Source organism: Typopeltis vanoorti, chromosome 18, assembly GCF_054136105.1.
Source record: "Typopeltis vanoorti isolate ZY-2024b chromosome 18, IOZ_Tvanoo_1.0, whole genome shotgun sequence".
Classification (NCBI taxonomy): domain Eukaryota; kingdom Metazoa; phylum Arthropoda; class Arachnida; order Uropygi; family Thelyphonidae; genus Typopeltis; species Typopeltis vanoorti.
In genome coordinates, this window is record NC_143566.1 from 93873675 (window position 1) to 94352218 (window position 478544).

At 36.7% G+C, this 478544-nt stretch overlaps 5 protein-coding genes, 2 long non-coding RNA genes, 1 other non-coding gene and 1 pseudogene across 10 annotated transcripts; 5 read left to right on the plus strand and 4 right to left on the minus strand.

Moving 5' to 3' along the window:
* The first annotated feature begins 12587 nt into the window (after nucleotides 1-12587).
* On the plus strand, nucleotides 12588-55228 carry LOC150096944 (F-box only protein 22-like). 2 transcript variants are annotated; one of them, XM_090408478.1, is made up of 4 exons: nucleotides 12702-12808; nucleotides 26633-26759; nucleotides 40000-40195; nucleotides 53869-55228. In XM_090408478.1, the coding sequence occupies exons 2-4, from the start codon at nucleotides 26748-26750 to the stop codon at nucleotides 54678-54680; spliced, it is 1020 nt and encodes a 339-aa protein (XP_090264604.1). In that variant the 5' UTR covers nucleotides 12702-12808; nucleotides 26633-26747; the 3' UTR covers nucleotides 54681-55228. The 2 variants fall into 2 exon arrangements, with proteins under 2 accessions (XP_090264603.1, XP_090264604.1); XM_090408477.1 differs by lacking the exon at nucleotides 26633-26759 and having other exon boundaries at nucleotides 12588-12808.
* Nucleotides 55229-64369: 9141 nt separating this feature from the next.
* On the minus strand, nucleotides 64370-68134 carry LOC150096945 (sulfotransferase ssu-1-like). Of its 2 annotated transcripts, none has more exons than XM_090408760.1 (2): nucleotides 67946-68134; nucleotides 64370-66022 (listed from the first exon to the last, which is right to left on the minus strand). In XM_090408760.1, the coding sequence occupies exon 2, from the start codon at nucleotides 66015-66017 to the stop codon at nucleotides 65055-65057; it is 963 nt and encodes a 320-aa protein (XP_090264886.1). In that variant the 5' UTR covers nucleotides 66018-66022; nucleotides 67946-68134; the 3' UTR covers nucleotides 64370-65054. The 2 variants fall into 2 exon arrangements, with proteins under 2 accessions (XP_090264886.1, XP_090264885.1); XM_090408759.1 differs by lacking the exon at nucleotides 67946-68134 and adding an exon at nucleotides 67110-67674.
* A 16052-nt stretch (nucleotides 68135-84186) lies between these two features.
* On the plus strand, nucleotides 84187-86106 carry LOC150096946 (putative RNA-binding protein EIF1AD). The gene has a single exon (XM_090408308.1). The coding sequence runs from the start codon at nucleotides 84340-84342 to the stop codon at nucleotides 84787-84789; it is 450 nt and encodes a 149-aa protein (XP_090264434.1). The 5' UTR covers nucleotides 84187-84339; the 3' UTR covers nucleotides 84790-86106.
* A 28753-nt stretch (nucleotides 86107-114859) lies between these two features.
* On the plus strand, nucleotides 114860-127992 carry LOC150096947 (uncharacterized). The gene is made up of 6 exons (XR_016549804.1): nucleotides 114860-114993; nucleotides 117540-117602; nucleotides 122062-122146; nucleotides 122459-122488; nucleotides 123937-123973; nucleotides 127610-127992. It is a non-coding gene; the product is annotated as an uncharacterized LOC150096947 (long non-coding RNA).
* LOC150096948 (small nucleolar RNA SNORD18) lies at nucleotides 117651-117718 on the plus strand. Its single transcript, XR_016549877.1, has one exon. It is a non-coding gene; the product is annotated as a small nucleolar RNA SNORD18 (small nucleolar RNA).
* A 35763-nt stretch (nucleotides 127993-163755) lies between the features above and the next one.
* Pop4 (ribonuclease P/MRP subunit POP4) lies at nucleotides 163756-164343 on the minus strand. Its single transcript, XM_090408099.1, has one exon. The coding sequence runs from the start codon at nucleotides 164341-164343 to the stop codon at nucleotides 163756-163758; it is 588 nt and encodes a 195-aa protein (XP_090264225.1).
* Nucleotides 164344-167339: 2996 nt separating this feature from the next.
* LOC150096950 (uncharacterized) lies at nucleotides 167340-173006 on the minus strand. The gene is made up of 4 exons (XR_016549811.1): nucleotides 172946-173006; nucleotides 172003-172061; nucleotides 167684-167767; nucleotides 167340-167373 (listed from the first exon to the last, which is right to left on the minus strand). It is a non-coding gene; the product is annotated as an uncharacterized LOC150096950 (long non-coding RNA).
* A 32801-nt stretch (nucleotides 173007-205807) lies between these two features.
* LOC150096951 (eukaryotic translation initiation factor 2-alpha kinase 1-like) lies at nucleotides 205808-477383 on the minus strand. Its single transcript, XM_090408100.1, has 12 exons — nucleotides 477186-477383; nucleotides 471521-471636; nucleotides 464641-464724; nucleotides 394383-394473; nucleotides 375107-375164; nucleotides 366989-367286; nucleotides 343548-343647; nucleotides 336028-336134; nucleotides 285418-285609; nucleotides 251774-251911; nucleotides 229952-230047; nucleotides 205808-206074 (listed from the first exon to the last, which is right to left on the minus strand). The coding sequence occupies exons 2-12, from the start codon at nucleotides 471599-471601 to the stop codon at nucleotides 205808-205810; spliced, it is 1512 nt and encodes a 503-aa protein (XP_090264226.1). The 5' UTR covers nucleotides 471602-471636; nucleotides 477186-477383.
* LOC150096952 (histone H1 pseudogene) lies at nucleotides 248111-248659 on the plus strand (annotated as a pseudogene).
* Nucleotides 477384-478544: the final 1161 nt, after the last annotated feature.

Below are 478544 nucleotides of genomic sequence, written 5' to 3' on the forward strand. Positions count from 1 at the left end.
ATATTTCAGCTACAGAAGTAGCCATAAAAACATTGAAAATCTTGTAAACAATTTTGCGTCCAGAAAAAGTGAAGTGTTTGTAACTACTGATGTCAAAAAACAACTGAAAATGTTAGTAGATTCAGGAGAAATTAATGAGGCTAAATTTTTTGAGGTAGCTTAGAATATGTCAACAAGCAGAAGTGCAGTTTAGGAAACACTGAGAAGTGGGTGCTACTAAGAAAGATACCTGAATGGAAAGAAATACAGGACAACCTAAACAAGAAGCTCATCACATGCATAGAAACGGAAGAAAGTCTTGTATTTGATCAGGGGGACTTCATAAAGTCTATTACTATGAGGCAGTTGGATACATGGAATAAAGAAAACATTCCTATATCTGATTGATGGGTACAAATTTTTTCTGAAATGAGCAAAAAATGCCTAGACTTTCAAGACTTGTAATATTGTAGTTTATTCTTTGTCTTCCAGGAAGTATAGCACCTGTTGAGAGAATATTTTCTGTTATGAACAGAATGTGGTCAAAGGAGAAATCTAGATTACGTGTTGAGACAATGAAAATTGTGTCATGGAGTGTGAGAAGTTTTATGATAAGGTGTTGAAAGACTGAAATTTGCTGCGTAAGATCACTTCATGGGAGAAATATTCAAGGTATGATCATGGTGAAGAATGATGCAATATGCTTATGTAATAAAACTTTTTTTTTATTGTCTTACTTTTTCATGAATACAGAATATTACATAACCCCTGTCCTATTTTTATCTCGAGGAAATATGGTCAGCCTATGTAAAAGGTAAGGTAAGGCAGAATTGATCCTGGTAAGGTTGTTTGTGTTTGGGTATCATGAAGGACACTGAATGTAAAACTGTTACAATCATCAGAATGCTCTCAAAGGAATTTGGAAGTTAGCTGTCAAGAGAGGAGTTCTTATTAAGTTCCTAAAGTAGAATTATGACTTCTGCATGGTGGATATAAATACTAGGAGGGGGGGTGACTAATTCTAGTGAAATTTGAACTGTTTAGTTAGTCTAATCAGTAATAACTGCTATAGAATTAAAACTGCACACTAACTTGGTCATAGTTGATATCAAGGATGAGTATCTCTTAGTTAAGTTCTCAATAACTACAATTTATATGATGTTTAAAAATTAATACTATCATTTTGTATTTTGATGGTATTAATTTTTTATAGGCATCAATGGCAATATCATATTAAAAATGAGGATATTAGGAAAGAACTTGATATTGTCAGCATTCAGGAATGCGTTAGCAGAACTAATCTCAGGTGATATGGTCACTTAAACATAATAGGAAAGGAAAGATTAGCAAAACAAGTGTTCTCTGCCAGGTTGGCAGGAAAACGACCCAGAGGAAGACCAAGATATAGGTGGATTGATACAGTACAAAGTGCCATAGATGATAGAAATATAAGATCTGATAATGTTGGAGTTCTTGACAAGTAACAGACTGATTTGGAGGAAAATTGTAGATAGGAAGTTAGTAATGATGTAAATTTTTCATGTAGTACTATCATATCCTGTACACCCCTTGAGGGTACATGGCAGGAATTTGATGATGATAAAAATTAATACCCATATGGCTTCCATAAGAAATGAAATCCAGGTGAGAATGAATGGCATGTCAACCTGATAGGAGGATTTCAAAGCATAAGTTCTTTTTTTAATCATTCCTATGACTTTCATTTTTATTTATTTATTTTTCTAGGATATCTAGAGATTGTTTGTTTGTTCATATATATGATGACCCACTTAAATGCTGTATTTTGTAAATAACTTGGTTGAATGTTTTCAGAATCATGGGTCACCTCCACTGATCCCTTTAGTTTTTTTTTTTTACATGACCAGACAACTGCACAGCACTTTATGATGTATATTACAAAAACTTAATCTACATAGCTTCATGTAGAAAACAGTTCCGTGTGTACAGGAGCATTTCAATTACTATGTGGCTGTGCACCTGCACAGCTTAGAGGTGAACATTGGTTACTTCTGTACCAATTCAGAACAATTCTGCCTTTTGGATATGCCCAGATTCAGATCCATGAAGGACATCAGGAATGTTTATAAGCATGTTTCAACTCTCACAAAGAGGTAAATTTTGCTTGACAAGAAATTATATTCTTTAATCCTTTACCCAAATGCAAGCAAACAAAGTTTGTGTGTGAAGTATCCCCATGGCTGGGATACTTGTATATAGCAGCTGTTGATTTCACATCTATTTTCTTCATTATCTCACAATGAATGGCACATTCTCTTTCAGTTGTGTATATTGCCATGCATTATGGGAAGGATCACTACTCAGATGAGTTTTGATTTTTATTGAGGTCTCATCATTGAGAGACCCAGAATTATACCGAGACTAATTTAATGCAGAAGTTATTTTCCATATATATATTTAAGCGATAAAATGTTGTATCACCATATTATTAAAATATTCTAGATCAGAGATAGTTGTAGAAAGTTTTTTTCACTTCTTGTGCAAATTTTATTTGCTTATGCATGGGTAAAGGATTAAACAAGAGTAATTTCTTGTCAAGTGTAATTTACTTTGTAACCAAGTGCAAAAAACTTTCTACAACTATCTTTGATCTAAAGTATTTTAAAAATATTATAATACACGATTGTACTACTTGTTTGTGGGAAAATATAAAGCAGTAAAATGGGGCATTAATTCACCCTTGGTATCTTTCTGAGTCTAGCTTCTGCTGTTGAGGCTTCAGTAAAGGTCTAAACTGGCCTGGGTGGTTGATGCATTAAGTTCAGTGTGACACCAACCACCTCTATATACAAGTAGCCTAGTTGCGATGATATTTCATGTATAAATGTTTACACTTAGGTAAAAGATTAAACAAGAATATAATTTCTTGTCAAGTAGAACTGATCTTGTAACCAACTGGAAAAAAAATAATTTCATACAAAGCTAACAGCAACATGATCCCCCTTGTAGATTGACAGTGCTGTATTATTATTATTAACATCTGACCTCCATGATAATTCTCTGTACTTCACTACAGAGAATTATCATGAGATTATCAAGGATTAATCTTATTTATTTATTTTAAGAAAGTATCACAACATAGAACAAAAGGATAGTATTTTGATGTAATATGTTAAATGTAGACTAAATATATGAGATGCAGAATAAATACTAGTGGAGTAGGTGAGCATTGAAAGACATCATAAAAGCAAATCATCCATGGAACTGTTTTAGAACAAATTGAAAATTACTATAGAGACCATTATATCTGCATTGGTCAAATTTTTGCTTCTGGAGAAAATTTGCTTGGATCAATAGATGCTGCATCACTAAAATTAATGGCAAATACACACACACACACATCATTTCACAAGACAATCCTGGCTAACAATCAACTCTTGTCTGGTAGACAAAAAACTGTACACTGCAAATAGACATGTTCTTTTTTTATGAAGGTCATTCTGAAAGTGGGCAGAATATTTGTGTGTTTGGAATGTGAATGGCTTGAAACTAGTCTTGTTTTGTTCCCTGATATCTCTCTCTCTCTCTGTTATGGTGCACAGTGGTGTACCATTGAAGCTGTATTTCTCATGTTATCATGCAAAGTTTACAAGTTTATAGAAGTGTGTAAAACAGTGCACAGAAATCGAATTTTTGGTTTATGAAACATGAGTCCATTGAAATTCACTGTAGAATGAAGTAACTATAGATATGAACAGGGCTTCTTTTGAGGACCGACCCACCTCTAGTAACAGTGACATGACATAAGAATGCTGATCACATTCTTGTTAGGGTATATGGTACTTGTTCCTAAATTCCTACACTAAATTCAAGAACATACGTTTAAAAAAAAAAAAAGTGCTTCTGTGGCTGAGATACAAGTTTGCTGTCCTCCAAACTTGTCGTTCCTAGGCTATACCTTAGTTATGTAGTAGATTACAATGGCCCTGGTGTGGTACATTTAGAAATTTATAATATTCATTTTTTTCCCACTACGTCTATTTGTTAAAATATTTGCAGCACCTGTATTTTTGTTTTAATTACTTTCATGTTTTTTGCACAAGTTGTGCCTCAAGCAGGCCTGAGGCACAACTTTATTGCGTAACATTTACTTTATTTTAAAATAAAGCATATTTTAAAAACCATAATGCATAGCATTATACATGTCCGTAAGAATATGTGCTTTGCATTATAGGATATTAAGGCAATGATGCGAAGGCATTATCCTCTATAAATGAGTTTCCCAATCGTGAAGTTACTTCATGTGCAAATTTTGTTTGCTTACACTTGGATAAAGGATTAAACCAAGAATATAATTACTTAGCATCTTTTATTTATAGTATAACCACGTGGAAAAACTTTCAGCGTTTACTTGATTTTGTCTGCGACTATGCAGTTATTCCAGTTGTTTCTAATTGCAACAAATACCGTAATTACTGTTTTTCACTACATAGCGTACACTGCCTGTAGTTCAATAAGACGTTACTTGTGTGAGTTTTTGCATCTGTGCAGTTTTGGATCTCTAGAGGTAGATGTTTTTCACTACACAGGGTCGTTTTCATTTTAGTACTAAACCACCAATATACAGGTAACCCTCGTATAACACGGATGTTAGGTTCCACAGAAATGCCGCGTTATGCGAGACTAAGAATACATAGAAGAAGTAGGATTATGTTCCGAAATCGTTTTTTTTTTTTTTAATTATATAAACAACAATGACATCCAACAAAAAAATATTTTTTATTTAATTCTGGTAATTCATGTAAGTTAAGAAAACAAACTATGAAACAAATACATAGTATAAAAATATAAAAATTACCACTTGTGCGTAAATGTTTAGGTAAAATAAAGTGAATTTTTTAATCGTCATTATTGTCTTCAAAACTAACATTTCGTAGATGTTCTTTATTTACGAATGGTCGGACGTCGTCATTGAAATCTCTTGGACATCATTTGTATAATTCTCATTGCATACTTCGGCTGATTTAGTTATCAAGAAGTCAGTAATAAGACCTTGCTTATTACTATGCTGCATTTTTTTTATTGAGTTCATAATATGGAGCTAAACAAATATCCAGTTGCCTCGTGAATTTCCGAGCGCTCCATTGAGGGATCATCCGTAAAATAACTTCCTAACTTTCTTGCCAAGTCCAATCCTTCTGCTAATTTCTTTAACGGATTCATCAGAATCTTCGGCAGAACTTTCCCCACCATTTGGTTCGACGTCATCTATTAACTGTACTAGTTCCTACTCATTTAAATCTATTTCCCCATCAATTAATTCATTAATTTCGTTTTCAACCATATCGCAAAATTTTTATAGTAATGACCAATCATTACTATAAAAATTAATTTTTACATAAAACATTATATTAATTATGTATACAACTCACCAGAAAATAAAGTGCTCAGCTTGAGAATAACACATTTATGATTTTTAATGCGCTTTCCCAGCAAAAAACGAAGACAATTTTCAACCATAAACACTTTATACGGTAAACAATTGACGTACATGCATGCATGCATGCATGCTAGAGGGTATTTTCCCTAATATAAATTCACTACTTATAACTACATGAGGATACGGGCAGACGTACATTTAACGAAAAAAAAATAAAATTTGATTTTTAAGTCGCGCGGTGAAAAATATATGAAAAGATAAAGGGTTATTATAATTTATAGACCGCGTTATATCGAAATCGCGTTGCATGTATAAATACCACATTATACGAGGGTTGCCTGTATACGCAGATAGAAAACGCACTTGACATAGCTATCTTTAGAAACATCAGTTATCAACTAGAGACGGCCAATGAACTATCATCTGACCACAAACCAATCCTGATCAAACGTGGCACGCAAGACCAACTGGCCCCCAGCACACCTTCATATCTTGGGATAGGCTAGCCAAAATCCTACCAGCATACATTGGCCCTGTACCCATCATCCACAAAAAAGAAGAAATAGATGAAGCAGTAAGCAATCTAACAAACCAAATCAAAAAAGCACTAGAAGCAGTCACGAAAACTACAACCAATCACCCAACCAGACGGCTCCCAGAAAACATCACGGACCTCATCAGAACAAAAAAACAAAGCCAGGATAAGATACCACAACACAAGAGCCCCCACAGGACAAGAAAACACTGAACAACTAAGTCAGAAAAGCACTTCAAAACCACAGGAATCAGGATTGGGACAATAAACTGTCATCACTCAACCCAGATCACACAATATGGAAATTTCTGAAGATCCTGTGCACCAAATACAACCCTCTACTCCCCCCCCCCATGCAAACTGCACATGGAACGGCGCACACTGATAAAGAAAAAGCAGAAGCAATAGCAGAAAACCTAGAAAAACAATGCAGCCCATCATATGACAACATAAACATCACCCACATAAAGTCCACCAGCAGGTGAAGCGTACCTTAAGACAGACCTCAGACAAACCAGGCAGCATAATCCCCACTACTCCAATGGAAATAACCAACATCATAAAACATCTAAACAACAAAAAAGCTCCAAGTCCAGATGGAATTACAAACAGAATCATCAAACTACTTCCTCGAAAGGCTATTGTGCACCTGGTTAACATAACCAATGCAATACTGAGGATACGACACTTCCCCACTGCATGGAAAACAGCCGACATCATACCAATAAAAAAAGCCAGGAAACAATCCACAACTCCTGCAAAGCTACCGTCCAATAAGCCTGCTTTCCAACCTAGGAAAGATTGCTGAAAAAATCATCCTCTCAAGACTACAAGAAAAATCAGATCAATTAGGAATAATTCCAAACGAACAATTTGGCTTCTGCCTTGTACATAGCACAGTGCAACAAATACACCAACTAGTGGAGCATATCACTCAAGGATATAACTGGAACCTTCACACAGCTGCAGTCTTTCTGGATATTGCCAAGGCCTTTGACAAGGTATGGCATCAAGGATTACTCTACAAACTCATTCAGGCCAACAGACCTTATCCGTCTAATAAAATCATACCTCACTGACAGATCCATGCAGATAAAAATAAATGGCACCATCTCAACTAGGTGCCAAATCCTGGCAGGAGTACCACAGGGATCCCTGTTGGCTCCTTTACTTTTCACAATCTACGTGGCTGACATTCCACAACCTGAGGACTACCATCACAGCCCTATATGCTGATGACACAGCTATAATGACAAGATCTCCACCCTGCACCTGGCGATCAGTCTCGTAACCATTACAAAGCTAGAGAAATGGTTCTCGGACTGGAGGATACAAGTAAACCCATCAAAAGCTCAGCTATACTATTCACCAGGCACAAAGCCTTCATCCAAGATGACATTCAACTCCTCGGAAAAAAGATACCATGGCAGACAGAAATCAAATACCTTGGAGTACAACTAGGCAAAAAGCTAAATTTCAACAGCCACATCAAGCTCATAGGCACAAAGACATCCAGAACCATAGCCAACTCTATCCCCTGATCAAAGCAAATTGGATACACGAAACAAGCTGCTACTATATCAGATGGTAATACGACCAGTAATCACATATGCATCCCCAGCATGGAGTCACACATCCAAATCTAACATCCTGAAACTACAGAGGATACAAAACAAATGCCTGCGGATGATCTTGGACGCCCCATGGTTCGTCAGAAACGCAGATCCACAGAGAAACCGGAACCCCAGACATCCATTCTCTGCTCATGACCATGCAGAAAAGTTCTTCAGCAAGGCACACTCTCATCCCAACCCACTAATCAGACAAGCTTCCAGGTATAGCGAACATGACTATCACAAACATAAAAGACCCAAGACAATCCTGCTCTCAGCAGAACAGAGCTAACTCCATAGGTCATAAAGTGCAAGCATAAGGCTCACAACCCCGCCCATCAAGCTTCTCGACACAGACAAAGGGGAAAACAAAAAGCTGAAATAAATCATTTTACTATGTTTTATCCGAATTTCGCAGATGTTCTGTCCATCTAAGAAGTAATACCAAAATTGTGTTGAATCGTAAAGTGAAAAAATGTAAAGATTTACTAGTTTTTTCGTTTCCCTTTCCACAGTTAAGAAATTAAAAACAAGTGAAATTAACTCCAGAGGCTGTGTCAAAAGCTGTTTCCATTCATGATGGGTATCCTCGTCCAACAACAAGGAATGACTGCCTAGGTTGCTCGGCTGTTGATCAGGAAAATAACTGTCCGAAGTAGAACTGGCTAAATTGCCCAAATAAGAAAATTTGATGTGCATTATGTAAATGAATTGGAACTCTTGAAGGGGAAAAGCAGATGTACATGAAAAGGCCAAACAACGAAGTTGCCTATTTGGACGAAAAAACTGTACAGAACAACAGTCACTATCTTGAATAAAGAAAATATTATATTATGAAGTAACAATATCAGTAAATACTTTTTCATTTTTCTTTTCATATCCTTTTAGCCTTCAAATTTTTTCTGCTAGCAAAGAATGAGTACTTCCAATTAAAAAAAAAAAAAATATATATATATATATATATATATATATATATACATCCCACACGCAAAATTGCCGAGACGCATACTACATCAGTGCCCTGTTTCGTGTGCACGGACATTTAGACTAACGCTTTTTTTTTTTTTTTTTTTTTTTCTCGGTTATTTTTTGTCTTGACTTGGAAATTTATCAGGGTTGCAAACTGGGAAGCAAAATCCCCGTAAAAGATCCTCGATTTGATTCTAAGTCTTCATCCAGCTAATGATTTCATCTTTCGATCATCCATAAATAGATAATTGAATGTTTCTTCAATTCAACACCCAGAGTTCATCTTTAATAAATTACTTAAATATAGCAGTAACCAAAGCGCAAAACGTTTTACTGCTTTTCATATTCAAATGGATGCAATCAACTCTTTATCCAAGAACGAATCATGTGATATTCTAATAAATACCTTCAAAATTAAGCGACACTGCAGTGAAAGTCCTCTTCTATCCAATTTAATTGATGTATTATTATAGAATGAGACACGTTTATCGGACAATCTTTCCTTAATACAGCAATGATCTTCAACCAATAAGAACTTCATCCCTTTCACAAAAACCTTTACAACGCGAGAAACACAAATTGGCAATCAGTGGGATGCTACCATTTCATCACACTTTTTCTATAATGCGTTATCTTTCGTTCGTTCATGTAAAATACGAAGATATGTACATCAACTGCATGGGACATCTGGAGGCGATGTTACCCTATAAGGTGCACTTTTTATCTGAAGATTCGATAGCTAGTCGCATGACGAGGTAGCTGGGTATTACTTATTTTAATAGAGACAAAGTCCCCTGCAATCTTCTCATGACTGAAGTTTTGGTTGACATAAACAGGGGCGAATGCTGGTGTTGAAATTCAGGGAGTGAGAGGTGCGATTGAAGCCTGATTAGCGGAATAATGAATTACTGACCATTTAAAACTATATATTTAGAAATTTATGTACATTTAATCATACAAATACAACATTTATTTTACAAATGATATTCTATCTTTTTCAATTTAACTACTTGAATACAAATTCCACCCTACGGTTCTTCATGAACTGGTCAATTACATCGTCATAAAAAGTTGGTTGTAACTCAATTTTCCCAAGCAACACGCACACTTGTAAAGGCTGGCTGAAGGTCACTGGCTAGAGCTACGTTGACTGCGTACGGCCTGTGTTTAAACAACAGAGTGAGACGACGTGAAATGGCTATGCGCGCGCATGAAATCACAGTCCTGATGCGAGGACCTGGAAGCTCCTACAACCAAGCAAGCCAAGGTAGCTTTGACTAGATGAGCAAGCATCGGCCTTCAATACACAACGCAAAGCTCAATTATTGCCGCGTAAGCTTAAGACATCTTCTGTCTACAAAAATAAAAGCCTAAATGGAATGCTTATAAATGCATGCATTTATTAACAAATAAATATTACTTCTTTCTCAATTAATGAGCTTGCGCAGCAAGCATAGCAAGCATGGAGAATTCGCCCCTAGACATAAATTAATCAACTAAAATGTTCCCCTGCATATACATTGGGGTTTAAGAGCTAAGGACGAACTACATTTTTGTGGGAAATTTTCGATATTGAGACCATATTGTTATGTAAATAAAGAGTTTAATTAAAACCCGACAAGTTTCGTCAGACTTATGCGAATTTTCCATATCAGAGTAGTGGTACATAAAAGTTTTACACACAAAAAAAAGCCTATTAACAATTAATTAAGCATAGTAGAACTTCACAAGTGTAGCATATAATGCATAAACCAGAATACAAAGTGTAAATTCGTTACTGAATGCGTGTTGGACCATTGCTAGTTTTTGGTATCAAGTGTGTCATATCTTAGGTCCGTGGAAGTTAAATGTTTGATGAAAGCAGCCCATGCTTGATGTAAAATTAAGCCTTGATTTTTATTACATTGTGAAGGGATCCCAAGCATTTCAATGCTTCTTTAAATTTTCTTTTAAAACAGTTACGATCAATATACGATATTTTTGTTTGTTGCCCAAGTATGTGATGGCCAGCGGTGGTTGGTTGTGTGAAATGACTGGCCTGATTTATGCTCTCTTCTTTTATTCGACGTCTTTTACGTGTTTCAGAGATGCGGATCTCTCCCGACCTTCCTGTCCGGCTTACATGAAAAATATCACAAGAGCAATCAATCGCATAGACACCTGGTTTTTTTCATGGGGTGATGTGTAGGTTTTGGCAGATGTAGGAATCTTGATATTTTTTGTAAAGGTAAAAAAGTTACCCTTATGTTGTACTCGAGGAGCAACGTAGCCACTTTGTGACATTTTTGAAGCAACCTGATTACATTCTTGAACTCTTGTTTAAGGGAGTTGCAGAAGTTGTATTAAGAATTTTTCTGATCATCTTGGGTTCAAAACCAGTAAGCACAAAGTTCTGTTTGAGGTAGTGCAGTTCTTCATTCTTAATACATCTGGTGTATTAAGAAAAGAAAACCTTAGTTTCTGGAAAAAAATAAAAGCCACCCACATATGACAGCGACTAATTCACCTTCAATTAAAAAAAAAAAGCCCCTGTAAAGATTTGTCTCTCTAAATGATGATAACATAACTCGGATCCCATCGAAGGGTGCATTTTACAATCATTCATCTTACTGCCATGATGGTGCTATTGCCAACATATCGAATTCGTTCGCCTACAATTGCTCTTCGCTGCTATCCCATTTACTTCTTAATGCTCTGCTTATTCAGCCAGTCTGTTATATTCTATATTCAACTATATGATAATCACTTTCCTCTCCTGGTCATTACTTTATGAGCCTCATTCAAGAAACGAATAAGCTACTGCATGCATATATTTCGTGACATTTTCATCTGTATTTCCTAGTTTATTTCCCATTCATTCTTTCTTATGCTGTTTGTTATTGTAACTCGAGGAACACAGTCTAGAAATGAAATTTTCAAATGAGCTCAAATTCACTCCCAAGAACTTTCTCTCTCTCTCTCTCTCTCTGTATGAGAGGGAGAGAGAGACCTCCGTATGAAATCGGCTAACTCACTTTCAGTTGAAAAAGTCCATATAAAGATTCCTCCCGTCATGACGGGAATCGAACTCAAGCCTTATCTAATCGAAGGGCGCAATGTACCGTCGTTCTTCCAATTGCGCTACGGAGGCACATATGTTATTGTCTGAGATAGTGGGTTCAACGGTCGATTTTCTTGAGTTTGCGAGACGGAAAAACCGAGTTTTCGGGAGAAAAAACCCGCATGTCAGTGCCAGATATCGACTGTCTCAGGAACGGGTAGAAGAAAAAGTTCCTCCTCTAGGCGAGTACTCGAATTTAAGTCTATCTTTAGGCGGTCTAATGCGGGGGATGCAAAAGTCACTTCCACAGAGCTACAACACAGGCCTTGCTAAGCAATTTTTTTTTTAAATTATTAAATAATTTTATTACTAATTATTATTACATAATTACATAAAAATAATTATTATATTTTACCTAACGATTTTATTCAGTAAAGTCAAACATAACAGTTTTTACCATATTATGATTACTTGATTATGAAATAAATAAAGTAAGACGGAAAATAATTTTTGGTTCCAGATGGTAGTGAAAAAGAGAAAGAATCGAAACCCAATGATTTACACGTGATCATATACAGTTACTTTATCTGCGCGCATACGAAGTATTTATTACTTAAATGCATAAGTTTTTGAGCGTTGTCTTTTTTTAAGAAACATATCTTATATTAGTACAATATGTAAATAGAAAGCCATTGAAATATCATTCATTCTTTTTTCGAGATTTTATGAAACTATCGATTATTATGGAACTTAGGAAAATTTAACAATGAAGAGATTTTTTCAAGTTTATAAAAGAGGATAACTGAATATTTTCTCACACAGTAAAGTAACATATATATTTTCATATTTCAAAAAACTAGATGTTATTTCCAATTTAGAAAATTTCAGGCATGCCTGTTATATTTATTGCGCATTAATTGCGGCAGTGTTGGATATTAGTGTGTGTGTAAACAAATTACAAGGCGCCGAAAATTTTATATATCTGAAATTACTGTAAAGTCAGGATGGAAGGCAAAGAGGCTGAAAGCCGGTTACAGGTTAATTCTCATTGTAAAGAAAATGTATACGTAACAAGTTCCTTATCAAACGATGACATTGGTTATATTTTATCGTCTTTTGTGCCAGTTATAGAAGTTCTGCTAAAATGTATGACGGCAAAAGAATTGAACTCGTGTGCTAAAGTATGCGAAGTTTGGAGAAGCATTGCTAAAATTGTTAAGCGGAAAAGACGCCAAATTTTTTGGATATATCAGGTTTCTATTATTGCGTACGAAGCTGTTGTAGAAATAGTAATATATTGACAAATCTTAAGACCTCATAGAAAATATATGCTAGAATGCAATGCAATTATTTACGTATTAATCATCTCCGAAATTGGATGTTATTTTTAAGTTCCTTTACTATCTGTTTAAATACTCATAATTTAATACCTATCCAGACATGAATGCAAAAACCATAAGTTATTTATTTTATTCAAAAAAAAAAAAAAGTAGGAGATAATTCTAATGCTAAATATATATTGCATTGCACCTGTTATATACTTACCAGGAGTGTAAAAAAAAAAAAAATAAATAAAATAAAAAAAAAATAATAAAAAAATTGCCAATATTAGGCATTCTTCATGTAGAATAGTTCAATATCTGTGTATAAATCATGATAAATTATATGTGGACTTTTAAATTGCCAAAAAGATAATATTCTGGAAGACTTTATAATGTAGCAACTGTTTTTCTACTATCTGCCATATATTTAATTTTTTAAAAAAAGTTCATAAACATAAGTCGATTTGTTGTACAGAATAAAAAAAAGGCAGGCCGCAAATTTATAATTGTTATGTTTCTAAAATCTGGTTAAATCCATTAAACATGTAGTGCAGTTAGGATAATTTTTTAAGAGAACGAAAAAGACCTAGGTTTAGGTCTTAGCATGATTATTTTTTAAGTTCTTCAATTGAAGATGAAATTTAGACCCTCTTCCCTCCTCACAAAACAGACATATCAGCCGGAAAACATGCAGTCAACAGCAGAACATCTGCGGGTGGAAAAGAACAGATTAGTATAATTCAGTGTAGATTGTGTGATAGTGCCAATTGGCCTCTTTGTTTGTAATGAGTCTTGGAAACCCCCCCCCATGTATTATTATTATTATTATTATTCCTAAATAGGAGATGAAATATATATAACTTTACTTTTTTTTTTCTTCAAATATAACAGTCAAAACCACTGCCTCTAAAGTTTGTCACTTCAGTATTTAGTGTCATAATTTTATCATCTTAGAGTCTAAAGGCAAGGCATACTTTTCATGTTTTTCATATTTGATGGCTTGCTTCTGACAGTTTTTTGACATTGTTGTATGTCACACCTATGTACAGTAACTTTCTTTTGTTAATTAAAGACCTTATTTAATAATTAATTAACTGGGTTGGCTAAGTAAGTAGCTTTTTCATTCTCTACATTCAGCGAGCTGTGATTTCAAATTTCACTGTAGCATTGATTCTTGTCAATGTTTAGAGACCATCATCTTGCTCACTGGAAGGCTAACGTGGCCTTGAAAAAAAAAAAGTTTGATTTTCTTAATTATTTCTGATTCGGTTACTTTGCTGTAGGTTTACAGCCTTTTCTGGGTGGAATTATAATTAAAAAAAAAAAAGACTAGTATCAAAATTCTAATCACGTTTCTTTAAAGAGAAGCATTTTCAATGAAATTTCAAAATATAAAGTCATTAAAAACAAATACAGTAATTATCAGTTTGTCTGTTTGATAACTTGAAGACACATTAACGTGGTGCTGTACTGGAAGTTAGTTGAGTTGCTAACCCATTCAAGGGTCTGTTAGTTGAGGATTCATTCATTTGAAGGTCAGATAATTAAGAGATCAGTGTATAATTAACAAAAGAGCAAAAACAGTTTGGCATTTCAATCTTACTTCAAGAAAGGATAATAAATATTCATTATTACATTAAGTAGGCAAACTGTGTTTGTGTTTTGAAACTTGAGAAATTTCAAAAGTAATTAGAAGTTTATAAGTTTCCATAATATCAAGCATTGTTTCCCTGTTATTGCTTTACTTGTTTTTAAGTTAGAAATAATCTCCAAAGGAACTTTTAATGGTTTCATTGAATTACTGTTTTTTTTTTTTTTTCCATCAGTGATCATACAAGCTTCTGATCACATTTAAGGCTTTTAAGTCTTTGTTATTATCAAACCATGTCTTAAATTCATTCACTGTTTCTGCACTCTCCTCTTAGGAGTACATTCCACTTACTGTGTAGAGAACCTGCCCCTTATTCCTTCCTGATACATCTTCAAAAGATGGTCTTTGTTCTATCTCTTCTTCCTTCCACTCCCTGAAAAATCTGTTTCACATTCTCAAGGTTCTACAATTGGCATTCTCTCAATCTGTCTTCATGCCCAAATATTCCAGAGATCTGAAAGTGCCTAGTTCATTCTTCTTGGGACCTTTTCCAAATATTCTTATCCCTTAAGAACCAGATGACCAGATCTGCACATGTATCTGGCTTGATTAAGGCCTTATATACAGTGGACCCCATACCCTCTTTACTTCTACATGTCAAGGTTTCTCTTCATCATTGCCATAATCTGTTGTGATGTCCTTTGCTCTTGAAACTGTTAAAGTTTCAAAGGACATTGTTTACTTGCTTGGTATTACATATTAATGGATATTTATTATCCTTCCTTTAAATTATTAAAAGTTGTTTAATAGTGATTCGAAATCATCTCCAGTCTGCAAAACACTTATTTTTTCCTAATGGAAACTCAAATTTTAGCTTTCTCTAGCATTACTCATTTTATTTTTTTCCCTATTATACACATTTTGACCACTTTTCATAAAAAAAAGTGGTATTTGTGTGCATGTGTTTGCTCTAATATATATACCATGTCAATGAATTCCCATTTTTTGATCTTCTTTAGCTAAACATTTCTCTGCCTCAATATCAAATCCATCAGCTATTTCTCTTCAAATGCTGCCAACCATTCTGAACTTTCTGTAAATCTTGATTTTCTACAGTCTACAAATGACTTTCTTAATAATGCCAGCCTGGCTGGCCGAGGGGCTAGAGTATCCGCTCTCCAGCCAAAAGGCTGCGGGTTTCGAATCCCACCGTGGGCATGGATGTTTGTGATTGTCTGCGGAAATACCAGTGGTGGTGGTGGTCGTTGGTGGTAGATGGTGCTGGTGTTCTTGAGGTCAGTTGGTGGATTGAGTGGTGAAGACAGAGTTGTAGATGAGTCCTTCCTTGATGAGTCTTCAGACTCCCTGGAGGCGTGAAATAATAATAATAATAATAATAATGAAGTAATCTTCCTTGGAGATTTTAGCATTCAAAACTCAAATTGTCTTTCTTTTCTTGTATGTAGAGGTGTCGAGGCATTTTCTACCATCACCATTAATCTCAACCCAAATTGTCTGCATGTTTACCAGAAACACCATAACCACTTGGTTTATTCTTGATCTCTTCTCCACCAGTGTATCGTTTAAGTATACTGCAGATGTTGTTTACCTTTCTAGGCACAATCTAGTGTTGAACTCTTTTTTCATGGAGCATCCTAACAAAACCCTTAATTTGTACATAATCTGGCATTATATGAATGCCATGTTGGATGATCATCATGGTTTCTATGCCTCATGTTTTTGGTTAGCTTGTTGTTTCATTCTTCCAATCCAAACATTTGCAGTCAATACATCATTGAAACAATTATTATTATTATTATTCAGGCCTCCATGGAGTCAAAAGACTCATCGTGGGAGGTCCTTTCTAAGAAACACAAGTCTATCAAGACTCATCGAGGGAGGTCCCCCCCTGAGAAACACAAAGTCTATCATACCACTCTTTAAACTCACGGACCGTTCTCGCTCCCACCACTCCATCAGGCAATGCATTCCACGGCTCAACCACCCTCCACACAAAGAAACCACTCCTTACCCTCTTGCTCACAGTTTCCTTTCGTAACTTCCAGGGATGGCCTCTTGTCATCACTCCTTCCCGCTGATCAACCAAGTGAAAGAACTCCCCAGTGTCAACCCTGTAACCACCTCTCAACAGTTTAAAAGTCTATCATATCGCCTCTCCTTCTTCTATCCACCAAACTCTGCAGTCCACACTCTCTCAGCTGATCCTCATAACTAACATTGTACAGTCCTGACACCATCTTTGTTATCCACCTTTGTACCCTTTCCACAGTTAATTTATCCCCTTCAAATCCTGGGGACCAGATCTGAGAACAATAGTCTAAGTGTGGTCTGATCAGTCTTATACAACGGAATGATAACCATTTTATCTCTGTAGTTCAGTGTCCTTCTCATTATTGAAGCAATCCTCTGTGTTGCCTTCACTACCTTTGCAATATGTCCCCTAAATTTCAGTTCTCTGTCAATCATCAACCCCAGATCTTTTGTCTCCCCTACTTCCTCAAGTTTAACTCCTCCCATAGAGTATGCAGCATCCCATCGATGTGTCTCAAACCTCAAGACCTTACATTTTGCTGCATTAAACTGACATCCCTATTCATTTGCCCATCTGTCTAGCTTATTCAAATCCTCTTGCAGGGCTACCACATCTGCACTATTAATAATAATCCTTCCCAGCTTCGCATCATCCGCAAACAACTGAATATCCCCTTGCAATCCACTGGCAATGTCATTGATATAAAGGTTAAACAATATAGGTCCCAGCACTGAGCCCTGTGGACCAGCTCCACCATACACAACTCTCTGATACCTATTAGACAGCCAATCCTGAACCATTTCACCAATCTGACATCCAGACCCATGTGCTGCAACTTGAATATCAGCTTATCATATGGCACCCTGTCAAATGCATTTGCTAAGTCTAGGAAAATGGCAGTATATGCCCTTCCCTCATCTAATGTTCTTGTAACTTTATCATAAAAGGCTAGCATATTGCTAAAACAAGAGTGCCACTTCACAAATCCATGTTCACTCTCACAGATAACATTACCCTCATCTGCCCAATGCTGTATACGGTCCCTCACTACTTTCTCCAAGATCTTACTAACTACTGATGACACACAAACTGGCCTATAATTAGACACTTCTAGTCTGCCACCACACTTATGCAATGGCACTATCTTACCTTCCTTCCATTCCATGGGCACCTTTCCTGCAGCCAGACTTTCATTGAAAAGACAGGTCAAAGGCACTGTCAGTTCCTTAGCACATTCTCTCAAAACTCGTGGTGAAATACCATCCAGTCCCACCGCTTTACTAACATTCAGAGTACTCAGTATGTGGAACACGCTTACCTCCTGCACCTCTAAACCTCGAACCTGCCCTATCCCTCTAGTATTAAAATTGATTCCTCCAATAAAGTGTTAATTGAACAATTCCACTATGTCCTCTGCATCAGTCACTCGATTCCCATTTTTATCCTGCAATATCATACTTCCACAGTCATTTCTCCTCCTACTGGCCACATAGCTAAAAAATTCCCTAGGATTTTCTTTGGATCTAAGAGCCAATCTTTTCTCATATTCCAGTTTTGCCTTCCTTACCATACTAGTCACACTCCTAGCCTGTCTCTTATATTCTTCATGCATCTTCTCTTCACCTGTCTCCTTATATCTCTTCCATGGCCTCTTTTTCGCATGCAGTTCCTGTTTATTATTGTTTGTCATCCACTTTACTCCAAATTGTGTCCTCTTCTTCTTCACTCATGGAATACAGCTTACCATTGCTGCTAACAAATATTCCTTCACAATTTCCCAAGCACTAATGACATCCCAGCCTTCCAATTTCTTCCTCCACGAAACTTCACTAAGTTGACGTCTAAGACTATTATAATCACCTGCTTTATAATTCCACGTACGTTCCTGTCTCTTTGATACTCCTGCATGTCTATTCATTTTCCAAGTAAAAACTATACGGTCACTCTCTCCAACTGGTGGGAGAGATGTCATCTCAGTTATTATCAACTCTTCTGATGCTATAACCAAATCCAAAACCCTTGAACCTCTTGTTCCCTCTATTACATGTTGCCTAAGACATTTGTCCTTCAAGAATTCTAGAAATTTCATTCCTTTATTGCTACATGCACCTTCCTCTCCCTAATTTATACTGCTGTAGTTAAAATCTCCCATAACAATCATTATTCTTGCACTTGCCACGCTCAACTGTCTCAACATCTCGTGGTCCTCACCCTCTGTGCTCCTTGGTCTGTAATAACACCCCACTAAGTATCCTGTCTTGCCCACTTCCATCTCACACCATATGCTTTCAAAATCATTAGTGTCACAGCTTTCCAAATCCTCCACTCTTAGAGGGCATAGGTCGTCGCTTATCATAAGCAGTACTCCACCACCATGCTTTCCCTTCCTATCCTGCCGAAAAATGCTGTACCCAGCTACTTCCATTCCTGTTATTATATCCTCTTCTGTCAACCACGTCTCGGTGATCCCAATAATCTTTGGCGAGGCTTATACTATCAGTGCCACCAATTCTTCTCCCTTATTCCGAATACTCCTGGCTTTAGTATAAAGCATAAAAATGCCATTGTTTCTATACTCAGTATTATCTCCTCTAGACTCCACTGTGCTCAGTGTTACCTGATGTCGTCCCCCTTCTCCCAATCACCCATTCCCACAAGAGGCCACCCCTGCTACCATCCACACTGGGACACACTGACTCGTTCAGAACAGCAATCTCTCCAGATGCCTACGTCCTTCCTCATTCATATGCAAGCAGTCTCTCGATGCAATTCCTCTCTGCCCTCAAACGCACTCCAAGCATCCACATATTCCAACCCTCTCTTCTGACACATTCTCGCTATTATGCCATTCAATATCACTGCTCTTCTGCTCAGCTCGTCATTATCATACCTAGGCAACATGCATACTATCTTTCCTCTCTGTGTCTTCTTTCGTACCACCTCAAGCAAGAATCTCATATCTCTCGTTGCCCTATTTACACCACCACTCAAGTCATTTGTTCCCACCATCACAATCATCTCATCCACGCTTTCACCTCTCTTAACTGCCAAAGCCACACTTTCTATCTTTCCTCCTGGCAAACACTCCTCACACATCCTATCTTGAACACCACGAATCATTGAGTCCCCATACATTGCACCTCTTACCACCCTATTCCTCGATTGTTCACATGCATCCCTCACTCTCTTTCTCTCTCCTGTAACAGTTTCTCTCTGTGTTCCCCTACTTACCTGCCTTCCTGACATCACTCTATCTCCCTAGTCCCTCTGCTCCATTGCATTCCTCTCATTCCTTCTCTCCTGCTTTTTCTATTCTTTCCTCTTCTGTCATTCCTATATCTGACACTCATCCCCTCTCTTCCACTTATCCTATTCTCACCTCTTCTATCATTCATACAACTCTCTCTCATTCCATCTCTTCTATTATTCTTTTATATTCATTGCATGTTCCACTCCAAATTTGTCTCTATTATCTAATTTTGGTTCTCTATGAATTGTACCCAAGTTATACTAGGGGACAGGGAGAATCAAGCATATTGTAGTTAGCTTTCATTGAGGTGTCCTCCTTCCTTTCTGCTTATACTAATGCCCAAAATATTTGCCACACATATCCTCTTGCTAATGCTATGGGCAGTAACTTTTGCACTATAGTTTATAGGTCTTATGACCTTTCATGTATGGGGTCAACATAAAAAACCAAATCACCTTCATCAATTTCCTGCAGTCCAGTAACATCATTGTAATACAAACTATGTAATATTTTCATCCTGAAGTGCATAAATTTACATTTTGCAACATTAACTTGACAGCTATTATCCTTCATCCACAATGTTGATTTATTTAAATCATCCTGCAGTATATCTACATCACCTTTATCAACTGTTTTAGTTTTGCATCGTTAGCAAACAACTGAATATCCAAATATTCCCTATATCATTAATATACAAATTGTAGAGTACAGAGCCTTGAGGCACTCCACCAGTTATCCTCATTTGACTAGATTCCACTCCATCATATACTACTGCTCTCTTGTGTCTGTTTGTTGGCCACTCTTATCTAAGCCAGCAGCTTCATATATATCCATTCCCATTTGGTCTAGCTTATGTAATAGTCTTCCATATAGTATTCTGTCGAACACCTCAGCAACATCCAGCAGTATTATAGTGTAGCCATTTCCTTTATCCATTTCTGCTGTCACTTTATTATAAAGCATGAATAAATTACTAAGACAGAACCTACTTTTTATAAAGCCATACTGACTACTATAAATCATCATATTCCTGTCCACCTATTCCTGAATTTTACCTTTAACCAACTTTTCCAAAACTTAAATCACCACTCCTGAGATACTAACTGGTCTGTCATTTGCTTCTTCTATCTTGGAGCATCCTTATATATCTTGCTCTCTTTCCATTACCTAAGAACCTTGCTAAACCTCAGACTTTGATTAAATAGTTTGATTAGTAGTTGCCATTTCACTTTCACAATTTTGTAATATACAGTCTGACATACCATTCCTGTTGAATGGATGGCTTGTCATGGATATTCACATTGATATTTCTCAATGTGCTGAGTGCCTCTAGTGTCTGCCTCAATTCTCACATCTGTCTCTGTCACATTGGTAACTAAAGTATTTACCCAAGGATTCATTATTAAAAATTATGGAAATAACTACTGTGTTATAGTAAAACTTCATTTTAATATAAGCCAAAATAATCACTCGAAATTTCGACCTTCACATTAAGGTCATCATCTGGACATATATGCAAAGAAACAAGCTACATTACATTGGTCAACTATTAACTACTGGCCTTACCTCTTGTGAAAAAAAAAAAAAAAAAAAAAAAAAAAAAAACTTACTGCATCAAAGCTAGAATCCTGTTATTATTATCTATTGATTACAAATCATTAATAGATATATTAAGCCAGAGAGCAACATGCTCTCATCATATAAGTACACGTATAAATTAGAATAAAACAGTATGGATGGTGGCCAATAGGAGCTGAAATTGTTGCTTAGAGTCCTAAAATAAGGGTTTGCTGGAAAACTTGAAGAACTTAAGTGGGCTGAATGTGTGCCATCAAAATTCTTGGGATTTTTATGCCACCATTATTGTTAACATTAGGATGGTTAATCAAAATTTCACAGGCTTCTTTAAATTTGTGTTCATACCAGGTTTTTGAATGATATAAAGACCAAATACGTTTCCAATCAGTTTGGTGTAGGGCAGTGGCATAGCTAGAACTGTAGCCGCCCAGGGCGGTCCCTGAGTTTGCCGACCTTCTCGATACACACCAAAAATACTACTAAAAGTCAAAACGACGTATAGGGAAATAAATTAAAACACTATGTTTATTTTTGAAGTAAAACATTAATTTCAACATTCTAAAATGTTATTTTTCTTGCTTTTTCTGTTCTGCTTTTTGGAAAATCGTCGATGATATTAGTGAAGTCTTAGTAATGTAGATCATTCTTAATCATATTTTATTTATAAAAACACAACTAGCAACACTTGCAGCAATTGTGAGGAAAATTTGCAGTAGTATTACAAAATTTGGAACTGAGTTCTCGAGACTGTATTTTAGAATTAACTGCAAAAGTTCAAAGTTCCGCCCGGGGTGGGCTGCCCCCTCCACACCCCCCCCCCCCCTAGCTATGCCACTGGTGTAGGGTGTTAACAGCATGATCTGAGAGGCCTACTTCACCAAAATTATTAAATTTAATGTGTTGTTTGTGTTCTCTTTTATGGATAGGAATGGTATGTCCAGTTTCACCAATATAAGATAAGTTACAGGTGCAATGGATACGGTATACTCCAGGATGGGCCAGTGGGAGGAGAGGATTCTTATAGGAGTTGAATATGTGTTTTAATTTTATAGGTGGTGTGACCACCTATAAATATAATATTTTGACCTTTATATTAAGGTCATCATCTGAGCATACAGAACAACAAGTTACATTAAAATTCAAACAGTATGGCAAAGTATCACAAATTTGTTCAACCATTACCAACCATTGCCAGCCTGGCTGGCCGAGTGGTTAGAGCATCCACTCTCCAACGAAAAGGCTGCGGGTTCGAATCCCACCGTGGGCATGGATGTTTACGATTGTCTGTAGAAAATACTAGTAGTAGTGGTCGCTGGTAGAAAGCGTTGGTGGAGTTGGGGTCAGTTGGTGGATTGAGTGGAGAGATAGTTGTAGAGCAGATTCTATTAAAAAAAAAATTATTCTACTGGTCTGACTTTGGTGTTAAAAACTACATCAAATCATCAAAGCTATAGTCCTGTTTTACATGGCCAGAGATCAAATTCTTATTAACCTTTAATGGCCTAACTGGTCTGAAGGATACAGAACATAAATTAATTGATATATTTCATCCATGTGCATGTTTGTGTGGTTAATTGTATGGCAATAGTGGTATTTGGCCTAATCAGTATTTAAAATAAGTTCTGAGTTTTGAGATCCTGGAGTATCTCATCTCATCTCATTTTCCTTTCCCTCTTTTACCTTGTGGTGTCGCGGGTTTATTAATCATCAGACCTCAAAACATTCACAGGATAAAGTGGTCAGCCCTACATCCTGGTGTATCCTATGTCCATAGTGTTGAGTTCTCAAGGCCAGTTTGCCTGCTTTGTGGGATGAAAAACCCCAGGATAAACTGGAGAAAAAAACCCTACTGTCCACGCCTAAGACCGGCTAACTTGGCTATGGCTAAGGAAGATCATTCAGCTCCTCACATCACCGAAGTGAATCAAACCTAGGACACTCTTTCACCAGGCATATGGTTGCAAAATGCATAGCCACTAGGCTAATGGTGTGGACATCCTGGAGTATTGCAGTCCTAATTATAACCTGTTAGAAAACAGAAAGTTATGTGGATCAAATATGTCCCATCCATGTTCTTGAGATTTTTAGGCATTGTTGTTGTTGTTGAGATTAGGGTGATTGATTTGAATTTTTATTATTATTATTATTATTATTATTCAGGCCTCTATGGAGTCAAAAGACTCATCGTGGGAGGTCCTTCCTAAGAACATAAAATCTGTCAAGACTCATCGATCGAGGGGAGGTCCCCCCCCCCCCGAGAAACACAAAGTCTATCATACCACTCCTTAAACTCATTGACCTTTCTCACCCTCACCACTCTATCAGGCAATGCATTCCACGGCTCAACCACCCTCCATGCAAAGAAACCACTCCTCACCCTCTTGCTCACAGTTTCCTTTCGTAACTTCCAGGGATGGCCTCTTATCATCACTCCTTCCCGCTGCTCAACCAAGCGAAAGAACTCCCTCCCCAGTGTCAACCCTGTAACCACCTCTCAACAGTTTAAAAGTCTCAATCATATCACCTCTCCTTCTTCTATCCACCAAACTCTGCAGTCCACATTCCCTCAGCCGATTCTCATAACTATCCTTGTACAGTCCTGAAACTATCTTTGTCATCCGTCTTTGTATCCTTTCCACAGTTAATTTATCCCCTTCAAAATTTCACAGACTTTTTTAATGCACTCATACCAGGTTTTGGTATGATGTAAGGCAGGCGTGGCCAACTTCATTCTATACGAGGGCCAATATATGATAAGTGGTAGCGTCACGGGCCGCACACTTTTAGACAGAACTTAAATAAAAATAAACTCTGCATTTTTTCAAGGCAATAGTTATATGTATTGAATTATTATTATTATTATGTCACACCTCCAGGGAGTCCAAAGACTCATCGAGGGAGGGCACCTACTCTCTGTCTCCACTGCTCAATCCACCAGCTACAACGAACCGCAACTACCATCATCACCAACACCATCTACCGCCCACTACTACCACCACCACTAGTATTTTCGGAAACAATCACAAACATCTATGCCCACGCCTGGATTCGAACCCACAGCCTTTTGGCTGGAGAGCGGATTCTCTAACCACTCGGCCAACCAGGCTGGCTAAGTGGTTACTATATTTGTTAAATCATTTTACTACTGGGAGAACAATATAAAATACTTCATTGATTTAAATATAAGTTATTAAATTAAATTTAATTATATATTTCTGGTAACACAACTTAATGAGAACACTGTGGGCGTTCATGTGCTGCAACAAGTTCATCAAAGTCGATTTTCAATGATGATGATGATGATGATATTCGTAACAAATCCTGAAGGTGGTCATCAGTCAGTCGGCTTCTTTGTGACGATTTAGCTGCCCTCATAGTTGAGAAAGTGCATTCACATATGTATGTGCTTCCAAACATAGATGCAATTCTCAAGCTGAAATCACTCAATGCAGGATATTTTACCCTTGGTACCAGTTTCCAAATTCAATGCCTATCTCCATCCTTGACTGGAAAAAGGGGCCACTTTGAAGGGCACACAACTCCAATTGAATAGTGTCATGCTGCTCTGAAACGTCGCATTTCATTGGGTTGTTAAATAATGTCAGTTGTGGATGCATGTCACTGAAGTCAGAAAATTGCTTACTGAATTGTTTCAAAAGTTGGTCTAACATTGGCACAGAAAGCTTGAAGCCAATGTCATGGCTCTCCTCCATCAACTCCCTGCAGGAAGGGAAATGTACCAAGTTTCCTCTGACTAGGGTAAATTTAAAAACTTCAATCGACATATGAACCCATCTAGGTGTCAAACTAAATCTGAGATTGTTTGGTTATGTCCCTGTAACTTCACATTTGTTTCATTCATGTGGTGTGTGATGTCTGTTAGAAAGGCGAGTAAGCTGTTAAAATGAGGATCACATAGTTTTTTGATTAGTTCTTTGTCTTCTTGTGTTCCTCTAAAAACTGTTTTATTTCCTTTCTCAAAGCAAAAAACCATTTCAAACAGCTCCCTCTGCTTAGCAACATACTTCTGTGTACAACACTAAATCGTCATAATCTGCCTCCATTTTTGTTAGAAAAGAAAGAAACTTGCAGTGTGTCAAGGCCCGATTTCCGCACTTCATTACAGTTTTCATAACATCCTTTATCTCCAGAATTTTACCACACAGAGCCTCCTGATGTATAATGCAGTGCAATTGATTCCAGCCTTCCTTAGCAAGTACCACGCATTGATTTGGCACCATCTGTCACAATAGCTGTGAGAATGTTGATGTCACCAGTACCATTTACAAGCTTCATAACTGCATCATAAATGTCTTGACCTTTGGCTGTGTTATGCAATGACTCTAATGCTAGTAACTCTTCATTAATAACAAAGTCTGGAAACAGTTCAAACGAAAATTAGAAGTTGAGCTGTATCTGTTATGGCAGTTGATTCATCCAGAGCCAATGAGAAATAAGCTGAATCTGTAATAACACTTTTTCATTTATTTAACATGATCTTCAAACTCACCGGCAATTTTATCTTCCCCAAATGCACGTGCCATTTTCACAGAACAGTGTTTTACAAATTCAACATCAGATAATGATTTTTTTGCTTTTGCTATCTCTGCACTTATAACAAACAATGTCAAGAGTGAGCTTTTTTGTATTGATATTGGTTTAGTAAAAATAGATTTCTGAGCACTAACCTTTCTCTTTGAATTACGTACAATTTTAGTACATACTTGTCCAACGTATTCTTGGTATTTAGCAGCATGGTGCTGTATGCCGTGGCATTTGAGTTATATTCCTTGTGCACAGACAATACTTGCAAACACACAAGGCATTGTGGTTTGTTGTTGTTATTGTTTATAAACAGAAATTCATTTTCCCATTTCTCCTGAAATGACCCGTTTTCTTCACAGATCTTATTTTTCTTACTCATAGTACACAAAGGCTGAAGTAACTGACCAGGGGACACAAACTGCAACAATAACACTGTTAACTGTGAAACTGAGTCTCTGAAACTGATCACTGTAACCAGAGCAGAGCAAGTGACTTTCAATGATGCGTTACTCTGGAGCGCATAGAAATCTAACACTCCCACTACTACAACTCGCACAGAGAAGCAGTAGTTTTATAAATTGAGTAATCTTTTTAAAGCAATTTTGATTCCGTGTTGAGAATATAAATTGTTTCTGTCATCAGAAATAATGAATATAACTAGTATATCAGAAAATCTGCGGTCGAAACTAATAGCTAAATTGATAATACAGATAATTTAATATAGTTTTTATTCTGCAGCAGGCCACACAAAATCATGTTACGGGCCGCATGCGGCCTGTGGGCCTGCTGTTGGCCACCTATGATGTAAAGAACAGGTGCCTTTCCAGTCAGTTCCATGTAGAGTATCCAGGGCATGATCAGAAAGGTCAGATTTACCATAGTTATTAAATTTAATGTGCCATTTGTGCATTCCTTTTCCAAATAGGCTGCTATTATTATTATTATTATTATGGAGTCAGGAACTCATCGAGGGAGGCCATACTATTTGCACCAGCTGTCATACCTGTTCTTGAATTCATTCTTGCTACTTGCACACACAACATCCACTGGCAATCCATTCCAATCATGCACTACTCTCTGAGAGAAAAATCTAGCCCCCCCCCCTTGACAGCATTCATTCTCGACTTCCATGGATGCCCTCACATTCTTTCTCCACTCTCTATAAAATGAAAAATTCCGTTTGCTAAAATTCTGTATAACCCTTTAAGAAGTTTGTAAGTCTCAATCACATCACTCCTCTTTCTCCTGTTTGCTAGTGTCTGTCTGCAGTCTACAAATTCTCAAGCTGTCATCATAATCAGTATTCCACAAACCTGATATCATTTGATGTTATTTTTGACATGCTCCTTTGCACTCTTTCTGACTGTATCAGAATTACTACAGAAACCAGACCAGACCTGTATGCAATAGTCCAAGTGAGGTCTTATCAAGACCTTGTAAAGAGACAAAATGACTTCCCCATCTTTACATGTCAAGGTTCATATCAGCATTGCTGTTATTCTCTGAGTTGTATTTACAATTTTTGCTATATGACCCTTGAACTTCAACCTCCTGTCCACCAAAACTCTAAGATCCCTAGCCTCATCAGCCACTCCAAGCATAATCTCACCAGTACGATACAACATCAGACATCTAATCACACCAGAGTGCATGACCCTACATTTATTAGCATTGAAATGATAGCCATTTCACATGCCCACAATTCCAGCCTATTCAAATCATCTTGCATATCTGGATATCAGCAGCACTACTGATCACCCTACCTATCTTTGCCTCATCAGCAAATAGCTTATGATCATTGATGATTGTAAGGTTCTAGCCAGTTTTTAGGAGTACCTCTCTGTGATATATGTTATATCTTGTTGCCTTTGTTGTCATCACTGTTTTAATGGTTCTCATTCTTGGGGATAGGATGATGATGTGATGTGGCATGTAAGTATCTTATGATATTAGCCTTTTTTTTTTTTTCTTTTTTTTTTTTAGACTTTAAACAAAAGTTTGCCATGGTTCATTGAGAGATAAAAACATTTAAAAAAGGAAGTGGCTTGTTTCTTTCAACTTCCAGTGTGAACTGGATTTTGCAGTTTAAGCTGTTTAGGAAGTCCATGAAAGAATTGTGAGCTGATTCTTTGAAGACTGGCCAGATGATGGTGTCCACATCATCATCTGGTCAGATGTCCACATTTGGCTTAGTTATTAAGCCAAAGTCTGGAGGCTAACTAACGAGGGCTATTTGTTCAAACAACTCCATGAAAATATTCCCCAAATGCAGGGAAATCGATGTTCTCATATATTGCAACAAGGAGGCACACATCTGACATCTCAATGCTATATTCAACATCTAGTTTAAGTTCATTCAATGTATAAACTATTAATTTAGAAATCTCTCTATCCTTATATAAGGCATGTTACTGTAAACTCAGAGTGGGCCTGGGGTGGAAGGGGATTCATAGAGGAGTTTAAGTTTTTTAAAATTTTATAGGAGATTTAAAGGTGGCATTAAGGTTGTATTTGTGTAGTTTCTTTCTTTCTTTCTTTTTTTTCCTTCGGATATCCCTTTAAAAGTAAACAGAAAAAATCAAAGTTATACTTCTTATATACAAAGTGTAATTATTGATTCTTGTTATATTCCTCAACAAATTGTTAACTATATATGATTTCTCAGCTATTTGTCTTAAAGTGAAAATCTGATCCTGACAATCTCTATTTTAACTGCCCAGCTTGTTCTTCTTCATGTTTCCCTTCCACAATTTTTCTTCATCTCTTCTCATGCAGAAATATTATCTGGAATACTCACTAAGGAAATTCTATAGCAATTTTCAAATTCGATTTTATATACCTTTTTTTTTATAGATGGATACTAAAAAACTTTGATACTTCCACATTTGACATTTCTGGTTGAATATCATCTTCTTCAACTGCCTTTCCACATTTGAGGTTTTCTGATGTCTTTTTCTACCTCATGTATTTGTATATATACTCCTGATTGATTGTCTTCCTCATGGAAATTAGTAAAAATTAGTAAACTTTTCATGTAGTAATATGATGATATCCTTTACACCTCCTGAGGGTGCATATCAGGAGTTTGATGATGATGATTGCCTTCCTCTTGAATATTTACTGCCATTACTCTGCTATTTCTTGTTTCATCTGGCAATCTTTCAAAGTACTAACTAAAGACATCTAGAATATCTTCAGTTTTTGTGTCACCTTTATCATTTCTGATTCCTTTTACAGTACACTTATTCCATTGCTAAGCAATTTAGCAGTCTCCAGAACATTTCTCCACCCTCCTGATATCCAATTCTTCCTATGACATTTGTTTTGCTTTGATTCTCCTCCTCCTTTCATGTATTAGTCCTAGTGGCCTGTTACGTTCGTATTAGGCATGACCTATTATGATTTGAAACTATGACTGCTTCGAGGATAAGATGGTTGGCCCCATGCCTCTCAGTGTGTCCTATGTCTGTAGACATGTCTATTCAGGGGCCATTTGCCTGTTCTGGAGCGTGGAAAAAAAACCCTACCTCCGTATGAGACCAGCTAACTCATCTTCAGTCGAAAGAGACCAGATAAAGATTCAATTCCTCACATCTTGGACGGGAATCGAACTAGGTCTTTCTGACCAAAGGGCTTCATCTATACCGACTATACAATGATATTCGTGCAAACAAATTATTATACCGAATAATAACTGTTATACAAATATTATTCAAGAAAAAATTAAAGGCCGGCCTGGTTGGCCGAGTGGTTAGCGTATCCGCTCTCCACCCAAAAGGCTGTGGGTTCGAATCCTGCCGTGGGCATGGATGTTTGCGATTGTCTGTAGAAATACCAGTGGCAGTCGGCGGTAGATGCCGTTGGTATAGTTGCGATCAGTTGTAGGGAAGGTGCCCTCTCTCGATGAGTCCTTGGACTCCCTGGAGGTGTCAAATAATAATAATAATAATAATAATAATAATAATAAAAGTGTTTACATATTGCTTTACTTTCTTACCTTTTTCTCTGTATTTTCTCAGAGTACATGCTGACTTATTGCCAGGAACTTTCTATATGCTTTCTTCTTTTCCAGGATGCAATCCTCGAAAAGAAGAAAGGAATATATGTGAATTAAAATAAAAAGTAATTGATTACAACAAACTGGGGAGTCAAATTGATTTTTCTGTTCTTCCAGACAGCTTCACCATGTACTCCTCTGGCGAAATCAGTCAAAGGTTTCTTTCGGTCTGCAAGATTTGTTTGGATTTAAACACTTTAATTTTTTCTTGAATAATATTTTTATAATAGACCATGTATTATTCTGTATAATAATTTCTTGTTTGCACCAATATCATTGTAGAATTTTAAACAGCTTTCCTCTTGGCACCTTGTCATACACCCTTTCCTGATCTACAGAACTTATCCTTGTTATGTTCTTGTGGTTTTTAACTGTCTGTCTTAAAGTGAAACTGATTCTGACAAACTCAATTTGGCCTGAACTTAGCTTGTTCTTCTCCATGTGTATCTATGTTCACTGGGCATCTACAGATGCCATATGGTTACTCTGATGCTCGGTGATGTTCCACACCAGGCCTCGCCATGTAGTCTTGTTTGCTTTTCTGGCAGCCTCAACTCTCTGAAGATCAGTCACTCCACACATGCCATCCATCCATCTCATTGATGGTCTACCCCTGCCTCTTTTTCCAGGAACTTTACCTTCTATTACTGTTCTGAGAAGTCTTCCTTCCATCCTTTCTATGTGTCCAAAATATTTTAACTTCTGTCAATATCCTTAGGGAGCCTTAAAGTTCTACTAATCTTTTCTAACACCCTTTCATTTGTATGCCTTTCAGTATATGATATCCTCAACAGCCTTCTGTAACACCATCTCAAAAGCAGATATCCATTTCTTATCTGACTTCTTTAGGTTCCAAGTCTCGCATCCATAAGTTGCTGTTGGAAAAACAACTGCATATAAAATCCTCAACTTTGTTCCCATGGAGATAGATCCATCCTTCCAGATTTTAGACAGGTCTCTGATTGTTGTTTTAGCCATTCCTAACCTTTTTCTGACATCTTCTGAACAGCAATTCTTCACATTAATAATGAATCCCAGGTACTCAAACTTGCTGACTTTCTCAATTATTTCTTCATTAAGGTACACTTGTTAAGAACTTCTCTGTTTGTTTTTCCTTTGAGAACCATGATCTTTGTCTTGCTAGAATTGAGTTGAAGTCCTATGTCATTACTGATCTTGTTAACTTTGTCAAGAATTAGTCCTAGTTCTTCCATGTCATTGCAAAGGAGTACTGTATCATCAGCATACCTCAGATTACTGATCAATCTACCTCCTATCCTAATTCCTGTCCTGAGCTCATCCAATGCTTCAATCATGATGTCCTCTGCATATATACTAAACAAGTGAGGAGAAAGTAAACATCCTTGTCTAACTCCTTTTCCAACTTGAAGCCAGTCAGTCAATCCAACACCTGTTCTTACTGTGGCTTCTTGCTCCTTATACAAGTTTGCTATCAACCTGATAGTGTGTTGAGGAAAACCAATTCTTTTCATTACTTCCCACAGTTTCACATGCTCAACACAGTCTAAAGCTTTAGAGTAGTCTAAGAAACACATTACCAGAGGGAGTCTGAATTCTTTATATTTTTCTATGATCTAAGGCAAAGGATCTGATCTCTGGTGCCCCTACCTTTCCTAAAACCTGCTTGTTCCTCGGGCATCTCTGCCTCAACTTTGCCCTCAATCCTATTTAGCATGATCTTTAATAAAATTTTGCTTGCATGAGATATCAAACTAATAGTTCTATAATTCTTGCATGCCTTCATATCACTGTTCTTATGTAGTGGTATGAAAACTGACTTCTTCCGGTCTCTAGGCCATGATCCTGTCTCCCATATCCCTTGTAATCAATCTATGAAACACTCTTATCCCTCCATCCCCTGTGGCCTTAATTAACTCTGCTAGGATTTCATCTGCACCTGGGGCCTTATTGCTGTTAAGCTGCTTAATTGCTCTTTCAACTTCATGCCTAAGTGGAGGAGGTTCCAAATCAAAATTTTCTTGGTGGGAGGACTCCACATTTTCTTTATCCACTCTACTCTACAGTTCCTCACAGTATTCTTTCCATCTGTTTTTGATTTCCAACTCTTCTGTTAGTAATGATCCATTCCTGTCTTTGATGACATTCAATTTAGGCTTAAACTTGTACTTTAAGTCAGTGCTTCCCAAACTTCTGGATGTCAGGGCCCCTTTGGAAAAATTATAATATTTCATGGCCCCCCACGAAAAAAAATTGTAATATAGACATATATTATTATAATATTTATTATGTTTATATTCAATACAAAACATACACAGCAAAAATTGGAAAATTCAAATGCAAATATTACATTTTTAGCATCTTACATACACATTTGACATGGCACATTATCTCATAGTTTTATATAGATAGGTATATTGTTATTGTATATTTGCAGTATAAGCACATGAAACATAGAACAATTAGTAATAAAGAAAGAATTAAAAACATAAAAGAAGTTTAATAACAATTTAATGTGATGGATGTGTTTCAATACTGCTACACCAATATCAGGTGAAATATCTGAAATTGAAATTCTTAGATTGCTGCTTTGAAATGAAACTTATATGAATAAGCATATATTTACTAATATTCATTTAGCGCAGGAAGCAAAATTTGTGAACCCGCATCAATGTGTGATTTTTTCCATTAAAATATTAAAAAAAATAACAAAAACGAAATAATAAATAATAAAAATTAAATATGTTTCTTTTAAGATAAAAAAAAAATCTACTCAGTCTTAAAAGATTTTAAATTTGTTTTCATTATTTCATGGCCCCCTCAACAAAACCTATGGCCCCCCAAGGGGGCCATGGCTCACAGTTTGGGAAACACTGCTTTAAGTCACAAACTAAATAAAACATTCTTTTATAATTATGCCTTCTCATCTGAAACCCTATTTCTTCACATTTATTAGTATAGAACTTTTCCTTGTCCTGCTTGATGGCTCTTCTGATTTCTCTATGTAATCTCTTGTATTTTTTGGTCCCTGTGTCTCTTTGTTTTTCCAACCGCCTTCTTTTGATTAGTTCCCATGTTGAATCTGATATCTATGTGTGTGCTGTCTACAATTTTTCTTACTATCTTTTGCAAGAATCTGGAACACTCAGCAGAGGACATTCAGTTCTATTTCCTTTTTTTTTTATTTTATTTTAAATAGATGAATACTATGATAACTTTTCTCCTGTTGTTTGGAATTTGACTTTCTGGCCAAGTGTTCTAAATTTTGAGGTATAGCCATTATAAAACTTTTGTATCTCCTTGTTTCTGGTTGTATATCATCTACCCCTAGCTGTTTTTTTTTTTTTTTTCACATTTTAGAGTTTTGATGACTTTTTTTTCTTACCTCAACTATTGATTTTATATATATATATATATATATATATATATATATATATATAATCAGTACTTGATATATCTCAAAATAATTGCTTCAGATATCTAGGATATCTTTATTTTCAGTTTTCATGTCACCTTTGTCATTCTGATTCCTTTTACAGTATGCTTCTTCATTGCTAAGTTTTTTTTTTTTTTTTTTTCCCAGCAGTCTCTAGAACATTTTGCTACTTTTTCTGATATTTATCTTCTAAATTTTTTAGGAAGGTGGGGGAGGGGATTCAGGTGATCGTGGATCCAGACAACCTAGACAAATGTTGAATGTAGCTCCCCTAGTTCTTTATATTAGTGGCATAATCAACACAAGGTGTAACAGAGGTTCTGGGATGAAAGAATATTGCAGATTATGTATATTAATGTGACATATTTGGAATAATGATGAGGAATTTTTGACACTGGTTCAGCTTCATCAAAAGTTATAAGCATTAGTGAGACTTGGTTGATGGAGGATGATATAGGGATAGAATGCAAGGGATATAGTATTTTTAGAGAGGACAGAGGAAATAGAATGGGAGAGATGGTTTTGCTGATGACAGTCGAAGAAATGAATCCAAAAAGAGTAGTACGTCCATAGGATAGGGAATTATTTGAGTCTGTTTGGTGTGAAATAGTGACCAACAGAATGAAATATGTAGTCTATAGCAGCAATAACCTGCACTTATTATGTTAATTTGTGATGCAGTGACAAATTAGTTCAACTATGTGGACTTACATTGGAAGGAATAGTCACAGGGAAGAAAGAAAGGGAATGGAATTTATACAGCTGCTAAGCGATAATTATTACCTGAGGCAACGTAAGAGACAGGACATGAGATTCAAGAGGACTGGATCTGGTCATAGCATCAGAGAACTAAGCAATAAGCAATGTAGCCCTCCCCATTTGGAGGAAACCATTCACATGGTCTTGACCTGGGAAATTGCCACACCTGTAGAATTTTTTGTTAAAAAAAAGAATATATGTGAATTAAAAAGTAAGCGATTACAACAAACTGAGGAGTCAGCTTAGAGCTGTGCCATAGCATACGAATTTAGAGGGAAGAGATGCTAGCGGTGCTGAAAGATGGTCAAGGGATGTTTTAAGAAAGTAGTATTAGATAGTATACTAGAGTCAGAAGGATAAATCAGGTAGTAGTTAGACAGATGAATAGAGCATCATTAAGCAGGAGAAAAAAGTTGCAGAAAACATGGAATGAATATAAATAAAAAGGTGATCAGCAAGCCCATGAGCAATTGAAGATACAGTCAAGAAGGATGGGCTCTGTGGTAAGAAAGGCCAAATCTAATTATGAGAGAATGCTAGCTGATATCAATGCTGTAGTATGGTACATTAGCACCTGGGGCAGAGATCAGAATTGTCACCACTAAAAAAAAATGTTCCATGACTCCAAATGACATTAAAGTAAAAAAAGCCAAGAAATTATATTCTTCTTTAATCCTTTATTCAAGTGTAAGCATCAAAGTTCACACATGAAGTATTTTCACGTCTATACTACTTGTATATAGAAGCTAATGACTTCACATTAATTGCCTTGCCATTCCATAAGTCAAAAGAAATTCCCAACAGTTCCTTCGCTATGTGGCATATAAAAGGAAGAATGATTATGGAAGGATGACTTCAATCAGCAGTGGGTAGGGAGGTTACAGAATCACATGAATAGTTAAGTTACTGAGTGATCATTTTTCAACTATGTACTGTCCAGGTGGAGATATTCCAGTGTCAAATGTGACATCGATTGATGGGAAAATAGAGGTAGATAACTAGAGTGCATGCAGCATTGCAGAACCATAATGTGAACATGGTTATGTGATTATATGGCATATCACTCTGTGTATTATGAGAATAAGCAAAGGAATCGGCATCTCCTGTGACTCAGTTTAATTTAAACCCCAATTCTGGGAAATTGCCAAAAAAATGAAAAGAGGTCAAAATAGTTGCACTGTATAAAGAAGGTCCCAAGACAGAAGATGCAAATTCTAGACCAATCAGGAGTGGTGATTAAGGTATTAAAGAAGTTGGTAAAAGACAAAATTCAGCACTGGGTGGAGGACAGGAATATGATACTTTATGGGGGGGGGGGGGCATGGTTTTGTGAATGGTAGGTCTTGCTTTAGTAATTTGTTTACTTTTTATAATAAAGTAACAATTGATTTGGATAAAGAAAATGTCTACTCAGTGATAGTTCTGGATTTTGCAAAGGCATTCAGTGGGATTCTGCATGGAACTCTGCTGCATAAATTTGATCAAATAGGGATGGACGTGACACTCATGATTTGGACAAGAGAATGATTGGTGGACAGTAGGTTTTCTGAGTCTTGACTGTTTTTCTGTTTCCAGGATGTGAAAATTTTTTTCTAAGTCCTAGAAACTCCCTGGATTACACAATTTTGTCCATGAAATATATTTTAAAAATATATTTATTACAGCTGCTAAATGAATGCATGATTAAGGGAATAAATTTTCAACTTGAGCTTTCACATCCAAATTTCTGCATTGCACTTGTTCCATCTAACACTATGGCCACAATATGTTTTTTTTTCAAAATTATTTCAGTCTTGCAGCCATAAGCCCACAATATTTTGAATATCAGTTGATGAACATTTTTCAGTTATACAAACTAATCCTAAAATAAAAATTTTTGCATCAGATGCAAAATACCAAATTATCTTTTATTCCCAATACTTGTCTACTGATCTAAAGTAAGACTAAAATGGTGATCCAGTTCTGTTAATTCTTTAAGTTTTCATATTTTTGCTTTTTTTTTTTTTTTTTAATGTTCACTTAAGTCCCAAATTAACTTGAAGATATCTGACTGGTTCTTTCCTAATACTTAATTCTGCTCTGAAATTGATTGGAGTATAAAAGTATAAATCGAGATAGAATCTCAATTTATGCAATTTTTCAATTTTCAGCTGGCAGTCTAGATACATTATCACATAATTTTGTTTTAAAAAAGTTTAAAACTGACTGATCAGCCTTATTTCTTTTTGAAATACTTGAAGGTTCTATATTTTCCATTTTCCTCCGTCCTCCTTCTAAAATGTGATTCATACATATGTTCTAAATGCCTCAATCAGTCCACTAGTGTTCTATCCCTTACATGAAATCTGTTTTGGACAATAAATGGACTGAGCTGCTTCCTCATTTTTAATTTCTTAAAGTGTTTGTTTCCAAACTTTGGATTGATTGATTTTCATTTTGGAGCTAAAGTGAAAATATTAATATTAGGAATTCCCTGGATTATAAAATAATAACCTTACCAATAAATTATCAGATACAATCCAAATTTAAAAATCGGCAAGAAAATTTGTTGGATGCGATCTTTTGTTTTTGTTTAACTAACAGGTAAGAGGTGCAATTTTATGAACAAACAGCTTTGAAGCAGCTAAGTGTAATAATAATAATAATGTCTGTTACATGTAGCTGTTTTGTTGCATTTGATTTATAGTCATATAATGATATTATTGTATATGTTTAAAAGAAACAAAAATTTATATATAAAATAACAAATAACATTACATTTATTGCATTCAGACAGTGATTCAATGCTGTAGTATGGTACATTAGCACCTGGGGCAGAGATCAGAATTGTCACCACTAAAAAAAAAGTTCCATTACTCCAAATGGCATTAAAGTAAAAAAAGCCAAGAAATTATATTCTTCTTTAATCCTTTATTCAAGTGTAAGCATCATAGTTCGCACATGAAGTATCTTCACGTCTATACTACTTGTATATAGAAGCTAATGACTTCACATTAATTGCCTTGCCATTTCATAATGCCAAGCATACATCATTTCAGTCATGTATAATACGCATTATGGAAAGGGCCACTACCGAGACCAGTTTCAATCTTTATTGAGATATTATTAAGGAACAGGCTGTACCTCTCTCCAAAAACTCTGAGTGATATACAAGAACACTAAATTGCCCAAGAAATTATATACTTGGTTTAATCCGTTTTCCAAATGCAAGCAAACAAAGTTTATGCCTGAAGTATCTTTCAGGACTGGGCAACTCGTGGCAAAGGTGTTATGACTTCACATCACTTGCCTTAGTATCCAATATTGCAAAGCACTTCTCCTTGTGGACATGTACAATGCTATAGATTATGGGAAGGATCACTACCCAGACTGGTTTCAATCTTTATTGAGGTGTCATCAGTGGGAGCCAGATCTGGAGGTGAGATACCAAGGTTGAAGTAATGAAGAAGTCGTATTTTCTTATATGAGTTTCCCAAAGGTGTCACACATTATTAAAATACTCTGGATTAGAGATAGATAATTGTTGAAAATTTTTTCACTTGTTTGTATTATAAATTAAAGATACCAAGAAATTATATACTTGGTTTAATCCATTATCAAAGTGCAAGCAAACAAAGTTTATGCTTGAAGTATCTTCCAGGACTGGGGAAACTTGTGGCAAAGGTGGTATGACTTCACATCACTTGCCTTAGTATTCCATAATGCAAAGCACATCTCCTTGCGGACTTGTATAATGCTATGCATTATGGGAAGGATCACTACCCAGAATGGTTTTGACCTTTATTGAAGTCTCATCAGTGAAAGCCAGACCCAGAGGTGAGATCTCTAATCCAGAGTATATTTAATAATAATGTGTGACACCTTTTGGCAACTCATATAGGAAAATATGACTTCTACATTACTTCAACCTTGGTATCTCACCTTCAGGTCTGGCTCCCACTGATGAGACCTCAATAAAGGTTGAAACCAGTCTGGGTAGTGACCCTTCCCATAATGCATAGCATTATACATGCAAAGGAGATCTCCGCAAGAAGATGTGAAGTCACACCTTTGCCACGAGTTGCCCCAGTCCTGAAAGATACTTCAGGTGCAAACTTTGTTTGCTTACACTTGGATAATGGATTTAACCAAGTATATAATTTCATGGTATCTTTAATTTATAATATAATGAAGTGAAAAACTTTTCAACAAGATCACTAAATCTCAATGAGTAATCCAAAAGGATCACTCATTGAGTGATCCTTTTGGGTTACTCATTGAGATTTATTGAGTGAAAACTGAGTGAAAACTCAGTTTTCACTCAGTTCATTGAGTGATGTTCATTGAGTTCAATGAACATCACTTTGAGAACATCACATTGATCATTGAGTTCAATGAACTGAGTTCATTGAACTCAATGAACTCAGTTCATTGAGTTCATTTCACTCAATGAATTTTCATTCATTGAGTGAAAACTCATCAAATCAAACTCTCATTGCCGGCTCAACTCTGTGACAGGCGAAACCTACCAACAAGCAGTGGCATAGCTGAGGGGGTGGGGGGTCCACCCTGGGCGGTACTTTGAACCTTTTTGAACTTTTGCAGTTTATTCTAAAATACAGTCTTGAGAACTCAGTTCCAAATATTGTAATACTACTGTGAATTTTCCTCACAATTGCTGTAAAAGTGTGAGAGGAGGTTTTCTAAATTAAAATTTATTAAGAATTACCAAACAGCAATGACCCCAAGAAAGATTGGTTGGTCTAGCAACTATATCGATAGAGGCGGATATAGCTTATAATTTAAATTTAGAAGAGCTTATAAACAATTTAATTGTGTGATATCCCTATAGAGCAAACATTTAATTAATATTATTATGTAATCGTTTTGCATTAATGTTTCTCTTGTAATAAAAACAAAATAGCAATTGGAGATTTTTTATATTTTTGTCATATAATCCATCAGGAGCGATATTTAATTGTTTGCCTCAGGGCGCAATCTAATCTGGCGACGGCGCTGTGTATATATGTATACATATATATATGTATATATATATGAATAGTATATTATCCATCCTTCCCTATCCCCAGCTTATCAATCCATTTATCATAAATTGCAAGTAGATTGCTAAAATATTTGAAATATTTATATAATAAAATATATAAAATATTGTGTTGTCAGTTGTGTTTCTAATAATTTTTACTATATTTTGAGATAGCTAATAAAGCATTAACACATTCATACCGGAATGAATTCTCTTGCTGTGCAGATGAGTCACTGACTCTTGATGAGTCAGTGACTCATCACAGAATTTCCAAACATGCATTTTCATATGGCTGATGTCTAAATATTTACACTGAATTGATCTCATTCACTGATCCTGGTCACGGCTTCAATTTCTCAACTACAGGCATGTCAATTGGAGAATATGCAGTTGAATGACAAAATCAGTTCATAATAGATTTGTCCATATTGTAGATTTTAGAGGGTGTCACATGCATTGTTTCATATCCATTATATAGAATAAAAAGAAATAAACAAAATTTCTAAGCTCTTTTCTGCTTACAATCATCAGCAAAGAACAGTTTATCTCCTGTGACCACTTCTGATATATCGCTGACATAGAAATTTAAAAAAAAAAAAATAGCATATCCTTGGAATTCTTGACATTTACCTCTGGCTTAGAGAACATCACATACTCAGCCCATTTTACTCTCAATAGAACCCTAGGACCAGAAATACACTTTATGCTTCATCTCTGTGATATCTGTTTATATATAAAAACACAATATAATGTATACAGATAAAAGTATATTATGCATAATTTTAAGTTCGAATCTTTTTAACGATTGTTTGTTCTCATTTCTTATTAAATAACAATATTCTGTCTTTTAGGTGTGTGGCCTTGCAAATGGCTTAATTTTTGAAACGTCAGAAGACTCTATACTACGAAAATATCCCAAAACATTTACATTAGATGTGATTGAGCATATTAATCATACTCTAGAAAATGCACCCAATGAGCCAAAATTAGCAATACTGTTTTCTTCATTTTGGTGCCAGCACTTATTTCATCTAGAATCTGCAGAAGGTAAGCTATAATTTGGTTTCATTAGAATTATAGCTGAAGCAACTAAGACTAAGAGGCCAATACATTTGTTAATTGCATTCACTCTTTGGTTAGCATGCCTCTCTTGCAGGATTAAAATCTTGAGGTTCATTGCCTCCTCCATATGATATTGGCTAATCTTCAATGGAAAATTATGAAAGTCACTGATAAATGTTCCTCACATTGTAAATGGGATTCAAACCTAGCTTTTCCTAACCAAGGGCAGTTGTCACATCATCCCTGCTACTGTACTGTGGAAGTGCAGTAAGCAGCAAATTGCCAAAACATTATTGTTTAGCTATATTTTGTATTGTTATATTTATTATTATTGCTATATCTGTTATGCTGTTGTTATTATCAGAATTCCATGGCATCTCAAGGGATCTGTCTTAATTATCACTGTCATTTGTAACTCCATCTGCAGTTTATTCATTGCACGTATTATTGTTTCAGCAATATTTGTATTATAAGGTTTCACAAATTGACATAACGCAAGGAAAAGAATGAATAATATATTTATAGTCGATTATGGAAAGATCACATTGATTGGAGAAAATGGTATAAGGACAACTGCTGCAAAAGATATAGTGGAGATACTTAATGAACAGTTATAAAGGTCTTTCATTCTTGTAAATGTGACATCATGGAGAGATTGAGAGCAGGAGGATGTGAGCACGGGAGTGAGAAGTAGGTTTTTGCATGCAGAGTTGAATGATTGGAATGCCTTGCCTGAGAGTGCTATGTCTGCAGAGAATTTGAGTGTGTTTAAGGTGCAGTATAATGAGCTGATGATATGACAAAAGGGACCTTCTAGATGAGTCTTTGACTCCATGGGGTCTGGGGATAATAATAATATTATTATTATCTCAGGACCCCATGAAGTCACAGACTCATCTAGGAGATCCCTTTTGTCATACACACACAGCTCATCCTATTGTGCCTTAAACATATTCAAATCCTCTGCAGACACCACGCTCTCACACAATGCATTCCAATCATTCACAACTCACCATACAAAAAAACCTGCTTCTCACTCCCTACTCACACTCTCTTTATACAGCTTCTTGTATAAAGAGAGTGTGAATCGGGGAAGAACAAGGGATAATCTTTTGTTCTCCTCCAATCTCCTACCATTTTATGAAAAACCTTTTCAATGATAACCCTATCATATCACCCCCTATTCCTCCTATCCACTAGACTCCAAATTGCATCGTCTCAACCTTTCTTCATATTCAACATTCCAGAGATCAGAAACTATTTTGGTCAATGCCATTGGACCCTCTGCAACATCTCTTCATCTTCGAAAACAAGGTGACCAAATCTGTACATAGTAGTCCATATGTGGCCTAATCAGAGCCTTATATAGTGGAAACACTGTATAAGGCTCTTATACAGTGTTTAATTTACTTCTACAAGTCAGTGTACTCAGCATCATGCCCAGAATTCATTGTGTTACCTCAATTTTGGCAATGTGTCCTCTAAATTTCAGATCTTTATCCACCATCATCCCAAGATCTCTTATTTCCTCTGTCTCCAACAATATATATATCCCCACCAATCATTAATTCTACATACCATCTTTATTTCTCAAATTTTAAAACCTTACATTTTTCAACATTGAACTGGCATACCCAATCCCATACCCAGAATATTCAAGTCTCTTGTCAGACCAGAACATCTGCTCTTCTTCTCATAATTCATCCCAACTTTGCATTGTCTGTAAACAACTGAATATTCCCATTCAAATCTTCCCCAATATCATTAACATACAGGTTAAACAGGAATGGCCCTAAAACAGACCCCTGAGGCACACCACTAGTGACTTTCCTCTTCTAGGATATTGCTCTCCCATACACAACTTGTTGATACCTATCAGACAGTCAATCTCCAATCCAGTGCACTAGTGTAATATCCAATCCCATCTGCTCTAGTTTGACTATCAACTTATCATGCAGGATACTACCAAAAGCTTTTGCAAAGTCTAAGTATATTACTGTGTATATATCCATCTCCCACATCCAATGATGTTTGTCAACTTATGTGGCCGAAAATAAGATACTTATCATAAGTAAATAGATTACTAAAGCACAACCTCCCTTTAGTAAATTTATGCTGTCCATCAAAGATAATACCATTGTTGTCAAACCCAATTCTGGATTCTGATTTTCACCAGTCTTTTCAACACTTTAACTATAGGCCAATACACAGATTGGCCTATAGTTTGATGCTTGACTTCTGTCACCTCATTTATAAAGAAGTACAATCTTGCCTTCTTTCTACTCCTTTGGAAACTGACCCAATGTAAGACTCATATTAAACAAATATGAGTTTGTTTAATCAAGGCAGATGTCAACTCCCTGCACATTCCTTCAAAATACCTGGTGATATATCATCAAGCCCCACAGCCTTATTAATATCAAGTTTGCTTAATTCCCCATATACTTCTTCCTCACTCACAGTCATTCACTCCTCATCATCATCATCCACATCAGCCATGCATGTTTCAACCTGAAATTACAGGTCATCATCAGTGGCATCAGGCAGTTGAATACAAAATAGAACATGAACAATGGATTATTTAAAACAGTAAGAACTATGGGATGTTATATAGAACAATGCAAATAAGTAACTAAGAAAACCTAGTATTATTATTGTTAAAAAAAATGATGACCTATAATTTTCAGTTTGAAATATATAGCTTTTAAATATATTATGCACTCTTTTCTTTGCATTGTTGTTGTGTTAGTTTGTGAAGTACTGTACATATTATTTTTGGACATCTGTATGGGATTGTAACACTCATCATAAGAGAGGCATCCACTAACCATTATTCATTGGTAGTGCCCTCATTGTCAGTGAATGTTTCACTGAGAATAGTGCATTGGCAATTGTAATTTCTTCTGATAACTAATAATTCCACTTGCTACTATCCTCTAGGGGGGGGGGGGAATGAGTCCTTGTCTTTCCTTATTGAAAAAATGATATTTTTTCAATGTTATTATTATTATTGCCCATTTAGTAACTTAGATATTTCTATTATATCCAATCTTTTCTACCTATTCATTAAATTTTCCATAAATATTCAATCTATCCTCATAACAGCATTACACAGACCCACCACCATCTTGATCAGCCTCTGCATCCTCTCCACCACTTTCTTATTCTCACATGCATTAAAACCAGATGAGGAAATCTAAGAATAGCAGTTCATCATTTTTTGTTGAAAGTTTTTCTACTTGGTTATACTATAAATTAAAGATACCAAGAAATGATATACTTAGTTTAATCCATTATCCAAGTGCAAGCAAACAAAGTTTGTGCCTGAAGTATTTTCAGGACTGGGGCAACTCGTGGTAAAGGTGGTATGACTTCACATCACTTGCCTTAGTATCCCATAGTGCAGAGCACATCTTCTTGGTGCAAGGAGATGTGCATAATTCAAAGCACATCTCCATAATGCATAGCATTATACTGAGTAATAGTCGAGCACATAATGGAGAAGACTCGAGATCTCAGCGAATTCGATCGCGGCCAGATAGTCGGAGCCAGGCGTATGGGGCACTCCATCTCCGAAGTCGTGCAGGCACTGGACTTTTCATGGGCCACTGTGTCAAGAGTGTACTGCGAGTACATGGAATCGGGTAAAACCACAGTTGCCAGGGAAAACTGCCGTGGTGTACAACGTGTCGATGACAGGGAATGGCGTCGGCTAGCTCAGATGGTAACATCGGATAGATGGGCCACAGTGCCACAGATCACTTGCCAAATCAATGCTGGACAACAACAATGACGTGTGAACAGCCACACCATCCAGAACCATCTCCTTGCTATGGGGTACAGAAACCACCACCCGACTAGGCTACCTCTGCTCACTGCATGTCACAAGGCACAATGATTAGCATGGCCGCAGGAACACTGCATTGGACCCTCGACGCTTGGAAAAAGATCGCCTGGACTGATGAGTTGAGGTACACGTTGGTACATGCTAATGGCAGGGTACGAGTGCATCGCCAAGCACATGAAGCGATGGATTCCTCATGCCAGCAGGGTTCAGGCCAGTGGTGGTGGTATCCTCGTATGGGGACTGTTTACATGGGATGAAATGGGTACCCTGGTACATCTACCATCGTCCCTCACCGGTGAATGATACAGGGACCTGCTGTCAGATCATGTGCACCCATTTCTGCGCCTACAGCACCCTCCAGGAGACCTGTACTTACAGCAAGACAATGCACCGACCCACCGCTCCCGAACTGTGGCTGAGTGGGTGGATGAACACTTCACGGACATGAGGATGCTTGGCTGGCCTGCGAGGTCCTCTGACTTCAATCCTATTGAACACATTTGGGATGCTGTCAAGAGAGAGATATATGCACTCTGGACCCTGCTCCAACCAATCTCCATGCATTGTGGGAGGCTGTGCAGCGGTCATGGATCAGTTTGGCTCCCCAATGCTTCCGGTGCCTTGTGGAGTTCATGCCACGCCGCATTGCTGCTGTCATCAAGGCGAAAGGGGGGGGGGTGCCACCCACTACTAGGCAGGCATCTCTAATTCAACTGCTCATGAGTGTACATGTCTGCAAGGAGATGTGCTTTGCATTATGGGATACTAATGCAAGTGATGTGAAGTCATACCACCTTTACCACGAGTTACCCCCAGCCCAATAAAGGTTGAAACCAGTCTGGTAGTGACCCTTCCCATAATGCATAGCATTATACATATCTGCAAGGAGATGTGCTTTGCATTATGGGATACTAAGGCAAGTGATGTGAAGTAAGTCATACCACCTTTACCACGAGTTGTCCAGTCCTGAAAATACTTCAGGTGCAAACTGCTTACACTTGGATTAAACCAAATATATAATTTCTTGGTATCTTTAATTTTCAGCATTTTAGTTTTGTTCACATTTGCTTTATATTTCCTGAACTTCAGTGCACTATCACCATCACTCAAAATTCTTAGCATCATCAGTTTCTTTCAGTGCAGTCAGATCAATGTAACAAACAATTTGTAATCTCCTCAATCTAGAAAGCATAACCTTACACTTTGGATACTGAAGTGGCAGCTAGTACATTGGTGTCATTTACTCTTGCTCTCTTCAGATTACCATCACCCGCAGACAATTTCATATCACTTCTTTGAAACCATTCCCATTATCATTAATGTACAAATTAAATCTCAGTGACCCAAGTACAGAGCCCTGTGGAACACCACCTTTTCCTAGATTCTGTGCCACCTGATCCATCTGTCAGCCACTCTCTGTATATTATCAGATTCATATCCATTTCTGTTTGTTTCAATTTATGTAATAGATTTCTGTGCAAATGCTTTAACATGTCCTGTATTGTTAGTTCAGTGATAAAATTACAGATGAGATGACAAAAAAATAAGAATACACGGTCTTTAATATGGAAATTATTTAGTATAGTCTAGCAACACTTAAGCATGCAGGCAACAGTTAATGCACTGTCATCATTTAAAATGTAGCTATTTTAGAAACATATTCTTTTGCTGAAATTAGTGAAATCATGCATGATGGTAAATGTCTTTTGGGATAACCATGCAGTAATAGATTTTATTGAGTTTAGAACCACAATTATTACATATTGTGCAACATTACAATTTACATGAAATAGTCTGAAGAAAGTTACCTATACCTATAATGCAATGTTGCCATTCTGTACAACAGCATCATATTCACTTCTCAAAAAATAAAATAAATAATATTGTCAGATTTGGGAAATTGTAAGTTGCTTAATAATTTCTTAATCCTGTGCATATCTGATCTTGTTCTTATTAAGTAACTGTCACTTCTTTCACCTGACTTCCTAAAACAATTTGGTAATATTTTCTTCTTCTTCTTTCTTTTTCCCTCTTTACCTTGCAGTGTCGAGGGTTTTCTATTCATTTAACCGCAATCGTAAACAAGGATAAGGTGGTTAGCCCTCTGCCTTCCAGTGTATCCTATGTCTGAAGAAGCATTGAATTCTCAAGGCCAGTTTGCCTGCTTGTGGGATGAAAAACCCCAAATAAACTGGGGAGAAAACCCTGCAGTTCACGTCCAAGACTGGCTAACTTGGCTATGTCTCAGAAAGATCCTAAGCTCCTCATGTCAGCAACGAGAATCGAACCCAGGACGCTCCTTTCCCAGGCATATGGTTGCAAAGTGCATAGCCACTCGGCTAACCATGCAGACTCTGGTAATTATTGTATATAGAAAAAGATATTGCTTGAATAAGTAGTGATTGTCATTGACTTTAAAGAGTAATATGACAGGTATTATATGAAATGGAATGTGAGTCTTATGATGCGCTCTAGGTCTCTGTGTAGGTACCCAATTCATAATAATAATTGTAGGTTTCTTTGAGAAATACTTACCTGTCAGATTATGGCATACCAACCAATTGAGGATAAAGTAAACAGGATGGGGTTGGGGTTATGCCCTATTGACTCCTACAAGAGTAGGAGTCAATAGGGCATAACCCCAACTTCAACATCATACATCAACCTATTGAGGCCAATAGGTTGATGTATGAAATTACTTGTTGCTGCTATGGGACGGGGGAGGGGATGATGTTGGATCAGCAAATTAACATGATAAGAGCAGGTTGAATAATTATTATGGGAGACTTCGACTTTGGAAACACAGACTGGAAGGGGGAAAGATCACATGGAAGGAAAGGAAATGGAATTTATATGCTTAATAAGAGATTTTTACTTGGGGAATCCATAACTAAGATGGCTACAATGCTTCCAATTGGAGAGAGACTGATCGTGTGGTCTTGACTTGGGAGGTAGTGAAATGAATAATTTCCAATTAAGAAGGTATATGTAGAACTACAAGGCAGGTGATTATGACAAGCATAGGATGCTACTTAAAAGATATCCATTGGAAGACCTTCCTATCCAATGGCTACAGTGATTACAGAATTAAAAAAATAATCAGTTCCTCCCCCCATTCCTTGGCCATCACTTCAGAAGGATTTCAGAAATGCTATTACCATCATCTATGTCCATGGCACATCGGAAAAAATAGCCAGGTTTTTAAAAAAAAGTGCAACCTCTACACAGCTTGTAAGCCCTGCCAAAAACTTGCAACCCTTATTCATTCCACCAAAGATCAGCTCCCTCCTCTCTCAGTGCCTGGAGTATATAATGTACCTTGTTCCTGCAAGTTGTCTTACTTTGGACAAACTGGTAGATCAGTACTTTGCATCAGCAAATCAGACAACAAACTTGTAGATCAGCCATTATCCATTTAGATGAACACAAAACGCACATCTGCAATCCAGCCTTGCAGACCACGTATTGGACACAACTCACAGGCTCTTCTGAAGAAGCCACTATGCTCCACCACAGTTATTTTAAAAAGGAAATACTGTTTTTAGAATCTGCAGTGGCACTCAGAAATCAACCCAATTTAAAAAAATACGGATGCATAAAACGTCCAAAAATTTGGAAAACAATAATTGTCAGAGGTCCCAGTTTACATCATGGGGCCACCTACAAACGCCCATAGAGGGTGCACTACTTAGATAGGACTTTAGAGTCACCCACGTGTTTCATTTAGTGTTGTGTGTGTGTGTGTTACAAGAGTTATTTGTACACCCTGAAGTTGGCTCAGTGACTGAGATGAAATATTGGAAGCATTAAAATTACTTTTTTATTCTTTCCTAATGCTGTTAATACTCCATTAAACCTCCAACATGAGATCCATTGGAAGAACTAGAGTACAAATATATAAATCAATAATATGTCCAGTTGTTACCTGTGGATGTGAAACCTGGATATTTATGGCAAAGATAGAGGATTTCAACCTTTGAAAGGAAAATCCAATAAGAGAGAAATTAGTCGGAACACTAAATTAGCTGTATACAAGACAGTGTTCAAACCGGTTTTAACTTATGGCTCTGAGAGCTGGGTCAGAAGTAAAACACTTGACCAAAGACTAGAGACCGCAGATATGAGAGTCCTGAGAAAGGTTATAGGCGTGAACAAATGGCATCAATGGCAATATCATATTAAAAATGAGGATATTAGGAAAGAACTAAACATTGTCAGCATCCAGGAATGCATTAGCAGAGCTAATCTCAGGTGGTATGGTCACTTAAACAGAATGGGCAAAGAAAGATTAGCAAAACAAGTGTTCTCTGCCAGGTTGGCAGCAAAACGACCCAGAGGAAGACCAAGATATAGGCAGATTGATACGGTACAAAGTGCCTTAGACGATAGAAATATAAGATCTGATAATGTTGGAGTCTTGACAAGTAACAGACTGATTTGGAGGGAAATTGTAGATAGGAAGTTAGTAATGATGTAATTTTTTTCATTTGGTACTATCATATCCTGTACACCCCTTGAGGGTACATGGCAGGAATTTGATGATGATGATGATGAAAGGAAAATCCTTAGAAAAATATTTGGCCCAGTGAATGACAATGGTCTCTGGAGGATCAGATATAACTCAATATCACGAGTTATATCACCTCTATGAATAATCTACAATATCTGTTATAATTAAGTTCAAAAACTTGCAGTTGGCAGGACATGTTTTTTTTTGTATAGAAAATGATATTCTTAAGAAGACTATAAATAGTAAAACTCTTAATAAAAGACCAAGGAAAACCAAGAATAAGATGAATGGATAGAAGGAGAGGTGATATGATTGAGACTTTTAAACTGTTGAGAGGTGGTTACAGGGTTGACACTGGGGAGTTCTTGGTTGAACAGTGGGAAGCAGTCATGACAAGGGGCCATCCCTGGAAGTTACGAAAGGAAACTGTGAGAAAGAGGGTGAGGAGTGGTTTCTTTGCATGGAGGGTGGTTGGACCATGGAATGCATTGCTTGATAGAGTGGTGAGAGTGAGAACGGTCAATGTGTTTAAGGAGTGGTATGATAGACTTTGTGTTTCCTAGGAGGTACCTCCCTCGATGAGTCTTGATAGACTTGTTTCTTAGAAAGGACCTCCCACAATGAGTCTTTTGACCCCACGGAGGCCTTAATAATAATAATAATAATAAGATAGCAACATCATATTGCAATGTTCAAACTGGAGAAGTACAATCCTGGACAGATGGGATTGGAGACAATGCCATGACTCAATTTGGACTGTGGAGCCATAGGAAGAAGATGCATCTCATCATCTTCTTCTTCCAACTAGTGGTGGTGGTTAAGTTTTGGAATAGCTGTTTTAACACAGAAATAAGAAATGATTGATTAGAATATGATACTCTATGGGGAAAAGGGTAGCACAGCCAATTTGTGAAGGCCTTGCATTAATAATTTACTCACTTTCTATAATAAAGTGACAGGTGGTTAGATAAAGACAGTGGCTAACGATGATACTGCTGGACTTTGCAAAAGCACAGACATTTATTACTTAACTGGAGCAAATGTGAATGGATATGAATAGCTACCATGGATAAGAGAGCAGCTGATAAACAGACGTTGACAAGTTGTATATGGCAGAGCAGAATTGAGAAAGCAGGTGGCCAATAGTAGGTCACAGTGCTCTGTACTTTAAGGGAACAATGTGCACTTGACACATTTATACAGCTTACATGTGTAGAAAAATATAAAATTTTATTCAAAAACTGATATATTTCATCCAGTGTAACATGGATCATCAGGCGGAAAAGACTGATAATTACATTCAAAACATGAATCATAACAATGAGTCCTTTAGCATGTTCTTACTAGCTCATGTCTCATTTGTAGCTAAGTTGACAGTATTACACTATAATTTAATAGTAATAGTCTAATAGTGTAATCCTGTCATCTCATCTTTGACTGAAACACAAGCTAGTAAGCACATGCTACATGTGCTTACATTATTATGATTCATGTTTTGAATGTAATTACCTGTCTTTTACCCTGATGACGTCCATGTTACATTGGATGAAATATATCCGAGTTTTGGAATAAAATTCTGTATTTTTTTGTACATGTGTATAAGACATATAAGTATCTATAAAAATATCGCTGTACTTGGACTACTGCTGTTGAATGGTAATTAATTTTATGACAGTGTTTATTGTTATTTTTATTAATAGAGTGGACAATAAGCACTGCCAAGTTGAAGCATTTTAGTCTCTTTTCTTCATGATTACTCAGTTGTTTACATAAAATTCATTTAAAAACTGTAAGACTTCATTTTTATTTATGTTTTTATATGATAGTGCAAGGAGGACAAAGTAAGTATTGTATTGCTAACTGGAATGATATTTATGTCAGTTTTAGATGTTAATAGAGAATGTTGGTGCTGGTAGGATGGCATCAAACACAGAGCGATTGTTATGTTTATACACAAATGCAAGAAGTATTCGAAACAAGAGCTGAGTTTGTGGCACTGGTTGAGATGGTATGCCCAAAAGTAATTGGAATAAGTGAAACTTGGTTGTCTGAGGAGGATATGATGTCGGGAATAGAATTAGAAAGATATATAATTTTCCGTAAGGATAGAGATGTGAAAAGAGGAGGGGGGGAGTGCTGTTAATGATTGCAGAGGAATTGTGTCCACAGTGTGGAAGTTGATGGTGCATGCACAGATTTTGAATCTGTGTGGTGCGAAGTTGAAATAAACAGGTTAGTATGTCTGATAGGATGCTGTTATAGGCCAGGGAATGCAGAGAATACTGATTATGAAATGTTTAGGCAAATCAGTTAGGCATGTAAAAAGATGATGATCCTGATGGGAGACTTTAATTACAGGAATAGACTGAAAGGAGAAGATAGTGTATGGGAACAAGGAGAGCAAGTTTGTGGAATTTCTGAGAGATGAGTATCTTAAGCAGCACATGATTGAAGCAAATAGAGGCTTTAATGTTTTGGATTTGGTGATAACTTCACAAGATGTAGTTGTTAATGAGGTGTTGACATTACTGCCAGTTGGTGAGAGTGATCATGAGGTACTTGTTTGGGAAGTGATGAAACAAGAAAAGGTCATTGCCAAAAATAGATACATGTGGAAATATAAAGCAGGTGATTATAGGAAGCTCTGTAGTCAGTTAGCATCAGTACGTTGGGTAGATGAGCTGAGCGAAAAAGATGTTGAAAATGCATGAAAACTCATAAGGCAGTATCTGAAAAAAAGCAATGTATGACTGCATATCGAGAGTTATGCAAGTAAATAGAGAGGGAGTGAAATGGATGAACAGCAAAATCAAGCAAGATGTGCTGGAAAAGAAAATGTTATGGAGGAGGTACAAGACAGTTGGTGATCAGATCCATGAAGAGTATAAGGTGCAGGCTAGAAAGGTGATGCGCATGGTAAAGAAAGAAAAAGTGCAGTATGAGAGAAGATTGGCTGGTGAGGCCAAGGTGAACTTCAGGGAATTTTTCTGCTGCATGGCAAGCAAGAGGGAAGAATAATTATGGCAGATTAACATTGGTGGAGAGTCATGGCACAGACTAACAACTGCAAAGGATATAGTGGAATTATTGAATGAGCACTTTATCAGCATATATCATACTGGTATAAATTATCTGCTAGAGTATATATAAGAGAGGCAAGTATTATGAGAATTGGAAGTGAAAGAAACAGAGGTGTATCAGATGTTGGTTGGGTTAAATGTGAATAAGGCTGTGGGAATGGATGACATATCACCACGTATGCTTAAGGAATGTGCACAACAGTTGGTTATGCCCTTGACCTGGTTATTTAATGAAAGTCTTGCAGTGGGTAAGGTTCCTAAGGAGTAGAAAGAGGGCAAAATAGTATCACTCCACAAGCATGGCTCTAAGACAGAAGTCTCCAACTATAGGCCAGTCTGTATAACTGCATTTGTGGTCAAGTTGTTGGAGAGATTGATAAGGAATAGAATACAGAATTGGGTTGATGGACATGGCATTCTTTATGATTGTCAGCATGGATTTGTAAAGGATGGGTCCTGTTAAAGTAATTTACTTGCATTTTAAGATAAGGTGACAAGTGTGTTAGATAAGTGAGAATCATATACAGTGATATTCTTAGACTTTGCAAAAGCGTTTGATAGATTACCACATGATAAATTGGTGTACAAGCTGCAGAGGATGGGAATATTGGTTAGATTTTATTGTACAATGAAACCTGTGGAGCATTCATGACTAAACAAACACACGTAATAACCACAGTAATAAGTTTTAATAAGTAAATATTTCATCGTAAGTATCTTAGGACGTCAGTACAGTTAATTCAAACAATACTAGGAATAACATACAGTTAGGGTGCATGATTACAATGGAATCCCAATATGCGTGCAGTAGCGTGTTATAGAATTAAATTAAAATTTATCTGCAGGGGGAAAAAAAAAAAGATTACATTAAAATAAGATAATATATATAAAAATTATTTTACGCAATTTTGTATGACAATTTCCCATACTTTAGGAATAACAAGAACATCGTTACGGTATAGATTTGATCTGTGAAGTATGGGAAATTGTCATACAAAATTGTGTAAAATAAATTTTATATATGTTATCTTATTTTAATGTAATCTTTTTTTTTTTCCCCTCCAGATATATTTTAATTGAATTCTATAACACACTACTGCATGTATATTTGGATTCCATTGTAATCATGCACCCTAACTGTATGTTATTCCTAGTATTGTTTGAATTAACTGTACTGACGTCCTAAGATACTTAGGATGAAATATTTACTTATTAAAACTTATTACGTGTGGTTATTACATGTGTTTGTTTAGTCATATTGGTTAGATGGAGCAGTGTCTCAAAAAAGAAGGGTGACCAGTGGCATTCCCCAGGGTTCTGTTCTTGGGCCCCTGCTGTTTAACTTGTTTGTAAATAATATATCATGTGGACTGACTGGGGAGCTTCAGTTATTTGCTGATGATGCTGAATCCCTTCAGGAAGATTTAAATAGACTTTTTACTTGGACAAAAAAGTGGGGTTGTAGTTTTAATATCAATAAGCACAAGGTGTTGCATTTTGGAATGCAGAAATATAAGGCTATGTACTATATTGATGATGCCATACTGCAGGAAGTGGATGAGATTTGAGAGTGATGGTTGACAGTAGACTGAAGTTTAGAGAGCATATTGCTAGGGTTGCACATTGTAGTGCTGCTACGATAAGAAGTACTCTAACATGCAAAGATAAGGAACCACACTTGGACTATTGTGCTCAGATCTGGTCACCTGGCTTTCAATGTGATGTGGAGAAATGGAGAGGGTCCGGAGACGAATGACTAAGACAATATCAGGAGTTAGGAATGCTGGCTATGGAGAGAGATTGAAGAGATGCAGATTGCAGTGTTTGGTGGATAGGAGGAAGAGAAGTGATATGATAGAGACGTTTAAGTTAGTGAGAGGATTTTATCAGATTAATCCAGAGGGGATTATAAAAAGAGTAGAAGGTGAGAAGGGAAGAACTAGAGGTCATTCCTAGAAGTTATGTAAAAGTGTGGTGAAGAAGGGCGTGAGGAGTAGATTTTTTACAGCTGAATGAACCTCCTACGATCTGTCGACTCCATGGAGGGTATAATAATAATAATATCCTTTGCATAAAGTACCAGCATCTTGCAGACTATATACATATAATGAAAAACATCCTGTACTTCCATTCATATTTTGTTTAGCATAGTTATGAAAATATTTACTTGTATTCGGTTGCAATTAACATTTAGTCATATGTAATTAAAATTTATTTTCAGCCACATCTATTCCACTTGCTGTTTTACCTGAAAACTGTACTACCATATTTACTTTGAATCCAGGTGTTATTGGAACACCATCTAATGGAGGAGTTCCTACTGATTTTCAGGACTGTCCAGGATTATGTGGTGTTTTCTTCCCATCTTTACCTGGTGTTAACATATATACTTTTCCTATTGCAAACAAAATCACTGAAGGTGATATTAGCAGCATCACATCAATTCCTGAAAATGTCCATGTCAAATGTATCTTCATTTTCTGTTATAAATATTTTGAGGAGGAAACCATAATTAAGAATATAATCGATCATTATATCAAAAAACAAAATGGAAACATAGTGGTTGGAGGCCTGTTTACGTCATATTCCTCCACTGGCATTGAAGTAATGGATCCTAATTATATTGGAGTCGGACTTGCTTTTACAGGGAATGGTTTGATAGCAGCTTCTACTGTCATTGAGAAATGTTTAGACAAAGACAGAACTTTAACAGCATTAAAAAACTTAAAAGATTGCAAATTGCCTGAACAGCTATCTTGTGCTTTTATATTTGATGTCTGGAAACTAATGAGGCGATCAGACGATGGAAATTTTTCCAGTCATTTGGAGGGGAGCATGTTTAGTGCCCTATTTCCTGGTGTTCCATTATTTGGGGCTTATGGTAAATCATGTATTGGTGTGAACTGTTTCCCAAAGTATTCTGTTAAATATCAAAAGGTACTTCCATTTGTTAAACAGAAACCAACACCTCAGTACTGGAAGCTTGATAATTGTTGTGTGCTCATTATTTTATCTTTTCTAAAATATTTTTGATGTATAGTAGCAAAACAAATGTAAATATGTATACTAATATAAATTATAAAGATATAGCAATTGTATAATTAAAACTTAGTATTTAAAAAGAGTAGCAATATTTAAAAAGAATGGTTAGGGTGAGTCTCTGACTCAGTATCGGAGTGAAAATAATGTCAGGTGAAAACAATGATAAAACACTGCCAGGGTTAACATACTCAATGGCTGTGATGAACTGATTGTTGTGTGTGTAAAAAGTTGAGGGAGATTATAGATGTGGGTACTTGTTGTAGGAAGTTTTATTTTTATATATAATTTGTATATTGGTTATATAAAGGCACCTGTTGGACTAGTGTAAAGATATGGATCTACGTCACACTTAATGTTGGAAGTTTTTTAGTCACACTGCACAGTGCATAATCTGTGCTCTTCTCACTTTTAATAACTGAATTAGGTTCTTTTGTCAGCATTTATTAATTCTAATAAGAAATACATTATAAAAAAAAGTATATATAGCAGTATTTCAATCTGGTGGTAAGGAATATCTTACCAGTGCATTTTTGAAAATTATGGAGACAACTACCATGTTTGAATAAAAACTTTAGTTTAATATAACTAAAATCTACAATTGAATTGTAGATTTTAGTTATATTAAACTAAAGTTTTTATTCAAACACGGTAGTTGTCTCCATAATTTTCAAAAATGCATTCGGATCACAGTGCAAGCCTAAAAGAAAGGAATATCTTACCAGAGTAATGAGATAAGGAGACTGAAACAGGACAGTTGCAGCACAATGTTTAGTAAACTTACACAAATATATGTGGTACACACATCATCTAACATTAGATACACAATGCCTACAGAAAACTAACATATAGTACCTCTGAGAGCAGCTCTGTCATCTTTCATTAAAATGTAGAACCATATTGGTTGCCAAGAGTTGTTCTTATGTTTTGCTGAATGGGTAAGGTCTTGCTATCAAGAAGCTATTGTTTCAGATCCACTGGACACAAATGTTTGTGAAAGATTTTAGGTGATAGATGATTTTCAGTGGTATGTTGTACTATCACCTTGCTCACTGTATTCAAGGTGGGTTTGAAGTGGTGCCATGAAAAAAGAAATTTGAAGAGTAGGGTTTCCAGCTTATCTAACTCATGACCCATTTATGGTACTAATGTGCCATACCAGAGATCATCAAATGGAAGACTACATTATGTACCTAGATTGCCAGTGGATTTCTTTTTGTGGGCTGCATGGAGTTTGAACTTATGATTTATGTGTATACTTTTTCAGTGTGATAATAGTTTTTCAGTGTGTATACTTTTTCAGAGTAAAAATTACAAATTAAAATAAAATAATTCAAGTTTGACTTTTAATTAATAAATAAAAAAAATTAAAATAATTAATAAAATCATATACAGTTACAATACAGTTCACTTGAACTTATCCATTGGCTTGCTGGAATACAGTGTCCTTATCTGGGGGGGGGGGATTTGTTCTGCTGCATTTGTATGAACAATTATTTTTAAAAGCAGCTATCATATAAAAAAATGATGCAAATTCAGAAATTTCAAAAACAAATTTTTCATTTTAAAAAAATATTGGTAACCATCAGCTCTCAGGAAACGAATTTCATTGTGACACAAAGAAAGAGAGAGAGATGCTGTGTTCTATTAGTAATATTAAGTAACTACAACTTAACTGTTCTCATCTTGGCAACAAATTCATATTGAGTAACATTGTATTGATTTTTTCCCAAATTTCCATATTCTTAAGCTACTAACTGGTAGGCCAAAAGTAGCTCACAGGTTGCCATTTAAGAAGCTCTTGGTATAGAAATTATTCTAATTTTTGTGTGTTCTTTATTTTTTTAAAGGATGTTTAAAATGTTGCATTTTCATGTTTGAAAACTAATCAGAAAACGCACAAATATCAAGTACAAATTTTACCTCAGTTTTGGGCAAAAACTTATTGTCAGGAAAAAAGTGCCAATTTTAGGTGCATTTTGCAACATGGCATGGCACCTGTCAGATTTATCTTCTTTATATCTGTTTATCTTTATGCATATAAGAACTTTGATGTAGCTAGAAAGATTAATACAATTTGAGATCTTTACAAAAATTTGTCAAGATATTTCACTTGCATGTATACAAAATCATGTTTAATGCAATTTAGTACTTCAGATTTGTACTAAAATATATGTTGTATTATTTCAATTTTAATTTAAAGTGGATTTTTAGTGATAAAATAAGGCTAAAAATGCAAAATAATGTGTTATGAATGATAATGAATAATCTTTCTACAGTACATATTCTAAAATTGTTTCTTGGTTCACTTGCTCAGATAATGAATTATATCATCATACAAGAATGCTGTTGTGAAATTCATCTTCTTATTTTATTCTTATTCCCATACTTATTTTTATTAAACAGTACTTGAATTTACAATATAATTATAACTATTCTCTGTAATAATTAATAAAATTAAATAAAAATAGATTTTAAATGTATTGATTTAATGGTTCTTAGTTTTCTGCTGTTGAATGATGAAAGCTATATGCTATGGACTTGTAATCTCTTGTTTCAGACTGGATACAGAAGGAGTGCTGTTAAAAAAAACAATAATAATTCAGATGTCTCTTAACAACAGCAAAACTACTAATAAAATAGTTGAGTAGCAAACCTTATCATCAAATGCCAGTTTCACTTCTCTACTGGAAATGTGATAATATTTGATAATAATATGATAGTTATAATGGACAAGTTTAAGCATAATGTAATTGGATCTGATTTGATTTTTCCTTTATTGTTGTTAAAGAAAGTATTAGTATTTGATTTCAACTTTTATATTGATATTCATTGGTCAGTACCCTTAACGTGCTTTTTTAAATTATTTGATTTTTTTTTTTTGGGGTGCTTAAGGGTGAAAGCTGTATAACTGAGAGGAGACCTCCACATAGCCTTTAAAGGAATGCGGAGAACAGACCAGGGCTTCTGACCTAATGTCCAATCCTCACCTTCTCGTGGTGCACCCTGTTGGGTATCTACTTTGATACTGAACGAACGAGGATGGGCTGGCAATTTGGGATTTATCCGACCAAATTGTATTCTTATTGGTTAAACCAAAATAAAAAATGATGGTACAACATGACAAAATTTCATGCCGGCTGGGGCGGCGCCCGGTTAAACAAGGCCCCCGTTGTTTTCACCAGGGAACCAGGGCGAACAGCGAAAAGTCAGCTACTGGAACAAATCTGAAAACAAACTCCAACTCAACATCACTAGAGTTAAAGATTGGTACTATCAACGTAAGAAGCCTGAATGGCAAAGAAATGGAGCTAGCTGAGGAATTAGATAAGTACCAGATCGACATAATAGGGGTGACTGAAACAAATAAGACCAAAACTGGTGAGATCTTTCTGAGCAATAAATATAAAATGTTATATTCAGGCAATGACAATCAGAGAAAAGAAGGAGTAGCCATAGTATTCAACACAAAATACGAGGCTAATCTTCTTGAATGGCAGTCAGTCTCAAGTAGAGTAATGTGGACAAATATGAGAATGGGGAATTGGACAATGAGACTTATTTGTGCCTATGGTCCCACAGAAGGTTCTACTAAGGTAGAAGTGGAGGAATTTTTTGAGGCTTTAGAAAAAGCAACTGACACAATGAAAAAGGAAAAGTTGGTCCTTGTTGGGGATCTAAATAGCAGAGTAGGAAATGATTGTGAGACATACAAAAATATTTTAGGAAAATTTGGAGAAAATAGCAAAGCTAATAATAATGGCAAATATCTGTTGGATTTCTGCTCAGGACATGGACTGGTTATTACTAACACCATGTTCCAACATAAAAATGTGCACAAATTCACATGGAGAGAAGAGGCTAGAAATAAGAAAAGTCTCATTGACTATGTTATTGTTGATAGTGATGTTTTCTCCCTGGTGCAGGACACCAGTGTACAGAGGATTTGAAATTGGAAGTGATCACTATTTAGTCTTGAGCAGGATAAAATTGAATTTCATATTGAAAAGAATAACATGTAAGAAAGTTTTAAAGCGAATAAAAGTTGAGCAGCTCTCAGATGTGAACTGTAGACTAAAATACAGAAAGATTATTGAAAAGAAAATGAAAGAGTTTGAGAACAGGAATCAAACCTTGGAGATTCAGTGGCAAACTCTGAAGAAAACATTGATTGATTCTGCCAGAGAGGCATGTGGTGAGGTTGTGTGCAAGGATAAAAAAATCAGAACTCCCTGGTGGACACAGGAAGTTAAAGAGGCAGTGAAGGAAAAGAAGAAAGCATATCAAAAGTTCCTGGCAAATAGGTCAGCTTTTACTCTTACAGAATATAGAGACAAATGTAAGAAAGCTAAACAGTGTGTAAAACTAGCTAAACAAAAGTCATGGGAGGACTTTGGCAAGAATATAGAAAATAAATATCAAGAAGGTGGCAAAATATTCTGGAGGTTGTTGAAGAAGCTTAGGAATGGAGGAAAGAGTGCTGTAAAAGAAGTTAGAGATGATAAAGGTGACACGAAAACAGGAGAAAAAGATATCCTTGAAGTATGGAGTAATTACTTTGAAAAACTACTAAATGAAACAAGCAGTGATGACAGCACAGTGATAAAAATCACTGACCAGGCATGCAGTCAGGAATACATATCCATACTTGAAGTAGAAAACGCCATCAAAGGCTTGAAATGTGGAAAGGCAGCAGGAGTAGATGATATTCGACCAGAAATGCTGAAGTATGGTGGTGTGAGAGTCTTACAGTGGCTGCACTGCATAGTTCAGAAAGCCTGGACAGAGGGACAAATTCCTGATGATTGGAGTAGAGCTCTCATAGTACCCATATATAAAAAGGGAAATAAAACTGAATGTGAGAATTACAGAGGTATTTCCCTACTGAGTGTTCCTGGCAAGATCTATGCAAGTATACTTGAGAAACGGTTGAGAAGAATTGTGGAAGAAAAGCTTAGTGAAGAACAAGCTGGATTCAGGCCAAATAGAGGCTGTCAGGATCAGATCTTCACTTTACGACAAATAGTCGAGAAAGCATGGGAATATAACAAACATCTGTATTTAAGTTTTGTCGATTTGGAAAAGGCATATGACAAGGTGCCAAGAGAGAAGCTATTCAATATGCTGCAGTTATATGGTGTCAATGGGGCATTATATCAAGCAATACTTAGTCTTTATTTGAGTTGTAAGTCAGCAGTTAGAATTGAATGAAGTACAGGAAGATGGTTTAATGTTAAATCTGGTGTGAGACAAGGATGTACATTATCCCCTCTGTTATTCATTATCTATATGGATCACATTATGAAGGAATGTGGTATTAAACCTGATATCAAAATTGGAGATGTTAATGTCAGCTCTTTGCTTTATACGGATGATGTTATACTTCTAAATAAATCCGCTACAAGTCTGCAAGATTCTCTGACTAAATTCAATTGCTGTTGTAATAGATATGGTATGAAGGTCAGCAATAAAAAGACAAAGACAATGAAAATAGGCAGAATCATTGAAAATGTCAACTGTGTGGTGAATGGAGATCCTGTGGAACAAGTAAAACATTTCAGCTACTTAGGCACGATTTTTACTGAAGATGGTAAATTAAATATAGAAATAGACAACAGAATCAGCAAAGCTGGTATGGTGGGAAGTCAATTGAATAAATTCATATGGAATAAGAGAGAAATTAGTCGGAACACTAAATTAGCTGTATACAAGACAGTGTTCAAACCAGTTTTAACTTATGGATCTGAGAGCTGGGTCAGAAGTAAAACACTTGACCAAAGACTAGACACCGCAGATATGAGAGTCCTGAGAAAGATTAGAGGCGTGAACAGATGGCATCAATGGCAATATCATATTAAAAATGAGGATATTAGGAAAGAACTTGACATTGTCAGCATCCAGGAATGCGTTAGCAGAGCTAATCTCAGGTGGTATGGTCACTTAAATAGAATGAGAGAGGAAAGATTAGCAAAACAAGTGTTCTCTGCCAGGTTGGCAGGAAAACGACCCAGAGGAAGACCAAGATATAGGTGGATTGATACGGTACAAAGTGCCTTAGACAATAGAAATATAAGATCTGATAATGTTGGAGTCTTGACAAGTAACAGACTGATTTGGAGGAAAATTGTAGATAGGAAGTTAGTAATGATGTAATTTTTTCATGTAGTACTGTCATATCCTGTACACCCCTTGAGGGTACATGGTGGGAATTTGATGATGATGATTTTTTTTTTTTTTGTCATTACTGATTTTTCAGCTTTTTTGCATGTTCATTGAGAGAATAATATTTCAAAATACATGGAAGGTCACTTAAGACCACTATATAATTCCTAGACCTTAACCACATCCAAAATATACTATAATTTTTTTTTACTCTACAGGACATACATAACGTAGCAGATAAACTGTAATGTGTACTCAGTAGATAATTTAAAGCTAACCTTCCAGCCATTGTAAATTCCCTCTTTCTTTCATTCATGGTCTCTGGTTCCTTATACTTCTATTTTGTTTATTTTATTGGACTGCTCCTACTTGCACTTTTAAATTCTTAGAACTAGTGCTGGTAGATTGCTTTTGCATATTGTTGTTTTATAGACAGTGTCTTAGTATTTGTTTCAAAAAAGTCAATAGTCCCATTTTGTAAAGAAATGCTTGTTAAATTTAAGAATGTTACAAGGTTACTTGATAAAACATTCTTAATGTTATTGTTATATGAATTAGTTGTTTGTTTTTTTAATCTTGTAAAAGATGAAATAACATTTTTATTTTATTTGCTGTTTTTGTTATAGCAAAAAACATTTAACATTCCACATGGTTAACATTTTAACAAATTTACTCACTGTAACAAACTACCATAAAAGTCCAATGCAAAGCCTCACAAGTACAATAGTGTTCTAAGAAAAATTTATTATATTAAACTGTTCACTATAACAGACTATTCCTACAGTTCTAGATTCTCTACAGCTGAAACTGACTGCACCATTTTCTTTAGTGATGCAGTCCATATATATATATATTATAAATAACAGTAGAGACAACGAACAACTCTGCCTTACACCTGATTTAACATCAGACTGCCAATTTAAACTTTTCTGTAACATACCAAATTTTATATTTTGAACAGTTTTCTGTCTTAGTGCCTTATCAAGATCAACAAAGCATAAAGAAAGATCCTTATTATATTAAGAAGCAGTTCCATGGCATAAGAAGCTGCAAGAGAAACACAGTGTAAAGGAAATGGTGAAGGAGTGTTTGAAAGAAGCAGTATCTGATTACCTAAAATGCAAGAGAATAAATTAAGCTTGATTTAAATATATGAGTAGCATCGTTAATCAGTAGCTTCAAAAAAAAAAAAATGTTATGGAGGAAAAGAGATAGGTGATCTGCAAGCTCTTGACTGGTACAAAGAAGGATACTATGATAAGGAAGGTACAATCAGATTGAGAGGAAATTAGCTCATCAGGCCAAGATTCTTTTACTGTAAAATACTATAAATTAAAGATACTAAGTCATGTGCATCATCCCTGCATATGCCTTTAATGCTGTTGATAGAAGGTGTTCCCCTGATGATGCTGACAGATTGATTTGATTTTTATGGTGCAAAGACGTCAAAAGTAATACTGCGTCAGGACATAGGTCACAGCAGTACATATGGTAATTGGTTAGTAGGACAATCACAAACATCCATGTTAGTGATCTTCAAGTGCAAATTGTTTCCTTACACTTGGATAAAAGATTAAACCATGAATATAATTTCTTTGCATCTTTAATTTATATTTGTATTTTGTTTCTGTGAAGAATACATGTATTTGTTCATTTTCTCCTAATCCAAGAGATTTAGTGTGTTGTAATGTTTTACAAAGTGGATTTCTGTTCCTTCATTTTGGCTGCTGCTTAATAGCAACATTATTATCTGGCTTATTTTATTTAAAAAACTTCACGACTTACACATGTAACAAAAAATATATAGAATTTTATCGAATAACTCCAATGTATTTCATCCAACGCTACATGGATACCATCAGGTAGACAGACCAGACCATTCACTGCATTTGAAACATAAATCACAATAATGAGTCATGAAGTATGTGTATAATAGCTCATGTCTTAGTTGTAGCTGAAGTATATGATGACACTATTAGAGTTCAAAGAAACAATTGTAAAAGTTGAGTAAAAATAATTTCCATTAAAACTATTATTATCTGGCTATAATAATGTTTTATTATTAAGTTAATCAAAGGAAAATAATAAGACATATGAAATTGTTGTAATATTTGATGTTTTCTGCTGCAAAAATGCAATTTAGGATATAAAGAGGATGCCATAACACTTAATTGGCTATGTTCCTATCATAATCAGACTAACAAAATATTTATAGCTGGGAATCTTGTTTGTGGAATGAAAATATCACATTCAAAAGTTCTGCAATACTCAGTTTAGGAATCACTGATAAAAGTGCAGGGCACAGCACTTTTAGAACTATTTATTATTGAAATGAATATTTTCACATTTTATTATATTATATATTTTTTTCAAATCTGACTCCCATCTACAAAAGGTTGTAGCTTATCACACATTAGTACCATGGGTGGGTTAAGGATTAGATGATCCAGAAACCCTACTGTTGAGACCAAATTGTTTTATAATTTGGTCTCAACAAATGAACTTGTTTTATAAGCTATAAAAGAAGTTCATAAACCTCCAGTAAGCAAGGTAGTGATTTCACACAGGACAATAAAATTCATCTGACCACCTGAAGACATTTTCAAGCATCCATCTCCACAGCAGGATTTGAACCAATAACCTGTTGCTGGTTGGATAACAGTGTTATCCACTTAGCCAACGAGGTTAGCAAAGGTAATTTACAACATACCATATATTTTATACAAGTAATAATTTCTTTCAATTTTTTAATTTTTTTTTTTTTTTTGAAAAGCATCATAAAGCCCACTTATGGCCCGTACCTTAAAAGCCCAAAAGATGATACTAAAGGTAACCAACAGAATGTGAGAAAAGGATGCCACCGTCCTATTTCTATTCTCAGCATATTCGATAAACAAAGTGTAGTGCTTGGTTTATTGGGAATATGCTATTATATCTGTCAGTTCCAACTGAAAATACTGTACTACTTTTATATGAAACTGGATAAGTCACTTTTAGATGAAAATCCCTTATATATTTCTTGCATCCTAGATTCTCATTTTAGTTCAAGCCTTACCAAAGGGCAAAAACAGTAGTTTCAATTGTGCTACAGAAACCCTTATCAGTATAGTGGATTTTTGGTCTGATTCCTTTACTAATTCCAAAGGCAAGATTAATTCATTCCTCAACAATGAGAAACAGCTATGTTTATCTCACTAATTCCATGGGTACTATATACAAATACAATCTAATCTAACTGTCAGGAATTAACCATAATTAGGTCATTTTGTAAACTTTCAATGCCTACTGAAACTGTAACCAATGTAATATTATATATGCAAATTTCTGTTGAATATACTATTTTATTACTATAAGTTGTTTGCTTGCTATTGAATTACTGTATTAATAATAAACTATTATTTCATTTTCATCCTCTTTTTTTTTATGTTGCTCTTTCTCCAAAGGGATTAGGTGGTATTCTTTTAGCCTTAAGCAGTCTTTAAGCCCTAAGGGTTCATTTTAAAAATTTTATGGAATTTACAACCGTGTTAAAAAACTTTTTTATTATCCCGACGTTTCGATCTTCACATCAAGAACTTCATCTGGAGCATACATCAGTATACAAGACAAGCTGAGTTACATTATTAACTGTAAGCTAAGGAAACAATGCTTTGATCACATGTTATTCTACTGGCATGACCTCTAGTGAAAAAAAAAAAATTACATCAAGCTAAATTCTATTTACAATGACAGGAATAAACATTCTTTCAGAAATAACGATGTCCTATTTTTAGTATTAAATTCTTAATTTTTGCTTTTAAGATACTGGATTTTCTACAGTCCTGTTTATAGTTGTTCTTAATGAGGAACGTTCCATGGGTCGAATATATACTTTCCATATGTTTGGGATTTTTAGACCATCATTATTGTTCAGATTGGGGTTGTTGATAATAATCTCACATGCTTCCTTATATTTCCGTTCATACCATGTTTTAGTGTGATGTAGACAGCTAGTGCTTTTCCAGTCAATTCTGTGTAAGGTATTCAAGGCATGATCAGAAAGGCCAGCTTCACCATAATTATTATATTTAATGTGTCGTTTATGTTCTTTTTGTCTGATAGGAATTGTGTGTCCTGTTTCTCCTATATATGGTGTGTTGTAAGTACAATAAATCCGGTATGTACTCCAGGGTGGGCTAGTATACCGGATGATGAAATTTCAGTTTGTTAAAAGTTCATACATTCCTTCCATTGCTCGATGAGGTCAGTCCCTCTGAGCTCTTCATTAAACTTTTCATCGACTCTTCTTGACTGTTCTTCAGAAAACAGTGATCTCCAATTGCCAACTTGACCTTTACGAACAAATTCAACTTTTATTTTGTCCATAGGTGCATTGATTCCCATTGTATATCTCATCAAGTACTTCCTACCCTCAGGAATTGAGGGGTTTTTTAACATCTCAGAAACAGAGGTAGGTGTTGGAGGATGCATATTCTGCATGGCTTTCTTCATATTGTCAAAACTTGTATGATGCAAAATGCTGTTCAGGATTGCTGGTTCTTTTAATAGAAGGTCAAGGTAGTCCTTTCCAAGAAATGCAGCAAGATCCAAAATGACTTGACGGATATCGTTCTTCATGGTCTCATAAGTAGTAAAGAAAACATTGCTGTGTGCACGATGATTATATCCATCCAACACATGACTGAAATAACTGTTATATTCAACCTCTCCACGTAGAAATAATTCAAAAAAATCATTGAATTCTCCATCCCAGAAATTATACCCAGCAAACATTCTGCAGTGGTGGAAGTAAGACACACAGCAATCTTTGGGATTTCTGGCAATGTAGATATACTTGGCATCAGGGTTGAAAAAGAGTTTACTGAATGGAATGTGTGTCTTTATTGCACCAGGACGAGGCATCATTTCAACTGATGAAGCACCAATCATATCAATAAAAGGAGATAACTTGAAGAAATCAGCTGGATTTTCAAGAGGAACCCCTTTACGGAACAGGTGAATCAGAATGTATTGCATCCAAGTTGTACCACTTTTTTGGTAGGTCACAACAATGATATCATCAGAACTTGGTTTATACTGAAGCGCCGAATGACAGCAGTCAGGAGAGAAACATTTTGGGAACAGCATGCCATCTATCATCTGAAAGTGTAGTCTTTTTCCAGCTTCCATGGTATCTACAAACATGATTTAAAAAAAAAAAAAAAAATGAATATTTTTGACTAATACCTAATAATAATTTTGTATAGTATTACAGGGTAGCCAGATGCTGGACTGTCCAGATGTAAGATTATCTTTCCTCCTGATGTTGATCTATAATATAATATCATGAAGGGGAAGTTAAAAACTTCACAACATCCGAACTACCTTTCAGCAGTTTGGCATTCTTTGTAAGAGCAGATATACTGTTTTTTCTGACTTGGACATTTTAGTTCACCTAGTTTCATTTGTTAATTAATTTAAAAAATTCACATTTATTCTATTGCAGTTTTGACCATATAAAAAATCTTAGTTGTTATTCCTTCTTCTGGTAGCCTTGTTACAAGAAGAAGCTAAGGAAGTTATAGTGTACCGTATATATTAATTAGAATAACTTTTTATTAATATTTCCAAGGGGAGCACTAATCCTTAGAACAGCAGCCCAACAGCCAAGAACACCCATTTCAAGTTAATAGAAGGCTGATTAGGATTTTAGGCTTGCCGTTGTTATTCTGCTCTGGTCATACTTACCTTATGTAGCGCCTGCACGTACATATCAATTTGTTCATTGTTCCCCGTGATAGTAGTTTCACTCTGCCAAAATATTGAAAATATTAATTAAAAGTTATTCAAATTAATATATAGTGTAAGTTGTAATAACTTAAGTAATATCATTATATTTTCATGAATAAGAGAAAAGTCACTCATTGTAATTTTATTTTTACTTCTGGATTTGTCCCACTTTAGATTTTTTTTAAATATTTAATCTGACAAAAATATAAGAATCTGGCCACCCTGATTAGCATGTAAAATATGTGTAATATTTTAGACCAATTACTAAGTTTTCCAAATGAAATCTGTTAGTCTTTTTAATACTAGACTATAGACTATATTTCTCAATATTGGATGAACTATTCAAATCCCCAGTTCTTAGTAGACCTCTGATTAGCCCCAAATCTGCATTTAATTCCAGTTTTCATATGTTATATTTCAAAGCATTTCTTAGTCTTGACTTAGGAGTAAGTAGTAATATTTTTAGCAAAATTCAATGATTTTATTTCCTACCTGTCTATTACAATTTCACAACAATCTGGTAAGAATCGAAGGTGCGTTGGCAGTAGTATTTCAGTGTTTTCAAAATGTTTGTTTTGTGCAAATGCTTGTTAAAGTAAATATTTTCTTCCCATTAAGGTATAACTTAACTAGTGGGTAATGGTGTAGCTACCGTACCTCGAGTCCTGTAATATGGGGAGAGGCGTACGGTATATTGAGTACAGTGAAATTGTTGACGGATCCAGTAAATCTTTTCAATGATTTTTATTTTCAGAAAAAATTAAAATTACTTCACTGCTGGTAGGAGGAACGCTAATTAAAAACTTTCACTACTACTTTTCACAATTAAAAAAATACACTACTTTAATTTATTATAGACTTTAAATATTTGTAAGAAAAGTGATATGTTGAACGGGAGTTCACTATGTGGCAGGCGATAGAAACTAAGGGAAAAAAAAAATGTTTGGATTTTGTAGTAAATAACTTCTTTGAATAAGTTATATGCATTGTTTGAAAATAATTCTTAGTGTTGAAAATCAACACGGCATAAAATATTAAGCATTTATATAAAATCAGGTTTAAGGTAAATCTTCAACTTCTTCCCCCACCTCCCTTCCGGCTTATAACGTTTGACGGTCGTGACACCTATCGTTTAGGCCAGTGCTTCCCAAACTTCTGGATGTCAGGGCCCCCTTTGCAAAAATTAAAATATTTCACGGCCCCCTTCAAAAAAAACCTTAATAGAGAGATATATTATTATAATATTTATTGTATTTATATTCAATACAAAACATACACTGCGAATATTGCAATAATCAAGTGCAAATATTACATTTTTTGCCTCTTACCGTTTGGTTCTGAAGACGATGCGGGCTGTTCTGGTAAAATATGAAATACTGTCCTTTTTTTTTTAGTCTGTTTCTGATTGTTCGCGGGATTTTTTTTTATTTTTTAGATCAAATAATATCACCATATACCGATACTGGCACACCACAGACTGATAACATGAAATTAGTGAATATTACTGAATAAGGGAATCCCCGGACCAGGAACATTTTTCTCTTTTGTGACTTTTCTCCCTTTACGGTAATTAAGCCTAACGCGAAACAGACAGCAAAGGCAGATTATTAAAACGTGCATATGATTGGTGCGGTATTAACAAAAGATCGCGCAAAGGAAAGATAAAAGCATAGCTGACAATTCACTTGAAATGTTAACTCTCTTCAACCGAATTCCATATTTGAAACTGCCATAACATTCATTATATATATATATATTACTTAGTTTTAACACTTTTACGAATTTTAACATGTTCGGTTGAATTTTATTGCTGCCTTGGGAAATCGAACTCACACACATCTAATTAATAACAATAGTTTTTAGTTAGATACTGTGTTTGCCCATGCAACATATGGTTTTGTTTCAGTCTATACAGCATAGTTTCTGTATGAAGGGACATGTGATTCATTAATTAGTGTGTTTTTATCCCAGTTGTCTCTAATTGCACTATTTGTTAAGAAATATATTACACAGACTCCTCATACCTTATTCACTGGCATAATAAAAGTACTTGTTTTTATTGCCTCTGTAGTATAGTGGCTGTTAGGGAAGGCGTGTTGTTTACCACTGCAAGCAGTTACTATCTCCCCCACATGAACTTGTTTAAGCTTTTTTTCATGTGTGAAGTATATGCGAAACTTTTATTGGTAACAGAAAACTAGCTCGGGTGACAGTGATAATATAAAACGAGTTTTGATATGTATATAAAGTCAATATCAACAGTGCCTGATTACGAACGCATGATGAAAGGGACAGGAAGATTTGGAGCTTCCCCGGAGAGCATTCGAAGTAAATACAATTAACCACTGCTTTGAAATGAAACATATGAATAAGCAATATTTACTAATATTCATTAAGCGCCGAAATACGCAGGAAGCAACGTTTGTAAACCAACACCAATGTGAATTTTTCCATTAAAATATAAAAAATAACTGAAAAAGAAATAAATAATAATAAAAGTTAAATACGTTTCTTTTAAAATAAAAAAGTCTACTTAGTCTTAAAACATTTTAAATTTGTTTTCATTATCTCACGGCCCCCCTCAACAAAACCTACGGCCCCCAAGGGGGGGGGGGCGGCCCACAGTTTGGGAAGCGCTGATTTAGGCATCTGAGCATTATTTTTAGTAATCAGAGGTTTGGGAATTGTAGCTCCACCGTGAATATTGGATTTATGAAGCTCAGGTCGGGTCGCGCAGTTTTTGTAGAAATAGGTTCTTCAAGATGAAAGGTTCTGTTACCTATTGCTACAATAGTTCTGGGACTTTTCGACACTCCTTAATGTTCGATCTCTTTCTGTCTGTTTTTGATTTTCGCCCACCGTTTCTCTTCGATAAATTGTCTTGTCATGATCCGTGTATGTCAACATAGCCTTCTTAAATAATAATAATTATTATTATTATGTGACACCTCCATCGAATCCAAAGACTCATCGAGGGAGAGTGTGCCAGTAGCATCTTAAAACTACTAACCTAATCTCTTCCAACTACTAACCGCGCTCAAACTTCTTAACTTTTTGCGAGCCCTTAGTAGCAGAGGTTTGACCAATCTTTCTCGATAGATCTGATAATGTACAGTTTTTGTCATTGATGCTCCAGCTAAATGCGCTTAATAATTTGGTCTCTTTCAAAGTCGGAAAACTCTCCCATTTTCCGATTTTATAACACGATTATCCTTCGGTACAATTACTAACGCACTTGTACGCGAACTAGAGTAAACAAAACAAAACAAGAATATCTGGTGCTGCCACCACATATTTTTTTCAATTTAGCCAACAAACAAATTTTATTCCTAAAATATATTGGTGTTTCCATTATTTTGTCCAACCTCTGCACGTCAACTGAATACTACCTTTCAAAACCGAAAATACTCGAAACGTATATAGCATACGTTCCTTCTAGGCGAATAATAATAGCCGTTCAATATGCATGCACAAATGATTTTTTCTCCTAACATTTAGCAAGCAAAGGTGTAGAGAGAGTGTTATCAAGAACAGAAATTTTCTCGCTTGAATATTCAGCGTTTTTATTATTATTTTTTTAAGTTTTATTTATATGTTGAGCTGTCGAGGGACGTATATAAGAACATCAGTGCCATGTGTGGGTTGCGATAAAGATTTAGATAGAATTTTTTTTTTTTTTTTTTTTTTTTTTTTTTTTGAAGAGTTGCAGGTTATTGTTTGGGAATATTTCATGAGGAAGGCTTTTCCTGAGGACGGATTAAAAGAGGAAGAAAATAGACCTGGGTTCGGTGTGTTTGCAATTGCACAGTAAACAGATGCAACAGAAAGTGAAGGAACGATGGTTGCCAGTTCACTGGAGCAGTGGCCACGGAAGTACCAGTAGAATAGACAGTATCGAAATATTGCACTTGTGCGATAAAGAATGGAACAGTGGCGGCCGGTGAAAATTTTAAGTGGGGATGCTGCATATACAAAGTAAGAAAAAAATAATTCATTTTTTTTCCCTAATCAGTAACCAATTTATTAATAAGTAAATTTACTTATTATAAAAATTACTTTATTAAAAATATTTCACCCTCGCACACCAATAAAAGTTTCGTACACAGAAATATTTTTGGTAAATAAGAATTACCAAAAATATTTCACCCTCACCACGAACACACACCAATAATAAACGTTTTGCGCAAGCATACAATATATCTGTAGCGACACTGCATTAGATGCAGTGCATTTGTTTCGTGTAACGATAATTCAGAAAATATAATTATTTTCATATTTTCAACAGTGACACTCGTCATAATTCAGCCTTGTATTTATAATAAATAAATAATTATGTTATTTTTATAGAATAAAATAAGATTTGCCAAAAATATTTCACCTTCACCACGAACACACGCCAATAATAAGAGTTTCGTATCACAGAAATAACGCGCGCAAGCATACAATTTATCTGCAGCGACTGCTCAACGAGCAGTGTCAGATTCACTTGTTCGTGCAGTGACAAGTGCAAACGAATATCGGCGAGTTTAGCCGGAACTGACGTGATTATTCCGACACTGCGTTAGACCGCACTGTCGGAATTTATTTCGTAATCTAAGGCGTTAATCGAAAAATTCCAATTATTAACTATCCAATCAATGTCGAAACATAAGCTGTGATCTTTAACATGTTGTATTGCATTTATATAATGTAAGCATAGTTATTATTTATAAACAAACAAAATTTAATTTTTTCGTGTTTTCCTTGAGGGTGCTGCAGTGTCACAGTCCTTATGTATAAGTAGCCACCTGGAATGGAGTGAGTTTGTAAGAGAGGAATAACTATAAGCCTAACTATTTGCCTCTGGAGAGCATCAAGGATTTTAAGGGACGTTTTAGGTGCACTACCCCAAACATGTAAGCATTAAAATAAAAAAAAAATGCCGAATTTGGGATTTCTATGTATATAGTTAAGAGTCAGTTAGGTGTAAAATAGGCTCTTGAACGAAGGCAAATGCGAAGCATTTTGGATGCTAAGGAGGCTATTCATGTGACGTGTTCATACTAGAAAAGACTGGAGGTAACCGTTAGACCAACAAAGAGATCTCATCTTGTCCGGTGATTTATGTATTTCTGAGAGTAAGGGTAGGTGAATTGGGATGTCTTGCACAAGTAAAGGTAAAATTATGTTTTGGTGGCATTGTAAAGTGTCTAAACACACCTGAACCACAGTAGTAGGTTTTTTATTACGTAAATATTTCTTCCTAGGTATCTTAGGACATCATCAGTAGAATAAGGCAATTCTAGGAATGACAAGAAATGGCGCGTACGTACAAAGGAATCCAAATTGCGTGCAGTGGCGCGTTGCCGGCTGAACTTAAATTAAATTCAACTAAATTACTTAAATTAAAATGAATTACAGTTAAGTTATTATTTTACACAATTTTGTATGAAAATTTCCTATACTTTAGGGATGGAAAGAACATCATTGTGGTTTAGATTTGGTCTGTGGAGTAAGGCTTCAGCACTTTCTTTATATAAACGTTCACATTTATATGAAGATCTGAGTAGAAGTTTTCTCTTTTTCCAATGGATCTTGTGGTTTGGGTTTTCAACTCCGTGTTGAGCGAGGCCTGATTTATGCGGTTTGATGAGCCAGATATGGTCTTGATGTTCCGAAATGCGTTTAAAAACTGATCTGCATGTCTGTTCAAAATAAGAGAGTTTACAGGAGCATGGATCCTCATATACACCAGGTAGTAGCATAGGTGATAGATTGTCTTTAGGCGAGGGTAACACGTTTTGGACCTGGTTGATGGATTTGTAGGTGGCAGCGAGATTGTATTTCTACACAATTTTCGAGAGCGCTCAGAGATGCCTTTCATATAAGGTATGGGAATCTTATGGGTTGTTCTTGTCTACGTTGAGGTGCGGAGAAATTGCTGATGATTTTTTGAGTTGTTTTGAGATTTTAACCATTTAGAATGGCTGTGTTTTTGATTATTTCCAATTCTTGTTTTAGAGAATCTTCGGAGGAGCATGATCTGTGTGATCTGGTTACCAATGATTTAACGATGCGAAATTTTTTAGAGGGATGATGAGTTGAAGTATTGTGAATGTAGCGGCCTGAAAATATCGGTTTGCGATAGACAGAGGTGGAGATGGAACGGTCTTCTTTTCTTTGGATGTGTAAATCCAGAAAGGGGATGATTTGTGGGGATTCTGTTTGAAGAAGGTCGATTTTTTCTAAAAACTGAAGTAATTCTTGTTCGGAATGACTCCAGACTGCGAAAATATCACGACATATCGAAGCCAGAGTTTTGGTGTTGGTTTGGGTTTGAATGCGACGATTTTTTCTCCTGGATGTTCTATAAACAGATCTGCCAAGTTGGGTGACAAGGGAGACCCCATTGCTGTTCCCTCCTCTTGCTTGTAGATTTTTCCTTTCCATGCGAAGTAACCAGAAGTGATAACTAATTTGAACAGTTCAACAATGTCCGACGGAAATTTTTGATTTAATAAGTCTAGTTTCTTTATGGAGGATATTGGTGAAGAGAGAGACGATGTCGAAGCTGATTAGCATGTCTGTTGTCAGCAGTTTGATGTCTTTTATTTTGGTGTGAAAATCTGTGGGGTTTTTTATTGAAGAGGTTGAATGGCCTATGTGGGGACGGAGAAGGTTTTATAAAAATTTTGATAATTTGTAAGTCGGGCTGCTAATTGAATCAATGACAGGTCTGAGTGGGACGGTTTTGTGAAGCTTGGGTAAACCGTATATTCCCGGAGGTCTAGCATGGTATGTTTTGAGTTTTTTTTTTTTTTAAGTTTCTTCAGATTGTTACCCTAAAATAGGGTAAGCTATGTGCCCTTATCTCTTTTTTTAAATAAAGCGCAGACGCGATAAACTTATTCCAACGTTTGCTAAGATAAAGGAAGTTATTAAATCACCAAGCGCCTATAAAACCTATCAAAAAGCAAGCCATTCACTACTTCTGAATAAGTTACGAGATGCCAAACATAAATTGGCAACAAATAATTTTAAAAAATTATGGAACTAGAAGCAGCTCAGTAGAAGTGGTGTTTGCACTCTACGGCGCTTGACTGCATGAAGAAAAGATTTGGTGGTTCAAATCTAGTCACCGAATAGAGGAAATTTTTCTAAGCTTTTTTCGACCGGTTCCCGAGTTAGTCGATCTCTGGCACTGGCTAGCGATTTTTTTCTCCCGGAAATTCGGGTTTTCCGTCCCATAAACTCAAGAAAATCGACCGTACACTATTTTCAGACATTAAAAATATTGAGTTAGGGTTAAGGACCACGAGTTGGGGCACTAGCTTCCCGCCTTCTTCACTGCGTACCGATGATTCAGTGATAGCCTTGGACCAGCTGTTTCTCTGATTGGCTACCAGTGGAGATTGAACTGCCCACTCAGTCAAACGTTAGATAGGGTAAACGGCCCCGCCTACTCCCTATATGGGAACAGCATAGGCGTTAGCTGATTGGAACTAGAAGCAAATTTGTCAAACACGCTAAATCAAGAATTGCTACAAGTAATTATTAGTGTCTCAGAAAACTCAGGGATCGAAGCTTTTGATGAAAGCAATATTAAGCTACAGAAAAAATACCTGAACCTGTTAAATCGATCTAAGAAAAACATCAATAAATTATTGATCGAAAAATGGGTGGTATACTTATCCAACCGCCCACTAACAGGAGATGAATTAAATGCTCTAGCATGAGGCCATAAGTTTGCCATTCTCCCTAAACGTCTTCCATATCAAGATTATATACACAACATCGTAAGAAACATCAAGCACCTCCCCAGTGTTGAAGCCAACAAACTTCGTTTTGAAATAGCAAAAATAATTTTTGATGCCAAACCTTCAGTTTTAAACATTTCACCATCAGAATTTAAAGCTCTTATCTCCTTAAAACATAATCATCACCAGAGCCGACAAAGGAAATAGTACATGGTTCTTCATACTGTTTCATATGACCGAAAAATAAAGCTACTACTTTGAGACCGAAATACTTATACAAAACTGGACTATATCCCATAAAAAGACTGCTGAAGAAATTGAACAAGCTACTCGATGAAACAACGTCGTTAGATGAAGAAACTTCAAAAAAACTCAAAACATACCATGCTAGACCTCCGAGAATATACGGTTTACCCAAGCTTCACAAAAACGTCTTCATCATCATCATCATACGTATCAATGATTTAGGCCTAGCATGGCCTGTTCCGGCCTTAGAAGTCATCGTTGAATCGTTTAAGAGGACGTCCTGGTTTTCTTTTTCCTAATGGCTTGTACTTTAAGGCTTGTTTTGGTAATCTTTCTGTTTACAGAAACAACGTCCCACTCAGAACTATCGTTGATTCAATTAGCAGCCCGACTTATAAGTTATCAAAATTTTTATCAAACATTCTCCATCCCCACATAGGCCATTCAACCTCTTCAATAAAAAAAAAAACTCCACAGAATTTCACACCAAAATCAAAGACATTAAACTGCTGACAATAGACATGCTAATCAGCTTCGATATCGTCTCTCTATTCACCAATATCTCGCATGAAGAAACTGTAGATCTATTAAATCAAAAATTTCTGTCGGACATTGTTGAACTGTTCAAATTTGTTATCCCTTCTGATTACTTCACATGGAAAGGAAAAATTTACAAGCAAGAGGAGGAAACAGCAATGGGGTCTCTCTTGTCACCCAACTTGGCAGATCTGTTTATAGAACATTTAGAAGAAAAAATCCTCGCATTCAAACCCAAACCAAAACTCTGGCTTCGATATGTCGTGATATCTTCGCAGTCTGGAGTCATTCCGAACAAGAATTACTTCAGTTTTTAGAAAAAATTGACCTTCAAACAGAATCCCCACAAGTCATCCCCTTTCTGGATTTACACATCCAAAGGAAAGAAGACCGTTCCATCTCCACCTCTGTCTATCGCAAACCGATATTTTCAGGCCGCTACATTCACAATACTTCAACTCATCATCCCTCTAAAAAATTTCGCATCATTAAATCATTGGTAACCAGATCACACAGATCATGCTCCTCCGAGGATTCTCTAAAACAAGAATTGGAAATAATCAAAAACACAGCCATTCTAAATGGTTAAAATCTCAAAACAACTCAAAAAATCATCAGCAATTTCTCCGCACTTCAACGTAGACAAGAACAACCCCATAAGATTCCCATACCCTATATGAAAGGCATCTCTGAGCGCTCTCGAAAATTGTGAAGAAATACAATCTTGCTGCCACCTACAAACCCATGAACCAGATCGCAAACTTGTTACCCTCGCCTAAAGACAATCTATCACCTATGCTACTACCTGGTTTATATGAGGTTCCATGCTCCTGTAAACTCTCTTATTTTGGACAGAGAGGCAGATCAGTTTTTAAACGCATTTCGGAACATCAAGAATATTTCAGCCTCTTAAAACCGCAGAAATCAGGCCTCGCTCTCAACACGGAGTTGAAAACCCAAACCACAATGTCCATTGGAAAAAGACAAAACTTCTACACAAAATATTTACGTAATAAAAAAAAAACTACTAGTGTGGTTCACGTTTGTTAAACTTAGTCATGAATTCTCCACATGTTTCTCTATATAATCAAATCGTAAAGTGTGTAGTTTGGGCAATTGAGGTGGACAGTGGTAAGTGTAGCTGCAGTCTAGGTTTCTGTCAGGAATATGGCGTCTGGTGTGGCAGACTGCAAGTGATGACGAACGTCATTTATGTTTGTGTTAGTGCCACGGATGTTGAAAATGAGTTTTTAGTGAACTAATCCTGGCATGGTTTATGTTTTGAGTGATTGTGATGTTACATTTTTGAATGAATTATTTATGAGGGTAAATCGCTTTTGCCGCCATATCACTGTTATTGTTTGTGAATAGCTTTCTCATAAGTTGGATCATGTATCTAGTTAAGTGGAAGGATATAGCGGGGACGTGTAGCGAAAAAAAAATACGATCTCGAACATAACATGCATTCAGAGAGAAACTAGTTTACTTACCGTGAAATGGCCTCGACAGTTCCTTCACATACCACTACCCGACTCTCTTCAAGCTCGATAATAATAATCTACAAAAAGAGTATTGTTATCATCATCATCATCTCAGACATCCATGAAGTCAAAACACTCATCACAGATATCACTATCACACATTCACACAAAAGTTCATCATACCATACTTTAAATGTATTCACAATCTCTGCATTCATTACACTCCTAGGCAATGCATTCCAATGACCCACCACTCTCCATGCAAAAAAAACAACAAAAAACCCTGCTTCTAATTCTCTTGCTCACACCCTCCTTATGGAGTTTCTAGGCATTATCTCTTGTTTTTCACCTTGTTTCCTTCAGTTGGTGTAAAATCATGATAAAGTTTATTATAAATTGATATGCTTAGAAAATACAGCACAATTCTTAATGACTTTGTCAATCGTTTCCACTCATATCTTCAGTGTGGTTCAAGAAACTTGAGCCTGCAGTAGATATGGAATAGGTAGTAGTTACTACTTGGTTTCGAGAATGATAAAAAGGAATTTGTATTGACAATAAGAAGAAGAATATGTATACAAATTTTTAAAAGGATCAAACAAACATCTTTGAGATGCGAACTGCAGATATAAATATAAAAATAAACCAAAATAATCTGGAATCTGAAGAAAATATCGATCGATAACTCACAGGAACATCGATTGCTTAGAAAGAAGTCAACGGACACCATAGTGTGAGGAACAAACAGCCATGGTGCCCACCTTAATAAGATGTAGGACCTTTAGCTGCGATGATGAGGCAGTCCTATGGAGCATACTTTCCACAAGCGTATGATAGTGATCAATAAAAATTTTGGACCATTCTTGTAGGTATGTAATGAGTCCTGGACCATTGTGGGGAAGACGTCTCTTGACCTCACCCGATGATCCAGTTCATTCCTCAGATGTTCAGTAGGGTTGAAATTAAGATTCCGTAGAGCCCAGTCAAGTTTGGTGACGTTCATGTCAACAAACTCCCAGTCACAACAGCAGTCTTATGACACGACACATTGTCTTGCTAAAACAGACAATGGTCATTTCCGCAGATGTGCCATGAAGTAGGAAGAAAGACTTCGAGGTTATACACTCTGGTAAGAAGCGTTCACCAGGCATTCGTCTGGTGAATGTCTAGAAGCTCATGTCGTGAGCCTCGGTTCTGAATGTTTTTGTGCCGATTCGTGTTCCAGTCGATGCCAGGAACACCGCATTCAACGTGTCGGTCGATGAATGGCGGTTTTCACATATTATCCTTCATAGCACCCTACGATCAGGTTCCGTGAGTGTGTTGGATCGTCAACTTGGGTAATACTTGTCGTTGACTCCCTACACTTCCATCTCAGTACCATATCACTGATTGTTGACATGGCATGGCTCATTCTGTCAACTATTTGCCGAGCAGATAGGCTTGCAACATGGCATCCTATCTCAACGCCCCTTTCAGACTCCGTGAGTTCTATTCTTGCAGCCATTTCTCCCTACACAGTTGCACTGACTTGGAAGCATCATATTCCTTCAATTTATACCGGCTGCAAACCCGTGACTCGTTACGTGTGGACGGTGCATCGTCCATATATCGTCTTCATTTGTTTATATTATTTTTACTAACTGGAAGCTACAGTCATTATGAAGATTTAGACATATCTAACGAAATTAACAATTTCGCTAAAGTAAATCAAGTAGTAAACAAAACATTGTTTTGTTTTATTAAGGCCAACAATAGTTACCAAAGAGAGCAGACTAAAAATGTATAATGTTTTATCAAAATCGACAATATTATATGGCAATGAAGCGTGAACAGTAAGAGAAGGAGAAAGGAAAAGTGCAGCAGAAATGAAATATATGAGAAGAATAACGGGTTATACAAGACTAGATAAAAAGAGAAATGAAGACATACTGAAAGAACTAAACCAAACACTAATTATGGACACCATAGAAAAATTCAGAACCAAATCGAAAGATCATTAGAACGAATGGATTATGTTAGAATGCCCAGGAAGATTATGAATAACAAACCAAAAGGTCACAAAAACAGAAGTGGACCAAAGAACAGGCCACCTAGCCTATATTTTAGGAAGAAGTTGTTTTTTGTATTTTTTATACATTTTGCTTTGCCTACATATCCAGCTCTAGATGCCAGATATATGGGATTTATCAAGCGACTCCACACCTTTAGTAAACGAGTAGGTGTTCTGACACCAGGCGGTGAAATTTCTTCAACCTAAATACATTCACAGACATCCATTCTCATGGTGGAAGTTGAACCCACAGCCTGTTCATTGTAGAGCGGATACACTAACCACTCAATTAACATTTAAGTGATAAAATCTCCTTAGATTAGTTCTACTGACATATTCTTGAATGCTAGTAATGTCAACTCCTTTCTAGTGTTTATTTTTGAATATGTTCCGTCACTGATACTCTGCACTCATATGCTCAATTTTCTTGCACCTCATATTAGAAGTCCCTTGAACTTTGATCAAGTCTTTGATTTCTAAACTGAACTCTTAGATCCAGGGCCGTTACGTGGGTTTGCGCTCTCTGGGGGTAAAAGTTTTGTGCTCCTCTTCCATTATAAATTAAAAGACCCTAAAGTACAATAATACGGTACGAATCATTTAATATACTGCACATTAAGAGGATTGTATATTAAAATAAATATTATGAGCGTTTTTTATGAACGTGCTCGATTATACCGTCCCTAAATGTGCCGCCCGAACGTAATGTGCCTGCTTATAGATCTAAGCAGGCCCATACGGAACGGCTTGCATAGCTCTATAAGTAAACAATCATTTGAATATTACCTTTTATGCTGCTAATTCAGTGCTAGCAAATATCTCTTTTGTTATTTAATCTAGTATATATTTTTATATTTAAGTTACCACCATTACTTAAAAATTGTGTTTTAAATTTGTAAATGCTTCAGTTTACTTTTTCGATAGGCTCCATTGAGAATGCCATTGATGTTTACCCTATGCATACATGTAATGTTACAAAATACTAAAAAGTTGCTGGATTCTTTAGGAGTATAACATTTGTATAAAATAGAGAGCTAAGTTGGGTATCCGTAGTTTTGATATCAGTTTGAATTCTACTTTCCTTCAAATACAATCCATATAACTGACGAATTACACTTCAGATAACGTGAAGTATTGTCATTTTTTCTTGATTTACACTTCCTTACTTCATTTAGCTTCAACTACTGACTTAACTACTTAAGTATACCCAAATATTTCTCTCTATAATGTTTCACTTTTCTCTTGGCATCTTATGATATCAAGAATATTACCATTTCCAGAGGTCCAGGGATCCAGAGGTCTTGGAAACTAAAAAGCAGATATACGGTCCCTTATTATATTCCCAAAATTTCTTCTTATTGTTATTATGAAAAATTAATCCTGAAAATTCCCCATATTGAAATTCATGAAATTTCTCTTACATTATTTTTCTTAACCACTTCTCAAGAATTATTTCCCTAAATCTTGATTGGAACAACAAAAAAAAATTAATTCAGCTAATACCGTTTTGTTTCCGCATAAGAAGTAGGCAAGGCTGTTTCAGCCCTGTCTAACTTTTGGAGACTGAATGGGAAGTTCAATCCCCACTGGTAGCCAATCAGAGATAGCTGTCCCATGGCTGTCACTAATTAATCGGTACACAGTGAAGAAGGCGGCTGACTAGCAAGTTCCGCTATCTCGTGGTCCCTAATCCTAACACAATATTTTTAATGTCTGAAAATAGTGTGGGTTCGACGGCCGATTTTCTTCAGTTTACAGGACAAAAACCCCAGTTTCCGGGAGAAAAAAACGGTTGCCTGTGCCAGATCGACTAACTCGGGAACCGGTCAAGAAAAGGCTTAGAAAATGTCCCTAGACTAGACTAGATTCCAACAGAAGTCTTATTTCGTGCGGTCAAGCGTCGTCAAGTGCGAACGCCACTTCTACCGAGCTATACAGGCTCTTTAATTGGAACATTTAAAAGGAATATCTTTATAATTCGCATTGTTTCCATTTTTATAGTTGGATACTGCAAGAGCTCTACTCTAATTGTCCGAAATTTGGATATTTGACCAGATATTCCGATCTTCTGATATACTGTATAATCTTTCATAATTTTATAATTCAGTATTTCTTATATATTGTTTAATATATATATATATATATATTTCTTATACTGATAAAAAAATCAGCTAACGCCTTTTTGTTCCCGTATAGGGAGTCGGCGAGGCCGTTTAACCCTATTTAACTTTTTGGAGACCGAGTGGGCAGTTCAATCTCCACTGGCAGCCAATCAGAGATAGCGGGCCCAAGTCTATCACTAATTAAGCAGCACGCAGTAAAGAGAGACAGCTGAATAAGTGTCGTCATCTCGTGGTCCCTAACCCTAACACAATATATTTAATGTCTGAAATAATGGGAGGTCTAAGATCGATTTTGTTGAGTTTACTGGACGAAAAACCCCAGTTTCACAGAGGAAAAACCCGCTTGCCAGAGATCGACTAACTTGGGAACCGGTCGAAAAAAGGCTTAGAAAAATTTCCTCTAGTCCGCGACTAGATTCGAAACAAAGTTCCTTTGTGTGCTTAAGCGCCATGGTGTGCAAACGCCACATCCACTGAGCCACATAAGTTCAATATTGATATACAGGGTGTCCCAAAATTCATGCAAGAAGGAATTTTGATAGAAAACACAGGTTTTTAATTAAAAATTGTAATTTCTTATTGATTCATAAAGTATACAGTATAGGGTTATACATGGAATAGCATATCGGGTAAATGGCCTCCACGGCTTTGCTGGCACATACGCACTTTTTTGTCGAAATTTTCAATGACCGTTATGCATAAATGTCGCTGAATATCGTTGATACCGCGCTCAATTTCTTCCATCAAGGTGTGGGTGGTCGTGGGCTTGTTGGCATAAACGTCAGACATCAAAAAATCCCAAAGAAAAAAGTTCAACGGAGTAAAGTCACATGATCTGGGCGGCCAATTCTGGTCACCAGAACGGGAAATTACACGACCAGGAAATGACTCATGCAGTAATTAAATTGTTTCTCGGGCTGTATGGCATGTGGCACCATCTTGTTGAAACCACATGTCGTCCACATCCATATCTTGCAATGCAGGCACAAAAAACTGGATTATCACGTCGCGATAGCGAGCACCATTAACTCTTTTTTACCAGCCGCATTTTCGAAGAAGAATGGACCGATGATGCGTCCAGCCCAAAATCCGCACCAAACAGTGACACGTTGTGGATGCATTTGTTTCTCAACAATCACTCGTGGATTTTCTGAACCCTAAATGCGACAATTTTGTCGATTAACGAAGCCATCAAGATGAAAATGAGCCTCATCGCTGAAGATGATTTTGTTCGAAAAATAAGCATCCACTTGTTGTTGTCCCATAATCCATTCAACGAACTCTCTTCACTGCGTGTGGTCAGTAGGCTTCAGTTCTTGAGTCAATTGAACTTTGTAAGCATAAAAATGCAAATCTTTCGTTAGAATACGCTGTAGAGAGCTTCTCGAAATGCCCAATTCAAGACCACGGTACCGAATTGATGATCCTGGACTCTCAGCAACACTCTCACGAGCTTCTTCGATGTTTTCTGTTGAACGACTTGTTGAAGGATGGCCAGAATGTATAAGATCACTAATTGATCTAGTTTCCTTGAATTTTTTAATTAATCTTTTCACAGTTGATAAAGTTAAATCACTATTCCGACCATATTTTGTACGAAAATTGCGAACTGTAGCTGCCAAACCTTCATTATTTTTAAAATATTGCTCAACAATGAAAATGCGTCGTTCCTTCGTGTAGCGCGCCATTTTTAATAAGCCAGCTGTCACGCTGTCTTTTTTTTCTCGTTGGCAACACTTTACCGCACAAATGGCGCTAAATTTAAATCTTGCGTGAATTTTGAGACACCGTGTAGTTTGATTTTTTAAATATTTTCTACCATTGTCCATGTCTGTTTTTTTTTTTTTGAACAGTCTTTTAAACTAATAGATTTCCATAACATATTTTTCTTCTTCAGGTTTTAAATCACTTTATCATTAATGATTTTTTTTTTCATTTATTTTCTTTTTTTTTCTTTCTTACGCAATGTATTTATGTGAATTTCATTCACAAAAGGTTGTAATGTGGTAATATCTTTACTTTTTGCTCCATTTCTAAGGTTATTAGAATAAACTCCAGAACAATTTACCATCTTTTTGAAATCTCTTTTGTGTACTCATACACTACGTTGACAAAAGTATTTGGACACCTAGTTGTGGGCAAAAAATTGCTTTCAACCAATTTCTGATACGTCGCAACAGGATTATTCTTCAATTTCTCATGCCCATTGCTGGTGTTGATGTGGCCGCTGTGGTCTGCAGCGAATTCGGCGTTCTGAATCATCCGAAAGGTGTTCGACGGGGTTAAGGTTCGGACCGTGAACTGGCCAGTCAAACAATTCAACCTTGTTTTGTGGAAACCACTCTCGAATCCACAGTGCGGTATGGCATGAAGCATTGACGTGCTCAAAACTTGCAAGCATCACAGCTTTGGAAGCATGAACTTATCCAATTAGCCACTAGACGTCATGGATTTGGGCAAATCCACCGAACCAAGACCCATCCAACTAAAAAACCTCTACCGAGCCTCCACCAAAATCTGTATTAAAGCTTAAGTGCTGGAAAAAATTCATGATAAAAGTTTAATGGGGTGAAACAGCAGTATGACACGATTACAAATAGTGTTTAATGCTTCCAATAATACTATTTTGAATCCTTTCCTATTACTGTTTCACTACATTAAATTTTTATCATGGGCCTCCATCAAACATGACAGTCAGAATAATTCAGTCCTGCCAGAACCGTTCCCTGGATAACCGTTCCTTCAGATCCAAACGTAACCATCAGAGTGATACATTTGGAAGCGTAATTCGTCCCTCCAGAGAATCCTTTTCCAATTATTTCCGGTCCAGGAACAGTGTGAAAGATACATGAATTCAAACATCGTTTGGGGTTGAGGGATGATGTGTTCGCAACAGCTCTGCAGTGGTAACCTAAGGCATGCGACCCTATGCAGATAGCTCTACTGACAGATATCCCTGCAGAATTTTCCAGGTTGACTGAGAGGTTCTCGCTGATGACGTGCGGAATGCTTGGACATTCCGAAACAGAGCTCTTCGATCTCGGTTAGTGAGTGTGCAAGTGTTGTCAGAAATGGAATATAGTCTTGAATTGATGTAGTTGGTTCTCTTTTCTAACGTGAACTCATCACCTGAGGCAGTACATAATGTATTATTGCTCAATGACATCTATAAGAATTTTTATGAGATCTTATATATGAAGATGATGAGCGGTTTCTTATCTGAAAGATAATACAAAACTTTTTTATGTGCAATTATATTCGAAACTTCTACTTTTGTTTAGATTTCTTTTTTGTATTGTATTAACTTTTTATATTGTATCTTTTATATTAACTAAGTTTTTTTTTTTTTTCGGGATTTAATTTTAACCAGAGGGCAGTGTATGTGTCAAGAAAGTGTGTTAGATGTGCTGTTTTTAGTAATCGTTAAGTAAGACTTTGTGTTTCTTGTGTTGTTTTAATCAAAGTTTGATTGAATGCATGCTTTGTATCTGGTAATTAACAGGACTGTCATTATTCAAAGTCATTATTTGACTAGTTTACTGAGTTATGTCTAAAACAACCAAAAAGAAGCATGTTGCCAAGGAGGTTTTGGGTAATTACGTTTTACCTGAAGATCAGCAAGATATTGTCCGAATAATTCGTGGATGTGGAAATAATCTTCATGAAGTTGAAAATGTCACTGGGAAGAAGTTTCTTGTTAGTATGCCTACGAAATTTAGGAAAAATGTGTGGATAAAGCGTGGCGATTTTGTTATTGTGGAACCAATAGAAGAAGGCGATAAAGTGAAAGGAGAAATTGTACATATACTGTACAAAGATCAAATAAAATACATAAAAGGAGAAGGAAGATGGCCAGAAGAATTTGACGAGTGTAAAAAAGATTGTACTAATATGAACGAGAATTTCATTTCTCATGTAAATTCAGACGATAGTTTATTTGTTAACCCAAACAGACCATCTGCCATGTACGATACAGAATCTTCAGATGAAGATTGATCTTTAAATAATTAGAATTTGTAAATAATAATAATAAAATCCCATAAAAATTTATTAATGGGTTTACTGCTGCTTAATTTTAACTGGTAATTAACAGCAATGTAAGCTTCCCATTTTTGTACATAGCTTTAATAGTCATATATGCAGCCAAGTTTTGTATTTTGTGTTAAAATCTTCGAATGTTACATTTAAACAATTTGGCATGTATAACTGACTGATATATATTCTGCCCATCACCCTTGCCCACAATATGGCCCCACTGCCTCTCATGGAGGTGAATAAAAAAAGCAATATCAGTATTGTGGAATACCGACTATGAAGACAGGCTGAGAGAATGCAAATTGCAGACTCTAGTCAAGGCAGAAGAGGGGCGATATGACTGAGACATAAATTTTTAAGGGCTGCTTATCAAATAGATACCCAAGATATTTTTCCAAGGAGGAAAGGGGATAGAGACATGAGGTCATTCTTGGAAGTTATATAAAGGTGTGGTGCATAAGAGAGTGTGGCATGACTTTTTAGCATGGAGAGTGGAATTTATTGCCAATTCCATTTCCTCAAAATTGGAATTCCACATATTATTATGATGATGACGTGACACCTCCAGGGAGTCCAAAGACTCATCAAGGGAGGGCACCTATTCTACAACTGCATGTCTCCACCACTCAATCCACCAACTACAACAAACTGCAACTACCATCATTATCTACACCAACGTCATCTACCACCCACCACTAGTATTTTCATAGACAATCGCAAACATCCATACCCACGGCAGGATTTGAACCTGCAGCCTTTTGGGTGGAGAGTGGATACACTAACCACTCGACTAACCAGACTGGCTTTGAATATATATAATATATTGAACTAATAATTGAACCAATTTAAGATGTATTATAAACATCTCTGTTAGAATGCATCTTACTGCCTCTCTTGACGAGTTGACTCCAGGAGGTGTTTGTATAATAATAATAATTATTATTCTTAGTATTTAAATTGACTCACATAATAGATTGATATGCCAGCCATCATATCAGGCAATTCATAATTTAAATTTATTTACTTTATTTTACTTTGCAGTAAAGCATTTAACAAAAGTACAAGGCCATACATTCTATGGCCTTGTACTATAGGAATGAATTATTTTCTTTGGATATGTTGCTTACATGAAAGTTATGTCTTATAAATGAAATGGAAATATACAAGTCTGACCTAAAATTTTTCTTATTAATATTGCTGCTATTTATGTAGTTATTTCTTGTTAGTAGAAGCCATAGGTATTTAGCACTGCTTGAAATATTAATAATTTCATCTGATACTAACATTATTGAAAGGTATTTAGCATCAGTTATTCCAGATAGTTTTGGGAATTTATAGAAATCAGAAAAATTTTTCTTTATCTGATTCTGATATAAAGACTAGTAACACAAGAGTGTGAATTCTTCTATTGAAGGAATTCATAGTGATACATTTAGTGGCTCAGTTTTGCTACTTGTTACAAAAGCATCTTCATCATAATATAACTACCATGTGGACAGGTATAGCACCACCTTATTAAACTAATATATTATCATTGGTTGTAATGTATATTTGTTTGTAGAAAGGGGAGTATGAAAGTAATGCCTTTTTTTTTGTTTCAGTGTAGAAGAAAGTGCATGTTACTTAGTGGACAGTGGCAGTTTCTAGTTTCATTACAGCGAGTGGTGCTATGATCGGTCTATAAAGCTACATTCATGCTGGGATAATTGCCATGCTACTTACACAATGCAAGTCTCAGCCAAAACTGTGTGTGTGTGTGCGCGTGCAGAAATGAGTCATTTGATTCATTTATCTGTTTGAAGTGTAATAGTTGTAACAGATGTGAATAATGTGTATAATCAAGAAGTTTAATTTGATGACTGAGATACATGTCAGTTTTCATGGAACTATAAGAGTTCTACTTTTATTAGCTCAGTAATGAGAATGGTACCAATAAGGATTGTGTTTGAGTCCAGCTAAAGCTACAAATATTCTTTTTAACTGGTGTGAGAGGGAGAATAAAATGGCTATATTTTAATCTGCTCAGTATACCAAAAGCTTGGTGTGTGCATGTTATATAAACTCAATGATAGTTTAAGGGGTAATCACTTCCAAGAATTTCGAATTGATTTAAATAGTTAAGTTGAGACCATAAATTAGTGCTAAATAGCTTCCATAAAAAGGTGATCAAATCTAAATTTGCTTATCTGCAGTATTTTCATATCCAGTGAATTCTGTGATTTTGGTGACATGAGATGAAAGGCCTGATTTATTGGAATCCAGACAATTCATGTATTCTGTGTATGTCTTGATTTTGACTAAAAGATTATTTTGTCCAAAATCTTATTAGTGAAAGGTTTTAAAGCTAGTACATAAGTCCTGTGGATAGACTAAAAGTTACCCTAGGAACCAGATATGGAATCTTTTCAATGTGCTTCAAGTCTTCAATAAACAGAATGCATCTGTATGTGAAATTTATTTACAACTGAACATTCATAAATCTCCATGTCTGCAGTTATTAGTGTATGATATAACTACCATGAGGTCCATATGGACAGGTATAGCACCATCTTATTAAACTAATATATTACCATTGGTTGTAATGTATATTTGTTTGTAGAAAGGAGAGTATGAAAGTAATGCCTTTTTTTTTTTGTTTGTTTCCCCAGTTTCAGTGCAGAAGAAAGTGCATGTTATTTAGCGGACAGTGGCAGTTTCTAGTTTCATTACAGTGAGTGGTGCTACTATGATTGGTCACATAAGCTCAGTACACATGTAGCTCAAAATGGCTGTTATAAATGCATATGAAACAGAAAGTCATGACTGGATTTGTTACTATGCAAAATGTGAGTCCTATGGAAATTATATCATCATAAAAATGTGTATTAGATGAAACTGTTGATGTGAGCACAGTTAAATGCTGGCTCAAATGCTCATAAGAGTGATATCACTGATGTTAGAGACAAGCCTCAAAGCAGCTGGCCAGCAGTGGGTTATGATGGATAGCAGTAGTCACATTAACTCTTAGTAAGGGAATACTGTGAGTAGACATATAAATACAAAATTAATGACCGAAAATTTCACGTAAAAAGATTTTTTTTAATAGTATAATTTTCGCCTGTGTGTCACAGGCATCTTCAGTACATGTTAAGCTGAAATTAAACAATAACCGACAGTTCCAATTGGAATTGTCGGTTATTGTTTAATTTCAGCTTAACATGTACTGAAGATGCCTGTGACACACAGGCGAAAATTATACTATTAAAAAAAAATCTTTTTATGTGAAATTTCCCGTCATTAATTTTGTATTTATCAGTAGTCACATTGAGGTGCTGGTTAAGGAGGATCATTGAATCAGAAGAGCCTCCATAGCTCAGTCAATATAGATGAAACCCTTTGGTTCTAAAGATTTCCAACCTGAGTTCGATTCCCATCCATGGCATGAGGAACCTTTATCTGGTTTCTTTTGACTAAAGATGAGTTAGTTAGTCTCATACAGCAGTAGAGGGTTTTTTTTTTAACCTGGAAACTCAGGTTTTTTGTCCCTCAGAACAGGCAAACCTGCCCCATGAACACACACATGGATCTACAGTTATAAAATACATACCTAATCCCTCATTAGGAGGGCTCAACCCATCCTAAGGGACTGGTGAGGAAAGGGGAACCCCATACGAAATAAATAATTGCATCAGAATGCATAGATTGTACATTGCAGTCAGTTTGGAAAACCAGTGGCAATGATATGATTAACAACTTCACCTATAAGGCTTGCACACAGTGAGTCTAAAAATGCTGAGCAAGAAACAGAGACGCCCGGAATATTAAATGTGTATAGAACTTTCGTGAATGACCAGGATGCTTTTTGTCCTGCATATTCACAGGTAATGAAACACGGGTTCACCATTATAATCTTGAAATGAAGAGATGAGACTACATCACTTCAATTCATTGCATACAAAGAAATTTCAAGGACAGCCTTTTGTGTCCAAAGTCTTGGATGCTGTGTTCTGGGACAAAGATATGATCTATTATTATTTAATTGGAACAAAACTTTGTATAATATATTTAGAGAGAAAATTATTAAATTACTGGTTTCTTATGTCTTATTGCATACATCCTGACTTAAATAAGAAAATTGCAAAATTACAAAATAATAATAAAAAAAAAAGTTGTATTAATGGAGATTTCTAAATTAACAATTGTCATACATCAAATGAACTAAACTGGATGTTGAATATAGCATCAAGATATCAGGCATATGGTGCAATATGCTGTATAACTTCTGTGATGGGGAAGATTTCCTTGGACCACCTGTTTGGCATTCTGAGGACACCATTTTTTTGGATTACAAAGAGAAACATTTTTTGTGAAGAGCTTTGACATTATTATTATTTATTATTATTATTGTTATTATTCAGGCCTCCATGGAGTCAAAAGACTCATCGTGGGAGGTCCTTCTTAAGAACATAAAGTCTCTCAAGACTCATCGAGGGGAGGCCCCCCCCTAAGAAACACAAAGTCTATCATACCATTCTTTAAATTCATTGACCGTTCTTGCTCCCACCACTCCAGGCAATGCAATCCACGGTTCAACCACCCTCCACGCAAAGAAACCACTCCTTACCCCCTTGCTCACAGTTTACTTTTGTAACTTCCAGGGATGGCCTCTTGTCATCACTCCTTCCTGCTGTTCAACCAAGCGAAAGAACTCCCCAGTGTCAACCCTGTAACCACCTCTCAACAGTTTAAAAGTCTCAATCATATCACCTCTCCTTCTATCCACCAAGCTCTGCAGTCCACATTCCCTCAGCCGATCCTCGTAACTATCATTGTACAGTCCTGAAACCATCTTTGTCATCTGTCTTTGTATTCCTTTCCACAGTTAATTTATCCCCTTCAAATCCTGGGGACCAAATCTGAGAACAATAGTCCAAGTGTGGTCTGATCAGAGACTTATACAACGGAATGATAACCCTCTTATCTCTGCAGGTCAGTGTCCTTCTCATTATTGCAGCAATCCTCTGTGTTACCTTCACCACCTTTGCAATATGTCCCCTAAACTTCAGGTTTCTATCAATCATCAACCTTAGATCTCTTGTCTCCCCTACTTCCTCCAGTATAACTCCTCCCATAGAGTATGTATCATCCCATCGATGTTTCCCAAACCTCAAGGCCTTACATTTTGCTGCATTAAACTGAGACCCCCATTCATTTGCCCATCTATCTAGCTTATTCAAATCCTCTTGCAGGGCTACCACATCTGCACTATTACTAATAATCCTAACCAGCTTTGCATCATCCACAAACAACTGAATATCCCCTTGCAATCCACTGGCAATGTCATTGATGTAAAGGTTAAACAATATAGGTCCTAGTACTGAGCCCTGTGGGACCCCACTTGTAACCCTCTGCCTCCTTGAAATAGGAGGCAGAGGGTTACAAGTGGGGTCCCACATACACAACTCTCTGATACCTATCAGACAGCCAATCCTGAATCCAGTTGACCAATCTGACATCCAGACCCATCTGCTGCAACTTAAATATCAGCTTATCATGTGGCACTCTGTCAAATGTCTTTGCTAAGTCTAAGAAAATTGCAGTATATGCCTTTCCCTCATCTAATGTTCTTGTAACTTTATTATAAAAGGCTAGCATATTGCTAAAACAAGAGCGCCCTTTCACAAATCCATGTTGACTCTCACAGATAACATTACCCTCATCTGGCTAATGCTGCATACAGTCCCTCACTACTTTCTCCAAGATCTTAACAACTACTGATGACACACAGACTGGCCTATAATTAGACACTTCCAGTCTGTTACCACCCTTATGCAATGCCACTAACTTACCTTCCTTCCATTCCTTGGGCACCTTTGCCGAAGCCAGACTTTCATTAAAAAGCCAGGTTAAAGGCACTGCCAGTTTCCTAGCACATTCTCTCAAAACTCGTGCTGAAATACCATCCAGTCCCAAAGCTTTACTGACATCCAGAGTACTCAGTATCTGAAACAACTCTCCTCCTGTACCTCTAAACCTCGAACCAGCCCTATCCCTCTAGCATTAAAACTGACTCCTCTAGGATGAAATACTCCAATAAAGTGTTCATTGAACAATTCCACTATGTCCCCTGCATCAGTCACTCTATTCCCATTTTTATCCCACAATATCATTCTTCCATAGTCATTTCTCCTCCTACTGGCCACATAGCTAAAAAATTCCCTAGGATTTTCTTTGGGTCTTAGGGCCAATCTCCTCTCATATTCCACTTTCGCTTTCCTTACCACACTAGTCACTCTTCTGGCCTGTGTCTTATATTCTTCATGCATCCTCTCTTCACCTGTCTCCTTATATCTCTTCCATAGCCTCTTTTTCGAATGCAATTCCTGTTTAATATTGTTTGTCATCCACTTTACTCCAAATTGTTTCCTCTTTTTCACTCATGGTATACAACTTACCATTGCTGCTAACAAATATTCTTTCACAATTTCCCACGCACTAATGATATCCCGGCCTTCCAATTCCTCCCTCCATGAAACTTCCCGAAGTTGACGTCTAAGACTATTATAATCACCTGCATTATAGTTCCATATAAGTTCCCGTCTCTTTGATACTCCTGCATGTCTATTCATTTTCCAAGTCAAAACCATATGGTCACTCTCCAACTGGTGGGAGAAATGTCATCTCAGTTATTATCAACTCTTCTGATGCTATAATCATATGCCTGATATCTTGATGCTATATTCAACATCCAGTTTAGTTCATTTGATATATGAAATCAGAGTAAAGATTTAACAGGCATCATACAGTGTCTCACTCAGCAATAGCAAAAGCACACAGAATGATGGAGACTTGGTTGAAAAATGGCAATGCTCATGAAAGATGGAAGCCTGTAAAAGTGTTAAATAAATTATTTTTGAGAGAAAAAAAAAAAAACTTGTAAAGATTCTTTTACATCTTAGACAACATTTAAACCTAAATCTTTCCATCAAAATGGCACTGTCAGCTATGGAGGGTCTCATGTCTCTGGTGGAATTTGAACAATATCCACTTGAGCAACTATGCCAGGAATTGCAAGAACAGTTACTTAATAAACATCATTCAGATGGTTTAGATACTGACATTTGCCTCATGCAGTAGAAAGTCATATATTTTAATATTTAATTTGGATTTTAATCTGTGAAGCAAACAGCCATTTCTTACAAAATGTAAGCAAAAAAGATGCTGTGAAGTTTTGCATTATTCCTGGCAACTGTTTTCTGCTAAGGTCTTGAATTACAGTTTCTGTACTACAAATTGATTAATCATATTAGATCTTAGTCTTCCTCTGAGCCTTTTTCCTAATATCAAGCACTTATTTGTCATTCTTTCATAACATCTTAGATTATTTCTACTCATATATTTGTCAAGTTTCTTTCTAATATCTTCATTTCTAATGTAATTCTGCTATCAAATGTAGTCTTTTTTGCTTGTAACCCAAGTTTCAGATCCATTGCTTAACACTTGTTTGATTATTTACCTATGGAATTATATTATACTGGCAGTGTAGTGTAGCTTTTGGAATAATTTCTTATTTCATAAAAATTTATGAATTCCTTTAAGCTGTTTAGGGATAACTGCCTTACACAACATGTTGCACATGACCATTGGAAATTTCTTTCCTTATGCCATGGCATGATCATTTGAAAAGCAGAGGAATTCTGATCCAGTGTTGTGTCCCAATTTACAATTTCTACTCTAATCTTACAAATTCCATTTATCTATATTCTTCTAACTTCTATGCCCGAGATTTTACCAAAACTTATACCAGTATCTAAGTTATTGCTCCCCGTAGTACCCCTAATATTTGTATTTATACTGCGCCTTTTGGGATATTTAGTTTAGGATATTACATACATAAACAAGGAGAAAGAACTCAAATATATCTGAAAGTGTAACTATTGCAGTCGTGACACTTAACTTGATTCTCAACTTAAATTTTCCACGTGACTCAGTACAATATTTTCAAGTGGTTATCAACTGCACCATTTATGTTGTCATGAATAGGGAGAAAGTCAATCTCGAATATATCTCTTAGTATTTAAATATTATTGCAGTCGTGACTCTTGATCTCTTTCCTCAACATTAAATTTCCCTCGTGATTAGGTACGACGATTTTAAGCGGTGCATTGGATTAGCAACATCAGACAACTCTTTTATCATTGAACAAAGGTTTATTAAGTTTCTAAACATGGTACAATTCAAATATTAAACTAAAATACTTATAGACTAATATTAAATCATTACAAGCAATGTGGCTATTTGTGATTATGCCGCCATACACATTAATTCATAAATTCACCTGATGTGAACAAATTAGATCAATTCACACTATCTGATTATTCATACTGAAGTAGATTAACAAATCATTCACTGCTAACACATACTTGTGACATTTCAATTATTTTATACATTACATTAGGCATTCAATTCTTAGGATACGTAATTGCTTAATTCACACTATTCCGTTATACCGTTATTTGCACTAACACACAATTATGTCATTTAAATATCTTGTGCAATATAATAGACATGCAAAATTACCTTAGGACTCTTAATCATTTACAAATCTTTAACACTAGTCAATCTACACATAACACATTCTATCATATACTAAAGTCCTAGTATAACTTCAACAGTTCTGTATTGGAATCACGATACTTTTCACAGACAAATTTCTAGCTAACATAGGTTATGATTTACAGTACCTTTCTTGAGCTCTTCGTGTGGGCCTTTATTCTTTTCCAAACGAACCTCTGGTATAACTTCTCGTAACGCTGGAATACTTTAACACACATATATTTGCTCTACTATCAGCAACGAGGACATCGGTCTCTTTACAGCTTTCTGCTTTGCGTAGTTATCACTAGCGTCGAAACGAAGAAGATCCCTCCTTTTCTAGGACTCTGGCAATTTTCCTTTGCTTCCTACTCTGGAAAACGGGAATCAAAATCCCGCTCACTTTCGTTGCTGTGTTGTGACGAGGAGATATCACCCCTGTAGCCACTCAGGAAAACCCCGTGAACTCCACTGGAACCAAAACCAAACTCCAAGGCCAAAAGCGACTATCCAGAAAGAGTCCTCTCCAAGGGGTTACCAACCCTTTTATAGCTGCTCCTCTAACGGCACCTTTTCTTACTTCCTTTCTCCTCCTTCTACTTGTTTTTTAATCATCGGCCAATTAGGGTGGCATTTTCTCGCCAAACGTCATTTGATCAGCAAGCCCGTTCTCAATGTTTCAATCCGGGGATCGGCCCTAAGCGATAGCTTTGCTTTTCTTGTGCTAGCCTGACTTAATCCCCTTTCAAACCTTTTCTATGAATTCTACTTAATAACTTAATCTCTCACATAACGTATTTTATGACTCACCCATTTCTACTTATTTACTTAACTCTCTCATTTTTAATCGTATTACAATATTAATCTATACTTTCTTTTGTTAGAATTCCTTATTTTAAGTCATATTACAATATTAATACATTCCTTCCTTTATCAGCTACTTTAACAACAACCCTTATGTTTTATACATATTACTGGATGCAAGAAATTTTCCATTAAATAATTCATTTTTTTATGCAGGGGTTTTAATTTATGATATTTATTCTTCATGTTACACCATGATAGCTGAGAATACTATATTCCTAAGATATCAGGTGTAACACCAGCATATTGGCAATAGAACAGAAGTACTGTCTGCTTGTCCAAGTTTGTCAAATGCCTTTTAGCATTTATTCTTTTGTTTATATGCTTGAACAGTTCTGGACAAGAAGATTTTGATATTTGGGATATTCACTGACTTCACTTGGACAATGATTATAAATCAGAAACTTGTAGAATATTGCATAAAATCCCATTAATTTTAGTTATTGTAATGGTTGTGGCATTTAATAACATTTTATTTACGTGAATCTCGCCACAAAAGGTGGTCTATTGCTCTGTTGCTGTGGGTGGACTAACAGTTAGATAATTCAGAAACCATGCTCTAGCACAGTGATGGTGAACCTATGACACGCGTATCAGCACTGACACACTTGAGGGTTTCAGGTGACACAACTTGGATGTTGAAAGATGTTGGTATTCTGATGAAAAAACTGCAATAAATCGTATGAGATCGCTCTCAGTTAAGGCTAAGGTAGGTTTTGGTTCATTGAAAGAATTATATTTTATAGTTAGTCTATTTTATTTTGTAGTTAGCTTATTTCTATTGTATTTTGTAACTAGCCTATAAACAACGAGCGTTTTAAGTGTACATTTTCTTTCTTAATCATAATTTCTGCATAGTCATATGATATTATAAAAACTTAGTGTAAAAACTTCTACTTACTCTTGTGAAACTCTATTTTCTGCCTTAAATAATATCAAATTGAAAGGGAGAAATAGATTGAGCAATGGTTTGAGCGCTGCCTGTGTAGCATTAAAATGTACACACTGTAGCCCTTCTATAAAGCAACTTTCTACCATTACTCAGCAACAGAAAAGTCATTAAATGTAATGTAAGTTTGTAATTTCACTTTATTAAATTAATTGTATAATATGAATTCATAGATTTTATACCAATGTCCTATTAAATAAATAGCCTAATATGATATGTATAAGTCACCATCTATGATTATGTACTTAAATTTATAATGCATGTATGCAAGTGGCACATCAGCAACGTCAGTATTTAAAAAAAAAAGATGTTTGACACACCTGGGTAAAAAGGTTTGCCATCACTGCTCTAGCACATGGCATCTGAAGACCTTTGCAAATGTCATGATTGCAATGCCTGTAGTGAAATGGTCATGATCTATAATGTCACTACAGGTATGACCATGCTCTTGTTATACTACCATTGGAGCATGTTGTAAATAGGCAGGAAAAAATTCATTTACATATATGATCAAAGTTGTTTCCAAATCATGTTTTAATTGTTTCATATGCTCATATGTAATATTGCAATATGTCATTTTAAAATACTGTATTATTTGCAGCTTCAAAAATAAGATGACACTTTGAAAAAATAAAAAAACTTACATGTAATAGTTAAATGTTAACTAACTTAACTCACCAAAAATGATAGGTAAAAAAAAAGAAAATTCTCTTTAAAATAAAATATTGGCTATTTATGTATTTATTTTTGTTATTATTATTAACATGTTATATGTGACATATCTAATGTGTTGCAACATACCTATGGTAATATTATGATTATTTACAAGGGTGGTCTGAAAAGTTCTTGGCCTAACAATGAAAAAACGAATTTATAATTTCAAAATTATTTTTATTTTTCAACTAATACATTTATTCCAGCAATGCTCCAGTGCTATTAACCAGTCCCTATAGTGGTTCTCAGTGAGATCTGCAAAATACCCATCTACAGCTGCAATAACCTCTTGATTCGAAGAAAAACGCTGACCAGCGAGGAAGAGTTTTAGTTTTGGGAAGAGACAGAAGCCAGAGAGAGAGCCAAATCTGGGGAATATGGTGGATGTTCAAACAATTCATAGTGCAGATCCCTTAATTTTCCCATTGCCAAAACACCTTTGTGTGCAGATGCATTCTCCTGATGAAAGATGATTTTTTTTCTTCTGCAAACCGGATCTTTTCTCACAATTTTTTTCATCTAGTCTGGTTAAAAGATCAGAATAATATTCTCCAGTTATTGTTTTACTCATTTCAAGATTATTAATAAATAAAATGCCTTTAGCATCCCAAAACACCGATGCCATAACCATTCCTGCTGATGTAACTGACTTTATCTTCTTTGGTGCTGAACAACTGGCTTCTGTCCACTGTTTTGACTGCTGTTTGGATTCTGGTGTGTAATGGTGAATCTAAGTCTCATCCATAGTAATAAATCGACACACAAAATCAGTTTTATTCTTCTTAAAATGCTCCAAGCACTGTTCAGAGATTTTCATGTGAGCATGTTTTTGATCTGCTGTGAGCAAGTGCAGCACCCATCTTGCACAAAGCTTTTTCATTTGCAATTCTTCATGCAAAATATATCCTACACATTCTTTTGAAATGCCTCAGCAATTTCACTCACTTTGACTTGCCTGTCATCCAATACCATATTGTGCACTTGATCAATGATTTCTGGTGGTGGTACGCTTTTTGGACATCCTTCGTGTGGATCATCTTCAAGGCTGGTATGGTCACGTTTAAATTTGGCAGCCCATTTAATTAATTGTCGAAAATGAAGGAGAAGAGTGCCCATAAACTTTTATGAACTTCGAATGAATTTCTTTTGGCATTAAACCTTCTTTTACAAGAATTTTATAACTGCACAACATTCAATTTTATCTGTTTCAAGGGATACAGACAACACTTTTGCTTCAGATAGCTATATAAAACGAACTACTTGATAGAATGAATTGCAATTTCACATGGATGCTTATGACAGATGTACCAACTTAGAAAAAAAATCTTGCCGATAGTGTTGCCATCTATGGTCGAGGCCGAGAACTTTTCAGACTACCCTCGTAAATTGCTGGATTCATTAATTTCCAGTTTGTATTACACACTGTCATTCACCAACTGTTCTCTTGACAAGCTAGTATATGTTGTTGATTGCTGGTAGTGATAACCAATTTGACATACAAAAAATATACCGCTAGGTAAGTTAAACATGCCCTTATTTTTATTATTTATATATTTGTGTTATATACCTAAGGATTTGATTATATACACTTGTGCAGTTGATGTGATATACACTTAATACCTCAGCGGATGGTGGGAGGGGGTTACTGAAGTTTTACATGCTGTATAAGACAACCCAAAGTTATTTTCAGAATATTTATTTTGTGCTGTATGTATAAGATGACCACAAATTTTACTTACTGCTGACCACTTCTTACACATTACTTTAATACAATAATTTATATCACTGAATTCAAAGGTTCAGATTTTATATCCAGAGCTGAAATTGCTTATAATTGAAAATAATCGCTGAAAACCTTGTTTCAGCAATTATTTTTTTAACTTCAAATATCATCTTTTACACTGACATATACAGTAAACATGGAGTTTTCCACAGAATAAAATGTGAGATAGAATGATGCAGTAATGCCCAGTAGGCAAGAAAGAAGTGCTTTTGTACTCTGCCTTCTCTTTCCTCATGGTAGAGTATAAAAGTAGAAGTATCAGAGTTTATCTGGTGATCCCATGATAAGAGTGGGATGAAATCATGTTTTTCTGAGGCCAAGATTAAGGATGTTAGCAATGATAAGTAGAGTGATTGAGGCCTTGAATGAGAAGTAAGTTAGCAAAAGAGTTGGTAGTTGTAATAGGGATAACTGACTTGACCAGGAACAAAGAACTGTCGGATTGGATATCAGGGGGTTGTTGAGACATAAAAGATAATAGTGTGATAGGAAAGTGTGTTGTTCAGGTATGACAGTAGTGAGAAGAGGCAGAGAGCAAGGATTATGAATGATATGTTAGTAGAAATGTGTGAGAAAGGAGTGCAGTATATAGAGAATGAGAGAACAGGTGTGCAAGTCAGACAGGGAAATAGGGAGGCTCGGGGAGACAGGGAAAACAGTTAAGAAAGGTTGATGCTCCAAGAGGATGCAAATGCGTATGTAGGCAAAAAGGGAAGGGATCAAAGGAAAACAGTTGGATTTGAAGAAGGTGCTAAGAAGAATAAGGAGAAAAAGAAATGGCTCAAGTTAAGTGGAGAAGTTGTATCAAATAAGTGGTATCAGTGGAACTAGCTATAGATCCAGGAATGAGCTGTTATGCTTGTATACAAATGCTAAAAATTAAAAAAAATAAATTTTAGCCTATTTTTTCTACCCACTACCAGGTGAAGACCTCTCCCATTGTGGGAGGTTTTGGGTCTACTGCTCCTATGGTGACCCAGTCCATATTGGGAGAGGACATAACAAACATCCATGCCTACGTGCGATTCGAACCCACAGCCTGTTGGCTGGGAAGCGGATATGCTAACCACTCGGCCAGCCAGGCCGGCTATACAAATGCTAGGAGTGTAACAAAGAAGGCAAATGAAATGGTTGCATTAATCGAGTATTTACCCAAGAGCTGTTGGAATACGTGAGACATGGTTGGATGAAGATGACATCCTGATGAATAGAGATGGAAGGGTATGATGTGTTTTGCGAAGATAGAAAGGGTAAAAAGGGAGGGTGTGCTATCGATGATAGTAATGAGTTTTTGAGGAACAACCACCTGAGCCAATATGTAACAGATGGCACATGAGGATCGAGGGTCTTGGATTTAATCATCTCATCAGAGGATGAATTATGAGGTATCAGATCACCCTCCAGTTGGTGAGAATGACCACGTGATTTCCTGAGTGGATGCCAGCAATGTGAGGACCTCTATGATAAAAGGATATATGTGGAACTACAAGTCTGGTGATTATGAGGAGCTCAGGAGGCAGCTTGCAGGTGTAGCATGGAATGAAGTTAGCTGGAGAGGAGATCAATGCAACTCGGGGGGGTATTCAAGAACTGTCTAGTAGAAGCAATGTCTAAACGTATTGCAAGGAGCAAAAGGTTAAATAAGGTAGGTGTGAAATGGATGAATAAAGAGATTAAGCATACAATACAGAGGGAAAAGGCATTAGAGAATCAGCATAAAAGAAGTGGTAATAATCAGGTCCATGAGGACTACAAAGAACAGTCCAGGAGGATGACTTGGTTGGCAAGGGTAGCAAAAGTGAAGTATGAGCAGCAGTTAGCTAATGACGCCAAAAAAGAATCCTAGGAAGTTCTTTCGATATGTAGCCAGCAAAAAAAATGATTATGAAAGGATGACATTGATTGGAGAAAATGGTATAAGAGCAACCTGCAGAAAATATAGTGGAGATACTTAATAAGCAATTCATAAAGGTCTTTCATTCTTGTGAATGTGACATGGAGAGTTTGAGAGCAGTTAATGATGTTGAGGAGAGAGTGACTATAACTGAACAAGAGGTATATGGGGAATTGAGCAAACTCGATGTTAATAAGGCTGTGGGACTTAATAATATATCACCACATATTTTGAAGGAATGTGCCAGGGAGTTAACATCAGCCTTGACATTTTTTAATATGAGTTGCACTGGGTTGAGTTTCAAAGGAGTGAAAGAGGGCAAGATTATGCTACTTCATAAGGGATGGAAGATAGAACTGGTGATAGAACTCAAGAATCAAATTATAGGGCTATCTGTGTGTCAGACGTGGTTAAGGTGTTGGAGAAGCTGGTGAGAACTAGGATCCAGAATTGGGTTGACAACAATGGTATTATCTTTGATGGATTTACTAAAGGGAGGTCATGGTTTAGTAATCTACTTATTACAATAAGTTGATGGCTTCATTGGACACAGGAGAAGGATACACAGTAATATACTTAGATTTCTCAAAGGCTTTTGATAGATTACCACATGATAAGTTGATAATCAAACTAGAGTGGATGGATTAGATATTAGATTAGTGCATTGGATCAGAGACTGGCTATCTGATAGGTCAGCAAGTTGTGTATGAGGAGTAATATCCCAGAAGTGGAAAGTCATTAGTGGTGTGCCTCAGGGGTTTGTTTTAGGGTCATTGCTGTTTAACCGGTATATTAATGATATTGGGGAAGATTTGAGTGGGGATATTCAGTTGTTTGCAGATGATGCAAAGTTGGGATGAACTATGAGGAGAGCAGCAGATGTTCTGGTCTGACAAGAAAGACTTCAGTAGTCTGGGCATGGGATTGGGGATGCCAGTTCAATGTTGCAAAATGTAAGGTTTTAAAATTTCAGCAATAAAATTGCGATGTAGAATTTATGCTTGGTGGGGATATATCGTTGGAGGTGGAGGAAATAAGGAATCTTCTGGTGATAGTGGATATGGATCTGGAATTTAGGGTACACATTGCCAAAATTGTGAGGGCAATACAAAGACTTCTGTGAATGATGTGTAGGACACTGACTTGTAGAAGTAAGGAGATTCTTGTTCTATTGTAAAAGCCACACATGGACTGCTGTGCACAGATTTGGTCACCTGGTTTTCAAAAGGATTAAAAGATGTTGGAAAGTGACTGACTAAGGTAGTTTCTGTTCTCTGGAATGTTAATTATGAGGAAAGGTTGAAAAGATGCAATATACAGAGTCTAGTGGCTAGAAGGGATATGATACAGATCTACAAGTTACTAAGGGGTTGTTATAGGATCAGTCTTGAAGAGGTTTACAGAAAATGGTGGGAGATCAGGGGAGAACCAGAGGTCATTCTTGGAAGCTATAAGGAGGCTGTGAGCAGGGAAGTGAGAAGCAGATAGATTTTCGTAGTTTTGAATGATGAATGCCTTGCCTGAGAGGATGGTGTCTGCAGAGAAATTGAGTGTGTTTAAGGTGAGGTATGATGATCTGTTTATATGACCAAAGGATCTCCTAGATGAGTCTGACTCCATGGGGTCTTAGGATAATAAGGGTTCAGAGAAGGAAAGTAGAAGATATAATACTCATAATTTGGCTGGTACTAATGATCTAACAGACAACAAATGTCTGTTAGATCATTAGATCTAACAAACAACATTTGTTAGCTAGATTAACATGTCTTTGTTAAGATTATTAGATCTAATGGACAACATTCCTCTTCTTCCCTTGCTCACACAAGGGAAGAAGATGAATGAGAAAGTAGAAGTTGAGTTTGTTGCCACAGTGTGATAGAGGCAAGCTGAAACAGCTAATGTTATTTAAATGATTCAGTGCACAGGTTGTGCAGGAGAAATGGTGTAGTTTTAGATTTGTGAAATGAGTTTGATGGACAGAAAGACTTACATATATAAGGTGGATGGTTTGCATTCGAATTGATTCAGAGTTATGTGTCATGAGAAAGTAGTGGGAGTTAGGAAGTGCAGAGTCAGGGAACTAAAATGTTTATAAGGAAAGATGCAGGTGAGTGTGGGTGCAGAAAACGTAGAGGTAAGTGGGAGAATAATTGCATAATGCTAACTGTTGATGTCCAGGTTCTTAACTTTAGTGGGATAATCAACAGGTATAAGAAAGGTTGTGGGAAGAAGTGCTATTGCAGTTTATGCATACTAATGCCAGAAGTATTTGAGATAAGGAAAGGAATTTTTAGCATGGATTAGCTCAACTTAGCCAAAGCTTAGACACTTCCATTAGATTTGGTTGACAGTGGATGATATAGGAATAGAATGCAAAGGGTATAGTATTTTCAGATAAGACAGAGAAAACAGTGGGAGAGGGAAGGTTGGCTAATGATAGAAGAAGAATCCAGAAAGAGTAGAAGTACATCAGGGATGCAGAGAGCAGTTTATTTAAAGCTATTTGGTGTGACAGGGTGAAATATATTCATTATTAAAAAATTATGGAAACAACTGCTGTTATAGTAAAACTTCAGTTTAATATAAACCAAATTAATCGCTTGATGTTTCACCTTCATATTAAGGTCATCATCTGGAGTATACACATACAGGGTGTTCGGGATAAATTTGACAGTTTCGTAAGGAAAAAGAAAATCTTCTTTGTATCTATTAAATTTAATGAATTGACAAAAAAACATTACAGGCAGAGTTAATTACAATACTATCAACAAGATTTACTCAAAATAACCACCATTAGCATCGATCACAGCTTCAATTCTGCTTCGGAACCTCGAACAAGCTGATGCTACAGTCTCCCTTGGAAGGGCCGCAAAAACTGTTTTAATTTTATCCATTAACTGGGCTTTTGTATTACTGGAAGTGCGATTGGTGTCTTTTTCAACTGCGCCCCATACAAAATAATCCATGGGGTTAAGGTGTGGGGAGTTTGGAGGCCAAACATTTGGACTGGTGAAGTCGTAGAAATTTTCAGACAACCATTTTTGACTTTTCCCAGAGGTGTGGCAAGGGGCCGAATCCTGCTGCCATACATACGGCCTACCATTGGCTACCCTTGTTATCCAGGGCTTGACTACAGTTAGCAACTCCACGAACAAAGCCCGAATTCTAATGCCAGGGTTCTTCAACACCTGTTCCTGCAGATTTGCGAGGAATTCTGCTGTACGAACGCAATCAGATCGTCTGCTAGGGATCTTTCTTCTTGCTACATCCTCGTAGTCACCATTGCAAGTCTCTAGTTCATGCCTGATTGTTTTTACTGTATTCAGGGAGCATTGGGCAGCAGTCGTAATATCCTTATTTTGATGGCGGGCACGAATCATCATGATACAAGTTATTCTCTTTCATGATTCAGGTGGGTTCCAGCTATCCATCCTTTCTGACATCTTGTATATGAATGAAGAAGGGTCCAAACTTTTAAATGAAGAGAAGTGTGTGTTAATACATGTAACTTACGGAAAAATATAATTAATTATAAATATGTCAAATTTATCCCGAACACCCTGTATATACAAAGAAACAAGCTACATTACAATCTACATGATATGCTAAAAGTCGCAGTAATTTGGTTTTAACAGTTAACCATTAAGCGCTAATGAGGACAAAGGACAGAAACCAAATCTCTACCGTTTTGAGAGAAAAATAAAATAAATATTAGTTGTATGTTGAAGATTTATTTTTTATAAATAAAATTACAACTAAATATCAGAATTTCAGTTAATTTCAAATTGTTAAATTTTTTGAAGAATTTTAACCACATGCGCATAACATTGTCAGTTTGCCAGAGTGGTTAAATGTGAACATAGAATATCTATTAAAATTATACAATCAATGTGGCATGATGCCCAGTGAACATCTCTTGCCAGAGTGTGTAACCCCAATTATGAAATTATTCAGAGGTGATGGTATGTTTTTCTGGTTTGGCCTCAGACCTCTCTTTGTGGGGTCATGAACATTGAACTCTCAAAGGTGTTTGAATACTCTACACAATGCAGTGCTTTCTACTTTGTGGCATTTCTACATACTGACCATTCTCTTTCAGCAAGAAATGCACTGTGTCATAAGGCTGCTGCTGTAACTGCTCTGTTTGTGGACATGAACGTCACCACACTTAACTGGCTTCGACAGAGCCATGATCTCAATCTTACTGAACATCTTTAGGATGAACTGGAGCATTGGGTGAGGTTAAGAGACATCCGTCCCACGATACTCGAGGACCTCATTACATCCCTACAGGGAGAATTGTCCAAAATTCCTATCGTACACAGAAGTATACCTGTTAAGATTTCTGCAGTCATTGCAGAGAAATGAGGTCAAACATCTTAAGGTGAGCCATGACTGTTTGTCCTCTCACTATGATGTGCATTGACTTCTTTCCAAGCAGTGTAGCTCATCATGTAATTCTGTCACTGAAAATCACAAAAATTCCTTTGCAATATTAGAAAAAGTATAATTTCTGTCTTGGAAAAGTCGATCACGTTTCTTACTTTGTTCTACAGACTTGACTACTATTTCAAAGCATTTTGAAACAGTTGTGTGTTGAGTAATCGCATGCTCTTCTTCTTCTTCTTCCAGGGATATTATGTAGAATAACGTTTAAATGTACTTGATTACACATAACAGCCCGGAAAGAGAATTTGGAAACTCTACTTCAATGTTAGCCTGAACCAAGTGAACAGATAAACTCTTTTCCATGAATCATGACTTTTGGAAGTTTCTTTGCCACACCTGGGCAATGAAGATCATGTGCTGCTTGAAAATTTGAACTTGTAGGTTGGAGACCTGAGTTGAGGTTTACTCAGCATACTAGTTCAGCAATAAGTGTGTAATTTAAAAAAAAAAAAAAAATCTATGTAATTGCAGCAAGTATGTGTATTTTCTAAAATGATCAGCCTTTCACTAATTCACTACATGCAGTATTTTTTCGTATTTTATATGATTAGTTGGTTAATGGTTTATTGGCACAAGGACAGCAGTACACAAGGTATTAATAAACAGTCCAAGATAAATTAATAATATGCACATACAAAAATTAAGCAATGCAGTATTTACACATAAATAAAACTAATAATCAAATGTGTATATAAAATAATTATTTTTAAAAATTTAAAAACATCATGCAGTCTGTCTGTCTGATAGCATCTGCTGGTGTATTTGGCTCAGCTAGATAAGTAAAAATTTTATTCCTTGTATGAAGTGCTGGCACTTCATCAGAATGACAAAGGTAAGATGTTTGTTGCATTTTCATGCATAGGTGGGTCATCAGCCCTCAGTAAATAAGAAAACATGACCTATGCAGGCTGTAGCAACAACTTCCTCTATTCTCTTTCTTTGTTGACTAGACTGCCAATGTTTAATTTCAGGCTTAATATCATGTAATTTGTTTATCAGTGCTTTAAGCCATGATGATAGCCATTGGGCAATTAGCTTTGGTCTTCTAAAAACTGTCTATAGTCTGTATATGGTTCTGCCAAACAGTACTTGGAAAACTATCTGCTGATCTAGCAGCTGCATCAGAAGTCTCATTTCCTTTAATTTCAATGTGGCTTAGAATCCAGCACAACTGATCACCAAAATTTAGGGTATTTATTTTGTATGGATTATAGAAGATGAAATAACCTGTAAAGAACTCAATGAGTCTGTATAAATTACAGCTTTTTTGGTAGCAGTTTTCTTTTATGTGAACAAGTAGAATGGCATATAACTGCTGTATAATTACTGCAATCAAGTGGAATATAGTTGGAGATGGTAATGTCAGGAAGCACGGTCAACAGAGGTATCAGTTCTTGAACCATCAACATAGATGAGCATGAAATCTGAGTAGGCTATTCTGTGTGCATTAAACAATTGCAGGTACACAGATGGAGTATGAGATTTCTGTAGTTGACAAAATTAGAGGTTGCAGGATGGAATGCAAACCTGCCATGGAGGGATGCTGTTATGTTTGGTGCAGGCAATGTCAACATTCATAACTAGCATAATCCCTTTAACATGCATACCAAAAGGCAGGGCTGTACTTACACTTTTCCTGAGGCCAGTGGGATCTGAGCAGCCAGGGGCCCCTCCATAATTGTTTGGAACACTAAATTGGCCCTAATTTTTTGGGGTCCCAGCTAGAGCCTCGTGCACAAGTACAGCCCTGCAAAGGATGTATGACAGTCTGATGTGTGTGATATTTGAACTAGTCCACGTAGGATGATCAGGAAGAGACTTTATTTTTAGGGTATAATTAAGAAACAACTGTTTTCATCCAAATGATAGAGCTGGTTTATTTGCTTCAACATAAAGACTGAGTGCACGATGTGCAAAAGGCACAGTAGCTATCCCTATACCTTGATGATGGATGGGATCCAACCATTGCAGGTTATTCTGCCTTGCAGAACCATAGATTTGAGACCCATAATCTAGCATTGAATGTATAAGTGCACAATAAAAATGAACAGCACAGAAATTGACAATGCATTACGTGAGATGAACAATGGGAAAGCACCTGACGAAACCAGATAATTACAGAACTGATAAAATATGGGTGCACCGTTAGCCTAGTGGCTGTGTGCTTCACAATCATATGCCTGGGGAAGGACTGTCCTGGGCTCGATTCTCGTCGCCGACGTGAGGAGCTTAAGGATTTTCTCAGCCGTAGCCAAGTTAGCCGGGCTTGGGCGTGGAAAGTAGGGTTTTTCTCCCAGTATAGCTGGGGTTTCTTCATTCCTCAAGCAGGCAAACCTGTCTCCCGTGAACATACACAGACTACAGTCATGAATACCTCCAATAGGAATGCAGCAGAGGAGTGGCGTGCCAGCTGCATTATTTCACCGTGATTCCCCATTAGGAGGAGACCCAATCCGTCTGAATCAGATGGAAGGGAGAGATACAAGATAGACATATAATATGGGGTAGAAGAATTGCCACATATTCTGGAACTTCCAAGAATGTTGTCAGTGACTGTATCACAGAGCAGTGGTTAAAATCAAATCCTTTTATACAACAAAAATTATAAATCAGATATAAACAAACATTGTTCCATTAATCTTATTTTCCATAACTACAGGGTGTCCCAAAATTCAGGCAAGGAGTAATTTTGATAGAAAACACAGGTTTTTAATTAAAAATTGTAATTTCTTATTGATTCATAAAGCATACAGTATAGGGTTCTGCATGGAATAGCATATCGGGTAAATGGCTTCCACGGCTTTGCTGGCACATACGCACTCTTTCGTCGAAATATTCCATGACCGTTTTGCATAAATGTGGCTGAATTTCGTTGATACAGCGCTCAATTTCCTCCATCAAGGTGTGGGTGGTCATGTACTTGTTGGCATAAACGTTAGGCATCAAAAAACCCCAAAGAAAAAAGTTCAACGGCGTTGAACTTTCATGATCTGGGCGGCCAATTCTGATCACCAAAACGGGAAATTAAACGACCAGGAAATGGCTCATGCAGTAATTGAATTGTTTCTCGGGCTGTATGGCATATGGCACCGTCTTGTTGAAACCGCGTGTCGTCCACATCCATATCTTGCAATTTAGGCAGAAAAAATTGGATTATCATGTCGCGATAGCGAGCACCATTAACTGTTTTTTTACCAGCCGAATTTTCGGAGAAGAATGGACTGATGATGCGTCCAACCCAAAATCCGCACCAAACAGTGACACGTTGTGGATGCATTTGTTTCTCAACAATCACTCGTGGATTTTCTGAACCCCAAATGCGACAATTTTGTCGATTAACGAAGTCATCAAGATGTAAATGAGCCTCATCGCTGAAGATGATTTTGTTCGAAAAATAAGCATCCACTTGTTGTTCCATAATCCATTCAACGAACTCTCTTCGCTGTGTGTGATCATTATTAATAACTCTGAACTGTGAGCTGTCACGTTGTCTTTTTTTTTCTCGGTGGCAACACTTTACCGCACAAATGGCGCTAAATTTAAATCTTGCGTGAATTTTGGGACACCCTGTACAATGCCTTAAAAGAGGGATATGTGAATAATATTTCATCCGAAGTCGCACCTTTAGGTCGGAGGCACAGACAAGTGCGGAAATGAGTGGCCTCCTCATGGCGTACCCTGGACACCTCCGTGTGATTAACTGGTTCGTTATGTTATTCCTCCCGTCTTGGACTAGCACCTTGGATAAGTTGGTTTCCTTTCTTGCAATAATCAAGAAAATACCGGAACTGACTCTGATGGGTTAGATCCAGAAAACTGAAGACTGATTTCGGCTTTAGGGACTTGTTTGATGACGTGCCTGTCTCCCGTCCCTTCAACATTTCTAAAGGCCGTAGACGTGCCTGTAGGAATTGTAATCAACAATTTTGTAGTGGATTTTTCAACGTGCATTTATTTCTGCTGCTGGACTGTGAATGCATCGTTCTGTTAAACATGCTGTTGAGGCGAATGCTGCTATCTGCACTGAGCTGATTAAAGTACGCTGGAGTTCAGAGGCTGCTCGTTTGGTGGTGGCAGGTTTTAGGAACTTAAATGAGGCGTTGGCTGATGTGTTGCCTCATCGTACTTTTTCATGCTATTAAAAGTCATCGAAGACAGCAGGCTACAAACAACTTATTAATGAGCATACAGAAATTTCTAGGAATGGTGGCATGTGTAATATCTCCATACCTCCCACACTGCCTTCTGTGCTACTCAACATTAAGTTGATTTTGAACAACTAGTTTTAGCAACAGAGGCACTAATTTCTAAGTTATTATCAGCTTTAAACCATCAACCTTTAGCAGAATACATTCATACAACTGTTAAAGACATTATTCTTGCTCATCTTAACGGGCATGATATCACCAGCAAACTTCAGCATTATCTCCAAAATATATTTTCCGAGCAACTGCATCGGCTTCGCCAATAAGACATTCCTTGCCTCGAAGTCTGCCTTCACGTAGGCGATTGAGGAAGAGAGCTTATTCAGAAATGCAAGCATTATATAAAAAAGAATCATGGGATGTATACAAAGACTATTCTGGATGGGACATCTACCCCTTCCTCCGAAGATTAGCACAAAGATTTTGTGAAGTTCTGGAGTACTGTCTTCTCCACTCCGCCACCTGATTAAGCCCAGCATTGTGTGCTTCGGTCTATCCCTGAATCAGACATTTATTCTCCCGTACAGCATGAAAAAATGGCATCAGATTTACCTTCTAATATTTCAGCTTCTGGCCTTGATGGCTTTCCAGTGTCACATTTAAGGAAAGTGCCATTCAGATACTTCAAGATCTTCTGAACAATTTGCTATCAACTAAAGTTATTCCATCTTATTTACGGAACGCAAATACTATAGCGTGTCCCAAAGAAGGATACCGCTAATAGTGCTGGGAATTACAGGCCTATTCCACTTTCTCCTGTTTTTCTTCGCCTTTTTCATAAAATGTTAGTCAAGAGAGTGCAAAAGTATATCCAACATGTTGTTCGGCAGAGATCCTTTCTCCCTTAAGATGACTGTGCTGAGAACATCTACATTCTTTCCGCCCTCCTTTCCAATTCCTGTCGACGGCTTAAGCCTTTGTTTATGGTTTCCGTGTACCTTCAGAAAGCCTACGATAGTGTTTCTCTTCCTGCTACTTTAAGAGCACTATCTATTGCAGGCAGTTCAGCTTCTCTTCTTTAATAATTCTCTTATTATTAATATTGGGGCCTGTCCGACTCTATTCCTGCAGTTTGGGATGTTCGCCAAGGAGAACCTCCTTTCTTCAACACTGCATCATTGATGAATTTCTTCGTTCTCTACCTAACCATATTGGTTACTCTCTTGATATGTCTCCTCGTGCAGGAAAATCTTGAGTACTTCCTGCACGAGGTCATTGCATTTCCTTACTGTCCTGGAGGTATGGACATACCTTGCAATCTTCTTTAGAAACTTTTCTTAAAAATGTTTTATCATCTTTAAGAAAAGCTCCTCTCAAACCACAACAAAGGCTTTTCCTCCTTTCAAATTATTTGCTCCCTAGGTACTGTCATAAGGTGATACCAGGGCTTAGCTATGTCTCAGTACTGTCCCATATGGATAAGATTATTCGCTCTACCGTTCGTTTGTAGCTTAGGGTTCCTTTAGATATTCCTATTGCCAATTTTCATGCCATATTGACGGATCGCGGACTTGGTATCCACTCCCTATTCTGGCTTATCCCACGCCTCCTTTATAATAGAATTAAGAAATTAGAAATATCCACTTTTCAAATTTGCAGAGATGCATTTCATGTCTTATTATCCAGGAAGACATCCGTGTACTATAGTGTGGTTCAAGGTCAACTGATAGAGACCATCAGTAGAGCATAAGAAATGGGCTACTCAACTTTATAGCTCTGTTCATGACATATCACTTTATGGACCTAATCTAGTGCCTCCCAAGCATCAATGTGTAGATACTAGATCTGGTTACAAATTTATGGATTTAATCAGAGCTAGGATCAATGCTCTGCCCACGAGGACCTGCCCAACCTACAGCCGTAGTGGTGATATACGTTGTAGGGCAGGTTGAGTTACAGTAAAACCCTTTATCAGATTGCCGAATGTTGTTTTTGAACTCATGGTATTTGGGTGAAGCGGCATGATACCGTGATCTTCGTATTAAATAACCGGTTCAAAAACATTATGCGGTTGAACCTCAGTATAGGACTACAGCTGGTATTAGAAAGCCCGGTTTTAGAAAACTGGTATTAGAAAGAAGGATGAAAGAGTTTGGGTTATTGATGCACAGATAGTGGGTACTGGGCGCCCACTTGTTGTCAGTCATAGGAACAAGGTCTCATATTATGGGCAGAATAGAGATCTTGCTCGACAGATTGAAGAGGATTTTGGGGCAGCTCCTCATTTCACTAGTGCTACCATCTCCCTTCGTGGCATATGGTGCAACGAGAGTTTCCAAGACTTGACTTCTATAGGCATTACTTCGGGAGACATTAAAATCTTCTCGCTTAGAGCTTTGCAGGGCGCACTGGTGGCTTGGCATATCACCAACAACGACTTCTAGAATATCTCGTATTGCCGTGGGATAGATCTTGATGTATTTTGGCTTCAGCCTGGTAGACTATAGTATGTAGCACGGCATATCAGTGCGCAGATTTTAAAAATAAAATGGTTCAAGCCAAGAGAAAAAGCAGTTAATAAAACAAAGCTGTCAATCATGTAAAAAATGCCATAAACAGATACGAGGTACGCAGTAAACAGGTACCGTACCTGTTTAACACAAACCCTACAAATTATGAAAAATTATTTGGGGGAAAAAATGTCAAAAGCGAACGGATGGCAGCGTAATTCAGATAGTTTTATAAAGGTAGGAGACAAAATTTTATGGACATCCTTCAGATTTTGAAGCATGAAAAGGATATGAGTCATTCTGTTTAAAAATAAAAATAATGCAGTCATTTATCTATATAAACTTTGATTATGTTTAATTTATTTTTTGCAGAATTTTTTCTTAAAACTGTTGTTTATATTGCTACTTTTTAAAATATAAGTTTTATGTAGTTTCCGAAAATACTTCACTGAAGTTTAAATAATAAAAAATTCTGAATATTTTCACAGATATTTAGAAACTAGTCAGAAATTCTCTATTTTTAATCGGGAGTCCGTGAATTAAAGGACTGTTTGCAATCTGGTGTATTTTGTCTTATTGAAATGTGTCACTCATTTAGAAATCAATTGTAAAATGCTCATGCGTATTTAAGAATATTAAACAAGAAATCAATGTGAAAATTCTTAAGCACACAAACGTATGCGGATATCTCGTACCAGATATTGGCGTACCTGTGGTTGAATGGATCATATATTTGAATATCTCAATGAGTAAGCCTACCAGAATTATTTTAGTTAAATGAATGGTGATAAAAATTCACACAAGAATGGAAAATGAAGTGCTTCACTTAACCAGGGATAAAGGTGCACCTGTACCTTATTCTGCATTATACAGTCCCTCGCATATCACAAACACACACAAAATAAATTTAAATAAGAGATAAAAATTAAATATTCAGAATCATTCTTAGAAAAATAAATTTTATGGAATAAGTATATAATAATAATAATAATAATAATAATAATAATAATAATAATAATAATAATAATAATAATATATGTTTATATTTTATTGCTCATCAAACCATCTTTGCAACATCAACAGAATATCCGGACATGATCAATATTAATTAAATGCAATTTTCTTTGATATTTTGCCATCATTGAATGACTTAAAACGATAGCTTTACACACTTCACATATTTATCTATTTTCGTTGCTATGGAGGTATATTTGTCAAGGTAGGAAGATACAACTTATTTTATTTAATAGTTTCTTAGCTTGATTTATAGTTTTGAAATATTTAGTCTAGATGGCTAAATTTGTACTCTTGCTCTGGGTCTCCCACAATTCTTAAGGGAAGTCTGGGATAATATGATCATCATCATCATTATAACACTAATTACGGTATAGACCATATCGGATGGATAATGAAACCTTTCCGGTCTCAAGATCCATCCATTATCTGGGGTAATATGTTTTATCTATGACTTTTTATTTGACATTAGTGTTTCAAAATTCTATCTTACACCATCAGATCAAAAATATTCTGACGCCTGCTCGTACCAACTCTCACTGCACTACGTTTTTTTCAACCTTTTTTTTTTAATTGCTCCATAAAGGACTTTTAAAGCCATATTATTCACGATATTTCCTGATGAGGCGAAACAAAGCATTTCAAGAAATTAGTCGAAATAAAAAAGATACTTTTGTTTGGCATCTTTATTTACAGTTAAATACAGGATTAAATATTTCTAGAATGGCTTATCTCCACAGAAGCTTATGCAACAGGAACACAATTTTCTCTCCCTGGGGGAAATATCGTCCAGTTGAGAAAACTGCTCTAATATCAAAGGTATTAATATGGAGGTAGTACATTGCTTATCTCTATACTGATGACATAGCTATCGCTATCCCAAGACAGTACCTTCCATGGCCTTGAGGAAATACTGAGCAAAGATCTGAGCTCACTACAAAATTACTTTGAAAGCATGGGGGACTGTACCCAAATTCCAGAAAAACTGTTGTTTTCCACCTAAATAACCATGAGGCTCATGGAAAACTAAAAATCAACTTTTGCAACAGGACTCTAATCTACGAAAGTTACCCTTGACACCTTAAAGTCACACTTAAGTTAAATATATCTCTGCTAGGAACAACATCGTAAACAAGCTGGTAGGCACAACTTAAGGTTGTAATGCCTCGCCTCTTAGATCAGCAGGCTTAGTTCTGGTATTCCATGTTACAGAGTACTGTTCACCAGTTTTGGAGCCGAAATGACTCTCGTGGACACACAGTTTAACATAACAAAGACAACCATCTCTGGCCTTAAGATCTACTCTTCTCCCATGGTTTCCCCTTCTTTCCCACATCACTGCTTCCTTCAGGTGGGAAGAAGTTACTATCAAAAGTATAAATAAATCAAAAATAATATGAACATTCCGATACATCAATATACCTTTACTTCCAGCTCACTGCCCCACCCCCAGATCTTCCATATGGCTAGTGGAAGTACCAGATGACGGTCTCTGGGATTGTGGAGAAGACTCTGGAACGAACTGCAACGACGTATCTGATTACAGATCCAACCATTAAACTTCCGGGATTCAATCTATCTCGACACTTCCCAAGCCAGATAAACAGATTTAGGACTGGGGAAAGCCACTGTGCCCACTTATCATATCTGTGGGAATTTCACAGTCACTCTTTTGCATGCATGGTGCCATGCAGATTATGCATCATATCTCTGTTGAGACCCCCCCCCCCCGCCCACACACACACATTTCTTCTGTGGAAATCTGAAGAACTTGCATTCACTCTGATAGTGCTATCGATTAGTTAACTGAAATCTCTCTGCAGATTTGCTAATTAATTTCTTGTATATATGTTGATTAATAAAGAATAAAATATTTTAGGAAGGCTCTTCACTTTCCACTACATTTTACTGCAGCAATTCCCTTCCATTCTTGCAGGAGAACATTAGTGAGGTGTCGGACGATTCAGCCTCGCCCGCAATCAGCGTTCCATGGATTGAAATCACAGGTGTTCGAGGATTGAAATCAGGGCTCTGGTCAAGGCAGCGAAACCATTCTAACACAAATCTCACTTTATGGATGGGGATTATCGTTTTGATACAGGTAATAGTCTTCAGAGAGCTGTTGCCATATAGTTGGAAGATCAGAAGTCTCCATAATGCTATTATTGTTATTATAGACTATAGCGTTACGATTTTCCGTCATTGTAACCAGGCTCGATCCCCTCTTAATTCCCGTGACAGTAAAAAATCAGGAAAAACTGAGCTAGAACATAAAGCCTTCTACACCATACTTCACAGTTGGCACAACACATTTGGCAGGTAGCGTTCTCCTGGCATCATCTGAATCCAGATTCTTACCTGGGACTGCCTGATGGTGATGTATGATTCATCAATTCAGAGAACGCTGTTCCACTGAACAGCGTTCTCGGAATTTATTTTTATTTTTATTTCATTATCTTTGTATATTCAGTATTGCATGTAGTAAAATATTAGGTATATTAATTCTTTGTAATATATCAAACAGTATATATCTTTTTTACTTGTCAAATTCTTTTTCATAATATACAAATATTCAAATATACAAACTAAAGATGAGTTTCTAAATTATATTCTCTTCTTTTCTCTATAAGTAGTTTTAAACAAACAACAACAAAAAAAAACTACCTTCAGTCTAATAATCTGTCAAAGCAACAATAGCAATCTAATATTTTTTTACTTTATATTTTCATTTTTTTTTTTAAATTAACGATTCTACTATATATTTTGTAGCATGTATGCAATAAACTAATACCTCTGTAATTAGCAGGTTTGTGTTATCCTCCCTTTTTTAAATATAGGTATTACTGTACTTGTATTATTCCATTCTATTGGTATTTGTCCAATGTATATTTAAGAAAATCAATATATAAAGTTCAGTCAAAAGTGGGATTACTCTATAATTATAATTATATTATTCATTATAAGTATATTATCGTTTGTTTATATACTAACATTTACAATAAGTTTGTATACTGATAACGACATTAACTTACTAAATCGTATATGTGAACATTTATGAAAATTTATTTATTCGCTTAAATTGATTTTCTTATAGAGGTCGCAATTCTCAATTTAGTCCCCTTGACATTATCTATATAATGCTCTAACCTGGAGAGGTGCATTCTTTGGAACATCTTCGTGTACGTTCATTGTGGAAATGGGGTTGGAGAAGCATTGCATGTTTTCTTGCAGTATAAGTGTTTCTACATCGTTTCGGGAAATAATCCTAGGTATGTGTTATCCGGTTAATCTTAACATGTATGATATTTATTTCCCATTTCGTCCATTGATGTATGACAATGGAGATATTCTCTTAGTACAGAGTACATGATTTCCCAGGAAATTTCGAAAATTTCTTGACAAATTTTTACTTCTGCATTATGAGAAGAATCGCATCGTTCGGCATTTTCTATAAAATATAAAATTTTGAAGCTTGTAAGTGAATGATTATTCAGTATTAATACCGAGATATTTTTAATATACATTATTTTATTTTATTTTATTTATTTTTGCTGGGACCATCCACATTCATTGTCAGCAAAACGTTCCTCTCGTTGCAGTGCTTTTGTTTGCGTTATGCTATTTTTGAATTAGCAAAGAAATTTCGAGAAAGGAAGCAACTGCAAAACTTGCAGCTTACTCTCATAGGGAAGGAAGTAGAAATTTGATTTATATCAATCCTTTCGAAATTTTTGTTATTATAATTTTCCAGTATTATTTGCGTGCTATATGCATTTTTTGGAGAGCCAAGGCTTCAATTAGATAAGTGGGATGCAATTCTCTGAAAACAAAAATCTTTGCATTGCTTATTGGGAAAAGTAGATAAGTTTTTTTTTTTTTTTTTTTTTTTAATATAAAAAAACATGCAAGCAGTCTATAGAAGGCTAATGTAAAAGAGATCACTAGAAGATTGATAGAGATGGTGAAGCATGACTATCACATTCCTTACTCCTACAATTTGTGTACTGATTTGATCCCACTCATGGCACTGCCATTCCAAATTGTCCCCCTTTTTCCATGGGTCACTTTTCTTTGGAGAATTTTGATCTCAATCAAGTACACTACATTCCAGGAGATAGAGGCAGGAACAACTGGCCATTCCTGGAATTTTGGGATAAAGAACTGAAAAATGCATTGCTGGTGGAGTTGATAAATGAGTAGTATGCTTATTCATGACTTATTTTTCACGGTATTAACAACACACACTTATCAACAAAGATGTTTTATTAACGCTTATATTTCGCTGATTTTCAACTCGGCATCACCAGAGCACAACACATGTAAACGCGACAGTGAGTGAGTGAAACAACAATATTTGGTTTTATTTTCCTGATGATTTCTTTGGGCCATGATGTCAAAGAAATCGTCAGGAAAATAAAACCAATTCATGTTAAAACGCCCCGTATTTATGGGATTACCAAAATTCCACAAAACTAAATTCCTCTACGCCCCATAGTTGATAGCATATAGTCCCACATATAAACTGGCCCAGCATTTAGCTAAGTCACTTGCCCCTCTTACTGGCAACTCCTCTACTTTTGTAAAAAAAAAAAAAAATTCAATCCATTTCAAAACACTGGTTAAAAATCTAATCCTAAAAGATTCAGACATAATGGTTAGTTTCGATGTCACCTCCTTATTTACCAATGTACCACTTATAGACACTGTTGATTTAATCAAGTCTAAATTTTCCCCCAGATATTTTTGAATTATTTCAATTTACCATGAATGCAGGTTACTTTACATGGGGTAGAAATTCTACAAACAGATTAATGGTACTGCTATGGGTTCCCTCCCTCTCTCCCCCGTTAGCAAATTTTTACATCGAACACTTTGAAAACAAAGTACTTACCACAGCTACATACAAGCCACAAATGTGGTTGCGCTATGTAGATGATGTGTTTGCCATCTAGCCCCATGGACAAGACACTTTGGATGCTTTGGTCGCCTACCTAAACAGCCAACACCCCAAAATTCATTTCACAGTAGAAAAAGAATCGAATAACTTTACCATTTCTTGACACATTAGTCACCTGCCTTTCAGATGGATCACTATCTTTTTCTATTTACAGAAAGCTTACACACAGGAAGATACCTACATAAACAATCACATCATCATCCAGTCCAACAGTACGGCATTTTAAAAACACACAGAGCCAGAGCCATTTTGTTCTAACGATACAGCTCTGGCCACTGAACTCCAGTACCTGTGCCATACGTTCTTAGCCAACTGCTACAAAATAGATAAAATACTACATAGGCCCATTACTCTGCCCTCCCCTAATACACAAGAATACAACACGAACATTTCTATTCCCTATATCAGAAGTACATCGGAAAAGATAGCCAAAGTATTGTTGAAACATGGCCTTCAAACCTAATGTCAAGCTGGCAACTCTCCACTTGCCTAAGGATAAACTTCACCCTTTAGCACACTCAGAAGAGTGTATGAAGTTCCATGTGACTGACTTGGCCTATTATGGGATATTTATAGTTATAACCAATAACTTAAACCATAAATTTTAATATCACTGCCACTTGGATGCTTATTTTAAGATCCATATAAAACATAGTTGAACTTAATATTTCCAACTAAATACAACTAGGCAAATTTTTATTAAATTTTTTGAACTCTGATTATCTACTTGTAATTTTACTATATATTTGAAAATTGAATTGTTATATTCAGAATTATCAAAGCATGCTCTGAATAGATAAATGATTGCAACATGAGATGAGTACGTATTAATCCTAACTCTTAATTTTATTTTAACAGATGGTTTCTTCTTCAAATTGAAGATGTGTAATACACATATATTGATGAGTGACACATGAGCTGGTATGTTTATATTAAATCATTATTTAAATAATAGATTTACAAAAAACTGGTAAATGATGAGCAGCATTTGTCCGTGTTTCAACTGAAGTTATGAATGAGAATTCTCTTCTGATACCAGATGTTTTCAATTATACTTTTTCAGTCTTTCATGAGTAAAAATACCTTTTGTTTGGTTGCATATTAAGTAATCCTAATACATCACTAGTTGTACAAAGTGAAATTTTAACAGGACTTGGTCTGGTTTGACAATCTAATTGCTATACAAATCTAACATCTATCATACTTTATCTTAATTGATGTGATTAATCAATTGGAAGAAGGATGCTACGTTGTATTCTTTGATTGGGGAAAGACTCGAGTTCGATTCTTGTCATGACTGGAGGAGTTTTTTTTTCACTTAAATGCGAGTTGGCTGATCTCATGGAGGTAGCAGGGTTTTTTCTACCAGAAACTTGGTGTTTCATACTGCATATAGACAAATTGGCCTTCAGGACATGCAATTTACAGACAAAATACTATTGGTGGACCAGTAGATGGCATTGATGGAAGTGGTGGGTGGAAAGTTGTAGGTTAGGTGCTCTCCTTCCAAGGAGTTTTGACCTCCTTGGAGATGTCATGAAATAATAATCACATCATTCAGCAAAGCATTCCATTATGATATCTTCCCAAAAAGGGAGTAGGTAGAGAAATAAAACTTTCATAGATATTGGAAAAAAACCAACATTTTCAAGATATCTGGGAAAGAGCATAGTTTCTAACTGGCTACTCTCTAAATATCCACTCTTGTTGATAAGCTTATGTTGGTAACACATTATAGATCTGAGAGCTGGGTCAGAAGTAAAACACTTGACCAAAGACTAGAGACCACAGATATGAGAGTCCTGAGAAAGATTATAGGCATGAACAGATGGTATCAATGGCAATATATTTAAAACAAGGATATTAGGAAAGAACTAGACATTGTCAGCATCCAGGAATGCATTAGCAGAGCTAATCTTAGGTGGTATGGTCACTTAAACAGAATGGGCAAGGAAAGATTAGCAAAACAAGTGTTCTCTGCCAGGTTGGCAGCAAAACGACCCAGAGGAAGACCAAGATATAGGTGGATTGATACGGTACAAAGTACCTTAGACGATAGAAATATAAGATCTGATAATGTTGGAGTCTTGACAAGTAACAGACTGGGGGAATATTGTAGATAGGAAGTTAGTAATGATGTAAATTTTTCATGTAGTACTATCATATCCTGTACACCCCTTGAGGGTACATGGCAGGAATTTGATGACTTAATCATTTTGGGTAAATTACAACATATACTAAATATTAATTAAAAGAACTTTAATCAATACTTCCTATGTTTTGGCAATATCCCATTGCCATCTTCATGGAAACATACTTATGATAGGTGCACGAACAACGAGCAAATGAGGCTGAAGAGAATAACTAATATTATTCCTAGAGTCCTAAAGGTGCCCCTAGCAGGCTGAATTGGGTTGTCTTAGCTGTTGGGCTGATGTTCTCATGATGTAGGCTTCCCAAATTTGTTGAGGTTTGGGAAGTTTTTTAGAGCTGAGGTTGATTCCATTAACAATCTTCGTATTTATATTTGCTGCTATGTAGTAAAGTGGCTTTCTTCCATCATATTCTGTGGCAGGTATCCATAGCATGGTCTGCAAGCCCAGAATGGCTGTATTGGTGAAACTGGATATAGTTACGTTCTAATATCCTGATATTAGCTGTCTGTCCTGTTTGGCCATAGGACAGTTTACAGCTGCAAGGGACCTGGTATACTCTAGGTAGGTCTAGGGAAAGTGGCTGGTCTTTGGTGGAGCTGATAGGAATGCAAATTTCTTATGGTTTATAACAGGTCGTTAGGTCATTTCTTTAGGATTTTGGTTAATAATTTTTCGCAGGTTCCCTGGATAAGGAATGGTAATAGATTTAGTATAATCTTTATGAAGGGAGGGGGTGCAGGTTGTTAACTGGTTTTAATATTTTTTGGGGATTTTAGCCATTGTCTAAGAATGTGTTAAGGACATGGTTTAGTTCAATGGTAAATTCATAACTCTCCACTCATCCTACTGATTTCAAAACCATGCAGTATGCTAACATTCCAGGCTATCTACAACTAGTGCTTTACTTACTTAATACTATCTTCCAGTGGGGTAAGGAAACTCTTGTCATTCAATGCCACCAAAACCTTTTCTTGTGCAAAACGCCCATCTCACCTACCCTTACTCTCAGTAATACACAAATTGCCAGGCAATATCAGATCTCTTTGCTTGGCCTAAACATGAATAGTCTCCTTAGCATCCAAAAAGCTGGGCATTTTCTTTTGTTCAAGATCCTCTTTTACACCCAGCTGACTTAACTATATACAAATCCCAAATTTGGCCATGTATAAAATACTACTCACATGTTTAGGTGGTGTACCTAAAACATCAATTAAAAGCGCCTCCATACCGCACTTGGAAGAACGACTGTACATTGCGCCCTTTGATTGGAAAAAGCCAGAGTTCGACTCATCATGACTGGAGAAATCTTTATGGACTTTCAAATGAAGGTGAGTTAGCCAATGTCATATGGAGGTAGCAGGGTTTTTTCTCCCAGAAACTCTAGTTTTTCATCCCACATCCAGACAAATCAGCCCTTCAGAACACATGCAGTTTACAGGCAAAAGACAAAAAAACTTGTTGGTTGATGGTGCTGATGTTGATTGGTAGTAGTGGAGACAGTTGTACAGTGGGTGTCCTCCCATAATGAGTCTTCAGACTCCTTGGAAGTGTCACGAATAATGATTAATCCTTCTTGCTTTTCCAGAGGCAAGCAGGCTTATACAATGTTTCATCACTCTACTGGTACTTTCTTGGTTCTGCTCCAGTGAATTGGCAACAATCATTCTTCCACTTTCTGTTAATATAAAAGCAATAGCTACTCAGCATTCCTTTACTGTGCAACTGCAAATGCATTAAACTTGCTTCTGTTACTTTTATTCTGTCCGGGAACAGCCTTCCTCGTGAAGTATTCCTAAACTACTACAATCTGCAAATCTTCACATTATAGGTCCCTTAGTCTATGTATATGATATTAAAAAAGAAGTGGGATGAAGAGGTTATTGCAGTTTATGGATAATAATGATAGAAGTATTTGGAATAAGGGTGAGCTGATTGTATGAAGAGCCAAAGGCTTCAATTCGGCAACCTGAACTTATTTAAGTTAAGGGATATTACATCCCATATTGTTTCTTAGCCAAATAAGAAATTCAGTTTCATGCTGAATATAGAAACTAAGTTCGGCAATTCCAAGCATAAGCAAATACCTGGATAGTGCAGCACCTGACTCATTTGGTAGTGCAAGCTGAGGCAACTCATAGCAAGGGTGGAGCAAGCTCTGATCACTGTTCTTGGTATTTTACCCATAATGTGAACATTATGGGTTACCCATAAATGGTGCCATTCATTCACTATTGTTTGAAGTGAACTGCTCAAGATTAAAAGTAAATTAGACTTCAGCAGTTGGTGGAGAAGGCAGATTCAGATCTTATAGGTGGTAAAGAAAATGCTGTAGTCATTTCACATATGAGAACCTGTATTTGCAGGGCCTGCTCTACTGACTGGGCAACACATGAATTTGCATGGAGTTGCAAAATTCCTAGGTGTGGACTTGTGTATTTGATTGTCAGCAAAGCTTGTAATACCAATAAGGAACTGAATGATGTGCTGTGAAGTAAACATTTAGCAGGAAACCAAGATGATACACCAAACATTCTCAAGAGTTCTATATGGACTATAGAGATGGATGGTGAAATGTGTATATCTTGCCTTCAAAGAAGTTAGGATGAAACCATTATGGAGAGCTTGAATTCGCAAGAAAATGTGATGGGCCACTTGTATCATTACAGTTTTGTGGACATGTTCAACAGGTACCATAGGAGATAGCCTGAGAGGTTGAATTGATCACTCATTACCAGGAAGATGAAGAGGCCGGCCTTAACTCATGGAGAAGAGTTGTAGCAGCAATGCTACAGAGGGTGACAAGAAGGTTTCGAATGACTGATCAGGAAAGGGATTGCAAGGCAACTTGAACAGTGTGAACATGTCTAAAAGTAGTGAAATCTCACACCAAATGCCTGCACCTCATTCCCTTTCAAGGGAGTGAGTTGAGGTATTGATTCCTTAACTTCCTGTTTCCTTTGAATAACATGAAACACCTTAGTGCAATGTGGAATCATTGATTCCAGGCTGAGACAATTTTTAAAAAAAAAAAAATTGTCTGGTATAAAGATAGGATTAGGTTAAATTTCTTCAATGGGTCCAGAAGGATGAACTCCTTATGTAGGGTTCAGCAATAATTCATTTGTTTCCAGTAGATTTCTAGAGCCTACTGATTTGCTATTTTTCAAGATTTTTTAAAAATAAAACCTTCAGTCTTTAACTTTTTTAATTCCTTTTTATATTAGATGCCTGGAAGAAGCATGTTGCAGAAACTGATGTTATAGCATTCCAAGCTGAATAGCTGGAATACCAGAAAGTATAAGATTTTAGGTATGCTTCTTTCCCATTTATGTAAATGTACCTATTAGCAAACAGTTTTAAATTACTGAAATGTCCTGACACTCCACAGGTATATGGATATTGTAAAATTCCTTATTGCTATCTACTTTTGTAGCACAGACAATGAGTTTGCTATAGTGAACTAAATTATAGTGCTAAGAATGATGATTTTTACGTCCGTGTTGATGAAAAAAAAGTGATTAATACGAAATCTGAACTTAGCTATTTTGATTTAAAATATATTCTGGAATATACTTTTGGGTTTAGAAATATTTCAATGAAAAAAATATTTTCTTTTTCTAGGTTTGTTTTGCAAGTGATCTATTAAGTCAGGTAAGCAGTGATTAGCTAAATTTTTATCATTTTGCCCAGCTCGGTTTTAATTGATACTTTCCAAGATATTTAAAATTTAGCTAATAGCATTTGAGCGTTCTATATAAAGGAATATTTTGTGAAAAATATTTTTGCAATTTTTAAATTGGAACTCTACACATTCTCAAATACTTGCATTATAGCATATGTTTATGTCCAACTGAATTCATGATTTGAAAGTATATAATAGTTTTATTAACCCTGCATGATGCAACCATGATAGTATAAAGTACTGTGAATGTGTAGGCCCAGAAGACTCATTATGGGAGATCCACAAGGCCTCCATAACTCATTCACTGAAGTGTAACCACAACCACCTGGCACTCATTCACTACCTCCAAGCAAAATCTATCCCTAACCACTCTTAAACACACTGATTCCTTCTTTCTTTTTGCCATGTACTTAATCTTCACTGTCAATCCTATAAAACCCCTTTAGTAACTTAAAGCTTCTCTCATGACCTTTTTCATATCAGCTAATTATTGAAGCCTACAGGTCTGTAGCCACATTCAATCTATTCTCATAGAGCATTCCACAGACTTGCCACAAATCAGGTATCGTTCTGTAAACATATCCAGATTCTCTAGATATGGAGAACAAACTCCATCCCTGCTTGTATTTCAGTGTAATCTAGTGTGCTATATTGGGCAACTTAATTTCAATCAACCCCAAGTTTCTGCAAGTTCACTTCCATCAATATATATTACAGATCATTATGATTTCTTATAATGCATCACCTGCCACATTTAAACTGGTAACCAACTCTAACCAGTATTCCCTTGAATGACATCTGAACACTTAAAATGCCTTTCCAATGGTAAATTTTTGTATATAAATTCCCCATCATTAAAACTAACCAGTAGTCTACAATCGTTGTTTTGGTGGAACCTTTTAGTGCTGTCAATATCCAATTAAACTCCAACATGACCCAACTCTTCCATAAACTACTCTCTATCTCTCAATCACCACCCTTTAATCCAATTACCAGATTCATAATCCCCATCTGTCTAATTTATGCAATAGATTCTATGTGGAATGCTTTTGCAGTTTAGTGACATTACTAAATAGCCATTTCTCTTATCTAACTCCATGTTCACTTTTATAAAAAAAAAAAAAAAATAATTACTAAGGCCTTCATACCCTTTTCATTTCTATCAACCCAGTCCTGAATTTTGTCTTGCCAATTTCTCCTCCAATATCTGTATTAACCAATAGTTAATAATCCAACTTTAGTGCCTTCCTCTTGGATAGGAAAATCTTATTTTGTAGAGTAACTAAAAGTGATGAATTTTTACGTCCGTGTTGATGAGAAAGATGATTATTACTAAATCTGAATTTAGTTATTTAGTTTAATGATTTCAAGGTTATATTTTCAAACTGAAACTCACTAAAATCTTTCTCTCCCTTAGAGTTCAAACAAGATTCTGTCAGTTAGAAGTGTTTAATGTAAGTTCATTTTTGTTTTAGATCAACCCACATTGAAAAATAATAGTATTCATTACCTGGGGGCTGATTGAGTCTTACAGTTCAAAATTTAACTTCCATTCTGCATATGCTATTTTGTTATAATAAAATTTAATAATTTCACATTGATTCCAGTAGTTTATAATGTATCTTGTCCCTGTCAGCCATTTACTATACAGTACTAATTTTATAAAAGTGCAGTAGCTAGCATTTGCATGCTGTTAATCAGTGCCTGTGTATTAATTTTGAATTGTTTTACTATTTACTATATAGTGTAAAAACTTGATCTAAATTTGACGCATGGCTGTTTATTTTTGGCTCTTCAATACCACAATTAAAAGCTAAAGTGAAATTTAGTTTCTGATAGTGCTGGTTAATTATTGTTATTATTAATTATATAAATGTAACATTTTAAAACAATTTGCAAGAAAACTAGTTAAGGAAAGTTATTTCAATGTTATGGAAAATTAGTTGGATGCTTTGAAATTTCAGTGATGGAAATTACTAGTATAATACAAAATTGTTTTGGACAAGATTCAAATAATTTAAGTTAAATGAGGCAACAGATTAAGGCTAAGAAACTAATAGAAATTGGAAGAGGATCTCCAAATCAAGAGATTCATTTTTAGAAATTATGGACTTTACAACCACATTAAAAATAACTTTTAATATCCTGACGTTTCAATCATCATCTGGAGTATATATAAATGCACAAGCTGAGTTACATTACATTGAGTAAAGAAACAATGAATTTGATCATAGGTTAATCTACTGGCATGACCTTTAGTGAAAAAACTAATTTTTTTTATGGTAGTAGCAACATCAGAGTCCGCTATTTTTAAATATGGAAAACTCGAATGTATTAGCAACATCAAATAAGAGAAATTGGATTGATTGTGCAAATAGGATTACTGAGACAACGTTGGACATTTCAAAGGCCTTGCACAAACTTTGATTAATGGAATAAGTGATAGTACATCTCTTTCCCATCCAGTACTCAAGGATATGATCAAAATGATGTTAGATATTATGTTTTTATGCCTCTGGCTTTAAAAAACATTGGTATGATATGATATTAAGGAAGTCTTTTTTGAAGAGGTCTTTCTTGGAAGTTATAAAAAGGTGTGCATAAGAGTGCAGCATGACTTGCATGGAGAGTAGGTATCACTTATATCATCTGATTCCTTTTACAGTACTTTTTTCTCTTTCTAAGCTTTTTCAATAGCTTATAGAATATTTTCTGTTATTACCAAAGTCTTCCAGTGACTGGCTAGTTTTACATAGTGCTTTTGCACAGCTCTGCTTTTTTACAATTTTTTTTACTCTGTATTCTCCAAGAGTACCAAGTGACTTACTTTCTAGGAACATCCCATGTGCTTTCTTCTTTTCCCGAGTTCCCCAGGCAAACACGGTATCTAACTAAAAACTTGTCCAATTTTTCACTTACATGAAATAAGTGTTTGTTTGCATTTGAAATTTTCAAGGTCATTAAGACATCACAAAGGCTAACTTGAAATAAAATTACCATGAATTGAAATGTTTGGCTGGCTGCCAGCTCAATACAGTGTGTGGTGTTCACTTCCAGTTTCAAATCCTCTGCATTTGTTCTGAGCCAGTGGGAACACACTATCAACAGTGAATGAGTACTTATTCTTGCCTGTTAATTTCTTCAGCATGGTGTTAGTAGTAACTAGTCCTAAATAGAAATCAAGCAGGTACATACCATTATTATTGCTCTTTTCTCTAAATTTTCCCTAAATGTTTGTCTAATAATTCCCTACTCTTGTTTAGGTTTCTAACAAGGCCAACACTTCCTTAATTGTGCAAACAGCACAGATTTTTTGACACAGTTGGTATATACTTCAAAATCAGGTGGCTGCTAATATGTCAATTAAATGAAGGACATTAGGTTCACAGTTTGATTAGTTCAATGAGAACCGAATTTTGAAATGTGGACAGTTCAGTTAAGTGCTGAATATTGTGTATAGTTGGTCTTAATACCAGTTAATCCTATGTACATAGTATCTAACAAAGTATTGTCTGATTTGCCTTTTGGATACTTTGCCTCCATTCAAACTTCACTTGAATCCATTCTTGAAATATGTATGTAGTAACTACATTGTTAGTGTAAAGTAGGGATGTACAGACCGCGGCTCTCCGTTGATTTGCTGGCAGCCCACATCATGTATTTAACTTTAACAAGTTACACGATAGGCCATTTTTAAAAATGGTACATGCGCAAAGCAAAGTAGCTGTGACATCACGATTGCCTCTCTACATTATTACTAACTGATAATCGGTTAGTAATGTTAACAATTTTTATAATTTGTCATATGAGTATTTTTGTTTTTGTAAGTGTGGTTGTGACAATTATCACCCCTAGGAAACGCTAAAAAATTCTACAATGGATAAAGCAGGACCAAGTAGGAAACTCAAACTACAGGATGAAAAACGGCAGTTTCAGGATAGCTGGACCGAAAAATATGGTTTAGTGCAGTTGTTTAATAATGTGTGCTTGATTTGCAGAAGTGCTGTAGCCATACCAAAATGAAATTGTAATATCAGGAGACACTATGAAAGTCTGCATTCTACATTTTGAAATCTACCCAAAGAAACATGTAAACAAATTCATTTTTGAAATGAGAATTGACAGGTCAGCAAGCGATAAACAATCTTCCCTGACATAAAAAATCTGGATTGGTTATGTGACTTAGCCTAACTTAGACGTTACTAATCATTTAAATACGCAACTTCAGGACAAAGATCAATTGGTTATTCAACTTTTTGGCCACATTTTGTCTCTTTTCAGTGCAAGTTGAATCTATTTCAAATCCAACTGAAGTCAGGAAATTACATCCATTTTCCTAATTAAGTTTCTGAAAAGTTCATTGTCAACTTCAACTGTGTATGTTGAAAAGATTAACTTCATATCAGCCTTCAAGGATCGGTTTTCTGATTTTTAAAAAAGTGAAACCGTTGCTATCAACATTCAAAACGATGAGAGCCTGCAAAATAAAATTAAGGAAGGCAATTTATTCAACTTCTATCATTGTCAATAAAAACAATTATAAATGGTTGCTACATGATGCATGAAAGTCATGAAAATGTGCAAGCCTCTTTGGCTCAATATATATTTGTGAACAAACTTTTTCAGTCATGAATATTAAATCAAAAAATAGGAACCGCTTGACTGAAAATTTAGAATCAATTTTGTGGTTTTTCGAACCAAATATCAAAACAATTGTCAAATCAATGCAATGTCACGCATCAAATTAAATTCACTTACTTTTTATTACCTTTTTTGTAACATTATGATAGGTATAAATAAACAATATATGGTAGATAACTTTTTTTGGCGGCCCTCCCATAAGTAACAGTGGAACTATGCAGCCTTAACAAGTTTGTTCATCCCTGGTGTAAAGTGTTTACTGCTCTGAACAAGAGCATTTGGATCTGTTTAGTAAAAATATTTTTTCTAGTATTAATACTGATTTTCTCATAACATGTAGATTTATTAAATCAATGTTTTTGCTTAATTATCTAATGTAAAATAGCTACAGTCTTAATATTAATGGTATAACTTTATTCTTTAGGTAATTTCAGTTTTTATTTTTATAGGTGTTCTGATGGCCAGTAGTTAAACTGTTCAAAAAAGTTTTGTGGAAGAATTTCTTGGAAGCAGAGTGCCGAAAAAATACTTCACCAGAATTTTCCAAATGCACATTTCTATTTGAGAATCTTAACCCTCCGAGAAAGACTTCCAAAGAGGAAGCGCTTACTCAATTCATCTCAATTGAGATGCCTTTATCTAACATTTCATACTAAAGTGCTGGACTTTTGTCTTTATAAAACTATACATGAAATGTGGAAGCAGTATATGGATGATGTGGTAATCATTTGCAGTATTTATCATATGAAAGGACAAAAGTGAAATTTAAAGCAAACCAGCAACAGAACTGTAATCCTGAAATGTTTGTAAAATAAAACTTACTGTAAATGTTTATCTTTATGACTTTATTTCACTTAACTATAACATTATTTTGCATTAAGAACAATTCAGCAGGAGAACTTGCATACTTTGCTGGATTGGATCAAGTGTTAAAAATTATATTATGTAAAACTGAACACTGAAAAATTTGTTGGTATGTACATGGATTATGCTGTGGCCTGAACATGCTGGTAGTACCCAAGGCAAACATAGATTTTCATAAATCTGTCAAATACCTGGTGACAAGCAGCTACAATAAACTCTCTCAAATGAAATCAGACCTATAACCTCAGCATTCAGAAAAAGATCAGATTACCTCATGTGACTAAACGATGTTTACAATTACTTTAAACATAATCATTAAGAAACCAATGCACTGACTAGTTCATTCAGTTAGGAACCTAATAACATGTACATCAAATCAAACAGCATAAGACCTTAGATGTGGTCATGGGACTCCATTGACAGAAATTAATTTAATGCTCTAACCAGTATGGTTATGGCCCTCTTGGCTATACATAAACTAATTTACTTTATCACTAAAACCAGTAACTATATGTAGTTTATAAACTACAAAAGCTATCATATATCAAATGTATTATAGCCTGAAGTGAGTGTATACAGTGATGGAATGGTAAAACTTCAAAAAAAACTCAGATGCCTGCAATAAATGTATATATGGGATAGATACTGTCCAAGTTTGGACAAAAATTTCACAAAGCAACATCTACAAATAAACAATTGCTGCAGAGGGCACAAGGTCAGGTTATTACAAGTAGTACAGAAATACTTAATAACAGAAATACTTAATAAACAAAGTATATTACAAGTAGTACAGATATACTTAATAAACAAAGTATATATGTATGAAACAAGCCAAGGAATGCAGTATCTACATACATACATATTACAAGTAGTACAGATATACTTAATAAACAAAGTATATATGTATGAAACAAGCCAAGGAATGCAGTATCTACATACATACATATAAACAATGTGCAAAGGTTACAGCAGTACAAAAGGTTACAGCAGTACATACATAGACAGTCAAAATGCATGTACAAGCAATACAAGAAAACCTTGCTTAACATAATTAAGTCATCAAATTCATAACTCAAATTTTGAAGATGATAGCCCCTGAGTATTGACTCACCCCCCCCCCCCCAAACCGGTTCTTGAACACTGGGTAGCCCATGAGTTTCAAAGTGACATGAAAAGGCTTATCATGATCATGATTGCTAAGTGAAATAGTGTTAATCGAATAAACAATAGGAATAATTATAATTCATCCATCAGTAAATGTAAATTTGGAAAAAAAAAATAGCTAACTTACATTAGCTTAAAAAATTTGGAAAAGTATATGTATATAAAAGAGGATGAAATTAAAAATCAATTACTTACATTTTTATTTATATATTTTATTTATATTTATAACTTGGGGATACTGTATATTAGTGCTACCAGGTAATTTTATAAGCTTATAAAACCCTAATATATATGTCTAAATAAACATTTGAGCTACAATTTTACAAGAAAATTAAAGATTTTTGAATAGTGCAACTTTTTCATCTTGTCATATACAATTTCCAATAGCTGGCGATCGCTTTATCAAGATTTCGGTGGACTTTGAAGCTTCGTTGTATGTATTGTATGCATTGTATATATCAGCATCACGGTTTCCTTAGCATGCTCAATGTGATTTTTAATTGATCAGAAATTTTTTAATAAATACAAGAACGTGTCCTTTGAGACCCAAGTTGTACAGGTTTTAATTTAGAAAGTATTTTACCTTGGGTATAATAAATGTTAAAAATACCAAGCAATTTTAAAGCTGGTTTTACTCCATTTCCCAAGTAAGCAAACAGACAAACAAGTCAAGTTTGCGCCTGCAAGTGATGCAAGACTAGCTGATCCTACAGGTAGTGCAAGACTAAGGCAACTCGTGGTAAAGGTGGCATAAGCTCTGATCACTAATCTTAATTAATAATATAATATTTACCCTTAATGCCAAAACAAAATAAAGGTCGAAACCGGTCTGGGTAGTGGCCCCTTGCCTTTAATACAAAACATCATACATCCCCTTCTTGGATGATGTGTTTTGGCATTAAGGGTAAATATTACGATTAGTGATCAGAGCTTATGCCACCTTTACCACGAGTTGCCTTGGACTTGCACTACCTGTAGGATCAGCTAGTCTTGCATCACTTGCAGGCGCAAACTTGACTTGTTTGTCTGTTTGCTCTGGTTTTATTCCTTCCTTGGGAAGGAATAAAACCAGCTTTAAAGTTGCTTGGTATTTTTAACAGGTTTTAATTTAATATGCCAAGCCATTCTCCAGGCTGTCATAAAATTTTTCCATGTCAAAGATGTTGCTTCAGAAATGCATCTTTTATACAAGTTTCTAAACGAACCAAAAATAGTCTAAAGTTGAACGATGTCTATGGAACCTCCCATTGTGTATTGGAGAGGAGATTGTTGCTTTCTAAATCTAAGCACCGGATAAGTTGGCATTAACCTATTTTTCTAGTATAGTATAGCTATAGCTATCTTACAAAGATAGCTGCTCAGAGCAATGGGTCAATAATTATTTGATTCTGTTGAATCTTTTCCTGTTTTTGGGACATCAATGACAATTGATTTATGCCAAGAATTTGGAAACTCTTCCTCTGTAAGTATTCTATTGTATAATAAGAGGAGATTTATGGCAGATGATTTATCATTTCGTAATGGATGTCATCGGGACCTACAGCACTAGGGTGAGATGAGATAGTAGGAGAGATCCTTTTAGTTCCTCCTTAACAAATTAACAAATGGCTGATTGTATGGATCAAAAACGTTGGTAGAAAAATTTAGCCTTTGTTTCTCTTTCTGCTCATTATCATTATATCATTATATTAAAAATTCAGGATATGAAGTTGAGATCCTGGCATACAACAACGCTTCCATTGCAGTGTAATGGAAGCGTTGGGCAATGTGTTCTATGTTCTATATACCTGCATTTCATTTTCAAGATTTTATTCCATAACTGGTCATTTGTTTAATTGATGTAGCAAACTGGGTCCATCAAACCTGTGCAGTGGATGTGGAGTTTGCACAGCGCTTGACGCACGAAGGAAGACTAGTCGTTGCTAAGCCTTTTTTCGACCGGTTCCCGAGTTAGTCGATCTCTGGCATACGCGTGGGTTTTTTTTTCCCGAAAACGCGGATTTTTCGTCCTGTAAACTCAAGAAAATCGACTGTTGAACCCACGTCATTAAATATTATTGTGTTAGGGTTAAGGACCACGAGATGGCGGAACTGCCCACTCAGTTTCCAAAAGTTAGATAGGGCTAAATGGCCTTGCCTACTCCCTACACGGGATAAAAAAGCGTGCTAGAAGAGCACGCTTGAAAGCTATAAAGTTTGATGTGGGGTATCTACGAAATATAATCGACATGTTTTCGGGATGGAGGTTGTTGCTTCCTGGGCAATGCACTTGTTATCTGTTATGTTATATACTTTACTGCTTCATTGATAGGTGTTTGACTGACTGCATCAGCATTAAATTTTCGGATACCTCTATGAAAATATTCCAATCAGCCTGGTCCATTTTTCATATAGGTATCTGTGTGGGTGAGCATGGTTTCTGGGAAGACATTGTGCAAAGAACAGGAAAGTGATCGCTTCCATATCCATATGTTCTCTTCAACGTCCGACGTGAGCAGTGGAAAAATCGAAGGGAAGCAGATTGGAAGATCAATTGCAGAATATAAACGTGTAGGCGTATGGAAGAAAGTATTAAGTTTATTATTTAAAAGGGAGAGGTTATTATTATCAAGGATTCTTTCAATGATTCGACCTCGTCTATTAGTATTGGCGCTACTCCAGGATATTGTGACCATAAAAGTCATCCATCAAAAATATGGGTTCATGCAGTTGCAATAAATAAGCTTATCAAGATAAATTTCATTTAACTCAGCACTTGGTGTTAAATAAATTCAATATACTGTAATAAGAATCCCATGGATAGGCGAATTGCTACTGCTTCTAGAGCAGTATTAAGTTGACATGATGGCTCACTAGGATAGCTACTCCTCCATGAGCAAAACCACCTCCAGCACTGTCCTTATGTACAACAGTGAAATTCCTAAAGGTAGGGTCCTCATTGGTGCGTTTCTTGTAGACAGAAATAGAAAGGTTTGTGTTTTTGTAACAAAATTTTTATCAATATTCTGATGAAACCCACAACAGTTCCATTGTAAAATGTCTATTGTTTTCGCTTTATACAGACTTGTCTGGGTTTTGGGAGGATAAACTTACCTTTTCAGATTTATTTCCGGAGGTTGAGGGCATACTTTACGAGATTTTTATTTATCATTTGTTTTGAGAAAGTATGGATTCCAGTGTCCATCTCTTGCTCTGGCAGAGTATTCAATACAATACATCTGATGTGTTAGGGTCAGCTAGTAAGTTTAGTTTACTCCTAGTGGATACTGAAGTATCCATTTTTTCTGTGGGAATCTGTGCTGGTTTCTCTTTGATATCTTTGCCATACTTTTTTGACAAGTGGGATAATTTTGGAGGTTTTCTCAGGAGTAAGGAATAATCACGTGATTGATGCGCTCAAAAAAGAGCAACTCGAGATCATAAGGTTTAGGTATGGTGGAACAGATATACAAGTTTGAATTGATATTGGCACTTTCTTAATTGTTACCCTCTCAGCATAAGATGATTTCAGAGCAGGTGTGATGGTAGCTAGGCTAGCTTTCTTGTTGCATCCTGATGTTATATTTTGCTCTGTTTTCATTTATTGTATTTCTTTTTCATCTTTGCACTTCTGATATGCACAAGAGTAAGTTGGATGATCTCCTTGACATCTGACACATCTAATTTTTATAGCACAGCAAGATTTGTTACCATGCTCTTTGCTATCACATCAGCATAGATGGTAAAGCCACACCAGACAGTTTGAACAAGCCCAAATTTCTGACATTTAAAGAATCTGAGTGGATTTAAGATATACAGTCTAACAGGACAGTTGATATACCTTCCTTTTACAGATATTAGAGTTCAAATGTATCCAAAGTAATAATGTCATTGGTTGAAACCAGGTGACCATCCTACATATCAGGATGTGCCTCACACCCATCTCTCCTTGATCTTGAAGTTCTGAACATACCTCCTCATCAGTAACATCAAGGAAATCCCATTCTGATATCACCCCTTCTACAGGAATTGAGTGTTTTAATAGTGTGTTACTGTGATTTGTATTCCACCCATTGTCGTTTCTCTCAACAGTTTCTCGGAATGTTGCTGACACAATGTTTCCACAAGAATATCACTAGAATTCAATTTCTTAACAGTTTTGGGAGATCCTGCTGGTCCTTCTAAACCCTTTTGAATAAAGAAGGGTGACATTTTCCCTATTGGTGTTTCACCTGTTGCATGAATGATTAAATAAGTTGGTACATTTATACCAGTATCATATATCTATTGTTTATTACTTCTCTTTCCGTATGTTGTATCTTCAATATCAGTACTTGGTTGGGACGTTTGTTAGGGCCCCTGAAACGTTTGAGGATGGATTCATGCTCAGGGAGTTTTGCTTTGGCACCAGAGCTCCCCATCCACCACAGAGCCACATATGGACGCCCACTGACCAGCAAGCAATGACTGCACTCAGGATTGGAATGTTAGGGACACCACTTCCAGCAAGACTGATCCCAGACCATGGGAGACTTACTGCAACACTGTTGACCCTTGCATGCAAGCCCACTAGCCGATTTATCCTGGCTGTGCCATCCAGGATCACCTATTTTGCCAAAATAGTGCAAGACTATCAGGATCCCCTTTTCCCGATGTCCACGGGTCGTATGCACGGCAGCAGGGAGTTGGATCCCAGTGATGCTGGTCTGGGAAAAAAGGATAGTGAAAAAGACTCAGGAAAGTAAAGCAAAGAAAAAGAGGATAATGAAAAGGGCCAGTACCATCACTGGGACCTCCACCACGAATAGCTGTCCCACATGTAGGGATCCAAGATGCATTTAAACTTGGTTGAGGTAAAGCTGTTCTGTAGTAAGATGCTGCATGGTGTTCAATTCTTGCTGGAGAGCTTGGAAGGGATAAGTAGTCTTCTGAGTCTGACCATATGGCAAAGGGTCATGGCATTGTGTGATAAATTAGCAATATTATAATGTCACCATTTCCATTAAACAATCTGTTCTAGTTGCATCTTTGGAACAGACATAATCCTGCAAGTCCAGAAAATGCACTAACCTCTATTTTAGGTAATACAGCAAACCCGAATCGTATGTATTAGGTTCCAACCACTATACAGTGAATTGGTTCTCATGAAATTCTATATTTTTACTTTCTTGGTAGTGGGGTTTATTTATGATATCTAAGACTCTGTATCATAACATGCCAGCGTACTCTCAGTCAGTTAGACTAGACCACTTCAGGAGTTTCTGCACTAAATGCTTGTCCAACACAACATCAATTAAACTATTCCTCAAGTGGTACTGTATAAGGGCATTTGAAAATGTTTCCTTGAATCAGGCCATTAATTTAATGATCGATAACTGACTTCTCAACATAGCATTTGATTACAAACTGGATGATTTACAACAGTGGTTCTTAACCTTTTCAAAGGTTAAGAACCACTTAACATGGAACACTTTAGTTTATAAGAAAAATATGGGGAACACCAAAAGCATTAGGGTCATAAAACTAACAATAAAAATATACATGGAGTTGCCTTTTATAAAAATGGAACTTATTTTAATACTATACTTGAGAGCTTGTCGGCTTTTGCGGATTTCAACAATATCAGGTCTAATAATATGTGATATAGCTACCCTCATCTTTGTCTACATTAGTAAGTCTGTCATGCTTTTTAGTTTTTACATTGGTTAATATTGAGTGAGCTGAGTATTCGGCTTGGACAAAAATTCACAATTCTTTCAGAGAATTTAATTTTAGTTAAATTATCAACGGATCGTACTGTAATTGTTCTTCTTGTAACGAAAATTCACAAGTCGACGTATTAACTGTGCCAAGTGGATTTCGTGCCAGTCATAATTGTGGGTATTTAAGGGAGGAAAGTAACTTGAAATCTTTTCTTCTAATATTGTTAATTGTTCTGATATAACGGGAATAATTCGCTCGACATTTTATTCAGAGTAGTCAATTACAATCGGAACTTTGTCATGTGATATCTTTCACCGGCGGAACAAGAGTATTCCGGGGAACATCGATTAAGAACCACTGATTTACAAAGTCAACATACTCAGACTAAGGAGCTCGTGCTCTGCATGTGCAGTGTGAAAATGTACTTAAAATAATGATCTTACTTGGTTTTTAACGGTCTGTTCAACATTGCATGTAATGTAGTAGATAAATTTACAATCTCTATAAAAAAAAAAAAAGGAGTTCTAGTGCAGTATCTGCAAGTGATACTCTTCAAGTACAAAACCGCTATCTTACCTATTTAAGCAAATGTCTGCATGTGCCACTAGAAGTAGGCTTACAGAACCTTCTGCTGGCATTCTATTTTACATTCCTCTTTGCCACTAACTGCATGTTGTTTTGGATATTTACTGTTAATATTTTGTACCTGATACAGAAATGCCTAGTGGGGTCTACTTCTCAGGCTAATACAAGTGTCTCATTCCCCCCCCCCCCCCCATCTCACAAACCTTGCAGTCCTAACATTTAACGAAATTTCTATATTACTGCTTAAACTTTCTTTTTTCTTTTATCTTTTATCTTCTGTGGCTTGATGGATGTCAGTCCCGTGGACTTTACTCCCTACATCGCTCTGAAATTCTCTGTTTATTGGAGAAATTTTTGAGCACTTGGCTCGCCCTTATTAGGGCTGTGTTGAAAGGTTTCAATCTGTGATCAGGGCCGCCTTTGGGCGTTGATGTTTCCATCTGTCATTTTCATCATAATGGGATGATTCACGAATGAGTAGGTTGGGATGGAGTGATGCTTGAGTAAAGTACTTGGTTGCTATCTGGAGGAGAAATGTAGGTATGTCTTGCAGGTTTCCATCTTGATGGAGAATGGTGTTTCTTACAAACCATGGGGCATCAAAGATCATTCGGAGGCATTTGGTTTGGATTAATTGCAGTCGTTTGATGTTGCTAGGAGAGGTGTGACTCCACGCCGGGGAACCATAAGACAGTATAGGTCTAATGATTGTTTTATATATTCTTAATTTGTTTTCTGGACTGACTTTGCTTCTGCGGTTGAGTAGAGGGTAGAGCTGAGCTATTGTTGAATTTGCTTTATTGCAAGCATGAGAGATGTGGGAGTTGAAACTGAGACGGTTATCTAGTATGATTCCCAGGTATTTTACGTCTGTTTGCCATGGGATAACCGTGTTGAACATCGTGATTGCTCCATGATGGTCTGCTTTCTTCCTTGTAAATAGTATGGCCGTACTTTTATCTGCATTAACATCTATTCTCCATAATCGAAACCATTTTTCAAGATTTTTAGCTGCAGTCTGTAATCTTTGGGTGGCCAGGTATGGTTTGAGCGATCTGGTGAGTATTGCCATGTCGTCCGCATAAAATGCCATGATGGTTGATGTCGTACTTGGGACATCAGAGATAAAAATGTTAAAGAGTAGTGGTGATAATAGGGAGCCTTGTGGGACACCTGCTGTGATTCTTCTTGTAGTTGATCTGAGTCCACGAAGTTTCACTTGAAATTTTCGGTCTTTTAGGTAAGAGTCTATGATTTGAATGAGGTTTAGTGAGTATTTTGCAGTAATTAGTTTGTGGATGAGGCCTTTGTGCCACACTTTATCGAAGGCCTTTGCCACATCTAGGAAGATTGCACCTGTATGCTGTCTCCAGTTGTATCCAATAGTGATGTATTCTATGAGTCTGTGGATTTGTTGGGTTGTACTATGTCCAGTTTTAAATCCAAATTGTTCTTTTGGGATTACACCTAGATTCTCTGTTTCAGTTTAGAGGCGTTTAAGAATTACTTTTTCTGCTATTTTCCCCAGGCTCGACAGGAGGCTGATAGGTCTGTAATTCTGGGGGAACTGGGGCGCCTTCCCTGGTTTGTGTATAAGGATTACATCTGCTTGCTTCCATCGAGTGGGAAAATAATTGAGTCTTAGCATAGCATTAATGATTGCCACAAGATGCATTACTGTTTTATGAGGAAGTACTTTAATAATTTTGTTTGAAATCTGATCAGGACCTGGTGCTTTTCTGTTATTGAGGTTCTTGATAATTTGGTGTATTTCATTTGGTGTAGTGTAGTTTGAGTTGTCACGGGTGGCGGGACGACGAAGTGCATAGCGTACTTGCTTGTGGATTTTTTCAATGAAGCGCAAGTCCGCATGAGTATAGTTTGGTTGAAATTGCAGCTCCAATGAGTCTGCAAAAGCTTCAGCTTTTTCATCGTCTCGGTAGACTATACCTTTTTCTCCATGTATTGGTTTTATGTTGAGGTGATCGTTGCGAAGGGCTTTAGTCATCTTCCATAGCATTTATGACTTCTTATATAGAGACGTTCGTAATTTATCTCGTAACATAAATTGTGTTATCAACGGTTTTCGATCTCGAAATTATGGGATGAAAATAAATTATTTTCGTTCTAGTACGCAGCAATATGTAAATATTAAAATAAGGCTAATACGTGGTTCAAATATATAAAACCTTTTCGCGTAATTTAAGCCAGTTTTATGGAAAACACTGCCGTCTTTGAAAGCCCAAATAGTTCATTTTTTTGTCAACTGAAGCAGCACTGAGGTCAATATCAATAATTAATTAGTTGTAGAAAGTTTAAGCAATGAGTCTGAGCTAAGATGGCGTCTCGCGCGTTAGTGTTTCGTGCCGTGTATTTTGGATGGTGAATTGTGAATTTGACTGATATGTTTTTTAGAGATTTATGCTCATATACATTAATAACATCAGTTAATTACTTGCTGCCATAAACAGGCACTTTATTTTCAACACTGGTTTACCGAGGTATGTCTATTGAATTTACAAGGGCGATACGCTAGGCCTACTGCCGCTAGTATCGCCATTGTTGTATTTTATATCGCCACATCTTATTGCTGGTAGACACCTTAGTGTGTCTACGGGATTTGCTAGTAGACTCTCAGTCTACAGGATTACCTGGGAAACTGTTAGTTTCTCTCAACTATGGAGTCTCCATATGACGAGCTTGACTTTAAACAGCTATTGGCTATCTTTAAACATGTAGGAGGCCTGCTACAAAGGAAATGGCCAGGTAAGGTGGCAATCCACCAGGTTGAGGAGGTAGAAACAGAGGACTGCCAATCCCCTCACCCTCTCCCCTGCACTTCTCAAGATAACATTAGAGAGATCATGTCACCGATTAATGATCAGACCCTAGTGGACTCAGATAACTCATTAGATTATCAGGTTGTCAGCAGGAAAAAACGTAAGAAAGATTCGCCAGCAACAGAGCCTGAAATAGTCCTTCAATCCCTGGAAAAAACAACTCCAATGGAGTTAACAGCACAACCTGACGTAAGAATAGAGACCGAATCCAGGACACAACCTAAAGAGAGGATCCCACCTATAATCTTGAGAACCAAAGAAAAATGGTCATTAATAACAACCAAGTGAAGAACGTAAACATCAAATTTATATCAGCAAAGAGCACAGATGAAGGAATCCGAATTCAACCTGAAGGTATTTCGGACTACCGCCAACTCACCAGATTGCTGGATGATCTCAATGCTCCTTATCACACATTTCAGCTTAAAAGCGAAAAGAACTTAAAAGTAGTAATTAGAGGGCTGGCTGAGACCATTCCAGCCGAAGAAATAGCTACTGATCTGAAATCACAAGGCCTAGAGCCGATTAAAATTTCACGGATGTACCGATCGGACAAGCGCCCTATGCCTCTGGTCCTGGTTGAGATCAGTAAAGAGCATAAAGAGATTTACGATCTTAAAGTAGTTTGCAGTTTGGTCATCAAGATTGAGCCTCTCAGAAGAAAGGCTTCAGCTGGTCAATGCCATCGCTGCCAAAAGTATGGACATGCACAAAAGCTATGCAAAGCAGAATTCAAATGTGTCAAATGCGGCAACAACCACCCTTCGCACACTTGCGTCAAGCCACGAACCACACCTGCTAAGTGTGCAAACTGTGGCGGCCCACACCCAGCAAATTACAAGGGATGCTCAATTTATCCACTCAACCTGCAGAAAACTAGAGAGGTTCTACCCATGCCCAATCAGAAGAGAATTACATCAGAAAGCAAAACGCGGGTTGTTACTCCTGAAAAGTCATATGTTTCTGCCGTCTATACTAATAATAAACCGGCATCTTGCAACCAAGCCACTGCAACAATCCTAGCTGCCACACTAGGAGAGATGTTGACAACCTTTAGCAAAACAAATCCCAGTCAGGCTGACACCAATAAATTCCTCAAAAGCACACAAGTCATCTTCTCTATGATTAATGGATAACATGGTCAATTTAAATAATTCACTACAGATTGCTTATTGGAATGCTAACGGGCTAAAAAACAACCTCCTAGAACTAAAAAGAATTTACTGAAAGATACAAGATAGACATCCTTCTGGTCAATGAGACGCACCTTAGACCTTGTGACAACCCCAAAATAAAGTACTACACACTACTAAGATCAGATAGACTTAATGCCAGAGGGGGCGGAACTGCTATATTTGTTAAAAATAGCATTAGATACAATGAGATCAAGAAATCAGCAACCATAAACCTGGAAGAAACAGGAATTGAAATACAAACAAAAAACACAGGCAGTTTAAAACTATATTCAGTCTACAACCCTCCAGGCAAATCACTTCTAGCCTCAGACCTCTCCCAACTCCTTGACACAAACGAAGCAACAATAGTGGCAGGAGATCTAAACGCAAAACACCCTGCATGGAATAGTAGAAACACCAACAACAACGGGAAGAGCCTACACAAATTTGCTATGTCAAGAAACATCACCATAGCAGGTCCTGTCGAACCAACTCACTATGGACCAATGGGCAGGCCTGATATGCTAGATATCGCCATTTTCAGAAACACCCCATATCATTTCAAGTTGCAAGTTATTAATGATCTTAGCTCCGACCACAATCCAGTTCTGCTTAGCCTTGGCGGAGAAGCAGTAACCATCCCCGAACAATCCTACATAAACCTCAAGAAGCTCAACTTAATTCTCAGTAACACCACAGGCCCTGTTCCAACTATCTCCTCACCCAAAGTAGTAGACATAGCGATCAATAAACTAGAAAGAACAATCCAATCTGGCCTTACAACAGCCTCCACCGTCACCGTTCCAACCCAAACTAACCTGCTCCCTGAAGAGATCCTAAAACTTATCCGAAGCAAAAACAAAATTAGGCGACGGTACCATTCAACACTATCACCCCAGGATAAAAAAGAGCTTAACAGAGCAATAAACCTAGTCCGATATGCAATCAAAGACCATAAAAATCAGCAATGGGAGAGAAAACTAAGCTCCTTAAGCATTGAAGATAACTCGCTATGGAAGATGACTAAAGCCCTTCGCAGCGATCACCTCAACATAAAACCAATACATGGAGAAAAAGGTATAGTCTACCGAGACGATGAAAAAGCTGAAGCTTTTGCAGACTCATTGGAGCTGCAATTTCAACCAAACTATATTCATGCGGACTTGCGCTTCATTGAAAAAATCCACAAGCAAGTACGCTATGCACTTCGTCGTCCCGCCACCCGTGACAACTCAAACTACACTACACCAAATGAAATACACCAAATTATCAAGAACCTCAATAACAGAAAAGCACCAGGTCCTGATCAGATTTCAAACAAAATTATTAAAGTACTTCCTCATAAAACAGTAATGCATCTTGTGGCAATCATTAATGCTATGCTAAGACTCAATTATTTTCCCACTCGATGGAAGCAAGCAGATGTAATCCTTATACACAAACCAGGGAAGGCGCCCCAGTTCCCCCAGAATTACAGACCTATCAGCCTCCTGTCGAGCCTGGGGAAAATAGCAGAAAAAGTAATTCTTAAACGCCTCTAAACTGAAACAGAGAATCTAGGTGTAATCCCAAAAGAACAATTTGGATTTAAAACTGGACATAGTACAACCCAACAAATCCACAGACTCATAGAATACATCACTATTGGATACAACTGGAGACAGCATACAGGTGCAATCTTCCTAGATGTGGCAAAGGCCTTCGATAAAGTGTGGCACAAAGGCCTCATCCACAAACTAATTACTGCAAAATACTCACTAAACCTCATTCAAATCATAGACTCTTACCTAAAAGACCGAAAATTTCAAGTGAAACTTCGTGGACTCAGATCAACTACAAGAAGAATCACAGCAGGTGTCCCACAAGGCTCCCTATTATCACCACTACTCTTTAACATTTTTATCTCTGATGTCCCAAGTACGACATCAACCATCATGGCATTTTATGCAGACGACATGGCAATACTCACCAGATCGCTCAAACCATACCTGGCCGCCCAAAGATTACAGACTGCAGCTAAAAATCTTGAAAAATGGTTTCGATTATGGAGAATAGATGTTAATGCAGATAAAAGTACGGCCATACTATTTACAAGGAAGAAAGCAGACCATCATGGAGCAATCACGATGTTCAACACGGTTATCCCATGGCAAACAGACGTAAAATACCTGGGAATCATACTAGATAACCGTCTCAGTTTCAACTCCCACATCTCTCATGCTTGCAATAAAGCAAATTCAACAATAGCTCAGCTCTACCCTCTACTCAACCGCAGAAGCAAAGTCAGTCCAGAAAACAAATTAAGAATATACAAAACAATCATTAGACCTATACTGTCTTATGGTTCCCCGGCGTGGAGTCACACCTCTCCTAGCAACATCAAACGACTGCAATTAATCCAAACCAAATGCCTCCGAATGATCTTTGATGCCCCATGGTTTGTAAGAAACACCATTCTCCATCAAGATGGAAACCTGCAAGACATACCTACATTTCTCCTCCAGATAGCAACCAAGTACTTTACTCAAGCATCACTCCATCCCAACCTACTCATTCGTGAATCATCCCATTATGATGAAAATGACAGATGGAAACATCAACGCCCAAAGGCGGCCCTGATCACAGATTGAAACCTTTCAACACAGCCCTAATAAGGGCGAGCCAAGTGCTCAAAAATTTCTCCAATAAACAGAGAATTTCAGAGCGATGTAGGGAGTAAAGTCCACGGGACTGACATCCATCAAGTCACAGAAGATAAAAAAAAAAAAGAAATGCACTTTGTTAATGGTGCCCAATCCTAGTTGTAATAAACAATTGCAAATCGTTCACATTTTATTTCAAACAGCATTTTTACAATACTCGGGAGCGAAAATTTATTTCAATAGTTTAGATAGTGTAACATTTAACAATTTAGAAATTCAAGTGTCACTGAAATCATACATCGCTAAACTGTAATTAAACATCTCTTTAAAACAACTTTTAACAAACGAAAACTAACCAATTGTGTGTGTTTTTCATCTGGAAGTATAACATAATAGTGCGTTTCATAACAAAAATGTCTGAATTTGAAGTCGTATAACAGCAAACAGAATTTTGGAACGATGCCATAAACAGTTATTTTCTAGTTTTCTTTACTTGTTTTAATGGTTTCTTTTTCACAATTTTCTTTGCTGATGTCTTGGCCTTTTTAGCTGTAGAAATGAGATTTTTAGCTTCGGTTTTTTTTTACTTTTTTAGCAGTTACCTTCTTTTTTTGTGGCACTTTTTGCATTGCTTGCTGCTTTTGTTTTCTTGTCCATTGCTTTGGTGGTTTTATTCTTTGCTATCGCTTTTTTCGCCTTCTTTGGTACTGCTTTGTTTGCTGTCGCTTTTTTCGCCTTCTTTGGTACAGCTTTCTTTGTCAATGTAGTGCTCTTAACAGTCATCTTTTTTCGACCTTGACTTTCCTTTCTTAACGTCTCTTGTTTTAAAAATAGCCCTGTACTGATTAATCGCCTTGACTACAGCATGGACGAAGACTAGGCTTATCGACGGGCTGACTTCCAGATGCTTGAGGAGAATACTTATTGCTGGAACAGGAAGGCTGATCTAGGAGGGTAACCGAATTACCTGAACCTGTTCTGTTTTTGTCTGCCTCTTCCAATGCGTGGAATATCTTTCGGCAACTCCTCAGGTGAAGTACTTACATAATACATGTACATACAAACGTAATCAAATTCACATATCTTTCGGATTGTTTTAAATGGTGTTACAGATTAAAGTGACGATTCTCTGAATCTTCCTATATTATTATCGTGGCGACAGAAAGTTTACGAATGCAGAATGCCATCACTGACTTCTCAGATAATTCTGTTCTTCAATTTCAAGTAAAATAGTTTGGACAAGACATCCCTGAGAGCATTAGTCAGTTTTACAAGACTAAAATACCTCTTCTGAAATAGCTAAAAAAACATGACTTATAATAATAAGATTTATCTCATTAAAAATAGTTGAAATATACTTTATTAGTGGAGAAAGGTTTGCACCAGACCATACTTTCATGTGAGAAACATGATCAGATTAATTTCCTTTTTTTGACAAAAGAACGTGCTATTTTAGATAAGCTATGTACTTCTCTACGTAAGGTATTCAAGGCATGATTATTAGGTAGACCTGAAAAAAGACATCAAACTTTTTCAAATCGTTGTGCGGATTTTTGACAAATTGTGGTGTTCAAGACAACATTATAGACTTTATTTCCTTACCTGGTGAAACATACGACCTCCAGTGTGCTATGTTGAAGGAAGTATGTGACAAATTTGCCTTACTAATCAAAATTGTTGCTTTGGGTGCGGATAACACGAACACCAATTTTGATGGTTCCAAACACTTGCCAAAATAATGTGTGGCAAAAACTTGAAACTGAACTGAAGAGGCAGATTATCGGTATTGGTTGTGAGACACACATTACACATAGTTGTCTCCAGTGTGCTGTCAATGTTTTACTAATTGGTATTGAATGTTTTACAGTGAAAGTACACAAATACTTTAATATATACACAATCAGAAAAACTGAAAAACTTCTGTGACTTTACAGGAAACTTCTTCTTCTTCTTCTTCTTCTGCAGCTTCTCCCACTTAAGTGGGGTCACTGTTTCTTATGAGTCTCCTCCACACCTTCCTGTCTTGGGCTGTCACCACATCCAAGTTCTTCATCTTCAAGTCCTCTTCTACCAGCTCCCTCCATCTCTTCTTTGGCCGCCCACGCTTCCGCCTTCCTTGCACATCCATCTGCATGACCCTTCTTCCCACATATTCGTCCTCCCTCCTCATCGCATGACCAAACCATCTCAACCTTGCCTCCTGTATTTTCGCTCCTAAGTTCGTAACTTTCACTGTTCCCCTGACATAGTCATTTCTCAGATGATCCTTTCTGGTCACACCGCACATCCACCTAAGCATTCTCATCTCTGCTACTTCCATCCTGCTAATGTTATTTTTCCTCAGGGCCACAGTTTCTATAGCATATGTCATAGCTGGCCTCACTACTGTCCTATAAATTTTGCCTTTCAGATTGATCGGCACCCTCTTATCACATAACACTCCAGTCATCTCCCTCCAGTTCCTCCAACCTGCTTGTATCCTGCATCCCACTTCCTTCTCACCTCCTCCATCTTCTTCCACTGTCGAACCTAAGTATCTAAAGTCTCTCACCTTCCTGATGACATTTCCTTCCAGGTCCAGGTCTGACTCGTGGCCACCGCCCACTGCGCAACACATATACTCTGTCTTACTTCTGCTCAGTCTCATACCTCTCTCTTCCAGTACTTTTCTCCATCTTTCCAGTTTAGTTTCCGCTTCTTCTCTTGAATCTACACACAGCAAGATGTCATCTGCATACAACATTGTCCAAGGTGCATCTTCTCTCACCTCCTCTGTTACGACCTCCATCACAATATTAAACAGAAACGGACTTAATGCTGACCCTTGATGCAAGCCAACTGTTACTTGAAAACTTTCTGTCTGTCCCAAACAGGTCAGAACACTTGTCTTCACATTTCTGTACATTTCCTGCACCAACCTGACATATTTCTCCGGCACCTTCTTCTCCCTCAGACACCTCCAGACTTCTTGCCTTGGCACTCTATCGTATGCTTTCTCCAGATCAATAAATACCAGATGTAGCTCCCTTTGTTTCTCTCGATATTTTTCCATCATCTGTCGTAACCCAAAGATAGCATCTGTTGTTGATCTACCAGGCATGAAGCCAAATTGTTCCTTTGCAATCTCCACCTCCTTCCTCAATCTACCATCAAGAACCCTTTCTAGGATCTTCATTGTGTGGGACATCAACTTTATTCCTCTGTAATTTTTACAGTCTTGTGCATCCCCTTTACCCTTGTAGATGGGAACAAGAATACTCTCCCTCCATTCCTCGGGTATATTTTCCTGTTGGCAAACTTTCATGAACAGGTCCCACAGCAGGTCAATTCCCTCTTCCCCCAGTGCCTTCCATGCCTCCACTGGAATTCTGTCGGGCCCACCGCTTTTCCATTCCTCATCCTCTTCATGGCCTCCGTCACTTCCATTCTACTGATGTTCTGCACCATCCCCTCAGAAGGCTGCCCATCTCCTCTGTGAGTCCTTACATTTTCCTCATTCAGAAGTCCCTCAAAGTATATTTTCCATCTGTTTCTTATGTCCACATCCCTCCATAATACTCTTCCTTCAGCATCTCTGATCTGCCTCACATGTAAGATGTCCTTAGCTGCTTTATTTCTACATTTCGCTAGTTGGTAAATTTTTCTCTGACCTTCCTTTGTTTCTAATTGATCATACATATCTTGATATGCCATGGCCTTCGCCTGTGCCACAACTCTCTTGGCTTCTTGCTTTCTCTCTTTGTACACCTCTCTGTCCTCTTCCACTCTTGACTCATCCCACTTCTGCTTTGCCTTCCTCTTAGCTGTCACTGCCACTTGTACATCATTATTCCACCACCAACCCTCCTTCTGCTCTCTAATCTTTCCAGATGTCTCACCAAGCACCTCGATTGCACAGCTCAGGATTACTTTTGAATTATGTTTCCACCAATGTTGTACACTTTCCAGTCCATCCGAAATCCTCTCTAACACTCTCTCCCTAAAACGATTCCTCACACTCTCCTCTTTTAAGCGAAACCACTTAATTGTCTTCATCCCATGGCAACCAGAAGTTCTTATCTTCGATCTTAATTTTTGTGACTTTACAGGAAAAAATTACCCTAAATTGTTAGAGCATGGAAATACAAGATTTTTGTCCTTAGGTCTATTAATTGACAGAACTTTAAGCGTTTGATAGGCTGCGTTCTTATTTTCTTTCTGGAGAAAAATGGCCTGTTATGTTGCGAAAATGGTTTCACGATCCTTGTTTGAAATTGTGGTTGTCGTTTGCAAGCGAGCAAGTGTCCATGTTCCAGATACACATTAGCTTAATTGAAAAATATATTTCAGCTACAACAATAGCCATGAACATTGAAAAAAACTGAAAATGTCAAAAAAACAACTGAAAATATTACTGGATTCAGGAGAAATTAATGAGGCCAAATTTTTTTGAGGTAATTGAGAATTTCTATGAAACCAGCTTAGAATATGTTAACAAGTGCAGTTTAGGAAACACTGAGAAGTTCAAGTGAGGAACTGATCACACGCACAGAAACAGAAGAAACTGGAATGTTCGCTCAGTAGACCCTCATAAGTGCGAGACAGTTAGATACATAGAATAAGAATAAATAAAATAAAATAAAATATAAACATTCCAGTATCTGATAGATGAGTAAGTACAGATTTTTTCTGAAATGAGCGAAAAACGTCCAGACTTTCGAGACTTTTGTAATACTGTAGGGTATATTCTTTGTCTGTCTTATTTTCTATTATGAACAGTATGCGGTAAAAGGAGAAATCTAGATTAAGTGTTGAGACAATGAGGGCTATGCTAGTTGTAAGATAAAACTGTGTCATGGCGTGTGAGGCGTTTTATGATAAGGTGTTTAAAGACCGAAATTTGCTGCATAAGATCACTTCATCAGAAAATATTCATAGTACGATCGCAGTGAAATACAGTCCCCCCTCTGCGTCTACCTAAATTTTTCTATGGGTTCTGTCACTGAAAAATAATGGTAAGCTTCAGTGGCGCACTGAGGAGGGGGGGATGGTAAGTCCGAGCTCCCCCCCAAAAAAAAGAAAAAGAAAGAAACACTAGAAAAATTTCCAAAAACTTTTTTCTAATTAGTATTACTTTTTTTTATTTATGTTGTATCGTGTCTTCTATTTCTACACTACTTATGAATTAGCAGTCCCATAAGATGGGAATACCCTATAGCTCTCGGGAATCACGGCCGCTGTGAACGCAAGGCAAACGACATAGTGCTAGGGCGGACCGCGCCCTACTTCTTTTGACCGAGCCGGGCCAGAGGAGATTACGGCTTTAATGTATTGGCAATCACTGCAGATGCTCAGTCATTGGTCGTATGCAATGTGTAATGTCCATTCTCAAATCGTCTAATCAACTCTCCTCCCCCCCCCCCAAAAAAGATTAAATCCTGAGTGCGCCCCTGATAAGCTCAATATATTTATGTAATAAAACTATTTTTTTATCGTCTTCTTAATTAATACAGACTATTACATAACCCCCATCCCGTTTTTGCTATCCCAATGTTCTGTTTTCGAAGCCTGTGTAGCTCAGTGGATGTGGCGTTTGCACACCACGGCGCTTGGCCACACGAAGGAAGATTTGGTTTCGAGTCTAGTCGGCGACTAGAGGAAATTTTTCTAAGTCTTTTTTCTACTGGTTCTTCCTGAGTTAGTCGATCTCTGGCACGGGCAAGCGGGTTTTTCCTGCCGGAAACTCGGGTTTTTCGTCCCGTAAACTCAAGAAAATCGACCGTAGAACCCACATTATTTCAGACATTAAAATATATTGTGTTAGGGTTAGGGATCACGAGATAGCGGCACATTTGAGCCATCTCTCTTCACTGTGTGTACCGCTTAATTAGTGATAGCCTTGGACCATCTGTCTCTGATTGGTACCAGTGGAGATTGAACTGCCCACTCAGTCTCCAAAAGTTAGATAGGGCTAAATGGCCTCGCCTACTCCCCGTATACGGGAAGAAAAAGGCGTTAGATGATTTTTTTTAATGTTCCGTTTTCGTCTCTAGGAAATATGGTCAACCTAGTTCATTGTCTTTTTCGAATTGACGGGGATTGTGTTGTGCAGAGTTCATGACTGGAGGCACTACAGTCAAAGGACTACTGGTATATTTGCAGAATGATCTGTGTCAAATAGACCAAAGAGGTGAACAAATGCTTTCACTGTTTTATCACTGTCGTAATAAAAATGAAAAACATGCACGCATATTATATCACCACAGTTAAAGCGGCCATGACAACTGACCTAAAAGAAAGATCACTTCCAGAACTGTTTTAAAAAGCGGCTAGAACTTTGAAATAACTGAGCGCCAAGCCAAGGATTTGAAGTAGATTTATTTTTCTATTTAAACTTTCTTGAATTCTAGCATTCAACGTACTTTTTGATAGCACCTCGTATGTGTGCAGCTATTTTATGGTTGGAGTTCTGTACTGTTGTAAACTCTGTAGGTTTGAACTGATCTCACCCCCTTTCCATCGATTAAATGATCATTTGCCATTTTTTTTGTTTGGATTTTTCCAGGTTTGTGTGGAAATCTCTGTTAGATCGACAAGATTATAAGTGTTGCATAGTTCAGCTAGAAGATATCCATCTTTATTTGTTATTCGGTTGTACATGTTTTTTATAATTGATTCCTGAAACATCTGATCCTATTTGCGCATTAAAGCTTCCACATATTACTGCGTGTTAATTGAGAGATATCTTGGGACAGTGTAAAGAAAATCTTCAGGTTGATTGTGGAAAGAACTTCAGAGTTTTCACCTGAAGTCTCAGTAATTGCATAGGTATTATTATTGTTGCTTTTAGGATTCAGTTTAAAGTTATAGCCATTATTCTCTTGGAGACTTCAAATACAGATGGAAGGCAATTATAGGTCCTTTTGTTGAGTAGGATTCGGATTCTTTCGTAACCAAAACTTTTTTGCTGATTATAGATGAAAGTCCATTTTTCTCAAATTATGTGAGTTCACTCCATTCAAAATCTGTTCTCTACCTGTGTTCTGGAATGTGGACTGCACCAAGGTTTACTGATTCTGCTTCAGTGCAAAGTTCATGAAATTTTCCACATTTCAAGAGAGAACATTTCGTTATTCATTATATCCACTGTGTAATAAGTGGATTTAGATGTAATGAGTGGATTTCTCCAGAGTTGTTTTTGAATGACTACCTTTTCTTGCTTTAGCTATGTCGGATGCCTTTTAAGGCTTTCACTGTGAGGCTTCATAATTTCTCTGAGAAAAAGGAACGAAGGTTGCTCTGCATGATGTTTTTCAGTATCTCATTGCTTTCTTAAACGGCAAAAAATCCCCGGATGGGGAATTTTTTGCCGATGATCGGGCATCAACTGGGAGATCTGACTTGGGTTATACATCCAGGAATGCTTAAAGCTGTTTCATTATTGCTCTGTGCAGCATTTATTTATTTATTTCTAGCAGTGAAGTAATGGTTAATTTTTAGTGTCATTTATCAGGTTAATTCTCCAATGATTAGACAAAATTCATCCACGTCTTTGAAAGTAGTGCCAACTTGATTAATTCCCCTTTTTGATGCTTGCCTATTATTAGTTGAAATTTCCTGCCGTTCAAGAAATTTATTGTTCATCTTATCATATTTGTTCCGGTTTTGAGTCTACAGCTGCTACTTTCTTTCTCTTATTATTGCTTGTTCGAAGACTTTTGCTCTCTGGTTCGGTAATACTTAGTACTTAACTAATTCTGCTGAAAGCTCGATTTCTCATCTATTGTTATTTATTACGTTCATAGCACCTAATTGGCATAAAATTCAAAAGCACCATGAATAAGCTTGTAGTATCCCAATGCCAAGCAAAGACTTATTAATTTTTTTTTTCTATTCTTGTCTCATCGGCCACTATCATTTAGTTGCTTCCTGTTATTCCTATGATCTCATAATTTCATCTCATCCTCTGGATCTCTTGCTCTTTCTCTTTGATAGCCAGTCCAATTGTTTAGGTATTTGAATTTAGGTCAATTTTCGTGACTGCCAAATGTCTCTGAAATTCTTCACCTTCTTTGAACTTTAGTTTTGAAAATAATCATTGGAATACTGTGTTAGCAATAATGAGTCCAACTGCTTTAAAATAGCGATGGATAAATTACCCTTCATCCACTTTTGGTAGTAATTATTTCATTCTTTGGTTACTCTTAACTGTATTTTTGAATAGTTGAAGGAAATTTGTTCCAGATAGATGCACTCTGACATGTACTCATTGTTGATACCATCTAGTAAGATGGAAATGTCTGACTATTGGTTATGATTTTTGTTTTTCTAAAATTCAGTTTGTTGAAACGTAATTGTAATTTCGTTTATCATCTTCAACAGTTCAATGGAATCCTACTAGATGGCTATGTCATCAGCAAATTGAAGATCATTTAGTTTCTTTCATGGATATTGATATCTTGGTAAGTCGAATCAAGTTTTAGGACTTTTGGGTTATCTTTTTCTGACACAAGTAGTTTCCCTTTCTACACAAACAGCTGGTTAACTTTTAAAGGTGTTGGCTGGTCACAAACATCTAAAATTGCAACATGGACTTAAATCATGAGCAATTTACAGACGTTTATTGTGTTCATTATAAATTATAAATAATCAGCTAACGCCTTTTATTCCCTTATAGGGAGTAGACGAGGTCTTGAAATCCTATCTAGCTTTTGGAGAATGAGTGGGCAGTTCATTCTCCACCAGTAGCCAATCAGTGATAGCTGACCACGTCTAACACTAATTATAGATGGACACCGATGAAGAGACTGGCAACCAAGTGCTCCCATCCCTTGGTCCCTAACCCTAACACAACATATTTAATGTCTGAAATAATGTGGGTTCTACGGTCGATTTTCTTGAGTTTACAGGAAGAAAAATCCGAGTTTCTGAGAAAAAACCCCTCTTGCCACTAAATTGACTAACTCGGGAACCGGTTGAAGAAAGGCTTAGAAAACGTTCTCCTGCAGTCAGCGACTAGACATGAACTATAAGTCTATCTTCATGCTGCCAAGTAAGAGGATGCAAGCACCAAAAGAACTGAGCTACACAGGCCTTGTTTTCATTATATATTTCAATAATTTGATTTCTTCTATTTAAAGACATTCAGTTAGTTTTGAGGATGCCCTTTGACCGAATAGACCTGGGTTTGAATCCCTGTCTAGAACTGAACTAACATTTATCAGAGCTTCTCAATTGGAGATGAGTTAGGTGGTCTCATATTAGTGAAAGTTTTTTCTGTAGGAAATTCAGATTTTTCCTTCAACAACAACAAAAGCAACTGAACACAGCAGTCATAAGAGACTACCAGAATTAAAACTACCCTGTTTCATCAGATCTGGTTTTGAAAGTGGTTTGGTGTGGGTCCATATATAAGCGAATTTTGCTTACCCATATTGCTGGTTCTTCTAAATGACCAGTGGTTCAGTTATTGAATAACTGCGATGAACAATTTGTAGTTATGGAAAATAAGATTAAGGGAGCAATGGTTGTTTATATCTGATTTATAATTTTTGTTGTATAAAAGGATTTGATTTTAACCACTGCTCTGTGGTACAGTCACTGATAACATTCTTCTGGTGCGCCACTGGAGCTTACCATTATTTTTCAGTGACAGAACCCATAGAAAAATTTAGGTAGACGTAAAGGGGGACTGTATTTCATCACGATCGTACTATGAATATTTTCTGATGAAGTGATCTTATGCAGCAAATTTCGGTCTTTAAACACCTTATCATAAAACGCCTCACACGCCATGACACAGTTTTATCTTACAACTAGCATAGCCCTCATTGTCTCAACACTTAATCTAGATTTCTCCTTTTACCGCATACTGTTCATAATAGAAAATAAGACAGACAAAGAATATACCCTACAGTATTACAAAAGTCTCGAAAGTCTGGACGTTTTTCGCTCATTTCAGAAAAAATCTGTATTTACTCATCTATCAGATACGGGAATGTTTATATTTTATTTTAGTTTATTTATTCTTATTCCATGTATCTAACTGTCTCGCACTTATGAGGGTCCACTGAGCGAACATTCGAGTTTCTTCTGTTTCTGTGCGTGTGATCAGTTCCTCACTTGAACTTCTCAGTGTTTCCTAAACTGCACTTGTTAACATATTCTAAGCTGGTTTCATAGAAATTCTCAATTACCTCAAAAAAATTTGGCCTCATTAATTTCTCCTGAATCCAGTAATATTTTCAGCTGTTTTTTTTTGACATTTTCAGTTTTTTTCAATGTTCATGGCTATTGCTGTAGCTGAAATATATTTTTCAATTAAGCTAATGTGTATCTGGAACATGGACACTTGCTCGCTTGCAAACGACAACCACAATTTCAAACAAGGATCGTGAAACCATTTTCGCAACATAACAGGCCATTTTTCTCGAGAAAGAAAATAAGAACGCAGCCAATCAAACGCTTAAAGTTCTGTCAATTAATAGACCTAAGGACAAAAATCTTGTATTTCCATGCTCTAACAATTTAGTGTAATTGTTTCCTGTAAAGTCACAGAAGTTTTTCAGTTTTTCTGATTGTGTATATATTAAAGTATTTGTGTACTTTCACTGTAAAACATTCAATACCAATTAGTAAAACATTGACAGCACACTGGAGACAACTATGTGTAATGTGTGCCTCACAACCAATACCGATAATCTGCCTCTTCAGTTCCGTTTCTGCCACATATTATTTTGGCAAGTGTTTGGAACCCTCAAAATTCGTGTTCGTGTTATCTGCACCCAAAGCAACAATTTTGATTAGTAAGGCAAATTTGTCACATACTTCCTTCAACATAGCACACTGGAGGTCGTATGTTTCACCAGGTAAGGAAATAAAGTCTATAATGTCTTGAACACCACAATTTGTCAAAAATCCGCACAACGATTGGAAAAAGTTTGATATCTTTTTTCAGGTCTACCTAATCATGCCTTGAATACCTTACGTAGAGAAGTACATAGCTTATCTAAAATAGCACGTTCTTTTGTCAAAAAAAGCAAATTAATCTGATCATGCTTCTCACATGAAAGTATGGTCTGGTGCAAACCTTTCTCCACTAATAAAGTATATTTCAACTATTTTTAATGAGATAAATCTTATTATATCTTATTATAAGTCATGTTTTTTTAGCTATTTCAAAAGAGAGGTATTTTAGGCTTGTGAAACTGACTAATGCTCTCAGGGATGTCTTGTCCAAACTATTTTACTTGAAATTGAAGAAACAGAATTATCTGAGAAGTCAGTGATGGCATTCTCCATTCGTAAACTTTCTGTTGCCACGATAATAATATAGAGAAGATGCAGAAAATCTTCACTTTTAAACACCATTTACATCTCTGTAACACCATTTAAAACAATCCGAAAGATATGTGAATTTGATATGCGCAAATATTTAATTTTGAACAAAGCTATTTGGATGACATTCCAAGAAGAGAGCTTTATTCTTTTAATGTACTCGACCTATGTTATTCAAATGTATTTAAAATATATCTGTTGGTTTGTTATTACATTTGCATGTACATGTATTATGTAAGTACTTCACCTGAGGAGTTGCAGAAAGATATTCCACGCATTGGGAGAGGCAAACGAAAACAAAACAGGTTCGTACTGTGCCATGAAATAATATGCCTTAAGGTCTTTTGATGCACCCCTTTCCCCTTACAAACTTTTCCTGCATTGATGATATATGTAAATTGCGCATTATAAGTTTGATGTTTGATTCAATTTTATATGCTATACCGTAACATCAAAATCAATTCCAGTAGGAAATAGTAAGTGCTTCAGAGCAATATATCATCCTTTTCTTTCTTCACATTTATACTAAACGGATCATTTGTTTAGAGGGGAATTACAATTTTATTTAGATTTTTCAATGTTAAAGCGACTACCACCATATGACAGAATTTTTAATCATTTGTTGACATGAATATTTTTTTTTATTTATTTTGAATTATTTTTTATTTATTTATTAATTATTTTGAATTATTTATTATTTGGTATTAATTTTTACATTCATATTAAATGTCTCGTTAGGCTAAGTTTCCTAATATTTAGAGACATTTCTTCATTTTATTAGTGAGCATCTACCCTATTCAAGAAACACAATCGGAATGAATGAAAGAAATGTCTGATGAGGACAGAGAAAAATCCAAAAGGAAGACTGCCGAACAATTCGGAACCGGGATACAGGTTCGGTGTGTAAACTAGTACAAAGTGACGCGACTTGCAGGACAAATGACTTTTTTTTTCCAAAATGAAATTGAAGATTCAGTAGTCTGGGAAAAAAAAAAAAAGATTCAACATTGCCCACTATCGATAGAATCCAATTTCAGTTTTCTAAGAATATAAAGAAAATGATAAATCTGACATGGAAATGATAATTTGCATTATCCATGAATACTTTCCCAGTTTTTGTTTTTATATTTCTGGATTAAGTTTTCCTTAATCCAGTTTGATAGAATGCATAATTTTTATTGTATCAAGGCTAACTGCAATATAACAGTACTGCAATAAATAAATTCATCAGATCATTCCTTTCAAATCCCTCTAGTAGAAATGAATATTAAAGAGAAATTAACGTTATCATTTTTAAAAGATATTTTAGTTTAGTGTGCCACACGCAACACGCCATGCTTTCTCACGCGAACAATGCTCCATCTGTTCGATTGTTTAAAACCGGTCTGTTTGTTATTTCAGTTTCACCGAATGAGATTGTGTTTATTCTCATTTGAAAATCTACACTCTCAAAAGTTTTTAAATGTTGTCCTTCATGACCATGGATTCAGGTAATTCGGTTACCTTCCTAGATCAGCCTTCCTGTTCCAGCAATAAGTATTCTCCTCAAGCATCTGGAGGTCAGTCCGTCGATAAGCCTAGTCTTCGTCCACGTGTACCACCATTACATGATCTCCCTTGGAAGTTACGAGAAAGCGTTAGATATGTTGACAATAGTGGTGATGCTGTAGTCAAGGCGATTAATCAGTATAGGGCTATTTTTGAAACAAGAGACGTCAAGAAAGGAAAGTCAAGGACGAATAAATATGAGACTGTTAAGAGCACTACATTGGCAAAGAAATCTGTACCAAAGAAGTCGAAAAAAGCGACAGTGAACAAAGCAGTACCAAAGAAGTCGAAAAAGGCGATAGCAAAGAAAGCTGTACCAAAGAAGTCGAAAAAAGCGATAGCAAAGAAAGCTGTACCAAAAAAGTCGAAAAAAGCGATAGCAAAGAATAAAACCACCAAAGCAATGGACAAGAAAACAAAAGCAGCAACCAATGCAAAGAGTGCCACAAAAAAGAAGGTAACTGCTAAAAAAGTAAAAAAAACCGAAGCCCAAAATCTCATTTCTACAGCTAAAAAGGCCAAGACATCAGCGAAGAAAATTGTGAAAAATAAACCATTAAAACAAGTAAAGAAAACTAGAAAATAACTGTTTAGGGCATCCTTCCAAACTTCTGTTTCCTGTTATACGACTTCAAATTCGGACATTTTTGTTATGAAACGCAAAATTATGTTATACTCCCAGATGAAAAAGACGAACAATTGGTTAGTTTCATTTGTTAAAAGTTGTTTTAAAGAGATGTTTAATTACAGTTTAGCGATATATGATTTCAGTGACACTTGAATTTCTAAATTGTTAAATGTTAACTTTATCTAAACTATTGAAATAAATTTTCGCTCCCGAGTATTGTAAAAATGCTGTTTGAAATAAAATGTGAACGATTTGCAATTGTTTATTACAACTAGAATTGGGCACCATTAACAAAGTGCATGTCACTGATTTATGACTTCTTATAGAAATGTTCGTAATTTATCTCGTAACATAAATTGTGTTATCAACGGTTTTCGATCTCGAAATTATGGGATGAAAATAAATTATTTTCGTTCTAGTGCGCAGCAATATGTAAATATTAAAATAAGTCTAATACGTGGTTCAAATATATAAAAAACGTTTCGTATAATTTAAGCCAGTTTTATGGAAAACACTGCAGTCTTTGAAAGCCCAAATAGTTCATTTTTTTGTCAACTGAAGCAGCACTGAGGTCAATATCAATAATTAATTGGTTGTAGAAAATTTAAGCAGTAATATAGAAATTTCGTTAAATGTTAGCACTGCAAGGTTTATGATATGGGGGTGGGGATGAGACACTTGTATTAGCCTAAGAAGTAGACCCCACTAGGCATTTCTGTATCAGTAACAAAATATGAACAGTAAATATCCAAAACAACATGCAGTAAGTAGCCAAAGAGAAATGTAAAATAGGATGGCAGCAAAAGGTTCTCTGTGCCTTTCAGTGGCACATGCAGACATTTGCTTAAACAGGTAAGATAGCGGTTTTGTACTTTAAGAGTATCACTTGCAGATACTGCACTAGAACTCCTTTTTTTTTTTTTATAGAGATTGTAAATTTATCTACTACATTACATGCAATGTTGAACAGCCCGTTAAAAACCAAATGAGATCATTATTTTCAGTACATTTTCACAACTGCACATGCACAGCACGAGCTCCTTAGTCTGAGTATGTTGACCTTGTAAATCAGTGGTTCCTAATCGGTGTTCCCCGGAATACTTGTGTTCCGCGAACTGGTTACAGGTGTTCCGCCGGTGAAAGATATCACATGACACAGTTCCGATTGTAATTGACTACTCTGAATAAAATGTCGAGCGAATTATTCCCGTTATAACAGAACAATTAACAATATTGGAAGAAAAGATTAAGTTACTTTCCTCCCTTAAATACACACAATTATGACTGGATACGAAATCCATTTGGCACGGTTAATACGTCGAGTTGTGTTGTTACAAGAAGAACAATTAATTACCTTGTCAACGGATCGTACTCTAAAATTAAATTCTCCGAAATAACTCTTGAGGAATTTTGAATTTTTTCTCCAAGCCGAATACCCAGCTCTCTCAATATTAACCAATATAAAAACTAAAAAGCATGAAAGACTTACTAATGTATACAAAGATGAGGGTAGCTATATCACATATTAGACCTGATATTGTTGAAATCCGCAAAAGCCAACAAGCTCTCAAGTATAGTATTAAAATAAGTTCCGTTTTTATAAAAGGCAAGTCCATGCATATATTTATTGTTAGTTTTATGACTCTAATGCCTTTGGTGTTCCCCAAAGTTTTCTTATAAACTAAAGTGTTCCATGACTTTGTAAAGGTTAAGAATCACTGTTGTAAATCATCCAGTTTGTAATCAAATGCTATGTTGAGAAGTCAGTTATCGATGATTAAATTAATGGACTCATTCAAGGAAACATTTTCAAATGTCCTTATACAGTACCACTTGAGGAATAGTTTAATTGATGTTGTGTTGGACAAGCATTTAGTGCAGAAACTCCTGAAGTGGTCTAGTCTAACTGACAGTATGCTGGCATGTTATGATACAGTGTCTTAAGTATGGTAAATAAACCCCACTACCAAGAAAGTAAAAATATAGAATTTCATGAGAACCAATTCACTGTTATAGTGGTCTGGAACCTAACACATACGAGTCGGGTTTGCTGTAATACCTAAAATAGAGGTTAGTGCATTTTCTGGACTTGTAGGATTATGTCTGTTCCAAAGATGCAACTAGAACAAAATGTTTAACGGAAATTGTGCCATTATAATATTGCTAATTTATCATACAATGCCATGTTTGCCATATGGTCAGACTCAAAAGAATCTACTTATCCTTTCCGAGCTCTCCAGCAAGAATTGAACACCATCCAGTGCGTCTTACTACAGAACAGCTTTACCTCAACCAAGTTTAAATGCATCTTGGATCCCTCCATATGGGACAGCTGTTCGTGGTGGAGATCCCAGTGATGGTACTGGCCCTTTTCATTGCCCTCTTTTTCTTTGCTTTACTCTCCTGAGTCTTTTTCACTATCCTTTTTTGCAGACCACCATCACTGGGATCCAACTCCTGCTGCCATGCGTGCGACCCATGGACATTCAGAAAAGGGGATCCTGGTAGTCTTGCACTACTTTGGCAAAACAGGTGGTCCTGGATGGCCCAGCCAGGATCAATCGGCTAGTGGGCTTGCATGCAAGGGTCAACAGTATTGCAGTAAGTCTCTCACCCAATGGTCTGGGGTCAGGCTTACTGGAATTGGTAGCCCTGGCATTCCAATCCTGAGTGCAGTCATTGCTTGCTGGTCAGTGGGCATCCATGTGCGGCTTCGTGGGGAGCTCTGGTACCAAAGCAAAAACCCCTTGATCATGAATCCTTCATCCTGGAAAGTTTCAGGGCCCCTAACAAAGTCCCAACCAAGTACTGATATGGAAGATACAGCATATGGAAAGAGAAGTAATAAACAATAGATATATGATACTGGTATAAATGTACCAACATATTTAATCATTCATGCAACAGGTGAAAAACCAATAGGGAAAATGTCACCCTTCTTTATTCAGTAGGGTTTAGAAGGACCGGGAGGACCTCCCAAAACTGTTAAGAAATTGCGTTCTAGCGATATTCTTGTAGAAACATTGTGTCAGCAACATTCTGAGAAACTGCTGAGAGAAACGACAATGGGTGGAATACAAATCACAGTAACACAGACTCGTAAAATATTCAAATCCTGTAGAGTGATTATATCAGAATGGGATTTCCTTGATGTTACTGATGAGGAGATATGTTCAGAACTTCAAGATCAAGGAGAGATGGGTGTGAGGCACATCCTGATATGTAGGGATGGTTGCCTTGTTTCAACCAATGATATCATCATCATTACTTTGGATACATCTGAACTCTAATATCTGTAAAAGGAAGCTATATCAACTGTCCTGTTAGACTGTACATCTTAAATCCACTCATTCTTTAAATGTCAGAAATTTGGGCTTGTTCAAACTGTTTGGTGTGGCTTTACCATCTGTGCTGATGTGATAGCAAAGAGCATGATAAATCTTGCTGTGCTATAAAAATTAGATATGTCAGATGTCAAGGAGATCATCCAACTTACTCTTGTGCATATCAGAAGTGCAAAGATGAAAAAGAAATACAATAAATGAAAACAGAGCAAAATATAACATCAGGATGCAACAAGAAAGCTAGCCTAGCTACCATCACACCTGCTCTGAAATCATCTTATGCTGAGAGCGTAACAATTAAGAAAGTGCCAATATCAATTCAAACTTGTATATCTGTTCCACCATACCTAAACCTTATGATTTCGAGTTCCTCTTTTTTGAGCGCATCAATCACGTGATTATGGCCTTACTCCAGAGAAGACTTCAAAAATTATCCCTCTGGTCAAAAAATTATGGCAAAGATATCATTCAAAGAGAAACCACCACACACTCCCACAGAAAAAATGGATACTTCAGTATCCACTGGGAGTAAACTAAACTTACCAGCTGACCCTAACACATCAGATGTATTGCATTGAGTACTCTGCCAGAGGAAGAGATGGACACTGGAATCCATACTTCCTCAAAACAAATGATAAATATAAATCTCACAAAAGTAAGCCCTCAACCTCCGGAAATAAATCTGAAAAGGTAAGCATTCATCCTCCCAAAACCCAGACAAGTCTATAAAGCCAAAACAATAAAAGTTCTACAATGGAACTGTTGTGGGTTTCGCCAGAATATTGATAAAGATTTTGTTACAGAAACACGAACCTTTGTCTACAAGAAAGGTGCCAATAAGGAGCCTACCTTTAGGAATTTCACTGTTGTACATAAGGACAGAGCTGGAGGTGGTTTTGCTCATGTAGGAGTAGCTATCCTAGTGAGCCATCATGTCAACTTAATACTGCTCTAGAAGCAGTAGCAATTCGCCTATCCGTGGGATTCTTATTACAGTATGTTGAATTTATTTAACGCCAAGTGCTGAGTTAAATGAAATTGATCTCGATGAGCTTATATTGCAACTGCTTGAACCCATATTTTTGATGGATGTCTTTAATGGTCACAATACCCTGTGGAGTAGCACCAATACTAATAGACGAGATCGAATCATTGAAAGAGTCCTTGATAATAATAACCTCTCCCTTTTAAATAATAAACTCAATACTTTCTTCCATATGCCTACCCATTCATATTCTGCAATTGATCTTCCAATCTGCTCCCCTTCGATTCTTCCACTGCTCACGTCGGACGTTGAAGAGAACATATGGATATGGAAGCGATCGCTTTCCTGTTCTTTGCACAATGTCTTCCCAGAAACCATGTTCACCCACACAGATACCTATATGAAAAATGGACCAGGCTCACTGGAATATTTTCAGAGGTATCCGAAAATTTAATGCTGATAATCAGTCAAACACCTATCAATGAAGCGGTAAAGTATATATATATATAACAGATAACAAGTGCATTGCCCAGGAAGCAATAACCTCCATCCCAAAAACATCATGTCGATTATATTTCGTAGGTACCCCACATCAAACTTTATAGCTTTTAACACGTTCATTGCGAATCACGCGATGCGAGTTCTCACCAAACGGCCGATCACGCGTTATCGCCGCTAACTAAATAACAAAAATTTGGCCACCACACGAAATTCCAATTTTCAGCTTGGCAATGAACGATATCGCGCGATCACGCGATGCGAGTTCTCACCAAACGGCCGATCACGCGTTATCGCGTGGACGTTGCTAACTAAATAAAAAAAAAATTTGGCCACCACACGAAATTCCAATTTTCAGCTTGGCAATGGTTAAGCATGCTCTAGCCAACACGTTATGTGAAACGTCTGAGCGAGTCAAAATTAATCATGGATCCAATTCAGCTAACGCCTTTTTATCCCGTATAGGGAGTAGGCGAGGCCATTTAGCCCTATCTAACTTTTGGAGTGGGCAGTTCTGCCATCTCTTGATCCTTAACCCTAACACAATATATTTGTGTGGGTTCTAGTCGATTTTCTTGAGTTTACAGGACAAAAAAACCTGCGTTTCCAGGTGAAAAAACCCACTTGCCCATGCCAGAGATTGACTAACTCGGGAACCGGTCGAAAAAAGGCTTAGAAAAATTTCCTCTAGTCGCCGACTATAGATTCGAAAGCGAGTCTTCCTTCGTGGGGTCAAGCGCTGTGATGTGCAAACTCCACATCCACTGCGCTACAGAGGCTCGATGGATCCAATTTACTACATCAATTAAACAAATGACCAGTTATGGGATAAAATCTTGAGCATGAAATGCAGGTATATATATATAGAACACATTGTCCAACGCTTCCATTACACTGCAATGGAAGCGTTGTTGCATGCCAGGATCTCAGCAACTTCGTATCCTCCTGAATTTTTAATACTGAAAGAGCAGCAAGAGAAACAAAGGCTAAATTTTTCTACCAACGTTTTTGATCCATGCAATCAGCCATTTGTTAAGGAGGAACTAAAAGCTCTCCTACTATCTCACCCTAGTGCAGTAGGTCCTGATGACATCCATTACGAAATGATAAATCATCTGCCATAAATCTCGTCTTATTATATACATTAGAATACTTGCAGAGGAAGAGTTTCCAAATTCTTGGCATAAATCAATTGTCATTGTTGTCCCAAAAGCAGGAACAGATCCAACATCCAACAGAAGCAAATAATTATTGACCCATTGCTCTGAGCAGCTATCTTTGTAAGATACTATACTAGATACTAGAGAAATAGGTTAATGCCAACTTCTCTGGTGCTTAGATTTAGAAAGCAATAATCTCCTCTACAATACACAATGGGAGGTTCCATAGACATCGTTCAACTTTAGAGTATTTGTTTTATTTAGAAACTTGTATAAAAGATGGATTTCTGAAGGAAGAACATCTTTGACATGGAAAAACTTTATGACACAGCCTGGAGATATGGCATATTAAATTAAAACCTGTATAACTTGGGCCTCAAAGGACACGTTCCTTATTTATTAAAAATTTTCTGATCAATTAAAAATCACATTTCACATTGAGCATGCTAAGGAAACCGTGATGCTGATATACAATACAACGAAGCTTCAAAGTCCACCGAAATCTTAAATAAAGCAATCGCCAGCTATTGGAAATTGTATGACAAGATAAAAAAGTTGTACTATTCAAAACATCTTAATTTTTTTTTTATATTTTGTAAAATTGTAGCTCAAATGTTTAAAAATATTTAAATATATCAGAGCTTTACACACCTTTACAATGAGTTGCCCTGGTGTTGTACCATCTTTAGACTTGAACTATGTTTCAGGTTTCAGGTGCAAACTTAATTGTTTGCATACTTGGGATTAGGAGTTAAATAATCAAGCTTATATAAAATTACGTGGTAACCCTAATACACAGTATCCCCAAGTTAAAAAATTAATTACATATATAAATATAAATAAAATATAAATAAAAATGTAAGCAATTGATTTTTAATTTTGATTTCATCCTCTGGTTTTATATGTATATACACACATACACACACTGAGTCATCAGAATTTAAGAACTGGCCTGGGGGAGGGCGAGTCAATACTCAGGGGCTACCATCTTCAAAATTCGATGGTTTAATCATGTTAAGCAAGGTCTATATGAATTTATTATATATATATATTATATATATAATAAATTTATCATATATATATTATATAATAAATTTATCATATATATAATAAATTTATTATATATATAATAAATTTATTATATATATAATAAATTTATTATATAATATATATATGATAAATTTATATATATATACACATACATAATATGATAAATTTATATATACACACATATATATAAAAAATATATATATACACATTATTTCTGTACTACTCTTAATAACCTTGCATATAAAATATATATACACATATACACACATTTTATTATTTCTGTACTACTCTTAATAACCTTGTGCCCTCTGCAGCAATTTTTTATTTATTTATAGATATTGCTTTGTGGAACTTAATTTTTGTCCAAACTTAGACAGTCCCTATCCCATACATATAAATATATAAATACAAATTTATTGCAGGCATCTGAGTTTTTTTTTTTGAAAAGTTTTACCATTCCCATCATTGTTGGTATTTACACTTACTTCAGGCTATAATACATTTCTGAAAGCTTTCGTAGTTCAAGTTACTGGTTTTAGTGATAAAGTAAATTAGTTTATGTATAACCAATAACCAAGAGGGCCATAGCCATACTGGTTAGAGCATTAAATTAGTTTGTCAATGGAGTCCCATGACCATAACTCTATGGACAGGAGGGGCTCATCTTATGCTGTTTGATTTGATGTACATGTTATTAAGCTCCTAATTCAATCAACTATTGGTGTATTGGTTCCTTAATGATGTGCAAGTTCCAATCTTATGTTAAAAGTAATTGTAAACATTTTGTAAACATTGTTTAGTGCCATGAGGTAGTCTAATTTTTCTGAATGCTGAGGTTTGATTTCATTTGGGAGTTTATTGTAGCTGCTTGTCACTAGGTATTTGAAGGATTTATGAAAAATTGTTTGCCATGGGTACTACCAACATGTTCAGGCCACAGCATAATACAGTGTTCATTACATACCAATATACTTTTCAGTGTTCAGTTTTACATAATAATTTGTAACACTTGTTCTTAGTGCAAAATAATGTTATTACAGCAAGTGAAATAAATTCATAAGGATAGATTCATATAAACATATACAGTAAGTTTTATTTTACAAACATTTCAGAATTACAGTTCTGTTGTTGGTTTTGCTTTAAATTTCACTTTTGTCCTTTCATATGATAAATACTTAAAATGATTACCATGGAGTCTGAAAAGCCTCCCTTTTAATTCAAATGCAAATATGCTATTGGATTTTGGAACAGTTTTTATTATATTATCAGGAGTAACAAGCCTGAAAACATTTCTAGTTTCTTGAACAACAATACCTCTAACACCTACATAAGATGGACATTTACTGGCCTCCACTACTAAGAAACATCCATGATAATCTGCTCTCAGTAATTTTTGATAAGCTATATTCATATCTGATGCAAAATGATTTTTCAATACATCATCCATATACTGCTTCCACATTTCATGTATAGTTTTATAAAGAGAAAAGTCCAGCACTTTTGTATGAAGTGTACAAAGGCGTCTCAATTGAGATGAATTGAGTAAGCGCTTCCTCTTTGGAAGTCTCTTTCTCTGAGGGTTAAGATTCTCAAATTGAAATGTACATTTGAGAAATTCTGGTGTGAAATATTTTTTTGGTACTCTGCTTCCAAGAAATTCCTCCACAAAACTTTTTTGAACATGAGTTGAACTGCTGGCCATCAGAACACCTATAAAAAATAAAAACTGAAATTACCTAAAGAATAAAATTATACCATTAATATTAAGACTGTAGATATTTTACATTAGATATTTAAGCAAAAACATTGATTTAATAAATCTACATGTTATGAGAAATCAGTATTAATACTAGAAAAATTATTTTTACTAAAACAGATCCAAATGCTCTTGTCCAGAGCAGTAAACACTTTGCACCATGGATGAACAAACTTGTTAAGGCTGAGGGCCACATAGTTCCACTGTTACTTATGGGAGGGCTGTCAAAAAAAACTTGGAAGTTATCTACCATAACTTGTTTATTTTATTTATACCTATCATAATTGTTACAAAAAAGGTAATAAAAAGTGAATTTAATTTGATGCATTACATTGCATTGATTTGACAATTGTTTTGATATTTGGTTTGAAACTGCAAAATTGATTCATGACTGAACGTTTATTCAAATATATGTTGAACCAAAGAGGCTTGCACATCTAGCAACCATTTATAATTGTTTTTATTGACACAATGATAGAAGTTTAATAAATTGCCTTCGTTAATTTTATTTTGTAGGCTGTCATCGTTTTGAATGTCGATAGCAATGGTTTCACTTTTTTAAAATCAGAAAACTGATCCTTGAAGGCTGATATGAAGTTATCAATCTTTTCAACACAGTTTAAGTTGACAATGAACTTTTCAGAAACTTATAATTAGGAAAATGGATGTAATTCCCTGACTTCAGTTTGGATTTAAAATAGATTTAACTTGCACTGAAAAGAAAATGTGGCCAAAAAGTTGAGTAACCAATTGATCTTTGTCCTGAAGTTGCATATTTAATGTATTTAAATGATTAGTAATGTCAACCAGAAAGGCTAAGTCACATAACCAATCCAGATTTGTCCAGGATGTTTTTTTTTTGTTTTTTTTTTTTCAGTCATGAAGATTTCAGCTATATTTAGGAACCTCTCCAATGTTTGTCCATGACTTAGCCACCTCACGTCTGTGTAAAAAATTAAGTCACCATATTCACTTTTAATGTCTCGCAGAAAATTGTTGGTGATTAAGCCACGGAATTTTATAAAATTAATCGTTGAAACCAAAACTTTCAAGACACGTTCAAATTCAAGTTTCATAGGACACCTGGTGGATTATACAGTGGAATTGTATCAACTCATCGTCGTGCAGTCCCAAATAATGCTTCAATAACGTTACCAATCCAGAATTAGCTCCTATCATGGAAGGAGCTCTGTCAGTCGTGATACCTGATAATTTTGTCAGATGTAAATTAATTTTGGATCACTGTTCAATGTTCACCAAAAGCCCAGTGAACATGTCATTACCTTTTTGTTTGATCTGACAACAAACTCATTCCAATCAGCTCCTCACTTACCTCAAACTCTTGCATTATTCAACGTGCAAATATTAACAACTGGGCTGTGGAAGCAAGGTCAATTGATTCATCAATAGCTAATGAAAAATAGGCAAGTTTCTTTGAATAAGATGTTAATTGGTCCTTTATATTTTCCAATATTGCAGTAATTCTTTGTACAGTCATCCTATTTTTCTCAACTGAATTTCCTCAACATTTTTGGCTGATTCAGGACAAATTTTTTTTTAGCAGCTATTTCAAGGCAATCTTGAACAAAATCTCCATCTGTAAATAAATGGTCACCACCTTTTTGCTATAAGGCGAGATATTTCAAAACTTATTTCTGAATCTTGAATAGGTTTTGTAAAACATGACTTGCTGACCTATCAATTCTCATTTCAAAAATGAAATCTTTTGTTTACGTAGTTCTTTGGGTAGATTTGAAAATGTAGAACGCAGACTTTCATAGTGTCTCCTGATATTGTATTCTTTTGGTATGGCTACAGCACTTCTGCAAATCAAGCACACAATATTATTAAACGACTGCACAAAACCATATTTTTTGGACATTGAGGTAGGCTGCGTTCTGTGTATCCCTACTTTACACTAACAATGCAGTTACTACATACATATTTCAAGAATGGATTCAAGTGAAGTTTGAATGTCTTGGATGCAAATCAGACATACTTTGTTAAATACTAACTATACACAATATTCAACACTTAACTGTCTACATTTCAAAATTCAGTTCTCATTGAACTAATCCAACTGTGAACCCAATGTCCTTCATTTAATTGACATATTTAGAGCAGCCAGCTGATTTTAAAGTGTATATGTGTGTGTATATATATATATATACACACACACACACACACCAACAACAGTGTCAAAAAAAAAAAGTTGCACCATTAAAAAGGAAGGGTTGGCCTTATTAGAAACCTAAACAAGAGTAGGGAATTATTAGACAAACATTTGGGGAAAATTTAGAGAAAAGAGCAATAATAATGGTACGTACCTGCTCGATTTCTATTTAGGACTAGTTACTACTAACACCATGTTGAACAAATTAACAGGCAAGAATAAGTACTCCTTGACTGTTGATAGTGTTTTCCCACTGGCTCAGGACAAATGCAGAGGATTTGAAATTGGAAGTGAACACCACATACTGTATTTACTCAAGTTACTAAAGGGGTTTTATAGGATTGACAGTGAAGATTAAATACATGGCAAAAAGAAAGAAGGAATCAGTGTGTTTAAGAGTGGTTAGGGATAGATTTTGCTTGGTAGTGAATGAGTGCCAGGTGGTTGTGGTTACTTCACTTCAGTGAATGAGTTATGGAGGCCTTGTGAATCTCCCATAATGAGTCTTCTGGGCTTACACATTCACAGTACTTTATGCTATCACGTTGCATTGTGCAGGGTTAATAAAACTATTATATACTTTCAAATCATGAATTCAGTTGGACATAAACATATGCTATCCAAGTACAGAGTTCCAATGTAAAAATTGCAAAAATATTTCTTTATATAGAATGCTCAAATGCTATTAGCTAAATTTTATAAAGATCTTGGAAAGTATCAATTAAAACTGAGTTTGGCAAAATGATAAAAATTTAGCTAATCACTGCTTACCTGACTTCTAACAGATCACTTGCAAAACAAACCTAGAAGAAAATATTTTTTTCAGTGAAAAATTTCTAAATCCAAAAGTATATTCCAGAATATACTTTAAATCAAGATAGCTAGATTCAGATTTCGTATTAATCATTTTTTTTCATCAACACGGACGTAAAAATCATCATTCTTAGCACTATAATTTAGTTCACTATAGCAAACTTATTGTCTGTCCTACAGAAGTAGATAGCAATAGTGAATTTTACAATATCCATATACCTGTGGAGTGTCAGGACATCAGTAATTTAAAACTGTTTGCTATAGGTAATATTTACATAAAATAATGGGAAAGAAGCATACCTAAAATCTTATACTTTCAGGTATTCCAGCTATTCAGCACTTGGAATGCTATATCAGTTTCTGTAACATGCTTCTTCCAGGCATCTAATATAAAAAGGAATTAAAAAAAAGTTAAGACTGAAGGTTTTATTTTTAAAAATCTTGACAAATAGCAAATCAGTAGGCTCTAGAAATCTACTGGACACAAATGAATTATTGCTGAACCCTACATAAGGAGTTCATCCTTCTGGACCCATTGAAGAAATTGAACCTAATCCTATCTTTATACCAGATCAATTTTTTAACCAATTTTTTTTTAAAAAAAATTGGCTCAGCCTGGAATCAAGGATTCCACATTGTACTAAGATTTTTCATATTTTGTTCAAAGGAAACAGGAAGTTAAGAAATCAATACCTCAACTCAATCCCTCGAAAGTGAATGAGGAGTAGGCATCTGGTGTGAACTTTCACTACTTTTAGACATGTTTGCACTGTTCAACAGTTGCCTTGCAATCCCTTTCCTGAACAGTCATTCCAAACCTTCTTGCCACCTTCTGTAGCATTGCTGCTACAACTCCTCTCCATGAGTTAAGACCAGCCACTTCATCTTCCTGGTAGTGATCAATTCAACCTCTCAGGCTATCTCCTATGGTACCTGTTGAACATATCCACAACACTAATGATACAAGTGGCCCATCACATTTTTTTGCAAATTCAAGCTCTCCATAATGGTTTCATCCTGACTTCTTTGTAGGAAAGATATACACATTTCACCATCCATCTCTATAGTCTATATAGAAGTCTCTTGCAAACATTTGGAGTATCATCTTGGTTTCCTGCTAAATGTCTACTTCACAGCACATCATTCAGTTCCTTATTGGTATTATAAGCTTTGTTGATAAAACACAAGGCCACACCTAGGAATTTTGCCACCCCATGCAAATGCATGTGTTGCCCAGTCAGTAGAGTAGGCCCTGCAAATACAGGTTCTCATATGTGAAATGACTACAGCATTTTCTTTACCACTTACAAGATCTGAATCTGCCTTCACCACCAACTGCTGAAGTCTAATTTACTTTTAATCTTGAGCAGTTCACTTCAAACAATAGTGAATGAATGGCACCATTTCTATTCTCAATTCCCATAGTTCTACAAGAAACACTGCAATGTGCTGGCAGTGCAACAAGAGAATGTTAAGAGATGGTGATATCCCACATCCTTGTCTGAGATCTATATCAGTACCCCCACACTAACTACTCTGCACCCTCTATGGAATATCACTGTGCTACAAAAGAAAGAATAAAAACTATTTAATGAAACTTTGGTCTGGAACAATCCCTAATGAGTGAAAGAAGGCATTGGTCCAGTGAATGAAAGATGGAAGCAACAGATGTTTCAAATTATAGACCTGTTTGCATTCTGTAGAAGTCAACAAGTTCCAGTCACTTAAGTTATATAAGGTGACCAGAGTTGTATTTATGCCTATAACTTTAGGACAAGTTCAGCTAACACAACAAAAGCTCATCACCCTAAGTTAAGGGATATTACATCCCATATTGTTTCGTAGCTGAATATAGGAACTATATAAAGTTAGACAATTCCAAGCGTTAGCAAATACCTGGATAGTGCAAGCTGAGACAACTCATAGCAAGGGTGGAGCAAGCTCTGATCACTATTCTTGGTATTTTACCCATAACGTGAACTTAGCTCCTAGGTGCTGTATTACTGTTCTACCTAAGAGGTTCTACTAAGACCGGTTTCAACCTTTGAGGTCTCATCAGTGAGTAGGCAGACCTAGTTAATACCAAGTTTGTAGAGAACAGAACTTGCATCCCTTCTATGAGAATTGCCAAGGTGTCCTAATAAATTACTAATTATATGAAGAACCAAAGGCTTCAATTCAGCGACATGAACTTAAGTTAAGGGATATTACATCCCATATTTATTCAGCTAAGAAACAATATGGGATGTAATATCCCTTAACTTAAATAAGTTCATGTTGCCGAATTGAAGCCTTTGGCTCTTCATATAATTAGCTCATCCTTATTCCAAATACTTCTATCATTATTACCCACAAACTGCAATAACCTCTTCATCCCACTTTTTTTAATATATACATAGACTAAGGGACCTATAACCAGTGCTGTGTGAAGATTTGCAGATTGTAGTTGTTTAGGAATACTTCACGAGGAAGGCTGTTCCAGGACAGAATAAAAGGAACAGAAGCAAGTTTAATGCGTTTGCAGTTACACAGTAAAGGAATGCTAGGTAGCTATTGCTCTTATATTAACAGAAAGTGGAAGAATGATTGTTGCCAATTCACTGGAGCAGAACCAAGAAAGTACCAGGTGCTGAAACATCGTATAAGCCTGCTTGCCTCTGGAAAACATCAAGGATTAATTATTATTATTATTCATGACACCTCCGAGGAGTCTGAAGACGCATCGCAGGACACCCGCTGTACAACTCTCTCCACTACTGAACCTCTACTACCAATCAACATCAGTGCCATCTACCACCTACCAACACCACATTTTTTTTTTTGTCTGTAAATTGCATGTGTTCTGAAGGGCCGATTTGTCTGTATGTGGGAGGAAAAACTAGTTTCCGGGAGAAAAAACCCTGCTACCCAAGTTACCCGTATGACATCGGCTAACTCACTTTCAATTGAAAGTCTATATAAAGATTTCTCCAGTCACGACGAGAATCAAACTCCGGCTTTTTCCAATCAAAGGGCGTAATGTACCGTCAATCTTCCAATTGCGATATGGAGGTGCTTTTAATAGAAATTTTAGATACACCACCTAAACATGTGAGTAGTATTTTATACATGGCCAAATTTGGGATTTGTATATAGTTGTCAGCTGAGTGTAAAAGAGGATCTTGAACAAAAGAAAATGCCAAGCTTTTTGGATGCTAAGGAGACTATTCATGTTTATACCAGGAAAAACTGGAGGTAACCATTAGTCCAAGCAAAGAGATTTGATCTTGTCTGGCAATTTGTGTATTACTGAGGGTAAGGGTAGGTGAGATGGGTGTTTTGTACAAGAAAAGGTTTTGGTGGCATTGAATGACAAGGGTTTCCTTACCCCACTGGAAGATAGTATGAAGAAAGTAAAGCACTAGTTGTAGATGCCTGGAATGTTAGCATACTGCATGGTTTTGAAATCAGTAGGATGAGTGGAGAGTTATGAATTTACCACTGAACTAAACCACATCCTTAGACAATGGCTAAAATCCCCCCCAAAAAAATTAAAACCATTAACAACCTCCACTCCCTCCCTTCACAACAAAGATTATACTAAATCTATTGCCATTCCTTATCCAGGGCACCTCTGAAAAATTATTAACCAAAATCCTAAAGAAATATGACGTAACAACCTGTTACAAACCATAAGAAATTGGCATTCCTTATCTGCTCCACCAAAGACTAGCCACTTCCCCTAGACCTACCTAGAGTATACCAGGTCCCTTGCAGCTGTAAACTGTCCTATGGCCAAACAGGCAGGACAGCTAATATCAGGAACATAAAAGCTATATCCAGTTTCACCAATACAGCCATTCTGGGCTTGCAGGCCATGTCATTGATACCTGCCACAGAATATGATGGAAGAAAGTCACTTTACTACACAGCAGCAAATATAAATACAAAAGATTGTTCATGGAATCGGCCTCAGCTCTAAAAAACTTCCTAAACTTCAACAAATTTGGGTGCATGAGACTGCCCCAAATTTAGGAAGCCTGCATCATGAGATCAGCCCAACAGCCAAGACAACCCAATTCAGCCTGCTAAGGGATACCTTTAGAACTCTAGGAACAACATTAGTCGCTCTCTTCAGCCTCATTTGCACGTGCCTGTGTGCACCTATCATAAGTATGTTCCCATGAAGATAGCAATGGGACATTGCCAAAACATAGGAAGTATTGATTAAAGTTATTTTAATTAATATTTAGTATATGTTGTAATTTACCAACACATTATTTTGTGTTGCGCAGCATCCTTCTTCCAATTGATTAATCACATCAATTTAGATGTTAGATTTGTATAACTACTAAATTTTATGTCAAGCCAGACCAAATCCTGCTAAAATTTCACTTTGTACAACTAGTGATGTATTAGCAGATTACTTAATATGGAACCCACAGACTGAAGTTAGATTTAAGTTAGATTTAAACAAAGGTATTTTTACTCATGTTAAGACTGAAAAAGTATAATTGAAAACATCTGGTATCAGAAGAGAATTCTCATTCATAACTTCAGTTGAAACACGGACAAATGCTCATCATTTACCAGTTTTTTGTAAATGTATTACTTAAATATTGATTTAATATAAAACATACCAGCTCATGTCTCGCTCATCAATATACGTGTAGTACACATCTTCAATTTGAAGAACCATCTGTTAAAATAAAATTAAGACTTATGATTAATAAGTGCTCATCTCTTGTTGCAGTCATTTACCTATTCAGAGCATAATGCTTTGATAATTCTGAATATAACAATTAAATTTTCAAATATATAGTAAAATTATAAGTAGATAATCAGTTCAAAAAAGTTTATAAAAATTTGCCTAGTTGTGTTTAGTTGGAAATATTAAGTTCAACTGTTTCATATGGATCTTAAAATAGGCATCCAAGTGGCAGTGATATTAAAATTTATGGTTTAAGTTATTGGTTATAACCAATATCTAAGTTATAACCTAAGCATATTACTCATTTACTAAACCCACAGGCAATGCATTTTTCAGTTCTTTATCCCTAAATTCCAGGAATGGCCAGTTGTTCCTGCATCTCCTGGAGTGTAGTGTACTTGATTGAGATCAAGTTCTCCAAAGAAAAGTGACCCATGGTAAAAGGGGGAAAATTTGGAATGGCAGTGCCATGTGTGGGATCAAATCAGTACACTACATTCTAGGAGTAAGGAATGTGGAAGTCAATCTCTATCATAATCTTAACCACTAGCGATTTCTTCTGAATTAGCCTTCTATATATTAACTGTTTGCATGTTTGTTTGTTTTTATACTAAAAAAAAAAAAAAACCACAACCTATCTACTTTTCCCAATAAGCAATGCAAAGATCTTTATTTTCAGAGAATTGCATCCCACTTATCTAATCGAAGCCTTGGTTCTCCAAGAAATGTATAGCACCTATTTAAGCACTACCATACAAATGTTCTACAAAAAAAATTCTGGAATGATAACAAAAATTTCGATAGGATATATATAAATCAATTTTTCACTTCCTTCCCTATGACAGTAAATTGCAAGTTTTGCAGTTGCTTACTTCTCGAAATTTCTTTGCTAATCCAAAAATACCGTAACGCAAACAAAAGCACTGCAGCGAGAGGAACGTTTTGCTGACAATGAATGTGGATGGTCCAAGCAAAAATAAATAAAATAAAATAATGTATATTAAAAATATCTCGGTATTAATACTGAATAATCATTCACTTACAAGCTTCAAACTTTTATATTTCATAGAAAATGTCGAATGCCGAACGATGCGATTCTTCTCATAATGCAGATAATGCAGAAATAAAAAATTTGTTAACAAATTACCGAAATTTCCTGGGAAATCATGTACTCTACTAATACAATATCTCCATCGTCATACATCAATGGACGAAATGGGAAATAAATATCATATATCATACATATTATTAAGATTAACCGGATAACACATACCTAAGATTATTTTCCGAAACGATCTAGAAACACTTCCATTGCATGTTTCACCAGCCCCATTACCACGATGAAAGTACACGACAACCAACACGAAAATCTTCCGAAGAATGCACCACCACCACCAACAACAACGTTACTGGTTTGCTGGGTGAAGCATAAAATGCTTTTTGTTTTCCCCTTTGTCTGTGTCGAGAAGCTTGATGGGGGAGTGGGGGTTTGTGAGCCTTATGCTCGCACTTTATGAACTATGGGGTTAGCTCTGTTCTGCTGAGAGCAGGATTGCCTTGGGTCTTTTATGTTTGTGATAGTCATGTTCACTGTAACCGGAAGCTTGTCTGACTAGTGGGTTAGTATGAGAGTGTGCTTTGCTGAAGAATTTTTTGGCTTGGTCCTGAAGGAGGGAATGGATGTCTGGGGTTCTGGTTTCTCTATGGATCTGCATGTTTCTGATGAACCATGGGGCATTCAGGATCATCCGTAGGCACTTGTTTTGTATCCTCTGTAGTTTCAGGATGTTGGATTTGGATGTGTGACTCCATGTAGGGGATGCATATGTGATAACTGGTCGTATTACCATCTGGTACAGTAGCAGCTTGTTGCGTGTATTCAGTTCGCTGTTGCAGTTGATCAGGGGGTAGAGCTGGGCTATGGCTCTGGATGTCTTTGTGCCTATGAGTTTGATGTGGCTGTTGAAATTTAGTTTATGGTCCAGTTGTACTCCTAGGTATCTGGCTTCAGTCTGCCAAGGTATCTTTTTTCCGAGGAGATGAATGTCGTCTTGGATGAGGGCTTTGCGTCTGGTGAATAGTATAGCTGTGCTTTTGAGGGGGTTTACTTGTATCCTCCAGTCCGAGAACCATTTCTCTAGTGTTGTGATAGTTTCCTGTAAACGACTGATCGCCAGGTGTGGGCGGAGAGATCTTGTCATTATGGCTGTGTCATCTGCATATAGGGCTGTGATGGTGGTCCTTGGGTTCTGCGGGATGTTGGCCACATAGATTGTGAAGAGTAGGGGAGCCAGCAGGGAACCCTGTGGAACACCTGCCAGGATTTTGCACCTAGTTGAGATGGTGCCATTTATTTTTACCTGCATGGATCTGTCAGTGAGGTATGATTTTATTAGTTTGATAAGGTTTGTTGGTATGTTGGCCTGTACGAGTTTGTAGAGTAGTCCTTGATGCCATACCTTGTCGAAGGCCTTTGCAACATCCAGAAACACTGCAGCTGTGTGCAGGTTCCAGTTGTAACCTTGTGTGATGTGCTCCACCAGTCGGTGTATTTGTTGCACTGTGCTGTGTACACGGCGAAAGCCAAATTGTTCGTTTGGTATTATTCCTAGTTTGTCTGATTCTTCTTGTAGTCTTGAGAGGATGATTTTTTCAGCAATCTTTCCTAAGTTGGATAGAAGGCTGATGGGACGGTAGCTTTGAGGGAGTTGTGGATTGTTTCCTGGCTTTTTAATTGGTATGATGTCTGCAGCTTTCCATGCAGTGGGGAAGTGCTGTATCCTCAGTATTGCATTGGTTATGTTAACCAGGTGGACAATAGCCTTTCGAGGAAACAGTTTGATGATTCTGTTTGTGATTCCATCAGGACCTGGAGCTTTTTGTTATTCAGATGTTTTATGATGTTGGTTATTTCCATTGGGGTAGTGGGGGTGATGCTGCCTGGGTTGTCTGTGGTCAGGCTTAAGGTACGCTTGACCTGCTGGTGGATTTTATAAATGTGGGTGATGTTTATGTTGTCATATGATGGGCTGCATTGCTTTTCTAGGTTGTCTGCTATTGCTCTTGCTTTTTCTGTATCAGTCAGTGCAGTTCCATGTGCGGTCTGCATGGGGGGGGGGGGGGTAATGGGTTGCCTTTGGTGCGCAGGGTCTTCAAAAATTTCCATATTGTGTGATCTTCTGGGTTAAGTAATGAGAGTTTATTTTCCCAATCTTGATTCCTGTGGTTTTTAAGTGATATTCTCACTTGGTTGGTCAAGTTGTTCAGTATTTTCTTGTCCTGTGGGGCTCTTGTGTTGTGGTACCTTTTCCTGGCTTTGTTTTTTGTTCTGATTAGTTCCATGATGTTTTCTGGGAGCCATCTCGTTGGGTGGTTGGATGTGGTTTTGGTGACTGCTTCTAATGCTTTTTTGATTTGGTGTGTTAGATTGTTTACTGCTTCATCTATTTCTTCTTTTTTGCGGATGGTGGGTGCAGGGCCGATGTATTCTGGTAAGATTTTTGCAAGCTTGTCCCATGAAATGAAGGTGTGCTGGGAAGCCAGTTGTTCTTGCGTGCCAAGTTTGATCAGGACTGGGTTGTGGTCAGATGATAATTCATTGATTGTCTCTAGTTGGTACTGGTAACTGATGTTTTTAAGGATAGCTATGTCGAGTACATCTGATCTTCCATTTGCGCTGTAGTGAGTGTGCTCAGTGGGTCCTGCTACCACAGCTGAGTTAAGTGTTGAGTAGTTGTGTACGATGCGTCCACTTCTGTTATTTGTGGTGCTGAACCATGCTGTGTATTTGGCGTTCAAGTCTCCTGCTATGATGGTCGGGTCAGTGGTGCCAAGGATGGCATCCAGGTCTGCTGTCAGTAGAGGGTTGCTTGGAGAGTTGTACGCAGCATATATCTTGATGCTTCCAGCGTTGTTTGTGTGGACTTGAGTACCTGTAATCTCCAGGTGGGTAGTCTGTGGGTTGAATATGGCATTGTGGTGGAGGTATGGTTTGATGTAGATGGCAGTGCCTCCCCCTCTGGTGCTGAGTTTATCCGTTTGGTACATCATGTATCCTCTCACTTTTGGGGATGTTGGCAGGTCTTAGGTGGGTCTCGTTGATCAGCATTATGTCTGGGTTGTATCTTTGTGCGAAGTCCTGTAGTTCTGGTGTCTTGTTGGTGAGGCCGTTGGCATTCCAGGCGGTAATCAAGAGTGAGTTGGGTTTTACTTTGGTTTTAGTCATTGTTGAGTGCTGTCAGTATGGAGTGGGTTCCTTGCAGGAATCTCTTTGTGGAGGATGTCGTTGGATTTGTTCTGCTGAATTCTTGCAGCATAGTTGCTAGCGAGGCAGTCAGTATTGCTGTGATGTTGGAGTTTATTAGGTTGTCCTGTGTTGTGGCCTTTGGGCGGGCTGCTTCTGCGTACGTCTTGGGGGGTGGTTGAGCTCTTTCCTCTCTTTTTTGGTTAGGGTTTGGTTGGTTTGATGGCTGGTCAGTCGGGATACTTCGAGTGGTCTTCAGTGGGGGAGGTTGGGTGGGTCTTGCAGTCCCTCTATTTCTGGGGTGGTGGCTGCATCCTTTGTAGTTGGCTGGATGAGGTCCTCCACAGTTGGCACATTTGGCTGGTGTGGTTCTCGGTTTTGTGCATCTAATGGTTTGATGTTTCTCTCCACATTTCAGGCATTTGAATTCAGCTTTGCACAGCTTTTGGGCGTGGCCAAACTTTTGGCAACGGTGGCATTGCCCTGCTGATGCCCTTTTCCTGAGTGGTTCCGTTGATATTTTAAGTCCGCAGACCGCGGTTATATCGTAGATTTGTTTTTGAGTATTGTGGACCTCAACTAACACGAGTGGCATTGGTCGTTTGTCGGATCTGAGCATCTGGCTAACTTTGATTGGGGTTAGGCCTTGCTGTATGAGGTCTGTTGTGATCTCCTCGGTGGTTATGCCTTCAGCTACCCCTCGTAGTACCACTTTGAGGTTTCTTTCACTGCTGAGAGCGAAGGTGTGGTACTGAATGTTGGTGTTGTCCATTATTTTGGTTATTTGCCTGTAATCTGTGACCGTTTGTGGTTGAATCTTAACTCCTTCGTCCGTGTTTTTGGCCCAGGAGTAATCTATTTTGTGTTGTCTGAGGTTACGTGCCACCGTGGTCCATTTGTCTTTATCGCGTAGGATTACTGGGGGGACCTTTTCCCTTTTGTCTTGGACTTCTTGTGCAGGTGTGTCTTCTTCCATCTGAGTGTCAGCGGTTCTACGCCTTTTATTGGCGTGTTCTTCCGGGGGGGTTCGCCTGAATGGGAACTTTTGGTGGGGGGAGGGACGGGATGTTTCCCTCGGTTATATCTCCCTCGCTTTCGTCGTCAGTGTTATCTGGTTCTTCTATTTTAGAGTCATTGTTAAACGGTGTAGGGGGAAATGATTCGTATAGTTTGACCTTCCCTGGCCAGTTGTCATTAAGGAGTTTTCCTAGCCTTAGGAATTCCCTGTATACGTCATCGAAGTTAAGGGGTTTGTCCATTGTCGTGGATCTAGATTAGACTAATGAGAAATTGGCTGGAACTTACCTTCGATGTTTTCATCCCACTTCCAGGACTCACTATTTAACTACACAGTAGATAATCCAAATAATCCTAATCGTCTTCGCTATGTACTCACTCAATACAATCTTCACTAACTACTCAAGATCGTCACCTTGAACTGCTAAACTGCTGCATCTCACTACACTACTCAATTCCAATGCACTCACTACACTACTCAATTCCAATGCACTCACTACACTACTCAATTCCAATGCACTCACTCCTCCTCAAAGAATGCACCGCTCCAGGTTAGAGCATTATATAGATAATGTCAAAAGGGTTGAATTGAGAATTGCAACCTCAATAAGAAAATCAATTTAAGTGAATAAATAAATTTTCATAAATGTTCACATATACGATTTAGTAAGTTAATGTCGTTATCAGTATACAAACTTATTGTAAATGTTAGTATATAAACAAACGATAATATACTTATAATGAATAATATAATTATAATTATAGAGTAATCCCACTTTTGACTGAGCTTTATATATTTATTTTCTTAAATATACATTGGACAAATACCAATAGAATGGAATAATACAAGAACAGTAATACATTTATTTAAAAAAGGGAGGATAACACAAATCCTGGTAATTACGGAGGTATTAGTTTATTGCATACATGCTACAAAATATATAGTAGAATCGTTAATTTAAAAAACAAAATTGAAAATATAAAGTAAAAAAATATTAGATTGCTATTGTTGCTTTGATAGATTATTAGACTGAAGGTAGGTTTTTTTGTTTTGTTTTGTTTGTTTAAAACTACTTATAGAGAAAAGAAGAGAATTTAATTTAGAAACTCATCTTTAGTTTGTATATTTGAATATTTGTATATTGTATATTATGAAAAAGAATTTGACAAGTAAAAAAGATATATATACTGTTTGATATATTACAAAGAATTAATATACCTAATATTTTACTACATGCAATACTGAATATACAAAGATAATGAAATAAAAATAAAAATAAATTTCGAGAGCGCTGTTCAGTGGAACAGCGTTTTCTGAATTGATGAATCATACATCACCATCAGGCAGTCCCAGGTAAGAATCTGGATTCAGATGACGCCAGGAGAACGCTACCTGCCAAATGTGTTGTGCCAACTGTGAAGTATGGTGTAGAAGGCTTTATGTTCCAGCTCAGTTTTTCCTGATTTTTTTACCGTCACAGGAATTAACGGGGGATCGAGCCTGGTTACAATGACGGAAAATCGTAACGCTATAGTCTATAATAATAATAATAGCATTATGGAGAATTCTGAGCTTCAAACTATATGGCAACAGCTCTCTGACGACTATTACCTGTATCAACACGATAATCCCCATCCATAAAGTGAGGTTTGTGTTAGAATGGTTTCTCTGACTTGACCAGAGCCCTAATTTCAATCCTCGAACACCTGTGATTTCAATCCATGGAATGCAGATTGCGAGCGAGGCTGAATCGCTTGGAACCTCACTAATGCTCACCTGCAAGAATGGAAGGGAATTGCTGCAGTAAAATGTAGTGGTAAGTGACGAGCCTTCCTAGAATATTTTATTCTTTATTAATCAACATATATACAAGAAATTAATTAGCAAAACTGCATGCAGAGAGAGTTCAGTTAACTAATCGATAGCATTATCGATTGGTTAACTGAACGAGTGAATACAAATTCTTCACACTTCCAGAGGGGGGGACAGTCAACAGAGATACAATGCATAATCTGCACAGCACCATGCATGCAAAAGAGTGACTGTGAAATTCCCACAGATATGATAATTGGGCACAGTGGCTTTGCCCAGTCCTAAATCTGTTCATCTGGCTCGGGAGGTGTCGAGATAGATTGAATCCCGGAAGTTTAAAAGTTGGATCTGTAATCGGATTCTTCTTTGTAGTTTGTTCCAGAGTCTTCTCCACGGTCCCAGAGACCGTCATCTGGTACTTCCACTAGCCGTATGGAAGATCTGGGGGTAAGGCAGTGAGCTGGAAGTAGAGGTATATTGATGTATAGGAAGGTTCATGTTAGTTTTGATTTATTTATACTTTTGATGGTAGCTTCTTCCCTCCTGAAGGAAGCAGTGATGTGGGAAAGAAGAGGCAACCATAGGAGAGGAGTAGATCTTAAGGCCAGAGATGGTTCTCTTTGTTATGTTAAACTGTGTGTCCACGAGAGTCATATGGTCATTTCGGCTCTAAAACTGGTGAACAATAGTCTGTAACATGAAAGACCAGAACTAGTCCTGCTGATCTAAGAGGCGAGGCATTACAACCTTAAGTTGTGCCTACCAGCTTGTTTACGATGTTGTTCCTAGCAGAGATATATTTAACTTAAGTGTGACTTTAAGGCATCAAGGGTAACTTTCGTATATTAGAGACCTGTTGCAAAAGTTAATTTTTTGTTTTCTATGAGCCTCGTGGATATTTAGGTGGAAAATAAAAACAACAGTTTTTCTGGGATTTGGGGACAGTCCCCCATGCTTTCAAAGTAATTTTGTAGTGAGCTCAGATCTTTGCTCAGTGTTTCCTCAAGGGCATCGAAGGTACTGTCTTGGGATAGTGATAGCTATGTCATCAGCATAGAGATAAGCAATGGGTGTACTACCTCCATATTAACGCCTTTGATATTAGAACAGTTTTCTCAACTGGACGATATATCCCCCAGGGAGAGAAAATTGTGTACCCGTTGCATAAGCTTCTGTGGAAATTTTACATTCTAGAAATATTTAATCCGGTATTTAACCGTAAATAGAGATGCCAAAAAAAAAGTATCTTTTTTATTTCGACTAATTTCTTGAAATGCTTTGTTTCACCTCATCAGGAAATATCGTGAATAATATGGCTTTAAAAGTCCTTTATGGAGCAATTAAAAAAAAAAAAAAAGGTTGAAAAAACCGTAGTGCAGTGAGAGTTGGTACGAGCAGGCGTCCGAATATTTTTGATCTGATGGTGTAAGATAGATTTTGGAAACACTAATGTCTTATAACAAGTCATAGATAGAACATATTATCCATCCGATATGATCTATACCGTAATTAGTGTTATAATGATGATGATCATTATATTATCCCAGACTTCCCTTAACAGTTGTGGGAGACCCACGGCAAGAGTACAAATTTAGACTAAATATTTCAAAACTATAAATCAAGCTAACAAACTATTAAATAAAATAAGTTGTATCTTCCTACCTTGACAAATATACATCCATAGCGACGAAAATCGATAAATATGTGAAGTGTGTAAAGCTATCGTTTTAAGTCATTCAATGGCGGCAAAATATCCAAGAAAATTGCATTTAATTAATATTGTTCATGTCCGGATATTCTGTTGATGTGGCAAAGATGGTTTGATGAGCAATAAAATAAAAACATATATATTTCATAGATTATTATATATTTATTCCATAAAATTTATTTTTCTAAGAATGATTCTGAATATTTAATTCTTTATCTCTTATTTAAATTTATTTTGTGTGTGTTTGTGATATGCGAGGGACTGTATAACACAGAATAAGGTACAGGTGCACCTTTATCCCTGGTCTATGTGAAGCACTTCATTTTCAATTCTTGTGTGAATTTTTATCACCATTCATTTAACTAAAATAATTCTGGTAGGCTTACTCATTAAGATATTCAAATATATGATCCATTCAACCACATGTACGCCGATATCTGGTACGAGATATCCGTATATGTTTTTTGTGTTTAAGAATTTTCACATTGATTTCTTGTTTACTATTCTTAAATACGCATGAGCATTTTACAATTGATTTAACCGTAAATAGAGATGCCAAAAAAAAAAGTATTTTTTTATTTCGACTAATTTCTTGAAATGCTTTGTTTCACCTCATCAGGAAATATCGTGAATAATATGGCTTTAAAAGTCCTTTACGGAGCAAATAAATTTCAATAAGTAAAATACACCAGATTGTAAACAGTCCTTTAATGCTCGGACTCCCGATTAAAATTAGAGAATTTCTGACTAGTTTTTAAATATCTGTGAAAATATTTCAGAATTTTTTATTATTTAAACTTCAGTGAAGTATTGTCGGAAACTACATAAAATTTATATTTTAAAAAGTATAATAATATAAACAACAGTTTAAAGAAAAAATTCTGCAAATAATAAATTAAACATAATCGAAGTTTATATAGATAAATGACTGCATTATTTTTATTTTTTCAAAGAATGACTAATATCCATTTCATGTTTCAAAATCTGAAGGATGTCCATAAAATTTTGTCTCCTACCTTTATAAAACTATCTGAATTACGCTGCCATTCGTTCGCTTTTAACTTTTTTACCCAATTAATTTTTCATACTTTGTAGGGTTTATGTTAAACAGGTATGGTCCTGTTTACTGCGTACCTGGTATCTGTTTATGGCGTTTTTTACATGATTGACAGCTTTGTTTTATTATCTGCTTTTTCTCTTGGCTTGAACCATTTTATTTTAAAAATATTCGCACTGATATGCCGTGCTACATACTATAGTCTACCAAAACAAACGCCAATAGGCCAGGAAAGACTGAAGAAAAGGCCAATCCCTTTGGCCTTTTCTTCAGCCTTCTTCAGTCCAATAGGCCAGTAAGGCTGCAGCCAAAATACATCAAGATCTATCCCACGCCAATACGAGATATTCTAGAAGTCATTGTTGGTGATATGCCAAGCCACCAGTGCGCCCTGTAAAGCTCTAAGCGAGAAGATTTTAATGTCTCCCGAAGTAATGCCTATAGAAGTCAAGTCTTTCTAATTCTCATTGCACCATATGCCGCGAACGGAGATGGTAGCACTAGTGAAATAAGGAGCTGCCCCAAAATCCTCTTCAATCTGTCGAGCAAGATCTCTATTTTGCCCATAATATGAGACCTTGTTCCTATGTCTGACAACAAGTGGACGCCCAGTACCCACTATCTGTGCATCAATAACCCAAACTCTTTCATCCTTCTTTCTAATACCATTTTCTAATAGTTTTCTAAACCCGGGCTTTCTAATACCAGCTGTAGTCCTATACTGAAGTTCAACCGCATAATGTTTTTGAACCGGTTATTTAATACGGAGATCACGGTATCATGCCGCTTCACCCGCATACCATGAGTTCGATAACAATATACGGCAATATGAGAAAGGGTTTCACTGTAGCTGCAACCTGCCCTACAACGTATATCACCCCTACGGCTGTAGGTTGGGCAGGTCCTCGTAGGCAGAGCATTGATCCTAGCTCTGATTAAATCCATAAATTCGTAACCAGATAGGAGTCTAGTATCTACATATTGATGCTTGGGAGGCACTAGATTAGGTCCATAAAGTGATATGTCATGAACAGAGCTATAAAGTTGAGTAGCCCATTTCTTATGCTCTGCTGATGGTCTCTATCAGTTGACCTTGACACTTGACCCACCTTATAGTATGCGGAAGTCTACCTGGATAATAAGACCTGAAATGCATCTCTGCAAATTTGAAAAGTGGATATTTCTAATTTCTTAATTCAATTATAAAGGAGGCGTGGGATAAGCCAGAATGGTGAATGGATACCAAGTCCGCCATCCATCAACATGGTATGAAAATTGGCAATAGGAATATCTAAAGGAAGCCTAAGCTACAAACGAACGGCAGAGCATATAATCCTATCCATATGGGACAGTACTGAGACATAGGTAAGCCCAGGTATCACCTTATGACAGTACCTAGGGAGCAAAATCTTCTTGTCACGCCACGAAGTGACAAGTGCTAATGAGCAGGTCTTCTCCACATTTATGGTAAGACCTCTAACATGGAAGAAATCTACTGCCCAGTCAAGGAGTTCCTGCAGGCCTCCTTTAGTGGAGGCCACGAGAATAACGTCTTCTGCGAAGTCCATAATATTAAAGAAGACGCAGGAAGAGAACGAAGAAATTCATCAATAATGCAGTTGAAGAAAGGAAGGTCTCCTTGGTGAACATCCCAAGCTGCAGGAATAGAGTCGCACAGGCCCCAGTATTAATAATAAGAGAATTATTAGAGTATAACTCTAAAACATATTAAAGAAAAGAAGCTGAACTGCCTGCAATAGATGGTGCTCTTAAAGTAGCAGGAAGAGAAACACTATTGTAGGCTTTCTGAAGGTACATGGAAGCCATAAACAAAGGCTAAAGACGTCGGCAGGAATCAGAAAGGAGGGCGGAAAGAATATAGATGTTCTCAGCACAGTCATCTCAAGGGACAAAGGATCTCTGCTGAACATCATGTTGGATATACTTTTGCACTCTACTATTAGCGGTATCCTTCATTGGGATAAATATACAGGATGTCCCAAAATTCACTCAAGATTTAAATTTAGCGCCATTTGTGCGGTAAAGTGTTGCCAACGAGGAAAAAAAGACAGCGTGACAGCTGACAGTTCAGGGTTATTAATAATGACCACACACAGTGAAGAGAGTTCGTTGAATGGGTTATGGAACAACAAGTGGATGCTTATTTTTCGAACAAAATCATCTTCAGCGATACGGCTCATTTTCATCTTGATGGCGTCGTTAATCGACAAAATTGTCGAATTTGGGGTTCAGAAATCCACGAGTGTTTATTGAAAAGCAAATGCATCCACAACGTTTCACTCTATGTTTGGTGCGAATTTTGGGCTGGAGGCATCATCGGTCCATTCTTCTTCGAAAATGCGGCTGGTAGGGCAATAGCAGTTAATGGTGCTCGCTATCGCGACATGATAATCCAGTTTTTTGTGCATAGATTGCAAGAAATGGATGTGGACCACATGCGGTTTCAACAAGACGGTGCTACATGCCATACAACCCGAGAAAAAGTTCAATTACTGCATGAGTCATTTCCTGGTCGTGTAAATTCCCGTTTTGGTGATCAGAATTGGCACCCAGATCATGTGACTTAACGCCGTTGGACTTTTTTCTTTGGGGTTTTTTGAAGTCTAAGGTTTATACCAACAAGCCCACGACCACCCACGCCTTGAAGGAGGAAATTGAGCGCTGTATCAACGAAATTCAGTCACATTTATGCAAAACGGTCATGGAAAATTTCGACAAAAGAGTGCGTATGTGCCAGCGAAGTCGTGTAGGCCATTTACCCGATATGCTATTCCATGCCATAACCCTATACTGTATACTTTATGAATCAATAAGAAATTACAATTTTTAATTAAAAACCTGTGTTTTCTATCAAAATTACTTCTTGCATGAATTTTGGGACACGCTATAGTATTTGAGTTCAGTAAATAAGATGGAATAACTTTAGTCGATAGCAAATTGTTCAGAAGATCTTGAAGTATCTGAATTGCACTTTCCTTAAATGTGACACTGGAAAGCCATCAAGGCCAGAAGCTGAAATATTAGAAGGTAAATCTCATGCCATTTTTTCATGCGGTATGGGAGAATAAATGTCTGATTCGGGGACAGACCCAAGCACACAATGCTGGGCTTAATCCGGTGGTGGAGTGGAGAAGATAGTACTCCAAAACTCCACAAAATCTTTGTGCTAATCTTCGGAGGAAGGTGTAGATGTCCCATCCAGAATAGTCGTTGTACACATCCCGTGATTCTTATTATATAATGCTTGCATTTCTGAATAAGCTGTCTTCCTCAATCACCTGCGTGAAGGCGAACTTCGAGGCAGGGGATCTCTTATTGGTGAGGCCGATGCTGTTGCTCGGAAAATATATTTTCGAGATAATGCTGAAGTTTGCTGGTGATATCATGCCCGTTAAGATGAGCACGAATAATGTCTCTAAGAGTTGTATGAATATATTCTGCTAAAGGTTAATTGTTTAAAGCTGATAATAACTTGGAAATTAGTGCCTCTGTTGCTAAAACTGGTTGTTCAAAATCAACTTGATGTTGAGTAGAAACGGAAGACAATGTGGGAGGTATGGAGATACTACCCATTCCATCGTTCCTAGAAATTTCTGTATGCTCATTAATAAGCTGTTTGTAGCCTGCTGTCTTCGATGACTTTTAATAGCATGAAAAAGTATGATGAGGCAGCACATCAGCCAAAGCCTCATTTAATTCCTAAAACCTACCGCCATTAAACGAACAGCCTCTGAACTCCAGCGTACTTTAATCAGCTCAGTGTAGATAGCAGCATTCGCCTCAACAGCATGTTTAGCAGAACGATGAACTCCAAGTCCAGCAGCAGAAATAAATGCACGTTGATAAATCCACTACAAAATTGTTTATTACAATTCTTACAAGCACGTCTACGGCCTTGAGAAATGTTGAAGGGACGGAAGACAGGCACGTCATCAAACAAGTCCCTAAAGCCGGAATCAATCTTCAAGTTTCGTGTATCTAACCAATCAGAGTCAGTCCCGCTATTTTCTTGATTATTGCAAGAAAGGAAACCAACCTATCCAGGGTGGTAGTGAAAGATGGGAGGAATAGCGTAACGAGCCAGTTAATCACCCGAAGGTGTCCAGGGTACGCCATGAGGAGGCCACTCATTTCCGCACTTGTCTGGCGCCTCAGACTAAAAGGTGCGATTTCGGATGAAATATTCTTCACACATCCCTCTTTTAAGGCATTGTATAAGAGACGAGTTTTCTTTCTTCACTTCAGATTTATATTTCTTCTTAATGAATGATTTTATAGACTTTAATGTCATGGGCTTCTTCGATGCACTTAAGGGTTTCGATACTATATGGAACATTAAAGGTTGAATTTTACCATTAAATAGAGCCATCTCTTTTCATGTATTTTCTGTTCTCATAAAGTTTCTGATATTATAAAAAGTTTGAAGGCGTGAAATCTCTCAAAGTAAATGGACTAAAAAGAGTCTAGGATTTCCTGTTACAGTTTACAGGAACTGTCGTAATTAAGAATAGCAACTGCAAAGTTTTACAACAATGAAGTACAAAGCCTGAACAATAATTTTATCCTAAATAGCATGGTAATCAAAAAAATCAACTAACGCCTTTTATTCCCTAATAGGGAGTACGCGAGGCCTTTATATCTTATCTAGCTTTTGGAGACTGAGTGGACAGTTCAGTAGCATGGTATCTGTATAATATTTATTAATATCATAACAATTATTATTTTTATACTACTTTTCTTCATATGTTAGAAAAACATATGAAGAAAAGGTAATTAAAATGAATGGAATCAGTCCGTTTCACTCAATATGCATAAAATTCATCAATGTATACTTAATTCGAGTGTTTGGGTAGCCTTAGGGTTATATTTGTTGCTTTTTCGGACTTGATTACAAAAACGGAGACCGTCAGAGAATTGAGACTAGAGGCCTGTGATTAGAGAATAACTTTTTATAGGATGTACCTTTCAGTAGATTTCTGAGATGGGTACACGACACCTGGGCGACGGCGACTGGGCGATGGCCAAATGGGCGACGAACCACTGGGCGACGGAATAAAAGATCAAATATGCAATCCTATTCTGTTGATCTATTACCAGGTAAATTTAAATAATATTTTTTTGAGAAATGACTTAAAAGAACGGTATAAACATAAAATTTGAAAAATCTCACTTATAATTAAAATTATTTTTGTTGTGTAGAATTACGAATTGTATAGAAGTTATATTGAAATTTCCCATACAAAAGAATGAGTCAGTTAGTAAATAAATATTTATATTATATATTTTCGTTTATATCATATATCAAAATTGTAGGATCGTTTAAGAAAGAGATGGTTAAAAAGAGTGGTTCAAAAATTATTTAAAAATGAAAAGGTATAATTGCACAGTATTAAAATAAAGAAAAAATATAGTTTTGTTTTAATTCATTTATTAATATTATTTTGTAATTAACAAACATATTTACAAATGTTACATATATACAATAAAACAAAAAAACATGAAATTCAAGACAATTTTTTGAATTTATTAATTCATATTATAGTTATATGCAATACCATGTAAATATTCTATTCTATTTTCTCTATCGTAATTAATAACCTTTTTCAAAATTCTTTGGTCAGCTTCATCGTCAAGTCTACGTGAAGAAAAAAAAAAAAAGTGAGGGCTGAGAGTTCGAGTTGCTTTATTTACGGAATGACAGGCATTCGAAGTTTCATTTAAAAAATCAGCTAACGCCTTTTTCTTCATGCACAGGGAGTAGGCAAGGTAGTTTTAGTCCGATCTAACTTTTGGAGACTGAGAGAGCAGTTCAATTTCCACTGGTAGCCAATGAGAGATGGCTTGCCCAAAACTATCACTAATTAATCGGTATGCAATAAAGAAGGTAGCTACTAAGTGCTGCCATATCATGGTCCCTAACCGTAACACAATATTTTTAATGTCTGAGAATAGTGTGGCTTCAGCGCCGATTTTCTTGAGTTTCCCGGACGAAAAACCCGAGTTTCCGGGAGAAACAACCCGCTTTCCCATGCCAGAGATCAACTAACTAGGGATCCGGTCGAAAAAAGGTTTAGAAAATGTTCCTCTTGTCAGCGACTAGATTCGAACACAAGTCTTTCGTTGTGCGGTCAAGCGCCCTAGAATGCAAACGCCACTTCTACTGATCTACACAGGCTAATTGAAGATTCATTTTTAAAAATATTATTTATTATTAAATATTCAATAAAAATTAATCCAGCATAAATTAAGAATAAGCTAATAAACGTAATGAAAGTTGAAGATCACTCTGTTCATTATGTAAAAATAAGATTATTAAAAAATTAATGAATATAGTTGACTATATCAGATTATAGGAGGATTGAAAGCAAACCTGAGCTAGAGATAACAATTGCCTTTGAAGTAAAGTGCTACACAATAGACTGCTGCTTATGGGAAAACGAGAATGGATACTAAAACTGGCTAACTCAGTGTTAATAAGTGTATCAAGAGATAGAGATCAGATTACTATACTCATGTTAAAATGCTGAAAAGGCAAGGAAACAGGAGAGAACAATTTTAAGCACACAAAGAGTGTGGTCACAGGGCTGTGGTTATAGAGCCATGCAAAATTTCTGGTCAAACTGGAACTGTCCTAAAGCTATATTTATTGCTGAAGTTGACTTGGCTTTCTCACTATCAGCAAAAATGCACACAAAGATTTAATGCACCAACAAGATTCACAGCTAGATAATCAGGAGTTGAAAACAAAACTGAGTCAATTCAAATTACAAATTACTTTTTCCATATAATAACACAATCCTGTGTAGTCCTGTGTCAATGACGTTTGCGTGCATAGCGCTAAGACGCCTGAAGAAAGAACATTCCACGTTCGATTCTAGTCGCTTACTAGAGGAACTTTTCTAATCCTTTCTTCGACCGGTTTTCACGCTTTAGTACTTACTTCACTAGATTCCGTTTATAATCATTCATAGTTAAGACCAGCAATTTCTGATTGGCTAAGATCCCTTTATTCTCCAATATTCAGACAGGACTAAAGTGGGCTACACTGCTCCCTTTGGGAAAGAAACGGCATCAGCGGATTTTTATTACAACACCTTGAACATCACAATTACATGTTCCATAAATAAAACGAAAACATTTCCTACTAGCAAATGTTGAACCCAAATATCACTGGCATTTGCTACAGAACAATGCCGAACATATTTACATACCTTTGTTCAGTTGGAGAAGACCGCGATATTTGCGTTGCGATTGGAAATGATTGGGTTGTCCTAACTCTATCGAAAAATAGCAAAAGCAGTTATTAACACATATGATTCAGAAGGTCATGAAAAATGGAATATGCGAACACTACAAAAAAGAAATGAGAAGAAAGTACTTTACATATTAAAAATAAACCAAAAAGCTATAATCCTGAAGGCAGACAAACCGCATGAGACAGTTCAATGAACACTACTCATTATGTTTCAGAAATATCTTTCATACTTATGGATTCTTCCAACTTCTCTCTCTCTCTCTCTCTGTGTTCTCCTGCCTGGTCACTCATGAAAGAAAAACAGCTCCTTGAAACGCAGTTACTTGTCCAAACTGACCCAAACAAGGAATCTGGCAGACTTGTATAGACGACATCTTTATACTTTGTAAATGTGATGTTTCCAATTTAAACAATCTGGCCTCTATATTGATCTTTATTCTGTAATACCATCTATTCAGCATCTAAACCAAAAATTAGGCATAGTTCACAGCCTAAACAAAAAAAAAAAAAAAAAAAAAAAAACGAGAAACCTAAATTTTTAAAGATATACATAACCTAAAAGAGAATTATTTATCTCCTCCCTGGCAGTCTGCCATGAAGGATATTTCAAGATTGCTGTCCAGAGGGAATTATTTTCCAATACTCCTTCCTGACAAAATCGTAACATTTACTGGAAAGACTGTTTTTCATTAAAAACATTTACTTGCACCTTGCATTCATGAAAGGGAATAACCATAACTAGCATTCGAAGGCTAAAGGTCAGTCAATTCTATCACACCCTTACAACCAACTCGTAGCCATCATGGATAGCTGACCTTATGCTATTAATGAATTTAATAGCCACAGACAGATAATTTTGCTGGACCTATGCCATCTCGGTGCCCTAAAACCCTACCTTATACATTATTATCTGAAATAATGTGATTTTCTTTAGTCGATTTTCTTGAAGTATGATCTATACATTGGAAATCTTGACATCAAGAGTTCTAGTAAAGAAGATTTGGATCTCCACAGGGCAAATCCCATCTGCAAACATCTGGGTATTTATGAGGGGGGGGGGGGGCTTAAAAGTTCTGATAAACATCTAGAACAAAATTATATTAAAGTGCAACTGATATAACCACAAGAAAGAACATATCTTAAAACCATTTAATCCCCTATTTCATTAAATTGTAATAATTTGTTATTTTTCTTTTAGGATATATAAGAGGACATGTCAGAAATTTTCAAGAAATTCGATGACAAAGAAGCACGGGCCGTCATCAAGTTTTTTGTGCTGCAAGAAAAGTCCAAAACTGAGATTGATCAAACCTTTGTCTAACACTTTAGGAGACTGTGCCCCAGCATATCCAACAGTTGCCAGATGGTGAGCAAGTTTAAAATTGGACATCCTGAGACCTTTCCACAGCGATTACACCTGAAAACTTTGATGCAGTGCATGCCGTGACCCTTGATGATAGACTAATACCAGCCAAAAACATTACAAAGACTCTGAAGATACCCAGGGAATAAGGTGGAGTCAATATCGACCATATTGACATGCAGAAACTCTCAGCAAATTGGGTCCGATTGCTGACCAAAAGAGAGAATGTGGCTGTTATCTCAAAGGATTTTTGGGTTATTTTGAGAAATCAGGCATATATTTTTGCTCGAATTTTGACTATTGATGAAATATTGCTTCATCACTATGACTCAGAGACCAAACAGCAGTCAATGGAGTGGAGACACAAAGGTTCTCTATGGCCAAAGAAGTTACAAATACAAACGTCAGCAGAGAAGGTTCTTGCCACTGTCTGTCTTTTGGAATATAGATGGTGTAATCCTTACCAACTACCTCAAAAATGGTGAAACTGTTACAACAGCAGTTTATTCAACAGCTTTGAAGGAATTGAAGGTACTGAAAGAAAAACGTCACAGGAAACTGAACAGAAGCATGTTGCTTTTGCAAGACAAAGCACCTTCCCACACTGCTCCTCAAACCGAACAGACAATACCCAATTGGGCTTTCACCCTCTGCCTCACCCATCCTATTCGCCAGACCTGGACCCATCCGAGTATTTCCTATTCCCAAATTTGAAGAAACATTTGAAATGAACAAAATTTACCACAGATTATGAAGTCATGTCTGTCGCTAACTGGCTTGTGCAACAAGGGAAAAGTGATGCAGCAGCGTTGTAAAGTGTTTAACACTTCATGGGGAATATGTAGAATAATGTTTAAGTTACATGGTTCTACCTCAATTCCTTCGTGGCGATTATAATAACTTTTAAGGACCCTTTCATTATGTAAAATGTGTTCAAGTAATTAATTAAAATAAGGTAATTCATGTTGTGAGCTGTGAAAATCAGCTTAGGACAATATTATATGACAAGGGCGCACCTACTTAAGGATTAAAAGGTATTGAAAGAATAAGATATACTTCTTGGAACGTAGTCAATGGACACTCTAGTGTGAGGAACAAACACCATTAGTCCCCATCATGATAAGATGCAAGACCTCTTTCCGCTGTGATGACTGCAGTTTTCAACCAGATTTTCATTGATCTAATCGTATGTTGGGGCTACTGTCCACAAGCTTACAATTACGATCGATGGGAATCTGGATACCTTTTGGATAATTCCTCCAGTATGCATGTAATGAGGTTCAGGACTGTTGTGGGGCGATGTCCCTTGACCTCACCCGAAGCTCCAGTTCATTTTACAGATGACCAAAAGGGTTCAGATTGGGGCTGTGTGGAAGCCAGTCAAGTGTCATTACGTTCATTGGCTACAAACCATGCAGTCAGGGGCGCGCCAATAGTGTCCGGCACCTGTGTGCAAAACTTTAGTTGGCGCCCCTATATCCCCTCACCACAATAAAAAATCACTTCATAAAAACGTATCAGTGAGTAAAAATGAAATACGAAATATATTAATTATAAGTTTATTGAACAAAAAGCAGAAATTACAAAAATAAACATACAAGAAGGGTACAAAAACAAAAAAAAAAAATTTTGAAAAAAATAAAGTAAATAAATAATAAAATAAATAAATAATAGTAAATTATTTTAATATGTACATAGGCGCATTTACTATCCTTACGCCTGTGTATGTATTAAACATTATTGGGTAAAGAAATAGTTAAATATTTAAACAGGAAGAAAAATCACTTAGTGAATTGAACTTTTCTAGTTTTCATTAATGAAAATTCTCGAATAATATCATGTATATGAAGTTGATCCAAAATATCTGACTATTGATTTAATGGCAAGATTTGAAAGTCTGTCTTGTACCATCGTGGAACGCAAGTAGTTTTTAATAATTTTAAGTTTAGAAAAGGATCGTCCCGCAGATGCTACAGATACCGGTAATGACAAAAGAATCCGAAGAGCAATTGTAAAGTTTGGATAACTGTGATTAAGTCGTTTGAATAAAGACATGAATTATCTGATATATATCGTTTTTAAAATTAGAAATAAATGGTTATCAGTGTAAAATTTCTTCGCATAAATCGTCTGCGTCAATGTCTGAATGATTCTCGTGGGTTAATTTTTGCCGTAACTTTTTACAAGAAGATAATAAATATTCTTTATTTTGTGAAGTACTTAACAAATACAAAAACCGAAATGAATTCATATGTTCTTTTAATAAAGTGAATCTTTCCTGCAAAGATTGTAATGTTTGATCTATTATGCAGAGTTTAAATGAAATTTTAGGATCTATTATATTTTCATTTTCATGTTCGTAATCAAATTGTGTTGTCTTTTTACATCGCTTTAGTGGTCTACTCCTACAAAATACAGATTCTACATCAAATTTTGCTGCCATTAATTTTGAGCTTTCTACAATTTCATCAGACCTATAAACATTTAAAAATTGATTTATATCATTCAATCATTCAAATTCAATGCATCTAAAGCAAGTTGGAGATTCATATATGAAGACTGCAGTATTTTGCTGACAAATTCACTTTATTTAACATATCATACCAAATCTTTGGCGCCTTTATTATCCTGGTGCCTGTGTGCGTCGCACACATTGCACATATGGCCCGTGCACCCCTACATGCAGTTACAGCAGCATCAGCCTTATGACATGGTGCATTGTCTTCCTGAAAGTGACAATAGCCACTTCGATAGAAATGCCACAAAGTAGAAAGCAATGCACTGTCCAAATACCTGTCGGAGTTCAATATTCGTGGCACCACAGAGGTCCGAGGCCAAACGATCACTCAACCACTTCCGAATTTCATAGCTGGAGTTATACACTCTGGTAAGAAACATTCATGGGCATCCACCACATCTACACTCACTCATCTGCTTCATAAAGGATGTAGCGTGATTCGTCGCTCCATAACACATCTCCAAGCTTCCACACGCTCTTTCACCACTGAAAACGACGTTGCATGATGGTTCGGTTAGTGTGGAATTGTAGATTGCAGCCTTACCATGGAAATCCATGTCGTGAGCCTCAGTTCTGAATGGTTTTATGCAGAATCGCGTTACAGTCGATGCCCGGAACTCCGCAATCAACGTGTCGTCAACGAATGACGGTCTTTATATATTATAGTATATTATTCTTCGTATCACTCTACGGTCATGCTCAGCGAATGTGGTGGATCGTCCACTGCAGGTAGCACTTGACGTCCTACGTTTTGATCTCAGTATGGCATCACTGATTGTTTACTTGGGATGGCCCAATGTCAACAATTTATCGAACACATAGGGCTGCAACAGGTCATCCTATTACAACGCCTGTTTCAAACTCCGTCAGTTGCCTTCTTGAGTCCAATATTACTCTGGACTCGCTACAAACATGCGACTCGTTACATGGCACGATGCACCTTGCCCATGGTGGGTGTATGTTGACTTCTTTCCAAATAGTATCCATACGAGGAGGGGATCTGGAAAAGTCTGATCAACACCTAGAACAAAAATATTAAATTAAATTAAAGCAGCTGATATAACCACAAGAAAGAATACAGTGAAGTGATGTTCTTTCTTGTGGTTATATCAGTTGCTATATCATTTCTGTTCTAGGTGTTGATCAGAACTTTCCAGACCGCACCCCCCACCCTCTCAGATGTAATATTATTTTATTTAATTTCGGCAATTTTAACGTGTTTACAATTACCGGTTTCTCTTGTTAACAAAATGAGACAAATAAATTAATTATATTTATTTTTTTAAAAAAGAAGAAACAACATTGTTTATTTTCTATTACATATGTTATGCGTACTGTAAACGTGTAAGATTAATATTTATGATTTGAAAAACTTATCTTGACATCTGCAAGATTTACTGTTTTTAAATAAAGTACAACGATAACACATATTGCTGTGAGAGAAATGAGCGGAGATTTTTGGAACTGGATAGGGGAAATTCTTTGGTACAGAAAGAAAAAAACGTTTAAAAGTTACAATTGTTATGTTATGCCAATGTTTTTAGGACAGCTGTTGGAGCAACGGGGTGGGGGAAATGCCAGGTTGAATTTTTAATGATCGCCCTCCCCCCATAGTCTTTCATATAGAATGAAAAATGAAGTTCTGAACCTGAAAGGAGATAAACGGAGGAAAGTGAAGATTGGTCTGTGATATGACTTTTGAAGAAAACCGGCAACTAAAAGTGCACCTGCTGTTGTGATTCTTGAAAAGGGAACACCGTAGTGTTGTTCGAATTAAGGATTTCAGATTCAGAAGTTTTATTTCCAGAGAGTTGAAAAGAAAACTTCTTTAATAAATTCATTAGCAGCTACTCATGATCAAATAACTTGACAATGAATGAGACGATCTTTTAAAAAAGAAAAAAAAAACAGTAAATTATGCAAAGCAAGTAATATGTTTCGAATGAAATTAGAACAAGGCTGAGACTTCACTGGCTACTCATTTCTGATAACTCGCCTGTGGCGAGTGGATTTCTAAAGCCCTGCTGATGATCCAGCATAAAACTGAATGATTTTCTTAAGGGCCAGCAAGGAATTTTAAAATTACAGGTTATGGCTTAGTAATTTAGGTACAGTATACAATATTGGGCAGATGACACTAGTAGTATAGAACATTGGCCACATTGAGGGTAATGTTATCTGTTAGTCAACATGGATTTGTAAGGAGGCACTCTTGTTTTAGTAATATGCTAGCCTTTTATAATAAAGTTACAAGCGCAGTAAATGAGGGAAAGGCATATACTGCCATTTTCTTGGATTTAGCAAAGGCGTTTGATAGGGTGCCACATGATAAGCTGATATTTAAGTTGCAGCACATGGGTTTGGATGTCAGGTTGGTCAACTGGATTGGCTGTCCGATAGGTATCAGAGAGTTGTATATGGTAGGGCAGTTTCAAGGAAGTAGAGGGTTACAAATGGGGGTCCCACAGGGCTCAGTACTGGACCTATATAGTTGAGCCTTTATATCAATGATATTGTCAGTGGATTGCAGGGGGATATTCAGTTGTTTGCGGATGATGAAGCTGGGAAGGGTTATTAGTAATAGTGCAGATGTGGTAGTCATGCAAGAGGATTTGAATAAGCTAGACAGATGGGCAAATGAATGGGGTGTCGGTTTAATGCAGCAAAATGTAAGGTCTTGAGATTTAGGACACATCGATGGGAGGCTGCATACTCTATTGGAGGAGATATACTGGAGGAAGTAGAGGAGACAAGAGATCTGGGGTTGATGATTGTTAGAAACCTGAAATTCAAGGGACAAATTGAAAGGTGGTAAAGGTAACAGAGGATTGCTGCAATAATGAGGACGTAGACCTGCAGAGATAAGAGAGTTATCATTCCGTTGTATAAGACTCTGATTAGACTACACTTAGACTATTGTTCTCAGATTTGGTCCCCAAGATTTGAAAGGGATAAATTAACTGTGGAAAGTGTATTGAGTGGATAACAAAGACAGTTTTTCGGACTGTACAATGTTAGTTATGAGGATCGGCTGAAGGAGTGTGGACTGCAGAGTTTGGTGGATAGAAGAAGGAGAGGTGATATAATTGTGACTTTTAAATTGAGAGGTGGTTACAGGATTGACACTGGGGAGTTCTTTCGCTTGGTTGAACAGCGGGAAGGAGTGATGAAAAGGGGCCATCTCCGGAAGAGTTACGAAAGGAAACTGTGAGCAAGAGGGTGAGGAGTGGTTTCTTTGCATGGAGGGTGAATGAACCATGAATGCATTGCCTGATAGTGGTGAGAGCGAGAATGGTCAATGAGTTTAAGGAGTGGTATGATAAACTTTGTGTTTCCTAGGAGGGACCTCCCACGATGAGTCTTTTGACTCCTTGGAGGCCTGAATAGTAATAATAATAATAATCAGTTATTTCTTGGGCATGTCCATGAGGTCAAATATTTATCACTGGTGACCTGCCTACCTGCTGTTCACCATTAAACATAAATGATCATTAAAAATTCAACCTGACATATACCTTCTCCCTCTAAGCAAAGAATCTAGTTCTAATACCCTCGCTAATTACACTCATACAATTTCTAGGCATGACCTCTTATTCACTTCCTGCCAATGTATTGAAAAAATGAGTCTTTGGTGTCAATCCTATAAAATCCCTTTAACAGCTTATATGCTTCTATCATGTGCAATTGCCCCCCCCCCATCAGTTATTTTGAAGACTGTAGACTAATCTATTCTCATAATGAGCATTCCATAGACCTGCTGTGATCTTTGTCACTCACCTCTGGATCTTCTCCACTATTTCTTCATCCAGGTGAGCAGATCTGTGTATATTAGACTAGATGTGGTCTTAAAGTCTTATAAAGAGGAATAATAACCCTGGTGTGGGGAGGGAAATATTTTATGTGAGCCCTCATTGACACTAAATGAGTCTGAGATAAGCTATGTCAAGTAGTGCAACTGTTAAGATGGATCACATTTATAATGAGTCTTGTGAGTTCATGGAAGTCTAGAATAATATTTACATAAAACAAACAAGAGAAGTGATTTTTCAAATCTTTAAAATTAACAAAAAATGACAAAGATTTAACATTTTAATTACAAATAGAAAAATTACAAAAATAGTACAACGTATATAATAAAATACACAACAGGCATTTGCTATGCAAATATTTATAATAAATTTAGTTTAATCCTTTATCCAAGTGTGAGCAAACAAAGCTTGCACCTGAAAATATCTTCAGGACTAGGGTAAGGTAGTACAATACTGGGCAATAAACTTTCAACATCTTTCTCTAAATCCAGAGTAATTTAATAAAAAGGTAGCACACCATTTTGCAACTCCTATAAACCCCTCCTATATTCTGCCACTTCTGGGCCTGGCTTCCACTGAAGAGACCTCAATAAAGGTCGAAAACTAGTCTGGGTAGTGGCCCTTCCCTTAATGCATAATATTATACATATCCACAAGGAGATGTGTTTTGCATTATGGGAGATACTGAGATAGGAGTGATGTTAGCTTGGTCTGCCTTTGCTACGAGTTTCCCGGTGTTGTACTACCTTACCCCAGTCCTGAAGATATTTTCAGGCGCAAACTTTGTTTGCTCACACTTGGATAAAGGATTAAACTAAATTTATTATAGTCTAACCAAGTGAAAAATAAACTTTCAATATGCAAATATTTATAAGTAGACTTATCTTACAGGCAATTATGCATTAACACTTTTTTTTGGTTAATATTTTAATATGTCATAAAATATATTCTAACTTGATATTTACCACACATGTTCTAGGATTTTTTTATTCTTCTTCTTTTTTTTTTTTTCAGAGACTAAAGTGGATCTACACTTTATAATATATAAAATTTTTATTCCATTTACAAAACTGGAATCACATGATTCATACTTTTAATATTTTATAACTATAATTTGATATTTACATGCCATCTCATTTCTATTCTATTCAATTACTTTCATTATGCACATTTTGCATGAAAAATCTAGAATATTTTGTGGTAATTTCCTGATAGTTTATATCTGAAACTGATGATATGCTCATGTTAAAAAAGGAATGCAAAATAACTAGACAAATCCAGTGCAATACAGGTAAAAAGCAGTACCTGTAACTTACTTTTTCTGCTAATTAAAATAATGAATCTTAAATTACATGCATTTGAAGAAAGTAAACAAAAAGAAGGGAGAGAAGAAGAAAGAACTTTTAATAAAAATTTAAACTTCACAGGAGAAGGAGAGAATTATTCATACAGCTATTTTGATTGGTTCTTCCAGACACTTTCTTAAATAGAAATAACAAATTTGGTTCTTTGGTGTAAGGATAAAGGCTATCAAAGGGGGAAAAAAAAAGGTGAGATTATGCTTGGAGTAACTGACGAGGGTCAAGATCTTGGAGTTATGGTGGACAAAAAGTTGCAGTTCAAGGTCACACCCTCTCAACAGTTTATACACCTCTATCATGTCACCCCCCCATTTCCTGCGTACCAGTCATCTGGTCTATAGCACTCAAACTATATATATACAGGGTGTTCGGGATAAATTTGACATATTTATAATTAATTATATTTTTCCGTAAGTTACATGTATTAACACACACTTCTCTTCATTTAAAAGTTTGGACCCTTCTTCATTCATATACAAGATGTCAGAAAGGATGGATAGCTGGAACCCACCTGAATCATGGAAGAGAATAACTTGTATCATGATGATTCGTGCCCGCCATCAAAATAAGGATATTACGACTGCTGCCCAATGCTCCCTGAATACAGTAAAAACAATCAGGCATGAACTAGAGACTTGCAATGGTGACTACGAGGATGTAGCAAGAAGAAAGATCCCTAGCAGACGATCTGATTGCGTTCGTACAGCAGAATTCCTCGCAAATCTGCAGGAACAGGTGTTGAAGAACCCTGGCATTGGAATTCGGGCTTTGTTCGTGGAGTTGCTAACTGTAGTCAAGCCCTGGATAACAAGGGTAGCCAATGGTAGGCCGTATGTATGGCAGCAGGATTCGGCTCCTTGCCACACCTCTGGGAAAAGTCAAAAATGGTTGTCTGAAAATTTCTACGACTTCACCAGTCCAAATGTTTGGCCTCCAAACTCCCCAGACCTTAACTCCATGGATTATTTTGTATGGGGCGCAGTTGAAAAAGACACCAATCGCACTTCCAGTAATACAAAAGCCCAGTTAATGGATAAAATTAAAACAGTTTTTGCGGCCCTTCCCAGGGAGACTGTAGCATCAGCTTGTTCGAGGTTCCGAAGCAGAATTGAAGCTGTGATCGATGCTAATGGTGGTTATTTTGAGTAAATCTTGTTGATAGTATTGTAATTAACTCTGCCTGTAATGTTTTTTTGTCAATTCATTAAATTTAATAGATACAAAGAAGATTTTCTTTTTCCTTACGAAACTGTCAAATTTATCCCGAACACCCTGTATATATATATATATGAAAGAATTAGTTTGAATGACTATAAAACCGAGAATAAAAAGAATAAAGTTTAATGCTCAGATACTGCTAGTTTTGTTGAACAAAATTCAACTTCTTCAGATATCAGACAAAGAATTACATAAAATAACAGAGACATAATAAAATTACATCAATAGAACTAATATAAAGCAGCAAAGTACAGTTTAAAACAGGAATGATTGCTGGAATTCCAATTAAAGTTGACTACATGCGAGAGTTGGCACGAGAGTGCCAGTATTGGAAGTGGCAATGTGTGTGTCAGAAAGATTGTAGCTAAGGCTGTTGTTTATATGGGATGAATCAAGAGATATTTCTTTAGATTCGACTATCTTCCTTTCGAGTTCATCAACCATAAATATTAGAAGTTTGTGGCCAGTCTACGAAGTGTTGAAGGCCTTCATCCGAGTTAATAGAGAAGAGAACATGACTTGAGAGAGTCTGACCGTAATATCGTTTGCCACATTCACACAAGATCTTATAGACGCCTGGATACTGGAGATCAATACTAGGTCTACTTAGTATTGATCGAAGTTTTGGAAACGTAGTGAAACAAGTTCTAATGTTGAATTTCCTAAGAATTTTTGCCAGTTTTTGGAGAGAGAGCTGATGTATGGTAAAGATATGAATGCTCTTGGGGAAGAAGAATCTTCAATGGTAGGAGAATGACAGTGAGAGAGAAATGTATCAATTTTCATAAGAAAGGAACCATTGTTGACAAAAGTCCTTTTTAATAAATTAAGCTCATTCTCAATCTCTGTTTCATCTATCTAACAGATAAGCTTAGGTGTTGATGGTTATTCATGATTTATTTTTTACGGTATTAACAACAGTACACACTCATCTGTTAATAAAGATCTGGCGCGATGTGCCAGGGTTGAAATAATTCCAAATTTCTGCAGAGGGTAGTGATGGGAAAAAGCAGGAAGGTCTGTGTGTGTTGGTTTTCTAAAAATAGAGATTTCTAAAAATAAAACTAAAAATAGAGATAAAAATAAGTCCAAAAAGAAAAGACAGTTGATGGATTCCAGTTTGTAGGTGAAATTAATATTCTCATGAAACTTGTTGAGATAGTCGAGAAAAATTTTGAGGTTATTTAAACCTGATACCTGAAGAAGTTGAATTTTGTTCAATGAAACTAGTAGTATCTCAGCATTAAACTTTATTCTTTTTATTCTCGGTTTTATAGTCATTCAAACTAATTTTTTCATAACATTATCTACCGAGTAAATATGTACACTAATATATATATATATATATATGTTTATAGGAAGATTTACTCGGTTTGGGAACATGTTAAAAGTATAAAATGACTAAAGACCGAGATTAACATAAAAGGTTTTAATCGCATAACTAGTTTCGCCTAACAGACTTCTTCAGGTGCTAAAAAACATATAAGAATCCCAGTAAAGATCTGAAGAGGAACTAGATCTGAACACGAGTTTAAAAAGAAGACCAATCTCCAACTGTATTATTAGGCACATGCGTGCATTCATGATCTCATGCATGCCAATATAGGATAGCAGAGCTGTGGCAGATAAGTTGTAGCTTAAAATTACTATTGATATGAACAGGGTTTAGGATTATTTCTTTTGACTCCAGAATTTTTCTTTCTATCTCATCATAACAACGATGAAGATTCTTACACTTTTCCAACAGTATTGGATGTGCGAGGCCCACCCTCTTTTGAATTTGCTGAAAACAGGACATGACTAAATAAGGTGCTGGCTCAAGTTCTCTTGTAGTCAATGTCTCTTTGGTGTTCTTGGATACAGAGTTCGATTGATTTTTCAGTCTGTCCAAAGCAAGGTTTGCCACAATTGCAGAAAATTTGATAAACACCAGAATTTTTGAGACTGTTATGAATAGTCTTTGGTCGACTGAGAAGGGACCGTAGCTTAGGCAGTGTTGTGAAGAAGGTCCGAATGTTAAATTTTCTTAAGATTTTTGCTAATTTTGGAGAGATAGATTTTAAGTAGATTAAGTATTTTTTTAATACTATTCAGATCCAGTTACTCTAGAGTTCTTTACTTTACATCATAATCATCATCAGATTCCTGCCATGTACCCTCAAGGTGTGTATAGGATATGATAGTTCTACATGAAAAATTTACATCATTACTAACTTCCTATCAACAATTTTCCTCCAAATCAGTCTGTTACTTGTCAAGACTCCAACATTACCAGATCTTATATTTCTATCGTCTAAGGCACTTTGTACCGTATCAATCCACCTATATATTGGTTTTCCTCTGGGTTGTTTTCCTGCCAACTTGGCAGAGAACACTTGTTTTGCTAATCTTTCCTCGCCCATTCTGTTTAAGTGACCATACCACCTGAGATTAGCTCTGCTAACACATTATTTCTGGATGCTAACAATGTCAAGTTCTTTCTTAATATCCTATTTTTAATTGATATTGCCATTGATGCCATCTGTTCACCCCTCTAATCTTTCTTAGGACTCTCATATCTGCAGGCTCTAGTCTTTGGTCAAGTGTTTTACTTCTGACCCAGCTTTCAGATCCATAAGTTAAAACTAGTTGGTTTGAACACTGTCTTGTATACAGCTAATTCAGTGTTCCGACTAATTTCTCTCTTATTCCATATGAATTTATTCAATTGACTTCCCACCATACCAGCTTTGTTGATTCTGTTGTCTATTTCCATATTTAATTTACCATCTTCACTAAAAATTGTGCCTAAATAGCTGAAATGCTTTACTTGTTCCACAGGTTCCCCATTCACAACACAGTTGACATTTTCAATGATTCTGCCTATTTTCATTGTCTTTGTCTTTTTAATGCAGACCTTCATACCATATCTATTACAACAGTTATTCAATTTAGTCAGGGAATCTTGCAAACTTGTAGCGGATTTATTTAGAAGTATAACATCATCCGCATAAAGCAAAGAGCTGACATTAACATCTCCAATTTTGATATCATGTTTAATACCACTTTCCTTCATAATGTGATCCATATAGATAATGAATAACAGAGGGGATAATGTATATCCTTGTCTCACACCAGATTTAACATTAAACCATCTTCCTGTACTTCCTTCAATTCTAACTGCTGACTTACAACTCAAATAAAGACTAAGTATTGCTTGATATAATGCCCCATTCACACCATATAACTGCAGCTTATTGAATAGCTTCTCTCTTGGCACCTTGTCATATGCCTTTTCCAATTCAACAAAACTTAAATACAGATGTTTGTTATATTCCCATGCTTTCTCGACTATTTGTCGTAAAGTGAAGATCTGATCCTGACAGCCTCAATCGGCCTGAATCCAGCTTATTCTTCACCAAGCTTTTCTTCCACAATTCTTCTCAACCGTTTCTCAAGTATACTTGCAGAGATCTTGTCAGGAACACTCAGTAGGGAAATACCTCTGTAATTCTCACATTCAGTTTTATTTCCCTTTTTATATATGGGTACTATGAGAGCTCTACTCCAATCATTGGGAATTCGTCCCTCTGTCCAGGCTTTCTGAACTATGCAGTGCAGCCACTGTAAGACACTTATACCACCATACTTCAGCATTTCTGGTCGAATATCATCTACTCCTGCTGCCTTTCCACATTTCAAGCCTTTGATGGCTTTTTCTTCAGGAATACATATTCATACTTCAAGTATGAATATGTATTCCTGACTACATGCCTGGTCAGTGTTTTTTTACCACTGTGCTGTCATCACTGCTTGTTTCATTTAGCAGTTTTTCAAAGTAATTACTCCATACTTCAAGGATATCTTTTTCTCCCGTTTTCATGTCACCTTTATCATCTTTAACTCCTTTTACAGCACTCTTTCCTCCATTCCTAAGCTTCTTCAACAACCCCCAGAATATTTTGCCACCTTCTTGATATTTATTTTCTATGTTCTTGCCAAAGTCCTCCCATGACTTTTGTTTAGCTAGTTTTACACACTGTTTAGCTTTCTTACATTTGTCTCTGTATTCTCTGAGAGCACAAGCTGACTTATTTGCCAGGAACTTTTCATATGCTTTCTTCTTTTCCTTCACTGCCTCTTTTTAAATTCCGGTGTCCACCATGGACACCGGAATTTAAAACCACATGCCTTTCTAGCTGAATCAATCAAGGTTTTCTTCAAGGCTTGCCACTGCATCTCCAAGGGTTGGTTCCTGTTCTCAAACTCTTTCATTTTTCCTTCAATAATCTTTGTGTATTTTAGTCTACAGTTCACACCTGAGAGCTGCTCAACTTTATTCGCTTTAAAACTTTCTTACATATCATTCTTTTCAATATGAAATTCAATTTTATCCTGCTCAAGACTAAATAGTGATCACTTCCAATTTCAAATCCTCTGTACAATCTGGTGTCCTGCACCAGGGAGAAAACATCACTATCAAAAATAACATAGTCAATGAGACTTTTCTTATTCCTTGCCTCTTCTCTCTATGTGAATTTGTGCACATTTTTATGTTGGAACATGGTGTTAGTAATAACCAGTCCATGTCCTGAGCAGAAACCCAACAGGTATTTGCCATTATTATTAGCTTTGCGCTTTTCTCCAAATTTTCCCAAAACATTTGTGTATGTCTAACAATCACTTCCTACTCTGCTATTTAGATTCCCAACAAGGACCAACTTTTCCTTTTTCATTGTGTCAGTAGCTTTCTCTAGAGCCTCAAAAAATTCCTCCACTTCTACCTTAGGAAAAGTGGAGGAATTTTCTATGGTTTCACAGAAGGTTAGAACCTTCTGGGAGATTAGCCTCATATTTTGTGTTGAATACTATGGCTACCCGTTCTTTTTCTTGATTGTCATTGCCTGAATATAACATTTTGTATTTATTGCTCAGAAAGATCTCACCAGTTTTTGTCTTTTTTGTTTCAGCCACCCCTATTATGTCGATCTGGTACTTAGTTCTTTACTGGATTCTTATATGCTAGACGAAATTAGTTGTGCAATTAAAACCTTTTATGTTAATCCCGGTCTTTAGTCATTTATACTTTTAACATATATATATTTATTCTATATATATAAAAAGATAAGCCGAAATTTGAAACGTTTTTATGTCACGTTTTTTGTCTGTAGCTTACCAGCCCGGAACTTGGGGGGGTGGGGGGTGGGGGGGTGGCGTAGGCGCCAGAGCCCCCCCTAGTATATATATATATATATATATATATATATATATATACAGTTTGGAGTACTATAGACCAAAGAGTTCAGTGTCAGGTGGTTATAAAACATATTCATAAATATCATAGTAAATAGTATCCGGTTATCTACTAGAAGCATTCAAAATGCCCAAAGCATAGTCTATCCCTTCAGCAGATTTATATCAATGCTCACTGATATTCATACCACTATAATCCTATTATCCTAGCTGAAGTTAGCAGATCCTCAGCATTCCTCCCAAGATGATCTACTTTCCCTGACTCTCTGCAATAGGTTATTGCTCAATCAGTTAATTTCAGAGTGGTATTTAAGTTCTGAAAAAGTTGATAAGTGTCCAAGAGAATGACCTGAAAGAATTTAATATAAGAAACAACATGGCTGTGTTCTCGGTATATCTCTAGATATCAGCAAACATTTGATAATGATGACAGCTTGAGAAACACACTCATCTGTGGCAATGTAAATTTTGCTACCCGGCAAGCAGCTGCAGATTGTATAAAATAGAACATTTTTTATTTATTAAAAAAAAAACACTTCTCTAAGGTACAGCAGTATTAATAATTTTATGGAACTCTTATCAATTAATTGGGACATATCATTAAAAAAAATGAGGGCCTAAGACGAGTAAATTTTTTGCTCAACGAGTACAGTTGCATAACTTGTTGAGTCCTGATGATGATGATAATCACAGTAATAACATGTAAATGATCGAGTAGTAAACAGATTTCTGAAAGTGACTTAAAGAATAAGATCCTACAGAACACTAAATGAAATTTTCTTAATAAATCATATATTACAAAGAAGACAGATATGCATTATATATAGAAGAGTATAAATTGAAACAATGCATTGTTTGAATTTATACTTGCAAATTTATAATATCCTTCAGATATCTTAAGATTTTTTCACTTCTAACACGGAAGCAATACATGATCTGAGTATCTAGTGTAATTTTAAAATCATATACACAGAAATTAAATAGTCAATATATCACATATTTGATCATTTTAGCTAAGAAAAGTAGTTAAAATGATCAAATCTGTGATATATTTGGTCAAGAGGTCAAAGATTCAAGAATACAAAGAGGTCAAGGATTGTTACATTATCAGTATTTTATTTAGGTATTAATTTCTTCATGACTATTTTGATTATTTTTACACTGTTTTCTTAATTTTATATTTTCTAACTGAAGTTTCTTTATTATGTTATTTTTCTTTCTAAGAAAATATTTTAATTTATGATTTTCCTGTTTCAGCAGCTCTATTTTGGAAATTTCTTTTTCTTTTACCAGTTGAATTTCTTCTTCTTTCTTTTCAATCATTAGATACTGTTCACTCACAGTGATTTTGAGATTTCTTAGTTCTTCAGTCAAATTAGAACTCTTCTACATGAAAACAAATATAAAATATATTCAAATTAGAAATTAATACACTTTTAGGAGCTAGATTAATTTCTTATCTTCACTGTGTGTACAAAGAGCAGAATCAAAACTAATGAAAAAAAAATGTACAAATTAAAAGTAAACATTAGGAATCTCTGAAAGCAATGAAATTACGTAACCCTAAGTCTGCCCACAGTACTACAATAACATACTACAGGTTACCAACATTTAGTGGGTAGGATTATCATAAAATGAACACATAAATAAGTAGCGGTTACTTAAGAAAGAACACACTTAAATGCTTTGAATACAACCAGGTTTAAAAATGAAAATAATCATCATATTGCATTTTCTTAATAGAAGGATATTCTCTTATAAGAAGGAGCATTCCATTCCCCTGCTAATCTCCAAGCAAAGAAACTTCCTTCTTCTCTCTCTCTCTCTCTTACATCCTTTCATCTCACAGCTTTCAGGGATGGCCACTTGCCCTTGTTCCTTCATTCTACCATTTATGATGTAGGATTTGTGGACCTATGATCTGAGTTTGACAAAAAGAAGGATTTGTATAATGCTAATAGACTGCACCTAAATGGTTTTGGTGTTAGGTATCTAGAGAGACTTTGCTCACGAAAGAACAAAGTGAACATTAGTGAAGCACAAATTCAGGAAAACTTGAGCAATTAGGGTGAATGTGTATGAAGGCACCATCAAACGAGTGAGTGTGAGAATGACCAACAAGTGCAGAATCTAGTCTCTCAAGCAAAATATTGAATAAGGTAGTCAAATCCAGGAAGTAAAAGTGGTTGGGGGTCTAAAGGAATCCTGCAGATACTATATACTAATAGATGGGGAGAAGTGTACTGGCTGATGGTGGCAGATGAACTGCAGCCAAAAAAGAATAGGAGATAGGCAGGAGGGTGGCTGTTCATTTGAAGCAGTCTGGTGTGAGATCAAAACCAATAAGACAAAATATACAGTTAGTTGCTGCTATAGGCTAGAGCAGTGCTTTCCAAACTTTTCATGTTGGTGACACACTTTTTAGACAAACATAATTTCGTGGCATGGTAATTCAGTCTGATGTGCCTCTCATGGGTTACGTGGCCAGATCGGATGTAGTTTAAGTATATGTTTTTACAATTATATTTTGTAAAACTGTGCGAAATTATTGTAAAGCTTTAACAGTAACTAAACATAAAAGAAAAGCACCAGCTCTTCGTTTATTCACGTTGTTGCAGTTAGAATAAACATCAATAATAACATTTGTATGAATAAGTGGTGCGCTTTATTTTTATTGGTCGAATGATAATAAAAACGAGCGACTACTACATGATAAAACCACACGGCTGCATTTATTCCCCATTATTTATCGAAATATATCAATATGAAATATTCTTAAAGGTTAAAAATAATTAAAAGATAGTTTGTATACATAATTTTGACGGCGCTAACTAAAAGTCATACCAGTACTTTGCAAAATGGATTCCGCTGTGGAAATTTTCAGCGATTATTCTGTTTAATGCTTTATGTTCGTGTGACACACCTTCACACTGCAGCCGACACACTAACGTGTCGCAACACAGTTTGGGAAGCTCTGGGCTAGAGTGTTCCAGGGATGATCTGGAAGACATGCATCAGGGAATTAGTACAATGAGTGTAGGCGAGTGATTATTGTGTGTGTGTGGGGGGGGACTTCAATTATGGAGATCATAGATTGGAAGGAAGAGAAATCAATCACATAACAGGAAGGAAATGGAATTTATACACCTACTGAGAGATAATTACTTGAGGCAGCATGTTATGGAGGGGACTCAAAGTGCAAGAGTATTGGACCTAGTGTTATAGGATCAGAAGTGCTATCCATAATGAAGGTAGGTCACTTTCCCCAACCAGAGGCAATATGGTTGGGGAAAGTGACCATACAGTCTTGACTTGGGAGATTGCAAAATATGAGGAATATTCTATCAAGAAGGGGTATATGTTGAACTAGATGGCAGGTGATTATGACAAGCTTAGGAGGAAGCTTGAAGCTGTGCCATGGCATAAAGCACAGGAAAAGGTTAACATTAGCAGTTCATGAGAGATAGTTAAGGGGGTATCTAGAAGATGCAATATTCAATTGTATACCAAAGGTAAGAAAGGTAAATCAGGTAGATGGATGAGTAATATCATTAAGCATGAGTTGAGAAAAAAAAATGTTGTGGAGGGTATATAAGCAGAAAGGTGACCAGTATGGTAAGCAAGGTAAAATCAGATTACGAGAAGAAATTAGCCAAGCAGGACAAAGGAAATCTCAAAGAGTTCTTTCATTACGTAGCAAGAAAGAGGAAGAATGGCTATGGGAGAATGATCTTAATGAGTGCTGATGGTGACAAGGTGACAGAAGCAGATAAAACTGTTGAATTTACCAAATGATCACTTTGTAAGGATATATCATCCATGTGATGTTAATGCTGTGATATAGAAATTTACATCCATGTGATGTAAATTTCTATATCACAGCATTAACATCACAATGTTAATGCTGTGATATAGAAAATTATATAGAAAAAGAGGTATTAGAGATTCTTATGATATTGCAGAATCTCAATGTAAATACAGCTATGGTATATCAGCTTATGTTTTGCAGGCATGTACAGGCAATACCTCTTACTAGGCTTTTTAATAAAAGTCACCATTCTGGTAAGTTCCAAGGGATTGGAAAGAGGAAAAAATAATTCCTTTGCATAATGGAGTTTCTAAGGCTGCAATAGTAAATTATAGACCAACCGGTATCTCAGGAGTGGTGTTAAAATACTGGAAAAAAATTGTTCAAAAAGAGAATTCAAGAATATGATACTCTATAAGAGACAGCATGGCTTATGAAGGGCCAGTCATGCCTAAGTAATTTACTAATTTTTTTTTTTTATAATAGAGTGATAGTTGAGTTGGATAAAGGAAATAGGTACATAATGATTCTGCTGTATTTTGCAAAGGCATTTGACAGAATACCACATGGAACTCTGTTGTGTAAATTATCATACAATAAATGGGGATGGATATGACACTGGTTATGTGGAGAAAAAAGTGTGTCTTCTGAACAGATATCAAAAAGTGGTATCAAGGAGCAGAATCTGGGAGAAAGCAGATGACACTGGTGGGCTACAAGGTTGCGAGCTAGGACCACTACCATTTAATTTGTATGTAAATAATATAGGAAATAATCTGTAGGAAATATTCAGTTTTTTGCTAATGATGCAAAATTAGTTAGAGTAATAGTTAATCAAGAACGTGGAGAGCTTGCAGGATGATTTAAATAGGCTGTCAGTTATGAGCAAAAGATAATGGGTGTCAGTTCAATGTAGAGAAATGTAAAGTTATGTATTTTGGGATAAACAGAGTACAAGCTGTGTACCACATTGATGGAACTGCACTCCAGGAAAAAATGAAGCCACATATTTAGGAGCAGTGGTAGACACAGAGTTAAAGTTTAGAAGATATATTGCTAAGGTTACTAAAGTAGCTCATAAGATTACTTGGCTATTGAAGAATATGTTAATAAGTAGAGATAAGGAAGTTCTTATTTCTCTTTATAAGGCCTTGATATGTCCACATCTGGATCACTGTGCTCAGGTCTAGTCTCCTGGGTTTTTTGAGGATGAGGAAGTAATGGAGAGGATTCAAAAACAAAAGAAGAAGTTGGTGAGTGGGCTGTTTAATATTCCCTATGAAGACAAATTGAGGGTGTGTGAATTGCAGAAGTTGGTTGATAGGTGAAAAAGAGGGGAATATGACAGAGACATGTGAGTTACTTAAAGGTTTTTATAGGATTGATGCTGGGGAAATGTTTCAGAACTTGGCTAGAGGTGGAGAACAAGAGATCATCCCTGGAAATTAAAGGAATAGTTAATAAGAGTGTAAGGACTAGATTTTTTGCTTGGAGAGTGGTGAATGAATGAATGGGTTACCAGTGTCAGTTGTGAGTGCTTTTTCTGTTAATGGGTTCAAGGAAAGGTAGAATGGTTACTGTGTTGAGTGGATCTCCCATAATGAATCTTCGGACTCCATGGAGGTGTCCATACAATAACAATAATAATAATATTTGAAAATCTCCCTGCTGTCAATCAGGTAAATAACACTTAAATGACATGACTCATATCATATTGGTTATGAGGATGAAATCAGAGCATGTAATCTGCACAATGTTCTTTAGCTCCAATATCATTTTGGTTATCTGCCTTTGGAGTACTTAGCCATCAAATCTGGAAAACTGCATAGCATCTGAAGGAATGTATTTATGTTATATGACTACTACATTAGAGAACTTACCAGGGCTTCTGACCTAATGCCCAATCCTCACCATCTTGTGAGGATTGCACCCTGTAAGTAGGTATCTACTTGGGTACTGAATAAATGATGATAGGCTGGAAAATTTGGGATTTACCAACCAAACTGTATTCTTATTGGTTTAAACCAAAAATTAGCCTCTACATCCAAGGAGTCTAGTTGCACTTAGATAAAAGATTAGACAATATAATTTCTTGGAAAGTTTAATTTAATTTATAATCAAGTGAAAAAATTTTCTACAACTGTCTCTGATCTGGATTATTTTAATAATATATTTACTGCTAATATATGGGAAATATGACTACTGCATTAATTTAACCTTGGTTTCTCTTCTGGGTCTGGCTCCTATTAGTGAGATCTCCACAATGGTTAAAATAGGTCTGGGTAGTGGTTCTTCCCATGATGCATAGCATTATACACATCTCAAAGGAAGTGTGCTTTGCATTATTGGATACTAAGGCTAATGATGTGAAGTCATTAGTCTCCATCTACAAGTAACCTAATTGCAAAGATACTTCATGTGCAACCTTTGTTTGCTTACACTTAGATAAAGGATCAAATAAGAATATAATTTCTCTGTAAATTTAATTTAATGGAAAATAAATATCAGGAAGGTGGCAAAATATTCTGGAGGCTATTGGAAAACTTAAAAATGGAGGAAAAAGTACTGTAAAAGGAACCAAAGATAAAGCAGACAAGAAAACTAAAGATAAAGAAAGTCTAGATACATGGAGTAATTACTTTAAAAGACTGCTAAATGAAATAAGCAGTAATAGCACAGTGGCAGAAGGCATTGATGAGGAAAGCAACCAGGTAGAAACAGCATCAAAAACCTGAAACATGGAAAGGCAGCTGCGGTAGATGATATCTAACCAGAAATGCTCAAATATGTAGATATAAAAGTTTTAAAAGTAGCTACACTGCATAATTCAGAGGTTCTGGTCAAAGGATCGAATTCCAGGTGATTAGAGTAGAGCACGCTCCTCTCATAGTACCCATCTATAAGAAAAAAGGGAATTTCAAACAGAATGTGAGAATTACAGAGGAATTTCTAAACTGAGTGAACAGGTAAGATTTATGTAAGCATACTTAAGAAGAAGAAAATCTGACAACCTCTATTTGGCTGGATTCAGGCCAAATAGAGGTTATCAGCAGATTTTCATTTCAGACAAATAGTTAAGAAATGGGAATAAAGCAAGGATCTGCATTTAGGTTTCACAGATCTGCATGTAACAAGATGTCGAGAGAAAAGCTGTTTAAAATGCTACAATCACATGATTTAAATGGTACATTATAACAAGCAATGCAGAGTCTTTATTTGAGTTTTTAAATCAGCACTTAGAATTGGTTCAATGTTAAATCAGGTGTGAGACAAGGATGCACATTATTATTACGGGCTAGTCCATGAAGTCCTTAGACTCATTGAGGGAGGTTCTAAACTTCATGTCAACTTTGAACTCATTCACAGTTGTGGTGTCCAGAAAGAGACTCTGGCAACCTATTCCACTCATTCACCACTGTCCAAGCAAAAAACTTGGTTCTACTATCCTTGTTATCTACACTCTTACTCAGTTTCCAAGGATGGCTCCTAGTTCTCCCAACACCAGAACTGTTCTGAAAAATTCCCTCTGATTCAATATTGTAAAAACCTTGCAGTAATTTGTATGTCTCAATCATATCACCCCTTTTCCACCTGTCAACCAGTTTCTGTAAAAAAAACTAATATACTGCCAATTTCTTGGATTTAGCAAAGCCATTTGACAGGGTGTCACACCACTAGGCTTGTGACTAGTGGTGTGCCGCAGGGTTCTGTTCTTGGACCACTACTTTTCAATTTGTTCATTAACGATATAGGAAAGGATCTGAGAGGAAGTGTTCACTTGTTTGCTGATGATGCAAAGTTGGGTAGAGCAATTGTGAGTGCACAGGATGTCAAAATTTTGCAGGATGATTTGGATAGTTTGGAGGACTGGGCCAGGGAAAATTGATGTCAATTTAATGTGGCAAAGTGTAAGGTTATGCATTTTGGAGTGAAAAGATTAGCAGCAGTATATCACATTGGTGGAACTGTACTCCAGGAGATTGATGAGGCCAGGGATTTGGGAGTGTTGGTAGATAGGGAGTTGAAGTTTAGGGGGCACATTGCAAAAGTGGCCAAAACAGCTCATCAAATCACTTGGTTGCTGAAAAATACTTTAACAACCAGAGACAAACAAGTTATTGTTCCTCTATATCGAGCCTTGATAAGACCCCATCTAGACTACTGTGCCCAGATATAGGCGCCAGGGTTTCTTCTTGATGGGGAGGAGGTGGAGAGGATCCAAAGACGAGTGACCAAGATGATAGCAGGTCTGTGGAATGAACCTTATGAGAACAAGTTGAAGATTTGTGGGTTGCAAAAATTGGTTGATAGGCGGAAAAGGGGTGATATGATTAGACATTCAAATTACTGAAGGGTTTCTATAGGATTAATCCAGAAGATATTTTTGAGAATAGGATTGGTGGTGGGAGGACTAGGGGCCATACATGGAAGCTGGGCAAGAGCATGGTTAGCAGGGGTGTTAGAACTAGGTTTTTTACTTGGAGAGTGGTGAATGAGTGGAATAAGCTGCCAGTATCAGAACTAGGTTTTTTACTTAGAGAGTGGTGAAGGAGTGGAATAACCTGCAAGAGTCTGTTGTGGGTGCTATGACCATGAATGAGTCCAAGGCGAGGTATGATAGATACTGTGTGAATGTCGAATAGTTGCTCTTGACATGATGTTAGGGCCTCCCTCGATGATTCTGTCAACTCCTTGGAGTTGCCCGAGATGATGATGATGATAATAATAATAATAATAATAATAATAATAATAATAATAATAATAATCTGCTATTTAAGTTGCAGCACATGGGTTTGGATGTCAGGTTGGTCAACTGGATTCAGGATTGGCTGTCCGACAGGTATCAGAGAGTTGTGTATGGTGGAGCAGTTTCAAGGAGGCAGAGGGTTACAAGTGGGGTCCCACAGAGCTCAGTACTGGACCTATATAGTTGAACCTTTATATCAATGATATTGTCAGTGGATTGCAGGGGAATATTCAGTTGTTTGCAGATGATGTGAAGCTGGGAAGGGTTATTAGTAATAGTGCAGATGTGGTAGTCATGCAAGAGGATTTGAATAAGCTAGATAGATGGGCAAATGAATGGGGGAGGGATGTCAGTTTAATGCAGCAAAATGTAAGGTCTTGAGGTCTGGGACACATTGATGGGAGGCTGCATACTCTATTGGAGGAGATATACTGGAGGAAGTAGGGGAGACAAGAGATCTGGGGGTTGATGATTGATAGAAACCTGAAATTCAAAGGTCTTTCCATTGTATAAGACCCTGATCAGATCACACTTAGACTACTGTTCTCAGATTTGGTCCCCAGGATTTGAAGGGGATAAGTTAACTGTGGAAAGGGTACAAAGGCAGATAACAAAGATGGTTTCAGGACTGTACAATGTTAGTTATGAGGATTGGCTGAGGGAGTGTGGACTGCAGAGTTTGGTGGATAGAAGAAAGAGAGGTGATATGATTGAGACTTTTAAACTGTTGAGAGGTGGTTACAGGGTTGACACTGGGGAGTTCTTTCACTTGGTTGAACAGCAGGAAGGAGTGATGACAAGGGGCCATCCCTGGAAGTTACAAAAGGAAACTGTGAGCAAGAGGGTGAGGAGTGGTTTCTTTGCATGGAGGGTGGTTGAACCAATGAATGCATTACCTGATGGAGTGGTGAGAGTGAGAACAGTTAATGAGTTTAAGGAGTGGTATGATAGACTTTGTGTTTCTTAGGAGGGACCTCCCACGATCAGTTCTGATAAACTTTGTGTTTCCTAGGAAGGACCTCCTTTGATGAATCTTTTGCCTCATGGAGGCCTGAATAATAATAATAATAATCTTCAACCTGTTCTCGTAAGATTCATTCCATAGACCTGCTATCATGAGAAATAAGAAAGAGGTGGATCCTCTCCACCTCTTTCTCATTGCCAGGAAACCCTGGTGACCAAATCTGCACACAGTAGCCAAACAAAGACAAGCAGGTTATTATTCCTCTTGATAAAGAGGAATAATAACCTGCTTGTCACTGCTCATCAAAGTCTGATGAGCTGCTTTAACTACTTTTACTATGTGCCCTCTAAACTTTAAAACTCCCCATTCACTAACACAAATCTCTGGCTTCGTCAATTTCCTGGAGTACAGTTCCATCAATGTGGTATACAGCTGGTTATCTTTTCACCCCAAAATGTATAACCTTACCCTTTGCCACATTAAATTGACATCCATTCTCCTTTTCCCAGACTGACAGTCTATCCAAATCATCCTGCAATAGCTAATATAGATGATGTCAGTCATCTGTATTAACTATTGCTCTCCCCAACATTGCATCATTGGCAAACAACTGAACAATTCCTCTCAGATCCTTTCCTATATCATTAATGTACGAAATAAATAGTAGCAGTCCAAGAACAGACGCAGCATGCCACTAGTCACTGGCCTTCTTCTGGACACTACTCCTGAATAAACTACTCCTTGATATCTTTCCATCAACCACTCTCTTATCCACCTTACCAACCCTATATCCGTCCTCATGTGCTGCAGTTTACTGATTAGAATTCCATGTGGTATTCTGTCAAAGGCTTTTGCAAAGTCCAGCAGTATCACTGTAAACCCATTACCATTATCCAACTCAGCTGTCACTGTACAAAATGTGAGCAAGTTACTGAGGAATGACCTACCCTTCACAAAATCATGTTGCCATCCCAACATACAGTTTTTTTTTATCATTTATATGAATCCAATTATGAAGGAAAGTGGCATTAAACCTGATAAAAAAAGTTGATAAAATAGCTGAAAGGATTTTCTGGATACTGAAAAATCACACTAACACTAAAAATAGAAAGATTATTACCCCTTTATAAGGCTATGATTCAGCAATATCTTGACTAATGTGCACAGATTTGGTCATTTGAGTTTCTCACTGACTAGGAAGTGGTGGAGAGGATTCAGAGATGAGTGACCACTCTAGTGACAGGTTTATGGCATGCTTCCTGTGAGGATACGTTGGGCACATGTGGGTTACAAAGTTTAGTTGTGAATGGAAAAGAGGTGACACGATAGAAATTTATAAGTCCATAGAGGAAGTTGTGTAAGAGTGTGGTTAGTAAGGGTGTGTGTGGACTGGATGTTTTGTGTAGAGAGTGGTAAACAAGTGGAATAGATTGACAAAATCATTTGTGACTGCTCTGACAATAAATGAGTTTAAGGAAAGGTATGATAGGTTGTTGTGTGTCTAAATGTTAGTGAGGGGTATTCCACGATCATTCTCTGGACTCCATGGAGATACCATATAATTATCTACAGTAGTCTCATTCACATATCCTCTAGCATCCTACACCATAAGAATGTGGTTAGTAAGGGTGTGCAGACTAGATTTTTTGTTTAGAAAGTGGTGAATGAGAAAAATGGATTGTCAGAATTAGTTGCAAGTATTATCCTGACAGTGAATGGGTTTAAGTAGAGGTATGATAGACATTGCATGTATAAAGGTTAGTGTGAGTCTCTCACAATGAGTCTTCTGACTCCATGAAGATAACTGTTAAACCAGGACTCCAGAAATCCACTCACCCACTTGCCAGAGGTGAGTTAATTTTCAGCCTAATTCTAAATGTATTCAAAACATTATTTTCTTTGCATTATTTACACTTTTTTTTTTCTCAATTTAAAACATCATCTCATTCACTGTGAAGTTCTGGTTTGGAAATCCTTAATTTGTTCTCTTTTAAAGAATTGCCGAAACAGAATGCTATTTTATTTGCTGGTTTTCTCTAAAATTCATAACATAAACCAGACATTATTACCTTCTTCCTTCCTTTTATTTCCTTTAAGGTTTAGAGTTTATTTTTCTTTATATATAAAAGACTGAAGAAAAAATAAATAAATAGTCATCAACAACTTGACCTGCCATTATATTCCAGCAACAGCTATCCTGTAATCATGTTCACAACATAACAATTGATAGCTGTTAAACATTTTGCATAAGCCCTCTCATTCTCTCACAGAAGTATTACATAATGTTCTAACTCAATGCACATGCCACTATGCATCATACTTCAGGGCAGCAAGAAAAATGAACTGCCATTACTGGTAGTAGGTGGAATATGGTGTGTTTATGATATCAGTTGTTGTAGTAGTAGTAGTAGTAGTTAGATGATTAAGTAGGGGAGATGGTGAGATGTTTGTATAGTGGAAAAGAGTGCTCTCCTGCAGTGGGTCTTTGGCTTCTTTGGAGATATCATCATCATTATCAAATTCCTGACATGTACCCTCAAGGGGTATACAGGATATGATAGTACTATATGAAAAATTTACATCATTGCTAACTTCCTATCTACAATTTTCCTCCAAATCGGTCTATTACTTATCAAGACTCCAATATTATCATTATCAGATCTTATATTTCTATCATCTAAGGCACATTGTACCGTATCAATCCACCTATATCTTGGTCTTCCTTCGGGTCGTTTTCCTGCCAGCCTGGCAGAGAACACTTGTTTTGCTAATCTTTCCTTGCCCATTCTGTTTAAGTGACCATACCACCTGAGATTAGCTCTGCTAACGCATTCCTGGATGCGGACAATGTCAAGTTCTTTCCTAATATCCTCGTTTTTAATATGATATTGCACTGATGCAATCTGTTCACGCCTTTAATCTTTCTCAGGACTCTCATATCTGCGGTCTCTAGTCTTTGGTCAAGTGTTTTACTTCTGACCCAGCTCTCAGATCCATAAGTTAAAACTGGTTTGAACACTGTCTTGTATACAGCTAATTTAGTGTTCCGACTAATTTCTCTCTTATTCCACATGAATTTATCCAGTTGACTTCCTACCATACCAGCTTTGTTGATTCTGTTGTCTATTTCTATATTTAATTTACCATCTTCACTAAAAATCGTGCCTAAGTAGCTGAAATGTTTTGCTTGTTCCACAGGTTCCCCGTTCACAACGCAGTTGACATTTTCAACAATTCTACCTATTTTCATTGTCTTTGTCTTTTTAATGCTGACCTTCATACCATATCTATTACAACAGTAATTCAATTTAGTCGGGGAATCTTGTAAACTTGTAGCGGATTTATTCAGAAGTATAACATCGTTCGCATAAAGCAAAGAGCTGACATTAACATCTCCAATTCTAATATCATGTTTAATACCACTGGAGATATCATGTAATAATAATAATAATTACATGGTATTGTTATGGCATTTTACTTGAAAACTACAAATCTCATGCACTTGAAGTAAAACAAGCAAGTTTTTCATATTATGAATGCATTTAAATTAAATCAGTTATCATTTACAGTAAACGTATTTTATAATTGAATCAATGCATTTATTTCTCCATCCATTGTACTAGCTTATTCTAAGTTAACCAACTTCCTGTGGATGGGTTCCCCATAAAAAAGTTCAATATTAACTTTATGCATATATGCAGTACACTATTATTAATAAAACAAAATATTTAATTATGCTTTTTTCACAATATTATTATTTTATTATTATTATTATTATTCAGGCCTTCATGGAGTTAAAAGACTCATCGTGTGGGGTCCTTTCTAAAAAACACAAGTCTATCAAAACTCATTGAGGGAGGTCCCTCCTAGGAAACACAAAGTCTATCATACCACTTCTTCAACGAATTGACCGTTCTCGCTCTCACCACTCCATCAGGCAATGCATTCCATGGTTCAACCATCCTCCATGCAAAGAAACCACTCCTCATCCTCTTTCTCACAGTTTCCTTTCGTAACTCCCAGGGATGGCCCCTTGTCATGACTCCTTCCTGCTGTTCAACCAAGCGAAAGAACTCCTCAGTGTCAACTCTGTAACCACTTCTCAACAGTTTAAAAGTCTCAATCATATCACTTCTCCTTCTTCTATCCACCAAACTCTGCAGCCCACACTCCCTCAGCCGATCCTCATAACTAACATTGTACAGTCCTGACACCATCTTTGTTATCTGCCTTTGTACCCTTTCCACAGTTAATTTATCCCCTTCAAATCCTGGGACCAGATCTGAGAACAATAGTCTAAGTATGGTCTGATCAGAGTCTTATTTAACGGAATGATAACCATTTTATCGGTGCAGGTCAGTGTCCTTCTCATTATTGCAGCAATCCTCTGTGTTACCTTCACTACCTTTGCAATATGTCCCCTAAATTTCAGGTTTCTATCAATCATCAACCCCAGATCTCTTGTCTCCCCTACTTCCTCCAGTTTAACTCCTCCCATAGAGTATACAGCATCCCATCGACGTGTCCCAAACCTCAAGACCTTACATTTTGCTGCATTAAACTGACCCCCCCCATTCATTTGCCCATCTATCTAGTTTATTCAAGTCCTCTTGCAGGGCTACCACATCTGCACTATTATTAATAACCATTCCCAACTTCGCATCATCTGCAAACAACTGAATATCCCCTTGCAATCCATGGACAATGTCATTGATATAAAGGTTAAACAATATAGGTCCAAGTATTGAGCCCTGTGGAACCCCACTTGTAACCTTCTGTCTCTTTGATATTGCTCCACCATACACAACTCTCTAATACCTATTGGACAGCTAATCCTGAATCCAGTTGACCACTCTGACATCCAGATCCATGTGATGCAACTTGAATATGAGCTTATCATGTGGCACCTTGTCAAATGCCTTTGCTAAGTCTAGGAAAATGGCTGTATATGCCTTTCCCTCATCTAATGCTTTTGTAACTTTATCATAAAAGGCTAGCATATTGCTAAAACAAGAGCACCCTTTCACGAATCCATGTTGACTCTCACGGATAACACTACCCTCATCTGCCCAATGCTGTATACAGTCCCTCACTACTTTCTCCAAGATCTTACTAACCACCAATGACACACAAACTGGCCTATAATTAGACACTTCCAGTCTGCTACTGCCCTTATGCAATGGCACTATCTTACCTTCCTTCCATTCCATGGGCACCTTTCCCACAGCCAGACTTTCATTGAAAAGCCAGATAAAAGGCCCTGTCAGTTCCTTAGCACATTTTCTCAAAACTGGTAGTGAAATACCATCCAGTCTCACAGCTTTACTAACATCCAGAGTACTCAGTATGTGGAACACACTCTCCTCTTGCACCTCTAAACCTTGAACCTGCCCTATCCCTCTAGTATTCAAATTGACTCCTCCAGGATGAAATACTCCAATAAAATGTTCTTTGAACAATTCCACTATGTCCTCTGCATCAGTCACTTTATTTCCATTTTTATCCCACAATATCATTCTTCCACAGTCATTTCTCCTCCTACTGGCCACATAGCTACAAAATTCCCTAGGATTTTCCTTGGATCTAAGGGCCAATGTTTTCTCATATTCCAGTTTCTCCTTCCTTACCATACTAGTCACTCTCCTGGCCTGTGTCTTATATTCTTCATGCATCTTCTCTTCATTTGTCTCCTTATATCTCTTCCACAGCCTCTTTTTCACATGCAGTTCCTGTTTAATATTGTTTGTCATCCACTTTACTCCAAATTGTGTCCTCTTGTTCACTCGTGGTATACAGCTTACCATTGCTGCTAACAAATATTCCTTCACAATTTCCCAAACACTAATGATATCCCAACCTTCCAATTTCTCCCTCCACGAAACTTCTGCAAGTTGACGTCTAAGACTATTATAATCACCTGCTTTATAATTCCACATACGTTTCCGTCTCTTTGATACTCATGCATGTCTATTCATTTTCCAAGTCAAAACCATATGGTCACTTTCTCCAACTGGTTGGGGAGATGACACATTCTCGCTATTATGCCATTCAATATCACTGCTGTTTTGTTCGGCTCGTCATTATCATACCTAGGCTATACACATACTATCTTTTCTCTCTGTGTCTTCTTTCGTACTACCTCAAGCAAGAATCTCATATCTCTCGCTGCCGTATTTACACCACCACTCAAGTCATTTGTTCCCACCCTCACAATCATCTCATCCACCCTTTCACCTCTCTTAACTGCCATAGCCACACTTTCTATTGTTCCTCCTGGCAAACACTCCTCACGGATCCTATCTTGAACACCACAGATCATCGAGTCCCCATACATTACACCCCTTACCACCCTATTCCTCGATTGCTCACATACACACAAAAATCAAAACTGTCAGTTTAATAAAATACTGAGTGCATTTTATTCTTCAAAACAGCTTTAACCCTTAAGTAGTTGTAAGTGTAATATAGTATTGTTTATGAGCTTATTTTCACAACTCACACATACACATGAATTACCTTAGTGTCCTTAAATACTTGAATGGTTTACTTAATGAAAAGGCTTTTTAATACTGTTATTTTAAAAATACAATCATCTTGCAAAGGCAAGTCAACGAGTGAATCATTGAAAAGTGTCTTGCTCCACAGCGAGTGTTACCCATGTTCTTGTTGTTTTTATGAATTTTATTATTTGTCTTTACTATTAAATTGTTTTTATGGATAATTTATATAAATTCACCTTTCATTATGAACAATAAACAACAGTAAACATAAACTAGGTAGGGAAGAGCTGTGTTGTCACATACATTTTAAACCCATATTAAAAGAAAACGTATATCTATAATATGTAGTGAGAATTAAAGAATGTATTGCTTTGTTTTGTCATCATTACATTTAGTTTTTTTTAAACCATCACCTGTTGAAAGTTTTTTCTCTTGGTTATACTATAAATTAAAGATGTGAAGAAATTATATTCTTGGTTTAATCCTTTATCCAAGTGTAAACAAACAAAGTTTGCAAGTCAGGACAGGACATTTAGTGGGATGTAAAACTAAATATTTTATCCTATCACTCCAACACATTTAGTGGAGTGGTCAGGACATGGATATTTAGTGGGATATAAAACTATTAATGCCATCTTTGAAATTCTCCAATTTGAGAGGACTCAACTCAACCATCCTGCTTGCCCTTCTCATCTTCTGAAATATGCATTATTAAACAGCAGCTTCTATTCCTGTCAGGACATCATCTGTCAACCATATGAGCAGAAAGGTTGATGTGTTGGAAATACATGCTAGTTTATTTAATAGTATTGATTCAAATTAATCTCTCTGTTTTTATTCAACAATAGATGGCAGAAATTAGGACTTTAGTTCATTGTGTTGTCTGTTACAATTTTTTTTTAAACTAGTCCTAGTATTATACCAAATTATTGTTGTTTCATGTACTGTGTACATAATTCATGTACATAATGCCAGTGAAATATCAGCTAATAAGATAATAAATATCAATTATTTTCTTATTATTCTGTGTTGCAAATCAATAGTGTTAAATAATTCTGTAAACCATGTTTCACTCATTACAATTATCTCTGGACAAGCAGAGGCTATCAATAACATAGTTCACTTCCTTTATTCCCGATACTCCTAGCATTTGTATAAAGAAACATCACTGCATCATCCCCATTTTTGTATTGATATTATTCCTTCCAGACTCCATTTGAGTTTGCAGTGCACTATGCATTCTTTCATCTCTCAAGTGACTATCTCTAAGATAGTCACTTGAGAGATGAAACTGCTACACTATCCTCCCTAGCAAACTCCAGTTTCCCTGTTCTGATCTCTCACTTGCCCAGAGAACAACAAAATCTCTCTTTCCATGCTTAAATGCATTTCAAGAATCCATATATTCCAGACTTCTCTTTCAACACAATTCTCACTATAATGTCATTCATTACTGCTGCTCTCCTCCTCATTTCCATGCCATATCATCAAGAAGAGGATGTTGTGTTCCTCAAGGCTCTGTCATTACTATCAAAGCTAATCCAATCACTGAAGAGCTTCCTCCCACAGTAGGCAATGCTCTTTATGTTGATGACTTCACAATTTACTGTCACTTCTTCAACATTAAGGGTAACTGAAAGACAACTTCAAGAAGCAATTGATCATGTCTCTTCATGGGCTCTTAGTAGTGAGTTTTTAGCAGACCAAATTGTCTGTGTATACTTATGCATATCCTAAACCCATATACTGATTACAGAATGGGACAAAGTATTATTTCAGTAGCACTAGAGGCTAAGTTCTAGGGACTATATTTGATAGAAAGCTTACATTCCTTACACACACATTTGTCAACTTATGGAAAGTGCAAAAAAAAGCAATGAATATTCTTTGTGCTCTATCCTCTACAGAATGAGGTGCTGATCAATGTTCCTTGCTCCTCCTTTATCATACACTTGTATATTCAAAGCTTGATTATGGGTCCCAGGTTTACAGTTCTGCAAGGGAACTGTAAACCTTCCAACCATCTAAGAACACAGATGGTTGGACCCTATCCATCATCAGAGTATATGAATGGATACTGGGCTTTTCACGTATCATCTATACAAATTCTTATTTATTGAAGCAAACAAATCTGCTCTATCACTTAGACAAAAACCATTGTTTCTTAAATATGCTCTAAAAATAAAGTCCTTTCCAGGGCATCCTGCATGGACTAGTATCTTTTCTCTGTATTGGGTAGCTAATATTACACATGTTAGACTGCCATTTGTCCCTTTGGTATGCAGATTAAAGATATTACACAAGCTACTGACATGAATGTTGACAATATTACTTCCACCAAACATAACAGCATTCTTCCATGGCAGGTTTGCATTCGCTCCTGAAATCTCTCACTTTGTCAACTACAGAAGTCTCATACTCCATCATTGTATACCTGTATGCAATGCATACAGAGCAGCCCACTCTGATTTCTTGCTCATCTATACTGATGGTTCAAGATCTGTGACTCTGTTGGCTGTGCTGCTGTATTTCCTGACATTACTACATCCAAACAGATCCCCCTTGATTCTAGTATTACGCAGCAGGTTGCATGCATTCAGCTTAAACTTGTGCATATAAAAGAAAAATGCTAAATCTAATGAAAAATGATAAAAGTCTGTATAAATTCAATTTATACAGATCATTGAGATCTTTACAGGCCATCTCCTCCACTCTCTTGTGACCAACTTCCAGCATTTTGGGATCTTACAACTGTTGTACAAAATGAAAAGTCTAAATTTGGATGTTTGGTGCTGAAATCGCAGCCATATTGGAATTAAAGGAAATGAGATTGCAGATGCAGCTTCTAGATCAATTCATACATTTCTGATGTACTGTTTGACAATCCCAGAACCTGACTAAATGGTGTTTAGTGTCAGTATCAGACAGTTTATAAGATCAAAGCTATTTACTCAATGGCAGTCATCATGGTAGGGAGCACTGACAAACGAGCTGCACAAGATTAATTATTATTATGTGACATCTCCAGGGAGTCCAAAGACTCATCGAGAGAGGACGATGTACTGTTTGACAAATTTGGATGTTTGGTGCTGAAATCGCAGCCATATTGGAATTAAAGGAAATGAGATTGCAGATGCAGCTTCTAGATCAATTCATACATTTCTGATGTACTGTTTGACAATCCCAGAACCTGACTAAATGGTGTTTAGTGTCAGTATCAGACAGTTTATAAGATCAAAGCTATTTACTCAATGGCAGTCATCATGGTAGGGAGCACTGACAAACGAGCTGCACAAGATTAATTATTATTATGTGACATCTCCAGGGAGTCCAAAGACTCATCGAGAGAGGACGTACTCTACAAATCTCCATCTCCACCGTCCAATCCATCAACTACAGTGAACTGTGTCATCTACACCAATGCCATCTACCATCCACCACCACCACCACCACCACTAGTATTTTCACAGATAATCACAAACATTCATTATCAAGTAGAGTGATTGAGGCCAATATAAGAATCAAGAATTGCACAATGAGACTTATATTTGTGTCTATGGTCCCACAGAAGGTTCTACTAAGGTAGAAGTGGAGGAATTTTTTGAGGCTTTAGAGAAAGCAACTGATGCAATGAAAAAGGAAAAGTTGGTCCTTGCTAGAGATCTAAAAAACAGAGTAGGAAATGACTGTCAGACATTTTGGGAAAATTTCGAGAAAAGAGCAAAGCTAATAATAATGGTAAAATTAAAATCTCTCAACAGTGCTTGGATTTCTGCTTAGAACATGAACTGGTTATTACTAACACAATGTTCCAACATAAAAATGTGCAAAAATTCACATGGAGAGAAGAGGCAAGGAATAAGAAAAGTCTTATTGACTACGTTATTGTTGACAGTGATGTTTTATCAGTAGTGCAGGACAATTGAGTATAGAGGATATGCAACTGGAAGTGACCACCATTTAGTCTTGAGCAAAATAAAATTGAATTTCATATTGAAAAGAAGAACATATAAGAAAGTTTTAAAGCAAATAAAAGTTGAGCAGCTCTCAGATGTGAACTGTAGACTAAAATACACAAACATTATTCAAGAAAAAATGTAACAGTTTGAGAACAGAAAACAAACCTTGTAGATTCGCTGCAAGCTCTGAAGAAAACATTGATTGATTCAGCCAGAGAGGCATGTGATGAGGCTGTCTGCAGGGATAGAAAAATCAGAACTCCATGCTGGACACAAGAAGTTAAAGAAGCAGTGAAGGACAAGAAGAAAGCTTACCAAAAGATCCTAGTAAATAAGTCAGCTTGTGCTCTTCCAGAATGCAGAGACAAATGTAAAAAACCTAAACACTGTGTAAAATTAGCTAAAAACAAAAGTCATGGGAAGACTTTGGTAAGAACATAGAAAATATGAGGGTGGTCTGAAAAGTTTTCAGCCTCAACCATAGATGGCAACACTATCGGCATTATTTTTTTTCTAAGTTGGTACATCTGACTGAAGCAAAAGTGTTGTCTGTATCCCTTGAAATGTATAAAATTGAGTATCATGCAGTTATAAAATTCTTTGTAAACAAAGGTTTAACGGCAAAAGAAATTCATTCGAAGTTTATAAAAGTTTATGGGCGCTCTTCTCCTTTGTTTTCGACAAATAAGAAATGGGCTGCCGAATTTAAACGTGGTCATACCAGCCTTGAAGATGATCCACGTGAAGTACGTCCACAAAGTGTAACAACACCAGAAATCAACGAAGTGCACAATATGGTATTGGAGGACCAGTGAGTCAAAGTGCGTGAAATTGCTGAGACTATAGTCATTTCAAAAGAATGTGTAGAATATATTTTGCATGAAGAATTGCAAATGAAAAAGCTTTGCGCAACCGCATTTGTTCACAACTTTAATATGAGTGCGTCAAAAATGCACTCATATTAAATCTCTGAACAGTGCTTGGAGTGTTTTAACAAGATAAAATGGATTTTGTGCATCGATTTATTACTATGGATGAGACTTGGATTCACTATTTCACACCAGAATTCAACAGCAGTCAAAATAGTGGACAGAAGCTGGTTGTTCAGTGCCAAAGAAGACCAAGTCGGTTCCATCAGCAGGAAAGGTCATGGCATTAGGTGTTTTGGGATGCTAAAGGCATTTTGTTTATTAATTATCTTGAAACGGGTAAAACAATAACCAGGGAATATTATTCTGATCTTTTAACCAGACTAGACGAAAAAATTCGTGAGAAAAGACCCGGTTTGCAGAAGAAAGAAAAAAATCTTTCATCAGGACAATGCACCTGCCCACAAAGGTGTTTTGGCAATGGTAAAATTAAGGGATCTGCATTATGAATTGTGAGAACATCCACCCTATTTCCCAGATTTGGCTCCCTCTGACTTCTATCTTTTTCCAAAACTAAAACTCTTCCTCGCTGGTCAGCATTTTTCTTTGAATCAAAAGGTGATTGCAGCTGTATAGGAGTATTTTGCAGATCTTGCTGAGAACCACTACAGGGACTGGATATTGACACCAGAGCAATGCTGGAATAAATGTATCTGTCCTAAGGGAAATTATGTTCAAAAATAAAAATAATTTTGAAATTATAAATTCCTTTTTTCATTGTTAGACCGAAAACTTCAGACCACCCTCACAGAAAGATGGCAAAATATTCTGGAGGCTTTTGAAAAAGTTCAGAAATGGAGGAAAGAGTGCTTAAAAGGAATTAGAGGTGATAAAGGTCACATGAAATCTGGAGAAAAAGATATCCTTGATGTATGGAGTAATTACTTTGAAAAATTGCTAAACGAAACAAGCAGTGGCGGCTCATACATAAGCACTGCAACACTGCAGCACCCCCAAGGAAAAAATTAAAAAATTAAATTTTGTGTTTATAAATAATAACAATGCTTACAGCATTATATAAATGAAGTACAACATGTTAAAGGTTACAGCTTATGTTTTGACATTGATTGAATAGTTAATAATTGGAATTGTTTGATTAATGCTTTAGATTACGAAACAAATGCACTGCGATCTAACATCGATATTTGTTTGCGCTTGTCATTGCACGTCATTCCCAACTGCAGTGCATTTTTAGTATGCTTACGTGCCTTATTTCTGTGAGATATGAAACGTTTATTATTGGTGCGTATGCATGGTGAACTATTTCTTGTAAATCTTATTTTATTTTGTTATAATAACATATAATTCTTTATTTATTATAGATACAAGGCTGAATTATGATGAGTGTCACTGTTGAGAATATGAAAAGAATAATATTTTTTCAATTATTATTGCATGAAACAAATGCACTGTGATCTAATGCTGATATTCATTTGCTGTTGTTGCATGTTACATCATTAGATACACTGCTGCTTGGGCAGTGTATCTTATGCCTGCGCTCGTTATTTCTGTGAGATATGAAACGTTTATTATTGGCGTGTGTTCGTGGTGAACTATTTTTTTGTAAATCTTATTTTATTTTGTTAAAATAACATGTAATTATTTATTTATTATAGATACAAGGCTGAATTATGACGAGTGTCACTGTTGAAAATATGAAAAGAATTATATTTTTTCAATTATCGTTACATGAAACAAATACACTGCGATCTAACGATGATTCGTTTGCACTTGTCATTGCTATTGATATGAAACTTTTATATTTGGTGTTTGTTCGTGGTGAGGATGAACTATTTTTAATAAAGCAATTTTTAATATGTAAATTTATTTATTAATAAATTCATTACTGATTAGGAAAAAAAAAGTTTTTTTTTTTTTTTTTTTTTTTTTTTTTTTTTTTTTTTATATGCAGCACCTCCACTTAAAATTTTTACCGGCTGCCACTGGACAGCACAGTCATAAAAAACACTCAACAGGAATGCCATCAGGAATACATATCCATATCCATACATAGTATAAAAAGCCATCAAAAGAAAGATTCCGGTATTGTGACCACATGTTTATTAAGATAAATAAAAATAAGCAAACCTGACAAGTTTCGTATGTCGTTTGACTTACATCTTCAGGGGTTAAAGGTAACTAAAAGTTTAAACACAAGAAATGAGAAATTACACAAAATAGTCCATTCTATGATGTTATGGCCATCTAACTGTTTATTAAATTAAAAAAATCCGAATTCAGAATCTGTGCATGCTCAACATCCCTTCACAGGATGTTGAGCAGCTGCTGCACATCTTCTAACGCAGCGCTTCCCAAACTGTGGGCCGCGGCCCCCTTGGGGGCCATAGGTTTTGTTGAGGGGGGGCGTGAAATAATGAAAACAAATTTAAGATGTTTGAAGACTAAGTAATTTTTTTTATTTTAAAATAAACGTATTTAACTTTTATTATTTATTATTTCTTTTTTGTTATTTTTTATATTTTAATATCAAGAACTGTTGATATTGACTTTATATACATATCAAAACTCGTTTTATATTATCACTATCACCCGAGCTAGTTTTCTGTTACCAATAAAAGTTTCGCATATACTTCACACATGAAAAAAAGCTTAAACAAGTTCATGTGGGAAGATAGTAACTCGCTTGCAGTGGTAAACAACATGCCCTCCCTTAAAAGCCACTATACTGCGGAGGCAATAAAAACAAGTACTTTTATTATGCCAGTGAATAAGGTATGAGCAGTTTGTGTAATATATTTCTCAACAAATAGTGCAATTAGAGACAACTGGGATAAAATCACACTAATTACATGTCCCCTCATACAGAAACTATGCTGTATAGACTGAAACAAAACCATATGTTGCATGGGCAAACACAGTATCTAACTAAAAACTATTGTTATTAATTAGATGTGTGTGAGTTCGATTTCCCAAGGCAGCAATAAAATTCAACCGAACGTGTTAAAATTCGTAAAAGTGTTAAAACTAAGTAATATATATACACATAATGAATGTTATGGCAGTTTCACATATGGAATTCGGTTGAAGAGAGTTAGCATTTCAACTCAATTGTCAGCTATGCTTTTATCTTTTGGTTGTGCGATCTTTTGTTAATACCGCACCAATCATATGCACGTTTTAATAACCTGCCTTTGCTGTCTGTTTCGCGTTAGGATGAATTACCTTAAAGGGAGAAAAGTCACAAAAGAGAAAAATGTTCCTGGTCCGGGGATTCCCTTATTCAGGTAATATTCACTAATTTCATGTTATCAGTCTGTGGTGTGCCAGTATTGGTAAGTGGTGATATTATTTGATATATTCTACGTTAAAAAATTTAACCCTGAGATGGATAAGTGGCTGATAAAAAATAAAAAAAAAATCCTGCGAACAATCAGAAGAAGCAGAAACATACTCAAAAAAAAAAAAAAAAAGGATAGTATTTCATATTTTACCAGAACAGCCCGCATCGTCTTCAGAACCAAACGGTAAGAGGCAAAAAATGTAATATATGCATTTGATTTTTGCAATATTCGCTGTGTATGTTTTGTATTGCATATAAATACAATAAATATTATAATAATATATCTCTCTATTACGATTTTGTTTCGAGGGGGGCCATGAAATATTTTAATTTTTGCATAGGGGGCCCTGACATCCAGAAGTTTGGGAAGCACTGTTCTAACGAGCTTAGTACTAAATGGGGGATTATTGATTCTATTTCAGATGAACATTTTCCATGGAAATATTTGTAGAATACACATATTGCAGAGACCAATAGTCTGTGCAAAGTAGGGGGAGTGAGTTCATTGATAAGTAATTGCTCTCCTCTGTATTGAGTCAAACATTTTGAGGGAACTTTTAGGGCCCCACCCTATATGTGAGAACAGTATTCAATAGCTGAGCAGCTTTGTGATTTGTTTGAGGTTAACAGGAGATGTGTTCAGGGATTAAGTTGTATGGAAATTTGGAAACTTGTTCTTGGATCTTGAAACCCACAGAACAAGTTTCTTTTCCTCCTCCTCCTTCATCCCTGCAACTGCTGTACTGTGGAACAGTCTTTCCCCCTGTTGTGTTCCCCAAGGAATACAATATACAGTCGTTTAAATCAAATGTGAACAAGTCCTCCTCTCCCAACTGACTACCCATATGGGGTACTAATGTACTGTAGGTTGATCAACCAACCTCTCGTGTATGGGCTCAACATAAAAAAAAAAAAAAATAATAAAAGACAAAATGATGCCTCAATTATCATTAAAAAATGGATAAATATATTTTAAAAATTAAAATTTTAAACCTTTATTTACATAAAAAATAATTTCTTGAAAATCCTACAACATAATGAAGAGGTTTACTAACTTGTGATTTGTCACGAAACAGATCAGATTTCAAAATTTCGTCTGCTGAAGGACGTTTTGCAGGGTCTCTGTCTAACATCTTTATGATAATTTTGGCCTATAAATATAAATAAGAATATTTATATATATAAACAATCAGAAAGTTGAAGGAGATGTAGAGAACTAGCTAGAGATTCTATCTAATAATCACAATTTCATAGGTATTTCAGGTATTCTTTGAGTTCACAACAAAAGAGGGACTGACAATTTTTGGATATACAGTATATGTATAAATATTTCATTCTGTACAAGCTGAAACTATACATATTATGATGGCACAAGATAATTAGATATCACACTGGATGGGGATATCACCAGGTTATATAAAGCTACTGTATTCCCCCCCCCCCAGGAAATCAGTGGATCAAAATGCATAGGGAAACCAGTGACTCTGAAAGTGTCACATAATAATAATAATAAAACACAAAGATAAAACTTCTTAAATGGGAAGCTGGAAACTGCAACTTCTTAATATGGCTATTGAAATTCTTGCAGAGAGGATACTATGAAGGAAATCTGAAATGATAAAATTGTAAATGAAGATATTATAGGTTTGATAATTACTCTGAAAGATTGCAATCAGAAGTAAATATTAATACTCGATATAAAAAAAAACACATTAAAAACTTGAAATTGCGAAAGGCAGCTAGAGATAATATCTGACAAGAAATGCTCAAATGTAGAAGGAAAAAATGTTACAGTGAGTATATGACCAGGCTTTCTGAATCATGTACATATAATAGCTGGTCAGAAGGTTGAATTCCAAATGACTGAAGTAAACGTTAAAGATACCACAAAATTATATACTTAGTTTTAATCCTTTTCCCAAAGAATCAAAACAATGTTTTGCGCATGAAATTTATTCACATCTCAGCTACTTGTATATAGAGGCTAATAACTTCATATCAGTTGCCTTAGTATGTATCCCATAATGTAAAGCACACCCCTTTCAGATGTGTATAATGCTATGAATAATGGGAAGGACCACTACCCAGGCCGGTTTCAACCTTTATTGAGGTCTCAGCAGTGGGAACCATACCTGGGAGATCTTTCTCTCATCCAGAGATTTTTAGTAATAAGGTCAAGCACCCTTTGGCTACCTGTATATGAGATATATATGACTTCTGCATTACTTCAACTTTGGTATCTCTCCGGGTCTGGCTCCCACCGATGAAACCCTCAATAGAGATCGAAACCAGTCTGTGTAGTGGCCCTTCCCATTATGCATAGCATTATACATGCCCAAAAGGGGGGTATGCTTTACATTATGGGATACACACTAATAAGGCAAGTGATATGAAGTCATTAGCTTCTATATACAAGTAGTTCAGGCATGAATATGTTTAATGTGCAAAACATTGTTTTGCTTCCTTGGGGAAAGGATTAAAACCAAGGTAAAATTTAAATTTTACCTTGGTTTAAATTTAATAAACCCAATTTAAATTTAATAAACCCAAGGTAAAATACTGAAGTAAAGCTCTCATAGTACCCCTCTATAAGAGTTTTATGCAAGTATACTGAGAAGACTAAGAAAAATTATGGAAGAAATATTTGAAAAGCAGGCTAGGTTCAGGACAAACAGAGGTTGTCAGGTTCAGATTTTCACTTTACAACAATATAGTAGAGAAATCAAGGATCTGTATTTAAGTTTTGTAGATTTCAAAAAGTATATGACAAGATGCAAGAGAAAAGCTATTCAAAAAGCTACATAATTATGTGTATATTATATACACATATAATTATGTAGACTCTATTCAAACTGTATTCAAAAAATAGAATATTATATGTGTATATTATATAACAATATTATATGTGTCAACAGAATATTATATCAAGCAATTCATAATATATATTTCATTGTAAGTCAGCAATTGGAATCAAAATAAGTAGAGGAAAATGGTTTGGTGTAAACTCAACTATAGATAAGATGCATGCTACTGTCATTCATATGGATCACACTATAAAGTGGCACGAAACTTGAAATCAAAACTGGAAATATTCAACTTAGCTTTTTACTTTATGCAGATGATGTTATACTCCTAAATAAACCCAGCGCAGGTTTTCAGAATTCTTTCAGTGAACTGAATAACTGCTGTAACAAACTAGTAGTGGGAAAAAAAAACAACTATTAAAACAATCAGGAAGATTCAAAACACAATCTGCAAACCTTTAGAATAAGTATAACTTTGAGCTATTTAGACACAATTATTTAGCAACGTTAGAAAATTAAATGCAAAAATAGACAACAGAATCAGTAAACCTTAGGTGGTCAACTGAATAAATTTGTATGAAACAAGAGAGAAAGTAGTCAAATCAATATAAATTAACTGTATACAAGACTGTATTCAAACCAATTTTAACTTATGTATCTGAGAGCTGAGTCAAAAATAAAGGTTGATCAAAGAGTGATATGATAATTTGGAGAAAAACCAGGAGAGTGAACAGATGGCATCAATAGCAGAACATAGAATATGAAGATATTAGGAAAGAACTTGACATTGTTAGTATTCAGGAATGTGCAAGCAGAGCTTATCTCAAGGGTAGCAAAACAGATCTTTGATGCAGACAGAAGTGCCTTAGAAGACCAAAATATAAGATAATAAGACAACATTGGAGATCTGAGATCAAATATAAGACAGTATTGGAGATCTGAGATCAAATATAAGACAATATTAGAGATCTGACAGATAAACTACCTTGGAAAAAAATGATACTAGGAATAATGTAAACTTTTCAGTTGGAAGTTTATTTTCCACTTGGTTAAACTATAATAAATTTAGTTTAATCCTTTATCCAAGTGTATGCAAACAAAGGTTTGTGCCTGAGGTATCTTCAGGACTGAGGCAACTCATAGTAAAAGTGGACCAAGCTCTCATCACTCCTTGTCTCAGTATCTCCCATAATGCAAAGTGCATCTCCTTGCGGACATGTAAAATGCTATGCATTAAGGGAAGGACCACTAGCCAGACCGGTTTTGGCCTTTATTGAAGTCTCGTCAGTGGGAGCCAGACCCAGAAGTGGTGATACTAAGGCAGAAGCAATGGAGAGGTGATATTTACTTATACAAGTTGCCAAAAGGTGTTCCACCTTATTAGTAGAAGCAATGGAGAGGTGATATTTACTTATACAAGTTGCCAAAAGGTGTTCCACCTTATTAGTAGATTACTCTGGATTTAGAGAAAGCTGTTGGAAGTTTATTTTCCACTTCGTTAGACTATAATAAATTTAGTTTAATCCTTTATCCAAGTGTATGCAAACAAAGGTTTGCACCCGAAGTATCTTCAGAACCGAGGCAACTCATAGTAAAGGTCCTTCCCTTAATACATAGCATTATACATGTCCGCAAGGAGATGTGCTTCGCATTAAGCGCCTCGGTAGTGCAATTGGAAGAATGACAGTATGTTGCACCCTTTGATTGGAAAAGGCCTAAGTTCGATTCTCGTCATGACGGGAGGAATCTTTATATGGACGTTTTCAACAAAGGTAAGTTAGCCGATCTCATATGGAGGTAGCAGGGATTTTTCTACCGGAAACTCGGGTTTTTCATCCTGCATACAGACAAATCAGCCCTTCAGAACACACGCAATTTACAGACAAAAAATACTGGCTGTGGTGGTGGTGGTGGGCAGTAGATGGTGCTGAAGATGATGATTGGTAATAGAGGTTCGGTGTAGTGGTGGAGACAGAGAGTTGTACAATAGGTGTCCTCCCGCGATGAGTCTTCGGACTCCTTGGAGGTGTCACGAATAATAATAATAATTATAGAAGATACTGAGACAAGGAGTGATGAGAGCTTGGTCCACCTTTACTATGAGTTGCCTGAGTCCTAAAGATACTTCAGGTGCAAACCTTGTTTGCATACACTTGGATAAAGGATTAAACTAAATTTATTATAGTCTAACCAAGTGGAAAATAAACTTCCAACAGCTTTCTCCAAATCCAGAGAAATCTAAGAATAAGGTGGTACACCTTTTGGCAACTTGTATAAGTAAATATGACCTCTCCATTGCTTCTGCCTTAGTATCACCACTTCTGGGTCTGGCTCCCTCTGACGAGACCTCAATAAACGTCGAAACCGGTCTGGGTAGTGGCCCTTCCCTTAATGCATAGCATCATACATGCCCACAAGATGTGCTTTGCATTACAGGAGATACTGAGACAAGGAGTGATGAGGGCTTGGTCCACCTTTACTACGAGTTGCCTCAGTCCTGAAGATACTTCAAACCGAAACCTTTGTTTGCATACACTTGGATAAAGGATTAAACTAAATTTATTATTCTAAAGTTTTCACATAGTGATATCATAGTAAACCACATCCTTGTGAGTACATATCAGGAATTTGATGATAATGATTAATAAGTGCTTATGGTCCCATAGAAGGTTCTTGTTAGCAGATTTATTTAGAGAAAATTTTCTGAGTCAAAAGAGAACAACCATCTATAAAAATGATATTTAAACATTTAGGGAGAAAATACAGGATTAATAATGGTGTTAAGTACTAGTATAATATTAAGCAAATAACAATAATAATTATTATTATCTTGATTTTTCTGCCATGAAGTAGGAACAGTATCACAGAGCGTACATTAACCACTATTTTCACAATGTCTATTATACCTCTGCTTAAAAGACCTAAGCTCAAATTCCATCTAGGACACAAAGAAGCTTTATACAATATGCAGTGTTTCTCCTCCAGGAAACTCATGCTTTCTTTTCCAAAATAGGCAATCCAGAAAGGATGCGCTCGCACACACACATGCTAGTCTCATAAAGAAAATATCAGAGGTTCACTGACATTTTCTTTATATATAAATATATTGATCCTATACATGAGAATTGGAAGACTCCATAACACATGTTGTGTGGGTGATGAACAACAGATGAGGGTTGGGAAAGAAGAGGTCCAACGTTTTCTTGAAGAGTTGGAGGTTGTATAGGAACTACATGAAGAAAGCTATTCCATAGAACAGAGGTAGACAGAATTAACGAGGAATAGGAGAAGCAGGTTTAGTGTGTTTGCAGATGTACCGAAAACAGATGACGGGAAGCAGCTGTTCTTGTTTTAACAGGCATAACAGAAAGTGAAGAAATAAAGAATAAAGGGGATGAAATGATTTCAGTGATTGAATTTATTTGTACCCAAATCATTGGAATAAGTGAAACATGGTTGAATGAAGATGATATCGTAACGGGAATAGAAATGGAAGGGTACAGTATTTTTTGTGAGGATAGAAAGGGCAGGAAGGGAGGGGGAGTGCTTCTGATGATAGCAGGGGAATTAATTTTACATAAGGTAGACACGAAAGGGGGAAATAGTGGCAATGGTTATGAGGCAGTGTGGTGTAACGTGGAGGTTGAGAGGAAGACATATTTAGTTTGATGTTGCTATAGGCCTGGGAATGTGGAAGGTGGTGATGAAGAAATGTATAAACAACTTGGATTAGTGAACAAAGGAAGGGTAATTATTATGGGTGATTTTAATTATGGTGGTGTAGATTGGAATGAAGAGATAGCATTTGGGAATAAGGAAAGTGAATTTCTTGAGTTCTTGCGAGATAACTATTTCAAGCAGCACATAAAGAAAGGTATGGGAGGATCAAGAGTTCTAGATCTCATCATTTCATCAGAGGATATAATTGTTAGAGGAGATTCCCATTTTCCTCCAGTTGGTGAAAGTGATCATGAAGTAATCACCTGTGTTGTGGCTAGTCATATGCAGGTTTTTGCAAGGAAAGGATATATGTGGAATTATAAGGCTGGTGATTATGCTTAGGAGAAAACTTCGAGATATACCATGGAACGAGGAGTTGAGTGGTAAGAAAATAAATGCTGCATTTATTTCCTTACAAAGAAATACATAACAGCATCAATATACGAATGTATCCCAAAGGCCAAAATGCTGAATAAGGTTGGTGTAAAATGGATGAATGTGGAACTTAAACATGAAATCTGGAAAAAGAAAGTTCTTTGTAGGAAGTACAAGATGAATAATGGTAATCAGTCACATGAAGAATATAAAGAATAAGCCAGGAGAGTGACTCAGTTAGTAAGGAAAACAAAAGTAGAGTATGAGCAGAAATTGCCAAATCAGGCTAAGAAAAACCCGAGAGAGTTTTTTAGATATTATTATTATTATTCAGGCCTCCATGGAGTCAAAAGACTCATTGTGGGAGGTCCTTCCTAAGAAACACAAAGTCCATTAAGACAAATCAAGGGGAGGTCCTTCCTAAGAAACACAAAGTCCATTAAGACTCATCGAGGGGAGGTCCCGTCTAAGAAACACAAAGTCTATCATACCATTCCTTAAACGAATTGACCGTTCTCGCTCTCACCACTCCATCAGGCAATGCATTCCATGGTTCAACCACCCTCCATGCAAAGAAACCACTCCTCACCCTCTTGCTCACAGTTTCCTTTCGTAATTTCCAGGGATGGCCTCTTGTCATCACTCCTTCCCACTGTTCAACCAAGCAAAAGAACTCCCCATTGTCAACCCTGTAAACAACTCACAACAGTTTAAAAGTCTCAATCATATCACCTCTCCTTCTTCCACCAAACTATGCAGTCCACATTCCCTCAGCTGATCCTCATAACTATCATTGTACAGTCCTGAAACCATCTTTGTTATCCGCCATTGTACCCTTTCCACAATTAATTTATTCCCTTCAAATCCTGTGGACCAAATCTGAGAACAATAGTCCAAGAGTGGTCTGATCAGGGTCTTATACAACGGAATGATAACTGTTTTATCTCTGAAAGTCAGCGTTCTTCTCATTATTGCAGCAATCCTCTGTGTTACCTTCACCACCTTTGCAATATGTCCCCTAAATTTCAGGTTTCTATCAATCATCAACCGCAGATCTAAAGGTTAAACAATATAAGTTCCAGTACTGAGCCCTGTGGGACCCCACTTGTAACTCTCTGCTTCCTTGAAACTGCCCCACCATACACAACTCTCTGCTACCTATCAGACGGCCAATCCTAAATCCAGTTAACCAATCTGACATCCAGACCCATGTGCTGCAACTTAAATATCAGCTTATCATGTGGCACCCTGTCAAATGCCTTCGCTAAGTCTAAGAAAATGGCAGTATATGCCTTTCCCTCATCTAATGCTTATGTAACTTTATCATAAAAGGCTGGCATATTGCTAAAACAAGAGCGCCCCTTCACAAATCCATGTTGACTCTCACAGATAACATTACCCTCATCTGCCCAATGCTGTATACGGTCCTTCACTACTTTCTCCAAGATCTTACTAACTACTGATGACACACAAACTAGCCTATAATTAGATACTTCCAGTCTGCTACCGCCCTTATGCAATGGCACTATCTTACTTTCCTTCCATTCCATGGGCACCTTTCCCGCAGGCATACTTTCATTGAAAAGCCAGATCAAAGGCACTTTCAGTTCCCTAGCACATTCTCTCAAAACTCCTGGTGAAATATCATCCAGTCCCACAGCTTTACTGACATCCAGAGTACTCAGTATTTGAAACACACTCTCCTACTGTACCTCTAAACCTCGAAACTGCCCAATCCCTCTAGCATTAAAACTGACTCCTCCAGGATGAAATACTCCAATAAAGTCTTCATTGAACAATTCCAGAAGTCCTCTGCATCAGTCACTCTATTCCCATTTTTATCCAATGTGGAAGAATATCATTCTTCCACAGTCATTTCTCCTCCTACTGGCCACATATCTAAAAAATTCCCTAGGATTTTCTTTGGATCTTAGGGCCAATCTCCTCTCATCTCAGCCTCTTTTTCGAATGCAATTCCTGTTTAATATTGTTTGTCATCCACTTTACTCCAAATTGTGTCCTCTTGTCTCTTGTTCACTTGTGGTATACAACTTACCATTGCTGCTGACAAAACTTCTTTCATAATTTCCCATACACTAATGATATCCCGGCCTTCCAATTCCTCCCTCCATGAAACTTCCCCAAGTTGACGTCTTAGACTATTATAATCACCTGCCTTATAATTCCACATACGTTCCCGTCTCTTAGATACGCCTGCATGTCTATTCATTTTCCAAGTCAAACCATATGGTCACTCTCTCCAACTGGTGGGAGAGATGTCATCTCACTTATTATCAACTCTTCTGATGCTATAACCAAATCCAAAACTCTTGAACCTCTTGTTCCCTCTATTACATACTGCCTAAGACATTTGTCCCTGAAGAATTCTAGAAATTCCATTCCCTTATTGCTACATGCATCTTCCTCTCCCCAATTTATACTACTATAGTTAAAATGTCCCATAACAATCATTCTTCTTGAACTTGCCAAACTCAACTGTCTAAACATTTTCTGGTCCCCACCTTCTGTGCTCCTGTGTCTGTAGGAACACCCCACTAAATATCCTGTCTTGCCCACCTCTACCTCACACCATATGCTTTCAAAATTATTAGTGCCACTGCCTTCAAAGTCTCCACTCTTGGAGGACATAGGTCGTCACTTATCATAAGCATTACTCCACCACCATGCTTTCTCTTCCTATCCTGCCAAAAAGTGCTGTACCCGTCACTTATCATAAGCAGTACTCCACCACCATGCTTTCTCTTCCTGTCCTGCCAAAAAATGCTGTACCCAGTGACTTCTATTCCTGTTATTATATCCTCTTCTGTCAACCACGTCTCAGTGATCTCAATAATTTTGGTCAGGCTGATGCTATCTGCGCCACCAATTCCTCTCCCTTATTCCGAATACTCCTGGCATTAGTATAAAGCATATAAATGCCGTTGTTTCTATACCCAGCATTATCCCCTCTAGACTCCACTGGGCTCAGTGTTAGATGATGTTGTCCCCCTTCTCCCAAGTACCCATTCCCACAAGAGGCCACCCCTGCTACCATCCTCCCTGGGACACACTGACTTGTTCAGAACAGCAACCTCTCCAGATGCCTTCATCCTTCCTCATTCAAATGTAAGCGGTCTCTCGCATACAATTCCTCTCTGTCCTCAAATGCACTCCAAACATCCACATATTCCAGTCCTCTCTTGTCACACATTCTAGCTGTCATTCAATGTTGTCAAGTGAATATCAGTTCAATGTTGCCAAGTGTAAGGTTTTGAGATTTGGCAAGCAACAATGGGATGCAAAGTATACAGTTAGTGGGGAAACTTTAACAGAAGTAGAGGAGATGAGAGATCTAGGAGTAATGATGGACAAGGACCTGAAATTCAGGGGCCACATGGCACAAGTTGTGAATACATCACATCGAATAATGGCAATGATGTGGAGAACCCTGACACACAGCAATAGAGAAGTTATGATTCCATTGTATAAGACCTTGATCAGGCCTCATATGGATTATTGTGCACTGATTTGGTCACCGGGTTTTCATGGTGATGAGGATATGTTGGAAAGGGTACAGAGAAGATTCACAAAGGTAGCCAGTGGTCTTTGGAATGAGGAGTACGAGGGCAGATTGAGAGAATGTGAGTTGCATAGCCTCGTAAATATGGGGGGGGGGAATATGATTGAAGTTCAATGAGCACTTTATTGGAGTATTTCATCCTGGAGGAGGTTTTAATATGAGAGGGATAGAGCAGGATCAGGGTTTAGAGGTGCAAGAGGTGAGTGTGTTCCAAATACTGAGTACTCCGGATACTAATAAAGCTGTTCGACTGGATGGTATTTCACCATGGGTTTTGAGAGAATGTGCTAAAGAAATGACAGCTCCGTTGACCTGGCTTTTCAATAAAAGTCTGGCTTAAGGAAAGGTACCTAGGAAATGGAAGGAAGGTAAGATAGTGCCACTGCATAAGGGCAGTAGCAGACTGGAAGTGTCTAATTATAGGCCTGTTTGTATGTCATCAGTAGTTGTTAAGGTCTTGGGGAAATTAGTGAGGGACTATATACAGTGTTGGGTAGATGAGGGTAATGTTATCTGTGAGAATCAATATGGATTTGTTAAGGGGTGCTCTTGCTTTAGTAATATGATTGTCTTTTATAATAAAGTGACAAGAGCAGTTGATGAGGGAAAGGCATATACTGCCATTTTTTTGGATTTTGCAAAGATGTTTGACAGGGTGCCACATGATAAGCTGATATTTAAGTTGCAGCACATGGGTTTAAATGTCAGTTAGTCAAATGGATTCAGGATTGGCTGATTGATAGGTATCAGAGAGTTGTGTATGATAGGGCAATATCAAGGAAGCAGAAGGTTAACAGTGGGGTTCCACAGGGCTCAGCACTGGGACCTTTATTGTTCAATCTTTATATCAATGATATTGTCAATGGATTGCAAGGGGACATTTCAGTTGTTGCGGATGATGTGAAGTTGGGAAGGGTTATCAGTAATAGTGCAGATGTGGCAGCCCTGCAAGAGGATTTGAATAAACTAGACAGATGAGCAAATAAACGGAGTTGTCGGTTCAATGCAGCAAAATGTAAAGTCCTGAGGTTTGGGATCCATCGATGGGAGGATGCATACTCGATTGGAGGAGCTGTACTGGAGGAGGAAGGAGAGACAAGAGATCTGGGGTGATGATGATTGATAGAAAACTGAATTCAGGGAGCATATTGCAAAGGTGGTGAGGGTTAACTCGGAGGATTGCTGCAATACTGAGAAGGACGCTGACCCGCAGAGATAAAAGAGTTATCATTCCATTGTATAAGGTCCTGATCAGACCACACTCAGACTATTGTTCTCAGATTTGGTCCCTAGGATTTGAAGGGAATAAATTGACTGTGGAAAGGGTATAAAGGCAGATCACAAAGATGGTTTCAGGACTGTACAATATGAGTTATGAGGATCGACTGAGGGAATGTGGACTGCAGAGTTTGATGGATAGAAGAAGTAGAGGTGATATGATCGAGACTTTTAAACTGTTGAGAGGCAGTTACAGGGTAGACATGGGAGAGTTCTTTCACTTGGTGGAATGGCAGGAAGGAGCGATGATAAGGGGCCATCCTTAAAAGTTGCGAAAGGAGGCTGTGTGTCAGAGGGTGAGCAGTGGTTTCTTTGCATAGAGGGTGGTTGAACCTTGGAATACATTGCCTGAGAGAGTGGTTGGAGTGGGGACAGTTAATGGGTTCAAGGAGTGGTATGACAGACTTTGTATTTCCTAAAAACGACCTCCCATGATGAGTCTTTGGACTCCATGGAGGCCTGGATAATAATAATAATAATAATAATATAAACTGGTCAGGGGTTGTTATCAGGTAGACATGGAAGAGATTTTTCATAGAATGGGAGAGGGGAGTAGAACAAAAGGCCATTGCTGGAAACTGTATAAGGAGGGTGTGAGCAAAGGAGTGAGAAGCAGTTTGTTCTTTGCATGGAGGGTGGTTGGTGAGTGGAATGCATTGCCTGAGTGTGTTATGGATATGGACACATTGAATCAGTTTAAGATGTGGTTGGATGAGCATTGTATGCAATAGTGAGTACCTCCAACAATGAGTCTCTGACTCCATGGAGGTCGGGTGCTGATGATAATAATAATAATAATAGCTGCCAGTCCAGTGGAGCAGTGATCATTTAAAATACTTTATTAGTGTAGAATTTTTGCCTAAGTATTTTAGGCATCGTCAGTACAAGATCACAAAATGGCAACTGAACATTAACAGACAATTCTAAAAAGAGCCACCTAGTAGCTAATGTAAGATAAATAAAAAGGTCAGTAAATTTCCTAACTTATTTAAAACAAAATTATATATATTTAGACAAAATAAAGTTAGGAAAGATTAGCTGATTTTAGAAGTACTATCTCACACAAAAGGGATAGATGTAAACCAACAGAACAGAATCGTTGATCTCTTGATGCCTTAGAAATGTCAACCGCAACGGTGCAACAGAGCAAAAATGTCAAATCAATCATGTATCCACAGTGGGTGCTGCAGATAACAGGTCCACCGTGGACTGACAGAATTCATACTGGCGGGCTGATTAATTGGTGGGCCTTGAGGTAGTGGCAAAGTTGACGATGTTCTCCATTGTTTTGGTGAGGACTAATGTGATGGCAATTGATCAGAGGTTGAATCAGAGTCAGCTCAGTACAAAGATTGTAAAGACAATAAAGGACAGGTCTGGAGCACAATATTTGAGTAGAATTTGAGAGAGAGATGCCATCGAGATGAGAAGACTTTTTTCCCTCAAAGTTTAGTATTCTTCTCATGTCATTTTGCCAAAAGAATTTGCCCATAGGACTCAGAAAGTGAATTTAGAATTTTGGATAGAATGGGAATGAAGGCCTTCAATGCCAGTGAGTTCTGTGACTTGAAAGAGCAGGTGTTCATCAGAAGAGCTGAAGCAATAATCAGACCGTGGAAAGGGAGAGAAGATGTTTCAATGGTACCAAGCAGGATGATAGCATTGTAATGCTGAAGGACATGAGGTTGGGAGTGGCTGGAGGGGAGGGGGGCATTTTCTGTGAAAGGACATTAAAAGGTCACCTAAGAAAATGACTTCAGTATTCGGACTATAGAAGGTGGAGCTTCATGGATAGGAACATGAAGAGGTTTAGAATAGCTTTTGGAATTTGGAGAGTAGTAAATGAAGCACATGAATAATACTGAATGGGAAAAGGAAACCTTGAAGCAGAGACGGCCAAAGTAGATTCTAATTAGAATACCCTATTTGCTTTGATTATGATTCCAGACAACATCTGCTTAAATTCATTCATGACAATTCCACTCACAACCATCTCTGGTATCTCATCCACTATCAAAGCAAAAAGTCAGGTCCTTGCATTCTTGCTAATTACACTCTTATTCACCTGCTTTTACCTTAACTACTTGTCCACATGTAGTTAAAAACTTCCTGAGATGAACCTTTGTTCTCTCTCTGCCTATCATGTATTGCAAAATTTTTTCTGCATTCATTCTATAAAACGTCCTTGGTAACATGTTTTTATCATGTCCCCTCTTTCTCCTCCTATCAACCCAATTTTCTAACTCACAAAACCATCAATCTATCTTCATGCATTTGGGTGTATCCACAGCCATATGTTATATATGCATTTCAGCAGTTCACACTTGATACTGTAAAATCTCTCATGATATGTAACTTATCATGTTTACTTTTACCTGTTCTTCTAAGGAGATTGCACTTAGAGAAATGTCAGTTTGGTCTGTAATAACTTATCCATAGGCCTTGGTTATAATAATGTGGCATATGACGTTATTATCTAACGTTGTTAACCCAGCATGTGTACAATGGAAGTCCAAGCCTTTATAAGGCAAAACATCAAAAAGGACTTTGTCTTAGGGATTTCACCTCCTCTTACTTGGGTCCACTGTCATGTCAGGTCCATTGTCGGTAATCGAAAGAGGAGAGTTGCACTTCTTAGTTTTCCACGTCTCCTACCTGGATCCACTGCCATGAGAAGTATTGTGTCAATCATCTCACTAGGAAAGAGCTACACATTGCCGCCATGTTAAGGATCCTAAAGGGCATGGAATAATTGACAATTTGAATAAAGAAGATATTTGGAGTCAAGAACGAGCTAGCAGAAGGAAAGAAGGACAAAAAGAAGCACTTTCGTGTGAACAAAAGATTCATGTAAAAGGCAGTGATGAATGAGAATTGTAAGTATTTAAGTATGTGACAATTCCAAACAAGAATGTACATCTAGTGAATCTGTTTATGGGTACAATAAGATAATGTATATTAACACTTTGAGTCCTAGACCAACTGGGACTTAAAGAACCCTGTGTTCTAACTATTTTTAGCTCTATTTAAAAAGTTGCTGTGCAGTATTTCTATGGAATATCCAAATAATTATTTCTTGTCTTTTAGTTAGCATCTTTGACAATTAATTGGAACAAAAATTGCATGTATATTTACATTGATAGGATTCAAAGTGTTAATATTGAATTAAGCTTACTCAAGGTATGCTTTATTGTCAGTTTGTGTATATTTGACTAGCAGGATATTCTAGATTGCGATTTAATTTAAGGGAGAAACATAGAACTAAGTCTGAATTGAGAAGAATTGAAATTGACAAAGACTTCTAATGGAATTTTATATATATATATATATATATATAAATAAAATAATTACTAGTAATTTTGTAATAATAACTAGGAGGTGCCAAGATTTTGTAATAATCTAGGCACCTCCAGATCATCTACTTCTAGTCTTACATTGGTCCATACCACAGGGAGTCAAGGACTTATCGAGGTAGACCACAGTTCAACCACACCAGCTGTTATAATTTCCCTTAAAATCATTCTTACTGAATGCACTCACTATTTCAAAAAGCAAACTGTTCCACACACTGCTCTGTGAGAGAAAAATCTAGACTACACTTCTTTCTTAACTGCACACAAACTTAAGTTTCAGAGATGTTTTCCTCTTGTCTTCTCCCCACCTTCCATATAATGAAAATTTCTTCAGTTGATAACCTATAACACCCTTTCAGACATTCATAGGGCTCTATAATATCACATCCATTTCTCCTGTTAACCAGTGTCTCAAGGTCACATACTCTCAATCTGTTCTCATAATCTACATTCCATACTCCCAATATCATCTTTGTTAATCTTCTTTGCACCCTTTCCATAGCTTTTTTATTCCCTCTGAATCCAGGAGACCACATCTGTGCATAGTTCAGGTGCACACATATCAAGGCCTTATAAAAAGGTAAAATGACTTCTTTATCCATTGCATATCAAGAATTGTGCTGTTGTTTCAACATCACAGTTCTCCTCTGATTGTATTTTGCAATGATCCCATCAATTTACATACTGTTGGAAATCTCATTATGCAAAGTGCAGAACTTTACACTTACTAGCACTGAATTGACAGCCTTCATTTGTCCACCGTTATAGCTTATTCAAATCATTCAGTAAGCACAATCCACATTAAACCTCCCTAGTTTCAAAGAACAGTAAAAAATCAAAATGCAGAAATATGTCGGGTTTGAATTGTTCAAACAATCCAGAGACTTCACAAATTTCATCTAGAATTTTTTCCTGCATCATGATGTGGTGGTACTGATGGACAGAGCTGTCATAGTTTTAAACATGGTGTCAGGGGTGGAGAAAGCACAAGTTGTGTGGTAGTTAGCTGAGCTGAAATCAATCTAAGCAGTGCAGTGTTGTTCTGTCAGGTGTACAAAAAAGTTGCACCTAACCCCAAAAGTATCCATTTGCGGAAATAAAATTTCCTAACAACAGGAAGTGTTTCAAACAACATGTAGGAGAGAAGGGAAGGTAGAAAGGATTCACAAGACATTTGCTCAAAGCACAACAAAATCCATTAGAAGAGCGTCATGTGAACTGCAAATACCCCGCTCCACCGTTCACAAGATTGTCCATCATAAGTTGCATCTATATGCATACAAAGTGCAGGTGTTGCAGAAATCAAGCAAAAATGATAAGCCATAATGAGTAATGTTTGCAGCTGAAATTCTGGAATGTGTCGATGAGAATCCAGAGGTTCTTTTCCAGATTTGCTTTTCGGATGAAGCCACTTTTCATATCAGCATAAAAGTCAATGGGCACAATGTCAGGATATGGGGGAGTGAAAATCCTCACTGTGTTCTGGAACACATGCATGCATGACAGTCCCAAAGTAAACGTCTAGTGTGGTGTAATGCGCAATGCTATCATTGGCCCTTTTTTTTTTTTTTTTTTTTCATGGAAAGCAATATTGATGGAATGATTTACCTCTACATGCTGGAAAATTTTATCTTTCCACAACTCAAAGACTTGCAACTGCACATCCTCTTTTAACATGGTGCCCTGCCACACTGCCATTTGGAGGTGTATGCAACTCTTGACAGGGTCTTCCCTCAGTGGTGGATCGGACATAGAGGACCAATTCCATGGCCAACACGATCGCCGGACCTTACACCACTTGATTTTTTATTGTGGGGTATGTGAAGGACACAGTCTACGCAACTGAAGTGGACAGCCTAGAAAACCTGAAATATCACGTTTCTGCTGTGTGTCCTCTATCACCTGTGACATGCTTCAGAGAACCTGGTCGGAGATAGACTATCGACTTGACATTGTGTGTGCTACTAAAGGAGCACACATGGAAGTGTACTGATTTTTTATTTATTTATTTTTTTTTTACAAAAACTTGATGAGTGTTTCTTCTCATTTGTACACTTTCGACACTATGGTCCATACACTGTAGTAGTAGTAGTAACAGTATCACAATGTATCCATCCCCTTTATCCAATTCAGTAATAACATTATCAAATGTGACCTACCTTTAGTAAAATCATGCTGTTCTTTGCAAAGTATAGCTGGTCTTTCAATCCATTTCTATACCAAGTTCTTATCAACTTCTCTAAAATCTTCACCACCACCACCATCACCTCCAGAGTCAACAGTTAAAGACATCGGTTGTGGCATCACCTCTTTGTACAACAGAGCTATCATACATTCTTTCCATTTCTATGGAATCTTTCCTAATCTTCGACTCAACTTATATAAATATGTCAAAGGCCAAACTAATTCAGCTGAACATTCCTTTAGCATACGTGCTGATATCCCATCTGTCATGCCGAAATTGAATTACATGCACCTGGCTGATATATCTTAGTGAAGTGAGCATTCATTATTTGAGCAATCTTATCTGCTTCTAATGCCATGGTGCTGTCTGTATTTGCTATTCACTAAAGTTATTCTCCCACATTCATTTATTTCTTTTACTTACAGCAATATGACAAACTTCTTTTGGGTTGTCATTAGCCTGCACAGTAAATTTATTTTTTCATACTCTGATTTAGTTTTCCATACAATACTGGCCTGTTCTTTATACATTTCATAACTCTCCTTCACTCCCACCTTATTTGTTCTTCAAACTCTAGGAACACATTCAGATACTGCCTTATTTAAATACCTTTTCACATCCATGCATTGCTGATATCCTTCTATTCAGTACCTAATACCATTGGACCATAGACAGTATTCTCCTGAGTTTGCCATAATTTCCAGCACTTCCATATAATCAGCTACTTCTCAGGACAGTATGGCACAATCACTATCACTCACCAATGGTGGAAAAACAGTCACATTATTAATTGAGACCCTATCTGATGATATGATCAAATCTAACACTCTTTGACCTCGAGTTTTTTCTTTCACATGCAGCTTGAGAAAGATGTCTCATAACAGCTCAAATTCTCCTACATTTTCAAGTGCAGTGGTTTCTCATTAATCCGAACTAATAAAAACCGTGCTCATTCGGATTAACGAATTTCCCCCCAAGAGACAACAATAGCTAGCGTTTAATACAAAAATAATAAGATTCTAATGGTGCATCAATTTAATTCTGTAAATAAACAAAGTAACTGATAGCAAAAAAAGCTACTGTACTGTAATGTAAAACTTAAAAAATAATACAGTACACAAGTTTATTTTAGTAAAAAATTTAGTTTTGTATTTCTACTTATATTGTTGAGGATTCTGATTTAATAAAATTGCATATTACACTACATAACTTAATTTGCAAAAAAATATCACTTTTATTGTACACAACACACAAAAAAAAGTTTCACAAAATAACACACACAAAAAAAAAATTTTTTTATTTCTTTGTAAAAAAGTCACCGATTTTCTTTTGCTTCTTGGAAGCTAAGCTTTTTTTGAATACTTCTTCTCAGAGCTGCATTAGCAATAAAATTTTGTGGAATGACATATCATTCTGCTTAACTCATTCTATACACATATTAAAACTGTCAACTGCCTCTTCATGTTTTACTTTTTTTTCTTCGAGTTCTTTATCATCATCATCATCATCATCATCTTCTAATTCATTCTGTAGTGTCATATTTATAATTTCAGCATCTGATTTGATTTCAAATTCGGTGATTCATGCTGACAATACAGTATGTACTGTACAGTATAAAAAAGCAAATGTGAACACACAATAAATCAAAATAGGCCTACAATATAACCGTACAATCGACAGTATGAAAAAAATACTGTACTGTAATAATAATATAATAATAATAGTGCACAAAATAATAATATGTAATAAATAAAACTTTTTTTTCTTTCAAACCGCAATTCGGATTACTGGAAGGTTCAGACTAAAGAGGTTCGGATTAGCGAGATACCACTGGTTATGTAGGCAAACTTCAAAATGGGGAAGTGTGCCCACCTCCTTTTTTGCCTAGCATGTGCATGTTATCTTAGAAGTTAGTGATCATGTCTGATGTAGGGAATGCAGCTTCTGTTGCCGCTACACCAAAGAAAGGAAAAGCATCCAAGCCCAAGAAATCAAAGATAGTTGCATCGCATCCTAAGGTGTCTGTCATGGTAAATGCTGCCATATCATCTCTCAAAGAGCATAGAGGTTCTTCACTTCAAGCTATTAAGAAGTACATCTCGTCTCACTACAGGGTTGATATTGAATGGTTATCCCCATTCATCAAGAAGTACTTGAAGACGGCTGTTGCTACTGGAGACTTGATTCAGACTAAAGAAAACGGTGCATCAGGTTCATTTAAGATAAGTATTGGGACTTCAAAGTCAACAGAGAATCCACCCAAGAAACCAAAGAAAGCATCCTCTCCTGTCAAGAAAGCCACTAAGCCCAAGAAGGTCGCTATTAAAAAGGTTACGAAAAAACCAGCAGCAGCAGCCAAGAAGCGCAAACCCGTAAAATCTCTGAAGAAACCTAAAGCTCCAAAGCCAAATAAAGCAAAGGCAACACCTAAAAAGGCTGCAGGAAAGAAGATGCCAGCTAAAAAATAAATTTTCTTTACAGAAGCTCAACTGGAATGAGGAGTTAGCTGGAAAAGAGATCAATGCAGCTTGGGGGATTTTCAAAAACTATCTGGTAGATGCAATGTCTAAATGTATTCCAAGGGTGAGAAGGTTAAATAAGATAGATGTGAGATGGATGAATAAAGAGATTAAGCATGTGGTACAGAGAAAAAGGGCATTATGGAGGCAGCATAAGAGAAGTGGAAATAACCAATTTCATGAGGTTTACAAAGACCAGGCAAGGCAGGTGACTTGGTTGGTGAGGGTAGCTAAAGTGAGGTATGAACAGCGGTTGGCTCATGAAGCCAAAAAGAATCCTAAGGTGTTCTTTCGATATGTAGCCAGCAAAAGAAAGAATGATTATGGAAGGATGACATTGATTGGAGAAAATGATATAAAGACAGTGTTGTTGCAGAATGTGTGGTGGAGCTTAATGAGCAGTTCATAAAGGTCCTTCAAACTTGTGAATGTAACTTCATCGAGCGATTGAGAGCAGTTGATGATGGGGAGGAGAGACTGACTGTAAGTAAGCAAGAGGTCTATGGGGAGTTGAGTAAACTAGATGTTAATAAGGCTGTGGGATTGATAATATATCCCTACGTATTCTGAAGTAATGTGCCAAGGAGTTGACATCTGCCTTGACATATTTTTTTAATATGAATCTTGCACTGGGTCAAGTTCCTAAGGAGTGGAAAGAGGCCAAGATTGTGCCACTTCATAAAGGTAGTGATCAAACTCAAGCATCAAACTATAGGCCTATCTGTGTGTCAGGTGTTGAGGTTAAGTTGTTGGAGAAGCTTGTGAGAACTAGGATCCAGAATTGGGTTGACAACAATGGTATTATCTTTGATGGACAGCATGGATTTGCTAAAGGGAGGGCATATTTTAGTAATCTACTTATTTATTACAATAAAGTGACTGCTTCCTTGGACAGAGGAGAAGGATACACAGTAATATACTTGGATTTCGCAAAGGCTTTTGATAGATTACCTCATGATAAGTATATAGTCAAACTAGAGCAGATGGGGTTGGAAATCAGATTAGTGCATTGGATTGGAGACTGGCTATCTGATAGGTATCAACAAGTATGGAGGAGTGATATCCAGGAAAAGGAACGTCACTAGTGGAGTGCCTCGGGGGTCTGTTTTAGGGCCATTACTGGTTTAATTTGTATATTAATGATATTGGTGAAGATTTGGATGGAGATATTCAGTTGTTTGTGGATGATGCAAAGTTGGGAAGAACCATGAAGAGTACAGAAGATGTTGTGGCCTTACAAGAAAACTTGAATAAATTGAGTGATTGGGGATGTGAGTTCAATGTTTTAAAATTTGGAAAACACAGATTGGATGCGGAATTTATGCTTGGTGAGAATGCATTGTTGGAGATTGAGGAAATAAGAGATCTGGGGGTGATAGTGGATAAGGATCTGAAATTTAGAGGACACATAGCCAAAATTGTTAAGACAACACAAAGGCTTCTTGGAATGATGCGGAGGACACCGACTTGTAGAAAATATGGAGATTCTTGTTCCATTGTATAAGGCTTTGATTAGGCCACACATGGATTATTGCCCAGATTTGGTCACCTAGTTTTCAGGACGAAGAGATGTAAGAAATGGTTCAAAGGCGACTAACTAAGGTAGTTTCTAACCTCTGGAATGGAGAGTATGAGGAAAGATATCAGATTAGTGTATTGGATTGGAGACTGGGGAGATGTTATTTGCAGAGTCTGGTGGACAGGAGGAGGAGGAGAGATATGATAGAGACCTACAAGGGGGTTGTTATAGGATCAATGCTGGAGAAGTTCTACAGAAAATAGTGGGTGATTGGGGGAGAACCAGAGGTCATCCGTGGAAACTATGAAGAGGGTGTGAATAGGGGAGTGAGAAGCAGGTTATTTTCATGCAGAGTTGTAAATGATTGGAATGCCTTGCCTGAGAGTGTGATATCTGCAAGGAGTTTCAGTGTTTTTAAGACACGGTATGATGATCTGTGTGTGAGATAAAAGGACCTCCCAGATGAGTCTTTGACTCCATGAGATCTTGGTGTAATAATAATAATAATAGGACAATGAAACTTATTTGTGCCTATGAAGATGGGCACAAATAAGTTTCTGATAGATGATCTCACTGAAGGTTCTTCAAAGGAAGAAGTAGAGGAATTTTTTGAGTCATTAGAACGGGCAGATAACATAAAGCTAATGGAAAAAGTGATCCTTATTGGAGATCTGAAAAACAGAGTAGAAATTGAATCCTACCAGGAATATAGGAACATTTTGGGAAAATTTAGGGAAAAAGGCAAAGCTAATAATAATGGTAAATATTTACTAGTCTGCTCAGGACACAGACTAGTCATTACTAACACCATGTTTCACACATAAAGATGTGGACACGTTCACATGAGAGAGAAGACAGAAGAAATAAGAAAAGCCCATAGACTATGTCATTTTTGACATTGATATCTTCATGTTCATTCAGGATATAAGAGTATACAGAGGATTTGAAATTGGAAATGACCATTACTTAGTACTAAGCAGGATAAAAATGGATATCACATTGAAAACAAGATCAGCAGCTTTTACAAGTAAATTGTAGACTCGACTATACAAACATTATTGAAAAAAAAATGAAACAAACTGTTTTATGACAGGTGTTACTGTTTCTATCTGCAGTGTCCTAATTTCCGCCCAAATGTTCTCCTATAAGGTTATGTGAAGGAAAAAGGTGTACATGAATAAGCTCCAGACAATCCAACAGCTAAAGTGCTAAGAAATGCTTAGAAAAGGCTAAGAGGCCCATTTATGAAAGGAATTTTAACCTTCCTGGGCTCTAGGAGGCAAAGGCAGAGGAATTATTCAGAAACAAGAGTTTATCATAGCCCAGTCATTCTGGGTTGTCAGTCAGTTCAAATAATGATACAGTTCTGGTTGGGTACACTCTCAGGTTTAGCTGAAGTTAAAAATAATAACGTTGATAATTCATTGAAACAATAATGTTTCCACTTGTGCAAATGAAGGAGAAGCTCCAGTAGTGCTGACTGTTGAAACCTAATAAATTTGAGAGAGAGAGAGAGAGATTATTATATAAAACATTATACTCACATAGTGTATCCACCTCTCTAAAAAAGCCTCAGAAAATATCCCACTTTTTGCATTTTCAATACATTTATAGCGTTCCATTGCTGTTCGAAATGGATGAAGAATTTCTAGTAATATAATTCCTAGACTATAAATATCAGCCTGTGTGAAAATAAATATAACAAACAGTAAATTAGAGACCAAATTAACATAAATGTTATAGTTAAAAAAAAATGATTAAAATGTTAATAAAGGAAGAATATTTCTATAAAATGCTTATAACTCAAATACAAATGACCACACTCTGAGAAAACTATGCAATCAGTTGGTCTGCACTTCTCATCAGTGCAACTCAGTGCATTTTTCATGTAAGATAAAAGGCAATATGACTATTCCCGAATATCATTTATTTGTATATGCTTGTATGTTTATGGTGAATTTTGCAAACACTTCAAGGTTAAAAACCAGACTTCTTTCTAGAAGGGAAAGCCCTACTTAATGGTACCAAGATCAACTATCTCTGGAATAAGTTGGAAAATTAAAAAAAAGTGTAGAAAAAGTTTCTAGTCAGTAATTAGAATTGAATCCATAAATCTTATTTCAGCAGCAAGTATTATAATTTTAAACTTAAAACACTGCTTGCTACTCATACTGGTACTTTTAGGACTAGCAAACATGATTTGGATACCTGCCAGAGAATTTGCTAGAAAAAACCACTATGCTTCACAGAAGCAAACACAAATATGAAAGATTATTACTTGAATTGCCTCTGCTATAAAAACTCCTAACCTATGCATAAAACTGCCTCACATCTGGAAAATACTCATCTCCAGGCCATCAATCCAAATGTATCTACTAGGCAGAACAATTATAGGTCTTGCATGGATAAGTCATTCAGCATGGATGACTTATCCAGTCTCAATTATTCAAGTAATGCCTGTGTACACATATCAATACCTATGTATTGTTCCTGATTGATGTCAATTTGACTTTGGTGAAATACAGGAAACAGTAATTAATTCCATGAGTTACCATAACTATAAATTCACACATATGCCACAGTAATTAACTTTTTAATAATATGTAAATATTTTGCCTTAATTATCATAAGACATCATCAGTATGGTTATAAACACCAACAGGAATCACATTAAAAAATAACATTAATCTGCATGCTTATATTGGAATTCCTATATGTATGCAGTAGTGTGTTTAAGGACTATATACTATTGGGCTGTAAAAAGTTAATTACTGTGGCATACGAGTGAATTTATATTGAAGTTGAAAGTTTATTTTTCACTTGGTTAGAGTATAATAATTCCTGAAGATACTTTCAGGCGCAAACTTTGTTTGCTCACAGTGTGAATTTATAGTTATGAATACTCCACAGGTTTCTCTAAAAATTAAAGATACCAAGAAATAATATATTTGGTTTGATCCTTTATCCAAGTGTAAGCAAACAAAGTTTATGCCTGAAGTATTTTCAATACTGAGACAACTCGTATATAGAAGCTGATGACTTCCTATCACTTGCCTATTATAGGATATCCTATATCCTATAATAGGCAAGTGATAGGAAGTCATCCCGGGGCAGAGCTTACTACTACCGGGTGCGTCCCCAGGTGGCGGATCGGGGAACAGCCTTCAGATATGGAGTTTAGCTGCGATATAAGCAGAGTAATCTGGCGAATAAGCAGCCGTGGACCAACAGCGACTGAGCTATCAGGGCGTGGGGGAGCAGAAGTGGTAACTCTGTCTCACTTAAAACCTCACAAAGCCCAATGACAACTCGGTGACATGGCGAGTAGTGCCGCCATTAAATAAGTACCTACTGGGGTCACCGCCCCTGACATTGGGAAGCAGCGTTATCAGTACTGACACAAGGTTGAAGCCAAATGATGAGGGAAAAGCTTGTGATCAGAGATTTGCAGATGGCAATATGATTATGTTGTGTACGTCTGTAATACTGCAGAGCAGAAAGCAAATGGAGAAACTACTGCTCTACCTTATCTCCAGAACAACCACCATGGCGAGCAAACCCTTACAATTGGCCCCAAGTTCCCGGCGTCCCTTAAATGGGACAGGGGTGCGAAGAATCTCCGGGCTCAAAATGGTGTCCACTTTTAAAATTGCAACTTGGAATGTCAGAACTCTGTATGAAGCTGGCAAATTAAGAAATGCCACAAGAGAAATGAAGAGGCTGGGCATCCGGATTTTGGGAATTTGCGAGACAAGATGGCCAGGATCTGGAAAGTGTCAACAAGATAATATGACAATGTATTACTCTGGGAATGATGAGAACAAACATCGACATGGTGTAGCTGTAATAGTAGATGAAGAAATCAATAAATCAGTAATAAATTGGATTCCATTTTCTGAAAGGATAATGCTGTTACAACTTAAGGGAAACCCCGTTAACATAAATGTCATCCAAGCTTATGCACCCACAGCTGACAAAAGTGAAGAAGATGCTGAAGAGTTTTATGAATACCTAAAAGAGATTAAAAACCTAACAAAGAAACATGATATAAACATAGTGATGGGTGACTTCAATGCAAAAGTGGGAAGAGGGGGTGATGGAGAAATTGTTGGCGAACATGGCTTAGGCACCAGAAATGACAGAGGAGATCGCCTAGTCCAATTCTGTCAGGAAGAAGATCTAACAATAGCAAATACCTGGTTTAAACTTCCACCTAGAAGACTGTACACTTGGAAATCGCCTCAAGATAACCAACATAATATTGTCAGAAATCAAATTGATTATATACTGATAAATAAAAGATTCCACAGTAGTATAAAGAATGCAAAGACTTATCCTGGAGCAAATATCTCATCAGACCACAATCCCATAGTTGCAGAAAGACGTCTTAGATTAAAATCAGCTAAAAAATCACAAAAGAAGAAAAAGAAAATTGATGTAGAAAAACTGAAAGACCCGAACATAAATAAAAATGCCAAGAAGACACAGCTTAACCTGCGATTACAACAGATTAACATAGAAGAAAATAAAAGTGTGGAATCTCTTTGGAATAGCTTAAAGAATGCCATCGTAACAACAAGTATTGAAGAAGTAGGTTACGTGAATAATATAAAACAACAGGAATGGATGACAGATGAGATTCTTTCTCTTATTGATACAAGAAGAATGTATAAAAACAAAGACCTAGCCAAGTATACAGAAACACATAACATCATCAAGAAAAAAATAAAAGAAGCCAAGGAAAATTGGATGAAAAATTTATGTACTGAAATTGAACTGCTTCAGAAACAACATGATAATTTCAATCTGTATAAGAAAATCAACGAAATTTCCAGAAAACTGAGGAAAAAGCAAATAGTGTCTCTAAAAGACGAAAATGGAAAAATAGTTCTAGAAGAAGAGAATAAAGCACAGATTTGGATAAAATATGTAACAGAACTTTTCAATGATACTGGACAGAAGCCTATAAATATAAAAGATAACATTCAAGGACCAGCAATCATGAAATGCGAAATAGAGAATGCTATACAAACAAGTAAAACAGGAAAAGCCAGTGGACCAGATGGTGTGCAAACAGAATTTTTAAAATTAATCGAACCAGATAACATCAAACTTCTTGAAAAACTATTTAATAAAATATATGAAAGTGATGAATTTCCATCAGATTGGCTCAAATCTACATTTATCACTATCCCAAAGAAACCCAAAGCGAATTCCTCTGGTGACTTCAGACTTATTAGTCTAATGAGCCAAACATTAAAAATATTTTTGAAAGTAATTCAGAATCGCATTTATAGAAAAAGTGAAGAAACTCTAAGTGAAACACAATTCGGCTTTCGGAATGGTTTTGGTACTAGAGAAGCCCTTTTCTGTACCCAAATATTGATACAAAAATGCATAGAAAAACAGAAATCTGTCTTTATGTGTTTCATAGATTTTGAAAAAGCATTCGACAAAGTCAGACACACCAACTTAATAGAAATCCTTCAACAAATAAGGCTAGACGAACAAGACATAAGACTAATAACAAATCTGTATTGGAATCAGTCAGCTACCGTTCAATTAGACAACATTACCACCAGTGATATTAACATCAAAAGAGGAGTGAGACAAGGATGTGTGCTCTCACCACTCCTGTTCAACATATATGCAGAGGTAATCTTTAAAAATGCATTGGAAGAATGTCCAGAGGGAATCACAATAAATGGAAAGATTGTTAACAACCTACGATATGCAGATGACACCGTGCTAATTGCAGATAACATTATGGATCTCCAAAAACTCGTTGACAGAGTATACATAGAAAGCCAAAGAATGGGAATAAATATAAACATCAACAAGACAAAATACATGATCATCAGCAAACATCCAGCCTCATCATTGAAACTGACACTCAATGGGAAAAATATTGATCAAGTGTCAAGATATAAATATCTTGGTTGCTGGCTTAATGAACGGTGGGATCCAGAAATAGATATAAAGACAAGGATTGAAGTTGCACGGCAGTCCTTCATGAAAATGAGAACACTATTCTGCAATAAAGACCTAAACATGGAAGTCAGATGCCGAATGCTGAAATGCTACGTGTGGTCTATTCTGCTCTATGGAGTTGAAACATGGACATTGAAGGCGACAACCATCAAGAAAATCGAAGCCTTTGAGATGTGGCTATACAGAAGAATGCTAAAGATATCATGGACAGAAAAAATTACCAATGAAGATGTCTTAAAATCCATTGGCAAAGCTAAACATCTTGTACAAATAATCAAAAAAAGAAAAACATCATATCTTGGACACATCATGAGAAACAGCAAATACCAACTTCTACAAACTATTTTGGTAGGAAGAATTGATGGCAAAGGAACTAGAGGAAGAAAAAGAATATCATGGTTTGACAACATCAAGACGTGGACAGGAAAGAGCAGTGCACAACTGCTCAGATTAACCCAAGATCGCAGTTTGTTCGCCAAGATGGTTGCTGACCTTCGATAGAAGATAGCACAATAAGAAGAAGATATCCTATAATAGGTGATACTAGGTCCTTATAAGGACTGGCTTAAAGGGGCAAAGCAAGAATGCTTTTCATCTTCCCCGTTATCTGTAGAGGACAGTGTAGGGATAAGGTTATTGAGCTATTAAAGCTCTGATCATGGCAGGAGGGTAACAGCAATAGCCGAGCCTCAGTTAGAACTTCATTGGTTACAGCATTGCCATCCATTACCCTCCAAGGGTATGGTATTATTTCCTAAATTCCTCCAGTGATACTGGGGCTGAAGTAATGCCGAAGTCATAATTGCTTATATGAGTAGCCAAAAGGTGTCACACCTTATTATTCAAATACTCTGGATTAGATATAGTTGTTGGAAATTTGTAGAGGACATGGTATTGGTATGGTATTATTTCCTAAATTCCTCCAGTGATACTAGGGCTGAAGGAATGCCGAAGTCATAATTGCTTATATGAGTAGCCAAAAGGTGTCACACCTTATTATTCAAATACTCTGGATTAGAGATAGTTGTTGGAAATTTTTTCACTCTTGGTTTTAATATAAATTAAAGATACCAAGAAATTACATACTTAGTTTAATCCTTTATTCAAGTGTAAACAAGCAAAGTTTGTGCCTGAAGTATTTTTGGCTGGGTAGTAACCCTTCCCATAATGCATAGCATTATATTACCTATAAGGATATGTGCTTTGCATTATGGGATACTAAGGTTTTTTATATTAAAAAAAAAATGAGTCACCATATCATCTATACTGTTACCTCCTTCCTAAAACTCCATAAAGATTACAATGAAGCTACAAAGGACTTTCTTACAGAGTATCCAAAGAACAGAAGCTCAGTCTTTGTTTTTCTGTGGGGCACTCCACCAGTAGGTATTCACCTGAATACTAAAGAAACAAGGATGGCAAACTGGGAATTCACTGAGCAACTATTCTGCACTAGCTGAAGCTATATAAACTTTATAACTGAATAACATATAATAATATCTCATACTGGCTGGCAGTTTATCACTCAAACAAGACCATTGTGTTTTCATTAGGAAGCAGAGCAAACAGTGAAACAACAGCTACTGCCATATCACTCATGATCAGCAGAAGCAAATCTCAACAGAACCATCAATATGAAAAAAAAAAAAATTCAGTACACTTCTAAAGCATGAGATGACTTATTCAGTCAGCAGGGAATACAGAAGGAGGGAGTAGTTATAGCACTTAACAATAAACATGAAGATAAACTTCTGAAGGTGATTCAGATATAGGGAAATGTTTCAAGAAAATTTTAAGAAAATAGCAGAGCAATTAATAATGATAATTAATAATGAGAAGTTTATGTTATTATTAAAGTTCGATGATATTTGGTGAATGTTGTCAATTCACAATGCTGCAGAAAGAGAAAGAGAAATTTTTCCTAATAATACTTTAGTGAATTAGTTTTATAAGTGTATCAGATAGACAGTTATTTAGAAAAGTACAACATTTTATTTCCTTAAATTAGATATACTGTTGATATGGTACCTATGTGTAGCAGAACAATGGCATCCAAAACGTCTTTGTTGAGTGAGCTAAATGAGTGATTTTGTGTATCATAAAATTTGTGAGATGCACTCATCATGAAAGTTGAAAGATTTGTGGAAGGAAAGCAAAACAGGTGAGAGAGAGTGTAATAAATGCTTTATATCGAGAGAACAAATTATGTGATAGCAGAGTAGAGAGCATTGATACAAGATAATTCTATGATAAGGGGAATTCTTCATAAAAACACTAAAAATCTTGTTTCCCTGGTGCAAAAATGAATAATATTAGTAATGTTGTCAGAAAGCAGAAAGGGAAGGTAAAAGAATAAATTGTTTTGGCTGGAACCAATGACCTGAGAGGTAAGAAATACTATATGAGGGAGAATGTCAAAGAGTTGTTGGAAGAAGTGAAAAAGAAGAGTTGAGTCTACTGCCATACTGTGATAGAGGTGAGAGAAGGGGGAGCTATGATAACTAATGAACCAATACAAAAGTAGTGCAGAAAGAATGATGTAGGATTTGTGGACTGTGATTGAAAGAAGGATTTGTATAATGCTGATGGACTGACCTATATGATTTTGTTGTTAGGTAACTAAAGAAAGCTTTGCTCACCAAGCATACTAAAGCACAAATTCAGGAAAACTTGAGCAATTAAGATGGAAGCGAATGAGTGCACGGATGAACAAAAAATGCATAATCTAGTCTCTCAGGCAACAATATCAAATGGGGTAATCAATTCAAAATGTAAAGGTGGGTAGTGGCATAAGGAGATGCTACAGTTTCTATACACTATTGATAGACACATCAAGAATGAGAGGTAAGAGTTTTTGGCATTGGTTACTTCTCGCCAAAAAGTTATGGACATTAGTGAGACTTGGCTAACAACATATGTCATAATTACAGGGATAGAATGTAATGGATTTAGTATTTTTAGAGAGATAGAGTAGACAAGACAAGATGGGGGAGGGGGGGTAGAAAATGGAGAACTGCTGGTGATGGGAGATGAATTGCATCCCAGAAGATTAGGAGTCAACCAGGCAGATGGCAGTTCATTTGAGTCAATCTGGTGTGAGATTGAGGACAATAGGACAAAATACAAAACTGATTGCTGCTATAGGCCAGGGGGCGGTGGTACCAGAGATGATGTGGAAGATATGCATCAGCAGATTAGTCCAATGAGTGCAAGTCTAGTAATTATTATGGGTGTTTTCAACTTTGGAGACAGATTGGGAGGAGGAAAGATCACATGGCAGATAGGAATTGGAATTTATACACTTATTAAGAGATAACTACTTGAAACAGAATGTGACAGAGGAGACTTAGAGGTATGAGAGTTTTGGATCTTGTTATAGGGTCAGGAAACCAGTCCATAACTAAGGTGGCTGGCTACATTGCATCAAAATGGGGAAATTGATCATATGGTCTTGACTTAGCAAAACGAGGTTGCAAAACATGTAGAAATTCTAGTTAAGGAATATATGTGGAACTATAAGTGGAAGAGGTGATCATGATGCACTTAGGAGGCAGCTTGAAATAGTACGATAGCATAAAATTCAGTAAGAGAAGGATATTCACAGTTTATGGGAGATAGTCGAGGATATCTAGAGGAAGCAATATCATTCTATATACCCAAGGGCAGGAGGGTAAATTGAGTAGGAGTTAGATGAATGAGTAGTATCATTAAGCATGCACTGCAAAAAAAAGAAAATGTTGCAGAGAGTATACAAGAAAAAAGATGCCTAGCATGGTGATGAAGGCAAAATCAGATTATGAGAAGAAATTAGTTGAAGAGGAAAAAGGAAATCCAAAAAAGTTCTTTTGTTATGTGGCAAGTAGGAGGAAAAACAACTTTAATGAGTCAGATGGAAGTGAGGTAATAGATGCAGATGAAATTGATGAACTACTGGGTGACAATTTTGCAAGGGTATATCTTCCAAATGAAGATATTGTTATGGCAGAGGTGATGAGGACTGGTATGAGAACAGAGGTTGATGAATTAGAAGTACTAAGGATGCTGCAGAATCTGAATGCAAATACAGCTGTGGGATTGGCATTTTAAGAGAACGCGCAAGGGAAATGGCAGTGACTAGCCCGCGTAATTTAATTCTCAGCTCTGGCAAACTTCCAAGAGAGTTGAAGAAGGGCAAACTAATTCCTTTGTGTAAAGTGGGATCTAAGTCTGTGGTAGCAAATTATAGACCAATCATATTTCAGAAGTGGTGGTAAAAGTACTGGAAAAGTTGGTCAAAATGAGAATTCAGGAATGGTAGGATAAGAATATGATACTCCATGAGGGGCAGCATGGCTTTGTGAAGAGTAGGTCATGCCTTAGTAATCTATTAATTTTTTATAATAGGATGACAGCTGAGTTGGATAAAGGGAATGACTACATGATGATGCCACTGGATTTTGCAAAGGCATTTGAGAGGATACCACATGGAACTCTATTATGCAAACTGCAACAAATGGGGATGTATATGAAACTAGTGATATGGATGAAAGGGTGGCTCATGGACAGACACCAAAAAGTAATGTATGGAAGAGCAGAACTAGGAGAAGGCAGGTGACTAGTAATGTGCCACAGGGCTCTGTGCTTGAACCACTGATGTTTAATTTGTACATAAATGATATTCAGTTGTTTGCTGATGGTGCAAAGTTAGATTGGATAATAGTTAACCAAGGTGATGTGGAGAGCTTGCAGGATGATTTGAATAGGCTGATACTATGGACAAAACATAATGGATGTCGATTTAATGTGGAAAAGTGTAAACTTATGCATTTTGGGATACAAAGATTACAAGCTGTTTACCACGATGAGGAAACTATACTCCGAGAAATTGATGAAGCCAGGGATTTGAGGATAATAGTAGTAGATAGAGAGTTCAAATTTAGAGGGCACATTTCTAAACTAGCCAGAGTAGTTCACAGCATTACTTGGTTATTGAAGAACACACCAACAAACAGAGATAATGGAGTTATCATTCCTCTTTATAAAGCTTTGATACAACCACATCTGGATTACAGAGCTCAAGGTCTGGTCACTTAGGTTTCATGGGGTTGAGGAAGTGGGGGAGAGGATCCAGTGAGTAACCAAGATTGTGAGTAATCTGAGGTATGCTCCTTATGAGGATAGATCGAGGGTTTGTGGATTGCAAAAGTTGGTTGATAGGTGAAAAAGGGGAGGGGGGGATATGATAGAAATATTTGAGATATTTAAAGGATTTTATAGCATTAATGCAGGGAAATGTTTCAACACTTGGTTAGAGAAAGCAGAACAAGAGTTCATCCCTGGAAATTGGGTAAAAGTATGGTTAGCAAGGGCATGAGGACTATTTTTTGCTTGGAGAGTGGTGAATGAATGGACCAACAAGCAGTCGTTCCATAACACAGCTTTCCAAGCTATGTTTATGGAGCAACAAATCATGCTACCCCTCTACTGAGAAGATGGACAGGTATGGGTGTGGCAGATGTCTGTTGAACATCTCTTACCATAACTCCAACTATGAAATCCAGTGGTGGCAGTGTGATGGCATGGTCCTGTTTTTCCTAGCCTGGCTCCAGACTACTGTTGTGGTGACACAAACACTGAACTCTAAGAGGTAACTGAACATTCTAGACAATGAAGTGCTTCCTTCTTTGTGGCATTTCTACAGAACTGACCATTATCTCTTTCAGCAAGACAATGCACCATTTCAGGGGACATGAGCATCATGACACTGGACTGGCCTCCAGAGAGCTCTGATATCAAGAGACGTCTGCCCCACAACAGTCCAGGACCTCATTACATGCTTACAGGAAGAATGGTCAAAAATTCCCAGTGATTGCTATATGCTTGTGGAAAGTATGTTTCAAAGGATTGCCGTAGTCAATGTATTGAAAGGAGGTCCTACATCTCATTAAGGTAGGTGCCATGGCTGTTTGTTACTCACACTATGGTGTCCATTGACTTTTTTCCAAGCAGTGTAAATAGGTTCTACACAGCAGAGGTCTCAAGATCTATAATACAACAGTGCTGTGTGTGTGTGTGTGTGTGTGTGTTGTGTGTGTGTGTGTGTGTGTGTGTGTGTGTGTGTGTGTGTGTGTGTGAGCAAGTAGTCAAAATGGAATTTGTTGACGTGTTTCTCAAATACCTGAGGATTATAATCATGGGAGGAAAACTGTTCCAGAGAGCATTTTAATGTTGCCCAACAGCCACTCATGTTTGTATATGGTAAGAGGAAAGTTGAGGGATGATAGTAGCTAGTTCAGTGGTGTAATGCCCATGAAAATACCTACAGAAAAGACATAATGCAGCAACAGAGTATCTATGGGAAAGTGACTGGAGGAAGTCAATGAGAATGTGGATTATGGAAACTAATCATTTCTGAATAGTCAAGCATACTTAGGGAGGTCTTAATTGCATAATCCCAAATGTGGTAACAGTATACTATGGTCAGACAGATTTGATATTTATTGTGTGTCAGGAGTTGAGCAGGAAAGAAGTACTGTTTGGAACAAAACAAAACAAAACAAAAACCATGCTTTTCAGAGGCTGAAACAGCTATGGATTTGATGTGATTGTGCCATGATGATAGGTTAGATATAGAGATAACCCAAGAAAAGAAAACTAGCCCTCACAAAGCTGAGATTAACATTTTTTCATATTAGGCCCAAAACCACTTTGCTTCATAAATTTTTTTTTTCATATTATCTTCCCCCCCCCCCCCCCCAAACACACATACATGAAAGGTCTCAGGACCTATGACAGAACAGCGTCATGCGTAAACAAGTGGTGGAGTGTGTGAAGTTACTTAAGAGTATAGCATTATCTGCATAAAGTAAAAAGTTAATTAGCATTAGGCCTAATTTGGTATGACATGGGGCATGACAAGGGGGGCCATCCCTGGAAGTTATGAAAGGAAACTGTGAGAAAGAGAGTGAGGAGTGGTTTCTTTGCATGGAGCGTGGTTGAACCATGGAATGCATTGCCTGATGGAGTGGTGAGATCGAGAACGGTCAATGCATTTAAGGAGTGGTATGATAGACTTTGTGTTTCCTAGGAGGGACCTCCCTCGATGAGTCTTGATAGACTTGTGTTTCTTAGAAAGGACCTCCCACGATGAGTCTTTTGACTCCATGGAGGACTGAATAATAATAATAATTTGGTATGGTATTAGGCCATATTAGGCCTAATACCACTTTATTTCATAATATGATTTTTAACAGTGGAAATAGTGTGCATCCATGTCTTACACCTGATTTTACATCAAATCATTTGCCTGTATCCCATTAATTTCTAAATAATAACTTACACACAACTTAAAAACAGATTACATATTGTGACAGGATGTCCCCTTTATACCACATAACTTTTTTGCCAGCCAGGTTGACCGAGTGGTTAGCGCATCTGCTCTCCAGCCAAAAGGCTGCGGGTTTTGAATCCTACTATGAGTATGGATGTTTGTGGTTGTCTGTGAAAATATTAGTGGTGGTGGTGGTCAGCAGTAGATGGTTGGTGTAGATGAAGGTAGTTGCCATTGGTGGATTGAGTGGTGGAAATGGAGAGTTGTAGAGCAGGTGCCCTCCCTCAATGAGTCTTTGGACTCCCTGGAGGTATCATGTAATAATAATAATAACTATAGCATTTTGAACAGCTTTTCTTTTAGCACCTTGTCATGTACCCTTTTTAGATCCACAAAATTTAAATACACATTCTTGTTATATTTCCGTGAGTGAATTATTTGTCTTAAAGTAAAAATCTGATCCTAACACCTCTATTTGGCTTGAATCTAGTGTGTTCTTTTCCAAATTTCTCTTAGCAACTTTTCAAGTATGCAAGCTTAAATTTTACCTGGAATATTCAGTAGGGAAATTCCTCCATAACTCTCACATTGAGTTTTACTATTCCAGTCATCCAGAATTCAGCCTTCTAAATTATGCAGTGCAGCCACTGTAAAATTGTTATATATCTCCATATCTCAGCATTTCTTGAACATAACAGTTCAATGTTGAAAAATGTAATGTTTTAAAATTTTGAAAACAAACACGAGATGTAGAATTCACTCTTGGTAGGGATATATTGTTGGAGGTAGAGGAAATAATGATTCTTGGGGTGATGGTGGATAAGGGGACATAAATTTAGAGGATATTTGCCAAAATTATGAGAATGATGCAATGAATTCTGGCATTATACCATTGTATAATGCTCTGATTAGGCTACATATGGACTACTGTACAGATTTGGTCACCTGGTTTTCAAAAGGATGAATAGGTGGTTATTATTATCATCATTATTATTTGACACCTCCAGGGAATCCAAGGACTCATCGAGGGAGGATACCTACTCTACAACTCCGTCTCCACCATTCAATCACCAACTGACTGCAACTATACCAACGCCATCTACAGACGACTACCACTGCCATTTTCACAGCCAATCACAAACATCCATGCCCATGGTGGGATTCGAACCGCAGCCTTTTGGCTGGAAAGCGGATATGCTATCCACTCGGCCAATCAGGCTGCAAATATTTAATAATTATTATTATTACATGATACCTCCCGGGAGTCCAAAGACTCATTGAGGGAGGGCAGCTACTCCACAACTCTGTCTCCACCAATGAACCGCAACTACACCAACACCATCTACACCCACCACTACCACTACTATTTTCACAATCACAAACATCCATGCCCACAGTGGAATTCGAACCTGCAGCCATTTGGCTGATGAGCAGATATGCTAACCGCTCAGCTACCCAGGCTGACAAAGAGTCCAGAGGCGATTGACTAAAATAGTTTCTGACTCTGGAATGTTTCTGAAGAAAAGTTGAGATAATGAAATTTGCTGGGTATAGTGGATAGGAGAAAGAGGAGTGATAACATGATATAGAGACATACAAGTTGGTAAGGGTTTGTTGTGGGATTAATGTTGAAGTGATTTTTTTCATAAAAATAGTGAGAAATTGGGGAAGAACAAGAGATCATCCCTGGAAGCTGTATAAGGAGGGTGTGAGCAAGGGAGTGAGAAGCAGGTTTTTTGTATGGAGAGTGAATGATTGGAAATGCATTGCCTGAGAGAGTGATGTCTGCAGAGAATTTGAAAGTGCTTAAGGCAAGTTATGATGAGCTGTGTGTATGATAAAAGGGATCTCTTAGTTGTGACTCCATGGGGTCTTATAATTACAAAGGATGAAAAGCAGACCATAAATGATGCCAATCTATTGAGAAGCCTTCACTACTAGACCCTATCAAATGCCCTGGAAATATCAAGTGTAACAGCTCAGGTTTCTCCAAACCTTTCCTAGTGAATGTCCAAAGGCGAGTGATTTTGGGATGAATATCTGCTGTAAATGTTCACTGGCAGAATCCATTCTGGTGGCAGGTGATTAGCTTGGAGTTCTCCAATAGCACTGAGTCAATAGGTAATGTAGGAGAAAGGCTACTTCCCTGTCAAATTCTTTGGTTTATTTCTAATTCTGTTATACATTCATTAATCATTAGATTACTGTTGTATTACTGTCATAAGCTCTTAATTAAAAACTGTTTTGAATAGCCTCAATCTCTATTACCATAATTTTTGTTTATTAATGTGGTCAAAGCTTTTTCATAATCTATAAATGATCTTTCATTTCCATTATATCTTAGAATAATTGAAAATTATCAAAAGCTCCAAAACGGACTTTAAAAGAAACCAAAGCAGAAATCTTGTATTATGTCTAAATAGCAATCATGCTTTATTTATTTATTTTTTTGCTAAAACCATCATGAAGTGTGAAAGAAGAAATCATTATTCCTCAGAATGAAGATTTTTTTTTTTTTTTTTCTTTGTCACTGCTTTTTATCCAGTGTTGATTTACAGACTGCTGTTCCATTCACAAAGAAAACATTAACTAGATTTTGTTTAAGTTAAGGGATATATATCTATATCCCATATCGTTTCTTAGCCGAATAAGAAACTCAAAGAGTTTCATGCCGAATGTAGTAGAAACTATATAAAGTTCAGTGATTCCAAGCGTAAGCAAATACCTGGATACTGCAGCAACTGACCCTTAAGGTAGAGCAAGCTCCGATCACTATTCTTGATATTTACCCATAATGTGAACTTAGCTCCTAGGAGCTGTGTTACTGTTCTACATTATGAGAGAAGGTCACTACCCAGACCAGTTTCAACCTTTATTGAGGTCTCATCAGTGAGTAGGTAGACCTAGTTAATATCAAGTTTGTAGCGAACAGAACTTACCACCCTTCTATGAGTATTGCCGAGAGGTGTCCTAATAAATTATTAGACACATGTTGCCGAGTTGAAGGCTTCAATTCGGCGACATATAACTTGTTTAAGTTAAGGGATATATCGCCAAATTGAAGGGATATATAAGGGCTATATGTTGCCGAATTGAAGCCTTTGGCTCTTCATATGTCTAATAATTTATTAGGACACCTCTCGGCAATACTCATAGAAGGGTGGTAAGTTCTGTTCGCTACAAACTTGATATTAACTAGGTCTACCTATTCACTGATGAGACCTCAATAAAGGTTGAAACCGGTCTGGGTAGCGACCTTCTCTCATAATGTAGAACAGTAACACAGCTCCTAGGAGCTAAGTTCACATTATGGATAAATATCAAGAATAGTGATCGGAGCTTGCTCCACCTTAGACATGAGTTGCTTCAGCTTGCACTACCTTAAGGGTCAGTTGCTGCAGTATCCAGGTATTTGCTTATGCTTGGAATTGCCGAACTTTATATAGTTTTTACTATATTCGGCATGAAACTCTTTGAGTTTCTTATTCAGCTAAGAAACGATATGGGATATAGATATATATCCCTTAACTTAAACAAGTTATATGTTGCCGAATTGAAGCCTTTGGCTCTTCATATGTCTAATAATTAACTAGATTACGTTTCTAGAAACATACAAACTGATATTTTGTAGTCAAATACCTCTCAAGTTTCTTTTAGATAAGTTAACGAACAACATCCAAGGGCTTGTAAATTAGAGATGGCAAGAAATTATATTCTAGGTTTCATCCTTTATCCAAGTATAAGTAAATAAAGTTTGTGCATGAAGTCACTTCACGACTGGGCTACTTGTATACAGAAGCATATGACTTCATTTTCTTTTGTCTTGCATGCTTTCTCTATCATACAGTTTATATCCATACAGCTGAAATCACCTATAATGAGAATCCTTATATCTATCAGATTTATCTGTCTACTCTATGTGGTACAGAGTGCTATTCAGGTGATAATGGTCCTGTGCATATCCATTCTCTCTCATATCAAACAACCTCAAATCTTTTATTATTATTATTATTACTCATGCTACCACTACCACTGGACAGACTTTTACTCTTATTTCTACTCTACTTTGCAATTATTAAGAGCCATCCTTTCTGAATAAACATGCACCGCATTCTCTTCCTTTAATAATATCCTCTTCTGTCATCCAGGTCTCATTAATTGCTATAATTTTTTTAAAAAACATACCCAGCAAATCGACAAAGACATAATAGTAGACATACACGAAAACAAAACAATACTAAGAATATCAGAAACAATAGCTATAAAATGTGACAAACTCCCAAACTCCATAACGTTCACCACCCCTATATAATCTCTTGTTGGAAGCTCCACAACATGGAGCTTCCAACAAGAGTAGGTCAAGATTCTGACCAATGGGAACACAACACAGATAAACCTGAGACAAAAACACTAAACTGACATGAAATAGCCTCCACTTTTCCCCAAGAGCTCTGAAGACAACACTCAGTTGAAACGGCTCACACCCTGTTACTCCCACCCCTAACCTTGATTCATCATATTCTATCCTTCTCCTTTCCGCTAAAAATATTTTATCTTTCACATTTTTTTCCCCCAAAGAATTTACAGTCCATCCTTTGAAACTTAGTTTTTAATTCACATACCTTTGTTTTATCTGGAATTCTAGCTCCCACATTTTTTTTTTATCTCTACACTTCTCCCCCCCCCCTCTCCTTCTTGTCATACTTCCACAGTGTTATATAAATGTTTATTTATATGCCTGATGCTGCTCTAAAAGAAGACACCTCGAACATCCTACAAAGGCATGTCCAAAAATTATTCCTTCCATATATTTTTCATGTATCTATGTCTCTAAAATAAATAATAATGGATAGTCTCCATAATAATCTCCAGAAATAATAATGGAAGAGAACTCAGGGAATTTGTGTTCTATAATAGTTTGAAAATCACCAACAGTTTCTTTAAACATAAAGATATACATGGCAAGCCAGAGGATATAAACGCATCATGTTTCTTCTTGATGGGGAGGAGGTGGAGAGGATCCAGAGGCGAGTGACCAAGATGATAGCAGGTCTGTGGAATGAACCGTATGAGAACAGGTTGAGGATTTGTGGGTTGCAAAAATTGGTTGATAGGCGGAGGAGGGGAGATATGATTGAGACATTCAAATTACTGAAGGGTTTCTATAAAATTAATTCAGAAGATATTTTTGAGAACAGGGCTGGTTGTGGGAGGACTAGGGGACATCCATGGAAACTGGGCAAAAGTGTGGTTAGTAAAGGTGTTAGAGCTGGGTTCTTTACTTTTAGAGTAGTGAATGAGTGGAATGCGCTCCCTAAGTCTGTGGTGGATGCTGTGACAGTGAATGAGTTTAAGGCGAGGTATGATAGGTACTGTATGAATGTCAAATAGTTGTGATGAATATGATTTGGGGCCTCCCTCGATGAGTCTAATGACTCCCTGGAGTTGCCCGTAATAATAGTAATAGTAATAATAGTAATAATCATTGACTATATAATAGTGGGTGAAAAACTAAAGAAGATGGTAAGAAATTGCAGAGATACAATGATTCAGACCATTATTTATTAATTAGTACTATTAAGATCCCGAACAAGAGAAATAGAAACAATACAAGAACACACACAAAAAAAAAAAAAAAAAAAAGCAGGAGCAATTTAAGATAGAACTGTTACAGCAAGATAGTATCAGAGAACTATATCAAAGAAGACTTACATATCATACAAAGAAAATAAATGAAGATAATGATATAGAAAATGAATGACAAAACATTAAACAAATAGTAAAGCAAGCAGCATATGAAGCTGCCAAGAAAAAGGAAAGGACTCAGAACCTGGAACCCAGAAATAGAATCTTTAATAAGAAAGAAAGAAGAAATCTGCCTTAAATGGTTAAACAACAGAACCATAGAAAATGAAATATAAAAGAATAAGAGCAATAACAAGAAGAGAAACCAGGAAAATCAGAAGACAAGACTGGGAAAAATTTGTATCAAGATTAGAGCATGACATAAATGGGCCTCAACTAAAGAGCTATAAAATCATTAAAAAAAATGACTCAAGAAACAAAGGATAATTCTACAATTAGAAGGTCCCTCCACAAAAGAATGGACCAATCACTACAACCAGCTTCTAAACAATAATAACCAATTTGATATAAAAGAAGTAATAAATTAAGAAACAAAGGAAGAACAAATACAATTTAATATCTAAAGAAAATATTGGAAAAACTAAAAAATAGAAAAGCTACAGTAGAAGATGGAATAAATTCAGAGCTATACAAATACAGCTTTAAAATATTTCAATTATGATGAATTAAATTCCTAAACAGAATATGGGAAGAAGGAAACATCCCACAAGAATGGAAAACAGCAATAGTCATGAACATATTCAAAAAAGGAAACAGAAAAAATTGCAGAAACTACAGAGCATTATCCCTATTAAATATGTGCCATAAAATATATCTAGATATAATTAAAAGAAAACCACCTCAAATTTGGTGATTTGAGGTGGAAAATTAAAGCTCCACCTCAAATCACCAAAGTAATAGCAAATATAATGGAAGAACGCTACATTAAAATTAAAATTAATAATGAAATAACTTCAACAAACGCCTAGGAAGAAGATGGACTTGGCAATCACCGAATGGAGACACAAAAAATGAAATTGACTACATTTTAACAGACTGTAAAAGACTGGTACAAAATGTTGGTACAATAGGCGAAACATATTTCAACATAGATTCTGACCACAGACTCCTCAGAGCCATTATAAGAATAGACCACAAAAAAGAACAACATATCAGGGCAACATCAAACCATAAAAGACAACCCAAACAAATAGACTACCACAAGTTCAGGAAGTACATAGAAGAGACCGAATGGACTATTAAAAACTTTTACATAAATGATGACTACATTGACTTTATTAATAACTTCAATGAGTGCAAGAAAAAATCAGAAATTCCTGTGAAACAAAAAAAAAAGAGAACGACTCTCACCTCAAACTCTAGAACTACTGAAAACGAGAAAAGAACTGAAGAAAATTTTCTAGAATACAAAATTATCTGTAAATTACTAAGGAAAAGAATTCCAGAAGACTACGAAGCTTTCAGGATACAAAAATGAAGAGAAGCAGTGCAGGCAAAAACCAGCTTGAAAAAAATAGAGAAAGACTTAAATTTTAAACAGTCAATTCCATCTGCTTTACAGGATTAAAATGGAGAAAAACATACTAATAGAAAAAGGATAGAAGAAATTGTGCAGAATTTTGATAATGATCTCTATGCAACTAAGTGCCAAGTTTCAGAACCTATCATTCCAAAACCAAGCAATGTACCATATGTACTTCCAGAAGAAATAGAACATGTCCTTAAGAAAATGAGTCAAGGAAAAGCCTCAGGACTTGATCATGTTAAGGCTGAAGAAATCCAACAAAAGGTGGACCAATTATTTTCAAAGCCTTGGCTGCCAGATTCACATGGTGCTTCAAAAAAAGAAAGATTCCAGAGGAATGGAAAACCTCAAAAACCATACTTCTATTCAAAAAAGGGAAAAAGGAAGACATAAAAAACTATCGTCCAGTCTGTCTGCTCTCTCACATATATAAGATCATGAACAGAGTAATACTGAACAGAATCCAAAACACTCTAGAAGACCACTCCAGCAGAGAGCAGGCAGGATTCAGAAGAGGCTTCTCCACAATAGATCATATCCAGGTCATTTCACAACTAACAGAAAAATGCAGAGAATACCGAATCCCTCTATGTTTCCTCTTTATTGATTTTAAAAAAGGATTTGATACCATAGAACACAATGCAGTCATCAGTGCCTTACTGGAAATAAATGTGGACCCTACTTATATCCACATGATAAAAGAAATTAACAAAAATCAGACCACACAAATAACCCTATTTGATCAACCTATAAATATAGATATAAAGATATAAAGAGAAGGAGATCACATCGCCAAGGCGATGTGATCTCCCCAAATCTATTTACCAGCACTTTAGAATACATTCTGAAAAAAACAGACCTAAACGGAGGAATAAGCATAGATGGTTAAACGTGTGGACAGACTTATGTGTTCGTCGAACATGTTGTTTATTATTTTAACGGTATAATAGAACACAGAAACTAAGTAAATAATTAATTTATTGACTTGATGCTGATATTTCGCTGGTATTATAACCAGCATCTTCAGAGCACAAAAACACTGTTTGTCACAATACGCGAGACTAAAACAACATGGTGTACTTAACCAAAATTGTAGCAGCAACACAAAGACTAGAGTCCTGATTTTGGCGCCCTCTATCTGAAAAAAAAAAAAAAAAAAAAAAAAAAAAAAACCCCGCTATCATATATTACTAGAGTCCTAGAAAAGTGCTAGTTTTTTCTTAATATGACTGTCTCCCAGATCTTCGGCAAGTTAATACAGCCATATTTATTGAGATTTGGAGTGTGTTTTAGGGCTTCTGTCGCCTCTAAGAACAATCTCTCTGATTTATTTGGGTTTCTGTGTAGTACTTTTGTGTTGCCACACCTTCTAGGCCAACGGCTACAATCCACAAAAAATAAACAAAATACTAAACACTCCTAAGAAACCCCTCCCACCATCCACCACAGAGAACTACAACAAAACAGTCACCATCCCTTACATTAAAGGCACATCCGAAAAGATCTCAAGAATCCTCAATAAACATAAACTACGCACCACATTCAGACCATGTAGCAAATTAGCTACCCTCATCCGCTCACCCAAGGACAGCATTCCTCCTTTATCACATCCAGGAGTCTACCAAGTACCCTGCTCATGCAATCAAGCCTACTACGGTCAAACAGGAAGAACTGTGAATATCCGCATAAGCGAACATAAACGATACGTCCGGAAATATCATTATGGGAAGTCGGGCCTAGCAGACCATGCTCTGGATACCCCTGCACACAGGATCAACACAAAAGTACTACACAGAAACCCAAATAAATCAGAGAGATTGTTCTTAGAGGCGACAGAAGCCCTAAAACACACTCCAAATCTCAACAAATATGGCTGTATTAACTTGCGAAAGATCTGGGAGACAGTCATATTAAGAAAAAACTAGCACTTTTCTAGGACTCTAGTAATATATGATAGCGTTTTTTTTTTTTTTTTTTTTTTTCAGATAGAGGGCGCCAAAATCAGGACTCTAGTCTTTGTGTTGCTGCTACAATTTTGGTTAAGTACACCATGTTGTTTTAGTCTTGCGTATTGTGACAAACAGTGTTTTTGTGCTCTGAAGATGCTGGTTATAATACCAGCGAAATATCAGCAACAAGTCAATAAATTAATTATTTACTTAGTTTCTGTGTTCTATTATACCGTTAAAATAATAAACAACAAGCATAGATGGTGAAAAGCTACAAATTCTTATGTTTGCCGATGATCTAATACTGATATCCCACGACCCAAAAGACCTAGAAGAAATGGGTGAAAAAGTATACACAAACAGCAGTAAGATAGGCTTAGAAATGAATCTAGAAAAAACAAAATGGATCAAAAACATCTACACAAGTGACAGTCACCTATGTATTGATAACATCCCTATAGAACAAGTTGACTCATACAAGTACTTAGGACAAATAATAAAAATGAATAACGATTTATCTGAAGAACTAGCAAAAAGAAAGAGAGCTGCATGGCTATCATTCAACAGACTAAAAGAAACACTTACTGATCCAAATCTTGACATCTCTCCAAAGGCAAAACTATTTAATAGTGATATTCTACCATCACTCACATATGGATCAGAAACATGGAACACGACAAGAAAAGAAGAGACTCTCGGAATAACTCAGCATGCAATAGAAAGCAGGATTTGTAACATCAGCAAAATGGAACATGTTAGAAACACGGAACTAAGAAAGAGATCAGGCATAAAAGATGTGGTAACTGCAGTATATGAAAGCAAGATGAGATGGGCAAGTCACATAGCCAGACTCAGGGATTACAGATGGACATATAGAATACTCAACTGGCAACCAAGAATAAAGAGAAAACCAGGAAGACCACCTACAAGATGGGAAGATCCACTAGTGAAATCTATGGGTATAATATGAAAGAGAGAGGCTCAAGATTGAGATCGTTGGAGGCATCTTTGTGACCTGCACTCATGGAGAAATCCTGAGTGAAACACGGGTCCACCAAGGTAACGATATAACGAAAAAATTAAAACCAACAGAGGTCTCATTCAAGGATTATCACCAATATTCTTCAATATATATATATATATATATATATATATATGGAAAAAATTTTTGAAATTTTTCTTCAAGAGAGTGGAGAAAAAACAAAATCAATTAAAACAAGAAATAAAGAATTAACCAGCCTTTTGTATGCTGACGATCAAGTTATTTTTGCTGAAAATGAAGACCAATTACAGAAAAATCTACAGATATTGAACAAAACAATAGAACAGTATGACGTGAAAATCTCAATAAATAAAACAAAATCAATAGCATTTCAAGGTAAAGAAATTAAAAGATGCAAACTAGTCATCCACAACAAAGTAATAGAACAAGTGAACAAATTTAAATATCTAGGAAATTTCATAAGCCCCAATTGACATTATATATAAAAAGCAAAAATTTCTAACAGAATAGACAAGATAAGAAATGAAGAAATAAGAAAACAATTATCCATAATTAACATAACATGACATTACAAACTATAGAAAGAACTGGAAAAACCATGTAGAAAAAATGAATGAGGACAGAGCCAAATATTGCCTGAAATATAAACCAAAGAGACACTGATCAAGAAGAAGACCCAAGCAGAAGACGTTTTAAACCCTTGAAAATGTTACAGGCAATTTCCCAATTACCCAATTTCCTAATATGGGAAGCCAAGAAGAAAAATATTATTATTATTATTATTATTATTCAGGCCTCCAAGGAGTCAAAAGACTCATCGAGGGAGGTCCTACCTAAGACATAAAGTCTGTCAAGACTCATCGAGGGGAGGTCCCCCCCCCCCCTGAGAAACACAAAGTCTATCATACCACTCTTTAAACTCACTGACCGTTCTCGCTCCCACCACTCCATCAGGCAATGCATTCCACGGCTCAACCACCCTCCACACAAAGAAACCACTCCTTACCCTCTTGCTCACAGTTTCCTTTCGTAACTTCCAGGGATGGCCTCTTGTCATCACTCCTTCCCGCTGATCAACCAAGTGAAAGAACTCCCCAGTGTCAACCCTGTAACCACCTCTCAACAGTTTAAAAGTCTCAATCATATCACCTCTCCTTCTTCTATCCACCAAACTCTGCAGTCCACATTCTCTCAGCCGATCCTCATAACTATCCTTGTACAGTCCTGAAACCATCTTTGTCATCCGTCTTTGTATCCTTTCCACAGTTAATTTATCCCCTTCAAATCCTGGGGACAAAATCTGAGAACAATAGTCCAAGTGTGGTCTGATCAGAGACTTATACAACGGAATGATAACCCTCTTATCTCTGCAGGTCAGTGTCCTTCTCATAATAGCAGCAATCCTCTGTGTTACCTTCACCACCTTTGCAATATGTCCCCTAAACTTCAGGTTTCTATCAATCATCAACCCCAGATCTCTTGTCTCCCCTACTTCCTCCAGTATAACTCCTCCCATAGAGTATGCAGCATCCCATCGATGTTTCCCAAACCTCAAGACCTTACATTTTGCTGCATTAAACTGACACCCCCATTCATTTGCCCATCTATCTAGCTTATTTAAATCCTCTTGCAGGGCTACCACATCTGCACTATTACTAATAATCCTTCCCAGCTTCGCATCATCTGCAAACAACTGAATATCCCCCTGCAATCCACTGGCTATGTCATTGATATAAAGGTTAAACAATATAGGTCCTAGTACTGAGGGACCCCACTTGTAACCCTATGCCTCCTGAAAACTGCTCCACCATACACAACTCTCTGATACCTATCAGACAGCCAATCCTGAATCCAGTTGACCAATCTGACATCCAGACCCATGTGCTGCAACTTAAATATCAGCTTATCATGTGGCACCCTGTCAAATGCCTTCGCCAAGTCTAAGAAAATTGCAGTATATGCCTTTCCCTCATCTAATGTTCTTGTAACTTTATTATAAAAGGCTAGCATATTGCTAAAACAAGAGCGTCCTTTCACAAATCCATGTTGATTCTCACAAATAACATTACCCTCATCTGCCCAATGCTGTATACGGTCCCTCACTACTTTCTCCAAGATCTTAACAACTACTGATGACACACAGACTGGCCTATAATTAGACACTTCCAGTCTGTTACCACCCTTATGCAATGGCACTATCTTACCTTCCTTCCATTCCCTGGGGACCTTTGCCAAAGTCAGCCTTTCATTGAAAAGCCACGTTAAAGGTACTGTCAATTCCCTAGCACATTCTCTCAAAACTCGTGGTGAAATACCATCCAGTCCCACAGCTTTACTGACATCCAGAGTACTCAGTATCTGAAACACACTCTCCTCCTGTACCTCCAGACCTCGAACCAGTCCTATCCCTCTAGCATTAAAACTGACTCCTCTAGGATGAAATACTCCAATAAAGTGTTCATTGAACAATTCCACTATGTCCTCTGCATCAGTCACTGTATTCCCATTTTTATCCCACAATATCATTCTTCCAGAGTCATATCTCCTCCTACTGGCCACATAGCTAAAAAATTCTCTAGGATTTTCTTTGGATCTTAGGGCCAATGTCCTCTCATATTTCAGTTTCGCTTTCCTTACCACACTAGTCACTCTTCTGGCCTGTGTCTTATATTCCTCATGGATCTCTTCACCTGTCTCCTTATATCTCTTCCATAGCCTCTTTTTCGCATGCAATTCCTGTTTAATATTGTTTCATCCACTTTACTCCAAATTGCGTCGTCTTCTTCACTCGTGGTATACAACTTACCATTGCTGATAACAAATATTCTTTCACAATTTCCCATGCACTGGTGATATCCCGGCCTTCCAATTCCTCTCTCCATGAAACTTCCCGAAGTTGACGTCTAAGACTATTATAATCACCTGCCTTATAATTCCACATAAGTTCTCATCTCTTTGATACTCCTGCATGTCTATTCATTTTCTAAGTCAACACCATATGGTCACTCTCTCCAACTGGTGGGAGAGACGTCAACTCAGTTATTATCAACTCTTCTGATGCTATAACCAAATCCAAAACTTTTGAACCTCTTGTTCCCTCTGTTACATGTTGCCTAAGACATTTGTCCCTCAAGAATTCTAGAAATTCCATTCCCCTATTGCTACATGCATCTTCCTCTCTCCAATTTATACTACTGAAGTTAAAATCTCCCATAACAACCTTTCTTCTTGCACTTGCCGAACTTAGCTGTCTAAACATCTCCTGGTCCCCATCCTCTGTGCTCCTGGATCTGTAGCAACACCCCACTAAATATCCTGTCTTGCCTACCTCTACCTCACACCATACGCTCTCAAAATCATTTGCCAAATTCTCCACTCTTAGAGGACATAGGTCATCACTTATCATAAGCAGCACCCCACCAGCACGCTTTCCCCTCCTATCCTGACGAAAAATGTTATACCCACTGACTTCTATTCCTGTTGTTATATCCCCTTCTGTCAATCACGTCTCAGTGATCGCAATAATTTTTGGCCAGGCTGATGCTATCTGCGCCACCATTTCCTCTCCCTTATTCCGGATACTCCTGGCATTAGTATAAAGCATATAAATGCCATTGTTTCTATACCCAGCATTATCCCTTCTAGACTCCACTGGGCTCAGTGTTACCTGACATTGTCTCCCTTCTCCCAAGAATCCATTCCCACAAGAGGCCACCCCTGCTATCATCCTCCCTGGGACACACTGACTCGTTCAAAACAGCAATCTCTCCAGATGCCTACATCCTTCCTCATTCAAATGTAAACGGTCTCTCGCATACAACTCCTCTCTTTCCTCAAATGCACTCCAAGCATCCACATATACCAGTCCTCTCTTGTCACACATTCTCGCTATTATGCCATTCAATATCACCGCTCTTCTGCTCAGCTCATCATTATCATACCTAGGCAACACGCACACTATTTTTCCTCTCTCTGTCTTCTTCCGTAGTCTCAAGCAAAAATCTCATATCTCTCGCTGCCCGACTTACATTAACACTCAAGTCATTCGTTCCTACCATCACAATCATCTCATCCACCCTTTCACTTCTCTTAATTGCCATAGCCACCCTTTCTATTGTTCCTCCTGGCAAACACTCCTCACGCATCCTATCTTGAACACCACGGATCATTGAGTCGCCATACATTATACCTCTTACCATTCCCTCGCTCCTATTGTTTCCATTCTCTCCTCTTCTTTCATTCCCATACCTCTCTTTTCTACTGTTTCCATTCTCTCCTCTTCTAGCACTCCCATATATCTCTCTCATTCCCTCTCTCCTACTGTTTCCATTTTCTCCACTTCTAGCACTTCCATATCCCTCTCTAATTCTGTCTCTCCTAATACTGTTTCCATCCGCTCGTCTTCTAGCATTCCCATACCTCTCTCTCATTCCATCTCTCCTACCGTTTCCATTCTCTCCTCTTCTAGCACTTCCATATCTCTCTCTCATTCCGTCTCTCCTACTGTTTCCATCCTCTCGTCTACTAGCATTCCCATACCTCTCTCTCATTCCCTCTCTTCTACTGTTTCCATTCTCTCCTCTTCCAGCACCCCCCATACCTCTCACTCATACTCCCTAAATTCTCTCTTTCTCCTACTCTGATTCGCCTTGCATTTATCTCTTCCATTCTGCTAATCTTATCTTTCATACTTCTGCTCTCATTCACAAGACATTCCACCTCCTCTTTCAACTCATCTATCTCCCTCTGCAGGTCAGTCACTCTTAATCTAAATTCACTCTCCCAAACAAAAATAAAAAGAATGTCTCTAAAATATGAATAATACCTTAAAAAATTTGAGTAAAAAGCCAATGAATACAAGGGATAATCCTAAAGAAAAATATAGCCATAAAAATTAATAACTATAATAATAAGTATAATAATTATAATAATAAGTATAATTTTAATTTACCTACCTCTACAAGCATTAAGAAGTCCTCACCCTTATTGCTGATGTTTCTGGCATTAGTGTATACACATGACAACCTATTACCAGAATGATGATTTCAATCTTAGACCAATAACCATCCCATTTCCACAAAACTTCTTTTTCTTGGAAAACTAGTCCTGCATTTCCCAGGGTAATTCCTAACAAGTTATCATTCCCCCCCCCTTTTTTTTTTTCTCTCACTCTCTCTCTCTCTCTCTCACACACACACATGCATTCTTTTTGTCAGTACAATTTCTATCACTCAATATTTAATGCATTCAATGATGAATGCTTTCAAGAAATTGCCCAGACATATCTAGTTTCTCTCCCTCCATAGATTCATTGGAATCATAATATGACATATGGTCACTAACTCCATGGTGCACTTGCCAGGTGGTCCTGGTGTATGAATTTCTGAAGACTTCAGTTGTCTGAAGACAAATCACTTCTGACACACCATCCAACTATTTCATTGAGGGTCTACTACTTCCTTTTTTTGGGGGGGGGGGGGGACTTCATCTTCTGTTTGATGAACAGAAACAGTAAGATGAAGATTAACTTCATCTTACTGTTTTGAGATATCCTCGTTCCATTCTTTCAATGTTTTTTTATTATTATTTTTTTTTTTTATTCAAGGGAAAATTAGTCAAGGGAAAAATACAGGAAAGGATTGATGAAAACGAGATACTGTACGGGGGACAGTATGGCTTTGTGAAGGGTAGATCATGCCTCAGTAACTTCCCTGAAGTTTCCCATAATAATAATAATAATGAACAGAAACAGTAAGATGTCTCAAAACAGTAAGATTAATTTCATCTTACTGTTTTGAGATAGCCTCGTTCCATTCTGTCAATGTAAAAAAAAAAAAAAAAAAAAAAAATCAGCTAACGCCTTTTTATTCCCGTATACGGGAGTAGGCGAGGCCATTTAGCCCTATCTAACTTTTGGAGACTGAGTGGGCAGTTCAATCTCCACTGGTACCCAATCAGAGACAGATGGCCCAAGGCTATCACTAATTAAGCAGTGCGCAGTGAAGAGAGACGGCTCAAATGTGCCGCCATCTCGTGGTTCCTAACCCTAACACAATATATTTTAATGTCTGAAATAATGTGGGTTCTACGGTCGATTTTCTTGAGTTTACAGGACGAAAAACCTGAGTTTCCGGGAGGAAAAACCTGCTTGCCCATGCCAGAGATCGACTAACTCGGGAACCGGTCGAAAAAAGGCTTAGAAAAATTTCCTCTAGTCACCGACTAGACTCGAAACCAAGTCTTCCTTCGTGCGGCCAAGCGCGGCGGTGTGCAAACGCCACATCCGCTGAGCTACACAGGCTCTACTATTTTAATGGAAAAATTCACACATTGGTGTTGGTTCACAAATTTTGCTTCCTGCATATTTCGGCTCTTAATGAATATTAGTAAATATATGCTTATTCATATAAGTTTAATTTCAGCGGTATTGATAAGAAGCTGACAAACATAAAATATTGTACTCATTTAAAAGGCCAAGTCTTTCACACTTTAAATGAATGTTATGTTGCTAGTGTACACTGGTACGGTGATGACTGGGAAAGAAATACTCTTGGTGTGTATGTTTTGTATTGAATATAAATACAATAAATATTATAATAATATATGTCTGTATTAGGATTTGTCAATCTCTGTCAATGTTTTTTTTATTATTATTTTTTTGTTTTGTTTTAATGGGGTTTACTAATAAAGGTTATTAGTAAACCTATAGTGCATTTGCACTGTGGGTGGGCTAATGATTTTTTTTTCTATTTTTTGATTTTTTTTTTTCTATTTTCACCCTTTGGAAAAATTAAAATATTTCAAGGCCCCCCCCCCCATCAAAAAAAATCCTAATACAGACATATATTATTATAATATTTATTGTATTTATATTCAATACAAAACATACACACCAAGAGTATTTCTTTCCCAGTCATCGCCGTACCAGTGTACACTAACAACGTAACATTCATTTAAAGTGTGAAAGACTTGGCCTTTTAAATGAGTGCAATATTTTGTGTTTGTCAGCTTCTTATCAATACCGCTGAAATTAAACTTATATGAATAAGTATATATTTACTAATATTCATTAAGAGCCGAAATATGCAGGAAGCAAAATTTGTGAACCAACACCAATGTGTGAATTTTTCCATTAAAATATAAAAAATAACAAAAAAGAAATAATAAATAATAAAAATTAAATATGTTTCTTTTAAGATAAAAAAAATACTTAAACATTTAAAATTTGTTTTCATTATTTCATAGCCTCCTGAACAAAACTAACGGCCCTCAAGGGAGCCATGACCCACAGTTTGGGAAGTGCTGGTCTAGAAAACCTACTCTAGAGACCAAACATGGACCTTTTTTCAAGCATTTCAGGTCTCCAATAATTGCCCACCTTTCAGTATATGAGATCCTCAATAATCTCCTTACACCACATCTCAAAATCTGCTATTCTTTTCCTATCAGAAGTTTTCCATCCATGTCACTATTGAATAAACAGCTGCATTCTGTTTTTAAACAAGTCATCCAGATTGTAGACAAGTCTCTGACTGTTGTTTTGGCCATTTTTAATTTTCTTCTGAACAGCAATTCTTCACATTAATGATAGATCCCAAGTACAGTCATCCCTGACTCATGTAAATTCGCAGTTACGTAATAAATCTCGAAAATTACAACTACTAGCGTATATGAACATGTTTGCAGCTTTTGCATCTTTGACATCCACTGCAGTATGCAACGACATAATGTTAACTAGACTTGGCATTCACAGCAAATGTAATGAATAGTAACAAGTAGTGACAGGTTACCGGTAAACGCCGAGAGCAGCAGAGGGCAAGTGCGCAAAAGCTGTAGCATTCAAACTGAAACCTACCAATTAGAAATAAGGACTCCATAAACAATTCCTCCTTTCCCCGACCCGTCAGTAGTCCATGCCTCGTGCAGTTAGTTTAATCACTTGTTTATCACCGTTAGTGTTCGTTGGTTATTTACCCTTAAAATGGATTCAAAATGCAAAACCGAATGCGCTGGTAATAAATCTAAAAAACAAAAGTCTGCAATTACTTTAGAAGAAAAGTTGAAAATAATTCGTATGTATGAAGATGGGAAAATTATATCAACAATAGCTTGGGATATAAATCGACCTATTTCAACAGTGAATACAATAGTGAAGGATAAAGTTTGCATTGTTGAAAGCATGAAAGGTGCAGTAACGTTGAAGGGCACAATCATCACCAAGAGGCTAGGCCCGATTTCAGAGAGCTAAATTAGCTGTCACAAGACATTTTTTATTTGAAAAGTGTTATTTCAGTTTGTTTTTATATTCTTTTATATATTTTTCATACTTTTATAGTTTATATTCGAGTAAATACTGCTGCATGATGTTTCATTTATAGTGTAAATAATATACATATCTGTATATATACATACATATAATAATAATAAATATTGCAGTTTCTTACGAAGTTACACTTAAGCAATTTACAAATTTGATTTACATAAAATTCAAGTTACGTAAAGGTTTACGGAACGCATTACTTACATAACTCAGGGGATGACTGTACTTGAATTTGCCGATTTCCTCAATTACTTCTCCCTTAAGGTATACTTGTTTCTCGCTATCTTCCTTGTCTATATTTCTTTTGAGAACCATAATCTTTGTCTTGCTAAGGATGAGTTTAAGTCTTGCTGATCTCATTAACTCTGTCAAGGATTCATTCTAGTTCTTCCTTGTTATTATAAAGGAGTACTGCATCATCAGCATACCTCAGTTTACTAATCTATTTGCGGCCTATCCTAATTCCTGTTTTAAGCCCATTCAATGTCGCACACATGATGTCCTCATTATACAGGCAAGGAGAAAGTAGGCATCCTTGCCTAATGCCCCTGCTTACCTGAAGTTAATCAGTTAATCTACTTGTTCTTACAATGGATTCTTACTCATTGTACAAGTTAGATATTAACCTGATAATGTGTTGAGGAAAACTCATTATTTTCATTACCTCTACAAATTTCACATGCTGAACACAAAAGCTTTGGAGTAGTCTACACAAAGGGAATTTTAACTGTCTTGTGAATGATCTGTCTAAGGCAAAAGTCTACTTTCCCTGACAATTCAAATTTACACTTTCACTGAACAACAGTTTCTCCAAGTGCCTGATACTTAAACCATTCAGGTGCAACCGTCTTACATTACAAACCCATCTTACAAATCCTTTCAAACATTAAATCTACCCATGCATTGGCATGCTGCACATCATTGCTCCTGCACAATCTACTTATTGACTCATTTGCAATTTCAACTCTCCTCCTCAGCCTTCTCCTGTCATAACATAGCAATGGACTTACAATTATTATATGGGTATCTCCATGGAGTCAGAAGACTCATTGTGGAAGACCCACACTAACCTTTATACCTGTCTTTAAACTGTCAGGGCATTCAACTAATTCTAGCAATCTATTCCACTCATACAATGCTCTCCAAGCAAAAAATCTACTTTGCACACCCTTACTAATTTACACTCTTACTAACTTCCAAACGTGAACTCTAGTTCTCTTTATTCATCATGTATTGAAAAATTCCTTGTTAGAACACCTTTAGTAACTTATGTTTCTATCATGCCCCCCCCCCCCCTTACTGTATCAACTAAACTTTGCACGCCACATACCTTCAACCTATTCTCTTGTGTAATAAATAAATTTAGTTTAATCCTTTATCCAAGTGTGAGCAAACCAAGTTTGAGCCTGAAAGTACCTTGACGAGCAGAGACAAGCAAGTTATTGTACCTCTGTACCGAGCCTTGATAAGACCTCATCTCGACTACTGTGCCCAGATTTGGTCATCTCGGTTCCTTCTTGATGGGGAGGAGGTGGAGAGGATCCAGAGGCGAGTGACTAAGATGATAACAGGTCTATGGAATGAACCATATGAGAACAGGTTGAAGATTTGTGGGTTGCAGAAACTAGTTGATAGGCGGAGGAGGGAAGATATGATTGAGACATTCAAATTGCTAAAGGGATTCTATAGGATTAATTCAGAGGATATTTTTGAGATCAGGACTGGTGGTGGGAGAACTAGGGGACACCTATGGAAGCTGGGCAAGCGTGTGGTTAGCAGGGGTGTTAGAGCTGGGTTCTTTACTTTTAGAGTGGTAAATGAGTGGAATAAGCTGCCAGAGTCTGTTGTGGGTGCTATGACGGTGAACGAGTTCAAGACAAGGTATATTATTATTATTATTATTATTATTATTAAACAAGACCTCATGGAGTCAAAGACTCATCTAGGAGGTCCTTTTATCTCACACACATCTCATCATACCGGGTCTTAAACACATTCAAACTCCTTGCAGACACCACACGCTCAGGCAAGGCATTCCAATCATTCACAACTCTGCACGAAAAAAACCTGCCTCTCACTCCCCTACTCACACCCTCTTTATACAGTTTCCAGGGATGACCTCTGGTTCTCCCCTGATCTCCCACTATTCGCTGTAGAACTTCTCCACCAGTATCTATCCTGTATGATAGATACTGTGAGAATGTAATCACATAGTTGTGTGGACATGATGTTTAGGGCCTCCCTCGATGAGTCTAAGGACTCCTGGAGTCGCCCGAAATAATAATAATAAAAAAAAAAAAGTATCTTCAGGACTGGGGTAAGGTAGTACAAAATCGGGCAACTCGTTGCAAAGGTGGACCAAGCTAACATCACTCCTATCTCAGTATCTCCCATAATACAAAACACATCTCCTTGCGGATATGTATAATGTTATGCATTAAGGGAAGGGCCACTACCCAGACTAGTTTCGACCTTTATTCAGGTCTCTTGAGTGGGAGCCAGGCCCAAGTGGAGATACCAGGCAGAAGCATTAGCAAGGTCATCTCTACCTATAGGAGTTGCCAAACGGTGTGCCACCTTTTTATTTAATTACTCCGGATTTAGAGAAAGATGTTGAAAGTTTATTTTTCACTTGGTTAGACTATAATAAATTTAGTTTAATCCTTTATCCAAGTGTGAGCAAACAAAGTTTGTGCCTGAAAGTCTCTTGTGGAGCATTCCACAGACCTGTCACCAGCTTAGTCGCTTGTCTCAGAATCCTCTCCACCACTTCCTGATCCCCAAGAAATCCAAGTGACTAAGCCTGTATACAATAGTCAACATGTGGTGGAATCATAGTCATACAAAGAGGGATAATAATCTTCCTACCTTTACTTGTTAGTATGCTTTTCAACACCCAAATAATCCATTTTTACCACCTTGGCAATATGCCTTCTGAACATTAATTCTCTGTCCACCATTAACCTCATGCATATCCTTACATTTGACAACATTAAATTGACAATTATCTTTCATGCATTATCAAAAAACAACCGAATATCCCTCCTCTCTTAAAACATGGAATCTCCATATATATAACTATATCCTTTTTCATATATTTTCTTGATTCCTCCTTTACTAACTAACATGTTTCATCTCCTTTTCTGTGATTTCCCAAATGCTTTTCGAAAGCATTGCAATTTCTAAATCACTATTTGCCATATCTCAAATGCTCTCTGATTTGAATTCTGCTTACATTCAATATTTTGTATTCCCCAATCTGTCTAATTATCAAACATTTCCAACAAATTTTAGCACCTCTCCTTTTTTCCTGTACAGAATGTATTTACATACATTCTGCACACACCACATCAAACAGAATATTTTAAGTCAAATTCACACAAAGGACTCACTGCCTCCACTTTTAGATTATTAATCAATTATATAAGAAAAGTATGATCTGTACCTTATAATCAATCATGCATCCTTCTTCCTGTTCAGGAGCAGCATATGGAGCTGTACCCACACAAGGACTATGCTGCTTACAGTCTCCATCTCCAATACAGGATACATTTTGTGCAGGAAAAAGTAAAGTAGCTAATCCAAAGTCCCCAATCTTGACAATGTCCTTATTTTTATCAAAGAAAATATTGTGGGGCTAATTGAAAGAGAAAAAGGAAATAAACTTAATATTGGTTAAATAAATTTAACATGTTAATTTCACTTACCACATAAAATTTTATGTTGATAATAGGAACAAACAAAAAAAACGCATCTATTAAAATCATCAAAATCTTAGTTGATATTAGTAATTTTAATCACTCCATCAGCATATACTAATATACAATACACATGTTTTTTGTACCTTTTCTGGTGTTAAATGTGACGCTGTCATACGAAGTTTTTGCTTGTACTTATGTACATGCAGAAATGTGTGTGTTATGTGCAATAGAAAGGATTTTTTTTTCTCTCATTTAGGAATTTTTTAAAAATTTTATTCTTAATTTTAGTTTTGAAAGACTAGAAATTTAAGATCCTTACCAGCATTTTTTGTTCCTTTTGTGGCACTGGCAAATAACAGTTTTTGCTTGTGTGTGTGTGTGTGTGTGTGTGTGTGTGTGTGTGTGTGTGTGTGTGTGTGTGTGTGTGTTATGGGCAACAGAAAGTTTTTTTTCTCTTGTCATTTAGGAATTATAGAAAAAAAATTTCATTCTTGATTTTAGTTTTGAATGACTGGCAATTTAAGTACCTTACTGGCCATCAATAATTATGTGAATGCAAAGTGCCCATTGAAATTGAAATAACACGGATATGAAGCATAAATTAATATATTTTTCATCTATATCACCAATTGAGTGGTTAATTCATTTAATGTCTTAATAAAATATGATTAGAAAAAATGTTTATAGCAAGTTTCCAAACTTATCATACAAAGAAAAATTTATTTTTGCCATTTAGTTTTTTTTTTTTTTTTTTGCCTTAATTTAATATGTTATTAGCAAAAATTTATGTTTAAGGGAACTATGGTGAGCACTTATGCCCAAAATCCATACAATTCTAGCTAGAGGAAATGCCAACTAGACCTTTGGTGGTGGATGAATTTCATCATCCAGTATAACACGATCAGTTTGTTTATTGGGGACCTGAAATGGCTATTGTCATGTTTGGGCCCATGAGCAAGGTTTCTAGTTTCTTCACTCTCCCTTTCTTCTTACATGTACTGTGGGGTGACAGCCTCGTGGGGCATGTAATCTGAATCTGAACCCATGCAAGGGTTCAGATTCAGATGATATTGCTAGATAGTACAAAAGACAGCATCGAATTGTAATGCACCAGTAGGCTTTCCAATCAAATGGAAAATAATCCTGCATAAAGAGTAGGGATATGTAGAGGGGAATCTGAGTACAGTGGTGTTTGGGGGAAGGGGAGGGTTTGAGACTCAAGGCCAAACAACAGACTGAAAACTGGATGCTCTATCTCTGTAAGTCCTTCATCCTCTACTCTAAGTTTTTCTAAACACTGAATAATCATTTGAAAGCTAACATAAGCAATTTTGTTAGCATTATGGATAAAAAAAAAAACCCTCCCAAAATATTTATAATCCAAAAAACATTAAAAAAAATCAAAAACCTATTCCAAAAACAGCTCATACCCACTTCACCAACATTCTTGGTTACAAATACCAATGTAAATGATGTGCACTACTACCATTTACACACATCTAAACCTGATATTCTATTCTTAACAGAACTTCGACTAACAGTCTCAACTTCTACTATCCATCTCAAATTTCCCAACTACAACTCTGCATGATTCCTTCTGGCACAAGGGTGGAATCTCTGTATTTATGAAGTGAGACAGTCCATGCTGTTAAATGACAAATCTCGATTTCCTTCTTTACAATCTGTTGTGGCTCAAATTATTATTATCATTATTATTACCCCAAGACCTCATGGAGTCAAAGACTCATCTGTGAGGTACTTTTATCATACATAGCTCATCATACTGTGTCTTAAACAGACTCAAACTCCTTGCAGACACCACATTCTCAGGCAAGACATTCCAATCATTTACAACTTTGCACGAAAAAAATGTGCCTCTCACTCCCCTACTCAGACTCTCTTCATAGTTTCCAGGGATGACCTCTGGTTCTCCCCCGATCTCCCACTATTTTCTGTAGAACTTCTCTGGCATTGATTCTATAACAACCCCTTACCAAACTGTAGGTCTCTCTCATATCTCCCCTTTTCCTCCTGTCCACCAGACTCTGCAAATTACATCTTCTCAATCTTTCCTCACACTCGACATTCCAGAAGTCAGAAACTACCTTAGTCAGTCGCCTTTGGACCCTTTCCAACATCTCTTCATCCTTCTGAAAACCAGGTGACCAAATCTGGGCACAATAGTCCATGTGTGGCCTAATCAAAGCCTTATACAACGGAACAAGAATCTCTCTACTTCTACACGTCAGTGTCCTCCGCATCATTCCCAGAAGCCTATGTGTTGTCTTCACAATTTTGGCTATGTGTCCTCTAAATTTCAGATCCTTATCCACTATCACCCCCAGATCGCTTATTTCCTCCACCTCCAACAACATATTCTCATCATGCATAAATTCTGCATCCCATCTTTGTTTTCAAAATTTTAAAACCTTACATTTTGCAACATTGAACTCACATCCCCATTTCCGTGCCCAATCACTCAATTTATTGAAGTCTTCTTGTAAAGCCACAACATCTTCACTACTCTTCATGGTTCATCCCAACTTTGCATTATCTGCAAACAACTGAATATCTCCATCCAGATCTTCACCAATATCATTAATATACAAGTTAAACAGTAATGGCCCCAAAACTGACCCCTGAGGCACTCCACTAGTGACTTTCCTTTTCTTGGATATTGTTCCTCCCCATACACAACTTGTTGATACCTATCAGATAGCCAGTCTCCAATCTAATGCATCAATCTAATATCCAACCCCATCTGCTCTAGTTTGACTGTCAACTTATCATGAGGTACTCTATCAAAAGCCTTTACGAAATTCAAGTATATTACTGTGTATCCTTCTCCTCCGTCAAAGGAAGCAGTCACTTTATTGTAATAAGTAGATTACTAAAACATGACCTCCCTTTGGTAAATCCATGCTGTCTATCAAAGGTAATACCACTGTTGTCAACCCAACTCTGGATCCTAGTTCTCACAAGCTTCTCCAACAACTTAACCACAACACCTGACACACAGATAGGCCTATAGTTTGATGCTTGAGTGCGATCACCTCCTTTATGAAGTGGCACAATCTTGTCCTCCTTCCACTTCTTAGGAACCTGACTGAGTGCAAGACTAGTATTAAAAAAATATGTCAAAGTAGGTGTCAACTCCCTGGCACATTACTTCAGAATATGTAGGGATATATTATCAATCCTACAGCCTTATTAACATGTAGTTTACTCAATTCTCCATACACCTCTCGCTCACTTACAGTCAGTCTCTCCTCCCCATCATCAACTGCTCTCAATCTCTCCATGAAGTCACATTCACAAAATTGAAAACCTTTATGAACTGTTCATTAGGCATCTCCACCGCACATTCAGCTACAGCTATCTTTATACAATTTTCTACAATGAATGTCATCCTTCCATAATCATTCTTTCTTTTGCTGGCTACATATTGAAAGTACTCCTTAGGATTCTTTTTGGCTTCATTAGCTAACTGCTATTCATACCTCTCTTTAGCTACCCCTCACCAACCAAGTCACCTGCCTTGCCTGGTCTTTGTAGACGTCATGAAATTGGTTACTTCTACTTCTCTTATGCTGCCTCCACAGTGTCCTTTTTCTCTGTATCGCATGCTTAATCTCTTTATTCATCCATCTCACATCTATCTTATTTAACCTTCTCACCCTTGGAATACATTCAGACATTGCATCTACTAAATAGTTTTTGAAAATCCCCTAAGCTGCATTGATCTCTTTTCCAGCTAACTCCTCATTCCATGCTACACCTGCAAGCTGTCTCCTGAGCTCTTCATAATCACTCCCCCTTGTAGTTCCACATATACCCTTTTCTCACAGACATCCTCACACTGCTGGCAACCACCCAGGTAATCACCTCATGGTCACTCTCACCAATTGGTTTATGATTTGACACCTCATTTATAATTACATCTTCTGACGAGATGACCAAATCCAAGCTCCTCAATTCTCGTGTGCCCTCTGTTACATATTGTCTTAGGTAGTTATCCCTCAAAAACTCAAGAAACTCATTTTCTTTACTTCCAGTTGCTATCTCGTCATTCCAGTGTATGTTGCCATAATTAAAATCGCCCATAATGATAATCTTTTCTTATTTGCTTGGCTAATTTGATTATACATTTCATTATCACCACCATCCACATTACCTGGTCTATAACAACATCCAACCAAGTATTTGATTCTATTCACCTCTATCTCACACAATACTGCCTCAGAACCACTGACACTATTTCCATTTTGCATCTCTACTTAGTATGGACATAACTCTTTCTCTATCATCAATAGCACTTGCCCTCCCTTTTTACCCCTTCTATCCTCACAAAACACATCATACCCTTCCATCTCTGTTCCTGTCAGGATGTTGTCCTCTTCCAACCATGTCTCAATTATTCTGACAATCTTTGAGTGAACGGATGCAATTAGTGCAATGCAACCATTTCATCTGCCTTGTTTCGGAATTTGTGTTTGTATACAAACACAACAGCTCATTTCTGGATCTACAGCTAGTTACACTGGTAATATCACTCACTCGATGTGATCTCTCCATGCTCAACTGGGGCCATTTCCCTTTCTGCTTCTTCATTTTAAAACCCTTTTCAATTCCAACTGTTTCCTCTTGATCGCAGGTCATCCCATTCCTTTCCTGTCTACACATGCTCTCATCTCCTCTTGGAGCATCCACCCTTCTCACACGATGTACCCCTGTCCACCCTGATCCTCCCCGTTTCCCTGCTCCTCTTGCACACCCATTCTTTCATTTTCTATATTCATACCACTCACTCCCCCATTCATAACCACCTCTTCAATCTCTCCTGCTCTTCCACAGCACTTCCCACTTGTTCTGATTCATTCTTTCTACCTTCCAGCAGCAGTCTCTCCAAGCGACTTACACCATAACCACTCAAATGCGGTCCATCGCTCCCATTCATTTGCTGTCTCTATTGCTTTCCACATTCTGATACCACTCTGATCTTTTCCACTGTCTGTCTGAGAAGTGTGATTATGCACAGTTCAGATAACTAAACAGCAAAATCCACTTTCTTAGGGACTTAAATGTTCACTCAGAATGACTTTCCCTTCTCAAATTCATTGAGAAGAATGAATTTGAGAAGGGAACTTATCATCAAATTCATGATGAAAATTGGCAGAGATATACAGAGATATTTCCCTTCAGCAGCAATATTTCATAAGCCATTCTCCTACTCACTCTCTTAATATCCCTGATCTCTTCTTAACTAGTTTTTCTCATACTTACTCTGTAGATATAAGTTCTCCTCTTGAAAGTTCAGACCATAACCTTATTTGAGTCTCTTCAGCAATGCCCATTATTCTGATCTACAAGATTTTCAGTAATTAGTGACTTATATTGATCTCTTTTGGGGAAAGCAATGGTGAACTACCCTCTAAAAATCTCACCAGAAACACTTTGTGGCAAGAACATCTACAACATTACCAAGAGTCTGACATGACTGAATGGTTAAATCATCATCATTGATCTCCTTGCAATATTTCAATAGGGTTCAGGACAACCTTATCAACTTCAAATGTTACTCAAACACAATGCTGTCTTATTTCATGCAAGAAAGATCATACCACACCTCCTTCACCTTTGATAATACTAAGATCTCCACACGTGAGATCAGATATCTCTTGGATCTACACTTGTAGTCTCTCCTAGCATAGGCATTACATCCATAGGCTACTCTGCATCCAAAAACTAGGTGTTCATTCCACTCTCCTTACAATGTATAAATTCATTTTATGAAAACTATGGATACAACTACCATGTTGGAGTAAAACTTTAGTTTAATATAAACCAAAATATACACTTGACGTTTCGACCTTCACATTAAGGTCATCTTCTGGAGTATAACATATATATATATACAAAGAAACAAGCTGCACTACAATCTACATGGCATGCTAAAGTTACTGATCAATCATTAGAACTATTTGCCTGACCTCTGGTGTTAAAAAAAAAAAAAACTTACTACATCAAAGCTAGAGTCCAATTATCTATTAGGTTACAAAGTTAACTTAAGCTGGAGAGTAACATACAGAAAATTAATAAATAAAAATAACATTACCCATAAGCTGAGAATGAAGGCTGCTAAGAAAGGGGTGAGAGCTAGATTTTTCTCTCAGAGTGTGGTGCATGATTGGAATGGATTACCACTGGATGTTGTGAGCACAAGCAGAGTGAATGAATTCAAGAATAATTATGATAGTTGGTGTGCGTGTGTGTGTGTGTAGTTTGTGGCCTCCCTCGATGAGTCTCTGACTCCCTGGAAGTCTATCTTAATAATAATATCTCACACCACGATTTTTTAACTTTAATTTTGAGGAAAAACGTGAGAGTTATATTCGAGTAAATACATTAATTCCCACTGGAAACTTGCTACCCATATCCATCCAGCCAAAGATCAGCTTCCACCTCTCTCAGTGTCCTATAAAGTACCCTGTTCCTGCAAGTTGGCTTACTTCAGACAGACAGCTAGATCTACCACAATCTCTTTAGATGAACACAAAACTTACATCTGCAATCATGATGGTCAATTTGGTCTTGTTAACCATGTATTGGATACTACTCACAGGATCTTCTGGCAGAAAACCACCATGCTCCATCACTGTAAATTTCGGAAAGGAAGACTTTTTTGGAATCAGGGTGCAAAAAACTTCCCAAAATTTGGGAAACATTAATCGTCAGAGGTCCCAAGAGAGGAGACCTCCACATAGCCTTTAAAGGAATGCAGAGAACTGATCAAGGCTTCTGACCTAATGTCCAATCCTCACCTTCTCGTGGTGTACCCTATTAGGTATCTACCTGGATACTGAACGAACGAGGATGGGCTGACAATTTGGGATTTAGCCAATCAAATTGTATTCATATTGGCTTAAACCAAAATTAAAAATAAAAAATTATGGTACAACATGACAGAATTTCATGCCAGCTGGGGCGTCACCCAGTTAAACAAGGCCCCTGTTGTTTTTGCCAGGGAACCAGGGCAAACAGCGAAAAGTCAGCTACTGGAACAAATCTGAAAACACACCACAACTCAATATCACCAGAGTTCAGGATCAGTACTATCAACATAAGAAGCCTGAATGGCAAAGAAATGGAGCTAGCTGAGGAAATGGATAAGTACCAGATCGACATAAAACGGGTGACTGAAGGACTGGTGAGTTCTTTCTGAGCAATAAATACAAAATGTTATATTCAGGCAATGACAATCAAGGAAAAGAAGGAGTAGCCATAGTATTCAACACTAAATATGAGGCTAATCTTCTTGAATGGCATTATCTCAAGTAGAGTGACGTGGGCAAATATGAAAATGGGGAACTGGACAATTAGACTTATTTGTGCCTATGGTCCCACAGAAGATTCTACTATTCTACTAAGGTAGAAGTGGAGGAATTTTTTGAGGCTTTAGAGAAAGCAACTGACACAATAAAAAATGAAAAGTTGGTCCTTGTTGGGGATCTACATAGCAGAGTAGGAAATGATTGTCAGACATACAAAAATATATTGGGAAAATTTGAAGAAAAAAGAAATGCTAATAATAATGGCAAATACCTGCTGCATTTCTGCTCATGACACGGACTGGTTATTACTAACACAATGTTCCAACATAAAAATATGTGCAAATTCACATGGATAGAAGAGGCAAAGAATAAGAAAAGTCTCATTGACTATGTTATTGTTGATAGTCATGTTTTCTACCTGGTGCAGGATACTAGAGTGTGTACAGAGGATTTGGAATTGGAAGTGATCACCATTTAGTCTTGAGTAGGATAAAATTGAATTTCATATTGAAAAGAAGAACATGTAAGAAAGTTTTAAAGCAAATAAAAGTTGAGCAGCTCTCAGATGTGAACTGTAGACTAAAATACACAAACATGATTGAAGAAAAAATGAAAGAGATTGAGAACAGGAACCAAACTTTGGAGATTCAGTGGCAAGCATTGAAGAAAACCCTGACTGATTCAGCCAGAGAGGCATGTGGTGAGGTTGTCTGCAAGGATAGAAAAATCAGAACTCCATGGTGGACACAGGAAGTTAAAGAGGCAATGAAAGAAAAGAAGAAAGCATATCAAAAGTTCCTGGCAAATAAGTCAACTTGTGCACTTAGAGAATACAGAGAAAAATGTAAGAAAGCTAAACACTGTGTAAAACTAACTAAACAAAAGTCATTTGAGGACTTTGGCAAGAACATAGAGAATAAATATCAAGAAGGAGACAAGATATTCTGGAGGTTGTTGAAAAAGATTAGAAATGGAGGAAAGAGGGTTGTAAAAGGAATTAGAGATGATAAAGGTGACATGAAAACAAGAAAAAAAGATATCCTTGAAGTATGGAGTAATTACTTCGAAAAATTGCTAAATAAAACAAGCAGTGATAGTTCAGGATAGCGCTGCATAGTTCAAAAAGCCTGGACAGAGGGACGAATTCCAGATGATTGGAGTAGAGCTCTCATAGTACCCATATATAAAAATGGAAATAAAACTGAATGTGAGAATTGCAGAGGTATTTCTCTACTGATTGTTCCTGGTAAGATATATGCAAGTATACTTGAGAAACAGTTGAGAAAGATTGTGGAAGAGAAGCTAGGTGAAGAAGCTGGATTGAGGCTAAAATAGAGGCTGTCAGGATCAGATTTTCACTTTATGACAGATAGTTGAAAAATCATTGGAATATAACAAAGACCTGTATTTAAGTTTTGTAGATCTGGAAAAGGCATATGACAAGGTGCCAAGAGAGAAGCTATTCGAAATGCTACAGTTATATGGTGTCAATGGGGCATTATATCAAGCAATACTTAGTCTTTATTTGAGTTGTAAGTCAGCAGTTAGAATTGAAGGAAGTACAAGAAGGTGGTTAATGTTAAATCTGGTGTTAGACAAGGATGTACATTATCCCCTCTGTTATTCATTATTTATATGAATCACATTGTGAAGGAAAGTGGTATCAAAATTGGAGATGTTAATCTCAGCTCTTTGCTTTATGCAGATGATGTTATACTTCTAAATAAATCCACTACAAGTCTGGAAGATTCCTTGACTAAAGTGAATAACTGTTGTAATAGATATGGTATGAAGGTCAACATTAAAAAGACAAACACAATGAAAATAGGCAGAAACATTGAAAATATAAACTGCATTGTGAATGGAGAACCTATTGAACAAGCATAATATTTCGGCTACTTAGGCACGATTTTTAGTGAGGATGGTAAATTAAATATGGAAATTGACAACAGAATCAACAAAGCTGGTATGGTAGGAAGTCAACTGAATAAATTTATATGGAATAAGAGAGAAATTAGACAAAGCACTAAATTAGCTGTACACAAGACAGTATCCAAGCCAATTCTAACTTATGGATCTGAGAGCTGGAAAACACTTGACCAAAGACTAGAGACTGCAGATATGAGAGTCCTGAGAAAGATTAGGGGCTTGAACAGATGGCATCAATGGCAATATCATATTAAAAACGAGAATATTAGGAAAGAACTTGACATTGTCAGCATCCAGGAATGCAGTAGCAGAGCTAATCTTGAACAGGCAAAAGGCAGGAAATTTGCAGTCTGCCTAAATGGCAGACATGCCATTTGGTCTCTTGCATGTCTGCCATTTCATGTTCTCAGATGGCTCTATTGCATCATCACTCACAGAAAAAGCCAATTTCTTAGCTTCACACTTTGTCTCCAATATAAACATAACTGGCAATGATAAATGCCCTTAACTATTCCAGCTGCCCAGCATACAAATGCCCCTTATATCCTTTTGCTAGAAAGAGATCAGAAACTTATTGCATAAATTAGACACAAAAATAAGTATCTTGGCCCAAATGGCATTCCACAATTATCCTGAAGTTTTGTGTACCAGAACTGACTCCTATCCTATGCTGTCTGTCCAATCCTAACATACTCTCTCTTACTCCACTGTATCTATTCCAATGCCTGGAAACTATAATAAATTTAGTTTAATCCTTTATCCACTTGTAAACAAAGTTTGCTCCTGAAGTATCTTCAGGACTCAGACAACTTGTGGTAAAGGTGGACTAAGTTCTCATCACTTGTCTTGGTATCTCCCATAACGCAAAGCACATCTCCTTGAGGACATGTATAATGCTATGCATTAAGGGAAGGGCCTACTACCCAGACTGGTTTCAACCTTTATTGAATGTTCAAGTACAGGTCAAACTCCAAAAACTCAGCGTTGTTCCTCTCAGTAACATGCTCACCACACCACCGAGCAGAGCCGCTCATTTGCTCATATGTCATCTGAGGGGTAACAGCAACAGCCGTGCTTCAGTTAACTTCATGGGCTACAGCATTGCCATTCATCACCCAAGCTTCCAACCAGTTTCGACATTTATTGCGGTCTCATCAGTGGGAGCCAGACCAAGAGGTGGTGATACTAAGGTGGAAGTAATGGAGAAGTCATATTTACCTATACAAGTTGCCAAAAGGTGTGTCACCTTATTATTAAATTACTCTGGATTTAGAGAAAGATGTTAGAAGTTTTCCCCACTTGGTTAGACTCTAATAAATTTAGTTTAATCCTATATCCAAGTGTAAACAAGCAAACAAAGTTTGCACCTGAAGTATCTTCAGGACTGAGGCAATTCGTGGTAAAGGTGGACTAAGCTCTCATCACTGGTCTTAGTATCTCGAATAATGCAAAGCACATCTCCTTGTGGATGGACATGTATAATGCTATGCATTAAGGGAAGGGGCCCACTACCCAGACCGGTTTCGACTTTTATTGAGTCCTAAACTAAATTTATTATAGTCTAACTAAGTGAAAAAACTTCCAACATCTTTATCTAAATCCAGAGAAATTTAATAGTAAGGTGAGACACCTTTTGTCAACTCGTATTGGTAAATATGACTTCTCCATTACTACCACCGTAGCATCACCACCTCTGGGTCTAGCTCCCAATGACGAGACCTAAATAAAGATCAAAACCGGTCTGGGTAGTGGGCCCTTTCCTCAATGCATAGCATTATATACCCTCTGTCCAAAAAGAAACCAAACTTTTGATAGAAAATAAAACACAGGCCAATTATAATTATTCAAATCATTTATTTCAATCAATATACTCTCCCTCAGCTTCGATACAGCATTTGGCACGGTCAATTAATTCTTTAAATGAGTTCTTTATGTCAGTTTTTGGGATACTGTTGAGGGTCATGGGTACTGCTGCTTGAACATTTTCAATGGTGTCATATTGCTTTCCTTTCATCAGCAAATAAAGTTGGGGGAAGAGAAAGAAGTTATAGGGTGCTAAATCAGGTGAATACGGCAAGTGATCCAACACACAAACTTGGTTTTTGCTCAAAAACTGTCTCACAATGTTCGAACGATGAGATGGTGCAGAACAAATCGTGAATTCAATTTAGAAAGGCCCAAACTCTCAGTCAAAATGTTGTGCACAGTTGATTTTGGAATCCCCAATTTATCTTCAATTAATCTCATGCATAATTTCAGGTTTTCTTTGATGAAATCACGCACTTTTTGGATGTTAACTTCACTCAGTCCAGTTTATGGACATCCTGGCTTTTTGTCGTCCTCAAGCGTCTCACAACCACTCATAAACTGGAAATCGCTTAAACCACTCATAAACATGAGTACGGGATAAGCATTCCATCACCGTATGCTTTTTGAAGCATTTGATGCATTTCGGCAAAACTTTTACCAAGTTTAACACAAAAGTCAATCGCAGCTCTCTGTTTGAAACTCATTTTCTGACCGTTCATCAAAACACACTGTCACTCTTGGCACTATAACTTGGCTTCTAATGAAACAAATGTCATAAACAGTTGACACACACACAAATGAAGGTTGCCACTTTCGACAAAAAGATACAACAGGTGGCGCAACTAATTTCTTCTATTTTTGAAAAGTTCGGTTTCTTTTTGGACAGAGGGTGTACATGTCCACAAGGAGATGTGCTTTGCATTATGGGCGATACTAAGACAAGTGATGAGAGCTTAGTCCACCTTTACCACAAGTTGCCTCAGTCCTGAAGATACTTCAGGCACATCCTTTGTTTGCTTACACTTGGATTAAACTAAATTCATTATAATCTAACCAAGTGGAAAAAAAAACTTCCAACATCTTTCTTTAAATCCAGAGAAAGATGTTGAAAGTGGGCCCACTACCCAGACTGGGTAGTGGGCTCTTCCCTTAATGCATAGCATTATACATATCCACAAGGAGATGTGCTTTGCATTATGGGAGATACTAAGACAAGTGATGAGAGCTTAGCCCACCTTTACCACGAGTTGCCTCAGTCCTGAAGATACTTCAGGTGCAAACTTTGTTTGCTTACACTTGGATAAAGGATTAACCAAAATTTATTATAGTCTAACCAAGTGGGAAAAACTTCCAACAGCATGGAAACTGTATTCAATCCATTTCCAAGAAGGGCAACAAATCACTGCCATCTAACTACTATCTTGCTGATCTCAATCCTATCTAAAGTGATTGAGAAACCATCAATTCCCAACTCCTACACTACCTTGAAGGCACCTACCTAATAAACGACTACCAGTATGGATTCCATCACTGCCGATCAACAGGGAATCTACTCTCATATATCACCCAACTCTGGACAAATGTCATGAAAAATTCTGGCGAATCTGAAGTGGTTGCACTTAATATCTCCAAAGCTTTTGACCAGATCAGGCACAAAGCCTTGCTAAGCAAACGCCCATCATTTGGACTGTCTCAGGACTTTGGCAGTTGGATTGCCAGCTTTCTGTCTGGATGCACACTATGTGTGATGATAGACAGTTCCTTATCCTCTCACCATCCAACTGCTGGGGTCCACAAGGTTCTGTTCTCTCGCCAACCCTCTTCTTTCTGTATATCAACGAGCTACTTCAGTTGATCTGCAACCCAATACACAGTTTTACAGATGACAGCACATTGCATTCCTCCCTTTTATACGATAAACCTTACTCTTCACAACTCACCTTAACCTACAGAACATCAACCACCACTATCCTCAATTCTGATCTGTAAGCCATCCTCCAAATGGACTCAGATAACTTTGTGAATTTCAATGTTAGTAAAACCCAGTTCTGTCTTATTTCTCACAAAAAAGAACCATTTTTTCCCAGTATTATTTTTGATACTACTCAAATTTCTAGACAAGATGAGATTTCTCTTCTTGGAATTATCCTGATATTAAGCCTCTCCTGGCACAAACACATCACAACCACTGCATCCTCAGCTTCCAAAAAACTAGGATTTCTCTTTTGCTCAAGATATCACTTCATCTCTGAACAGCTGTTAACCTTATACAAATTACAAATCCACCCAGCTATTGAATACAGCCCTCACATTTGGAGTGGGGGCTCCTAAAAGCTCCCTCAAAATACATCCTTTCACAGTACACATTGAAACCCACAGAACAAGTTTCTTTTCCTCCTCCTTCATCCCTGCTACTGTGGAAAAGTCTTCTTTCTGATGTATTTCCCAAGGAATACAATAAACAGGCTATTAAATTAAATGTAAACAAGTTTCTCCCAATCCACTACCTATATAGTTGATCAACCTATAGTACATTTTCTAATGTACTATAGGTTGATCAACCAACCTCTCAAGTATGGGCTCAACATAAAGTAATCCAGAATCTTAACTCTTATAAAACTCCCATGTTAAATTAGGACACCACTTTTGTAATAAAACTACCTATATGAATTTGTTCTATGCTAATGCTATAAATAGAATATAGCTTTGATGTAGTTTTTTCCCCACTAGAGGTCAGACTAGTAGAATAACAGTTTATCAAATCATTGTCTCTTTGGCAACTCTTTGGTATAAGGCTTTGATTAGCCAACACATGGACTATTGTCACCAGGTTTTCAAAAGGATGAAGAGATGTTGGAAAGGGTCCAAAGGCAATGACTAAGAGTTTCTGACCTCTGGAATGTCGAACAGAATGGTGTCTGGAATGATGGACAGGAGGAAGAGGGGAGATATGAGAGAGACCTACAAGTTGGTAAGGGGTTATAGGATCAGTGCTGGAGAAGTTCTACAGAAAATAGTGGGAGATCGGGAGAGAACCAGAGGTCATCCCTGGAAACTGTATAAAGAGGGTGTGAGTAGAGGAGTGAGAGGCAGTTTTTTTTCGTGCAGAATTGTAAATGATTGGAATGCCTTACTTGATAGTGTGGTGTCTGCAAGGAGTTTGAGTGTGTTTAAGACACGGTATGATGAGCTGTGTGTGTGATAAAAGTATCTCCCAGATGAATCTTTGACTCCATGAGGTCTTGGGGTAATAATAATGATAATAATAATTTGAGCCACAACAGATTGCAATCACCTCTAGACTGACTCCACCCATTCACCAATTTAAAACTTCTTTTAACAACTTATTATTATTATTATGGGTATCTCCGTGGAGTCAGTAGACATCGCGGGAGACCCAAACTAAGTCAGGCAATGCATTTCACCCACTCACCACCATCCAAGCAAAAAATTAGTTCTCACACCCTTGTTAACCACACTTTTCCTTAATTTCTAGGGATGACCACTTGTTCTTCCATCATTATCACACAGTTGAAATATTTCCCCTGCATCAATCTTATAAAATCCTTTTAGTAATTTAAATGTTTCAAATGTTTTAAATATATCAACCAACCTCTGCGATCCACAATCTTTCAATCTATCAATGTAGAGAGCATTTTTTACATCACTCACCAACTTAGTCACTCTCCTCTGAATCCTCTCCACAACCTCCTCATCTCCAAGGATTCAGGTGACCAGACTTGAGCAGCACAGTAATCCAAATGTGGAAATATCGATGCTTTATAAAGGGGAATAATAACCTCTTTATCTCTGGATGTAAGTGTGTTCTTCAATAACCAAGTAATCCTATATGCAATCTTGGACACCTTAGCGATGTGCCCTCTGAACTTCATCTCCCTATCCACCAACACCCCCAAGTTCCTAGCCTCATCAATCTCTTGGAGTATTGTTCCATCAATGTGGTACACAGCTGGTAATCTTTTAATCCAAACTGCATAACTTTACACTTTTCCACATTGGTCTGACATCCATTACCTTTTGCCCATTTTGCCAGCTTATTTAAATCATCCTGCAAACTCTCAACATCAACTTGACTTTTTATTGCTCTACCTAACTTTGCATCATCAGCAAACAACTGAATATCTCCCTTCAAGCCTATATTATTTCCTATATCATTTATGTACAAATTAAACAATAACAGCCCAAGCACAGAGCCCTGAGGCACACCACTGGTCACCTGCCTCATCCTGGACTCTGCTCCTCCTACACTACTTTCTGGTATCTCTCCATGAGCCATTCTCTTATCCATATCACCAGTTTAGTATCCATCCCCATCTACTCTTGCCCAAAGGTATTCCATGGGGTATCCTGTCAAAAGCCTCCTTAGCAAAATCCAGTAGTACCACTGTGTAGCCATTTCCCTTGTCTAACTCAGATGCCATTCTATTATAAAAAGTTAACAAATTGCTAAGGCAGGATCGACCTTTAACAAAACCAAGTTGGCCCCTATAGAATATCATATTCTGATCCACCCATTCGTGAATTCTGTCCTTAATCAACTTTTCCAATACTTTTACCACCACTCCTGAGATGGTGATTAGTCTGTAATTAACTACCACAGTGTTAGAGCAACCTTTATGCAAAGGAACCACTTTGCCTTCCTTCCACTCCCTAGGGACCATACCAGAGTTCAAACTATTAAGTTAAATAATCAAGTAAGAGGCGCTGAAAATTGCTTTGAACATTCATGCAACATCTGAGCTGATATTCCATCTAAAACTACAGCAGTGTTTGCATTTAAATTCTGCAATATACTAAGTACCTCTGATTTATTAACTTCAATTTTCACATTAGTTATTGCACAGGTACAGAGATATCCTCACTTAGGTGATAGATTTTTGAAAAGTGATCCCTCAATAACTCTACTATTAGTCACCTCAATACCATCAGCACTCACTAAGGTTATTCTTCCAAAGTCATTCTTCTTTTACCTGCCACATTGTGAAAGAACTCTTTGGGATTATCATTGATCTTCTTGGCTAAGGTCTTCTCATAATCTGATTTAGGTTTTCTTACTATGTTAGTAACCTTCCTAGCTTGAGCTTTGTACTGCTCATGGGTGTACTGATCAGCTTTCTCCTTGTAAATTCTCCATAACATTTTCTTTTTTTGCAGATCAAGCCTAATACTACTACTCACCCATCTAACGCCTACCTTGTTTGTCTTCTGACCATGGGAATACATTCTGATATTGTCTTCCTCATATATCTGCTGATTTTATCCCATGCTTTGCTAACATCTTTCCCCTGCAATATGTCCTGCCATGGGATGGCTGTAAGCTCACTCCAAAGCTTATAATTTCCTAACTTGTAGTTCTGTATATATCCCTTCTTAAGACAGAAATTCACAAATTTTGCCACCTCCCAACTCCACATGATCGCTCTCACCAATTGGAGGTAACAAGGACACCTTACTTATTCATATGTCCTCTGAACCTATGACCAGATCCAACACTCTCACACCATGAGTCCCTTCAGTTATGTGCTGTTTCAAGTAATTATCTCTTAGAAGGTGTATGAATTTCATTTCCTTTTTTGCCACGTGATATTTCCTCCTTCCAATTGATATCACCATAATTAAATATGGTGATATCAATTGGAAGAACCCTGCACTCATTGCACTAATTTGCCAATGCATGAATTCAATATTCCATGGGGTATCCTATCACAGGGATATAGGCCAGGGGATACATGGTGTGAATCCCCTGGCCTATAGCAGCAACCAACTGTATATTTGGTTGCTGCTATAGGTAGGCCTCTAATTCACACTAGACTGCCTCAAATGAACTATTATTCACACGTCTATCCTCTTGATATACTACTTTCTTTGGCTGCAACTCATCAGCTATCATCAATAGTACTACTCCTCCCCCCCCCATTCTATCTTCTCTATCCTCCCTGAAAATATTGTACCCATCACATTCAATTCCAGTAACAACATCTTCTGCTCAGAGCCAAGTTTCACTAATGCCTACAACTTTTGGTGAGACTGCACTGACTAATGCCAAAAATTCTTCCCTCTCATTTTAAATGCTTCTTGCATTAGTATACAAAAATTGCAGATTCCCTTTAGTTCTTGTACCAGCTTTGGAACTGATATGCATTCTACTAATTTCAGTAGTCCCATGCCAATTTTTATCCACTCTATTCTTCAAATTATTCCACGAAAAAGGATCAACTAATATGCATTCACTGCATAAGTTTCTCCCTCTTACACTCGATCTTTACAATTTTAGTTTCCCTGCCCAATTACTTCAACTTGTTCAGAAAACAGTAACTTCTTCAAATGTTTATGACCTTCCATGTTCAGATGCAACCCATCTCTTGCATACAGCTGTCTTTTGCCTTCAAACACTCCAGACATCAACAAATTTTTGACCTATTTTTTTGCACATTCTTGCAATCATATCATTCATTATCATCGCTTGTCTACTTAATTCATAATTGTCAAAACAAGGCAGCACACACACTATCTTCCCTTTGACACTTTTCTTCTTCATGATATCTAACAATGTTCTTAAATCTTTTGTTACCCGATTAATACTACCACTCAAGTCATTTGTACCCACCATAACTATCATCTTTTCTGCATCATGCCCTCTCTTTATTGCTAAAGTCACTCTCTCTCTCTCTCTCTCTATTGTTCCACCCGTCAAGCACTCCTCAGGCATACTGCCCTCCATACCTTTAATCATTGAATCAATATATTATACCACTCATAACTTCATTCAAATTCAAACAAGCGTCACTCACGGCCTCGTTTTCTACACTATTCAGCATGACTCTCCCAGTTTCATTACTTTCCTTCGACACTCTTTTACTTACCCCCCCACTTTCACAACATCTCATTTCTTCTAGACCTATTTTGCTTTCATTCTGTTGACTCTAAATCACTTGTATACTATTCATTACTTCATCATTCACCAAAGACTCTCCCTTACTTAACCTTGTTCTAGTTACTTCAGCTAAAGTAATCTTCATAGTCCTAATTTCTCTATTCAACACATTTAACTCAGTCTTCATATCCTGAACATCCTTACTGAGCACTTCCAATTCCTCTTGCAGGAGATGAAGATCGCCTTTCATTTTCATGAACTCCTGCTGAAGCTCTTCTGCTATGGTCCCGATTTGCTTCCATTCTCAATTACTCTAGTCTATCTAGACACTTCTCACATACGTCAACATCTTCATTCTTCTCGTTTAGCCAAACAGTCCACAGATCCTTCACATTCCTTGTAGCATACATATACCAGTTTCAGCAACACATCCACTGCAAAAATTCCAAGGCAGAGCTAGATTTTCATACAGAAGTCCTCCGTGCTGCCAACGTACGTCACTTTGTGGACGCCATCTTCTACATGTCCTTCTTTTGTTTGCCTATCAACTAGACTTTGTAACCCACAATTCTTTAATCTATCTTCACAGGGAACATTCTACAGATCTATCAGAATCACCTCCATCTCCTCATCCTCAAGGAATTCACATGCAGCCTTATTAAAGGGAATAATAACCTCCCTCTCTCTCTCTCTCTCCCTGCTGGCCAGTGCATTTTTCAATAACCACATAATCTCATGTGCAGTTTTGGACACTTTTGCAACTTGCTCTCTAAGCTTCAACTCCCTGTCCACACCCAATAAAAAGGCTTCACTAATGCTTGCAGTTCAGTCCCATCAGCATATAGTACACAGCTTGTGATCTTTTCTTGGCAAAGTGCATTAACTTACACTTTACCACATTAAACTGGCAACTGTTGTCCACTGTCGAAAATTAGAAATGAATTGCTGAATTATAAACCACTAAAAAGATGAAGCTTTTAATGCTTTTGTATTCAATAATTTGAAATACTACTTAACTTAAACTTCAGAGATTAAGAACCAATAATGAAGGAGAGTAGAACTAACATATATGTTAGTACAGTATATAAAAGTTATCTTAAGTGAAAAAAAAAAAAAAAGAAGTAATTGCTGAAACAAGAAGTTATCTATAGTACATTAGTACCATATATGGGTAGTGAAAGGAGAAACTTGTTTACATTTGATTTTAAAGCCAGTCTACTGTATTTCTTGGGAAACACATCAGGGGGAAGACTGTACCACAATACAGCAGTAGCAAGGATGAAGGAGGAGGAAAAGAAACTTGTTCTGTGGTTTTCAAGGTGTACTGTGAAGGGATGTTGGACGGCAGCTGCACGTGTTCCAATGAGCTTTTATCTAGTTCCTCACAGTAATAAAGCATTATGTTCTAATAAGCCTTTGCTTTTATGTTATGTTAATTAGCATATTAATATACTGATATACTGGTATATTAATATATTTTTATATATCAATATTTCTATTTAATAAATGTCTTCGGTTGTGTTTATTTTTAAATTTAAATTCTAATGAAACCTTACTGGTGATCACATGAATTACAATACATGAAACTGAAGACTTGCATAAACAAGCAAATTTATCAATTCTGTCATAGGAGAAGACATTATTCATAAATTACAGTAAAGAAAATACCTGCTGTGATTTATATGCCTACATTATATTAATGTGTAAGAAATGGTTAGCAGTAAGTGTAAAATCTGTGGTCATTTTTTGATATACAAGTATAACAAAAAATATTTTGAAAAGAAATTTTGGGCATTGTCTTACACCAGCATATAGTGTAAGGGTTGCAAATATATAGCAAATTAAGAAACACCAGTAAGCAAAGTTTGTAAAGAACCAACAGATGAGGTCATAGTAAAAACAACTAATAACAGAGAATGCATTAAAAAGAGTAAAATCAAGAGTGAAAATAAAAAAAAAAGGAGAGAAGAGAAATGAAATAGAGATCTAAAAAACAGGAAATGATTTGGCAATAACTCAAAGAATTATTATTATTATTATTTGACACCTCCACGGAGTCCAAAGACTCATCAAGGGAGGACACCTGCTCTACAACTCTGTCTCCACCACTCAATCCACCAACTCCATCTACCGCTGACCACCACCACTAGTATTTCCACAGACAATCACAAACATCCATGCCCACGGCGGGATTCGAACCCGCAGCCTTTTGGCTGGAGAGCGGATACGCTAACCACTCGGCCAGATAGGCTGGCATATGGAATAAATGGGATAAAGTTGTTCAATACTTCAAAAAGGAGGTGAAAAGACCAGCTGAAATTATCTGCATATCTAGAGTTGCAGTTAATGTGCTAGAGGAGTTTGTGAAAGCTGGGATCCAGAACTGGGTTGACAGCAAGATTTTTCATGATGCATACCTTTGTTGAAGGGAGGACATGTTTTAGCAAAGTAATATGAATTATAACACAGTGCCAAATGCACTAGACAGAAATGTATATACAGTAATATATTTAGGTTCTCTGAAGGCTTTGGATTGAATGCCATATGACAAGTTGGTATTTAAACTAGAATAGATGAGTTTACATAACAGATTAGAAAGCTGGTCAGTAAATAGTCTGCATGATAGTTATTAGCAATCTGTGTGTGGGGGAAACTCCTAGAACAGTAAAGTCAGTAGTATAGTTGTATGTCAGTTTTAGTAGGTAGTAGTGCATTTAACTTTTATGGCAATGATGTTGAGCAAGGTATAAGTAGGTACATCTTGTATAAGTTTTCTCTCTCTCTCTCTCTCAAGTGCCAAATGAGATGACCTCTGAAACTTCAACTCCTCCTTTCATGGTCAAATGATTGCTTCAGCTCATCTGACCCTAACACCTGCTCTGGACAACTCATGGAAATTATCCTCACCAACATGAAGGCCTTCATTCACCATTCTACTCAGAATCCTCATCCATTTTCCAAGCCCTGGTTCAACAGAAAGTGTATTAGAGCAGTTGAAGAAAAAAATTTAGCTTACCCCAGGTGACTTGTAAAAAAGAATTCCAGCTTCATACCTTCCCTATACCAAAGCATGCAACAAATACAAAGCAGTCATCAGCAGATTCAAATCCAATTTTATAAATGCCAATAGCAGAAAACTTGCTTCCTGTCCAAATGGAAGCTGTATCTTCTGGTCCCTTGCTAAAGCTGCTGGATGCAATTTCTACTCATCTGTACTTTCACCCCTCTCTCTCATCCTGATGGAACCACTGTTACTTCACCCAAAGATGAAGCGGACTTCCCAGCATCATTCTTTTCTTCAAACTCCTGTACTGATGACAAAGAGAAATCAACTATCATACCAGAAATCAAGCACTGTATGCATGTTGTAGTTTTTCACCAAAAATACATAAAAAAATTACTAAATAACCTGGACACAAAAAAGTCTCCTGGTCCTGATAGCATCTCTCCATTTGTTCTCAAACATTGTGCTACAGAGCTAACACCCAACCTTTATCATCTCTACAATCTATTATACATAGCAAGTACTTATCCCAACATGTAGAAGCAATCTCATATCCTGCCTGTTCCAAAAAAGGGAGAAAGAAGTTTACTGTGGCAAACTACTGACCAGCTGCCATCACTTCAGTCCTCTCCAGAATAATAGAGAAAGTCATTAATTGACTTCTTCATCAATTAATAAATGATCACTATTATGGATTCCACCATTCAAGGTCCACTGCTGACCTCTTGATCATGTCTGGCATCAAGGCCTGCTAAACAAACTGCCATCCTCTGGTCTACCTACCACCTTCTGTAATTGAGTTGCTAGCTTCCTTTCTGGTTGTTCACTGTGTGTTGTGGTTGATGGCTCCCTCTCTTTGCATCTCACAGATGCAATGTTTCAGCTCTGTGTCTCTTCTACAGCTATTTCAATGGTCATTGCTCTACTGAATTGGCAAACATCATTCCTACTATCACCTACCCCAGTGTTTCCCAATGTGGGGTATACGCCCCATGGGGGAGGGGCAATTTGAATATTTTGGAGGACAATTGGAAAATGATGTTGCATTCATCACCGATATAGTCAAGAAATCACCATTGTAGGTGATAAATTATCAATGTTGCAACCCTGACTTTCCGAGAAAAAAAAAAAAAAGCTGGCAACACCAGTCAACATAAATACATGATGGTGTAAGTATGTTAAGGTTAGATCGTAGCACCTGTCACTTCTGAAAAGTAAACAGTGCCAATTTAACTTTGTACAGTTTTTGTTGTAGAAACAACAAGGCAAGTTTGATTAATTTTTTTATGTATATTGTCAATGTTTTTATGTAAAATTTTTACATGTTGTTAGTTTTATGGTTACCCAAAAGTTGCACCACTATCAATTTAAATAAAATGAACACTTTGCCACAATTGTATGAAATGTTTGTTTGATTCATCACCGTGATTCATTGTTTGACAGCTGAAAACATAAACATAATCTCTGATATTTCATTGTTTCTTTTTCTGTGCTTGTGATAGTAGACTTTTAAAATTTTACTTTTTTATTATTTTAACTTTTTATTTATTGTGTGTGTTTGTAGTAGTATAAATGCATGTTTTGTGCTATTAATTTCTTTGTATAATCTACACATGTGTACAGTATATTTTATAAACCTATTTTTTTTCCCCCTCAGTTGCTAATCCCATGCATAAAATGAGTAATGCAAGCAAGAAAAAAGTTCATCAGTATTCAGATGAGTATTTGAAGTTCGATTTCATACCTTCTCCTCAGGATGAATGGTCACCATTTTGTCTATTGTGTGAACAGTGTTTCACCAATGAATCAACAAAAAAAGGTCATCTCGAAGCACATTTGAAGGAAACATAATGCTTATGTGAACTATGATTTGAACCAATTTAAGTCTCTAAAGGAGAAGTTTGAGAAAAGATTAACAATAGACTGATTGTCCTCTGTACAAACTGCTACCCAAAATCGCACTCTTGAAGTTATTTATGAAATTTCTCTGCTCATAGCTAAATCAGGAAAAAAATCATACTATAGGGGAGGATTTAATTAAACCAGCGATATCAACTTTTTTCAAAACAGTTCTGGAGAAAGATGAAAAAGATGTCAAAGGAATGCCACTGAGAAATAACACTGCTAGCAAAAGAATAGATGAGATGGCTAAAGATGTGGAAACACAACTTATTGAAAAGTTGAGATCAAGGAAATTCTCAATACAGATGGATGAATAAACTGTAAGAGACAGTGCGGCTGTATTGATGGCCTATGTAAGATATCTTGACAATGGTGAATTTACTGAAGAGATGTTGTTCTGTGAAGCATTGAAAACCACCAATATTGCCATTGATATATACAATAAACTTAAAAATTATTTAGATGAAGCTCAAATATCAATGAAATATATTACATCTTGTGCTTCTGTTATGATGAGCAAGAAACATGGCTGTTTAAAATTAATTAAAGTTGACAATCCTGAAATGTTGCTTGTGCATTGTGTTATTCACAGAAAAAACTTAGTTTCCAAAAAACTTTTATCTGATGAATTCAGTTATAAAATGTATCAACACTATCAAAGCTAATGCCAAATGTGAGTGTCCCTTCAAACAATTTTGTGAGGATAAAACTGCTGACCATGTAAGACTACTGCTTCACAAAGAGATGAGGTGGCTGTCACAGGGGAATTGCTTGAGAAGATTTGTGGAACTATTTGATATTCTTAGTGAGTTTTTGAATGACAAACCTGAAATGAAACTCTTAGAAACAGTTGATGGTCAAGCAATTTTGAGTTATTTGATAGATATCTTTGAAAAGCTGAATATGTTAAATATTCAACAACTGCAAGGAGCAAGCAACTGCAAGGAGCAAATAAGACCCTTGTTGATGCAAAGGCTAAGATGTTTGGCTTCATTGCATTTCTACAATTATGTCAAAAGAATGCTCTAACCAAAAAATTTGACATTTTATTGGCTAATTAAGTGTGAGGTAACTGATGCTGCTGTACTTGTTATTGTTGATCATCTGAGCAAAATGGCCTGTGATTTAAATGACAGTTATTCTGATTTATTATTATTATTATTACTTGACACCTCCAGAGAGTCAAAAACTCATCGAGGGAGGGTATCTACTCAACAACTCTGTCTTCACCACTCAATCCACCAACCACAATGAACTGCAACCACACTAACGCCATCTACCGCCCACAACCACTACTAGTATTTTTGCACAGACAATCACAAACATCCATGTCCATGGCAGGATTCGAACCAGCAGCCTTTTGGTTGGAGAGCAGATATGCTAACCACTCGGCCAACCAGACCGGTGTGAATAAATTTAAAAGAAATTTATTTACCATCTTGGATAACTCAGCCAATGCTAGTGGACTTAACTGTTGTGGCCATGTAGTATCAAGAAGAACTCTCAGAAATGCAAAGTGAATCTATTAGAGCTAGTTGGCCAAGTGGTTAGCGGATCCAGTCTTCATCCAAAAGGCTGCAGGTTCGAATCCTGTCGTGGGCATGGATGTTTGTGATTGTCTGTGAAAATACTAGTAGTGGTGGTTGGTGGTAGATGGTGTGGGTGTAGGTGCTGAAGGTAGTTGCGGTTGGTGGAGACAAAAACAGTTGTAGAGTTGGTGCCCTCCTTCGATGAGTCTCTGGACTCCCTAGATGTTTTACGTAATAATAATAATAACAAAAGGAACAATTTCGTGGCTTTGTGATGAGACAGAAATGAAATACCCAAATTCAACTAGTTTTGCACGAAAATTACTGTTGCCCTTCCCATTGTCATATTTAGTTGAATATGGCTTTAGTGCTATAAATGACTTGTTACCGAAAAAAAAGAAATCGTCTGGATATCACAAACCATGGGAATTTGAGATTGAAATGACTAAATTAGTACTGCAAATAAAAACTCTACACAGCAGACATCAAGCTCAAGGATCACATCAACTTGGATTTTATTTTCCCAAGTTGAGTTTGATTTATGTTTATAATATACAAAGTGTAATATAAAATTTATATTCATTGAAAAAAGCAGTTTTACCTATGCTCCTTTTTTATTTGAAGTTCTTATTTATGTTATGCTTTTTCAGAACTTGGTTGATTATTATGCTAGTGGGGAAAATCAAAATCTTGAGGCGGGACACATTCCAAAAAAAAAAGTTGGGAAATACTGTCTTACCCTCTTTCTCACGCATATAAACAGCCCACTGTTAATAACCACTAATCCTATCCACAGCTTTTCAGATGATAATGATCAGCACTCCAAGTATTAGTGACTAAGCATCAAGATCATCCACATGTGCCTTAAACACTGATCTACATACTATCCTTCAATGGGGAGAGGACAATCTGGTCATGTTCAATGCTATCTCTTGCCTCTTCTTTTGTGAAATAAATCTCAGTTCACATTCCTTTACTCTCAGTAATACAGAAATCACCAGACAAGATCAGATCTCTCTGCTTGGACTAACATTCATCTCCAGCCTCTCCTGGCGCAAACACATCTCAACCATAGCTTCCTCAGAATCCAAAAAACTAGGCATTCTATTTTGTTCAAGATGCTATTTAACACACAAACAACTCTTAACAATATACAAATCCCAAATTTGCCCATGCCTAGAATAATGCTCATGTGTTTGAGGTGGAGCACCTGAAATATCTCTAAAAATTCTTCATACTGTCCAGAGGAGAGCAATTCAGATTATAGTTGATTCCTCTTTTATAGATTCCCTTCAATTTCTATCTCACAGATGCAATGTTTCAGCTCTGTATGTATATTCTGTAGGCATTTCAATGGGTCATTGCTCCACTGAACATGCAGGCATCATTCCTCCACTTGCTGTTGCAATGTCGCAGGGAAAATGAATGCATGTTCGAAAGAGAAGGATGGTGTGAAAGAGAGGCAAAAAAATGTTAAAAAAGAAAAAAAAAGAAAACGAGTGTTTTGAAAACCATAATAGATGGTAAAAAGGATGACAGTGAGGTGAGAGTGGCAGAAGGAAACCAAAATTGAGAGAACAAATGAAACAGGGAATAGCATGAAGCAAGATTTGAAAGTGGAAAAAATTGAAAGAATGAATGATAGCGAAAGTTGGACACATGGACCGAAAGTACGGAAACTCAAAAGAATGAATGAGAGAAAGTGAAAAGAGAGGGTCGAGAGTTAGAAAATTAGAAAGATTGAATGATAGAGAGAATGAGATGTGAGATTCGGAAGTTGAATTGGATTGGATGAGGCAAAAGATGAAATGGATGCGAAATGAAATTAAGAAAATTAGAATAAAATTGATTACAACAAATCATGATGGCACGAAAGAGTTAACGAAAGACATGCGAGTGGCATTGTATGGCGACTCCATTAAGAAAGGTGTGCTGGATGATAGGATGCAAAAGGTACGTTTTCCAGGCAGTAAAATGAGTAGAATGACTGAGGCATTGGATATGAGGAGGGAGCGAGCAAAGGAGTTGATGGTTTTAATAGATACGAATGATTTGACAAAAGGACAAAGATCACATCAGAATGGATATCAGGAGGCTGCTTAGAAGGATAAAAGAGAATAGTGTGAAAGGAAGGTAGTAAGCGTGTTGCCTAGGCATGACTGTGGTGAGATGAGGCGGAGAGCAAGGATTATGAACGATATGTTGTCTGAAATGAGTTTGAAGGAAGAAGTGAACTGTATGGGAGTGATGGACTGCATTTGAGTGGTTATGGTGCGAGATGCTTGGAGAGACTGCTGCTGGAAGGTAGAGAAATAAGTAGAGAGAATGAATCAGATCAAGTGGGAAGTGCTGTGGAAGAGCAGGAGAGTAAGACAGGAGAGATTGAAGAGGTGGTTATGAATAGGGATGTGAGTGGCATGAGTATAGAAAATGAGAAAATGGGTGTGCAAGAGGAGCAGGGAAACGGGGAGGCTCAGGGTAGACAGGAGTACACAGCATGAGAAAGGTGGATGCTCCAAGAGGAGGTGAGCATGTGTAGGAAGGAAAGGAATGGGATGACCAGGGATCAAGAGGAAACAGTTGGACTTGAAAAGGGTTTTAAAATGAAGAAGCAGAAAGGGAAATTGCCCCAGTTGAGCATGGAGAGATCACGTCGAGTGAGTGGTATCAGTGGAACCAGCTATAGATCCAGAAATGAGCTGTTGTGTTTGTATACAAATGCTAGAACTATAAGAAACAAGGCAGATGAAATGGTTGCAATAATTGCATCTGTTCAGCCAAAAATTGTCGGAATAAGTGAGACATGGTTGGAAGAGGATGACATCCTGACAGGAATAGAGATGGAAGGGTATGATGTGTTTCGTGAGGACAGAAGGGATAAAAAGGGAGGGTGAGTGCTATTGATGATAGAGGAAGAGTTATGTCCATATAAAGTAGAGATGCAAGAGGGAAATAGTGCCAGTGGTTGAAGCAGTATGGTGTGAGATAGAGGTGAATGGAATCAAATACTTGGTTGGATGTTGTTATAGACCAGGAAATGTGGATGGTGGTGATAATGAAATGTATAATCAAATTAGCCAAGTAAATAAGAAAAGGGTGATCATTATGGATGATTTTAATTATGGCAATATAGACTGGAATGATGAGATAGCAACTGGAAGTAAAGAAAATGAGTTTCTTGAGTTTTTGAAGGATAACTACCACAGACAGTATGTAACAGAGGGCACACGAGGATTGAGGGTCTTGGATTTGGTCATCTCATCAGAGAATGTAATTATAAATGAGGTTTCAAATCATCCACCAATTGGTGAGAGTGGCCATGAGGTGATTACCTGGGTGGTTGCCAGCAGTGCAAGGACCTCTGTGAGAAAAGGGTATATGTGAAACTACAATGGGGGTGATTATGAAGAACTCAGAAGACAGTTTGCGGGTGTAGCATGGAATGAGGAGTTAGCTGGAAAAGAGATCAATGCAGCTTAGGGCATTTTCAAAAAACTATCTAGTAGATGCAATGTCTAAATGTATTCCAAGGATGAGGAGGTTAAATAAGGTAGATATCAGATGGATGAATAAAGAGATTAAGCATGCAATAGAGAGAAAAAGGGCATTATGGAGGCAGCATAAGAGAAGTGGAAATAACCAATTCCATGAGGTTTACAAAGACCAGGCAAGGTGGGTGATTTGGTTCGTGCAGGTAGCTAAAGTGAGGTATGAACAGCAGTTAACTAAGGAAGCCAAAAAATATCCTAGGGAAATCTTTTGATATTGTTAGATCTTGAATGGGGACTCTTTCAACAAAAAAAGTCATTCATTCAAGATTTAACTAGAAACACAATTCTGAGGTAGAAATGCTTGCACTATTAGTTAAGTAAGAAAAATATAAAAGGAAACCTGTTAGAATTATTGTAGAAAGAAGTAAAGTTGAGGAGAAAATTGTATGGCTAAATAGAATTATATTGTTAAAATTATAGATGTCTAAATTATACTGTGTAAGAATGTAAATCTAAGTGCAAACAAAGGTTCAAAGGTTACTAGCTAGCTGCCTACGATGACGTAATGCCGCAACGGAGGTGTTCGTGGAAGGCGAGTTTAACTCGCGTTCAGCGAAATGAGCACTCTTCAAGGAGCAGAAGTGTGACGAAATCGCATAGGGGCGAATAGGAGAGCACAGTGAGAGATCCTCCATTACGAAAAGAAGGTGATACAAAGAAGAATAAAAAACGAGTTCACTCGGGTTTGAACTCCCGTTTTTTTCTGTTCCTGTTTTCATGTGTGGACAAGCAGAGTGCTGACCAATCGACGGCACCGGAAGTAATCTCCTTCCCGACTGCTAGCTGAAGGAGTCGGGCATGCTATACGTGAGCTGACGGCAGACTCCAACTAGGGCCATCGGTAAAGATTTACTGATGTGAAACAGTGGAATAAGTTCCCCAAAAGAGACGGCCGAGATGACGATATCAATCCAGTAGACGAGCATTTATACGGCAAAGTGCAAGGAATGGCGATTTGTGTCGATCAGCGTAACCTCCACGTGGACGCAACCCAATAAAGCAGAAAGACATCTGACTACAAAGGATGGATGAAAAGAAGCGATATCCTCTCAGGACACGTACAGTAAATTCCTTATTCTTGTAACGATTAGTATTGGGGCAAAGAGAGAAGAACAGATTTCTAATTGAGAAGAAAGAGAACTTTTAAGTGACTTTTGTGCTCAGTAACGTGTTAATCATATTGGACTAGTCTGAAAGCTTGAGAGTATGCAACACATAGTTGAATGTAAATTGACCTTTGTTAGCAAGTTTTACATAGAATTTTGAGTTAGTGTTTTATGGTGAATATGTGCCTATTTAACCTAGAGATGTAAAATTAGAGTATTTGATAATTAGAATGTTCCTCATAGCTCAGCTATTGAATTAGAGTTCTGATATGACATTCTTTGATATGTAAAAGTTTATTGTATGAAATTTTGATAATTAATAAATGTGTTATTTCTATGTAAGTCTGAGTTTGTCTGAGCATAGACTGAATTTACCACTCGCTAAAGTTCGAACCTGTGAATAAGGGGAAATTAAAGAAAGTTTAGAAAGTTTAGGCCATGACTGCAATGTTGAAGTTTCTATAGGCGCTTAATACTTTAATAAGATTAGGTAATACTTGAACTCTGGGAAGGTTTCTTTGTACAAGAATTCTTCTGTACCAGGACTCTGGCTGGTGCAGCTACAATAAACAAATTTTGTCAGAGTTCCGAATGAAGAGGCGGCCCCAGAGAGATAGGTTAGAGATTTCAGGCTTAGTAGGTACGACAAGGATTTAAGATAGAGAAATAATAAGAAAGAGAGCCACACACCACGTGGCGGCAGGATATAACAATACAAGCAAATATATAACATTGCAGCCGGCAGGATGCGATTAGGCCCCCAAAAAAAATTAAATAAATTGACCTATCACAGTGAGTTGGTCTTTAGTCTCATGCACAGCAATCAGGAAAATTTTGGAAGGAAACTTTGAAAATTGAACTTTGTAAAGACAGTATAAACTAAAAGTACAGGTATGTCTCTTCCGTCGAGCTCCCAGTTAAACAATTCAGTTTCTGATTCGAAATTCTTTAGGACCATAAACCCTCAACAGATTTTTTCTCAGTTCTCTGGAGAAGACACAGACGATGTGAGATCATTCTTTGAGTATATAGAAGAGCTTAGAAAGATTGGGCGATGGAGTGACTTCCAGCTGCTTATTCTGCTCTGCAGTAAGTTAGTTGGAAGAGTGAAAAGCTTCTTTTACTCTTCACCAATCCTAAAAGAAACTTTGGATTACCAGAGGTTTAAGGAAATCCTAATTTCCCAATTTTCTAGGGCGAAAAACGTAGGACCTAACCTCTGGAAACTTCAAAGGAAAAGGAAAGTGTCTCTGATTTTCATAACAGGTTGCTTACCCTTGCTAGTACTATGAATGTGGCTGACGAGGAAAAACATCACTTAGAGTGGGCTGTTTTTCAGCACTTCCGAATTGGTCTGAGAAACGAGCTAAAGGAAGCAGCATATGCAAAGGGAATTGTGGGTTTAAAAGAATGTTATGAAGCAGCTTAGGAAAGGGAGAGAGTGTTAGAAGCGTTGGATCAGGCCCATGAGATGAGGAAAATGATAACAAAAGAATCAGAGGAAGAAAAATTAAAGGGGAGAGAGGATCTGTTCACAAAGAAAAAAAAAGTGAACCACTTAGGATGCAGAGTGTCACCCCAACACAGACACAGAATGAAGGAAATCTAACCATGGTCCATGGACTCATAGAGGGAATGGCATGTGAAATTCTATTAGACACAGGTCGCAAGTTTCGGTTGTTCCTCACTCAATCTTTAAAAAATTTGATTCCTTTGGTCCCGAGAACCTCACAGAACTTGAAAACCCTCGCACACTGATAGGCATAACAAGGATAGAATTGTGCTCCAGAATGAAAGTAAAAGTGCGTATATCTATACCTTGTTTTCCCATAGATCTCACTCACGAACTATTAGTTCTACCTGAGATGACGGACCTTAGCAATCAGGTTGTTCTGGGTCGGGATTTTTTGAAACGGAACAACTTTGCATGCGATTTCGGAAATCAGTCTCTTTCTCTTTGTGGGAGAACCTTCCGAATTGGTCAGAGCCCCAAGGAGGGAAATAATGTGGATGAAACCATGAAGGTTGAAGTAGGCACTCCAAGCAATAATCATGAATGGAAGGAAAGGCTCATACACGATGCAATGGAACTGCATCACACTAAACTGGTCAAGGAAGAAATTAGAGAATTCTTCCACACCTGCTACAAGAATTTCCCCAGAGTATTCACAGAAGGAATCAATTCCCTTTGTTGCACAAATGTGGTGGAGCATTCCATACAGGTCACCTCGGAAACTCCTATATATATATACAAGGCAGTACAAGATTCCCCTGAAACACCAAGACAAGTTGGATAACCTCCTAGCAGAATATGAAAAAGCAGGAATTATTGAGAAGTCGAACTCTCATCGGAACAGCCCGTTCATCCTGGTGGAAAAATCCAATGGTAATCTAAGATTCGTGTTGCACCTTAGAGAGATTAATAAGGTCACTGTGCCTATTGATTTCCCTATGTGTACGATAGAGGAGTTGCTAATGGGCCTGGAGGGAGCAAAGGTGTTCTCTAAACTCGATTTAAACTCTGGCTACTACCAAATTCCCCTTAGGAAACGGGACAGACAGTATTTCGCTTTCACTACTAAATGGCAAAAATACCAATTGTGCTGCCTTCCCCAGCGAGCGAGGAACTCAGCCATGAGTTTTCAGAGCCTCATGAACACCCTGCTATCCGATGTATTGGGTAAGGGAGTCCTATGTTTCCAAGACGACCTCCTGATCTACTCGTCCACAATAGCCGAACACAAGGAGATCCTACTGAAGGTTCTACACAGACTGAGCGAAGGCCGTCTGTCACTGAAGTGCTCCAAGTGCAAATTTTTCTTAAAGCAAGTCAAGTACCTTGGACACGTTGTGAGTGGCACGGGAATAAGACCTTCCAAAGAAAATGTGAATGCTGTCTTGGAGGCAAAACCTCCCTCCACCGTTAGACAAATCAGGTATGTGGGAATAGTAAATTTCTATAGGAAATTTATTCCCCAGTGCTCTGAGTTAATGGACTCCATAGTGAAGCTTACGAAAAAGGGGGTGAAATTCACATGGGGGGAAGAGCAGCAAAGAGCTCACCGTGCTCTGAATAACGCTTTGGTTTCAGCACCTGTTCTCACCCATCCCAAGATGGGACAGACATTCTTCCTTGCTGCTGATGCTTCAAGTAATACTATTGCCACTGTTTTAGAACAGGCTGAGGGAGAAAGCTTTAGGCCAAGTGCTTTTATGAGTAGGAGATTGTCGTCCTCTGAACAGAATTACTCCGTTATAGAGAGAGAGGCCCTGGCAATCGTGTGCAGCCTTAGGAAATTCAGATACTTGTTGCTGGGACAACGCATTATCCTCAGATCAGATCACACACCCTTATCCTTTGTCTCCTCAATGAAGGATAAAAATCAGAGAATAGTGCATTGGTTCCTCGAAATGCAGGAATACAACATGGAGGTCAGTTATATTCCTGGCAAAGAAAACGTGGTAGCTGATTATCTATCCAGATCGCTGGACCCCAACTCTAATGAGAACCGCTACAGAGACACAGACAGGATGAGCCCTATGATGGTAATAAAGGAAAAGGGAAAAGGCAAATCCATACCCCCCCAGCTACAAGTCTGGGGAAAACAACAAATCATTGATGCACAAAGGATAGATCCAATTTGGGGGGGGGGGGTTACACAAAAGGTTATCAGAAGGACAAGTTCTATCGCACAGCCGAAGGTTCTATGACCCCATATTCATCGACAAAGATGGCCTTCTATTGTCCAAACAAGGCATCACCGGAAAGTGGAGGGAAAGAATTCTCGTTCCCAGTGTCATGATCCCTTGGGTGTTGTACACCTTTCATGACACGGACCTAGCTGGCCATCAAGGCATACATAGAACCTGGAAGAGGGTGACGGACAGATATTTATGGAGGGGGATGAGAAGTGATATTGAGGCATACGTATCATCATGTCATCTATGCCAACAAAAATCACCCATCACTGGTAGAGCGCCTCTACAACCTTTCCCACTCCCCTCACGTCCCTTTCAGGCTGTAGCTATGGACATAGTAGGACTACTCCCCACTACCTCGAAGAGGAACAGATACATACTTGTTATAATTGATATGTTCTCCAGGTTCCCCGAAGCCACAGCCAAGAAGGACCAGACAGCGAAGACTGTGCCAAATAAGCTCTTCAAATTGATAATTTCGAGGTATGGAACGCCTGAGATGCTCCTGTCAGATCAAGGCACAAATTTTACCGCTGAAGTGATGCTGCAACTTTGTAAGTTGTTGGGGATAAAGAAGTTATTTACCACTCCATATCATCCACAGGGGAATGGGATGTGCGAGAGGATGAACCGCACTCTGAAGCTTACCCTGTCTAAGCTGACAGAAGGACAGGTTTCTGAGTGGGACTCCCACCTTGCGCATACCCTTTTTGCATGCAGGACAGCCCTCCATGCTGCTACCAGAGAGACCCCCGCAGTTGTACTATATGGTTTCGAACCCCTTTTCCCCAGCGATTTCAGAAGCTCCCACGGTAGATATAGGATTCTCTGACATCAACCAATAAATGAAAAATGTTATTCAAGAGAATAAACTAGCATACGAACTAGTAGCTCAATCCAGCAACACATGCTCCCAACATGTCAGGACATATGCAAACAGGTTGAGAAAGTACAAGGATCTAGATCTAGGAAAACTAGTTTTATTAGAACAGAATTCAACAAGGAGGAGAGGAAGCAAGTTTGGAAAGGGTGCTGATGGACCCTATGAGATAACAGAAAAAATGTCACCAGTCACCTACAAGATTAGAAAAGTGGGAAACAATGGAAAAACCTTGGTAGTCCATTCTGATCGGTTGAAACTGTATAAGAGTAGATCAGATAGGATAGTCTGTTTAGGCGATTCCCTAGAAAACATCTGGGGTAGACGTAGAAAGAAAAAGGGAGGGGGAGAACTCTGAAAAAAACAAGGATAACAACGGAGAGCAAGAATATGTCGGAGGAATACCTTCCCAGACATGCCAGAGATGATGAAGACCTGGATGAGAATCTCGTGGGAGACATCCACCATTGAAATCAAAAAAAAGAAAGGGGAGGGGCAGATTACGGAGAGAGGATCCAAGACCGTCCCTCAGACGCTCACTGAGACCTAGAAAAAATGGAAGAGTCATACCAAGAGAAATGAGGGAAAAGTAAGAAAAAAATTTTCTAGTGAAGAATTTTTTTAGAAAAAGGAGGGGCCTTTGTTAGATCTTGAATGGGGACTCTTTCAACAAAAAAAGTCATTTATTTCAAGATATAACTAGAAACACAATTCTGAGCTAGAAATGCTTGCACTATTAGTTAAGTAAGAAAAATATAAAAGAAAATCTGTTACAATTACTTTAGAAAGAAGTAAAGAAGTTGAGGAGAAAATTGTATGGCTAAATAGAATTATATTGTTAAAATTATTGATGTCTAAATTATACTGTGTAAGAATATAAATCTAAGTGCAAACAAAGGTTCAAAGGTTATTAGCTAGCTGCCTACGATGACATAATGCCGCACTGGAAGCGTTCATGGAAGGCGAGTTGAACTCGCGTTCGGTGAAATGAGCGCTGTTCAAGGAGCAGAAGCGTGACAAAATCGAGTAGGGGCGAATAGGAGAGCACAGTGAGAGATCCTCCATTACGAAAAGAGGGCACTACAAAGAAGAATAAAAAGCGAGTTCACTCGGGTTTGAACCCCAGTTTTTTTCTGTTCCTGTTTTCATGTGTGGACAAGCAGAGTGCTGATTGATCGACGCCGCCGGAAGTAATCTCCTTCCCGGTTGCTAGCTGAAGGAGTCGGGCATGCTATACGTGAGCTGATGGCAGACTCCAACTAAGCCCATCGGTAAAAGTTTACTGATGTGAAAAAACAGTGGAATAAGTTCCCCAAAAGAGACAGCCGAGATGATGATATCAATCCAGTAGACGAGCATTTATACGGCAAAGTGCAAGGAATGGCGATTTGCGTCGATCAGCGTAACCTCCATGTGGATGCGACCCAATAAAGCAGAAAGACATCTGACTACAAAGGACAGATGAAAAGAAGCGATATCCTCTCAGGACACTGGTAACATACAGTAAATTCCTTATTCTTATAACGATTAGTATTGGGGCAAAGAGAAAAGAACAGATTTCTAATTGAGAAGAAAGAGAACTTTTAAGTGACTTTTGTGCTCAGTAACGTGTTAATCATATTGGACTAGTAGTCTGAAAGCTTGAGAGTATGCAACACATAGTTGAATGTAAATTGACCTTTGTTAGCAAGTTTTACATAGAATTTCGAGTTAGTGTTTTATGATGAATATGTGCCTATTTAACCTAGAGATGTAAAATTAGAGTATTTGATAATTAGAATGTTCCTCATAGCTCAGCTAGTGAATTAGAGTTTACTAATTCACTGAGCTATGAGGATATATAACAATACGACGACATTATAACAATAGTAAGATAACAACGACACACATTTATAACAATATGTAGCCAGCAAAAGAAAGAATGATTATGGAAGGATGGCATTGATTGGAGAAAATGATATAAAGACAGTTGTTTCAGAATGTGTGGTGGAGCTTAATGAGAAGTTCATAAAGGTCTTTCAATCTTGTGAATGTGACTTCATCGAGAGATTGAGAGCAGTTGATGATGGGGAGGAGAGACTGACTGTAAGTGAGCAAGAGGTTTATGGGGAGTTGAGCAAACTAGATGTTAATAATGTTGAAAGTTTATTTTTCACTTGGTTAGAGTATAATAAATTTAGTTTAATCCTTTATCCAAGTGTGAGCAAACAAAGTTTGCGCCTGAAAGTATCTTCAGGACTGAGGTAAGGTGGTACAACACCAGGCCACTCCTTGCAAAGGTGGAGCAAGATACCAACACTCCTATCTTCAGTATCTCCCATAATGCAAAACACATCTCCTTGCAGATATGGCTAATGTTATGCATTAAGGGAAGGGCCACAACCCAGACTAGTTTCGACCTTTATTGAGGTCTCTTCAGTGGGAGCCAGGCCCAAGTGGAGATACCAGGCAGAAGCATTAGCAGGTCATCTCTACCTATAGGAGTTGCCAAATGGTGTGCCACCCTTTTTTAATAAATTACTCTGGATTTAGAGAAAGATGTTGAAAGTTTATTTTTCACTTGGTTAGAATATAATAAATTTAGTTTAATCCTTTATCCAAGTGTGAGCAAACAAAGATGACCTGCTAATGCTTTTGCCTGGTATCTTCACTTGGGCCTGGCTCCCACTGAAGAGACCTCAATAAAGGTCGAAACTAGTCTGGGTTGTGGCCCTTCCCTTAATGCATAACATTAGACATATCCACAAGGAGATGTGTTTTGCATTATGGGAGATACTGAGATAGGAATGTGGGTATCTTGCTCCACCTTTGCAAGGAGTGCCCTGGTGTTGTACCACCTTACCCCAGTCCTGAAGATACTTTCAGGCGCAAATTTTGTTTGCTCACACTTGGATAAAGGATTAAACTAAATTTATTATACTCTAACCAAGTGAAAAATAAACTTTCAACATCTTTCTCTAAATCCAAAGTAATTTATTAAAAAAGGGTGGTACACCATTTGGCAACTCCTACAGGTAGAGATGACCTGCTAATGCTTCTGCCTGTTACCTCCACTTGGGCCTGGCTTCCGCTGAAGAGACCTCAATAAAGGTCGAAACTAGTCTGAGTTGTGGCCCTTCCCTTAATGCATAACATTAGACATATCCGCAAGGAGATGTGTTTTGCATTATGGGAGATACTGAGATAGGAGTGCTGGTAGTTTGCTCACCTTTGCAAGGAGTGGCCTGGTGTTGTATCACCTTACCCCAGTCCTGAAGATACTTTCAGGCACAAACTTTGTTTGCTCACACTTGGATAAAGGATTAAACTAAATTTATTATAGATGTTAATAAGGGTGTGGGACATGATAATATATCACCACGTATTCTGAAGGAATGTGCCAGGGAGTTGACACCTGCCTTGACATATTTTTTTAATATGAGTCTTGCACTCGGTCAAGTTCGAAAAGAGTGGAAGGAGGGCATCAAACTATAGGCCTATCTGTGTGTCAGGTGTCGTGGTTAAATTGTTGGAGAAGCTTGTGAGAACTAGGATCCAGAATTGGGTTGACAACAATGGTATTATCTTTGATGGACAGCATGGATTTACTAAAAGGGGGTCATGTTTTAGTAATCTACTTACTTATTACAATAAAGTGATTGCTTCCCTGGACAGAGGAGAAGGATACACAGTAATATACTTGGATTTCGCAAGCGCTTTTGATAGATTACCTCATGACACCTTGACAGTCAAACTGGAGCAGATGGGGTTGAATATTAGATTAGTGCATTGGATTGGAGACTGGCTATCTGATAGGTATCAACAAGTTGTGTGTGTGTGGGGGAGTGATATCCAGGAAAAGGAAAGTCACTAGTGGAGTGCCTCAGGGGTCTGTTTTAGGGCCATTACTGTTTAACTTGTATATTAATGATATTGGTGAAGATTTAGATGGAGATATTCAGTTGTTTGCAGATGATGCAAAGTTGGGACGAACCATGAAGAGTAGAGAAGATGTTGTGGCCTTACAAGAAGACTTGAATAAATTGAATCATTAGGCACGGAAATGGGAATGTGAGTTCAATGTTGCAAAATGTAAGATTTTAAAATTTGGAAAACAAAGATGGGATGCAGAATTTATGCTTGGTGAGAATATATTGTTGGAGGTGAAGGAAATAAGAGATCTGGGGGTGATAGTGGATAAAGATCTGAAATTTAGGGAAAGCATAGCCAAAATTGTGAAGACAACACAAAGGCTTCTGGGAATGATGTGGAGGACACTGACTTGTAGAAGTATGGAGATTCTTGTTCCATGGTATAAGGCTTTGATTAGGCCACACATGGACTATTGTACTCAGATTTGGTCACCTGGTTTTCAGAAGGACAAAGAGATGTTAGAAATGGTTCAAAGGTGACTGACTAAGGTAGTTTCTAACCTCTGGAATATCAAGTGTAAGGAAAGATTGAGAAGATGTAATTTGCAGAGTCTGGTGGACAGGAGGAAGAGGGGAGATATGATAGAGACTTACAAGTTAGTAAGGGGTTGTTATAGGATCAATGCTGGAGAAGTTCTACAGAAAATAGTGGGAGATCAGGGGAGAAACAGAGGTCATCCTGGAAACTGTATAAAGAGGGTGTGAGTAGGGGAGTGAGAAGCAGGTTTTTTCATGCATAGTTGTAAATGATTGGAATGCCTTGCCTGAGAGTGTGGTGTCTGCAAAGAGTTTAAGTGTCTTTAAGACATGGTATGATGAGCTGTGTGTGTGTGATAAAAGGACCTCCGAGATGAGTCTTTGACTCGATGAGGTCTTTGGGTAATAATAGAAGCAGCTGCCCAGCACCCTTTTTACTATGCAAATGCAAACACATCAAACCTACTTTTCTTTCATTCTATCTCCCTCTGTCATCTGGAACAGTTTACTGCAATTAATATTTCCAAACAGCTATAATCTGCGACTCTCCAAAAAAAAAAAAAAAGTTTATAAATTTCTATATAACTCCTCGCCAAGAAAGCTGCAAAGTTCAAGAAACTGAGTATATGAGCAGATTTTGTGGTTTTACAGGAGAATCTGAAAAGAATGAGCATGTATAAAAGTGAGTGGAATAAATTACTTAAATGATACAAAGGGTGATGGAACAGTGCCAGTTGTAAAAAATAGTCAAGAGGAATGCAATCAGGAGCACACATGAACAATGGAAACAAAAACCTATCAAAGGCCTGAAATGTGGGAATGCAGCCAGAGTAAATAATATTTGTCAGAAATGCTCAAATATGGAGTTATAAAGTTTTACAGTGGATAAACTACACATTTCTGAATGCATGTTCAAAGATTTAATTTCAGATTATTGGAATGTAGCTCTCATAGTTCCTGTCTGCAAAAAGGAAAATAAAACTGAATGTGAGAGTTACAGAGGAAATTCTATTCTTATCCTTTCATCATTCTCAATTATACTTACATAAATCTACCCTCGGGTAGGAGTTATGTAAGTATACTTGAGAAGAGACTAAGAAACATGAAAGAAGCTTGGAGAAGTACAAGCTGAGGATAAATACTGGTCATAAGAATCAGATTTACACTTTATGATAAGCAGTTCAGAAATCGTGGGAATAACATCTATATGTGTTTGGTTTTGTAGATCTTGAAAAATCACACAATAAGCTGCTAAAAGAAAAGCTGTTTGAGATGCTATAACATATGGGGTTATATTTAACTAATCTTATCAGTTAAATATAAATTAGATAGTACCCTGTGCAGACATGAGCAGCAGCTGGTCAATAACCATGCACAGTTCAGTTCTAAACTTATTGAACCAGCTTCTCATCCTCCTACTTCATTCTCTACAAACTTAGCTCTTTGGAATTCTTGCGTAGAGGCTTAAGTGCTGTGAGGACATTATGTTGGAGGTTTAATGGACTTTTTTTCCAGCACTGTGCCAGCTTAGCAATGCCAGCTTAGCATTACTACGCGAGCAAATCGCCTCTTCCCGTGCCGCCCTCGCAGTGACGAACGCCGCCATTGGCTCCTTACAAGCGGAGCTCTCCACCGTTCTTAACCCTGAACTCTGGTCGATTCTCTCTGACATTTCGGAAACTTCCGCACAGAGAGAATTTCAGAAAATAAAAAACAAACACGTCAAGAAATACAACAGCCTGGTTAAAGACAAACCACAACCACAAATTCAACCACTCCAGACAGTAATAAACCTCTCGTCCAAAAGGCTCAACGATGATGCCGTCAGCGCCCTTTGCCTCGGCCGTAATTTTGCCGTCGCCCCGAGAGAAGTGCCGGTGCTCGATGTTATGGTTAACGTCGAACGGGGGATCGGTCGCTTACCGTCGGAAGTAGCTAACAACATCAGACTCGACGTAGCCAACATCCTCGTTCACTCGTCGCCTCCAAAAAGTAACTTATCTTATTCCCAACGCATGGCTCTCCAGAAACTACGCAAAGAAAAAAGTATCGTCATCACCAGAGCGGATAAAGGTAATGCCACAGTTGTCCTTAATACCAGCGAATACAATCGTAAAATGAACATTATCCTCCGCGATCGCGCTACCTACATCCCGCTAGAACACGACCCCACAAAACCGCAAGTTAAGAAATTAAAAATCTTACTTAAAAAAGTAACCTCCTGGCCCCCCGACGTCACGAAAAAACTTAAACCTTTCCGCTCCCGTCCCCCCCGAATATACGGTCTACCAAAAATCCACAAACCTAATTCCCCACTCAGGCCTATAGTAGATGCCACCAATGCACCTTGTTACAGACTGTCTAAACAGCTGGCCAACTCTCTGTCCCCCCTCACCGGAAATTCAACTTCCTATATAAAAAACTCTACCCACTTTAAAGCCCTCACAGAAAATTTAACCTTGAATAATACAGACATATTAGTAAGCTTTGATATCTCCTCCTTGTTTACTAATATTCCCTTAACTGACACTTTATCTCTCTTAGAAAACGTTTTTCCCCCTGACATCTTAGATCTCTTTTCCTTTGCCATCAACTCTGGGTATTTCGCTTGGAATAACAAAATCTACAAGCAGATAGAGGGAACCGCCATGGGCTCCCCCCTCTCACCCCCCCTTGCCAATTTCTATATGGAAGATTTCGAAAAACGAGCCATAAACTCAGCCCCACTCAAACCTTCTATCTGGCTAAGATATGTAGATGATGTGTTCTCTATTTGGCCTCATGGCCCAGACACGTTAGATTCCTTCCTTGGTCATCTCAATAGCCTACATCCAAGAATCCAGTTTACTATGGAAAAGGAAAAGAACAATTGTTTACCCTTCCTAGACACCTTAGTCACGCGCCTGCCTAATGATACACTTGCCTTCACTGTATACAGAAAACCCACACACACAGGCAGATACATTCACAAACTCTCCCACCACCACCCCTCACAACAATATGGCATCATTAAAACCCTTACCAAGAGAGCCCACAATCTTTGTTCCAGTGGAACCGCCCTCACTACTGAGCTTAACCACATACACAGAACTTTCCTCTCCAATGGCTACAGCGAACACAGTATCAAAAAAATAATCAATTCCTCCCTCATTCCCCGCCCCTCTCATCAACAAGAATTTAAAAATGCCATCACCATACCCTACATCCGTGGCACTTCGGAAAAAATAGCTAAGATACTAAAAAAGTATAACCTACACACAGCATATAAGCCCTACCGCAAACTGGCTACCCTTATCCGTTCTACGAAAGATCAGCTCCCTCCTCTCTCTCTGCCTGGAGTTTACAAAGTACCCTGTTCCTGTAAGCTTGCGTACTTTGGACAGACAGGCAGATCAGCATCCATCCGCCTAGAGGAACACAAGTCGTACATCGTTAAACACAACTATGGCCATTCAGGCTTGGCTGACCATGTTTTGGACACCACCCACAGAGTATCATGGAAAAAAACCACCATGCTCCACCACAGCAAATTCAAGAAAGAGAGACTTTTCTTAGAAGCAGCAGCAGCTCTCAAAAACCAACCAAATCTTAACAAATACGGTTGCATTAAGCTTCCGAAGATTTGGGAAACAGTCATCGCCAGAGGTCCCACCTTACATTCCAAGCCACCTACAACTGCCCTTAGAGGGCGCTCCACCTAGATAGGACTTTATTGTCACCCACGTGGTTGGGCTTAGTATTGTAAGTTTTTGTGTGCATGTTACATTAATTGTCTTTGTAATCCCCGTAGATGTCCTAGTGACTAGGACGAAATATAGGAATTATTAAATTCTATTTTAATTCTTTGTGAGTGCTGTAAAAAAGTCCATTAAACCTCCAACATAATTAGCTCTTTGGAATAGTTTGCATGTACTGTTTTCCCTAATAATAACAACCCTCAGCTCTTCAAGAAACATATCAAAAACTTCCTTTCTTCTTTCTAACCACTTGCCCACACACAACACTGCCATGTCACAGGTCTTGAGACCTCTTATGTGAGGCTGATAAAACAAAAAAGAAGTTATAAGTCAGCAGTTAGAACTGAAGGAAGTACAGGAAGGTAGTTTGCTGTAAAATCAAATAAGACATGGACATACTCTATTTGAACTTATTCATTCTCAGGATCATTTAACTATATTCAGGATTCAATTTAGCTGAATAACAGATTCTTTAACTGTATTGAATAACAACTATAAGAAATTTCACATGAAATTAACAATAAAAAAGACCAAAACTATGTCATCAAGCAGAAACATGTTTCTCCTTGTAGCCAATTTAGACACTGTAGATAAAACAAACATTTCAGTTGAAGAATAAGTGGACATCCTTATAAACCTGTTTCCACCTGACATTACACTATCCCCATCACTGTCTTCAATCTTCATTCTTGACTTGGAAAAGAAGATTTTACTACCAAAAATATGGTTTGGAGCCTGTGTAGCTCAGTGGATGTGGCGTTTGCACACCACGGCGCTTGGCTGCACGAAGGAAGACTTGGTTTCAAGTCTAGTCGGCGACTAGAGGAAATTTTTCTAAGCCTTTTTTCGACCGGTTCCCGAGTGAGTCGATCTTTGGCACAGGCAAGCGAGTTTTTCCTCCTGGAAACTCGGGTTTTTTGTCCTGTAAACTCAAAAAAATCGACCGTAGAACCCACATTATTTCAGACATTAAAATATATTGTGTTAGGGTTAGGGACCACGAGATGGCGGCACATTTGAGCCATCTCTCTTCACTGTGTACCACTTAATTAGTGATAGCCTTGGGCCATCTATCTCTGATTGGTACCAGTGGAGATTGAACTGCCCACTCAGTCTCCAAAAGTTAGATAGGGCTAAATGGCCTCGCCTACTCCCCATATACGGGAATAAAAGGGCGTTAGCTGATTTTTTTTTTTTTTTTTTTAAATATGGTTTAATGATTGGCTCTAGTACAGAGGATCCTAAAAGTGCACATTTGGTAAACATATGTAGATGATGATGGGTTAATCATCTGGAAGCATACCCACCAAGTAAGACTGCTAAGATTTTGCACAGTTACTAATATTTGCCATCCAAAAAACAAGTTCAGACTAAATATAGAAAAAAGATGGTAAATTAGCATAACTAGGACTTTCTGGTCAACAAAAACAATGTTGGAGAATAAATGATAGAAGTTTATAGAAAACGAACCTGCATGAATAAATACTTGCGCATAAGCTCATTTCATCATCCTCGATAAAAATTAAGTATTATTACAACCTCAACATGTTCCGTGCCGTAGAATCTTCAGGTGACTGTCCATTCACAATGTGCTTGGGTCAATGATGACCCAAGCAGCAAAACTTACTTCAAAAATTTGTAATGTATGTCATATAATATTTTTAAGATTACAAATAGCAAGACGATGTAACATACAAAATGCACTACATAACAAATGAATATTTTTATTTAAATAATTTATAATTTATAAAGAGAGAGGTATGGGAATGATAAAAGAGAAGAGAATGAAAACAGTGAGAGAGAGGGAATGGGAAGAATGTGAATGATTGCTGGAACCAGGGATAGAGTGATGCCAGGACAGCAGGTAAGTAGGGGAACATAGAGAGAAACGGTTAGAAGAGAGAGAGTGAGGGATGCAGGTGAGCAATCAAGGAACAGAGTGGTAAGTAAGAGGTGTGATGTATGGAGACTCGATGATCTGTGGTGTGCAAGACAGGATGCCAGAGGAGTGTTTGCCTGAGTGTGGCTATGGTAATTAAGCAGGGTGAAAGGATGACATGATTGTGATGATGGGCACAAATGACTTTGGAGCCAGTGTAAATTAGGTGGTGAGAGATCTGAGATTCATTCTTGAGGTTGTAAAAAAGAAAACAAGAGAGGAAAGATTGTGTGTGTGTGTGTTACTCAGGTATGATAATGATGAACTGAGCAGAAGAGCAGTAATAATGAATAGAATAATATCCAGAATGTGTTAAAAAAGAGGATTGGAATATGTGCATGCTTGGAGGGCATTTGAGGACAGAAAGCTGTATGCAAGAGACAGCTCATTTAAATTAGAAATATTGTAGTATGGAGAGATTGCTGTTTTCTGAAGGAGTCAGTGCACCAATGCAGGGAAACTAGGATTCTTAGGGTGGATGGTAGCAGGGGTGGCCTCTTGTGGGAACGAGGAAAGGGGGACAACATTAGGTAACACTGAGTCCAGTGGGTCTGGAGGATAATGATAGGTATAGAAGCAGTCACATTTTTATACTTTATATCAATGCCAGGATTATCTGAAATAAAGGAGATGAATTGGTGGCTCTGATAGCATTAACATGGCCAAAGATTATTGGGATCTCTAAGATGTGGTTGACAGAGGATGATATAATAAGAATAGAAGTAGCAGGGCACAGCATTTTTCAGTAGGATAGGAGGGGAAAACGTAGTTGTGGAGTACTGCTTATGATAAGTGATGACTTATGTCCTCTAAGAGTGGAGGCTTTGGAAGGCAGTGACGCTAATGGTTTTGAAAGTATATGGTGTGAAGTAGAGGTGGGAAAGACAGAATATTTAGTGGGGTGTTGCTACAAGCCAAGGACCACAGAGGGTGGGGTGCATGAGATGTTTAGGCAGTTGAGCTTGGCAAGTGCAAGAAGAATGATTGTTATGACATTATGGGGTAAAAATGAGAACAGAGTGACTGATGCAGAGGACAGTGGAGTTGTTCAATGAACACTTTATTGGAGTATTTCATCCTGGTGTTAGATCCTGAATGGACGATTTTTGAGAAATTATTCATTCAGAATCTAACATAAGAATTTGGCTAACTCAGATAATACCTGGTTGACAGCACACAGTTCTGAATTTATGTTGTATAGAAATTTGTGTAATAATATGTAAATCGTACTAGAAAAATCTTGTAGTTGAAAACTAAACTGAGAGATTATAGGATTATTGAATTTTTAATAAGGAAATTGTAGTATAATCTTGTCCCATTAAGCTGTCTTAAACTTAATAAGTCGCCAAAGAAGTTAAGAGTACGAGTGCAAAGGTCGAGTTACAAACGCACGTATCGGCCGTAATGCGGCCAGCTACAATGCACGAGGAAGATGACGCAAGCGGGATTCCCTAGAATACAACACCTAGGACTTGGAGGATCACCTTAAGGGCATGAAGACGAAGGGTCATGTGGGAAAGAAGGGACGAAATATAAGGCAATGCACGTGATAATGCGAGGCTTTTTTCTGGTTGTTCCCGACTTCACTTCGAGGATTCCTGACTAGTGGACGGAGTAGGGATGAACGAGAGGGATGTCCCACTCAAGTAGGAGCAGAGACAACACTGTGTCGAGGCAGTGAGAGGTTCGAGTCCGGGAAGAATATAAAACGGACAGCGTAGTCGTAAGCCTATTGCGGAAGCAACCGATCGAAGGAGGACCCGAACAACACGTGGCTGTTAACAGACCTTCGGAAAGGGATTGGGTAACGTAAAGACCTTTGCTATGTGTTTGAATGAGACAGAATTTAATGTTATATTATATTAAGTGGACAATTCATAGTGGATTATAATAAGGATTGTATTTTGAGATAGAATAATTCTGCTGAACAAAGGAATGTCAGGAGTGAGATTTTAGTTGCATGTGACAGAAATTATATGTGAATTTGAAACTTTGTAGATGATCTATACCAGAATAGTAACGGGTTGTGAAATGTATTTTAATGTAGCATGAAATAAGAGTTTGATTTAGAGTAACATAATTAGCTAGTTTTAATGTTTTATAGTTTGTGTGTCGATAGCAACTTGATCTGTGAGTACTTGGCAAAATTAGCATTGAGTAACTAACTTAGTAAGAGATTTTGAAAAGCTTAGTATCCTATTCCAATTATAGTTGTAAAGTGTAATAAGTTCCAATAAATATGTTTTGTTGTATATGCCTGATTCGTGCTTGATTCGAGAATTCAAATTACCACTTGCAAAAACTTAGAACCATAGCGGGAGGGAGTTTAATGAAAGTGTTTGTGTAATAGATTATTGGCCACGACTGAAATTAGTACCAGTATCTATTTAGTGTATATTAGAATGAATGCCAATTAACCCAGGAATAGTCCCTGAATTTTGAATAAGCTCATATTATAGGACTCTGGCTGGTGCAGCAATAAGAAATAAATTTGCCAGTGTCTGAAAAGGAAGCATTCCTAGGTAGAGTTGAATAAGACATTCTTAGTTGAATAAGTTGAATAAGGGAAGTATATTAGTATATGATATATCAATAACAAAAGTAAAAGAAGATATAACAATGGCGCAGTGGGTAGGATTTTAGATGAGTAAGGTTTGAGTAAGAAAGAAGATAATCAGCATCGAACAAAATAAGTATAAATCAGTATAAAAGTTATAAATAAATATATAACGCTGGAGAAATAGGTTTTAATACTAGAGGGATAGGGCAGGTTCGAGGTTTAGAAGTGCAAGAGGAGAGTGTGTTCCAAAAAGTGAGTACTCTGGATGTCAGTAAAGCTGTGGGACTGGATGGTATTTCACCATTCAGTTCCACAGAGAATGTGCTAAAGAACTGACAGCTCCCTTGACCTGGCTTTTTAATGAAAGTCTGGCTATGGAAAAGGTATCCAAGGAATGGAATGGAATGAAGATAAGATATATCAATAACAAAAAATGCCATTGAATGATAATGGTTGTAGCAGACTGGATGTGTCTAATAATAGGCCAGTTTGTGTTTCATCAGTAGTTGTTAAGATCTTGGAGAAATTAGTGAGGGACTATATACAGCATTGGGCAGATGAAGGTAATGTTATCTGTGAGAATCAACATGGTTTGTTAAGGGGAGCTCTTTCTTTCGTAATATGATTGCCTTTTATAATAAAGTGACAAGAGTAATTGATGAAAGAAAGGCATATACTGGTATTTTTTTGGATTTTGCAAAGACATTTGGCAAGGTGCCACATGATAAGCTGATATTCAAGTTGCAGCACATGGGTTTAGATGTCAGGCTAGTCGACTGGCTTCAGGATTGGCTGTCTGATAGGTATCAGAAAGTTGTGTATAGTGGGGCAATATCAAGGAGACAGAAGGTTACAAGTGGGGTCCACAGGACTCAGTATTGGGACCTGTATTGTTTAAACTTTATATCAATGACATTGTCAATGTGTTGCAAGAGTATATTCAGTTATTTGCAGATGATGTGTAGCTGGGAATGGTTATTAGTAATAGGGCAGATGTGGCAGCCCTGCAAGAGGATTTTAATAAACTAAAGAGATGGACAAATGAATGGGGATGCTGGTTTAATGCAGCAAAATGTATACTTTTGAAGTTTGGAATACATCGATGGGAGGCTGCATACTCGATTGAAGGAGCTGTACTGGAGGAAGTAGGGGAGACAAGAGATCTGGGGATGATGATTGTTAGAAAACTGAAATTCAGGAAGCATATTACAAAGGTAGTGAAGGGAACCCAGAAGATTGCTGCAATACTGAGAAGGATGCTCACCTGCAGAGATAAAAGAGTTATCATTCCATTGTATAAGACCCTGATCAGACCATACTTAGACTATTGTTCTCAAATTTGGTCCCCAGGATTTCAAAGGGATAAATTAACTGTGGAAAGGGCACAAAGGTGGACAGCAAAAATAGTTTCAGGACTGTACAATGTTAGTTATGAGGATAGGCTGAGAGAATGTGGACTGCAGAGTTTGGTGGATAGAAGAAAAAGAGGTGATATGATCAAGACTTTTAAACTGTTGACACCGGGGAGTTCTTTCACTTGGTGGAACAGTAGGAAGGAGCGATGATGATAAGGAGCCACACCTGGAAGTTATGAAAGGAAGCTGTGAGCAAGAGGGTGAGGAGTGGTTTCTTTGCTTGGAGGGTGGCTGAACCATGGAATGCATTGCCTGATAGAGTGGTGAGAGCAAGAACGGTCAATGAGTTCAAGAGTGGTATGATGACAGACTGTGTTTCGTAGGAAGGACCTCCCATGATGAGTCTCTTGACTCCATGGAGGCCTAAATAATAATAATTAATACACATTGTTAAATAACTTTAACTTTTTTTTATGACAGACCTGACAATGTTGCTATATGGTTGACAGTTTGCCTTCTTTCTTTTGTCATTAATATCACTTCTTTTTTTTCATTTTTGTAATTTTCAAGGATAAGTCACAATCCTCACATTATCTTGATCATAAATCTTTCTATTTCCTTTTTGGGGGAGGGAATCGATCAAGCATAGCATTCAAATAGTCTGCTCTTCTATAATTAGAAACATTTCTTCTGAAACCAAGAGCAAATAAAAACTTCTATTTTCTTACAATGTTGTACCTCTAATAATTTGAAACCAGCATACATGTACCTGTGTACAGTAGTCAAGATGAGGCGAAATCATAGCCTTATAAAGAGGAATAATAACTTCCCTATCTTCACTTGTTAGTGTCTTTCAGCATCCAAGTAATCCTTTGAGTTATTTTACCAACTTTTGCAATATGCCCTCTGAACTTCAACTCTCTGTCCACCATTATCCCCAAGTCCCTAGTCTCACCAGTTTCCTGGAATCCAGTACCATCAATGTGATACACAGTATGCAACCTTTTTAATCTGAAGTTCATAAACTTATGTTTTGCAAACATGAAATTAACAATCATTATCCTTTTTCCATAATGCCAATATATTTAAATTATCTTGCAGGATACCTATTTCACCTTTACAACTATTATCTCCCCTCCCCCAGTTTTGCATCATCAGTAAACAAATCAATATCTCTCCTCCTTCCTTAAATCTTTCCTCAGGGTTCTGTAATAGGTCCACTACTCTTTAATTTGTATATCAATGATATACAAATTAAAGAGTAGTGGACCTATTACAGAACCCTGAGGTACTCCACTAGTCACCCTCATTTTCCTAGATTCAACTTCAACATATACTACCCCCTGTATCTGTCTGTCAGCAACACCCCCATCCATGCTATAAATTAGTACCTAGTATTGGTGCATCCAGGGGGGCCTGGGTCCTGCAAAAAAAGAAAAAAAAACACTAGAAAAATTTCCAAAAATCTTTTCCTAATTAAAATTAATTATTTTTATTTATGTTATGTTGTGTCTTCTATTTCTATACTACTTATGAATTAGCAGTCACATAAGGTGGAAATACCCTATAGCAGTGCTTTCCAAACTTATGGATGTAAAGGCCCGCTTTGGAAAAATTAAAATATTTCACGGCCCCCATCGAAAAAAAAAATCATAATACAGACATATATTATTATAATATTTATTGTATTTATATTCAATACAAACCATACACAGTGACTATTGCAAAAATCAAATGCAAATATTACATATTTAGCATCTTACATACATATTTGACATGGCACATTATTTTATATTTCAAAATATATTTAAATATATTTTGAAATTAAACTTGAAAATGAAAAAGCATATATTTACTAATATTCATTAAGCGCCGAAATACACAGGAAGCAAAATTTGTGAACCAACACCAACGTGTGATTTTTTCCATTAAAATATAAAAAATAACAAAAAAGAAATAATAAAAATTAAATACATTCCTAGTATTGGAAAATCTACTTAGTCTTAAAACAGTTTAAATTTGTTTTCATCATTTCATGCCCCCCACCCTCCACAAAACTAATGGCCCCCAAGGGGGCTGCAGCCCACATTTTGGAAAGCACTGCCCTACAGCTCTTGGGAATCACGCCCACTGTGAACACAAGGCAAACGAAGTAGTGCTCAGACCGATTGAGCGCTACTTCGTTTGCTCGAGCTGGGACAGAGGAGATCACAGGTATCATGTATTGGTAATCACTGCAGATGCTCAGTCATAGGTTGTATGCGATGGGTAGTGTCTATTCTCAGATCGTCAATTTGGCCCCCCCCCCTAAGATTAAATCCTGAGCGTGCCACTGGTATCTAGTATGACTGAAACTATACCTAAAGAAGATATTAAGTCAAATAACAAGAATATATAAATAAATAAGTACAAGATTAAGTTTTGTAGATTTCATATAATGTAATTCTAATATATACTAATAAAGTGATATTTTATTTCTAAATGACTAGATTTAAATTTAATAATTAAAGAACTTGAAATTTAAGGTAGTAAAAATATCTCTGGACTCCAACCTTTGTTTTTTCCTTATATTTTTTCAAAATAAATTTTGAAAATTTGTTTTTTATTTGAACTTTCTAAGTTTAAACTTCTCACCAAGGAGAGTGCAAATTTCTATTTTAATTTTTAAACTTTCTTGCAAATTGTTCTATTATATGTTATTCAGTCTGTATAAGGAGAGCTAGTAAAAATAGTAGCTTACTTTGATATCCCTGTGAACAATTTTCTTAGCATGAATATGATCCAATCCTTTTAATATTTCGAGAAATATTTTTGATACTTGAGTTTCCTGGACTATTTGGAAAACATCTGTTAAAAACAATTATTTACAATTAACAATTATACATTTTACTTAAGTATAAAGAGCTAATAAGCTTCATTTCGGCAATGAAAACATTACTTAAATTAAGGGGATATTAAATCCCACATAGTTTTAAAACCGAATAAGAAACTCAAAGATTGGAATCAGAGAGTTTCTTGCTGAATATAGTAAACTATAAAGTATTGGCGACACTAGCGTTAGCCAATGCAAGTGATCCTAGTACGTAGTACAATACCGGGGCAACTCGTTGCAAAGGTGGGGAAGTTCAGATCGCTATTCTTAGGTATTTTCCATAATGTAAAAACACATTTCCTAGGAAATGTATGCTGTTATTACATTATGGAGGGAGGTCACTACCTAGACCCAGCTACTCACTGATGAAGCCTCAAAAAAGGCTGAAACCAGTCTGGGTAGTGACCTCCCTCCATAATGTAATAACAGCATACATTTCCTAGGAAATGTGTTTTTACATTATGGAAAATACCTAAGAATAGCGATCTGAACTTCCCCACCTTTGCAACGAGTTGCCCCGGTATTGTACTACGTACTAGGATCACTTGCATTGGCTAACGCTAGTGTCGCCGATACTTTATAGTTTACTATATTCGGCAAGAAGCTCTCTGATTCCAATCTTTGAGTTTCTTATTCGGTTTTAAAACTATGTGGGATTTAATATCCCCTTAATTTAAGTAACAATTATACAATTTTTTTTTCATATAAAATATTTTGAATGCATTAATTAACAGAACGATATATCGTTAATATGATAATGGCAAAATGCATGTAAAGAAGCCTCTCTGTCCAAGTGGTCTGGACCAAATATCATCTTCCACAAAAAAGAGGGCTATGGTAACTTCTCCAGTTCAACATATAATCTAGAATATAGTATAATACAAAATATGCATTGTACTATATTCTGGATTAAACCACAATATCACATACACAATAGAACACAAAATTAATTCATCTACCTAATCATTCTTGACATGCTTACATGTCAATAAATGCATGTAAGTGCTCATTGAATTTGTAATATCATTTGGATACTACTAAAACAACATGGATAGGAAAAATAAATTAAAATGTTACACTAGATGTTTCTTTTACCAGAAAGACTTAAGCTTGATTTTTAAGGTCCCAAAAATATATAGTACACTCTCAGCCAAGATACATAATGAAATAGCCTGCAAATATGGGGATCAAAGCATAAAGTGGAATAGTTGTGCAATGCATGTGTTTAACTATCAAAGCTGAAGATGATTATTACTACCTGATCATCTCCATGAAGTCCAAAGATTCACTGCAGGAGGTCCACATTAAATGTTAATAACAGTTCTTTTTGTATGTGAAGTAATCTTCACCACTGGGCTTCTTGTATATCGAGGCTGATGATTTCACATCACTCCCCTTATTATCCCATAATACAAAGTGCACTTTGTTTTGGAAGTTCTTTAAGGTAGGATCACTACCCAGTGATCCTACCTTAATGGAGGTCTCATAAGTAGGAGCCAGACTGGGAAGATACCAAGATTGAATTAATGCAGAAGTCCTATATTTCCCATATACAAGTAGCAAAAAAGGCGTATAAATGTATCATTTTATTATTAAAATACTCTGGATTAGAGAGAGAGAGAGAGAGAGAGAGAGAGAGATGTAGTGTTTTTTTGTCCACCCCCCACTTTGTTAGAAAGTAAATTATAATTGCTAAAAAATTATAATTTTGTTTAATCCTTGCAACAAGTTAATAAGGTAAACCTTTTTCTTGTTACTTGTATATGAGAAATATAGGAGTTTGGCAATAATTCAATCATTATATCGGCTGATGTATATATGGTTAAGAGGGTTGGAGTTTGACGAAGACAGACATGTTTATTTGCTTCTGCTAGAAACTGCGCTCTTTTAGGCTGTATTATACTATTTACAGAGGTGTTCTGTGAATCTTGCATTGCAATCCTGCCCGAATTCCTACTATCTCCCCCTCTATATACGAAATGTGTATGAGGTCAATGGCCGCATAGGCCCCACCCAAAATGAGGACCAGTGGTGGATGTATGGTTTCAGGGAGATAGGCAATTTGAGCTGAGCCGAGCAGTTTCATGGATTCTTCCCACAACACCACCTCTCAACTACTAGTTGACTTTTCCAGTCAACAGGATTGTGCTGGCAGGTCCTTAGAACAGCGGGATTATATTTGTAGGCACACCATCCTGCTCCATTGTAAAGTCTCTCACAGCCCTTAAACAGCTCCAGGCGACACGAGACTACATCGGCATGGAAGGCATCGAGAAACAGATCTGGAACCTAAACAAGGAGCAGGCACTAGACGTGCTTAAGTTCTTAATGACAAAGTTTGAATAAGATTGGCCGGGTTTTTTAAACCTGTATGCCCAAACAAATGATCCAGATGGAGAGGATAAGGAAACTCAAGGAGAATTCACTGTTCTGCCATCAAAAACTCCCCACCATAATAACTCACAAGGGAAGCACTCAAACAAAAGGTGCAGAACAACAGAAGATCGTATGGAGGAGGACTCACCAACACAAGACATTCCGAGGAACACGGAAAAAGGTCCCCCCCTGTCATATTATGGGATAAGGATAAACAGACTTCTGTCACATAGCACTTAGGGAGCTGGATTTTGACTCCCTCAGATGAGGGAGTCAAAATCCAGCCCACTACTGTCACTGACTATAGGCAGATGACAAGGCTAATGGAAAACAAAAATCTTCCCTACTATACCTTTGCTTTACCTATGAAAAGACCCAGAAGGTGGTGATATGCAGTGTCACTGAAAGGATCATCCCTGAAGAAATCACTGGTGATCTAATCAACCAGAGCCTGATCCCAATTAAAATGAGTAGGATGCTCAGGTCAGACAAAAGGCCATTGCTGTTAGTACTTGTAAAGATTGACAACACTCAGAAGATATGCAAACTGAATGTTATCTGCAGCCTCAGAATTACCACTGAGCCTCTAAGAAAGAAAGCGTCAGCAGGACAGTGTCATAGATGTCAGTGGTTTGGCCATGTTCAAAAACTATGCTGGGCCAACCTCAGGTGCCTAAAATGCGGCGAAGGCCACCAGACTATCACATGCACCAAACCAAGATCTATGCCAGCTAGATGCACCAACTGCAGAGGTCCACATCCTGCCAACTACAAGGAGTGCATTGTACACCCAAAGAACCGCAGGTCAGCAAAAGCCACACTTCTACCGCCCTGCAGTAACACTCTGGGCAACTGTGCAGGTCGGCATCCAGTTCAAACAACTTCCATTTCGACAACTCAGGAAAGAAAACAACCTGCAACCATGACCAAAAGATACGCCGAAGCTGCACGAGTTAAGGATACTTCCTCCCTCGAACTCACAAGCTCTAATCTAGCATCAATACTAACTGCCTCACTAGCTACTATGCTACAGGAATTCAGCAAAACAAATCCTTCGCTGTCCCCCATTCATTGACAGCCCTCAATCATGAATAAAAGTAAACATAAACCTAACTCCCTCATGATTACATCATGGAATGCAAATGATCTGACCAACAAGATCCTTGAACTGCAAGAGTTTACTCACAGATACAATCCGGATATCATCCTGGTTAACGAAACGCATCATAATCATTAAAACCTGTTGATCAAACAAGCTTCAGACTACAATGAAACAGAATACTACAAATACAAAAGATCCAAATCAATCTTATGCTCAGATGAACACAGCTAATTTCACTGCCCTCACAGGGCAAGCTTAGGGCTCAATAACACTCCACTCAAAGAACTTCCCTTACAAACAAAGGGGAATATGTAAAGCATATGCGCTTCACCCATCAAAGCAGTAATGTTTTGCGTGTTCTGCGAACCATTATATCTTCCTGGGTATGACTCTCAGTGAACCCACTGATGACACCATGGATTTTGGCAAGATATGTACTTTGTTTTTCGCTTTGATATTTTAATTCTATTTTACTCTTCCAATGGATCCCATCATATGTGGGATTAAAGAGAAAAGAAACTGCAGATAAAGTAGCAAAAATGGCTGCAACATCAAGTGATACCACAGATTTCGATCTTTTTAAAACCACCCAAAAAGAAAACATAAAAAGAACAATTCTTCAGGACATGACTCACCACTGGTACTTAGCAGAAAATCCAGGAGCTACCATCAACTCCAAGTTTAATTGTAGTTCCACTACCATGATCTCTCACCTCAAGACTGGCCACACAAGACCAATCAAGTTTAGCAATGGCATAAAAGTCTTCCCCACCTGCAAAATCTGTAACATCGTGGAAGCATCACTAATGCATTTGCTAAACTGTATGAATATCTCCAAATGTGAACTCTATAACAATCCAGAAAAGGTGCTGTATAAAATACATGAACTTGACCTCTATGATCTGGTATAATAATACCATAGGATAATAATAAAAAAAAAAAAATTCTATTTTACTGGTGAGAGTGGTGCACTCCACCTATTAGAACTGGAACTTAAGTAAATATTAAGATTGCTGGTTGTGCAATTAATTAATGTCTTCATTACAGGATCACTTCAGGCTGTATCAAAGCCACCATTTTATAGTAGTTCATGGATGTTTGTGATTGTCTGTGAAAATACTAGTGGTAGTGGCGGGCGGTAGATGGCGTTGGTGTAGTTGTGATTACTTGTAGTTGGTGGACTGTGGAGACAGAGAGCTGTAAAGTAGGTGTCCTCCTTCGATGAGTCTTTAGACTCCCTGGAGGTCCAATAATAATAATAATAATATCACGGGATTATTTAATTTTCGGTCATACGACTGAAAGGTCTCTTATAATCAAACGCAGAGGTTTTAGTTCCCCCCGAGATTCTTCTTCTTCAGCTTATCCCACTATCTTAATAGTGGGATAAGCTGAAGCTGAATATTAAGTAGGGCTGCTATTTTTAATGTCTCCTCCGCATCCTCCTGTCTTGGGCTGTAACCACATCTAAGTTCTTCATCCTCAGGTCCTCCTCCACCAGGTCCCTCCATTTCTTCTTTGGCTGCCCATGCTTCCTCCTCCCCTGCATCCATCTCCATGACCTTTCTTCCCACACATTCGTCCTCTCTCTTTGTCACATGACCAAACCATCTCAACCTTGTCTCCTGTATCTTCGCTCCTAAGTTCATAACTTTCACCATTCCCCTTATATAGTCATTTCTCAGACAATCCTTTCTGGTCACACCACACATCCACTTAAGCATTCTCATCTCTGCTGCCTCCATCCTGCTGATGTTACTTTTCTTCAGGACACAGATTCCATAGTATACGTCATAGCTGGTCTCACCACTGTCCTGTAGATTTTTCCCTTTAGATTGACTGGCACCCTCTTATCACATAGCATTCCAGGCATCTCTCTCTCTCCAGTTCCTCCATCCAGCTTGTATCCTGCATCCCACTTCCTTCTCAGCTACTCCATCCTCTTTCACTGTTGAACCTAAGTATCTAAAGTCACTAACCTTCCTGATGATATTTCCTTCTAGCTCCAGATCTTCCCCTTGGCTGCCATCCCCTTTGTAAGCCATGTACTCTGTCTACTTCTGCTCAGCCTCATACCTCTCTCTCTCTCTCTCTCTCTCTTCCAGTACTCTCCTCCATCTTTCCAATTTACCTGCCACTTCTTCTCTTGATTTTGCACACAGCACAATGTCATCCACACACAACATTCTCCAAGGCACGATTTATTATTAGCATTTAATATTAGCAAGATTTATTCATTCATGCAGTACAGTGGATGGAAATATTGAATTGTAGTTAAAGATGTGGAAACTAGGGATACACTACTACAGGGTTTTACATTCCAAGGTAGCACAATAATTCCTGTAATGGTAGGAAGTCAGATTAAAACAGTAAGAATTGAGATATTTCCAATGGAATATATAGAAAACAGTAATGAAATTCTTATCCAGACATTCTTCAAATGGAAAATAAAATCAGTAAGTAACATAGAAAAGAGTATATCAAGTGAAGATCCAAATTGGTTTTCAGGTGAGGTCACCTTTACAGTGAAGATGCCTGTACGAATTTTTTTGTCAATCGGTACAACTCGAGTAATGGTGAACTATCCCGGAGTACAGAGGTAGTGTCTGATTGTGGTTCATACGATTACTTGGATGGCAACTGCCCCAAGACTAAATGTCATAACTATATGGAGATCAGACATATTGCTTATCAGTGTCTTAAACCCTATCAGAAATGTGAAAGTTTTGAACATCCCATTAACATCCTATTTCCAATTATTTCCTATTTCTTCACATATTTTCGTATATGAAGGAAATCTTTATATATGAAAATATATGAATTTTTATTATTTTATTATGAAGTATATGAAAATTTTTTACAGTTGTTATAATGGTATTCCTTGATCAGAAATGCTGACATATATGGTCACCAAGGCATGTTCACGGACAAAAGAATGTGTGATATGTATACATATATATGCAGGTATGAAGGGCAAACAGAAACAGTTCAAAATGGGGTGATCCTACAGTCTTCTGGTATCCTCTCTAGGTGTGGTGACAGGATCTTGATTATTCAGCTAATAGTCTCATCATGATAGTCTCCAAGATTTCAAAGTTAGGAGAATGTTGCAGAGCTGTGGCAGATTCCAAAAACAGTCTCTTAGATGTATATTTACAACCATGCACTAGAGGTTTTTATACACTGAATTTCATGATCCATATCAATGGAATGGACTACAACCAAAGTAGTAGTGTAGACATTAGATAACCTTCCAGTCTGATCAAAAATATCAATTTGCAAGAGCAAATACTACATACAGCAGGATGATCTAGGCAATGAAGAGAATCTTTTGGAGAACCATTAATGCCTAAAGCAGGTGATGAATAAAATGGATCTGTAATTACTGTAATCAGGTGATTACTAGGTGATGAATAAAATGGATCTGTAAATTAATTTATATATCCATTTATGCTTCTCCTTTTAGTTAACCAGTCAAGAGACCAAGAAATCAAACATTTTTTTTAAGTAGAACCTATGGGAATTTTCTTGATGCTGATTAAAATGAAATAATTTTGGGGCAACACATAAATGAATCTAGAAAATAAAAAATTATAGTTAAGAACATTCACATATTTAAGTGAATGTTTATTTCAAGTGTGAGCACTAAGTTTCATATACTGGTCCATATACTGATCCATTTACTCGCAAGGAAAGAAAAAGCAATGTTTTAAATATATGATGCATAATAACTTAAAAGTTTATGTATTAGCTAACTGCATTACCTTACAATTTCAAATTTATTCTTTACAAATATTTACTACAAATCAGTAATTACTGATATCAATTATACTATAAATACATATTACAAGAAATTGTTCCATCTTTACAACTTTTAAAATATCTTCAAAAAACATTCCTTTTTACTAACCATCATCTGAATGGTATTTAACATAATTCCTTTCATCAAGCCACTGACGAAGGTTGCTATGACAAAGTTCCATATGAATAAACAAAGTAAATCGGATATCCTAAGAAATATAGAGAAAAAATAAATGTAAAATTATATGAAATTTATTGAAATGGATTGAATAGTGCAAATTGTATCAGAATATTACAGTCTCAAATGAGAATAATGAACTATATTGCATTCTTAAAGATTAAGGTAAAAATCACATAAATTAAATCTATATGTGTGTGTGTGACATATATTATTATTATTTTTACATGACAGCTTCAAGGAGTTGTCAAACCTCCAACTACACAATAGGACTACTACTACTACTATCTGTCACCACCAATAGTAATTTTGCTGTATAAGGTATGAAAATCCCAAGTTTCCAGGAGAAAACAACCCTACTATTACTTCCAACTAAGAATGGCTAACTGATCTTCGATTGAAAAAGCCCATATAAAGATTACTCATGTCACAACAGAATTGAACCCAGATCTTTTCCAAAGGGCACAATGCTCCCATTGTCTTTCCAAATATGTTACAGAGATGCTACTTTTATTTTCTTTCATTCATTTTTTTTTAAATTTTTCATAATATACATACTTTATTATACATTGATTGATACATTCTCATTGATACATCCTCTAACCCCAGCCCCATGTACAGTTTAATTCAATATCCAAATTTAGCATTCAGATGAGTCCAGCCATTACCATTTTGATCTTCAGTTGGCAGCCACATTGCACAATCTAGATTAATTCCATCATATGTTCAATGTTGCAAAATGTAAGGTTTTAAAATTTGGGAAACAAAGATGAGATGCAGAATTTATGCTTGGTGAGGATATACTGTCAGAGGTGAAGGAAATAAGAGATGTTGGGGTGATAGTGGATAATGATCTGAAATTTAGGGGACACATTGCCAAAATTGTGAAGACAGCATAAAGACTTCTGGGAATGATGCGGAGGACACCGACTTGTAAAAGTAGCGAGATTCCTTTTCCATTGTATAAGGCTTTGATTAGGTCACACATGGACTACTGTGCCCAGACTTGGTCACCTGGTTTTCAGAAGGATGAAGAGATGTTGGAAAAGGTCCAGAGGCAACTGACCAAGGTAGTCTCTGACCTCTGGAATGTCAAATATGAGGAAAGATATGAGAGAGATCTACAACTTAGTAAGAGGTTGTTATAGGATCAATGTTGGAGAGGTTCTACAGAAAACAGTGGGAGATCAGCGGAGAACCCGAGGTCTTCCCTGGAAACTGTATAAAGAGGGTGTGAGCAGGGGAGTGAGAAGCAGGTTTTTTGCATGCAGAGTTGTGAATGATTGGAAATGCCTTGCCTGAGAGTATGGTGTCTGCAGAGAATTTAAGTGTGTTTAAAGCATGGTCTGATAATAGTACTTCCTATATTTGTCTTTGACTCCATGGGGTCTTGGGTGGTAATAATAATAATATCTGTTACCTCATTATATTGTGCCTCTGCATTTTAAGAGTGAGATTCTTTTAAACTTTCAGAACAGTAATGTGAGCAGAACTCACATAAATACACTGAAAATAATATCTATAACTGTGTGAGTAGCAGTTAGATTAATAGGATTCTCAAGTATTTTCAGATTCTTTTTTTTTTGGCATTCGCTTTGGTAGGGATTCTTGACATTGGGATACAGCTATCATTTTTTTTTTTTTTTTTTCATCTCCTCTTCTTCCTCTATCTCTTCTAATACTGCTGGAACTACTTACTTTGGACTATGCTTGTTTGTTTCTTGATCTTAGATAAAGAATGCTTTATCATTTTTCCTCAAAGGTAATTTCTTCTCATTTCCTGCAGTCAGCAAACTGAAAGATATGGGGAGGACATTGAGAACAGATAGGTTAGCTGAATAAGCAATATTAACCAATTTTTGAAGATTATGCCATTTTATCAAGAACTGAGCAAGGTGCAACTTTAATTTAGATTTTGTTTTCTTATCAATTTGATTTTCATTCTGAACAACTGACATTAGCACATCGAATGAATCAACATCCAAATCCTATGACTGGAAGGTCCTCTCTTATTACTTTCCTGAATCTTTCTTTCTATATCAGGGGTTGCCAACTACATGTCCTTTTGGAGCCAAAATAATTCTGGTAAGACCTAGAAGAGCTGCAACTTTTGACTGATGTGATGGTATGGAAATAAGTGAGTGAGCATGGTGACGAGGTTGTAACGAGCGTGTAAGAACTGCTTTGACTAATTACACACCTAATTTTAAGGAGCTTACTAAGAACATGGATACAAGGAAGGCCTCTACTAGTAAATTAGTAACTAAAATTATTGTTTTGACTTTTAAATTATTCTAGTTATTCAAAGTAAACTTCATTTAATGTGTTTCAAACTTTTTTATTGCAGCAATTTTTATTAACCCTCTTTTTTCTTTTTCTTTCTTTTTTTTATTTTTTTTTATTTTGTTCCTCCAGGAGTGAGAGAGAGAGTTATGGGAATGATAGAAGAGAAGAGAATGGGAACAGTAGAAGAGAGGAATAGAAACGGTACAAGAGAGGGAATGAGAGAGGGTTATGGGAATGATACAAGAGGAGAGAACGGAAACAATGAGAGAGAGGGAATGAGAAGAATGCGAAGGAGTGCTGGAACCAGGGAAACAGTGATGCCAAAACAGCAGGTAAGTAGGGGGACACAGACAGAGAGAGAGAGAAACAGCTAGAAAAGATAGAGTGAGAAATGCAGGTGCGCAATCAAGGAACAGAATGGTAAATAAGAGGTGTGATGTATGGAGACTCGATGATCCGTGGTGTGTAAGATAGAATGCCAGAGGAGTTGGCAGTGTTTGTCTGGAGGAATGATAGAGAGCGTGGCTATGACAGTTAAGCGGGTTAAGAGAGGGTGGATGAGATGATTGTGATGGTGGGCATGAATAACTTGAAAGGCAATGTAAATCGGGTGGCGAGAGATCTGAGATTCTTGCTTGAAGTTGTACAAAAGAAAATGCAGAGAGGAAAGATCGTGTGCGTTGCCCAGGAATGATAGTGATGAGCTGAGCAGAAGACCAGTAATAACGAACAGAATAATAGCCAGAATGTGTTAGAAGAGAGAGGATTGGAATATGTGGATGCTTGGAGGGCATTTGAGGACACAAAGGAACTGCATGCATGAGACAGCTTGTATTTGAATGAGGAAGGACGTAGGCATCAGGAGAGATTGCTGTTTTCTGAACAAGTCGGTGCATCAATGCAGGGAAACTAGAATTCCCAGGGTGGATGGTAGCAGGGGTGGCCTCTTGTGGGAATGGGTGCTTGGGAGAATGACATCAGGTAACACTGAATCCAGTGGGATCTGGAGGAAATAATGATAAGTATAGAGGAGAGCCTGTGTAGCTAAGTGAATGTGGCGGTTGCACACCATGGCACTTGATTACACGAAGAAAGACTTGCTTTCGAATCTAGTCGGCGACTAGAGGAAATTTTTCTAAGCCTTTTTTCGAGCAGCCGGTTCCAGAGTTAGTCAATCTCTGGATGGATAAGCAGGTTTTTTCCTCTGGAAACAAGGTTTTTTTTTGTCCCGTAAACTCAAGAAAATCGACTGTAGAACCCACATTATTTCAGACATTAAATATATTGTGTTAGGGTTAGGGACCACTAGATGGCAGCACTTATTGAACCGTCTCTCTTCACTGTGTGCTGCTTAATTAGTGTTAGCCATGGGCCAGCTATCTCTGATTGGGTACCAGTGGAGATTGAACTGCCCATTCAGTCTCCAAAAGTTTGATAGGGCTATAATGGCCTCGCCTACTCCCTATACAGGAATAAGAAGCTGCCAGCTTATTTATTATTATTTTTTTAATAGAAGCAGTCATATTTTTATGCTTTATACTAATGCCAGCAGCATCCGAAATAAAGGAGATGAATTAGTGGCGCTGATATCATCAGCCTGGCCAAAGATTATTGGGATCTCCGAGATATGGTTGACGGAGGATGATATAATAACAGGAATAGAAGTAGCAGGACACAGCATTTTTCGGTAGAATAGGAAGGTAAAATGCGGTGGTGGAGTACTGCTTATGATAAGTGATGACTTATGTCCTCTAAGAGTGGAGGCTTTGGAAGGCAGTGACACTAATGGTTTTGAAAGTATATGGTGTCAAGTAGAGGTGGGAAAGACAGGATATTTAGTGGGGTGTTGCTACAGACCAAGGAGCACAGAGGGTGGGGTGCAGGAGATGTTTAGGGAATTGAGCTTGGCAAGTGCAGGAAGAATGATTGTTATGGGAGATTTTAACTACACCAGTATAAGTTGGGAAGAGGAAAATGCATGTAGTAAGGGAATGGAATTTCTAGAATTCTTGCGGGACAAATGTCTCAGGCAACATGTAATAGAGGGAACAAGAGGTTCAAGAGTTTTTGGATTTGGTTATAGCATCAGAACAGCTGATAATAACTGATGACATCTCTCACCCCAAATGGAGAGAGTGACCATGTGGTTTTGACTTGGAAGATGAATAGACATGCAGGAGTATCAAAGAAAAGGGAACGTATGTGGAATTATAAGGTGGGTGATTATAATAGTCTTAGATACCAACTTGGGACAGTTCCATGGAGGAAGGAATTGGAAGGGCGAGATATCATTAGTGCTTAGGAAATTGCGAAGGAATATTTGTTAGCAGCAATAGTAAGTTGCATTCTACGAGTGAAGAAGAGGACACAATTTGGTGTAAAGTGGATGACAAACAATATCAAACAGGAACTGTGGGTGAAAAAGAAGTTATGGAAGAGATATAAGGAGAGAGATGGAGAGCAGATGCATGAAGAATATAAGACTCAGGCCAGGAGAGTGACTAGTATGGTGAGGTAGGCAAAACTGGAATATGAGAAGAGATTGGCACTAAGTTCCAAAGAAAATCCTTTGGGAATTTTTTAGCTGTGTAGCCAGTAGGAGGGTTAATGACTGTGGAAGAATGATGCTGTGGGATAAAAATGGGAACAGAGTGACTGATGCTGAGGACAGTGGAGTTTTTTAATGAACACTTTATTGGAGTATTTCATCCTGGAGAAATAGATTTTAATACCAGAAGGATAGGGCAGGTTCGAAGTTTAGAAGTGCAAGAGGAGTGTGTGTTCCAAAAAGTGAGTACTCTGGATGTCAGTAAAGCTGTGGGACTGGATGGTATTTTGCCATCCAGTCCCACAGAGAATGTGCTAAAGAACTGACAGCTCCTTTGACCTTGCTTTTTAATGAAAGTCTGGCTATGGGAAAGGTATCCAAGGAATGGAATGGAATGGAATGAAGATAAGATATTGCCATTGCATAAGGGTGGTAGCAGACTGGATGTGTCTAATAATAGGCCAGTTTGTGTTTCATCAGTAGTTGTTAAGATCTTGAAGAAATTAGTGAGGGACTATATACAGCATTGGGCAGATGAAGGTAATGTTATCTGTGAGAATCAACATGGTTTGTTAAGGGGCGCTCTTTCTTTCGTAATATGATTGCCTTTTATAATAAAGTGACAAGAGTAGTTGATGAGGGAAAGGCATATACTGGTATTTTTTTGGATTTTGCAAAGACATTTGGCAGGGTGCCACATGATAAGCTGATATTCAAGTTGCAGCACATGGGTTTAGATGTCGGGCTAGTCGACTGGCTTCAGGATTGGCTGTCTGATAGGTATCAGAAAGTTGTGTATAGTGGGACAATATCAAGGAGACAGAAGGTTACAAGTGGGGTCCACAGGACTCAGTACTCGGACCTGTATTGTTTAAACTTTATATCAATGACATTGTCAATGTGTTGCAAGAGTATATTCAGTTATTTGCAGATGATGTGTAGCTGGGAATGGTTATTAGTAATAGTGCAGATGTGGCAGCCCTGCAAGAGGATTTTAATAAACTAAACAGATGGACAAATGAACGGGGATGCCGGTTTAATGCAGGGAAATGTAAACTGTTGAAGTTTGGAATACATCGATGGGAAACTGCATACTCGATTGGAGGAGCTGTACTGCAGAAGTAGGGGGATGACAAGAGATCTGGGGTTGATGATTGATAGAAAACTGAAATATTCAGGGAACATATTGCAAAGGTGGTGAAGGTAACCCAGAGGATGGCTGCAATACTTTTATCTCTGCAGGATGCTGACCTGCAGAGATAAAAGAGTTATCGTTCTGTTGTATAAGACCCTGATCAGACCACACTTAGACTATTATTCTCAAATTTCGTCCTGTGGATTTAAAGGGGATAAATTAACTGTGGAAAAGGTACAGAGGCGGATAACAAAGATGGTTTCAGGACTGTACAATGTTAGTTATGAGGATCGGCTGAGGGAATGTGGACTGCAGAGTTTGGTGGATAGAAGAAGAGGTAATATCATCAAGACTTTTAAACTCTTCAGAGGTAGTCATAGGGTTGACACTGGGGAGTTCTTTTTCCATGGTGGAACAGTGGAAAGGAGCGATAACAAGGGGCTGTTCCTGGAAGTTATGAAAAAAAGCTGTGAGCAAGAGGGCGAGCAGTGGTTTCTTTACGTGGAGGGTGGGTGAATGCATTGACATTCAACCTATCAGGCAATGCATTCCACGGTTCAACCGTGGAGTGCATTGCCTGATAGAGTGGTGAGAGGAAGAATGGTCAGTGAGTTCAAGGAGTGGTACGATAGACTCTGTGTTTCCTAGGAAGGACCTTACATGATGAGTGTCTTGACTCCATGGAGGCCTGAATAATAATAATAATAAATTCTGAATATCAGCAAACTAAATATCTCTCTTCAGATTATTTCCTATATCATTTATGTATAAATTAAACAGTAGTGGTCCAAGCTCTGTTATACATCACCAGTCACCTGCATTCTCCTGGATTCTGCTTCTCCATATACCACTTTTTAGTAACTGTCCATGAGGCACCCTTTTATCCATATCATCAGTTTCATATCCATCTCCATTTCTTGCAGTTTGCATGATAGAGTTCCATATGTGGTATCCTCTCAAATGCCTTTACAAAATTCAGCAGTATCATCATCACATAGCCATTCCCTTTATCCAACTCATCTGTCACCCATCTTATAAAAAGTTAATACATCACTAAGACATGATCTACCATTCACAAAGTCATGCTGTCCCTCATGGTGTATCATATTCTTATCCACCCATTCCACACAAAGAAACCACTTCTTGCATAAAGGAGGATCTAAGTCTGTGGTAGCAATTATAGACTAATCAGAACTTTTAACACCACTCCTGAAATACTGATTAGTATATAATTGCTACCACAGACTTAGATCCTCCTTTATGCAAGGAATTATTTTGTTCTCCTTCCACTCTCTAGGGATTTTGCCAGAGCTGAGACTTAAATTAAACAGCCTAGTCAAAGGCATTACTAGTCCCCCACACACATTCTCTTAAAATGCAAGCCAATATCTCATCCAATCCCTCAGCTGTGTGTGTCCTGGGTTCGATTCCCGTCGCCGACATGAGGAGCTTAAGGATCTTCCTCAGCCATAGCCAAGTTAGCTAGTCTTGGGCGTGGACAGCAGGGTTTTTTCCCATTTATGTGGGGTTTTTCATCCCGCAAGTAGGCAAACGAGCCCTGTGAACACATGGATCTACAGCTATAAATACTTACCCCCCCTCATGAGGGGTCTCAACTCACCCCAATAGGGACGGGGGAGAAAATGGAAGAAACTCCATATGAATAAAATAAACCTCTGCCATAACTTCACTTGAACAACTGTCACTCAGTATTTCAACAACTCTTCATCTGCCTCTGTTACGTCTCTACCATCTGCACTCATTAAAGTTATCCTTCCATAGTTATTCTTCCTCCTACATGCCACATAACAAAAAACTCTTTAGGATTTACTTTCACCCCTTCAGCTAATTTCTTCTCATAATCAAAATTTGACTTCATTACCATGCTAGTCACCTTTCTTGCCTGATCATTGTACTATTTTCACGAGTTAGCTGGTCATCTCTAGTTGATGCTGTTCTAGATGAATTTGAGTAGTATAAACCATCTACCCATAATAAAAAATGCCACATGAACAAGGGATCCTATAACTTCAAGATAAGAGAGAGAGACAAAGGGGGAGATATTGGTCTTTCAGAGAATAGGAAGGAATTTAGTTTATGAACAGGATGAAAAGAAGCTTGTAAGTCAATTATTATTATTATTATTACTATTCTGATCTGAAATTTAGGAGACACATTATCAAAATTGTGAATACGAGTTTTCCTCATATTCGACATTCTAGAGGCGACAGACCTTAGTTAGTTGCCTCTGGACCCTTTCCAACATCTCTTCGTCCTTCTGAAAACCAGGTGAACAAATCTGGGTACAGTAGTCCATGTGTAACCTAATCAAAGCCTTATACAATGGAAAAGGAATCTCCCTACTTCTACATGTCAGTGTCCTCCGCATCAATCCCAGACATCTTTGTGTTGTCTTCACAATTTTGGCAATGTGTCCCCTAAATTTCAGATCCTTATCCACTATCACCCCAAGATCTCTTATTTCCTCCACCTTCAACAGTATATCCTCACCAAGCATAAATTCTACATCCCATCTTCATTTCCCACCTTTTAAAACCTTATATTTTGTAACATTGAACTCACATCCCCATTCCCGTGCTCAATCACTCAATTTATTGAAGTCTTGCAAAATCTCTCATGAGAAATTGTTATACAAATTCCCACGATTGCTTTTACATGGGCTCTAAATTATGTAGAAATCAAAAATTAAAGTTTTAAAACTACAGTAAATAATTCTACTCTTAAGTTGTAAAAAAAAGAAAAAAGATGTATATCGAAAGTGTATGTGTGACAAGAATTAAGGGATTAGCCCAGATTAGGTTTGACCAGTAAGAGCAAACGTTCGAAATGTCATACCAGTGTAGAAATTTGCTGCCAAAAACGGAAGTAGCCCAAGTGACATCATCATATACGCAGAAGATCTGGGAAGTTACAGCTAGAGAACAAAGAATGAACAGAGCTATAAAAGGACTCTAGGCTGACACACACACACACACTCTCTCAAGTTTGTCTGTGTTGAGGCGTGATCCTAAGTGCAGGGGGGTTCCAGGTGAGGCCGTTACTGTATGTGTGGAATTCAAGTTACTGTGTGTGGAATACTACGTATGTGTGGAATTCAAATTACTGTATGTGTGGAATACTGCTACGTATGTGTGGAATTCAAGGCATCAACAGTGGTTCAAGTTTACCAATGAAGATTCAATTTACATTGTCCCTGAAAACTACCACCAACAGACCGCCAAGGGCCATCCAAATTATAGCCTGCACCCAGGAAGAAAGGCAAAGTGTAGTAGAACTTAAGGAAGTATCGTCCAAGTTGTTAGGACTGTATATGAAATGAAGATGTGAGTAATCTCTGATCTGTTAATGTTACAGTAGTAGTACTTGAGATTGTATGTATGCTTAGTGAGGTTGAATTGTGATTAGTCAATTATTAAGTTACGAAAATAGAGAGAGTAAGAGCTTTTGTTTGATATTTGTCTAAATGCATTGTACAATTCACTTAGCTTAAATCAAAATGTTTCATCTGTGTAAATCTCTAGCCTGATCTATTAGCCAATGCACTGCTTCCAAATAAATATCGAACCTGTGAGTCTGATTAAAGTAACAATTGCCACGACTAGCTTTTAAGGAATTGAGTATGTTAAGAATCAGATCTTATATATGTTCAAACCTAAATTCTCATGCTGTATATATAATTTAGAGTGGCACAGTCGAAAAACAAATAAATTTCTCTAAATTACACAGTGTGGATGTTGGTAACCTGTTATAGTGGACAGACTAAAACCAAGGGTCCTTCACTAACAGAGCAAACATACGTAATATTATAAAGGATTAATTGCAAGGCCTAAGATAAGCAGATTACTGTTAAGTTGAATAAAGTATTAAATGTACACGTATATGAGAAATGAGTGGAACTTAAGAAAACTTTTAGTGAACAAAGAAATTAATCAAATTGAAGAGAGATAGAGTATAAATTAAAGTAAAGGATATTATTTTACATCGGCACAATCGACATTATTTTAGTCTTCTTGTAAGGCCAGCCACAACATCTTCTCTACTCTTCATGGTTCGTCCCAACTTTGCATCATCTGCAAACAACTGAATACGAGTCTCCATCCAAATCTCGCCAATATCATTAATATACAAGATAAACAGTAATGGCCCTAAAACAGATCCCTGAGGCACTCCAGTACTTCCAGGTCCTCACAGAAGCACTGTGATTTCATGCGTGCGCGTAGCCTTTTCCGCTCCCTCACGTCGTCAGGCCATACGCAGTCAAAGTAGCTTTAGCCAGTGAGCTTCAGCCAGCCTTTATAAGTGTGCGTGTTGCTTGGGAAAATTAAGTTACAACCAACTTTTTATGAAGATGTTATTGACCAGTTCATAAAGAAGAACTGTAGGGTAGAATTTGTATTCAAGCTAAATTGAAAAAGATAGAATATCGTTTGTAAAATAAATGTTGTATTTGTATGGTTAAATGTACATAAATTTCTAAATATATAGTTTTAAATGGTCAGTAATTCATTATTCCACTAATCAGACTTCAATCATACCTCTCAATCCCTGAATGATAACAAGAGCAAGCGTAAATTTCAAGACCAGCATTCACCCCTGCCATCTACTCATTCACAGGTACTAAAGAGCACTTTTATAAATTGACCCCAGAATCCCTGGAGTAGATCTGGGGGTTAAGGATTAAGCTGTGACTCCTGATTCTTAATTTTGATGTTTAATCATTTCAACTTATTGTACCCCTTTTAATATGATTTTTACAATTGTTTTTATGCTGTTTTATGTAATATCCTGAGACCTCTATATCATACACTAAATAAATAATCTACTGAAATTCTGTATAAACCTTTCAGAAGTTTGTAAGTCTCAATCATATCAAGTCTCTTTTTCATTATTGCTAGTGTCTGCAGCCTACAAATTCTCAATGTCTTCATAACCTGTATTCCAAAATCCCAATATCATTTTTGACACTCTTCTTTGCACTCTCTCTCTCTCCCACTGTATCAGAATCACCACAGAAACAAGGAGACCAGACCTGCATGCAATAGTCCAAGTGAGATCTTATCAAGGCCTTGTAAAGAGACAAAATGACTTCCTTATCTTTACATGTGAAGGCTCATTTTAGCATTGCCATTATTCTCCAAGTTGTATTTACAATTTCTGCAATATAACCAGTGGTGAGCTATAATGGGCTCGAGCGAGCCCTTTGTTAAATTTTTCTCAAATTTGCGAGCCCCTTGTTCTTCTTGTTTAATAATCTTGTAGAACTAGAAAATACCACTGTAGAATGTATACATGCTACTTTATATTCATATGGATTATCTGATAACTATTTAAAAAATCATTTCATTGCATTTTGTTCTGAGCTAGTGTAATGTTAGGAAATAAATCAAGTGTTGCAATGAAACTTATACAAAAATTTCCGTATTGTGATTTGGCATTGTGCTCATCATTTACACTTAGCAATAGACGATTTGATAAAAAAACATTAAAGAAATAAATCATTTTGAAATATTTATGAATAAATTATATGCTTTTTATCATCAATCACCAAAAAATCAACGAGAATTAAATACGATTGCAAAAGATCTTGGTATCGAAATTTTAAGGATCGGCCGTGTGTTTGGACCACAATGGCCAGCTTGCAGTTTACGAACGGCTCTTGCTTTGTGGAGAAATTACCTAGCTTTATGCAAGCATTTTGCATCGAATGATAAATATAAAGGCTTTTTAAACCGACTTCTCAATTTGAAATTTTTAAAAGATCTAGCATTAATGATTGATATATATCCTACAGGAATTATCATATCTGTCAGAAGCTCTACAAAGTCGCAATACAAGTATTATAAGGGCTAAGTTAGGCCTTTTTTTTTTCTTTTTTTTTTTTTTGCTCAACGATGTGAGCCCTTTGTAAAAATTTCCATAGCTCACCACTGAATATAACCCTTGAACTTCAACTTCCTGTCTACTAACCCCACAAACAAAATATGACATGGAGTATATCTCTCTCTGTGAAGTCACACACACACCACACCTTCTGCAATCTTTATACCATTCTCTCCAATCAATGTCATCCTTCCATAATCATTCTTTCTTTCTTTCTTTTGCTGGCTACACATCAAAAAGAACTCCTTAAGATTCTTTTTGGCTTCATTAGCTAACTACTGTTCAAACCTATCTTTAGCTACTCTCACCAACCAAGTCACCTGCCTTGCCTGGTCTTTGTAGTCCTCATGGAATTGGTTAATTCCACTTCTCTTATGCTGCCTCCATAATGCCCTTTTTCTCTGTATTGCATGCTTAATCTCTTTATTCATCCATCTCACATCTACCTTATTTAATCTTCTCACCTTTGGAATACATTTAGACATTGCATATACTAGATAGTTTTTGAAAATCCCCTAAGCTGCATTGATCTCTTTTCTAGCTAACTCCTCATTCCATGCTACACCTCACAAGCTGTCTCCTGAGCTCTTCATAATCACCCCCCCCCCTTGTAGTATGTGTGTGTATATATATATATATATATATATATATATATATATATATTGCCATAATTAAAATCACCCATAATGATCACTCTTTTCTTATTTGCTTGGCTAATTTGATTATACATTTCATAGTCACTACCATCCACATTTCCTGACCTATAACAACATCCAACCAAGTATTTCATTCCATTCACCTCTATCTCACACCACACTGCCTCTATTTCCCTCTTGCATCTCTACTTTGTATGGACACAATATCACTCCCCCTCCCTTTCTATCCTCATGAAACACATCATACCCTTCCATCTCCATTCCTGTCAGGATGTCGTCCTCACCTAACCATGTCTCAGTTATTCCAACAATTTTGGGTGAACAGACTCAATCAGTGCAACCTTTCATCTGCCTTGTTTCTTACACTTCTAGCATTTGTATATAAAAACAACAGCTGATTCCTGGGTATTCAGCTAGTTCCACTGATACCACTCATTCGATGTAATCTCGCCATGCTCAACTGGGGCCATTTCCCTTTTTGCTTATTCATTTTAGAACCATCTTCAATTCCAACTGTTTCCACTTGATCCCAGGTCATCCCATTCCTTTCCTGTCTACACATGCTCTCGCATCCTCTTGGAGCATCCACCTTTCTCATGCTGTGTACCCCTGTCCTCCCTGTTCATCTTGCACACCCATTCTCTCATTTTCCATACTTATGCCACTTACTTCCTCATTCACAACTATCTCTTCAATCTCTCCTGCTCCTCCACATCACTTCCCACTTCATCTGATTCATTCTCTATACTGACTTCTCTACCTTCCAGCAACAGTCTCTCCAAGCTACTCAACACCATAACCACTCAAATTCAGTCCATCACATTTGAGTGGTTATGGTGTTCAAACTCATTCCACACATTAACAAATTGGACTCCCCCTCTCCTCACACATTTCATTTCATCAACATCTCATTCATAATCCTTGCCTCGCTTTCGTTCTTTTTACCATCCATTACAGTTTTCAAATAATTCATTTTCTTTTTCAATGATTTTTTAACAATTTTTCGGCTTTCTTTCAAACCATGCTTCTCTTTCGAACAAGCACTCATTCTTCCTGCGACATTCTTGCTACTAACACTTTGTCATCAAATCCTTGTTTAGCTCACACTTCGCACATACTCTCCTTCCATATACTTATGATTGCTTTAGAATATTGTTTGGTATTTGTCTTTCTTTTAACTTTGTCAAATGCTTTTTCAAAGTCAATAAATGTAATATGTATTGCTAAATTGTACAGCAATCCCTCAATTAATGCGCCCCCGATTAGTGCGTCATTTTTTTTCAACATCCAAATTCGATTAGTGCGCCTATATACATCTTAAAAATAAATGTTACAGATTTTAAAAATTTTTGATCTATACATTTTTTATGGCTAGCTATTTTAAAAAATCACTCACCAGGATGAAATAATTTAGTTACTGATTTGAAACATTTTACAAAGTTATTTTTTAATGGCATACACTATTTCCATGTCCACTATGTTCCAAATTTGTCATTTGCTTTACATAGCATTTTGCTAATCATATCACTTGCAATTGTTTTCCTTACTTTTTTATTTTAAATTATTTTGCTAACCTTTAATCATGAGTAAAAGAATTAGTGATCAAAAATAGAAGTGTGAAAATGACTCGAAAAGTAAGAAAAAAGTAAGAAAAATAAAGAAAAATGAACAAGGCGAGTCCAGAGCAGAGATAGGACAAGAACACAAAAATGGGTGAATCAACTGCTGAATACAAAGAGAAAGGTAAGGCTGCTTCAAGTTCATCATGCATGCACTCGAAATCAAAGTATTATAATGATTGAATTTGAGAGACTTCTTTGTACATGGATTGAAGATTGTAACCAAAAACGGATCCCGCTAAACACTGGCCTTATAAAATCAAAAGCATTGTCTCTTTGTAACCTGGAAAGAAAGGGCTATCAATGATGGAAAAGAAGAATTCCATGTTAGTGCTGGGTGATTTGAGCATTTCAAAAAGAGAAATAGCCTACATGATGTTCTAATCACAGGAGAAGCTACAAATGCAGATAAGGAGATATCCAGGGATTTTGAAGAAAAATTGTGTAAGAAGAGGACTACTGTGATCAACAATACTTAATGACAATTTAACCGACAATATTTAATGTCGATGAAACCAGCCTTTTTTTGGAAGCGAATGCCTTCCAAGACTTTTCTAGCCAAATCAGAGAAATCTCAGCCTGGTTATAAAGTCGCAAAGTTGAATGAAATTACTGCTAGCAATATGCGAGCCGTTTAGAAGCACATTCTTCCACATTGTGCAAATGATTCTAAGTTAATTAAATCTCATTCTGAGAAGTTGAGTGATTCCAACCTGCTAAATTTAGATACACAGCAGGAAGATCCTGAAGAATATGACGAAAATTTAATCACTGACAAGCCCAAGGTTTCACAGAAACAATTTTAAAATAGTTTTCGTACAATCGAAGTTTTTAAGCAACAATGCTTAGAAACTGACCCTGGTGAAGAGAGAACCAGTAAAATTTGTAGAAGAGGCAATAGGGTCATACCGCCATTTGCATGAAAAAAATAAACAGAATGCCTGCCAAACTACGTTAGCTCAATTCTTTGTTAAGAAGCAGAATAATAAATTTATATTCTAAATATGTTTTATTGTCTGTCATCTTCATGGTTTTCCTTTAACTAGGCCCTGAGACATACCCTAATTCTTTTATAAAAAAAAATTAAGGATCAAAAAAGAAATCTGAGGAATGAATTATACATTTTCCCATAGGTTATTATATTCGATTAGTGCATTTTTAATTAATGCACCTATTTTAAAAGAACGCATCAGGAGCACTAATCGAGAGATTGCTGTATTCTCTTCTTTTCTCTAATATTAATTTTAGGCAAAAGGCTGGGTCTATACATGATCGTCCTTTTCTAAATCCATTCTGTACTTCTAAAATAAAGTTTTTAAGTATTTTATTAGTTTGTTATTTAAATTTGCTATATATTTTGTAACAGGTTTAGTATACTTATACCTCTATAATTTTTAGGTTCATCTCTACTACCTTTTTTAAAAATAGAGATCACAATTGCTTTTTTTTTTTTCATTCTACTGGTGAGTTACCAGTTGAATATATTTTATTTAAAAATAAAAGGAGTCTTTCTTTAAACCTTGTTCTTGCATATTTATATAATTCTGAAATTATATAAATTGTTATTTATTGGCATTATTAATTTGGATGTGTTTTTTGTAAATAACAAGTACCTTTCCTGGAAAGGTACCTATTGTTGTTTACATCACACCAAAACATGGTATGAACGTAAATTTAATGAAGCCTGCGATATTCTTATCAACCACCTGAATCTTAACTGTCGAAAAATCCTAAGAATATGGGATGACATATTCTACACACATAACCTTTTTGTCCAAGATAAATAGGACTGTAAGTAATCCATGTAAGTATCTTACCTCTAATATAACAACTCCCATATTAAATTAAGACGCCACTTTTGCTGTAATAAAAACTATCTATATGAATTTGTTCTCTGGTGATGATATAAATAGAATATAGCCTTGATGTAGTTTTTTTTTTCTATTTATCTTTTTATTTTCACTACAAGTTAGGCTAGTAGAATAATGGTTGATCAAATCATTGTCTCTTTGGCATACTGTTTGAAATGAAATATAGCTTGTCTCTTTATATATATGTGTATACTCCAGATGATGACCTTGATATAAAGGTTGAAATGTTGGGAAATTGAAGTAATTATTTCTAACATGGTTGTAATCTCCATAATTTGTCTGAAATGAATGCTGATCACCATGTAATACTAAAGAAAAGGATTACTCCATCAGCCTTATCTTAACAGACCTGATGAATTATGGGTATCCTCATTGTGAGAAGTGGCGTTCTTTAACAGTATTTCTCACTTTTTTGTTGTCTACCTTTTACTGAGCTGTTTGAAATGAAATATAGGACTTCATTTCAAATTGCTTGGACTTCAGTTAAAATTGTGCCATTTATTTACAAAAATTTAAAGATCGTAACGAACTTATGTAAAATAAATTTATTAGCTGCAAAATTTTTGCCTAAGTATAATAGGCATCTGTAAAATCTTAGGAGGGATAATTTAGTGTACTCGTTTGTATTCGTATCCTATCTTGTGTATGGTCTAATTATTAACTTGTAATCTTGTTGGGCTGCGCCATTGTAAAAACTTATGTTATCTACTATTGTACATACGATCTTAGCACCTGTCACTTCTGAAAAGTAAACAGTGCCAATTTAACTTTGTGCACTTTTTGGTGTAGAAACAAGGCAAGTTTGTTTAATTTTTTATGTATATTGTCAATGTTTTTTATGCTAGCAGATAATTTTTTAACATGTTTACATGTTGTTAGTTTTCTGGTTTCCCAAAAGTTGCACCACTATCAAATTTAATTAAAATGAACACTTTGCCACAATTGTATTAAATGTTTGTTTGACAGCTGAAAACATAAACATAATCTCTGACATTTCATTGTTTCTTTTTCTCTGCTTGTGATGGCAGACTTTTAAAATTTTACTTTTTTTTTATTATTTTAACTTTTTACTTATTATGTGTGTTTAAAGTAGTATAAATACATGTTATGCGCCATTAATTTCCCTGTATAATCCACACATGCGTACAGTATTTCTCTTTCAGTTGCTAACCCCATGCATAAAATGAGTAATGCAGAAAAAAGTTCATCGGTATTCAGATGGGTATTTCAAGTTTGGTTTCATACCCATCAGGATGAACGGTCACCATTCCGTCTATTGTGCAAACACTGTTTGACCAACATATCAATGAAAATAGGTCATCTCAAAGCACATTTGAAGCCGAAACATGCCGCTTATGTGAACTATGATTTGAACCAATTTAGGTCTCTAAAGGAGAAGTTTGAGAAAAGATCAACAATAGATTCATTGTTCTCTGTACAAACTGCTACCCAAAATTGTAGTCTGGAAGCTAGTTATGAAATTTCTCTGCTCATAGCTAAATCAGGAAAACATTATACTATAGAGGAGGATTTAATTAAACCAGCGGGAAACAGTTCTGGAGAAATATGACAAAGGAATGCCACTAAGCAATAACACTGTTAGCAAAAGAATTGAGAGGGATAAAGATGTGGAAACACAACTTATTGAAAAGTTGAGATCAAGGAAATTCTCAATACAGATGGATGAATAAACTGTAAGAGAGTGAGGCTGTATTGATGGCTTATGTAAGATCACTTGACAATGGTGAATTTACTGAAGAGATGTTGTTCTGTGAAACATTGAAAACCACCAATACTGTCATTGATATATACAATAAACTCAAATATCAATGAAAAATATTACATCTTGTGCTACAGATGGTGCCCCTGTTATGATGGGCAAGAAACGTGGCTGTTTAAAATTAATGAAGGATGACAATCCTGAAATGTTGCTTGTGCATTGTGTTATTCACAGAGAAAATTTAGTTTCCAAAAATCTTTCACCTGTTCTAAATGAAATATTGAATTCAGTTATAAAATGTATCAACACTATCAAAGCTAATGACAAATGTGAGAGTCTCTTCAAACAATTTTGCGATGATTAAAAAACATAAAACTGCTGACCATGTAAGATTACCGTTTCACAATGAGGTGAGGTGGCTGTCACAGGGGAATTGCTTGAGAAGATTCGTGGAACTATTTGATATTCTTGGTGAGTTTCTGAATGACAAACCTGAAATGAAACTCTTAGAAACAGTTGATGGTCAAGCATTTGTGAGATATTTGACAGATATCTTTGAAAAGCTGAACATGTTAAATAAGCAACTGCAAGGAGCAAATAAAACCCTTGTTGATGCAAAGGCTAAGATATTTGCCTTCATTGCATTTCTGCAATTATGTCAAAAGAAAGTTTCAGCCAAAATATTTGACCAATTTTATTGGCTAAATAAGTGTGAGATAACTGATGCTGATGTACTTGTTACTGTTGATCACCTGAGCAAAATGGCCTGTGATTTAAATGACTGGTATTCTGACTTAAAAGAAATTTATTTTCCATCTTTGATAACTCAGCCAATGCTAGTGGACCTAACTGTTGTGGCCATGAAGTATCAAGAACTCTCAGAAATGCAAAATGAGTCTATAGAACTTTATTCAACATAAAAGGAACAATGCATGGCTTTGTGATGAGACAGAAATTAAATATCCAAATTCAACTAGTTTTGCACAAAAATTACTGTTGCCCTTCCCGTTGTCATATTTAGTTGAATGTGTCTTTAGTGCTGTAAATGAATTGTTACTTAAAAAGAGAAATCGTCTGGATATCACAAACCGTGAGGATTCAAGATTGAAATTGACTAAATTAGTACCTCAAATAAAAACTCTTTGCAGCAGACATCAAGCTCAAGGATCACATTAACTTGGATTTTATTTTCCCAAGTTGAGTTCAATTTATGTTTATAACATACAAAGTGTAATATGAAATTTATATTCATTGAAGAAAGTCAAATTAAAAGTTGTTTTATCTATGTTCCTTTTTTATTTGAAGTACCTATTTATATTATGCTTTTTCAGAACTTGGTCGACTATTATTCTAGAGGAGGCATCAAAATCTTTGAGGGGTTGAGGTGAGGCATGATCCAAAAAATTTTGGAAACTACTGTTTTAAGCCAAAAAAGAAAGGTAACATTTCAGTATCCTTGAAAAAATAGTTCGTACTTTTGTCTACAAAATGGCCTAAAACTGCATCTTTCACCTTATTGTCATCTGCAAATTTTCATCCTTGAAGGTCTTTCTTCAGTTTCGAAAGAGGTAGTAGTCACTGGATGCTAGATCTGGACTGTAGGGTGGGTGTTCAATCTCCTGGAAGCCACAGTTCTTCACTTCAGCCTTCACAACAATACCCATATCGACCGGAGCATTGTCGTGAAGCAGGCGAACACCATGACTAAGCATCCCTCATCTCTTAAATGGCATTATGCAGTTTGTGCAGGAGTGAAGCATAATATTCTGCATTCATGGTGGTATTCCTTTCCTTGAAGTCAATAACGAGAATTCCCTGGCAATCCTAAAAGATTGTTGCCATGATCTTCTTGGTGGATTGAGTGACCTTGGTTTTTCTCAGCAGTGCTTTGCATGGTTTGTGCCACTCCATGGATTGCCTTTCGGAAAGAGGAAGGATCATAACAAACGACCACGGTTTCATCCCTGGTGACAATGGATTACAGCACTTCTGATTCCCTTAACAAACTTCTAAAAACTTAAGGGAACAAGTCATATGATGCTCCTTCTGAATTGAGGAGAGAAGTCGGAGCACTTACCTTGCACTGATCTTCATCATGTAGAGCTTCTCTTGAAATATGCGAAAGACGGTTATTATAGAATACCCTAACCTTGCTGAGATTTCTTTGACATTCAGCTATATGTCATCGAGGAGTTCCTCCTTGCAACGAGAAACATTTTCCTCAGTCATTATTTCCACAGGCCAACCATCACGAGGATCATCTTCGATGCTCTCTTCCTACATGAAACTGTTCAACCCATTCCTTCACGGTGGAATATGAAGGAAAAGCTTCCCCATGGAGAACACCCTTCTTTGGTGAAAAACTTTATCAGCACGGTACTCAATTTTTAACATTACAGCCACTTAGCATACCACATGTTAGTCAAATGAGTGCCTCCAACTGAACGACGCAGGTAGAGGAGTTGAAACTGGTACACTAACCTCCCAATAGGAGGTTAGTTTACAAGTTGGCATGAATTTTGTATGCCAGGTCAGAAACTTTTGGAACTTACCTTGTATTTGTCTTAAAGTAAAAATCTGATCCTGACAAACTCTGTTTGGCCTGAACCCAGCTTCTCCTCAACAATTTTCTTAGGCGTTTCTCTACCACACTTGCATAAATCATACAAGGAATACTCAGTAGAGAAATTGCTCTGTAATTCTCACATTCAGTTTTACTTCCCATTTTATAGATGGATACTATGAGTTCTCCCCTCTGACCAGACCTTCTGAATTATGCAGTGTAGCCATTGTAAAACTTTTATACCTCCATTTTAGCATTTCTGGTCAAATATCATCTACTCCAGCTGCCTTTCCACATTTCAGGTTTGTGACAGCTTTTTATACTTTTCTACTTTGAGTAGATATGTATTCCAGATGGCATTCATGTTGAGCATTTTCTACCGCCATCCTATCACTGCTTGTTTCATTTAGCAATCATTCAAAGCAATTAATCCATACATCAAGAATATCTTTATCTTCAGTTTTCATGTCCCCTATGTCGTCTCATCTTTCTTCATTTCTGAGCTTTTTCAATAGCATCCAGAATATTTCACCACCTTCCTGATATTTATTTTCTATGTTCTTACCAAAGTTTTCCTGCGACTTTTGTTTAGCTAATTTTACACAAAGCTCTGCATTCTTACATATTTCTCTGTATTTCCTAAGAGTAAAAAACCTGACTTGCTAGGAAAACTTGATATGCTTTCTTCTTTTCCTTGCCTTCATCTTTAACTTAATGATTCCAACCATGGAGTTCTGATTTTTCTATCCATGCAGATTACCTCATCATATGCCTCTCTCACTGAATCATTGAAAGTTTTCTTTATGGTTTGTACTGAATCTTCAAGGTTTGGTTCTTGTTTTCAAACCTTTTCTTGAATAATGTTTTTGCATTTGGCTCTATAGTTCACGTTTGATAACTGTTCAACTTTGATTCATTTCGAAACTTTTTTACACACCCTTGTTTTCAACATGAAGTTCAATTTTATCCTACTCAACACTAAATGGTGTTCACTTCCTCTTTCAAATCCTCTGCATACTTATGTCCTGAACAGTGGGAAAACATCACTGTCAACAATAACATAGCCAGTGAGACTTTTCTTATTCCTTGCATCTTCTCTCCATGTGAATTTGTGTACATTTTTATGTTGGAACATGGTGTTATTACTAGTTCTGAACAGAAATTTAGCAGGTACTTACCATTACTATTAGCTTTGCATTTTTCTCCAAATTTAACCAAAACATTTCTCATTCTGCTGTTTAGTTCTCCAACAAGGACTAACTTTTCCTTTTTTAGCTGTGTCAACTGCCTTCTCTAATGCCTCGAAAAATTCTTCCACTTCTTTAGTAGAACCCTGTGTGGGACCATAAGCACAAATAAGTCTCATTGTCCAGTTCCCCATTCTGATATTAGAACACAACACTTGATACTGCATGCCATTCAAGAAGATAATCCTCATATTTAGTGTTTAATATTATAGCTGCTACTCCTTTTCCCCTGATTGTTGTTGTCTTAATACAACATCCTGTATTTGTTGCTTAGAAAGATCTCACCTGTTTTTGTCTTCTTTATTTCAGTAGCACCTATTACGTTGATCTGGTACTTACTCTCTCTTCTTCGAGTTCCATTTCTTTTCCATTGATATTTGTTATAATGATGGTACCCATCTTAATCTCTGCTGATGTCGAGTTGGGGTTTGAGGACCACTGTTGTTCAATGTGTATCTTAAAGATATTGGGATGGGTTTAACTGAAAAAGTTTGTAGAAGGACTTGAATGGGCAGGTAAGTGGAAATTTGGTAAGCAATGATGGGATGCAAAATATACGCTTGGTGGAGAAACTTTAAAAGTAAAGGCGATGAGAGATCTGGGAGTGGTGATGGACAGGGACCTGAAATTCAGAAAGCATATCGCACAAGTTGTGAAGATGTCACATCAAATCGGAGGACCGTGATGTAGAAATAAAGAGGTTACGATACTATTGTATAAGGCCTTGACCTCATATGGATTATTGTGGAAATTTCGTGAATGTTGAGTAGTGCCTTCTGCACAAATTTGGTCACCAGGTTTTCAAGATGACAAGAATATGTTAGAAAGGGTCCAGAGAAGATTCACAAAGGTGTGGAATGTGGAGTATGAGAAAAGATTGAAAGAAAGTAAATTTCAAAGCCTTATGAATATGAAGAGATGAAAGGGGGATATGATTGAGACATATAAGTTAGTAACGGGTTGTTATCAGATTGACATATAAAGACTTTTCATAGAATGGGAGGGGGGGGGATAGAACAAGAGGCCATTCCTGGAAACTGTATAAAGAGGGTGTGAGCAGAGGAGTAGGTTAGAATAACAGGCTATTTTGGAAACTGAATAAGGAAGGTGTGAGCAGAGGAGTGCAGAGCAGGTTCTTTGCATGGAGAGTCGCTGGTAAGTGGAATAAGTTGCCCGAGTGTGTTGTGAATGTAGACACATCGAATCACTTTAGGCAGGTTGGATGAGCTTTTTGTGTGATAGCGTGTACCTCGTAAGACGAGTGTCTGATTCCATGGAGGTCAGATGTTAATAATAATTTCTCTTTATAAGGTTATGAAATGGTTGCATTTTGACACTACTGTGCATAGGTTTAGTTCTTTGGATTTCTTGTAGATGAGGAAGTACTTGAGAAACTTACAAGTTTCTTAAGGGGTTTCATGAGATCAATGCAAATGAAATTTTTCAATACATGACAAGCGGAGAGAAAGAGAGAACACCCCCCCTCCTCCCGAAGTTGTATAAAACCATAGTTTGTACGGATGAGCAATAAATTTTTCACTTGAAGAGTGATGATTGAAATTAAGGAATGGTGTGAATAAGTTACTGTAGGTCTCCTGCAATGAATATCAGACTCCATGGAAGAGCCTGTATAATAACAATATTTGTAATAATAATCAAAAGCAACAAAGTTTTCAGTAAAAACATGTTTTTTTTCTTTTTTTAATCTATAGGAATATTAGACTTTTACAATTATGTGAATAATAGAAATTACTATTTAAAAATTTAAATATATTTAAATATATCAGAATCATCCTGAAAAATGCTCCAAACTTTGAAAAACGTACAGTTGGAAGATGCTGAAGCTGTTTCATGTCATTTTCGCCGAGTGACATATTAGTCACTGATGATTCACTGGCTTTCTGGTCAAAATAATACGTACTCTCAGGCACATTATGTTCACATTTGCTTCTGAACTTATCTTTTGAAAATGAGTCCATAATTTCAGTATCAACACCACATGGTGGTAAGGCTTTATGTGCAAAAAAAGTATTCTTGTGACCATTCAGAAATGGTTGAAGATCTTGGAAGTGTTCCTGCTGATCATCTTGAAAATGTGATGTGAAACTCATATCGCCAGTATTCCTAAAAAGTAAAATAAATAAAAAAAAAATAAGAATCAAAATAAACAAATGACAATGAGATTAATCATGTACTTTATGCAAAATAATCAAATCATATAGCAATCTTACATCTATAAAGGTGGAAGAAATGAATACTGATTGGAATTCTATTCAGACCAGTATTTAGTTTGTCTATGGTCAATGTAAATAGTGAAAAAATAAATGATGATGGAGAGAAAACTCAGGAGGTGTACATAATATAAATGCTATGGGCGATTTAATCTTGCAGAAATTAACTAAATGTCAACAAAGCTCATTAGATGGAGGGAGAAAAATTCAGTGAAAAAAAAAGTTACATGCAAGACTATGGCAATATAATGGAAGATACTTGACTATGATAAAAGTTATCTTCTGGAAATGTGAGAAGCAGAGAAAAGTAAACAGGAATAAGAAAGGTTATTATCTGTGGAAATACAATGCTAGTGATGCAATCAGTTAGTATAACAAAGTTAATGAAACAGGACTTGAATGAAAAACAAACAAACAGAAAAACCTTTTATCCTGATATACATTCTCATTTACTGTTTTCATAATATTTTCTAAATGTTGAACTCTAAACCATATACTGTAAATAAGAATTTAGAATTAAAAATAATAATAATAATAAAAAAAAAAAAGGAAATGGAAATTTTAGTAAGACAACTTCCCAAAAAGGCCAATGTCGAAATCCAGAGAAAATGACACATCTACACCAGATAGGCTTCTTTCTCTAATTAGTGTGAACATTGATTCTGTTTAACTGGCATGTAGCTTTCATCATCAACTGCGAGACCAACATACTGTTCACTGGAAGCCTGAAGCAGTTTGAAAATATAACATTTGGTCTCTAGATTAAACAGCATTTTTTTTTAAATTTAAGTCAATTCACATCTCAGTGAAAATATATATATATGTGATAGGGAAAAATAATTTCCTAACACATATACAGGGTGTTGACACTCAACCTCCCAAGTTTCAAAGAATGGCAAAAAATCAATATGCGGAAATATGTAAGGTTTGGGTTGTTCAAACATTCCAGAGATTCTACAAGTTTCATCCAGAATTTTTTCCTGTGTCACAATGTGGTGGCATTGCTGGACAGGGCTATCATAACATTTTAAACATGGTGTCAGATGTGCAGAAAGTACAAGTTGTGTAGTGGTTAGCTGAGCTGAAATCAATGAAAGCAGTGCAGTGTAAGTTATGTCAGGTGTACAAAAAGGCAGCACCCAACCCCAAGAGTATCTGTTTGTGGAAAGAAAATTTCCTGATGACAGGAAGCATTTCAAAACAACATGAAGGAGGGAAGCAGCCAATATTGAAAGAGAAGGTAGAGATGATTTGCAAGACCTTTGTGTGAAGTCCAACAAAATCTGTCAGGAGAGCATCGCATGAACTGCAAATACCCCACTCCACCATTCACAAGGTAGTCCATCATGAGTTGTGTCTACACATGTACAAAGTACAGGTGTTGCAGGAAATCAAGCAAAACGATAAACCACAGTAAGTAATGTATGCAGATGAAATTCAGGAATGTGTTGACGAGAATCCAGATTTACTTTCCCAAATTTGATTTTTGGACAAAGCCACTTTTCATGTCAGCAGAAAAGTGAATAGGCACAATGTCAGGATACAGAAGAGTGAAAATCCTCACTGTGTCATGGAATACATGCATTACTCCAAAGGTAAACATCTATGTGTGGTGTAATGCAAAACGCTACCAGTTGCCCATTTTTTTCATGGAAAGCAATATCAATGATACAATTTACCTCAGCATACTGGAAAATTTCATCTTTCCACAACTTTAAGACTAGCAACAGTACATCCTCTTTCAACAGGATGGTGCCCTGCCACACTGGCATTTGGAAATCTGTGCAACTCTTGACAGGGTCTTCCTTCATCGTGGCCACCATGATCGCTGGATCTTACGCCACTTGATTTTTTCTTGTGGGGGTATGTGAAAGACACAGTCTATGCAACTGAAGTCCTAGAGAACGTGAAACAACGTTTTTGCTGCTGCTGTGTCTTCCATCACCTGTATCATGGTTCAGAGAACCCGGTCAGAGATAGATCGACTTGACATTGTATGTGTGCTACTAAAGGAGCACATGTGGAAATGTACTGATTTTTTTTTTTTGCAAAAACTTGGTGAGTGTTTCTTATCATTTATACAATTTTGACACCATTGTCACACACTTCATGTCAGCAGAATCTTACGGCACTTGATTTTTTCTTGTGGAGTATGTGAAGGACACAGTCTAGAGAACCTGAAACATAAAAACACAACAGTTTTTGCTGTTGTGTCCTACATCACCTGTGACATGCTTCAGAGAACCTGGTCGGAGATAGACTATCGACTTGACACTGTGTGTGCTACTAAAGGAGCACATGTGGAAGTGTACTGATTTTTTTTTTTTTTACAAAAACTGGGTGATTATTTGTTATCATTTGTACAATTTCAACACCATGGTCCATACATTTAACTAATAGTAACACGCTGAAACCAGGTAAGTCCAGTGTGGACACCCTGTACAACAATTTCCCTCACTGTATACGGGTGAGTCTTTAAATAACAAACTTACCTTTCCAATATCTCTTCATCCTTTTGAAAATCAGGTGACCAAATCTGTGTACCGTAGTCCATATGTGACCTAATTAAGGCCTTATACAATGGAACAAGACTCTCCTTACTTCTACAAGTCAATGTCCTTCGCATCATTGCCAGAATTCGTTGTGTTGTCCTCACAATTTCAGATCCTTATTCACCATCATCCCAAAACTCTTATTTCCCCCACCTCCAACAATATATCCCACTAATTGTAAGCTCCACATCCTATCTTTGTTTTCCAAATTTTAAAACCTTACATTTCACAACACTGAACTGGCATCCCCACCTTTGTGCCCACTCACTCAATCTATTCAAGTCTTCTTGTAAGGCCACGAGATCTGTTCTACTCATAGTTTTTCCCACTTTGCATCATCTGCAAACAACTGAATACTCCATTCAAATCTTTCCCCTTCCATTGATACATAATGTTGATATATTCCATTATTAGAATTACATGCTCTTTATTTTCTTGGCCGAAACACTAACACTGTTATCATGAAAGTCAACAAAGGCAATGATACTGTTTGGATGGATACCACAGAGTATAACTGTCAATTGAATGTTTTATTCATGACAGATCAACATATAACATAATTAGCAGGGATCCTACTCAAAGCCAAATAAACAAATTAAATAATTTATTGGAACATTTAGCTAAATACATTTAGAATTTTCTTCAAAATCTCTCTGGCCAAACCAATTCTTACATTAAAAACAGTATTGACTTTATCCTTTAAGCCAATATGGTCTCTTCTGATGTGGTTTCTCAATTTACAAACACCTCTCCAAGAAACTCTTCAGTTTTTACAAGATGATTTTTCTGAGTACATTTATTTGTTTAAATTTACCATCAAGGCAGGATATTTCATGATAACAGAACAAAGTGTATCAGCAAATAAAAGGAACAGTCAGTAACAGTCCTATCTCACCAACTTTAGCTGATTACTTCAAGGTACATCTGGAAAGTGAACTTTTTAATACACTTGTTATTCGACCTAATATCTTGTTATATTTTGTCGATATCTTTCCATCTATCCATCTCTTATACTGTCTGACTGTCTTGAGCTTCCTTTCCTCTTCTTCCAGGAAACTTCTATTATTGCTCTGAGAAGTCCTCCTTTCATTCTTTCAATCTATCCAAAATATTTGAACTTTCTTCTGTCAATATCCTTAAGGAGCCTTATAGTGCTACTGGTCCTTTCAAACACCCATTCATGTATATGATATCCTCAACAGCCTTATGTAACCCACATCCCAAAAGCAGCTATCCTTTTCTTATCTGACTTCTTTAGGTTCCACATCTCACATCCATAAGCTGCTGTTGGAAAAACAACTGCATCCAAAATTCTCAACTTTGTTCCCTTGGAGAGAGATTGTCCTTCCAGATTTTAGACAAGTCTCTGACTATTGCTTTAGACATTCCTAATCTGCTGAACAGCAATTCTTCACATTAATGATGGATCCCAGGTACTCAAACTTGCTTTCTCAATTCTTTCTCCATTAAAGTACACTTGTTTCTCAGGAGCTTTCCAGTCTGTATTTCCTTTGAGAACCGTAATCTTTGTCTTGCTAGGATTGAGCTGAAGCCTATTATTACTGACCTTGTTAATTTTGTCAAGAATTTGTCCTAGTTCTTTGTCATTACAGAGGAGTATGGTATCATCAGAATACCTCAGATTACTGATCAATCGATCACCTATCCTAATTCCTGTCTTGAGCTCATCCAATGCTTCATGCATAATGTCCTCAGCATAGACACTAAATAAGTGAGGAGAAAGTAAACATCCTTGCCTAATTCCCTTTCCAATCTGAAGCTAATCACTTAATCCAACACCTGTTCTTACCATGGCTTCTTGCTTTCTGTACAGGTTAGCTATCAACCTGATAGTGTGTTGAGAAAAACCCATTTGTTTCAGTACTTCCCTCAGTTTCAGATGCTGAACACAGTCGAAAGCTATAGAATAGTCTAAGAAACACATTGCCATAGTGAGTCTAAATTCTTTGTACTTTTCTATGATCTGATCTCTGGTACCCTTACCTTCCCTAAAACCAGCTTGTTCGTCTGGCATCTCTGCCTCAATCCTATTTAGAATGATCTTCAATGAAATCTTGCTTGCATGAGATATTAAACTAATAGTTCTATAGTTCTGGCAATTCTTCATATCTCACTTATTATTGGTATGAAAACCGACTTCTTCCAGTCTCTACGCCATGATCCTGTCCCACATATCCTTGTAATCAATCTATGAAACACTCTTATCCCTCCTAACTGCTCTTTCAACATCATGCCTAATTGGAGGAGGTTCCAAATCAAAATTTTCCTGGTGAGAGAACTCCTCTATAGGCAATATTGAATTTTCCATCTATAGGAAATATTCCTTCCTGTCAGGTATATCCACCCAGCTTCAAGTCATCCTTCAAACAAGACAAGTATTATCAAAAGTCTTGTACACAGAGAATATACAATTTGATGTATGGACTCCCTTCTTCCAGAATTAAATAAAATATGAAATACTTTGTTGTCTCGTGTGTAATGGATATAAGGAAATCACCATCCAGATAATAATTGATATTTATCATCCTTCAGCCAGACTACAATCTGATGTGAAGTGGATTTCTATACCCTACCTTAAAGCAACTTGTGAACAAAAAAAGCAAGGGTTCATTGCAAATGCAATCTGTACACTAAATTCAAACCAGCATGAAAGTTATCTTCTTTACTACCATCTATTAAATTGCCTCCATTACTCTTTCTTTTAGTGTTGCACGGTGATCAGCATTCATTTTAGAAATTATGGACTTTACAACTGTGTTATAACTATTTTAATTTCCCGACGTTTCGACCTTCACATTTAGGTCATCATCTGGAGTATGTACAAATATACATGGACAAGCTGAGTTACATTTCACACAGTATACTAAAGAGACAATGATTTGAACAACAGTTATTCTACTGGCATGACCTCTAGTGAAAATATAATATACAAAAAATAAAAACAATAAAATTAATTAATTATTTAGAAACTACATCAAAGCTAAATTCTATTTAAGATAACATAAGGGAAACGTTCTTTCATATAGATAGTTTTCTTACAGTAACAATGATGTCCTAATTTAATATGACAATCGTTATATTAGATTTGAGATTCTGAATTATCTACAGTCCTGTTTATAGTTAACTCTTAGGAAGAAAGGTTTCGTGGGTAGAATATGTGCCTTCCATATGCTTGGGATTTTTAGACCATCATTACTGTTCAGATTAGGGTGGTAAGAATCTCACAGGCTTCCTTAAATTTACGTTCATACCATGTTTTGGTGTGATGTAAACAACTGGCGCTTTTCCAGTCAATTTTATAAAGTGTTCAGGGCATGATCAGAAAAGCCAGCTTCACCATAGTTATTATATTTAATGTGTCGTTTATATTCTTTTGTCTGATAGGAATTGTGTATCCTGTTTCCGGAAACCAACACATACTGGCCAATATATACACATAAACTCCTACCACCACCCAACACAAAAACTAGGTGTCATTAATACTCTAAAAAACAGGGCTTTGAAAATTTTCTCCAATGAACAAGAGCTTAAAGACGAATTTAAAGTTATCAGCAATACTTTCCTAAAAAAAAAATGGTTACTGACAAAACACTATTAACAAAATTCTCTACAAGACCTCAATAAAAAACAAAGATAAACCAGACTACAATAAAACTATAACCATTCCTTACATTAAAGGGACATCAGATAAAATAAATAGAATACTACAAAAATACAACCTCAAAGCCACCTTTACACCTCCTGCAAAATTAAAAAGCTTACTCAACTCATCCAAAGACCCACCCTCTGCTGGCCCACCCTGGAATATACTGCACAATTCTTATCAGACAAAAAGAACATAAATGACATATTAAATATAACTATGGTGAAGCTGGCTTTTCTGATCATGCCCTGAACACTTTACATAGAATTGACTGGAAAAGCACCAGTTGTTTATCACACCAAAATTTAAGGAAGCCTGTGAGATTCTTATTAACTACCCTAATCTGAACAATAATGATGGTCTAAAAATCCCAAGCATATGGAAGGCACATATTCTACCCACGGAACCTTTCTCCCTAAGAGTTAACTATAAACAGGACTGTAGATAATCCAGAATCTCAAATCTAATATAATAATTGTCATATTAAATTAGGACATCATTGTTACTGTAAGAAAACTATCTACATGAAAGAACGTTTCCCTCATGTTATCTTAAATAGAATTTAGCTTTGATGTAGTTTCTAAATAATTAATTAATTTTATTGTTTTTATTTTTTTTATATTATATTTTTACTAGAGGTCATGCCAGTAGAATAACTGTTGATCAAATCATTGTCTCTTTAGCATACTGTGTGAAATGTAACTCAGCTTGTCCTTGTATATTAGTATATACTCCAGATGATGATCTTAATATGAAGATCGAAATGTCGGGAAATTAAAATAGTTATTTATAACACGGTTGTAAAGTCCATAATTTCTAAAATGAATGCCTCCATTATCCTTAGCTGGCGTCTATCAAACACACATGTTCATGTCAACTTTACTCTTTTGGGCAGATTGGCTGTTCTGCTCAGATTAGAATAAAAGAACACCAAGATTGCATAAGATCACTAGAATCAGAGAGTTCAAGCCTTACTTCTCATGTCATCAACTAGATACAGAGTTCATTGCAATCAGACAATTCACTTTTTATGTGAATACATAATGAACAAACACAAATGTGCAAAGTTATTTCTTTGCAGAATTGTATTAGAAAATGCACAGTTCATCTTCATTTTCTACATAATGTGTTAGTGTCAACCTATCATTGCCAAGAAACTTGGCTTGGTAGAAACTTAAAGTTATGATTAGGCAGTTTAATCTCAACTGTACAGTCTGCTATATCTGGTGATTGTGTGCATTCTCTTCTATTTGGCCTGTCTTGTGGGAAGAAAAACCTGAGTTTCCAGAAAGGATAAACCCTAACACTTCATATAAGACCAGCTACCTCACCTTTAATTGAACAAGCCCTTAAAAATGTTCTTTGCTTCCTAGCAGACAGGATTCAAAATCTAGGTCTTTCCAACTAAAGGCATCATTATTACTAGTTAATTCCCACTATTATATTTACATGTGAAAAATGTGCATGTATACTTTAAATGAGTAAGATAATGCTTACCTAGCATAAGAAGTACCTGAATAAGTTCCTTCACCAGAAGATGAGAGAGATGAATCATCTGCAAATGGACAAGGATATAAGTAATAAATTTAAATGATGGTTGAATTTTCAAAAGTGAGTTTAATACAAGGTTCAGATGAAAAACTGAAATGATACTGGAATTCTTATTCATCACTTATGAAAAATTACGTTCTTATGAAGAAATCCAACATGACTCATTGTGTAAACTGAAGATTACTGGACAAAAACTGCAGGTAATGCTATCATATCCTAGGAGATGTATTACTGTTTTACATTATGAGAAGAGGTCACTAGGAGCTGCGTTTTACATTATGAGAGAATATTAAAGATAGTGACGGAGCTTGCTCCACCTTTGTTCCGAGTTGCCCTGGTGTTGTACTACCCAAGTGATTACTTACACTTGGGCTCGTTTTTTGGCATGAAACTCTAGGATTTCGATCCGAGTTTTGTACCCGGCTGTAGAATAATACAGGATTTACCATCCTCCTTAAACTTATCAAACTATCTTCTTGTACTTCAATTTTAACTTCTGACTTACAACTGAAATGTAGACTATGTATTGCTTGATATAATGTCCCATTTACACTATATTCACTTCAAAAGATAGGATGGTAAGCTAGTTATTTACTCAGGTGGTGACTCAAAACATCATGGGTAGCTGTGATACTGAAGACAGCTCAGGCAAGAAGCCTTCTTGATTATAACCCCATTAATGATAGGATACTTTCTATTAGACTTAAGGCTCAGCCTACCAATGTATCAAATGTGGTAGTTTATGCACCCCACACGGATAGGCCTGAAGAAGAAGAAGAGAGTGAGGAATTCTATGAAAACTTACAAACTGTTTTGGACTGCCTACCAAGGAGAGACATGCTGTAAACGTGCTAGTTTTTAATTGTATCAACTGCTATTTTTTATCCTATCAGCTGCTGTGACACTGTAATATCTTCATCTTTCTTTAATTTTTATTTATTTATATTGTTATATGCTTACTTATTTAAATATAATTCATATGCTGTATTGTTGTCATTCGTAATATATCTCTTTACCTTATATCGACTTCTAATTCCTCTTAGGGGGTTTCTCTATAGAGAAAATCTTAGTTCCAGTTTACTCCCTTTTAGTCCTATTCTAAAGTACTCCCCTTGTGCCTGGGATCTCTAGATATTTATTTGAATTTCAAGACTACACCTCAGGAGTTCCCCTTATGACACAAAAGAGCATTAGTACCTTAGTTGAACAAATAACTTATTCACATCTTAACTTAGACACAGTTTGCAGTCATGGTCTAAATTTCTAGATTGAACTTAAATAAACAATAACTTCCGGGTTCCCACCTTACAGGTCCGAATTAGTTTTATTTGGGAGTGCATTGCAAAAAAAGATTAAACTGAGACAGAATTATTATGTATTAATAAACAATCAAAATTTAATTACTGGTCAGATAGTTATATACAATACATGAAATTAATACTTCATTCACCTTAGAAATTCTTAGTCTTGAAAATATTCTCAGGTATAATCCTTAATGAACTCTCTCATGCCCTCTCAATTAAATCTCAACTGGTACATTTTATATTATAAATTTTTCAGAGACTTTTCATATATATTAAGCAAATATTTTAGGTGCGAAAAACAATCATAATTAGCCTTTATGCAAGCATACATTATATGTCTCTTAGATTCTCATTCTCTAATTTAAGAACTTAGTTATGAGACTGGTGATCACATTAGCATAATTTCATCCTTTCTAGATTAAATATTCCTATTATTGACAACAAGCAATCAAATTAGTACATACAATCATTAAAAGGGAATTCAAATTAGCCCAATTACATCCTAGGGAAGTTAACTACACTCATGTTTAGCTTATCAATCATTTATACAGATCTATGAGTAATTAATGCACAATAAAGCTCTATTTTTCTATATCAACCAGTTCAACAGTTCTTTAGGGGAATTGTCTTAATTCGCACACACAAAAGAAATGAACATACTGACTCATGTGGGTCTTTGACCATCTAACTCTATTTTTTCTATACCAAACAGTTTAACAGTTCTTTTAGGGGAATTGTCTTAATTCGCACACATAAAAGAAATGAACATACTGACTCATGTGGGTCTTTGACTATCTTGCACACGTCTTCCCTCCTTGTTCCATTTATTTTCTACAGGCACTTCAGGAGTCTCTTCTCCATTCCATGTTTTCTTCTTTTCCTCGATGGGAGTCTCAGGGCACTGTTGAAGGATCACGTTGGCCAACAGGATACTGGATAGGTTTCTTCCGGCAACTGGAATTGACTGGCAAGGAACTGTGAAGGTCGATGGGCATGCACATACTCAAACAGAGTGGCAAGGATTGGACCAATATGGCAGATTTCTTCCTTAGACTGTAACCTCTGGGTTATCCTTGGCTTCGGACTGGAAACTCCCTCCCATCTCTCCCCTCTGGAACTAATCGGCACCTCTCCTTCTTGACCTCTTGTGGACAGATCATGCAAGATGAAAACAGGAAGCCTCCCTCAACAAAATTCCGAGCCTTATATATCTCATTACCCCTGCACTTTTCTTTAAGGTCATGGGACCCCAAATGTCCCCGTGCATGTCTTGTGCATAGTTACGAGAACCCTGCACAACAGTACGAGTTTGGCAGTTCTCGAGCTTTCGCCGACAAATCTTATTCTTCCCCTTTTACGTCCTTAATCCAGCTGTGGCCTACAGGACTTTCTGTTTGATGCTAGCCATGTGTTTTCAATACTGACCTTGAAGGTCAACTGCTACAGGACTTGTAAACACTTTTCAAAGGAAACTGCCAACTTATAGACAATACCCTTGGTTTCAAACATCCTACTTCTGTTTTTAAAACAATGAATGAGTCAATTCCCTTTGGGCTTATTTTGGTGTTCATACAAAATTTAAACATAGGAAGCATAGATATATTTTATACAAGGTTTTTAAGGTGTGTCCCTACTGTAAAAATTGATGTATTAGAGGTATTATTATTTCTTGTAACATCGAGTTTTTACATCTTAGGGGACTTAAATGCAAAAGTGGGAAAGAGCATGAGAGTTAGGCTGGAATGTGACATGTTTGGTATAGGTGGACCTAACACCTGTGGTGAAAGACTGTTGGAATTTGCCCATGCTAACAGATTAGTTATTACCAATACCTGCTTCCAGAAACATCCACGATGGATCTATACTTGGACATCTAACATTGATGGGTCAAGGCACCAGATGATTACATCCTGGCTCTCCAGCAGTGGAAGACAAGCATCTCTGATGTGCACACTTGTCCTGGAGCAGATTGTGGTACAGACCATCAGCTAGTAAGAACCAAAGTAAGACTAAGACTCTGAAAACTTCCAAGTCAGGCACATTCCACTAGATTGAATGATTTTCTGGAGACAAATGAGGAGAACTCACCAGAAATGCTTTGGGAAGGAATTAAGGTGATAATACAGGACACAGTCAAGAAGTATTTCGGCTCAATAAGAAGACCAAGAGACCCATGGATATCGAATTCAACATGGGAACTAATCAAAAGAAGGCGGTTGGAAAAACAAAGAGACACAGGGACTGAAGAATATAAGAGATTACATAGAGAAGTCAGAAGAGCCATCATGCAGGACAAGGAAAAGTTCTATACTAATAAATGTGAAGAGATAGAGTTCCAGATGAGGAGGCTCAATTATAAAAAGATGTTTTCGTGAATTAAAGCAAAATTTTAAGCCCAAATTGATGTCATAAAAAACAGGAATGGAGCATTACTAACAGAAGAAATGGAAATCAAAAACAGATGGAAAGAATACTGTGAGGAACTGTACAGTAGAGTGGATAAAGAAAATGTGGAGGAGCCCTCTCACCAGGAAAATTTTGATTTGGAACCTCCTCCACTTAGGCATGAAGTTGAAAGAGCAGTTAAGCAGCTTAACAACAATAAGGCACCAGGTGCAGATGAAATCCCAGCAGAATTAATTAAGGCTACAGGAGATGGAGGTATAAGAGTATTTCATAGATTGATTACAAGGATATGGGAGACAGAATCATGGCCTAGAGACTGGAAGAAATCTGTTTTCATATCACTACATAAGAAAGAAGATATGAAAGTTTGCAACAACTATAGAACTATTAGTTTAATATCTCATGCAAGCAAAATTTTATTGAAGATCATGCTAAATAGGATTGAGGCCAAAGTTGAGGAGAGATGCCAGACGAACAAGCCGGTTTTAGGGAAGGTAAGGGAACCAGAGATCAGATCCTTTGCCTTAAACAAATCATAGAAAAAATATAAAGAATTTAGACTTCCTCTGGTAATGTGTTTCTTAGACTACTCTAAAGCTTTTGATTGTGTTCAGCATGTGAATAAGTAATGAAAAGAATGGGTTTTCCTCAAAACACTATCTGGTTGATAGCCAACTTGTACAGGGAGCAAGAAGCCACAGTAAGAACAGGTGTTGGATTGACTGATTGGCTTCAGGTTGGATATGAAGTAAGGCAAGGATGTTTACCTTCTCCTCACTTGTTTAGTATATATATATACGGAGGACATCATGCATGAAGCATTGGATAAGCTCAAGACAGGAATCAGGAGGTAGATTGATCAGCAATCTAAGGTATGCTGATGATACAGTACTCTTTTGCAATGACATGGAAAAACTAGGACAAATCCTTGGCATAATTAACAAGATCAGTAATAACAGAGGACTTCAACTAAATCCTAGCAAGACAAAGATTATGGTTCTCAAAGGAAATACAAACAGGGAAGCTCTTGAGAAACAAGTTTACTTTAATGGAAAAAGAATTGAGGAAGTCAGCAAGTTTGAGTACCTGGGATCCATTATTAATGTGAAGAATTGCTGTTCAGAAGATGTCAGAAAAAGGTTAGGAATGGCTAAAACAACAGTCAGAGACCTGTCTAAAATCTATAAGGATGTATCTATCTCCATGGGAACAAAGTTGAGGATTTTGAATGCAGTTGTTTTTCCAACAGCAACTTATGGATGTGAGACTTGGAACCTAAAGAAGTCAGATAAGAAAAGGATATCTGCTTCTGAGACGTGATGCTACAGAAGGCTGTTGAGGATATCATATACTGAAAGGTGTACAAATGAATGGGTGTTAGAAAAGATCAGTAGAACTTTAAGGCTCCTTAAGGATACTGACAAAAGAAAGTTAAAATATTTTGGACACATTGAAAGGATAGAAGGAGGGCTTCTCAGAACAATAATAGAAGGTAAAGTCCCTGGAAAAACAGGAAGGGGTAGACCATCAATGAGATGGATGGATGGTGCGTGTGGAACAACTAATCTTCAGAGAGAAAGTCTCCAGAAAAGCAAACAACAGGACTACATGGCAAGGCCTAGTGTGGCACATCACTGAGCAGTGGAGTGACCATACAGCATCTGTGAATGTCCAGTGAACATATAGATAGATTTACACTATATAACTGCAACATTTCAAACAGCTTTTCTCTTGGCACCTTGTCATTATGTCTTTTAAAGGTATACAAAAATCCAATAAAAAAAATCCTTATTATATTCCCATGATTTATCAACTATTTGCCTTAAAGTGAAATTCTGTTCAGGACAACCTCTATTTGGCAGGAACCCAGTCTTTTCTTCTCCAAGCTTCCTTTCCATCATTTTTCTTAGCCTTTTCCCAATAAATCTTACAAGGAATATTCAGGAAATGCTTGGTAATTTTCACATTCAGTTTAATTTCCCTTTTATATACATGAGCACAAAAAGCAGAAATCTGATCCTCACCACTTCTATTTGACATGTCCAAAAAGAGGTTGTGAGGATGAGTAATCTTCCCTGGAACATTCAATAGGAAAATTCTTCAATAATTATCACAATCAGGGTTTTATTCTCCTGCCCCCCTTTTTTTTTTAACAGATGGGTAGTATAAACTCTAGCTCAAATACTTTTTATTAAGATATTACTGGAAAACTTCGAGTTTTCCTGGAGTGAAAAATTAAGCATATAAAGGAAGCAATACAAAAACAGAAAAGTAAAAGAGATCATAATTGTAGTGAGTACTGATGACTTAACTAGCAATAAGTTCAGTATGAGAGAGAAAATGAAAGGGTTGTTTGGAAGAGGCAAAGGTGAAGAATGAGAAAGTGAAAATTGTCAGTATTTTACCTCCATATGATAAAAATGAATTAAGAAGGGATATGATGGCATATGATTCGATGCATACGCTGTCTAGAAGGAATTCAAAAACTAGCAAAAATGCTAGTTTTTGAATTCCTTCAAAAGTGTGGAGTGTGTTTGAGGGAAGATTGGATTTGTATAAAAGGGACGGTCTACACCTGAATGCGTTTGGTATCAGGAGTCTTGAAAAACTAATAACTGGTATGAGACCTAACATAGACAGTCAGGGCAACTAAATTATAAAGGGAAGAATGGTGAGAATGCAAGTGTAAGAGTGACAATGTTATATAACTGTGTTAATGTCAAGAATGGGCTTTATCATGGAAATGTTGAAGAAGAGGAGAGAACAATTTCGACTTTGTGTTCATCAGGTTTGGATCCATCACACATGTGCAAAGATGTCTACATGTATAAGGCACTAGAGAAGAATAGAGATCTACAAGTTGTCCAACTGTGTCATGCAGACTGCAGACAAGAGTATACAAAAGAACATGCAGGTAAATAATTATGTCTGTACACGAATGCTAGGAGTATCAGAAACAAAGGAGTAGAGTTTGTTGCTTTGGTCAATATGTTGGGACCTCAGATTGCAGGCATTAGTGAGACCTAGCTGTCAGAATCAGATATGCTAACCGGTATCGAGCATAAAGAACACAGTAATTTTAGGAAGGATAGAGAGGATAGGAGGAGGCGTGCTGCAAATGATATCAGATGACATGAATCCAATTAGTTGAGACCTATGATTGTAGTAATACTACTAACAGTATTTCGTGTGGCGGTGAGTGTGAAGCCATCTGGTGTGAGGTGGAATCTAACAAAATCAATTACATAGTGGGGTGTTGATAAAGACGTGATGGATCAGATGCTAGTGATGAAGAAATGCATAACCAAATAGAAAAGATGAGTGCAAAAAGAGTAATCATAATGGAAGACTTTAATCATCTAAATATTGATTGGATAGCAGTAAATCTCACGAGAAGAATGAAATCAATTTATTGAGCTGTTGAGGGACAACTTCCTCAATCAGAATGTGATAGAAGGAACTCGAGGTCAAAGAGTGTTAGATTTGATTATAGTGTCAGTTATCAGTGATCATGCAGTACTCACTTGGGAAGTGATTAAGTTTATGAATGTTCCATTCAGAAAAGGTTACATGCTGAACTACAAAGCAGGAAATTATGGCCAACTGAGGAGTATACTGAGTTCAAAGGAATTGGATTGGTTGCTGGATGGGAAGAATATCGACTATTGTCAATATTCTTCCATTAAGGAAGAATATTGACAATAGTCAAATGGAATAGACAAATGGAAGAATATTGTCAATATTCTTCCATTTAAGCATTTAAACAATACTTAAATGGTGCAATCAGAATGTGTCCTGACAGTTCGAAGAACAAATAGGGTAGGAGTCAAATAGATGTGTAATCTTATTAAGCAAGAGATTTGTAAGAAAAGGATGATGTGGAAGGAATACCATGTGCATGGTATTCCTTCCATGAAAATTATAAGCAGCAGGCTAGAATAGTCACAACTGTTGTACGGAAAGCAAACTGAGTATGAAAAGAAACTGGCTCTGCATGCAAGACAATGCACATTCTTCAATATTCAGCAAGTAAAAGAAAGAATGAATATGAAAGAATAACTGTTCTCAATGCAGATGGCATGAGAGTAACAGATGCAGAAGAGGTTGTTCAACTAATGAGCTAAAGCTCTAAATCAACTAAAGCTATCAACCTGGTGTACGCAACATTGAGCTCACTGCTACCTCTTCACTGGATGAAGAAACTCAGGTGTATGAAGTATTAGAGCTGTTGCACAAACTGAATAAGAATTCAGCAACAGGAACTGATGGGTGCTAAACGAGTGTTCAGCTGAACTGGCTATTCCTTTGACCAAGGAAGATTCTGCAGGAATGGAAAGAAAGGCAATTCCATTGCATAATGGTTGTGCAAAGATCGATGTATCCAACTATCAACCAATTAGTATCTCAGGAGTGGTGGTGATGATTTTGGAAAAATTGGTTAGAGCTTCAGAAATGGGTTGATAGTGAAATGAGCAACATGGGTTTACTAAGGGAAGGTCATGTTTCAGCAACTTGCTCACATTCTATAACAATGTTACCATCGAACTAGACAAGGGGAATGGATACCCAATGATACTTTTAGATTTTGCTAAGGCTTTTGATAGAATATAGCATGGTAGACTGTTGCATAAACTGGAGAATATAGGTTTGGATTATAGAATATTAGCATGAATAAGAGGATGGCTAACTGACAGATATCAAAAAGTGATTTATGGGGTGTGAGTCTGCAAGATTTAAGGTAACCCAGTGGTGTACCACAAGGATCAGTGCTTGGTACACTATTATTCAATCTATACATTAATGATATTGGAAAGGATTTGACAAGCGACATACAGCTATTTGCTGATGATGCAAAGATAGGTAGGGTAATTAGGAATGCTGCTGATATGCAGTACTTGCAGAATGATTTGAATAGGCTGGAATTGTCGGCATGGGAAAACGGATGTCAGTTTAATGTCAGTAAACGTAAAGTCATTCACTCTGGCATGATTAGATATCCAATGTCATATTATATTGGTGGGATTATGCTAGAAGAAACTGACGAGGCTAGGGATCTTGGAGTGTTAGTAGATAAGAAGTTGAAGTTCAGAGGCCATGTAGCAAAGATTGCAAATACAACTCAAAAGATTATTGCAATGCTAAAACGAACATTCACATGTAAAGATAAGAATGTCATTTTACCTCTTTACATGGCCTTAATAAGGCCTCACTTGGACTACTGTGCACAGGTCTGGTCTCCTGGTTTCTGTTGTGATTCTGGTATAGTGGAGAGAGAGAGAGAGTGCAAAGGAGAATGTTAAAAATGATATCAGGATTGTGGAATACTGATTATGAAGACGATTGAGAATTTGTAGACTGCAGACACTAGCAAACAGGAGAAAGGGCGATATGATTGAGACTTAGAAACTTCTGAATGTGTCATACAGGATTTCAGTTGATGGAATTTTTCAATTTATAGAGGATGGGGAAAGGACAAGAAGGCATCCTTGGAAGCTGAGAATGAATGCTGCCTAAGAAGGGAGTGAGGGCTAGATTTTTCTCTTGTAGAGTGGTGTGATTGGAATTGATTGCCATTGGATGTCGTGAGTGCAAACGGTGTGAATGAATGCAAGAATATGTATGATAGCTGGTGAATGTAGTATGTGGCCTCCCTCAATGAGTCCCTGACTCCCTGGAGGTCTCTCTCTTAATAATACTAAGAATAATAAAACTTTTATACCTCCTGTATTTGAGCATTTCTGGTTGAATATCATCTACTTCAGTTGCCTTTCCACATTTAAGGTTTTGAAGGCTTTTCTACCATATGTATTGATGTGTACTTCTGACTGTATTCTTTTGAAATATTTTCTGCCAATGTTCTGACACTGTGTTTCATTTTGCAATACTTCAAAATAATAACACCAGACATCTATGATATAACCCAAATTGCTTATAAATACTGCCATGATCAAGTGACCAAAATACTTCATTGGCGCATATGCAAAAAGTATGGTTTTTTCCTACTTCTGACGATAACTGGTGGTAGCATAAAATAGAAACAGTATTGAAAAATGAAACAGCAAAAATTCTCTGAGACTTCAGAATATATACTGATCAGCCTTTGGAATACAATAGACCTGACATTGTGGTATCTACTAATAACAACATCAACAACAAGGAACTGGAAAAAAAAAAGTCTAAATATGGAGATCTGGCAATCACCGGCTGTGACATAAACATGCTAAAGTCATCTCAATTGTTATTGGTGTCCTTGGTGCAATTTCAGAGCTTTCCAACTATTTACAAGAATTAAACATCAACAAATTGTTCACACATGATCTACTAAAAACACCATTACTTGGAACAGTCCATATTTTATGATGCTACCTGACAGACTATTTTTAGATTCTTGGCTAGAATCTGAATTGCTTTGTATCACCAGTCAGATTGTTGTTTGAATGGTATCTTGTTTTTGACTGTGTTTCAATTGTGTGAGGAAGGAAATTGGAGTTAAGGATTTGCTGGTGATAGTAGATAGGTTTGAAGTTTAGAAGGTACACTGTTAAAGTTGCCCTAGCAGCTCACAAGATTACTTGATTATTGAAGAACACACTAACAAGCACTATGTCTACATCTCGATTACTGTGCTAAGGTCTGATCACCTGGATTTTTTTGGGATGAGAAAGCAGTGGAGAGGATTCAGAGACAAATGACCAAGATGGTGTGGAATACTATCTATGAGGTCAGATTGAGGATTTGTGAGTTGAAAAAGTTGACTGAGAGGAGAAAAGAGGGGATATGATAAAAACATTTAAGTTACTTAAAGGTTTTAGAGGATTGATACAATATTTCAGCAATTGGCTTGGGGGGGGGGATAGAACAAGAGGTCATCCCTAGAAATTGAGTAAGAGTGTGGCTATTAAGGATGAGGATAAGATTTTGAGTGGACAGTAATGAACGAATGGAACAGGTTGCCAGTCAGTTGTCAGTGCTTTGTCTGTTGATGGGTTCAAGGAGAGGTATGATAGATATTGTATGGCTAGTTCTCCATAATTCTTCACGATCTTCCACGATCAGTCTTTGGATTCCGTGGAAGTTCATGCACAATAATAATAATAAATCATATCATCTCTTTTTCATCTACCAACTAGAATTGAATTTGTAACCTACAAAGCTCAATGAGCTCGCTTAACATTCCACAGATGTCACTATTTTCACTTCTTGCTCTTGTATCTTCTACACAACTTCCATATTCCCAAAAACCCAGGTGACCAGACACACCCCTCTTCTAATGCTTGTGGGACCAAAGGCAAGAGTATAAACAGAGGCCCATTTGCCTTATGTCTAAATATTTAAAAGTTACAAATCAAGCTAAAGAACTGTTCAATAAAATATGTTCAATCTTCCCACCCTGATAAATATACCTTTGTAAGGACAAAATTGAAAATTATAGGTAAGGTTATGATTTTTATGAGTCAACAAAATATCAGACAGCTGAATTTTATTATTATGCATGTCTGAGTGGCCAGTTATGCCAGATATTTGGATAAATAATAATAAATTATTATTATTATTACATGACATCTTCAGGGAGTCCAAAGACTCATCGAGGGAGGGCATCTAATCTACAACTCTGTCTCCACTGCAACTACCATCATCATCTACACCAATACCATCTACCACCCACCACCACTAGATTTTCACAGACAATCACAAACATCCATGCCCATGGCTGGAGTCAAACATGCAGCCTTTTGGCTGGAGAGTGGAAACGCTAATCATCGGCCAACCAGGCCAGCCAAGACATATATAATTCATAAATTATTATATATTTATTACATAAAATTTATTTTTCTTGTCTTCATATCAGCAAAATCACTAATATTTTTATAATCAAGATTTTCACACACTTTGTATTCTATTAACCTTTCTTATACGTATATTAGGCCCTAATGGCCTGTTACGTTCGTATTAGGCATGGCCTATTATGATTCAAAACTGCGACCTCCTCGATGATAAGGTGGTTAGACCTATGCTTCCCAGTGTGTCCTCTGTCTGTAGATGCGTGTGTTCATGGGGTTGGTTTTCCTGTTCTGTAGGAAAAAAAAAACCAAGTTTCCAGGTGAAAAAAATCCCCTGCCTCCGTATGAGACCAGCTAACTCACCTTTAGTCAAAAGAGTCCCTACCTCTTGGCATTCTATTAAAAGTAATGCCAAAATTGATATTTCAAGATAAGAAACAAAAAGGCAATAGCAAAAATTTCCCTTTTTTTCCCTCTTATTTAATAAATTTTTTTTTTTTTTTTTTTTTTTGTGTGTGTTTGTTATATGTGGGGACCAGGGGCACATATTCAGTGTGTGCTAGGTGTGCAGTGGTCATCCTCAAAATATTATATTTTTGCATTTATTCTCGTTAAAGACTCCCCTAACTGTATCCAGAATTCATGTGATTCCTAAAATTAAACACAATATATTAATGCTTCATGAAGAAAAGTGCCCTCTTCATGAAGAGGGCACTTTTCGATGCATAAACATTGCATCACATTCACGTTAATAGCCCGGGTGTGTGTGTTCAACATACATACACCTTTGAGCCCTTTGAAAAAATATACAGATGTTGCGAGACAGAGTGAGCTCTGAGACAATTGCACCTAGAGGCTGTGATTGGCTATTGTGTCAACCAATATCCAATTGAACGTTGTCATTTGTCATGAGTTGCTGGTTTTTGTTTTCTGAGTTTCATCTGTTTTGTGTGTGTGTGAAGTGTGAACTGATGTGTTAGGCAAGTTTTTATATATAATATAGACAAGTTTTTAATATATAATTTTTGATAAATTTATAACTTTTTTGCCCATATTTACAATGGAAACAGTATTATAGTCGAAGGAGGTAAGCTTCGTCCTCCTCTTCCAAATTTTACACCTTTGAGTAATTCAAATATACCAACCAAATACAGCACTCTCCTTCGTTATTGTTTTCTAATATATAGTATCTTAAAACAAACACGTCCCCCACACTGTGCAGATTTGGTTACAATTAATTGATAAATTAGAGTATTCAAAATTATCGTACAATTAATTACATTAGACCAATTAAGATGAGCAATGATGTGCTATACACTCTTAAAACTTTCATACATCGATAACAATGCAATCATATGTTCAAACTGAGGTGAATTTTGTAGTGCAGGTTGCATGAGCCATGACAGCACACCCAACCAAAATGGGCATGCAATGCCACTGGTGGGGACCCAGGGCAGGAGCCCCTCTTGCCCAAGTCTAAGGATGGCCCTATGCCCATATTTGTGTAAAACAGGTGAATTCAAGTGCAAGCCATCATTTTCATATATAAGTTCTTCCATCAATCAAATTTACTCCACACATGAACAAACAAAATACATTCCTCCTGCACCACTTAAACATTGACTTTGGATCATCATGGCTCTTCTTCTCAACTTGTCCCCATCATACCATGGCAGTAGACTCCTCATCTTTATTCTCACTCTTCTTTTTCACTTGATCCAGAAACTTTTTTTATCTTTTCATGTACAATGCTTATTGTCTGTTAGTCATTCGTACATGCCAAAACAATCATCTCTCTCTCTCACTCACTTTCCCTTTCAGTATGTTAACAGTCTCACTATTATCCTTAATCTTTGCATGTGAGTAATGAGTGCATGATAAGAGAAGTGTTTGATGAGAGTGTGACAATCTTTACAAGACTTTCTCCTAATCCCCCCCCCCTCCTTTCACTCTCACTGCTTTCTTTTCCCTCATATCTCTTCTTTCTTTTGTTTCTCTGCCATACAACTCATCAGTTGTAGGTGGGAGATGAATTTAATTGCCTGTGTCAAGACCATTATCCGATTTATTGACGGCATGAAGTGGTTTGAAAAAGTTCCATGTTTGGTCACAAACAAAAAATATTTAAAAAATTAAAAATAAAGATAAAACCTTAGTCTACTTGCAGTATTAATGTACAATAAGTTCCTAATTTTTTGTGGATTGGAATCATTAAAAATAAAAATGGTGTAATATTCACAAAATTAGAAAAACTGAAGAAATATAATATATTTATCAACTCTAATACAGTCATTCTCATAAGTCAAGTTTGAAATTTTTTAAGATTGAAAATGGATTATTTGGCTATGAAATAATGATGTATTTATAATATCTTCTATTTTCATAACATGACAACATCAAATTGAAGATTTCTGGAATCATTCTTTAACTATTACAATTATTTCAATAACTTAGAGCTCGCTTATGAAAAATACCACTTTCAAACATAAGAATTGATATGATAGCGAAAGGAGGATTTTTTGCCTTTTAAGGTTTCTGTCTAGTCTGTGGTTTGAAACATCTGTCAGACCAGTAACATCATCCTAATGAAAAGATAAATATATGTGTGAGCCTATGTAGCTCAGCGGAAGTGGTGTTTGCACTTCTCAAAGTTAAACTCCCCGAAGAAAGAGAGTCGCAAGTTTGATTCTAGTCACCAACTAGAGGAACTTTTTAAGTGCATGGGTAGCTCAGTGGTAGTGGCATGTGCCATCTGAAGAAAGAGCATCACAGTTCAATTCTAGTTGCTGAATAGAAGAACTCTTACTAATCCTTTTAATAGCCTGGTTGACCGAGTGGTTAACATATTTGCTCTCCAGCCAAAAGGCTGTGGGTTCGAATCCTGGTGTGGACATAGAAGTTTGTGATTGTCTGTGAAAATACTAGTGGTGGTGCTGGGCAGCAAATGACATTGGTGTAGATCAGTGGGTCTTAACCTTTTTAGTGATCAGCACCCCCTTGAATCTAAAAATAAGTTCTCACACCACCTTGAAAAATGTGTTTCTATTTCTTTATTTAGGAAATTACATCTATTGCAAGATAATTTATTTATTGAAAAATAAACATGCATTTACATATATACAAAACAATATCTCAGTTTTTAATGGCTATGTCGTTGTTTATTCACAGTAATACTTTTGAAGCAAGGCTCCTTTTTTGAAAGAGCCACGCATAAGTCATCACTTGCATTTAAGCGATTTTTGGTTTTATGTTCAAAAGTGATGAAAATCCCATTTCACACAGGTAGGCGGTGGCAAATGGTAAAAGTGTCTGCAATGCTGCTTTTGTCAGCTGTGGATAAGGTTCTAACTGTGTACACCAGAATTGTTCTAAGTCCAGTTTTTCAAATGCCATTTGAATACGTGCATTGGCTCGTATTTCAATAAGATCGTCTTTTATTAAATAACGGTCGTCCATCGAATCTGGGTCAAAATTTAGATACTTCTCTCACACCCTTCGAAATGCTTTCTCACAACCCCAGGTTAAGAACCACTGGTGTAGATGATATGGTTTGCTGTAGTTGGTGGATTGAGTGGTGGAGCGGAGAGTTGTAGAGTAGGTGCCCTCCCTCGATGAGTCTTTGGACTCCCTGGAGGTGTCATATAGCAATAATAATATGGGCTCCTGGACAGAGTTTGTGTCTGCTAAAACAATCATCTCTCTCACTTCCCATCTGCATCTTAACAGTATCAGTTAATTATTATATATTAGTTAGGCATTGCTAGAGTAACTCCAATGCCAAAGGTCATATTCTCAAAAGCTCTCTAGTCAATTTTAAGTATTTTTTAAGTTTAAAATCCAACAATTTAGTATGAAATAACAATGGATTTTAATAAAATCCTCTAATATAACTTTAGAACAACAAATTGAATTATTACCAGCACTTCACTTTTTAGCTTTACATGTAAAAAAAAAAAAAAAAAAAGTTATCCAGAAATATTGTTTTCAAATCGAAATCTAGTGAACAAACTAATCAGTTATGTATCAATAACCTTCTTTTCAGAATGTCAATACAGTCATCAGTTTTGAGTGTTCTTTACAAGTACAGCTGACAAATCCAGTTACTGAAAATAGAACCGTTAACCATTTAGAAAGAAATTCGACTTCATTCTTCAAACAATTAAAAGCCTTGTGAGGTCTATGATGTACTGAATTCCATCTGAGCCATGTATGTTGAACTTCAACTCATCAACAGAGAAAATGAATGGCATTTCATCAATTTAGAATTACCTTGCTGAGATTCTTGCTCCAACATTTTGATGTTTTAATTCATTTGAATATAATAACAAGTGGCAATCCTGCTTTTCTATAAACAGCTTCTGCCTTCTTGGTTTCCTCTTCACATCACCTGTTTCATGTTTTTCTTGAGGAGATATAATACTGTAAAATGATGGCAATCTAAGTTTTTGCTGATTGATTGCTCAATGAATAATATACTTTCTCATGAAAAGCAAGTGCAATACTCATTTCATACTAATATTCTTACAACAAATTAGAACATTAGCATTCTTTATAAGTATCAACAGGTGCAGCTTTTAGATGCTTACTTGTTTTTTTAAATGTTAACAGTGCAACTTATAGGTGGATGCAGTACTCGATTTATTAGGTAATAAAGTTATTACATCATAAATATATAAGCTGTTGTGAGGTACCATTTCATTTTTCTGAATATGCCCATTCCCATTAAAAGCAAAATTTACATTTTCCAGATGACATTTTTTAAGATGTACTTAGCTTTCATACATACACTGCTTGGAAAGAAGTCAATAGACACCCAACAGACAAGGTGCATCATGTCATGTAACAAGTCACGTTTGTAGCCTATATAAACAGGAGGAATACAATGCTCCAAAGTCAGTGCAAATGTGTCCTGGTGAAATGGCTGCAAGAAGGGAACTGACAAAGTTTGAAGAGGCATTGTGAAAGGATGCTATATTGCAGGCCTACTGTTCGGCAAACTGTTGACAAATTGGGCCATCCTAGATCAACAGTCGGTGATACCACACTGAGATGAAAGCATAGGGAGTCAATTGCAAGTGCTACCACCAGTGGACGACCTACCACACTTACTGAACCTGATCATAGGGTGCTACAAAGGATAATATATAAAAATTGCCAATTATTAGCTGACAAGTTGAATGCAGAGTTCCAGACATCAACTGGAACATGAATCTGCACAAAAGCATTCTGAACCAAGGCTCACAACATGGGTTTCAATGGTAGGATTGCAATATGCAAGCCTCAACATTACCAAAACCAACATGCAGCGTCATCTTCAGTGGTGCAAAGAGTGTGGACAGTGGCAGGTAGTAGCAGTATTATGGAGCAACGAATCACGCTACACCCTCTACTGAGCATATGGATGAATATGTGTGTGGCAGATGCCCAGTGAACATCTCTTACTAGAGTGTGTAACCTCAACTATGAAATTGAGAGGTGGCGGTGTGATAGAATGGTCCTGTTTTTCCTGGTTTGGCCTTGGACCTCTGTGGTGCCGCAAACATTGAACTCCAAGAGGTATTTGAACATTCTGGACAATGCACCATGTTATAAGACTGCTGCTGTAACTGCGTGATTTGTGGACATGAATGTCACCTCACTTCACTGGCCTCTAGAGAGCCCTGATCTCAACCCTATTGAAAATCTGTCAGATGAAATGGAGTGTCCGGTGAGGTCAAGGGACATCTGCCTCCACAATAGTCTAGGATCGCATTACATGCTTACAGGAAGAATGGTTCAAAATTTCCAGTGATCGCTATTGTACACTTGTGGAAAGTATATCCCATAGGATTGCTGCAGTCATTGCAGCAAAAGGAGGTCCTACATCTTATTAGGGTGGGCAATGGCTGTTTGTTCCTCACACTATGGTGTCCATCGAATTCTTTCCGAGTAGTGTATTTCTCTATGTCTTCTAAGAGCAGATGTTGATTTTATCATTTCTTCCTTTCTCAGGCTACTCTGACATTACTCCACCATGAAGTTCTTAATTTGATATCTTTACAAAACAACTTGACTATATGCTTTTCTGGCTGAAATAAACATTTCCTTAAGATTCTGCTCAGCCTATGAAGTTTGATTCTTGATTTCAAGAAACAAATGGCTTATTTCATTTGAATTCTTAACATAACTAACTTCAGAACAAACATTTTTCTTTTCACTGAGATATTCGTTTTCATCCTGCTGAACATCAGTAGTGTGAACCTTAATATTTCAAAACTCCTGTCACTAGCTAAATCTGAAATGTACATTTTTATGTTGGCACACCTAGTCAGTAATGACTAATCTGTTTCCTGAGTAAAAAATCAACAGCACTTGCCAAATATTATTAATAGCCCTGCCCTTTTTCTCCACTGATTCCTTTTACAGTACTCTTTCCTCCATTTCTAAGCTTTTTCAATAGCCTGCCACCTTCCTGATATTTATTTTCTGTGTCTTCTCATGAATTTTGTTTAGCTGATTTTACACAGGGCTTTTCTTTCTCTTACATTTTTCTCTACCTCTGCATTTATTTCCTGTTCTGATGTTTAGGTCTAAAAAAAGAACCAGTTTTTCCTTTGTCAGTTATTTATCTTCTCTAATAGCTCTTATAATTCTTTAACTTCTTCCCTACTAGAATCTTCTATGGAACCAAAGGCATGATTCCCTTGTTCAGTTTCCCATTTTAAAATTTGCTCCACATTACTCTACTTGAAATATACTCCCATTCAAGAAGTTTGTTTTCGTGTTTAGTATTGCTTCATGTCTAGTGTTGAATACTATACACTATAGCTGCTCTCTTCTTTCTCTGATCTGATGCTTAAGATAGAAAAATAATGCCAATAAAGGAGTTCTGGTGCTCTTGCCATTCTATAATGACTTTTTTTTTTAGGGGTGGATGGGGTTAGGCATAATGTTAAGGAATGAGAATATAATACATTAACATTACTTTTCTTTACTGTGATTCCATACATAAAAGGCAGCCACATCTATAACAAATTTTAGTACAGAAGATGAAAAATTAAAAAGAATAAATTAGTTAATTCAAAAATGGGATTTGAAAAAGTATAGGTTACAATTTTTAGGAACACCTCTAAAGTAGGATACTTTAAAAATAGTTCTAAATAATTCTAAATAGTGTATTTCCATAAGCTCTCTGGTCAACTTATCTTATGAAACTTTCGTAGTTTCTACATTTTGCTTTGAAATAATGCTGGATCTAATATCTACTTTGTTTATATAAGTTCTAAATAATGTTTTTTTTTCCTTTTTCCATCCATTTGTATGAATATAATAGAATCACTCTGACTGGATAGATTTCATAAAATATAGTACTTGAATTTGTTATTGAAATATACTAAGGTATTTCAGTTTGGTTGAAATAAATTACTTTAGTAATCAACTTAAAAACTGATAGGAAATGATGCAATATTAGATCCTACAGTATTAATCTAATATAATAATCTCATCAAGCTTGCCAACAAGCTCCTTTTCAGACATAACAATTACCAACCTCCTTTTTTTTTATTTTCTCCCTGATGCTCAATTTCAAATCATTTCATCATCTTTCACACCTTATTTTTCTTATAAAAATTTAATAATTATTCAGAAATTATAAAGATGGTATACTATAAAAAAAATCTGAAAATTAAAGATGAAGTTCAAATATAAAATAAACAAACACAATAAATTGTAAATAAAAAATACAACTACTACCTGTGTTTTGATCTGGTTCAATCCAGGAACTTTTGTACCCAACTACATTCCAATGGTTGAGGAGGGCAAATGTTTCAGCTTCTCTTACAGTCTGTTCCAAAATTGAAAAGAATGTTAGCAGATAATAATAATAATCAAAAAGATGCATTAAACTTCTGAAAATGAAAACTTAGCTCTACAATAAATACACAGTTCTACAAAGTAGATTTTTTAAGCTATATACTATCAAACAAATCCAACCAGGTATCACAGTTTTATAATATGAAATATTAAAACTAAAAATTCCCAACATATTGGTGAGCTTTAACATAAAGACAAAATAATACCTAGATTCACTACTATTCCTTACAAGACAACACTAGTGAATGTAGATTTTATTCAAAGTTTCCACAGGACAAATGCTTTTATGTTGATTTGACTGGCCGAAGATAGACTCTCTGCTTTTCAAGGTAGGCCATGGCTTCCACAATACAAATGTGGACATCCCCCCCACCTTTTTTTTAAACAGGTGAATAATAGGTAAATAAATGGCATCTATAAAAGAATGTAAACTTATTGCACATCAGTACTATGAGCACATTAACATCTGTCAACCTGTGGCATAGTGAATGAACAAGAGATACTTTGATGGACAGCTGTCCTGCCAAGGGTTTATATTAAGGATATAAGGTGAGACTGTGAAAGTGTTATGGAGAATGTAGCAGAAGCAGTAAATGATAATGCAAGAAATATGAGAGTTTGAATGAAGCGAATGAAAGCAAGCATATGCCAACTCCTTCAAAAGACAAAATGTGAACTTGAATGACTGGAGAAATGATTGGTATGTGGTACAGGAGAAGAGAGAGAGAGAGAGAAAATGGGAAAAGCATAAAAGTGCAAGAAACCATGAGAAAAGTATTGTATGGGGATTCGATGATAAGAGGTATACTTAATGAGAAAGTGATGAAAGCATGTTTCCCAGGTGCAAAATTAAAGGATGTTAGTGAAGCTTCCAGAAGAAAGAAGTGAATGAGTTAATTATTTTCATCATCATCACGAACCATGGGCTCACTGCCCATTGGTGCCCAATGCCTCCTTCACTATCTTCTTCCATCTTTTTTTTTGTCCAGTGCACAGTGTTGCAGTTTCTGTAAACCCATTCCACACCAGTCCTTTATGTCATCTATCCATTCTCTGTATGGTCTACCTCTTCTGTTTACACCATCCATAATACCAAACATGAATGTCTTTATCATCTTCCAGTCCTCACTCATTCCAGATGTGTCCAAATAATTGCAGTTTCCATTGTATAATCTTCTGCATTAGATTCTCCTTTGGTTGTATCTTCTGATAGAGCTCTTCATTTGTGATTTTCTGTACCCATCCAATTCTTAGAATCTTCCTGTAACAAGTTCTTTCAAATGCCAAAATTCTTTTTCTTGATTCCTTATTTATTACCCATGTTTCAGATCCACCACTGAAGATGCAGGTTTCCAGTACTCTCAGTTTTGTTTGCAGGCTGATCACTTTACTTTTCCAGACGTTATCCATGGTCTTCAGATTTGTTCTTCCCTTTGCAATCCTGATATTTTTTTTTTTTTTTTACAGTACAAATCATATGTCATTTTACTTCCCTGTGAATTGTTCTACAATATCTATATCAATTCCATCCACTTGTATCTTTTGTTTCATGTTCTTCTCACCAAATACCATTGTCTTTCCAAGTTCATAACAAGTCCAAATCTCTTCCCTTCCTCATTTAACAGATTCAATGTTTTTTGTAGTTTTCTTTCGTCTTCAATAATAACAATGTCATCTGTAAATCTCAGAATTCTCATCCCATGTACTGATATTCCTTTTGCATCTTCCTTGATTTTATCCATTATTCTTTCTAAATGTGCGATGAAAATGCTTGGTGATATTGGGTCCCTCTGCTTGTTCTTAATCATTTCCCCAAATCATCACCTATTCTAACTGCTGCAACTGCATTTTTATACACATCTTTTAATATAGCAATTAGTTTTCTATCAATTCCATAGGATTCTAGCATTAATGTCACTTTGTGGTTGATACTATCAAATGCCTTCTGAAAATCAACAAAGCAAGTAGAGTTGATTCTGCTTAAATGGGACACATTGGGACTAATTCATTTTGGCCCAATTAAACGAACTAATAATAAATTCTAAAATAAAATATGTAATATGCAGGTAAATGAATAAGTAGGTAAAAATAATAATAATTAGGTACCTATTTTAAACTAAAATAAACCATTAAGGTTTATTAAACCAAAATACAGAAAATATTTGTACTATAAATTGTACAGAAAAATAATGCATACATGATAACTTTTACAATTTCAAATTTTAATTCTGCAAAAATGCATAAAGTGTAGTCTGTCTTTTACTTTTGAAATTTTGCAGTTCTACAAAATCAGAACAGATATTCAGTGCAGATGTAGGGCTTCCTTCATTACCTTCCTGCATAAAATAACGCTGTAACCCGACTATAAATTTTTTGGCCTCACGATTAGTTACAAGCACAGGTGGGTCATCATCCTCCTCATCGCATTCTTTGTCAAATTTTTGATGTTTGGATTTAATGACTTCAACAATTGCATCGTCAAAGTTTTCATTTTCACCGTAACATGGTAAATTGTCATCTATTGTTGAAAATTCTTCATTATTCATGATAGGAGCTTGCAGTATGTCTTTATTTTCATCACTACTAAAAATTTCAAGAACCTCCAAAGGTTTTAAACCGCAAACAGCAAAGCAGTTTTGTATTGTGCTGCTTTTTATAGCTCGCCAACTGTCAGAGATAAACTGTATTGCTTGCAAAATGGAAATTTTTGCACTGATCTCTCTGGCTGTTGATGAACTTGTTAATAGGTTTTCATCAATGGATTCCAGTATGTAATTAACCAATTTTCCTCAATACAACGTCTTTAAATTTTTTATTATCCCCATGTCCATTGGTTGCACTAAGGATGTTGTATTAGGAGGAAGAAATTCCAGCCTTATATTTTTTAGATTATCTAAATGAGGGTGTGCAGCACAATTATCGAGAAGCAACAAAATTTTCCTCTGCTTACGTTGTAATTCTACGTTGTTGGATTGTACTTCCTTGTATTTGATCCGCCATCTTGTTTTAACTTAGTTCTTAAACAAGTAAATAGTTGCTGGTTGATTACTAATTTTAATATAGATAAATTTATATTTTTAGACTGTGCCACTCTATATCTAGATTAGTCTAATGAACTGTAGTGAAACCAACCTTCAACTATTTTTATATCAATATTATTTCTTACGTAGACTGAGTTTATCTCTTATGTTTGAAGCTCCCGCTAGGTCCGATAATTTCATGAACGGTGCAGTAAATGAAATTCAGGCAAACACAATTTTTAAATCATCAAAACAAAACGTTTAATTGAGGGTTATGTATTATACATATAAACTCAATTCTAAGAACAAGATAATATAAATGTCTTAGCATAACTGGTCACAGCATCTTACAGTTTCAGTCTATGGGCATTCTGCTATCAGAGTTATAGCTTTCACAATATTAAAATAACTTTTAATAGAGTTCAATATCACAAAATCTCTTGGTAACAAATTTTACTATTATCACATAGTCAGTAAAGTTTCAATACATTAATGGTGGCAACAACTGCTTCATGTGTATACACTTTCATGCTTCATACTCCAGCTGAATTCAGCAAAAAACTTTATAGTTAATGTGGGGAATAACAGGAGGAATTACACATATATCTCTGCATTGAAGTAACATAAAATTGGACAGTTCTTACCGGATAAATCCTTTGCTCATCAATTTCACTATGGGCACACTTTATAACTATAATTACTTAGCACACTATGGCAACACTATTTAGAATAAATCTTCTCAATAATAACTGAACTATTAATGTTCGCACTTCACGTGTATAGACGTACTTGGATAAAGGAAAATGCTCATTCCTTCTTTAACACTATTCGACCAATTCAGCTCTCTGTTAAAGTTCCATGAAACTAATGGAACACGCAGTAATTCTTTAACTTCTAGAATTATTCTCAGTTGCCTAATACTTTCCCAGTCCTTAAATAGCTCAATTAGAGCACTAAAGTTCTAGACACAGCAATCCTTTGCATTCACTTTTCTGTTTCTAAGTATTCTCCTCGTCTGTCTGTGCTATATTCAATGCTCGTGTCCTGAATGGTCGGACCTGAAAAAGATAAGAGCTTCGGTTTTCTCTGCTCTCAGCTTATATACCTCCCTTCTTTTTTCCCGCCAAATTGTTTCTCAGCTCTTGCTTATGTCAATTCCTTCTCTCAGTTCAATACAATATCTCACGATCCAAGCACGTGCTAGCTATTTCTAGCCCATCTCCATAGTAACAAACAAAATAAAATAAAAACAGAAACATTGCATAACATTATACCTTTACATACTGGTAGTGATAAATAAAAAAATTAAAATATTATAATTCACATAAGGAATATTAAACTTACATATACAATTCCTCATAATATTAAATTAGGAATAATCAAAATAAACAGAATAATATTTCAATACAAGGTCCTATCATTGCTAACACATATTTTAGATTAATTAATAAACTCAAGGCAATTACATGAATAATAATTTACAATCATGGAATTAATATCAAATAATTTTTACAAGCATAGTCTTTGGTATGGTGGATTAAGTTGGATTCTGTAAGGAATATTAATAATTCAATTTTCTCCTTATTCAGAATCCAACAATATCCCAACTTGTAAGCCAATTCCGAAAAATATCAGAAGTCATCCACACATTACTATTGGTATGGTACTCTACTGGTAAACTCTCTATTCTTAACCCCTTAAAGCAGAGGCTTAGCATTTTTCCTACGATTAATAGTTTTTGTTTGTCCGTATCCGACATATTTGCACAGCATAACAAAGTAATACGGTCCATTGCCCATTTATACCCTGACAGTGCAATGTGCTTATAACACAGGAAGTCGTCTGGCATAGCACGATAATAGAGGCCGGTTTCATCAGCGTTGTAAATATCATCTGAACAGAAATTCTCTAAAAAAGTAAGGATTTTAGTATTTTGCCATTGTTCAGCGCTTACATTGTCAGCACTGCCCTTTTCGCCGTGCGCTTTTTTAAATTTGATATTGTGTCTCACTTTCCATCGAGACAACCAACCAGCAGTTGCTCTAAAATTGTTGTGGTCCAGCTTTTTAGCGATCTCCTCTGACTTCGCCTTCAACATTGGGCCGCTGATATTCACGCCTCGCCTGCTAACTATAGAAAAAAACCATTGATCTAATGCTTCGACTTCTGGATCCTTTCCATCACGCTTTCTTTTGGATGTTCCTGGAATTTCTTTCTGTAATGTCCACTCCTCACGCAGTTAATTTTCTTGTTGTAGGAGACGCGCTATGTTAGATTTTTGTACACCAGTTATATCAGCAAGTCTACGATGGCTTGTATTTAATGGCTGGCTTTTAATTTTATCCAGCAAAGCAATTTTACTTGAAAGTGTAAAATTATTTCTTGGCATCTTAGCAAAGATTTAAAAATTTTAAATAAAATTGACACAATAAATCGATATCGCTAGGTACAGTATACAGTAAAGGTAGATTATTAAGCAGACGCGTACTTGCCAGGCACACGACGAAAGATAACTGATTCGCATCACGCTAGTGTTGCCGTATTTTCGAAAAATACATAAATATATCAAAAATCACTAAATTCCTTTTCAGCAACTGTCCCAATTATGTTAGATTTATTATGTTAGATTTTTGTACACCAGTTATATCAGCAAGTCTACGATGGCTTGTATTTAATGGCTGGTTTTTAATTTTATCCAGCAAAGCAATTTTACTTGATTTTTTCGAAAAATACATAAATATATCAAAAATCACTAAATTCCCTTTCAGCAACTGTCACAATTAAGCGAAAAGTTGTCCCAATTAAGCATTTAAATTATGTATTAATACGTTGGTTTGGTTTCTGTCCTTTGAGATTTGGCCCAAAAAAGCGGCTGCCCCAATTAAATGGAATCGACAGTACATGTTTTTGTTTTTTTCTCCTAGCTTTCTCTGCTATTAAACACATTGTCAAAATCTGTTGATTTATAGTTCTATCCTTCCTAAATCTTGCTTGCTCATCTATAAGGTATGCTTCCAATTATGTTCTCAATCTTTCTGTCAATATCATCACCACCACTTTATCAAGGTGACTAGTCAAAGCTGTTGTTCTATAATTTTTACATTCTAGCTTATTTCCTTTTTTGTATAATGTCACTGATATCGATTTCACCCACTCCTCTGGCATTTTCTCTTCTTTCAATACCATATTACATAGTTGGTGCATTTCTATAACCATACTTTTGCCACCATATTTAATCAATTTTCCAGTGATGTTATCATTACCAGGACTCTTGTTGTGTTTTAGCAGTCCTATTGCTTTTTCTACCTGTCTTAAAATGTCCATATCATACTCATTACCTTGTGGTGATATCTGCTTCAATTCTTCAATCAGTTTCCCAACACTATCTAAATCTAGTTTTTCTTCATACCAAACATGAATGTCTTTATCATCTTCCAGTCCTCACTCATTCTGCAGATGTGTCCAAATAATTGCAGTTTCTGTTGCCGGCCTGGCTGGCCAAGTGGTTAGCGTATCTGCTCTCCAGCCAAAAGGCTGCGGGTTTGAATCCCGGCACGGGCATGGATATTTGTAATTGTCTGTGAAAATACTAGTAGTCGTGGTGAGCAGTAGATACTGTTGGTGGCGGTTCGTTGTGGTTGGTATATTGAGTGATGAAGACAGTTGTAGAGCAGGTGCCCTCCCTCGATGAGTCTTTGGACTCTCTGGAGGTGTCAAGTAATAATTATGTAATTATAAGTCACTACAGTATCTTGTCCACTGTTGTACAATTTCATGTTTATTCATCAATACTTTGACTTTTTCATTTTTAACTGTGGTCTGTTTTGCCTTCATTATTCCTTTCACTCTTAGATTCGAATTTTTTTCTTTGTCCACATTTTTAAGTTTCTCTTCTAACACTGTTCTGAACCTTCTTCCTATTTCTGCTTCACTTATTCTTGCTGTATCCCTTTGTTTCTGATGATGGGGATTGTATTTTCTTTTTAATTTCAACTTGATGTTTGCAATCACTGAACTATGATCGAATCTATATCTGCTCCTTGAAGAGTTTGACACTGCTATCCATCTTCCTTTAATTATTTTGGCAGGCAGAAATTATTTGAAAAGGTGAGAAATATGCAATGAGAGGGGATATGAAAGAGTTGTAGGAAAAAGCAAAATTGAAGAGTAATAAATGTCAAGATTGGAAGTCTGCTGCCTCAAATTTGACTGAGCAGATAATGACATTACCATATTTACTCGAATATAACTCGCACTTTTTCTTCAAAAATTAAAGTTAAAAAATTGTGGTGCAAGATATATGCAGGGATTTTCAGAAACCAGTTTTTCAGGAAAAAAACTAAACTGATGTTTATAATTAAATCCTCAGTATTCAATATAAATTGTAAGTTCACATTATTTATAAAATGAATGAATATATTGCATTTAAATTTCTATCAACATTATGTACACGTTTGGCCACTCACCTTCATCATGCAATATATTTGAATCTTTAGTGACAATGCTAATTGTTGCTAAAAATAAGAATTAGTGAATGACTAATGAGAAGTGAAAGCTGAGCATGAAATGGATAGCAATAGTAGGCTGGTAGAAATAGCGCAGCTATGAAGACGTGCATATGATTGGTGCGGTATTAACAAAAGATTGCCCAACTCAACAACAACGAGTTGAAATGCTGATTCTTTTCAACTGAATTCCAAAATATCTGAAACTGCATAACAACATTCACTATCTATTTCTTAAAGTTTTAAACTTTTTTCGTGTGAGGTATATGAAAAACTTTTTAATTTCGTTTTTCGTGAAGTAAAATCAGGGGTGTGAGATATACATGAAGGCAAGTTATATTCGAGCAAATACAGTATATAAGGATAACTTGGGCCCAAAGAGATGTTGAAATGCATGATGCCTGAAGTATCAGAAATGAAGGAGAGGAGTTTTTAACATTGATCAGCTCGACTTGGCCAAAAAATCGGCATCAGCAAGACCTGGTTGTCAGAGAATGATGTAGTCACAGGGAGAGAATAATATAATCACGCAAACACGAGAAAGATATTTAATTAACCAAATATTTCGGTCTGGAAATAGCAGACCATCTTCAGTGGCACTACAAGAACAGTTTTAAAAAATATATAGGTGTGAATACTAACAATAGATCATTTAAAAACAGAACAAGCCGATTGGCTCAGCACGGGATTGAAACTAACCACAACATCCTATGGTCAAAAACTTGCCTCTTACATAGATCCCGTTATAAATTTGAACATTTATTCAAAGAAAGCGTAGAGGCCTTACTCCATCGTCCTAACCTGAATCGGAATGACTGTATATCTATATCAAAAATCTGGGAAAGTCTAATCAGGATAACTCATTAATTCATATTAATTTTATTTAATATTATTAATTAATATCTTTATTTCATGTTGTTTATTATTTTAACGGTATAATAGAACACAGAAACTAAGTAAATAATTAATTTATTAACTTGATGCTGATATTTCGCTGGTGTTATAACCAGCATCTTCAGAGCACAAAAACAATGTTTGTCACAATACGCGAGACTAAAACAACATGGTGTACTTAAACAAAATTGTAGCAGCAACACAAAGACTAGAGTCCTGATTTTGGCGCCCTCTATCTGAAAAAAAAAAAAAAAAAGCTATCATATATTACTAGAGTCCTAGAAAAGTGCTAGTTTTTTCTTAATATGACTGTCTCCCAGATCTTCGGCAAGTCAATACAGCCATATTTGTTGAGATTTGGAGTGTGTTTTAGGGCTTCTGTTGCCTCTAAGAACAATCTCTCTGATTTATACGGGTTTCTGTGTAGTACTTTTGTGTTTTTCCAGTTGATCCTGTGTGCAGGGGTATCCAGTGCATGGTCTGCTAGGCCCGACTTCCCATAATGATAATTCCGGACGTATCTTTTATATTCGCTGATGCGGATGTTCACAGTTCTTCCTGTTTGACCGTAGTAAGCTTGATTGCATGAGCAGGGTACTTGGTAGACTCCTGGATGTGATAAAGGAGGAATGCTATCCTTGGGTGAGCAGATGAGGGTGGCTAATTTGCTACATGGTCTGAATGTAGTGCGTAGTTTATGTTTATTGAGAATTCTTGAGATCTTTTCGGATGTGCCTTTAACGTACGGGATGGTGACTGTTTTGTTGTGGTTGTGGTGGATGGTGGGAGGGGTTTCTTAGGAGTGTTTAGTATTTTGTTTATTTTATGTGGATTGTAGCCGTTGGCCAAGAAGGCATGGCGTAAGTGAGTCAGTTCAGCAGTCAGAGCCTTGTCATTGGAACAGATTGCTCTCGCTCTATGGGTTAGCATTTTTAATATGCCATATTGTTGAGAAGGATGATGGTGTGATTGTTTGTGTAAGTATCTGCCTGTATGTGTGGGTTTTCTAAAAACTGAAAATGATAAGGAACCATCTGGGAGACGTGTGATGAGTGTATCCAGGAAGGGCAGACAGTTGTTGGTTTCTAGTTCCATAGTAAAGTGGATTTGTGGATGTTGGCTATTTAAATGTGCTAAGAATGTTTTCAATGTCTCAGGGCCATGTGGCCAAATAGCAAGCACATCATCAACATAGCGTAGCCAAAATGTTGGTTTGAGAGTGGCTGTATTGATTGCTTGTTTTTCCAGGTGTTCTATGTAAAAGTTGGCTGGGGGGGGGGCCATGGCTGTCCCATCAATTTGTTTGTATATTTTCCCTTTCCATGTGAAATATCCTGCATGTATTGTGAATTTGAATAGTTCAAATATATCAGGGGGGGAAGTGTGACTTCAGTAGATTGAGGGTTTCTATTAGTGGTACATTTGTGAATAGTGAAGTGATGTCAAAGCTTACTATTAAGTCTGAGCTTTTTAGAGTAAGGTGTTGTAAGATGCTTTTTAGGTGTGCTGAATTTTTGACAAAGGAGGGAGAATTGTTTGTGAGAGTGGCTAGTAGCTTAGCTAAATGTCTAGCCAGTTTGTATGTGGGACTATTTATACTCTCCACAACTGGGCGTAGGGGTGTGCCTTGTTTGTGAATTTTTGGTGCTCCATAGATCCTCGGTGTTTTAACATGGAAGGGTTTGAGTTTAAAACACCGAGGATCTATGGAGCACCAAAAATTCACAAACAAGGCACACCCCTACGCCCAATTGTGGACAGTATAAATAAATAATTGTGGACAGTATAATACAAATTAGCCACCCTCATCCGCTCACCCAAGGATAGCATTCCTCCTTTATCACATCCAGGAGTCTACCAAGTACCCTGCTCATGCAATCAAGCCTACTACGGTCAAACAGGAAGAACTGTGAACATCCGCATCAGCGAACATAAAAGATACGTCCGGAATTATCATTATGGGAAGTCGGGCCTAGCAGACCATGCACTGGATACCCCTGCACACAGGATCAACTGGAAAAACACAAAAGTACTACACAGAAACCCGTATAAATCAGAGAGATTGTTCTTAGAGGCGACAGAAGCCCTAAAACACACTCTAAATCTCAACAAATATGGCTGTATTCACTTGCCGAAGATCTGGGAGACAGTCATATTAAGAAAAAACTAGCACTTTTCTAGGACTCTAGTAATATATGATAGCTTTTTTTTTTTTTTTTTTTCAGATAGAGGGCACCAAAATCAGGACTCTAGTCTTTGTGTTGCTGCTACAATTTTGTTTAAGTACACCATGTTGTTTTAGTCTCGCGTATTGTGACAAACAGTGTTTTTGTGCTCTGAAGATGCTGGTTATAACACCAGCGAAATATCAGCATCAAGTTAATAAATTAATTATTTACTTAGTTTCTGTGTTCTATTATACCGTTAAAATAATAAACAACATGTTCGACGAACACATAAGTCTGTCCACACATCTTTATTTCAATCATGTCTCTGCTTAAAAATATTCCCTTTAATACTTAGTGATATAACATCACGTGGCTTGTTCTATTTTTAAATGATCTATTGTTAGAATTCCACCTTGTATTTATTTTTTAAAACTGTTCTTGTAGTGCCACTAAAGATGGTCTGCTATTTCCAGACCGAAATATTTGGTTAATTAAATATCTTTCTTGTGTTTACGTGATTACATTATTCAGTCTTTATGTCATGTCACAAGTATCCTTAAAACAGGGAGAGAATGTAACGGATATTGTATTTTCAGAGAAGACAGAAGAAATAGGGAGAAGGAGAATTATTAGTGATAGCTAATAATAGCCTTCTCCCAACATAAAATATATTGTTGGTTGCTACTATAGACCTGGAGGTGCAAGCAGAGCAGGGACATGACAGAAACAGGGAGAGGGTGCTCGTGAGTCAAGCGCAGTGACATGTATAAGAAGAGCTCCTGATTGGGACAAGTTTTCTAGCAATAATTAAATATATATGCGTAACTGTTTGAGTAAGAGAGGCTGTAAACGTTGTGTGCTACCGGTTTTATTAGTGTGGGGGATTTTTTTGCCAAAACTTAATTATGAAATCGTTATTATTAGACTTAGTAACCTGCAAAAAATAGTGGCAGCATTGTCATTCCATAACTTTAATTTAGATTTTAGTCTTTTCGTTAAGTGTGAGGTCTGTTATATGTATTCTTTCGATTACATAAATGATTTATGGATATTTGGTGAAGATGGAAGGAGGGTGTGTGTGCGAAGTGTGACCTGAACGAGGAATTGATGAATGCAAATATGAAATTGATGACAGAAAGTGTTAGAAGCGAAATTGTTGCAGGGAAAATGAGTGCACGTTTGAAAGAGAAGGATGGTGAGAAAGAGGGACGAAAAAATGTTAAAAAATCAGTAAAAAAAGAAAAAGAGAGATTTGAAAACCGTAATGGATGTTAAAAGGGACGAACGTGAGGTGAGAGTGGCAGAAGGAAACAAAGTTGAGAGAACAAATGAAACTAGAAATGCCGTGACTAGAAATCCAAAGTAAAAAAAATCGAAAGAATGGATGATAGCAAAAGTTCGACACATGTTGGACTGAAAGTACAGAAAGAAAGAAAGATGAATGAGTGTGACAATGGGAAGAATGATAGCGAAAGTTGGATGCATGTTGGACCAAAAGTATGAAAACAAAGGATGAATGAGAGTGAAAGTGAGAAGAGGGGGTCGAGAGTTGGAAAGATTGAATGATAGAGAGAATGCATCGCGAGATTCGGAAGTTGAAATGGATTGGATGAAGCAAGAAATGAAATTAAATTAAGAAATTTCGGGTAAAAACTATTAAAATAAATAATGATGGCATGAAAGAGTTAACGAAAGATGAGCGACTGGCGTTGTATGGCGACTCCATTATTAAAGGTGTGCAGGAGGATAAAATGCACAAGGCATGTTTTCCAGGAGCTAAAATGAGTAGAATGATTGAGGCATTGGATAAGAGGCAGGAGCGAGCAAAAGAGTTAATAGTATTAATAGGTACAAATGACTAGGGAGAGGTGTGCAAAGAGCATGTCAGAATGGATATCAGGACGCTGCTTAAAAGCATAAAAGAGAATAGTGTGACAGGAAGAGTAGTTAGCGTACTGCCTAGGTATGACTGTGGTGAAATGAGGCGGAGAGCAAGGATTATGAATATGCTGGCTGAAATGTGTGAGGAGATGGGAGTACAGTTTATTAATGTGTGGAATGAGTTTGAGGGACGAAGTGAGCTGTATGGGAGTGATGGACTGCATTTGAGTGGTTATGGTGCGAGTCGCTTGGAGAGACTGCTGCTGGAAGGTAGAGAAGTGAATAGAGGGAATGAATCAGATCGAGTGGGCAGTGATGTGGAAGAGTGGGAGAGTAAGACAGGAGAGATTGAAGAGGTGGTTATGAATGGGGAAGTGAGTGGTATGAGTATAGAAAATGAGAGAATGGGTGTGCAAGAGGAGCAGGGAAACTGGGAGGCTCAGGGTGGACAGGAGTACACAGCATGAGAAAGGTAGATGCTCCAAGAGGAGGTGAGCATGTGTAGGCAGGAAAGGAATGGGATGACCATTGATCAAGAGGAAACAGTTGGAATTGAAAAGGGTTTTAAAATGAAGAAGCAGAAAGGGAAATGGCCACAGTTGAGCATGGAGAGATCACATCGAGTGAGTGGTATCAGTGGAACCAGCTATAGATCCAGAAATGAGCTGTTGTGTTTGTATACAAATGCTAGAACTATAAGAAACAAGGCAGATGAAATGGTTGTACTATTTGCATCTGTTCACCCAAAAATTGTCGGAATAAGTGAGACATGGTTGGAAGAGGATGACATCCTCACAGGAATAGAGATGGAGGGGTATAATGTGTTTCGTGAGGACAGAAGGGATAAAAAGGGAGCAGGAGTGCTATTAATGATAAGAAAGAGTTATGTCCATATAAAGTAGAGATGCAAGAGGGAAATAGTGCCAGTGGTTGAAGCAGTATGGTGTGAGATAGAGGTGAATGGAATCAAATACTTGGTTGGATGTTGTTATAGACCAGGAAATGTGGATGGTGGTGATAATGAAATGTATAATCAAATTAGCCAAGTAAATAAGAAAAGGGTGATCATTATGGATGATTTTAATTATGGCAATATAGACTGGAATGATGAGATAGCAACTGGAAGTAAAGAAAATGAGTTTCTTGAGTTTTTGAAGGATAACTACCACAGACAGTATGTAACAGAGGGCACACGAGGATTGAGGGTCTTGGATTTGGTCATCTCATCAGAGAATGTAATTATAAATGAGGTTTCAAATCATCCACCAATTGGTGAGAGTGGCCATGAGGTGATTACCTGGGTGGTTGCCAGCAGTGCAAGGACCTCTGTGAGAAAAGGGTATATGTGAAACTACAATGGGGGTGATTATGAAGAACTCAGAAGACAGTTTGCGGGTGTAGCATGGAATGAGGAGTTAGCTGGAAAAGAGATCAATGCAGCTTGGGGGATTTTCAAAAACTGTTTAGTAGATGCAATGTCTAAATGTGTTCCAAGGGTGAGAAGGTTAAATAAGGTGGGTGTGAGATGGATGAATAAAGAGATTAAGCATGCGATACAGAGAAAAAGGGCATTGTGAAGGCAGCATAAGAAAAGTCGAAATAACCAGTTCCATGAGGCCTACAAAGACCAGGCAAAGAGAGTGACTTGGTTGGTGAGGGGTAGCTAAAGAGAGGTATGAATAGCAGTTAGCTAATGAAGCTAAAAAGAATCCTAAGGAGTTATTTCGATATGCAGCCAGCAAAAGAAAGAATGATTATGGAAGGATGACATTGATTGGAGAAAATGGTATAAAGACAGCTGATGCAGAATGAGAATGTGTGGTGGAGATAGTTAATGAACAGTTCATAAAGATCTTTCAATCTTGTGAATGTGACTTCATGGAGAGATTGGCAGCAGTTGATGATGGGGAGGAGAGACTGACTATAGGTGAGCAAGAGGTGTATGGGGAGTTGAGCAAACTAGATGATAATAAGGCTGTGGGACTTGATAATATATCACCACGTATTCTGAAAGAATGTGCCAGGGAGTTGACACCTGCCTTGACATATTTTTTTAATTTGAGTCTTGCACTCGGTCAAGTTCCTAAGGAGTGGAAGGAGGGCAAGATTGTGCCACTTCATAAAGGAGGTGATCGAACTCAAGCATCAAACTATAGGCTTATCTGTGTGTGTCAGGTGTTGTGGTTAAGTTATTGGAGAAGCTTGTGAGAACTAGGATCCAGAGTTGGGTTGATAACAATGGTATTATCTTTGATGGACAGCATGGATTTGCTAAAGGGAGGTCATGTTTTAGTAATCAACTTACTTATTACAATAAAGTGACTGCTTCCTTGGACAGAGGAAAAAGATACATAGTATTATACTTGGATTTCGCAAAGGCTTTTGATAGAGTACCTCATGATAAGTTGACAGTCAAACTAGGGCAAATGGGGTTGGATATTAGATTGATGCATTAGATTGGAAACTGGCTATCTGATAGGTATCAACAAGTTGTGTATGGGGGAGCGATATCCAGGAAAAGGAAAGTCACTAGTGGGGTCTCAGGGATCTGTTTTAGGTCCATTACTGTTTAACTTGTATATTAATGATATAAGTGAAGATTTGGATGGAGATACTCAGTTGTTTGCAGATGATGCAAAGTTGGGACGAACCATTAAGTGTAGTGAAGATATTGTGGCCTTACAGGAAGACTTGAATAGATTGAGTGACTGGGCAAGGAAATGGGGATGTGAATTCAATGTTGCAAAATGTAAGATTTTAAAATTTGGAAAACAAAGATGGGATGCAGAATTTATGCTTGGTGAGAATATTATTATTATTATTGTTGTTGTTCCAGGAAACTCCAAGGAGTCGACAGACTCATCGAGGGAGGCCCTAACATCATGTTAAGAACAACTATTCAACATTCACACAGTATCTATCATACCTTGCCTTGAACTCATTCATGGTCGTAGCACCCACAACAGACTCTGGAAGCTTATTCCACTCATTCACCACTCTCCAAGTAAAAAACCTAGCTCTAACACCCTTGTCAACCACGCTTTTGCCCAGCTTCCATGCATGGCCCCTAGTCCTCCCACCACCAGTCATATTTTCAAAAATATCTTCTGGATCAATCTTATAAAAACCCTTCAGTAATTTGAATGTCTCAATCATATCACCCCTCCTTTGCCTATCGTCCAATTTCTGCAACCCACAAATCCTCAACCTATTCTCATAAGGTTCATTCCACAGACCTGCTATTATCTTAGTCACTCATCTCTGGACCCTCTCCACTTCCTCCCCATCACGAAGAAACCCTGGTGCCCATAACTGGGCACAGAAGTCCAGATGGGGTCTTATCAAGGCTCGATACAGAGGAACAACAACTTGTTTGTCTCTGCATGTTAAAGTATTTTTCAGAAGCCAAGTGATTTGGTGAGCTGTTTTAGTCACTTTTGCAATGTGCCCCCTAAACTTCAACTCCCTATCCATCAACACTCCCAAATCCATGGCCTCATCAATCTCCTGGAGTATGGTTCCACCAATGCGATATACTGCTGCTATTCTTTTCACCCCAAAGTGCATAACCTTACACTTTGCCACATTAAATTGACATCCATTTTTCCCAGCCCAGTCCTCCAAACTATCCAAATCATCCTGTAAAATTTTGACATCGTGTGCACTCACAATTGCTCTACCCAACTTTGCATCATCAGCAAACAAGACAAGTGAACACTTCCTCTCAAATCCTTTCCAATATCATTGATGAACAAATTGAAAAGCAGTGGTCCAAGAACAGAGCCCTGTGGCACTCCACTAGTCACAAGACATCTTTTAGACTCCACTCATGAATAAACCACTCTCTGGTATCTCTCCTTCAACCACCCTCCTATCCATCTCACCAACCCTATATCTATCCCCATCTGCTCTAGTTTACTGATTAGGGTTCCATGTGGTATCCTATCAAAGGCCTTGGCAAGGTCCAGTAGTATTACTGTAAACCCATTACCCCTGTCCAGTTCAGCCGTCACTGTTTTATAAAACGTGAGCAAGTTACTGAGGCATGATCTACCCTTCACAAAACCATGTTGTCCCCCATACAATATCCCATTTTCATCTATCCAATCCTGTATTCTTTTCTTGACTAATTTCTCTAAGACCTTGACAATGATTCCTGATATGCTAATCGGTCGGTAATTTACAACAGGTCTTGGAATTGGAATATATTGTTGGAGGTAGAGGAAATAAGAAATCTGGGGGTGATAGTGGATGAGGATCTAAAATTTAGGGGACACATTGCCAAAATTGTGAAGACAACACAAAGGCTTGTGGGAATGATGTGGAGGACACCGACTTGTACTTGTAGAAGTAGGGAGATTCTTGTTCCGTTGTATAAGGCTTTGATTAGGCCACACATGGACTATTGTGCCCAGATTTGGTCACCGAGTTTTCAGAAGGATGAGGAGATGTTGGAAAGGGTCCAAAGGAGACTGACTAAGGTAGTTTCTGACCTCTGGCATGTCGAGTATGAGGAAAGATTGAGAAGATGTAATCTGCAGAGTCTGGTGGACAGGAGGAAGAGGGGAGATATGAGTGAGACCTACAAGTTGGTAAGGGGTTGTTATAGGATCAATGCTGGAGAAGTTTTACAGAGAATAGTGAGAGATCAGGGGAGAACCAGAGGTCATCCCTGGAAACTGTATAAAGAGGGTGTGAGAAGAAGGTTTTTTTTCGTGCAGAGTTGTGAATGATTGGAATGCATTGCCTGAGAATGTGGTGTCTGCAAAGAGTATGAATGTGTTTAAAACATGGTATGATGAGCTGTGTGTGTGATAAAAGTACCTCCCAGATGAGTCTTTGACTCCATGAGGTCTTGGGGTGGTAATAATAATAATAATATAAGTTACTAAAGGAATTCTGTAAGATTGATGTAAAAGATTTTCAATACATGGAAAGTAGGGAAAAAAACAAGGGTCATACTTGGAAGATATGTAAGAGTGTGGTTAGTAAGGGTGTACAGACTAGATTCTTTACTTGGAGAGTGGTGAATGAGTGGAATGAATTGCCAGAAGTGGTTGTGAGTGCCCCAAAAGTGAATAAGTTTAAGGAGATGTATGATAGGTATTGTGTTAATGGATAGTGTGGAACTTCCATGTTGGGTCTTTTGACTCCATGGAGTATATCTGTATAAATATAATAATAATCTCACTGTGACCTGGGTGATTGCAAATGTATTTTGTTGGAAGAGGGATTTAATCACCTAATATGAGACCTCATCCTGCTTATTGGAAACCTGTTGTGGTTAAAAAAAAGTTTCATGATTGACTTCGAGAAAAGGGTCTCCAGAGTATCTAGTCAATAACCCAACATGGAATGGGTTATGGGTTAGATAAAATAAGATAAAAAATAATCTGGAAAACCTACTCTAGAGACCAAACATAGTACTTCTCAAGCCACTTCAGTCTTCTAATAAGCAGGATAAGGTCTCACACTAGGTAATAAAATCCCTCTTCCAACAAAAGATATTTTCAATCACCCAAGTCACAGTAGGATTATATCTACCCTATAGATATAAAATAAGCCTTTTCATGTCACTTTATTTGAAACATTTTGAAACTCAGGGGGCGTGTCGAGTCTTCAAAATTCAAGGATAACCGGCCTACCAGTCCGTAACTCGGGGGGTTAGGTGCCAGGGGGAAGAATTCCCCCCTTTCGAGTCTTCAAAATTCAAGGAGAACCGGCCTACCAGTCCAGAACTCGGGAGGTGCCATAAGCACTAGGGGACAGAACCTCCCCTTTCGAGTCTTCAAAATTCAATTCAAGCAGAACCTGCCTACCAGTCTGGAACTCAGGTGGGGAGGGGACCCTTTTGAGTCTTCAAAATTTGAGTCATAATTCAAGGAGAACAGTCCAGAACTTGGGGGGGTTGAGCACCAGGGTGGGAGCGGAACCTCCCTTTCTTTTCGAGTCTTCAAAATTCGAGTCATCAGAATTCAAGGAGAACCGGCCTACCAGTCCGGAACACGGGGGAGGCACCTTAGCCCCCCCCCCAGAATAATATATAACCCTTATACAGTCGAATATTATGGCTTTATAATTGTATAGCTTTAGAGTGTGTCAATGTTAATTTCGTGTCTTTTAATATCTTTCTATGTTCTTATCGCCTGATGAAGTCATTCTTGACGAAACGTTGCGTTTTTACAAATAAATGTCATTGTGTTATAATTCTCGGGTTTTAAGTCAGTTAATTTAGAAAAATGAACCCTACTGTAATTATATATATATGTATAATCCTACTGTGATGACCTGGGTGATTGCAAATATCTTTTGTTGGGAGATGGATTTAATTACCTAGTGTGAGACCTTATCTTGCTTATTGGAAACCTAATGTAGTTAAAAAAAAAAATAAATAAATAAAAAAAGCATTTCTGAACCATATTAATTTGCATTATTGGATACTAAAGCAATTAATGTGAAGTCATTAGTTTCCACACACACACACACACACACACACACACACACACACACACACACACACACACACACACACACATCCTGTAAATCAGGGTAGTTAGAACCAATAACACATCAGTATCCCATGTTTAGGGTTAGGTTTTATCTCCCTTTTTACTGGTTTGCTTTTATGCAATGTGATAAGTGTCAGCTAAGTATAGATGTTTGTAGAGAATTGTAGAAAGTTTTTCCACTGGGTTCTAAATTAAATTACAGATGCCAAGAAATTATATTCTTATTCAATTCTTTATCCAAGTGTAAGCAAAAAAAGTTGGCATGTGAAATATCTTCATGAACATGCTACTTGTATATAGAGGCTAAGGACTTCACATTTAATTGCCTTAGTATCCCATAATGCCCACCTTACTTTTCACTACTTGTATATGGGAAATAGTCATCCCTCGACTTAGGTTGGGGTTCCGTTCCATCCGGAAAGATATAAGTCGATACATCAACAGAGTTATAGGGGTTAGGGACTTAACAGTAATAAGTATACTGTCATTTTAATTTTTAAACCTTATTTTAAAACTGTACTGTGCATTACTGCCACCATAAAACAGGAGAATAATCACCCAAATCTTCCTCCACAATCACATCTTCATTACCTTCCCCTTTGTGAAGGACAAAGGCTCTTCTGGTGTAACCTTTATTTTTTTTTTTGATGAAAATGTCCAATTTGCTTTGCTTATTCCTCTTCTTCTTTTCATCATAAATTTGTTTATAGCAAGCTAATGCATCATCTACTTTCCTTTCTACTAATAAGTAGCCATGTTTTCGGCCATTTTGAGAAAATGCCAACTTCAGAGAACATTTCTGCAAGACCCTTCACTACGAACCGTTTAACTACCTCTCCTTGTTTCTCTTTTTCCTCTTCCTTCGTTCTTCCTCTTCTGCAACACGTCATTCTTCCACTTCAACCAATTCTTCATTGTCGATTCTTCAAGGGCACTTTTTATGAGTTGAACTATGTCTTCATCACTTCGAGATTCAGATTGTTTGCTAGGCCACTATTTTTTCACTCAATTTACAAAGGTCTTCATTTTTTTTCAAAACTTCCAAAATCATGCACAAATCTTTTTAACATCTTTTTCCATATGCCACTCATACATTGAGAGATCACTTCATCCCAAACTACAGCAATATTTTTAATAGCATGATAAATATTGAATGCTTTCCAGAATTGCATTGAGAGTCTGGTCGTTTCCTTCAGTAGCAGAAATGGCTTGTGAAAAAGTTCTCCGTAGATAATAAGCCTTAAACACTACAAGAACTCCCTGATCCATTGGTTGGATCAATGAAGTAGTGTTTCGAGGGAGAAACATGACCTTGAACTTGGTGAAGATCACCGATATAAGATGGATGACCATTTTCTTTCACACAATAGCTTTCCATTTCACTCACATTACAGTTGATTATCATATGCAATTTTTGAGTCATCCACGGCTTCTTCTATCTCTGCTAATGAACTGGAAGAGTATGCTTCCTAATGTTTTTGAAAGCTCCTGGATTCTCACTGTGCCATATCACAAATGGTTTCAGTTTATATCCAGCGACATTACCCCCTAACAAAATCGTAACAGTCTTTAAGAGCTTTGAAACCAGACATAGATTTTAGCTTTTTTTTTTGCAGATGAATTTGTCCGCTCAAGCATTTTTTTTCGAAACAAGGAGGTCTCAACCATATTAAATATTTGCTGGGGAAAATAACTTTCCTCCGTAATAATTTTATGCAATTTCTCCAAAAACTCCTTGGTGCCCTTCTCATTCTAACTTGCAGATTCACCATACATTTTCACATTATGCAGCGCAAAACGCTACTTGAATCTCATGAACCAACCAGAAGCAGTGTTGAATTCATAGTCGGGTCTTGCTTTCTCCTTCAGCATGTTGAAGAGACGTAGAGGATATGGTCATAGTGCTATGAGGTATATGCTTTTGGTTCAGGTCCTCTATGCATGATGAAAGTAGCTTTTCCAATCAACAATAGGACCTTGTCGTTGCTTCGACACTATCGTTGAACTTGCAACTTTGTTTCAAGATCAATTGCCCGCCTCTTTTTCTGTGATTCTTCACTAGGTTTTTTAATTGGGCATGTAGTGGCCATGTTGCACAAAATATCATGAAATAGTTAATGATAAATACACAAATAACCTATTTTTTAAACATAGAATCAACAGAGGAACTGTTGAAGCTATGTGTCGACTGCCGAGAGAGGTTGCAGCTGAATGTGCTGTTGCCACTGCATTGTTGCTAAATGAAAACCTTTTTACTTTACACTCGTTTGCATCTTGTTCGAAAGTATAGTTGAAAATGTCATTTATTCCATTATGGGATCACGGACATAACTCTAACAGACGTAAGGCAAGGGATGACTGTATATGACTTCTGCATTACTTCAACTTTGGTATCTCTTCTGGGACTGGTTTCCACTAATGAGACTTCAGTAAAGGTCAAACTGTTCTGGGTAGTGAACCTTCCCATAATGAATAGCATTATAAACACCCAAAAGGATGTGTTCGTGCATTATTGGATATACCAAGGCAATTAATGTGAAGTCATTAGCTTTTATATACAAGTAGCTTAGTTGTGAAAATACTTCACTCACAAGCTTGGTTTGCTTATGCCTAGATAAAGGATTAAACAGGAATATAACTGCTTGGCATCTTTAATTTAACGTAGAGACAATATAAGACATGTTAGCTCTGTAGTATGTTTGAGTACAACTGAAAAGATGCCATCGAGATCAGAAGGATTTTTGTGTCAAAGTTGTTGACACAAAAACAGTTGTTGACAACACGCTTTATTGTTTAATAAAAAAATTACTGTAGTATTTTGTGGCAATATTGCATAATGCAACTTAGTATGGTCTCTGGGGCCAGCAACGGCTGGAACTATTTTATACATGTAGAACACAGAGCATGTATGAGGCACATGCACTAGCAATCGTGTGTGTTTACCGGATGCAACGCTTATCTTGGGGCCAGTTTAGTCTGGCCCAGTCACTGCATTGTACATACGTACCTAGCGCACGATTCTTTGATTGTGAAGCACGTGCTCTAGTGATCGTGTTTGTTTACCGAGCGCAACGCTTATCTCGGGGCCAGTTTAGTCTGGCCCAGTCACTGCGTTTGTACGTAAATAGTGCTCAATTCTTTCACTGTTGTTATTTATTCTCGTTATTGATCTGTTTTATTGTTTTTAGTGTGCTTAATTATTGTTGTTTTTTGTTATAATTTATTTTAAAGTTTAAATTTTTATTGCGTCCATAAACAATACATTTTAACTATGAACAAAATCGATAGTTTATTGGAAAAATTTCTCGTTATTAAGTCTAGAAGAGTTTAGGTCCCTGGCCCCACCAGGGACCTAAATACAGGAGTAGTAAATACAGCAAATGAATGTTACTGAATGGGGAGACCTTGGGCAAGAGGAAGTAAAAAAAAAAAAAAATGCCATAGTCTATCTCTGCTATCCTTATGGCAGAGATAGACTGATGTTTCTGCAATTTGGGTTGCCATCAAGAGCTGATCTGGATGTACAGACATCCAGATCAAATCAATTAGTACATCATTTATGTTGACATTTATGCTACAGAATTTGGTATAGTGGAAGTGAAAGTGAGTTTTTAATGTAGGGATTCAGATATGCTTTTGTATATTGTGCATAGGCTATGTTTTTTGTTGGGATAAGGTTTTTGAGTTTGAATTATTTCAGTGTCAATTTTGTTGGATGTTGCTAAAGGCCTGGAAATGTGGAGGGTGATGATGAAGAAATGTATAAACGACTTGGAGAAGAAGGGCACTAGAGAATCGAGAGTTCTAGATCAGATCACTTCATTAGAAGATATAATTGTGAAAGGTGTTTCACACTTTCCTCCAGTTGGTGAAAGCGATCATGAAGTGATTACGTGTGCAGACTTTTGTGAAGAAAGGATATATGTGGAATTATAAAGCTGGCGATTATGATAAGCTTAGGAGACAGCTTGGAGCTATAGCATGGAATGAGGAGTTGAGCAGTAAACAGCATCAATGTGTGAATGTATTCCGAAGGCTAAAAGGCTGAATAAGGTAGGTGTATGGATGAATGTGGAGCTTAAACATGAAATCTGGAAAAAGAAGATGTGCCTTGGAGGAAGTACAGGATGAATAATAGTAATAATCAGTTACATGAAGAGTATAAAGAACAAGCCAGGAGAGTAACGTAGTTAGTAAGAAAAACAAAAGTGCAGTATGAGCAGAAATTGAAGAAAAACCCTAGAGAGTTTCTTTTTTAGATATGTGGCAAGTAAAAGGAAGAATGATCATGGTAAGATGATGTTAATGGATGAAAGTGGTAGAATAGTAACTGCTGCAAAAGACACTGTTCAGGTATTCAGTGATTAATTTATAACGGTTTTTCATCTGATTAGGGTGGAATCACAAGGAACTTAAGTGTAGAAGACATAGGACAGGATGGATTAATTGTGAATGAGCAGGAGGTATATGAGGAAATAAATAACCTTCATGTCAATAAGGTGATAGGATTTGGTGACATATCACCACACATCTTAAGGGGATTTTCCAGGTAATTGACAGTAGCAATGGCATGCCTGTTTAATAAGAGTCTTACAATAGCACAAGGTAAAATTGTTCCACTGTTTCAAATAATAGGCCAATCTGTATATCTGGAGTCGTGGTGAAGGTACTGGAGAGATTGATGAGAAGTAGGACACAGAAATGGGTTAATAATTGCAGTATTCTCTGTGGTTATTAGAATGGGTTTGTTAAAGGGAGATCATGTTTCACTAACTTACTTATGTACTATAACAAGGTGATAAATACCTGGGACAGGATAGATGCATATACAGTGGTGTACTTGGATTATGCAAAAGTTTGATAGACTCTAGTTCACCCACCGATTTGAGGTCCCTCGACACTTCTGCGCATGTCAGAAAAAGGAGAATCCATTCCGATAATACGGTAATCAGTCTGTCTTCTGGGATGTAATAATAAACAAACTCAGTTTGATTATTATTACAGGTCGGAAAATTTAGCTTTTCTTTTACGAACATTGCTGTTTTTAAAGTGTAACTATTTTGCTTGTATAACAGTTGGAAAAATGTACATAGAGTGTTAATACGTGCAAATATTGCGCTCTACATAAAACAATGTCACTTCGCTCCATGATAAGTTTCCTTTTATTCTGGGACTTTTTAAAACAAAATCCAATTTCATGAAGTATTTTCCTTAAAGTTTCTCTTTTCCAAGGAAAATTAATTTTTTCTTTAAGCACAGGAATCAATTTCGGAACAGTTGGCACTCTTTTCTCGACCATGTAAAATTCGTGAATAGCTCTTCTTATAACGTCTACATCAAAATCATTCAAAGCTACGGTTTCGATGGTTTCTTTCTCTGGCGCTTTTTTTTTTTAGGAGATTTAAATTTTGGCTTACCTTCACCTTTCGATTCCCTACGAATTCTTTTAACAGTCGATTCCGATACGCCCGCAATTGCACTTGCACATTTTATGACTTGAGAAAGGGGAACAAGAAGATGGCCTTCTGACGATTCTTTTTCACAGAATGTCAGCACATTATTCAATATTCTTTTGCAAGAGCTACTGAAACGTGTAACAATAGAACTTGTTGACTGTACTGGATCCATCATACAAATCAACAATAAAAAAATAATGCAAAAAAGAGAATAACAAAAATCAAGCTAGTACTAGTACAGCGACAGACAAGAAAGCACGTGATTTCGCATATTGGCGACCAATTCGTATGTCCTTCATTTCTTTCTCCCCTTCAGCATGAATCGACTATTCTTGGCATCAAGCCAAGAAGGGATCTAGAAATGGTGGGCAAACTATATCACACAACAAGCTGGTGAATAAATTGAAACAGATGAGATTGCATAACAGACTTCTAAGTTGGATTAGTGACTGGCTGTCAGATAGGTATCAGAAAGTTGTGTATAAGGGTACAGTATCCCAAAAGAGGAAGGTCACTAGTGGTGTACTGCAAGGATCAGTTTTGGGACCATTGTCCCAAAACTGATCCTTGTTTTTTTGCAGATGATACAAAACTGGGGAGAGCAATGCAGAGTCAAGCGTTTGTTATGGCCTTATAAGAGCACTTCCATAGATTACATGAATGGAAAGGTAAGTGGAACTGTTAGTTCAATGTTGCAAAGTGTTATGTTTTCAGATTTCGTAAGCAACGATGGGATGTGAAGTATACACTTGGTGGGGAAACTTTAAAGAAAGTAGAGATGAGAGATACAGGAGTGGTGGACAGATACCTGAAATTCAGGGCCACATTACACAAATTGTAAAGACATCACATTGGATAATGGCAATGATGCAGAGGACCCTAACATGCAGAACTAATGAGGTTATGATGGCGCTGTATAAGGCCTTGATCAAGCCTCATATTGATTATTGTGCACACATTTGGTCACTGGGTTTTCATTCTGGTGAGAATATGTTAGAAAGGAGTCCAGAGAAGATTCACAAAGGTGATCTTTGGGATGTGAAGTATGAGGACAGATTGAACATAATATTGAGCAAAGCCTAATGAATAGGAGAAAGGGGGGAGGAGATATGATTGAGACATATGTGCTAGTCAGGGTTGTTATCAGGTTGACATGGAAGAGATTTTTCACAGAATGGGAGAGTAGGACAAGAGGCCACAACTGGAAACTGTATAAAGAGGGTGTGAACAGAGGAGTGAGGAACAGGTTCTTTTCATGGAGAGTGGTTGGTGAGTGGAATGCATTGCCTGAGTGTATTGTGAATGTAGACACATTGAATCAGTTTAAAGTGCGGTGGGATGAGCATTATGTGTACCTTCCACAATGAGTCTCTGATTACATGGAGGTCAGATGTTAATAATAATCCAAACTTCTGACAAGTGTTCAAGGTTTTTATCAGAACTTTTCAGCCCCCTCCCCCCCATACCTCTATATATTCATGTGTAGAGAGATATGAGGCAAAATATTATATATATTATCATGCTGGAATTAAACAAATTATGTAAAAATATTTTATATAATTTGTTTAATCCTGTGAATTAAAAAAAAATATATATTTTTTTTTAATTCACAGGATTTTAATATATCATATTCTGAACTGTATCTGAAAATTTACAGACTATGGTAAATTGTTTACTAATAAAATTCTATTGTGGCCTACCAGGAAAACTACGCTGCCTACTAGTGAACCACAGACTGCACTTTAAAAAATACTGTTCCGAGGCACTTCTAATTGCATTAATCCGCCTAACTTTTTTTCTGGCATCCCAGCACCAATATCTGCTTTGCTAACTTTTTTTCTCCCATTTATTCCTTTAAATTATTATACAGGTATTTCCATAGAGTCAGAAGACTCATTCTAGTCATTCCCCAGTCTTCAAGGAAAAAATCCACACATCCTTACTAACATACTATCCCACAATTTACAGGGACAACCCCCAGCTCTTTCCCGACCTATTTTATACTGAAAAAATTTTTTCTGTATTGATCTTATAAAATCTCTTCAGATCAGAAAGATCTTATAGATCTTTCAGAATCACTTATAAGTGTCTATCATGTCTCCTCTTTCAATCAACTAAATTTGCAACCCATATACCATCAATCTATCCTTATAAAGGAGCATTCCCAAGACCTGTCAGCAGCTTAATCACTTATCTGGATGCTCTCTACCATCTCAAAGAAACCGAGGGAACAAATCTGTGCACAGTAGTTAAGATGTGGTTGTATCATAGCCTTAAAAAGAAGAATAATAACCTCAATATCTCTTCCTGTCAATGTGTTCTTCAACATCCAGGTTTTGAGTTATTCTGCCAACTTTGGCAATATGCCTTTTGAACTTAAGCTCTGTCCCAAAGTGTCTAATTTCTTGCAATCCAGTACCATCATGTGATACACAGAATGTAATCTTTTCAACCCAAAGTACATAAACTTGCATTTTGTAACATTAAATTGACAATCATTATTTTCACCCATAATGCCAATTTATTTAAATCATCTTGCAAGACGTCTAAGTCACTTTTATCAACTATTGACCTCCCCAGTTTTGCATCAACAAACAAGTGAATACTTCCCCCCTTGAATCATCCCCATATCATTCATATACAAATTAAGTAGTAGTGGCCTTAGTGCACAGTCTTGAGGCACTCCACTAGACACATTCTCATTCCCCTCCACCATATACTACTCTCTGGTGTTTGTCAGTCAGTCAGCTATCCTCTATCCATGCCAGCTTCATATCCATTTCCATGTGCTCAAACTTACCTAAGAGTTTCAGAGTGATATTCTGTCAAATGCCTTTGCAAAGCCTTTCAGGATAAGAGAAAATGGCTGCACCATGATACTGGTGCATCCATCTTTTCTTATCCAACTGAATTCTATCCTCATAACTTTTACAATATCTTAGCCACTGCTGCTGAGATACTAATTTGTCGTCATCATCAAATTCCTGCCATGTACCCTCAAGGGGTGTACAGGATATGATAGTACTACATGAGAAAAATTACATCATTATTAATTTCCTATCTACAATTTTCCTCCAAATCAGTCTGTTACTTGTCAAGACTCCAACATTATCAGATCTTATATTTCTATCGTCTGAGGCACTTTGTACCAGATCAATCCACCTATATCTTGGACTTCCTCTGGATCGTTTTGCTGCCAACCTGGCAGAGAACACTTGTTTTGCTAATCTTTCATCGCCCATTCTGTTTAAGTGACCATACCACCTGAGATTAGCTCTGCTAACGCATTCCTGGATGCTGACAATGTCAAGTTCTTTCCTAATATATCATCGTTTTTAATATGATATTGCCATTGATGCCATCTGTTCACGCCTATAATCTTTCTCAGGACTCTCATATCTGTGGTCTCTAGTCTTTGGTTGAGTTTCACTTCTGACCCAGCTCTCAGATCCATAAGTTAAAACTGGTTTGAACACTGTCCTAATTTAGTATTCCCACTAATTTCTCTCTTATTCCATATGAATTTATTCAATTGACTTCCCACCATACCAGCTTTGCTGATTCTGTTGTCTATTTCTATATTTAATTTACCATCTTCAGTAAAAATTGTGCCTAAATAGCTGAAATGTTTTACTTGTTCCACAGGTTTTCCATTCACAACACAGTTGACATTTTCAATGATTCTGCCTATTTTCATTGTCTTTGTCTTTTTATTGCTGACCTTCATACCATATCTATTACAACAGCTATTCAATTTAGTCAGAGGATCTTGCAGACTTGTAGCGGATTTATTTAGAAGTATAACATCATCCGCATAAAGCAAAGAGCTGACATTAACATCTCCGATTTTGATATCATGTTTAATACCACTTTCCTTCATAATGTGATCCATATAGATAATGAATAACAGAGGGGATAATGTACATCCTTGTCTCACACCAGATTTAACATTAAACCATCTTCCTATACTTCCTTCAATTCTAACTGCTGACTTACAACTCAAATAAAGACTAAGTATTGCTTGATATAATGCCCCATTGACACCATATAACTGCAGCGTATTGAATAGCTTCTCTCTTGGCACCTTGTCATATGCCTTTTCCAAATCGACAAAACTTAAATACAGATGTTTGTTATATTCCCATGCTTTCTCGACTATTTGTCGTAAAGTGAAGATCTGATCCTGACAGCCTCTATTTGGCCTGAATCCAGCTTGTTCTTCACCAAGCTTTTCTTCCACAATTCTTCTCAACCGTTTCTCAAGTATACTTGCATAGATCTTGCCAGGAACACTCAGTAGGGAAATACCTCTGTAATTCTCACATGCAGTTTTATTTCCCTTTTTATATATGGGTACTATGAGAGCTCTACTCCAATCATCGGGAATTTGTCCCTCTGTCCAAGCTTTCTGAACTATGCTGTGCAGCCACTGTAAGACTCTTATACCACCATACTTCAGCATTTCTGGTCGAATATCATCTACTCCTGCTGCCTTTCCACATTTCAAGCCTTTAATGGCTTTTTCTACTTCAAATATGGATATGTATTCCTGACTGCATGCCTGGTCAGTGTTTTTTACCACTGTGCTGTCATCACTGCTTCTTTCATTTAGCAGTTTTTCAAAGTAATTACTCCATACTTCAAGGATTTCTTTTTCTCCCGTTTTCATATCACCTTTATCATCTCTAACTCCTTTTACAGCACTTTTTCCTCCATTCCTGAGCTTCTTCAACAACCTCCAGAATATTTTGCCACCTTCTTGATATTTATTTTCTATATTCCTGCCAAAGTCCTCCCATGACTTTTGTTTAGCTAATTTTACACAGTGTTTAGCATTCTTGCATTTGTCTCTGTATTCTCTAAGAGCACAAGCTGACTTATTTGCCAGGAACTTTTGATATGCTTTCTTCTTTTCCTTCACTACCTTTTAACTTCCTGTGTCCACCAAGGAGTTCTGATTTTTTATCTTTCAGACAACCTCACCACATGCTTCTCTGGCAGAATCAATCAATGTTTTCTTTAGAGTTTGCCACTGAATCTCCAGGTTTGATTCCTGTTCTCAAACTCTTTCATTTTCTTTTCAATAATCTTTCTGTATTTTAGTCTACAGTTCACATCTCAGAGCTGCTCAACTTTTATTCGCTTTAAAACTTTCTTACATGTTATTCTTTTCAATATGAAATTCAATTTTATCCTGCTCAAGACTAACTAGTGATCACTTCCAATTTCAAATCCTCTGTACACTCTGGTGTCCTGCACCAGGGAGAAAACATCACTATCAACAATAACATAGTCAATGAGAATTTTCTTTTTCCTTGCCTCTTCTCTCCATGTGAAGTTGTGCACATTTTTATGTTGGAACATGGTGTTAGTAATAACCAGTCCATGTCCTGAGCAGAAATCCAACAGATATTTGCCATTATTATTAGCTTTGCTCTTTTCTCCAAATTTTCCCAAAATATTTTTGTATGTCTCACAATCATTTCCTACTTATTATGTACCTATTTAGATTCCCAACAAGGACCAACTTTTCCTTTTTCATTTTGTCAGTTGCTTTTTCTAAAGCCTCAAAAAATTCCTCCAATTCTACCTTAGTAGAACCATGGGCACAGATAAGTCTCATTGTCCAGTTCCCCATTCTTATATTTGTCCACATTACTCTACTTGAGACTGACTGCCATTCAAGAAGATTAACCTCGTATTTTGTGTTGAATACTATGGCTACTCCTTCTTTTCCTTGATTGTCATTGCCTGAATATAACATTTTGTATTTATTGCTCAGAAAGATCTCACCAGTTTTGGTCTTTTTTGTTTCAGTCACCCCTATTATGTCGATCTGGTACTTATCTAATTCCTCAGCTAGCTCCATTTCTTTGTCATTCAGGCTTCTTACGTTGATAGTACCGATCTTTAACTCTGGTGATGTTGAGTTGGGGTTTGTTTTCAGATTTGTTCCAGTAGCTGACTTTTCGCTGTTCGCCCTGGTTCCCTGGCGAAAACAACAGGGGCCTTGTTTAACCGGGCGACACCCCAGCCGGCATGAAATTTTGTCATGTTGTACCATCATTTTTTATTTTGGTTTAACCAATAAGAATACAATTTGGTCGGCTAAATCCCAAATTGCCAGCCCATCCTCGTTCGTTCAGTATCCAAGTAGATACCCAACAGGGTGCACCACAAGAAGGTGAGGATTGGACATTAGGTCAGAAGCTCTGGTCGGTTCTCCGCATTCCTTTAAAGGCTATGTGGAGGTCTCCTCTCAGTTATACAGCTTTGACCCTTAGGCACCCCACTAATTTGTCAGTAATTTGCTATCTCTCTTTTGGAGCCAACTTTATAGAATGGAACTAGCTTGCCTTCTTTACACACCCTTGGCACCTTTGCCAAAGCTGAGACTTAGATTAAACAAATTGGTAATAGGCAGTGCCAGTTCATTCTTTTGCACATTCTTGTAACACAGATCAACACACCATCCATTTCTATTACTATATTTAGAGCAATACAATTGGATGGTGATATTTCTCAATACGTTAAGCGCCTTGATTTCATCAGTCTGACTGATGACATCAGTAACTGTCACACCAGCAACTGTAATATTTCTACTTGGTCAATACCCCTATAAAAAGTGATTGCTTAGAATTTCCAACTATGTCTTCTGCTCTTCAGTCACTTTACTAATGAAAATTATCCTTCAATAATAATTTTTTCTCTTACCTGCTACACAGTCAAGAACTATATGGTTGGTCTTCTTAGCTAATTTTTTCCTATAATCTGATTTAGCTCTCATCATACTGGTCTCCCTTCTTGCCTGTGCTCAAGAGCATGCTGATCACCTTTTTCTTGATATTCCCCACCCCTTTTTTTTTGTAGCTCCTTTTTGGTGCAACTTATCCATTTAACTCCTATCTCTGGGTATACAGTCTGAATACTGCTTTCCTCAAAACAATTCCTATTTCCTGTGCACTAATGACATGCTTCCTTTGTAGCCTCTATACTAATGGACAATTCTAAGCTGCCTTCTAAGATTATCATCACAGTCAGCTTTATAGTTCCACATATACTCCATCTTGAGAAATCCTCCAAAGACAAATGGAGGCAGAGTAGGCAACTATCTCTTATGGATATATCTTCTGATGCTGTTACCAAATCCAGCACTCTCACACAAGGTGTCACCTCCATCACAGGGTGTATTCCTAGCTCGCCTCCACATGGCGCACCCTGGGTAATGCTAAATGAGCTAGAGCGCTGGCAACCAGACCTATCTTAACGATCTCCTGGCTATTACCTTGATGGACCTGTGTTTCAATCAGGATTTCTCCATGAGTGCAGGTCACAAAGATGCCTCCAACGATCTCGATCCTCTCTTTTCCATGTTATACCCATAAATTTCACTAGTGGATCTTCCCATCTTGTAGGTGGTCTTCCTGGTTTTCTCTTTATTCTTGATTACCAGTTGAATATCTCTGAGTCTAGCTATGTGACCTGCCCATCTCATCTTGCTTTCATATACTGCAGTTACCACATCTTTTATACCTGATCTCTCTTTCTTAGTTCCGTGTTTCTAACACGTTCCATTTTGCTGATGTTACAAATCCTATGTTCTATTGCACACTGAGTTATTCTGAGAGTCTCTTCTTCTTTTCTTGTTGTGTTCCATGTTTCTGATCCATATGTGAGTGATAGAAGAATGTCACTATTAAATAGTTTTGCCTTCACAGAGTTGTCAAGATTTGGATCAGTAAGTGTTTCTTTTAGTCTGTTGAATGACAGCCATGCAGCTCTCTTTCTTTTTGCTAGTTCTTCAGATAAATTCTAATTCATTGTTATTGTTTGTCCTAAGTAATTGTAGGAGTTAACTTGTTCTATAGGGATGTTATTAATACATAGGTGACTGTCACTTGTGTAGATGTTTTGATCCATTTTGTTTTTTCTAGATTTGTTTCTAAGTCTACCTTACTGCTGTTTGTATATATTTTTTCACCCATTTCTTCTAGGTCTTTTGAGTTGTGGGATATCAGTACTATATCATCGGAAAACATAAGGATTTGTAGTTTTTCGCCATCTATGCTTATTCCTCCGTTTAGGTGTATTTTTTTCAGAATGTATTCTAAAGTGCTGGTAGGTAGATTTGGGGAGATCATATCACCTTGGCAGACCCTTCTCTTTATATCTATATTTATAGGTTGATCACATAGGGTTATTTGTGTGGTCTGATTTTTGTTAATTTCTTTTATCATGTGGATATAAGTAGGGTCCACATTTATTTCCAGTAAGGCACTGATGACTGCATTGTGTTCTATGGTACGAAATGCTTTTTTTAAAATCAAAAAAGAGGAAACATAGAGGGATTTGGTATTCTTTGCATTTTTCTGTTAGTTATGAAATGACCTGGATATGATCTATTGTGGAGAAGCCTCTTCTGAATCCTGCCTGCTCTCTACCGGAGTTGCCTTCAAGAGTATTCATTGCCTGTCGAATAACCTTGTGGTCTCGAGTCCCTCGAGATCATCAACACACTCGGGAGGTTAAAAATACACTCAGAAGCTTACGACATAAGCTATACCATCACCAAATGGTCCTTTTCAGGACCACAAGAAAAGAAAACTGGGTGCTAATTTCTGGATTTGCCAACTCAACATTGAAGGAATCAGCTTTGCTAAAAGTCAATATCTCTCAAAAATCCTTCAAGAAAATGATATAGACATAGCTGTCATTCAAGAGATGCACACAAATAATGAACAACAATTGAAATCTAGAGGAAAAATTGCAGGGTACAATATACTAAGAGCTACACATCACCAAGCTCATGGCTGTGCAACTTATGTACGCAATAATATAGAGAATGCCCACTTAATATCATCACATATTAATCAGAATATACACGCTATCATAGCCGGTATCTGGAGAGTTCATCGAAAAGGCAATTCATCGAACGACAATTTGTCGCAAATGCAATTCATCAAAAAAACAGTTCACCGAAAATTTAAAATTTTCGAAAATGTTATGAGAAAACCGATCTATTTAGAACAAAACCTGAACCGTGAATAAGGAGATTACAATGCTACTTTCATAGGGAAAAATTATAGAACAATATGGTTCTTATAGTCTTTCTTGTCCGATAACTGTTTCATGTCTGTTCATGGGACTGATTTGCCTGTTTCCGGAAGAAAAGCCCAGCCGTATCTATATTATGCCTGCTAACCTACCTTTAGCAGAACAGGACTGATAAAAATTATGCATAAATGGGATCCAACTACCCAGGTCTTTCTAACTAAACGACTTCGTTTTTAATGACTGAACTATGCAGGCTTCATTATTATTATTGTTGCTAGTAGTAATATGCGACTTCAATACAGCAATTATTATTGGATGAATTTTACTCAGATTCGCTATTTGAAACTTTTACAAGAAAATGTCGAACCATTCCAGTTTTCAGTTCAGCTATATTTGGGGCGACAAAGAAATAATGTATCCAAATTCTGTACTGTATTACAAAAACTCTGACTTAAACGACTTAGTAGATGTTATTGGTACAAGAAGCTGTCTGCATGGTTCAGTTTTTGTTCTAAATGGATTACTTTTACCATAACATTATCGAAAATTTAAAATTTTCGGTGAATTGTTTTTCGACGAATTGTCTTTCGATGAATTTTCCTGTAATCATCATAGCCAAAATTGAAGATCTCACAATGGTTAATATCTATAGCCTCCCCTGGTAGAATGGCCACCTGAAGTAATTCCCATATTTCCACATTCCACACTATTTACATAGGAGATTTTAACAGCCATCACACCATGTGGAATGACAATAATAATGATGGAAATGGTGAAGCATTAACAAACTGGACCGAGCAAAGCAATCTTAGCTTAATATTTAATGCAAAGGACAAAGGAACCTTTAAGGCTGCAGCAAGGAAGAGGGAATAAAACCTAAACCTCTGCTTTGTTGCCCAAAATTTGCAAAATCAGCCGATAAGCACAAGACAAGTCCTTGAAGATTTTTCACACAGCCAACATCACCCAGTATTGGTAGAAGTAGGAATACAAATACCAATAATACAGTCCATTCCATAACCAAGGTGGAATTTTAGAAAAGTGAACTGGCAGAATTTTTCACAAGAACTGGATAAAATAGTAAGATGGATACCTCCTGTGAGTGAAAACTACAACAGATTCATTGGAGCAGTCATATCAACAGCAAAGAAATATATTCCAAGGGGTTTCCCCAAAAGAAATACATAAATACATACAAAAGAAATACTGGCTGGAATAAAGACTGAAGAGCTATACCAAGTCTATTTAGAATCTGGTGACTGTGACATAGCTGAAGAATTACTCCAGAAGCTTGATAATGAGTGCAGAGAAAAATGGATAAAAACTACAGAGTACTTTGGTGATCCCAGATCAAATTACCTATCGAATAACCTCATGGTCTAGAGCCCCTCAAGATCATCAACACACACACGGGAGGTTAAACGAACACTCAGAAACTTATGACAAAGTGCAGTTGACAGTTCCCAATTTTCAAGAGAATTTATCACAGATGAAATAACTGAGGCCGTAAAGGAGGTGAAAACTGGCAAAGCACCTGGCTCTGATGGCATTCACCCTGAATTCTTGGCTAACTGTGGAAAAAATGCTGGTCAATGGCTAACAAGATTCTTTTCTCACATTTTAAGGACGGGAAACCTTCCAGCAAACTTTAAGAGAACCAAAATAATAGCCATATTAAAACCCAACAAGCCTCAAGATCAAGCAGAGAGCTATCGCCCAATTGCGCTCCTCAGTTGCTGTTATAAGCTCCTCGAGAGACTCCTCCTTAACAGAATTGGGCCAAAAATATCTGAAGTTATCCCTGTTGAGCAAGCAGGCTTTAGAACTCAACGTAGTTGTATGGACCAAGTACTAAGCCTTACTACCCATATCGAAGCAGGCTTTCAGAGATGTTAGAAAACCTCTGTTGTGTTTGTTGACCTTACTACTGCATATGACACGGTATGGAAAGAGGGGTTGCTATACAAGCTGATACAAGTCATACCATGCCAATCTATCATATGACTTATTGGTAACATGCTTTTGACAGGTTCTTTCGTGTGGTTCTGGGAAACAAAATGAGCAAACTGAGAAAGCTAAACAATGGGCTCCCACAGGGCTCAGTATTAGCACCAATCTTATTCAACTTATATACATCTGATTTATCAACAACTAGGTCAAAAAAATTTGCTTATGCTGATGATATAGCCCTCGCCACCCAACACAAGAGCATCGAAGTAACTGAAGATATTCTCACAAATGACCTTAGAACCATTGAGGAATACTTTCATAAATGGTGACTAACACCAAACCTGAATAAGACCAAGGCTAGCTCTTTTCAACTAAACACCAAATTAGCAAATAGGAACTTCACGTCTGCTTTAACAACACAATGCTGCAGCACCAAGATTTCCCTAAATATCTGGATGTTACCTTGGATAGAACACTATCTTTCAAAAGACATCTGGAGAATCTCTATTTAAAGATCAGAACCCATAATAACATCATACAAAAACTGTGTGGTTTTACACGGGGCTCTTCTGCTATTACACTGCGATACTCCACATTGGCCCTAGTCTGCTCTGCAGCAGAATATTGATCACCAGTATGGCTATCAAGAAAATTGACACACAAATAAACGCAGCGATGAGGACAATAACAGGTTGTGTCAAATTCACTCCCCTCTACTGGCTTCAAACTCTGAGCAATATTGCACCACTGAACCTACGCAGACAAGATGCTCTAGTAAAAAAGTACAAAAAAATAAACAGCAGTTCCCTATTATCAATACATGAAGACCTCCCATACATAAATATGAATCGCCTTAAATCCTGATGGCCTCCACTAATATTGGCTGAAGAGCTAGTAAACAGCAATTTACAATGTTAATTCGAAATGGCTAGAAACTTGGAAAGAAAAAATCATCACGACTTAAACAAGTATATCCTTCCCAACCAAAATCCAAAAGGGATTGAGTTTCCACATCATCTTTGGAAAAGTCTAAATAGGATACGCACAGGACATGGTATTTGCGCAGACAGCTTACACAAGTGGGGAAGATCACCTACACCTCAATGTGACTGTGGGGCCATAAACCAAACCATCTGGCACATTGCAGAGGACTGCAGCATAAGAGCCTACCCTGGTGACCTGAGAGACTTTTGAGGCAGATCTCTCAGCTCTTGATTGGTTATCTGAACTAGACTTAAAATTTTAGTGACTTTTTTTTTACCTGATATTTGTACATGTGCATTACTTGTCTCATTTTTATTGTCTGCACAAATATGTATTTATATATTCTGATGGCATATGTCTTTATTATGCCATACGCTAAATAAATAAATAAATACCTCCATCACATGCTGTTTAAAATAATTATCCCTTAGCAACTTAACAATCTTATTTTCACTCCAACCTATGCTCCCTAAGTTTAAGTCCTGCATAATTATTGGTCATTGTTAATCTGCCAACGCATGCTATCCACATCTTTCTGTGTACTCCTTGTGTATTTTTTTTTCTTTTTATGTTGCTCTTACCCTTAAAAGGTTGTAAACCTGTAGTACATTAATATCATGGTAAGCTAAGGATTTTTCCCCCCTGTTTTTGCTAATTAAAATTTATTATTTTTTTTGTATTTGTTATATTTTTATTTAATCCAGAAACCGTGCTCTAGAAACCTAACACTTAACTTTTTCAAACCACTTCTAGCCACCAATAAGCAGGGCAGTGGTCTTACACTGGGTGATGAAATCCATTATTCATTTTAAGACATTCACAAAATTCATTCCCATGGCAGGATTTGAACCTGCATAATGTTGGTTAGAGAATGGATATGCTAAGCACTCACTGCAACTGCAACTAAAATATATTTTGTCCTATTGAGCTCTATATCACACCAGATAGCCTCAATTCGACTGTCTCCCTCCAACCTAAAATTCTCCTTAACTTCTATTTTTGTTGGTTGAAATTCTTCTGCTTTCATCAGGTAATATCCTTCTTCTGTCCCTTTCTCTCTCTATTCTCCTTGAAAATACAACAACTCTTATATTCTTCTCCTATGATGATGTCACTGTTTAATTTTTTCAACTGTTGTATGTATTAAACTATTTTTTTTTCATCAATTAATGCAAGTCCTGTGCCCATGATGATATAAGAAAATAGACTTGTGAAGCCTGTTAAGTTTTGTTGTTATTTTAATAAAAGCAGTTTGCAATAATAATAATAAACATGTGGTCTCTATCACATCAAATGAAAATTAGATCCCTATATCAAATTCTGTCAACAAGGTCTCACTGATACTGATAATTTTGAGTGAGTTGAGCTAACCAATGCCAAAACATCTCTTTATTTCTGATACTTTTGGCATTTGTGAATGCAAATATATTTCACTAGGCCCACAATTACCTTTGCATAATATAATTACTCATCATTTAGATTCAAAACTCAGGAAATTGATTTTTCATGATCGTTTCTACAGTCACACTCATTTGTCTCAGGAGTGCGAGTGTAGTTGGGGGGATGCGGTCAAGACACATGCTTGACTGCATCCCCCAAAACTTCTAGTGGAACTAATTTTGCACGTCCAACCTCTCACTTAATAAACAGAGGCTGTCAGGATCAGATTTTCACTTTACAACAAAAGTTGAGAAATCGTGGGAATATAACAAAGACCTGTATTTAAGTTTTGTAGCTCTGCAAAAGGCATATGACAAGGTGCCAAGAGGAAAGCAATTCACAACACTAGTTAGATGATGTCAATGAGGCATTATATCAAACAATAGAGTGGCGCTAGCGTCGCCGTAGCACGTGGCGGTGAATTTGAGCTGTGCAGAAGAAAGTGATTTTTAATCGGTGAATAGTCCGCTTTTTTCCCCGTTTCTCTACGTTTTTGAGTGCTAAATTGTTTCTCTGAATACGAGTGTACTTCAGTGGTTGTTTTTTGGAAGTTAGTTGCTGTCGCGATATAATATATTTTGGTACCGTCGGAATCGAACGCGTAACGGTGGAAGACAAAACGAAGCTAAGTTACTGTATTTAGTTATATTTCATTTTATTTAATTATATTTAGTACTTAAATGTTCTGATGTTTGTACTTTTTTTCCTCTTATTTATTAATTGAATAATTATTAAAGATTACGCTACTCGGCAGTAAGGAATGATGGTGGATTCAGCAGCAGTCGCAAGTGGCGTAACGCCAAGTCCTCCGCCATTTAAGAACTCAATTATTAGCAATATCATAAGGGACTTTGTGGCATGCAGTACTTGCGGCATGTATGCGTCTCGTGAATTACATATGTGGCTTGTTAAAGAGAGTGGAGAGCGTATGTGCGCAAAATGCAGGCAGTTGGAGGAAATAAGTACATTAGATATATCGATATCCGACTTTGTTGCTCTAGGAACGGGGAATGAATGTAGGAAGACAAGTAGTATGATAGCAGAGAATGAGAAAATAATAGTTGATAGTGTGGAAGGTGTGAGTGACTGTGGAAGTTTAGGAGATGGTTTTGTTTGGGAGAGTGAATTTAGATTAAGAGTGACTGACCTGCAGAGGGAGATAGATGAGTTGAAAGAGGAGGTGGAATGTCTTGTGAATGAGAGCAGAAGTATGAAAGATAAGATTAGGAGAATGGAAGAGATAAATGCAAGGCGAATCAGAGTAGGAGAGAGAGAGAATTTAGGGAGTATGAGTGAGGGTATGGGGGTGCTAGAAGAGGAGAGAATGGAAACAGTAGAAGAGAGGGAATGAGAGAGAGGTATGGGAATGCTAGCAGACGAGAGGATGGAAACAGTAGGAGAGACGGAATGAGAGAGAGATATGGAAGTGCTAGAAGAGGAGAGAATGGAAACGGTAGGAGAGATGGAATGAGAGAGAGATATGGGAATGCTAGAAGACGAGCGGATGGAAACAGTAGTAGGAGAGACAGAATGAGAGAGGGATATGGAAGTGCTAGAAGTGGAGAAAATGGAAACAGTAGGAGAGAGGGAATGAGAGAGATGTATGGGAGTGCTAGAAGAGGAGAGAATGGAAACAGTAGAAGAGAGAGGTATGGGAATGAAAGAAGAGGAGAAAATGGAAACAATAGGAGCGAGGGAATGGTAAGAGGTATAATGTATGGCGACTCAATGATCCGTGGTGTTCAAGATAGGATGCGTGAGGAGTGTTTGCCAGGAGGAACAATAGAAAGGGTGGCTATGGCAATTAAGAGAAGTGAAAGGGTGGATGAGATGATTGTGATGGTAGGAACGAATGACTTGAGTGGTAATGTAAGTCAGGCAGCGAGAGATATGAGATTTTTGCTTGAGACTGTACGGAAGAAGACAGAGAGAGGAAAAATAGTGTGCGTGTTGCCTAGGTATGATAATGATGAGCTGAGCAGAAGAGCGGTGATATTGAATGGCATAATAGCGAGAATGTGTGACAAGAGAGGACTGGTATATGTGGATGCCTGGAGTGTGTTTGAGGAAAGAGAGGAGTTGTATGCGAGAGACCGTTTACATTTGAATGAGGAAGGACGTAGGCATCTGGAGAGATTGCTGTTCTGAACGAGTCAGTGTTCCCCAGGGAGGATGATAGCAGGGGTGGCCTCTTGTGGGAATGGATACTTGGGAGAAGGGAGACAATGTCAGGTAACACTGAGCCCAGTGGAGTCCAGAAGAGATAATGCTGGGTATAGAAACAATGGCATTTATATGCTTTATACTAATGCCAGGAGTATCCGGAATAAGGGAGAGGAATTGGTGGCGCAGATAGCATCAGCCTGGCCAAAAATTATTGCGATCACAGAGACGTGGTTGACAGAAGGGGATATAACAACAGGAATAGAAGTCGCTGGGTATAGCATTTTTCGTCAGGATAGGAGGGGAAAGCGTGGTGGCGGGGTACTGCTTATGATAAGTGATGACCTATGTCCTCTAAGAGTGGAGAATTTGGAAGGAAGTGAGACAAATGATTTTGAGAGCGTATGGTGTGAGGTAGAGGTAGGCAAGACAGGATATTTAGTGGGGTGTTGCTACAGACCCAGGAGCACAGAGGATGGGGACCAGGAGATGTTTAGACAGCTAAGTTTGGCAAGTGCAAGAAGAATGATTGTTATGGGAGATTTTAACTTCAGTAGTATAAATTGGAGAGAGGAAGATGCATGTAGCAATAGGGGAATGGAATTTCTAGAATTCTTGAGGGACAAATGTCTTAGGCAACATGTAACAGAGGGAACAAGAGGTTCAAAAATTTTGGATTTGGTTATAGCATCAGAAGAGTTGATAATAACTGAGTTGACGTCTCTCCCACCAGTTGGAGAGAGTGACCATATGGTGTTGACTTGGAAAATGAATAGACATGCAGGAGTATCAAAGAGACGGGAACTTATGTGGAATTATAAGGCAGGTGATTATAATAGTCTTAGACGTCAACTTCGGGAAGTTTCATGGAGGGAGGAATTGGAAGGCCGGGATATCACCAGTGCGTGGGAAATTGTGAAAGAATATTTGTTATCAGCAATGGTAAGTTGTATACCACGAGTGAAAAAGAGGACGCAATTTGGAGTAAAGTGGATGACAAACAATATTAAACAGGAATTGCATGCGAAAAAGAGGTTATGGAAGAGATATAAGGAGATAGGTGAAGAGATGCATGAGGAATATAAGACAGGCCAGAAGAGTGACAAGTGTGGTAAGGAAAGCGAAACTGGAATATGAGAGGAGATTGGCCCTAAGATCCAAAGAAAATCCTAGGGAATTTTTTAGCTATGTGGCCAGTAGGAGGAGAAATGACTGTGGAAGAATGATATTGTGGGATAAAAATGGGAATAGAGTGACTGATGCAGAGGACATAGTGGAATTGTTCAATGAACACTTTATTGGAGTATTTCATCCTAGAGGAGTCAGTTTTAATGCTAGAGGGATAGGACTGGTACGAGGTCTGGAGGTACAGGAGGAGAGTGTGTTTCAGATACTGAGTACTCTGGATGTCAGTAAAGCTGTGGGACTGGATGGTATTTCGCCACGAGTTTTGAGAGAATGTGCTAGGGAATTGACAGTACCTTTAACGTGGCTTTTCAATGAAAGTCTGGCTTTGGCAAAGGTGTCCAGGGAATGGAAGGAAGGTAAGATAGTGCCATTGCATAAGGGTGGTAACAGACTGGAAGTGTCTAATTATAGGCCAGTCTGTGTGTCATCAGTAGTTGTTAAGATCTTGGAGAAAGTAGTGAGGGACCGTGTACAGCATTGGGCAGATGAGGGTAATGTTATCTGTGAGAATCAACATGGATTTGTGAAAGGACGCTCTTGTTTTAGCAATATGCTAGCCTTTTATAATAAAGTTACAAGAACATTAGATGAGGGAAAGGCATATACTGCAATTTTCTTAGACTTGGCGAAGGCATTTGACAGGGTGCCACATGATAAGCTGATATTTAAGTTGCAGCACATGGGTCTGGATGTCAGATTGGTCAACTGGATTCAGGATTGGCTGTCTGATAGGTATCAGAGAGTTGTGTATGGTGGAGCAGTTTCCAGGAGGCAGAGAGTTACAAGTGGGGTCCCACAATGCTCAGTACTAGGACCTATATTGTTTAACCTTTATATCAATGACATAGCCAGTGGATTGCAGGGGGATATTCAGTTGTTTGCAGATGATGCGAAGCTGGGAAGGATTATTAGTAATAGTGCAGATGTGGTAGCCCTGCAAGAGGATTTAAATAAGCTAGATAGATGGGCAAATGAATGGGGGTGTCAGTTTAATGCAGCAAAATGTAAGGTCTTGAGGTTTGGGAAACATCGATGGGATGCTGCATACTCTATGGGAGGAGTTATACTGGAGGAAGTAGGGGAGACAAGAGATCTGGGGTTGATGATTGATAGAAACCTGAAGTTTAGGGGACATATTGCAAAGGTGGTGAAGGTAACACAGAGGATTGCTGCTATTATGAGAAGGACACTGACCTGCAGAGATAAGAGGGTTATCATTCCGTTGTATAAGTCTCTGATCAGACCACACTTGGACTATTGTTCTCAGATTTTGTCCCCAGGATTTGAAGGGGATAAATTAACTGTGGAAAGGATACAAAGACGGATGACAAAGATGGTTTCAGGACTGTACAAGGATAGTTATGAGGATCGGCTGAGAGAATGTGGACTGCAGAGTTTGGCGGATAGAAGAAGGAGAGGTGATATGATTGAGACTTTTAAACTGTTGAGAGGTGGTTACAGGGTTGACACTGGGGAGTTCTTTCGCTTGGTTGATCAGCGGGAAGGAGTGATGACAAGAGGCCATCCCTGGAAGTTACGAAAGGAAACTGTGAGCAAGAGGGTAAGGAGTGGTTTCTTTGTGTGGAGGGTGGTTGAGCCGTGGAATGCATTGCCTGATGGAGTGGTGAGAGCGAGAACGGTCAGTGAGTTTAAAGAGTGGTATGATAGACTTTGTGTTTCTCAGGGGGGGGACCTCCCCTCAGTGAGTCTTGACAGACTTTATGTCTTAGGAAGGACCTCCCTCGATGAGTCTTTTGACTCCTTGGAGGCCTGAATAATAATAATAATAATAATAATATTTAGTCTTTAAATGAGTTCTAAGTCAGAAGTTAGAATTGAAAGAAGTACAGGGGAAGATGGTTTGATATTAAATCTGGTATCAGACAAGGATGTACATTATCCCTGCTGTTATTTATTATCTATATGAATCATTATGAAGTAAAGCAGTATTAAACCTGATATCAAAAGTGGACATGTTAATCTCAGCCCTTCAGTTTATGCAGATGATGTCATACTTTTAAATAAATCCAGTACAAGTCTGCAAGATTCCCTTTCTAAATAGAATAACTGTTATAATAGATATGGTATGAAGGTCAGCAATAACTAGACAAAGACAATGAAAATAGGCAGAAACATTGAAAATATCAACTGCATTGTGAATGGAGAACCTATAGAACAAATAAACCATTTCAGCTACTTAGGCACAATATTTGGTGAAGATGGTAAATTAAATATGGAAATAGACAACAGAATCAACAAAGCTGGTATAGTAGGAAGTCAACTGAATAAATTTATATGGAATAAGAGAGAAATAAGTCAAAATACTAAAGTAGCTGTATACAAGACAGTGTTTAAAACAATTTTAACTTATGGATCTGAGAGATGGATTAGAAATAAAACACTTGACCAAAGACTAGAGACAATAGATATGAGAGTTCTGAGAAAGATTAGGGGCTTGAACAGATGGCATCAATGGTAATATCATATGAAAAACAAGGATATTAGGAAAGAACTTGACATTGTTAGCATCCAGGAATGTGTTAGCAGAGCTAATCTCAGGGGGGTATGGTCACTTAAACAGAATGGGAGGGGAAAGATTAACAAAACAAGGGTTCCCTGCCAGGCTGACAAGAAAAAGACCCAGAGGAAGACCAAGATACAGGTGAACTGATACATTAAAAAGTGCCTTAGAAGAAATATAAGATCTGATAATGTTGGAGTCTTGATAAGATAACAGATTAATTTGGAGGAAAATTGTTGATAGGAAGTTAGCAATGATGTAATTTCTTCATGTAGTACTATCATAATATCCTGTGCACTCCTTGAGGGTACATGTCAGGAATTTGATGATGATGGTCTTTATTATGAGGTTTCTAAAATCAATTACGATTTTCATATCATGTCAAACTGACAAGTATCTGATATATATATTTACTAGAGAAACATGCAACAATGAAAAAATTGTGATACACTACAAAAAGTATAAATGAGTAAAGAAATAAGCAGCATATTTTTTTAATAAAAAGTGGTTGATAAATGAAATATATTATTCCACATTAAATGGAAACTTTACTAAATGTGTTCTACATTTGAATTACCACCTGCAGAAAGGGGATGTCCATTTTTTTTAATGGCTTTATTGAGATCTGTTCCTGCTTATTAAATCTGAACAATACCAGAGATTTTAAAGGCAATGAATTATAAAGATATCAGGTTCTAGAAAATTACTGGAGTAGTTCAAGATTGAAACAGATGCAACAAATCAAGTAATATAGAGTTTTTAAAAGGTTGTTCCTGTAAAGCTAGCAAAAATAGACATGTTCTCTTTCTGTGGTTAGCAATTTTTTTGCAGCATAATATATTATTTAAGTCTAATGGAGATTTAAAATTTGAAAATAAGTACAGAATATTTTATTATCTAGTTTAACTTCCAGTAATCAAGACAGAATGCCAAAGAGGAAGAAAGTGTAAAAATACAAAACGATTATAATAGCTGAGAGAACAACAGTCTTACGATGCCATCATCTTAGTTAAAAGGTTAGATTATATATGATCTCACTTTTTTCTATAATTCACAGTATATCCCATTCTTATCTTAATGTTAGTTCAACTTAATTTTTCACTGAAAAATATTAAGATAGTACATGTTATGGAGTAGTTTGCATACACTGGTATATGTCATCCAAAGGTTGGTAAAGTGTCACATGTACTACCATTAGCAAAACTGGGGATAGGATTTGCAGTCATTAAAAGATCATTGATATACAAAAACGATTATAATAGATGACAGAACAACAGTCTTACGATTTCATCATCTTAGTTAAAAGGTTAGATTATGTATGATCTCACTTTTTTCTATAATTCATAGTATATCAAATTCTTATCCTAATGTTCCTTCAGCTTAATTTTCCACTGAAAAATATCAAGACCTATTATCGTGACATTCATGCAGTGAGCAGTATCCATAGGATACTGGCCACTTGATTGCAACATTGTGAAAGAAAAATAGTGCTACTGGTACAATTTTTTTTCTCAGTTGTGCTTAAGGACAGTATATCTGTAAACTTACCAGGTTTATTTAATCTATTGTATCCCTTATTCTTATTGCCATTATCCTTGCACAGTGACACAGTAATGCTATTCCTCTATAATTATTGCACTCTCTTCTTGAGTTTCCTTTACATATTGGAACAGTGAGTACTCTTGGTTCAGTCGTCAGGTATCACCATCTTCCTCCAAATTAGTATAAAGATCATTGTAAATAAATAAAGTATAAGATATCACACAACCAGAAGCTCTGACCATTTCAACAGACAAATCATCTATACTTGAGGATTTTCCATTTTTCACCTTCCTTAATGCTTCTTCAAATTCTGCCAGACTGATTTCTCTATTATCTCTCACATTGCTATATTCATTTCAGTTTATTTCACTGTGGCTTTAATTTTTTTGTCTCTAAAGTAAAGTAATAACATCATCAGGGAGACCACATCAGTACATGGCCTCCCTTGATGAGTACCTGACTCCCTGGAGGTCTCTCTTAATAATAATAATCTACAAGCCACTCCAAAATGCATGGGGTTAGTCAGTGGTGAGCAATGGAAATTTAACAAAGGGCTCGCATCGTCGAGCAAAAAAAAAAGCCGTATTTCACACAAAAACTTTTATTAATACAGCTGGTGTACAAATGCCAATCAAAAAGTTTGAGGGTACAATCAACCTGTAAAGGCTATCATTTTTAAACAAATATTTCATGATCTAAACATGAAACATTTGCACAAAATCATCTGTGTTGATTTATCTTACATAAGAGAAACATTATTTAACTATCAAAATATAATAAGAATAAAATTTTTTATAATTGCACATATGAAATAGTCCGCATTTTTTATAAACAAAATAAATTTCTTTTGTTTGCGATTATGACGACAACCTATAAAGAATAAATAAATATATATCTAAACACAATAATATTGATATACGTTATATTTCTCTTCTGTTTTTATACTTCAAGTGATAATCAATGGTACCAATCAAGGGACATTATTTTATAGTACTATTTATTTATATGCAATTATCAAAAGTGAATTCTTATTTGTAAAATGGTGATAACAGTAACTAATATTTTATTTAATAAAATCACTTTGTTAGATTACCGTATGAGTTTGTCGCTTAATATATTTCGAAAATGTTTTTTTTTTTTTTGAAAAAATAAAAAAGTAAACAAGAAAAACAAGGGGCTCACAAATTTGAGAAAAATTTAACAAAGGGCTTGGGTAAGCCCCTTATAGCTCACCACTGGGGTTAGTCATCTAGGTCAATTGTGTTTCTTCAAGAGTTAAGATATTGCACATCTAACAGTTCATTAATTACATACTGTGATTATATATGACTAATATGGGAAGTCTTCATGTCTTGAAATTAATAGAGAACTCTTAATGTGATAAATAAGGCACTTTTATTAGCATCTGATAAAGACTGTTAGCAGAATATCATGCTTTCTCCAATGTCTTTTTATCCCATCCTATCTTTCTTAATGTATTAGTCCATTAAGTAATGATGGGATGTTGAGCATATACTCTGGCCAGTTCTGTTATGCAGAGAATGGGGTAAGACTTCTAGAAAAGGGGGGGGGGTAGGACTCTTCTATTTCTCTGCAAGACTGGCTAACTCACATTCATTTGCAAAGCTCTTAGAATGCCCTTATATACCAGAGGGGGTTTCACCTTGTTCTTTCTAATTAACACCCTTATTGCTACCAGTTATGTCAGGAGATGCTCTGTGAATACACACACATACACATACTTGCTACATGACATTGACAAAGCAAGTGCAATTTAAGAAATCATTTAAAAAATGACATACTAACTGTAATGAGCAAACTAATGAAAGTATTCAACAAAAATGAAAAGCTAAAAAAAAGTATTCAAGGAACAATCCACCACAACAAAACTGGTTCATGCTAATTTAGATCAACCAACTCTGTTATTATTATTATTACACCCTCCATGGAGTTGACAGACTCATTGTAGGAGGTTCATCCAACTGACACTAGTGGCCAAAATTGTGGAAACCTTTTGGAAAAAGTGTATTTTTGAGGTTTGATGGCTCATAACACTACTTTTTTTTTGGTGTAATACCATAAAATTATATATCAATGGAAAGATAATTTAATCAAGAATATAACAACAACTTTTATGAAGGATTTTTTTTTATTAGAACAGCAGTTATAAAGAAGAAAAGTGAAATATATAGAAAAAATGAGATATACAAAAATTCTCACAATGAGTTAATACTTAGTTGGGTAACCTTTAGCATTAATTACGGCCTTACAATGCCTTCCCATGGAGTGAACTAAGTTTTTTTAGTTCTGTAGCTGTTATAATGGGAACCAAGACTGAATTATTGCTTCTATTAATTGGGTTTTATTGGTGGGTTGCTTCTGACTAACAAGTTTCTTTAGTCGGCTCCATAGATTTTCGATTGGGTTAAGGTCTGGGCTATTCCCAGGCCATTCCAGCAATGGAATATGATTATCTTGAAACCATTTTTTGCACACAGCAGCAACATGAAATGGAGCTGAATCCTGTTGAAATAGAAATGTTTCATTATCTTGGAAAAGATCACGTGCGTAAGGCTTCAGTTTGGGCTCAAGTATTTCATTTATGTATTTTGGGGCATTTATATTCCCATTAATCACGCAAATTCTGCCCACACCTTTTGATGTCATACAACCCCAGATCATAACACTAAATGGGTGTTTCACGGTAGGTGTAATGCAATCAGGATGCAAATCTTCTCGGATTCTTCTCCTTGCATATTTTATGCCATCACTACCAAACAGGGAGATTTTGATCTCATCACTCCAAATAACACTGTCCCATTGTTCTGCTGTCCAGTTAACATGGGTTTTAGCCCAGTTTAATCTTCAACCTTTGTTTGAGAGATAAAAATGGCTTTTTTCGTGGAATTCTAGCATTCAGACCAAATTTCTGCAGTCTGCGCCAAACAGTCCTTGCACTCAACTTCACATTGTATTGCGCCATTTCATCTTGTATACACCCAGATGATTTTCTTCTGCCAAGTAGGCACAGTCTCTCAATTCTTCTATCATCATTTGCTGTTGTGCACCTTTTCATGCCTTTACCAGTCTCGTTTTGTAGTGACTGAGTCGCCTTATACCTCTTCAGAAATTTAGAAATTTAGAAAATTAACCACCTTTGGTTAAGTTTCCACCAATTTTTCTTCTAATTTCTTCATAACTGTAGCCTTGTTCACTTAATAGTACTATTTTACATCACTTTCTGGGTGACCAGTCAACTCTTTGCACCATTTCTTTAATTTTATTATGCTTTACAAGCTCACTAAATGAAAGAAGACAAAAAAAACAACCAACTTGATAGCAATCACATAACACACTGACAAATGTCCTCCTCTCAGCTCCAATACATGACATCAATAGCTGAATCTTACTGTGACCTTATTGGCTCATTACCAAAACAAGATGACACCTGATTGGCTCTCTAAACACTCATGCTCATTGGCTGCATTCAAATGAAGGAAAGCTACTTCATATCAACCTAAGCAAGTTGTGCTTCTTTTTTCTGGTTATTTGGCTACAACTTTTCATAGAATATAGATAATTGAACAAACTTTGTTGCATTACATTCTTGATTAAATTATCTTTCCATTGATATATAATTTTATGGTATTACACTCTTTTTTGGCGTAATACCATAAAATTATATTGTTATGAGCCATCAAACCTCAAAAATACACTTTTTCCAAAGTTTTGGCCACTAGTGTATTTATCATATAGAATCTTAAAGTCCTTAACACTCCTTGCATTAACAACACATTCTGGCAATGCATTCCATTCATTGACAATTCTCCATGTAAAAAATCGACTCCTTACACCCTTCTTCACCACACTTTTACATGACTTCCAGGAATGACCTCTGGTTTTTCCCCTCTTATCTTCCACTCTTTTTATAATTCCCTCTGGATTAATCTGATAAAATGCTCTCACTAACTTAAACGTCTCAATTATATCACCTCTCTCCTATCCACCAAACTCTGCAATCCACATCTCTTCAACCTCTCTCCACAGCCACCATTCCAAACTCCTGATATTGACTTAGTCACTTGTCTCTGGACCCTCTCCAATGTCTCCACATCACATTGAAAACCAGATCTGAGCACAACAGTCCAAGTGTGGTCTGACCAGTGCCTTATACAGTGGCACAACCACTTCCTTATCCTGCATGTTAGAGTACTTCTATCACAGCAGCACTATGATGTGCAGCCTTTACAACCCTAGCATGCCCTCTAATCTTATCCACTTCCTGCAGTACGGCACCATCAATATAGTACACAGCCTTACATTTCTGCACTCCAAAATGCAACACCTTTCACTTATTGATATTAAAACTACAGTCCCACTCTTTTGTCCAAGTAAAAAGTCTATTCAAATCTTCCTGAAGGGATTCAGCTGATGAAACAGAAACACAAGCTGTTAAAACAACAGTTAAAACAAATGCAAAGTGGATAACAAACCTTCCTTTAAATTAAGTGTCAAACCAATAGCTCAATTAAACAGCAAAGAAACTAAAAATATCATAAAAGATAAAATAGATCCAAGAAAAATAAAAATGAAAAGTATTAATAATGGAAGAGTCTTAACCGAAACCAAAGAAAAGACAGACATTGACTCACTACATAATGAATTCTCTAAGGAATGCAAAGACACGTTAGTAGCAAATTCCACTAAGAAATATCTTCCATGATATTCCCAGTGAAATCGATATGAACAATGCAGTTGATTTAATACTTATAGTACAAAAAGCTCTTTGTTGGTGACACAAAGATTACACAAAAATTTATCGTGACAAATGATAAAATGAACAAGAGGAACTTAATTATTGAAGTTGAATCCAATGTTGAGGATAAATTGCTGAAAACCAGTGTTAAAATTCCATAGAGAATTTGCCATTGCACAGACTACATAAGTGTTCAGATGTTTTAACTGCATTCCACCATCTCATACAAGACTGTAGGGGACAAACCACTTGTCCATTCTGATCTCAGGAACACTAGCTCAGCGAATGTCCCTGAAATAAGTCAGAGATGAACTGTATAAACTGCCAAAATCATAATAGGCATGCCAAAACCAAAAACAACTGCAAGCACATGGCACTATCTGACATTCAATGTCAGATAGTGCCATATGCTATGGACAGCTCAAAATTCAAAACATCAGTTATGGAAAACAACAATAAAGTTATCTGAAATAGCACAATTTACCTAGCATACCTACAAATAAATCTTCAACACTATCAAGGCTGTAAATAACTTAACAGAATTCATAAATAGAAGAAATATAGGATCAGTATTAATAAAATAACCTTACAACATTAACAACAAAATTGTGGCTTTTCAGCTAATTATAAAATATTTTCCAAAGGATCGGAAAGAAAGCAATCTGCAATACTTATGGTCAACCCTGAAGTCAAGGCAAAATTAATTTCTCAATACAGTAATGAGAACTCAGTACTTATTGAAATTATGTAATGCAGAATGCATAACTTTTTGCTGCAAGTATGTATCTAGACCAGGGGTGGCCAACCTTTTATAGTTCATGCGTCAATTTTTTCATTTTTTAGTTAAGATACGCCATACAAACTTATATCACTTTTCAGCACTTTTAAAATATGATAATATGAATATATTTAACAGTTATGCATAAAATGATTTATTATATATATGGAAATATAGACACTTTTAGCAGTTTTAAATAAAAGGATTTCATATAAAGACAAGATAAACATTAATTATTTTATTGATTTTTGAAATTGCTTTGCTTTTGCTAAGCTTGTAATGTTTGGAGTTAAATCAGTTACAGAAAGCATCAAATAGTTTTTCAAATTTGAATCAGTCAGTCATGACTGTAGTTTGTTCTTAATCATTTTCATTGATGAAAATGCTTGTTCGCATCTGTATGTAGTTCCAAAATGACAGATATAACTCTGAGCAAATTTTCTCAGTTCTGGAAAATGTTCACAGGGCAATGATCGCCAGAAATTAATTATATCAGAAGCATCTGGGAGTAATGGAAGTTCATTAAATTTCATTTTCAATAAAGAATTGGTTCTCAGATCAATAAGTTCCATTTGTATGTTACTAGGCATCGTCAAGATTTTTTGTTCAGTAAGTGAAAAGGGATTTATAAATGCAAGTATGCAGTCTCCTTCTTCGGCAAAGTTGCTAAAACGAATGTTTTAGCGACTTTGTTAAAGGACTCTTGTAAAAATCTGAGTTTCTTAGTATATTCTGTAAAGTTGCCATTATTTTCAATAGATTCACTATGTTCTTTTAAATGTGTAAATGGACTTAAATCCCCATTTTCTAACTGGGAGATGAACAGTTTTAATTTCATTTTGAATGCACTGATGTCATCTACTAAGCTAGGAAGCTATTTGTTCTTGCCCTGCAGTTTCAAATTTAGATAATTGAGGTGGCTGGTAACATCAACTAAAAATGCTAAATCAAATAGCCATTTCTCATCACACAACAGGGTTTTTTCCTCATGCAGCTCATCCTTCTCTTCCAGAAAATTACGAACACTTTCTTTCAGCTTCCAAAATCTACTGAGAACTTGTCCTGCGCACCTCACAATGAAGGATGAGATCACCATATTCCATATCTAGCAGTTCACAATATTCTCTGAATTCTCTTCTGTTTAACCCTCTTGCTCTAATTTTATTCACACACTTTACAACTGGTATCATAACATGCCTCAAATTTAGTTTTTCTACACAGAGATTCTTCATGTATAATACAATGATACTTTAGTAGAGAACGACTTAAAACCTTTCAAGTAAAGTTACAGTCCCAGAAACTCTACCTATCATTGATGGTGCTCCATCAGTGCACACACTGATGAGCTTACTAGAATCTAGTTGTTGATTTTCTAGACATGACTTTACTTTGTCAAATATGTCTGACCCTCTGGTTTTTCCATGAAGTGACTCAAGACCGATAAGTTCTTCAAAGATGTTAAAATTACCATCAATTCCTCTTCTAAAAATGCTTAATTGGGCTACATCACATATGTCAGTGGATTCATCCAAGGCCAAAGAAAAGAAAGCATAAGCATAAAAATGGTCTTTTAATTGCTCAGTAACATCATGGGAAAGTTCTTCGATGCATCTTGTAATTGTTTGCTTGGACAGAGCAATTTGGGTTTACTTTTCTTTCAACATTCTTATCACCAAGACATTTTGCAAATTTTTCGAGACAGGGCTTAACAACTTTCTTTCCATCAGAGAAAGGCTTGTGTTTTTTAGCCAACACAAAGGCAATTTCATAAGACGCCTCCAGCATTGCCACACTTTCACAACTTCGTTTCACAAATATATTTTGTCTCTTTTTTATTTCTTCCTTTTTCTTAACCACCTATTCTTTCTGCAACTCAGACCCAGGAACTAACTTCAGTTTTTCTTCTAATTCAGCTTGATGTTTTCTATAGTGTCTGTTAAGATCATGTCTTCTATTATCTGAGAGAGTGCTTAAATAAGAGCTCATTTTCCCACAGTTCATTAAACTGGCGCTTGCTATCACCTTCTGCTTTTCTTCTGCTCATTTTCTTTTGCAAAGTAATGGGTAACTGACTGTAAAAAAATTATTTCAAAAAGTAAAGCTTATTATTAAATAATTTATTTAAATTATTTTATCGTTTTAAACATTATGAACATTCAAAAACAGTTCTACAAGTTTAAGATAAGAATCCTCTTTTCATGAAGGCCTAATGCAGTTCTAAAGTTTAAAAATATTATATATATATATTTTTTCATAGAGTGTTTTAGTCTCTCTCTCTCTCTCTCTCTCGTAATATATTATGTCCAATGAAATACGAGATCGCTTCCTGCCATAAAGCAGTCGATCAGCTGGCAATCACACACACAACCCAAACATCCTCATTACGAAAGCTTTGCTGATGATCAGTTAAATTTTAGGAATAAATCTACTATACGTAAATAAAAAGGAAAGATATTGTATTAAAAATAAACATAAAAACACACACATACAAATACACCGAATAATTGCAGGTTTCAGTATCAGCAAATTAAGGGAGTGGGCAAGAACTTGACATAAACATTCAAAATGAAAAAAATTATTTTTAAATTTGCAGAACTGTATTAAGACTTCATGAAAACAGAAATCTTATCTTAAACTTAAAGAACTGTTAATAAAAACATATAAGTTCGAAAACACGGGATTGTTCAGTCACATCGAATCAGAAGTTCATCAAATGTTATGACACGAGAGTCAGCTGTAAACTGATTGAGTAACTGGTGACGCATGTCAGCATTTGCCGGTGCCTGCTGCTTCAAGATCAAACAAGTATAAGTGTACACTCTAGAATTCAGTGGTAGGTTAATTGCGTGTTTTTATATATATATAAATCGTATACAACATTTTTTAAAATTTTTCTCTGGGGTTCAGTGCGCCACTTCTAATCATGCAATGCGCCATAGGTTGGCCACCCCTGATCTAGACTATCATAGTGACATTAAACATGACTTATTAAAATTAGGCAACATTGTAGATTTTACTGTCAATCATGGCACAATTCTCGCAATGGATAGCAATGCCCATTCTGTTTTGTGGTTTAATGAGAACACAGACAATAGATATACTAATACTCCATTGTTTGAAAATACTAGAGGAAGCAGTTTGATTGGCCTGACAGTAGCAAATGATGCTATTTTATCCCAGATTTCTGAATGGAAATGTGATCATCACATATTAAATTTCACCGTTAGCAACAAAAATTTAAACAGAATACAAGAATCAAACCAGTGCAGTAACTTTATTCACAAAGAAAAACCAATCCAGATACATTTGCAAAATCACTGAAAGAAGAATTTGTAAGCCTAATCTCAGAGCATCACTTCACTGTCACCAGCAAACAGCAGAACCTAGACAAGAACTTAGCCATCTGGGCATAAGCAGATGTAGACTTCCTTGTTTCCAAGCTTTCATCATGTCCGAAAAAATCCTGCGACTAAACACTCAGAATACCCAAGCAGCTAATGACTGATGGCAGAGAATTGGTACCTTGGTGAATGATGAACTACCAGTCTTAAGAAAATGCATTTATGCACTCAGGTAGCGCTTTCAAAGAATCTACAACAATCAAGATTTAAGGCCAAGTAGACAGAATTATTACAAAGTCAAATACAGCTATCAATCCAAAATTACAAACCCAAAAACAGAATCATCAAAAAATGTTTGATGTTTCAATTGCATCGAATCTTTTGAACTGTATATATAAATTAGCAGCAAGTAAAAATAAAACAACATCCATATTATCTAATATTAAAAAAACAGATAGCTCTTATACTAAAAGTTTAACAGAAACTGCATCTATTTATGATAAAAAAAAGTTTATTCCTGATGACTCACAATCAACAGTTGACGAAATTCACAAAACATGCATAGACAAAGAATGAAAACAGATATAGATACTCCTAATGAACGATGAATTTATGTCTAATGAAATCAAACCAATATTAAGATCAATGGATCCAAGAAACACCCCTGGAGAGGACTAACTAATGCTTCAAGAAAGGATGATTTCACTTATTATGAAAATGCTCTAAAATTATACTAATAATCTAACGAGAAAATGAAACATTCAACAAAATTAGTAAATGCAGGCCAAGTAGTCTCATATATGTAGCTGGTAAGGTACTAGAAAAACTTCTGATAAACCAAATAATGCACTTTTATGTATTCACAAGAGACCTATTAAGCAGCAATCAGTATGCATTTAGACTTAAATTGAGCATACTAGACAGCCATAATTATTCGAAATATCAAAAAATTTATTCTACCTTACAAAAAATTATTTTACAGACAGAAGAACAACCATGACATCAGAAACCACAACTGCAATGAAAGAAGTCAAATGAGGATGCCTGCAAGTTTCTTGCTGTAGACCAGGTTTCTGGAACATCCAGTATGGCACACTATTAAGACTTTCTTTCATTGCTTATGATTACTAAATAACTTATGGAATTCACAAGGAAACTGGAATATAAATTAAAATAAAGTTTAATATATACTTCCCATATTTCAGCAACGTCATATCACATAATCTTATGTTCATGGGAACATAAGATTACGACATGTGCATGCAGGCACTAAAAACAGCAAATGAGGTCGAAGAGAGAAAACTACTGTTCCCCCTAGCAGGCTATATTAGGTATTCTTGGCTGTTGGGCTGAAGTTCACATGATGTATGTCTCCCAAATTTTGGAAAGTCTCATGCATTCAAATTTGTTGAAGTTTGGCATGTTTCTTAGGGTTGAGGCTGATTCTATGAATAGTCTTTCAAATTTAAACTTGCTGTGGTGTATTACTGCAGCTTTCTTCCACCGTATTCTGTGGCATGTATCCAGAGCATAGTCTGCAAGCCCAGAGTGGCTGTACTGGTGAAACCGGGTGTAGTCCTTGTGTTTGAGGACAGCTTACAGCTGCAAGGGACCTAGTATACACTAGGTAGGTCTAGGGCAGTGTTTCTCAAAGTATGGTACAAAAGGTCTTCGGTGGTGGTGGTGGGGAGGGGGGTATGTGGCAATTTTTGGCTATGCATCATTAAAGCATGGAATCATATTTCTCAACAAATATCGCAATTAGAGACAACAGGGATAAAAATGGCACTAACTAATGAATCACATCTCCCCTTCGACAGAAACTGCTGTATAGACTCAAGAAAAACCATTTGTTGCCGGTGCAACATATGGTTTTGCTTAACACCACCCCGTGGAAAGGCTTAGACGTTGGTTATTCATTTTTACTAAATAGCCTAAGGAAATTACAAGGTATACTAGGATATACATTAAAATAAAATTTAATACACTTCCAATATTTCGGCAACGTCACGTTGCCATTTTCACAGGAACTTAAAAACAAGATACGTGCATGCAAGTACAACAAACAGTAAATGAGGACAAAGCAGGAAGCTATTCTTTCTCCTAAAAGTCCTGATTGTGCCCCTTAGCGGGTAATGTTGGTATTCTTGGGCAATTGGGCTAAAGGTCTTTTGATGTAGGTTTCCCAAATTTGGGGCAGTCTCATGCAACCAAATTTGTTGAGGTTTGGATTGTTTCTTAGGGCTGAGGCTGATTCCATGAAAAGCCTCTCTGAATTTACTACGGTGTATTATCGTGGCTTTCTTCCACTGTATTCTATGGTGTGTATCTAGCGCATGGTCTGCAAGACCAGAGTGGCTGTATTGGTGAAACCAGATGTAGTCCTTGTGTTCTGAAATTCTGATATTAGCTGTCCTGCCTGTTTGGCCAAAGTAGGACAGCTTACAGCTGCAAGGGACCTGGTACACACCAGGTAGGTTCTGGGGGGGGTCTTTAGTAGAGTGGATAAGGGATGCCAATTTTTTATATGGTCTGTGAGTGTGAACGTGTTAAAACTAAGAAATATATAGTGAATGTGTTTCATATATTATGGAATTCGGTTGAAGAGAATTGGCATTTCAACTCTCAACTGTTGAAATGCTAATTTTTCTTTGGTTCGCACGATCTTTTGTTAATACTGCACCAATCATATGCACTTCTTCATAGCTGCTCTACGTATCTCAAGTCTTGTAAATTTCTGGTAATTTCTGCTTGAAAATAATGGGAAAGAAAATGAAGCTATTTGGGTAGATGACTTTGACGCTGCACACAAAGAAACTGTTCTCGATGCCAAAAGTAGTGATAGCGAGTAGGAGCTACTTGGCAAGTCACAGCATTTTCAGTTTTTTTTCCTGAAAACTTTAGTTTCCGAAAATCCCGGCATATATCTTGCACCACAATTTTTTAGCTTTAATTTTGGGAAAAAAGTTATATTCGAGTAAATACAGCATTTTTTTAGCTTTCAAATTTTTAACTATAGTTCATTGGTTAAAGATTGGATTTATAAAACCCACAAAAGAGAGCAATATAGCAAATACAAGTAGCTGTAAGCAACAAGAAAACATTGATATTGCATCTGGATCAAATGAAATTGATAAGGGTGTGTCGTCTGACATCTCTAGAGAACCAACTAGGAAGAAGATAAAAATCTTCTTAAGTATGATACGAATTACTTGAAATGTGGATTTTCATGGACGGGAAATGAAGAGGAACCTATTCCAAATTTTGTTCTATTAAAAATAAATCATATTTTTAATTTTCATGAACATATAAATTCAAATAAAATAGTAAATAGTGTCTTAATAACATTTACAATGAAATAAACTTTATTATTTGATAAGGGGGTACTAGGTAATAATGAAAATTTAAGAAGGGGTATGCGGATATCTGAAGTTTCAGAAACACTGGTCTAGGAGAAGTGGTTGGTCTTTAGTGGAGCAGATAAGGGATGCCAATTTTCTATATGGTCTGTAACAAGAGGTCAGGTCATGTTATTTTTTTTAGGATTTTGGTATTTTCCAAGGTGCCCGGATGTAGGGAATGGTGATGGATTTAGAGTAATCTTTATTGTGAAAGGGGGGGGGGGTTGTGGTTTACTGGCTTTAGTATTTTTGGGGGTTGTAGCCATTGGCTGAGAAAGCATTAAGGATGTGATTTAGTTCAGTGGTTATGGCATTGTCATTTGAACATATTAGTTTAGCCCTGTTGTATAGTGTCTTAATAACTCTGTATTGTTGTGTGTGTGTGGGGGGGGGGGGGGAATTGTTGGTGAATGTACCTGCCTGTATGGGTGGGTTTTCTATAAACTGAGAAAATTAAGGTTCCATCAAGGTGGCAGGTGACTAGCATGTCTAGGAAAGGGAGGCTGTTGTTTTCCTCTTTTTCCAGTGTGAACTTGATTCTGGGGTGTTAGTTGTTTAGGTGTGTTAAGAAAGCAAGGAGTGTATCCGAGCCATGTGGCCAAATAGTGAAGCCATATGGTACGTTTTTGTGGGGCAGAGTTTAAGGCTTTCTCTTCAAAAGTCTCCATAAAGAAGTTGGCCAAGGGTGGGGAGAGTGGTGAACCCATGGCTGTCCCCTCTATCTGTTTGTAGAATTTTCCCTGCCAAACGAAATAGCCCGAGTTCATTGAAGTTCATCAGGAGGAAATTTGGCTTGGATGAGCTCTAAGGTTTCCTTGAGTGGGACATTTGTGAATAAGGAGGAGATGTCAAAACTGACCATTATGTCAGTATGTTGGAGTGTAAGGTTTTCTACACTGACTTCGAAGTGGGCTGAGTTTTTTATGTGTGATGGTGTGTTGCCAGTATAGTGTGTGAGTGCTTTGGCTAAATGTTTGGCTAATTTGTATGTGGGGGAATCAATGCCATCCACTATGGGATGTAATGGATGGCATTGATTCTCTCATTGATCACATTTTGCTTATGTATTTTTGGGAGCCCATATATACGGGGGAGGGGGGGGGGGTCTAGAGTTAAAAGGTTTTAGTTTGTTAGTAACTTCCACAGGCCAAGAAGTGACCTTCTTAAGGGGCCTATGGAGTTTTCTAATTTGTGAGTTGGTGGGATTTCATTCAATAAGGAGGTAAGTAGCCTGATCTAATAATAAAGACTTAAGCAGGTACATTCACCAACAATTCCCACCCCCCTCAAAACAATATGGAGTTATTAAGACACTATACAACAGGGCTAAACTAATCTGTTCAAATGACAATGCCCTAACTAAATCACATCCTTAACACTTTCTCAGCCAATGGCTACAACCCCCCCCAAAAAATCCAAAAATGCTAAAGCCAGTAAACCACAACCCCCATCCCCCCTTCACAATAAAGATTACTCTAAATCCATCACCATTCACTACATCCGAGGCACCTCGGAAAAAATTACCAAAATCCTAAAAAAACATGACCTCACCTCTTGTTACAGACCATACAGAAAATTGGCATCCCTTATCTGCTCCTCTAAAGACCAACCACTTCCCCATGACCTACCTGGTGTATACCAGGTCCCTTGCAGCTGTAAGCTGTCCTACTTTGGTCAAACAGGCGGGACAGCAAATATCAGAATTTCTGAACATAAGGACTACATCTGGTTTCACCAGAACAGCCATTCTGGGCTTGCAGACTATGCTTTGGATACATGCCACAGAATACGGTGGAAGAAAGCCACAGTAATACACCACAGCAAGTTTAAATTTGAAAGACTATTCATAGAATCAGCCTCAGCCCAAAGAAACATGCAAAACTTCAACAAATTTGGATGCATGAGACTGCCCCAAATTTGGGAGACGTACATCATGTGAACTTCAGCCCAACGGCCATGAATACTTAATATAGCACGTTAGTGGGGCACCATCAGGACTTTAAGAAAAACAGCAGTTTTCTCTCTTCGACCTCATTTGCTGTTTTTAGTGTTTTTACTGCATGCACGTGTTCTAATCTTATGTTCCCATGAAGATGGCAATGTGACGTTGTTGAAATATAGGAAGTACATATTAAAGTTTATTTTAATTTATATTCCAGTTTACGTTGTGAATTCCTTAAGTTATTTAGTAATCATGTGCAACCAACGTATAAGCCTTTCTACAAGAATTCTTTCATTGCTGAAATCAAAGTCAGCTTTTGCTGACGATAATGATTTATGGACGAGATAGCTTACAGTTAGAAGTAAGCGCAATGAAGAATCTTTTATAATTGCAGAGTGGGTGTATGAGAAGAAAGTTACTTTTAATAGCACCAAGTCTAAAGTGCTCCACCTCACATAAACAATTAAAACCACCTATAACAGTCTTCGTAAACAGGGAAGTTCTAGAGGTAGCCAATGAATTAAAATACATAGGAGTAACAACAGATAACAAATTGAACTTCATCAAGAACATTGCTGGAAAAGGCTTACAAATTGTAAATCTTCTAGCTATGTCGGAAAGGATAAACTGGGGACCAGGCCAATGAGCGCTGAAAACAATATATACCTGAGCTATACCACTGATATCGTATTTGGCACCCACTTGGAAAGATGCACCAAAATCTAAGAAAACCAGCAAAAGTTAAACAGAGTTCAAGGTCTCATAGCCATATGAATAATTAAAGGATATATAGGACAATATATTTTGAGACAGCATGCTTTATTGCTGGTCTTTACATGTGAACGTTTGTTTCAGCTTTGTAATCCTTGCTACATGGCCCTAAACTTCAACTTCTTATCTACTAACACTCCAAGATCCCTAGCCTCATCAGTTTCTTTTATCATAATCCCACCAATATAATCACACCAAAGTGAATGACTTTACACTTACTGACATCCATTTTCCCATGTTCACAATTCCAGCCTAATCAAATCATTGTGCAAGTACTGCATATCAGCAGCATTCCTAATTACCCGACCATCTTTGCATCAACAGCAAATAGTTGTTTGTCGCTTGTCAAATCCTTCCCAATATTATTAATGTACAGATAGAATAACAGTGGACCAAGCACTGATCCTTGTGGTACACCACTAGTTACCTTAAATCTTGCAGACTCCCCATATACCACTTTTTGATATCTGTCAGTCAGCTATCCTCTTATCCATGCTAATATTCTATAATCCAAACCCATATTCTCCAATTCATGCAACAGTCTTCCATGCTGTATTCTGTCAAAAGCCTTAGCAAAATCTAAAAGTATCATGGTGTATCCATTCCCCTTGTCTAGCTCAATGGTAACATTGTTATAGAATGTGAGCAAGTTGCTAAAACATGACCTTCCCTTAGTAAATCCATGTTGCTCATTGCAAAGTAGAGATTCCACTGTCAACCCATTTCTGAATTCAAGCCCTAACCAGTTTTTCCAAAATCTTCACCACCACTCCTGAGATACTAATCGGTCGATAGTTCAATGACACTATACCCATAATTTTATGTAACTATTTTGTCAGTCATGACCAGCAAGTACTTTGGTTAACAGAAAAATGTTTTGTAAAGGTGGAACTCAACCACCTTTCAAAATAATACTTGCAAACTACCAGAAATGCTGATATTCACATAAATTCAGTTTGTTGATGATATTTAGGATTACAAGACAAGTAAGGACATAAGATAAGTATATTTAAGATAAGTAATTGCATGGGTCTTTTCTCAAACCAGCTGTTTCTAATTTTGAGATAATTTCAGATGCAAAAATCTAATAACCTTTATCCTTGCTTAGTTCTTTGACCAAAACCAAATGGTCTTAAAATTTCTTCCATTTCTATTATATCTTCTCCATCTCCAAAGACAAAGCCACAGAATCAAAAGGTATAATTGGGATAGTGAACAAAAATGATAATTATTTAATCCTTAATAAAGAATGGAAGTCACGGACATCAAGTTTTACCATCTGTTGCTTTAGAGTATATAACAGGCTTCTTATAGAGACCTTTAAGGTGCATATAGAATAACTGAAGCTGCAGATGTTGAAATGGACTGAGATAAAGAAAGAATCTGGGTTTTGATCAGGTCCAAGGTCTATAAGTTAATCACATATATAGTAGATGTGGAGCTAGAAAAATTTTGAGATGTAATAGGAGGAACAGCAAAAGAGGTGTATGTGTGTGTGTGTGTGTGGAAGAATAAGTGAAGCACAAAAGAAACATGCTGGTGGAATGAAAAGGTTAAAGGAGGTGCTAAGTCAACAAAAAAAGCTTTTCAGAAGTTTATAAAGACTAAATCAAATGATGATAGAATGTTTATAATCAGAGAAAGAGCTATAAAAAATAAATAAATAAAAGAAAGGCCTGTGTAGCTTAGTGGAAGTAGTGCTTGCATCCTCTGCACTAGACTGCTCAGAGACAGACTACTTAAGTTCAAGTTTAGACACAGACTAGAGACAAATAGGTTTTTTCATCAAGGAATTCTGGCTTTTTGTCCCATAAACTCAAGAAAATCGACCATAGAACCTATTTTTTTTCAGACAATAACATATCCTGTTAGAGTTAGGTACCAAGGGATACCAGCACTTGTTTGCTGCTTCATCAGTTGCTGATTATAATTAGTGATGGTCTTGGATTGGGTCCGTTATATCTAATTGACTACCGGTGGAGATTGAACTGCCCACTCAGTCTCCAAAAGCTAGATAGAGTTAAAAGGACTTGCTTATTCCCTATAAGGGAATAAAAGATATCAGCTGACAACTGAAGAGGGAAAAATAAAAAGTTGAGTTGAATTTACACATAAGTTGGAAGAGAGCATTAATGTGAACAAGAAATGTTATATGGATTAATGTCAAAAACAAGAAGCAATGATGAACTAAATTTCAATAAATAGGGATGGAAATCATGCAACTGGGGGGTAAAGAGAGAGACATTCAAATGATGTTGCTACTTTACTTTAGAGACAAATTTTAAAAAAAAATTAAAGCCACAGTGAAATAAACTGAAATGAATATAGCAATGTGAGAGATAATAGAGAAATTGATCTGGCAGAATTTGAAGAAGCATTAAGGAAGGTGAAAAATGGAAAATCCTCAAGTATAGATGATTTGTCTGTTGAAATGGTCAGAGCTTCTGGTTGTGTGATATCTTATACTTTATTTACTTACAATGATCTTTATGTTGATTTGAAGGAAGATGGTGATACCTGACGACTGAACCAAGAGGATTACTGTTCCAATATATAAAGGAAACTCAAGAAGGGAGTGCAGCAATTATAGAGGAATAGCATTACTGTGTCACTGTGCAAGGATAATGGCAATAAGAATAAAGGATACAATAGGTTAAATAAACCTGGTAAGTTTACAGATATACTGTCCTTAAGCACAACTGAGAAAAAAAATTGTACCAGTAGCACTATTTTTCTTTCACAATGTTGCAATCAAGTGACCAGTATCCTATGGATACTGCTCACTGCATGAATGTCATGATAATAGGTCTTGATATTTTTCAGTGGAAAATTAAGTTGAAGGAACATTAGGATAAGAATGGGATATACTATGAATTATAGAAAAAAGTGAGATCATACATAATCTAACCTTTTAACTAAGATGATGGCATTGTAAGACTATTATTCTCTCATCTATTATAATCGTTTTTGTATATCAATGCAAATCCTATCCCCAGTTTTGCTAATGGTAGTATATGTGACACTTTACCAACCTTTGGATGACATATACCAGTGTATATGTGGAGTAGTTTGCATAACATGCACTATCTTAATGTTTTTCAGTGATATACTATGGATTATAGAAAATAGTGAGATATCGTATTTAATTGTGATCATTGTTTCTTTAAAACTGTGTTTTAAAGAACTTGTCTTTCACCATTCAGGTTCAAGCATCCAAGAATTAAATTTGTATAAAGAAGTACAAATTATATTAAATACATCAATGTGAAGAATGGCACTGCTTTCTATTGGAAACCAATAAAGGACTAAGCTGGAGATATGCAGCATGTTGAGATATATAGCATGTAGCAAAATATTACGCATATTATTATTATATTGAAATCAAAGAATTATATAAAAGAACTTTAATTATTAGGATTTTTAATATATCATATTCCAAACTGTATCTGAAAATTTACTAGCTAAGATAAAAAAATATTTATTGCCTAATAAAATTCTCTTGCAACCCACCAGGAAAATCATGTGGTCCACACACCACACTTTGAGAAAGGCTGGGATATCTTAAAATATCTTCCAACAGCTCACTAGCTGTTGGAAGATTTTTAGTTCTTTACATTCAGCACCTAGGTCTTTTGGCAAGAATACATTGTCTTATCTTGTAATAATGTTAAGCTCTTTTTTTTTTTGATAAATTTATAGCATCACAATTAAGTTTTCTTCTTAGACTTTTTTATCCTAAAACATTGCTATTATTTCCACACATAGTGTTATTACCTTCTAAAATCTACAGATTCAGTGGATGATGCACAGGGTATTAGGATAATCCATAACTGATTGGTAAAGGTAAAGATATGATATACTGTGTGGTTGGCTTCAAATATAAACATAATTTCAAAGGAAACATTTTGTAAATATCTTTAATATTATGGCAGACAATGTGCTTAAGAATACCTCAATCTATTCAGAAGAATAGTAGTTTGTTAATGACTTAACTTGTCTTTCATCAATTCAATCCATTCTTCATGACAACATTTCAATTTTTGCTGTATGCCTTTTCTATAGAGATCAGTGGATGGAAGAAGAGTCAGTAGAAGTATTACAATATATAAATAAAAACTGGAAAATGATTGATATCTAAATTAAAATTTAGCATCCTGCTAGAATAAAAAGTGACCGAAGACATTTCTTATGGAGATAGCTAAGTAGACTGCACGACCACAGTATCTAGGACTTACCTCAGGATGATGGATCTGATGTTCTAATCACTGTTATGTGGAGTGTGCTGAAGTTCTATGAAGTCTGGTAGGTTTGCATTGTAAACTAGATTCTTGAATGTAGACTATTGAAGTGACTGAGGAAGGAATCTAATGTGTCTGGGCCATGAGGCCAAATCGAGAACACATCATCTACATATCTTAGCCAGATAGAAGATTTGAGAGGGGCTGAATCAAAATGCTTGTTTGTCAAAATTTTTCATGTAAAACTTGCAAAGAGGCGGACCCCATAGCAGTTTCCTCAATCTGTTTGTAAATTTTGTTCTTCCAAGAAAAATAACCAGAATTGATGGCAAAGAAAAGACATCTAAGATCTATGAAAGGAAAAACGTTTTTTAAGAATGTTAAGGTGTCATTTAAGGGAATATTGGTAAACAGTGAAGAGATGTCAAAGCTTACCAATATATTTGTATTATTTAAAGTTAGATTCTCAATCAAAATTTTGAAATGGGTAGAGTTTTTTATATATAGGATGTGGTAAGTCCAGTGAGGGAGTTAAGAGAGTTTGCCAGCATCAGTGGGATCTACTATAGGTCTCTGGGGGGATTAGGTTTGTGGAATTTTGATAAATCATATACCAGGGATGGACGAGAACCGAAGGATGTTGGAAATTTCTCCACTTGGTTATACTATAAATAAAGATGCCAAGAAATTATATTCTTGGTTTAATCCTTCATCCAAGTGTAAGCAAACAAGGTTTGCACCTGAACTATTTTCAGGACTGGGCAACTCGTATAAAGAAGCTGATGACTTCATATCACTTGCCTTTGTATCCCATAATGCAAAGCACATATCCTTACAGACATGTGTAATGCTAATGTGACCCTTGCCATAATGTGTATGCATTATGGGAAGGGTCACTACCCAGACCAGTTTTGATCTTTACTGAGGTCTCATCAGTGAGAGAGTCAGACCCAGAGGTGATGCAAGTGATGTGAAGTCATCAGCTTCTTTGTACGAGTTGCCCAAGTCCAGAAAATAGTTCAGGAGCAAACTTTATTTGCTTACACTTGGATTAAAACAAGAATATAATTTCTTGGCATCTTTAATTTTTAGAAAACTGAAGGGTTTGAAGTGGGGGAGGGGGGGGTAATGCCCAGCAGCCAGGAAGATGCTTTTTTAAGCAAGTTTTTTAATTTTTTTAACTTGCATTTTTGAGGGATCATGATCTAGTGGGTTGTAGTAGGGTGATCTGAGTATAATATCTTTTTTGATTCTATTCTGTGGCATTACCCTTATCCACTCTGGTGATGACAATACTTTCATCTTTCTGTAACTTTCTGAGAGCAGCAAACTGACTAGAAGATAATTACTTTTTTGGCGACAATGACTGGGAGAGAATACTTGTCAATGTTAAGTGTGATGGTGCTATTTCCAGAGATAAACGGCAGATTCCGAGTTCTATGTTGTATATTAGGTCTAGCAACAGCACTTCCTTCAGTGTGATGGCAAAATTGTGGCCGAGGCTTAGAGCACTGACAGCATCTTTGTTCAGACTCTTTGAAGATAGATTAACTACTGTGTGGAGTGGTTTAATTTGTATTTAGATTTACACAGAATGTTATACTTTTTGATGTGCTTATTTTTTATTTATAGGAATTCTTTTTGTGTGGATGCTTCTGAGATGTCTGAGAGAATGGACCAAATAATCCTTTCCTAGTGCTGTCAATACTTCATTAAAAATCTTTAAGTATCAAATTTTCTCAGGCCCAACTTTCTTAACAGTGAGGTCATCTTCCTCAGAAATTTCAATGTTCACAACTCCAAATGACTTCCTTTTCCAAATGTAAAGATAAAGCAAAATATTTGCATAAATTGTTCATATATTTAGCAATAACATTAATCACTCTTCAAATGCTCTGAATCTCTTCCACATTAGTGATTCCTCCAAGTATATCATGGATCTTGTTATTTATTTATCCAATGGGAAATTCAGATATCAATCTAGCACTGATTTCTTCTTCAGAGGAGAAACACTCATGCAGTCACTCTCATTGACATGTTTGGCATTGTAAGAAATGCCAAGTGGTCTAACTTCTATGCTTCACCTGACTTGTTAGATTACTATTTTCAGTTTTATGACCCAAACGATAATCCAACCAAAGAAATGAAACATGAAGTTTGCACATCTAAATGTATGGAAACATTTCACTTTAAATTATGATCCTTTGTCTAAATTTTTGTTCTCCAAGAAGTATTCCAAGGCTATAGAAGATATAAAAGAGAAGAATCACTATATAATAGCAAATGGCTTGCATCAAAATCTCCATTTCCTACTTAGCTAATACTCATAATAGCTGCAAGCAAACTACCAGCACCACAATTAAAACTGATTTTCAAAGGAACGAAAACAGGAACTTGCATCATGTCCAAATGGTAGTTATGGTCTCTGCTCTCTTACCAAAGCTGTTGAGATACTACTCTTGTCTGACCACATTACTTTGATGGTTCCACTGCATTGTTACTCACAAAACCAGCTTCTTACTTTTTCTAGAATTTTTGCACAGATAATCTTAGCAAATGCCCTCATACCATTCCAAACATATAACATTCAATGTTCCCCCTGAAGTTTTGCCAGACAGAGATCAGAAGAATCCCATCAAAATTGAATACCAAAAAATCTCCTGGTACTAAAGAGCATTTCTCCAACTGGACTGAAGATTTGTGCTCCAGACTCATTGTGTGCATCTTTTTATTCTCTCTCTCTCTCATTCCAGTAGTCCATCCTGCAGCAAAGAAATCAGTCCATATTCAACCCATTCCTAAGAAGAGTGACAAATGACTGCAGTCTAATTATCATCCAATTTTACTTGCTGCAGTTCTTTCTAAAGTAGAGAAAACCATTATATTGTAAACTGCCTTGAACCTCTTAACTAATGAATGATTGCTAGTATAGATTTCTGCCACTATTAATTATGAGGGGATTTTCTTATGTTACCCATTTTTGAACATTATGCCATGGAAAGTTCTGAGGAAACTCAAGTAGTTGCTCTTAATATCTCTAAGGCATCTGATCGGGCTAGATACTAAGGCTATTCAAACTTCCATTATATGGACTGTCTCCTGTTTTCTGTGATTTGGTTGTCAACTTTCTGGATTCACAATACACACGATTGTGAATGGATCTTTATCCTTAAACTTTGCAATTAAGGCTAATGTTCCATAAGGCTCTGTTCATTCACCTACTGCCTTCCTTCTATATATCAATGACCTTCTCCAGTTGACTTCAAATCTCATGCAGTGTACTTCCTCTTTTTCATTTGACAAACTGTACTACTTTAATATCGATCCGAGTTTCGTACTGATTTTTTCAGAACCCGGCTATAAAAACATAAAGGGATTTACCATCCCCCTTTCTATAAACTGTACTACATTAAAACTTTGAGAATATCAACTTCTACAATCTGCAATTCTGATTTCCAAACAATTTTTCAAATGGGTTCTGATAATTCTGTTAATGTCAAGGCCAGCAGAACTCAATTCTATTATATTTCTTGCAAAGAAGGAATTCTTTTCTTCCAATCTTATTTTCACAACATCCAAAATCTCTCAACAAGCAGAAATTTCTCTTTTTTTGTATTCTTCTAACCCCAAATCTCTCTTGGCATACACATATTGCAACTATTGTCACCTCAGCATAAAAAGTATGAACGTTTTAATAATGCATAGTGCATCAGTGCTTATCTTAATTGGTCCAATGCAATTAATTGTAGGAAAACTTGCTGGCCTGGTTGCTTGAGTGGTTAGTGTATCCACTCTCCAGCCAAAAGACTGCAGGTTCAAATCCTACACACAGGCATAGATGTTTGTGATTGTCTTGTGAAAATACCAGTGGTAGTGGCCAGTAGATGGTGCTGGTGTAAATGATGAGTTGAGGTTCACTGTAGTTGGCGGACATGGAGAGTTGTGGAGTGCATGCCCTTCCTCAATGAGTCTTTGAACTCCATGGAGGTGTCATAATAATAACAACTGAATACTTTAATTTGTCGATTAATTGTAACCAATAACCTGAGGAGAGGGAAAGAGATTTGTTTGCAAAGTATAAATAACTGATCAATAATAAACAGCCACTATATACATTTAGTAGTTCAGTTAAAAACTATAGGGAGAGGCTAATCTAATGAACTAATAATGTTGATCAGGTGATTCATTCAGGCATGGCAGGAATACATGTGGTTTGATGGAGCAGCAAATCATCTTGTAAAATTTGCTGTGTATGTTATGTGTATTTCTCTGGTTCATGTATATTTCACTTTGTTTTCTAAGAATTCTTTTGTTTACTCAGTATACATTTCACACAATAATAGGATACATAATTTGTGACCATTAATTGGAATTATCCACACTTTTAGGAATCCTACATTTTTTTTTTTTTTTTTTTTTTTTTTTTTTTTTGTCAGCTCTTCTGTTTTATCAATAATAGATATCACACATATACTAGTATTTTGTTGTAGATCAGCAACTTCTTATAATACACAAAATAAGTATTCATTTTTATTCAGAAATACATAAATTTTTACTGTCTGTTGTTTCTGGCTAGAATAAAAATGTTTCTATACTATTAAAAAAAACTTTCCAATCTGAACAGATGCTATACTACACAAGCAAGAAAACAAGAAGCTTTTGTTTATCACTAAATATAGTAAACAGACATTTAACATCTGTGTACTATATTTAGGACAATTAGTGTAATTAGAAACAACTCAAATGACACACTTAATGCAAAAACACTACGCTTCTGCAGACTATGCTGCATGCATGAAAGCATGCGTCAAACACAATAACAAATCATAGCCACGGATTTCTAAGTGCTATTGTCTTAGCACTCACCTTGCCTCGCCTTCTGGGAAATTTAAAACCCCTAGAATGCTAATAATTTGACCCAATGAGCCATCTGTATGTCTGTTCAAAGGTGTATGTATCTGTGACTGCACACCCGAGTTATAACGTGGATGTCTTGCAATGTTTATGCATCGAAAAGTGCTCTTTTCATGAAATATTACTGTACTCTGTTTAATTTTAGGAATCATACAAAGCCAGGAAACACTTAGGAGGGTCTTTAATGGGAATAAATGCAAAAATATAATATTGGTGATATTGCTATTCTGTAGATGTGCACCGCACACCTGGAATATTCCCCCTAATATATATTCCTTTTTTTCTCGTGGCATTGTCTTATCTCTGAACACCATACAAAACACAAATCCAACAAACCATTAAATATGGTTCTCATATTTGGAGTGATTTCTCTATGAGCTCTATAAAAATGCATGAATCAGTACAGAAGAGAGCAATCAGATTGATTAATGACTCTCTTACTAATTTGCTCTACTCTCTTTCAGATGGATGTTCAGTTACTGCTGTAAGTAGAAAAAACTATAGGTTTTTCTACTTCATGTGGAGGGATAATATAAAAAATAAATAAATAAACATAGCAACCACTTTGAACAGTTTAGTTCACTTTCTTTGTAATAATGGTGGATTTATGTAATATATCAAGTGAATTCACACAACATTTATTGACAAAAATTAAAATAAGCAAAAGTAAAAAATTTTCTTATGATTTAATTTATAGTTTAATATTTTTTGGGCCAACTTACCTTTTCAGGAATTCCATCACCAACTTTGCATTTAAAGCGAATTTTCTTTATGGCATAATGTAACTTATCAACTTTACTCTCCACCTATTGATCAAGAAATAAATTTCAGAAAATGAATCTTACATATCAGAATTACAATTAATAACAACTAAGCTATTAAAAAAAAGTTAAACCTTTCTAAGCTAGAAATCAAGAAAAGAGTACTGCAGAAGATAATAAAAGTGGCATAACCACCAGAGAAACAAGATATGCAGGATGTCAAATAATTACTTTGAAAAAGTATTAAATTAAATAATAAATAACACATAAGTGGAAGAAAATATCCAGGATAAGACATTTCCTTGGTAACTTTAATGTGCCCCATTCCAAATGCCCCCCCCCACACACACACACATGCCATGATCAAGCTGGAAGAAATGCTGAAGTATTTACTCTGATCTAATGCAATTATGCATCTGCCAAGCACTCTTCTCCACTCACTCAACATTCTTGATCTTTTCCTAACCAGTCTGCTTCCAAGTATACTATAAAGGTCACTTCACCTTCCTAGTCAATCTCGACCCCTTGTCTTTCAAGGCATTATTAATGCACCAAGCAGGATTTTTATTTCTCCTTTTCACATAAGTTTCCAAATTACGAGTTACAAAAATTATCCATGCTGGAATGAAGGTGCCATTATTGCTCATTCCATTCAAAATTTCCACTCAATATCTAAGATGTGATATTTCAAAGTATGCCAAAGCAGTCCAAGAAAATAACAAACAGCACATCACATATGGTTCAAGACACAAACTGGAACTTCATTCTCAGCATACACTCCGATCTAAAACAAGTGCAAAACAAATCCAAACCTGACTATGAAAGAGCATGGAGAAAAGATGCCATCTGCAGAAATAGCAGTTGTGCCTTCTGTGCTTCTGCCTCTCTCTCTCTCTCATTCATACGGCATTACTGTAACAACATGATCACAGCAAATCACCATAAAGTATACTTGAAAAGAAATGTGCATACTTTTGTTATGTTTGTTGTTAAGTAGAAAAATTATTATTCAAACTTTTGTTCACTGACCAAACAAGTCTTTCCAAAGAGACTACAGTTACATGTGAAGGCAGCTAACTTCAGCTATTTCTTCTTCTTCTCTCTTCCATCATCTATGTGGATGATGATGAGGCCGAATGAACTCTTTCCACTTCTGTCTGTCCTGGAAGAGTCCGAGCTATTTCAGCTATTTCACTATTCCATAATGCTGGGTATTAAGAAATAAGTATTGTGAAGCAACATTGTACATTATTATCATCATCGTCAAATTCATGCCATGTACCCTCAAGGGGTGTACAGGATATGACACTACTACATAAAAAATTTACATCATCACTAACTCCCTATCTACAATTTTCCTCCAAATCAGTCTGTTACTTGTCAAGACTCCAACATTATCAGATCTTATATTTCTATCATCTAAGGCACTTTGTAGTGTATCAATCCATCTATATCTTGGTCTGGGTAGTTCTCCTGCCAACCTGGTGGAGAACACTTGTTTCGTTAATCTTTCATCACCCATTCTGTTTAAGTAACCATACCACCTGAGATTAGCTCTGCTAATGCATTCCTGGATGCTGACAATGTCAAGTTGTCACTATTGACAATGTCTTTCCTAATATCCTCGTTTTTAATATGATATTGTCATTGATGCCATCTGTTCACACCTCTGATCTTTCTCAGGACTCTCATATCTATGGCCTCTAGTCTTTGGTCAAGTGTTTTACTTCTGACCCAGCTCTCAGATCCATAAGTTAAAACTGGTTTGAACACTATCTTGTATACAGCTAATTTAGTGTTCCGACTAATTTCTCTCTTATTCCATATGAATTTATTCAATTGACTTCTTACCATACTAGCTTTGTTGATTCTGTTGTCCATTTCCATATTTAACTTACCTTTTCACTAAAAATCATGCCTAAGTAGCTGAAATGTTTTACTTGTTCCACAAGTTCTTCGTTCACAACACAGTTGACATTTTCAATGATTCTGCCTATTTTCATTGTCTTTGTCTTTTTATTGCTGACCTTCATACCATATTTATTACAACAGTTATTCAATTTAGTCAGGGAATCTTGCAGACTTATTTAGAAGTATAACATCGTCTGCATAAAGCAAAGAGCTGACATTAACATCTCCAATTTTGATATCAGGTTTAATACCACTTTCCTTCATAATATGATCCATATAGATAATGAATAAAAGAGGGGATAATGTACATCGTTGTCTCACACCAGATTTAACATTAAACCATCTTCTTGTACTTCCTTCAATCCTAACTGCTGATTTACAACTCAAATAAAGACTAAGTATTGCTTGATATAATGCCCCATTGACACCATAGTATTGAATAGCTTCTCTTTTGGCACCTTTCATATGCCTTTTCCAGATCGACAAAACTTAAATACAGATTTTTGTTATATTCCCATGATTTCTCGACTATTTGTCGTAAAGTGAAGATCTGATCCTGACAGCCTCTATTTGGCCTAAATCCAGCTTGTTCTTCACCAAGTTTTTCTTCCACAATTCTTCGCAACCATTTCTCAAGTATACTAGCATAAATCTTACCAGGAAACTCAGTAGGGAAATACTTCTGTAATTTTCACATTAAGTTTTATTTCCCTTTTTTATATATGCGTACTATGAGAGCTCTACTCCAATCATCGGGAATTCGTTGTTCTGTCCACGCCTTCTAAAATATGCAGTGCAGCTGCTGTAAGACTTTTATACCACCATACTTAAGCATTTCTGGTCGAATATCATTTACTCCTGCTGCCTTTCCATATTTCAAGCCTTTGATGGCTTTTTCTATTTCAGGTATGGATATGTATTCCTAACTGCATGCCTGCATTCCTAACTGTTTTTTACCACTGTGCTATCACTGCTTGTTTCATTTAGCAATTTTTCGAAGTAATTACTCCATACTTCAAGGATATCATATTCTCCTGTTTTCATGTCACCTTTATCTAATTCCTTTCACAGAACTCTTTCCTCCATTTCTGAGCTTCTTCAACAACCTCCAGAATATTTTGCCACCTTCTTGATATTTATTCTCTATGTTCTTGCCAAATTCCTCCCATAACTTTTGTTTAGTTAGTTTTACACAGTGTTTAGCTTTGTTACATTTGTCTCTGTATTCTCTAAGAGCACAAGCAGACTTATTTTCCAGGAACTTTTGATATGCTTTCTTCTTTTCCTTCACTGCCCCTTTTACTTCTTGTGTATACCATGGAGTTCTGATTTTTCTATCCTTGCAGACAACCTCACCACATACCTCTCTGGCTGAATCGATCAGGGTTTTCCTCAAGGGTTGCCACTGAATCTCTAAGGTTTGGTTCCTGTTCTCACACTCTTTCATTTTTTCTTCAATAATGTTTGTGTATTTTAGTTTACAGCTCACATCTGAGAGCTGCTCAACTTTTATTCACTTTAAAACTTTCTTACATGTTCTTCTTTTGAATATGAAATGCAGTTTTATCCTGCTCAAGACTAGATGGTGATCAATTCCAATTTGAAATCCTCTGTACACTCTGGTTTCCTGCACCAGGATGAAAACATCACTATCAACAATAACATAGTCAATAAGAATTTTCTTATTCCTTCCTTCCTTCTCTCCATGTGAATTTGTGCACATTTTTATGTTGGAACATGGTGTTAATAATAACCAGTCCATGTCCTGAGCAGAAATTCAACAGGTATTTGCATTATTATTAGCTTTGCTCTTTTCTCCAAATTTTCCCAAAATATTTTTGTATGTCTCACAATCATTTCCTACTCTGCTATTTAGATCCCCAACAAAGACCAACTTTTCCTTTTTCATTGTGTCAGCAGCTTTCTCTAGAGACTTAAAAAATTCTTCCACTTCTGCCTCAGTAGAGCCTTCTGTGGGACCACAGGCACAAATAAGTCGCATTGTTCAGTTCCCCATTCTCATATTTGCCCATATCATTCTACTTGAGACTGCTTACCATTCAAGAAGATTAGCCTCGTATTTAGTTTTGAATACTATGGCTACTCCGTTTCCTTGATTGTTATTGCCTGAATATAACATTTTGTATTTATTGCTCAGAAAGACCTCACCAGTTTTTGTCATTTTTGTTTCAGTCACCCCTATTATATCGATCTGGTACTTATCTAATTCCTCAGCTAGATCCATTTCTTTGCCATTCAGGCTTCTTATATTGATAGTACCGATCTTCAACTCTGGTGATACTGAGTTTGGGTGTGTTTCAGGGATTGTTCCAGTAGCCGACTTTTTGCTGTTCACCCTGGTTCCCTGGCAAAAACAACGGGGGCCTTGTTTAACAGGGCGATGCCCCAGCCAACATAAAATTTTGTCATGTTGTATTGATCACATATTCATAAGAAACAAAATGGCCTGTGAGGTATCCTGTGCAATCTATTTTAGAAAAATAACAGATTATCACTCTATACTATAGAATCTGTCATTACCTAATAGTGTTGATATGAGCTGTGCAGGCAGTAATGAAAAATTCAAAATTGGCATCAGTTATAATAAATTTGAAAATTACATAAAAAAATTATCAAATGTCTCAAAATGATTCATTAGATGGAAATCAGTTATATGAGGAATTAATCAAAATATTTTAAATATGCACACAGCAAATCACAAAAGAGCTACTGTTGAAAGGGATCATCACACAAACTGCATAACATATGAATTAAAAAATATGATAAAGACAAAAGAAAAATTCTATTATATTTATTCTATTTTAAGTATAGGAAGATTTACTCTATTATAAGTATAGGAAGAATCACTACAATTTACTGTTTGAACATGACTGCAATCTCATATATTTTATTTTTAACTGATTTCTATCTAATTTAATTATTTTCAGCCTCAATAGTTTTAATCATGAACACGTGACTGTATATACAGAAAGATTCAAATTTAATGCAAGAACTCTATTTCTTTATTCAATTCCTTATTGCTGTTTGTATTGATGATGTCAAACAATACATAAAATGAAATATTTACATAATAAATTTATTTTACTGTGGTATACATGTTATTCTATAGTTACGAATGTTGGGCCTCCCTCGATGAGTCTAAGGACTCCTTGGAGCTGCCCGTAATAATAATAATAATGAATACTCCACAGGTCTCATTATACAAGAAAGTTATTTAATTGAGTTAAAGAATTCCAGAGATTGCACTGGATTTATTTAGGAGTACAATATCATCTATATCGGGGCTGTCCAACCTTAGGTAATCCGAGGGCGGCATTAAAAAAAAAAAGATTTATCCGAGGGCCGCATCACAATGCACATCTAGTAATTTGGTGAGCAGCAGCGACACAACCTCAAAAGCTGAACAAACGAACAACACTAATTTTGCACTAATTGCATGCTCATGTTCCCCATGAGCACCTGGAGCATGCACGTTGGAACAAAACAGTGTAAGAACGCTTCTTTGGCACATCTAATATTTGAAAAACACGTGGGTATATAGTGATGTAAAAACACCATATAAAATTACCAACATCAAGATTACTGATTAGTGATAGGATTAAAATATCTCACACGCAATCGATTCAAATTGTTGTTTTATTGTTTCCGTCGTGAAAATTAAAACCCACAGGCGGGCCGCACAAAGTCGCATGTGGCCTGTGGGAAGTGCTTTGGACAGCTCTGATCTATATAAAGCAAAAAGCTAAGTAATTCTGATATAAGGTTTAATGTCACTTTCTTTCATAATGTGATCCATGCGAATGATATAATACTTGTGTATTATAACTGATTTTATACCATACTACTTTCCTGTACTTCCTTCAATTTCAATTGTTGACTTGTAATTTAAACATAGACTATGTATAATGTTCCATTTTACCTCATAATAGTGTGTTCTGAACAACTTTTCTCTTGGCATATATGTTTTTTCCAGATCTACAAAATTAAACTCCTCTGTAATCTCACATTCACTTTTATTTCTCTTTTTACTGATGGAAACTTAGCTAACAAAGATAATAAATGAAAACATGGTTTATCAGTTATCTAACACAATGAAGATCAACTTTATAGAAGGCAGTTTTCATTCGATTAATTGAAATGTTTTTAAAGATGTTTCTATTTAAAAACATAATAATGCCATGACCGATTAGTCATGCATATCATATCCAACTTACTCACATTTGGACATAAGCAATGGAAAAAGTTTAAAGAAAGTTGTGTGATCACTCTTGGTATTTCCAAGCTACCATCTTATGGTCTCCCTTCTGTCCAGTGTGACTGGATCATCAGTTTCCACATTAAATCCTGGCACACATCATCCACAGATTCCTTGGCTTTAAAAAAAAACCTTTGTTGTTTCCATCTCACCTGAACATCTCTTAATATTTCATAAATCCCAAATCTATCTGACCTTAGAATAGTGTTCTTACATTTAGTGTGATGTGTACCAAAAATCTTCCAGGGGCTGCTTAATGCTAACCAGTAGAAGGCAATCTATTTAATAGATAACTGCCTTTCTTCCAAATTCCTTTCAACTGCTTTCTCAAAGATATTCGGTTTCTATATCCCCCCCCCCAAGGTATTTTATGGTTGCTTTGCTTCTCCACTGAACTGTCCACAACCATTCCTTCCCTTTCTTCTAATTGTATAAGAACACGAACAGCTACTGATAAACATCCATGCAAAAGTGGTCTCCAATCTTACAACACCAACTCCTCATCTACACTCCACTTTCCTCTGTTCTTTGGAAATAGTAAAACAATTTTCCCCAATGAATACAACTTTTGTTAAAAAATATATTAACAGATTCCTTCTTTCTTCTTGATTAGCTACTCAAGAAAAAGAAATCATCTTGTATAAACATACCTACCTCACAAACAACTCCAAAGCCACCTTTCCCAATTGTTCTTATTTCTGTATAATAGTTTTCATAATAACTTGAATGAGACATGATGGATGAGCAATGATGAAAACAAAGAATGATATCTAAAAGATAAAAATTAAAAATTACACATAAAACCAAACCAATTATCTTTTTAAATAAAAACATGATTATTATTCAGTACTTCAACTCAGACCACATCTAGATTACTATGCTCAGATGTAGTCACTAGAATTTCATTATCCCTTTCTGCACAAATGGATAATGAAATCAAGCCTGTACAATGTTGATTATGGAGATAGACTAAGGTTATTCAAACAACAGTTTGGTGGTTAGAAAATGAAGGGGCAGAGATATGATCGAGACATTTAAGCTATTGAGAGGTATTTACTGGACTGACATACTGAGGAGATGTTTCATATGGTAGAATGAGGGGAAAGGAATAAGAGGCCATTCCTAGAAGTCGTAAAAAGAAGTAGAAAGTAAGAGGATAAGAAGTCGGATTTTTATGAGGAGAGTGGTTAATATGTCCTAGTGTGTCCCAAGAACATTGCTTGATTGATGTCTCTGTCACAACTTTAGGGATTATAATTTGCCCTAATAATTTTGGATCATGGTAAAGATTATGTCTATGGCAAAAATATATGCAGATGTCTTCTATAGTGAAAACACAAACTCATTTGACCAGAATGAGACTTTTGAACAAAGTCTTCCTCTAAGTAGGGCATAGAACTTTTGTCAGATCCAATGTTGTGATTGGTATTCGAGAAATGAAGGGCTAACCTGGAATTATCTTTTCTGTTATTACTGTCTCCAATGTATTCTTTTTTTCTTATCACCAAACTTCTGGAAGTTTGCCTGACAAAAAGAACACAATGGATTAGCCCTTCAATTCTGTAATACCAATCACAACATTGAATGGAACAAAAGTTCCATGCCCTACTTAGAGGAAGACTTTAGTGCACGAAACTTCAAAGAAGCTACTGTGGTAATCCGTTCAAAAGGCAGTCTCAATAGGAACCAAGGGATGATCCTAGCTGACATATGGAAAATCCTCATAAGATCACTTAGCACACCACAATTTAACTTTGCTGCAAATTACAGAACGTACTTGCATAACAATGTCTGACATCACACACATTCCATGCATTTGATGTAATGTGTCTTTTGAATTTGTATACCGTTTAGTATTCGTTTTATGTTTCTTTCTTGACCTGTTTTAAGCTGCTTTTTATTACCTTATGTGTGCCCAGACGTGGCCAACAGTCAGGTTGGCAAAACTAGTCGGCTTAATTTGTTATTAAAATCTTCGGTCAATATATCCCAGTCTAATTTTATTATTGAATTAAAATTATGACTTGTTTTCTCTCTTTTATCCAACAATAGATGAAGCCAATTAGGATTTTAATTCCTTGTGTTATCTGTTACATTTTTTTTAAAACTAGTCCCACTGTTATACTAAATTGCTGTTATTTTATGTACTGTGACAAACTGTTCTTGTGTTCTGAAGATGCTGGATATAATATCAACGAAATATCAAGTATTAATAAATTATTTTCTTATTATTCTAGGTTGTTAATCAATGCACTTAAATGTACTGCCAACACATAAGCCTTTCTATTCGTTTGAAACTTCAGTGCTATTTCTAGGTCACTAGATATTTTAGTTTTGCAGTGTTTGGGAATGGATTATTCATTTTATTGTAATACTTTCTTATTAAAATAATTATTTTAGCAGTTGTATTGAAATAAATTCTTACAGAAAACCCCTAATGATCATGTCTGGTACCAAAAAAAAAGAAGTGTCGTCAATATTCAGGAGAATATTTAAATTTCGGGTTTGTGCTTTCTCCCAGTAATGAAACAAAACCAATGTGTCTTTTATATTAGAAAATATTTAGTAACGATGCTATATACCTTCAAAAATGAAGGAATATTTAAAAACACATCATAATGATAATAGCAACAAAAACCTTGAATACTTCAGGTTATCCTTCAATTTAGTGAAGGAAAAATTTTTAAATTGCACTTTATAAAATCATCTACAGTATTAGCAACCAGTGCTGCTAATACTGTAGATAAAACTAAAAGCATCATGTGATATTGCTCTCCTAATTGAAAAGCCACATACATTTGGCGAAGAAATAATTCTACCCTCTATAAAAATAACAATAAAGTAAGTTATGAAAAAGGATGCTAATTCAGTTTTAAGGAATATTCCACTTAGTAATAATACAGTGCAATGGAGAATTGCTGATGTCAAATGATGTCCAAACAACAGTGAATTTTGTTGCAATTAGATGAGTCAGCATTTGGAAGTGTAAATATTTTAATGTCATTTGTAAGGTATTATTGTAAAGTATATTACAGTACAAGTAAAGTTTGTAAAAAAAAAAAAAAAGAAAAGAAAAAAAAAGTGTAATGTACGAGTAAAAATGCAAAACAGTAATTGATGAATTTCCTTTTGCCAAATTTTTAAAAGCTGATTCCAAAGATGAGACAATTTTTAGATGTGCAAGAGTATTTTGAAAAGTGCAACATTCACTTTAGAAATGTAACTACAATTGCAACAGCTATGGTTATGGTTGATAAGGACAGAGAATTTTTAGCTTTAGTTAAAAAAAGAAAATCCTAAAGCACAAATAGTACATTGTGTTTTACAAAGACAATACCTTGTTTCAAAAAACACATATGAAGAATTGCATGCTGTTTTGCAAATTTGTAATAAATTAATAAATAAAAGAAAATGCCCTTAACAGCCCTGCTATGCTATGTGAAAAAAGTGATGAAAATTTCAACCGACTGCTGTTTCATACAGAAGTAAGATGGCTGTCAAAAGGTAATTGTTTGCAAAGGCTTGTAGAACTTTATAACTACATGGTGGAATTTCTGTCTGAGCATGATTGATCATTTGCTAATAAATTTAGTCAGCATAAAAATCACCTCTTTTACCCTTGCTGGTATATTTTCAAAATTCAATAAGGCATAAAAAAAATTTTTAAAAAAACTGCAAGGCAAAGAAATTACAATTATACATAATTGTACAATTATTTTGAGATTTCAAGAAAAGTTGATGCTCTTCAAAACTTCACTGGGTTGTAGAATTTTTCATTTCTTTCCAAATATGTCATCTTTAGAACAAGAAGCTGAAGGAAATTTTTCGGATGCTAACATCTATTTATGTAGCTCACCGCAAACATCTAAAAGAGGATTTTAAAAATAAATTCAAGGATCCAAAAGATATGAAAATTCCAGAATGGGTTATGTCTTCGTTTGATGCAGAAGGTGACAGGGACGATTTGAATCTGGATTTGCAGGAGGAAATTGTTCAAATGAAGAGTGATCTATAAGCTAAATTACTGCACTCAAAAGAAAGTTTCAGGGATTTTGGACAAGTAAAACTATTATTTAAAACTACCCCAAACTGTATAAAACTGTTAGATTTAGTCAAGCCAACAGTAATTCAGCTAAGCAGAGAAATCAACTAGATCTCCAAAACAATGGAGATCTAAGATTACAACTAACAAATCATGAACCGAATATTAACTCCCTTCTAAAATCACATGAACCTCATCCTTCACATTAAACATGTAGTAAGTGTCAGTGTTCATTAAATCAAACCAATTCACAAAATGTTTCTCTATCAGGTACTATATTTTAACATAGTTCTTCCTTCAGGCAGTCAAACACTGAGTGCAAATGCCACTTCTACTGAGCTACACAGGCTCCAAGCTAACATCCACATTTCTCTATCCATCTTTTTAGCCTCTTCAAATTCTTCTGAAGGGTCACCACACCAGCACTATTAATAATAACCCTTCTCAGCTTCAGATCATTTGCAAACAACAGAATATTCTCTTGCAATCCACTGACAAAATTTAAACAGGAGAAGACCCAGTAGTCTTATGGTATTGCTTTTTTTTTTTTTTTTTTTTTGCTTCCTTGGCATTATTCCCTCACACACATACACACACTTTCAGGTATCTATCAGACAATTTCAATCCAATTCATTAACCTAATATCTAAACCTATGCTGTAACTTTACGCTTATCATGTGGTGCCCTGTCAAATGTCTTTCATTTTTTTCTTATCTATCAGATGACAAGTTGAGTTCCTTATAAATGTGAAATCTTTGCCATCTGCTCTATCTCTGGCCATTTCTGTCATCTCACTGAAGCCTGATAATTGTGACCTTTCCTTTGAAGACTGTAACCAAGTTCCTTTTGATCTGCCACTTCATCATCTTCTTCCAATGATCCCATTCAAGACATATTTGGTAATCTCTGAGAGGACATTCTATGAAGGTGTCCAAACCATCTTAATTGTTGTTTAAGAATTATATCTATGATAGTTTCTCTATGAATGAATTCGTGTTTCACATGCCCACTTGTTTTGTGTTCTGACTAGTGAATCTTATTATTCTTAAGCATTTCATTTCAAATGCTCTGATCATCTGTATTTCTTTCTGATTGAGTCTCCATGTCTTGGCTCCATACATATTGTAGGTATAATAATCATTGCAGAGAGTTTTAGTTGGAGGCTCTTTGAAATGCTGCTATTTTTCTACATTTTATTTAATTTATTCATATTAAACCATTCTATGTTATCTATATTTTATTATTTCTGTGTTTCAAGGTTATGAGTGATGAAACTGACAAGATATGTAAATTGCTTTACCTGTTCAAGTATATGATTTCCTAAGTTCATTGATATTTTTTCCTAAATAAAAAAAAAAACGTAATACATACTTTTCAATCACCTGCTCTGGTTACATTATAAAAGATATTATCTTTTATAATGTAATAAATCGCATTACTAAAACAAGTTCACTTCTTAAAATATCTCTGCTGACCCTCACAGTTCAGGTTACTCTTGTCTAATCATTGCCATATATGATCTCTCACTAATTTCTCCAAAATCATAACAACTACTAAAGAAATACAAACTGGTCTATAGTTTAACATCCCAATTTTACTGCCACTATCTTATTCTACTTCCACTCCTTCAGTGCCTTTCTCATTGCCAGACTCATCCAAGAGGTAAGTTCCTTAGCAAATCTTAAAACATGGAGAGAAATCCAATATAATTTATCACTACCTTACATCTACAACTTAGTATTTGCAACTCATTCTCCTCATGCACTTCTCAACCCTGAATCCTCCCTATTCCTATACTAATAAAACTTAGCTTTCTAGGATAAATACATCAACAAAGTGATTAATAAACATTCAATGTCTTCCACATCAGTCACCTGATTTCTATTTTCATCTTACAGTGCCATTCTTAGACAATCATTTTTCCTACTACTGGTTACACAACAAAAGAATTCCTTAGATCACAGGACTAATCTCTTCTTGTATTATAGTTGTGTCTTCCTTACTATGATAATCACTCTCCTGTCCAGATAATCACTCTCCTATCCACCCCACTTCTTATTCTTCTACAGCTCCTATTCGATTTCGTGAGTCATCCACTTTACATTACATCCCGTTATATTTTCCCATGATGTATAAAACTTACCATTGCTGCTAACAAATAATGTAATTGTAAGCGCAATGGGGAAAGGAGGTGAGCATTTTTAATGTTTAACTTATCGCGTGCTTTTAACAACAGAATTATCACAAAGAAGTATCATCTAATGTCTATTTTCCTACCTTAATGTGCAGATTGCAAATGTTCATAAACACCACACTACTTTCATAATTCAACCACACATACACAATAACACCACACTACTTTCATAATTTCATAATTAAGGTTAAGTTAAAGATACCAAGCAATTTTATAAACTTGGGTTTAATCCAAGAAAATCCAAGTTTATAAAATTGCATGGTATCTTTAACGACCCAAGATAAAAAACGTTCTTAAACTAAGGTCAAGTTTCGTAAAAACTTAAATGTAAAAACTTATTTCTCGATGAATTTCTACATTTCAATACCTTTGCAAACACAAACTTCAAAATAAACGGAATGCAAAAAGTAACTTTGAAATTTCCACTTCTATTGCAATAAAAGACACCAAACACAAACCGAAACCATGCGCATAATCACGCCACAACATGTTTCAAGAAATTCCCCTTTTTTTTTCTTTTCTTTTCTTTCCTTTTTTTTTTTAATATATATTCTCACAGGTGGCGCAATAATCACAACCATGAGAGAAATTATAGAATCGACTGTATAAAAGTGAAAGAATGACACTTTCCGGACATAATATTTTTCCCCATTAGATTACGTCCCCTTTTTCTTAGCGTGAATCGCTTGGACGATTGTTGAGAACAGACGTGTTCACTTCTTTCTGCTAGGAAACTGCGTTTGATTTCAGTGGCGTTTCGTGTTTTTCACATTGGACGGGCTCCATCCCAGCTCGAATTTTTACAACCCCCCTCTGCATGAAATGTGCATGAAGTCAATAGCTGTGTAGGTCCTAACCGAAAAGAGGACCAGTGGTGGATGTTTGGTTTCTAGAGAGGTAGAAAGCTCTAGCTGAGGCCTAGTAAAAATCACGTCTCTTCCGCTGTTACTTCGCGCGTTTTTCTATCGCCGGTCTTGCTAGCAACCCTTCGGGACTGGGGGATTTTTTTTTTTTTTGCTGGTAGATCCTCGATTGGATATAAGGCATTTCATACTTTGATTCTTGGAACTGCTTCTTCAACTGTGACATAATACCTCTTATCTTTAACAATGAGTGGAGTCGAAACTGACGCCCTGGTACACTGGACAGAGGACTAGCTATAAGTCTACTAAAAAAGCTGCTTAAAAATTTGAAGTAGAATAGTCAAGTTTTTTAAATCTTTACTCCACCACGAGGGATGATGATGAAAGGGAGGGCACTGCTCATGCGGAAGGAAAACTGGATTTGGTGATCTCTGCTCCCTCCGATCGAGGAGAGATCAACGTGCGCAAAACAAGCTGAACCACCTAAGGATGATGACATGGATGAAGACAGACCCAATTCTGACTCCTTTGCATCCCCAAAAGAGAAAGTGTCCCAAATCATTCTAAGAGTGAGGAGTA

What these genes read in the sequence shown, in the direction of transcription:
- LOC150096944 (XM_090408477.1), top strand. Translation starts at nt 12,704, where the DNA reads ATGACGGCAAAAGAATTGAACTCGTGTGCTAAAGTATGCGAAGTTTGG. An exon ending in AAATTTTTTGGATATATCAG is followed by an intron (nt 12,809 to 39,999) that starts GTTTCTATTATT and finishes TCTGTCTTTTAG; the next exon opens with GTGTGTGGCCTTGCAAATGG. An exon ending in TCATCTAGAATCTGCAGAAG is followed by an intron (nt 40,196 to 53,868) that starts GTAAGCTATAAT and finishes ATTTATTTTCAG; the next exon opens with CCACATCTATTCCACTTGCT.
- LOC150096945 (XM_090408760.1), bottom strand. Translation starts at nt 66,017, where the DNA reads ATGGAAGCTGGAAAAAGACTACACTTTCAGATGATAGATGGCATGCTG.
- LOC150096946 (XM_090408308.1), top strand. Translation starts at nt 84,340, where the DNA reads ATGTCTAAAACAACCAAAAAGAAGCATGTTGCCAAGGAGGTTTTGGGT.
- Pop4 (XM_090408099.1), bottom strand. Translation starts at nt 164,343, where the DNA reads ATGGCCAGCAGTTCAACTCATGTTCAAAAAAGTTTTGTGGAGGAATTT.
- LOC150096951 (XM_090408100.1), bottom strand. Translation starts at nt 471,601, where the DNA reads ATGTCTCATTCAAGTTATTATGAAAACTATTATACAGAAATAAGAACA. An exon ending in TAAATACCATTCAGATGATG is followed by an intron (nt 336,135 to 343,547) that starts GTTAGTAAAAAG and finishes TGTTTTTAACAG; the next exon opens with ATGTTTTCCAAATAGTCCAG. An exon ending in TGTTTCGTGACAAATCACAA is followed by an intron (nt 206,075 to 229,951) that starts GTTAGTAAACCT and finishes GTTTTCATGTAG; the next exon opens with AAGAGTTCTAATTTGACTGA.